The sequence below is a fragment of the Syngnathoides biaculeatus genome, chromosome 8 (genome assembly GCF_019802595.1).
Source record: "Syngnathoides biaculeatus isolate LvHL_M chromosome 8, ASM1980259v1, whole genome shotgun sequence".
NCBI classification, from domain to species: Eukaryota; Metazoa; Chordata; class Actinopteri; order Syngnathiformes; family Syngnathidae; genus Syngnathoides; species Syngnathoides biaculeatus.
Genome location: NC_084647.1, coordinates 23,604,994 through 24,011,115, shown reverse-complemented (window position 1 = coordinate 24,011,115; position 406,122 = coordinate 23,604,994). Strand labels below are relative to the sequence as shown.

The 406,122-nt window shown below is 41.6% G+C and overlaps 18 protein-coding genes, 1 long non-coding RNA gene and 1 other non-coding gene across 31 annotated transcripts in view; 11 read left to right on the top strand and 9 right to left on the bottom strand.

Moving 5' to 3' along the window:
- The first annotated feature begins 2,183 nt into the window (after nucleotides 1–2,183).
- On the top strand, nucleotides 2,184–64,050 carry stx1a (syntaxin 1A (brain)). The gene is made up of 12 exons (XM_061827962.1): nucleotides 2,184–2,458; nucleotides 3,242–3,350; nucleotides 6,725–6,802; nucleotides 7,345–7,476; nucleotides 17,860–17,959; nucleotides 42,344–42,418; nucleotides 43,166–43,239; nucleotides 45,982–46,090; nucleotides 52,037–52,110; nucleotides 53,729–53,863; nucleotides 58,049–58,159; nucleotides 59,295–64,050. The coding sequence occupies exons 2-12, from the start codon at nucleotides 3,285–3,287 to the stop codon at nucleotides 59,370–59,372; spliced, it is 1,032 nt and encodes a 343-aa protein (XP_061683946.1). The 5' UTR covers nucleotides 2,184–2,458; nucleotides 3,242–3,284; the 3' UTR covers nucleotides 59,373–64,050.
- Nucleotides 64,051–68,300: 4,250 nt separating this feature from the next.
- Nucleotides 68,301–75,921, bottom strand: LOC133505182 (caspase a-like). Of its 2 annotated transcripts, none has more exons than XM_061828193.1 (8): nucleotides 75,773–75,921; nucleotides 73,435–73,710; nucleotides 73,273–73,358; nucleotides 72,930–73,106; nucleotides 72,610–72,856; nucleotides 72,357–72,518; nucleotides 71,192–71,301; nucleotides 68,301–69,548 (listed from the first exon to the last, which is right to left on the bottom strand). In XM_061828193.1, the coding sequence occupies exons 1-8, from the start codon at nucleotides 75,777–75,779 to the stop codon at nucleotides 69,402–69,404; spliced, it is 1,212 nt and encodes a 403-aa protein (XP_061684177.1). In that variant the 5' UTR covers nucleotides 75,780–75,921; the 3' UTR covers nucleotides 68,301–69,401. The 2 variants fall into 2 exon arrangements, with proteins under 2 accessions (XP_061684177.1, XP_061684178.1); XM_061828194.1 differs by lacking the exon at nucleotides 75,773–75,921 and adding an exon at nucleotides 74,988–75,128.
- Nucleotides 75,922–78,688: 2,767 nt separating this feature from the next.
- On the top strand, nucleotides 78,689–93,016 carry rabgef1l (RAB guanine nucleotide exchange factor (GEF) 1, like). The gene is made up of 9 exons (XM_061828026.1): nucleotides 78,689–78,820; nucleotides 79,158–79,351; nucleotides 82,184–82,356; nucleotides 84,316–84,500; nucleotides 84,583–84,664; nucleotides 84,739–84,871; nucleotides 86,710–86,801; nucleotides 87,171–87,427; nucleotides 89,369–93,016. Exons 2-9 carry the CDS (start codon nucleotides 79,173–79,175, stop codon nucleotides 89,786–89,788), a joined length of 1,521 nt encoding a protein of 506 aa, XP_061684010.1. The 5' UTR covers nucleotides 78,689–78,820; nucleotides 79,158–79,172; the 3' UTR covers nucleotides 89,789–93,016.
- Nucleotides 93,017–94,752: 1,736 nt separating this feature from the next.
- Nucleotides 94,753–98,665, top strand: LOC133504706 (high affinity immunoglobulin gamma Fc receptor I-like). The gene is made up of 5 exons (XM_061827218.1): nucleotides 94,753–94,845; nucleotides 94,922–94,957; nucleotides 95,037–95,312; nucleotides 96,479–96,751; nucleotides 98,225–98,665. Exons 1-5 carry the CDS (start codon nucleotides 94,821–94,823, stop codon nucleotides 98,494–98,496), a joined length of 882 nt encoding a protein of 293 aa, XP_061683202.1. The 5' UTR covers nucleotides 94,753–94,820; the 3' UTR covers nucleotides 98,497–98,665.
- trnas-gga (transfer RNA serine (anticodon GGA)) lies at nucleotides 97,484–97,556 on the top strand. Its single transcript has one exon. It is a non-coding gene; the product is annotated as a tRNA-Ser (tRNA).
- Nucleotides 98,666–101,583: 2,918 nt separating the features above from the next.
- Nucleotides 101,584–104,239, bottom strand: otol1b (otolin 1b). Its single transcript, XM_061827680.1, has 4 exons — nucleotides 103,882–104,239; nucleotides 103,706–103,795; nucleotides 102,644–102,715; nucleotides 101,584–102,472 (listed from the first exon to the last, which is right to left on the bottom strand). Exons 1-4 carry the CDS (start codon nucleotides 104,237–104,239, stop codon nucleotides 101,586–101,588), a joined length of 1,407 nt encoding a protein of 468 aa, XP_061683664.1. The 3' UTR covers nucleotides 101,584–101,585.
- Nucleotides 104,240–110,362: 6,123 nt separating this feature from the next.
- Nucleotides 110,363–119,694, bottom strand: sptssb (serine palmitoyltransferase, small subunit B). Its single transcript, XM_061827628.1, has 3 exons — nucleotides 116,401–119,694; nucleotides 116,114–116,325; nucleotides 110,363–114,336 (listed from the first exon to the last, which is right to left on the bottom strand). Exon 3 carries the CDS (start codon nucleotides 114,326–114,328, stop codon nucleotides 114,095–114,097), a length of 234 nt encoding a protein of 77 aa, XP_061683612.1. The 5' UTR covers nucleotides 114,329–114,336; nucleotides 116,114–116,325; nucleotides 116,401–119,694; the 3' UTR covers nucleotides 110,363–114,094.
- A 119-nt stretch (nucleotides 119,695–119,813) lies between these two features.
- nmd3 (NMD3 ribosome export adaptor) lies at nucleotides 119,814–133,316 on the bottom strand. 3 transcript variants are annotated; one of them, XM_061827626.1, is made up of 18 exons: nucleotides 133,065–133,316; nucleotides 132,807–132,911; nucleotides 132,679–132,714; nucleotides 132,383–132,455; nucleotides 131,237–131,371; nucleotides 131,047–131,143; nucleotides 130,091–130,171; nucleotides 127,985–128,113; nucleotides 127,017–127,107; nucleotides 126,696–126,774; nucleotides 125,771–125,867; nucleotides 124,253–124,370; nucleotides 123,210–123,355; nucleotides 122,614–122,726; nucleotides 122,465–122,537; nucleotides 122,213–122,319; nucleotides 120,862–120,932; nucleotides 119,814–120,138 (listed from the first exon to the last, which is right to left on the bottom strand). In XM_061827626.1, the coding sequence occupies exons 4-18, from the start codon at nucleotides 132,424–132,426 to the stop codon at nucleotides 120,008–120,010; spliced, it is 1,512 nt and encodes a 503-aa protein (XP_061683610.1). In that variant the 5' UTR covers nucleotides 132,427–132,455; nucleotides 132,679–132,714; nucleotides 132,807–132,911; nucleotides 133,065–133,316; the 3' UTR covers nucleotides 119,814–120,007. The 3 variants fall into 3 exon arrangements, with proteins under 3 accessions (XP_061683610.1, XP_061683608.1, XP_061683609.1); XM_061827624.1 differs by having other exon boundaries at nucleotides 132,679–132,911; XM_061827625.1 differs by lacking the exon at nucleotides 133,065–133,316 and having other exon boundaries at nucleotides 132,679–132,956.
- A 1,194-nt stretch (nucleotides 133,317–134,510) lies between these two features.
- Nucleotides 134,511–138,789, bottom strand: LOC133504739 (thymidine kinase, cytosolic-like). Its single transcript, XM_061827291.1, has 7 exons — nucleotides 138,548–138,789; nucleotides 138,366–138,397; nucleotides 137,503–137,616; nucleotides 136,801–136,894; nucleotides 136,475–136,564; nucleotides 136,206–136,325; nucleotides 134,511–134,826 (listed from the first exon to the last, which is right to left on the bottom strand). Exons 1-7 carry the CDS (start codon nucleotides 138,659–138,661, stop codon nucleotides 134,647–134,649), a joined length of 744 nt encoding a protein of 247 aa, XP_061683275.1. The 5' UTR covers nucleotides 138,662–138,789; the 3' UTR covers nucleotides 134,511–134,646.
- Nucleotides 138,790–140,840: 2,051 nt separating this feature from the next.
- ppm1lb (protein phosphatase, Mg2+/Mn2+ dependent, 1Lb) lies at nucleotides 140,841–191,079 on the top strand. 2 transcript variants are annotated; one of them, XM_061827686.1, is made up of 5 exons: nucleotides 140,841–142,422; nucleotides 177,231–177,441; nucleotides 185,776–185,937; nucleotides 186,156–186,242; nucleotides 187,781–191,079. In XM_061827686.1, the coding sequence occupies exons 1-5, from the start codon at nucleotides 142,024–142,026 to the stop codon at nucleotides 188,119–188,121; spliced, it is 1,200 nt and encodes a 399-aa protein (XP_061683670.1). In that variant the 5' UTR covers nucleotides 140,841–142,023; the 3' UTR covers nucleotides 188,122–191,079. The 2 variants fall into 2 exon arrangements, with proteins under 2 accessions (XP_061683670.1, XP_061683672.1); XM_061827688.1 differs by lacking the exon at nucleotides 186,156–186,242 and having other exon boundaries at nucleotides 140,852–142,422.
- A 104-nt stretch (nucleotides 191,080–191,183) lies between these two features.
- Nucleotides 191,184–191,693, top strand: LOC133504472 (uncharacterized). The gene is made up of 3 exons (XR_009795966.1): nucleotides 191,184–191,319; nucleotides 191,413–191,466; nucleotides 191,605–191,693. It is a non-coding gene; the product is annotated as an uncharacterized LOC133504472 (long non-coding RNA).
- Nucleotides 191,694–193,404: 1,711 nt separating this feature from the next.
- On the top strand, nucleotides 193,405–195,670 carry LOC133504636 (ADP-ribosylation factor-like protein 14). The gene is made up of 2 exons (XM_061827101.1): nucleotides 193,405–193,719; nucleotides 195,124–195,670. Exons 1-2 carry the CDS (start codon nucleotides 193,405–193,407, stop codon nucleotides 195,418–195,420), a joined length of 612 nt encoding a protein of 203 aa, XP_061683085.1. The 3' UTR covers nucleotides 195,421–195,670.
- Nucleotides 195,671–196,960: 1,290 nt separating this feature from the next.
- Nucleotides 196,961–211,758, top strand: kpna4 (karyopherin alpha 4 (importin alpha 3)). Its single transcript, XM_061827269.1, has 17 exons — nucleotides 196,961–197,143; nucleotides 202,059–202,103; nucleotides 202,227–202,316; nucleotides 204,851–204,880; nucleotides 204,980–205,032; nucleotides 205,798–205,893; nucleotides 206,014–206,099; nucleotides 207,218–207,304; nucleotides 207,398–207,567; nucleotides 207,831–207,875; nucleotides 207,980–208,111; nucleotides 208,217–208,345; nucleotides 209,426–209,530; nucleotides 209,622–209,693; nucleotides 209,794–209,956; nucleotides 210,028–210,122; nucleotides 210,288–211,758. The coding sequence occupies exons 1-17, from the start codon at nucleotides 197,075–197,077 to the stop codon at nucleotides 210,381–210,383; spliced, it is 1,563 nt and encodes a 520-aa protein (XP_061683253.1). The 5' UTR covers nucleotides 196,961–197,074; the 3' UTR covers nucleotides 210,384–211,758.
- A 2,443-nt stretch (nucleotides 211,759–214,201) lies between these two features.
- trim59 (tripartite motif containing 59) lies at nucleotides 214,202–218,144 on the top strand. Its single transcript, XM_061827270.1, has 5 exons — nucleotides 214,202–214,410; nucleotides 215,738–215,997; nucleotides 216,072–216,293; nucleotides 216,364–216,573; nucleotides 217,407–218,144. The coding sequence occupies exons 2-5, from the start codon at nucleotides 215,746–215,748 to the stop codon at nucleotides 217,977–217,979; spliced, it is 1,257 nt and encodes a 418-aa protein (XP_061683254.1). The 5' UTR covers nucleotides 214,202–214,410; nucleotides 215,738–215,745; the 3' UTR covers nucleotides 217,980–218,144.
- Nucleotides 218,145–219,202: 1,058 nt separating this feature from the next.
- Nucleotides 219,203–240,968, bottom strand: smc4 (structural maintenance of chromosomes 4). 3 transcript variants are annotated; one of them, XM_061827265.1, is made up of 25 exons: nucleotides 240,830–240,968; nucleotides 239,536–239,731; nucleotides 238,795–238,985; nucleotides 238,116–238,307; nucleotides 236,933–237,109; nucleotides 234,812–234,976; nucleotides 233,747–233,874; nucleotides 233,480–233,620; nucleotides 233,033–233,183; nucleotides 231,356–231,520; nucleotides 227,501–227,734; nucleotides 227,240–227,425; nucleotides 226,420–226,581; nucleotides 226,124–226,349; nucleotides 225,952–226,028; nucleotides 224,472–224,624; nucleotides 224,268–224,394; nucleotides 223,489–223,678; nucleotides 223,266–223,410; nucleotides 222,393–222,551; nucleotides 221,808–221,981; nucleotides 221,558–221,737; nucleotides 219,933–220,165; nucleotides 219,684–219,867; nucleotides 219,203–219,606 (listed from the first exon to the last, which is right to left on the bottom strand). In XM_061827265.1, exons 2-25 carry the CDS (start codon nucleotides 239,693–239,695, stop codon nucleotides 219,442–219,444), a joined length of 4,065 nt encoding a protein of 1,354 aa, XP_061683249.1. In that variant the 5' UTR covers nucleotides 239,696–239,731; nucleotides 240,830–240,968; the 3' UTR covers nucleotides 219,203–219,441. The 3 variants fall into 3 exon arrangements, with proteins under 3 accessions (XP_061683249.1, XP_061683251.1, XP_061683250.1); XM_061827267.1 differs by lacking the exon at nucleotides 234,812–234,976; XM_061827266.1 differs by lacking the exon at nucleotides 222,393–222,551 and having other exon boundaries at nucleotides 240,830–240,967.
- Nucleotides 240,969–241,115: 147 nt separating this feature from the next.
- ift80 (intraflagellar transport 80 homolog (Chlamydomonas)) lies at nucleotides 241,116–304,348 on the top strand. Its single transcript, XM_061827268.1, has 20 exons — nucleotides 241,116–241,605; nucleotides 241,768–241,840; nucleotides 241,999–242,217; nucleotides 245,658–245,768; nucleotides 245,885–245,953; nucleotides 248,774–248,883; nucleotides 253,020–253,109; nucleotides 253,189–253,326; nucleotides 280,970–281,149; nucleotides 285,537–285,655; nucleotides 291,215–291,289; nucleotides 291,726–291,889; nucleotides 292,045–292,109; nucleotides 294,665–294,800; nucleotides 294,871–295,018; nucleotides 297,193–297,364; nucleotides 301,445–301,534; nucleotides 301,683–301,855; nucleotides 302,141–302,264; nucleotides 303,169–304,348. Exons 2-20 carry the CDS (start codon nucleotides 241,801–241,803, stop codon nucleotides 303,277–303,279), a joined length of 2,334 nt encoding a protein of 777 aa, XP_061683252.1. The 5' UTR covers nucleotides 241,116–241,605; nucleotides 241,768–241,800; the 3' UTR covers nucleotides 303,280–304,348.
- A 6,342-nt stretch (nucleotides 304,349–310,690) lies between these two features.
- On the bottom strand, nucleotides 310,691–312,731 carry LOC133504726 (uncharacterized membrane protein C3orf80). Its single transcript, XM_061827271.1, has one exon. It carries the CDS (start codon nucleotides 312,521–312,523, stop codon nucleotides 311,849–311,851), a length of 675 nt encoding a protein of 224 aa, XP_061683255.1. The 5' UTR covers nucleotides 312,524–312,731; the 3' UTR covers nucleotides 310,691–311,848.
- Nucleotides 312,536–336,411, top strand: LOC133504727 (uncharacterized). Of its 4 annotated transcripts, XM_061827274.1 has the most exons (7): nucleotides 312,536–312,545; nucleotides 312,728–312,833; nucleotides 326,616–326,880; nucleotides 333,491–333,563; nucleotides 333,655–333,763; nucleotides 335,710–335,784; nucleotides 335,876–336,411. In XM_061827274.1, the coding sequence occupies exons 3-7, from the start codon at nucleotides 326,677–326,679 to the stop codon at nucleotides 335,955–335,957; spliced, it is 543 nt and encodes a 180-aa protein (XP_061683258.1). In that variant the 5' UTR covers nucleotides 312,536–312,545; nucleotides 312,728–312,833; nucleotides 326,616–326,676; the 3' UTR covers nucleotides 335,958–336,411. The 4 variants fall into 4 exon arrangements, with proteins under 4 accessions (XP_061683258.1, XP_061683259.1, XP_061683257.1 ...); XM_061827275.1 differs by lacking the exon at nucleotides 312,536–312,545 and having other exon boundaries at nucleotides 312,727–312,821; XM_061827273.1 differs by lacking the exons at nucleotides 312,536–312,545; nucleotides 312,728–312,833 and adding an exon at nucleotides 315,066–317,273 and having other exon boundaries at nucleotides 326,616–326,817; nucleotides 333,658–333,763.
- A 2,104-nt stretch (nucleotides 336,412–338,515) lies between these two features.
- On the bottom strand, nucleotides 338,516–342,473 carry il12a (interleukin 12a). The gene is made up of 6 exons (XM_061827744.1): nucleotides 342,327–342,473; nucleotides 342,149–342,238; nucleotides 340,545–340,586; nucleotides 340,210–340,350; nucleotides 340,080–340,121; nucleotides 338,516–338,683 (listed from the first exon to the last, which is right to left on the bottom strand). Exons 1-6 carry the CDS (start codon nucleotides 342,471–342,473, stop codon nucleotides 338,516–338,518), a joined length of 630 nt encoding a protein of 209 aa, XP_061683728.1.
- A 2,579-nt stretch (nucleotides 342,474–345,052) lies between these two features.
- Nucleotides 345,053–406,122, bottom strand: part of schip1 (schwannomin interacting protein 1) — a 189,351-nt gene continuing 128,281 nt past the window's right edge. The window contains exons 4-11 of one of the 3 annotated variants that reach the window (XM_061827474.1): nucleotides 402,580–403,126; nucleotides 402,311–402,534; nucleotides 359,971–360,089; nucleotides 357,120–357,237; nucleotides 356,352–356,549; nucleotides 351,655–351,778; nucleotides 347,897–347,990; nucleotides 345,053–345,951 (exon numbers count right to left, since the gene is read on the bottom strand). In XM_061827474.1, the coding sequence (XP_061683458.1) occupies nucleotides 345,900–345,951; nucleotides 347,897–347,990; nucleotides 351,655–351,778; nucleotides 356,352–356,549; nucleotides 357,120–357,237; nucleotides 359,971–360,089; nucleotides 402,311–402,534; nucleotides 402,580–403,126 (1,476 nt within the window). In that variant the 3' untranslated portion in view covers nucleotides 345,053–345,899. Of the gene's footprint in view, nucleotides 345,952–347,896; nucleotides 347,991–351,654; nucleotides 351,779–356,351; nucleotides 356,550–357,119; nucleotides 357,238–359,970; nucleotides 360,090–367,504; nucleotides 367,824–377,298; nucleotides 377,634–402,310; nucleotides 402,535–402,579; nucleotides 403,127–406,122 lie in introns of those variants that run through there. The other 2 variants (XM_061827473.1, XM_061827472.1) reach the window with 2 other exon arrangements.

Below are 406,122 nucleotides of genomic sequence, written 5' to 3'. Positions count from 1 at the left end.
TGAGTCACTTATGAAACTCTTCTTCATGCGCATCTCTATGGCGGTTCCCATACATTTCGCTCTGAAAATGTTATTTGAGATGTGTGATAGATGAGCGTTTTGAGTTACAAGTGTATGCAAAGAACAAATAAAACTCATAAGTCAGGGCACCACTGCACCAGAAAATTGCGTACAAAAAGATAAAATGTCAAATGATTCAACAAACCTCCCATGTGTAAATTTTTGTCTATTTCGTAATTAGTTTTCCACAAATCAATACTGTTGATTAGTTTTACAAATAATTGACCAATCAAAAGTGTTGAAAACGTCCTGCCCATGATGATGCAACGCCCCCCCTCCCCAAAAAAAAAAAAAATGTGCTTCTTTGGTTTCCTGAAAAGCGGTGGATTTGCAGATCCGAGCAATCCGCCCGACGCCAACAATATTTTCCACCCATGATATTACCACCAAGGCTGCTTGAAGCTCCAGAGCCACTTTTAAGCAATGGCCACCAGACGACAAAGTTCCCCTGTAATATCGTGTTACATAGTCATCGATCACCGACTCCCTGCTAAAATCTGGTGAGCAGAGCAGCAGGTTGTTAGTTTTTTTTGTTGGACAGATGAGCGTTAGCACATATTTGTAGCGTAGCATGTATAGTGTACAATGTGCTGCCTCCACAAGTGAAAACGCTTTTATGGCCTTTATGGGCACTAACAGTTTTCCCCTCTTCCACACTATGGTAGGTAGGTACTGAAGCCAGGGCTCCACTCCCGGTTGTCGTGGTAACAAATGCTGGACTCACCATTGGTTTAGCAGTATATAGCACTCGGTGGCATATAGTCGTTTACTTACATGTGACAGAAGTCAGCCCTGTGCGCCAGTTTTTGGAAAATAAGAAATGGGGTTCGTAGACTGGTGTACTTCTTGATCCTTGCAAATGCATAATGTCGCTTTTGAAGTCGCGATATTGCGCCTTTTTCGCTGGCAGAGGCCAGAGTGTGTGTTAGAATTTATGCCTACAGCGCAGGTTCTGTGATGTCGTGGCCAGTTGAGCCGGCGGGATTATGGACCGGAGCCCCCTCGGTGTGTAGGCGCCCGATGTCCTGGGGGCTTGGGCGACTCCATACTTATTTGGTGCAGTGTATGTGTGCACTTTGTCCTGATTTATGGTAATGTACCCAATAGTCTTTTCAATGCAATGGCATCCTGCATTAAAATTGTTACATACAGTGCATATCAAAAGTTTACACACCCCTGTTCAAAAGCCAGATTTTTGTGACATAAAAAAACGGTGCCTAGATTTGTTATGAGCCAGGCAGGACGAAGAAGGGCATGGCCACTGCTCACGGCTGTTTCACATTAGGACTGTCATTACATGGACTGTATTTAAGTTGGAGTTTCTCACTGGCATTTTTACCAGTTCGTTGTGCCCTTAGTTAGTGCGTTGCATTCACTGACAGTAGTAATCTCCACTACTGAAAATAGTGTAGTGTTGAGCTGTCTTTGTCACAGTGTTTCCGTGCCACCTCAGGTCAGTCCTGTCTTAGTTTATGTTTCATAGTCAAGTTCTAGTTCATAGTTTGCCTCCTAGTCATCAGACCTCGCTGCATGTTTTTTGGATCCTGCCTAGCCTAGCGTTTCTGTACCTCTGCCTTCTCGGATTGCTTATATCGTGTATGACCTCAACTTTGAAAAAAAATATGCCGAACTTCATGTCCTCCTCTTGGAGTCCCGCCCCGCACCGGAGGTTCGTGACAAGATGAATCATTTCTAAACTTTTTTTCTTTTTTTACCCCCTCCCAACAATGTATAACATAATTGAAAATTGATATCTTTTTGAGAGTATCAGTGAAATCATGTGGTTGTAAAAGTACATACACGCTCTTACCACTGCGAGATGCATCTGTGTTTCCAATTAACCAGTCACATTCAATTTCATTGGAAATGGGATTGTGCACACACCATTCAGCACTTAAAATAGATCAAATGATTAACCCAGATAAAGTTCAGATGTTGTGGTTGGCTTTTCAAGCCATTTTTTTCTTACTTTACTCCAGTTCCTTAGGTACTTTGTAATTTTTAATTAGTTACTTACTTAGTTACAAAATGCGGGTGTGGCTGTGTTCAGAATGAGCCAATCACATTTCAACTGGTGCTAAATGGAAGTCAGCACACACCTGCTGCTATTTAAACGTGCCAGTGAGTAACCCTAAGTCAATTTGAGATGTTCTAGTCAGCCATATCCCGTCTTATATTTAACCCATTTCACAGTGACATTTTTAACCAGGCAGTTATGATGCATTGCAGTTCTACAGGACTTGAAACCCCAACAATGAACGTAGGGTTTATTCAATACTGCACCTCTCTGACAGTGCTAGGGTCAGACCGGTTGTTCTGCAAAGAAATTTGGGTGACGGCAATGAGAAAATAACCTTGACAGCACCAGAAGGTGGAAGAACCACATACACAATTACACGTAAGTGCGTGCATCGCCGAGTGCTAATTATGTTTCATGAGCCCGTCATCACACCGACTTACTGATAATGTATTTCTTTTCCTGTATCTTTATTTTGCCTGCTGCAGGAAACAATTCATTGTCAGAATCTCGACGCGTGTCTGCATGCGAGTGGGCAAACATACATTATGAATGTTTGCTTTTTCTGTGTGATGATAATAAATCTACTTGTGCTCTCGGTGCAGCCGACACAGATTTGAGTCATGTCTAATGCAGGAGGAGGCGTCTCGGTTTGGCTGTTTCGCAAAGACGCAGGAAGCTTTTAATATGGAAAAAACAAAAAGGATGATAATGACGTCCGATCAACATGGGATGCTTCTCGCAAGAAAACCGTGGATAGGAGTGGGTGAAAAAAATTAGACTGTTATGAGGGGCTGTCAGGGATATAACTCCAGATTACATCTCACAACTACTGAAGCGCTGTCTCACACACACACACACACACACACACACCACTGAAAACTCCCCCCCACTCACATGCAGTACAGAAAGTGTGCTGCTTTTAGACACTACTGAAGCACAGTACTGTAGTGATTTTTATTTTATTTTTTTTTTCCATTTTTTGCACTCACACAGTTGAAATGCTGTCACACTTACTGCTGCGTTCAGACACACATACAGTTGTCAGACAGGAAAAAATGTTTGTGATCCAGACCTCATAGGTGTCTACGAACATGTAGTACTGGTATGCGGCAGTGCCCTTGTGAATGTTTAACTTCGAGCGTGTTCTGACTGTGTGGCCAGTGTAAAGCCAAGTCCCTGAGGCAGAGTCAAGAGTGCAGCACTGATGTCGTCCTCCAGCCTCTTTGTGGCTCAGCAGGAGCGCCGGATCTCACGGGCTCCTGGGCTGTCGGTAAGGGCTTTTCGGGGGCACCCTGCTCGGAGAGGTAGACCAAAGCTCCCTTCTCTCTCTCTTTCTCTCCCTTTCTGCATGGAGGCAGAACACACAACTGCTGCTGCCTTCCTCGTGGGAGCTCCGACTCAGTCCCCTTGCGTGTCCTCCTCCTCCTTTTTCCTGATGCTTCTGCTTCTAAAGCAGCATCGCTGCAAAAAAAAAAAAAAAAAGTAATGGCAGTAGTATGGCAGAGATGGAGGAAATGAATCACATAACATGATTCTAGTCAGAATGACCCAATTGGGCTTGACTAAAATTAATGAAACACTCAACTTGACTTACTGTGGATGAATGGTTTTCAAACTTGGTGTTATGACGGGGGTGACCATGAACACTTAAGTTCCACCCAGCAGTTGTTTGTTTTTTGATTCCCAAGGAATAATGTTTGCAAGGGGGGGCATTGAAAATTTAATCTCCAACAAGGCGGGTATTGTAAAAACCAAAAAAAAAAAATTGGGGAACCGTTTCTGCAGATGAACTACATAACTTGACATCCTGCCTCTTTGCCTTTGTAAAGCAGTATTTTCAACATAGTGTGCAATTTGTTTTATTTTTTGTGCTGGATGAGTAAACTTGGCATCCTAACAGTGTCAGTGCAGATACTATGAACTATTCTTCAAAAATTATGCTTTGGGCTGTTGACTGCTACTCTCTGAAGTTTACTGTTGAACGAAACGCGTTCAAACGTCTATTTAGAACAACCACATAACTTTGCCTTAGTTTGCTACCTTATTGGTAGCACGTAATACAAAACTCCATTGAATGTGAAGCAACACATGTAGACAGATAAAATAATTACTTATCCTCTGCAAAGTACAACCAATATACTGTGGCTCCCTGTGGAGCTGCAACATCTCCATTTACATATCTCTGTATATCTGAATTTTACCATTCCCAGTTCGTCACTGGTTCCACAACAGGGAGACCAACACGTTCCATTTGAGTTTGGGCCGTGGTCACAGAATGACCTAATGACCTAGATGGAAGGCACCCACGCATGCTGTAACTGAGGCAGATTGTATGAGTTGACTCACGACTTGCTTCAGCCAAGTAATGTCTTGAATCGACTTGCTTAAAAATTTACCGGGAATGCGACTTGACTTGCTTGGGTTTTGGCATTGTAGCTCAGTGTTTGCTTGAAACTTGAAAGGTTAAGACTTGAAATGTATGTATTGCACGTAGAGACTTCTGACCTCTGTGGTACAGGAGCACAGTGGTGGTAAAAATGTTCTGTAGAAGTTGGCCCAATCCTGGATGTGTCACTCAAATATTGTATGACTGCCTATCTAAGGAATAAATTCCTTTGAGACTTTGTTGGATTTAACAGTAGTTTATTAGCGCCCTGCTAGTGGCTCAACGTTCCCTTCAAATGATTTGTCACCTTGACACCTGCACAAGTCGCCCTTTTTTTTTTTATTTCTCACATCAGTAAAAGCAGACCTCCAAAATCAATGACGTTTGAGTGTAGAAGGCGCGGGCGGGGGGGGGGATCAGAGCAGAAGGTTACGGATGACTTTCTGTCGCCTGACTGCAACCGCCAAATGCCATACATACATATTCATTATTTTCCCCTTTTTTAACAGAGCTGATTGAACCAAAAATAAACATTGACCTGTGCATAAATTAAATGCATTGAAATATGGATCCAGTTCTTGCAGGATGCTGATTATAAAAACAACCTCATTGATGGGATACAGTACAGGACATGCTGTATTAATCAGATTCTTGGGAACTTTCCGAGACTACATTTACACTATGTTCCCAGTGGCCATGGAAAGCCCCATTTGTCCCCCAAATTTAGTGCTGTGACATTTTGTCCATTTTTTTCTTTCTTCATTCTTTCATTTTCTTTCCAAGTTTATGTTCCACCCCGCGATTTACTACAGAGGCTTCAAGTCTAGGGTTTGTATAGATGAACTGGACAGTAGACGCCAAGCAGCTTTGGAGCACGTTTGTTTGGTCTGTTCAAGCGCTCCAGCTGGGCCCGCTGCCTTCACAGTCGGCGTCAGCACTGTGGGCACATGTACATACACACTCAATGTGTTGCTCGTATTAGTTTTCCCTCATCTACGAATATTTCTGTTATACTAAAATATGGAAAGGAGCTCTCTCTCTCTTGCTCTCTTTCACTGTCTCACTCTCAAAACTGTTATGCCACAGCAGGCATTGTGATGAATTCATCACATGCTATAGCTTTAGAAGACTTGTAGGCAGGGACTGTAGGAAACGAGAGCCTACACACAGGACACTTCCCCTCCCACTACAGATTTAGTTTTAATTTCTCCACCCATTTTTATTACAGCTGCCTGGGTTTCTCTTTAACACCGTGACTGCTTTGCTGAATCTTTTGACACTTTTGACACAAATCTCGCTGGGCATACGCAGCAATCACAACCGCCGTTGCCCCACCACCATACGGTTAAATTCACGGTGCCTTGAAATGCGAGTGCCGTGGCCGCCGGGAACATTGTGTAAACATGGCTTTGTGAACGTATTAAACACTTAAAGAGCGGTCAAGAAGATGGCTCATTTACAGTAGCCCCATTCATGCTTGCCATTATATTAAGCGCTTAATGGACCTATTGAAAGAAACTTGCAAATGGCACGGGCGGTTCTTAAATATGTATTGGAGCTAATGGAATACAAAGGCTTTCCTTTTGAAATGTATGCACCGCTCAGGAAGATTACTTGAAATGGTATGGTCGTTTGCCAAGTGACATGGCACCTTAAAACGATCACATCATTTTATACCATATTTTTTTGTTAAAAAAAAAAAGTGAATTTGAAATTTTGTACTTGCAAATGTTGGAATGAATTAATATACTCCATATGGAAGTACATACAAAGGTTTTGTATTTGTTTATGGTTAGGCAGCACAATGACCTTGTGGCCAGAAAGTGTGCCTCACAATTCTGATGGGGTTCAGGGTTCGAATCTAAGCTGTGGCCTGTGCTTTTGGACGGTATTTTTGCATAAATTGTGACTTCTTTGCACATTCCAAAAACATGCATGTTGGGATGATCGCAGACACTAAATGGTTGCATTAGGAAATGGATTAATGAATGGGCTGACGCTGTTTGGATAACAGAAATCAGAATATGAAAATAAACTACAGTACTCGTGTACTGCATTGACTTGAAAAATCAATGGGTGGCTTGTTAATGTCTCATAAAAAGAACTCGTAACATGAATTATCTCTCGAAAATGTGTTCATTTGTTCCTCACTTAACTTTTGCTGATGGTTCTTGATTCCAATCACTTGACTGACTTGATGTCAATGTTTCGGCTTCAACGCATCGGAACTTTAACTTGAATGTTTGCGTTATTCGCAGGGCAAGGAGACGACCGAGGAAGAGGATGAAGTGGCCGTGGGAATGGACAAAGGATTCATGGATGAATTCTTTGAGCAGGTGATTTTTTTTTTTTTTTTTCTCTTCATTCGACAGTGATGCCGGTTGAATTCCCAAGTTTCAGAACAATGTTCCCTTGAAGAAATCATCAACTGGTGTGTAACAGTGACCCAAGTGAATTAAAATCTATTATGACAGTTTAACTTGCTTGTTACATAACCATTTTTATATGTTCCCCTTAATATCTAGCATATATACAATTTTTCTGAGAATTGAAATTGTAGCAGTTTTGGAGCCTTTAACTTGGGGGTTACACTGTAGCATATTTGCTTGCAAAAAGTCAGCATGTCTGTAATCACTCTTTTGCCTTGTTCTTTTCATGCCAACGTGGTATGATTCCTTGCTACTAGCCTTGCTGTTAGTTCTGAATTCCCATTGATTATTGATTGCACGACAGCAACAACCCTCTCCTTGTCCTACACCGACGATTTCCACGGTTTCTGTCTGTGTCCACGTGACGGATAGGCATGTACGCCTCTGGGAGGGTTGTATGTCTCGCACATATGTCTTGAACATGAACTGAATGTTGTCGTGGTTCTCAGGAACAGGAGTTGATGTTGGAAAGAGGGCTAATTCCAGTGTTAGCTGACGTCTCCTGCCTAGAAAAACACAGACTTGCCGGGAATCATCATCATCATCGCATGCCAGTGGATGATTTCATTAGGAGAAAAATGGTACACCTCCCTGTAAGCTCTTTATAATGGCTCGCTGCATGCGATTCCAAAGTAAACTGCTGTGCAAACCAACACAACCAAGACAGGTTTAGAATCTTTGACTAATGATTTTTTTATCTTTTTCTTTTTTTTTTAATTATTCCAATGCTTATAGAAAATGCATGAGGGTGTGGGAGGTGGGGCTGGGGCTTAATCCACCAGGCCCATTCCATTGAGGACTCGGCTAAATGGATGCTACTTACTCCCTAGGGCCCAGGGTGGTCCCCCTAGCTAGCCTAACCAAAGTGGACCCACCGAACACAAAGGAGGGGCAAGGGTACCGGATCACCCACCCCCGCCCTCCAAACACTGCTACCACCCCCCGAAACCACCAACAGGGCCCAATGCAGGAGCCAGATGCTACATGAAAAGGTCATAACCCGCCAAAAGCAAACCCTTGTCAAGCACCTCCTGCGAGCAATGATGGAGAGGAAGAGAGCAACCCAAGGGGGAAGCCAGACGTGGGGGGGGGCCATCTCCCCACCGTGGCGAGGTAGGTGGCGGGGCGCTGGCCCAGAGGAATCAAGCCAAAAGAAATATGAATGTCTTCCACCCACCCGGTTACTATGGTTAGTAGGTCCCCAACTGGCAATCATTACCCTTGTACCATTATTACTGGGGTGTGGTGCATTTAAAATTTTGAAGGCTGGTCACCCCTACCTATGCTAACCTGCTTGCCAAAGGGTGTGTGTATGGTGCACTAAAAATCTGCGATAGGGAGAGATGGCAAACCAGAAAGCAGGCTGGTGTATCAGAACTGTGCCAACTGCCACCCCCGCTGATGGGTGTATCATGCATTTAATCTTTTTCAATGCCCCATTTCTGCTGTACTGAATTGTAGGTGCCACCCCTTCAATTCACTTAACAGAAAGCAATAGTTTGGCAGTAGATCAACAATCTGTCAAAAATGAGTCTTCGAGGGGTTTATTGCAGTTGAAATTTACTTTCAAACTAAAACTAAACCTCACCTGTGTGGCGTTTGAGAGTTCTCCCCGTGCTTGTGTGGATTTCGTCCAAGCACAGTTCTGAGGTCCCGGGTTCAATCCCGGACCCGCCTGTGTGGAGTTCGCATGTTCTCACCGTGCACTCCAGTTTCCTCCCACATCCCAAAAACACGCAAAATTAATTGGACACTCTAAATTGTCCCTAGGTGTGATTGTGAGTGCGGCTGTTTGTCTGTATGTGCCCTGCGATTGCTTGGCAACCAGTTCAGGATGTGCCCCATTGACAGCTGGGATAGGCTCCAGCACTCCCCGCGACCCTTGTGAGAATAATTGGCTAAGAAAATGGATGGATGGATATTATCCTTGTTAAAAAAAAATTTCATTGTTTTTAGGGGAAAGGCTTGAGCACATTAATGGAATTTCCATTCATTTCAATGGGGAAAGATGATTTACGACAGAAGTGCTTTGAGTTAGCAGCGTGGTCATAGAATAAAATAAACTCTCCTCCCGAGCAGACATTCCCTAATTTGCATTTTAAATGGGGCTTAACCCTTAAAACTGGTTAATTTCATCAATACAAGAAATATGAGGTGTGAATCTATCTGGCTATCTTTGGTGTATTTTGACAAAGGGGTCAAAGATTAAAACTGAGTTTTCAAGGCTCTGCCATCATCTCCAGGTGCCTCCGTCAAAACAAACCCAAAAACATGCACTGAGTTTAATAGGCCTTCAATCCTACTTGGCTTTGAGTTTGTTCTTGTGTCCCTCAATTCGGTCACACTGCAACAATCTGCCGTTTGTGTCATTTAAACAAAATCACCTCAGGCATTGTCTGACTTTTGTGCACAAAGTGCTAACATGCGAGCACATTTTCACTTGCTGGCCTTGTCATTAGATACACCTTCACAATCTGTGACAAAATCTGAAACTGCGTTGGCAGTGTATCCCAGAGGTATCAGATTAAAAATACATTATCGTGGTTTGCATCATACAGAGTCATTTTTAATATTCAGTCCGGCTCATGTAAACTAAAGAAATCTTCTGCTTGCCCCAAACATATTTTGGATGTCTCTGGTATGCGGGGCAGAAATACAAACATGTTTCATTATGGCGTGACTGAAAACACAGCATGCGCGCGTGTGAACGGACAACAAGGCAAGCAATCTGCCCGCCCATGGAAGCGCTTAATGCCAAATTGCTATTTCCTAACGCGTGCGTTCGGTATGTGGGAGGGCTGACGGATGACAAACAAGTAAGACGACGCACAATAACACACTCGCCAGGCATCTTAAAAGTAGCCGTAATCCCTATTGAAGCGCTTATGGACAGGAGAAAGCTATAACGGGCAATTTTCCAAGTCCTATTGTCAAAGTAACCCAGCATTTCTCGCTATTTTTATGACATATCATCCCAAATATACAAGTTCACTTTTTCATGAGCCTAGCGCTTGGTGCACTTGACTCTCAACCAACTATTCATTCCATTTCTGCTTAAAGGGGAATTCCACTGGTTTGCATTAACATTGTATCCAATAGATCATTTAATATGTACTCAACCAACTATTCATTCCATTTCTGCTTAAAGGGGAATTCCACTGGTTTGCATTAACATTGTATCCAATAGATCATTTAATATGTACTCTATTTTGACAATGTGATGTTAAATCATCTCTCTTAAGTGTTTTGAGAACATTTTTATCGGCAATTACGAATTTTCAGGGGCGCTGCCATTTTCGCAAGTCACATGACCTACGTGCACGGATGTGACATGTTACGTGCTGCAATAAAGGCTCGATTACATGGGACAACATTTATGCCCAGCGCTGATATCTCGGATTTATCCTCATCTGATGAAGAAATAGCCGTATCGGTTGATCAGGAGACGGAGGAATACTTCCATACACAGCCGTGAGCGGCACGGCTCAGGGGAGCCATGAGAATTTGTTAATTCAAACCAGTGGATTTTCCCCTTTAACGACTGCGTCTGCTTTTATTTTGTGGTAACGTGTGTGTGTGTGTGTTGGAGTAAAACTATACTGTACATTTTATGTAGGAAATGCAGTGGAGTAAAATTGAAAGTTGCCAGAATAAACTAAACTATCTGAACATTCCACTTCAGTACAGTAATGAAGTGTTTGTACTCTGATACATTAAAAGACTGCCAGACCCCTGGTATAGCGTATGCTTGATAGAACTAAATGGATTTTTCTTACGAAATTTTTTCAAATTTATGACATACTGACTCTTTGTTTACGAGTCGTATCAGACTGTCACTTAGCATCACAGTGAAACCTTGCTTTTGTTAGATTTCGTATCTGCGGAAACAAGGATTTCCCATCGGGTGCGTAAAGAATACATGACTTGTATATTTCAGAGTACAACTTGAGATGCAAATCACTTTTTTTTTTCATCTGACTCCCAAGGAAAGATTAGAATCCTTTTTTTTTTTTCTTTCCAGGTTGTAATAACTATGATAAGTCTGGTGTGAAGAGGCGATTGTAGCGTAAGTCAGTCCCCTCCTCACATTTGTATTCTGCATTTTCCCGGCCTGCAAATTGAAACATTCATCTCGCTATTCCGTCTGGAATTTCACTTTCGGTGTAACACTGCCTTCGAGTGCGAAGGCGGGTCGCCACAGAGCGGGTGATTTCCTCATGGCCGTGATATTGAAGAAGTAGTCCTGGTGCAGCTTGATGAAAGAACAAAAGAAGAGGTAATGACGCCGGTCAGTGATGTAGAAGAGATGAAGGTCGCAGCGGTGGAAAAAGAGTCACGGAACGTCTCACCCGAACTCTGTATGTTAATTAAGCTTTTAAGTGGAGGGCTGAAGCAGATAACTGCAGGCCTCCGTCCTTCACCCCACACCGGGAACATTAGACCTCGACGTGCACTTTTTACATGTGGGAGCTTTATTACGGGTTTTATGTTAAGCCTGCAGCCTTTTCCTGATGACAGAAAAGACATCTTTTTACTTACTAGCTATTCGTAACATCCGCCTACTGTATCGCGGTTCACATTACATGGGAGCCCAAGCATCAAAGTATTCACGTTTTCTTTTTCATTGATTTTCTTCTAACAAAAAGGACAAATCATGTAAGGATTTATAAAACACCGTATTCCCTTAAATAGTGACTGACCTCCTAATAGGTGCCTTGCCCCAATTACTCGACGTGTACGTCAGCCACTTACAATGATGAAATGCCTCTCTCAAATAGATTCCTAAGTAGGGCTGCTCAAAATGACCTTAAAATTAAATATGTAATATATTTTTACAAAAAAATCAGATTGTAATCTATTAAAAAAAGAAAAAAAATCTGCTTTCAATCCAATTTCAGGATTAGAGGATGAAATGATTCAAAATGAGTGTAGTACTTCCCCCTTTCTAGGATTGTGTTTATTTCTCCAGATTTTTCTTCTTGAGAGTGATAAGAAAACAAGTGATTCCTTTCATCCATTCCCGTACCACTTATCCTCAAGCGGGTCACAGGTGACCTGGTGACAGTTGCAGGACACAAATAGATAACCACTCACATTCAAACCCACGGGCAATTTCGGGTATTCAATGAAGCTGTTACGTATGTTTTTGGAATGTGGGAGGAAACTGGAGCAACTGGAGAAAACTCATAGTGGCAGGGGGTGAACACGCAAAATCCAAACATCACTGCAAACCACACAAGTCGACAAAATAGCAACAATTTCAACATGACATTCCATAATTAAAATAAAACTGCAATGTAGCGAGGCTACAGTAGATCAATCAAGCGTTGCTATTTTTCAAACTGTCATCATCATCGCCTTGATGTATAATATCAGCTTGTGTGGAAGCATAAAGCAGTACTTTTTCCAGCCACGAGCTGGTCCAGAGCATGATTTGACATGTAGCGAAGTTGACAGGGAGCGCAGATGGTTGCTGTGAGGAATTCTTTACCCTCTGCACCATCATTCAACAGCAGTCGCGGCATCCGACACTGGCCTTCGCCACGCTTTGCCGTTCGGTGTACACATGCAAGCGAGCTACGTGTTGCTTGGTGACTTCACAGCTTGGACAGCGATGCCCGGGTATGAAGTTGGCAAAATCTGACTCTTAAGACGAAGATACCTTTAAAATGACGATGAACGCCAGGGCATTATTACGACTTCATGAGCCATATTTAATGTTTCTTTGCAAAGCGTTCCAGCACTACTTCAGAGATTTAGTTATGGAAAGTATCTGCTTAGGCCTTTCATGTGGGTTTTTACATTATACTTGCAGTAAACCTGGTTGTTGCCCTTGCAGGGAGAACACAGTATAACAGCCACTGAGCTGAATATTTTTGTGGAGGGTTGTTGAACTCATTTTTGATGTGGCCCACAACTTAAAACATCTACAATATCTTCTTTTAAAGCATTAAATGTCACTACAGTGCCACCAAAGATAATATCTGAAGTTTAGGCTTTCCTCATGTTTACGTATATTATATCATATTTGGATAAATAAATGACATATTTGTTTAACGTCAGATGACAGCGGGCGTAAAGATAGCAAAATGTGATCAAGTTTGGCTTCAAGCCTTCATGTCATCAACCGTGGTTACGTTCGTTAGCGCAGCATACAGAAGACGTCCAGTAACCTGTTTACAGTATTGGATCAAGGAAAGTTCTGCAGTGATGCAAAAGTAGTTTTGAAATCATAAGCCGATTTATAAAAAGGAAAAAAAAAAGTTGTTCGGCCATTATTCAATTTTTTAAGAAGTAGGGGAAAAATAAATAAATAAATGCTTGTGAAACCTCAAAATGAAGACACTTTGCAATTTGACTATTATAACAAAGACATAACGTTGACTCGCAGAATTTGCTTTTATGGGCAACATAAAATGATGTGGTGGGCCAGATGTGGCCCCTCGGGCTTGAGTTTGACACCTCTGCTTTAGAAGCGGACTGTGACTTTAGTTGAAAATCCTCGCGTGATAAACTACATGGAACCCATACGTCATCTTCAAGCCCTCAAGAGATTTCCAAATGTATACCTTTTTCACCACACATGAAGCTTAAAAAAACATAAGAAAAATCAGTACAGAAGATATTTGATATTAAACTCGTACATTATTTGGCATCACGGCAGTTTGTAGTAGTGTCAATATTTGCTCAAATGATGACACAATGAGCAAAAATAGCTTTTGGCTTGAAAATAAAAAATGAACGTCTCCACATAAAAAAAAAAAAAAATCCGATGTGCAACCAACTACATCAAATCATATATCATATTTAACCACTTCACCAAATTTGTGATCATTCTGTCAATCATTTATTACATCACAGTGAAGTGAAGACAACTGTACGTTAGACAAATAAGTCTCGTGACGTTACTAGCTGTTCAAGCGGAATTGTAGCTTCATTTGGCTGTATTTGTCATTTTGTGATAAGCAGTCAAGAATGGTTCAGTATCAGTTTGGTTCTGTTCTTGCCACAAGCGCGCTCCAAACTGATGATGCAAGTGTAAAGTGAACAGATGCAAGACTTGCTGGCGCCCTGAGCCTTCTAATCACTCATTATGAAGCGGACCAAAGCAAAATATGAAGTCATTTGTCTTGTTTGCTCCTGTGAATTTCTCAAGACTTGGACAAGAGTTAAGGTGCAGGAAATGAGGTGGTGGCAGATAGCAAAGTGCTAGTCGGCTACAAGTGAAACGCTGGACGTGAAACGCCGTTTGTGTTGTCTTTCTGCGCGCATATGTGTGTGTGTGTGTCGTGTGCACACTTCGCGACCGCGTCTGATGTTGTTTTGCACCCACACTAATAAAATTCGCTCCTGTATTCTTATGAGAGCCACACCGTGACTCACCGACACGTGCTGGCTAAAGTGAGACAGTTTGGAGTGCTTTCATCCTGGCTTGCTCACGGACCGGCTGGCATCATCTTCCTGTCAAACGGTCCTGGTTTATTGCCCTTTATATGCTTGCAGAAATGGGCCTGATTTCTCCCTGGTCGCCTTCCCAAGCCAATTATGTTATTTGAAAAAAAAAAAAAAAAAAAAAAAAAGAATTCCAAGCAGCAGCTAATTAAAGAGATTACAAGATATTAATCAGTGGAGGGCCATGCGTTTGCTACCTGGGCCTTCTTCATCCCAATTTAACCTCTTTCATAAAACCAATGCCATCATACTACAATTCTGAAAACTGTCACTACTTTAAAAGAATGCAATACAACAGCACTCTGTGCCACATGCAGCCACTAACATGACAAAAAAAAATTAAATACACGAGACTCTCCGTAGATGCTAATTATTACAAATATTATTTGGAGACGTGTTGTGGCAGATGAAGTTGGCCAATCAAATGCTGACGTCAGTGAGGGCTGATCAGCCTTTGGAGGTCAAATACAAAATCTGATTGGTTAAAGAAATTATTATAGTTTAGTACTCCCTTTCTATAATTAAAAATGTTCACAATCTTTATCCCTTTCTCTATTTTGCACAACATTATAATTTTGATTGAAAATGTCCAGGATGCCTTTCTTTCAAGATATAGCATTCTAGTTTCTTATTCCCCTGGAAGGGGAGACGGTTGGTTTTGTCATTACATATGTGGTGAGAATTTTAAGACGGTGCTGGCCAAACTATGGCTCATCAAGAATTTATCCCAAAACAAATTAATACAGTTTATATTTAATGTGTGAGTTTGAGTGATGCAAGGTTTGCACAACATGCAGTTTGTTGTCACTCAGGCATTTTTCTTGATGAGTGGCCGTGTGGCAAACACGAAGAGGGCAGGTGCTTAAATATTAATTGAAAGATAGACTACATCCTGAACTGGTTGCCAGTCCGTCACAGGGCACATGTGGACACCATCACTGAGTGCAAACTGAACCGTGTTAGCCAAAATGCCGCCTCGTTGTATTGCTGGATATTGCTCGAACTCTCGGGAGGATGGATTCACTCTTCACACTTTTCCAAAAGACCTGGTTCGTTGTGAGTTTTGTGACAGTTCATCGCGCCAGGCCGGGGTGGCTCATTGCGGCCAGGGTGGGCCGCTTTATGGTGTTGTCGTCGCTTGCGGCTGAGTACGCTACATGCATACATACTTTCAGGGAGTCTGTTTGTCAGAAGTGATCCGCATATCATCTAAATATGGCTCAAAACGACAGGGTAATATTCCCCCGGTCGATTGTGAGATGTGCTCTTCTTCGAAAAGAGCTTCTGTGTCAGAAGGGGCGTCGGGAAAAATAAAAAAATCTGTTGTTCGTCTCCCATAGCAGGTGGAACAGCATCTTCTCAATGGCGACTGTCCCAGTGCGACAATATGGCTGCCACTGGGATGTCGAGTGAGACTTCCGCAACTTTGTGCATGTATGACACTCTCTCCGCTCATGTATATTTTTTGGTATAGACACTGAAGTGAATAATATATGTAATTCTCATAACTATATATTTTAGAATGTGTGTGTGTGTGTGTGTATATAAGGATGTCAGTGGAACTTTAATACTAACATGCAATCTAAAACGCCATAAATGGGCTCACGAAACTAGCATGGATGTTGCAGTACCTGTTTTGGGTTTGTGGATGGTCGGTCATCTGTTAGTAAGTTACCCATTTTTGAATAGTATTTTGTTAGTACACAATACTTACACATACAGCCTGTTACTTCATCACTGAGCTCACTATGCAAGTGCAATTATTTTGCTTTCTCTGACGCTTTTCTAGCCACAGGAGAGCATCCTATAATACATGAAAATGGCCAGTTTTATGCTAAAAGAAAAATACTGGCAATTCAAAGAGTGAAGTGAAAATTTCATTCACAGCGTTCATCATAATATGCCTTGAGCTACTGTAATGAGCATCCCCAATTTGAAAAGGGATTATCAGACGAAGCGTGAGAATTTGAAAGAGGCTTTTCCTCACAATTCTGAGGTGAGAACAACAAAAATGAAAAGAGCTGAAAGTGCAAGCAGGAATCTTTTCACATTTGTGGCAACAAAAAGCAGCAGTGCGCTCATTAAGATTGCGGAAGCACAAAACCCATCATCAGATACAAAAACAATCAAAGAAATGTGTGGCTGAATTGATGGATGCAAACAAAAGGGGGAAACTCAACAAATTCCCCTCCTGCCTACGAGAGCAACACGACGTACTGAAGTGGTTGCCGGTGATTTTTTCAACCATCTGTGTGACGGAGTAAAAAAAAAATGCAGAGTGAATCTCCTGAGCTCCGGATGAGTCCACTGACACCACCGATAATGCTCATCTGACGCCGCCGTTTTAGTTCATATTTTTTAATAAACGACACACTTTGGTTTGAAAATTAATTTCTCACATGTGGCTAGACCAAGTTCAATAAACGGACCTTTGACTCAACTAAATATTATCCGGTCCGTTAAAGGTTTGTATTCCAGACTGTATTAAGTTGAATACACAACAAAAAACAAGATATTTAAAGTTCAGTATGATGAACATTTGTTGTTTTTTCAAATTTTCTCTCATTTGGCATTTGATACCTGCAACATGTTCAGGGTGACGTGGCCGCCGATTGTCACGGTGGGGAAAAAAAGGACCCGTGATTACCCACTGGGACGTCGTAGGCTTCACTTGGGTAAATTTTCGCACGAGAAAGATGTCAGACAAAGTAGCATCGTAATGTAGTACTGTCCTGGTATTTGATTTGACAGTTGAGCGAGACGTGGTTTCAGCGTACTCTGCAGACAAATTGAGAGTGGAGAGAAGAGCTCGATTTTTCACAATTAAGGGCCTCATTTGCAATATTTTTATTATTATTTCTTAAACTGTCAAGTTTGGCGGGGTTCTTAATATTCTTCTCAGTGGTATGTCAATTTTTTATTTTTACTTCAGAGAGAGATTAATAACTTAAAAAAAATCATTTGTAACAGTACTTGAGATCTTAAAAATGCAACAAAAATATTTCCTTTACAGCTTTACTTTTCTTCAGTGTTAACTTTCAGATATGTTGTATTTTCGCAGGTGCTGGAAAGCGATTACATTTTTTCATGCTGCTGCCTTTTTTTTTTTTTTTTTACCTTTTCATGAACATTCTTGAGATATATTTCACACTTTTCTTTTTAACACAGTTCTAATTTTTTGCCAACTAAGAATTAGACGAGACTACCCATGCAAGAGTCTTCTTCATTTTTAATTGGAATGTTAATTTTATTGGCGTTCCTGCATGTGGTAATTGGGCTGTCAACTTATTGGCTGTTGAATGAAATGCAAATTTAGTTTGCGCACCTCCCCAGAACGAGTCTCCTAATTCCCGGTAAACATTCTGAAATGTTTTCGCATGAACATGCTTTGAATATAACCCTAATATGATAATGACAAGTGGAGCATTTCAGTTTGGTCTAATTAGCCGTTCCTCTTGGCTCGGTTTGTGCAGAGAGGGGCTAAAGTTCTCTTCCCCCTTTTTACCCGGCAGGTGGAGGAAATCCGAGGTTTCATCGAGTCCCTGGCGGAGAAAGTTGAGGAGGTGAAGAGGAAACACAGCGCCATCCTTGCATCACCGAACCCTGATGAAAGTAAGGCTAAATTGTCTTTTTTTTCCCTCCATTGTACTAAAGATTGAAGATTTTTTCTACCCATTTGAACGCCAAACCTTGCAACTGCAGAAGTGCAGTGTAAAATGCTGCAGTTGTTGCCTCTCATGCATTCAAACTAGTATTTAATTGACACTTGCTCTACTGATATTCCACACAACAGATGTGTTCACTGCAAAACATTTTATATAGTAGTAAATAATATATAATAGTACTCAGTTGGGTATTAAGTTCACAATATATTCATTATTCTAGTTGTACTTTCCACAACTGTATGCACTGCATTATAAAGACAACGGTTTAGAATTTTCTGATTGACTGTAGCTAATCTGGTTTTGCAACCAAACCCAATGATTTCTTCTTTTTCATGAAAAAAAAAAAAAAAACTCTTTTTGGTGTCTTGCTAATGTTTGTCAGAAGTCCTAATGTAACCAAAAATTGTAAGATTACAAGATTAGGATTTTTGGGGCCGATCAGCGAGTTAAAAATACAAAAGGATCACAGATTTGATCACAAGATGTCATGAACGCTCACCTGAACTGAGGCAAGGAAGGCTCACAGTTCTTTAGAATGTTTTCTGGGTTCCTTTGGTGCCTCCTGGATGTGTCATTGGTTCTGAGAAGGTTTACCACTGTTCTGTGTTTTCCCCATGTGAGGATAATCAGCCTTCCTGTGATTTGCTGGAATCCAAAAGCTCTACAAATGGCTTTTGTAACACTTTCCGGACTGATGATTATTTTATATTTCAGCTGTGATTATGTGATTCTTTGACTGAACAGGTCTGGAGGTAATCAGGCATGGGTGCGATCAATGAAAATTCCACAAGAATTGTGATGAGCCATAATTAATTTGTGATTCACCAAGGAGGACAATAACTTTTTCACATAGGAGCCAAGTAACTTTGAATGTCTCCCCCCCCCCCCGCCCCTTACTAAATGAAATCGCCATTTAAAACAGTATTTTAAAGCTCCACTGTCATGCCTATAAACTAAAATAGATATTGTAATGAAAACTACATATAATATTCACTTCAATGTCTTTACAAAAAAATAAATATGAGCAGAGAGCGTGTCATCCATGCGCAAAGTTGCGGAAGTCTTATTTGACATATAAATGATAGCGATATTGCCAGCCACCTCATCAGCAGATGTTACACCGGGACATTCGCCATTGAAAACACGTAGTGGCACCTGATATGGGAGAACAACAGAGATTTTCAGATTTTTCCAAAGCCCCTGCTGACACGGAAGCTCTTTTCCAAGAAGAGAACATCTCACAATCAAGTGACGTGACTGGGGCTATATTACCCTATCATTTTGAGCCATATTTAGATGATATGCGGATCACTTCTAACTCACGCCAGACTCCCCGACAGTCGACAAGGCCAGCGGTGATCCACAAGGCTGTTCAGAGGCTGTCCTTCCGCGGCTGCTGCGTGGAAGCCTTCCGACTTGCGCATCGACACATTTAGCACCCCTGACTTACTTACATCTTTTGTTACGTTATGAGAGGATTATTTTCACTCCCAAACTATTTTTTTTTTTTAGTAGCTATATACACACCAACCTGTCATTTGGAACCCTCAAAGCTCTCGTCCTCTGTACCCGTGCAATCCATTTTTCACGATGAACTGGGTCTTTTTTTATATGAAGTGTGAAAAGTAAATCCATCCTCCCGAGTGTTCAAACAATATCAAGCAATACAATGAGCCGACATTTTGGCTAACACGAAGGAACAACGAGCTACCTTCCAGCAGGTAAAACTAGCGTAAACAGACGAGCCAGCCTGAATGGGCTGCTGCTGTTAATGCCACTTACTGCTTCCTCTAAAAAACAAATCCCTCAAGAGGATTTTCATGGCACGAGTTACAAAAAGCCATATACGTCAAAATCATGTTGTGTGGTGGGAAAAAAACGTTTCGGGTCCGTTTCGGCTGCCTTCCCCCCCCCCCCCCATTAATAACATAATAAAAATCATTCATTAAATGACAGTGGACGTTTAAGTTCACTTGGGTTGTGGTTCTTCATGTGTTTGACACCTGTTCAATGTGAGCACTAGCGTCCTCAATGCTGAGTTTTGTGACAGCGAGCCTGTAGCTGCACAGTTCCAAAAGGTTTTGCGGCACAAATTGAATTAGCTCCAAAGCTTAACGCCGCTGCGATGACGTGATAACATTTTGGATTGAAGCCAGACGAACACGGCAGTTCCGCTAACGTCAACAAGCTAGTATTTCCAATTTGTATGATGTCGCAAGAACGCAACTTAAAATCTTCAAGTGGCAAAAATCATTTTAAACATAACCGTCCCACCCAATTTCTTCAGCAGGGATTTGAACAGGAAAACACAGCGGGACATTTCCCATTCCCTGTCAGTTTACAATTATGGAACCATTTCACAACGTGACAGTGTTGACGCCTCCTGTACAGTATGCTCACATTATATGTAGTACACTAATATAGCGTTACTCACTATTTTAAGCGATGTAGCAGCATTTAAAGGAAGCCTTTTGAAAAGTAGAAATTTTGAAACAAAACGCTGTCACTAATGTTGAATGTTAAAATTTTCTTAACCAAATGGAAATTGGATTCGCAGTAAATATTCCCTGTTAAGGCATTACTGTAGTTGTTTGTTCGAGTACAATTTTTGGAACACACTCTTGCGTGCGTTTCATTTTGCAAATGTTCAATATATTTTTCAAGTTAATTGTTCTTGAAATTGATGTTCTTGAATTACTACGCTCCAATTAACCAGACATAAAATATGTTGAGAGCGAGAGCAATGGATAACCCAAAAAGATTGTACGACAGTATAAAATTAGAGGACCAATTATAATAAAAAATCTGCAATATAGTGGGACTCCCAAGCAAGAGCTATGATCCAGCAGAGGTTTACGGCATTTGTATTCTGAGATGATAAATCGGAGGGAATGATAGTTCCAGCGCTGGGACTCATTGTTTCGAGACAAGTGCATTCCGGGACTCACATAGTCTCAAGTGTAAAATGTCGCTTGTTAAACATTCAAGCAGCACTACAAATGGGCACATTCGATAGCAAGTGATTCCGAACGCAGGCTGCGTTTCACCGCCGCTAGCGTTAGCCCGACATCTGCTGCCAGCCCGATCATCTGTCCGACTTTGGCTCCTCTCCGATGTGTTTTCCTGCGAGGGATTCGATTAGCAGACTTGCCTCCTGAGACCGATGTTCCCGCTAGAACCTGAAGGCATTTTAAATCGATATCACGTTGCGTAGCTGTGGAGCAAAATTTGATTGTCCACACTTACTTTGTCAAATATATTCTTAATTTAACACAAAGCCATCATTCTACTGTATGAATGGCAACAATTGATTCAGGATCATTTTCATCTAATTTGATCAGTAAAAGTACAGCAAGACCCACTGAATTTCCTTTGGAAAATTAATAGATTTTACTGATATGAGTACAAATTGAGCAATTGTTTACAGCTGCTCCCCATAAAAAGTCATAATTGTTTCTGAAGGGAAAAAATTTTGAAAACAACCCTTATGTTCATTTGCAAACGTGTCCAATGAGAAAAAGGAAACTGGTTTAATAATTTAAGTTTATTTAAGCACTTGTATCTGCAGAGCATGAAAAGCAACACGTAAATTGTGCAATCACACGATTTTATGCACTTTCGTCATAAGCATTATAAAAAAAAAAAGTATAGTTCAAAGGGCCACCACCCTTGCTCTGTCGACAAACTTGAAACCAGCAATAACTTGTAGAACAGAAGAGTTTAAGCATGGCTGTTTCAGTGTGACAGACATTTACCAATATGAAACCAAGGTGGCATAAAAAATGCAAAGTTAGAAAAGGATTTTCTGTAAGGGTCTTGACAATTGTTGAACAAATTATGTGGAAAATGACCCAAAAAAAGATCATTATTTTCCCACAGACTGTACATCTATTGCATACTTGGATAGTATATGCATTATTTGATGGAAATAATATTTTGGGTGAAAATGAAATCGAAGCACACTCCCTGATGATCTCTCATGGCGTTTAATAATACTATGCAGTGGTGACTGGGAATCAAAGTAAACCAAAGTAATATTTGGGAGCACTGCTTTTGCATTCAGCTGGGCTTGATCATCCTTTGCACCCCATATAGCGTCCGTGTGCTGCCGGCACTTCTTTTTCCCAGAAAATTTCAAACTTCGGAAACAAATTGTCAGGAAATGTTGGCATTGAGTCTCCAAGGGGGAACGGCCCGTCCTGTTCATTCTCACTACTTCATTATATTCACTAGTCTCAATCATTTCTGCATCCCCTTTCTCACACCTCCTCATTCATGTCAGTCCATCGATTTGGACCCCATGCTCTTCAAGGAGGGACATTTTCCAAAACCACTTCCGGCTTCCTTCTCCCTAATCCCTCGCCACCCACTATGCCTGAGGAAGCATCGATCCGCTTCCTGGTTCAGGTGTCAGACAGGGGAGGCCTTTGACTGCCCCCTGTACGCCCACAACGCACACAGCAAGCACAGTATCTCATGAAGATACAGATCAATGGGGTGTGTGAAGAAGGTCCACACACAGCGAATCAAGAAGGATGAAACCTGTCCCGCTGCTGGCCAATCAGTTGCATATAACGGACACGAATGTTTTTTCTGGCCTCCGTAAGTTTCCCTTGTTGTGACAACACGTACGGCGGTGCTCACCACGTTGGTAGAACACCGTTTACTCCATAGAGCCCCACAACTGGGAAACTTTATTATTCATTACATTCGATTCTGTGAGCTAACAAGCTAGCAAAACAGCTCACTCGACCGAAGCGACATTGATGAAAACTTCAGCGCTTGGAATTGTATGCGTTTCCCACAAATGTGTTTTAAACCATAACCACAGCAGCACACGTTTTAAGTAATTGAATTTAGCGGGCTCGATTTCAGTGCTTTTTGACTGACAGGTGAAAGTCTCACATCGCAGTCCAGCAGCGCAAGGCCGGGCATTATTCAACCAGGTAAACGCTCATTGAGAGATAAAACCTATTTTTCAAAAAACCAAGAGGCAGCAGAAATTGTCCCTTACGCCAAATGCAAATAAAGGTTTAGCATCTAATTTTAAAAACCGTGCAAAGCGTGAAGGAATTTGAGTACATACATTTGTGTTCTTTTTATTCATTTAAATTTGGCAGGCTTTAAGCTGTTTTGGGGGCCTCTTCAATGGGTTAATGACTCTATACCTATGTGCCAAATATTTCAGTGCAATTTTTGTGAACAGAGCCTGAATCTTACACATTATTTTTTATGTAGCCAACATATTTTATTTATTGTACTTTAGAATGGTCGGCACGGTGGATCAGCTGGTAATGCATTGGCCTCACAATTCTGAGGTCCCGGGTTCAATCCCGGACCCACCTGTGTGGAGTTTACATGTTCTCCCCGTGCCTGTGTGGGTTTTCTCAGGGCACTCCGGTTTCCTCCCACATCCCAAAAACATGCAACATTAATTGGACACTCTAAATTACCCCTAGATGTGATTGCGAGTGCGAATGTTTGGGTCTATGTGCCCTGTGATTGGCTGGCAACCATTTCAATGTGTACTCTGCTTCCTGCCCGTTGACAGCTTGGGGTAGGCTCCAGCACTCCCCGCAACCCTCGTGAGGATAAGCGGTGAGGAAAATGGATGGATGGTTACTTTAGAATGCTAGTGTTCACTGTTCTTTTGAATTAGAAAAGATACGCATACATTATTATACTTTATCATTTTATTTCAGTGACTTCAAAACATATCAAATACCATTGTTTGTGATATTTTGGGGTAAAATGTATGGGACCTAAAAATGAGCTATTGTAGCAGGCTAAAACATAAAGTATTGAGAGAGCACATTAGCAACAGACAGCACAAAAATATAAAAATTGTACTCCGTCATGTAAGGGTGTATTGCTGTATTTGTATTCTGTGATGATCAATAGCTAGACTCGTTATTCCAGGGCTGGGCTCGTTTTGAGACATTTGCATCTTGGACCTTGGATAGTCTCAAAAGTAAAATGATCTCTGATTTATGTACATGTACTTTATGTAGCAGTGACCACTGCACCACACTACATAATCGTGTACTGTAAGTTCTGTAATGAGAGAAAATACAAGAGGTCTAACTTTCCTTTCTCATCACCCTGTGTGAAATCCCAGAGTTTGTGTTTATTTGTGGACTTGTTTTCTGGCAAGCAGTGATTGGAGTTTAGCACAACAGATGATGTGAAAACATGCTGGAGACAAAAAGTCCTAATTTTCATGGTTAAATATAACACAAAGATCAATTCTTTCATCATTAGAATGCTTATTTATAAATAATTGTGGTAGATTTACATTTGATTACAAACTGTTGCTTGTGTTTGCTTGCTTGAATAACATGGTGTCATTTCATAATAATAACATACACAGTAGAGTTGGAATGTAGGAAAGCATCCAAATGCAGAGATGATTTCAGTGGGCTGCTAATGTTAGCTTATTGTGCTAAAATGAAGTTAACAGGAAGATTCCTTGCTTCACAATTTTCTTAAAATTGTTACAGGGCAGCCAGCCCAATGGTTCACGGATAGTGCATTTAACACTTTGATTATGTCATGTCTGTTTAGGATATTCATTACAATGAGGTTGAATGTTTTAAATACCTGGAATCACTAAATCTATTGTGAATGCTAATGCTAACTGTTAATGTTATCTTGCATATAATTGTGCTTAATTTTGGAAAGGGCAGACAAGTGGACCAATGGCCTTTTCCTGGGCGGTTAAGCTTATATATTGGTTGTAGTTTTATGTCATTCTATTCTATTCTTATTCTTATGCTGCTGTGAAAGCTGACTTCTAACATTACCTTGCTTTATAATTGTTTTTAAAGGGGAAATCCACTGGTTTGTATTAACAATGTATCCAATAGGTTATGTAATACATACTCTGATAATGTGATGTTAAATCCTCTCTCATTTAATCGTGTTTTAATAAGATTTTTTGTCGACAATTACAAATTTTCAGGCGCACCACCATTTTCGCAAGTCACATGACCTACGTGCACGGATGTGACGTGTTACATTCCTTTCTAAACACTCGATTACATGGGACACCATTATGCCCAGCGCTGATTTCTCTGATTCATCCTTATCTGATGAAGAAATAGCAGGATCGGTTGATCGGGAAGACGGAGGAATACTTCCATACAGCTTGGAACCTGTGGTTGTAAATAATGTTGAATATTCGGATGGTTCTTTGGGCGGAATGACGCGTATTCTGACGAGCGAGCTCCGCTGAGTGGTACATCCGCGCACGTAGGTCATGCTCGACAGAGCTTGCTCATCAGACTCTGGGTCATTCCGCCCAAAGAACCAACCATAACACGTCACATCCACGCACGTAGGTTCTGTGACTCGCAAAAATGGCGGTGCACCTGAAAATTTGTAATTGTCAATAAAAATCTTCTCAAAACACTATTAAATGAGAGAGGATTTAACATCACATTACCAACATAGAGTACATATTACATGACCTATTGGATACATTATTTCTCCAAATCACCAGAATTTTCCTTTAAATTGTTAAAGTCCAGGCAGATGTCTTTCTTGCTCATGCTTCCATCCCATGTATTGTTTATATATATATATATATATATATATATATATATATATATATATATAAATTTGATCAAAGTGTATTCCGGTATACTAAATATGGTAGCTCAGCTTCTTTTTAATATATTACGTTTCGATAGATTGTTAGAAACCACACATGCATGACTATTATTGGAATAGTTAAAGTAATTGTTTTTATTCCCATTTCATTCTTCTTTCACAATTAAGTTTGAAAGAAAGTTTTGATACAAGTGAATGTCCTTAAGACACAATTAGTAGACTCTTAATGGCAGTTAAGGCTAACTGCTAAAATGAGCTTTTTTTCCCTTAGACTTGTGGCAAATTCAATACATCAGTCTTGTGGTTTCGCTTACAGTACATAGCCATGCGTGAAAACCCCTCAAAGGTTGTATTTCATGTAATTTCCCTACTCTCAAGGGAGAAGGCCACTGACCCTTCTCCCTTCTCTGAGGTACCCAATCATGAAAGACTTTTGACCTTTCATGACAGAATCCATCGCCTGCCGCGTCATTGATCATCGTAATGAGAGAGAAAGGCGGACAAGGCCAATAACACCCAACAGCAAAGCGATATATAATGCACTTAATCATCTGAAAATGTGACTTAGGTTATCTCGCTAAATATAGCATACACTGGCTGAAGCTGTGTAGGTAATTTTGTGTGTGTGCATGTGTTTGCATTAATTCAGTATGTGCAATGAACATCTTAGTCATAGAACGCTGTGGACAGGGAGATGACAGAAAGAGAGTGAAGGACAAGATTGGATTGTGGGGTCACAAGACTGGACCCACAGTCTTGGGGGGATGCCACTGTATTATGAAGTATGAAAGCAATAAACCACAAAAGAAAAAAGGTTTCAACACCCAACAGTAACAATGACCTCAAATGGACCTTGACTGAAAAACTACTAGTTTAATCATCTTATATGAATTGCATATGCACTTTTCTCTGGACCTGCAAAAGTCCCTTGTGAAATGAAATGTTAGAGGTGTATCAAGTTTTTTTTTTTTTTCAATTTCACAAAAATAAATGTGTTGTTAGTTAAATTAAAATGCATCCACCTTGTGACATAACATGCCAGCAATCTCTGGATGTTTAGAAATCTGTCGTGTTCATTCTCTCTCTGAGCCTCAGCCTACACTGTGTGGAATTTCAAAAAAGTCAACTCTCGGTCAGAAATAAAATACATCTAAACCAACATTAAGCCTTTGTGGGTTTTATTACAGGAAATGTTTTTTGCAGAGAGAAAAATGTACACACCATCCTGAGTTGTTGAAGCACAAGTCAAGAGTCACATTTGTTATACAGAAGAAAGTATGTAAGAAAGAAGAGATGGAAAAGAAAAGAAACAAATAAATACACCCCTTTCGTTCCCACAACTTTCTCATACAATTAGTTTTGTCCAGATGCACTCGAGCTTAACTTTATGGGAAGAGGAAGGAAGAGATGTGGAAAAACAGGAAGTAGTCAAAACACTCCTGAGGACACATGGACGTACTGTGTTTAGAGCTATGGAAGAATAAAACATGCAAAGGTTTTATACAACAACAGTGTGCTATGCTGTATCTATTTTTCTTTTTTAACTTATAAAGATCTCCTTTTGATAACCTTCAATTATTAATCACTTGAGAATGGGGAAAAAAATTACTAAATATGACTTAACACGAAGTAACCACAAACATTAAGTTAGCCTGGATGTTACTTTTCTACGATGATGATGATAGTCACTTTATATGAATGCCGTGATAAAACAATCGGCCCACATCAACCTGACCAACCAGGAGAAACGTTGTATCCACAAAGCCATGACATGCCTTCAACAGGTATTGCACTGAAGAGATCAGGAGCTGACATTCAGTACAAGGAACACATGCGGTACTAGGAAAGTCTTCAAAATTGAGAATGGATGTATTAGAAATATAGGTTGTACAGGGAATAGATATGAATTGACAGTAAGTTAGTTACCTTTGCTGCAAACTCACGGTGGCTACATCACGTCTCATTCAGTCACTCACATTTGAAAAATGTACGGGCGTGGTCAGTCATGCTCGCAGATAAAGATGCGGGTGTGATTAGGGATGGAATCCCAAGACCTTAAAATAACTTACTGGATTAATATGACATAACTGTAAATTAAAAATAAAATGAACAAATTTCACAACTAAAATGGAAAACTAAAATTTTAAACTCAGAAATGATCATTTCCAATTTCAGTAGAACATGTTAAAACAGTATTTAAAAATTTTCATCACTAAAAATTATTGATCTGACAAACTTTATCTGAAGAAAAGTTAAATGCAATGGCCTATCAAGGAATAAACATGAAACATTGAAGATGCTGAAAGTTTAGTTCAACATAATCAGCTGTCGGCAATCGTGATGTATTGTTGTGTGGAGTGGGGAGCACGCGGGATTGCCGTAAATAGGAGGACGGCTTGCTAGAATGCGTCTTTATGTGCATGCGCTCGACGTATTGGCCACACCTGAATCAAGTGACGAGGCGGATGATAGTCTTTTTTTTTTTTTTTTTTTTGGGGGGGGGGTACGCTGTCACACTGCTTCGCGATCGACGCAATGAGCACCCCTTGTGTAACTGAATTTCCTGTGACATGGCTCATGATGTTTTCAATTGATCGCAGTACGTGAAGCAGCTCGAAACATGGGCTTTCGGCCAAACTTCCGGACATGCTCAGTACGGTTAACTTGCATTTCCTGTTTCTGGGTGAATACTTGTTGTTTTAGAGCAGGTTTGTTTAGTTAACGTTTATGAAATAAACACGTAAATTAATGTCAAGACGACGCTAAATAAGCGACGGATTTCAATATGTATTTTTTTCTACTCCTAACAAATTTTACGTGCGTGATTTTTCGTGCTCGACTGTGGAGATTTGCGATCAAATTCAAATCCTGATTTCTGTGGCAATTCAAATCCTTTTTCACTTTACATTTCAAATTCAAATCCTGGTGGCACTAATCGACCTCCATAGTAGTCCCACTGGAGCGTCAGTGGCCAGCAAATCATGCCCTGACAAAGGTTTCATGTCGGAGCACAAATTGTCATTAAAATGTGTTCTTTTTAAGCACATTTTGCATTTGAATGAATTTGCAGTTAATTGTTGCTAATTTTTATCAGGGCACAGATGTCAAACTCAAGGCCCAGGTGCTTGATCTGGCCCACTGTACGATTTTATGTGGCCCACGTAGTCAAATCATGTGTATCAACTTTCATGATTTTTGTTCAAATCTGTATCAAAATTTCAAATTGTCACGTCATAAATCATAATGTTGAGATATTGCAAGCATTTTTGTATTACCAAATAACAATCGTTGAAAAACCCATTACCCTTGATTTCTGCTTATGTGTAAATACGGTGAGGTGGTTAAAAAAATTTTATGGTTTGAAAGTCATAACGGCACGCTGAGGGAAATTGTAATCAAATTGAAAAAAGAAAAGTGACATTTTAGTTTTCTTACTTTTCCAAAGAAATGTAATTCATTACATTTTCAATGGTGTTGCTTGTAATTGCAACCAAGTATACTGTATTTCCAAAGTAATCTTCCCAACACTGGTAGTATTGGTGAATTTTTACAAGTATGAGTCCTTTCTAGACATACCGTCTCAATATCAATACTGGTATTGGTATTAATCCTCATACTGTATATGTAATTGCTTACCCTGTCTTAACCTCAGACAATAGGATATTAAATAAAGGTGAAGAATGTCCATTGGCCCTTGCGTCCTTGTATATTTCTGTATGCGGGCCTCAAAAGAAAACGTTTGGACACCCCCTCAGTGAAACTAACATGTAGATTTTTGGAATATGGAAGACCCAGACTACCCATAGAAAACCCTCACAAGCACCAGGAGAAAATGAAAGCTCCATGAAGCGAAGCTTTACCCAATATTAGATTTCATATAAATCTTTTTTTTTGTACTCTGACTCTATGGATCTGTAATAGTGATTTAACGCTCTAGTGAAATCCTTGATGTCATGGTCCCTTTCATGCCTCTGCATGACTTCGCTTAATGAAAAGATTCTCGGCCCATTGCTAAGACGCGCGGCGATTAGCAGTGGATACATGTCGCGCTTGTTCCTTTTCTGCCTCGCTGCCCTTTTGACAAGCAGCTAAAGGTAAAATAGTCAACGTGTTCTTAGTCAAAGTCAACATACTAGGCTGGCTTGTACTCGAAGTCACATTGGAGGCTATGAAATGGTTTATTACGGTGGTTCTGGCGGCCCACAGGGATTGTGGGAGATTGTGCTCTACGCGGAATGAACAATCCTGACATTGGTAACAACCGCTGGCTGATGTAGATACAGTGAAGAAAATAACTATTTGAACGTCCTGCTATATTGCAAGTTTTCCCACTTAGAAATCATGGAGGGGTCTGAAAATTTCATTGCAGGTCCATGTCCTCTGTGAGAGAGATAATCTAAAAAAACAATTTGTGTGATACAGCTGAACACCTGAGAAAATCAATGTTATTTGGTACAGTAGCCTTTGTTTGCAATTACAGAGGTCAGACATTTCCTGTAGTTGTTCACATACTGCAGGAGGGATTTTGGCCCACTCCTCCACACAGATCTTCTCTAGATCAGACAGGTTTCTGGGCTGTCACTGAGAAACATGGAGTTTCAGCTCCCTCCAAAGATTTTCTATTGGGTTTAGGTCTGGAGACTGGCTAGGCCACGCTAGAACCTTGATATGCACATATCCATAAGAATATGGAGCCACTCCTTGGTTTTCCTGGCTGTGTGCTTCGGGTCATTGTCATGTTGAAAGACCCAGCCACGACCCATCTTCAGTGCTCTGACTGAGGGAAAGAGGCTGTTCCCCAAAAATTCACAATACATGGCCGCGGTCATCCTCTCCTTAATATAGTGGAGTCTTCCTGTCCTATGTGCAGAAAAACACCCCCTAAGCATGATGCTACCACCCCCATGCTTCACAGTAGGGATGGTGTTCTTGGGATGGAACTCACCATTCGTCTTCCTCCAAACACGGTTAGTGGAATTATGACCAAAAAGGCTGCATTTCGATCACAAAACGTTTTCCCATGACCCTTCGTTATCATCCAAATGGTCATTGGCAAACTTAAGACTGGCCTTGACATGTGCTGGTTTAAGCAGGGGAACTTTCCGTGCCATGCATGATTTCAAACCACGTCGTCTTCGTGTATTACCAACAGTCACCTTGGAAACGGTGGTCCCAGCTCTTTTCAGGCCATTGACCAAGTCCTGTCGTGTAGTCCTGGGCTGATTCCTCACCTTTCTAAGGATCACTGAGACCCCGCGAGGTGATATCTTGCATGGGGCTCCACTCCGATTGAGATTGACAATTATGTTTAGCTTTTTTCACTTTCTAATGATTGCATCAACAGTGGACCTTTTTTCGCCTAGCTGCTTGGCAATTTCTCCGCAGCCCTTTCCAGCCGTGTGGAGTTATACAATTTTGTCTCTGGTGTCTTTGGACAGCTCTTCGGTCTTGGCCATGTTACAAGTTTGAGTTCTATTGATTGTATGGGGTGGACAGGTGTCTTTATACAGCTAACGACCTCACACAGGTGCATCTGATCCAGGATAATACATGGAGTGGAGGTGGACTTTTAAAGGCGGACTAACGGGTCTTTGATGGTCAGAATTCTAGCTGATAGACAGGTGTTCAAATACTTATTTGCAGCTGTATCACAGAAATAAATCGTTAAAAAAAATCTTACATTTGGATTTCTGGATTTTTCTTTTTAGGGTCTCTATCTCACAGTGGACATGCACCTATGATGAAAATTTCAGAGCCCTCCATGATTTCTAAGTTGGAAGAACTTGCAATATAGCAGGGTGTTCAAATACTTATTTTCTTCACTGTATACTACCAACACACAGACATACACAGGACAGCTATTAAACAGGTGTCAACTGACTCAGAGTAAGTAAGTTTCTTTCGGCTTGTCCCTTTCGGGGTCGCCACAGCGTGTCATCTCAGATGAACGCACATATGTTTGGCACAATTTTTACGCCAGATGCCCTTCCTGACGCAACCCTTCTCAGGGAGTGGAGGCCCCAGTGGGATACGAACCCACAACCCCTGGTTTATCAAACCAGTGCTCTAACCACTGAGCTACAGGGCCTCTCGACTCAGAGTAAATACGCTTAATGTGTCACTGCTAATTTTTGTGCGTCTCAGTTGTGGAGTTCACATGTAGTCTGTTATATACATTAATATATGTTAGTGTCCACATGATAAAGAAAAACTTGAACTCAATTTGGTCCACCACTGTAATGTTTTGGTATATTTTCTCCATCATGATTCTTTAGCTGGGTCCAGTTTCTAAACAGTTGCTCATGAGTCATCAACTCAACAGCTCGGAAGATACAGTACGTGGTTTAATTGCAGTCTTTTTTTGGGTGGGGATGGCTGAGCACAACTCCCACCCTCTGAAATCAGCATGCCCAACACTCAGAACGCTCTCCACTGAACTAAAGTGGTGTTTAAGGCTACTTTCATGCCGCAGCGCTCTTGTAAAAGAACGTTTGTTTTTGTAAAGGTACCTGGAGGCAAAATGGAGCGCGTGACTGATTTCTTTACTTGTTTGCTGACAAAATTAGGTGAGACTGTGACAAAGTTGAACAGAATTTTTCCCTCACATGCAGCTACAAATTATTGGAAAGTGAGTAGGCAAGTAGATCTTTGACAGTTCAAATTCCTTGCAATTGTACATTGAAGAATGCGGTTTGTAAACGGTGGGACTGTTTGGTCACGCAATGGTGAACCTCACCTCACCCTTGTTTGTGAGCAACTGAGTCTTTCGAGGATGCTCCTTTTACTGTAATTTCTTGTACATAATATGCTCTTGGAGAGGCTATAATGTGCACCCCCAAAGTTAACCTTGAAAATCAGGAAAATTGATGTATGATTGCAGAATCTCGATTTACTCACATCCATATGCTCAAAACTTACAGAAAGATGTGTATTTTAGTAGGATTTTCCTAGAGTTTTATTGTACATGCGCTAATGTGATTGTTACCATCCGGCGTAAAAATTGTGCCAAACATATGTGCGTTCATCTGAGAGATGACACGCTGTGGCGACCCCGAAAGGGACAAGCCGAAAGAAACTTCTTATTTTCAGAGCATTGAGACAAAGTTTGACAGTGCTGATGGCGAGGCCACTTCCCCTCTGTACTGCTACAATTTGCAGCAGCTCCTAGTTTCTTTCCCACATCCTGCTGCATGCACTTGGATGTGCTTTTTCTTGGGGGCTTTTCTCCTTCGATTTTTCTCCACACTCTCCCGTTCGATTCATTTTCATTGAACTCCTTGCTGCGTCTTGAGCAACAGTCATTGGTTTTTGTTTAAGAGCGACTGTTAGTAAACATTTCTTACCTTTTAGGTTTAAGGTATAACAAACTCACGGGTGAGCATTTATGCTCTGTAGTACAGTACATATTTAGAAATTCAACATTCCAAGAATTAATTAGTTTCTCAACATGTTGCTGACGGGATCTTTTCCCATTGTTGCTACTAGATCAGTCCACACTAGTAGCCACACTTACAGCCTTCAATCTTAAAAACAAGAGGAAAAACAGGACTTTCGTCTTTATCCATCCATCCATCCATCCATCCATCCATCCATCTTCTTCGGCACTTATCCTCACAAGTTTCGCGGGGAGTGCTGGAGCCTATCCCAGCTGTCAACAGGCAGGAGGCACCCTGAACTTGTTGCTAATCGCAGGGCACACTTTCGTCTTTAATTGCAAACAAAAACATGCAACATAGTATGACAGGATTGATAGTTAAAGGATATTAACTCTACATTCTTATCTTTTTATATAACTAAATAAATTCCATATTGTGAGAGTGTAATTGCTACAAAGTTACAGTTACAAAAAATGTTTTTTGCAATCATGTGTCATGCTCCTGGCTTCCTGCCCAGGCTGGGCGTGGCTAGCCAATCTGCCTGATCCCAGACCTTGGACCGAATAAAGGTTTCCTCTGCACTGTCTGCTTGTCTCTGGAGTCGCGCATTTGGGTCCACCCTCGAGCCCTGTTCATGACATCATGTACTGTATTACAAAAGAACCAGCAAATTTCCTCAGTGTCCCTGAACACACCTCACGCAGCTGCGACGTGGCTGCCATGAATGGCGGCCACAACCTTACTGTATCTGTTGCCGAACACGTCTATATGCCTACATATGCAAGGCTCATACATACAGTATTACATTTTGAAGGGTTTTGTCCTGGAAGTCCCTGGCACAATTGAATGGAAATGAACTTTCGTTCCAAGAGAAGAAGAGCGTTCTCAATTACATTCATTAGGCAGTTCGCTCAAAATGTGAACTAGTTCATGAACTTTTTTCATTCTGAAATGTTCAGCAACAACACTGTAGACCAATTTTTTTTATGTAGTCGATGGGCGTCATGTTCACGTGTGGTCAACACCATTTTAACCCAAGGACTCCTTGTATATGTGACAGTGGTCAAAAAAAAATCTGAATTGAACTGTAGTGTGAACAAAGCTAAAGCCAAGTGACATTGACCTTTTTGTAGATGTAGAATATTATGCCTTGGCTCAGTAAAACTCATATTAATGGGTGACACTAAAACACATCAAACTATAGTCATAATTTTTGGGAATTCACATTGACAGTCCATCATTGTAGTTGTAATAGTCCGTAATGGCAAGGGTTCCTTTTCATAGACGAGATTCCTCCATGTAGGCCAAGAGCTTTTTTGGCAGGCAGAACAAAGCCCTCATTCATTTAGGCAAAATCCTCATTATGTTTGATCTTTTACAACCTTTGAAGTCTCGGTAATGGTTATTAAGTATTCTGTAATCATTTCCTACAGGGCCATAAAATTATTTTTAAAGAATTAAATGAATAAGAATGACACTTTAAATTGCCCCTAGGTGTGATTGTGGGTGCGTCTGTTTGTCTCCATGTGCCCTGAGATTGGCTGGCAACCAGTTCAGGGTGTACCCTGCCTTCTGCCCGTTGACAGCTGGGATAGGCGCCAGCACTCCCCCGCGACCCTCATGAGGATAAGCGGCAAAGGAAAATGGTTGGATGAATAAATGAGAATGATTTGTATGCAGCACAGTGGATGAAACTCTGCCTTAGTGGTTAGCGTTTGCATGTCCTCCCCCATCCTGGCATTTGTTTTCAATGGGTACGGCGGGGTCCTTGCACATTCCAATGCACGTTCAGTTTTGTTGAAGACCCTAAAATGTCCATAGGTATGAATTTCTGTGATAGGTTGAATGGTTGGCGATTAGTCCAGATTGAACTCTGTGATCTGCCCAAACTCAGCTGGGATCAGCTCCAACTCACTCACAACCTAAAGAGGACACGTGCAATAAAAGATGGCTGGCTGGCTGGATGGATGGATATACAATACTTTTTCTTTCTAGCAGGTTTTCTGTCTTTCCTGATGTTGTTGTCACTGCTCTAATTCCTACCGACCATTTCCAACATTGAACTTTAATAACATGTCTGATTCTTCTCCCGCAAAATCCGGCCACATTCCATCGATTTCATGCCTCTGCTCTTATCCGACTGGATCCTGTTTACATTGCAAATGCTTTTCACCGTTCACATTCAAGTGATGAGGTCTGCCTTCAAAACAGGCTGCTTGGACCCTAGACCAGTCAATAAAGAGGGTAAACACACAAAAGACTTGTCATATATTTACAGAGATGAGATGGAGAACTGAGGTAAAGGCAGATTGGAAAGGCAATAAACTGACTAGTGTTAGAGAAAAGAAACCTGTCGGGGTTGGGAGTTAGAGTTATGGTGCCCTGGCTTGTGGCTGACTGTCACAGAGATGGAGAGTTGAAGGACTATTATCAGAGAGGAAGGAGGCCTGACAGTGACAGCAGAAAGGAACCTTACCTGATAAAAACTTATCTTCACCTTTATTTGGTTTATGCTTTATCCTCTCGACTCTCATTTACCGTATTTACCATTAAGTAACTGTGATAAAAGATTTTAGGAAATGATTGTTGGGTCATTGCATATTGAAGCAATTGAGGCAGACTGGAGTGCAGTAGATTGTGGTCAGGGTGACTCCGAAAGAGGCTGGCATTGGCTCCACCCTCCTCACATGACTTTCAGCAAGTGTATAAACTAGATGGTTGAATAGTGCAGTATTCAGTGACAGTGTTCACTATTCCTGCTAAATAGTGTCTCAAGTGCTATTTGTTATGCCATCTGGAGGTTATGTTAAAGTGTACAAGCAACAGCTGATGGGAGACCAATGATGGGGAGGTGTTCCAGGCATGTCCCACCGGGTGGAGAACCCGGGGGCGACCCAGGACACGCTGGAGGGATTACGTCTATTGGGTGGCTTGTGACCATCTCGGGATCCCTCTGGAAGAGCTGAGTGAAGTGGTTGGGGAGAGGGAAGTCAGGGCAACTGTGCTAAAGCTACTGCCCCCGCAACCCGACCTCAAATAAATGGTAGAAAATGGATGGATGGATATGTAGATTCCAAAAAACACAACATCAAGCAAGAAACCTTTCATCTTGGGTGAAACTCCATCATGCCATCCTAGCAATGTACCTGTCATGCACGGTCATCTAACGTGCTGGGCGGATTTCTTTGGGTGGAGAGGGAAGAGGGCCCAGGTGGGGAGTGGAGTAAGGCAATACATACAAATCGTGCTCACAGTTTGAAAATTGCATTCTCTACCCTTTAAATGTATGCTTGTTTTGTTTCATACTTAACGGACAGGAACTACAGACACCCAAGTAGGTATACAAGCAATGTTTAGTCCCATAAAATCTCCACATTAACATCCATCCATCCATCAATTTTCAAAGCCGCTTATCCTCACGATGATCTTGGGAGTGCTGGAGCCTATTGCAGCTACTACTGGGCAGGGAATACCCTAAACTGGTTGCCAACCAATCGCAGGGCACATAGAGACAGACAAAAGTCACACTCACAATCACACTTAATAGTCACGAATTCATGTGTCATCATCCTGCCCACTTTAACACATAATTCTTAAAATGTTAAAAGGTCCTCCAGTAATAGTCTGGGTTTGAAATCCAAAATTTTTAATGAACAAAAAATGTCATCTGTGAATTTCTTTTACATGGAGCCAAATTACAGCAAAGTTCATCTCACGCAAATTTTTATTATTGAGTTGGTTTCAGGAGCACAGTGCTTCAGCTGGTAAAGCGTTGGCCTCAAAGGTCTAAGGACCCGGGTTCGATCCCAGACCCACCTGTGTGGAGTTTGCATGTTCTCCCCATGCCTGCATGGGTTTCCTCCGGGCACTCCAATTTCCTCCCACATCCCAAAAAACATGCAACATTAATTGGACACTCTATATTGCCCCTCGGTGTGATTGTGAGTGCGGCTGTTTGTCTCAATGTGCCCTGTGATTAGCTGGCAACCAGTTCAGGGTGTACCCCACCTCTTGCCCGTTGACAGCTGGGATAGGGTCCAGCACTCCCCACGACCCTGGCGACGATAAGCGGCTAAGAAAATGGATGGAGTTGGTTTCACAAGGAGCACACTGCTTATACATCTAGTAGGAGTGAAAATAAAAAGAAATGATGAAGCTGACCAACATATCTCTTCTCGCTCTCCGTGGATGCCTTGCTTTTTAGTGAGTTGGCTTATACGAAAGCCCCATCACTGCTATATAAAGTGATCCCAAATGGTGTTTGCACAATTTTTTGGTATGCATATAGATTCTGACAGTTGGGATGCCTTCCCTCGTGCTATGTTATTGAATGAGTGGCATCTCCTCCATCCGTTTATAACACAGCAGGAAACTTTCCAGCAATTCACTTAATTTCATCTCCTGTGCTCACACTGTGCGCCTCCTCTGGTTTCCATCCTTCTCTCTCTCCCTCCCTCCCTCCCTCTCTCTTCTGCCACTTTGGAAACAATCTGAAGCTGGTGAGAGGCCCGTCTGCGCACGTTGCCATAGCAACGCAGTATTAATGGTGGCAACAAGCGTGACCTGAAGATTCCGTTTGAGGGCGTCTGGCAGCTAGGGGGGGAGCGAGGGATAGGGAGACAGAGAGAAAGAGGGTGAAAACCTTCAACTCATTTTTGGCCTCTAATTTGCTTTACTCGCACTTGTACTGATTCATCAGCGTGCACACTCTTTTTTTTTTTTTTTTTTTACGCCGCCAATAACAAGGCTCAATGGACATTTGATGGAGCAGGTTGGCCTGGGGAATCTAATCTGACTCCTTAACACGCACACACACTGAAACACACACAAACCAGCCTGCTTTCTATTCTGGCTGTGACGGTGGGTCTGCTGACCTCATGAGGGGTTTCTATGGTTACCCTCTTCCATAACCTTTATACCCCTGTGAGTGTAAAAGTTCCAGAGCATCCAAAACAAAAGAAAACACCCAGCAAATTTCAAGAGAGGGATTACTTTTTGCAACCACATTTAGTAGTTACATGTTGTTGCTGAAACACATACAACCTAAAATATACTTTTGGAAGCCCATCTGTGATTGTCATGCATCCTTGGGAAGTTCCAGGTTATTTATTTTGTTTTTGTATTTTATTCTATTTTCCCATTTTTTTCTAATTTGTGAATTGTTCCATTTGTATTTGTTGTACTGTTGTCATTTAAATTTGATTTCATTTTATGTAAGGCTTCATAGTTAGTGTTCCTCTCAAAGACCAACCCTCTTATTGTATCTCTCCAGTGTCCTTTGTTCTTTTGAAAAGCGGTATAAAATTCCCATATCTTATTTTTTATTTAAAATGGATTTTGCATCAAAACCGCTGAATGGCTTGTCGGCACCACGCTACCCACTATTGAGGACTTGCACGCACCGCGAGCTAGGTGCAGAGCAGGCCGGATCCCTTCAGATCCTCCGCATTCTGGCCACCAGCTCTTCCAGCTCCTTCCGTCGGGTAAGCACTACCAATCGATGGAAGTCATAACTAGCAGGCATTCATACAGTCGGCCCCCCCACCCCCACCCCCTGGCAATTCGGTCATTACATGGCTCTGGATGTTGTGTTGCTGTCCTGATTGACATGCCTCTGCGACATTGGGGACAGCGTCTCTAGATTGGCAGAGTGGGCTTGTCAGAGGGTGTGTGTCCTCACTACAGGGGCATCACACTCCTCAGGATCCTCAATAAGGTTGATTCAGGGGTGCTGGAGAATAGGATCTGTCGGGATTTCCAATTGCAGATTTGGGAGGAGCACTGTAGTTTTCGTCCTGGTCGAGAAACGCTGGATTGAGCTCTACACCCTCGGTAGGGTCCTCGAGGGTGCATGGGATTTCGCCCAACTAGTCTACATGTGTTTTGTGGATCGGAGAACACGTTCAAGCTCGACAGGTGGATCACTGCATCGTATGCAATGATGTAGACTTTGTATTGGAAGCTCTCAATTTACTGGTGGAGCTATGTTCCTACCATAACCTATGGTTACAAGCTGTGGGTCATGACTGAAGGAACAAGATCCCAGATACAAGCGGCTGAAATGAGTTTCCTCCACAGGGTGAGAACCTCGGTCATCCAGGAGGGGCTCAGAGTAGAGCTGCTGCTCCTCTGCATTGAGAGGAGCCAGATGAGGTGGCTGGGGAATCTGATTCGGATGCCTCCCGGATGTCTTCCTGGTGAGGTTTTCCGGGCACGTCTCACCCAGGAAATGACCCACGACAGATTGGAGGACCATGTCTTAAGCTTTATTTTAACTGAACCTGTAAATGAGTGTATGTGCGTCAAATAATGTATTTTCAGCTTCGTTTTTGTTGATTAAGTAAGATCGTCTTTTAATGTTTCCTTGTTTCCTGTGCCTCATTAACATATGAAGACCTAGCTCTTTTTTGACATCAAGATGATGAATTACTTCCTTCTAAAATGGCAACTAATGCTCTAGGGTAGTGTGTGTGGCTGGCTGGGTGGGTGTAACCAATTAGTTTCCCCCTTGCTGTAAAAATAAATTACCTTTGTGTCTAATTTGAGTCTTCCCTATGGTTCAAATTTAGATTAATCTGCTTTGTGTATTGAAAATATGTAAATCCAAAGTGGGAAAGTTTTGTTGCTGTTCTTTTTTCAGTATCGTCTCATATATTGTACCGCTGTACTTCATGCAAGCAGTCACTAAATATTCTGTGAAATAATTCGTGCCTTTGTGGTGCTTTTTTGCCCTCAAGTGGCCGCTGGATTTATACCTCACATTCCACAGTGTGTCACTTGCTATTATTATTCCTCGGTCCACAATTAAAGTATGTCTTGGTCACCTAAATTTCCACAATAAGGAGGAAGGGGAAGTTTAACTGAGATAGGAGATAATAGTAGTCAATGTTGATCTGTTTGTATGGCATTATAAGATTTTCATTTTGACAAAATCAGTCATCGCAACAGAACATAGATTCATTTTTAAAATCTATATTTTGCAACACATCTAATATCTATTCAATGGCAGATGTATTTTTTATTTTCCCTAAATTGTGCACTAAGGAAAGTTTTTAAAAAGTGATTTATATGGCCCATAAAGGCAAATCTCAGGTACTCGGCATGTTGTAGAAGGATTTGTGAGTTCAATTAAAAAAGTGAAATGTATTACACAGATTCTTTATGTAGGAAGGTAATTTCATGGAGCCTTGTGTAATATTAAAACAATTTTGAGATGATGAATTTTGGATGTTCGTTATGAAACCGAACAAAAGGGCACGGGAAATGATCTAATTTTACTTCATTGGACAGAAAGTAATTTATCGACAAAAAAGGTATTTTTGTTCTTATACCTTTGCTGGCAATGTTTGACAGGCTGAATAATTAAATTTCACTGGATGGCAGAAGGCACAATTAAACTGTATTCACTAAACAGGCCCAGATTTTACACACAGTACATTTTTAAGTAAATAGAGATCATATTATTATTAAGATAAGATTAAGATAGGCTAAGATGGAAAAATATGACATGCTGTGGCAACCGCTAAAATGGAGAAGCTGAAAGGAAAAGAGGAAAAATCAGTAATTATTATTATTATTGTTTTTGTTGTTGTTATGGGGGGCATGGTGGATCAGCTGGTAAAGCGTTGGTCTCACAGTTCAAAGGTCCTGGGTTCAATCCCGGCCCTTCCTGTGTGGAGTTTGAATGTTCTCCCCGTGCCAGCGTGGGTTTCCTCCGGGCACTCCGGTTTCCTCCCACATCACAAAAACATGCAACATTAATTGGACCCTCTAAATTGCCCGTATGTGTGATTGTGAGTGCGACTGTAGTCTGTCTCCATGTGCCCTGCGATTGGCTGGCAACCAGTTCAGTGTGTACCCTGCCTCCTGCCCATTGACAGCTGGGATAGGCACTGCAAAGAAAATGGATAGATGGATGAATGTTGTTGTTATATGTGAATTTCTACACCACTTATCCTCACTACGGTCACAAGCGTAGTGGAGCCCATCCCAGCTGTCTTCAGGCAAGAGGCGACGTACCCCCTGAACTGGTTTCCAGCCAGTTGCAGGGCACATATAAGTAACCAGTCATTCACACCTACGGGCAATTTAGAGTCTTCAATTAGACTATTTTTGGAATATAGGAGGAAACCGGAGTACCTGGAGTAAATCCATACTGGCCCAGGGAGAACATGTAAATTCCACGGAGGTGAGGTCGAATTATTAAACTGTGAGACAGTTTTGATAACCTGTCATCCACCTTGTCGCGTATTATTATTATTATTATTATTATTATTATTTACATTTAAATGTATAAATATTTTGTGACAATTTGTTATAGTTTTTAAATGGTGTGGTGTGATATTTTTTTCCATCGGAAAAATATTGCCTGTACAGTATAGATTTATGACTCTAATTAGCCAAACCTTTTCATCTATGCCATTTAATGTGGGCTGATGAGGTGCAGGGAGACCTTCCTTGTTGCTTGCAGCTTTAATTTGTTGTTGATATTATTATGATCATTAAAGAAGACAAGTGTGTCCATATTTTTGTAGCACCTGTAGGTTGACTTCCTCCCTTTACTCAATGTCATGTTGGTATCTTGAGATGACAAGAAAAGCGAATCAGCAGCGCCCTTGCTGTTAGAAGCCAAGTACTGTACTCCACTTTGCTTTAATTTTTTCGAAGTAATCAATAATCAATACCAAACTGAAATATTGATAGGTTGATCGGTAATTAGGCCCATACCTCATCACTTTCGTGGACAACTAACGACATTTTCAACAGAGGGTCTGATAATACAGATGTTCGGCTTGAAACTGATACATCAATACCTCTAACACCAGATACAGTATTGGTCTATAATCAATTCTCAAAATCAAAATGTCGATCATTTTGAGACTTTGCCAACACCAGTTTGAATTTTAGTCAGGGTCTGATCTGAAAGGATATTGGTGGTACCAGATACCCTGATTGGAAGTGTGTTTTTATCCACATCAGCTTGGTTAAACTGTTTCTTCTAGTCTGTAAACAGCAAAATGACAATTCTTTCCACGAGGGCTTTATTTATTCATCTCTCGTTATTTATATTGGCTTGATTAAGATCGCTGTACTCAATTGTACCGCTGTGCTTTATTTTGGGTTTCATGGTTAAACAGATGAAAAAAGTGTGCATTTGGGAAATTGTGCCCTTCAAGTTATAAACTTGCCCCCAAAAAATCTGTGCGGCGTTTGCATTGTGGGAATGGGAAGAAGACAGCAGGCGGACGCCAAACGTGCTGTTTGTCTTTATGAAGTTGTTATAAGGCTTGGATTTGTTTCATGACTGTGAAAGTGTTACCGACGTGTTTGTCAATTCTCCTCAGAAACAAAAGCTGAACTGGAGGATCTTATGGCAGACATCAAGACACTGGCCAATAAAGTGCGCTCCAAATTAAAGAGTAAGGTTAATTCTTCTTTGTTTTTTTATTTTTTGCTGTTTGAGGTATTAAAATGATCATAAGTACTCACTTTCTATCAATCAATAAACCAATCAATCCAAGCTTTAAAAAGGACACACAAAAGCAAAAGGTCCATGTCACAACAACAGAATATCACCACAGAATGAGTTTCATATACATTCATTTGACATTACATACTAAGAAAGCGTAACTCCATTAGCTGGGTGTTGTTATTCCTTGCTAATGTCTGTGAACTGAAATAACCCTACCTGTTTTACTCTGAATTTAGGCATTCAATTTCAGACAGCGAATTTTAGTCAGTTGAATCTCTGGAGACTGAAAATATTGCATTTTAATTTTGAAAGTTTTTTTTTTTTTTTAAATGGCGAATTTAATATTGAAACGTTAAACTGAAGTACAGCTATTGAAAATGCAATCACTTTGGAATAACAATGTGAATTTTAAAATGTCAAAATATGTATTAAAAAATACAATGTAAAATTTTCAGTGTCATTTTTAATTAAAACCCTAGTGGCACATATTTACTTCCATATATGGGCGGCACGGTGGCTCAGCTGTAAAGCATTGCACTACGCCTCCTGCTCAAAGATAGCTGGGATAGGCTCCCGCACTCCCACGATCCTTGTGAGGATAAGCGGTTCAGAAAATGGGTGGATGGATGTGTATACATGTCTTTATTGTCTTTTTGTAAATGTCTGTTTTCATGCGTGTCTTTTTGTCTTCCAGGCATTCTGCATACGATTGAGCAGGAAGAAAGTCAGAACAGGTCGTCAGCTGATTTGAGGATACGCAAGACACAAGTAGACTTTCACAGTCAATAAACTGCTGACATTTTATTAGATTATTATAACATTATTGCTTTCTTTTTTTTCTTGGCTTATTGTGTGGATTTCTTGGCTTAAGGGGAAAGAAAAGTGTGATAGCTGAAAATGAGAATCTATTTAAAAATAAATGTGTGAATGCTGCTTATTACAATAGAAGTATTATGAAATGCTGATATATATTTTTTTATTACTGTCATTTGGTCTAAAAATGTAATTTCCAAGAGTGGCCTTGCCAAGAAAGCAGCGTACACAGACAATTTCAATAAAGTCAATATAATCGAAACACTAATAATAAAAAACAAGTTATATGTAGAGGTGAGAAAATACATAAAAACATTAACAAGTATAAAAGAAAAAAATAGACATTTACCAATAAATGTGTCTAATATTAGATTTATATGTATAGGTTTTCTTTATGTTTGGGATAATAAAAATCACATTTCAAGCATCTTTGCCAAGAGAACAACAATTTAAAAATCATTTGGAGCAGACATTTAAGAAATTGTACTTACATACATTTTACAAAATAAAATAAATACACAAACATAATTTATTATAAAATGAAGTTATATATTGTAAAATATTTATTATTTTAGGTGAATTTTATTTTATAAATTGTATGGCATCATTGGCTATACACATTTTATTTGTATATTAATAAAAAAATTAATTCCCATGAGCTCAGTACCTGTGGGAGGGCCCAAGGGGTTCGGGTGCAAAGTGAGCGTCCAGTGGCGTCCACACACAGCTGGGGCTCTGGTTCCAGTCCTTTTGAAGTGTTTGGATTTTTTTTTTCCCCACTCGGGAGTTGCCTTCTTATTGCACCACAACTTCGTATCTAGATGTTTGAGTTTACTCCGGTGGAGGAGAAGAGTAGCCTCCCTCCACTTTTGGGTGAGAGGACAGGTCCTGACTGTTTGTGCCTATGCACTAAACAGCAGTTCAGATGATCGTCCTGTTTTGGAGTCCTCGGCAGGGTGGGCTGGAGGGAGCTCCTGGTGGGACTCTCTCCTTCTTTTAGGGGACTTAAACGCTCATGTGGGCAATAACAATGAGACTTGGAATGGGCGGGATTGCTAGGAATGACCCTAGCAATCAGTTCGCCAATCAATCTACATGTGTTCTGTGGACTTGGAGAAGGCGTTTGACAGTTTTCCATCGGGGAGTCCTGTGGTGGATGCTGCGGGAATATGGGGTACTGGGCTCCCTGATACGGGCTATCCGGTTTGTGTACAACCTTTGTCAGAGTTGTAACCACATCGCTGGTAGTAAGTCATTTCCAGTGAAAGGTGGACTCCGCCAAGGCTGCCCTTTGTCACCAATTCTGTTTATTACATTTGTGAGGTCCCGGGTCTGATCCTGGCCTCGCCTGTGTGGAGTTTGCATGTTCTGCCCATGCCTGCATGGGTTTTCTCAGGGAACTCCGGTTTCCTCTCACATTCTAAAAGCATCCAACATTAATTGGTCACTCTAAATTTGTCCTTTGGTGTGATTGTGAGTGCGGCTGTTAGTCTCGATGTGCCCTGCAATTGGCTGGCAACCAGTTCAGGGTGTACCATACTTCCTTCCCGTTGAGAGCTGGGATAGGCTCCAGCTCTCCCGCAACCCTCGTGACGATAAGCGGCTAAGAAAAGGGATGGATGGACATTTATTGAGAGAATTTCTAGGCTCAGCTTAGGCATAGAGGGGGTTTGCTTTGGTGGCCTCAGTATCGGAGCTCTGCTTTTTGCAGATGATGTGAGTTCTGATGGCTTCATAAAACCGCAATCTCCATCTCTTGCTGGAACAGTTCGCAGCTTAGTGTGAAGTGGCTAGGATGAAAATCAGCACCTCCAAATCTGAGGTTGTGGTTCTCAGTCGCAAAAAGGTAGAGTGCTCTCTTCAAGTCAGAGTGGAGATTCCGCCCCAAGTGGATGAATTTAAGTATCTTGGGGTTTTGTTCCCGAGTGAGGAAAGAATAGAGCATCAGATCGACAGGCAGATCGGTGCAGCATCTGCAGTGTTGCAGAATCTGTATCGTTTTTTTGTGGTGAAGATGGAACTGAGCCAAAAGGCAAACCTCTCGCATTACCAGTAACTCTATGTTCCTCCCCTCACCTGTGGTCAGGAGCAGTGGGTTGTGACCGAAACAAGATCGCTGCTACAAACAGCCCAAATAAGTTTCCTCCACAAGGTGTCTGGACTCTCCTTTAGAGATCGGGTGAGAAGCTCAGTCATCCAGGAGAGGCTCAGAGTTGAGCTGCGGCTCCTCCGCATTGAGACGAGCCAGATGAGGTGTTCCGGGTATGTCACACCAAAGAGAGGCCCCAGGGACCCCAAAGATATGCTGAAGGGACTGGGAACGCCCCAGGATACCCCCAGAATAGCTGGGTGAATTGTCTGGGGAGAGGGAAGTCTGGGGTTCCCTCCTTAAGCTGCTGCCCCCGTGACCTGACCTCAGATAAGCGGAGGAAAATGCACAGATGGTTGGATAAAGAAAGTATTTCAAAACAGCATAGGTTTAGTGTACACTATACAATAGTTCCTTCTCTAAAAGAAAACAAAATGTAGCTACAGTAATGAAGAGCACGGTATGATGTTAGTTAATTTTTTTTAATGCGTTTAAATATTTTATAACGGTTATGTTGGCTAGTGGACTGTAGTAGTGTCTATAGGACTTTATAATATGGAATTCAAAATAAAACATCAAAAATAAATCCTAGCTTTGTGTCTTCCCAGCACTCCACACTGTCCCGCAAGTTTGTGGAGGTGATGTCCGAATACAACACCACCCAGTCGGACTACAGGGAGCGCTGCAAGGGCCGCATTCAGAGGCAGCTGGAGATCAGTGAGTATACAACCACAGAACAGTAAGCCATGCTGCTGCCACTCTAATTTGTCATTGTCGACCGAGAATCCCCGACCTCTGTCACATCACTCCTCATGCTATAGCTTGATATATCCTCTTTCCTGGAGAGTATGGATGGATGGATGGATGCATAGTTTATTTACACCTATCGAAGGTGAGCCTGGAACATATTTCCCATGGTAAACGTGGATTCAGTGTATACGCCTCATATGATTGAATGAATGTGTCCAGGGTGCACCGCGCCTTTCATTGGAATATCAGATGGGATAGGCGCCATCTTACCTGCGACCTTAAAAAACAAATTTGTGCTAAAATAAATAAATGGATTTTAATCCCCAAATTTAAAAAATATCCCTTTTGGAGTATGCACTTGTGTGCCTGCATCTGAGAATATTTCAGCATGGCTGTGACCTCGTCCTCATAGCCAGGCGAAAAACCCTTGCTTGGACTATTTTGGTGTGGAAGAACCTCATTTGCACTATGCATGTTCTCCCTATGCTTGCTTGGGGTTTCTGTCTGTACTATGGCTTCCTCCCATATTCCAGAACATTCGTTTTGGGTTCACTTGAGACTCTAAATTGTCCATGGTTGTGAAAGTAAAAGGTTATTTCTCAATACATGCCTGGCACCTTGCTGCCGACCGGTCCGGTGTGCACACTGCCTCTTGCGTAAAGTCAGCTGGGAACCTGCAACCCTAATGAGGACGAGCTCTATAGAAAATGGAGGGATGGGGGCATGTTTGCCATTTTATCCTCGACAGCAGGGCTCTCAGACGGGCAGCCCGCAGGCCATTTTTGTCCCACAGTATATTTTTTTGGCCCTCACCTTAATATGAAAGTTACGTGAATGGCACTTGGTTTTCCATTATTTCTAATTTAAATAGCCCATGTGTGCCGAGGATGAGGCCCACCCTCAGCGGCCCCAAGGTAAATCAAGTTTGAGACCTCTACTTTACAGCGTATAGCACCTTTCACTAGTATAATGTACAAAATATAATTTTTGCATATCTTAAAATGTGCTTCCAATGCCTTGTGTGACATAGCTGTGAAATAACAGCCTAAAGTTGTTTCTGGTAGCAATGTAATTTGCGTTTTTAAATAATAAATCTATGATAACTCATAGAGCCAGTCCCATGTGGCTCGGGATTTGGCTTCACAGGGTTTAGGTCACCATGGTAACAAAGAAGACGATCCCTCAGAGCCTTTTCAGGGGTTTAAGAGTAATATGGAGTGGACATGATCTGGTGGAAGTGTGTGTATGTGTGTGCATGTACAGTATGTATAAGGATCAATTTTATTTTTGGTTAACCCCTCTGAGTGAATTGACAAAGATTAAGATTAAAGGTGAAGAACAGGGTGAAGGTTATGTAGAAGAGATGAGGGATCACCTAATAAAGGTTGGGTCTGTGTGTGCCTGTGTGTAATTCTTGCTATCGGTCATGACTCACTGGCTCTGTCCCCAACGCAAGCTGCGACCTTCCTGATGTGCAAACCACAACGACATGGAAGATTTATTGCCGTCTAAAAGAACTTTATCAAGCAGAGACCTACACGGTTGAAAAAAACATAGGCAAGAAATTTAAAAGCCAAATATAGATACTGAAAAAAAAATAATTAAGAAACTTGAAAAAATATCCGCAATTGTGTTTATAAACGCAGTACATGTATATGAAAAATGATTAAATGATTGATACGAATCCAAGCATAGTGGGGGTAAAAAATAAAATTAAAAATAGTAATGAAACAAAAAAAACAAATAATATTTTTAAAATAAATTAAATATCACCATCATATATTTATAAATACGCTAAAATGTCTACATTACTAATCGTTAAAGCAATGAAAAAATGTAGTCATGAAAAACAGATAAAAGGAATAATAATCTCTACTTTATTTAGAAATAAAATTCACAATGACATATTTACAGAAAAACACTATTGCCAAGTGAATTATTTCCCTTCAAAATACATTGAAACAATTAACAACTGATCAATCTTGACATGACTTTTGCACACAACACAAAAAGTGTTTGGTCCGGGTTACTTGTGAAGTTGCATGTATTTTATTTTGGGTGCATATGACTAAAATGGTCTGGAAGAAATATTACTCACTGACTTTTAAATTAAATAACATATTTAGGTAGTCTTGAAAATATCTGGGACAGGTTAACTGTCCCAGATATGTTCACTCATCCTTATTCTCCTAAATAACATTTCAAGTTAAAGTCATATGCAATCCACATTGACTGAAATGTTTCATTTTTCATATCCATATTGTGTTCCACATTTCCTGTACTGCATCACAAATGGATTTATCCTGTCAAATCCTGTAGACTCACAGATGTCACTCCCTTATTACTAACCTTGTCCTCAACAGTCCTAATTTCTGCAGTTCAATATAGGTAGAGGGGTAATTTTTATAACTAGTAGTAGTAGTGGTGGTAGTAGTATCCCCTGATGGCAACTGTAAGTGAATGAGGTTACCTCCTTTTGCATGATGTGAGTTGATGCATAAGTTCTCTTGATTTTTGTAAGCTAAAATGCCCACTGTAGTGTAAAGTTATTGAAAATAAATTTCATGCAATCTTAAGGATGTTCGAAACGTTCCCATTTTATCCAAATCCAAGCCTGTGTGCTTGGCCATGGTGACATTGTTGCCACAGTACTCAAGGTAGGAAAATTTGAATTATTGGAAGTAGGAGTTAGTGTTCCTCCAAATTCCAAATCCGATGTCAAAGATGAACAGCTTCACAAAAAATATATATTATTGTACAAGAAATAGGATGTTCCAGACTCCAGAGATTTGTATTTTTAATATTGCAGCTATACCACTCACTTTCTGCACAGCGCTCTATGCACAATAAACAATAGCTATAACCATTTCATCAGCATAGCTGCGACAGTACATCAGTGCCCCACATTCAACATGGCAGCCATGTAGCCATGGGAGGCACGTCTTTTGGAATTGGATATTGTCACATTGTCTATCTGCGACTTGGAAATACATCAGTCCCCTTTTCTGCCTGCATTGTGCCACAGCCCCAATAAATACCAGCATATTCATTACTTTGCCTAATTCAACTGGTGAAAGATGAAAACAAAGGACATTTTTGCTGTAATTATACTTAGTGTTAGTTAGTTTTGCAAACATAAGATACAGCTTTACTCAGTTAACATTTTTTTGATTTTCGTTTACAAGAAAGTGTTTTAAATTTTTCTTTGGATTTTTTTTTTTTTTTACTATAATAACCTTGGTCTAAAATCTGTTAAGGTATCACTTGAAGCATATTACTATTATTATTTTTCATGATTATTTGGTCATAGTTTCTGAGACGGCTGTATAGGTATGGGGGTATTAGATCCTTTCTACTCCCTATTTTTAATTCTTTTGGCCTCATGGGGAGTTTAGAGTGTGGGAAGGGGTGGCTAATGAGGGGGGGATGATGCTGACTGGCTTTGACTTGCTTTCTCGCAATAGCACCCATGAGAAGACCCGAATGTCGCTGAGCTAAGAGGTATTTGTACTTTAAAAGGAGGATATGTCTGGAGAGGGCCATTTAGGTGGATGGGGTGCAACTACTGTACACTATCTTAGGAGCATGCTCTGTAAAATGCAATGTCAGTTGATGTAGACTAGCTGATGATGCGTTTGAGGAGTCCCGTGTACTAATCCATACTAGAATTGTAAAATGATTCCCCAAACCTAACCACTTCAGAAAAATAATAAAAATAAACAACAACAAAGAATCAAACATGCTAGACTTTTCATTTTGGTGTCGTAGGGCTATTGTTAGTCGTGAATTGCATCACACTACAAGAACTTTTGTCGTTCCCGACAAAATAAATCAGGCTCGAAATCGCCCACGATAAGTAATCCGGGCAATATGGAGGCCAAAATTCAGTAGTCTAATCAAGGCATAAATCGCAATCCTATTAGTTGACATCAAGGTTTGCTGTTGTAGGTTTTTTGTTGTTGTTATTGTTGTTCTGTCACTCGAGGCTCCTGAGGATGGTCCTCAGAAGCGCTAGACTCGCATGTGGGAGGCTCCGTAGTCCTCCGAAGAGAAGAAGATGATGATGAGAGAATCTCTGGAGCAAAGAATGACAGGGTGATGGATATGGAGGTAGAGGGGGTGCTGTGACCAGCCTGTACCATTGGGGCAAGAGGGGGAGAACCCAAGCAAAAACTGCAAACGAAGCCTTGAAGTCTCTTTGAAAATTGAGTCTGGCAGAGCAGGTCCTGTGGAACCCCCTTTGGCAGGTGATACAGGTGATTGAAGCCAAGTCACAGGGAAAAGGACGCCTCCCATGGTGCATGTCAGAGTGAAGTGACCAGGCTTTATTTGGCTCCCTAGGAGGAGAGCCCCTCGTGGGACACCACAGGAAGGTACAGTATCTGGTCTTTGTCCCGTAGGGTTGTTGTTGATACACGACACTATATTGAAGCTACCCCGCCCCTCACCCCCACGCCCCTCTAAAAACAACACTCTAGACTTTTCTGTTGGGCATTATTGGGCTCTCGCAAGGCCAAATGGTTAGTACTGGATTATGTCCAGGGGTGGGTAGTAATGCATTTTACTCCATTACATTTACTCAGATGACATTTTCGATAAAATGTACTTGTCAAAGGGTGGCATGACTGGTTACAGCATTATCCTCAGAGTTCAAAGGACCAGGGTTCAAATCCTGGCCCCGCCTATGTGAAATTTGCATGTTCAACCCCTTCCTCCCTGGGCCTTCTCCGGACACTCCAGTTTTCCTCCCACGTCCCAAAAACATCCATTGATTGGGCTAAATTTTCCTTAAGTGTGATTATGAGTGCGACTGTTGCTTGTCTCTGTGTCCTGCGATTGGCTGGCGACCAGTTCAGGGTGTACCCCGCCTCGTACCCAAAGTTATAGATAGGTTGCAGCACTATCACGACCCTTGTGAGGAGAAGCGGCTCAGGTAATGGATGTGTTTTTGGTTTTTGGGTTGCTAAAATGGTGGCAGGAGTGGGTTGACTCTTATGTATGTATGTATGTATTAAATTTGATTTGATTGATTCTAATCTTCATTTCAGATTTTTTGTTGAGTACTTTCCTACTCACCAGTAAATATTTGGATGACTACTTTTTACTTGATTCGTATTATTCAAAAGTAACAGCACTTACTTGAGTACAATATTTGGTTACTGTACCCACCTCTGATTATGTCAAACTTCAAGTAGTTTTGTCGCGGCCGACCAAACAGTTTGGCCCGATCCGGTAAATTGGCCGAAATAGGTAATCGGGACAATATTGGGGCTAAAAGCTCATATTTTTATACAGGCATTACAACTTTGAATATGTCTGCTTACTTCATGTATTCTTCTTGCTCTTAAAAAACTTTGTTGCGGCTGGGAATAAAGAAAAACCTCCCTTTGGCAGTCTTCATCCATAGATGCTGGGGTTAAGTTTTGGAGGTGCATTTCTCTCTGAGATGTTGGTGAAATGGCAGTTTGTCCCACTGTATGGGGCATGAGACTTCAGAGGTCCTGCTGCACATTTACAACACAGCAACACGCGGGAGATAGCAGACCGAACACTGACACAGATCCCTCACATTCAGCAGAAAGTTGTGCTAAAATAGGGGAAGTTGTTCTTTTGCGCAGCTCTAGCGGATGATGTTTGCTCTGAATTCTGACACCAATTATTTTTAAATCGCAACCGTAGTCGTCGTCCAGAGGAGGAATGCCAATTAAAAAGCGGTCAAGCCAAATCGAGACTCACGCATTTCCTTTGAATCAAACTGAATATTGTGAAGAAATGATCATTAATCAGTCCGGGGCGTGACTTCCAAATGGAATTTCAGGATGACTTTGATTGAAATAACATACTTGCCTGGCCTGTTCTTGATTGTCTTTTTCTTAGTTGGACTCTTCCACTGTGTGTTTTTGTACTTCTTAGCTGGAAGAAATACGACAAATGAGGAGCTGGAAAGCATGCTGGAAAGTGACAATCCAGCTATCTTTACATCAGGGGTAAGTCATGTAACTTCCACAACTTCACTGGCACGCAATACAGTTTTGAGAACCAAAATGTGATGCAACTTGAAAAATGTCTAAACACTCAGGGCAATGAAGAAAATGCCAAAACGAATCTTCAAAATTACTGAAAATGTGGTGGTTTGAAATCTTTGAAATTAAGGGAAATTGTGATAAAATGCCTCAAAAATCCTGGAAGTTAAGGAAATTGTACAGGCATTATTTTATCCCGGAAAGGTTCTCAGCAAAAGTAAACTCAAGAATCACAAGATACATTTTACATGGCATTGATTCACAGGAATAAGGGGCGCAGGTGGAGAAAATTACCATAATGAGGAGATAGGAAGTAAAACTTGTGAAACCAGAGGAAACAATTACTACAGGCACGTGAGCACACACCTCGTGGGTGATGCACAAGCACCTGCCTTTTTGCCCAAGAGAAAAAAATGCCTTTTTTTAATGCAGCTCTTTTTTCTTCCTTCATCAATGCAGTGAAAAAAATAATAATTACCCTCTGTCATAGAGTACACCCACCTTGATTAAGGCCCATTTGCAGCTGAAGAAAATCAGCCCATAAGCATGATGCTGCTATCAATCACCATGTTTCAATGTGGGTATGGTGTTCTTTTGGTGATGAACAGTGTTGCCGCTGGAGTGCAAACTCTGTACCGAATATACCTTTTGGAATTATACACAAGAAGTTGCATCAGTCCATAATATATTTTCAACTGCACACACCCAGGAGATATTAAGTGAGTTTTGTAGCCTGACTTAGATAAGGTAAGACTTCTATTTTGATGTCCAGTTCTTGGTAATGTCACGGCCATATTTTCTCTTTGATAATGACTTACTTCATTGTGTTCCTGGTTCATTTGATGCTTTGGGGGTGGGGGGGGGGGCAATATCTCTCCACATTGAGTTTCCTCTGATGCTGCAGAACATCAATGCACACTTTGACTTGTATTGTAAGATATGTTAATGTCAGCAAACCATGATGGAAATATCCTAATCATATTTGGGATTAATCAGAATTATTTGAAATCTTATGAGTGTGCTGACTCCCATTTAACATGTTTGAACATGCACACTTTGTTCTTCACACAGTGGCATCCCCAAGTCTGTGCGTACATGATGTATTTTTTTTACATCACAAAAACCTAGCATTTGAAAAAGGGTGTGTAGATTATTTTTTTTAAATTTCGATTGTAGCTTCCCATCACCTCTTTTATTATTAGTGTTACTTACTGTGTTGTGTTCACAGAAATAAATATACGGTATGTTAAATATATACTACTGTCTTTTTTTAATTGTATGAAAAGTTTTGCTGCTAATGGGTACCGTTTTGAGGCTTGAGCACCTGCCCTTGATAAAATTGTGCACACGGCTACAACTTGGTAAAGCAGACATTGCTACATAAAAGACAGGACTAAAAAGAGGTAATTTAAGATAAATGGCAAAACTTCACAAAATGTGGAATAAAATGTCCTCATAATTCCATTTACACTACCGGTAAATTGAATTGGTTCCACAATCTTTGCATTTTCTGCTCAATCCTACTGAAAATCCACTTCACTGCAATAAAAACAGAGCCTAATACCTATTTTTTTTTTTCCAGATCATCATGGACAATATCACCCAACAGGCGATGAACGAGATCGAGACGCGGCACAATGAGATCATTAAGCTGGAAAACAGCATCCGAGAGCTTCATGACATGTTCATGGATATGGCCATGTTGGTGGAGAGCCAGGTGCTCACGCTTCTGTCCTATCTGTCGTACGTCATTTTGCGTCAGTACACGGAAAATTGCCCTTGGGACACAAACGTGGTCTTTGAATTCCACTCTGAGCTTTCACAATATTCGGTTGTCTGAGCTGCGTGCCGTCATTTGTACTATATATGATGCAAACAAAAGTCCTTACAGCGGAGGATCTCTGTAGGTAGAAAAAGTTGATCCCTTAAACTTATTTTCAGTTGCGTAGGGTAGCTATCAAGCTATTGCACATCAACACATTTGTGAGTCGGAAATGTTTTCTTCTGTGCATATGAATTATGAATACTTTAATTACCAATAATATTTGAATGAACTAACACAGGGGTCGGCAACCAGAACACTCAGACATTTCGACCCTGTTCCCACTAAAAAGACAAAACTGGAAGCTGGAGACACTTTTTGACATCTGAAATGAAGACATTACCCTACACATATTTTGTCCAGGGCGGCACAGTGGATCGACTGGTAAAGCGTTGGCCTCACAGTTCTGAGGACCCGGTTTCAATCCTGACCCTGCCTGTGTGGAGTTGGTACGTTCTCCCCGTGCCTGTGTGGGTTTTGTCCGGGCACTTCAGTTTCCTCCCACATCCCAAAAACCTGCAACATTATTTGGACACTCTAAATTGCCCCTAGGTGTGATTGTGAGTGTGACTGTTCTCTGTCTCGATGTGCCCTGCAATTGGTTAGCAACGAGTTCAGGCTGTACCCTACCTCCTGCCCGTTGACAACTGGGATAGGCTCCAGCATTCCCCGCGACCCTCGTGAGGTTAAGCGACAAAGAAAATGGATAAATGGATGGATATTTTGTCCATACACCCTCTAAAGAATGTGTGTGTATATGTATATATATCTATATATATATCTTTACACTTTTGTGAAATCAATGCAGTATATCCATGTTTCAGAATATTAAAATGTATTCATTAAATGAACATATTTTGAACTTTTACCAAAAAAATTAAAATCGCACAGTTAAAGGTGTCTTTCAAATGAATGAAAAAGCTAAATTTTAATTATCGATCTTTCAAACAAAAATGCGATGAGCCATCATCCTTTAACGTGAATCTAAAAATACCGTAAGAACTGTAATTGTGAGTGTACCCGCTTTAGGAGTGCCGGGGGTCAGAGTGAAGTCGACAAGGGGGAGCGAGCTGCTTGCTGTTGTTGGAGAGTTTGGTGTGCTGCTGCCGTGTTAATTAAAAAAGCAACAAAAAAATCCAGCAGTGACTCCTGCTCCTCATTGCCAAGGGTATTATAATTCAGTTGAGATGAAAAAAAAAAAGAACAATTTCACTGACTGGACAATTATTATTATTCACTGCCTGAATCTTTGTTTTACCTTATTAATGCTCCTGAACCGTGGACAGCATCTGCAAATCAGGACTGGAAGTCACTTTTATCTTTACGCTAGACTGTAAGCTGTAGATTGTGAGGCGTGTCGGTGTCTCAAAGAGAGTGACGCGATGATAATCCTCTATATAATTTTATTTCAATATTGCGAAATCTGAATAATATTACAATTGACAACTACAATGAAACAAACGCAAAATTCTTTGTTCAGATATTGTGCAGATTTAGTGTAGCTGGGCTATCCGCGCATGCCGGCTGTCAAATCTGCCTGCTGACACGTCAAAGGCTGTCAAACGAATGGTGATCACTGACATTGCACAACATTTGAAGAAATCAAAACTTTGACTTAAGAAGATATGATGTACATTTTTGAGAGAAATAACATACAATTCTATCGGACACTTAAAATTTATTTTCCCAAGCCACGCAGAGCCACAACATAAGGATGAAAGAACCGGTAGCGGCTCTGGGGCCGCGGGTTGCCGACCCCTGAACTAACCTTTCTGTCATGAGGTGCCACATGATTGTGTGTTAATTTTGCTTGTCTGAGCTCTGACACTCCACCCGCCCCGCATTTCTTTTCTGTTAACATTCTATGTTTTCAATCCCTCATTTTTCCGCACTCTGTCTCCACATCAATGGCACTAAGCGCTACAGAGCACAGCAACCAGCTAACGCACAAAGGTAATTTGTTCATTTTTTTCTTTTGTACACTTGAACTCATTGTTGTGCATGCAAGCAGTTATTCATTTAGGCTTTTCTCTGGAATATTGATGGATATTTGCATACAGTATTGAATGAAGCATTGTACTGTGTCTCTGTTGTGAATGGATGACTCGATAAACCCTCGTCCCAATGTTGTGTGAGAACATGTAATACAAAGTTAAGCGACAAAATACAGGAAAACCTCTAATGTCTGAAACACTTTGTTATATGATGCTCGTCCAGTTGTTCAGATTTTGAATTATTTTTTTCCCCTTACGGGAACAAAAAGAAAACCGCACCATGGTCAGACTGTAGCCATCATTTCACAAAGTAATGTCTAGAAAATACGGATAACTGTGTTCAAATCCAGTGTTTAGAAGTAAAGTCTTACATATTTGAGTGAAGAAAAATCTACCATAAGTCCTTGTTGATTCAAAATAAATCTAAATTCCACATACCACAGAAAATATACTTACCGTAATTTCTGTCCTATAAGCCGTGACTTTTTTTAACACGCTTCCAACCTTGCGGTTTATGCGGTGATGCGGCTAATTTGTACAATTTTTTAACGGCCGCAAGGGAGCACTCGAGCGGAAAAGGTAAGAGTGAGACTGGTGGAATATATGTGCCGAGGAAGTGACTTTTACCGGTCGAGCCCTGTTAGCGCTGCGCTAGCGTGTTACTGCTGTGTCTCAATGATTTTTACCAGTATGTTTTTTTTTAGCTGGCCCTGTTAGTGCGCCGCTAGTGTTAGCGTTAAACTCTGTGTACCGTCTTTCTTTGTAAATATCTCGTTTTTCAATGTGGGCACTTGTGGCTTTTACACAGGTGTGGCGTATGTATGTACCAAATGATATTTCCTTCACGAATGTACTGGGTGAGGCTTATAATCAGGTGTGCTCTGTAGGCCAGGAATTACGGTATATTAAAATGAGGCTTCAAAATGAGGAGAAACAAAGATGTTCTCGCCACTCTCAAATGATTGCTAATAGGCTGAAAGCAAACCCCACTCAGCTGCTAACTGTCAATCAAACACCACTACTACAGCCTTCAAAATTGAATAATACTTTTTCTAATATCTTTCTTTTTCCTACACATACCCACACATTTGAGCCATGAAAATACAGTACATATGTCCACATAAATCTTCCGTGGCTAAAATATATTCCATCGTCTTTGTAGGGGCGCTCTAAATTTGCAACAGAGCAGTCACACCACCCAAAATCCGTGAACCACACACTGGCCATCAAGCAGAAATTTAAAAAATAAAAATCCTCTTCTTCGCTATTCCTCTTTTTCTGCATGACATGCATACACTCATAGCAAACAACGTGACGCTCTACAGCTATCAAGCCAGCCTGAAGCCCTGGACCACAAGCTGGCTGTCAAATTGGATTTAGAAAAAAAACCTCATCCCTCATTTATATTTTACCTTTCTCTACATTACATGGACCATTCACAGTGAACAATGAGACACTGAAAAGCAGCCACACCAGCGGACAATCTCAAGGGGTTTAGGCATGGCTGGCATATATGGCTTCAGTGGTGACTCACATCGGATTCCAAAATCTATCACTCGGCACAGTTTTAGCCACGCCCCCAAAAACGCTTGCAAACCATGATGGTTTGGTTAAAAAAAAAAAAAAAAAGTTTGTTTTATTCCCACAATTGAGTCTTCGAGAGTTCTCAGTCTTTGCATGTTTCCTGCATATGTTTTCAAATGTGTATGTGTAAGGTATTCAGAAACAAATGTCTGAAAAGTAAAAGTATTCTTACTTGGTTCCTTGCCACCACTGGCACTGACTGCCGCTGCTTTTGTTGTGCAGGGCGAGCTGGTGAACAACATCGAGCGTGTCGTGTGGGAGGCACAGGACTATGTGATACAAGCAAAGGAGACCATCCCCAAATGCAAGAAGTTCAAAAAAACCAGCAAGCGGGTGAGAAGCACTCGCAAAACCAGGAAACTAACTCTTCCTTTTCACCCCTCTCTTTGCCCCAATTCTCCCTTCTCTTTCATGTCATCCCCTCATTCTTCCATCCCTTTCCTGGCCTCTCCACGTGCACACATCTGCTCCCGCCTTTCCTGCTCTTCCAACCCCCTGCCAGGGAGAGATGATAGACCGCATAGAGTACAATGTGGAGCACTCGGTAGACTATGTGGAGAGGGCTGTTTCAGACACTAAGAAGGCGGTAAAATACCAGAGTAAAGCTCGGAGGGTGAGTGATAAGCGGCCGGAGGACGTGAAAACGAGCATGCGAAGTCTGTGTCGTCGTGCAAGTGTTGTATGCATGCGCGTTGCAGTGTACACTCTGCATGTGGAGCTTGCTGTGTATTCTATTCATCTCGATACAGATCTAAAGCTCTTATCTTTGGCAGCTTTACACCCACCAAACACTTCATTAGGGACACTTGCACATCCATTTTCGAAAATACACACATTTGAGGAGAACAGTCAAACTCTACAAAGGAAGGTCAGAGCCAAGCTGAATTTGGGGAAGTACACACTCGACCGGTCACCAGTCAAGTGCAGGGCACATATCAACAAATAACCATTGATGCTCATACCTATGGACATCTCAGAATTGTCAATGAACTTAAAAATGCAAGTTTTTGGAATGTGGGAGGAAGTACCGAGAGAAAACCCACAGATGCACGAGGAGAACGCGCAAAGTTGTAGTTAGGCAGACTAACTAACCACTAGGCCCATCGTGGTGACAGCTACAAGATTGTTAAAAAAAAAAAAAAATCAATCCCAAAAATGAATTCAACCCACCTATAAATGTAATATCCATATTATAAATTTTTACTGTCTTTTGTAACTTAGGTTATTTCCAGCTAAAATAGTCAATTTTTTTTTTTTTTTTAACCTGATATAGAAACTACATCAATCAAGGCTAAGACCTTTTTGTGGAGTAACTCTTCCACCTGCTGGTTTGTACTAGAACAGCCTGACAACAATCCAAAAGCAAAAGAAAGGCACGTGTGTACAGTACACTACTTAATAATTCAATGTATTTTATTATTCTTTGATATAACAAAACTGTCAAATCTTTATAAGCAGAGGTGTGATTTGCTTTTACTTAATTGTAATACATAATACTTCAAGTCCCACAATTGTATTAGCTGTCACAACCCATCTCTATTGGCAGTATCACTTCTGAGCGCTTATATGGTTCATAATTTTAAGGCACAGAAGTGGAACAAAATAATTTGCGACAATTTAGGTGATAAGCTTAGCCTCTTCCAGGTACTAATTTACAAGGTGGGCCAGCATTTCGCCCAGATAAACACTCTCTGCTTCTGTTTGCTCTTAAACCTTCTTGACACTCCCATTTCCCCCCTCCCACGCAGAAGATGATCCTGATAGGAGGTTGTATCGCTGCTTGTTTGAGCGTCCTCATAATTTCTCTGGCGGTTGGCCTCAGCTAGGACAACAGAAGACCTCGCAGAACAATCCAATCCCCCCTTTGACGCATTTTATTTTGTTCACGTGCTGAGAATGGACTTTATACCGTTTCCTGCTTGTAAAGAAACTGGGCCGGCATGCAATATAAAAAGCCTCGCTTGAGTGTTTTAACAATATTTCGAGATGACAGATTTCCCACTGCATGATTCTCATGCCCGTCACATAAGTCACTGCTGCAGTGTGTTTCTATGTGTTTCCCACCGACTGCAAATTCACACACGCAAAAACTAACTCAATAAATATATAAAACAAGGAGACAATATGAAAATGACATAGTTTTTACAGTATACAGATAGTCGCGCCTGTGGACTGTACAGTGCAAAATTAAGCGACAAAGTTAATCTTTAGTGACTTTTTCTGAAAACGTTCATGGTTAAATTCGCCAGTGGCGCCTTCACGTTCATGGTTTTAACTTTACTACTTGATGTTGACTAATTATTAATAACACTTTTTGGCCATTTTTCCCCCACATCATCCTTTGTGTATTCTGACCAACAAATGTCACAAACACCTGCAAGCTCTCTTAAATGGTGAAACAACAATGTATAGTATCTCCTTTAGTTGATGTGCTTGCAACACCAAACTGAAGACTGGAACAAAGTGGCTCATGGTAAAATTAAACAAAATGCATTGTACTTACTTACAGTTCCTGTTAAAACACTCCAAAAATGTCACAAGAAAATGATCTGTGTTGTTGTCTTATTATTCTGAGCCACTGTGCGGACAGACGCTGCTTGAGGTCAAAATCTTTTCCAAGTTTAAGAATCACTTGAAAGACCCATTCCAGTTCTCATTTTGTTTTGGGTTTTAATAAAGAGTAGTAACAGTACCAGTATATTGTAAAAGATATAGAAGAGAATGCAAAGATATTAACTGCTTTTATGAAGCGTAATTATTCAGTCAAGTTTCATACGTACACACACACACACTGTAGTACATTTGCATGCTGTGCCTTAAAATGCGTTTCCACTCTCTCTCTCTCTCTCTCTCTCTCTCTCTCTCTCTCTCTCTCTCTCTCCACTTAGGAAGCTAACTTAGCAACTGCTACAACTTGACTCTTTTCATTCTAATAACTCGTGCATTGTGAATTATGTCCTTTTATATATTTCAGTGATTCAAAGTCCCAATACTTTTGCTCCTGTAAAGTCGAGGAGCGTACTTTTGTTGGTTGATTAAAACATTTCTAACATGTTTTCTTTTGCTCCCTACTCGCTGCCCTGGACGACTGTTGCTCTCTTCACTTGTCTTCTTTTCCTCGCTAAATAGAAGAAAATAATGATTATTATATGCTGTGTGATTCTGGGAATAATCATTGCATCCGCCGTGGGGGGCACGCTGGCCTAAACCTCGGCAAACACACACACACACACACATACACACACACACACACATCAAAAAGAGATATGCTCCAATTTGCCATGAATGCAAAAGTATTACGCAATGTTTGGCATGCGGTGTGTCACTTCCTGTACCATCCATCTAAGATGACAACATGTGTTGGCATGAGGGTTTTTATTTATTTTATTTTGGTTAACAATGTGCGGTGCTGCAACAAATGTTTGAGTGTTGTCATGATACGATGTTTTGCCCTCAAAGTGAATTATTGTGTGGAAAAAACAAAAGTTACAAAAAGGAATAACGCACCGCTCTATTTATACATTCTAAGTATGAAGAGATACTAAGTTGTCTGTTTTGTGTGTGGGCAATGTAACATGACTAATCTGCAGTATTTTTTGCAATGCCACGTTTAATGACTCAAACAGCTTTTTTCCTGTCTTTAACTTTCCATCCAATGTCTACATTACAAAGTAGTATTGTGGCCACAACAAAAACAATAAACAAAATTACAGGAATATATTGAATTTGTTATATTACTGTGACAAAATTGTATTTTTTTATTTTCAACAAAAAGGTCATATTAGCATAAAGTTGGATATTTTCAAGATAAAAAGTGACACCAAACAACAAAATCCAGTTGCTAATATATTAAGGGCACATCTTCAGCGGCAATTCTATGGTTACATCACCTTCCCAAATTCTTTCTCAAAAGCCTTAAATTATTAAACCAATGAAGTTCACTTCTTTTGGACAGACATGAGATTTTCTGCTCTGCCATGTTCTCCTCCATACTCTCAAATTCACCAGTTTGGAGATGATTTTTCCCATCATATGTTGGTTTTGCGCCTTTTCTAATGGGAAAGTTGTGCTTTCATGGCATCCTGTTGCCAATGGACAATGTTTAAATTTAGCCGAGGTGCTGATGCTTATGACTTTAATCTTGAAGAGATTACAACTTTGTCATTGCAAAAGTATGACTTTAATAAACAAAATATATAGTACTTTGTGCTTGTAGGGTTATAACTTGAATTTCTGAAATTATAGAACATTTTTTCTTTTCAATGTTTCGTGGCCCTAATGCTACTTTGTAAATGTCCTCTACCTCCCTTGCAAAACAATGACAAAAGAAAATCCTGCATGGTTAAGTCTGGTGTCTAATTCTGAAGGAGCTCAGTGGCAAAATTGCTCTTGTGCTTGATTTGCTCTCAATTTTCCATCATTTTCATCATCTCAGACTGTTTCCTCTAGCAGTGAACGTGTGTGAGTGCATGTGGAAAAGGAAACGTGTTGTTTTGAGTGGCACGAGGTAAAAGGACCTCTTGGCACTTTTTCTATTGTGTAAACTCTCTTAACACTGCCAGTATGTTCAAAAAACGTGAGTCTGCCCTAACTGGGATGTTTTATTGATGACCCTTTTTCTTTTTTTTTTTTTTTTTTACGTGTCTTTTGATAACGCTTACGCTTTACACGTTCATTCTGTTGGTTCTCACTTGAAGATAGGGTTGGGCATCGAGAACAGATTTAAACCGGGAATTACGTTCCGGATCTCCTGGAATGATTCAAATTAAAAACAAAACAATGGTTCCCAGTTTCGACGCGTACGATCCGCTGACCCCGAAAAAGAAAGTGGCGGAAACCAACGAAACAGCGCGCGAAGAGAGGCTTGTGCTCGGCGGCGGCGGCCAACAGTGGTGACTGTGTTAAAATAAATCACCAGTATGGAAGTAGATTAGTGCCAGCAGGATTTGAATTTGAAATATAAAGTGAAAGGGAATTTGAATTTAAAATTCCACAGAAAAGAGGATTTGAATTTTAAATGTAAAGTGATCACATGTTCAATAGCTGTATTTCAGTGTAACTTTTCAATGTTAACAATTTAACCGGTGACAATTTGCTGCTAAAATTCACCGTCTGTGCCACCAGGCAGGGTTACTTCAGGTCAGAACCAAACAGCCAGCCAATCCAGTCACGCTTTCTTTGTATGTGATGTCACGTGACTAAGAAAGTTTAACTGCGATTGGCTGGGTGTTTTGCCTGGTGCACAGATGGTGAATTTTAGACACCGAATTATTGAACTATTGAAAATGTGATCACTTCACATTTCAAATTCAAATCCTATTTCACTTCACATTTCAAATTCAAATCCTGTTTTCTGTGGAATTTCAAATTCAAATTCTATTTCACTTTATATTTCAAATTCATATCCTGCTGGCACTAATCTACTTCCATAGACCAGTCTCAGATCAACACTTGGATTAAGATCACATTGTACAAAAGAGGCATGGGGGATGCGCTTCCAAGCATTAACCTGCGGCGCACCGAATTTCACTCAAATCAATTAGGTGAGTGAAAAAAAATAATTGAGGCAGCTCGCAAGTTAAACGGTACGCAGCACTTTAGCACTGATGTCTTTTTTTTAGCATTTATTTTAGTCTTCAACATAAGAGCTGATGACCGACACAAAAATGAACTATAAATGACAACCATGCTGGAAAGAAAGTTGAAACAGTCGCGTTGCAAGAAAAACAAAAACCCTCTCCAAATGTCAACCTCGCAACTTTACACAATGAAGTGGGACTAAATTCACAAAAACGTCTCTCAGTATCACAAGCACAAACCTTGCGCCTCATCAGGTTATGTCAAGGAATTAAAGTTTTCCAGAGTAATTGGCTCAATGCGTTACTCTTTCTTGCGTGTCGTTTTACTTTTAAGTTGTACCGTTGTAGTGTAAGTTATTTTTTGTGTCAAAAACCCAAGAGCCAGTGCTTACTTTTCAAAATGAAAAGCTAGATGATTAAGACAGTACGTCACGATAAAACTTGCACATGAACTGTTTAAGAATTTAACTTTTAGGTGAAGCAATAAGGAATATTAGTTCCACAGAAACTGCCTTTTAATTCATAGGTTAGATGTTGATACTGGGTTTAAAACCCTCCGAGTCAATCAAATCGTCATTTTAGTTTACACTGCAGGCTATTTAAAAACATTAATATTCAGAATTCGGACACCCTCTATTTCAACCATTCAAAACATTTTGCCGGACCCCCCTAAAAGACTTGCATTCGAGAATAATTCGAAACCACAATCAAAATGAAGAACCGGAATCACTCAAATCCAACCAATGCCCAACCCTACTTGAAGATGTCAGCATGAAGTTAAAGTAGCCCTGTTAAAAACAAAGCAACTAAAAAATGTATCAGACTGCAACCGTGTTGCCATGTTGTCTCCTCGACTTGCTGCCTTTGTGTTGTGTCGTAATGACATGGATTTTGTTTTTTGACTCTTCTTGTTTTTCAAGTAAAGATTGACTGCAAAAAGAAAAAAAGCTGTACCTGTGTGTCTCTCACTCCTTACTGCGCTATCTATTGTCAATCCATTAATGAAAGCTAGCAGTAGATGATCTATATCTTCCTAAAGCATGGAGAGGAGAAACGTTTTCATATTCAGGATAACAAGGTACCACACTGGGAAAATGACCGTTCGCATTTAGGTATATGGACAGACTACTCTAACGTTACAACTTAGATAATGTCAAAGTAAGTCACAATCTCATACTTATAGTTAGATACTGAAACATTACCAGTGTTATATCCTAGAAATGTTTTCAATGTAACTCAGGGGTGCCCAGATTCCAAAAGATCTAGTTTTCAAGCAGCCAGCCTCTTGCGATCTACTGGTGGGACGGGGCTGGAGGGGGGGTTACACACCGCAGCTGCCGTAAATGGATAGGTTTCAGATGATGTCACAACAGTCCCAGGAGTCCCTTGTCCCCCATTTTGTGTGTCTGAAGCAAGGGAAGCGTCTAAATCAACAAAGCAAGCAAGCCCCTTTCGTCCGATAATATGGGCCACACATGCTGTACTAACTGCGCTGAATCTTGGCAAACCAAGAGATAGTATTTTGATATTCCAAAGGTCGTTGTCAACCAGGGAAGTAAAACTAAGCAACTGTTGACAAAGACTGAACCTTTGGTTGTCGAGGATCAACCGAGCAGGATTTCTTCCTGAGCCAACAAAGAGACACTACAAAGTTTGCTCAGATAATTTTGTAACACGTAGCGTTTTCAATTAAATACTTGAGGCAACAAGGAATTAATAAATTATGTATTCTACACAAAGGTATGACAGAGAATTGACCCCTCCGTGGATATTGCGCAATCCACGTCACTGACCAATTAGAGGCCAGAGATCTGCAGAAACCAAAGCCCGTTTTTGCTCACGCCATTTTCTCTGACAACATTGAATGCTCCAGTATAGGTTTTGTTAGCGTTTTATCACGTATTTGGGTTATTTAACAAAAAATATGGCTAAGAGGTGTAGTCACAGACTTTGTAATAGTGACGACAGGTATCGTGAAAGGCTAGTTTGTGGAGTTCGATTCATCCCCTTTCCAAAACCGAAGACCCAGTACGAAAAATGCCTTCGATGGATCAAACTTTGTGGAAGACCGCATCATCAACTAAATCCATCTAATATCAACCGGAACAGATATGTTTGCACAAAAGTATGCCTTATATTTGATTTTCAATACACGTCTCGTATAAATGACTGAGACGTTCTCCGTTAGCATAACACTGCTACGTGTGAACGATTGACACACTTATTCTTTGTTGAGCGATATTATGCGATGATCGGACTGCACAAACGTGTCACTTTCTTGCCGGCTCGCGGCCGAAGCTTAACCAGACTGTTTGCACGAAGATATGCCCTATATTTGATTTTTAATACACGTCTCGTATAAATGAATGAGACGTTCTTCGCTAGCATAACATTGCTACGTGTGAACGATTGAATCAAATCAGAAGCATGGCGTCTCTCTCAGTTAAGAATGTATTGTATTTAGAATCTATAATATATCATTGATTTGAATGAAATCCGAAGCATGGAGTCTGTCTCAGTTAAGAATGTATTGTATTGTATTTGCCATTTTTACTGTTTGTCTTACGTCAGCGCACGTGGCGTGACGTCACTTCAGGAGGCGTGGTTAAGTGCCCTGTACGGAGGGGTCAATTCTTTAAGAGAAAAGAAATGAACTTACATTTTTAACTGCAGAGGGCGGTAACCAGTCAGACCTCTCTTCTGTAACTGTTTTGTTATCCCGTAATTTTACTGAAGCCTCGACTGCAAAAAGAAGGGCAGCCAGCCACTTCTCCAAGACCAGCCAGACAGGTACAATGACCGGACAGAACGCAGCCATCTTTTTGGGATCTGATCCAGGGACGTAGTAGTGGATCGGTAGACCTCTGAGAATGTCTTACTCGAGCCGCCATTACACAGTGATTACCGATCACATCTTATACATACATCTTGAACCCACCTACTTACAAAGTCATTGTAGGCTTGTAGAGACTTATAAGCTTTTAGTTCATCAAGGGTATATGCGCTCAAAGAATTCACGTAATAATTAACAATATCGGATATGTAATTTCAGGGTAGCCTTCCACATCGGCGGCAAAGATCCATATGAATTTCAAGTAACCGACTGTAGTGACGATGTCCTTCAATTTCTGCAACTATCTGGCTCTGCTTAAAGCGTCAAACGTGTTTTTGTCCACTACGTTTGCATTTTCTTTAAAGGACATTATAACTTTTACACTAAACGGAAAAATTAAAACTTCACGCTTCACCATTCACCCATGTTCTCTGAACTCTAAGACACATACTACGGCATCCATCGCAAGGCATGATGGGTAATCAGAAACCTATCCAGAGGAGGCCGCCTTTATGAGTGTGCGCTCGATTTATTGGCCACACCTGAATCAAGCAACGAGGTGGATGATAGTCGGTCTTTTTGGGGGGGACACGCCGTCACACAATCAACCAAAACTGACACGTGATCGACGCATTGAGCACCCCTGGTGTAACCAAATTTCCTTTGATATGGCTCATGATGTTGATGACTTTTCGACGTAAATGCAGTACATGAAGCTGCTTGGAACATGTGCTATTGGCATCACTTCCGAACATGCTCAGTACAGTTAACTTGCATTTCCTGTTTCCGGGTGAATACTGATTGTTTAGGGCAGGCTTGTTTTGTAAACGTTTATGAAATAAACACGGAAATTAATGTCAAGACTACAAAATAAGCGAGGCCTTTCAATATCTCTTTTTTTTTTCCACGCTCATGATTTTTCATGCTCGATTGTGCAGAATTGCAAGTGCGGTGGCGCACTCGTGATATGTGAGTGACTCTCAATGGGGTACAAGTTTTGTACTTTATGAGCTCTTTGTTTCATCAAGTATATGCAAATCCAGTGATGCCAACCAGCACAGTCTACACCGGGATTAATATTGAGACCAAATTTCATTTTAGGGAGGCTGAACATTGTTTTGGGAGAGGGCTAAGACAATAACACTTTGTCATAAAGACATACTCCCCCCCCTCCCAATTTTTTTGGGAGGGGGGGCATGTGAAGGTGTAGAGGGGCTTTTGCTCCATGAATTAAGGCCAAGCACCACACCTGCACCACAGTATGTAACGTTTTTCACCTTGCGATAATAAGCTCACTGTCTTCATGATACACCACATACTGAGGCCTGAAACCAAAACCTTTGTTCACATGATTACAAGATGGTGGCAAAGTTGTCAGTAATCCATAACTCATAACAGAACTCATGTGATGAATGTCTGCATAACCTCCCTTCCCAGTGCCCTGGTTCACTTTGACGTTCTCCACCATGCTTTCGAGCAGTAGTGTCCAACATACAACTCCTGCACCTCTTTTGTATGCACCTTATCATAATCCTTTTATGGTTCTTGTTGTAAAACTACACGGTCGCATCAAATTGTGACCAAGGCTTTGCCTGTAAAGCCTTCGAGTTTATGACATTATTACGTGACGCCCTCATATCTGTGGAATCTATTGCTCATGTTTGTTTTTCATAGCGGTGACTACCTTGGTCCCAGTTGTTAATATTTTATCAGCATGCATACACTTCCCTAATCTTCTTCTTCTTTTTCTTTCGGCTTGTCCCGTTAGGGGTCGCCACAGCATGTCGTCTTTTTCCATCTAAGCCTATCTCGTGCATCCTCCTCTCTAACACCCACTGTCCTCATGTCCTCCATCACAACATCCATCAACCTTTTCTTTGGTCTTCCTCTCGCTCTTTTCCCTGGCAGCTCCATCCTCAGCACCTTTCCACCAACATACTCTCTCTCTCGCCTCTGAACATGCCCAAACCACCGAAATCTGCTCTCTCTAACCTTGTCTCCAAAACATCCAACTTTGGGTGTCCCTCTAATGAGCTCATTTCTAATCCTATCCAACCTGCTCACTCCAAACGAGAACCTCAGCATCTTCATTTCTGCTACCTCCAGTTCTGCTTCGCGAATAATTAATTAAAAAAACCTACCCATAGGATTGTCACATGAAAACCTGATCATGAGTCGATGTAAAATGTTTGGAAATGGACTGACACTTGGTAAATTGTTTCCAATTTTGGGGATAATCAGATTTCTACCATTTTCAAAACAAATTTAGCAATTAAGTGAAAATTACATTTTCCAAACATACGCCGTGTTGTGTTGGAGCATGAAGACAACACAATTGTCATAAATGCTTTATTTTTGTAGTGAAAATTGGTCAGACCATAAACACTCAGAGTCATACAGGAAAACATATATCAGTTACACACATATTGTAGGGACTGCACGCAGAAAATAAAAAATGTACAGTACAAACTTTGGATATGTTGTGTTTCCTGTTCCTCTGCGGTAATGTATACACTTTTTTTTTTTTTTCGGTTAAAGTCATGTCAAACAGGTACATAATTTTGCTGGAATGGAATACGGTATCGGTCATTGGTATGATAAGGAGTACTTTATCATTGATGATACTGTATATTCCACAAAATGAGAGCAATGTGGTCAATAGTACGTTTCTTTCAGCTTGTCCATTTAGGGGTCGCCCCAGTGTGACATCTCAGATGAACATATTCCCTCTAATTTTTTACGTGTCTGAGCAAACACACTAAGGCCATGAAGCGCTCCTTTTGAACACTGTGAGTAACATCAGACGTACGCACTGTGGTCAATCAGTGTCATCCATTGAAGTTACACGACTCAAAAGGTTCAGATTATATTCCCATCATAACATCTTTAAGAACAATTTTGTGTTTTTGCAAACTAACCCTGAAAATGTCAACAAACAAAATACATTGCTAACCAAACCAAGCCAACTATGAACTATTAATTTGAAATGTGACTTCCAACTTTGTTTCTTTTTTTTGTTTTTTAACCCACAATGCTATCCCCGTCTGTTTTTCTTGGTGTAAAACTGAATTATTATTTGCAGAATATCTTTAGCAATGCATTTTGAAAGCTGAATGACGCTCCCAAACAGTTTTAGGGTTAATGTTATGTTGCTTCCTATATTTAAAATACAGAATTAGCTTTTGGGGCACTGTATCATCTGTGCTTTCATCCTCGATCAGGCTGTGTCAAGGTGGAATTTTAACATTGCACACCAATTATAATTATCTCTTTAAGAGCGGAGGGGGCGGAGTCAGGTAAACTAGGAAGTAGAGTGTGTGGCCTGTCAGCAGCTCGTTGTGAGAGGCAGTGTGCTGCCTTGATTTAAAAAATAAATACATAAATAAAATAAAACAGACATCCAGCTGTTGTGCAACAAGTGCGCAAATGCACAGTTGCGTAGCTTAGAGGTATATTGGATGTGGTTCTCTGAATAAATGTGTGGTGTCAATTGCCGGGAACAGGTAGAAGCGCCTTGTCAAAGTGCATCGCTCTTTAGTTGGCATCTGTTTCTGGGTCACAGACGGCATTGTTTCAAAGCGTTGCATGACCTGCGTGGTTGAAACATACACAAAAATTACATTAACAGAGCAACCCAAAAAAAATAAAAAATCATCAAAACTCCATATTTCACCAGAAATTGGTTGTAGACACTAGTCGATTTACTTGACAAATCCATGATGACATCAAGATCGTGATGTCAACTAGTTTCTAAGCTCGATTGCGTTTGACTTGAGGGGGAGGCTGTCACGACCCATCGGTACGGAGGGAGGACCCAAATGCAGGACTCCGGAGACACAAAGGTAGTTGGGGAAAAGTGTTTATTCGGTCCAAAGTCGGGGATCAGGCAGACAATCAGGTGCAGCAGCGGTAGTCAGGACGTCGGACGTAGAGAGCAGGTCCGCGGGCAGGCAGGGGTCGGTACACGGGAGATGGATCAGAGATAGCAGGAGTGTCAAAGGCGTCAGGTTTACGGGGTTGGTGGGATAACAGGCGGAGGTTGGTACACAAGGGTCTACGATCAGAGATACGGGAGTGCAGGAACTGGGCATAAGTTGCGACGATCTGGCCAAGCCAGACCGTCCACTGGGTTCTGTATATACACCGGGGTAATCACTGCCGATGAGGCGCCGGTGTGCTGGGTCCTGCCCAACCAGGGCTGGACCGGCATGACCATGACAGAGGCAGAGTCGCTTCAAGCAACATGAGAGTGTGCTGAATAAAATAACTCTGTCAACTTAATTGACTTAAACGATCATTTATTTCCAAATGCACATCTTTTGTTAAAGTGAGGGAGATCAGGATTTTGAACAACTTTTCACCTTGCTCTATCAAAGTCGAATGAGAGCATTGTGGGAGAGTGTGGAATGATTCCACTGCACACGTAGCTGTCCAAGACTATTTGCATCCATCTGTCACTTATTCCCATTTTCAATTAATTCCCACCAAATACAAACCATACAGTTGTGCTGGGCTCAGAACGAGACCTTTCTCAGTTTGGTCATGTTGCACAAATGTTACTTCCTTGTCTCGGAAGCAAGCAAAAAGAGAGGATTTTTTTTTCCCCTCCGGTTTTGTTTGTTTTAGAATACAAGGTGCGTCAGAAAGGCTCTAGGATAGGTGTCACTAAAAATATTACAAATCCAAACTGCAAGTTTTGTTCTTTGAAGTAATCGCCGGGAGGATAAAGTCTGGTACATACAAAACATCAGGATTGTTCAAACTCAAATGTAGCGCACCAACGCAGAAATTTTGTTATCAAACGCGATCTAACAAAACAGAAAAAGAAACACAACGACAATGTTGCACAGATTTTTTTTTTCTTTTGTGTTGCCGAAGGAACCGAAGACAGCAGTGTTGAATGTTGATGTAATCAATAAAAAGAGTTGTTTTGGAAAATACTTGCTACGTGGTGAACCCACTGATATAAAAGATGACATTGGCTAAGACTAAGAATCCTCTAAGAATAATTTTATAGGATAATCTTATCAGGCATAAGATTGTCTGGCGTTTGATTTCCTTAATCGGGAAGGAGCAAAAACAGTGCCATTGTCTCAATGTGGACCATTTTATTGATGAGTCACTTTTCCGTTCTAATAATATTTTTCTGGTTATACTGCACATATGTACATGGAGCATCTTGAATTTCTGCTGAATGCGAGAAACATTCAGATGAGTGCTGAGTAAAACTTACCATTCTGAACAGCTCCTCAATGTCTTCTTCACATGCATAAGTGTTCAGAGCATCGACAATATACTGAATAAGGAAAGCACCGTCCTGTGTGTGTCTGTATGACATAGTATCTGCAAGTGGGGACAAAAAAACAACGATATTGTTTTCATACACGGAGATTGTTTACAAACGTAACTGAATCGGGTCAGGGACATTAAATTAGTGGGTGTTTTCACGCCGATTGCTCGATTGAGTATGTTGTTGGCTTTGGAGTTAAAAATCAAGTTGATTTTCTATTAAATGTATTGGAAGTAAAAGTTCATCCGCTTTGTGATCTGCGCTTCAGGCATTATGTCATCAGGTTTTTGTTCCATATTTTATTTTGTAGTAACGAAGATGGTTAGGGGAAATGATCAGCGGTACAGAAAATGGATGGAAAGGGTGGATGGTTGGATGATAGGAAAAGTATAGCTTCTATTTCGGAAACGTAAAGGCGTAAACGTGAGTTGTCAGAAATACACGGTGTCGCAAAACTTACTATACACTTCATTTTTTTCTAGTTTGTCTCTGGTACGATTCAAACAGATATGAGGACATTAAAACCTGACAGCATTGGCTTTGCAGTTTTTGTAAGCATATCATCCCCCTTTCAGCTTGCATATTGACGCCTGAGCAGCATTCCACATTTACCACCTGGCAAGAGGTTTTTCTCTCCCTGACTGCAGTTCAGCACCAGTTTAAGAAGCTTTATATCCATCGTATTGCTCAAATGCGTACTACAATTTACGCTTCAGGTTGTGTTGCGTCGTAATATTCTGCTTCAAGGTCAGGATGGGTGAAGTTTTATCATACGCTGAAGGATTTGTTGAATGAAAGTTTTGTTGATGCTGAATTACAGTGTAGCTCTCTGGATAGAAGTTCCCCGGCTTTGTGTAAATAGTTAGTCTAGGAGTATTGTGTTTTCATCAACGGCACTAGCAGCAGACATTTGAATATGTTGTTTGTCAAGAATTTATCCTGTTTCAAAAAACTTGCCATTGATAATGTAAACTGTACCAGCTTGTCTGGGGGCAATTTTGCATGGAGTGACAAAGCATTTGTATGCCGTGTCTGTGATTTTGTAGTCTCTTAAATTGTGTCAGTCACATGTACGCGTTAAGTAGTGTTAGAAGGGGGATGCACTGACCAGGGGTGCAAGAGAAAAGAGCGAGGAAATCCTTCTCTTTGTGCACAAATTGATAGCCATCATCCTCAGTATCGCTCTTGTCATCGGACGCACCTGACTGGTTGGTATAATCACATGCAATCCCCTTTCTGCGATACCTGATGAGCACTGAGCCTTTCTCCACTGAAACAGACAACAACAGTCACAACACCACTACAACAATACAAAACCTGAGAAATGTGCCCTCAATCTGAGCGCTACCGTGATTAGTCACCTCCTCTGCAGGCCTGGATGATGATGATCTTGGGTTTATCCAGGAGGGCACTGCAGTTCTCTGAGCCCAGGTGTTTAAAAACATTGTCAATGGCGAACGCATCTTCTTCTTCCTCTTTTTGCTCCTTGTTCCAGTTGACGCCAAGGACTGATCCCAGTTTCCCGTGAGACATGATCACCACAAACACACTGTCTGTGTTGTTCAGTTTTGGATGTTTGGAGAAGTCGATGACGGCCTTCTCGATTTCCTACCGCAATCAACGTATGTCAGTCAGTAGCTCAGAAAATACAATTGTAAATCATCAAAAATGTGTTTGTTACCTCTCCAGTGCAGTTCGTTTTTTTGACCACCTCGTATCCTAAAGCATATAACAGCCTCTCCATGTTCCGCTCATCCGCCTCAGCTCCATGTCTGTCATATCGCTTGTCCTTAAACTTTATATTGGTGATTAGTAGAGCCACACGACTCTGTGTGGACTCTTTAGTCACGGGGTAGATCTAAAAATATGCAAATTTGAACAAGAAAAGCCTACACGTAAGTATTAAAATGCACATTTATAAGGATTACTACAATGAAAACCCATTGTTTTGCATTTGGCAAGATGTTAAACATATATCCACATATCCTCCTTAAGCATTTGCGAAATATTTTCTAGACAAAAACCTTTGGGTCATTTTTCTTGGAATTCCAGAATTTCTGTTTGCAGGGGATAAGCGTGGTGGACCACTGGCATTCCAAATGGCAAGCGGCTGGACAGAGTGAGACATTCCAACTGGGGTCAAAGGGGTTTCATTTCACATCGAGCAATTTTGCTGGTCCGCTCACCTTGGGGTTGCTCATTGGGGAGGCCCAAGTCATTGAAGAGCATTTGGTCAATCTGTTTAAGGTGAGCGATCATCTTCCAGCCTGCAACATCACCTTTTTTCCGCACCATGTCTATGAGGGTACGAGCCCTGTTTCTGTTGGTGTTTTGCCCCTCAATTACTGACTCCTGCTCTGTACTGTTCAACACGCAGTCATCAAGAAGCTTGTCCAGAAGTTGTTCCACCACTGGCGAGGAAACCTTGGCTATAAAATCCGTTCTCACGGCCTTAAGTTCATCTGTAAGAAGAAGCACAGCACCATGGCGAGCAATGTCACTTTCGGAGGTTCCCGTTAAAGGTTTCTTAGATACAATGGGTATGAAAAGTCTTTATACCCCTTATAGAATGCAATGATTTTGAGATGAAAAAAACAACAATTTTTGCTAGATTGAAAATTATCTGAAGTATCCTTATTTGGGGTTAATATGGGGTGCTTTACGTGTGGAAATTGTGTGCTGACTCACATTGGCAAGTAGAGTGAATTTCAGAAAATACTATCATGCTACAAAACAAAAACATCTTTTCAAAGTATAAAAATTAATCAAGGACTAATTGAATACCAGTCGCAAAACGGGGAAAAGACCTCCTAGTGTCTACTGACATTGATTAGTGGGCACAAATATGGAGAAAAACATTCTGTGGCTGTTCTCCCCGACTCCTCTTGCATATGGGTGTGTCCGTGGTGATCCCGGGGCTGGTCGCCATCCCTGGGTGCCGTTAAGGTTAGCGTTAGGATTAAAGTTAGGGTTACAGTTAGTTACTACAATTATACTACGTATACCTACATACTTAGTACAGTATAGGTATAGTGAATTACTAGAACATCAGTATTGTTCTGCTGTGGTTCTCATCCTTAGTCCCCTTGCCAATTTATCCCTCTGTCTGTCCTCTAAAACCCTTTTCTGTCTGGCCACAGAGGCAAAACTCTTCCAGGACAAAGGCATACATATCCACCATTCGGCAAGGCCATCCAGCTGAACAGGACAGATACGCAGATTAAAAAAAAAATAATAATAATAAAGTGAATGTGATTGGGATTGATCCATTCTGAACACAGCCACATTATACGTTATGAGGGTGTGTAAACTTGTCCAACACCATTATTTCAGTTGATTCTTTTTCTCCCTTCTGTCCTCTCAATCACACTCTTCTTGGTCTGACCGTCTTCGCCCACCCAAGCCTTGAAGTCCCCCAGCACATCGAGGGACTTCCCAGCAGCAGAACTCTCTGACAGTCGTACAAACATTTGTGTAACTCCGGTCTGTATGCCAAAGCCATAGAGTGAACGGCGCGTCAGACGAGTGAACCCATCCAACGTGGCCAGGATGTAGTCACGTGGTCGAAAACAGTCGATGGATAGGTTTCCGATTACCCATCATGCCTTGCGACAGATGCTTTACTGTGTGTCTTAGAGTTCAGAGAACATAGGTGAATGGTGAAGCGTGAAGTTTTTTCTATTGTTAATTTTTCTGTTTGGTGTAAAAGACAACGACCTTTGGAATATCAAAACACTACCTCTTTGTCACCACGGTTAGTACAGCCCCAAGCTACGCATAGGTTGCCCATATTATCAGAAGAAAGGCGCTTGCTTGCTTTGTTGACATACAGTAGATGCTTCCCTTGCTTCAGACACACAAAATGGCGGGCAAGGGACTCCTGGGACTGTGGTGACGTCATTTGAACCCTATCCATTACTCCATTGCGGATGGTTTTCCCCGCCTTCCCCCACTCCCTAGCCCCGCCCCACAAGTTCGATCGGCAGCTGGGTGTGGGAGGGGGGTAGAAGTTTATATCTAAGAAAGTGTGGCGCGCCTGAAAAAGTTTGAAAACCTCTGCCCTGTTGTTGATCATTTTGATGTGTATTTGTTTTATCCAACTTGTGGCGTTTTGTCATTGCAAATCGCTGACGATGATCGTGCTTCAGCTAGTTTCCCTTCTTTCTTTCGGTTCTGTTACACGCAATGTGTGAAAGAGAGAGGAACATTGAACACACGTTTAATATCGCAAACACGTCCGATTCCATGTCCAAACCATCTCGATTATCGTCGCAAACACAGCATTTCTTTAGTTCTCCAACCCGCCCCACCTCCACTCAACACAACCACTTAATGTCGTTAAATGGCACTTCCTTTTGTACCTTTAAATGAAATTGATTTGTCGCTTAAATGAACCATTATCATACATTCTCAGTGTTGATGATCACAGGTTATCTTAATACGGGAAACACTGCGGAGGAAATGAAAGTAAAAAAAAAAGAAAGGAAAAAAAACCGAAAAAAGTGAAAGAAATGGAAAACTCACCAGCCATTTTGTTGTGCCTATTGGCGAAGAAGTGATTGAAATAAAGTTAAGGTGACTGTTAAGGAGAGTTTATCTCTGTGCAGCAGCAAACGTCTTTCCAAGAGTTTCTGACAGGACGTGGGCAGTCTTGTGGGCGGAGTGGTGTCAACACGCACACACGCACGCACGCACTCACGCACACACACACACGCACGCACACAAGATACTCCTAAGGATCATTATTCAAGTCTTATCAAGGAAAAGAATACCTCATTTTCGTGATAGGTGGTGCACAATGAAATCGTCTTCGTGTAAAATGAGTGCTTTAGTTCAAAAAGTCCATGTCCTTTTACCAAGCCGGTTAAACTCACAAGCGCCGTCGGAGTGCCTGTCTGAGCGAACATCGGAGGAAAGTTAGTCCCAGGGCACATATCGACACCATCACTGAGAGGGAAAAACTGCAAAGGATGTAACAATTGTGCCTCGTGACTAACAAAGTTCAATTACCTCAGCTCTAACTAGAAATATGTCAACATTTTGTCATTTGATCCAATATGTCATCGTTGATAACTCCAAATTAAGTAAAACAAGTAATTTTTTTTAATCTCTTTTCACACACTTTGTTTACTTCACGTTTTGTTGTCCCGCTACACCTCAGGCATTGGCACAGATTTTTTTTTTTGTGGCAAGTGCTGAAGCCAAAAAAGGGCACCCATCACAAAAAGTATTCAGACATACAGTTAAGACAAAAGCTTCTGTATGTATTATGTATGTTTTTCTTGTAACACCATAAACAGTCAATAATACAGCTATTAACAAAGGGGCTGAAGGGAGGCTGCATTGGCTATCAAATATCAAGACACCACTGTTCAGTTTTGGTAAGGAGACGGAGTGGATTGAAGGGCAAGGCTGGTGTTACTCTGCATTGATGTTGACTGCAAGTATTGAAACACCTCCACTCTTGCTAAGTCTTCTCCCTGCAGCCTCACTCTTCCCCATCCACGCCCTCGCTCATTCACACATATTCTGTTGGTCTTAAGGTGATCTTCATTTCCCTCCTTTCCATCCAACTTTATAACTGGACCTCCACCTTGTCCTTGCTCTCACTGCAGATCACAAAGTCATTTATGATCATTATGGTCCATGGGGATTGCAGTCTAACCTCATCAATCAGCCTAACCATAACCACTGTATGTGAAAAGTCCGTCTCACATTAAAAAAAAAAACAACAACAACTTAAAACAACGCTACGTGCACAAATAACGGATGGAAGTCCCAAAGGCTGCACGCAAGTTTGATTTAATGACATATGAAACAGACAACAAAGTCATCAGCAAAGAAGTCGTATTAATGGTAAAAAATACTTGTCATCATTGGTTAGCAACAGTATAATGTTATTTAAATGAACACTTTGTCCAAACTAATGGGAATGGGAGCACACATTAAACGTTAGTAAGGAGTGTTCAGTGTTTCTTTTAATGGCAGAGTTATCCACAGATTTCATCCAAAAAAACATCTCTAAATTGGAAATGCATTATCGAAATTCCTCTCTCGCTCAGACATTCCAATGAGCCCGGCTGGAAAACTGACAGCCTATCAGCGTTTGCCACGCCTGGAGTGCTTCCCGTTCTGACCTCCCATTGCTCGTGGATACGTTTCACCAAACAGAGAAACGTCCACTGTCTGGCGTTTTGTTGCCAAATTTTGTGAAAAATAATTACAAACAAACAAAAGAAAAATAGCATGAAGTACAATGTTCAAGGCTGTGCGCTTGAACCAGAATACACAGAGCTGGCCCTTGACGTGTTGGAGAGGGATCGTGGCACTAAAGATGAACAATAACAGTCCCATTACATGGACCGCGGGGATTTGACGCTTTTCTGAGGACTTGGTTTCGATATTGAGAATATAAAGCAGGCATGGCCAGACATTTATTCCCCCCAAGTTGTACTTTTCAAGCAGCCAGCTTCTAGCGTTCAATTGGCGGCAGGGATGGCGGGAGGAGGGGCAGGGGGGTTTGCATGCGGGCATCGCCGTAAATAGCAACTGGGAAATGTTGTGTGCTTACACGTGTATACATCCATTCATCCATTTTCTTAGCCGCACGATGGCCGCAAGAATGCCGGAGCCTATCCCAGCTGCGGACGGGCCGGAGGCAAGTTTACACACATGCAGACACGGGGAGAACATGCAAACTCCACACACATACAGTAGGTCCGGGATTGAACAGCTGCGCCACTGTGCCGCCTGATAAAGTTATTGCTTATACAGTACCAGCACGAGAGGCTATAACTAAGCGGCTATGACCGGTAATGATTAGATGCGTGCAAATTTCACCGCTGATGAAAGAGCCTCAACTGTGACAGCCACAGCTTTATGCTGTCAGGTTGACCCCAATGGAGGTTAAAGAAGGACAAATTTGGGTGCGTTTTCTCACTTTTGTTGCACAACACGTCAGCATCTTGGCTTAGCTCGAACGAATCGTCTGTAACGCTAAGCACTGGCGACCTCAGTTCTTTCTTTCGGTTTGGCTCGAAAGCTGGCACATATCCAGATTTTGGTTGGATTTCAAATATGTTCTTTATTTTCAATTTTTATTTTCAATTAATGTCCAAAATATATGTAATAATAATATTACTTCACATTGTGAATTTTCGGGAGAGTATTCCTTCAAATGAATTTAGAGACTTATTGTATTTTTAAAGTGTTGGTCTTACATAAAATGCACGAATACACTTGTATTTAGTTTTAAAAAATATTGTATGGGTCTTTCGGAATTACATTTTAAAATATTTACCGTTTATGCCTCTCTCAGCCTAAAAGGTTCCCGACCCCGAGCGAAACATTCTGCTGTTTGCTGGGATAGCCGCTAGATGGCGATATAGCATTCTCCTTCATCTTTATGTGCTATTTGAAGAAAGAAGAAGCACAGCACGACACAGTCAACCGACAAAATGGTGGACACTGGCAGTGGGCTAACCGAGAAGCTAATGTAAACATTCCACATTACAACCGCCAGGAGCTGGAACAACGTTGAGTGGCAACTTTGCCCATCCTGCGGATGACACTGTACGTCGACATAAAACACTTCTTATTTTACTATGACTTTGTTTGCTGGGTGTCACGGGTAGATTTGTAGTTAGCTTCCTTAGCTAGCCAACCAATGTACTGCTTGAAGCAAATATTTGACAGTTTGAACGTGCAGTTCTTCACAATCACAATGAGTGACTGAATATCAGGGTGGAATCTTAGATATGTGAATCTTTTTTCACACTTGATTGATTACTTTGTCATTTCCTTTTATGTAATGAGTAAGATGGTTTATATTCACAAACTAGTTGTCGCAGTTAATAGTGTGTTAGATTGTAATGACGTTGTTTTTCCGCGTGTTTTATTCTCCATACAGCTCCTTTGAAGCATAATGGCCCATCGGCCTGAACGACGTCGGATCCATCTCGACCAGTCCGAGCTGCTATGTATAAAAGGATGTGGTTTTTATGGCAACACAGCTTGGCAGGGCTTGTGCTCCAAGTGCTGGCGAGAGGAAAACCAGCGAGAAAAGCAAAAACAAATCCAGGACGACTGGGCTCTAGCTGAGAGGTTAGTTCGCACCCTCCACAACAAGAGTTATCATGATATTTGCCTCATCCAGCGATTCCTTAATTTCCTACATTTTCATTCATCTCAGTTATTCGATTCTGTGAGCATTTAATTAATCGTAGCAGGACTGTTGTTGTAGTCTTAAAAGATGTTTGACCTCTTGTCCAAGTTGGTTTCAAGGGTTTGCACACTCACAGATAGGCTAGACCAGCCCACCAGATAATCAAGTAAAGGGATAAAGTATATTTTTTTCTCCCTAAAGGGGATTTATAAATATTTAAGATATGACTCATTGTTTTCCTCTTTTATGTGATAACATTTTTATTCCTTCAATTCACACTGTGCTGAAAAGATGAAATTATTTTCATGGCCATGCATGCACATAAAATTTGTGCTCTGCCTTTTACCATCAAAGTGAATACACACTCTTGTTAGTGGACGCTGGAGCAACTGAATCACCCAAGGAGAAGTTTGGGGGTATCAGTGTCTAGGTCATTGACGGTGGCAGGTGATGAGCTTAACCATTTGACCAGAGCTGTTACCCACTGGTTTTTCAAGTAATAATAACAATTTTAAAAAATCAGCCATTGTGCCACTTTAGCATTTTCTGTCATGTTAACATATTAAGTTCTTGACTGTGCTTTTATGAGGTTAGACCAGCTGACTAGGAATAAGAAAAATATTCTTAATGATCCTACAAGTGCTCAATTTGTTCAAAGTAAATTGAAGAAACCTTGAGAGAAAAATATTTACTTCAACCGACATCACCAAAACCGTCCCTCTTTTTGGGAAAATTTCCTCACAAACCAGATTTGCTAATGTTTTTCACCCACTTGTTACATTGACCAAAAGCACCTGTACTATCATGGTTGCATGCTGTAGTTGTCATCACTGATGGTGTAGTGGTACACACGCCTTACTTTGTTGTGGGCAGCGTGGGATTGATTCTCCCTCAGTTATGGTGTTGATACAGTATGTACCCTGTGAGTCATGGGTGACCAATTCAAGGTGTAGTCTACCTTTTGCCAGAAATTAGCTGGGTTAGGCCCCAGCAATCCTGTGACCCTTGTGAGGATAATCGGGTTGGAAAATAGATTCATTCTGTACTTGTCACCTTCTTAACAAACAAAACCACACACAGTGTTTGAAGAGTTCATTTTCTATACAAACTAGTTCAAAGTTAAGTTTAGTGTTTAAAAAAAAGGAGTTCAATTCATAATTCTGAACTACATTCATCTCTCTGTCCATTTTCAACACTACTTATCCTGGTCAGTGGTGCGGGGCGCTGAAGTCTATCCCAGCTGACTTTGGGCAAGAGGTAGACTACACCCTGAACGAGTCTCAACTCAGTCACTGGGCATATATAGTGACTATCACTGAATTGGAACTGAACCCACATTGTTTACACCAAAGTTAGGCAAGTGTACCACTACACAATCAGTAAGTGGACTAAATTTACTCTTGAAAAATGCATTCATTCATTAATTTTTTTTTCAATGTTGCCAATGCGCTATTATCTTCAGAATACTGGCATATTATTTCTCCACTGTTGCCTCCCATTCAGTCAGATTCAGCTTTTATCCTACAATAAAGAAAACAAACAAACAAAAAAAACACAAGTAAAAATTGTGGTCAGTGGTCTGTTCTGAAATGAGGAATAAAAACAAAAAAATTAGACTTTTGTCCTGAATGTCTAAACAAAAACATACAACATAGTATTATACAAAACCAATTTGGAATTGAAATTTTTACTTCACGGGGGGCAAAGCAGTGCTGAGAAATGATTATTAGATGGATTGCATTAACCTGCTAGCAGGAGAACAACAAAGTTTGAGGTGTCATTTCCTTGTGAAGTCGGTGGCTCTATTAGTAAAATTTAAATTTGTTCCATACATGTGATGACAGTAAATTGTTTAATAAACACAGAAAAACGTAAATTCCATTTAAAAAAATACATTTGCAACTGCTGGCAAAATTCCATCACAAATTCCAATTGCAACTACTGGCAGCTGGATGCCGACTTTGTCTTAAACCTCTTCTGCGCTGGTAGACCAAGTTGTGCGTCTTGATGGAGTCAATGTACACTGGCACCTGCTGACGTCTAATGACACACTACATTCACAAAATCCATTAGCGGCCGGTGAAATTCACTTCACCACAAATAAATGTTTGGTATTGAAATTACTATCGAGATTGGGAGACTGGTGCATGTTGGGCACCCGAGTTCTTTTCCCCCTACATGATTAGGACCTTTGCGATGTGTCTATCTCAAATGTACACATCCCAATGACGATGATTACACAATATAGTGTGGAGCCAGAACAAAAAAGGATTCAGTAGAAGGCAATAATGGAATCAATCACGATTTATATTTTGCAAAAGTGATAATTCTCTGACATGTTGGATGATTTAGACTCAATGTATATGCTTCCAAATATTTTTCTGAGGTCTCTTTGCCTCACCTGCACAACATTACATGAGAAAAACATGATGAGAGGGCTGGAAATGCTTCACATATGGAGGGATTTTAAGTTCATATTAAATGTCAGAATCTTATCAGCGGTTTTAATTGGCTCGTCGCTAAAATAAGAAGGCATTGGCTTAACGTGTTTATTTTATTGGTGCACATTGTACCCAGTTATACGTAGATATGTGCTTTTTTTTAATTATGTGACAAAAATAGATTATAGCATGTGGACCTCAATGGTTCCTTGGACCAACGTTTGAGACCCACTGCTCTACAGTGTTTTATTTGTCCACGATGGTCACTTCAGTTCTTCTGACAGCTTATCAACATTCCCTTGATTAATTCTTGTCTCTCACCCATGACAGACTGCAGAGAGAGGAAGAGGAAGCCTATGCAACCAGACATCAACAGGCCCAGTCACAGCCCTCTGTCACGCCTTTCAGCAAGTTTGAGGAACGGAAGACCAGGGAAAAGTCAAGCAAGGTCAACACTGTGACCAGGTTTTTCACTCCCTCCATCAAAATACCACCAAAGAAAGGTAAGATAAGTATCTAATTACTGTGACTTCCAAGTAAAAATTATTCTAATGACAGTATAAAATAAACCCCCTTTTCTTCCAGGAGATATGTTCCATACACACCCGCTGTAGATGAAAATCTGCGATATTCAGGCCATATATAAAAATACATTATTTTTATCTACAGATCTGACTGATATCTGCAAGGTCTTTTCCAGAATAGGTCAGGCCCCTATGGAGTGGAGACATTTTTCATCCTTGTAATTAAAAAGGACAGAGACTTGGTCAAAGAAATGTGGGACAAAAAAAGTATAACTACAAACTTAGTGAAGAAAAAACCTGAATCTATCAAACCTTTGCCTTCAGTTATCCCTGTGAGAAAAGCTCTTTTCAATATTAGGTCACTGGTTTGATTAGTGTTGATTGATGACATCAATACAACATATGAGTAAGACTTTTTGCTACGATATGAAGCCCGATCAACAAAAAGTACTGTAATGCCATTTTAAGAGGGAACACAAGCAATTTTTTATTTTATGAACAAGTGTAGAATAGGGAAAAAAGTATTGCTTTTATTTTCGAGTTATTGCTTCAGTGTCAGGCGGCATGGTGGTTAGAATATTGTCCTCACAGTCTTGAGGACCGGGGTTCGAATCCTGGTCCCACTTCTGTGGAGCTTGCATGTTGTCCTCGTCCCTGCGTGGGTTTTCTCCAGGGTCTCCGGTCTCCCCCCACATCCCCAAAACATTTATTTATTGGAGATTCTAAATTGCCTCTACGTATGATTGTGAGTGCGACTGTTGTCTGTGTCTATGTGCCGTGTAATTGGCTGGCAACCAATTCAGGATGTTCCTCGCCTCCTGCCCGTTGACAGCTGGGATAGGCTCCAGTACTCCTGCGAACCTTGTGAGGATAAGTGGCTAAGAAAATGGATGCCCTAAAAACTATTTGTGAGGAAAGCAGTGTGGAGTCAAATAATGTAGGCCATGCACTATAGTTCATCCATCCATCCATCCATCCATCCATTCAACCATTTTCTTTGCCGCTTATCCTCACAAGGGTCGCAGGGAGCGCTGGAGGCTATCCCAGCTGTCATCGGGTAGGAGGCAGGGTACAACCTGAACTGGTTGCCAGCCAAACGCAAGGCACATAAAGACTAACCGTCGCACTCACAATCACACCTAGGGGCAATTTAGAGTCCCCAATTAATGTTGCATGTTCTTGGGATGTGGGAGGAAACTGGAGTGCCCAGAGAAAACCCACGCAGGCATGGGGAGAACATGCACACTCCACACAGGCGGGGCCGGGATCGAACCCGGGTCCTCAGAACTGTGAGGCCAACGCGTAACCAGTTTATTCACCGTGCCGCAGTATAGTTTAGTAATCAATTTTTGTCATCAATTTGTTTTGAGGATTGTAGAGGTGATTTGAAATAGTCTTTCCGAGTTTTGGGGAATATTCGCTAGAGATTGCAGCTAGGTCATGTCGCCGCTTAATGCTAACATCTATTGTGAAACGGTCTAATGGAAATTAGCGTTGGTGTTACAGGAGTTATAACCCTTCAAACTGCAACACGCACAAGCACATCATACTTTACACACAGGGAACATCAACTACTGCTGTCGCTTCATCAGGTACCTTCTCTGCCTCTTCTTTTTGCTCTTTATTATGTTGCATCTACCTCCATTGCCTACTCGGTGCAACACTTCAGCGCAACACTGAGAACTTTGCGAGAAATGTTTAGTTTGGCGAAATACAAATAACATTTCATCGAATCAAGCGGTACAGAAAATAGATGGATCAATTACAATAGACATGTTTTTGTACGCTGTAAAAAAAATGCCTTAACCTGTGATATTGATGGGGCCCGAAAGATCACCTCTGATATAGCGGGATTTCACTTTTATGAAATAATAGCTTTTTCACAGAAGAAGAAAACTCAAACGTGTGATAAATCCATGAAATGTGTATTCCCTCCAGATGCTGCCACCCCTTTAGATGCTCAGTCCAGCAGCCCAAGCTCCAGCTGCACAGCAAGCCGACCCTCCTCTGCGGACACCGACCATGCAACAAGGGAGTTCATCGATTTCCTCAGACCTCTGAAATATGGCCGGCAAATTTTCAAACAGTGTCGTGCTTTTACAGAGAGCATGGCCTACAAACGAGTGAGCTCCAGTATCTTAGTGCAAGATTTTCCATCTTTTCGGAACATTATTGACCCATTTGCCATGTTGTCACTTACTTTAGGACACACATGCTGATGACATGTCTGAATGCGTCCAGGACTTCTACCAAAATCTCTCGGAACGCCTTCACACTCAGTTCAAAGGTATCACAAAAGACTAGTGTGGTATCTTGTGATTTTTTTTTTTCTTATTCTCATGTTGATATCTCTCCTCTTAGGCTCCTCAGACTACGTAGAGGGCATCATGGACGAAGTAGAAAGATACATGATGACACGTCTTTACAAGGAGGCTTTCTGTCCTGAAACTTCAGATGATGAGAAGAAAGACCTGGCCATTCAGAAGAGAATTAGGTTGGTGGATGTAAGCTATAGCTGTAATTCAACTTGTTGCAGGGCACATATTGACAAACAAACACTCACACCTATGAAAAATGTCGTCACATCTACATCGATTTTGGTGGTCAGAGACTCAAAATTGCCCTCAGGTGGGATTCTGAGTGTGAATGCTTATTTGTTTTTATGTGCCCTGCGATTGGCTGCCAACTGGTTCAGGGGGTACCCCCGCATCTTGCCTGAAGATAGCTGGGATGGGCTCCAGCACTTGTGAGGATAAGCGGCTCTGTTCATGGATGGATGGACATCTATGTGGGAGGGAGCTTTATTACTCGATGAAAATCAACACAAGCACCGGCTAACGTGCCAGTTCTATTCAAGAAGGACTGAGCTGAGATTTGCAACCCGAACCTGAGAAATGTAAGGCAGATGAGTAGGGCTAATACAAAAATTACTTTTAGAATTGAGCATTCTCCTAATTATATCATTGATTACTACAGTAATTGGATAAAAGTTGATTTTGCATTATGAAACAACAATACCAGTAGAGTGGAAACCAGACGTTTCCGTTTACTGTACTATAAAAAGACACTTTTTGTTTCTTTTATAGGTCAGTTAGAGTGACCAAAAATATTTCTATTCGCTAAATTCCAGAATATAGTTTTTTTCTTTTTCCTTAATGTAAAACGTTAACATACATTTCATGAAGATTGTTACCAGTGCCTTTAAACTGTATGGCTTGAGTCAAATGTTTTGCATATCCTTCCAATAGCATTCAAGTAAAACATCAAAGCAGGTTCTCTCTCACAATAGTTGGCAGGAATTTTTGCTCATTCCCCTGAAAAAAATGGGTTTAACATAGCCAACTTTGTAGGCCGCTTTGCTTGCATGCCTTTTAAGGTCTGCCCAGAGATTTTCACCAGGCTTGAGATCGGGGCTTTGTGTTGGCCAATCCAAAACATTGGCTTTGTTGTCCTCAAGCCATTTAACAGTTTGGCAGAATGCTTCAGGTCATTGTCCATTTTGTACTTCCTGGTTGACGTCTTGAGATCTTGCTTCAGTATTTCCACATAATGTTCTTTCCTCATGACGTCATCTGATTTGTAAAGTGCACCAGTCCCTCCTGCAGTAAAACAAACGATGGTGCCACCACTGTATTTCAAAGTTGGGGTGGTGTTCTCCGGCCTTCGAGCTTCTCTTTTTTTCCTCCAAACATGCACTGTAATTTTCGAGCAGTTCCATTTAATTTCTTCAGACCACAGAACATCAATCAGTTTTCTATATATATATATATGAATCGTTCACTTAATTCATTTGTCTTGAGATAAGATGGCCTATTTTAAGCATATTTTAATGACAAATATGATTTTGAGCTATCCAGTGATAAGGGGATTGGGGGGCAAAAAAATCTGGGCTTGGCCAATTCTGCCCAGTTTTTGGGGGGTCAGGACTTAAAAATTTTGTTGACAGATATCGCCAGAATGCACCACAGCCATCCATTTTTTCAAAAATTTTCCGGGGGGCAAACCCCCGGACACCCTAGCAGGACTTCGCACCTTCAGTGCTCACATTTGTATTTTCCGGAATTTTCAGGAAAGTCCACTTTCAGGTCTAAAAAAATTTAACCCTTAATATTATGGCATTTAGCAAATTGTAATCATTTAGGCCATAGTGCCTAAATACATAAACATTTGATCAATTTCAGGACGGAACAAAAAAATATATACTTTTTATATTTTGTAAACTTCTGATTTCTACTGTACATGTGAGGTGCAGGTAATATTTTTATCCATGTGGAGTTGTCATCATCACATTCTACTGATTTAATTTTAAATTTTTATTTTTTAAATTTAAAGAGCCTTGCATTGGGTCACCATCGAGATGCTGGGTGTTCCCGTTGACGATGAGATCCCCGAGGCTTCCGACAGCGTGGTTAAAGCCATCACAGGTTGTTCTCTCACCTACCTACTCTAGTGATACTACAGGGGGTCTTTGATTCACCACAGGACCAGCATACGACTTTTTGAGGTTATGTACAGGCCACAGCGACCTAGTTTGCACAGCAACCTAAATATACATTGTCACATGGCACAGAAATGCTTACTTACTGCCATATTTCTTTTTTTTTTAAATTACATCTATGGCCAAGAACACTTTTTCAGACAAATACTTAATATAAATAGAGTACGGTGTTTTGTGATTTAAAATCAAATTCAAGTTACATCGTTGCCATGCGAATAGAACTCCATCGTAAACCGAGGACCCCCTGTTCCTATTTGGCTGCCCCCCCCCCAAATAACATGTGCCTCTCCCCCAGATGTGATCGAAATTGATTCCAAGCGGGTACCCAAAGAGAAGCTGGCATGCATTACACGGTGCAGCAAGCACATCTTCAACGCCATCCGGATTAGCAAAAAGGAGGCGGCGTCGGCTGACGACTTCCTGCCCACGCTCATCTACATTGTGTTGAAGGCGAATCCCCCACGGCTTCAGTCCAACATCCAGTACATCACTCGCTACTGCAACCCCAGCAGGCTTATGACCGGAGAGGATGGCTACTACTTTACTAATCTGGTCAGGAAGCATTCCTTACATTAATTTTACATTCATTGACGGCTAAATTTTGTAAAGTAATAATAAAATAATGTAAAAATAGGCACACTTTGAAGAATCCTCAGATCTGGTTGTTGTCATGCTAATTATATTAGCTGTTTTGCTTTTGGTTATGTGCTCCATCAGGGCACCAGAATGTGACTAATTTGGTCACATGACCCCTAATTTCGGAATGGTACACTTAAAAAGAACTTTAAGGCCCCACCAGTATGCCCAGCCATTTTAGGAAGAAAAAAAAAGTATCTGCAGCAAACGTTGAAAAAGAAAAAAAAAACATTGTGGTCTGTAACCCAGTCACACATAGTGAAAGGCAGGTGGCCCTCCTCTGATTGGCTGTGTGTCTGTGTGCGCGCACGAACGTTTGAAATGCGGGTGCTAGTGTGCAATTTGTTCCAAAGTCTAGTGCCATTGCAACGTGACAGAATGAACTCAGAAGAATAGCCATCTTGCCGGTATGTCAGATTTGTATGAAGACACAAAGACAAAAACAACAAAAACCTCAAAGTGACAGTCCAAACACAACCATTCCACACAATTTCTTAAGATGATAACAAAAGTCCACTTTTTTTCCTGCTCTAAGAAATGCAGCCATTCAACGTTGAGAAATCAGCGTTTCAAGCAACACTTTTGAAAAGTAGTCCAAATCTTAATGCAAACTAGCTTTCTGTGATTTATCTACTTGTGCAGGTACAGTGTTATTTCCAGAAGGAATGCTACGTTATTCTTAAATGTCCACTTCCCTCAAATCCAATGTTTTCTGTTTTATGCATAACACGTAAAATTGAGTCTCTGACCGGCTTTAAGTTTGACAGTTACGCAGTTTTCCGATTGAATGCAAAAGGTGCTAAACGGCAGACATAAAGCTTGCAGAACGACCAGATAGGGTTGGGCAACTCTTCGATTGTGATAAATTTGACAATGATCACGGCGATCTGCTGTGGGCATATTTACTCGGTCAAATGTGGTGCAAAAGTGTGTGAGAGTTGTACTTTTCCTGCTCCACTTATGTGAACAAGTTGTAAAATTCAACATAGTGACCAAAAGTGGGGATAAATACCTAGCTTAGCATGGCAAAATAGACATCAGCCATTAATAGGAATTATCCCGAGAAGATGAGAAGTCACTCGACATTAGTTGTGTGACGGTGTGCCCAAAGAAGCAGTTGATATGGAAGGGATGTTGGTGTCCCAAAAATGGTAACACAACAAACCTGTTTGTTCAGATCAAGGAATTCTCACAAGGCCTCTCCCAGCATTTTCCATTTGAAGTCCCACCCAAGTGCCTATGAGGGAAAACAAAATGCAGTCAGTGCGATCAGCACACATATGTGCTTATGCTACACAGCAGGCAAAGTTAAGCACGGCTGCCACCAAACCAAAGCAGCATCATGTCATCCTCATTCTTCAGGTGCTGTGTAAAGTGGCAAAACTAGGTCATCTGCGTTGTTATATAACGTGATCCATATGTGAAAGTAGCAAGTAAGCTTCTTCCGGCTTGTCCCGTTAGGGGTCGCCACAGCGTGTCATCTCGGATGAATGCTCATATTTGTTTGGCACAGTTTTTACGCCGGATGACCTTCCTGTCGCAACGCCTCTTGGGGAGTAGAGGGGCAATAATGTTAAAAGGGTGTGTGGCATCCTAACTGGAGATTGATTGTTTATAATCCAAAGTGTCTTTATTTTCACACAAGGGTCAATTTAAGTTTTTATCTGGTGTACCTCCCATAATACACAGTTCTGTTATGTTGTATTTTTTTGCATTTATTTCTGAGTGAGTGAAAATTTTTGTATATTTTTCTGTATTTTATCACTGTCACAGGCTTTTGGAATAATCATTACTTTTGTCCCCCGCGTTGCACCCTGTGTTTTCAAGCTACTTCAGTGGTGAATTTTCTCTCCTCAGTGCTGCGCCGTCGCCTTCATAGAGAAGCTGGATGGGAAGTCGCTCAACATGACCTCAGAGGAGTTTGACCGGTACATGTCTGGGGGCCAGGCATCCCCCAGCCACCAGCCGGCGGGCGGTGCCACGCTCAGCCAGGTCCACAAGCGTCTTGACCTGCTGACGGGCCTGGGTCAGCGACAGGAGCTTGTCATGGAACAAGCGCGCCAGCTGGAGAGCGACCTCATCGACTGGACCGACGAAGTGGAGCAGAAGGTGCAGAGCGTCCTGGACGCTTTCGAGACACAGAACCCTTCCGCCGTTCCCGGCGCCACCACAAGTGTGGCAAAAGGCTCGCCGACGGCATCCTCAGCCATTGATTCTGATAACGTTGAGAACGAGCACTTGCCACCGCCACTAACCCCGCAAGTGTTTGCTGGTTGATTCGAGTGGAACCATGCCACTCAGCCATCCATCCATTCAAATTAGACGGCCTGAAACTCCTCCTGATATTTGACAGGATTAACCCATCATTATTGGGGCACACTTTTTATTCTGTGTGCCCAAGACAAGAACAAAAGGTGAGGATATGCCTTACAAAAAGTTGGGGATTTTTGGCTTTTAGGCGAAATTTCAGGATGAACCTAAAATGCACTATAACCTTATCAATCCATCCATCTTCTACCACTCATCCAACATCTGGTTGCGGAGGCAGTAGCTTAACTAGACTTCCCTCTCCCCAGCCTCCTCATCCAGCTCTTCCGGGGGGATTCCAAGGCATTCTCAGGCCAGCCGAGAGACGTAGTTTCTCCAGCGTGTGCTGGGTCTCCTTCCAGTGAGACGTGCCCGGAACCACCTTACCAGGGAGGCGTCCGGGAGTCATCCGGATCAGATGCCCGAGCCACCTCATCTGGCTCCTCTCAATGTGGAGGAGCAGCAGCTCGACACTGAGCCCCTCCCGGATGACTGAGCTTCTCGCCCTATCTCTAAGGGAGAGCCCAGACACAACTCTGCGGAGGAAACTCATTTCAGCCGCTTGTATCCAGGATCTTGTTCTTTCGGTCATGACCCCAATGCTCACGACCATAGGTGAGGGTAAGAACGTAGATCGACTGGTAAACTGAGAGCTTCCCCTTTGAACTTAGCTCCCTCTTTACCACAATGGAACGGTACAAAGTCTGCATCACTGCAGACGCTACACCGATCCGCCTGTCCATCTCCCGCTCCCATTCTTCCCTCACTCGTGAACAGGACCCCAAGATACTTAAATTCCTCCACTTGGGGCAGGATCTCAACCCCCACCTTTTTCCTACTAAGGACCATGGCCTCAGATTTGGAGGTGCTGATTCTCATCCCAGCCGCTTCACACTCTGCTGTGAACCGCTCCAGTAAGAGTTGTAGATCACAGTTTGATGAAGTCAACAGAACCACATCATCTGCAAAAATCAGGAATACTGAGGCCACCAAACCGGACCACCTTTACGCCTCGGTTCCGCCTAGAAATTCTGTCCATGAAAGTTATGAATAGAATCGGTGATAAAGGGCATTCTTGTTGGGAGTCCAACCCTCACTGGAAACTTGTCAAACAAACCCCTCGGCCACGAAAAGGTGATGGCCTCCAGGAGGGGGCACTATAACCTCTATAGGTAAACTTAGCTGACCTTTTAAAAACTTCTGAATGTCCAAATGTTCAATGTTTCTGGACTTTTTGCTTAACTTACTGTTCTTTAAAAAGGTACTGTTGATAAATATTTCTGCCACAGAAAGCCTTAGAAGTGGATGTCTTTTATTCTTTTTTTATTCACTGATCAATTATTGGTTAAAACACTTCTGAAGTTTGCCATTCTTCTCATGTGTACAGCGCAAGTTATGCAAACAGTACCCGAACACTGGACAGTTGGACGTGCGTTTAAAAGTTTGAACAAAGACAAAATTCAGTTTTAAACGTTACAGTACTTTTTATGTCATCCTGTAATCTCATCAAAACCCGAATATGTCTCTAACCTTTTGTGGGTGGTGTATTTTACCAGAGGTCAAAACTATCACTCTAGTCTGCGGAAAACTGTAGCGCCAAGACATGAGCAGCATGTAAAATTGGGCTTGTGGTTGAAATCTCCCATGATGCATCAGGCTAACGCCCTCTGCCGCCACATCCATCCAAAGTGCATCATTTTTCTAGTTGTTAGCGCAGTGGAACCTCAGCCCACCGCACTTGCATCTGTTATACTTAGTTGACCTCTGATTTGATTGACTTGATTTGAAATATGAATGAAAGTAACCACTGAGGTTCTGGGTTCAAATCACAGCTCTTCCATTTTCTTGCTCCTCAAAACACGCATGATGGATAAATTATCCATCCATCCATCCATTTTCTGAGCCGCTTACCCTCACGAGGGTCACGGGAGTGCTGGAGCCAATCCCAGCTGTCATCGGGCAGGAGGCGGGGCACACCCTGAACTGGTTGCCAGCCAATCGCAGGGCACATGGAGACAAACAGCGGCGCTCACTATCACACCTTGGTGCAATTTAGTGTCCAATTAATGTTGCCTGTTTTGGGGAGCGGGGGGGGGGGGGGACCGCAGTGCCTGGGGAAAACCAAACCAACACGGGGTTTTGCATGCAAACTCCACACAGGCGGGGCCGGGATTTGAACCCCTCAGAACTGGGAGTAGTTCTCTTTACAACTGCGCCACTGTGCCGCCTTCGATGAATTAATGATTTTAAATTAAGTTGTTGACTTTTGAGGTTCCACTGGGCTAGTTTTTTAAACCCATATCTTTAGATTGAATTTTAAGAATGTCGTCAGTCATTTGGATTCTTGTGCTTATGTGTGCATGTGTGCTGCATGAATGTTTTTCCATTTAGGTCAAACAATGTTCATAAGGCCTCCCCCAGTATTCAGCAACTGACTGACAAGTGTCACACTAAAAGAGATGCTCGTGGTATCCCAGTGATGTTAATTGCAACCGAAGCCTTTCGAAAAAGGTTTCTCTTTCTCCTAGAACAACCATCTTGAATATCTGTAATCAGAATTAGTTCTTTTGAAGCACTTATGATTTTAGAGATGGCATTATGAAGGATCGTGCAGACACTGTATTCCCAGGTGTGCCCTGTAGTGGCACCACCCATTTAGACATTGTATGTGTAATATTCATATTTTAAATAATTTTCCTATGGGTGTTTTGCTCCCATATATGGTGTGTTTTTTGTCCCCTTGATTTGAGATTAGACTTTTGAATTTACAAGCTCTGTACTGTTTTTAAAGCACTCCATAAGTTATGGGGAGGGGGGGGGGTATTACCCCCAATGGCCACAACATTAAGTACAGCAACAGAATCCGATGAGTCTATCCAAGAACTGATTTATTTTTTTTTAATGCCTTTTCAAAGATGATAATTCTCATTTTTCATGGACACTCATATTAGTCATTATTTTTCAGTCAAGTATTATATTTTTGTAAAGGAGAACTTGTGTGTGGGGGGGGGGGGGTGAGCCTTGAGAGCAGTATGTCTAAAACATCCTTATAGGTTTGTTATTGTATCATATTTGAGAATATAAGTCAACACTGTCCTTTATTTAAATGTAATTTATTGGGGCAGAGGTGTTTTCTTTGCATCAATGGCTTTGACGGTGACAATAGGGTTATAATATAATAAAACCTGAAAGAAGAACCGCCTGTGTCATCATGTGTAGCTCACACTGGACCTTAACGCAAATACCTGAAGTTGTGCAAGCTCAGAGAGGACAGGGTTGAAATCTATTTCTACATCTGTGTATTCAGAAATCTAAAAAAAGAAAGAAAAAGACCTTGGGGGATTTCAGGAAGTATTTTCAAATCTCCCCCTATTTTTGGAATAATAATTTCATTTCCTCAATTCTGTAATTTTTTTTTTCTGTATTTTTGTTGTGGGCGGGGTAGTTTTTTCCCCCCAGCATTGAGAGACTCTTCCCGGTAAGTGCCCAAGGGAAAATTAAAAATATGATCCTGATTCATTTAACTCATTCACAGCCTGTTTTCAAAGAATTCTTCACTGTATTGCCAGCGGTTTTGAAAGCATTTTGACTGCTCTTTCAAAGTATATTATTGGAAAATATAAGCCCCAAACGTACCACAGAAAGTTTGCTTCTCTCTTATTCCAGTCCTTCATAATCAGTTGTGGAACATGGCTTTGGCTTCACCCAAAACACAGGTTTCTAAACAAAAAGCACAAAGAAAAACAAAAAGTCAAGCAGAACAGTGACTTAGTCTAATATTGTTTGCACGCCTCAACTTATAAAACAAGAACATTAGTGAGAAAGGGGTTATGAAAATAAAATCATTCATTTAAAACGAAACTATTATTTCAGCGACACCGACTCACTCCAGGGCTTGAGCTGGCGACAGCTAGCTTTTTTCATCCTTTTTTTGGCATTCACTCCATGAATTGTATCATCTTTTGTCACGATCACAAAACACTCCCTACTTAGGACTGCGGCATTTTGCCACTTATCCTCACGAGGTCGTGGGGAGTGCTGGAGCCTATCCCTGCTGTTAACAGGCAGGAGGTGGGATACACCGTGAACTGGTTGCCAGCCAATTGCAGGGCACTTGAAGACAGACAACAGTCGCACTCACAGTCACACCTATGGGCAATTTGGTATGTCCAATTAATGTTGCATGTTTTGGTGGTGCGGGAGGAAACCGGAGTCCCCGGAGAAAACCCACGCAGGCACGGGGAGGACATGCAAACTCCACACAGGCGGGTCCGGGATCAAACCCGGGACCTCAGAACTGTGAGGCCTGAGTATCACACACAACACTATGGCAAAAGATATCGTCACATAAAAAAAAACGGAAGTGTTTTGGATGAAGCACGATGTGGTCGAATACGTAGAGTCAGCATATTACAGAAGCAATAGAGCATATTGTATAAATGAAAAATGGTTTATGTTGAGAAATGTAGATTTTTCCTATGTATGGAGACTTATGGGGCACCCTTGTGTACGTGTGTGTGTGGTTAGTGTTGTTTCCTCCCACATTCCAAAAACATGCATTCATTGGATACTCCAAATTGCCCGTAGGTGAGATCGTGATTGATGTCTTTCCCCACGTGTCCTGCGATTGGCTGGGAACCAGTTCAGGGTGTACCCTGCCTCCTGCCCAATGACAGCTGGGCGAGGCTCCAGCATTCCTGCCACACTTGTGAGGATAGGTGGCTCAGGAAATGGATGAGTGGATATCTGTGGGGTTTTTTAAGGATACTAGTGTCATAATGTACTACTTTTCCAAATGTATTCGGGTGACATAAAAAGTTCCAAAGGTCAATCCTTTCAAGGTTCCTTTAGAGGTTTCCTTGTAGAATAAAAGTGAAATGAAAGAAGAGAGGAGGGGAATTCCTCTTTTGTGGTTCAAAGAAAAAACTATTTTCACTTCCTTTCTCTTTTGGAATAAAAGTTAGCTGCCTCCCATCAAGATAACACAAAAGAAAAGTCAACCATGATGGGCTCAATATTCATTCTTGGTGAGTGTGTATCAAATGAGAATCAATTACCTTGATATTTTTCATTTTTATTAGTCAAATGTGTTTTCCATTTCAGTTCTTTCCATGCTACCAAGCCTCGTCTTCCCTGACGGTATGACCCATTTATTCGCATGTATCACGGTGGTCACTCCATATTTTTAATGTTTGGGGATATTTTTTTCGGCGTCTAGAGACCTCCTGTGCCGCAATAGCAGAGTTGGTGATGGGATATTCGCGGGTCTTCTCCGGGGAGCAGGTCCAACTTAGATGCGCCATTCACGATAAAAAGTCCACCTGGGATTATTTGTGGTTCAAGGGATCTGAGCACCTCCAGCACCACACAGAGGTGTTGACTCTGAAGGGGTCCCTGAGCGACAGTGGACTTTTTCGATGCCAAGGAGTCAGGAACTCGGCTGTGGGAAACATATACACGCTGAAAAGCCCCCCTGTGGAAATAAATGTGGACGGTAAGGGTCCCCCGAATGAATTTTTATGCCATCTCTCGGCTGAATGCAAGGGCAGCAGAACAACTTGAAAGTGAGGAGGCACGAAATTTAGGGGCCCCTTCTTACCGCCCGATTACCAATCATTGACTTGGGAGAAGTGGGTGTTGGGGGATGCTGATCAAAATTTGGCATTGCTGGAAAAAAGGGTATTGTGGCCCAGCCAAGGGTCCCATCCCACACAGGGAGGGGCACATGCGTTTTTAGCCAATTTACCTGAATCTAAAGTTACAACTCACTAGTTGGGCAGATACAGTGAAGAAAATAAGTATTTGAACACCCTGCTACATTGCAAGTTCTCCCACTTAGAAATCATGGATGGGTCTGAAATTTTCATCGTAGGTGCATGTCCACTGTGAGGGAGATCATCTGAAAAGAAAAATCCAGAAATCACGATGTGTGATTTTTTTCAACGATTTTTTTTGTGTGATACAGGTACAAATAAGTATTTGAACACTTGTCCATCAGCTAGAATTCTGATGGTCAAAGTCATGTTGTGCTGTCTTTAAAAGTCCACCTCCACTCCATCTATGATCCTGAATCAGATGCACCTGTGTGAGGTCGTTAGCTGCATAAAGACACCTGTTCACCCCATACAATCTGTAAGACTCAAACTTGTCACATGGCCAAGACCAAAGGGCTGCCCAAAGACAACAGAGACTCCATGTTTCTCAGTGACAGCCCAGAAGCCTGGTCTGATCTCGAGAAGATCTGTGTGGAGGAGTGAGTCAAAATCCCTCCTGCAGTGTCCGCAAACCTGGTGAACAACTACACGAAACGTTTGACCTCTGTAATTGCAAACAAAGGCTACTGTACCCAATTTTAACATTTGTTTTTTCTCAGGTGTTCAAATACTTATTTGCAGCTGTATCACACAAATAAATTGTTAACAAATCATACATTGTGATTTCTGGATTTTTCTTTTTAGATGATCACTCATTGTAGACATGCACCTACAATGAAAATTTCAGACCCCTCCATGATTTCTAAGTGGGAGAACTTGCAATATAGCAGGGTGTTCACATACATATTTTCTTCACTGCATAGCTGCTCCAAAATGCCGCTGCAGTGCTGCGTTGAAATGTACGCAGGTTTTTGTAACCTCTCGGTCGACTTCGTCTTTTCTTCAGGAGGTTGGGCCATCCTCCAAGCCCCGGGGCTTCCCGGCCTCGTCGGAGAGACCTTGAACATGACCTGTCGCCTCCGCGGCCGTCCTCGACATCACGAGGTGATTTTGTACAAGGACGGAGTGGAAGTCGTTCGGCAAAGGGGCTTGAACCCACAACTGAGCTTGCCCGACTTGAGCAGGGAGGATGAAGGACTTTACACCTGCAGAGTGTCTTGGGATACCTTCAGGCAGACTTATTCAGTGATTTCAAATGACCTTCCTGTGAATGTCTCAGGTGAGTTCATGTGGTGGGTTTCATTTCACCATAAGGCACAACGTTAGACGACATAAGTCACCTGTCTCATCACTGATTGCGCGAATGGGCCGGCGGCCATGAGGCGAGCCTTCGCCAGCTACTAGAAAACCAGCAATGTTGGAATTGTAAACGGGGCATTGACAGCAACATAAGTCAGCTTTGTGAACAGCAACACAACCAAAGGCCTGCATTTAGCTACAGTAGGAGAAAACCACTGGAAAAATACAAGCGCAGTAATAAATGGACTTTGATGGAAGTCACCCGACGTATAAGGTTTTCAAGATATGAGTCGACATCCGGCTTTTTCTTTTGTATGTTTTTTCTAAATGGGCCAACGAATAGCGATGGTACCACGGTCTTTTAGACCTATATGCAAATGACATTTGAACAGAAATAGTGGAGCAACACAAGTAGACGGAAACAATACATTATTTTTTTTATGCTCTGTGGAAAAACGACTGCTGCTATTTAGGCTTCTTTATACTCACGTGGGCGGTGACGGCAATGACTTCCCTGCGGTAAACCCGCCCACAGTTTGCCTTTATAATGAAGCGCAACCCATCTAAACTGTTTTGGAAATGCGCTCCCGTTCTTCTCCAAGTCAGGGGTGTCAGTATGGCCGGTATTGGCTCGGACTTTCCTCTGCATTTTATAGCTGTTTTTTGGTAGCTGTTTTTACATTTCTTCCGGTACAAAGAACAGCAACAAGGAGGCCCCGGAGCTCAGTGGTTAGAGCACTGGTTTGGAAAACCAGGGGTTGTGGGTTCTTATCCCACTGGGGCCTCCACTCCCTGAGAAGGGTTGCGTCAGGAAGGGCATCCGGCGTAAAAATTGTGCCAAACATATACGTGCGTTCATCTGAGATGACACGCTGTGGCGACCCCGAAAGGGACAAGCCGAAAGAAACAGACGGGCAAAGAACAGCAACAACAATGGCGCCCATGGAACGGTATCTGCTAGGACAAATGGACCCAGATGACCAAATGATACGTTTAATTATGCTGCAAAATCAATCAAGATGGCGGCAATAGTATGTCATCATAGCATGTGACTAAGACGCACCAGTCACGAGCGATGGGACACTGCACGCAGCGACAATTTGCCAAGTGTCGCAGAGGGGCCACGCGGCCCAATGCCTCAGTCACATGATGCAACGTGGGCGTTCTCACCGTGCTAGCGCATCTGTATGAGTATATCAAGGCCTTATGTTGTGATCCATCACACCATGTACTGTCTATCTTGTGGTCTGTTTAATACTGCCCCCTATTTTGAGTCAATAAAACCCATTGGAAAATCTTTAGGGAACCAGGCCAGAACAAATAAATAGCATTTGCATTTATTTCAATGGGGAAAGATGACTTGACATAAAAGTGACTTCAGTTCAAGTGACTTTAGTTAGGGGTTAAGTCATATTATCTACTGAATGATTGTTTTGTTTTTTTTTTTCCTCAGAGGTTCTGACACAGCCCGTGCTTGAGATCAGCCCAGACAACAGCCTGCTTCCATTGAATCTGATGAAGCTCATTTGCCATCTCCAGTACAACGCCCGTGCTCCTGCACCTCCCCTAAACTACTATTTCTACAAGGATAACAGGCGGCTGGGGCTATCCACATCTGAGAACTACAACCTGGTCAAACGGACACCGGGCTTGTACAGCTGCAAGGTCAAGGTTCCCACGCTGGGCCTCTCCAAGTCGAGTGAGGCGGAACAATTTGAAGAGTGACCAAGACCTGACAGGAACAAAAAAAATATAGATATATATGCCAGAGATTGGCTGGAGATGATCCCTCTAATTCTTGGTTCAAGAGATATTGTAATACAGGTCCACATCTCATGTGTAAGATGTTCATTCTAATTATGACTAACTGAACAAAGTAATAAAACATATCCAAATCACATTGTACTAAAGCACTTGTGTTACAAATAGTGATTGCCACTCTGATTGTTGACCTGTAGATAGATAGATAGATAGAGACAGAGAAAGAGAGCGACAGACTGACCAACCGACAGCTAGCTAGATAAATAGATAGATAGATAGATAGATAGATAGATAGATAGATAGATAGATAGATAGATAGATAGATAGATAGATAGATAGATAGATAGATAGATAGATAGATAGATAGATAGATAGATAGATAGATAGATAGATAGATAGATAGATAGATAGATAGATAGATAGATAGATGGAAAGGCCGGGAGGCAAGTCAAATCAGACAAAACCTCTCCTGTTTCACATTAGTCAGGATCACCAAAATTATTTGATAATGTTACGTGACATAATAACGACAGAGAATTTCTTGGAAAATGTTATTTTCGCTTTGAGGTCAAGCGTTTACATACACAAAAAGGGCTATCTTGAAAGAACACGGGGAAGCCCAGACAATGAGGTCATGGCTTTGGAAGCTCACTGGCACGTGTGAGTTCATTGATGCCACAACTAGGAATGTATGTAAGACCACACTTCAAATACTTTGCTTCCTTGTTGGTGGGCAAATCAAAAGAAATGGACCTTTCCGACTGGCGATCTACAGCTCCGCCCCGCTTAGCTACAGTTGCCATGCCCCACAATCTTTCAAAATGGCAACTGAACATAACGGGTTTGAACTGGGTCCTCTGTAGCGTATTCCAGATAATATTGGGGTATGTTTTTTGCTAGATGCGTCAAACTTGTCCAAGAGAGTTCTACAGAGGTCTCAACTATTTCACGTAAAGATATGTACGGAATTAAGATTTTGGACAGAGCAGGACGCAATGTCAGAGTTGCAGTGAAATGTTGGCGATGAATGCAAAAACGTTTGACGCCTCACAAACTTCATATTGAAACATGATAAAATAATGGAATCGTACTGCACATGTAAAGTAGGGTGAGTACTTTTCACTTGGAAAGATCACGAGTAATATCATTGTAGTCTTTATAAGTGAGTGTTGTGTATTCATTTGACTTGGCTCGTAATGGAATGAATCCAGTGCTATGTCTTAAAAGTCCGATGTGATACAAATAGACATCACGCATTTACGTATTACGAACCTGACTCGTCGCCATAAAACATTGCACACTTCTTTCTGCAGGCCAGTGATACCCTAACAAAGTGAAAGTTGTTGTCCTGCAATGTATAAAGCATTGAAAAAAACGAAATCAAACTCAGAGAAGATACCTCTCCCTCACTTACCTTTGAACATACAGCCTTGTGTTTGTTGATATTGTCCACATTTAGTTGTATGTGAGGTCTTCCGCGAGCCTAAATCCATCGTAGACACTTCCTCAACTGTGTTTTAGGCTTTGGAAAATGAATCAAGCGGGCCCCTTGTAACCTTGCCGGATATTTTTCATCAGAATTGCACATTCCCCAAGTGCATCTGAGAACCATTTTCTTCGCAACATTAACTTTTCCAAGCGCAGGCTCAAGACAACCAGCATTGCTCGTGGGACAATATGGCGAGAGGGGCGTGTCAAGCCAGGGGTTAAGACAATGCGACAATGTAATTGGGTATTATTGTATGAGTGATTGACAGGTTGGAAAATTCCATTGGCCAAGAAATCAGAAAAATAAATGTGGAGCTCCACAAGTCTGGCTCATCCTTGGGTGAAATTTCCAGATGCTTAACAGTGCCACATTCATCTGTGAAAACAATTATATGCAAGTATAAACACCATGGGAAGAAGACGGGCTCTGTGTCCTGGAGATCAAGGTGTTTTGGTCAGAATAGAAGAAAATTGTGTAAATAAATACAAATAATGTAAAATTGGCGAGACATTGTCGCAATTGGTTAGAGCGTTGGTCTCGCAGTTCTGAGAACTGTGATTCAAATCCCGGCCCCGCCTGTGTGGGGTTTGCATGTACTCCCCGTACCTGCGAGGGTTTTCTCTGGGCACTGCGGTTTCCTCCCACATCGCAAAAACATGCAACATTAATTGGACACTCTCAATTGTGCCTAGGTGCGATTGTGAGTGTGTTGTCTGTCTCCATGTGCCCTGTTATTTGCTGGCAACCAGTTCAGCGTGTGCCTTGCCTTCTGCCCGATGAAAGCTGGGATAGTCTCCAGAGTGAGGATAGGTGGTTCAGAAAATGGATGGAGGGGTCCTATAAAATAGTCTAAGAAATTCTGTACCTCATTCACAAAATTTAATAATTTTGGTGAGCCTGACTGACCTGAAACAGGAGAGGATTAGTTTGATTTGACTTCAGAATGTGAGACAAAAAATGAAATGTTTGTCTTTTGCAGTATATGATTTCAACTGTACTTAAAAAAATCAACATAATCTCATTTTTTTTCCACGCTCTATTGCCATCAATCCTCTCGGTTTCGCCATATTCCATTTCCTTCCTTTCCTGATGTCATGATTTCCTTTGAGGGATCTAAACTGCATGTAAACCTGTATGTAAACTTCTGCCTTCCACTGTACTTGTTAAATGTGTTTTAATTAGTCCCCCCCCCCCATTTTGTTTTATTCTTATCACAAAAAATACAGACAACACTCAAAATCCCGCCATATGATGAATTATGAAAAAAATGTCTGTTCAACTGAATCCGTAATAGGGTAACTGTGATATAGCGAGGGAAGACTCCACAACCAGTCCATCAAAAGTTTACATATTCAAAGCTAACCCATCCACAAAGAACTTTTTACATACTTTTAAAAAACTGTTTATTGAAAAGCATTTAGATACAATTGCAATTTTACATATATAACGAAAATGATGGCAATAGTAAAATGCAAATAGAGTCCATGATTGTACAGCTATTTGTACCAGAAAGTACAGTTCATGAGTCTACGGTCCACCGCCACCGCCACTTGATCATTCACCATCAGGGAGAGTAAAGTAGAAATCCGGAGAAGATGCTGTCATCCTCACTGCTGGCGTAAACACCGTTCCAGTCTCTGAGGGTCTCCATCCACACCTGATCGCCCGCCGCCAAACGCAGCACCACCAGAGTGGACGCCTGGTCGATGTCTTGGCCGTACAGCGAGTCCCGCGTCCTCACCCGCCGCGAGCCGTTCACCACCAGCGTTGCGCGTAGGGGTTGATTTCGGACGGTGATGTGGAAGGAGAAGACGTAGACGCCGGCGTAGATGCACGAAAAGCTGTTGCTGCTGACGTTGAAGTGGTTTTCTTCGTTGTAGAACACTTTGTCAAAGCTGATTGGGAATCCAGACGGAGGGAAGGACTTCTTCGGTGAGATGCCAACGCTGAAGGCAGACCGCTTCTGGGGGACGGCTGAACCCTTCGCTCCTTTGAAGCCACGAATTCCCCGCTCCCCTCTCATCCCGTGGTAACCTCTATCCCCTTTTGGCCCCTGAACTCCTCTAACGCCTTGTGGTCCCTGCGCCCCTCTCACCCCGGGCTCTCCCTGCGCTCCAGGAGGTCCAGGATCCCCACGCACACCGATGGGACCCGGAGCCCCGTGCTTGCCGTTGATTCCGGGGATTCCCATCACTCCCGGGATTCCCGGAGAGCCAGTGTCTCCGCGGTCACCTTTTGACCCTCTCTCCCCAAATGTCCCACACTCCCCCTTATCACCCTTCTCTCCCTTAGGACCAAGAATTACTCCGGGGCGTCCAGCCGGCCCAACCTTTCCTGGTTCCCCTTTCTGACCAGCGGTTCCATTCTGTCCATGTTCGCCTTTCTGCCCTCCTTCGCCTTTGACGCCTTCCACACCCGTCTCACCTTTCTGTCCTTTTAGTCCAAGATCACCTGCAGAGTAAAAGTCATTCATTGAGAACTGTCCATGCAGTCTTATCCTAGCTGACTTTGGGCAAAAGCCAGGGTACAACCTGGACCCTAACCCCACAATTTAACTGAGAAGTAGATTTGCTATGCTCTGACAGGGCTGCCGCAAGAAAAATAAAACTTTCTATTTCATACCTTTTGGTCCTGGTTTCCCCATAACTCCAGGGTATCCACCTGGGCCACTGTTTCCTCTTTCCCCCTTTTCGCCTAGTAAACACAAATACAATCAAGAAATACCTAAATTAGCCAACATCAATCATGTATTTTTAAAATAAGTCAGCGGTGATAGTTGAGCAGATGGTTGTTGAACCCCCACTTCAGCATCCATCCATTTTCTTTTGCCGCTTATCCTCACGAGGGTCACAGAGAGTGCCGGAGTCTATCAGGCAGGAGGCAGGGTACACCCTGAACTCGTTCCCAGCCCATCGCAGGGCAAAACAGAGACAGACAACCACACTCACAATCACACCTAGGGACAATTTAGAGTATCCAATTAACGTTGCATGTTTTTGGAATGGGGGAGGAACTGTAGAGGACCCCAGAACTGTGATGCCAATGCTTTACCAGCTGAGCCCACCATGCCACCCATTTCAGTATTTTATATTTCATTCAAAATAGTGATCCAGTTGCAAAATTGACACAACTTTCTCATACTATTTTTAAGTAGTCTCTGGGGCACAGGTGTCGAACTCATGGTCCAGGGGCTAGATCCGGCCCGGCGCATGATTTTACGTGGGCCCGCGCGAAGGCAGATTATGAGGATCGACTTCTATTATTTTTGTTCAAATCTGTTCCAAATTTTCAAATTGACATATCAAAAATGATAACGTTGAGATATTGCAAGTATTAATGTGTACCTAAAAATCAGCGATAGTCAAAAAAGCCATTAGCCTTGATTTCCGATTCCAAAACTAGCTCATAAATTTCATGTGTAAATATGATGAGGCAAATGGGTTTTCATGGTTTCACAGTCAGAACGGTCCCCAGAGGGAAAACCATAACTACAATGAGGCCTGCGATAAAAATGAGTGTGACAGCGCTGCTCTGGGGCAATCACAATCTAACCCAATGAATTCTGCTTTGTAATAAGTAAAAACGTTGAGAGATGACCAGGAATTAGGGTGCGAGGAATTCCGCTGATGTAGCTGCACGTGTTTTTTGCAAAGTTTTTAAAAACTGGAATGGAATTATACACACCTTTTTCTCCTTTGACCCCCCGAAAACCACTCGCACCCTTTGGTCCAGGTGAGCCGACTGATCCGGTGTATCCCCTTTCCCCTGGTGGGCCTAGATATATAAAGTTCAAAACTCAGAAGGAAAAAAGAAACCGAAAAACAAGGCACTTCAACAGAAGAGAATTTGCTTCTCACTACCTGGTGGGCCATCGTCTCCCTTTGGCCCTTGGGGACCTCTCTCAGGTGGACAGCACTCGCAGAAATTGAAGTAACACTCGTTATAATCCAGCGTGTAGTTGTCCGGACCTATACTGGGATGCTCCGTGCTCACAGTGTGGTCCTGAGGAACAACAACATGACCCTGGTAGGTTGGGAGCGGGTCCAACTCCGCAGGGTTGCTGGCTGTTTTGGGGTTGTGTACTGTGTCCTGAGATACAAGCTTCTTGGTCTGCTGGTACTTGGGCCTGGGTGTCATCTTAGCCTCATTACCGAAGGTCAAATTGAGTACCACCATGACGACAGCTAGAAGTGTCCACTGATGGGAGATGAGCCTCATAGTTCTTCAGGATCTGAGAATGGAGGACCATCCGGATCACCAACAGGAGCATGGAGCACTGAAAAGTCTCTTAACTGCAATCTGAACCTGTCTCGAAATCTTTCACAGTTTAGGCACGCCAAAAAAAGCAAGGCTTTCTTACGAGCATCCAAAATGACAACCCAACATACCAAAGTTTAAAAGATAAGCACATCACAACTAAGACTCACCAAGTTACGCATAAGTGGAATTGTCCTCTGAACCGGTGGCTTGGATGCATCCCCAGGTGCTCCAGGACCATTTGATCTCAGCAAGAAAAGAACAAGCTCACCAATGAGGGCGCCTGCTGGAAGAACTAGGGGGAGGTCTGAAATCCAACGAGGGTAGAGGCCGGTAGAGCCATAGAGAACCACTGTGCTGTGGCCTCATTCTCAGCGCAGAAAGGTGCTTTTGTGACACGGGATACAAGCGAGTACTGGTAGCGCTCCCCTTACTGCGAGCTCGGCGACGAGCAAAGGCCCTTGGTCCGTGGGTCACCCGATACGCGAGGGCATTCTTCCAACGGCCGAGCAGCTAGCTTGCGCTCGAGGTGGGACAAAGCAAAGCAAAGAAGGTTCAGGGACAGAGTCCAGGTCACTAAAGCGGATGAATTCTGTTTCCTTTGCTCATTTAGCCATTTTCATCCAACATCTACACGGAAAGGCCAGAACTGAGATTCAAATCCCGAACCTCAGAACTGTTGAACAGACGCGCTTCCATCCATCCATTTTCTTAGGCCTGAAATTGTCTGGCGACCAGTCCAGGGTGTAGTCTGTCTGTCTTTCACCTGACGCCAGATGTGACCGGCTCCATCTTACCCATGCCCCCCCCCCTTAAAAAAGTAAGTATTCCACAAGTAGTGGAACAAACAGTAATTTCAATGTTATCTTACAACATAAATGTAAAAAAAAATAAAATTTACCGAAAGTACTGTCCATGCAGATGCAGCGAGGACTCTCAGTAACTTCCAGTGATGACCCAGGCTAAAGTTAACTCCTCCACAACACACAGAGATTGTCTCTCGATCAAGATGTATCACTTCGCTGTACTTCTTTAACACCAATCACCGTACTATACTACGTTCCTATTTACTAAATGCATTTGACGGCATCTTGTGGCAACTTTAGATTTTGCAAAAACCTTCAAAAACTGCCACTATGCAAGACCCACTAGATTATCCATCAATCCGTCAATTTTCTGCTTATCCTCACAAGTCTCCTGGTAATTTAAATTGCAAATTTTTGTGGGGAGTTTGTGTCTACAGCATATGTGATGTTTATAACAGGTTTAGAAAGCACATCTTACAATCAGAGAGCACTGTAGCTTGTGGGTTGTTAACCCCCCCCCCCTCCCCCGTAAAAGTTCCACAGGACAGAGACCTTTGTTGGCATTTGGTGAGCGTCCGGAGGAAGGAAAGTTCTGGCCCAAAGAGCGCTGCTAATCCCTTTATTCTCCCATTGCTAAACTTGAGCTCTTGGTCAAAGCCACAAATTTATCCTTTTTACATCTGAGCAGTTTTAAGGCCTGCTGATATTGACTTTTTTTTAATATATATATTTGTGCTGCAAGACCGTATGTTTGCCAACATTATTGTCTTGTTATGGTTGAGAGGATTTTCTTTTTTGGGGGTGGGCTGAACTGTGTTCTGTTCGACTGATCAGCTCTGATTCTACTAAGAATACTAAGAAACCACAGCAGCATCTTAAAAGTTCTACTGTCACATCGTAAAAGTGTTCAATTTTCTTGTAGCTGCCGGATCCAAAATGTCTGCTTGTTGTCAGTGAATGGACACACTTGCTTTGTCAAAGGGCCCCCCACCCTCAGAAGGATCTGTGACATCAGGAAAGGAAGGAAATGGAATATGTCGAAACCGAGAGGACCGACAGCAACAGAGCGTGTAAAAAGGAGATTGTGTTATTTTTTTTTTTTTAAGTGCTCTTCTCACTCCGAGGCCCAAATCGGTCACAGCACGGGTGTGATGGATAAATATAATGTCATTTCCTTGTTCCTTTTAAGCGATTACTGAATATTTTGTTTTTTAATCCTCATTTTTAAAATGATCGTAGGTGGGATTTAATCTTTTAGCAGCGATCACATGCTTTGTAGCTACTTGCAACTCTTTGGTCCCTAAACCGGATCCTACTGGACTACTGAGCTTCCGCTAACCCAGCTACTTCATCAAAGCAGCATCAGTGGACAGATATTGCAGAAACAGAGCAGATAAGATTTGTTTCTCAACATCACATGAACAATCCAACTAGCTAATTCACTGACTAAGTAAATAGCCGACTAACCATCTTACTTACCATCAGGCTTACTGACTAACTAATTAACCATCTGTTTGACTCGCTGATTGACTAATTCATTAATGAATTAAAAACAAATTGTTGAATTCTTTCAACAAATCCTGTGATGATTTTTTCAAAGTCTGCTCTACCCCATCCATCCATCCATCCATCCATCCATCTATCCATCCATCCATTTTCTGCACTCTTTATTCTCACTATCTACAAGTTATTTTTTTGCATTTGGATTAAAGTATATCGGTACATCCATAGAAAAATACATTCATTTCAGTGCTCAATTATTACAGTATACAGCATAGAGTGCATACGGAAACTATTCAGATGACAGATTGAGCAATATACTGACCGACTGACTATCCTTAAAGGGGAAATCCACTGCTTTGCATGAACAGTGTATCCAATAGGTCATGTAATATGTACTCTATTTTGACAATGTGATGTTAAATCCTCTCTCATTTAATAGTGTTTTGAGAAGATTTTTATTGACAATTACGAATTTTCAGGGACGCTGCTGTTTTTGCGAGTCACATGACTTACGTGCGCAGATGTGACGTGTACTGTGCCGCACCAAAGGTTCGATTACATGGGACACCATTCATGCCCAGCGCAGATTTCTCGGATTTATCCTCATCTGATGAAGAAATAGCAGTATCGGTTCATCGGGAAGACAGAGGAATACTTCCATACAGATTTGAACCTGTGGCTGTCATTAATGTTGAATATTCGGATGGTTCTTCGGGCGGAATGACGGTGAGTCTGACTACTCGGAGGCCTAGGCGCAACATAAGTGCGTAAACAAAGGCCCCCGGGACTCCGCGTCATTACCGTCCGAAGAACCATCCACGGCTGCCAGCTCGGAGCTCTGGGGTCTTTGTTTAGGCACTTACGTCCCGCGCTTAGGCCTCCAAGTGGTCAGACTCCGGCGTCATTCCGCCCAAAGAACCATCCGAATATTCAACATTATTTACAGCCACATGTTTAAATCTGTATGGAAGTATTCCTCTGTCTTCCCGATGAACCGATACTGCTATTTCTTCATCAGATGAGGATAAATCTGAGAAATCTGCGCTGGGCATGAATGGTGTCCCATGTAATCGAACCTTTGGTGCGGCACAGTACACGTCACATCTGCGCACATAAGTCATGTGACTCGCGAAAACGGCAGCGGCCCTGAAAATTCGTAATTGATAAAAATCTTCTCAAAACACTATTATATGAGAGAGGATTTTGCGTCAGATTATCAAAATATGGTACATATTACATGACCTATTGGATACACGGTTCATGCAAAGCACAGGATTTCCCCTTTAAGTCACTTCGCGTCCTACCAAGAGGCTGTGGACCACACATACAACACCTTGAAAATTATTGGTTTAAACTGGAAAAATACCCCAAATGGCATCAATAGCATTTCAAACACATTTTAAAGATGTCAAAAGATTTTTTGTTCTGGTAGTGCACGTGCACATGCTAATTTCCAATTACAACACAGGCTAAACTTAATTGCATCCCGAAATACAAAGCTCTCTCAATCAAGAGGTACCACCTACATATACTTCCTTGAGACCGATTCCTATTTAGAAAGGGCATCTGTGCCATCTTGGATTGTTGAACAAAAAAGAAAGAATACATGAACTCCAAAGAGGGTGGGGTTTAAGCAATTATCACTGCAAAAACTCCCTAAACTCAATTTAAAAAGATAAATTGTGTATTCACTGCATAATAAGTGAGCCTTGAGATTTGTGTTCTGTGAGAATTGTGTGGCTGCCTTGGCGCAATAATTTGGGAAATGCTGGTGAACACAATAATTAGTCCTTCCAGAAAGAGAGAGAGACTCACTTTGATGCAGGCAGGTGGTGTCTGTCTGGCAACCAGTTCAGGGTGTGGTCTGCGTCTGGCCCAGAGTCAAACGGGATAGACTCCAAGGGCCTGTGACCTTACCTTGTGACGGGATAAGTGGTGCTGAAAAAGGATGGCTGGATGGATGTTCCTGTACTGTACTGTACAACGAGTACGTGTCATTACCATTGTCAACCAGTGGGGGGCACGCATTCACTCTAAATGTATTGGGAATTCCTAAGGCTGAGGCACTTCTGTCAACCATGTACCAAGGCTACACACCTCCTAAGTAGGGAATGACAACCGTAAAGTATGATTCACATTTGCGCCACCACTTGTTAACCATGATTTTTCTTTATTTGTTCTGTTTTTTGCAAACCTTTGGAAGGCCTACATTGACTTTCTATCTCGTTTGTCCTCAGTAGAGGTCATGATGGAGGTTAGGCAATAAAATAAGGCATCCATTTTCCGAGCCGCTTATCCTCAAAAGGGTCACGGGAGTGCTGGAGCCTATTCCAACTATCTTCGGGCTGGAGGCAGGTTACACCCTGAACTGGTTGCCAGCCAATCACAGGGCACATCCAAACAAACGCGCATTTGCACTCACAACTCCACCTCGGGGCATTTTAGAGCCTCCAATTAATGCATGTTTTTGGGAGTACCTGGAGAAACCCCACACAAGCACGGGGACATGCAAAGTCCACACAGGTGGGGCCAGGATTCAAACCCCAGTCGTCAGGGCTGTGTGGTTAATCTGTGTGTGCGTGTGTAAAAGGTGTGACAAGTTACTAATATTTAAATCCTTTCCAGGCTTTCCTAGTAAAATGAGACCGAGTGTCAGGTAGCCACGGTATCGGTCTCCTGTGGAGGTTGCCAGGATTTCCAACACACACTCAGCCACAGCCCCCCCCCGCCAGCCCGTTATCAACCGTCACAACCAAACAAGTAACTTGTCAACGTGGAGATAACCTCTGACAAGCATCTGATCAGCAGGAACAATTGTTATTTTTTTTCCTGTTTGTTTGAGGATAGGGGAATTGTGCACGGGAAAAAAAAAAACTAAAGCTGTTTTAATGGTTTTGTGTTCCCGTAAAAAGGATGTCGGTATACTACTGTGTGGAGTTTGCATGTTCTCCCCGTGCCTGTGTGTTTCCTCCCACATCCCAAAAACATGCAACATTAATTGAACACTCTAAATTGCCCCTAGGTGTGATTGTGAGTGTGGCTGTTTGTCTCTATGTGCACTGCGATTGGCTGGCAACCAGTTCAGGGTGTACCCTGCCTTCTGCCCATTGAGGCTAGGCTCCAGCACTCCCCATGAGCCTTGTGAGGATAAGCGGCTAATAAAATGGATGGATGAACAACCTAAATTGTCCATAGGTGTGAATGTGAGTGAGAATTGTTGGTTGTTTATATATGCTCCGCGATTGGCTGGGAACCAGTTCAGGGTGGAGCCCGCCTCCTGCCAGCAGATCGCTGGGATAGGCTCCGGCACTCCCAAAGCCCTTGTGAGGACAAGCGGCTCAGAAAATGGATGGATGGATGGATGTTAAAAAGTACTTTCTTTAACATACTTAAATAGATAGAATATATACGATATATACAGTAAACATTTTGTAAGGTAAATTATGGTGAATTAAAAAAAAACACATTTAAATCAGCAACGTGCAGATTTAACAGTTATAGAGAGTATGAAACGTTTGAGGCGTTTCATTCCTGCACCATCAGTCCCGTTACAGACAACAGGTTTGGCGACTTGCTGTTATTGGCTGAATCAACACTATTGTGTCAACAGCGTCTTCATTTCACAAAGAAAAATCCGCCGACTGCTGCCCAGTTACTGCGCACGAGCCACGCTAGAGCGCTGCTACATGTGTTTCTAACGTCTTTATTTCTTTTTTGATGATAAAACAAAATGACAAAACGATTGATTAACAAAGTGATAGAAAAGCACATGAGGTTGGAGCTAACTGCGTGGTGTGTTTTATGGCCGCAAAAGAAAGCAACAGATATAAATACATGTTTAAAAAAAACTGTGGTAATTGACATTGAAACCAGCCAAGCATTTACCGGTACAGTATATGTATATAAATATAGAACTTTATATAAATAGCATGCAAACAACAAGCCCTTAAAAGGGGAATAAAATCAAAGAAGCCAGCGCATGAGTAGAAAGTAGATAAACTGCTTCCAAATCACACTCGATTGTGTTGTCCATAGCAGTGGTTCTCAAACTGGGGTACATAAAAAAGGGCATTGTTAGAACCCACATTTTTCAAGAATACATGAGGCGTGTTGGAAAAGCTCCAGTAATGATATATACAATGTTGCCTTGAAGTACTTGTTTTTCATTTCCACGACAATGCTCGTAACTCAAAACACTCAAATCATTTAACGGAAATACTACTATGTTTTAACTAGTACTTTTTAAAATTACAATTTCTAAAAACGGAATTACCTAGAAAGTTGAAAAACATTTTCACAGAATTTGTTATATTTTTTGTTTCAATTCAATCGACATTGTGATTCCCCCTGATAATGTGTGTGCCATGGCCAACAGGGGACAGTGTACTGTCATGCAGACTTACAGATATACTTTACATGGACGGTCACACCAGTACTAAACTTAGTCAATCTTTGCAGAGGATCAAGAATACATGCCTGCGATTATTGTCATACCATTTGTCTTGCTGATTTATCAATTGTGTTCCAAATGTCAGTTACTTGAAGAGTTCTAACACTACAAAATATGATTTTCGTTAGCTCGTTTATGGCATTTTGGAGTGTTCATTATAAGGTACTAGAAAACAGAATGTGTAATTCTCTTCATTTTATGTTCAGATAATATTAAACGTCAACTGGGAGTGGCAATAAAGATCTTGAAGCCTCTTTTGAGTGTTCACCACCTCCCAAAATGTCGCTTGTGTCGTAAGTTGAAGTGAGGTCACTGCCACCATGCTCGTATTCAAAATGTTTGCTGACAATTCAAAGCAAAAAAGTTGCCGAACGACAGCTCTTACGTGACTAAAGAACCACAGTTTATCTTTTGTTATACCAGTGCTGAAAACATGTAGGTGTTTTTTTTTTAAAAGAGCGAGAATAATGTTTTCAGTATAAAATGTGCAATATTGTGACAATGACATTTGCTGACATAAATTCACAACTTTATCGAAAACAGGAAACTTTTTGTTTTTTATTATTCGTATAGCATCGACGCTCTGCTTATTTGGCGTTACAGTTTTCCTGGACCCCAAAGGTTTGACAACCCCGGGTCTAAAGTCCAACAACAGGCTGAGCGAGACTTTGTTTCTCATTGCCGGCACAAAACATTTCCCATTCGGGCTCGTTGGCCGCAGATGAAGTAAAGCCGAGCCCGACGCGTACGACCGGGCGGGCTGGACTGTATCAATATTTGCAGGTACTCAGTGGGGAACACACCTTCCCGGCATAGCGGCAGTTAAAAAACTGCAAGGATGGAGGTTGGGCTCGGCTCACGCAAACATTTGGGATTCATTGCATAGCTTTTATCTTTTCATTGCATAGCTTTGCAGTGCATGAAATATTAAAAGCCCTCGTCAAGCCTTTTGTTTACAGATAAATGATAACGTTTAAACATAGTTGCTTAAAACAATGAAAAGACAGAGAACTATGGACGGTATTGCTGAATTGTGGAGATATAGCATTCACTTCCTTTGTTTTCCTGATTTAGTGTAACAACTTGAGCACCTTCGTCCTCATCGATGGTTCTGTAGCAGAATTCCGAGATTACGAGGCCCATGTCTACGACTAGAGCTTGCAGATAGCAAGATAAATAAATGCATCTTCCCTGAACGCAATTATTTACAGAGCAGCTTGATCTTATTTAAATACCTAGGCAAGAAAGCAATGGAAGCCTGATAGTTCACGAGCTAGCTAGCGGCTAGCGCCTCTCGTCGCGAAATTTGTTGTGCTGAATATTGCTGCATGAAGCAGAAGCAGACAAACCGTCAACGTTCATGTTCAAATTGGGCAGGTTTGTTCACGACACTCTTCTCTCCGTTCACGACACTCTTCTCTCCGTTTTTAAAAGTTCACTTGCTCGTTTATTTTATCCTAAAGTTTATCCTCACGAGGGTCGCAGGCATACTGGAGCCTAATCCAAATATCTTCAGGCAAGATGGGGGGTATGCCCTGAACTGGTTGCCAGCCAATCGCAGGGCACGTATGAACAAGCGACCACTGGCACACTCATCCACACACCCATGGCAATTTTAGAGTCTTCAATTAACCAAAGACTATGTAAAAATGCAGTAAATGAACAGAGATAGACCACCCCAAAAAGATGCAACAAGATTGCGCCAAAACCCTTCTATTTAGTAAAGTAGCACAGTACAGCAATGGACCTTTCCGACCGGTCAATCACTCGTACAATAATAGCTAATCAGATAGCCGCATTGTCTTAACCCTTGTCTTGACAATGCCGGTTGTCAGTAGCGTAAGGCTGTCTGCGAGGTGTCAAACTTTTTTGCTTCGATCGCCAACATTTTGCTGTAACTCTGACATTGCGTCCTCCTCCGTCCAAAATCTTAATTCCGTGTACATATCCTTAGCGTGAAATATTTGAGATCTCTCTGTAGAACTCTCTTGGACAATCTTGGACAAAAACATACCCCAATTGTATCTGGAATACGCGATAGAGAATCGACTTCAAACATGTTCTGTTCAATCGCCATTTTCAAAGCTTGTGGGACATGGCTAAGGGGGCAGAGCTTAAGATCGCCATCGGAAAGGTCCATTGGTCCAAGGAAGTATGTTGAAGTGATACATCACAACTTGCATCATGTGTCCCGGAGGAGATCATTTTTGCCTGGGTTGTTGCGGAGAGTCTGTCACGCATTTTTATAAATAAAACCATTGATGATATATTCACATTAAAGGGTAATTTGGTAAGATGAGATTCAAATATTACCTTGTTTTCCGATTATAGTTTTTGTTCATGGTTTTAATTAAATATTGGCTATTCTAAACTTTTGGGGGGGGTGTCAGTTTTTTATTTTTATTTTTTGCTATTTCCAGTAGGATCTCTTGCTAATTACTGTATTACATAGAGATGCAGAGAAACGGCTAGAAGAACCAATCCAGACTAGGCAGGACTAGTAAATCACAAACTGAACGTTGTGGAGCCGTCACGTCAGGATCTACTGAAACTGGCATTCAAAAAAAAACAAAACTGGAAACTCATTTTTAGTGCAGAACAGGGATTTTGTGGTGAGAGGAAAATGCGAATCTGCTCTCGCCGGATCGTCAAAAGCAAAACCGTTGAGAATCTAACACTGTTTGGGGGCAATGGAAATGTCATTTGCATCGTAACTGGCTCAGAGGGTGGACATCTTTAAGGAAGGGGTGGGCATTTGATTCAATTTCATTGATTGAGAAATTGATGGATGAACATTTGGACCCGTTTTTGAAGTTCTGTTTCTCCGGCCACGCTTTATCGAGCACAATCAAGACTCGCCATAGTGTAGACGTAGCTCAACTCTCTGTGGCGGTCAAGTTGCACTTCTTTACACAGCAAAACTAGTTGAACGCGAATCAAACCATCCGATTCCGTTTTTGTCACGCTCACTTCAAAATAACGATTGATTGATAATCAATTCCACACTTCATTCTTAAATGAATCAATCGATGCCTGCGGAGGGACTTGGATTCCATCTCAGTTCATGAGGGCCACGAGGCTCTCCGGCTGTCCGCCGCTGAAGAATTCCAGCGCCAGGCGCACGTGGATGGGCACGAAGACGTAGGAGGTGTAGATCGCCATGGCGACAGCCGAGAACAGGACCCAGTTGAAGATGGACTTCTCCCAAGGCTCCAGCACGTAGATGCCGGTGATCAGAAGGTACTGGTAGTACAACCAGGCCAGGTACTCCCTCAGGTTCTTGAAATTCATCCTCCAGGCTAGATTAGGACAGATTAGAGATTAGATTGTCAAATACAAAGATTGCCCACGAAAGGTATTGTTTTGAAAATTAACGCAGTTTCCTTGAATTATGATTGACCCGATTTATGGGTTATTCGAGCTATGAGCAGCTGTTTGGTCATTTATTTCCGTCGATTTACGAGTAAAAATGTGAGATACGAGCACCAGATGGCGGCAGTCGAATTTTACTGTCAATCCATCCGTTTTCCAAGACACTTATCCTCACAAGGGGACCATAACGAGTCACTTTCAGCTGTTTTCAGTCACAAGTACGATTACGGAACAAAAACTACCTCAAGAAATCACTATGCGATGAGTTTGAAGTGGTCTTGAATACTGCACTACTGCCCTGGTATTCTACTTGAGTATGTATTTTACTGACGTTTATGACGTTTTACTTTTCCTGCCCACATTTGAAAACAAATTACTACTTTTCACTTTCTGATTCTTAGTATATCAAAAGTGGCTAGTTACTTTTTTTTTAACGTCTGCAGATGACGACGCAATGTAAAAAAAAAATAAATAAAAGTCATGTCTACAGAGTGATCCAGTCAACTACGGTTGGGATTTCATTATACTGTACAAGATCATTCAGAAGAAAAATTGCACAAACTGACATGATGCGCCCTTGGTTCTGTCGCTATTCGGTACTGTGAGACAGATGAACTCATCACTCCACACAGGTACATTGTGGGTGGGGTCATAAACATATCAGTTTTGAAATGAGAAGTGAAGAAAAAATTATTTGGTCGGAGAAAACCCACGCAGGCACGGGGAAAACTTTCAAATGCCATTTTAACATTATATATATATATATATATATAATATATATATATAAGGTGGGATTTGGAAGGATAATAATTAGGATGCATTCAAAATAACCATGCATTTTAAATTACATATATAAGAATGGTATCTTCAGGTGGTAAAGCATTGGCCTCACAGTTCTGAGGACCCGGTTCCATCCCGGCCCCGCATGTGTGGAGTTTGTATGTTTTCCCTGTGCCTGCATGTGTTTCCTCTGGGCACTCCGGTTTCCTCCCACATTCCAAAACCATGCAACATTAATTGGACAGTCTAAATTGCCCCTAGGTGTGATTGTGAGTGCGGCTGTTTGTCTCCATGTGCCCTGCGATTGGCTGGCAACCAGCTCACGGTGTACCCCACCTCCTGCCCGTTGATAGCTGGGAAAGGCTGCAGCACTCCCCGCTACCCTCGTGAGGATAAGCGGCAAAGAAAATGGATGGATGGATGGATATGTTATCTTTTAGTTACCACAAAAGTTAAATGAATATCTCTGACAGAAAATGAAGGGGTCAGCCATTCCTGACCCCCCCCCTTCCCCCCCCCCAAAAAACAAGCAATTTAAAGAAAAGGATTTTGGTGTTTATTGTAATTCAGCATGAATATAGTATATTATATATGTGAATATTATATATTTGATGCAGTGGCTTTCACAGCAACGTGCAATAATAGATGCTGCTACGTTACAGGGGGGTGTGGCCATCAGGTGGGCGTCTTCTAGAATTTACTATCAACTCAGCAAACTTATTTGAAACATCCTACAAGTCTCTAACTATATGAACGCCTACTTTAATAAGATTACGCTGCAACATGAATCGCATCCTCCCATAAACTGTGAAATATGTAATAAGAATGTCTCACACAATAAATCGTCACAAATGAAGGCTGATACAGTACTTGGATGGGACAACAGGTCCGAAAGCCCCAAATGATCGGAACAAAGCCACTCACCTTGAAAGGAGTGAGGCTTCCTGCTGATGATCTCTTATTTGTCAGCGCCGGTCGCGGCCCGTTTGCTGCTCTGCGCTGCTGCCTTTTCGTGCTGCGCCAGGAAGGGGGGGGGGGCTGTCTCACGAGTTTGTGTCCACCCTATATGCAGCGAGACGTGCAGAGAGACTGCGTACACGACACCACACCCACCAAGGCCGCTGCCGTTCACCTGGCTGGCAGGTGCAGACCATGGACAAGTCAAACAAACGCATCAAAGTGCTGTGCTTTACAGAGGTATTTAAACGCACCTGGAAACTTTACTGCAGCCTCTCAGATGCCGAGGATTCTGGCTTGAGGGTCTGCAGCAGTTGCAGCTTAGTGGCGTGTAAAGGAGGCAAAGGGGGCAATGACCATCCTCCCCCCACCCTTGACATTTTGTTATTTGGGGTCTCCTCTTGATGGAAAAAAAAAATGTTCATTACTTGTTCACAGCTCCATGGATGATGGGAAAAAACTGTCCATAGCACCACTCTGACTGACCAACACAAAACAGTTTTTAATAACATCTTTTACAAAAATACAATCTTTATTTATAATATCAATATATAATATCTTATGGACCTGAGGCTAAAAAACAGCCAATAAATGGGGCTAAAATTGTCAAAAGCCTGTCAAGATATTCACTACGTTATTTCTTGTCCCTTACCTCTTTGCAATCTGCTTCTTGATTACTGCACCAGGGAACGTAAAGAGTTAGGAACATATTATGCTAGGTAGGGGAACCATACTTGGACCACTTTCCTTTCAGACAATCATACCCACACCTCCTTCTTTTTGTACCATAACATGGTACGTAGGTGCAGTATATGTTTGTAAGCAGGAGAGTCAAAGCCACTGTAAATTAGTGACCCGTTTGACATCTGTTACTTTGCATCAGCATGGACTTGATGGCGTTAACATGTAATTACTTGCTAATACACAGAGAGCATTCGATGAGGTGCTTCTTTGCTTTGCCACAGACAGTTGGGAAACATTGCCCCCCCCCCCACCCCTCCAAACACATACTTTGCTGACTGTGTGTTCCTACACTTGAGAAAAACAACATGCAGTATTGATATGTAAACATAGGCAGCGTCACCACGACCAAACGGTCACGCGTGGGTTCACGCTGCTGTGGCTTCAATGCAGGGGGTGAGGTGGCCTTGTGCTTTTTCCTGTAGTGTGGGGCGGGGGGAAGACAATGACATTGAACAATGACAAAGCCCCCCCCAACAAAAAAAAAATTGTAAAACAAATAAAGAAACAAGTCTCTTAACACAATTAAAATGTCCATCGTATGTACAAAAAAAGTGAATACTGTTGCTGTTAAAAAAACAACAACATGCATCTATCAAAGAAACATTTGACATCATTTGAAATATGAATAGTGCATCTGAGTAACTACCAGGGATGGGGACTCGAATCACTCCAAGTCTCCGTTTTCAGGAGGTGATGATAAAAAAGAAGGAAAGAAAAGATAAATTGATCCAGCCAATTGTCAATAGCGCTTATCCTGAACAGGTCTTCAGTCAATCGCAGGCCAGATAACCATTAACACGGAAACTGAGGGTGAACTGAACTGAACCCACCCTGCCTTCTCCAAAAGGCAGCCAAGTGTACTAGCACACCACCATGGACTTAAAGAAATTTTGAATCAGAAAGCAAACTTCCACTTTTTTAATACTTGTTTGCAAGTGCTTTGCAGACAATTACAGTATGAAACATAGCTAAAACCAACCACCGTAATTCTTCCCTTCTTATTCTTATACTTTCTCCACTTTCATGTTTAAGAGAACCTCCTTTTGGCATTGTTAGGGACACCCCTTTCAGTCCTCAGGCCCACCCATGAGATTCTGTTCATTTACTTTCCCAAGCTCAGATGACAGCTCATTTTTGTGGGCCGGGCTGGCACTCCCTTCTGACTGCTGAGGGCAGAGCAACTGACCATATAGTTGCACAATCTGATTACTGGGATGTGACCGTCACATTTAAACTTGTGTTAAACGGGATTTTGCACACATAAGCAACCTTTTACACTGCCTCTGAATCACCCCAAATTAATTTCTGCTGTTCTAGAAGGTTTTGGGATAACACAAACCGCTACAGTAGTTGAACTTGTTCATAACTCCTTCCACCTCGTCCAAGTACCCAGTACCAGTTCAAGAAAAACAGCCGTAGAGAATGATAATGCCAACCCTTTCGCTTCACTCAAAGTATTGTGTTCTTTGGGTATCGTGAGCAGTGTTGTGTTTGTGTCCGCACCACCTCCCCCCACACACACACACCACCCTCCAAAAAACACCAGCTTGGATTTAAACGTTCAACATTGGTTTCATTGGACCAAAACAAAATCCCCTGAACATGTGGGAAAACGTGTTTGATTTTGAACACAAGCACATCCTGGTTATATGAGGGTGTGCAAACATAAGCAACCACATTATTGCTATTGCAGTATATTTTTACTCTCTCAAAGATAAAAATATTGAGTTGTACAGGTTATAGGTCACAATAGTGCCAGTTTCTCATGTTAATTTTTAGTACTGTATGACAAAAACTTTTTTGATATTCACACCGCATATTAGAGGAACCATATGGCACATCTTATTTACGTCAACCATCCATCCAGGCGCTAAACAAGCCCCCCCCCCCCCATTTTTCCCTTTCAATTTTAACACTATGATATAGTCATTTTTCTGACAAGACTTAAATACTGTTGAGTGAAACTGATCACAGTTTTTCATGTAGTTCTAGGTTCACCCTCAGGGGACACGCGAAAAGGGTGGTTTGACTAATTGTCAGTGTGATCATGCAATTTGTGCAATTCGGGAAAGCAAAGTTGCCTCATAAGCAAAAACAGTACAGTGCAACTGCTGGAACTGAATTTGCCTCATCTTACGTTTTATAATTCAATCTAAATGTGAGGAAAATGCACATTTAAGTCACACGAAAACTCAGCTCAACAATCAAAGCAAGCAATTATTTGAGTCTTAGTCTTGTTTTTAGGACAATTGCAACAGGAGACGCCAGCACCTATATCTTTCTCTCTCATAAGGTTTCGAGTTTCACTTTTTGAATCTTAATTTTCCAAGAACACGTACTCCAAAAGAGTGAACTTATCAAGAAGTGTTGAAAGAGGAACACAAGATGAATAAGAATCATAATAATGTGAAGAATCAGCCCCTCTGTTCCCTTCTCAGAAACATTTCTCAAAAAGAAAATTGTCATAACCAGGAAATGACACCACTGTTTGGGGGTATTGTCACCCCTAAAAAATATGGACAGCAAGAGGAAAATTTGGGGATTTACAGAAAAGTTGAAGAAAAAAAAAAAAAAAATCAATTGATTTTTCCACACCGCTTTAACAGCATGAGGGAAGCCCATCACCGCTAACAAGGGGCAGGAGGCAGGGTACACCCTAAACTGGCTGCCAGCCTAATAGCAGGGCACATACAGTGGGTACAGAAAGTATTCAGAAACTCTTACATTTTTTAGATACATTGTAGCCATTTGCTAGAATACTTTAAGTTCATTTGTACACAGAGCACGCTATGCTGCTAAAAAAAAAAAAAAAAAAAAAAGCCGAATTGTTGAAAGCAACTAAGCAACTTCTCAACGTTTGCCCATCTACGTCTTTAAAGCTACAGCGCTCTCTGGTGGAGGTCTCAAGCAAAGCGTCCCGAAGTAGTTCGCATATGGATGAATTTTTATTTTTGACATTTGTTAGCTCTCTCATTCAAAATATTACATGACTGGAGCAGGAAAAAACTAAATAAAATACCAATAAACTGCATGATACCGATCCGAATCTGCTTCAATCAGATCTCAATCTGCTGCCAAATGAGACGTTTTAGTTGAGCTCTTGTGGTGTGGCTTTGTCTACTCGATCATGTCGGCCCCCTCCCCGCCTGTGGCGTCCGAGAGGCTGAGCTCCTCCAGCATTTCTGCCAAGGAGATACGTGGTGCGCCGTCATCATCGGTATCGCTCTCCACTGGGATCTTTGAAGCGTCTGAAATGAATATTCAGAAATGCAGTGGCAATCGTGCATTCGCGACAATTGAGGCAGTACCTTCTCGAATCCGACAGGAACACCACCAGGACGGAAACATTACTGAATTAATAAATATACAATTTACAACATTTAACACTTGCAATGCAATAAACCATGTACGACGTTTATAACTATGAGTACATCCTGTTTAAACTTGTTTTTAATCTGGTTGGTACATTTTTTTACTTTTCACTTACAATAGTTGAAGTAAAATTCAGTTGTATTTAACTTAAAAGAACACTACAAGACAGTTTAAGAACTGTACATTTAATTTTTATGCACTATTCAGAACAAATATTTATTTTCCTATATTTAAGTGGAATGCTAATGTTCAAACGCAGTGGGCTACATCCCCAGTTTTTGTGAACACAAGCACTGTGTCGCTTCTATGTTGCTGAATTTTAATGTTAGTCATTATGGTCGTATTTGGAGAGCTAAGTAATTTGTTAGGTGACATCTTGTGAAATGTACAGAGAGAACCACTAACAGAGGATTCGAAAAAACAAACTAACATTGTTTTCCTAGTATGTAGCTATCAGCAGTAATTTAACTAAAACACCACTGTATACATTTCTATACAACACTGTCTGTGAATATACTTCCATTGATGATGTAGGCCGACAGACTGTACATGAGCCAAATTTAGCAGCAGTGCAAAGCCTTTGATGTCCAGCTGCTCACCTCTGAAGATGTTCACGTTCTTCCTCAGAGCCTCATCCTCCTCCAAGTCCTCCAGGAAGTCCTGGTATTGCCTGAGGACAAAAATGCTGAGTTAACAGAGGAAAGCCGATACAAAAGCCAAGAAAAGCCAAAAATTTGGGTTGCGTTAGAGAGAATTCACTTTTGGGCCTATTCTCAAAGAGCCCATATTTGTTCCTAAGTACATCATACATGTTTGAAGATGATTGCTGAAAACCTGGAATAACAAAATGTAAAACTCCGATGTGGAAATGGTGTTAAACTGATCTTCACCGAGACAGTTTTTTTTCTTTTTTTAAATCTCACAGGACACCAACAAACAATGTCACAAAATGTAGATACATTAATTGCTGTAAGTACGTACTGCCATCTATTTATGCCAAACTGGCATAAGTAGATGAAGCTACATTATTTATGATAAATATTTTTGAGCAAGTACACAAGGTAAATAAATAAATGAACAGGTCATTTAAGTAGACTTGTTGCTCCATCTTGTGATCAGCTCGGTGATCGATTAGTTTTTTTTTTTCCCCTAAACTGATCAGCACCCAAAAGCCTGGCAGTGCAAAGCCTAGTGTGGACCAAGGCTTCATGCAATTTTTCATTATTATTATTATTTTTTAAATCAGTTCATGTACGAAACTGAAAGATCTCAATTGTGTTAAATGTCTTTTTTTTAATGTTTCAAATTGTATTGTTTTAATATGGTGCTGGTGTTATTGTGATGTGTTTTAATTGGGAAGTACAAAATAACATCTTCACATTCTTATATTATGTAATTAAGATTCAAATCATTCATTTCAATCTTTTTAAAGTGTGATGAAATCAAATTTTCACCTAAAAAAAAGTAAGAATGTAAGATTCTCTCATTATTGTTGCATTTAACAAAATTAAATAAATTTGGTGATCCTGATTGATGTGAAACAGGAAAGGTTTCGTCTGATTTGACTTCAGAGAATGAGGAAAAAAATGAAATGCGTGTTTTTACAGTGTATATAAATCTATGGTCTCAACCGTATGTGTAGGGGTAATAATGATGCTCGATGCAAGCAACAATTTTTAGAGGTTGTACAATTAAAGCGACAGCTGAGCAGGACTTGGTCTTAGCGTATTTAGTGAAGACACCTGCAGCATTCGAGAGTGGAGACTACGGCTTATTTAATTTTTTTTTAGGAATATGAAGTCTCACGTTCATGTTATTCAAGCCTAATTTGATATACTTGGCTTTTTTTTACAATTCCAATTTGGCAGCGTTGTTAGCACTTCAAAGTGGTCAAATTTACAAGTAATTGATTTTAAAAAGTTTAAACGTAATGAAATAGGACTGTGGTACCGCTCATCATCTGTGTCCATGCCCTCTTTGTCTCTGGCCATCTCCTGCAGTTTCCAGTTCCTGCGTCTCACTCTGCGACTGCGGTCATAGCTCTTCTTGATTAGCACCTTAAAGTGAAGTTGATATGATATTTAAATGACTGAAAGTGCAATTAGTGCCGCAATCCTTTGGACAGTCAGTACTGTTTGTCTGTATAAGAGGGAAACGAAGTAAAAAAATGGACGCAGCATTTCAATGAGGAGTCATACGTACTACATCTGGTACATGATGAGGGTTCATCTTATTCAAGAACTCGTCGTTGACATTGGAATTGGCAAAGTCAAACCTAACCAAAACAAACCAAACCATCATCACTCTTTTTCTCAAACCAAAAGAAACCGTCGCCACTTGTCAAGACTCACCCCATCACCAAGTCTCCAATGTTGAGCAGATGGCCCAAGAATGTGCGGCAGTGGTATTGCTGGCAGGTGTCCATCTCTGATGTCTTCTGCACCCACAACTCAGCCAGGGTGTGCTGTAACACAATCAGAGTGTTATTACGTCCAATATAAAAGCCATGAACAAAAAATTATAATGAAGCAATTAAAATGCACTGCACATAAGTTTAAAAAAAAAAGGCAGAATCCATGATTAAAAAGAAACTGTTCCTAAAAAATGTATGCAAATGTATTCAATATAAATTAGATATTAATTGTTCTTGGGCTGTATTATTTTGCATCAAACTAAAAGGAAGAGTTTGTTTGTCCCACTATCCAAATACTGTAATGTAACATTCAGAGAGCAGTGTCTCAGCAAACCTCATTATTCCCTGTGCAATCACTACAAAAACACCACTTTCACATTGGCTTGAATCCCACATGCAGGTTCAAGAATAATGTAATGGTTCACTATTGATTTCGTTTCCAATACAATAGCAGTGCCCCACACACACACACACACATACACGGCCCCCATTATGAACTTGGTTGTGTAGCCACATACAAACACGCACAATCACCTTATTGGATCGCATGCCGGCTCCAGCAGCCAGTTTCTGGTCTCTGATGATGTCAATATCCATAACGATAAACTCCTCCAGTTGCCGTGGGTTACAGAGGCTGCTAAAGGGATGGCGCCAGTATGTGCTCCCATCAACCTCAGCAACTGTGAGTTTGAGAAGATGAGTTATTAAATAATATAAATAATGAAGGGTCAGGAGTGCAAAAATGACAGAGCATCGAGGGTTCCAATAATATGGGTCTATTCTCTTTGGGACATTTTAAGAAATAAATCTGTCTTGAAGTGCTGTTTTTAATGGCCTTAAACTGTAATCCTTTCATGAAGCACTTGTATAACAAATAAAAGCAATCAGTATTGGAAAGAAGGTCAATGTAGGGAATGAAATGGGGTTTAAAAAAGTAAATAAACGAAGTCTGTAGATAATTACCAGAAGAGTTCAGGCCAATTCTGGAAAAAAAAAGAAAAAAAAAACCAGCATGGCCTTTTGAGTAAGTAATGCACTCGCTTGTTTCAAAATCCTAGAGGAACCTGTCAGATTATATCAGAAAGAAAAAGGAGACGCACCACTCCTAATTGCTACTATACTTCCAGAGCTAAAGCAGCGCTCCCCATCAGTTGCCTTGCCATTACGAGGGCTTGCATAACAAATGTGTGTTTGTCTGTAATCCTCCTCCACTGCTGTACCGCACTGTGTCGTGACTGGAAACAGATTGAAAAGACCAACGTGGATGGTCGCGGAGGCCATGTGGCCGGCAGACTGACTTGACTGATAGCAAGCATCTGGTTCACAGAGCCACAATATCGACAAAAGTATTGGGGCCAACCTCTCAATTCCGAGACCCCTATTCATGGTGGGGAATTCATTCCAGACCCACTCGCAATCCAGAAACAACAAAAAACATTGTCTACAAGATGTTGGAATCAACATCGTATAAACTGAAAAAAAGTTAATGGTAACCACCTCCATATTTTCAGTCACGATACGTGTCAAAACACACACACACACATTTGTCAATAGGCCTAAAAGGCTGTCGGACTTACTCTGCAAGGTGTTTGGGTCAATGAGGTGGAGGGTACTGGTGACACGGATGCACACGCACACTTGTCCCATGTTTCCCAGGCTCTGCGCCAACCGTGGTGACAGGCAGACGACGTTGTCCTAGTAACAGGAAACAACCCAGGTTCAACCTGAGAACTGTCAAATTGTTGAACTGAAAAAGGCTATACGTTAAAAATGCTCTAAAAATATCTACCAACAATTGACAGGACCATGCAAAGGTATTGGATCAGTGAGGTCAAAGCTCATGCAATGACTTAATTTTCACCTTCTCTAGTCACAATTTCTTTGTCTTTTTACAAACCAATCCTGTTCAATTGCATGGCCATGCAGAATGGTGAATCTGTATGCCTTTTTATGGAAAAGTTTGGCACCTCTTCATGCGTGCTGCTGCAACTCGTATCACCCTTATTAAGTTGTGTATTTAAGACTTGTTTTTCATGCCACTTGTTGCCAGTTCGTTGTGTTTATGCATGTCTTCACAAGCGTCAGCTCGATAAACTGCCTCGTCCCACATCGTAGTGTTACTGAGCCATTTCAAGTCAAGTTACGTTTTCATGTTGGTTTTTTTACACGGTTTCATGTTTTTTGGACCAAGCCTTTTGCCTCATGATTGTTATACCGTCGCACTGTTGGACTGCCTTCCCGTGTATGACCCCTACCTTACAATAAAGCGTAAAATCCACACTTTCATCTCTGCTTCCTGCATCTAGGTTCAACCTCTGTCTTGTTTGTGACAAAATCAAGTTGATTTATCATCTCTACAAATATTCCAGTGTTTCACAATGAGAGACCCCATCATGAATTTTGATCTCGTTATGCACAAAAGAGCAACTGCACAGAAAATGGGGGCACCAAGTGCTGGAGATAGAGTAAAAATATTTTGTTGAGAAAAAAAAAATACCTACCAATCTTAGTTCTGAAATGTAGGACATTGGAACCACAACATTTTTGGGGGGGGCCTTACTCAATTGTTGTATGTTCTCATTTCTACAGTGACTTTATGCAACCCATTGGTTAATCATAAATGGGTCAGTCATTCCTTACACCTACTGTTGCTGATTATTCTCCGAGTTATCTTTCATGATCAATTCCTGTCTAACATTCCATACTACAAAATGTCTAACGCATGTCTGATTACTGCTGATATCGGATGCGACCGATATCGGTATCAGCCAAAATTCAAGACGGCAATATTGGTATTGGATCAGAAGTGAAAAAAATCGGATTGAGCCATCTGTATTTGTAACAGACCAAATACCAATTCCAATCATACCTTTATTTATCCCCAGGTACAGGTATACATGTACACAATTTCCTTCTTCCCTCATCTCCCTTTATCAGGGGTAGGAGGAAATGCAGGTTAAACGAGAAAATACAGTAATTGCCATTGTGAATTGCTCTAAAAATGTTAAATCATTGCATGAATGGTACTGATCAGATTCTTTGTCACTAAAAACTTGATGTCAGAAAGTTCTATGCTAGTGCGAGTGCGCATTTACCTTACAAACAGGTACTATCTCCATAGAGTAGGTACTCTTGTAGTTGTAAGTGTTTGAGTGGATGTCGTGAGAGATGAGGCGCTGTGACATCTTTGACCTTCAAAGTTGTGGAGAGATATAATGATTTACAACTAGAATCCTCATTGCACAGCACACAATGAAAATGGCGTACTGTCCCACATTGGTGCAAAAGACATTTACTAAAAAAAAAAGAAACATCGTAAAATAAGGATAAAAAAAATACAAATAAACCTAATATAGAGTAAATCAAGCCCAGTCTCAAAAGCTTCAAATGATAACTGACAGAGGGGAAAAAATGGTTAATCATCACAATATTTTTCCACACACGCACAGTCACTGCATGGTACTTACTCAGATTGCTCTGGTTCTACTCGAAATTAAGTCTTCTTAATGGACTTAACAAAAGCAGGTACTACGTATTGTGGGTACCTTGTCAGGCAGGCTCCCAGGGGCACAGACCCAATACCGTACGTGGTGTAAAATGCACCTGGCTGCTCTTTGATTGCGCAGATTTGACAAATCACAGCTTGAGTAAATTGAGCAATTAACTAACCGATAGAATGTAGCTATGCACAAGAAAGTTGCTTCAAGCACTGGTTAGACTTTTAGGTGTTATTTCTTAAGAACCCAATTAATTTGACTGGATGAGAGACCCAAAATGTACACTGCATTCCTCATCTTCTTTGTAATATCGTCTTAAGTTAAACCACAAACATATTGCTTTTTAGAGACAGCCAAAAATGTTCCTCGGGTAAAATCATTAAGCTTGATTGATATTTATTTATTTATTTTTCTATACCATAGAAAACTAAATAATAGTCTACACAGCCACAAAGTGTATAAAACCTCCTGTGAAGTGAAATGCTTACTCACCACCACACCTTTATTTGCTTATGTTGCTCACCTGCAGGGCACAGTGCATTGGAGGAAGTCGACCATCTTCTGAGCATGCTGCTTGGAGCCGTAGTAGAAATCGATGCCCTCTAGGACAGAAATAAGGAAAAACGTCAAACTCTGCACCAGCCAAAGCATTGATGTGGCGCCAATGTGCAATAAAATAAAGACATACTCCAAAATGTGTGAGAAAATATGGCTGCCACATGACAACAAACCGTTTGCAGGGTCAAGATATTGTAAGCTAAACTGTGCTTATAATGTGAATATTGTGTGCTACAGCTCATAAAAATGCACTTTTCAAAAGATGAAGAAAATGTATAAAACGCACCATGAATTTCTTTGATGTTGAGGGCATTCTGGTGGAGCTTGTGTTTGAGGATTAGCTGCTCCAGATAGTAGAATGTCTTTTTGTGGGAAGTCTGGTTTAAATAAATAAAAAAATAAACAAACAAACAAATAAATAAATAACAAAATATCTTTTTAATAAGAACAATGGAGACTAAATAGAATAGGCCTACATAAAGATTTTTTAGATGTTGAAAAAGCAATTTATTACATTGTATTCTAGTGTAAATGTAAAACAACAATTATTGTATTTTCTGGACAACAAGCCACAACTTTTTTTCAGGCGCTGTGAACCCCGCGGCATACTTAACGATGTGGCTAAACTATGGTTGTTGTTTTGTTTTGTTTTTTGTCGCTAGCAGCTAAGGGCTTAAAAGTCCAGCAAAAACTTGTTTGAACGAAATGTTTAAAACATGGACGTTCCCTATAATGCACTTGAGTTTGGGCAGGCTCAGATACCTCCAATGTGTTGAAGACTTTACTTTCAGTGCAGATAGAAAAAGAACCTATTTTAATTGTACGTAGAAGAAGAATCTACCTCAATTACAAAAAAAAAAAAAAAAAAATCGAAAAAGACGATGGAGCATTAAAATACACACTTACAAAAATGCGATCATTGTGGTTGCAGGCTCAAGCGCTGCCTACTTTGGTTTTCTGGTGATGATTACAACTTCTTCTTAGTTGCAGGATCTTCCATGGCAGAAGTTGCCCATTGGTGTATGAATGTGTGCGTGAATGTGAGCCGCTGGAAATTATTTTGGGGACCATGGTCATATAAATGAAAGACTGTATAAGTATTTACCCTTTATGACTTTCGTCTCACACATTTAAAAACTTTGTCCAACAAAATGATAACTCTTATCATTCTGACTTTGTTCAAAGGATTGCATAATTCATATACACTGGACTTTAGCATTAGCAAGTGTCAGCAACTGAGTCTCAGTCATTTACCTTCTGCCTCACTTGGACCACAGCCTTCCAAAAGTCTTTCGCCTCCACACGATGGCAGTCATCACACATTTGAGGCTGGATGACAAACTCCACCACAAAGACTTGCTGTAAAATGGCACCGTTCATCACCTGGGGATGCCAAAGTGATAGCAACAGGTTACACTATATGCCCCGACAGCATGTTGTACAGTAGTTATCACATTGAGCACTTAAAATATGCTTTTCAGTGCTCATCACATCAGTAAGGATAAAACAGTGGAACCTCGGAATTTTAATGTCTCGATGGTTGAACAAATCAGTTTTTAACCAAAAAAAACCTGCGAAATAAATGCCTCGGTCTTTGACCCGATTGCAAGTCCAAACACTGAGCAAAGCTAAACCATTGTTGTCAATTAAGACAACTATTTCGACTATCCTAAAGAATACAAATGTAATAAAAGGCAGCTCGTGTTGCCAAAAGTGACTTAACATTGGCATACATATACGCTTGCAATATTAAAGGTTTGTGTAAAATAATGTAATAATAGCAATCAAATCTATTTAAACAGATTATATTTATTTGGTCTTATTGGATTTTTCCTTAGAATATTTTTTTAAATTAAAACTCCCCTCAATAGTTCAGATTTATATTCATAACTTTCATAAAACAAGTATTTTTTTTCTCTGTAACGTTTTAGACATTCTTCCACCCAAAAATTTGATTTTTTTACTTTACTTTGCATAAAAATCACTTGATACATTAAAAATTATGACTTGCGACTTTTTTCTTGTATGCTCACCCACTGCACCCTTTCATAATACCTTCCTTCATAATTTAGAGAATGCGTTTTGCTCACAAACCAAAGATTTTCCGAAGGAACACATTGCTTGATTTCTCATTTAAAGTCAATCATCTTGGGCTCATGGGATGTCAGATGCTTACATGATTTAGAGACCGATGACAGGGTCTTAATGTTTAAAGTGTTTCTTTTATGTATTCTTCTTCTTTTCCATTATCGCTTGTAATTTATCAAAACAAATTTGGTTAACCAATAGCACTGGGGAACAATTTAAACTGACAGCGTATTTAGGTATTTTTTAGCATCGTAAATTGGATATTCAACATGATCTTCAGATGATGTGTTGATGATAATTGACCATCAAAGCTGATTCTGATGTTGGTGGCAACCATATTTAACTAGCCACTAGTGCTGGCAAAATATTTTAATCAATGATAGTATATTTGTGTATTTTTAGCATCTTAAATTGGCTATCAAACAAGATTTTGAGAGTATTTTGTGGTGATATTGGTAACAACAATATTGAACTACTGTATATAACAGCAATATAAGGTCGAAAACCAACTTGAATGATGTGAGAATAGTCATCAGCCAAAATTCCCCCATTCGGTGGGAACAGACGGACAGACAGGTGGATCTGTAATTTGTGTTTGTATCATTGCTGAATTTTACTGTCTGTCCAGTAAATAAAGGAGGCAGGTATGGCCGACACACATCACCTTATTGCAAATTTACATTATTGCAGGACTGAAAAGACCCGAAGATGGCGACCTCAACAATCAAGTACTGTATATGGAAAGTTTTTAAGTTATTTTCCTTTAGAAAGAAATACTTGGCTAGATTTAAGTAAACATCCATCCATTTTTTTTAAAGCCAATAATCCTCACAAGCGTCGCGGGAGTCCTGGAGCCGCTCCCAACCACCTTCAAGAAAGAGGTGAGGTACACCCTTAGTTGGTTGCCAGCCAATTGCAGGGCACATATAAACAAGCATTCACACCCGCAATTAAACCCAAGAGCAATTTAGTCTCCAATGAATTCATGTTTTTAGGATGTGGGACGAAACTGATGTGCCCATATTAAACCCACAGTGGCATGGGGAGAACATGCAAATTCCACAAAGGAGGGGCTTGGAATTTGAACCACAGTCCTCAGAACAGTGAGGCAGACGCTTTAATCAGTCGTGCACCATGCCGCCCTTAAGTAAACAGAAACTGATAAAGAAGGTCATTTAAAATATGACAAAATGTTTTGACACCTTAGATTTGCTTTCCCTTTCAGCCAGCTTAAATAAAATAAGAGAAGATAGTAAAAATCACAATCATTACTTCTTTCTGTATGGTGAGTTTCATCTTAATCCTTTTGGAGTGAGGCTCTGTCCACAAGAAGCCAGCATCAATAAGACGCACCTAGAAGAGAGGTGCAGTCAATGCGTGCAATAAGAGCTTAATTTACTTATTTGTGCATCTTAAAGGTCAGAGGACAAATATTTTTTTCTTTATAACTCTAGAACCCCTTTACAAACCACATCAGATGTATACCAGTTAAAATTGCTAACTATGATAGACCTGCTTTTTGCATCACCAGCCTTCCAGTCTTCGTTTCTTGCCGGCACTGTGACGTCACTTGAACAAGCCGAACATCCTGTTCATTCAGTGTTGTCTGCTACTGTTCCCGTCCATGTATGTTTATTGTTGCATGATTTGACTATGTCACAATGGTGTACTGTGTAGCATTTGGTTGTACAAATGGTTCAGACGACGGCATGTTTTTCAACCCATGACTATAAAAAGACATTCTTTTGACATACCATCACATCAAGACAGTGGCCACTCAATATTTCTGTTGTACAGCCGCTACATAGCTGCTCATCGTCTGTGTACGATCGGCCCAAACGTACACTTTGACTATGCCAAGTTCAGTTGAGGGCTCCCATATGACGAAATACTGCTTCTCCACATCTTTCAACATGTTGCTTCCCATTGCGTATAGTGTGTCGCATGCTGTGGTTGGCAATTGCAACGCCACTTTTGGTAGCGTTTGCGGTAGATAGAGTAATCACCACCATGGTGTCTTGAGCTCGGGGAACGTTCGGGGAGGACTCAATATGCATTAAAAAAAAAAACCTCATTTCTAGCCAAACTATGGTTGAAAACTTGGAAGTTACGAGCATGTGTTACGTGACCTATAAACAATGCAAATATGAATTTTAACTGACCCATAACATCTTTGTCATCTGACCTTTAAGAATGTCATTGTAAATGTTACTAAGCTTAAAGTGTACTTTTGTCATAGAGCCTTTAAGTTTTTTCAGACAAAGGGCGAGCAACTCCCTGGACTCCAGAGCACACTGTACCCATGTGGCAGGAGGCTGCAAGTACCTGCAAAGGGGTGGATTCAACACAAAAGTGTCGAGGGTTCATTATTTACGGTATCGGTTTAGGGTTAAAAAGAATAAAAGTCTCAGGACAAACCTTTCACACTGCTTACAGAAATGCACTGTAACTTGTTTAGGAATTCCTTCAGAGATGTCCACCTGAGTGCGCAGACAAGCCACGCACATGTTGGCTGGGTTCGGAGGAATTGGGACACCACAAGTGCAGCACAGACTGGGGGAAATCAAATATAATGAACAACATTACTGAAAAAAGCGTTAAACAACATCTATAATGGCTTTCGAGTTCTTGATGAATGCTACGGAGACAAATTACTTGGGACGGATGCAAGACATATAAACAATATATTACATTTAAAACAAATCCACAATACCTGGCATCAACAAAGGCTAGAAGATTATGCATGAATTTATTCATTAATTTGATTTGAACTGAATGCAATTTGGTCGCTATACTAAGAGGCATTTCCCACCCATCGGGCAACTGTTAAAAAAAGGAATTAGCGACTTTCATTTCAAACTAAGAAAGAGTTTTTTTCTATTTCCAAGATATCTGCTTCAGCTTTGTGAAATTTTGTTCCAAAAACACCCTTTGATTGCATAAAAGGTAACTAAGAATTGAAATAAAAACTGCATAGGCTATCAGATTAGGTATTTTACTTTCTTCGTACAAAAATTTCATGATTTGGTGCATTAGCAGTTTTTTCGACCTTCAATACAAAACTTGTCCATGGTGTAAATTTCAAGAAATGGGTCCCACATTTCTTTTAGTCTGCTTTCATTCATCACATTTAAAAAGTTCATGTTTTATCATTTGAAAAGCTAAGTAAAAAAAAATAATGTTTATTTGATATTATATTTGTTTACATTTCATTTGGACAATGATGGGAGATGTGTTTCATTAGTAGAGCCACACTTCATAAGCTATTTTATTTTTTTATTTTTTTTAGATGTTCCATTGGCTCTTGTGGAAAACAGGAGACCTGAGTTACCTCTAAAGTCCCAATTTTAATGTTTTAATAAGTTTGTTAGTTCTTAAGCTATCACAATGATCTTGGTGACCATTTCAGCATCAAATCAAATTTGAAATTTTTGCTAACGTATCTGCAAGTGTTATACACTTAGCAGTCATATAACGATTTTTATGCAGAATTATGTACAGGACCAATCAAGATCCAAGTCCGAAACTCAAATTTAACAAAACAATAAGAAGGTGAGTACTTACATATTTCCCTGAGTGCTTGTGGTGGTAGACTGCATGTACTCCATTATTGACAACCTGACACTCGTGAGCAACCCTGCGAAAATATGACGCTGTTGTTCGTTCGGCTTGTTTCGGTAAAGTCAGTAGTCAGTAGCATGCTTTATTTCGGCACAGTACTTACACCGGATGCTCTAACAAATATAGCTGCACTATCATAAATGACTAAGGAATATTTGAAAGATTTTTATCACCGACAAAGTTCTTAGACCAAAAACTGGCTCTTGGTTGACAAGTGTTATACACTTAGCATTACTAACCTCAAAACCTCTGTGGCTAGCTCTGTTTGGAAACCTGGAGAGACAGTGGAGACACGATGAGATTTCAAAAGTCAAAATTACTCTAAGAGCGACGATAGTTACTGATGTTAGTAAAACGTGAATTTCCTTTCACACATCCAACTCCACGTTTCTTCCATCGAGCCCGGTTGCGAAAGGCAGCATGACGTCACGCAAGGCTTGAAGATGAGGACCGGAGGTTACTTTACGTGCGCCTGAGCAAAAGGACACAAACTTTTCTTGATTTAAATAAACAGAGGAACGGTAGGCACGATTTTACAGATGCCAAATAAATTAGTTATCTTAAAATGTCCATGATGAGATCAAAATGATTTTTTAGTGGGGAAAGCGTTGTCTTTCAAACTCACGACGATCTCCTGCTTCACTGTGTCAGGAAGGACGCGTTCATAACTATCGGAAATATCCGAACACTAGTGATGGCCTCGACAGTGCTTTTGAGTGTACTGAATCATTAGAATCAGTCCATTACAAAGATTCGTTCATTTAAGAAATCATTCAAGTGCTTCCTCATTCACACATTAATCGATTTTCCGAGCCGCTTATCCTCACAAGAGTCGCTGGAGCCTATCCCAGCTAACTACGGGCGAAAGGCAGACGAAACGAGAATCTGTTCTTGAATGAATTGGATGGATTTCTTGACTGTTTTGGATATTAAGACCACTAGATGTCGCCATTCCACCTGGTGACGTCACATTCGTTGAAATCAAAACCAGCAGTGGCGGTGCCCTGTCTCGCCGGGTGCGGTGGCGCGCGCCTGTAATCCAAGTCACTGGGAGGCCGAGGCTGGCGGATCGTTTGAGCCGAGGAGTTCTGGGTTGCAGCGGCCTATGTCGAGCGGGTGTCCGCGCTAAGTTCGGCATCGATATGGTGCTCCCGGGGGAGCTCGGGATCAGCAGGTCGCCTAAAGAGGGGTGCACCGGCCCAGGTCGGAAACGGAGCAGGTCAAATCCCCCGTGCCGCTCAGTAGTGGGATCGCGCCTGTGAATAGACGTTGCAGTACAGCCTCAGTAATACAGCGGGACCCAGTCCTTTTTTAGACTCCACGCTGACACCCAGAATTATATTTATATTCCTCAAACGCTTTTTTTTTTTTAACATTTCTTGTCTGTTTTTGTTTCCCCTACACCTACACTGCCTCATCCTACATTCAACAAGTCTGAAAGCATGAAAAAATTTGGGTAGACAAGTAAGAGGGAAAAGTTGGGACATCAACAAACTGTTAAATTTCTGCACAGATCATTAGCCATGTTCTCATCATTTCCAGTTAATAAACAGACATTCCCACCCCCCAATAAAAATGTGGCTATGGGACAAATAATTGTAACTATACATCGATTGGGTGGCGGTACGGTGGATCAGCTGGCAAAGCATTGGGCTCACAGTTCTGGGTTCAATCCCGGACCCGCCTGTGTGGAGTTCGCATGTTCACGGCGTGCCAGCGTGGGTTTCCTCCCACATCCCAAAACCATGCAACAATTGGAGATTCCAAATTGCCCCTAGGCTGTGATTGTGAGTGCAGCTGTTTGTCTCTATGTGCCCTGCGATTTTGTTGCAACCAGTTCAGGGTGTACCCCGCCTCCTGCCTTTTGACAGCTGGGATAGGCTCCAGCACTCTCCGTGACCCTCGTGAGGATACCCGGCAAAAGAAAATGGATGGATGGGGATACTAAAAAAGCAGCCTTGCCATCAACAATTAGAATAAAAACTGATATATACAAATATTAAATGCATATCTTGCACTGTAAAAGTAAAATGCTATTTTCATATCTTAACAGAACCATATATATTTCCCATGTCAGCATTTAGGAGGGTGGGAGTTTATTAGTCACATTGGGATTGTGTGTAACGCAATGTGACTTTACTTTGCACACACAAACACACAACAGCTCAATTCTGGGCCTACACACTTGATCAATTGTTTGTCTGCGTTCACAGGTGGAGCGAAGAGAAAAGTTTCCTGGGAATTCCAGAGTCTGCAAGTTTTCCATTTGGTGCATGTTGAGGCGTTTCATCCCTGAGGGGAGGTCGGTTTTCTTTGGACGCTATCAAAGATCCGTAACATTTTCGACAAACTGCTTGATATTTGTCCGCTCCGCCAATCACTTCCACCTATGTACAAGAGGAAATGCGATGCTTAATACAAAATAAACATGTTTTTAAAGGGCCACTGTCATGAAATGCATGTTTTTTAATGTTATTAATGAAAAAAAAGGGCAGCCGACATGGACCCATGCGTTTTTTTCCCCCCACCACAAAACATGATTTTAACGTATACAGCTTTTTGTAACTCATGCCATGAAAATCTTCTCGAGGGATTTGTTTTCGAAAACAAGCAGGAAGTGACGTACATGGCAGGACCACCCTCTAGTGGACTCGTTTGTTTCTATTAGTTTCACCTCCGGGAAGGTAGCTCGTTGTTCCTTCGTGTTAGCCAAAATGCCGGCTTATTGCATTGGTGGACATTGCTTGAACACTCGGGAGGATGGATTTACCCTTCATAAGTTTGCAAGTGACCCGGTTCGTCGTGAAAAATGGATTGCACGGGTGCAGAGGACGAGAGCTTCGTGGGTTCCAAATAACAGGTAGGTGTGTATACAGCTACTAAAAACAATAATAGTTTGGTGCGGACCACGCAATCCGTCTCTCATAATGTAACAAAAGATCCAGGTACGTATGACAGGGGTGCTAAATGTGTCAATGTGCACGTTGGAAGGCTTGTGCGTTGGGCTCGCCCGCGAAGGATGCCGTGACGGCTCGCCAGCGAAGGCTGGTGCATCGTGCCTCGTGGACGAGCACGGCTTCGGCCAGGCTGGCTCATACATACTCTCTGGGAGTCTGTCGCCGCCACAGCAGTATGTATGAGCCAGCCTGTCCAAAGCCGTGCTCGTCCGCAAGGCACGACGCGGCAGCCTTCACCAGCTTCGGCGCCGCGTCCGCCGGTCACGGCTTCGGCGCCGCGTCCGTCGGTCACGGCTTCGGCTGGGGTGGCTCATCTTCGGCGCCGAGGTGGCTTACCACGGTGCCAAGCCGGGCCGCATTACAGTGTTGTGATTGCTCACGGCTGAGTACACTACATACTGTCGGGGAGTCTGTTGTTAGTTAGAAGTGATCCGCATATAATCTAAATATGGCTCAAAATGATAGGATAATATTGCCCCGGACATTTGACATGATTGTGAGACGTTCTCTTCTTTGAAAAGAGCTTCCGTGTCTGAAGGGGCGTGTTCGTGTCCCACAGTAGGGGCCACAGCGTATTTTCAATGGGGAATGTCCGGGGTGACGTCACGCACAGTAAATGCAGCCAATACGGCGACCACTTGGATGTCGAATGAGACTTCCGCAACTTTGCGCGTGATGACGCGCTCTCCCCTCACATTTATTTTTTCGTATAGACATTGAAGTGAATGATGTTACATGTATTTTTCATTACAATATCGATTTTAGAATATTTATAGGGATGACACTTGACCTTTAATATGTATGCTCACCTCCTTCTCCGCTCCAATCCTTTTTGTATAGGCCGCTTCTTTATAACACTGCATGCAGACGGCGTGAAGCTTCACCACGCTTTCGGCAAGAGGGACAAGACCCAGGATGTTTCCGAAGGGCTACAAAAAAAAACACAAGAGATGTCTCTGTGAGGATAATCACAGCATTCATAAATCTTTTCCTCCCTCTTGACAGCTTAATACATCAAAGCACTATCTTGTTCTGTCACTACACGATGATGTGCATTTGTCTGGGAATAAAAAGTCACCTTTCTCTGGAAGGTCCCATCCAAGGCAGCGACAATAACAGTCTTGCCGAGATTGGCCATCTCCTCACAAAACTCCACTGTGTCTGGAAACTATACCGATACAAAGAGGTACAAGAAATTATGAGTAGACAGCCATAACCAGTCCATATAAAGATGGTGTAAAGTTGTCCTCATTCAGAGTATATTACACTCACTCTACGCTGCACCCTTACGCCCCAAAACATACAACATTCTACGCTGCAATGAGATTATTCTTTAAAAGCTATTGGATATCCTTTATTATTACTCCTTATTAGCCCAAGAAAAAAAAATACAAGTACACTTACAAACTGCCCTTCATCAATTCCAATGACACAGGCTTCCAGTGCCAGTGACCGCACATCTCGTAGGCAGTTCGCAGGTATCGCTTCCATAGTGCTCCTAAGCGACAAACAGCAAGGTCAAGTTAATTCTTTGTGATGCAAACCCACTCAAACATCCATCCATCATTTATCCAAGCCACTCATCCTCACGAGAAAGCTGGCACCTATCCCAGCTAGCTTCGGGTGAAAGACGGACGACACCCTGAAGTGGTCGCCAGTCAGTCGCAGCGCAGATACCGACACCATCACTGAGGGTGAATCAATCACACTCTGCCCACACCAAAGTCAGGCGTGTGTACCACTACACCATCAGTGACTTCTCAAACATCCATCCATCGATTTTCTTTGCCGCTTATCCTCACGAAGGTCACGGCACATCAAGACAAACAGCCGCACTCACAATCACACCTAGGGGCAAATAAGAATGTCCAATTAATGTTGCATGTTTTTGGGATGTGGGAGGAAACCGGAGTGCCCGGGGAAAACCCACGCAGGTGGGGACGGGATTGAACCCGGGTCCTCAGAACTCTGCTGAGCCAGCTGAGCCACCATGGTGCCCTCTCCTCAGACATCCAGCCATCCATTATCTTTGCCGCTTATCCTCACGAGGGTTACAGGGAGACTGTTTTGCAGGACAAAACACATTTATAATAGCAGGTCACTTACCTGTCATGTGTGGCCATGCCTATGTCAGAGTAGCGTGTATCTTTGGCGTACTTGATCACCAAACAGGAGTACTGGGCGATCTGGAAACGACGCACCCTTCGCATCAATTCAGTGCTGCAGAAATAACATATCAGTCGGGTAATTACCGGTAATGGAAGTTGCACAGACAAAACTGCATTGTCATTCACTGTGCATGTCCACATGGATAGTACAATGATTCTAAAAGTACGGTGAGTGAAATCGTCATCAATTTAAAAATACTAACATTTAAAACATGCAATACAATAAAAGATTTCCAAGGGATGCTTCCGGCTATGCGTACAGTATGTTTGAACTTTTATTTTAATTTTGTACAGTGTTTTTTTTTTTTTTTTTACATTTTACCATTCAAGTTCAGAATAATTACAGTGCAGTTGTATTTAACTTTATGGTATAATATACATTTTCATTACACCTTTAAGAAACTGATTTTAAGCGTATTTAAGCTTTTTTTTTTAATCATTCAAGTACCGTTGATGTTCAAACGGTGCATATACAGTACAATGAGTATTTAAAAAATAAAAACCTCGACTTGATTTTCACGGAACACTTGATCTTACAACATTACTATAGCTTATTTTGGTCATTATGGTAGCAATGGGAGAGCTATTTACATTTTCGTGGTGGTGCAAACTAAGTTTGAGAACCACTACCACGGTCTATTTGAGTAAAAGTGGGAAAGCAGTTGAGTGACGTGACTGATGGGTGAATTGGCGGGACAGATTCAAAAGGAGGCATCGCAGTTGCCTAATATCATTTGAAAAACATTCGCCATGCGAGCTTCTAACTCATAGAACGTCAAAAGAAGCCCTATATGAAATTACCTTTTGCCTGAGAACATCGGTCCAAATATAACCTGTGAGAAACATTGGCGGCGAACAAGTTAGCGACAGCGACAAACCTTCAGAATACAACTTCACAACGTGAAACTTTATTGTTGCCAGAAACATGAAAACGGGATTACATTAACAAAATGCATCTCGTTTTGATGACAAATAAAACAAACCTGGATTTGTCCCTGGGCCTTCCTGGGGGAATTGGGAAAAAAATTGGGGAAATCCATGCAGTCCATTTGATCAAAGAACCCAAAAAGAACCGAGTTCTTAAAAACAAAAAACATACATTAACTGCTCAGAGCGCGCGACTTTCGAGCTGTATCCGCTGGTTCTAAATCGGGAAAGAATTCAACCAACTGGCTGTGGCGCTAAATGACCACGTGACCACTTCTAGCCAACCCTCTCCTGAGCGGAACACATACGAAGTTCGACGAACGAATCACTCTTCAGTTCTTTATTAGACTGTTTCACTCAAGTCCCTCCCCGCTTGCACCCCGCTGACTGACTTTGGCTGCTCATTGGTCATTTGCCGAAGTGAGTGACGACGCTGGCAAATCGCAAATGACACAGCGATACGTCGGCTAAATCCCGCCCGGCTTCTCATTGGTCAATCGCCGAAGATTCATAAGTGAGTGACAGAAAGCTTCAGCGGTTCCGCTTCCGATCCAAACCGGCTCGCTCGTCGAACAGTGGCGGGTGTAACCCAAGCTAAAAAAAACCCCCGAATAATTTCATGAGTTGATTCGGTTTTGTTCCTTCACTCAAAGATTCGTGTTTCTGAACAAGACGTTAGGGAACGAACACATGGTACTTGTAGCGAACTTCTGGGTTTTTGAAAGTAAAAACTGTACTGTAGTTGGTAAGACCTACAGATTTCTATAATACAGTATAGTATCATGAAATGCCTGTATTTTTTTTAAATTGTAATAGTGTATTTTAAGTGGAGTGCACACGGATTATTGTGTAGCTTTTTTTTTGTGAATTAATTTTTGTAGTACATCATAGTCTCAAAGCTCTTGTACTGTATTAAAATTCATCCAATTTTCATCTTTAATCATTTCAGTAATAATTTGGACTGTTTAATTTATTTCATTAGATAAAAGAAACAAAAAGACCTTTTCATGAAAATAAAATATTTTCATCAGAAGCAGCAGAGAGACAAATAAAAGTATATTTTCTGGCCCTTTTCCCAGGATAACATTTATATTCCCCATTTAAATTTTCCTTTTACTCACTGTATGTGTTTACCAAAGTCTTCGAAATGATTTTCTTCCTTTGGATGCAGTAGACTCATGTTTACATGCGTCTTTCACGTTAACACATAACTATTTCTATAAAAATAGTTCTACATATTGGTATTTTAAAGGCTTCTCTTGCTTATGAACTGCAGTTGCTTAATGTTTTATAAAACATTTAACAACCAGCTCAGGGTGTACCATGCTTCCTGCCTGATGATAGCTGCAGCAGTCCCGTGACCCTTGTGAGGATAAGCGGCTACAGAAATGGATGGCTGGAAAGTACTTGGTTCTCAATATCACCATAATGACAAAACTCCAAATATAGTCACTAATAAGTCCAGGTGCTCATTATAGGTTTTATTCCAAAAAGTATGTTTGACATTTTCGTTATTTAGAGTTGAAGTGTGCTTCAATAAAAGAAAATTTAAAACAAAAGTAATTATTGATTGATTAAATTAAAATTTCATTAATAGCAATGCGGTGACACAGTGGATCAGCTGGAAAGTCTTGGCCTCACAGTTATGAGGACCCAGGTTCAATCCTAGCCCTCCCTGTGTGGAGTTTGAATGTTCTCCCCGTGCCTGCGTGGGTTCACTCCGGGCACTCCGGTTTCCTCCCACATCCCAAAAACATGCAACATTAATTGGACCCTCTAAATTGCCCCTAGGTCTGATTGTGAGTGCGGCTATTTGTCTCTGTGTGCCCTGGGATTGGCTGGCAGGCAGTTCAGGGTGAATCCTGCCTCCTGCCCGTTGAACGCTGGGAAAGGCTCTCGCACTCCCTGCGACCCTTGTGGGGATAAACGGCGAAGAAAATGGATGGATGGATAATACCAATGCGAGTCACTGATGACGTAGTGGTACAAACGCCTGACTTGGGTGCTGGTAGCGTGGGATTGATTCCTGTTCAGTGATGGTGTTGATATCTACCCTGTGACTGAGTGGCGACCAGTTCAGGTCATGGTGTGCCTTTTGCCCAACGCTCGCTGGGATGGCTTCTGGAACTCCCGTGAACCTTGTGAGGATAACTGGCTTAGAAAATGGACATGGATGCAAAAATTAAATTCACTTATTAGTTACATATAACTGGACTGTACTTAAATATGCTGTACTGCATAATTTTCAAAGCTAGGGTGCATTACGTTATGCTAAGTCCCAAGAAGAATGCTTCAAGGCATATCTCAGGCTGAGCAGGAAGCTTTGAAAAGAAGTTTGAAAGCCTACCATAGAGACATCTCGATTTATTAATATTTTATTGGCCCAAAGTTTGGCATTACGGGTATTACAGTTATTATGCCTTCCTCCACTTCCCCCTCGCTGTTTCCAGTACAGCGCACCCAAAATAGCATTCAGAAATCACTTTGGTGCCCCACGCCCATTCGAGATTTTTGACAACACTGCGTAAATGCTTCAGAGTCGAACATTTTTGGCGTGAGGCACCCTCTGCAAAACGCACTGACGCTCCCTCAGCACACGTACAATGAATGGGAAAGTTGACGGCGTCAGACGCTCTGCCAAGTGCGGTACTGCATGTTTCAACATTTTCAAAGCATTCAGTGATTCTCGCCTACCACTAAGGGGAGCTGGCGCACCACTTGTGGTACTCATAACACACTTTGAGAATGCATCTGCTCATCCATTTTCTTTTTGCATGTTGATCCTCAGATTTCCACACTCTCGGTTAAGTATGGGACAATCATTATAAGCGATATAATGTTTTTTTTTTTTCTGTGCAATACAGTATTTCCTTTTGCCTTCCAGGTAAGAAACTCATCATCACTTGGGATTTGAAATCGTCAATTGGGTTCTTAAATGCAACTGATGAAAAGACCCTTTCTTTCCATTTAACCCTTTCGGCCGGATTGTTCACCAAGTGGTTAGAAGAGAAGTTGCCGACGAGCAAGTTGGAATAACTTGGTGTCCGTGAAGGCATCACGGGCCGTGTAATCTGTCGGCAGCAGTGTTCGGTCGCAGCCAGTGTGGCAGCTGGGAATGTGAGGACGCGTCACGAGCGGCTATTTTGAGGTACCGCGGGGTCCGGAGAGCAGTCACTGGGCTGGGCTCGGCGAAAGGACTGACGCCTCCCCAGCTCGCCCCCGCAGTCAGGACGTTGTCTTCGTCGAAGTCCGGCGTGGTGGACCGACTTACTGAACCTCCAAATGGTCAGCTGACCGGTCGCGGCTGTTTTCTTTCACGACGGGACTGAAGTGGAATAAGAAATAAGAAAAAAAAAAATCCGAACCCGAAGTGTCATTGTTATTCGAGGGTCCCGCTTCTGGGTTAAATGAGCCTTTTATCCGCCACGACGGGTTCTCGCCGCACACACCAGCCATGGAGTAAAATCAGCCCGGCGTAATTGCGCACAACCTGCCGGCGATTTACCACCCCGCAGCGTGTAACTCTTAATAAATGATAGAGGATACCATGACCCTGCTGTCACTGTTAGGTCGTATAATGCGTTATTTTCTGCTCCGGCCGGAGACCCTTTTCCTGCTATGCATCAGTCTGGCGCTATGGAGTTACTTCTTCCACACGGACGAAGTGAAGACCATCGTGAAGTCGAGTCGCGACGCCGTCAAGATGGTCAAGGGGAAGGTGGCCGAAATGATGCACAACGAGCGCTTCGGCGGCTTGGACGTCCCGGACGCCGAGTTCGCCAAGACGTGGGAGTTGAAGAGCCACAACGTCGCCGTGTACTCCATCCAAGGGCGGCGAGACCACATGGAGGACCGCTACGACGTGCTCGCAGACGTCGTCAACAAGACCCACCCCTCCATATTTGGGATTTTTGACGGCCACGGCGGAGAGGTGAGTCTAGTAATGTCTTTTTGTTTTGGAGTAGACTCTCAATGATTCCTCCAGACGACCAACACCTGTTCAATCGCTTGTCTCACAATAAAGGGCCAGTTCCTTTGTTTTTACATGTGCAGCACGTAAACAAACACAAAAGCAATACAATCCCCGCTCCCCTCTCAAAAAAGATTCCAAATTTGAATTTATTTGACCTCTTCAATAAAACGAAAAAGTAAGCAACAATGTCAATGGAGGTGAAACGGTTTATTGATTAATTAACAACCAATTGCTGATTAAATTAATCAATTTGATCATCTATTTATCATTAAGAGCATTCGTTATTGTCACGGGCCATGTGATTAGTTTCCCTTAAAAGCTTGTGTAACCATATAAATGTTTCATTGCTTCATCCTGTTAGATACATACAATAAACTGATGGATAGCTGACTTGGAAATCTGAAATCAAGAATAATATTTTGCTCAGCAATTGTTCAGGTTAAAGGGTTTTGGTAACAAAAAATGTTTGCAAAATCTCAAATAAAATGATTTGGTTGGCCAGACCTCGCCCCCGGGCCTTCAGTTTGACAACCGTGATTTAGAGCCTTTGGTTACCTTAAATGTGTTCAAATGGTCTGACTTCAGACTCCCAACAGTAAATATTCTCTGATTTCTGCAGTCCTAAACATTATTTTTTAATCCAAGTAAGATGTTTGCAAACGTCTGCTTTTACTTTGGAAAACACTGATCATTTTCTGACACATTATAGACCAAAACAGTAACTAGGTCATATCCTATTATGGAGGAAATAATAGTTATTTTAGTCTATTATTTGCATTCATAGGGTGAAAAACTTGTAATCAATTGAAGCAATTTCAGAATTGTATATCAAACAAGTAGGCCTTCACCTCACATCAGTTTCCCAAGAAGTATCTTCTACGACTATAATGTCGGTAAGTACAACATCATGCCCTCGTTTGATTTTGCTCAGTTGTGATTTGGTTTTGTTAAATCATAAAACAATGTCAAATGTGGAAAAATAATCAATTAATGAACAGTAATCTGAGGAAAAATTATTTTGCTGTGAACTTTAAAGTAAAATACATTTTTACCTGATTAATATACAGAATAATAGATTCTAAAAGTATTTGGTAGCTGCAGCCTTGACACTAGTCAAAACTTGGAGAAAGTGGCTGTTTAAACATAACCCTAAATATATTTTGCTTATATTAGACATCCATAATTCAACATAAAAGCATCAACAAATATATTCCCTCTGAGATTATGTAATGATCAAAATTGTCACTGAAATAATGAATAATCAATTCAATGATTGCCTTCCACCAGACTCCTTTCTTGTCACATGTTTAAAAAAAAACAAGTGTTACATCATTCTATTGAATTGAAACCTGTAAATTGAAAATGCTCCAGGGGCCACCGTCAATCGTAGGTCCATGGAAATTCCCTCCCACCCCCACCCCCTTTACTAATGGCACCCCTTTTGGAAGCTTAATTTATTGAAACGTACAATTGATGAAAAAATTCTTACTGGCCAGAAGTTTCCCGAATCCTGAAACTTTGACACAAAGACTTGTTCTCACTATTAGGTTAAGCGATGGACGGGTTTAACAGGTCTTACTCTGTGTATCAGTCTCATTGTCGGGATTCAGTGTCCAAACAGGTTTGGGCCCCTAATTAAGCCAAAAAACCTTGTGATACACTCATTGTAGATATATATATATATTGTGTATCCCACTATTCACTTCGTACAACAACTAGACCACAACAATAATAATACACTAATCAAATACTCATTTGAATAAAATGTCTCTTTAAAAACATGAAATCAGGTAGCAAGTGAAGGACATGATGTGTATGGGAGGGGAATCTCATCATATTAACACTTAACGTTAGCTGTGCAGTTTATTCTTTTGTTATTGATTGATTTTAAGATTGTTGTCGGATTAGGCATATTTGTACTGAGCAGTGAGACCTAAGTCAAATTTCTGGAACTTCTTAACCATGACACCGCATCAAGGTGTTTTGGACAAGAAAATTGCTGGATGCAGACTACATCGTCTCCAGATTATAATTCAGGATGAGGTTCACTTAATAAATGCAGTTGTTTATATGGGTGGTCAAAAAGGCGGTGTGGGGAGGGGGGGGTGGTTTATCGATAATGAGAATTTGATGATATACTATACTAAGAAAATAAAAAGCAGTATCAATTCTTACTTCCCAGGACATTTATTGATAGCTTTATTCATACTTTGTTGCGCTTCATACATTTACTGCAAAAACATTGCACATCAAGCTGCCTATATCATTCTCCTGGTGGCAAACAAAAAAAATATATATGCGTTTCAGTTAGATTGACAGTGGTCATTCACCCACTTGTTAAGTTGCTAAACTCCTGAAAAGGTTGCTCGGAGGTGGCCCACTAATATGAGTGCGAGAGTTTGTTTTGGTCGCCACAGAGTCACAACTGAATCGTGTCCACTGATTTGGCAAATAAGGACTTTCATGCACTTCCTCCCTTCTCGGCTCCTCATATTTCCAAAGGCGATATACATCACCCTCCCTTAGTTTACCAGTCATCGCCTGTGTGCATGGTTGCATTTTGGCAGCAGAGCAAATAGCTGCCAATACATGAACATGCCTGTATTCCATACAGTGAGGTTTGCGTTACATGGTGACTGTGACAATTGAGGAGAAATACTCAGTTGAATAATGACTGCATAGACAGGGTGATTTCATTTCACCATGTCATGTGACTGGCGCTTCTCTGTCCCAACATGACCTTATCAACCAATACAACATTGCACTGTTGAAGCCACGAGCACGGGCGGCATTTTGTACTATTAATCCTGACTCAGTTTGAATAGAGTTTGGTTGATGTTGAATGAAAACATTGCTAAAATAGGCAAGAGAAGCCCCAGATGATAGCTGCTATTTTAAGTATAATTCAATGTTAGAGTCTAAGTTGTGACTGCTGACAGCTTTTGACCAAAAGTGGTCATATACTGTTTTTTTCCCAAGAGCTTGTTGCAGTTCCTTTTTAAAGATTGTGACCTATCGTGTGGTTTGGTATTCTAGGGAAATGCAGCAAATATTGGCGCTACAGTACATTGTGTGTTTATTCCTGTAGGCGAGAGGCTGCTTTATTACTGCTTGTCCCAGAGCAAAAACACTACTTTCAACCCCACAGACCCTTTTTTTCCAAACACATAAACTGCGTACACATTGCAGCTTTTGGATGAAACCCTATTTTTTTTTCCTGCCAGTAGGCAGGGAACGAGAGGGATGCTGCACCACCTTAAGTTGCTTAAATTTCGCTCCACATCGTCTTAAATTTAATTCAAATTAGCCAATATGATATCAAAACATTGGGACGCAAACCAAAGACTTCCTGTTGCCTGACAATTTACCATCAACAAGCCTAATACACATATTTAAAAAAAAAAATCATAGTAATATCTAAAGTGGAATCTTAACCTTTGAACATAATTAATTCAGGGTGCCGGTGGGCCTCCGAACTGTTTAGATTTCCCACAGGAAATAATGGAAATTAATCAACAAACCTTTACTAAATGTACAAGGGATGTTTAAGCTAACATATTGGCTGCAACATTTTATCCATATACTTACACAATGTTATACACCACTCTGTTTAAATAAGTTGTCCTGATGGTAGCAAGATGAGAAGGACACTCCGTAAAAGACAGAGAATGTACAAGTTCTACGATCTGTCACACAAGGTACAGTAACTTAGGGAGCTAATTTAACATTAATATCGCTAATTAGCTAGTTATTTAGCTAGTTGTAATGCCCCTGCCAGATCGTCGCAGCAATCAAGAAGCTAGACAAACAGACAAGCTAACGGGACATTCAATTAACAGACAGCCAACTATACACTCTCATTTTCTGGTGCACGCGTCACTTACCAGGCCAGGCTCGGCCTTTTAAAGGCAAACAGAACACTATTTAATGTTTTATATATATATATATATATATATATATATATATATATATATACACACACACACACACACACAAGATGAGGATGCTGAGGTTCTCGCCCCAGAGTGAGCATATTGGATAGGATTAGAAATGAGCTCATTAGAGGGACAGCCAAAGTTGGATCTTTTGGAGGAAAAAGTTATAGAGAGCAGACTTCGATGGTTTGGAGTTGTCCATTGGAGGGATAGTGAGTATATTTGAAGAAGGATGATTTGGATGCATATGCCAGGCAAAAGATCTTGAGGAAGACCAAAGAGAAGGTTGATGGATGTCGTGAGGTGAAGAAGACATGAAGGTAGTTGGTGTTAGAGAGGAAGATGCTGGAGTTAAGCTTACATCAAAAAAGATGACTCAAAGTGACGACCACTAACGGGACAAGTCAAAAGGAAAAAATATATATAAACACACACACACACACACACAGACACCCATGCATATAAAAATAGTGTGCGGTGGGCCTCATATAACTTGGAGCTGAAGCTGAGCAATGGTTCGCCTTGCCAGAGATCTGAGTGTTCTGCAAGGAGACTGTCCTTAAGTTTACCTTTGCTTTATATTCAGTCTGAATGGCCATTTTATTTTCAACTTTATTATTAATTTCTGGAATTGTAAAATATATGGGGCTTGAGGGAGCACTTGAAGTAGTCATGCGGCACAGTTCACCTTCTATGCAACTTCACAGTGGCCATTTTATAGTGAGCGAGGCTGGTGTTGAATATTAATACAGCAATCTGAATGTTTTTTTTTTTTTTTTTTTTAAATGTGGAGCTTTGTTTAGCACCCAAGGCTTGGAGCACTGTGGGGTTATGTAGTTTAAAATACTAAGTTGTTTGTGTTCAACCTGCACTGGCCCTGAGTGGGGGCGGATGAAAGGAAGCTTGACATGTGGCTAAACGGTATTACAGGATTAGAGAGAGCACACAAATGGTGCTTCTAGTGAATACTAAAGACGACAATGTGTGTGTTTGAGGTTCTATATGTATGCTTTCATGTGTTGAAAGGTAATGTGTCAAATGGCCAGTGAAAACATCTGAAAATGAAAGTCTATCTGATTGACTGACTGGGGGGAAGAGAAATCCGTGTTCACCCAAGCCCATTTGGATTGCCCCCTCTAGGGTTGATGCACCACCACCTCGTCTGCCACCCCCTTCACGGCCCTTTGCACCCCACTGAGTAAAAGATGAATTCATGTGGTAGGATGTGGTTGGATGTTTGGAGGGGCCATAGCGCAGAATGGGAACCTCACTTCCTTCAGATGACTCATCAATATAAGAAAAGTATCGCAGTGACTTGAATAAGTATTTATACTGTAGTCTGATTGCTGGTCTGGAAATAGTAATATGTAAAATTACTCGTTACCACAAGAAAATATTTGAGTAATGCCTTAGTGGTGTCAATATTGAGAGGACACCCTCGGAGTGCTTGAGAGATGAGGCAAAGGTGTGTGGTTTTTTTTCTCAATAAAACATTATTTTGTATAAGTGCATGTGAATATTGTCATTCATCCAGATCATTTAATTCTTAGGGCATTGACCCAATCGCAAGTGGACTGTTCTGTTAGTCTTAAATAATCTTTTCCCTCTCATCCGCCCTCATTCTATATACTGTGCTGTACTTTAAAAAAAAAAAAAATGTAATCATTCAAATTTGGCAGGATTGTTAACACTTCTCTGTGATGTGTTGAATTTAGATAATGTATTTATGTTCACGTTATAGGAACTCAAATTTTATTTTTTCCACGTTGAACTGAACAACCAAATCCTCTATTACATTAAAATAAGTTACATTTATAGTTCAGTGGTTATCAACATTTTTTTCCCATTTGTCTACAGAAAAACGTGTAGTTAATCATTTAGATTTGTTAAACTTTTTATGCATACTTACTCTTTAAACAATTTTGGTCTGCCCGTCTTTCAACCAAGTAAGAATTGGTACAGGGAATCAATTCAATCAACTTTGGCTTATCGCACGCTATAACTACGCTTAACTATGCTAATCAAATTTGATTTATCACTGTCTCACGTTTACTAAATTATGAGATTGGAGCAACAAGCATCAGTGAACACTATCTTCGAATTGGACATGAGTTTGTCTAATGAGGCCCACCACATTGTATTATCCTCCTCTACAGATTTCAAGTCTCTTGTGGCAAAAGTTGACAGTCGACAGAGTTTCATATATTCCTCGATATTAAATGAAGTGGAAAGTGGAGTGCAAGTAGGAGGTCATGCACCACTGGAAAATGCTAGCGTAGAAGACTCCAGAGGGTTGAGAGCTCCACAAAAAAACAAAAATAAATAAAAAATAAATAAAAAAAACCACTTGTGGCCTCCCATTAATTTGTCTTTGGTGTCGAACCGCAGCAGCGACTGAGGAAAAAAAACGCCAAACAAATGGATGGAGGGCTTGCAGCCTGTCGTGCAATTTAGCTTTGGAGTAAACATAACTAATGTCCTCTTTTCCACTGTCAGCATTTTTGTAATAAAAAGAAACATATTTGCGTTCAGCAGTCATACTCTCTCAATTCTCATGTGTTCTTAAAGATAAGCACATTCATTAGGTATGCAAGACATGGGATTTGCATTACATATATATATAGTGAAATGGTTTTTACATTTGCAAAGCTCCCTTGTGTCAAGCTTGTGTTCGGGTTTGACCACGGGTAATCTTCCATTTGACTCTAGTTGGAATTGGTTTGGTGTTTAATAAAGATGGACATTTTGTTACAATGCCCATACTTGTTAAGGGAAAAATACTGTAAGTATGTAAAAAGTTTTAAAATGTGATTGCTGTTGCGTGGAGTGCCCTAGTTTTGAAATGTTTGCTTGCAATGTTCCCTTGTGTGAAGCGTGTGTTTGGATCTGATTGTGGGTAATCTCCCCTTGGAACCAGTTGGAATTGGTTTGGTGTTTAACGAGCATTTGATTACATTTCCTTGATTGACAAAAGGGAATAGTTGTGTCTGGACTGAAGCCTGTGTGCATGTACCTCAACTCCCCTGGCTGACATTTTGTTCTTTAGACTCCAAGCTAGTTGAAACTAAACGCACAGCACTCGATGGGCCTGGCAGCGCCTTGCATGGCAGCAGCCGCTCAATGGAACCCTAACCCATGTGGGTTTGAATGGGTGAATGTGAGGCTTTGAAAAGTGTTTTGGGCACTGTGTGAAGATTATTTGATCCACTGTGTGAGTATTAAATTAGCAGGTAGTTTGCATTTCTATTTTGGACTATGTATTAGGGCTACACCATACTTTGTATGAGTATCGCCATCACGATGTACGGTATGTATGCGTATTAGTCACATCGCAGTGTCTGCTGCAATGTTGGTGTACTGCAATATACATTGAATGAGCTCTAATATTAAAAGTGACCACCAGATGGACCTGATTGGCTCAAAAGAGGAAAAGAAAAACATAAACCTGCTCCATTTCCTGTTTCGCTTTTCAGAAGGAAACCAGACAGGAATGTGTGTGTGTGTGTGTGTGTGTGGTGTGTGTGTGTGTGTGTGTGTGTGTGTGTGTGTGTGTGTGTGTGTGGAGAGGGGGGTGTTCAGGGACATTGCGTAAATTGCATTGAATGTTTTCTGTGGTAATACAAAAGTACATAATTGTAAATATGAATTACTAGGAAAATTATTTGTATCAGAATGCTTCAGTTAAAACACTATACAATCATATAATATGGAATGAATTTAGTTTTGTATTATAAAAATACATTAATCATTTTGTCAATGTAGTCAGCCAGAGGTACAAGAACTACAAAGTTATCAATAACCTTTTTCACCATTATTCTCTTTGTACTGTGTTGCGTGTTTTTCTTCACACATTAGGGACAAAATTCTTTTTTCTTGCTTTAATTCCTCATTTAAAAAACATTAAAGCAACAATTTTTTCCCAATGTTTTTGAGATTATCGTCAAAGCTAAACCTGGCTACTACTGTGGAGTGAATGTGTGGCAACAATCGGGTAATTAAATGCCAATATTTTGAGGGTAATAGCCCATCAACAACATATAGAATGAAGAAGAAAAAAAAAGAAGGATCAACTAGTTTGTTTTAGGTCCAGTGAACATATTTCAAATTCCATCAACCCCTAGTGAAAACCCTAGTGAAATTACATCACGATGCAATCAATCAACATTTCAAATCCACACAATCCATCCATTATTTTACCCAACCCTCGTGTTGAAGGTAGGCTTTGGGAATGGAACCATTCAGAACAGGACCTCTTCAATCCCCACTACATGTACAGCGTCCACTTTCTCCCACAGTCAATCCACGGTAGCCGAATCCTCTGTGTGAGCGACCGCTTCCACAATTAACGGCTTTTTTGTGTAAGTGTGATTGGGGAAACAGATGAGTCAGCTGTGCGTTTGCTCGCTGTCTTGGCACAGGCGGGCACCGGGTGAAGAATGTTGGCTAAGAGCTGCTAGCAAGTGGCAGCTGTTCGGTGTTAGCCACATTGGTGTGATTGTGTTTGTAGAGGGAGAGCAGGACATCTGTCGAGGTCACTGTTTGTAGCTCTTCCTTGTCTTTTCCGGCCAGATGGGACCTTGGTTAGAGCAGGTGCATCTCGGGTATTAGCACGCAGCCACACACTCTTACAAATATGCTCTCAATCAACCATCATTTGAAGTCATGTCTGTTAAATATAAGAGTCCCACTGGTGAAGCAGGTCTGCCGCTCACATGTGCCGTACTCCCTCTCACGCTTTGACCGATCCAAATGGAAGGAATGCAGCAGATACAAATGTTTGATGTTTGCACATGGGTTCTATTCACTGAGCAACCCTTGACCTGAGGAGAAAACATTTAAGTATAACCAGCAGCTGGCCCGACCCGGAGCCACGTTGTATCACAGGATAAAAGAGGGGCTCAGATAATCCAAACTTCATTATTTTGTGATAAGCATATGTCAAAGTAAGAGAAGTATTTGTGTGTGGAAGCACATATTTGTTTAAAAAAAAATTCCCATTAATTTTTTCCTTTTTATATTTTGAGTTGAGATGAAAATCGAATGCCAGTCTTACAGTTGAAAATGTGGAAATGGCAAAAAACGTTAGGCCCTTTGGTTGTTCAGCTGTATTTGATTCAGAAGCATCTTTTATTGTTACGCCATCAAGTATTTCTTATTTTGGTTTGACGTAATTTGTATGTACTACACTAGTCACAGTTGTGGTGCAGTTAAGTAATTTTCTTGAGCAACACAATAGCAGTAGCTCACCATTGTTAGTTTATTTGTAAAATCATTTCCTCCATTTTCACTGGTAGCTTTCACTAATAACTATATGGAAGTCTCCTATACATTATTATTAGTATATGTGGCACTAATTGTGCATCAAAATTTAAAGTGCATTATGATGCTTCGAGTTCCCACAACGCTTGACATATTACAGAAGATTGTATGAGGAAAAGCAATAAATCAGTGGGAGAATATACAGCACACCAGATTTGAAAGGGAACGCCCACGTTTTAGAGTTCCTCAACCCACAGCACCGATCTGGAATGAAGGTCCATAAATGACACGCTTAAATCGGTGGGAGAATCTGCACAGATAGAAAGAGCACAGCTACGCATGTTTTCCCTCTCACGCACAAGGAAGAATAAGGGCCTTAGTGCATCGAATCAACAAAAAGACCACAATATCCATCAATTCATCCATTTTCTGAGCCGTTTATCCTCATGAGGGTCACGGGAGTGCTGGAGCCTATCCCAGCTGTCATCAGGCAGGAGGCAGGGTGCATCCTGAACTAGTTGCCAACCAATCGCAGGGCACATGAAGACCAACAACAGTCACACTCACAATCAGACCTATGGGATGTGGGAGGTAACCGGAGTGCCCGGAGAAAACCCACACAGACACAAGGAGAACATGCAAACCCCACCCAGGCACGGGCCGAATTTCAACCCCAGTCCTTAGAAGTGTGAAGCCGGGGCTCTATTTTACCATACACACTGTCATGAAAGGTTTGGAGACAAAAATACATCCATCCCAACCAAACACTGAGTCTTCAGGGAGTTTCACTGAAGCAATCTGCTGTTTACACATATAAAAAAAACTGTGAGCCTTTAAGCAGTAAACAAAGAAGGTTGAATGATTAAAATGGCAAATTGAGAGTTATTAACCAGACTGAAGACTTACACAGTCATCATTGCAATAAATATACAGTAAACCTGTGATGGGATTTAAAGCTGATTGCAATCTGCGAAAGCTTGACTTTTTTTTTTTTCATTTTTATTTAAAGTCCAGAAGAGAGGCCCCGTAGCTCAGTGGTTAGAGCACTGGTTTGGTAAACCAGGGGTTGTGGGTTCGTATCCCACTGGGGCCTCCACTCCCTGAGAAGGGTTGCGTCAGGAAGGGCATCTGGTGTAAAAATTGTGCCGAACATATATGTGCGTTCATCTGAGATGACACGCTGTGGCGACCCCGAAAGGGACAAGCCGAAAGTACCACCACCATTTAAAGTCCAGAAGCATCTCAACAGTGGCTTAAATACATGACAAAGTGAATGTGTCCAAGTCAAAGACAGACCATCACTTGTTGATCTCCATGATGGTTACCTAGTGACGTGGTCGCCTCAGTACATTGCTTCCTAGTATTTTTGTGTTTTTCGGTCCTCTCTGGACACAAGAGATGACTTGATAACCATCAGAGAGTCTTCCCTCTCTACGGAGCGGAGAGGCGAAGACGCCGCCGGGGGACGCAAGGCGCAGGCTAGACTAATATACGGACGCTATTGCATCGTATCCAAGTTTCTGTGAGGTGAACTTTTCAAAAGGGTGCATTTTGCCTAGCAATTAACCAGGTCAAAAGATGATGGAGTCCACATGGATCTTCACTTCATCCTTTAAGACCTCGACAGCGTGGTGATCTATGCGAGGATCTTGCTCGTGGACTTCGACTCTGTGTTCAACACTATAATCCCTGAACTTCTCTCCCTCAAGCTTCTCCAGATCAGCGTCTCTCCTTCCACCTGCCACTGGATTGAAAACTTCCTGACTGCAGGACACAGCAGGTGAGGCTGGGGGATACCACCTCATCCACATGCACCCCAAGTTTGTATCCCTTCTCTGCTGCTCTTGTCGGTCTACACGAATGACTGCATCTCAACACACTTATGAAGTTCTCAGATGACACCACAGTCATCAGGCTCATCCAAGATGGTGACGAGTTTGCGTATCAACAGGAAGTGGAGAGGTTGGAGATTTGGTGTGGCCAACACAACCTGGAGATGAACGCAATAAAGACTGTCGAGATGATTGTAAACTTCAGGATGCATCCTTCACCATAGCCCCCCATCATGCTGTCCAACTGTGAACCATCGAGACTTTCAAGTTCCTGGGAATAACAGTCTCACAGGACCTGAAGTGGGAGAAAAACATCAACTCCTCAAAAAAGCAAAGAAAATAATATATTTCTTGTGCCTACTGAGGAAGGATGGCCTGCCACAAGAGCTGCTGAAACAGTTCTACACACCGGTCATTGAATTAGCACTGTGTACCTCCATTACTGTCACAAAAAAGGACAAACTCGACTGCAACAGACAATTAAAACTGCTAAATGGACTGCCGGCAACATCCTACCCACCCTTGAGGACTTGCATGCCACCCAACTAGGACAAGAGCGGGCAGGATATTATCGGATGCTCCAAATCCTGGCCACCAGCACCTTCCTTCGGGTAGGTGCTAGCGAAGAACGCAAACCAAAACTTGCAGGCATTTTAACAGCTTCTCCCCTCTTGCAATTCAATTCTTGAACAGCTAACTTACAATTCCCATGCAACATGCTGCCACTTATATGCCTTGGGTTTGTTGTTACATCCTGCTGACCCAGTTAGTATTATATACAATGGACAATTGCACAACTAGTCCCTTTAAACTGCATACACTCCTTGAAGTCTTGACACCCTTTGCACAATGGTTATTGTACTGGACTATTGCTCTAATGGGCATTCTAACTGCTCTAAATGCAAGAATATTCTGCATCCTTTGCATAACTTTGAACAAGTTAAAAAAAAAAGTTTCCCGTCAACTAACTGTCCGTCTACTGTTTTTTGTTCTAAACGTATGTCGTACTCGGGTGTCTCCAACTACCGGAGATTAATTCCTTCTGTGTTGTTTCCATACTTGGCCAATAAAAATAATTCTGATTCTGTTGCAAGAGTGTATTGTCTGAGGCAAGCAGCACGCTTGTAGCCCTCATTAAGAAAATCAAAAATGGGACGCTGACGCATTCCAAACCGTGTGACGTCACCACTCCTTTCAACTCTTCTTGTATCCAAGCAGAGTTATTGAATGGTAGCCAAATATTTCTAATGCTGGACTTTTTTTTTCTGTGCATGTTTTTCATATGGATCCATATTTTATGTTCTACACTGCATTTCCTTCTCCTATAGATAAAATTAGTGTAAAATTGATTCATTGAGGAACTTTATTTTAAACACTAGTTATAGTATATAACTACAGTCAAATTGTGCTTTCAACACTTGTATGTTAGAATACCTTAGGAGTTCAAGAAAATTCTAAGGAGGATACATATTGGCCCACATCTTTGAAATGTTTTCAATACTCATATATTAATAAACACCAGGTTTATATATGTGTGGCTATTTTAGTAAATTGACTTTTGATGGCTTGGAGTGGATGGTATGTAGATAAGTGCAGTCAGTAATTGATTAGTGTAGTGCAGAGGAAGCTTGTGCACTCAAGCTAACGCTAGACTCAAAAGATCCTTGCTCCCTGCTGAAAAGTATCTGTAAAGTGAGGCTAAAAGGAGTTCAAGTGACAGTGGGACATATCAGATTAACGGTAATCCCACTGGGGATTTTGAGACTATATATTACTGCATTGGTCCAATTCCCTTTTCCTTTTTCCTGTTCAAATTGTTTTCCTCTCTTTCCCAAATCATTTTTCTTTTTCCTTTTTGTACTACACTATTTTAGTGTGACTTCTGTTCTCTGCGGTGTGTATGTTCTCGCAAACTAGAGATGTATGATTTCCTTTCCTGATTTACTGATTTTATCCCGAAGCAGGAATGGGAATAGGGGTAAAATCCACTGGTTACATCTCGATTCTACACCATCAGGATTTTTGTGGATGATTAGCAAGTTCAAAAGCAAAAACGATAACTGATCACTGATCTGATCACAATATGGAGCAATGAGTCAATTTCTATTACCTGTTCATTCACTGTATATGCTTGTGTACATAATTATTAAATAGTTACAATAAAGTATCTTTGTTCATCTATTTATAACAGTGAGGGATAGCGACAGACTGAGCAATCGTCTTCTATTAGATGACAGTATTTACATACAGCAATTAATGCAACTACATTTTGTGACATTTTGTTCATTAGTGTGCCGTGAGATTTTTTTTTTTTTTATCCATCCATCCATCTATCCATTTTCTTCACCGGTTATACTCACGACAGTCGCAGGGAGTGCCGGAGCCTATCCCAGCTGTCAACGGGCAGGGGGCGGGGTACACCCTGAAATGGTTGCCAGCCAAACGCAAGGCACATCGAGATAAACAGTCACACCCACAATCACACCTAGGGGGAATTTAGAGTATTCAATTAATGTTGCATGTTTTTGGAATGTGGGAGGAAACCAGAGTGCCCGGAGGAAACCCACGCAGGCAAGGTGAGAACATACAAACTCCACAAAGGCAGGTCTGGGATTGAACCCCGGACCTCAGAACTGTGAGGCCAACGCCTAGCCTAGTATAGGACTAGCGTGCTAGGCTATGTAACATTTTGTTGACGGTTTGCAGGCTGTATCCTATTAAAAGTACAGTACATGAGCTTACCTCAAGCAAGCCTTACACGAACTCCACTCCTGTCCTGAGCACAGTTTTTTTTTTTTTTTTCTCTCCGATTTCTTCTTACAATACAGTTGACGCAATGCACTCATGTTGCTATCCCTACCTGGTCAGGCTGTATGGGTGTAGGCTCAGCCACCAAGCGCTCATTATTAATCCCCACCTCCAAGCCTGGTCCAGATGGGGCCCCGGTGACCAGGTGAGGGAAAATGGTGTCCATTCATCATAGTCATCATAAGGGGTCTTTTGAGCCATGCTTTGTCTTGTGCCTCACTTCGGACCTCTTTGCCATGGGTGACCTCACCAGTGGCGTAAAGCCCGGGACAACCTTAAACCTAAGGACACACAAACCTCTCCACCACAATAAGGTGATGGCTCACAGAAGGGCTGGTGACAGCAGCAAACAGTAACATTCAATAAAAAGAAATACAAAAAGCGTGATTAAAATAAATCACATGAGAATGAAAAGGGAAAAAAATCAACGTTGAGTAAGATGTATTGCACTTTTTTTATTGTACAGAAAATACTGCACCGAAAAGACACAAAAGTGTGCGTGTGTGTTGTATAGTTACATCAAAGCAGTTAGACTTATTTATGATGGGATGTGTGACTTGTAGTAGCACTTCCTCCTTTACCTCGGGGGTAAAAGTCCAGCATTTAAGGAAGTGCTCAGCCACAGTGCAACGCAGCGGGTAGGAGGTGTTGTCTATGATTGATGTAAACTTGGACAACATCCCTTTCTGCCACCTCTTTGCCGGAGTGCTGTTGGCAGCTCAGCACGGAATTACCTTCCTTAACCACTCGGTTAAGTCTCTTCCTGTCTTCGCCGTGTTGCTTCCCCGTCTGCACGGAATGAGATAAAACAATGCAGAGCCACAACAGTGTCATGAAAGCTCCTGATAAAGGTTCTCATTATGTTGAAGAACTTCAGGTTCTTGAGCAGATTGAACAGATTCTGCCACTTATTGTACATAGCATTTTTGTCCAGTCCAATGTATTATTCAGGTGAACCTTGGTACATAAATTAGTCCACTGTCTCAATGTCCAAGCCCTGGATGTTCACCAGTGTTTTTCAAGGTTTCCTACACAAATCAGTCACAATCTCTTGGGTCTTTGTGATGGTAATGGTCACCCCAGTCCACAAAAAGTTGACATTTTGTTTTTCCAACTATGAAAGTATGTCCATTGTCTACAGATTGCAGTGTTACCTTCTGTAACAAACTCCACTTTGTGTGTGAAAACAGGGTTAAAAAAAAAAAAAAAGCAAATATTTACTGTTATTACGTGGTTGAACTGTGCACATAACAGAAACATCACAGAGAATTATTAAACTCACCAGTGATTGCAGTATGTTAGGCTGGGTTTTTTCCTCGTGATATAAAAATCCGACCACTTGAAAAACACTAATCCAAATGTTATTAACATAAAATATTATCCTACCGAGCTTTGGTTCAAGGACCTGGATAGCGAATGCAACGCGGAAGAAAAAGAAGTTTCAGCCGCTGTTTGTAGGAGGAGAGTAGTGTGGTGGATGATAATTTATTTGACAAGGATAAAATCATGCAGTGATGCTTTGCTCTTAAAGGCCCTGTATTTTCCCAAAATTGTCTAGTATTTGGGATGTAATATTTTCTCGATCGTGCCTCACTAAATGTGAAATATAAATTGAAATAGTGTTCGCGTTCCTGCATTTTTCTTCTGAGAGGCTTGAAATCAGGTCATCCAAATTTCTCTAGTATTATCTATGTGACTGAGAAGGTCTCCTTCTTCCCTTTCAGCTCCCAAGCCAGCGGTTTCAACATAACAAACACATGGACTCTCACAAGCGGGTCTTCTATACGGAGGCAGCCAATCAGATGAAAGGGGGCGTTCTTGGCCTAGTATGCACAAAGCGGATACAAAACCTGGTCAAACGCACGTAGCTATAATGGACCTGGACACACAAAGTTGTTGTTTGTTTTTTTAATGAAATTGACAGTTTTATAGTAAATCCATGTTTGAGAGGTCTAAACAGCTGAAATATAAGACCTTTAAAGATACTCCTGACCTCCATAGCACCTTCTAACAGTGTAATGGAGCAGAATCAACTTTAACTGTAAGAGGTGAGGCTGAAGGTTTAGAGTGGAGAGTTCAGTTGTCTCTGATGGTCCAGTTGAGGCCTTTTTTCTGCTCCCCCCCCCTCTCAGAAGGCTGTCAGACTGCAAGCCAGGGCACCTACGCTTTCCTCCCCTGAAAGAACATGACATACTTTTCCACCTCTTTGCTGTGTTTTAAATCATCTCCCTCACACAGACACACACGGGCCTGTGTCTCTGTTGACCTTTCTTCACAGCGACTTTTTGCTTCCTCTGCCTCTTTATTCCTCCAGTAGTCCTGCACTCCTTAGCTCTTCTTCAAAACGACTTTTTTCCCCCTCTTTCTGATACCCCACTGAGCCGAAAGCTAACCCCATCCAAGATATGTGCAATATAGATCCCTGCAACAAAGACCCCACATCACAGAACTTTTGGAGTTACTTTCCCGAAAACACTATTTTTCAAATAAATCGATATGAATTACATTTTACTTCTTATACCATCGGAAATTTGTGAGAACAAGCTTTTTAGTGTAGCTACATCTACATTATATCTGCCCTGCTAAATCTGTCCCCCTTAGCTTTTTATCTCTCTGCAGCTTGCCAGACGTCCTTATCATTGGCTTGAAATATTAACGAGTTTCTGCCTCCCGTCCTGAGGGGACTCAGTAACTTTTATAGTACTTACTACACTGCTGTCTTCTAGAGATGACACATGTTCACTAGGAGTCCACATTCCCAATCTTCAGACCGACTTGTAGACAAGACACAGTACTAGTCTGAAATTCTTCACCTTTTGAGGTGGGCAGGTTAATGCAGAGTATGCTTCAACTTGTCTGACATACTGGTGCACATTACAAGGTGTCTGCATGCTTTCCCACTCCACAAAAAAAATTACAGAACCTAAATGTCAACTCACTCCAAGCAGTGAATCTTTACTTTTGAGCCAGTAACCTCCTTCAGATTACATTTCCTGCACAAGATGTCATCCACTTGTGTGCTTCTGCCTCCGCTCGATTCTCACACTATTCATCACTGACTGGATGTAACTCGACTTACAAATACTGTACACATATATAGTTCTCTCTATTGTGATATTTTTACCTATTGTAGGTGAGTCAGTAATGAATCCCATGCGATTACCGGGGTTTCACTGTATTGACCCCAAAAATTGTAACAATGAGATTCAACAACTGACATGAAAGCATAACTAGCTATTGTGTATGTGTGGGTCGTATGAAGTAGTTTTAAAGGGGACATATGGTATTCTGGAAAATTTTCTTTATTTGCTTGTATACAAATAGTTGGTGCTCTGCAGTCCCAGTGCATCCACTGAGTGTGAAATTAAACCATCAACTACATTTTTTGTCATGATTGTTCGTCATTGGAGAGAAAGTGAGAGTTGCTGTTGGCCAAGCACTAAATGTCTGTTAAAATCCATCCATCCATTTTCTTTGCCACTTATCCTCACGAGGGTCGCGGGGTGTGCTGGAGCCTATCCCAGCTGTCAATGGGCAGGAGGCAGGGTACACCCTGAACTGGTTCCCAGGCAATCACAGGGCACATAGAGACAGACAACAGTCGCACTCACAATCACACCGATGAGCAATTTAGAGTGTCCAATTAATGTTGCATGTTTTTGGGATGTGGGAGGAAACCGGAGTGCCCGGAGGAAACCCACACAGGCACGGGGAGAACATGCAAACTCCACACAGGCGGGTCCGGGATTGAACCCGGAACCTCAGAACTATGAGGTCAACGCCTTACTAGCTGAGCCGCTCTGATAAAATCACTCAGCAAAAAAAAACAACTCTCCATGTGACCTCTACACTAACTTAATGTATGTCGGGGGCTGGGAGCAGGGCAGAAATGTTTGTTCAGATCTTCTTTGTGTGTGATAAAATCTATAAAAACATACCCAGTCGCATATTTCCACCAAGTGATAAAGGAGAGTTTTGCTTCGGTGCAAACAAACAAAGCAACGCCTTGCTGTCTCTGTCTATGCTTGCGTGGCTCTGTTGAGTGACTCGACTCACATGTTCACTGACTAGTTTATATCACGCCATGATAAGCTTGCAGGTAATATTTTTATCTTACATTGTTGGATGCATCCCGTTACTTAATGTAATAGCGGAGACGGGCGGTTGGTAATTATTACGGTTGCAAATGCAGCCCGGGTCCAAGTGTGACAGTGAGTGAAAAGAGAGATGTTTGAAGGACGCTTGTTGTCAATAGAATACACCCATCCATCTTCCGTGCTGCTTGTCCTACAAGGGTTGCGGGAGTTTTGGAGTCTATAACAGCTCATATCAGGCGAAAGGCTGACTACGCCCTGAACTGATCGCCAGTCAGTTGCAGGGTGAACAATAGAATACAGTTTTACTGAAATTGTAATGAAAGAAAATATACTTATCAATTAAAAAGAAGAATTTAATCAATCAGGCAAATCTGAAATATGGGGATTTTTTTCTACATGACCACTGTTGGCTTACTTTCTGTGTGCTGTGCTTCCTTGAGGGAAAAAAAAAAAAGTTGTTTCAAGGAAGCCAGCTGTATGGAGATGAGTGGCCATGGAAGGATGGACACAGGAAGAAGGGAATGGAGTCCAGGAAGCTGTCGACTCAGAATGGGCAAGGCAACACTTGGCAGCATGATGTGGCTCTGTGTCTTGTTGTGGCGAGAGGTTTTCACAAGGTTGAGTCTGTTTTTTTGTCCCACCCCCACCCCGCACCCCCTTCCACAAAGCACACACACACAAAATGGTTGTGCAGCAACTAATTACAGTTTTTAGGCTAGCTGCCAGGAAAACTACAACACACAAGCTTTTTCCAGTTTCTCGTTTGCAGTCCATGTAGAAACTCCACAGCTAATATTTTTAGCTAGCAGTTGCAGAAAACTAGTGCATTCTTCTTGACTGGTTACATAGCTCGTTTTACACTTGAAACTATGCGAGTCCCATAACGCAGATGTCTGGAAACGATGAGTGCCAACCATGGAACAATAATTACTCCCTGGCACTTATCACGGAATACAGATAAAATATTACTACGAAATATCAGTTTATGCTTTGCTGTCCCGTTATATTGCAACTTTTTTATCATAGATGCTAATCTATTGTTTATACAATTTATGTGCTGTGTGTATAATTGTTATTCATTGCACTCTCTTTACCGAAATCCGGCTCATCGTCAGAAAACTCATCTTTGAGTATGCCTACTACTTTATTGCCTGCATAGAACCATTAGAGGAAATACAGAAAGAGCCTCAAAGGAAAAGGTCATTGAGTGGGAACAACAACAACAAAAAAATAACTAAACGTACATTTACCTTCATACCTATCTTGCTTTTTGCTCTCCGCTTCCTCGCAGAGCATTCTTGTGTCATAAATAGCGATTGGTAATTGTTTATAGAGGAACATGTTAATTTTGACACTGACTTCTCCAATGCTATTTCTCTGGTGTTCATCCAGTTGCCAAGCTGACATTCAGGTTTAAAAAGAAGCCACAGCGTTTTCATCTAAATGGAGGCGGTAGAAGGGCTTTGATGGAGCCACGTGGGGTACGTACAGTATTTTAAGCAAAGCTGGTTTTCATGCAAGTGACTGATACGCTTTCACAGCACGAGTGCGCATTACGGTCGCAGCACAGCGAGCGGTGACAAATGCAAATTGATATTTCACATCAGAGGAACGTTAAACGTGTGAGGCAAGAGCACAAGCGTGCGTGCATGTGGGAGCAAGAGCTGCAACGCGGAGGCAATGAGCCAGGTTCATCACACTGAAGATGTTGGCGAGTGCGGTGGTGACGAATCCTGGCCGGTAGGGCTCTTGAATCATCTCATCAGATGCACCTTGATACCTTCATGCCCACGCAGCATACAGAGACAGGCCTGTACTTCGACTCTAATGATGACAGAAGCCCACTTAAAATGAGGGCTGTTGGTGAAATGCAGCTTCAGCCTTGATACTGTTTTTCGTTATATAAAGCAATGAGAATTTGGTAGACTATTTTACATTGTAGTTGTGTTGAGCATGTCCGGCTCACAGGTGAGAGGTCATTGGCTTGAATCTTGGCTCTAGTCCCAATAGTGCCGCATAAGTGTGAATTTGATTGTAAATGTTTTTGTTTGTGACTGGTTTGGCAACCAGTCCAGGGTGTGGCCCACCTCTCGCTCAAAGTCACTAATAAGGCGCTATTCAAAATGGCTGGATGGATTGACAATAAAATATTGTCATAAAAATAAATTCCATAATTTTAAATTCTATTCCCCTATCGAGCAACCCGGCCGAGCGCAACTGAATTGTCGAACAGTATGCGGGGTTCTGCAGCTAGTTTTCATGAGTGGCTGTCGGTCTGCTACTGTTTTGGCTGTGAGTCAAAATTTGCAAATGAATGGAGTGAGAGAGCGCAAGACAGAGGATGCGCAAATAGAGCAAGGCCCCGCACCAAGTGGATTCTCGGTTTATAAATTGAAAACGTTTACTTCTGATTGGTTGGCCAAAAGGAATTCCACTAATGTGAAACCAACTGTTGTGCAAAATAGAAGAATGACAACAATCTTGGTCGATGATTTGATGTTTACATAGTCACATACAACACGAATTTACAGCCTCGGCCGGATTAGAACCCGGGTGCTAAGACCTGTGATGCCAATGTGCTAACCACCTGTCCCTCTGCTGCCCCTTAATGAAATTGGATTTTTTTTTTTTAAATTATACGATGATTCGATTCGTATAAACCACGTAGAGTTGCCCATACTCGCTAGGTTTGTACTTGGATGGTCAAACACAATCTGACATGCTGGTTGACCTCCCATAGGTTTATTTTTTTTTGTGGGTAGGTGCGGGCGGCGAGGGGGTGGAAATAATGCAATTTGACTAACTAATCTGCTATCGTAAAACCATTTACTGCACAGGTTATGTTTTAACAAAAAATATTTTATTTAACCTTATTTGCTATCTCGAAAGTGTAAAAATGTTGACCACTCTTATAATTAAAATGTTAAAATAAGCACTATATTTCAAGGTTCTAAGGGCAAAGGTGAAATATGTCACGGATGCTCTTCCTGTATTTCACTTTTTAACATTCGTATCACAGTATAAAAAAGAGTTGATTCCCGTCTACCCTACTTCTACACATTGAAACCAACGCTACCATAAACTGCCTCTGTATATTTGTCTTCTCTTCTTATGGTCAAGTAACACATTGTTCTTTTGGTGTAAAAAAAAAAAAAATCAAGCACCAAATGATGTATTCCACTTAAATTGTCACCAAAAAAAGAAAATAATGTTAATGGATAATTGAGGGTTGGCTGAGGCCATTTAGTGTAACGACAGTCTGATTGTTAGTTGGTGGGCTCCATTTTGTGCGCGATAGTAAGCCAGTCTCATAAATCAGTCGACTCAAGTTTTCTGATTTTTACTCCACCAATGTCTGTTTGTTTGAAGTCACGACTGAATAAAATAAGAGGCTATGTGCATGTAAAAGCTTCCTAAGTATTATACTGATTCAAGACAAATGCCATTAAACTATCAAGAAATCCTTAATACGGATAATCCCTCAGGGAAATGATTGATAAGGGTCTTCAAATCGTGGCGGGGAGAGAGGAAGATGCGTCACCGCTCAAGCGTACATGTGTGTGTTTGTAAGTTTTGAAGACACAAACAAACATCGGAGTGTGATGAACTGTGGTAGGGTGCTACACTTCAGTATACAGGATATGCTTGTGGAAACCTTAACAGTTCTTAAGAATGCATACATACTTTGTATGGCGATGATAAATAGTCCTCAAATTTAGACAAGAATAAAGACATGACAGAATTGTATCTTGCACACTGACTATGAATATTCATGCAATTGATGGCACAATCTGTGCCAGGGGATACTAGCTCCAGATTAGAGGAGTACAAGAAGCAGCATAAGAACCAACAAAGTGTGGGTGCGTGAGTGCATGTGTGGACACAGAGTGACATTACAGACCCGGAGTGCATGAGCTGTGTGTGTTTGTGTGTGTTTAACTGATTGACAGACTATTCGGTCATGCCTTCTATCTCTACAGTCGCATGTTAGCTTTTCTTCTCGCGTTGTGCCCACAGGAAAATAATAATTAGAATTAAATCAGAGGCTTTAGTTGGGGCCCGTGAAGGATTTTCCAAATGATTTCTCTCTTTTTTTCCCCATTATTTTAATACCATCCTACTGTCAGGTCAAAGACCGTTTTAATATCTCTGACAAAAAGTTGTTGTTTTTGTTTTTTAATGAAAACTCCAAACTCTTCCTTTAAATACAACTGAATTCTATTTAGGCAGTGATTCTTCTGCATACCAATAGTGGTACTTGTAGTACACTTTGAGAATTACAACTATGGAAAGGAGCTAAGTGAATGTCAACCATGCCTCGATTTCGCCCTCTAAGGCGGGCGCACACGCACACATTCAAATCTTGCTTACAGTTTGAAAACGTTCATACTGCACCTTTAACTTTTTAGTACAATGTGTTCGCATTTAATCTTTTAGAAGTTTTTTTTTCCAGCATTTATTTGGCACTATTTTTAACATATACTGTACATGCAATCCGTTTCACCTGAATCATTCAATCAATCATTCGACTTCACTCTATTGCACAGCTACTGCAATTACACTACCTGTAAATGTAGAACGGTCCATTTTGGAAAATGTCTTCAGATCGGGTTCTCTTATTTAAACGGAGCAAGCAATTGCATTTAAGTTTATCTAAAAAAAAAAAAAAAAAAAAAAAAAAAAAGGGGCCAACAGCATTCATTATTTTCCAAAGTGACCAGAATGCAAAATAAACACACTTGAGTTTGAAATTAAAATGTCTGAAAATTAAATTAACATCTGAATAGTAATAAAATGATAGGCATTTGTTAAAATATGTAAAAATAGGCGAGTTTCCCTGGTAAGGGTTAGTGTTCTTTTGTTGTTATTGTTCTTCTTGAAAGCAGTTCCAAACTCCGTTTGTAAAAGAATGTCCCTGAATACAAGTTTCAGATGTGGTGTGTGTGTAAACACTCAACAAATGGAGCCAAATTCGAGAACATAAGAGCAATACCAGGAACACGAGCAGCAGGTTTTCCGGTCATATGCTCATAAATTGCATTTTTTTCTTTTTTTTTTTTTTATTGAATTAAGAGTGAAAATATGTTCTCAGCTGGTGTCTCCTTCTCACACGTACACACATCATGCTAGGGATGAACTAGGAGTATATAAATAGATCAGGGGTGGGAGTTGGGATCTAAAGAACAAGTGCAGTTCTAATAGATGCCAAAGGACACGCCTGCGGAGACTTAATACATTTGCTGTATATTTGATGATTAGTCCTCCTATCACATTTTGTTTTTTTGCAATTTGAATCGAGAAATTCCCTTTTTTTATTGCTTGACTTTTCATATCATTCTTTTTTCGTGTTTTTGTTGTGAAAAGATGTCGGTTGTTAAGTAGTAATGCATTATTACAAGCCTCCAGTGTTTGCATTGGTGTGTGCACTCTCTTCAGCACAAGGATGTTGTCGTTACACATCTACGAAGTGCTCAGCCGTGGGCCCTGAAAATAAGTCATCTGTTCTTTTGGGAAAATTGCCAGCGTGCAATAATGGAGTTCAGTATGTGATCAAATTCATTTCGGGTTTTAGCACCATGCATTGAGATGTTGTAGACGGCCACCGTTGTGTTCCGTATGTTCTGAGTGATGAACATTTATTTTTTCTAGTGAGACTGTAATGCATTATTGATGCGTGTCTCATCGCGCCGATTGATTCACAGGCTGCAATTTGCAGTCATTGCAGCATTTCTCAGTAGGGTTCAAAGGGTTCAAACTGTTTATTCCCACTGGCAGTTATGTTTACGGTCAAACTAAACATTAAACAAAGAGAATTACACATTGTCTACTTGAAACAACCACACAGCTTTGCCTTAAAGTCTGTTTAGCATATTGAGTTGGCTGTGAAACTCTTCATTTATATCTTTAAATTATATTATGTGTTGATTTTATGTGATGTCATCCATTCGGCTGCCCTGAACGGTGGCCATTTTCGGTCACTGAGCTCCTGTGACTCATACATAGGCAAGATGGATGACATTATGTTTCTGACCGCATTTATTGAAGACGCGACCGACAGCACAAGTCCAGACTGACTATTAGGCATACACACATCACAGGACTCAGGAATGCATAGCAAAGGCGCAGTATTCTGCCCTTGATCTTTTATTCTATGTGACAGAAATCATGAAGGAGGAGCACTTACCTGTATGCTAACACTGAAAATGAAAGTCGGTGGAATATTATTTTTTTAATATCAAGGCAAACTCCATTTATTTCATTTTTTTTTCAAAAAGTAAAACCTTTATATTAGTTCACCACAAGCAAAGCGAAATGTTTATTTGTTTAAAAATTTGATGACAATGGCAGAAAGACAAAAGAATAAATATATCCAGTATTTCACAAAATTCTCAACTTTCAAGTGACTATAACAAAAAAGGATCTTAACTGTAATGTTGGCCTTCTGAAGAGTATCAATTAAGCTTGTTAGCTTAGCTTGGCGACACATCAGCACAATGGAGGTTGAGACCGGGCAGCAGGATAGCAGCGTCAGGCAATCGTCCACAAAGCCAAGTCACCATGAAGCACAGAGCCACAGAACGTCCCAAGTCTTTCGTTGGAAGCGTTAGGCGATGTCCCCGCTTACGCAGCCAGACTTGTATACCGGATCGTGAGGCTTGAAGAGCACGCTGACTAGCAACTCTGGAAAAAGCTTCAGTGAATTGGCGAGAGTTGTCAAAAAAAAAAAAAAAGTCAGAAGAAGGCTCTCTGATGGTTAGCACGTCCTCCCTTGTGTACTTGAGTCCCGAGACGCCCGTGAAACACAAACAGTAACCGAGAGTATTCTGTAGACTTCCACACTGGGTACGCATTAGATGGAGAGGTTAAATGGCGGCGCGTAGTGGTTCAGCAAAAAAAAAATGTGACAACCCATTATGGCCACCAATCACACCAGAAGGAGCAGCATTATGTCCAATTGGATTAAGGCAATAAATTCAGTTTTTTACATTCATGTTATTACTGTATTTTGAAGTATTATGAAGTGCATGCACTGCTATTATTCTTGTTCAAAAACGCGTTACAAAAAAAAATCTGGGGTGGGGGGCTGGAATTTGTAGTCATTTCAATAGGGACAGATGATTTGAGATACATATTATACCCCCATGTCAAAGACACTGCTGTTATCAATACTGTATTTGTCTCAAACATGTTTTACTCACAATAACAATACTGTATACTTATTGGATTGATCTTTTTAGCTTCTTAGCTGCGTAATTTTTTCACTAAATATAAATTGTAGGTTATTTTTAACTCTGTTAAGACGATATTGGATTCTTTTCCAAGAGCACAACTGGATTTTACGTTGATTTGATCGGTGAGATCGGTATCGGCCAACAATCGGCTTTAATGTTATGATTTGTTGGTACGATCAATTGACCCCTCCGTACAGGGCACTTAACCACGCCTCCTGAAGTGACGTCACGCCACGTGCGCTGATGTCAGACAAACAATTAGGAAAAATATCGGCGCAGCAAGAAAGGAATAGAGCGAAACTGTCCGATTTACCGGCTGATTTCTCACTCGCATTCTTAGCTAACAGTGAAATATCGTTGAAAAGCAGACAGCAGGGTTCAAGTATTTCAGCGAGGGGTATTTCAATGGTATTTACATGCATATCGACGGAGAAACCATTGATATTAGCGCGAGATCTTTCCAGAGTCAGAGGAAGACCGAGAAGCCACATAATATAATATATTATAACCCAAAGACGAATTCGTCATTGACAGTTTCCTATTTTCGTGTTACCTATTACTCTTGTGTGCAGAATCTGTATGTGTATCTGGATAGCCGTTTGTGAACCGCCGTATGAAGGAAAAGAACAAGGCGAGGCTTGATTTACGAGTTGCTTCTCTCGTTTTCTTTGTGTAACGTCACGCGCTCCCCTCAATAATTTTTCTTGAATTAGTGCCGAACCTACGCAAGTCCCGACCGAGTTCGACAATCACTACTTTAGTGTCCTCAAACATCCTTCCTTCAGTCTTGGTGTCTCGGTGCACGTCGAAGGCTTTTAGGACTGCTAGTCCGGTTTAGCTTAACTAATTAGCCGCGAACAATGGGACACGTTTGTGCAGTCAGATCATCGCAAAATATCGCTTAACACAGATCAAGTGTGTCAATCATTCACACTTAGCTATGTTATGCAAGCGAAGAACTGCTAATTCATTTATATGAGACATGTATTGAAAATCAAATATCCGGCATACCTTCGTGCAAAAAAAGTCCGGTTTAGCTTCGCTCGGGAGCGCCGAACAGAGACACGTTTGTGCAGTCAGATCATCGCAAAATATCCCTCAACACAGATAAAGTGTGTCAATCATTCACACTTAGCTATGTTATGCAAGCGAAGAACTGCTAATTCATTTATATGAGACATGTATTGAAAATCAAATTTAGGGTTTACCTTCATGCAAACATATCTGTTCCGGTTGATGGATTCAGTTGATCATGCGGTCTTCCTCAAAGTTTGATCCATCGAAGACATTTTTCGTACTCGGTCTTCTGTTCCGGTTGATTTTAGATGGATTCAGTTGATGATGCGGTCTTACATAAAGTTTGATCCATCAAAGACAATTTTCGTACTGGGTCTTCGGTTTATGAAAGGGTACGAATTGAACTCCACCAACAAGCCTTTCAGGATACCTGTCGTCACTATTATAAGTCCGTGACTACACCTCTTAACCATATCTATTTTTAAAGAACCCAAATACGCGATAAAACGCCAACAGAAGCTATACTGGACCATCCAGCCAGCATTGTCTGAGATTTGAGTCCGAGATTATGCAGATCTCTAGCCTCTGATTGGTCAGTGACGCGGATTGCGCAACATCCACGGAGGGGTCAATTACGTTAATGATCGGCTCCGCAAAAGACATTTAATGCATGTCGCCATCGTGCCCAGTATATTTGAATTCAAAAGCAATTTTATTTTTAGTATTCTCACGTGTGTGTTAATGTGTTAATATGTTACAGCCGATAAAGTGATTTAAAAAAAAAAGAAAAATATCTTGGCCGGATGGTAGAGACAAGACGGCTGAGCGACAACATGTAATGCGCGGATCAGACTACAAGATACATTTCCTCTTTCATGACTGCAATATGAGACTATTGTAATCAAATCTTGTATTCCGATATCACTGCATCCCATTTTTTTACGAGTGGTGGCAACAACAACACAAGACTGTCACAATGGCTCGACTGCATAAATAGATGAACAAAAATACATTATTGATTCAAAATATATTTTTTGAGCATTTAAGTACACAAGTATATACGGTAAATAAACATGTCCTTTAAATTGACTCATTGCTCCATCTTGTGATGGTTTCGGTCATTAGTTATCTTCTCTTTTTAAATGGGTGATCGGCCCCAAAAATCCTGATCGTGTAAAGCCTAAACACAAATACGGTAACACCTTTTGCTATTCAAGTTAACACACTGTTCTGTAGAAACTTGGTCTAACTCAGTCCAACTGTGCACTGTAGACGCTGATGTGACCGTCTTTTCTTGAAGGTGAGGCTTTTGTATGCGTCAACCGCAAGGCCTCCTCCCTATGGACATTTATGGTTTAATCTGAGTTTTCACCTCCTGTAATAGACCAGCTGTCACAAGAAGGACACGCAGTGAGGTCTTACTTCCAACTTCCGTGAATATTGCTGTCTAGAGACTGATGGCTGCAGGAACTATTCAATGGCTGAATGCCCTTCTATAATAGTACGCTTCCTTCTATTAGTAAAGAACTTTTTCCGTGTGCCTGTGATTGTGGTTCAACTGCCGAACAATCCGTTGACTTTTCACGTTTGTCCGCCAACATATGTTTGAGTAAACTTGGAATGTGATTTCATTGCGGAATTGGGGCAAATGTTAAGAAAATGGGTGACGTATAGCACAAGTAACCATAGTTACCAGATATTTTACATCATGCTGACCATACATGTTCCGTCAGCTGGTGTTGTTTCACCAAGAGATGGCTGTAACTTTAATGGAATTCTGTTCAATTTAACAGTCCAGATAGAGTTTTATAGCCACGACTCCTCGTTCGGATACTGTGAGCCATATGAAAAAAATGTTCTCTGCCTCCCTGATACTGTCAGTGTTGTCCGTTACATGCAACGTCTTAAAGACACTGTAACAGCTTTTATTTTTTGAGATTGTCTGTGGCCTCCGATATGTTCAGTGAGACTCAGAATTTGCAGGCCCTTGAAGTTGTATTAGTATTAATTGATTGCTGTTCAATCGCAACCAAATAGGATGGACTACAAACGTGTGTTCTTTAACTTTTTTTGCTTTATTTTGTGTGTGTATTTTGTTTGTATTCTACCACGCGGAGTTGAACAGATTAGTTGACGTATTGAGTTTACCACTGCAAAATACCGATTATAGCTTGTAGTTGAATGACTGGCAATCACGTTTTTTTTTTTTTAAACAACCGTGGACGCCTCGCAGAAAGCAACAGGTGGTGGGTCTGTGCCTCAGGCATGTGCAAATGTTTAACTAAAAATTACACTGGCAGCAGAGTCACTTGCAAGATATGCAAGTCTATTCTCAAATCTGAAAAGGCCTCCGCTTCCTCTAGCTGACGAACAGACTAAATTCACACGAAAGCTGTCAATGAATTCACCAAATCCCAAGCTGGAACAGAAGAATGGCAGAGAACATACTGTAGCATTAGGCGATGCAATGAGGATGAGCGGTGATCAATCAGCTATGTCTTTTTTTGTTGTTGTAAAAATGAATGACAAATATTGACCGTAACTACACCAAAAACAAAACATCCAGCTAATGTCTCACTCAAGCCTCCTCCGAGACACGCACCAGCATACCAGTACATTTCCTCTGTACGGTCACTTATCCAATCAGACATCACAGACACTCAGCACCTTGGGGAAACTGTAGTGGGAATCCATATATGATTGTCGGTACCAGGGTTGCTAAGCATTCTCTCTTGTGACTCACGTCGACAACTAAACAAACCATTACGACCCCCAAGGAAATTGGACCCACGCCGCTCTCACAATCAAGAACCACTACTGTCTTTGTGGTTTCTTAAACCCCTTTTGCTCTGCTTGATAAAGCTGTAATTCACCCCCCAGCCCCCAACCCCTATTTCGTCCGACATCACTGTTCTGCTGTGTCAATATGTAACATTAGTGTCAGAGGTAACACCACCTCTGTATAAAAACCGCATGACAAAAAGCCAGGAAGGGGTGTGAAGTGTCCTGCTTCTCTCACAGAATTCCTGCAATATCCTGCCTTAGGGGCTTTTACGCATTCTCTGTGGTTCCATTGAGTGCAATTAGGCATCTGGTTGGTCATTGAGTACAAGCGACTTGGTCCGAGCTGGGTAGTACAATATGACAAAGTCAAAAATAAGTAGATTCATGACGTTGCACTGTGTTTATATAGAGATGCATGTGTATCTGTACTTCCGTGCTCAGTTGGCATCTCACTTGAAGCTCACAGCGCCACAACTGTTGCTGCATACCCCCGTAAGCCCCCCATCTGTGCTCCGTTTGTTGTGGTTTTCTATGAGATTTAATGTTTGGGTAAGGAAAATAGTTTTAAAGGCATGTCAGGATGAGATTTGTGCGCGAGAACACAAGGGGGTGTTTGCAAGGCCAACAAACATTTCCATCCTGAAGTAAGGCAATTTTTTTTTTTTCCCCAAGTCAAATTAATTTTCATTCCAGAGAGCCAAATGCTCCAAACAGGTTCTTGTTCGCTGGTGTTGAAACCTTGAAACCTGACCCAGGTTAAGAAGGTTTGTTTGATTTGTTCTTTCGCCGTCTTGTCGACATTCTCTGTCTGGGACAATGCTTGCTCAACAGCAGCCGACAAAATACAACATGCGTGAGCAGCAAACGTCACTTTCGCAAAGGCTTCTTACAACATCTCCACGGCACTGGCCTGCAAAATACAAAGCTCTGGTGTAAGGTATTAAATTTAGGGCTCATTTCTCTAGTGGATATACTGATGTCCGTCAGATCCCACAGCACCTGCCCTGTTGTATTTTAAAATGAGTTTGACTTTAGCAATTGTAGTATCATTTTATATATTCAAACCTTTCAATATGGCCGGATTGACATTTAATATCTAGGTCTTACACAGTTTGAAAAATATCAATATGAACCAGGTGGCACAGTAGATGACTGGTTAGCATACCCACCTCAGAGTTCTTCGGCCCTGCTGTTCAAATCTGGCCTCGGCTGTGTGGAGTTTAAGTACTCTGGTTTCCTCTCACGTCCCAAAATCATGCAATGTAGGTTAATTGAGGACTCTAGATTCCCCTTAGATATAAATGTGAGTGCGTATGATTGTCTATATGTGCCCTGCGATTGGCTGATAAGCAGTTCACAGTGTATCCCACCTCTCAGCCAAAGTCATCTGTAATAGGCTCCAGGTACCCTAATCAGGACAAGTGATATAAAAAAACGGATGTCAGGATTTCTGCCTATGCCCAGGAATAATACAGGTGTTGCTCTGTCTAAGCTTCCTAAACTAAATTACCGTAATTCGCGGCCTACAGAGCCCACCTGGTTGCAAGCCTCACCGAGTACATTTGTAAAGGAAATACCATTTGGTACATACATACGCCACAGCTGTGTAAAATAAAAATGAAAGTTTTGGAATCTTGTTGGATATTATGTAAATATGTTCAATTAACAGTCATTTAATTAACAGAATTTAAAGAGTGTTTTCCTGATCCAAACTGAGGCAAATGTGTTACCAATCTGAACAGACGATATATCGGAATTGGGCACACGTGGTGTAAATCTAGCCTAAGACTCTATTTCTCACACGCAAGTCTTCCTTTTCACTCTTTGATGGTTGATTTCAAGAGAGACCATTTCTGTCTTGTCTTTTCCTTCATAATGATGCACTTGAGTGATATTCATGAGTGGTCGCCACATTTCCCAGTTGGTGTTTCCTCTTCTGTTCTCTTTTCTTGAATGATTACTTGTTCTGTTGAAGCAAAAACTGCTGGGGGGGACAAAAGAAAAAAAACTAAATTCTTGTGTTTCTTGTAGAAAATTCCCAGAGCGTGATTCCAAAGGAACGCTTGTGTGACTTTTTTCATGTCTGCCAGCTCTTAGATCTGATTGATGAAAATGTTTAAGAGGCGCTGGTGTTTCTCTTGGGCTGGCAGTCTGGGGCAAATGTCGTGATAGTGTAGATGACGCATTGGGGGAAACCGTGCAGGTGGCTGGCTTGTGTTTTCGTGGAGGTCTTGTGTTTTTGTTCGTGATTGCATTGGATTGGTGTGTGTGTTTGTCCATGTGGTTCATCGGACGTCTACCTGGAAAAAGAGTTTACAGGGTCACGGCCACGACCCTCGCACACTCGCAACCCAATTTCCCATTTTGAGACTTTCACTCCCGATTTGACTGTTATCTGCAGGGAAAATAAAATGTTTCCCCAGTAGGAATCTGTATGTAATATTCTTACGCTGTGGTTTTATCAGACGCCTTCTGTCATTATAATTGGCTGCATAACATAACGATTGGGGGACTGACGCGCATTTTTGAGGCTCATTAATGAGCAAACAGTCTTGAGTTTGGAGAGCACGCGCTGATGATTCATGCTAGCGAAACCACAAACACTGAGCTCATTAGGAACTACAATGACTGTGTACAATACAGACCGCAACCAAGATTCATGCATTGTTCACTTAAACAGTGGAACCTCTAAAGTAATGTGACTTTGCAAAAAGGGATGGACTGATACCGATAACACATGTCAATACTGTATGGCTTTACCTGTACTGTCACTCTGAAAAGATGTTCCGATACAACGACTGGGGATATTTGGGATGATGCTACTTGTGTCAAATCCATCCACCCATCCCTTTTTCGTATTACTTATTCTCACTATGTTTGCGGGCGGGCTGGAGCCTATCCCAGGTCACGTTGGGGGAGAACGGCGGCACACCCTGAACTGGTCTCCAGCCAATCACAGGTGTTGGATTCAGAAAAAGTACAATGGTAAAAAACTGTTTAACACTATGTCTCCACAATTGAGTACTACATTGTTTGTAGTCTTTGCATGTTTTCAGCAATTATTTTCAAACATATATAATGTAATTGGAAAAAAAATTCTGAAATCACTTTACTGAATCTGGAGTTAAACCTAAAATTGGTAAAACAAGTGACAATGGCCTTGGTTTGACCACTTGTGTTGCATATTCTTTTTACCCATCTTCTCTTCTCGGGTGAATTGAGCTATATGGGGGTCTAATGGGCCTCGTGTTGTTTTTTTTTCTTACATAACTGTCACAAAAAAGCCAGAGGAAAAAAAACAAAATAGAATTTATAGCAGACCCAGTCCTGTAATTTCCAAATGCCACCTACTGGAATTTACGATCGTAATTGTTTTGATTGTCTGATTGCTCTGCTCCTGTAGTTGTAATTCATTCTCTCAGACAATAGTGGAGTGTAACAAATATCTCAGCATCACTGCTTAATCCGTACCTTGTGTCCAAACATGAAGTTATCCTCTTTGTATGACGCGATCACCTCTCCACCGCTTTCTTTTAATTCTGTAAAAAAAAAATCTTGCCACTGGACCAAGGCCCAGGCTGACTTTATTATCTGCCTGGGCACCACCGCTGTACACTATAGTGTATAGTGAAAAGCTATTTAGGTCAGGGATGAGTGACTTTTTTATCAGGGCTTTATTCTGGTTGACAGCCCCATCAATTAAACTCCTCAGTAATTGTATAATGCACCAGAACAATGGACTTCCTGTTCTATTTATGACCTCTGAACTCAATTTATTACTTTTACCCCTTGCATGATAATGGAAGGATGAAAGCACATCAACAGTCAAGTGAGGGGGAATAATTCACATGGATTTTTTTTGGGGGGGCGATAGAACATTACCACGGAAGCAGACACGAGGGGATGCTCAGAATTCGAATGGATACACACATGAAGAGAAGAGACAAATATGAGCAGTGTTCGGATGTGACCGCAGAAAGGGACAAATCGAGAGACGGGAATCAACTCTGACTTGAGATCCAACCAGAGAGCGTGGAGAACCATCTATCGGAAGAAGGAAAAACAGAATTACATTAATCCTCTCAAGCAATAATGAAATAAAAATGGATGGAGGAAAGGAGGTTTGATAGAAATGAAGGAGCAACAAACAGCCTCAGCATTTTGAGCATCTGATGCGTGGTGGCGATTTTATCGCTGCAATCTGACTTCAAATCATTCTAGAAGTTGAGATGCTGCTTGGTGCCTTTTTACAGATTCTCATCACATTCTAAGAACAAATGAAATATGACCGTGCATGTGACGCAGGTCTGCAGTGTATTATCTGACGTGTGTGCAGAAACTACCGGAACTTGATGACCTCGGTTGAGCAGGCTTGTTTTCCCGATTTCCGATGAGTCAGGGTAAGAGAGAGGACAGCATTATTTGCTCCAAGGCAGCTGAAGAAATATGTCCAAAGGGTTTATCTGCTCTCACTGGAGAATGGATTCAGGAATTTCTGTTAATTCTGTCTGTCAGTGGACTTTCATTTCTTTGATTTTTCATCTATTTTGACCAGGTTCAGTTGTTTTAGACAACAATTCGGTCACATACATCATGGCACCGTGGAAGCTGCAAAGTGCAATGCAGGAAATGTGTGATGTGACCATTTAGAGAACTTAAATTCCTCATTGGAAAGAGTCTTGCCGCTAAGTACAAAATCACAAATTTAATAAAGTATCAATTTCACTCAAATGAGTTAAAAGGCCATCCATCCAGCTATTATCTGAGCCACTTATCCACACAAGGTTCACGGGAGTTAAAAGACCACAGAGCTGAAAGCATAATGGCCAATTACCATCATGAAAAGGGCGCCTACCAACAAATGCTGTTGAACTTTATTTTAGTTGTACTTAATATCACACTTTACATTATTTACAATTGAAATACATTTTGTTTAGTGATGCACCAAATATTGGTATTACTGTCGATAGGCTTCATCTGTACTAATATCCGTAAAATGGCTCCAATATTACGACACCCAATACGAAGTTACTACCGTCATATACTAGATACATTATTCTGTCCTCCCTGAGAGTCCAGTACACACTTTGGCAGATAGTGAACAAATGTTTAGAAAGAGTCAGTGTCCTTGTTTCAAGCTGTTTGTTGACACTTACTTTTCAAAGTTTGTCTTTTTGATCAATTATTGATTAAAATATGAATGATATTTGACTTAGAAAACACATTTTCATCAAAATTACAAGAGGTAGTGGCATTAGCGATACTTGGATCTAAAGGTTCTGATACAAGTTCTAGTGCTTGTGCTCAGTCTAAAAAAGTGGTAGGAGTGCATCCTTGAAATGTGGAAATTAACCTGTTTCCTGCAGCAGTTGTTTGTTTGGTTGTTTTTTTTTTTTTAGGATCCACTTTATAGGGAAAGCCGTTTTTTCCCCCAAAAAATATTTTTAATAAAATGCCCAAAAAAAAAAAAAGCAGTTGCACTCCATCAATTGCTATAATTTCTTCTGTAATGAACGGCAAAGTATTGAAACACCTGGCTGTTAATCCTACACAAATGGAAAAATCCCATCATGTTTTGTGCACTGGGTCGCAGTCATGCTGCATTAATTTTTCACAAAGTGACATCCACGTCGTTGTGCTGTCATGAGCAATAACACCCCTTAATACGGCATGTGCACTGCGTTAAATTTTGCTGCACTGACAGAAACCAAATATAGTCTTGTAAGAGTCTTGAAATTTATTTATTTTTCTCTTTCTCTCTCTCTCTCTCTCTCTCTCTCTCTCTATGCTGTCTGTTATCAGGCTGCTGCTGACTACGCAAAGGCTCACCTGCCGGAGGCGCTGCGCCAGCAGCTGCTAACCTATGAACGTGAGCGAGAGCGGGACAGGGAAAAGGATAAAGAGAAGAATGAGAAAAAGGAAGGCGTGTCCTACCCATCCATCCTGGAGCAGCAGATCCTGATGTTAGACCGTGCCATGTTGGAAAAGCTCTCCGCCACGTATAATGAAGCAGGTGTGTTTGTATGTTTTTTTTATGGTTTATTGTAGGGTTTTTTTTTTTATTGTTGTTAGGAAAATTTTTGTAATATTAACTGTACACATAATATATAGTTATTGGCCTTACTTTTAGCTACACCTGTACAATATAACGATATATAATTAACCCTTTTCCCAAATTTGGTTGAATTTATTTCATTTTCTTTATTTTTTTTAATGGGTCAATGAAACCAAGGTTGAACTTGTTGACCATCAATCCAAAGGGTATGTTTGGTGTAAACACAACACTGCTCATCACCAAAGAAACACCATGCGTACAGTGAATCCTGGTGGTGATAGCGTCATGTTTTAGGGGTGTTTTTCTCCGGCTGGCATAGGAATTTTAGACAAGGTGGAGGGAATTATAATCCGTTCAAAATAGTTTTGGGGGAGTTATGCAGGTTTTTGGCCACATGAATGGTTGAAAAAGTTTTTAAACTATAGAATTTAGAATCATTTATCACCAAGACATCAAAACACATCTTTTGTCTCATTAGCTGTAGGCTTCGTTTCCTATAAAGCCCATGTATTGGTTATCATTACGTTATGTCTTTACCATACCATAATATAGCAGAAATACGTTGATATTTTTTGGGGGCCCACTCCTCGTGTGTACTACAAGTTTGGTTGATTCTAGGGTGTGTTCCAGTGCATAATGGACCCTTACTGTGAAACGAGGATATGGTATAATTAAAGTATTATATATATAGTGTAGGCAGAGTGCGCAAACTGGTTAGAGCGTCAGCCTTACAGTTCCAAGGACCTTGGTTCAAATCCCGGCCCCGCCTGTGTGGAGTTTGCATGTTCTCCCCATGCCTGTGTGGGTTTTCTCCGGGAACTCGGGTTTCCTCCCACATCCCAAAAACATGCATAGTATGTTAATTGGAGACTCCAAATTGCCAATAGGTGTGAATGGTCATTTGTTTCTATGTGCCCTGTGATTTTGTGGCAACCATTTAAGGGTGTACCCCGCCTCCTGCCTGAAGATAACTGGGATAGGCTCCGGCACTCGATAAACGGCTCAGAAAATGGATGTTAATCAATATGTCTAATTAGCCAATGAACACCTCTGTTCTCATCTTCCCCTCGCAGGTCACTCACATAATGCTCCTTTCTGCAAAGCTTTCACAAACTAAAACATCCCCATTCCTTTCTCTGACCCTTCTCTTACCTCACTGAAGCCTTTGCCGCCCCCCTACTCCTCCTCCTCTACCTCCCCGTCCTCCTCCTTACTCCTGCCTTACCTTCCTCCAGAGATAATTACTACAAGCCCTGTGAATATTGGCTTGTATTTAAACAGCTGAATAAGCAAGGCCATGGGACTGCTGACAGTCACTGTTCAACAATAGCCGACCGAAGGAGAGAGTATGAAATACAGAAGAGGCTTAAATAAATTACGACGGACTAGTCCAGTAGCATGGTGAATGCCAAGCCGTTTTCTAGCCACACAATATATTTGTTTTTACTTTACATGGACTTAAAAATTTCACAGATGAACCTTCACTCTCACCAAGACAAGACAGAAAATAATGATGACCTAAGTTGAATAATTTGCTTAAACAACGGCAAAGAGGTAAGGTTTGAAATTGGATTACAAGCCTGAGCAATGTGTAGTGTAAATAATTAGATTTTCAACACGTGACTCCCATGTCAGCAATTTAGCCTCCGCCTCCTTGAATCCAGGAGTGCTTTAGGGAAAGGGAAAGCGTATATGACACGGTGGTTGTTAAAAGAAGAGTATAAAACTCTCTCGGCAACAGCTCCGAACTATAGGCTCCAATATAGCAGTGACAATTCTTTTTTTTTTTTTGCACTAGCCCAGCATCGACCTCTTTATTATCCTTAATGCCTCTCATTCTTTTCTTCCGTACCCCAGCCAGAATCTGCTCACTGATCTCTGCTGATTTAGCAAGAAAAGCCATCTCCTGATCCCTCTCTCTTTTTGTGTTTTGATGCTTTGCAACCTTTTCACCGCACAACGGGCTTCTGTCCTGAGCTATTATTTAGTCCAAACAGTGAGACGTGCTGCCTGTGAGTTAACATGGGGAAAGCGATTTCTTGTTTAGGGTATGAATTTATTACAGTCTGAATGTCTTGCAGGCTGGGAGGGTAATTTCTGATCAGGTAATTGTTGCTCAGTCTTCCACTTGTGCCTGAATCACAGCTCTCTCCTCTTTAATGCAATCCGGGCTCGAGTTAAGATGACAGGGGAGCAAGTGAGAGAGGAATTCTCCAAGTGGAACTTGTAGTTTCCTACATATCTGATTCATCCCCCGGCTTGTTCTGTCCTTGTTGTTTAGCTGGAAAAAAAAAAAACATGAAGCGGCGATAAGACTAATGTGATTTTAATGGCATGGTCATAATCTTCAGGTCTGTTGCGCAAACAGTCTGCATGATGCAGTGCAGTATGCGTCTGCTACTAACTTTGACGCAATAGTTTTAACTCGGTCACATAACACGAATTTTGACACACAACATAATTTTGTTCACTGATGCAAGAGCACCGCAATTAAATGATAAAGTTGAAAACACCAATGTAGAGAGGAGATGGTTACTTGCAGGAAATCTTTCCATCAACTTATTCTTTTCTTCTGGTTGACTTTGACTCCTAGCGCCAAGAAAAGGCAAAATGTTGTTCTTTCAAAAATGTATAACACTTAGCAATACTTAATTGAAAGATGTCAAGCTACACAATAATTCCCCACCTATATGTTATTGTTATATGTTTTTTGTGGGGTGGGGGGGACATGTTTTTGTGCTCTTTTCAACACTAAAATGCCACAAAATGGTGACCTAAAACAGACTTTTCAAATGAAGCTCCTCGACTCACTTAAACATACCCGTTTGACACCAAGATACAGCAAGATGTTGCAAAGTAATATTTTTGTCTAAATGAAGCTCCTAAACTCACTTCAACATAGTTAATTGGCACCAAGAGCCCACAAGATAGGAGAAAAGCAATACTTTTATTAATGTGAGTGTTTATCGTGCGGTGGGCGGAACAGTGTCTCAGCTGGAAAGCGTTGGCCTCACAGTTCTGAGGTCCTGGGTTCAATCCCAGACCCGGTTGTGTGCCGTGCCTGCGTAGGTTTTCTCCAGGCACTCCGGTTTCCTCCCACATCCCAAAAACTTGCAACATAAATTGCCCCTAGGTGTGATTGTGAGTGTGCCTGTTTGTGTCTATGTGGCCTGCGATCGGCTGGCAACCAGTTCAGGGTGTACCCCGCCTCCTGCCCGTTGAGAGCTGGGATAGGATCCAGCACTCCCCCACACCTGTGACGATAAGCGGCTAAGAAAATCGATGGATGGATATCGTGCGGTGTGAGGTGTATTAAAGGTGAGTCTTCCTCCCTGATCTGCTCAGAAAACAGGAGCAAAAGCAGTCATTGTTTCACCAGTTCTGTCATGGTCCTACCGGTCCAGCCCTGGTTGTGCAGGTCCCCTGCACAGCTGCATTGATTAGGAGGCGCACACCTGACAACCAACCCCGTTAAGCTTGACGGTCCTGATACTTCTGCTCGCTCTGACTGATTCTCCAGCATTTGACATTGGAACGAATAAAGATCTTCCTTTAACTGCCTTCCTGTCTATCGAGTCGTGCATTTAGGTCCGCCCTAGCGTTGTGGTTGTGACAAGTTCCATGTTTACGTTCGCAACTCCCATAACGTAGTTCGACCCACAGAGAAATATTGGCCCGATTAGCTGTTGCGGGTGATTTCTCAGATCTGACATATTTGTTTCATGAACAACAAAAGTTCTTGCAGTGTTACATAATCCACGACTAACGATTTGGCACTGTGATAGCCCTACAACACCAAAATGAAAAGTTTAGCTTGTTTGATTTTTGGGATATCTGGTGTGGCATGTCAATGATCGCTCTCCAACAGCGCCCGTTCACGTAGACCAAGAGGACTGTCTATTGTAACTATTGTATTGGCTTGCCGTTGTCATCATAGCGGTACTTGGTTACCCTTCCTAATCATTTATCCACACGCGCAAACCAATGTTTACTGAATCTTTAGAGCGTGATTCGAAAGAATCCATACAAACGGTAGCGTTAGCACTACCTTGCTTGGCTACATACAGTAACATTTTATTGTCTGCTTGCGAGTGATATCGTATTAAAAGTATGTGAATGTACCTCAAGCTATGCTTCAATGGATAGCCCAAAACATCATCTTCCATGCACCCGGTGACCTTTTTTTTACCACATTATTTTTTTGTTTGTTTTTTTACAACATTGAATCAACGATCTATTGTTTGACGACAACTTGCCGCCACGGTATCAAATTGCGATGAAAGGTGTCACGTTTTTCTGCTCCCGCCTCCCCGACAGTCTTTGATTTGACAAGGTAAAGCCCCGGTGATAATAAAAGATGAGATCCGGTGGTATCGGTATTCATTGTTGCCACAGTCTGACCAACATATGGCAAAAATTGAAAACTATAGTTCACCATTGTGAAATAACTGGTAGTCTGATCCAGGCATAAATGTGGAGCATTACTCGTATGGCGATATTAATCTTGTTTCAACATTGATGGTTATTCCTCTTCAGTATAAACTAATAATTAAGATGCACATGGTGTGTGCTATTGTAATAGTGAGTGGTGAACGTGTTGCTTGGCATGGGCTTGCCTAATTGGGGTAGTGTGTGCTAGTAAGCCCCCTCTGTCCATTATCTCCATCGCTATGGGATCCAGATAAGGATAATTAGCCAGACAGCATGGCACACTGCAGGGGAAGCTATATGTTGGATTAGGGATGCATGCAATTAGGAAACTCATTTTTTCCACCAGGTTTTTTTTTTTTTAAAAAAGTGATTTGCTGCTGAGAAGTAATAGCTCTTACATCTTACATCTCATCTCTCCTTTGAAATGAGCACCTGTGGCATAAATTCGACAGGTCATGTTTCGCCAACGTGGAAATTTTAGAAGTCTCAACGTCTGCAGGTCTTTTCCAGCAAATTGCTTGCTTCATTCTAAAAACATGGATCTCATCCTGGTCTTTTGATGGCAAACAAAAGCACGCACGCTTTACGCGGTACAGTCGTCCCTCACCAAATCGCAGTTCACTTTTCAGGGTCACATTGTATTCCAGATTTTTAAATTCTATCAAATTTTAAATTGTAATGTTTTATTATAGGCCTATTCGCAGTGATTATTCTCAACACGGACCAATGATATTGCAGATGTAATAATACCCGCGAGCCAGGAGAGTGTGTCAAAATCAAAATTTCTAAAGTTCTCAAACATTTCACATTTAAAAACAAACATAAGATACAGTAGAATACAATGTGACTACTACAAACTAGCTTGCACAGCTGCATGGTAAAGTAAACATAGCTAGATAATTTAATATAGCCCACCACCGCTAGTTAGTCTTGTCAAGGATAAACACAGTTGCTGGTACTCTTTCGATCACTACATTGGTAACAAAATAAACACTGAACAAGTAGAGTTATACATTCAGCAGGCAGACTGGCTAATGTTCATCCAATTAACAGCCATGCGCCAACTCTACACTGTCATTCACTGATTCCCATATCACACAACAGGCCAGGACACACACACGCACACGCACGCACACAAACCTTTTAAAGCCAAAAGCCAAACACATTCTAAGTCACAGATACAGAAACAGTGTAGAATGTGACACCAACTAGGTTAAAATAGCACTTACACCTCACATTCATATTTTCTATTGGTTTTAAGCAAAATCTATATCTATTTACTTGACTAATCGCTGCAGACACCGCATGTGTCGATCTTCTCCATTCTTCTTCCCTCACTCGTGAACCAGACCCAGAGATACCTGAACTTCACCGCTGTGGGAAGGATCGCCACCCAGCCGCTTCACACTTTGTTGCGAACCATTCCAGCGAGAGTTGGAGATCACGGCTTGATGAAGCTCATTAGAATTAGAATACTTTGTAATGTGCTAATGTGCACACCTCCGTATCAGTCTGTCGAGGTGGAAAAAGGAGCTGAGTCAAAAGGCAAAGCTCTTGATTTACCGGGCGATCTATGTTCCTACTCTCTCCTTTTCTCATGAGCTGTGAGTCATGACCAAAAGAAAAAGATTGCGGATGCATGCGATCTCGTTGGGTGCCTCGTGGATGCGTACCACCAGGAAGGACTGAAGAGACTCCATCTGCCTACTGGCCTGGAAATGCTTTGGGATCTCCCTGGAAGAGCTTGACAAAATGGCTGGGCTTAAGATGCTGCCCTCATGACCCAACCTCGGATAACCGAAAGAAAGTGGATGGACGGAGGGATACCTAACTAATTGATTAAAAAGTATTTGACACCCCCACCCCTATTAGGAAGTGTTTAACACTATGGGAAAGGATAGTATGACATTGGGGAATCTCATAAAGCTTCAAAATATACAGAAATATATGTTTGCTACTTTGCAGAGGGTTCTGGAACCTAACCCACAATAAATGAGGGGATTACTGCACATGCGTAGTATCTCTGGCCTCCCTCCTACCAATCGTGATAATGCTTGTTGATTATCTCATTGTATCTGCCTCAGTGTGAATATGGCTTCAAGCACATCTGAGCAGGAAGCTGCCACTGCCAGCACCATTTTTTTGAACACATACATTGAGCACAAGCCACTTTGTGAACATAAATTCGAATTACTGACACTTATATAGACTGGAGAGTACAAAAATAGTATGGTAACCTTGTAAAAATGAGTCGCGTGTTGCTTCTCCATGTCCAAAGACTGTCTGTTCTGATAAATTTCCATCAGTCACTTCAAGACACAATAAAAAATAAAACTCCACACAATTGTTAATAATCAATGATAGGCCCTATCCCAGTTCAATATAACTTTAAAGTTTCTCTCCACCGTTTTTACCCTTTTACTTCTCATTTCTTGATACAACCCACCTCTCATATATAGTCCTGTTAGTGTTGGATGGCTCGTCTATCTTTAGTCTGTGGTGTGTGAACAGATGGCTTTGGATCTTAAACAAAAGGCTTCAGAGTCGGACTGATGAGCTAAACAGAGGCGAGGCGTCCCCTCCCTCCCATTTTTTTTTTTAAGTTTGTAGCAGGAGTTGGGAGTGTATTGTTTGGTTGCATGCCATTTGTCCTTAGAAACAAAAATAGTTTGGATTTGTTTTATTATTCCATGCAAGCAAGGTACTCCATGCACTGGTCGTCAGATAGTTGCTAGACACATATAGAGTGAACATTTAACATTTTAACATTTACATTCACACATGGTGCCACGAGCCATCAGTGCGGGTTAGGACCCAAATGCAGGACTCCGAGACAAAGGCATAATGTCCAGTGGGTTTTATTGCAGAAGTCGTGTCTGCACATGGTAACACAGTGCAAACTCAATGAACCGGCAAATGCCTCTGACGTAAACTCCAACATAAATACTTTACATGGTCAATTAACATGCCTAATGCGGAACAGCTGTGACGAGTGCCAGAGGTAGCACCACCCAGAGCGGTGATCAGGCCACCTCCTGGCAGTGCTCCAGCCCCGCTTCATGACACATGGACAGTTTACGTAGCGTCTTTATTGAACCAATACACAATGCAAAACTCCATACACAGGCTGATAGATCTAGCATCAATATCACTCTTGTTCTCAATCTTTATACAATTTACATTTCAACACAAATCACATATTCAAAAATAGTGCGTACCAATACTCACCGGCATATCTCGGTTTGGTTGTGACCAACATCTGTGTTTCATCATCAAAGCTAGCCTATTAAATTAAAGCATGAAATTGTGAAGCACAAATGTGGAATTCTTTACATTCTTTGTTGTGTTTTGTGCTTGTTTGTCTGGTTATTGTGTGTGGTTTTTTTTTAAATGTAAAATATGTGCCAGAAAATGTTGGGAAACACATGACTAAGCAACCCCATAGTTGCAACCCCTGTCGTCATGGTAACCCAAAACCATATTTGCGTTGGCAGACCCCGCATGGAAAGGTTTCAGGGTCATTTACATGAGACAAAAAAAAAAAAAAAAAAAAAAAAAGAGTATGACAAATGTGCTGTTGTTGTTGATCCTGGGGAGATTCTGACTAACACGTTTCACAGGAGGTGGAAGGAAAAAATGCACGTCTCCTTTGACATCTTGTCAATAATGCATAAGTCCCCAAAACAGAATTCCATCTTGAGCATGGGTAATGGAAAATGAGTATCTAAAAATGGGTATCTATGAATTTTTGATTGAGATTCTGATTGTTCAAACATCCTCGTGTTTTACACCGACTAAATTTTACAGTCAATTATTTCCACATCACCCACACTCCTTCTTCTGGGTCTCCTCCTCCCTCAGGCACCACGTGTCTCGTGGCCCTGCTGTCCGATAAGGAGCTGACGGTCGCCAACGTCGGCGACTCGCGTGGGGTCCTGTGTGATAAAGACGGCAACGCCATTCCTCTATCTCACGACCACAAGCCGTACCAGCTAAAAGAGCGCAAGAGGATCAAGAAAGCTGGTGAGAGTCTGCACGTACTGACTGCGGGCTGAATACCAATTCATTTACTTTGGGAGACATAAAAACAGTCAAGACCACCGGCGTGTTTTGTCTTTATAGCAGGGCAGAATTTAGTGCGCTGGTTATCAAACACAGCCAGAGAGTGCACACAGCACTTCAGGTGCATTTGGAGCCATAACTCTGCCTCTCACACTTACTGCATTCACTATGGAGTGCAGGAGCGATGATGGCAGTGGGCCAGAAGAGGGAGCCCGTGGGACCACGCTGCACAATAGTACATCATCTCCATCTAACGACTAGTAGAGGTACTGGAGGAATAATAATTTAAAAAATAAAAAACTACAAAGGCAGGGACTGCTGATAAATGATTCTCTCATAGTAGCAGACGCTCACTTCACTGGAAAGGGCCGATCTGATTAGACATGGAAAGTTGTCTCCAAATTCTACAGGTGAAAAAAGAGAACCGGATTGTCTTGAAACTGTTGTGCCATGGATGCCACCTTCCTTTCATGTAGGCATCCTTTGAGTAGCTCTAAATTTAAAATTGTAAATGAGACAAAGAAAGAGAACTGAAGAGAGACGTTTTGGACCATCTGAAGCGTCTTCAAAGACTTTGAATCCAGTGAATATTTTAAAGATACTTTAAAGATTAGATCAAGAGACCAAGAGTCTAAGGGACTTTTTGGATGAACTAAAGACTTTTGAGATGAACTGAATATCTTGTTTCATCTCATTTTCAACTTTTCTAACATAACACATGAAAAACATAACTTGCATAATCTTTTCCTTTGCTCTTAGCAAAGCTGAAATAAGATTCTCTCTCTCTCTCAGCTGGAAAGCGTTGGCTTCACAGTTCTGAGGACCCGGGTTCAATCCCGGCCCTCCCTGTGTGGAGTTTGCCTGTTCTCCCCGTGCCTGTGTGGGTTTTCTCCAGGCACTCCATTTTCCTCCCAAATCCCAAAAATGTGCAACAATAATATGAGACTCTAAATTGCCCTCAGGTGTGATTGTGAGTGCGAATGCCTGTTTGTTTTTTGTGGCCTGCGATTGGCTGGAAACCAGCTCAGGGTGTACCCCACCTCCTGCTCGTTGACAGCTGGCATAGGCTACAGCACTCCCGTGACCCTTGTGAGGATAAGTGTCGAAAAAAATGGATGGATGGATGGATGAAAATTGCCTCTAAATAGGGAACTTAAATATAGTGTAGGAAAATGTATTTAGCATAATCTTGACCAAAACAAGCAGATATGTTGAATATCGACTATTCCTTAAGAAATGAAAACTAAAGGTTATTGAGAGCACTTCCCCTAGCGTTTGCATGACTTCAGATGTTTTTTTTTTTTTTTTTTTTCACAAAGCGGAGTCTACCAGTCTCAGATGATGTTGTTGATCGTTATTTTTTACCAAAATACTAAAATTTTAAATCACAGCAGGATGGAATGCCTTGAGTCGATTTTGTATTTGGCGACAAAAGAGAGCTCATACACAGAATTTACGCAGAACAAAAAACTTTGTGCTGAATGTGTTTGCTCCCCATCAGGACATTCAGGTAACGCTTGTAAAACTTGGCTGAAAGGGGAAATCTGTCCTTGTTCTGGGCCCACCACAGCAGCGAGTTCTGTAAAATGTAAAAAATCTGGGATCCCTTCAAGCGCAAGTGGAAGTTTTTTGTTCTCATTCCACTTTGAAAGGTTGTTCAATATTTTGCTAAAGGCTGCTTTTTTCTCCCTCATTGACGAGACCCCGGAAATCCTTGTTGTTTTCATTTTGCCGACAACTGGAACAGGGATTATCCATCCATTCATCTCTATCTATCTAAATATTCCTTTCTTTCTCTCGTCAGGCGGCTTCATCAGTTTCAACGGTTCGTGGCGCGTGCAGGGCATTCTGGCCATGTCCCGGTCCTTGGGCGACTACACCCTGAAGAATCTCAACGTGGTTATCCCCGATCCCGACATCCTCTCCTTCGACCTGAACAAGCTGCAGCCCGAGTTCATGATCCTGGCGTCGGATGGCCTCTGGGACACCTTCAGCAACGAGGAGGCCGTGCGTTTCGTCCGCGAACGCCTGGATGAGCCGCACTTCGGCGCCAAGAGCATCGTCCTCCAGTCGTACTACCGCGGTTGCCCCGACAACATCACCGTCATGGTGGTCAAGTTCAAAGGCAAGACTGCCGAGCGATAGATCCCTTTCGAGTAGCCGTTTGCAGTACAAAATTTGATGAATTTACCACTGAGGATTCTGTGTGGAATTAATGGTTGATTCTATCAAAGCAACGAGGACAAAATGGAGCGTGATACTGCATTGCTGCAACTGGCTAACGCGCTATTGATTCAGTCTCAGCTGCAGACCCCCGTTTAGCAAATGGGCTAGCGATATCTACACACATCACATTTGAACTTAAAACACATTTAAATGAAATAAATGACACTTTTTAGTTTCCTTAGGGCCTATTCTCTCTCTTCCTCACACGGTTCTCCAAATAAGAGGCAAAAAAGGCTTGACTGCTTACTTTAAACTATGAATTTGGCCCTCCCAGAAAACAAAACATAATTAATGTATAATTAAAGGTCAGAGAACAAAGATGTTATAGTGTCAGTTCAAATTCACATTTGCATTGTTTCTATGTTATGTAATACGTGGAGGTCATTTCCAGTATTGAGGTTTTTATTACACGTATTCAGCACTCCCCGAACATACCGAAAGCTTGAGCCACTGGGTTCGAGTTATTCTGCACCGCAATTGCCAAACAGCGTACTACACTCCATACGCAATGGTGAGCTATGTATTGGAATATGAGGATTTCCACGTACAGGAGCGCCCACTCAACTGAACTCTGCATCGTCAACCGTACGATTAGGAGGTCAGAACCTGGCAGTGACAGCGGACTGCTGGTCTGGCACGTGTAGCTGAGCACCTTTCTTCCCCTGTGGATTAACTTTCACTATCCAGTGTTCACGTATTCCTTTTTCACTTAGAAACCCGAAAGACAAAAAAGTCTCGTCGCTGCCTGAGTCATTTGTAGAACCAAATGCCACACAATAAATCATCGTGAAATCGCAAAGTCATATATGACGACAAATGTGCAAGGGGCGGGAACAACAGCAGACAAGACCGAATGAACAGGATGTTCGGGTTGTGCGACATCACCACGCCGGATCGAGCCAGAGACTGAAAGGTGCCAGAAACTAAAAGCAGAAAGCACATTCGGAATCATATTTAACATTTTAAATTACTGTGTATCTTTTATATAATCACTTCAAAACGGCAGAAATGGTTTGTGAAGGGATTATGGAGTTATCAAGAACAATTTTAACATGTTTTTCCTCTGACCTTTAAACTACTAAATGGTTAACAATGAAAGTCTGCTATCTTAATGCTAACAATCCATACGTAATGATTTAGACAGACTAACAAATGTTAGCACAGATACTATGGTAATTCTAAACTTTCAAAAAACAGCAACACATTCAAACAAAGCTATTGCAGTGCATCCATCTATTCTCTCCGATCTGGGGGAACGATTACTATTTCTGAGGATAGCGTAATAATCGGTTACGATGTTGAAAAGTGGTACAAAGTACAAACTTAACATCGGCTGGGAAGCCTACAGCCACACTACTTTGAACAGCTCCTGGGGACAGTCATGTTGCGGATCAATACAATATTGGCATGAAAATGGCGGTTTCAAAAAGAGATCACATTTTAAACCATCCATTTTCCATTATCCACGTATCCTCACAAGGGTCACAGGTGTCCTGGCGCCTATCTCAACTGACTCTGGGCAAGAGGCGGGGTACATTAATTGCAGGGGAATATATTTTAAACATTTAAGAGTCTCTTCATATTTATATGCACATATAAACAATGCTTTTTTCCCCCCATTCATGATTTAGAAACTATTTTGTTTTTCAATCAGATCATCTTTTGGGGGGACAGATATCAAGAATAAAAATGTGGAATTAGGTAACTGTGCACCGTGAATGTAATACTGCTCTTCTTTATAAAAGTTGTCCAAATGCAATTTCATCAGGATCTAGATTAGATTACAAAAGTTTCATGTTCAGGATTCATGCTTGTTTGTTTTGAGCCAAAATATACATATTTTTCCTCCTCAATCTTGACTAAAGCCCCATCATGATGCTTCAAAGTGGCTATACAGTAGTTTGACTGGTATTGTTTTTTGCACTAAGGAAAAATAAATCCAAGTAATATGTCAGCTGTAACAATGCATTGTAACTAACGGCAGTATTTTTAAATGACCTTATTTGCATCACGTTTTCAACGATTCTTTGTCAGCTCACATGTTTCAGCTTTTGTATTTTCTCATTGTTTCCACTGTTCGGTAATGTTTGTAGAGCAATAGAAGGATGAATGTGCTTGTACAGCATGGGACTGCCACGTTTTATCATTTTTGAACGTTTTAGTTCATAATAACCGATTGATGGATTTTTGCTTTTTGATTTGTGTTTCCTGGTCACGCTCAATTTTTTGCTTTTATTGTAATTTTTTGCTCTGCTGCTCATGCAAACGCTTGGATAGAATTTCAAAAGGTCATGGTTAAATGAGTATTAAAATGTAATAACATGACCTTCATGAAGCAATACGTCTCTAGCGACACATAACGGTAGCTGGATGACGTAACAAATTGTTTATAGCGAAGAACATTAGCAGATACTTTGTACAATGACATCCTAAGAGGGATCAATTCAGATTCTCTCAACCCTTAACTGAAACAAAAAATGGAATGATGTGTATAATTGCTGCCTTATTTTTAACACTGTTTTCCAAAACATGTGCTCCGCATGACTGTCATTTCACTCTCTAATAAGCCACATGAAAAGCAGAAATGTCTCAAGGGACATAAAAATGTCAGATGAATGTAGATACTGTGCAGATGTTGGCATCCTCGTTACTAGCTGCCTATACGGCCACAAAGAAAGCAATGCGGATTGTATTACATCATTAATGTATTCTTATGTCTTTTCTTTGGCTTTTTTTTTGTTGTCATTCATTAGGAACATTGCAAAATGTTAGTTTGCCATTTGTATATGTGTGCTTTCATAAACTGTATGGATTAAAAATAATATTTTAAGATGTCATTTAGGAGAACATTAATATTAAAACGAGAGGATTACATGATTTACAGTGTCTTTGTGTTCCGTGCTTTTCATTTCTCAGATCAATTGTCACATGTGCTCCCGGGCCAATGACGAGTTTGGATTTTCTTACCATGGTGGCCAAGACGAAAAGCTGAGTCACACGAGAGCAGGCAAAACATTTTCACTCATGGAGGCAGCGGTTTATACACTAAACTGTGTACCTGTGTATTGAGTATGAACATCACTAAACACAACATCGCCAGCCCACCAACAACTTCAAGTAATCAACTGGTTATCAGATGATTATGCTAATGTGTCAGTCAACACACCTCAACGCCGCTCTGCTTACCTTTTGATTCTGATTTATATCAAGGGGGTGTGGGTGCTTCTGCGTGACTGGGCCTTCGTATGATTTTGTTTCAGAAAGGTTAGTCACACCCTCACCCTCATTTTACACCCGATGACTCAGCAGACAGTTAAGATAAACTCTTTGTATACAAAATATTTTTCCAAGCTTTCAAAAAGTTCAGTCTATTGTATTGTGCTGTATTGGTTGAAATTTCAGGATGAACTGAAAATGCACCATAACCCTTAAAGGTGAACTTTATTTGACCTTTGAAAAACTTTTGAATGTCCAACTCTTCAGCGTAATTGGTAAGTAATGAATTGGTATCTAAACTACTATGTCATCATGCTGTTCACGTATTGAAGTCATGAGACCGAGATAACATCTAACGAACTGGCCAATGAGTTTACATTCAGAGGGTCGGTATGACTGTGAAAGCACAGAACAAATACTGCAGATAAATAATGAATCCTGAAATCAGAAGTCAAGAATTCAGTTACTGTTTAAAAAAAGAAGAAAAAAAAGCAGTGATTGGGAACAGGGCAGCACGGTGGGCTCAGCTGGTAAAGCGTTGGCCTCACAGTTCTGAGGACCTGGGTTCAATCCCCGCCCCGCCTGTGTGGAGTTTGCATGTTCTCTCCGTGCCTGTGTGTTTTTTCTCTGGGCACTTTGGTTTCCTCCCACATCCCCAAAATCATGCATTAACTAGGGACTAATTAAGGGATTAATTGGACACTCTAAATTGCCCCTAGGTGCGACTGTTTGTCTCTATGTGCCCTGCGATTGGCTGGCGACCAGTTCAGGGTGTACCCCACCTCCTGCTCGTTGACAGCTGGGATAGTCTCCAGCACTCCAAGTGACCCTCGTGAGAATAAGCGGCAAAGAAAATTGATGGATGATTGAGAACAGAAAAAAATGCTTGCAACATTATTTATTACATATCACAATTTAAAATTCCGGTACAGATTTTAGCAAGGGTCACAGGACTTGATGCACATGATTTGCCTTAGCGTGTCACAAAGTTATGTAACAGGCTGCATCTGGCCCCCAGGCCTTGAGTTTGGCACCCATGGCTTAGCATATTATCAGCGCGTTTCGACAAGGATAAAAACCCAAAAAGTTAAAGTAGAGCCAAATAGACCCCCCAAAATTGATGTGAACATCATAGAAAAGAGTCTTGTCAAACGAATGAATGAAGCGGTTATGCTTGAAAAGTATACAGCCCAATCTGCTGTTATCACGGAGCTTGTTTTCAGGTTCCCCATACCCACCCCCTCTCAAAAAAAAAAAAAATAAAAAATCAGGCCAACTAATGATGAATAACTAAGCTATATCTCCACAATTCAGTGCAAAACTGTTCTCAATCTTCGAACGTTGTCAGGACTTAGCTTCAAACATATTTAATGTATTAAGAAAAAAACAAGCGAGTTTTGTTCAACTTTTGTTTCTCAAACACCCATTACGAATTTTACCCTTCAGTTTCTTGTTAGTGGAAGCAAAAAGAATGAAGAATTGAACACTCAAAAGTTTAGAAATGGTCCAATTAAATTAGATTCATTCAGAAATTTCACTTGAAAAGACAAAACAGTAATCTGAATTGTAAGCAGTGCATGTCACCTTTAATAAGGTCCAGTACTGTATTTCCCACCGCCAGACCGGAATACAATCCGGATGACCCAAACAAGGACTTCCGTGCTGTTGGGCCTGAATGAATGACACCCAGGGACAGGTGTGATCTGACTCGAGTAACCAGAGAACAAAGTACATGCCAGACTTCATAGTCGCACCGTCACTTTTGATAAATATAGCTTTACTGAAAGTTTCGGGGGGCCTGGGAGAATCCCGTCACAACATTGGGGTGGGATCGCTTTAAACTGTGTGTACATAAAGCATAGTGGCGGCACACTGAGCCTGCAGACAGACAGCACTGCAGGGACCCACTGGGCGCCGGAGAGCTTGGCTTACTCTGCGTTACGCAACAAGACGAGCCCAATCTACTTTTTGGATCCCGGCTCAGACATGGGGATGCCCGGCTCCAAGCCTCGGAGGCAAGCGCAGGTCCTGATGCTGGGCCTGGACGAATCCGGGAAGAGCACTTTGCTCTACAAACTCAAGTACAACGAAAGCGTGGTGACGGTGCCCACCGTTGGGTTCAACGTGGAGACGTTGGAGACAGACAGGAGCAGCCCGGGTCTCACCGTCTGGGATGTGGGCGGCCAGAAGAAGATGAGGCCTCACTGGAAACATCACTACGTCGACACGGCAGGCCTGGTGTTTGTGGTGGACAGCGCGGACCCCGGGAGGCTGGAGGAGGCGCGCAAAGAGCTCCATCGGGTAATTAAAGCTGATGTTTTGATACAGATCGTTCAGAGTACATAAACTCTCTGGGCTGCACTGCAGGATTGCACCTAAAACGATGTGACTTGAATTTATTATGCACTTCACTAAACGTACGTATTTAGTACTAGTGAGACAGCACCTCGAAAATGAGTAAATTGACCAAGGAGTTTTTTTCCATATACGCTTCAATGTTGCTGTAGTTATTTGTAACCCTTTAAGCGACGGATAGATGAACACCAATGCTGCAGCAACCTGTGTAGACAGACAATATAACATTACTCACAGGGATATATTTGTCATCCACAGCATAAAAAATTAATACTAACATTTATTGAGCTGTTTTCTTTGTGTATTTAATCTGTATTCTCCTCCTTATCCTGCTCCCCGGTGGCCAAAGCGTATACTCTACACTATAAAGACCCACACAATCCATCAAATAAAAGCATGAAATCATGATGCTATTTTGGCTTTCCCTTTGCATGGTAGAGTTTTTAATTGCATGTGTAGCTAGAGCAATGAACTGTGTCAACTGCCAATAGTATTCTGAAGTGTTCCTGACCCCACATGGCAATATTCTCTCCACAATTGTGCAGTGCTGCGCCAGGGACTGAACATCACAGACATTCAAAGTCGGTTTTCGGCCGTGCCGCTTACATGCAGAGGTTTCTCCACGTTCTCTGAATCCTTTGATGATATTCCGGAGCATAGATGATGAAATCCCCAAATTCCTTGCGACTGTACCATGAAAAACATTGTTATTCAACTGTTGGACTTTTTGCTCATACAACCTCTTCCCATCCTTGCTTGTGGACAGCTGAGTATTTCGAAAATGCTCATTTCATACCAAATCTTGACACTCACCTGTGCGCAACGACCCTGTTCACCTGCGGAGTGTTAGAAAGCGATATTTTTTTTGGAGTACAGTATTCCTCAACTTTCCTTGGATTTTGTTGCCCCTGTACCATTTTGTAAAATGTATTGCAGGAATCAAATTAAAAATGAGAGAATATGTCCAAAAATGTCATCAGTTTGAATGTTCAAGTTCTCAGTAGGTTGAAAAGGACATTATCATGACATTATCCAAGCCGCTTATCCTCACAAGGTTTGCGGGAAAGCTGGAGCCTGTCCCGGCTAGCTTCGCGTGAAAGGCAAACTGCACCCTGAACTGGTCGACAGTCAGTCGCTGGGCAGATATAGACGCCATCACTGAGCAGGGAATCAATCCCACGCTGCCCACACCAAAGGCAGGCGTGTGTACCACTATACCATCAGTAGCTCCTGAAAATAAGTAGTTGTACGCAAAAATGTATATTTTCAAGTTATGAAGCACGTTTTGTGTCCAATCATTCACTGATGACCACATGTGGCAGAAGGTGACACATTGCTCTGATCCATTAGGTGCTGAAGTACGACAGCCTGAGAGGTGTTCCTCTGGTCGTCCTCGCCAACAAACAGGATCTGCGGTGGGCTCTGAGTACCGAGGTGGTCTGTCAGAGGCTGGACCTGAGGAGAGCGTGTGAGGCCACCAGGGCTTGGTTCATCCAGCCCTGCTCGGGCATCACAGGCGCCGGGCTGGAGGAAGGTTTCAGGAGGCTGGTGTACCTGATGAAGACCCCGCTTTGGCAGACACAAGAGGACATCCAGGTCAAGATGAAGTCAAAGGGCTTCAGGATCACGGCCTTGTTGTGCGGCTGATTTCTCACGGTGAGCGAAAAGCTCATCTCATGAATCATCCAATCACGTTGAGTTCATTCTTATCTGCCTGCCTCATCCAGATCATCTAATTAAAGCGTGGCATTTAAAGATGGATTATTTCAACAGAGTCGACTAGTCATAGCGTGACAGGAAATGTTATTTTCTTGAATAAGAGGTTGTGACGAGAGTACACGAAAAGTCGAAGGGTGACAACGCTTGCGTGTCGTGAGAATACTGATGGAATCGACCCCCCCCCCTCAAAAACAAAACAAAAAAACAAGTGTTTGAATGATCATGTATAACTACAGATGTTGTTTTACAGTATTGCACATCTACTTGGAAGGACAACCTCTCAAAAAGACAGCGTGGGTACATTATTATGTATTATTTCAACACTAACTTGGCGGCTTTATTTGTTTTAACAATGAAGCTAATCTTGTTATACACATTTTATTCCCAGAAACATTCTGAAAAAAAATCTGGATTAAAAAAAACAAAACAAGGCCATTTAATGGAACGGTTTGTAAATACAAACACCATTATTTGAATATGATTTTTTTATGCTGCAACTGTGTTCCTTCATTTAAAATAAATATGTCCTGCAATTGCTTTGTTATTTTCATTTGCAATGTCACATACTGCACATACACATGATACATTTCTAGGTATTAATATGTATATATATGTGTGTGTGTGTGTATAGCGAGAGAAACATTGAGATACAGAGACTACGTTAAAAATACATCCAATCATTGACGAGAAGAATTACACTATGCAGTCATTTTAAGTACAAGCAAATAAATAATTGTTACTTTTTAAATTCAATACACGAAGTACAGAGACAATGAAGTTAGTCCCACATGGTAAAAGAGTAATTCACTATGCTGTACAGATATATTAAAAATGATTGTGTTCAAAAATTAACAAACGGACAGCAAAAAATAAAATCTAAATCCATTTTTTAATTATGCATGCATTAGCATCGTTTTTTTCAATACACTTATTACACCTCTAGATTATTATTATTCATTTCAAATAATTTCTGTTTTATTTAATTTTAATGTAACATCTTGTGTACTTTATATGAACATGAAAATATTGCACATTCCACTCAATAACTGTGATAAATATGTTCAAAACTACAATGTAAAACGCAAAAAAACATGTGCTGCATAAAATACAACGTTGCCTATTTTTTAAATAAAGTATATACATATACAGTACTGTACTTTATACAGTATACCAGTCCATGGTTTGGACGCAGTTTCACATTCAATAGCACTAGAAATATGTCGAAACTTTATGGTATTAATCTAAAATGTTACAAAACATTGGTTTCACAAAACTAACACGAATAAATAACGATGCGTGACCAATTAATAGAAGTTACGAAGAATTTTTATTTATTTTTTTACGTTGCAGACGTATCTGCGCGTAAATTAGAATGGACCAATGAGATCAGAGAGGCTTCCCCCACCCTTCTCTCCGCCACCGGCAATCCCAGCATGCACCGCGGCCTCTCTTTCGAGCAGTGACCAAAAAAAAAAAAAAAAAATAGTCCGCTTCCAAGCGAGAAAGCGAGAGGCCGACGAGAGCAACGATAGCTTAACTGGCTAACTCCACGAGTGGAACTAACTGCGCCCCAGCCGCTAGCATGGCCGACAACGACAAAGTGGACAACCAACGACTGAAGAACTTCAAGAACAAGGGTCGGGATTTGGAGGTAATACATCAAGGGCTCGCGCGTTTTTGTTTTGTTAGTTTTGTGAAACATTGGCAACTTCGCCCCCCTTGGTTTCTCTTGTGACGTCGTTTCAAATTTGCACTATCGGGAACTTTGCCCCCGGAGCCCGACTGGGTCCGTCACTGAGTAAATTTTTTAGGTTTAGATGATTTTATTGGTAGGGCGTCGGTTTGTCTACCGCATTCAGACTCATTTTTTTCTACGCAAAATGTCAAGGGGGCTCTCTCATCGTCTCTGCTGACTGTGCTAGCTTGCTGCTAGCTATGCAGGCCCACGGTAGACACACCAGCCCAAGTGTGTCAACTGAGCGGGTTTAGCCCGGTTTGTACTGTCACCAAATGCCCTAATAGTCACTCATTGCCGCCTATTTCACAAAGAAAGATGGATATTGAGTATTATCTCCTCGATTGGGAAGTTAATACTGCGACGTATCAACGTCACGTCGAGGGTGCAGTTTAGCTAGCGCCTGTTAAGCTTGGGAAATGCGCCCCCCCCCCACGGCTTTAGCATAAAAAACGATGGCATTTTTTTGGGGAGGTGGGTTAATTAACATTTAAATGTGCCTTCTATCGTGCTTTTTTTTTTTTTTGCTGCTCTATAACCTATGTGAAATTATGAATTATTTTGTAATCCAGTGATCTGCAATGGATGGAGCTAAAATACACGCTAGCTACCGATTGACATGATTTGTTATATTTCACGCTACTTCGATTGCGTTAGAGAACACTGACTTTTGTGTTGTTTTTAGAGGGTGAAGTATTTTTCGACAATGCATATGCGTTGGATAGACTGATACATCCTGTTAGACAAGTAGGATTTTTTGGGCGATCTGTAGAACTGTAGGTAGGCCGGTGCACAGAAGCTATCCTGTCAATGACTCTTCATTGCCGTTACTGGTGAACAAGCTACTGTAAACTAGTAAACCACAAGTCATCTTCAGTGAATTGTGATCATTTGGAATGTGCGCATATGAGAGCGATACCCCCAACCCCCACCTTCCCCAGGGCTGATATTGATTATTGATAGTCATTGAGGTCAATAACTGATATTTGGAGTCTTTATAACGTTAAATGACAACTGAAATAATTAGTTCTGGAAGTTTTTTTCTTGTAAAAGTAATTTTCCAAACGTTTACCGTAACTGCAATGCTAAAGCGAGCACACTTTTTTTTTTTTTTTTTTACTTTATTGAACATGTGCAAAACACAAAGGTTACATATTTTATGGGAACAATGAAAACAGAAATCAAAGCCAGCAGTAGATATTTATCTGTCAATACCAATATACATGGTCAATATGAGTAGAAAGAAGTAAACAACTGGGTCATACCCCTAAACCCGAGTAGAGATTTAACTTTAAAAATGAAAGGAAGCCATTGGTATACAACATAATCAGATCATCTGCATGTAGACAATGGGGCACACTGTCTTCACAGTGATGTTGTCGATGTCAAAATTTGGCGGCCGGCAAGACAATTTCCGTGTGCCTAGCACAATTGTATAGTTTTAAAGTGCTGTTTTACGTTAAGTTATTAGACCTACTGTGATTAACCCCCCCCCCCCCCCCCCCGACCCCTTTGTTCTTCTCCTAAATATTTTTTATATCACCACTGTTGTGCAAGACGGCTCACGTAACAATATTCAAGTGCAAGGCAAAAATGCGTCATAAAATCTACATTGTCAAAATTAAACAAGGATGGACCATAGTTTTAAATTGTCAATAATTAGTAATATAACTGATTAAAAGTTAGGTGGAAATACACATTTAAAAAAAAACATTGCCACCACTAACCTTTATAGCATATAAACAAATGAATAATTAGAAAATCATAGGTGTACATTGAGTAGAAGGCTTTTTGGGGGTGTGCATTATAATCAAGAGTGTGGTAGTTACAATTTTATATTTTGTCAGTAGCCAGACTCGAACAGTCACTGATGCCAATGTCCTTACAGATGAACTACTGCTATATAGCGGCTGAAATAAGTACCTTCACGCGTTGCTATTTTTTTCAGTACTTACACAGTACTTATAAAGGTACCATTGGCCTGAAAATTTCAATAAGTATTGGGAACAGCTCAAGTAATATGTACATACTAAGAAAGGAGAACAAAAAAACCTCTGAGGTGAAATTGTGTAGAGAAATGTGAAATGACATGGAAAAAGTATTGAAGACATGAAGAAAGCAAGGTGCAGAAAGGCAAGGAAAGCCAACACAACATCATATATCTATCAAAAATCAAACCAACAGAACCTTATCAGTGCAAATGAATATCAGCTGGTTGAGTCCTCATTGATGGCCTACAAAAATGTCTGCCAAGGTCGAAGTCAACATACATCTCATGATGGATAAGAGCGGAGAGTTGTCGCAACACAAGCACGTATTAATTGTTCCAAAACATAATGGCATTGGCACAAAATCTAAGATTCTGAATGTTCCTGTGAGCATAGTTGGAGCTGTAATGGGTAAGTGGAAACCCAATCATACCACCATGAATTTGCCTCAATCAATTGCTCCTTGCCAAGTTTCTGACAGAGGAACGTAAAGAATATTGAGAAGAGTTGTCCTAGATCCAAGGAACACCTATAGACCGCTGCAAAAAGACCTGGAATTAGTTGGTACTGCTGTCACAAGGACAACGGTTGGTAAAGTACGTCGCTGCCATGGCCTCATGCACCACGCAATAACCCATTGCTGCTGTGGCTGCAAAAAAAAAGTCAGCGCTGGTTTAAAGTTTGCTGAACATTTGTACCACCCAAATAGATAGTAAAAAGTTAGTTAGTAAAAAAAAAACTGCACACTGCCCTAAAAACACCATATGAACAGTGAATTTCAGATGTTGGGAGCAGGATGGATGATGAATGAAACTAGGATAGACAAAGTAGGATAATGAATGACACACTGCTAAGGAAACTTTGCTTCAAAGAAAAAACTCAAAACTTTAATGGCCCAGCCAATAGCTTGACTTTAATTCAATGCAAAATCATTAAAAATTTTTTTAACTCATTGGTCTGAATAACCCCATGGAATTTGAAGACAGCTTGTGGATAAATCGGGCAAAATCACCCCACAGCAATGCATACAACTTGTTTCTTAAAGCTGGACATCGAGAACTGATTGGAACTGGGACTAACGTCCGGTTCTCCTGGACTGGTTGAAATGGCCCCCATCAAGAAATGGCGAAAGCCAACCAAGACAACGACATAAACGAAGAACGACCACAAGGGCCTGCTTGTGCCTGTTGGCGCCAGACAAAAGTGTCTTAGCTTTGTTAATATTGCCTCAGTATAATTGTTTTAGCTGAAGTATTCGGTTCCTCCCACATCACATCAAGTACAATGACAACAGCAAGAATGGGAGGCGACACGTCCAGTCACAATATCTTATCAAAACCCTATTGGTTGTCAACGTGCGCTGTCAGAGAGATGTCACACTACATGGAAGATATCCAAGAAAATCAAACACGCGAGATGTTTCATTTTGACCTGTCTGGGTATTGTTGGGTCAAATTGTTAGTAGGTTATGTCACACTTCAAGCACTTACGTTTTCCTCGACAAATACGTCAGGCACCATCTGGAAAATTTGCTTCGATAGCTGATCGGGCCAATAATTGGGTCGAAATAACTGTAGTCTGATGCATGCATAGACAAGCAGACTCATATTTGCAGCTGTGGGAAATTTACAAAGTAATGTGTAAGTTCTGATTTTTTTTTAACATTTTTATTTATTTTTTTTGGGGAGGTGGACATTAAGTATATAAAAAAATATATATATATATGGGAATCTACACACAACTGCCACTATTTAAATTTTTTAGCTGGCCAAACACCAACAACACCCACATTGGGATCTACAGTATTTGCTTGATTTAATTAAATGACTTCATAATCTGTTTGGTGAACAGACTTTGTGATCGTGTGTATGTGTGTGACGCAGTAGGATAGGGGCTGATGGCGGTATTTCCACTGCCAAAACAACAATAGGATCATCTGTAACTTACTGCTGGGAATGCAAATGCCTACGGCACTTCTAACTCAAATCAGAAGTGGGCTAAAATATTAGTTTGCGGAGTCACAATTTAAGATCTGCATGACAGACCTGTTGTTTTTTGGAGTCTGTACAGTAAATACACTCACCCAGCTGTCAAATGATTGAATAGTGCAACACCGTCCTGTGTGGAAGTCCTTGTCCTTGAGTCTAAAAAGAGACACGCAAGAATGAGTAAATAATAGCGAACGGCATTTCAATCATTGTAAAGGAGTAAAAATATCGATCCTTTGTCAAATAAATGTTCGAATATAAGTCATTATTATGGTTCATTTAGAATACTTAGTTAAGTACAGTTTATTGAAAATGTTACTTGAGTCAAGTAGCACGTTGCTAACCACCTTTGGCAAAGGATCCATGAAACTCAGGCAGCAGCAACACAGTAAAAACCACAAAAATTGTGTGGGTAAAAATCACAATCATCATAAGATTAATTGTCATAAATCTTATATGTAGACAACATTGAGAACTAAATCTGATCAAATTCGCTTTATTTTGGTGGTGAAGGTGAGTCACTGATCCAGCTATGTTTTTTAAAGAATTTTTACCAGTCATTCGTGTGTAGGAATTTATTACTCTGTTAATGATAAAATGTATTGTACAGGATGAAGTACCATAAATGTCTGGTGTCAATGACATGTTCTTCTGTTCATACCGCCTTGTTGAAACCAGCCCTTGTTTTGGAAGTGTTACAAACCAAGTCAGAAAAAAACAAGCACAGCCAGGAATTAATCCTTTTGTGCATTGAATCGAGTTTGGTGAAACTGAGTAATTTTTCATGAGAATCTTGACTCAAACATTGGACTTTTATCATCCAGTGTTAATGATAATGTTATTTTTCCTCCACAGTCTATGAGAAGACAGAGGACTGAGGTAGTAGTGGAGTTGCGAAAGGTAATTGACTTTACTTTAATCTGATGTGAGATATCTGCACTCTTTCGTCCTGCTGCAATGATGGACCTTTGGTTATTGAAGTAAACATGCATGCATATAACATTATCTTTCGCTACTCAACAGAACAAAAGAGATGAGCACCTCCTCAAGAGAAGAAATGTGCCCCACGAGGACATTTGCGATGATTCGGATGTGGATGGAGATTTCAGATCGGTAGGAAGCATTTATTTGTCACTGTAAAATTAGCATTTCGTTTAGCATTTGTGGTCTGTAAGGCAAGCAACTTAGGGCATGTTTCTTTGAATCATCATATTGTAACTGCAATTAAATGTGATTTATGTGTAAACCAAGTATTTAAGGAACGGAAAATGATGCCCAGTAGAATGAGCGTAAATGGTTGTTTCTTGGCATCATATCTTGGTACGCAAATATGATTTTAAAACTCATGGACAAGGGACGTAACCCCAATTTGAACCAAGTTACAATGTGTGGTAGTCTACCACTAATGCTATAGTAAACTCAAGAGTTACAGTAAATATTTCCTTAAAACACAAGTTGTGCGTTAACTCTCTGTGCTGCGTGATGATGGTTTTACACATCTGTACAAACCTGTTCATTGTGCGCCATTACCCTAATGCCGTATGTTATTCCAGCAAATATTTGTGAAAATAAAGGTGTAGTTATTAAACACAAAATGTTAAGTACACCAACCAGGGGAAGCCCCAGAAATTAGGGTACCTGTCACAAGTCAGGGTATATCTTCATATTACAGTGGAACCCCGGCTACGGTAAGGACTCGGACGAACTGTAAATATCGAAAATGTGTGTTATTGATGCCTTTTTTAATAGCATTGAACTATTTTCACCCCAAAAATATTTATGAATCTATCTTTATTATTAGGCATGGATACAAAATTGAAATCAGTTAGGGGTGTTGAATCACTGTCCTACCTTAATGTACGTGATTCCTTGCATGTTTCGGTGATTGATCAGGCCTCCCCTGTTGAGCCAAAGAACCCAGGGCCTTATAGCTACTCAGCACTTCAGCGATTTAATCAGGCTAACTGCTCAGTGCTATAGAGTGGGTGGAATACAAATGGCCTACTTAGCCGTGTATCAACAATGACATGCAGCTCTGAGTCACCGAGCCACAGTTGCGAGGGTCTTTTTGTGGGCAAAGTCTGCTTAAAGGTCAAGTGTCATGAAATGGATGATTTTTTTTCTATATTATTAATGAATAACCCACACCCAATATGGTCCCATGTGTTTTTTAACCACAAAACATGATTTTGATGTATACAGCTTTTTCTAACTCCCGCCATGAAAATCCTCTCGAGAGATTGAGAAGAAGCAGGAAGTGATGTACAGGACAGAGGCGCCCCCTTGTGGACTCGTTTGTTTCCATTAGTTTTACCTGCGGGAAGGTAGCTCGTTGTTTCTTCGTGTTAGCCAAAATGCCGGCTCATTGCAATGCTGGACATTGCTAGAACACTCGGGAGAATGGATTTAGCCTTCATAAGTTTGCAAGAGACCCGGTTCGTTGTGAAGAATGGATTGCACGGGTGCGGAGGACGAGAGCTTCGTGGGTTCCAAAGAACAGGTAGGCAGTAATGCGCCCCGGCTCGACGGTGTTCAACAAATACTGTGACGGCTTTGAACATACCCCTGAAAGCAGCATGGCTTGGCTCCACCTCCTCCTTATATGCCACCACGGCGCAGAAAATCAGCCACACCGCCTTAGGCCCCGCGTTCGGCGGTCACTGCTTCGGCAAAGGCTGTGTGACGGGGATGAGGTTTGGCCGTGATCACATATCATCTGAATAGAGCTCGAAACAATTGTTTAATATTGCCCCGAAGGCTTGAAACAATAGTGTAATACTGCCCCGGTAACTTCACTCGGTTGTGTGGTGTTTTCCTTTTGGAAAAGAGCTTCCGTGTCAGACAGGGTGCGTTTGTCTCGCATAGTTAGGGTGCACCGCGTGTTTTCATTTGCGAATGTCCAGGTGATGTCACGGACGGAGGACGCAGCCAATATGGCGACCACTTGGATATCGTAGAATGACACTTCTGCAACTTTGCGCATGGATGACGCACTCTCCGCTCACATATTTATTTTTTCGTATAGACATTTAAGTGAATAATGTTATATGTATCTTTCATTACAATATGTATTTTAGAATGTTTATAGGGATGACACCCGGGCTTTAACATCCCATGTAGTCCCATTTTAGTGTATAAATAAACAGTATGCTCTAGTTTATGTGATATAAAGCAGCGAGCTTGTTTATTTGGATGTCAAATATTGTCGCTTTAGTTTCTACTTTCAAACTGATGTCTGCGGAATTTTAATTTCCCCAAAGCTGAAGTTTCTCAAGCTATTGCTGCTGTGTTTGTACCTTTTACACTCGATTTCAATGTTAATTTTTATTACCTTCTTGGATTAAATAGATTAAAAAATGTTTTCTTTTAGCATCTGAGATACTGGAGAGCGAGATTTGGGGAATGATCTCTTGTTGGATAACTTCAACTGTTCAAATGCAGTTTCTCATACCAGTGTCCCATCAATGAAACTTCCTTCCTGCTTTTTTGTTGCATGTAAAAGCAATTTGAGAAACAACCTTTTGTTTTTTGGGACAAATCATATCTTTAGCGATACTTCAGGGTATCAAGACAATATGAATGCAATAACAAGATGGCAGCATGTGTGTGTGGACTTCTGACTGACTTTCTAAAATGTCCCTTTTCAGCAAAATACCTCTCTTGAAGCAATAGTGCAAGTAAGTTTAATTTACTTGCTTACTTATATTTAATGTAGACTCTATCCTTCAAGGTGAAACTTGAATGTACTGTTTTACTTTCCTGTTTTGCTTTTGTAGAATGCCACCAGTGACAACCAGGGCATCCAGCTGAGTGCTGTTCAGGCTGCTAGGTATAAACATACATACACACACACATGTCAAATTATGACGAAGCTGATCAGCATAAAATATTATTGGCTGTTACGATCAAGCCAAGCAAGCAGATCGGTGTTAAGTCTACTTTCAAAGCTCCTTTTTGTGAAGCCTTCTGTTTGACATTCTCTCGTCTCAGACCACGCGCCATATTGTATTACATGTACAGTAATACCTGGAGTTAGATTTATACATTCCTTGACCAATCTTGTACATCAATGTAAGTTTGCAATGTCAATTTTTCCTACTCAAATTAATTGAAATGGCATTAATCTGTTCCATGCCCCCATAAAACTCCCAACATTTTGAAAGTGTAAAAGAATAACAAAGAGAATGTAAGAAAATAAGGAACTTTTATGAAGTGTGATTACATACTGTGCCTACAGAAGGTCTTAGGGTGTGCTCTCATGTTGTTTGTTTGACATTGTATTGATCAATAAATAGTAAATTATTGTATGTAGATTCTTCAACTCTTTTCTCTCACTTGATCCTCAGCATATCTGATGCATACTGGCTCGTAAACACGAAAAACCCACAAATCGTGTTAAACTCTGGTTTAAGTTCACATCTATTTTACAGTGTTATCTGAAGCAGAAACATGTCACACCTCAAACATCTGGCGTTCCCTTGTTGACATTTTTCAAGTTCTACAACTGTTTTGAATTTTTATGCTGCCATGTTCCCATGTGTCAAATTCTGTCTACACTTATAATGGAATGTTATCTACTTGTTTGTTTTTGTAGGAAGTTGTTGTCCAGTGACCGGAACCCCCCCATAGACGACCTGATCAAGTCTGGGATCCTTCCTATTCTGGTTCACTGCCTGGACAGAGATGATAAGTAAGTTGACGCGCCTGCATGTGTTAGTTCTAAATTAACTCTCCTCTGTTTTGTAAGTTCTCTACACTGCATTTAATAGCTCATGTTATGCTTTTTGCTCCCCCCCCCTCCCTTCTACAGCCCTTCCTTGCAGTTTGAGGCAGCCTGGGCTCTGACCAACATAGCGTCTGGCACTTCAGAGCAGACCCAAGCTGTGGTGGAGTCCAGTGAGTGGCACGACACTCATTTTGTGGGGGTTCTCGCTTTTCAGAACACGTCATTGCTATGTTACAAATGCCATACCGTCATCCCTGGCACACGAAAGCAATCATAGTTAACACCATATTGACATTTTGTAATGTTTTGTATTTATGGTCTTGAAGGTTTTTTTTTTTTTTTTTTTGTCAAAAAACTTTACTGTAATTCCAGAATTAGCTTTTCCCTCTGTTGATCAATCAAAGACATCTTACCCTAATTCTGACTTCAATTGTAACCTCAGTGCATCTTTAATAATAGAGAGGAAAGTCATTTACAAAATGCACCAAGTAATTTAGTATTCACTGTGCAATTTTTAGATTTTAGGAGGGCACGGTATCATTTATGGATGCAACTTCACTAACACCCCCCCCCCACTCCTCTTGGCCATGTAGGATGATCACGCATGTGTCCGTCTGACTGTTGTTGGCTCGGATTGTCAAGATGTTATCACCCTACGTGTGACCCTTTTTGGGGGATTTGAATGAAACCTATCGTCTGAAAATGAACTGGCGTTCAAAAACTTTGAGACACCACGTTGAGCGACGTCACAATGTACATTCGACAGAAATACACTACCACTTGTACGTCTCCCTGAAATACAAACCCAATTCCAATAAAGTTGTGACATTAAACAAACCAAAACAATACGAAAATCATGTTCAGCCTATATTTAATTACACTACAAATACAAGATATTTAGTCTTCAAACTGAAACTTTTTTTTTTTTTTTTTTTTTGCAAATAATCATGAAATTATAATTTAAAGCCAGCAACACATTCCAATAGAGCTGGTACAGGTTGTAAAAACTACTGAGAAGGTTGAGCAATGCTCGTCAAACACTTGAACAGGTGGTTGGCGTCACAGTTATAAGAATTGAACTCGTGTCATAAACTGAGGACCCGCTAAACATTTTTCTGGGCCACTTCAATACATCTACCAAAATGTTCATTCCTACCATGTGTCTTCATCTTTACAATTATACTGGTACAATCAACAATATAGCTGTAAAATAATGTTGAGTAGTACGTAAAAAAAAAAAAAAAAGAGAGACCCAACAATATCTACAGTAAGATATTTGTGTTTACAGATGCTGTGCCGCGCTTTCTTAGGCTGCTTCACTCCCCTCATCAAAATGTGTGCGAGCAAGCGGTCTGGGCTTTGGGCAACATCATTGGTGAGCTGCCTTCGACAGGAATGGGTTTGCCATATTCAAGCTCGCCTATGCGGTAAAAGGTCAAGTTAACCTGTGTATGCGTATTCTCGTCAGGTGACGGCCCGCAATGCAGAGACTACGTGATCGGCTTGGGTGTTGTCAAGCCGCTGCTGTCTTTCATTAGTCCCTCCATCCCCATCACCTTCCTCCGTAATGTCACCTGGGTTATGGTCAATCTGTGTCGTCATAAAGACCCCCCGCCGCCCATGGAGACAATCCAAGAGGTTTGTGGGATTTATTTTTAAGCCAGTATATGGTCATACTGCCGATTTTATAAAGTATTAGTTGATTTTCCAATATTTGGTCTTTCCTTATCCTTACAAATATGTTTGTGGATTTAAAAGTTTTGACTTCCTTACACTCAAAAGATTCCCTGAAATATTTGAAAATACACACAGTCCACGCTGTTTGAGTTGAGTGTCACAAATCTTTCCCTCTTGCAAATATCAGTTTCCATTTTTTTTTTTTTTTTTTTTTTCATCCATAGATCCTGCCAGCTCTGGTTGTGCTTATCCACCACACTGATGTCAGTGTGAGTAAACGCCGTCCGTTTATCTATTCGAGCAGGTCTTGCTGCAAGCTGATGAAGTTAAACATTTCATTTTATTCCTGTGTTTCTCTCCCCGCTTCTTCCAGATTCTAGTTGACACGGTGTGGGCTCTGTCCTATCTGACGGATGCTGGGAATGAGCAAATCCAAATGGTGATTGATTCTCTCATTGTCCCTCACCTGGTCCCACTGCTCAGCCACCAGGAGGTCAAAGTCCAGGTATTGGCAAGACTGTAGAAATGCCCCCTGTGGCTCTTTTCCATTTAGAATAGTAAATAGTACAGGAGTGTTAATGACATATTTTCCTCTCCTTTATTCATCCAGACCGCTGCTCTGAGGGCTGTGGGCAACATTGTGACTGGAACAGATGAGCAGACGCAGGTGGTGCTCAACTGTGAAGCGCTCAACCACTTCCCCGCTCTCCTCTCACATCCTAAGGAGAAAATTAACAAAGTAACACACACACATGCACACCCACTCCATGCACACTGTTTTGCTGAATCCTACAACATGACATCGCTGGAAATGATGACATCAGAGACGTGCGCTCGTGTGAAAGTTGTTTGCAAGTTTTCAAGGGGGAGGGGGTTAGATTTGACGAGGATTCCACGTGAAAGACCACATGAAGAACGCCAAGGATGAAGATGACCACCTCCTACTGTTTTAATTAAGTTTGTAGAAACGGGAAAGTAGTTTGTGTGCTTGTTGTTGAGTGACTGACTATTAACTGGGTTGGTGGCAAGAGAGTGCTGAGAATCACCCGTGCTGATATCGGAGTGCATCTGAGACCTGTCACTTTCAAATAAAGAGGCCTTTCTTGTCTGGTTTGTGACATGGACGATGATTAGAGCTTCAGCACCGCTCTCACCCCACCCATAGCGCTCAAGTCTCTGCCAGGCATTCAACTCTTAATGTGGATGTCTGGATTCTGATCCAGTGACAATTGTTATATAATTTCAAGATGTCACTGCTGAAAGCAAGGATTTGAAGTCTTGTCCGAGCCAGTTTACCAAAAGCAATTTTTTTTTTTTTTTTTTTTTGGACCCATTGAACAGTTTGCGTTTGCGTGAAAGGCCAAAACACGTAGAATATGGGGTTCCTCAGTTTTCAATGGTCCAAACAGAGCTTGTTTGAGCAGCAGGACAAAAAAGCATTCTCGGGTACAGAGGCGATGTCAGCCCCAAGTGTGAATATTTTCAAATCCAGGTTAAGAACTTTTAGAGAATTTCCACATTTCAATATTTCTTAGACTCTATGCTGTTTTAATTGTACTTTTATTTTCAAATGTTTTATTTTTGCATTTTAATGCTTTTAATCATGCAAAGCACACGGAGTTGAGTATGAAATGCGCAATACACATTTGCTTTGCTTTCGATCATACAAATTGTTTACAGTGCCCTCATAAAAATTTAACTCCATTGTAAACTGAGGACTCCCTGCATGTTTTTAGAAATACGTTTTTGTTTTGTTATGAAATACTGTACCGATGCTTGTGTGGATTTCGCTCTAATACTTCGACTTGTGTCCACTTAGGAGGCGGTGTGGTTCCTGTCAAACATCACAGCAGGAAATCAGCAGCAGGTGCAAGCCGTCATTGACGCCAAGCTAGTCCCCATGATCATTCACCTGCTCGACAAGGTACTTTTTTTTTGTTGCCATTTTACAAATTGTATTACATGGCAGATTGCATTAAAAATATAGAAAACTGACTTGGGATTGTCTATTTTAGGGTGACTTTGGAACCCAGAAGGAAGCAGCTTGGGCCATCAGTAACCTCACAATAAGTGGGAGGAAAGATCAGGTACAAATACATTTCAGCTATTAAACAAAGTGCCCCTCTCCATGCTGCTGGACAACATAGCGAGATAAACAAACCTTAATCTCCTGGCTCGTACCTTCAGGTGGCACATCTTATCGAGAAGCAGGTCATCCCGCCATTCTGCAACTTGCTCACGGTGAAGGATGCCCAAGTGGTGCAGGTGGTCCTGGACGGCCTCAGCAATATCCTGAAGATGGCTGACGACAAGGCTGAGACTATTGCTAATCTTATTGAAGAGTGTGGAGGTGCGCTGCAGTTGGATGGCAATATCGAACAACCCCCAACCCCACACCTCATATGTGATTTGTTCGTGCAGGTTTGGAGAAAGTGGAGCAGCTGCAGAATCATGAAAATGGAGATATCTACAAGCTAGCATATCAAATTATTGATCAGTTCTTCTCGTCCGATGATGTAAGTTTAAGCGACATCCCAGAATTTCCCTTTGATAATGGTAGCATTCAACACTAAAAACTGAAACTCAGATAGATAACTGATGGAATCATGACTACTCAATTTGCCACTTTATTATTGGGGCAATGTTTGCAACTTGACATTCACGCGTTCTTTATGATTCAGATTGACGAAGACAACAGCCTGGTACCAGAAGCTATCCAAGGTGGAACGTACGGCTTCAACTCCGCCAATGTGCCAGCTGAGGGATTCCAGTTCTAGACGCCATCCGGGTTATTCTGGAGTTTTGTTCATGATGCAGCACTCTGTTCAACATAAACAAAATTAGGCGAGAGAGAGAGAGAGAGAGCGCGAGAGAGAGCGAGAGTGTGAGAAATTGATCCATTGTGCTTGGCTCGTGGGATCCATGGCTGCATCTTATCTGGAAGAAAATTGTGTGGATTTCATTTGGCATTCCCAGGGGAAAGCAGCCCAAATGAAGTTTGAGTTGGCGAGTGGGTGCGAGTGAGAATGAGTGGCTACATGTTGCAAAAGAACCAAAACAAATATCCAAACCAAGCAAAAAAAAAAACACCTACATTGAAATGTGTCGAAAGACACGGTGACGTGACAACTTCGACGACTCGATATCCGCACGAGGAGAACCAACAACACAACAATGAACTCTTAATTATGAACAGAGATGAAAGAAGCAATCATCACAACGCTAGAGGGTGCCACCTTTCCCCAAACTGCCACGCTATCAGACGTGTGTGAATGGAGCCTGCGTATGAATGTCTGGACTCAGCGCTGAGGAGCCAGGTTCATCTCCTCTCTACAAGGACGTCCTGACGGGACACCCTTCTCCTCTCTTCCCCGGGGGGGCGAGGCCAGGAGTCCGGCTGCGTGTCACATGTGCGAGCGAGCGAGCGAGAGAGAGAATGGGCGGATGGGTTGTGTGTGCGTGACTGGGAGTGTGCGAGGACGCATGCAAGAGACGGCAGAGATACAAACGCGACATCTTGAGCAAGGAAAATGAGAAAGAAATCCGGCCTGTGAGGCTGATCCCTAACATCCCTGAAAGGAAGAACTTTGGATATGGGAAGGAAAAAAAAAAATCATTGCAAGGAATATTTTTGTTTTCAATTACTTAGTTGCTATTAATTGACACTGGACTTTGCCAATGGCAGATGCACAGAAGTGGTGCATTCTATTATGAAGATGCATTTGCTGGCTTGGAGGCTTTTCTTTTTGCCTCTGGCGTGTTCCTTTTTACCCCCCCCCCCCCCCAGGTTTTATTTTCACGGCTTCTGTAAAGGCGATCAATATGACACACCCTCACGTCACGACCCCAAAGCTATGTCACAGCATACAGGCTTGACGCTGTGAAATTGACACCATGGTTGTTAGAAAACAAAATGATCTGCTTAGTTTTAAGTACAGCAAAACTCGCCGCTTTGCAGTTTTGTTGCCATAGCGTTGACTTATCATGAAAGGAAGAAGTGAACAATTTCCATTGTCATGTAGGATTGTGAGTCTCATAAACCTTGCATGTACTTAATGATGACACAGTTCCTTTTTTTTTAGGGTCTTTTAGTTTCCTTAGCCTGTGGATACAGTGTATTTTTTATTTGAAGTAAACTGTGCTTAAATGTTATCTTTGCCCTTTCCTTAACTCCCTTTGCCCCGAGTTCCACTTACTAAATCTGTATGGTTTTGCACATGTACTGCAAAGTGAGGCCTCAAGTCTTTAATATGGTGAGGACTGACCTACTGTTGGCCTCTACAATGTGTATCACTTGACCATATTTCTTTCTAGAGGCATACCAGGATTTTGTTTTTCTTTTTTAAAAATAGTGATGGATGAGATAAATGACTATTTCAGGAGAAGTATCTCAGACGGAGGGAATCTAACCTCATGCTTTTGTTTTTGCCCAAGGGCCAAAGGGTGTCCAAGTCCGCAAGTGGAACATTTGAAGGGAAAAAAAAAAAAAAAAATCATGAATACATTTGCCGGTTCTTTAGTACATTTGGGAGTCATTTACCATCATGATATTTCCTTCCAGTTCAGTGTACAAAACTAAAGGTCCCTTGCCATCATTTAAAAAAAAAAAAAAAAAAAAAAAAATATATATATATATATATATATATATATATATATATTGGGTTTACAAGATGATTTTGTTTGAAATTGCCCACAAGCCTTTTTTATTTTTTTTTTATTTTTAAGATTCCTGATGTTGAAATTGCTGGCATTTATTATGATTTTTTTTTTAAAAAAATGTATTATTAGGCTTTGCTGGGACTAGATAACTCATCTTCCCCCAAAAAAACCTTTTCTCTGATTGGTCCATATCACGGCATCTACTAGTCTGTCCAAAGGTTGCTGCGGCCAAGCATTCATAACCATGCTGCGTCCTTTGAGATCTTACTACCAAGTGCAACTCACCAAGCGATGAATTGTTGGCTCGCCAATCGGGAATATGTTCTGGAAGAGGATGAGTGAAACTTAAAAAAAAAAAAAATGGGGGGGGGGGGCGGTGGGGGAAAGATATTTTAAACTCATTCTCATCTGTTCGTTTGAATTGAACTTACTCTGACAGTAAATGCAGCTTTGCTGTTTCATCCACCTCAGTTACATAAAAAAAGATAAATTTAAAGTAGGATATTTATCCTTAGCATTTTTTAATCACTAAAGCTCACTTGCTTAAAACTTGGAGATGCTTTTCAGCAGAATGGAGTGGTTAGCGATTTATTTGGGTTAACTGGCACATGTAATTGGCTTTTTTTGTGTGCTGATTTTGCCTTTTTCCAACAAAGCACATCAAATGCCAGATGATCTTAAGTCTTAAAGATTGCTTTATAAAATTGTCCTTTGGTCTGATTTGTCTTGAGAGGGGCTATGTTGTGATTGTAGGGTCCAAAACAGGTTAGGCCCCGAAATTTCAAATGTGTTCAATAGTCATGACCAAAAGCCTTCCTGTGTGGGGAAGAGATGACTTCCCCTTCGTCATCACTCCGAGAATGGTGATGTGAAACAAGCAAGCCAATTAAGAAACCCAGATACAACAGAGAGAAATAACTGTAAATTAAAAAAACAAACATGCATTTCTTAACCTGATGTCTCTTTTTGGGTGCTGATAAAAGTGAGTTCCCCAGCCGTTAAGAAGTATTTTCCAAAGTGAGTGGAATTTTACAAGACTCAGGCTTCAGAAATGTTCAGGAGTCATCTGTGCAAAAGCAAAAGTGTTTCTTTATAAATTTGGTGTGATTATGTGAGCTCAAGAAATGTCAGGTCCTACACTAAATTATTTTTTGTTTGGTGCACATCGCACAATATGAGCATGAACTATTAATTGCTTTTTAGTGATTTCAAATCCTGTTTGCAGGTAGTTTTGGTGCATAGACCTCAAACCAGGTCAAGGACTCATTTCGACCAGTAATACGCACAAAACCGTAGAAATAAACGATTTTGATGGCCTGGGACCTTTTTTTTTTTTTTTTTTTTTTTAATTCAAAGTGCTCCTGATTAGAGTTTGACTTGAGACACTGTAATGCCAATGGATAGGTTACCAATGCCGTCACAACCACCCTAATACCATTCGAATAAATTAACGATTAAAAAAAAACAACTTCACGCTTCACCCATCTCCTGTGTTCTCTGATCTCTATAGTACAAGATGGTGTAATTGGAAACCTATCCATAATTACACATTCTGTTCAAAAGTTTCTGTTGGACGGGGGTATTTTTATCCTCAGCATTGCGCATTAGCACAGATCTGATTTGAAATCGTTACAAGAACAAAAACTGACAGTGAAGACGAGGTGGCTAATTCAAATGTTTTTTTTTTTTTTGGGGGGGGGGAGGCTACAGCTTAGGTTGTCTGGAAAAAATAAAAAATGGAGAACCCCATTTAGAGAAACTGTGTGTGTGTGGTTTTTTTTTTTCACCCTAGTGGGAATAAAAGACGTTTACTCACCAGTAGCCGTTGATTGGCAGTTTCTATTGAATTTGACCAGAATGGAACCTGATTGGTTGAAAACCCTTGCTTGCGCATGCGTACTGGTAGACGTTGCGTTTTCGTTATCGAAAGTTTAAAAAGTTGATCATGGCCCGCGATGAAAACATGACCTCGGCGTATTTACAAGTCAAACATCTCATGGCCAATAAGCAGGTTTTTTTTTTTTGTGACTTAAGTTCCACGCCCTAGAATAAACCATATTTGTGGAAAGTGAATTTGGCGGTCTTCATAAGGCGAAGCCGAACCGGAAACGGAAGAAAACTTTGGAAACGAACGCTGAGCTGAAGGTAAGTTCGTGGAAATGGCGAAGGAAACTCGATTAAAATTGTAGTTGCTAAGTCAACCCTCTGCTTACTTGATAAATGAGTGCTAGTGTAACTGATAATCAAACGAAAGACCGTTGTAACGATGGACAAACGACATTCCTGCCAAGCCTTCGTAGCTGTTAAACAACCTTTACATTTACGGTTTACCGGACATTAAGAATTTAAAAAAGAAAGTGACGAAGAACTACTGCAACGTTGTGTTTTATATGCATACAATACAGTGTGTTAGAAAAGCATTCAGACTCCCTTAAAATGCTCACTTGTATGGATAGATTTCCAATGACGTCACCGCCACCCTTCGATCAATCGGATAAATTAACGATAGAAAAAAAAAAATCACGCTTCACCTATCACCTGTGTTCTCTGACATCCATGACACACAAGATGGCGTAATTGGAAAGCTAGCCATTGCAGCCACTTGCGAAAATCAATATTTTTACACACCATATTGTTGAAAAACTGAATTGTTGACATTTTTGCAGATTTATTAAAAAGTGAAAAAACTGAAATGTCACACGGCTGTAAGTATTCAGTTCCTTTGGTCAGTAATTTAGTAGAAGCACCCTTTTGAGCGACAACAGCCATGAATCTTTTTGGGATGATGCACACCTGGATTTGGGGATCCTCCACAATTTTCCAGGGATGCTCCATTGGGTTTAAGTCTTCGCACTGGCCGGCCCATTCAAGAACAGCCACAGTGGTTCTGAAGTCACTCCTTGTTTTTTTTTTTTTTTTTTTTTTTTTTTTTTTTTTTTTTTTTTTAGCTGTGTGCCTCTGGTCATTATCTTGGTGGAAGGTGAACCTTCAGCCCAATCAGATCCATCCATGTCCAGTCCATCTCTGGAGTACGGACGCGTCATCGATTGCAACTCGACTTGCGTGGTTGCCATGCGTCGGTATTGGGATAAAGTCTCCGACTGTAACTGGAGGAGACCACAAATGTAACGGGAGCCTCTCTGCCCTGTCCCCTCCGGTTTTGTGGTTCCCGTGCTTTTGTTATCGTTTGAGCAAACTCCTCAAACTGAATGCAAATATTCAGTTCCAGTATTATGTAACAATATCTCCCCTGTCTTTCTCTGTTGGAAATGAAACAGGATTAACACGATTCAAAATAAGAGATTTATTTCAGACTTGCAGACAGTGCAGTCTGTCAACTGTGATAAAAATGTCATTTTTTGTATTTGTTATTTTTTTCCCGGAGTTCTTGTATTGGCGGCAATAAGATTGTGGAGGCGTACCTAATAATGTGACCACTTTTCCTCCATCTTGTGGTCCGTTCCGATTTCAGTTTCCAGCATGGACAACCTGGAGGAGGACCTGACGTGCTCGGTGTGCTACTCGCTGTTTTCGGACCCGCGGGTGCTGCCTTGCTCGCACACCTTCTGCCGCGCCTGCCTGCACGGCCTGCTCCTCGCGTCCCAAAGCTCCATCTGGCGCCCGCTGCGGCAGCCGCTCAAGTGCCCCAACTGCCGGGGTGTCGTGGAGCTGCCCGTGGCCGGGGTGGGCGCGCTGCCCACCAACGTGTCCCTTCGCGCCATCATCGAAAAAGTAGAACTTGTGAAAGTTCCTCTTTCGTGCCTCGTTGCTTCTCTTGAATTGACCCGTCGTGCGTCTGTTTCTAGTACCGGCGGGACAACGAGCCGAGAGTCCCCTTGTGTCCGGAGCACCCGAGGCAGCCCCTCAACATGTACTGCGTCCGAGACCGCAGGCTCATCTGCGGCCTGTGTCTGACCGTGGGCCAGCATCAGGGCCACGCCATCGACGACCTGCAAGCGGCTTTCGCCAGAGAGAAGCAGACCCCTTCGCTCCTGCTGGCACGGCTCTCTGAGCACAGATGGGCACGGGTGAGCGTTTTGGGCTTCGAACTGAATTCTAAACAGAATGTTAGGCTCAATCGAAGTTTGTGTGTGTCAGGTTTGTGAGCTGGGCGAACAGCTGGCGCAGGAGAAGGCCCGGTGCGAGGGTCTATTGAGGCAGGACCGAGACGAAGTCGCTCAGTTTTTTCACACACTGGAAGCCGCGTTGGCTCGGAAGAAACAAGCCTACCTGGAGGTTCTGGACAAGGCCTTGGCGGAGGTTTCGGGGGCCTACGACCCGCTCATCCGCAGGGTCAAGGAGCTCCAGGTGTGTATCGTGATAAAATTATTTTTCTTTCAGTCGACGAATGACATTTTGTAGGATGGGAAAATGTTTGGACTTCATTTTGTTTTAATTAGCAGTGAAGGACATAAGTATTCGAACACCCTCCTATGTTGCAAGTTCTCACACTTGGAAATCATGGAGGGGTCTGAAATTTTCATCGTAAGTGCATGTCCACTTGTGAGAGAGAGAGAGAGAGAGAGAGAGAGAGAGAATATAAAAAGAAAAATCCTGAATTCACAATGTATGATTTTTTTTTTTTTTTTTTTTTTAACTATTTGTGTAATACAGCTGCAAATACATACTTGAACACCTGAGAAAACCTATGTTAATATTTGGTATAGTAGCCTTTGTTTACATTTACAGAGGTCAAATGTTTCCTGTAGTTGTTCACTAGGTTTGCACACATTGCAGGAGGGATTTTATATGGGGTGGACAGGTGTCTTTATGTAGCTAACGACCTTACACAGGTGCATCTGATTCAGGATAATACATGGAGTGGAGGTGGACTTTTAAAGGCGGACTACCAGGTCTTTGGTCAGAATTCTAGCTGCTAAGACAGGTGTTCAAATACTTATTTGCAGTTGTATCACAAATTAAAAAAAATCATACTTGGTGATTTCTGGATTTTTCTTTTTCTCTCTCACAGTGGACATGCACACCTACAATGACAATTTCAGACCCCGCCATGATTTCTAAGTGGGAGAACTTGTAATTTAGCAGGGTGTTTAAATACTTATTTTCCTTACTGTATTAGTCTGGGAGTTACAAATAAGGAAAGTGTTAGGAAGGTGACGGTGGTGTTGGTCTGCTCCCAGGAGGAGCAGCTGGACCTGGTCTCCTTGGCGGCATCAGTCGAGGAGGAAGACTCGCCGCTGATCTTCCTGGAGAAGGTTCACATGTTCAAAGAGCGAGTGGAGGACTTAACCGGCGCCAGTCTCCCCTCCGCCCTCAACCTCTCGGTCACGCCGCGAGCGGCCGACTACCTGCACCAGCACTGGACCGCCGTCACCCTGGGAAGTCTAGACGAGGCCCCCGTCCCCGCGGTCTACTGCTGCACTCGGTGCAGCGGCGGCGCCGCCGAGGCTCACGAAGGACTGTCGCAAGACTCCTACGGGCTGCAGGCCCAACTGCTTTTGTTGTGTTTGTTTTTTCTGCTGCTGTCATCGCTGTGCTGGCTCGGCGCGGGTCGGTTCAGCCGCGGTCCGAGAGAAGAGCTTTTTACAGCAATCGGGGATTGGATGGAATCGTCGTACACAGTAACTGAGGCGCTTCTCCTAAGATGGCGCTCACATCTCTTGTCTGCAGTAGAAATGTTGTTGCAGCAGATGACTGCTTTCTTCACCACTCTGACATCACCACTTGACCCCTGCCCTCTATTCACAAGCTGACTTGTGCATCTTTTTATGTAGCGGAGAATGCGTTTGTACGGTACAGTATTAGCAATAACCACCCTTGTCTTTTGCACAATCCTTCATTTTTATTTTTGAAACAAATTGTTTGGAACCATTCCTAAGAACTGCTCTGAACACTCTATTAAAAATCTAACAAAATAATTTGACAGTTTTCACATGCCCATATCGATCTACATTATCTGAAGTGTTTATTGAATGTTACATTTGTTGGTGAATGGAGCCTACGCCACCTAATTGATAATTTATCAATAATAGTTTTGTGATTTTAAATCCTCAATTTGAATGAAATGGTATTTTCTGCCCTTTCAATTTAAAATATACTGTTTTTGAATAAGGGGATGGAGCTTATTTTGTGGCTCAGCTGGTAAAGCGTTGGCCTCACAGTTCTGAGGTCCCAGGTTCAATCCCGGACCTGCCTGTGTGGAGTTTGCATGTTCTCCCCGTGCCTGTGTGGGTTTCCTCCGACGTCCCAAAAACATGCAAGATGAATTGGACACTCTAAATGGCCCCTAGGTGTGATAACGAGTGCAGCTGTTTGTCGCTATGTGCCCTGTGATTGGCTGGCAACCAGCTCAGGGTGTCTGCCTCCTGCCTGTTGACAGCTGGGATAGGCTCCAGCACTCCCAACAACTCTTGTGAGGATAAGCGGTGAAGAAAGTGGATGGATAGATAGAATGAGCTCAAAGCACTCCTGTGACCCTTGAAAATAGAATGGAATGTTCTGGTCAGAACCCAGACTTCATCATTCTGAATGAGCAGAAGATGTTTTAATGCTTTTTTTGGGGGGGTGGTTGGAGAAGAACATTAGAATAGTCAAGTCACTTGAGATAAAAGCAAGGATCAGCTTCTCCTGGTCTGCTTGACACATGCAATCCTTTACTGTAGATATTCTTCAAATGGTAGAAGGTAGTGTTTGTAATTTATCTGTTCAAAATCTAATTGGACTGTGAGTATAAGCAGGTTTCAGACTTGGCCTTTGGTTTTTAATGAGGGTGAGTCCTTATATTGTATTCACTAATAGTAATCCTTTTTAGATAACATAGCTGTGATAGAATTAGTTCTGAGGAATTTGACCCAAGTAGCATATACAGGCTGAATAGGTGTCCAAAAACAGACCCTTGAGGGACTCCAAAGGTCATTGCCATTTGTTGAGACTGAAGACTTATAAAATACAGTAACACCTTTCTTCCAGGTAGAACCTGACCCAAGGACCAAATGAGAATCCAGTTGGACTATGGCAAAATTTTAAATTTTGTTGTTACTATTCAAAACAAAAACCCAAACACCAGTTTAGGTGCATATCTTTCTTAAATCACCTTTTCATTGATGTAAACCAATATCTGCCCTTCAGATTTGAAAACTTTATTTACCGTGTAACAAAAACAATAGCAGCACTTTAACATAGAATACAGGATAAAGATTGAAGTGAGAGTTCTCCCTAGGCAACGACGGCGTCTTGGTCTTGTAACATAATGGTCTTAGGGTTGATCGCGACGGTCTTGGTGGTGTTGTCCGTCTTGTAGATGCCGATGAGGCGATCGGCGATCTCAAACATGTTGTTTCGTAGAGAGATGATGATGAACTGAGCGTTCTTGGTTTGCTCCTGCAATCAAATGTAAGCGACAGTGTAGCGAATGCGGTACTGAGGTGAGAAGAAATGACGCATCGGTTCATACTCACGTAGATGTACTCGGCGACAATGGAGACATTCTTGAAATCGAGCGCCGCGTCGATCTCGTCCATGAAGTAGAGCGGCGTGGGCTTGTAGTGGTGCAGGGCGAACACCAGAGCCAGGGAACTGAGGGTCTTTTCTCCTCCTGATAGGTTGAAGATCTTTTTCCAGCTCTTCTTAGGAGGTCGAACACTGCACAGACAAAGTTGAGCGTTAGGACAGAGGTGATGAAATCAGTAAAACTATACTGTACGCACCTGAACATAATGCCCTCGGAGAAGGGATCCAGACTGTCCACCAGCTCGAGCTCGGCGTCGCCCCCGAGTGTAAGCATTTGGTAGTTTTCTTTCAGCTTGTTGGTGATCATGTTGAAGCCGCACATGAACTCCGAGAGGCGCTGTTTGCGAAGGTCCGCGTAGCCGCGCTTGAAGTTGTCCCGCTGGGTGTTGATCTCATCCAGCTCGCCCACGCGCTGCAGGTACAGCTCTTCCTGCGTGTGCAGGTGAAAGAAACACACTTCAGTCATGTGTGAAATTTGGTCAACAGAAGATTCCATTTGCTTATCCTTATCCCTTTAGGATCAGACTGTTAATTTAGCACTTGTTGAGTGTCAATCACAGGGAGATTTGTGTATTGAGTGATCCATAACTACACAAACCAAAGGGGATTTGTTACAGCGCTGACACTATTGCAGCTTGCTCCGCTTGCATTTTTGTCTTGCTGATAAACTCATTTTTCATCCTAAAAGAAACCAGAAGCAGCGGCTCCTCTATGCTTTTAAAATGTGTGGGACTTTTCTTATTTTTAGTTGGTCGTAACCATATTTCAACATTTTTTTTTTTTTTTTTATTACTCCCTCACCAAAATGTGAGTGTGGCCTGCTACAAGCACAAGCGTGCTGTAAGCCTCCCTTTTCCATAGAACACTATCACAAACTCCTCCAGAAGATGGCGGTCATGGAGAGAAAAATGAACTGCCTTGAAGGGTTTGTGGAGCTAAATGGAAATTCGGGGAAAAAAAGGAAGGGACCTCGCTGATGTCTCAAAACAATGCAGAGGAGTAGGCTAACAGACAGCCAATCAGTTCCGGAAATAACATTGATTTAGCTTGTAGAAACAGTAAATCAGCCAGGAGAAATGTACTTAAAACGCATGGGACAACAGAGCAACAACAAATTGATGAGGAATCTGGTTGCTCTGCAATCAATATTTCTTCAACCCCAAGGGAACAGCTGTGGACAGTGGCTGCAGCGCAAAAAAAAAAAAAAAAAAAAAAGAAAGAGAGAGAGAGAGAGAGAGAGAGAGAGAGAGAGAGAGAGAGAGAGAGAGGAAAAGGCCATGCAAAACAAATACTCAAATTAATTTGCTCAATTTCTTCAAGACCCTTGAAAGAATGCTCATTTCCCAGAACCGCTGAAAGGTATGAAAATAAATTATACAAGGGGAGGGGAGGGGCGGGGGGGACAGTGCAACCAACCAGTGGGCCACAAACATTAATTGGCGATGGGGCTGTCAATAGTCAAATGCATTTGGAGCGAGAGCACAAGCGCTTTCACCAACGACATGGTGTCCTTAATTTTTTCCTGTTGCTGTAAATCTGTATAATAGGTAAACCTCAATAAACATACAATAAATACATATTCCTTTTTAGTATGGGAAAAAGTTTGAGTCTTTTGTGTGCTAAACATACAACTGCGTGTAAATTGGACTTCCCCATGAGTGTTTATAATTCTGTAAAATCAAGCAAATTAGATGTTGTAGTGCAATGCTTAAAAAAAAAAAAAAAAAAAAAAAAGCACTGTTGTACTAATTCTTCAAGGACCGTACGGGCTTTTCAAAGTGGGGACCCAGTCGACCCGGGAATCTTTGTGCCACACTGGTACCTTCTTCTTGTATTCGGCAATAGCTCCGAGGTTGGGCTTTAATTGAGCACACTTGGTCTCCAAGGTCATTATCTTGTTAATGATGTTGCGGTCGGTAATTTCATCAAGTTGCTCGGCTGTAAGAACAGGAAACTCCTCGTGTGGCATGCCCTCGATGGCGTGCAGAGACAGCTTCGCGGCCTGGGGACGGGTACAATATTACAGCACGACAGCATCAAGAAAGCCGGTCCGTGGTCTCGCCGGTGCCCACCTCCTTCTGCCAGTGTTTTATCTTGTCCTTGTACTCTCCGAGTCTGGCCTCTATCTGCTCCGTGAGTAGCTCTATGTTGAAATACTCCTCCTGAAGGGCTCGTTCCTGCTTCTCCAGGGCCGTGATCTCCTTCACAACTGTCTGATACTTCTCTTGCACCTCGGGCAGCGCAGCCTGACAAGAAGAACAAGAAGATTCATGAAGCAATCGTCCCTCTAGGATCATGTGATTAAACCGAATTGCTGGGGTCTTTCCACTGCATATAAAATTCAGAGATGGCTGCCTTCGGCTCTGAGATTTCTGACATTATTTGCACTGTGTTGGATTTATTTTAAACTGCACTAGCAGTATTAGCCTATGGTGACGGCATATGTATCTTAAAAACCTGAATGAACATTCTTTTCAACTGTAAGTGTGTCACGTAGGGATAGAAAGTTTCCAATAAATTCATGGAAAGTGACAATACAATCCAAATCAAGAAACTTTCCATTGGAATGAACAGAAATTTGCCGGTACAGTATTTTAAATGGAAAGGTCTTACATGCAAGAACCAACATTTTTTTTTTTTTTTTGTCTTAGGCATACCTTCCATGTGAAGTTAGATGGTTCTCCTCGCCCACGTGAGGGGAATACGGCATCTATAGCGGAGTTTGTAATGTTGGAACTAAAGCCTCCTGTGTAAACTGACAGTAGTCGGCGAAAATGACTTGTGAAGAATCTTTCATCACAGGCCTCATCCTGCACCTTTAATTAGATAAAGAAACCACTGCCCCCTAGGAAAAACAACCAATCAGAGACAGAAGGCGTGGCCGACAAAGTGTCACTCATTTAACTTACGCAGCCCTGTTGCCTCTCACTGACCAGTTACCTTGGGCTTCAGGAGCTTTGCTGAAACTATGCTGAAATGTCTGTCATCAGGAAATAAAAATGCTCATTCCTTCTTTCCCAACAACTGGCCATAACTAACATACAGAAGCACAGCATTAAAACATTAGCGCCATGGTGGACGACTGGTTAGCACATCTGCCTGACAATTCTGAGGACCTGGGTTCAAATGCAGCTTCGCATTTGAGTTTGCACAGTATCCGTATGTGGGTTTAATCCAGGTATTGAGTTTCGCCCTACATTCCCAAAACATGCATAATAGGGAAATTGAAGAATCTAAATTGCACATGGGTGTGAATGTGTGTGCAAGTGGTTGTTTGTTTATATGTGCCCTTCAACCAGTTCAGAGTGCACACCGCCTTTTGCTCTGGGATAGCTTCCAGTACAGCTCTGACCCGAGTGAGGATAAGTGGTACAAAAAAAATGGATGGACGATTAAAACCAACCATTTAAGACCAATAATTTACATAATACCACTAACGCATTTCTCTGAGCCAGTGGAGAATGTGCTATGTGGACATTCCCTCCTGAATCTGGGGAAAGAATAACCCTACAAATAGGACATATTCAGACCTCAGCTTCCTGACAAGCTTTCATGATCCCTCCCGCCTCGTCCTCCAGTTTCTTCAATCTCTCTGTGGACTTCGCCAAAGTCTTCTGGTTGTCCTCCAACTCTGCCTGCATGCGAGTAATGCTCTCCTCGCACTTTATAACGTTGCTGCACAGAGATTAGAGAGTGGTCAACGTGAAACTAACGGAGGGTCCGAGGTTTCAGATGCCCAGAGCTGATGCTTACCGGTCTGCAGTCTTGATAACAACCTTGGCTTTCATGATGATGCCGATGCATTCTTCGAGATCTTTGTGGATTCTGTCTACCTTTTCTTGCTGAGTCATCACTTTGTGGCTGTTGATGTCCACGATCAAGTTGTGAAGGCGCTTGACTTCGTTTTCCAACTTTCCGGCTTTATTGGCTGCTGCTTCAAAGTCTGGAAAGCAAAATAGTGACGTTTGCATGTCAGATACAGCATCACAATACCTAAATATGTACAACCTAGAGACATAAAAAGATGCCTAAAAGTATACAGGGCACCCTCAGTTTATCTGTTCTGTTCATCTGGCAGCAGCAATCTGCTTTTGCACATCATTTGAAAAGCTATCACATACCTATGCTAACACAGTATTAAATTCATGTTATAAATGTTTTTTAATGAGAAAAAAAAAAAAACTTTTAGGCCACGAATGATGGAAAAACAGTAAGTAAGGTGAAAAGTGGCCAAACCTTCATATGCCTTTGATTCTTACTCTTTTACAAACTATTTTCTTGTTTACAGAGAACTCGCACACAGGTTGAGACAGAGTCCATCTAAATGGAGTGTGAATATTTTGTCGCCCATGTGCCGTGCGATAGACTGTCGACCAGTCCATAGTGTGCATTGCCTCTTGCCCAAACTCCACGAGAATGGACTCACCTTTATGAGGACAAGTTGAACAGGAAATGTATAGACAGATGGATATTTAGAAGTGAGAAAGTAAAAAGTGAAAACAAAAAAAGTGTTAATTGCAGTACGCTGGCACCTTTCGTGAAGGCTTCCAGGGTCTTCTCCATCTGCTTCTGTTTGGTCTTCTCTGGGACAGTATTCACCACATTGGCCTCCATCTCTTTAATCTTAATCTTTAGCGTACTCTCCCGGTCAAGCAGACTCTAGAAGACATCAAGAGCAACATCCATTGGAGGTTACTCCACACAGTAATATCGCTTAAAATTATTTTGCTACGTACTGTTACGGTGGTGATGTATTTTTCCAGTGTATTTTTCATGTCGCGGAGGTGAGAGCGGAGGTCCTGGACGCTACACTCCAGCTGCAGCTTTCTTTCCTGGCAGCCCTTCAGTTTTGTCACGTTCTCATCCAGCTTGCTCTCGATGCTGTCGAGCTACAGACAGGTCATTAGAATCTAGAACAGACCCTGGCAAATTACATGCACTGCACATGGGCTACAGCCAGCGAATCGAAAGTCTCTGACACTACAGTTTTTTTTATTTTTTTAAAGGTTGAAATAAATATAAAATATGCAGTACTTTTATTTTAAAAGCAGTATTTTTATTTTTTTTAGATAAATAATAAATACTTGGGGTCAACAATACAGAGAATAGAATTGAATAGATTGTGATGAAGATTAGCCGAAGTAAAATTAAACATATGTCCGTGAATGAGAGGGGTGGAGGGGGAAGAGTGAGGCTACAGGAAGAAGAGATAGCACGGGTGGACGACTTCAAATATTTAGGGTCAACAATCCAGAGCAATGGTGAGTGTGGTAAGGAAGTGAAGAAATGGGTCCAAGCGGGGTGGAACAGTTGGTGGATGGTGTCTGGTGTTCTATGCAACAGAAGAGACTCTGCTAGGATGAAGGGCAAAGTTTACAAAACAGTGGTGAGGCCGGCCATGATGTACAGATTAGAGACGGTGGCACTGAAGAAACAGGAAGCAGAACTGGAGGTGGCAGAAATGAAAGTGCTGAGGTTCTCGCTCAGAGTGAGCAGGTTGGATAGGATTAGAAATGAGCTCATTAGAGGGACAGTCAAAGTTGGATGTTTTGAAGACAAAGTTAGAAAGCAGGCTTTGATGGTTTGGGCATGTGCAGAGGCAAGAGTGAGTATGTTGGTAGAAGGGTGCTGAGGATGGAGCTGCCAGGCAAAAGAACGAGAGGAAGACGTAAGAAAATGTTGATGGAGGTTGTGAGTGAGGACGTGAGGACAGTGGATGTTAGAGCAGAAGATGCACAAGATATGCATGGATGAAAAAAAGATGACACGCTGTGGCGACCCCTTGTGGGACAAGCTGAAAGGAAAAGAAGATTTTTATTTTGATGAGCACGTGTTAAATGCAAGTGCAACGACTTATTTTTATTGTTGTGGGATCCAGGACACCAGTCTCTGGCAACCCTGCTCTCCCCCATATCCTCTCCACTCCAAATTTTGATGCATCACACCACTCTGGGGCAACTTATACACAGGACACGACTCCCAGTAGGGAACCTGGCAGTCATAGTGACGGGGGAGGAAAAGATTCTCAGACTCACTTTGACTGAATGACTAAGTATACATCAGAATACCAAGAAACTAGCCCCTTTACATAAAAAAAAAAAAAAAAAAAATTAAAATGCTTGTTTGTCATACGGTCCCATTGGAAAATTATTGTCCACCCACATCCTGGAAGGAATGTTCAGAAATGTGTGATGATTCTTGGTACTTCGTACATACCTCTTCCTGGGAGACCTCTGTGTTCAGAGAGGAGCCAATCCTGCCCTTCATTACTCTCCCTCCTCCAGTCATTGTTCCTGTAGGAACACATTTGGGCCAGTGGGAGGAAGAATGGACATCAGAAACATGAAACACGAGTATAAGTTTGGAAGAGAAAAAGCAGACCACGCACCGGCCACCTCGATGATCTGCCCCTTGAGGGTCACCACTCTCCAGCGCTTGTCTTTCTGGAAGGCCATCCTTGTTGCCTGCTCCATGTCCTGCGCTACCAGGGTGTCCCTGAGGGCGAAGTAGAAGGCCGGACGCAGGCTAGTGTCATTCACTCTCACCAAGTCAAAGAGACGGGGGCTTTCCTCGGGGGTACGGATTGGGTTCATATTATTTTCCCACACTTTCATCTGAGGGGAGAAAGGAGGTCAGACCAATGACCTGAGTGCCAAAAGCAAAAATCAAGCATGAGCCATTTACCTTGTCGAGAACAATGAAGGTGGCCACGCCGATGTTCTGCTCTTTGAGAAATGTGACACATTTTTGAGCTGTGTCGATGGTGTCCACCACAATGTGATCCAGTGCACCGCAACTGGAGGAAATAGCCACGTCGTATTTCTCATCAATGGCCCCAAGGTCTCCCTGCAAAGAAAAACAAAAAAAAAGTAATGCCTAGACAACAGAGCAATTGAAAAGTCTTACAAAACACTACAATGACTCGGGAAATCTGCAGGTTGCAAGAAGCAAAATTGAAGACATTTGGTAAACTTAAGTGCTCAAATGTCATTCACTAAATAAGACCATTGGAGTGGCCGATAGGGGCTCAAACTGAATTCATGAGAACTTGTCAGCATTGTCAAAATATAACTGTGGAGGTCTAACTTTTTTCCCCATTCTCTTGTCACCTCAGATTGAAAGACCTTAAATTTGTGAATCTTTGTATGTATGCAACTGAGGACCAGGCTGAAGGTGTACCCTGCCTCTTTACCCACGTTCAGCTGGAATAGGTTGCAGCACACCCGCAATCCTTATGAGGAAGAATTCTATAGAAAAATAAATGGATGGATAATAAAACTGTCTTGCCATTTTTATGACCCATGAGTGTCAGATTCAAGGATTACATCATTTTGAAGGATTATTAGGGTCATCGTTTTGAAACATTTCTTTTCAAGGACCAGCAGACACCCGGTAAAAGCTGTAACATCATTGTGTCTTCATGGAAGAGACTCACGCACATCTCATCTCAGTGGCTAGACATGAAAACACTACAAAAGTGAAAGGTACAATATTTTCCACTTACTAGCCTTCCATAGATACCAGGAATTCTGCAGCTACTTTTCTGCTGCATGAGAGCATCCAGGACCTTCCCTCGACTGCGATTGGAGGACAGTGAGCTCTTGGCCTCGTCCACTTTCTGCCTCATTTTGCTCACAATGTGACAAGTATCGCTCTCCATCTTTATCAGTTGCTGTAGCTCTTCTTCATCCTGCAGAGAAAAATGGCTGCTCCTCAAGAACTTGCTGGCCCATGGACAGGACACACCTAGTAATTGTTAGTTTACCTTCTTGAGCTCTCTCTCTTTTTGTGGTATGGTAGCTTCCAATTCTTTAATAGCAGTGCGGCGTTCTCGCAGTGTGTCCGATGTGGTCTGAAGGTTCTGTTTGACTGAGTTTAGCTGCGTGACTGCATTGTTGTGCTGGCTCAAGTAGATGTTGAGTTCTGACTGAGCCAGGTCCATTCGAGAGCGTGTCTCGTTCACAGCATCGTTTAGCTTTTGTAGCTCTTTCTCTTTGCCCTGTCAAAAAGAAGGCAAATATGAGTTTCAGAACATTGTTAACCTGTTTAGCAGTAAAAAGCAAAAGAACCCCCCCACCTCAAAAAGACCACACCCCCTCCACACACACACAAAAACACACAAACAAAAAAAAATCATTCTTCACAGGAATTTTGTCATAGTTAGGCCTTGCGATACTTCAGTCACTCACATTTGACGAGCACGATCATGCCCGTGCGCCATTGCACTCGCAAATCTCCACAGCCGAGCACGAAAAATCATGCGCGTAAAATTTGTTCAGAGTAGAAAAAAAAAAAAAAGGTATTGAAAGAGGTCTCTTGTTTTGTGTAGTCTTGACAATCTATGTTTATTTCATAAACAGTAACAAAACAAGCCTGAACCTAAATGATCCGTATTGATACCCATGAACAGGAAATGCAAGTTAACCGTACTGAGCATGTTCGGAAGTGATGCCAAAAGCACATGTTCCGAGCTGCTTCATGTACTGCGAGCGCATTTATGTCGAAAGTAATCAACATAATGAACCATGTCAAAGGAAATTCAGTTACACCAGGGGTGCTCAATGCGTTGATCGCAAGGCAGTTTTGGTTGATCGTGTGACTGCGTCCCCCAAAGACGTTAGACTATCAATGTCATCCCTTGATTCAGGTGAGGCCAATATGTCAAGCACACACACAAAGGCGCGCTCTAACAAGCCGGCTTCCTATCTAAGGCAGTCGCGGCGATTCACGCATGCAACCCCCCCTGTCCATCACGAGAGACTGACTCGTTGAAAAGTAGATCTTGGGGGAGGGGGGGGAATCTGGGCACCCCTGAGTTCTGGGAGATAACATAGGTAATGTTTCTAATACTACTAATAATACTGTATGAGATTGTGATTTACTTTGATTTGATCTAAGTTCTATTGTTAGAATAGTCTGTCCATATCTAAATGCGAATGGTCATTTTCCCCCGTGATACCGCGTTATCTTGAAGTTGAAAACTTTTCCCCTCCTAAAGCTTTAGGAAGATATAATCTACTGCTATCTTTCATCAATGGATTGACAATAGATACTGTCGTAAATTATGCAAGATCATAATATAATGAAATAAAATGGATTATATGAATATTTAGCTTTGAAATTTAATCTCTTTTGACCTCTTTAAAAATGTCTCAGTCTGTGCAGTGTCAAATTATGATTATGGTATTAGGTAACAACTACATACGCTGGTATAACATCTCAGTAAGTTATTTTAAGGTCTTGAGATTCCACCCCTAATCACACCTGCGGGCATGACTGACCACACCCGTAAATTTTTCAAATGTGAGTGACTGATAATTACTATATTTAGATATCCTTCAACAAATAAAATGGACACGGTAGTCTTTGCAAATATAGTAAATTGTCATTGTTGTGATGAGCTAGCACGCGGATCACAGTGATTCGACACAGTTTAATGAGCTAGTGGCTTTGCAGATTTATTAAGCAAAATCTTTCAGCTTGGCGCAAGTATTGTTAAAAGCAGAACGTAATATCACATCTCCTTGTATTGAAACCATTTTTCTTTTTTAGCCCACTCCCCTCCCCACATTTTCATGACAAAAAGCCCACAATGCTCTGTTACAGAGGGTAAGTTGTGTGTGAGTGTTGGGAAGTGCATACACATACCGCGTGTGGCTGTTAGTAACTATACCAGTACTAAAACAAACCAATTATTGTTTCATTTGGCAAAAGTCTTGTATCTTTGAAGTATTACACTTCACTTAGCAAGCTTTAAAATCACTTTTTCATCTGATCCTAAACCCGGAATGACCCCGATTTTTGATCATGTGATGAGATTGGAACATCCCCAGTGCTAAGGATTATTTTAATTAGTTTATATGCATTTAAAGAATATGGGAAGGGCAGGGATGGCACAACACGCAGGCTAGAGGGTGCTATAGCCTCATCAGAAATACTTTTAGCCAAGTCAAACATGAAAGTCTAAAAATAGATCATCCATGCAATTATAAAAGAAAACAGTGCATTGCATGTAGATTATTGTAACAAAATAAAAGTACAATTTGATGTAAATACTTGAGTACAATCAAATATGTCTTTGAGACAACTGACAAGAACAACTTATCCAAGATGTTTGAGCAAACTTAACATTAAATGTACCGCGTTCCTATTCACCTATGGTAATATTTATATGAAAAAACAAAAAGTTCAGTCGCCATTTTGTTGCAATTCAGTATGATGTCTGTTTGAGGGAAAGGGGGTGGGGACTTTCATTTGCATGTGAGGTTAGCCAATAAGCTGTTGCAGCAATGGATCATTTTATGACCAATAAAAACACTTACTCTATTTGCCCAAAAAGTGCATATTAAAAAGAAAGCCCAGTTTTTGGTCCCCCTGAGGGACCAAAAAGAATAGGGGGACAAAAGGGGAGAAAAAAAAAAAAAAAAAAAAAAGAAAGAGCCAGGTCGTGAAGGAGCACCACAGCAGGCCATCACTGTTGCTCTTTTGATGGCTGCATATGGCTCGCAGAGCTCTCATAACGACATACTGTACACGTAATTTTGGTTGTGTAGCCAATGCAAATGAGGCAGAGATTTGCCACAGTTTGCTATGGCATTCGATGTGTGCAGGTTTGTACTTTATCAATTGTGAGAAGCTGAAAGCCATTCACACATGGGGGGTAGGCCAAAACATTCATGCTTGATGCTGCCAATAAAATTTTTTGACAACTTTTGTATAAAGACAAGATAATCAAACGAATAAAAGACATGCCTTTGTCGGCAAGAACTGTTCATCGTAGCATCATGATGGCAAATCAAATTGAATTCCGTTTACAAATAACAGATGGAAGTCTCAATGCCTGCATGAAACTTAATCCAACGACGTATAGAAGACTGAAGTCATCAGCGAAACCATGTAGCACCAGAAGTCGCATTAATGGCAAGAAGTACTTTTGTCATCATTGGTTAGCAACAGCGTAACAATGTTGTTTAAAATAATACAAAAACATATTGTACTTTTTAAGTCTTGGTCTTTCATAAATGCACACATACACTTGTATGTAGCTTTTAAAATGTTGTATGGCTCTTTTGACATTACATTTTAAAATATTAGGCATTTATGGCTCTCTCAGCCTAAAAGGTTCCTGACCCCTGCTTAAAGGGTCATGGGAGTGCTGAACCCTATCCCAGCTATCATTGGACAGGATGCAGTGTACACCATGAACTGGTTGCCAGTCAATCGTACTGCATATAAGAGACAGTCTCACAAACACGCCTAAGTGGAACTTAGCCTTTCCAATTAATGCATGTTTTTGGGATGTAGGAGGAAACCGGAGTGCCAGGAGAAAAAGCACTGAGGCAATGGGAGGACATGCAAACGCCACACAGGCAGGTCCGGGATTTGAACCCCAGGCAGGTCCGGGATTTGAACCCCCGTCCTCAGAACTGGGAGGCCAACTAGTTGTTCCACTGTCCTGACGAAAGTGAAGTCATGAAAATCAATTATTTTCTCAGTCTGCCCCATCTTTGCCACGAATCAGTCAAGCTCCCTTACCCCACAGCATATAAAAGGTTTTCCCTCATTCCTCTGCATATTGCAAATTTTCCACCTAGAGCAGCTGGGTCTCAAACATCCATACCTGTTTGTCTTGTTGCAAGCCTTTGGTCTCTTCTTTCAGGGTCTTCAACACCGCATTGAGTTTTTCTTGCTCTTTCACTTGCTGCTTCTCCAATTCTTCCTGGCGAGCGGTTGCCTCCGAGATGGCCTTTTCTTTGTTGGCGGGTAAAGCACGCACCTCTTCCAACTGAAAGCCGCAACACATTCACAAACACAGCATCAACAACAATTTATCTTCAACAGACGGGATAGGACAAAAAGGTATAAATTAAATGCTCTGTACCCCCTGGTTCAAAGGGGCACTGTGAGATGGGAGTCTTGTGGGGTTAACTGCTGGTGAAAAGTGAAAGTGGTTGTCGGGGAGTGTAACACAAGCCAGCCCATAGTTGACTTATGCGCAGAACACTGCTCCCCTGAGGGGGTCCGCCTGCCCCTGCCCCTCAAATCAACACATCTCCACAGTGCTGCCACTCTATGTGGAGCGGCTATGTATACAATGTGACACTTATCTGAACTGTTTGTTTGTCAGTGTTCAACTTGTGTGCGTCTCCGTGACACGGGAGACATCAATCCACTGGTCTGGCACTTCACAGCCCCCTAGTGGATGCTCTAGGTGAGCTACATTTTTTTTTTGCTGCCTTTAAAATGTGATTTACAGCGTGAAACGTTTTTATGTTGTTTTTACAAGAACTCTGTAGTTTTCCGACTAAGAAAAAAATTAAAGCAAACTCCCACTACATAGATGTAACATGATGGACCGGAGGAGCCATGTAGCAGTTACTTTACACTAAGGTGTCTTATTTTTTGGCATTACTGTAAATGAATCATGACTTTATATTTTTACAGAATGGACCTTTTTGGTTTTCAGCAGTATGAAATAAGTCAAGTGATCTGAAATTAACTTTTATCAAAACATTCTTTTGCAGAAAAAAGGATATTAAGCAGTGCAATTGTTCCATTCTTTGTCTCTTACTTGCATGTGTATTTAATTTCTGAATATTACAATAATTTGTGTTCCCCTGAGCATTTCCTGCTCTGCGGGTACCCATACAGCTTGCTGGATGGAGGACTAATAAATAAATAAATATAGTGCTGTACTGCTGCTTGAATCAAGTGAAAGTCTAATGGTGAATTTGTACTGTAAACAATTTTCTCACCTGCAGTGGATTTGAACATTACCAGTATTCCGTACTGTTTTTCAACCTAGTACTTAAACGGTATTCTTATCAGTAGTTTAGATTTTTGGAAAATGGAGTGGCCTCTGCAATAGGACTGTATGGCACGCCAGACATTTTTTTTATATAGTACTATGAATCATATTGTAAAATGACTGCACAGCACATGGGGACGGGAGGGACCCAGCCATGCCTTGCATGTGCAGCGCTGGATTGGTGGGAGAGGGTTCACCTCTAAGAAAGTAGTCAATCTAATATCTTAATTTAAATATTTTATTGCAAATTAGATCAGAGGTAAAAATGGGCAACATAACATTCATACAAACTAAATCAAAAATAAATAAATAAATGGAAGTACTTTTCCCAATACCGTTTTTATAACTGCGAATCGGTACTGTGGTCTTTATTTAGTCTCGGGGCCGGTAACCATCCTTAATCCTCAATTAAAAAAAAAAAAAAAGCATACCAGCTCCAATGACTTTATCTCAAACTGGATAAAGACAAAATTTAAAAAGTCTACACACCTTCTTTTTTTCCTTTTCCAGCTGCTTCTGCAAATTGGTGTTGGTGCTCTTTAAGTTTCTGATTTTCTCTCGCTCGTCAACATCCTCCAAGTCCAGCTGGGTGAATTTCTCCTTCTGGGTCTCCATGTACTTGGTAATCTTGTCCCGTTTTCTGGTTAAGTAACATTGTTTAAGCTGGGCCAAATGCCAGTAATTTTTTTTTTTTTTTTTTTAAATATACAATTTAAGAGGAAATAGTTACAAGAACAAATCTACTGGATTGGGGTAACACCATATTAAGGGTGAGAAATATTTTCAGATTTTATAGACGAGGTACATTAAATTCAACTAACATAACCATAGTTTTCTTTCCCTCAAGCACAAGCAAAGACAGTAAGACTGAAATTAGGAAAACGCAAAGCAAAACAGACTTATTTATAGGAGAAAGAAAGGAGAAAAATGTCTTACTTCTCAACATTTTTTAGCTCTTGATTCATTTTTTCAATCTCTTCCGATATCCTAGCTTTTTTCTCAGTGAGTTCCTTGCTGTCCTCCAGGATCTTCTGCTTCTCCTGCTCTTTACCTGCCACGCACTTTTGCAGATTGTGACTTACAGAAAGGAAGATGTCAGGGGGACAAATTAATATGGAGAAGTTAAACTAAATGCCAAGTTATATTTTGCTTATACTGGATCATGTGATTTGAACACTAACACAGTACAGTAAGTGTACTTACATAGAATATTGACAGAGGCAACTCTTGTGTTTGAAGATGTCATTTTCCAGAGTTAGAAACTCCACAGCTTTGTTCTTTTCTCCCTCGAGAGCATTCTTCTCCTTCTCCACAAGCTTGACTCGATTGAGCTAGGAGAGCAGGTTTGATCATTTAGTATCAACCACAAATCACATGCACTAGCAGCATATGTACCCCCCAAAAATAAATAAATGAAAATTAAAAATAAGCCAGTTTTAAATTCATTTCCTTCCCAGTGGAATAGTACAATACTGAATGAATTAAATCAGACTCACTGTCAGCCTTATAAAACTGAATTAACTCTGTGGGCATTTTTAAAATGGTATTTTAACAGTCATACTATTATAAGAAAAAAAAATATAATAAAAGGTAGAAGTACTCACTCTTTGGAGATGAATATACACATACTGTTGGCAGAGTGATCGTCACATTGTGCCATTATGTAGGAAATAGTTGCAAGAAGTGCTACTTGGTAAAACATATGAAATTGATATTCAATTTATCTTATTGGTCATATTTTAATGAACAGGCACAGCCTTTTCTATAAAGTAACTTTACATTTTTAGTTCTATGATTATCATTACATCTGCCCTCTTGGTCACCACCACTTACACCTAGTGGCAACACACACACGTGCGCACACACACACACACCACACCACCCCAAAAAAAAATACAAAAAAAAAAAACCTAAAAAACAAACAAAAACAATAGTTATTTAATTTCTTTAGTGTCATGCTTTGAACTTCTAGTTTTGGTTAACATTTGAGGCATTTAAGTATTTCCCCGCCAGTTTTTACCCCATTTGGTGAACTCTGACCTGTTCAACCTTTGAGGCATTCAACTTTGGAAGTTCAACTGTATTTCAGATTTTGTATTTTTAAATTATCTGTTATTATTCTGCCGCTGCAATTATGGATTACATGAAACAGAAATGAATAAAATCAGATCATAGCTCATTTGTGACATATGCTATGCACCCCCCCCAAAAAAAAAAAAAAAACTTGAAAAAGCCGAAAAACAGGAATAATGAGTGAAGATAAATCACCTTCTCCCCCCTCTGTTCATTAAGCAATTCAATTCTGTGGGATAGGATTTGGATGGGCTCCTTCAGGCGACAGGACCCGATAATGTCCTCCATGTACTCCAGCATTCCCTCGTCATGCTCTGTCTGACCTTTGGGCTTCATCATGGCAATTTGCTCCACCTCACCCTGAGCCCCAACAACAACAAAAAACATGTGACAAGGTAGCTCCAGTTGAAATAAATATAAATAAAATAAAATGGAAACAAATCTAAACATTTTTGGGAAATATGTAATACTGCAGTTGTTTGACTTTGAAACTCAGCTTGTGCTGAGTAATGTCATGCATAGTGTGATCGCGACATTTACGATATCATCACCCCCCCTATTGGACAAAGGAGACTTATCTCTCTCATCTTTTATCAGCATAGAGCTGTGTGACTGGAGCGACGGTGTATTAATCAGTTTGCGTTTCGTGTACAGTTTATTTAACACACTGTACAATTAATTATATGTCTTGTATTTACTTTTATTTTGGGTTGAAGTCTGCTGTTTTCATAAAATGAGAATCTGTTCTGAACTGCTTTACCTGGATAAATGTTGAATAAATAAATAAATAGTTACTCAGTCACACACAAATGCTTACTAACACTTATGCATGGGGGGGGGCAAAATGCATTTTTCCACCATTTAGTGAAAGTAAGAGCAACTACCTTTTGTACACTTGGCTAAATAAATTGTTGAACAAATACAAAATAAGAATTAACTTTTTTTTTTTTTTGGGGGGGGGGGGCTCTTATCTAATAAAGTGAAAATTAATTGTTCTCTTCAAGCTCCTCCAAACCATACCGGGGACATTATTTTTCCTCATCTAAAAGGATGTCCGATTAGAAATTAAATTGTAGTGATTTGATAAAGGACAGCCTTGGGTAAGATCCCTTTCAAGCTAAACAATCCATTTGAGATGTAAAGATCCAATGGGTTTCTTTTGTGTAAAAGGGGGAAAAGTCTGCTCACGTATTACTTTTATGTATAAAAGTAAAAGAGAAGGCAGCAGGAGAGAAAAATCCCCTATGTCATCCTGCTCTGACCAGTGCACTAAATAGACAGCTTCCCCTTTGCCAGAGGCCTGGAAAAGTGACCTTGGAGAACAAGCCTAATCCTCTTCCCATAGCCATGTAGCTATGTCACAGACTGAGCTGAAAATCTAACATCCAAGGACAGCAAGAGTCATCATGAATACACACAGACACACACACACACACACACACACACACACCACACACACACACACACACACACACTTGTAAGAAACCAGCAAACCACAGTGATTAGTAAGAAAAGTTCACCAGAAACAATCGCACTACGTAAAACAATTACAATTGCAGCAACAACACACTGAAATCACTCATTTGGTGTTACTGTGACATGAGCCATCACCCCATGAGCTTCAAGTTAATCAGTAATAATGTTCAGGACACACATGTAACACAATCACAGCAGAAAAAGTGCAGCCAGCAAACTGCTTGAAACTCAGTTCAACTATGCTCAGTTAAAAAAAATGAAAAATAAAATAAAGAAATCAAAAACTAGAAAAATATAGGATAAAACATACAGTGCAAGGAATTAAATTGAGAGAAATTCAAGCAAAAAAATAATTAATTATGGATGGTGTTTGACCCAGCCACACTGAAGCAGCACTGCCAATATTGGGGTTCATCTATCACGCCAATATTTACGTGCTGCTAAAGTGTGACAGGTACAGGATGTGAAATCTGACTGCCCCCTTATTAACCAATTTATCCAAACACTCCCTCGGAACAAACAAAAGGGCTGTTTAAAATCTTCAAATGGATTAAAAACGCATTTCCTTAAAATCCTGAAGCAGCAAATAATGGTTTGAACCTTATGCACGTTGTATCAAACCATGATGCGCTGCTATAGCACTCTAAGAGCTCTCAGTTGAGATAACCTTTGTGACAGCAACAGGTCCATTCCACAGGCAAAAACACCAGTGAAACATTTAACTGGATAATTGGTCAGAGAAAGACATCCCACACAGAATTTGATGTCATAGAAAGGACAAAAAGAGGAAAAAAAAAAAAAAAAAGCAAGATTACATCAGATAAACTAACGACAAGTTACCTGTAGGATAAGAAATCTGTTGTGGTCCAAGTCGATGCCGTGGCTTCGAAGCAAAGTGCCCACTTCTTTGAATCGAGCTTTGCTACCATTGATGTAGTATGATGAGGAATCGTCTTTGTTGGCGCTCCTAGAAACATAGAACTTGCTGTTGGGGATGACTTCGTAGTCATCTCCTTCCTGACTCACAGAGAGGGGGAGGGGCGGAAGATAGCAGTTTAGGGCACAACAGCTCAGGAGAGAAGCAGGCAGCTCCACACATCAACTATTTCTTATGAGACTCAAATATATATATATAAAATAATAAATATATTCACTTACACTAAAAACAACTCACAAAAAGTGTGTGCACAAAGGTCATATCAGATCTGAAGCAGATAGACTCGAGTGTAATTAATCTAAAATCACTAATAGAACATGAACAATAATTATGGCCCTAGAACAATAGACAAACTATTGAGAAAGCTGATATATAGTTTAAGTATACTCAAGTTAACTTTAGAGCAAACTGCATTAAACTGTGTACACCACTTGTTAAAAAAAAAAAACTCAGAAAGAGGAAGTGATCAGACGTGTAGTTTCAAGGATTAAGCTATAAAACAATTCTTACATAGTAATTCAATCACCCACCCGATTAAACAATTTTATTCCACTTAAAAGTGAAGAAATAAAAATGTGCTACAAGCGGGGGGAAATCAAAACTATAGAAAATAAATCCTACACCTCATCCAATTCTTAAAACTGTTTTCAGTTTTATAGCTATTTGTCTCGTGAACTGTAATCACTTTTTATTTAAAAAGCTACCTTGGTGATAAATACCTGTGCCATCAATTAAATAGCCTAATTACAAGAAGGTCAATCATCCCCAAAAATATTTTGAAATAACAGAAAGGCTGTGGCACCATATGAATGGTGTTTGACTGTGTGTGGGTGTGAAATGTCACTTCCCTGACTGATATGTCTGTGTTCAGTCATTTTTGTACTAAGACTCTGGCAATATTAATTTAATGAAACAAAGTGAAAGAAATTACTTTTAAAATTCAGTGGAAAAAAAAACCCACAGAAAATATCTCAACCCAATTTCTCCCCTAGGAACTCCATATTGTAGAATTTCAGTGAATGCATGAGTGTACTGTGACAGCAAAAGAGCAAAGGGATATAAATATATTTTAATATATATTCATACCTTATCAATAATTTTTTGAAAATGCACCTCCACAGTACAGCTTTGCACATCATTGTGCTGATCAGATCTGTGGATAAGCACTGATAGCTTTTTTGATCGGATCTTTTGAGCTCTGTATCCAAACACAAATAGCATGGAGTCGATCACATTGGATTTGCCACTTCCATTCGGACCAATGATGCAAGAAAAGCGCTGCAGGGACAGAAAGGGTTAAAATATACGTAAAGAAATTATTCAAGTAAAATAGGAGGCACTGTCAATACATTTTTTTTAACATTTGCACAGTCCACACAACAAAATGGCCATGAGTGTGTATTGTGTGGATGTGTGTGTAGTCAGGATTTTTTCCCCCCTCCAGATATATTGCTAAAATCTGTTGAAAACAGGGAAAAAGAACTATTTGGGTGACAAAAAAAAATGAAGACAGAATAACTTTAGAGATGATAAAATTAAAAGCAAGATTTGTAGTGTACAACCCCAGTTTAAAAAAATGCTTTGGAAAAAGGACAGAAAAAATGATGTAGAACTTAACTTACAACTTTTATATCCACCATTACACACTAAAGTTTGCGTTGTAAAAGACACAAAGACTCAAAATGTGAACAGAACGTGAACAACAAACCCCCATGTGTAATGCACGGCTTAACCAAAAGTGTGGCTGCGATTTTTTGGGTCGTACCTTGTGGAAGGGCCCCAGAATCTGCTCCCCTGCATACGACTTGAAGTTGCGAATGACTAAATGAGTTATCATGAGGCGAGGAGCGCCCGGCTCATTGGTCATGGCTGGGGGCGGGGGTGGAGGGATGCTATCAAGAATCTCCTCCAAAGTGCGACTATCAACCGCCTCGGCAGCCTCCGCGACAGGCGGATCTGTGGCACAGGCAAAAATAAATAGATAAATAGAGTGCAACTTTGGTCCCCCCCCCCCCAAAAAAAAATGTGTATGCGAGAGCACTTTCAGGTGGGGGAGGGGTGAAGGATCACAAACAAAACAAGTTAGAAAGACTTCACTTTTTTTTTTTTCGTGTCAGAGTGGCTCATAATCGGGGAGGCTGCGGGTATACTCTTTTTGTTTCTATAAGGTACCATCACAACACAGAAAAGCCGCGCAACGACCTGCCCGAACAAGCTGCGACTGTCGCATCCATAAACATTATTGACAGAGTGACATTCACGTGCCCCTTACATGATCAACCACCAGTGCTTCATATTCAAATAAATATACAACCAGTCAACGTGGAACAGTCCACGCCTCAATTTGACATTTATTGATTACCTCCGCACAAAAAGGACAAAAGTAGCCATTCGAAAAACTAGTGTAGACGCCACCAAGTAAACAACTTTTTTTTTTTTTTTTTTTAGATTGAGACACGCATACACACAAGAAGATGTTATTTAAAAGCAAATCTTTTTTGCTTACCAGTCTTCGGCGGCGGTGCCTGCTCTCCTTGGCCATTGGCGCGGGTTCCTCGTAGGGTTACGTCCAGCTCGTCCTCCGAATCATCCTGAGGCTGCGACCCCTTTCCTCCTGACTTGGAGGAGGCGGCGGCAGTGGAGCGCTTTGCAGTTTTAGATGGCATGATTTGAAGTCTGAAGGAGGGGGGTTGGTGGAGTTACTGGTTTAGAAAAAAAAAAAAAAAACGGGAGGTATATCGGTGAGTGGAGCTGGAGCCTGTCAATCATGTTTTTTTAGTCTTGTCATGGCTAACAGTCATTTTGGAAATCTCTCTAAACGAAATCGGTCACGAAACGTAGCCTAATGTAATTAACTATTTATATCCATACATAAAAAAACAGTATAGTTTTAAGAATCGCAGCGCTACAAGTGCAAACTAGAAGAAGCATTTTTAATGGAAACAGCAATATTTCAAGAAGCATCTTAGATGAAGACCACTATTTACGCATTTCAGTTCTATCCGACTCTCAAAAGCCCCCCAAAAATTAACCGTAGGCGACTCATTCGTTACAATGTAAAATGTAAACTTAATCGAAGGGTAAACTAGTTACATTATAATTATCTTTAATGAGACGTAACCTGGTTAAACAAGCAAGCCTGGCAACAGTTACTTGACCTCCCGTGGAAACTACGTTTCTCGAAATGGAATACTTTTTTGCCACGTAAGTATTTTGTCACGTCACTACTGTTACTGTTTACTACCTCGGCGTATGTAAAGTTAGCTAACCGGCTAACTTTGAGCGAGTGAATGAGAAAGAGTCGTGACGATGGTTTTGGAGAAGAGATGAAAAATGTTTTATACTAAACACAACTCAAATCGACTGAAAAGCTGCATTACGCAGTTAATTATGGTTTTCGCAAACAGAGTCGACGTATCTTATATTTGAGTATATACACCAACATTAGACATCCTGGGATCTGCCGTGCTGCTTTTAGGATGAGAAGTTTAAGGTCTTAAAAAAACTGCCATCTGAGCATTAACGCGTCGACTTACAAAAGCGGTCTCGGTTTACATTACGCATTTCAGCTCCCGATAATAGTTAGTAAAAGTGTTGTCAGACGGGAAAATAATCCGCTTTTCAAATGATGCATTTCAGCAAATAGACGGAACCCGACCACTAAGTAATTTTTCGCGGGCTTCTTCGTGTATCTTCCGCAAAATCCTCCACAAAAGTCGCTTCCCCGGTCCAAATTGCAGTTGGGAAAATTGTCGGCGAATCCAAAATGTGTAAAAAATATTCAAGAAAAATCAGCTCACTGTCATATCGAGCGTCTCATCGACTCAGAGAACTCCAACTTGTAAATGGCGCCTAAACTGAGCTGTCGAAGCACATTCGTTATATACTGACGCAAGGCACCATGGACCGTTCAAAGGGCAAAAAAAAAAAAAAAAAAAATTCAAAAAAGGGGACGCAGCCAACTCTGCCTTGTACTCCCTCCGCAAACCAAATCCATTTGCCCAGAAAGTTCCAGACGTGCCCGCAGTTTTAAACATTCAATTTTACATCAATATATTTTATTGAACCTTTTACGTCCGATGTAATGTTGCTTCGTATACATTTGAAATCCTCGCTCGGTTAGGTTAGTAAAGCGTCAAGAGTTTTGTCATTTTTTTTTAACCTAAAATGCTTAAAATGTATTTTATTTTGTGATAATGTTTTGTAAAACAATGGTCTAAATGCGTGTCTTTCAGATAAATTGTCCGATACTATTACTATTTCAAAATACTCGTTTTAACGGAATACGGAAGTGACTGAACTCTCGCGATGTCTCAGCCGCGGCCGTTTGAAGCGGCGAGCCAGATTAATGGCTACCAGCAGCTAGCTCTGATCGCAACCGTTTCGTCTTGATTGCGGAAATATTTTTTTTTCCTGGAATACAATGACTCGGGGATTGACTGCTGCCCAGCCGTGACATTTTTAACCTATAGAACGATGGGCATTTTAAACGGGAGACTCAGTTGAGGTAACGTTAGGTCACGTCATAGCCGAGGCACTGCCAACAGAAGAGGATTCATATTCGCAACAGAGTCAGGTAACGTAGCAACTACCCCGGTGTCGTCCACTGTCAACACTGCAAATGCACGCCAGCGGCTACCTCACTCTTTCCTCCTACTATATTACATTTTCTTATGATAAACACATTTTTGTGCGATGGTCCTGGGACCGCTAACTTTCTGTCTGTTCCCTTGTATAGTTTCACAAGGAATTAACGACAACAACGCCTACGATGCGATTGAAAACATCGCTACTGAAGGAACCTAAACATATCCTTTATATAAGTGTGGTTCGCATCAATGTTGTTGATCATGTGTAAACAACGATGAAACGATCCTCTTTGCATAAGTAATCCACTACTGGATTTCCCACGAGAATTCCATCTAATACAAATGTCATTTGACCATTTTTCTTAATAGTAGTTCACATAGGGAACTCGTGAGCTGCATTGGCTGGACCACGCCGGATGAGTTGTATTCCTGCAGTGAGGACCACCAGATCCTCAGGTGGAACCTTCTGACCAGCGAGACCAGTCTGCTGGTCAAATTGCCAGAGGACTTCTACCCCATTGACTTGCATTGGTTTCCCAAGACCATCGGTGGCAAGAAGCAGACGCCGGCTGAGGTTTTTGTGCTAACCAGTACTGATGGTAAGTTTTTTGATTCACATTGTCCACATATTTTCAACTGTGTAGCACTCGTACTGAAGGTCACACATTTGTTGGAATCTATCCAAGTTGTTTTGGGGGCGACAGCCGGTCCACACCTTTGATAGGTCATCAACTAATCAGAACCCCCCCCCCCAAAAAAAAAACTTTCCCACTGAAAATGTACTGCCACGTTTGTAATAATTAATGAACCTAACATCCATGTTTTTCTAATGTGGGAGAAATACCTACGCAAGCATGTGGAGAACAAACAACTCCACACAGAAAAGCTGGAGCTGAGATTCAAACTTCGAACCTCAGTGCTACAAGGCAGACATGCTCATCACCGTGGAGCCTATTCATATTTTAGCTCACTTAATTTATTTATACTGGTTGTCAATAACTGGTACACATTTTTAAAAACTGTTTTCCTGTTTGCCTCAAGTGTTTTTCCACTCATTTTTGTTTCTAATTTAATATCGATGCTTGTGTCATCCCTGATCATAATGCGTAATTAGAGTGTTTCACTGCATGTTTCCATAGTTGTATCATGACTTATAAATTAACTTTTTTCCACTCTGCACACAAATTGGCTTTTTGGTAGCTCCTTGATGCTGAAAACTCACATTCATCATAAAAATGTAATTCTGTATACATTTTATATAAACAGTCATTTCATGAAAACAGAAATGCTTTCAAAGAAAATTAAATGTCTGCTTTCCTGATACTCAATAAGAAAAAAAGCTAATAACATTTGACCGATTAATGAAAAACGTACCTAGTTTTAGCCAAGAATCTACAGGGTTTGTGGTTGAATGCCCATCTATTTTTTCATACCACTTATCCTCATGAGGGTCAGCGATGTTCTGGACTTTATTTCTGGTAGGAGTGGTACACCCTTGAGCTATCACTGGGCACATAGAGATTAACAGCCATTGAAATAGTCGGGCAGATTAAGAATTAACAACCATTTACACTCAAATTCACACCTGTGGCTAATTTAGTATAAGATTAATTTAAGAAGCATTTTATTTTAATATGGGAGCCTTAGAGAAAGTTGGGATACCAGGAGAGAGCCCACGCAAGCACAAGAGAATTTGCAACTGAATCGGAGGCCCTGGGCTGAGATTCAAACCCAGGATGCCTCTCTTGTGAGGGAAATGTGCTAATAATGTTGAGAATGTCCCATGTTTTTATTTTGCTTTCAGAGCTAATTCTGTGTTGACTCACACTGTAAAAAGGACTTAACAAATGCTGCCTGTCTTCAGCCTGCATTAGAAACAAACACACAAAATGTGGATGTACTATTATGTCAGGCAACATGTGGTCAGAATACTAATAACAGTGTAGGGTTGCATAAGCACAGCCCCCAAACTGAGGCAGCAATTTTCTCTGGCAGACCAGCAAGCCATGAAAACTCAGCTTTTATTCACAGTTGAAGCTTTCGTTTTTCTGTCCGTCTTTGTTACACTCTTTTATTTTGAAGCTATTCAAGATCATAAGTTGTTTTAATATATATAGTATAGTCCTTTATTTGGGATTACCCTCAATTTAAATAAATAAATAGTATAATTAAATAAAAAAAATAAAAAATAGTATAGTAGTAAATAGTCATTACTGTCCACACTTTTAAAATTTAATGTGTATTTCTGAAGCAGAGAAACTAATATTTCAGTAGAGCTTCCAGAAACAGTTAAATGTACTGTCTACGGTATACTGTATCCATAAGAAGAATAAGATGTGAACAAAATGGACTGCTTTTCAATATCCATCCATCCATTTTCTGTACTGTATTTTCTGGAGCCTCTCTCCGCTATGTTCGGGTGGCAGGTGGGGTACACCCTGAATAGGTCCCCAGCCAATCGTAGGGTACATTAAAACAAACAATGTTTGCACTCCAATTCTCACACATTGGCAATTTAGAGTCTTCATGTTACCTACCATGCATGTTTATGGGATGTGGAAGGAAACTTGAGTGCCTGGAGAAAACCCACACAGGCACGGGGATCAAATGCAAACTCCACACAACCGTGGATTTTAATTTGAACCCCGGTCCTCAGAATTGTGAGGCAGGTGTGCTAATCAGTTATCCACTGCATTTCAATTTCCTCACACAAGAACACGTTCCCTGGTTCAACCATCACAAACCCTCTAATTCTCCTTAGATAAAGCAAATTAAAAAAAACAATTGCTTCTGCTTTAGAACAGGGGTTTCAAAGTCAATTTACCTCAGGGCCGCTGGAGGCAGCTTCCAGCAGAGGCTGGGCCGCAGCCTCGGCACACACTCACAACCAATTTCAATTAGAAATTTACAGGAAAATTCAATCTTCTCAAACATCCACCCATTTTCTTTGCCGCTTATCCTCACAAGGGTCACGGGAGTGCTGGAAGCTATCCCAGCTGTCAATGGGCAGGAGGCGGGGTCCACCCTGAACTGGTTGCCAGGCAATCACAGGGCACATGGAGACAAACACCTGCATTCACAATCACACCTCGGGGCAATTTAGAGTGTCCAGTTAATGTTGCATGCTTTGGGGATATGGGAGGAAACCCACACAGTCGCAGAGAGAACATGCAAACTACACATGGGGAGGGCTGGGATTGAACCTGGGTCCTCAGAACTGTGAGGCCAACACTTTCCAGTTGCGCCACCGTGCCGCCTTTCTCAAACATCATTTAAAAAAAAAAAAAAAAAAAAAGTTAAACATTAAGATAAACTAGGAGGCAGCATTGTGGTGCAACTGGTTGGACCATTGGCCTCACAGTTCTGAGGTCCGGGATTAAAATCCTGGCCCCGTCTGTGTGGAGTTTGCATATTCTCCCCCGTGCCTGTGTGTTTTTTCTCTGGGTACTTTGGTTTCCTCCCACATCCCCAAAACCATGCATTAATTAGGGACTCTAAATTGGCCTTAGGTGTCATTGTGAGTGCGACTGTTGTCTGTCTCTATGTGCCCTGCAATTGTCTGGCAACTAGTTCAGAGTGTACCCCAACTCTTGCCCGATGATACCTGGGATTGGCGCCAGCACCACTGCGACCCTGGTGATGATAAGCGGCTCAGAAAATGAATGAATGAAAAAAGATAAACAAAGATGCTTCTGTCAAAAACTACTAGTAAAACGCTACATGGCAATGCTGCTGGAAAAATTTCTCTGCTTGTAACGTGTCTGAGAGCCATATACCCCACCATGATTGGTTAGTTTTCCACACAACAGAGTTAAAGTGCCATTCATGTAAAACTCGAGGGCCGTACTAACAAACTTTCATATTAACGTGGGGGCCACAAAATACAATCTCGTGGGCCACAAATGGCCCGCGGGCTGCCAGTTTCATACCATTGCTTTAAAATAAAATGTTATTCACCTGCCCAAATGCCATTTAGTTTGTTATTCACTATTTCAAATTTTGGATTTTTTTGCACTCACCTCACACCCCATCTTTGCAGGGAAGTTCCACCTTGTGTCCAAGACAGGCCGCATTGAGAAGAGTATTGAGGCACACAAAGGAGCGGTTTTAGCAGGCAGGTGGAACCATGACGGGACTGCGCTCATCACAGGTAAATTTGAAAGAAACAAGATTAACAGCTATAACTATAACTGGCTAAAATGTTATGTTAGTGACACAATTGAAAAATGTACATATACAAATTTTTCCCATGTTACATCCATTTAGCTGGTGAAGACGGACAGATCAAGAACTGGTCCAAAAGTGGCATGCTGCGTTCGACACTAGCAAACCAAGGTAAAATAGTGAATAGAGATTGCAAAATTAGCCACTCATTTGTTTTAGAGCAACGTTGACGTGAACATTTTAAAAACAATCATAAAATGAATGCAGGCTGCTGTCTTTGAGGGTTCCTGCTCTTCAACTGCTTGCTGTTTGACTCACATTTCTGTCATTTGCAAGGCTGTTTTTGCAGCCGACTTTTAAACCCAAACAGATTATTTTAAAAGGCAATCAGGAAGGAAATGGTTAGCCCTTGATTGGCGCTTATTGAGTATGCGCTTGTAAGGCATGTGTGCATGCGTATTAAGGCATTTGTATTGTATAGTAGAACCTCTAAAGGTCCCATATTTTATATTTTTAGACATCCACAGTGTGAATCATTAATGTGGATGTAGTATAAAAGTAAAATGTGATTTTGTGACAGGTATCTAAAAAAAACCGCCTCTCTGACACCTACTTATTTTGAACCAGTTTTTGATCCAAATTGTCCACATTTGGCAAAGACTGGCCCCCTTTGCCTTGATTGGTTGCCTCAGTGCAGAAGAGACACTTGTGAGAGGACACCTGTTTATTTTGTTGACAGTCTGGTCAGGCACAGAGAGCCAGGCAGATATCTTTGCCAGTGACATAGATAAGCGAGAGAAATCAGAAGACTTGATTTCAGGCCTCTTAGCAGAAAAAACATCTTGAACTCCGTAATGCGTAGTCATTTTTCATTCATATCTCACAAATCCCATCTAGTAGAAAAACTATTTAGTAGTACTTCTGATTCGTTCATGTAGTTCATGACAATTTTTTATGTACTTGTTCACATTGCAGAAACAAATGACTTTTAATGTGACCTGATTGCCTCCGTGAAGTGACACAAATGCACACCAAACAACGTCAAATGGCGCAGATTATTGATGTAAATATAATCCCTTGTGTTGGTCTCATTGCAGAGGCATTTGTGCCAATGTCAAGGATTTTGTGCAGTTCCAAAGCATCTTTTCATGACTTTATTTTGTCATACGATTGTGATAGCACCTTTTGAAGACCTAGAGGTCAGAAGAAGTTCACCTGAGTGTCCAGGCTGCACTCACATTAGATACGTATCCAAGTTACTGTATAGTCGCATATGAAAGAGGCCTCGGTCAGTTTAAAAAAATAACGAATTGTTTCATTTACATTGACATAATCAGATACTTCATATACAGTGGTACCGCTACATATGAAATTAATCCATTCCGGAAGTCGTTTCGTAATGTGAATTCTTCGTAAGTAGAAGAGCATTTTACACGTGAATAGCCCAAGATTGACATCCCTCCTAGCCAATGGGATGCGAGGAAGAGGCGACGGCAATAGCCAATGAGAGAGCAGCTGTACCACGCCACATTAACCAAAATAAAGGATGTGCATCATATGTAAAGATTGACGTCCCTTCTAGTTAATGGGATGTGAGGAAGATGCTATGGCGATAGTCACTGTGAGAGCAGCTCTTTCACACCACACAAACCAAGATACAAGAAGTGCATCATGGGTAAAATTGATGTCCTCGCTAGCTAATGCGATGCGAGGAAGATCGTGATAGCCAATGGGAGAGCAGCTCTATCTCCTCACACAAACCTAGATACTGGATGTTTATGTTCGGTGGAATTTGGGGGAATCCAGCGCCTATTTTTCCTAAATTTCCATCATAACAAGAGATGATGTTTTTCCGAGAAGGCGTTTTGTAACCTGAATTTTTTGTTACTAGAGACGTTCAGAAGTAGAAGTAGCACTGTATGGGCAGAAGAGTCCGAATTGACCCGCTGTACGAACGTAGCCATAGTTTAAAAATAAAATACTTTCTATTCATGATGTTTTGATTGGGTTATTCTCCACTTCTGCATGTATTCAGTCGTGCATTATTATTCAAACCTTTGCTGAGGTTAAGTAAAAGCTTCACCAAAAGACTAGAAACAAATGATACATATCTATCCAGTTTTCATTACTGTTGGCTCACTTGTGAACAGATGAATTGGGCTTATTATTTATTAAGAGTAGGAGGCGCTTTTAGTAGATGAATGGCCCACACCTGTTGAATAGTGGTCATTGTGGAAAACTTAACGAGAAGTGGATAATTTAGATGCAGTATGTAGGAATGTTTTTGTCCTTTTAGAGGCTGTTTGAAGCATGAGCTGCTAGGTAGCGGGATTCTGAACGTACACAGATGTGTTCAACACCTGGATAGAGAGGCACCGCAGCAGAGATGTGCCTTCGTCCACATGGCTCTTAGATCACTGCGCGTGTTGGTGTAGTTCAGAGCTCCAAAAGCACACACATGCATGCACCCACATCCCCTAGGAAGAAATTGTGGTGCATAACTGTTTTTCTTAACCCCCTTTTTTTTTTTTTTTTTTGCTCTTAGACTACGTTTAAAAAAGCACCAGTTCGAAGCTCATCCCCATCGTCTTCCTTTTGTCAGACTTAGATCATGTGACCGATTTGCATTTGTGAGAAACCACATACACCTGGAGTTGGGTGAAATGTCAGCCCACACTCCGCACGTGTGTATCCACAACCTCAACTCGTAAACGTGCGCACACACTCGTGCCTATTCTGCAAAGCTTAGGCAGCTTTGCACAGCTGGTGTGACTTCTACAGGCTGAATGATGAAGAAAACTCTGAGGGAAAGTGATAGCTTCTGAGTGGTGTGCTCATCACTGTTATGGGCTGAAGATAAATTCTCTTTTGTCAAATACAGGAGTAGAAATGTATACATACAGACTATAAATCCACGTACATTCGCTCCGTGACGTCCGTCTGTTTGTCTTGGGTCGAAAATATGTAAAAAGTTCATTTTCTTTCTTCCAGGCTCTCCTGTGTATTCTGTGGCCTGGGGCCCAGACTCCGAGAGGATCCTCTATACATCAGGTCGACACCTGGTCATTAAACCTCTGCAACTGAGCGCTAAAATCATACAGGTACACAAACGTCATGTGTGTAACAAGACCAGTTTGATTAAGATTAAAAGGGCTAGATTCTAATATACTTTCAAATTTGACACTTTCACATTTTGGAATTCAGCCAGTATTTATTTTTTAACTAAACTTCAAAAGCATGGGGTTTGAATTGTTGCATGCCAACCAATGACATACTAGATCAAGGGTACTTTGTCAGACGGATGCTCCACAGTAGGTGTTGACCGGCTAGGAATTTTTTGCTGTTGACGCAAATGTGATGAAAGACTAAGCCAATTAATTGATAACGTCATTTATATAGCAACATGACTAATGGCCACCATCTTTGTGGAAATATCAAAATGGAATGAGCACCTCAAATTGTTTTAAAATTCTCCAGAAAAAAATACATTCTGATTTAAAAACAAGGCAGCACGGTGGATCAGCTGGAAAGCGTTGGCCTCACGGTTCTTAGATCCCGGGTTCAATCCCGACCTCGCCTGTGTGGAGTTTGCATGTTCTCCCTGTGCCTGGGTGGGTTTTCTCCAGGCACTCCGGTTTCCTCCCACATCCCAAAAACATGCAACATTAATTGGACACTCTAAATTCCCCCTAGGTGTGATTGTAAATGCAGCTGTTTGTCTCGATGTGCCCTGTGATTGACTGGCAACCCGTTCAGGGTGTACCCCGCCTCCTGCCCATTGACAGCTGGGATAGGCTCCAGCACTCCCCGCGGGCATTGTGAGGATAAGCGGCGAAGAAAATGAAATAAATCAATTTTCTTCACCGCTTATCCTCACAAGAGCGCAGGTATCATTTTCAATTTCACTTATCATATTGCTAATTGATATTTTTTTGGCATAGGAGGACTCTCCTCAACATTTTTCCCACTACCTAGAAGTTTAAATTAAAGACATACCTCAGCCAAATGACATACAAACAAATAAAAAGGAGACATTCAAAATACAACTCATCATTATATAGAATCTTGTTGTAGTTCTAATTAGTGGGCGCTAGTGCCATCACAGGGATGGTAGAACATTTTTCTCTTCTATCATTTCCAGCCATCATTTTTCATTTTTTTTCAAGTAAAGAGTTCCACAAGGTAGTATGGTGGACGACTGGTTAGCACGTCTACCTCACAGTTCTACGGACCTCATTTAAAATCTAGCCTCACCTGTGTAGAATTGTGGAGTTTGCATGTGCTCCTGTGGCTGTGTGGGGTTTTTTCTAGGCTTTTTTTTTTTTTTCCTCTCACATCCCATAATAATGTTAACTGAGGACTCTAAATTGCCTGTAGGTGTGAATATGGGGGCAAATGGTTGTTTGTTTGTTTATATGTGCCCTGCTATTGGCTGGAGAGCACTTCAGGGTGGACTCCATCTTTTGCGTAAACATAGCTGGGATAGGCCCCAGCACGCTGGCTACCATAGTGAGGATATAGGGAACAAAAAAATAAATCAATCAATGATTTCCACAATCTATGCTGTGTGTAGGGCTGAAAGGAATCCTAAGTTTGAGTTCCTCAAAAAAAAAAAAAAAAATGGTGAGGATACAGTGGTAAACCATTTTTTTAAATGTGTAAACCTAAAACGGACACACACATGGGCTACTTTTAATGTGGCACAGCCTGTTTAGGTCACATCAGTAAGGGAAGAAGGACACAAAAGTGGGCGTATTTAATTGAAGGAATTGGAGTGCCTGGGAAAAAGATGAAAAATACAAGAAAAAAAGATGATTGTACACACTCTTGGGAGTCAGTTGCTTGGTGTGGGGCTACTCCCAAATTACCGTAAACAATTCTTATAACCCTGAGAGCTGTCCCTGTTCTTTCTTCACAGGCACAGCTCCACTGTCCCGTATAAAACTTGAACCCAAGTTGACATTGTACATAGTATGCATATAATGCTTTGTTTGTCTTTGTTATTGCAAGTGTCCTGTTTTTTTTTTTTTTTCTTTCTCTCTACCCCTTTTGTTTTCTGTCACATTTTAAAACCTCGTTCTGTCCAACTGAAATTTTCAATAACCTGGCTAGAGCTTTAGCCTCACACTTCTGAGGACCGGGTTAGAATCCCTGCCCCACCTGTGTGTAGTTTGCATGTGCTCTTTGAGTATGCATGGGTTTTCTCCAGGCATTGTGGTTTCCTCTCACATCTCCAAAACATGCATTAATTGGAGACTCCAAATTGCCTTTAGTTGTTATTGTAAGTGCGACTGTTGTCTGTCTCTATGTGCCCTGCGATTGGCTGGGAACCGGTTCAGAGTGTACCCCGCCTCCTGCCCGATGATTGCTGGGATAGGGTCCAACACTTCCACGACTCTATTGAGGATAAGCAGCTCAGAAAATGGATGGATGGATATTCATCATAGCTCAAGTCAGAGTATGAAAAACTCCGCTTTTGCACAGTAAAACTGACATAAAAGAAAGAGAAATCCCCCACCCTGCTTGAACTTGCACCTGAACAGGACAGGTTAAAAAGAGAAAAAATATTATGACTGCTGGTACTTACAGATTTGTGGCTAGTTTATTATGATGGTGAGTCATAACAACTCTGCCTGCGGGCTGTGACCATAACTAGTTAATACTGATTAGTTAATAGAGGGTTTAATGACCCAGCCTGTGGAGTAAAGAAGATGAAAAAACAATGATTACCTTAAGTAAGCAATCAATAATTTGACACTATTAGCAGACAGTAAGGTGTTGGGGAAAAAATGGGAAACGTTTGCTTATCAACATGTGCTAATGTGCTCCAATAAATGTGACTTAATTTAAGTTTGAAAACTTCCAATACATCTAGTAGTATTAAAAGTATTTGTCTCATTTTTCTTTTTCTTTAAAATGTCCTCACTGAGAATGTAGATAGACGGGAAAATACAGTTTGTGATGTTGTACAATCTGAATTTAGGACAAAGGTTGTGATTGTATAAAAAGGAAACAAATTGGTTATTCATTGTTCAAGGGAAATGTCTTATTTTGTGATTTGTAATTGCTCTTTAACCAAGCAAAAAATACATTTTACCCAAATACTTGATTATTCGATAGAATTCTTACCAAGGTACTTGATTCCAAAAATATTTGATAGCTCTAGTCCAAATTGTGGCACTGTTACATGCATTTCTTATTTGTGACAGGTGTGTTTAACTTCACTTTTATGTTGTAGGATTTTTTTTCTTCTATAGACACCAGAAAACATACTATATTGTGATATTTTGTTATCAACATATAAAATGGCCCATATTGTTCCAGATCTCTTCCCCCCCCCCCATAATATTCAGCACTAGTGGGTGTGTGTTTATTCCTCTTCATCAAGCTGACTGGTCTCATCTTCTTATATAGTGTAGCTTGTTGTAAGCACAGCGTGTTGTGGAATTGTCGCCAGGAAAAATACTAAATAAAAATGAGCATTTCATATTTTCATATTTTCATATCGTCAGATCCTTGGAGACGTATGAAGACTGTTGCCTTTTTGGCCCTAAATTCCACTGCTCCACAGACCATTATTATCTGGCCATGGCTGCAGACAGACGAGTCTTCCGTAAATCGGAACGAGAACTTCCCGAAATACATGTTCTTTCTCAGTAATAAAGTCGACTATTCGACTAATCATTTCAACCCGTATTACGTAGATGTAATAAGTAAATAAACCTTTATGTTTATTGCTCCATTTTAAGGGGGCGTTTTCGGTGTGTAATGTCGGTCACCATGATTTCTTTTGCTGTGCCTCGGGTTTTACTGTAGTAGTAGTGGTACTGTAGTGTTACATGAGTCAAAAGGGGGTTGATATGGATGCAACCTCAGTAAAGCGTTTCATATACCAGCCAGGCAGCCACTGAGTGAAAGGGTGTAACCCATAGTCAAGTGGAAAGGACCACCAACACACTCAGTATGATTTACACAACTTCACAAATAATATGGACTTCCATGAATATTTGTTGCCTCCCTCATTGTCCCATTTAGTTTAGTAAGGAAGCTATTGGGTGTGGCTAAATAGAAGAAACATAACATCCAAACAGCAAGACAGTGTCATTACCTGCTCACTGTTACACATAAAGAGACAAAACCCTCATGCATACACTATATAAAACATCTTGTTTTCTTTTTAACAAGCACTATGATGACACTACAGTATTGCTGAGTTGTGATCTCTGTCTCTCTCTAGTGGAAGGCGCACGATGGGGTCATTCTGAAGGTGGACTGGAACTCAGTCAATGACCTCATACTTTCTGGAGGAGAGGACTGTAAATATAAGGTGAACAGTATTTGTGGCATACTGGAGATTCTCTTTTGTTGTTGTCACACATTAAAAATCCCTGTCATCTCTTCAAAAGGTTTGGGACAGCTTTGGCCGCCTGCTTTACTCCTCGCTGTCACATGACTACCCAGTCACCTCATTGTCCTGGGCTCCAGATGGAGAAGTGTTTGCCGTGGGCTCCTTCAACACACTGCGACTCTGTGACAAAACTGGAGTAAGAACAAAAAAAAAAATTATTCTCCTCTGTCATTCAGAAAAATACTGTTGTTCCAACATCACAAGATTTCTAAAAAATGTCAATCTGCCAGAATGAAGTCTGGTTGGAATGGCCACTTCAACCTCAATACAACGCAGCAAGAATTTTGGAAATTGGTGGATGGGTTCCAGAGAAATTAAGCCTTTGTGTGTGCGTGCGTGCGTGTGTGTGTGTGTGTGTTGCCTTTTTGGAGGCAGTATTGTTGATAGTTGGTCAGAAAATGGCTTCAAATTTAAGTAACGTGGTATTACTTCATTATTAGCAAACATCTTTACGCAAAAATTCACACAGTAATGTAATTAATTGGACATGCTTAATTTGATTTGTACTTATTTCTTATGAAGGTACCCATTTAAAGGCCAGTATTAGCAGAAACTGACAAGAAGTTTTTATCATTATTGAAAATTCTCGTTTTTTCAAAAGAAAATTAATGAAACTAAGCTATTCAAATATGGACCCAATATATGAACCCATAATGTACTTTTAAAATTTGAAAAAAAAAAAAAGTGAAAATATCCACACAAGTTGCAGTGTTAAGTTTTGAAATAGAATTACGCGATTTCACTAGTAATGCTATTTTTAGGGAATGACTAGATGGATTTGGCTGAAACGTATTTATAAAGCTATTGTATGTGACGATGATATAGTGTATATATAGCATAGCTAATTCTACTTAAGGGTATAGATGCCTAGAGAAGTATGTCTTACAAAGATAGTCTTTTGTAACCTTGACATATCCATCCATCCATTATCCGGGCGGCTTATCCTTACAAGGGTCGTTGGAATGCTTGAGCCTATCCCAACTAACTTTGGGCAGGAGGCGGGACACACCCTGAACTGGTTCCCAGCCAATCGCAGGGCAAATACAAACAAACAACCATTTCCACTCACATCTTAGAGCAATTTAGCCTCCCCAATTAAAGCAGGTTTTTGAGAAGTGGGGGGGGGGAGCTCATGCAGGCACTGGGAGAACATGCAAACTCAACACAGCCAGGACCAGGATTTGAACTCTGTCCTCAGAGCTGTGAGGCAAACGGTTTGACCAGTCTTTCCAATGTTCTGCCCGACAAATCCATATCATATAATGTTTAGAAATAGTCATTATAAATAGTCAAAAATTCTTATTTGCATTATTAGTCCCAGATTTTAGTTTAGACATCCACAGAGGGACTCTCGAACATAGATGTAGTAGAAAAGTGTTAATATCATCTCAAAACACACCTTGGTATTGTCATTCGAATGTCCAAAAAAGGCTATTCTGACAGCTGCTGTACTTTTGTATGACACGGTATTGTATATATTTTTGTCAAAATTTTGGCTAAGACTGCCCCCTTTCCTCTGATTGGTAGCTTCTGTCTAGAAGACTGACTCAAGCACACGTGTTTTAATGTTGAGAGCATTGGCACAGGAGCATAGATATAGGGAGAGATCTCCGCTAGAGGACACGACCTTGTGGTACCCCAGTGCTGTTGGTCTGCGTGGATGAGGTGGTATCCCCCAGCTTTACCTGCTGTGTTCTGGCCATCAGCAGGTAGTAGATCCACTGGCAGATGGCAGCCGAGATGCTGAGCTGGAAAAGCTTGGAGGAGAGGAGTTCAGGGATGATAGTGTTAAACGCAGATCTGAAGTCCACGAACAAGATCCTGCCATATGCATCGCTATTGAGATGGTCAAGGATGAAGTGCAGACCCATGTTGGCGACCGTCATCCGCAGACCTGTTAGCTTGATGGACAAACTGCAGTCGATCCAGCTGAGGACCCGTGACGCTCTTGAAGTGCTCCGGCACAAGGCGGTCAAAGCCGGGCAACTTTTAGACCTGAGCGTGCTGCTTTTTTTGGGACAAGTGTGATGGTAGAGCGTTTGAAGCATGTGTAAACTTGTGACCACAACTGTACATATGCAATTATATGTACCCCTGTCATATTCAAACATTAAACATTTTTTTTTTTAACAATTTCAGGTTTGGGGTGGTATTAAAATGACACAATTCTCTACTTCTTTATGAGAACTTTGCTTAACTTTCTTATTCGCCGCCGTAATTGCAACCTATAGAAACCTTCAAAATGCTTCTTCACTTCAGAAGCTTCGCTGGCATGGCCACGTAAGAATGCCTATTGCCTGCTGCGAGTGTGCGCATGTCACTTTTAGAACGGCAGAAGCCCCAGGAGGGAGTAAGAAGGGAGGGGAAAAAACAGTCTGACTTGAGATTCAGCATTTGGAGCTGGGCTTCGCGCTCACATGGGCACTTTAGTGTCTTGTTGTTGCTGGTTGTTAACACCACTCTTCTCTCTTCTACTGTAAAACAAGTATGGCAGACTAGCAGCACAACGCGGCATAATTTGGCATAGTTTAATTTATAGTGGTCATGACTTTTTTTTTTCCAATTGGCTATATCACACAAAAGCATTCACTGAAAGGGCATTTTTTTACCACACAAAAAGCTCAGGTTCTCCATAACAAAACAACAGATTTTCAAACTGCTTGCTGTAGTGTACTCTGTTTGAACCGGCCATTCCAACCAGAGTATTGACTTATTGTCAGTTTTGGGAAATCTTGTTGCGTTCCTACTCAAGAAGGCTAAATATAATTTTTTTTTCCAAAATATGATATTTTCCTTTCTAGATCGTAGTTTTTTTTCCACTAATCATAGCCATCCTTCAATGCTTTTTCGATATTGCTTGTCTTGTTCAGCACAGAGCAGACTATGGGTGAGGAGGAATGTGTGAAAACGCTGGCTAATTACTTTAAATGTGTTAAATCCTACAAACTTCTTATGAAAACAGGCTCACTTTTTTTAGACTGCAGTTTGTCTAAGTGCATAGGCAATAAAATGCAATTCTTTTTTCGACATTCTCCAGCCATTATGTTCTCGTGTACCAAAATAGCGTTCCTCTTTGTTTTCACAAGCATAGGTAATTTGCCGTAAAATGCACATGATGTGTGCCACTGTCAGTTATTGCATCGTGCTGTGGTTGGCATTGTTTTGCATCGAGGGCTTCATTCCCTCATGTGGATTGTTTCTTCTTATGCAGGCTTTATGGCATATCTTTTCATTACCTGGTGATCATGGTAACATGAGATGAAGCAACAGGGATAATGAAAAGCATAACAAATGGTAATTGTTTTATTTTTGTTGAACACTTGTCTAGAAAAATAAACTTTGTGTGCAGTGTCTTTGTGTAACATCTTAAGTCTTCTTTGAGTTTACATATAGATGTCAAGACGATTGTGGCATCGGGTGGGCTGTAATGAAAACAAACAGAACCTGTGTTCGGGTGTGCTGATCACATGGCATTTCAGGCTCCATTTTGACTGAATTAGGGTAAAATGGTAGCTTTCCCTCCGGTGACAAAAAAGAAAGAAAGTGCAGAAGATCTGAGCCAACACATACATCCTCTCTAGAAGTTTAAGGATGTTTTGGAGAGGTTATGATAATGTCAGAAATACAATACAATTATCTGAAGGGAGACTGTGGAAGTTTCTTATGGTTTAATATTGCTTTTGGTCTTTTGAGGGGGATTACAGTCGGTTGTGGAAAAACTTCCATATTATTGCAGTGATCTGATGAAATCATTCAAACGAGGCCAGCTTGTATCAATTTTATTCAGTCTGGACCAAAATATAAAAAGAGGGTACCATTAAAACTATAAGCGTGCAACACTGAAGACAATTTATGCCGTTATTTTTTGCAATGATCCCAGTCACCTAACCCTCTTATTATTGCTTTGTTTATTTGGTTGATAGGCTCCAAATTTTCAAACAGCACCACTTGCCTTATTTTGGTGTGCCAAGTTTAACGCAATCTGAGGATGAGGATGAGGAGGAAGATTATGGCTCTGGCGTACTTCAACTGGAGGAAGGGCACGCTTGCCTTCTCCTCCCTAAAGCTCCTCCGAGACAGTATGTACTGTAGTGTGGCGTGGGAGGCTTGCCGAAAAAGAAGGACTGGAAATTAAGGGGAAAAAAATAGCAGGTCTCTTCCATCTTGGTGCCATTTTATTGTGTGAATTTAGCCACAATAATTATGGACGTGTGTTTACGCACAACCACAGATACTGAACATTGAGTACTGTACCTGTCAGGGTGCCGTGTAGTCAGGGTTAAGCAGCTGCCAAATCTTTTTTTTTTTTCAAAGGTTTTTTTCAGTTACTAGCATGACTAATGGGAATGAGTTTTATTCTGTATCTGATACAATGAAACCTTGCACTTTAACTATGACTGCTGGCTCAGCAGGGTTGGCGCGGAACATTTAACCCCTTCACCTCCTGTCCTGCTCCACTCTACTCTGACACTAAATACTAAACTCTGATCTCCTCACTCCCCCTTGTTATCATCACATCAGAGTAGTGGGGCGGGGGATAACGCACAACAAGAAACCAACTTTGCATTGAGGTAAAAGTGCATGCCAAGCGGCTGGCATATTGTTTTCCCAGAAAAGTTGTTTTTCTGAAATGCATGGTTTTTGTTATATTCATTGGGTTCAGATGTGATTTGGTTGAGATGTATGTGTGTAGCATTCATTTTTCTTCACAAGAGCTTTAACAAGACATGATACAAAGGTTTCCACTGTCCCTTTTTACAAGATTGAACAATAAGTCTGTGTCTGTGAGCCTCCCATAGTGTATGCATGTGTCCGCATGCCTGGCTGCGTGCGTGCGCAGCCACTGCTGCCGTGCAAATGTGCCTCTGAGACAGCAGTCTATTTACGAGGCGTTGCAGCTGGTGTCTCGCGTCTGGACCCTGTCACGATCTCTGACACTGCCACTGGCTAACAAGTAGGATTCATTGTGCCAGGCGATCTCCCACTTGTAGCCCCACCTCAACCCCTTCTCGATACTCTCTCCGCCCCTTTCCCCTCTTCCTTCCATGAATTTTTTTCTCACTCAACTGTACAACCATGCCATAAATATAAGTTGTTTAGTTTAGCTATTTTATGATTTGTTTATGCAGCACAATCTTGAAATCTTACAAGAACGTGGTTATGAAGACCGGTAATTTAAAAAAAAAAGAGTTTGAAGGAAGTTTTCGTTTTGGGAAACCTTTCATCCTAGTTAAAAAAAATTGTACTTCATTCGCAGAAAATGTCAGTTTCTTGTAAAAAGTCAGAATCATCTTAATTTTACCAAGTATGTCACGGTAGTTGGAGCTGACACAGGCAGTGAACCAACATAGAAAACAGTAATCCCTCATTTTTCGCTGTTAATTGGGACCAGAACCACCCGTGAAAAGTGAAAAACCGTGAAGTAGCGGAGGGTGTTTGTTTATGTGGTTACCAGAACGTTTAAAATATGTGAACAGTATTTTTACCTCGCATATTTGAGACAAAAAGAGGTATTTAGTTAAATCTTTAATTATAAAACCTTATAGATATAATCTATTCTGTGTGATAAATTTATAATATAAATGTAAATTTTAAAACACAATGCATTATATTACAGTATACTAACCATTCATCACTCGGAGACTTCTGCTGGAGCTGCCATGTGTGTACCAGAATGTGTAATCAACAGTACAGCATTTATACTTTGCATACTTGAGACAAAAATTACAACAGTACAAGTGTCTAGTTAAACAATAACGATAAAATACCTCACATAAAATGCATACATAACTTCCGTTTCGCCGGTGTGGCGCCCCCTCCTCGACAAGAGGAACTTTTGCTCTAGAGGAGAACACGGGATGTGTCTCCGAAACGTAACAAACACAACAGGACAGGATTTGGATGTCGTTGGGTTCTTTAGGGTTAAAATGGGAAAAAAATAATAAAAAGGACAACAAAATATATATTTATTTAAAAAGTACAGTTTAAAACAGCGTACAGTGCAGGAAATATTAAAATTGGAAACACTCCAAAAAGCATGAGGAATAAAGAAGAGTTTTCAACTGGGATTTAAAAAGATTCATATTGGGGCTGATGTTCCCTCTGTTGGCAACTCATTCCATTTGTGTGCAGCATAATAGCTAAATGGTGCTTCACCATGTTTGCGATGGACTCTGCGTGCCACTATTTGTTTAATGCTTTTCCTGAAATACTTGACTGTTTAATTTGAATCCTAATAAAATAAAATTAAATGTATTTTGACATTTTATTTATTTATTATGCTGAATTGTGCACATTTACAAATTGTGCATGGTTAATCAAAAATATGAGCACAATTGTGTGTTTTCTCATTTATCAGAATCGGCTTTAATGGCCAAGTATGTAACAACACACAAGGAATTTGTCTCCAGCAGTGGGTGCCACAAACAAAGAACAAACTAACAAGAACAAAGAACAATAGACATTCAGATAATAGGAACTATTCCATATAAGAGTCACAGTTGTGCAAGATGCAGAGTCTTAATTTTTTTAAGAGTGCATCGATGCCCCACATTATGTTAAGATTATACAGAGTGCCCTTACCCGTTCAGCGTTAAAGACCAGTGCAATAACAATTGACCCCTCCGTACAGGGCACTTAACCACGCCTCCTGAAGTGACGTCACGCCACGTGCGCTCACGTAAGACAAACAGTAAAAATGGCAAATACAATACAATACATTCTGAACTGAGTCAGACTCTATGCTTCTGATTTCATTCAAATCAACGATATATTATAGATTCTAAATACAATACATTCTTAACTGAGAGAGACGCCATGCTTCTGATTTCATTCAATCATTCACACGTAGCAATGTTATGCTAGCGGAGAACGTCTCATTCATTTATACGAGACAAGTATTAAAAATCAAATTTAGGGCATATCTTCGTCCAAACACAGTCTGGTTAAGCTTCGGCCGCGAGCCAGCAAGAAAGCGACACGTTTGTGTAGTCCCATCATCGCTAAATATCGCTCAACAAAGAATAAATGTGTCAATCGTTCACACGTAGCAGTGTTATGCTAACGGAGAACGTCTCAGTCATTTATACGAGACGTGTATTAAAAATCAAATTTAGGGCATATCTTCGTGCAAACACAGTCTGGTTAACTTTCGGCCGCGAGCCAGCAAGAAATCGATACGTTTGTGTAGTCCGATCATCGTTAAATATCGCTCAACAAAGAATAAGTGTGTCAATCGTTCACACGCAGCAGTGTTATGCTAGCTAAGAACTTCGAATTTATTTATACGAGACATGTATTGAAAATCAAATATATGGCATACCTTCGTGCAAACATATGTGTTCTGGTTGATATTAGATGGATTTAGTTGATGATGCGGTGGCATAACCCTTGGTTGCAGTCGCTGAATCAAGTATGTGACCCATTGACTTCACCTGTTGCATTCTTCATTTGCATCCCATTGTGTTTCAAACGCTCCACCATCATCCCAGTCCCCAGGAAAGATGCAATCTCTGTTTTGAATGACTACAGGCTTGTTGCCCAGACATCCTACTGTCTACCTGACATCCAACTGCTTGTTGAAGGTTGACCTTAATGCTTGGTGCAAGAGCGTGAACATAAAGAGTTCCCAGACGTCTCCTGCAGAGCTCCCTGCAAGTTTGTAGATGACACAGTCAGCCTGAAACTGCACGTCATCCTCGAACACCTCAACGGTGATGGGACCTACGCGAGGATCCTATTCATGGACTTCAACTCTGGATTCAACACCATCTCCCCAGCTTCTCCAGGCCAGTGTTGTGTCCGCGATCCGACAGTGGATTTACAGCTTCCTGATGCATGACACAGCAGGTGAGGCTGGAGGACACCACTTCATCCACACAAACCACCAACATTCAAGTGTGCCAAGAATGAGTTCTCTCTCCGCTGCACTTCTCTCTTTTTTTGAGCGACTGCACCTCTTCACAGCCTTTTGTCAAACTCCTGAAGTTTGCAGACGGCACCATAGTCATGGGCCTCATCACAGAGCACACAAGTGTACATATCGAGAGGAAGTGGAGCAGCTGGAGCTCCGGAGACTGACTGTAGAGACTGTAGAGATGATCGTGGACTTCAAAAGGCATCCTTTGCCTTCTGCATTCTGCCCCTCATGCTAGGCTGTCAAACTACCCTGTGTCAACCGTCAAGACCTTCAAGTTCCTGAAGATTAAATCTTAGGACCTGAAGTGGATGACCAATATCAACTGCATCATCAGAAAGGCGCAGTAGAAGATGTAATTTTTGTGGCTTATGACGAACCACAACCTACCACAGGACCTGTTGAAGCAGTTCAATACACGAGTCATTGAATAAGTCCTGTGTTTTTCCACCACAATCTGGTTTGGTGCTTCCACAAAAAAGGACAACACACTTTGACTACAACTGGGAGTCAAAATTGCTGTAAAAAAATTGTACCTCCTACCCACCCATAAGCAGAGCTACGCTAAATCCAGATCATGCAAACCATTTTGCACCCTCCACATTCAAGTTTCCACCTCTTCCTTACCTCAGGTAGGCGCTATCGAACAATGCAAAATAAAACCAACAGACATTCTTACAGCATCTTCCCTCTTGCCATTAACTTTTTAAACAATTAACTTACAATTTCCATTGTAGCACTCTGCTGCATTTTGTCTTAAAATTATCAAATCTCATTTGGCCCAATTATACATTATTCGTGCACTCAGCGTAGTAGTCTTGCCACTCTCTACACCTGGCATATCAGTTGCTGACCAATACTGGCCACTTATCTGCTTGAGAAGTAGATGCACCATTTGCACATTTGACACTTTTCCAGATGTACTACTACACAATTGAAATAAATTTCTTGAATGTCACTGCAGCATTTGGACAATGGTCACTATACCTACACAGTGTTATTATTCGTTTCAAACTGCTCTAAATTCCTTGAGGCCTCTGCATCATTTGGAAAAGTGTCAAAAGAAAATTTTTATTGGGAACCTTTCATTACTCAGTGACTTGCTGTACTGTGTTTTTATGTTTTAAAAGTATTCTCTGTCAAATAGCCCTTTTTTCTCTTGAGCGTCTCCAACTGCCAGAGATACATTTTGTTTTTGACTTACTTGGCAAAAAAGATGATTCTCATTCTGATTTTCAAGGCCTTTAACGCTGCTTCTTTCACTTCTTCTTTTTTCTGGGGGGTTCTCCCTTCAGTCTCCTGTTCAGGAGGTAAAATGCATGCTCTTTTGAGTCAAGGTCCAATCATTGACTTGGCTAGTCGAAGACCTACTTTCCCCCTGATGAAGTCATTTGTTGTGTTCGCACTATGTTTTGTGTAATTGTCTTGTTGCATGATGAAGCTTCTCCTGAATAATTTTGATCTATTTTTCTGTAAAATGGCAGACAAAATGGTTTTGTATACTGTAGAAATCATTAGGTGCTACAATCATGAGTTACGTCGCTAGTCAAAACTAGGGAGTTCATTCCAAAAGCAACCATCCAACCCCAAGCCATGATATTACCTTCACCACGCTTCACAGATGAGCTTGTCTTTTGGATCATAAACAGATCCTCTCTCCATACTTTGCCCTTCCTATCACTTTGGTAGAGGTTAATCTTAGTCTCATCAGTAAATAAAACTGTGTTCTAAAACCTCTGTGGTTCATCTCTGTACTTTGCAAAATCCAATCCGGCCTTCCAATTCTTTTTGCTGAAGAGTGGATTGCATCTTGTGGGAGTTGTCTTTGAACCTTGAATTGTAATACCTTCACTCCTGCGCAGTGGAAGTTGGCACCGATGGCACTGCCTGTTGTCTTTTAGTGTTCCATCACAGCTCTGACAGTGTATCTGCCAAGTGCTATTGATACCCTGAACCGACCTGTTCAATGTCTGTTGCTCAGTACACTAGTGGCTTTTATCTTTTTCAGGACATTCCAAATTGTTATATTGGCCATGGCCAATATTTGTAAAATGGCTTTGATCTTTGATTTTACTCTCTTCTCTCAGCGTCACAATGGTATGCTTTTCACTCTCTGGTCTTCATGTTTGCTTCACAGCAAATGCAGTTTTCACAGGTGAAACCCAAAGCCAAAAACAATCTAATCATCTAATGTTTAAGCAATGGATCTAAAAGGCAACCCATGAGCAACTACAAACACCTGTCAGTCACGTTTTCCAATACTTTTGCTCACTTTAGAAGTCAATGGGTTCAAACAAAAGGTGCCAGGTCTGGAGTTGTCGAACACATCTCGATCTAAATACCATGAAATAAAAGCTGGAATTCTGGAACTTTGTCTCATCTTTATCTTTTAATTTGAAATGCAAATGTCTTTCGTACTCAACAAAAAAAGGGAATTGACTTTGCTGTTCCAATACTTTTGGGGGAGATAATACGGTTTCAGGGCACTGTACATTGCCATTTGGTCTGTTCACCCTGTTGTGGAGAAACAAAAAGATTATGAGTCCCCAACTGTAATGTAAAATGGTCATTGAACTGAACCAGTTGGTGGAAAATGACTTGAAATGTCTACCACTCTGCTCATTGGCCAGCATTCACTCTTTCCTTGACTCTGTAGCCTCTTACCCTGTGTGACATGCTTCCACTCACCCCTGTCTTCTCCTCCAATAACTCTTCCATTAGGGGCCCATATACCTGACCCCGTTTTTGGTCGTTTGATGCCAGACGTCAACCCACATCTGGAACGCACCGCTGCTGGACGGGAATAAAACGGTGCAGAGTGAGCCACTGTTGGTAGAGCATAAAACGCCTAAAGAAACCGCTGCAGATTTATTAGTGTGCATTTATCTGTTTTCATCACAGGAGAAGGGGACTTTATTGTGGGAGGTGAAGCAGAGAAAAAAAAACTCATAATAACCGGTTGAGAAAACAGCACGGAAGGGTCCACGGTAAAGTAGACAAAGTGAAATAATTAGTATTGGTTCGACGAAATTAAACGTCACTTGAAAGAAAAGCAGCGTATGTTTGGGAGTGTGTGTAACTGAGAAGTAGAGCAAGAGTAAGCCTGGTCAAACAAAGAGAATCCTGAGTCAGCAGCAGAGCAGTTCTCTCTCTCCTCTGGCTACAGTACAGGGCCGTTATTCTCCCTCCCTCCCTCCCTCCCTTTTGCTTTACCAATCTCCCTCCCCTTACATCTCTCTGTTCTTGCATGCTATTTCTTGCTTTCTGCACTCCCCGTTTCTTCTCTTTAGCATAGTGGCGGCTGCTCTCTGATAGGAAGAGAGCAGAGCTGCATACTCAGTCTACGTTTTCTCTTTGTGTTCTTTATAGCAATTTTTGATTACACCAACTCCACTAAGTGTAAACGTTGTTAGTATTACTGCTCTCATATCGAGTCCATCCAAACTAAATACTAGGTAATAGTTTATACTTTGTATAATTTTTCATCCGAAAGTTCTTTTTAGGTTTTTTCACGTTTTCACCTGCTTGCTGATGGTTGACCTACATCTATGTGAACACTAATGTTTGTGCCTGTGTGCAGAGCATAAAAGGCACTTGTTGAAGGCCGTGTTACTTTTACACCTCTCAAGTTGTGATAAAGGCTTGGCTTCTTGTAAAGCAAAAGGGAGGGTAGCATGAAAGGGTGGGAGGGTGGGCGGAAGATAGCTTCTGTACCAAGGCGGAGTCTTCATAAAATACATTTTCTCTTTTACTCAAATTTCTATGTTGTTGCTTCTTTTTTTTCTTCTTCTTCTGTATGTCACCACCGTTACAAAGTCCCAGCCCCACAGGCAGAGTCCTCCTCCTTGCCGAAACCACAAATGGCACTTGTTAAACAAACATGTCACAGTTGCAGAAAAAGAATGGATGAAAAGTTGTAAAGAGGGTGTCACTGGGTAACCAATATAGTCAGTTAATAGACCTTTGCAACTCATGTATCTTGTCAAACTTTCCTGCCAACCCTGAGTTCATTAAGTGCTGCATTGAGGACTTAGGGGCTTGAAAAGGAGTGTGTGTCCTGTTTGTCCCAGTTTTTGGCATCCAAATACACATTGACAATGACTGGTTTCTTCGGTTAGCAGGATATGTCATATACAGGACATGTTGAATGAGAAAACAACAGCTATATCAACACATTTTTTACAAAAACAATGGTACTCATTAGTGTGCAGACATCCATTAGGAATGGACAATTACAGTTCTCACCTCCTTAGTGGTCCTTATCATGGTAGAGGGGTTTGTGTGTTCCAATGAGCTAAGTTGTCTGGGGTTTCACACCCCTGAAAGGGTCACCCACGGCAAAAAAGTCCAAGGTGAGGGACCAGACAAAGCACGGCTCCATAAGCCCCCTACGATGAATACCAAAATTGGATCTTGGTTTCCCTTGCCCGAACGCAGGTCACCCCCCCCCCCCCCACCCCCCTGTAGAGCCAGGCCTGAAGGTGTGGCTCAAAGGCGATTGCCTGGTGGCCGGGCCTGCACCCATGGAGCTCGGCCGGGCATAGCCCAAAAGGGTAACATGAATCCCCCTTCCCATGGTCTTACCACCTGTGGGAGGGGCTATAGGGATTGGGTGCAGTGTGAGCTGGCGGATGGCCAAGGACAGGGGCGTTGACGATCCTATCCCTGGCTACAGAAGATCATTCTAGGGATGTCGAATCTCACCTCTCTGGTATGGAAGGACCCCGGGCTGGTGTGTGAAATTGAGAAGAATCCCTTGTCAGAAGGAGTTTCAAATTTCATCTACAGATTTTTTTCTCATGTTCTAGAAGAGGTGGGGGACATTGGACCATGTTTCGTGTCTCCATTCCTGAGGCAGCAGACTGGCGCTGTGGCTGTAAGGTGGTCAGTACCAGTTGTGGCTGCAATCCTCAAATCTGTTGGTGGTGAGGGATGCCGTCAAGTGAAGAAGGAGTCCTATCAGGCATCTTTGGCCTTTGGGACTCCTGAGGCAGCCGATGGGTACCGACTGGCCAAGTCGAATGTAGTTTTGGTCACTGAACCAAAAATTCAGGTATGGGAGGAGTTCATTGAGGCCATGGAGAAAGACTTCCAGACTGCTTAGAGGAAATTCTGGTCGACCCTACGGCATCTCAGGAGTAGGAAGCAGTGCACCGTCAACACTCTGAAACAAGGATACGTCGCTGCTGACCTCGACTCGGGCCGTTGTGAGTGGCCTGGGGACGCTCAGTCCAGAGCTGGATGAAGTGGCTAGGGAAATGGAAGTCTGGGCGTCTCTGCTAAAGCTACTGCCCCCGTGACCCGACCTCGGATAAGCGGTAGTGGATGGATGGATGGATGGATGAATTACAGTGCTGTCAGTGGCCATACATGCCAACTATTTTTTTTCTTCACAGCTTCATCTCTGACTGTGCAAAAGTTTAGCATTATCTTTAAAAAGTCAGAATTTTATTTTATTGGTATATGGTGTTTTTTACAAAACTGTTTTCAAGGATAAGTTGTCTCGACAAAATCAAACTGGCATGACCAATTTCACCAAACAATACAGAGAAATATTTTCAATTGAAAGCTTTCTAATTATAGTTCTAATATAGCCTCAATTTACATGTGCCAATTTAGGTTTTTCAGGTTACAGGTTGTCACTTGGCCTATTCATGTATTATGACGATGAAGATTATTAGTAACTTAGCTTGTAAACAGTGACCTGAGTCACAACTGCGATTTAGACCCTCAACCACTCTACTGAGGCAATAAAAACAAATTGAGCCTTTAAGCTAGAGCATCTAAGCGCAACTTAGGTTCACTGACAAATCACTTTACAAAAATGTTCAGACCAAATTTGCTTGGGTTGACAAACTGCTTTCTTACATCCACAGAGAAGGCTGTGTTGTGCTTTCTCTCACACAACCGAAATCTCTACATGCATTATGTATTTCAGTCATTTTTTTATTCCTCTTATTATTATTATTATTATGCTTTAAATTAATCTTCACCGTGACTTCCAAGAAAGTGGAAAGTCCGACAGATTGTCAATGTGCTATTAAGACAAAAGTTTCTGGACCATAACGTCTGCTAAAAAATGACAAACAGCTGCTGTGCACAATGGAAAGAGTGTAAAGACAACAGTTTTGTCAAGCCATTTAAAGATACAACACAAATCTATTACAAAGCATTGTATAACCAGTGTATTACTTTTGGATTAATAGCATTTCGTGAAGCCAATTTATTTCTTTCTTCTTGTTCTTGTATGAATATAGCGGTGCTTTGGGATGAGTGTCATGACTTCATAGATATGAGCCATCGCTTAGCTGATTTTTTTTTTTTTTTTTTTTTTAAATCTTGAGATACAAGCAAATGTTTGAGATACAAGTGTGATACAGACACCACCATTAAATGGCGTGAGCAAATTTCACAACAGCCAGCCATCATCATTTCACAATATTTTTTTGCACTTGAAGGACAATATCAATTGGTGTTGGTAATACACTGTTAAGCTGGTTTGCCACCCACCAATAGACCCTACTGAAGTAGCAGTAGCAGCAGAAGAAACCTCAATACATTACATGGGACTAGTCGTGTTTTTTTGGGGGATTTTTTTGTTTGCAGATTATGTGAAGCGCTTTCATTACTGTTTTTTTATACTTGTACAAATGTATACTAACATAATATTGTTCTGCAGTTCAGAGTGTACCCCTTGTCTCGCCCGAAGATAGCTGGAATAGACTCCAGCACACCCACGACCCTAGTCCGGCTAAGTGGTACAGAAAATGGATGGAGGGATTAATTAATATTGTGCTGCGGTACAATACCTTTTTCCATTTTTCTGATGAAAAACAAAATACAAAATGAATTTTATTGTTTTCGGTAGCTAGTTCTAATTCCATTTCATTTAATTTTATGTATGGAAGTCATCTTTCATGGGGAAATAAGGTCTAATATGGCTGGTGTTATGAATATGATCATGATGACAGAACAAATTAAACTTGTATCTCACTGTGTAGTGCTATTGCCATGGCTCATGGTTTATGGCCATCAAACAGGCCAGCAAAATGTGTAAATTTGACACAAGAGGTAAGAGTAATATTAACAAGCCATGATTGACTTCATAAGAACAGTTGAAAAGTATGTGATATCAGGCTTCAAAATTGTCAAGAATTGAGATATTCTTTCAGCTTCCAGATGCTGTGGCTCTATTTCTGGGTGATCTGAAAACCTCACCTCTCTAGAACTTTCAGCTGTTGATCAAATACTTTCCTTTCACAGGTCCCCAATGGGGAGAGAATTTTCAGTGACGGACAGTTGCGCAGCTTGCTGGGAGTCATTCTGTTCTTTTCTTTTTGTTGAAATTCAGAGAGTTGTTAATCGACAAAGGACTTATCAGCCGTGACGTGTCAGGCGAAAGAGGAAAGTGTGGGAATCATCCATGTTGGATGCAATGATGGATGATCTCTCCACTTGGCGTGGCTGACAGCCCTTCGTCATTGTAGATCTTCACCACGTACTCTAAACCTGGGGTGGCAGATCCTGCCCAGTACCCTGCTGCCTCACAATGTGTGTAGGGGTAGGTGGCGGAGACAATGTACCCAGATAACACAAAACACATTACACTTCAGGGAAGATTTTTTTTGTTGTTATTGTTGTGCACATACTTTGATGGCTAACTACACTCTACACTGGTACAGTGCCTTGTGAAAGTATTTGCTCCCCTTGAACTTTTCATCCTTTCGCCACATTTCAGGCTTCAAACATAAAGATATATATTATTTTTTTGTCAAGAATCAACAAGTGGGACACAATTACGAAGTGGAATGGAATTTATTGGATATTTAAAACTTTTTTAACAAATAAAAACCTGAAAAGTGGGGCGTGCAATATTATTCGGCCCCTTTACTTTAAGTGCAGCAAGCTCACTCCAGAAGTTCAGTGAGCATCTCTGAATGATCCAATAATGACTGATGATGATAAATAGAATACATTTATGTGTAATCAAGTCTCCGTATAAATGCACCTGCTCTGTGATAGTCTTAGGGTTCTGTTTAAAGTGCAAAGAGCATCATGAAGACTAAGGAACACCCCAGGCAGGTCCGAGATACTGTTGTAAAGAAGTTTGAAGCCGGATTTGGATCCAAAAAGATTTCCCATGCTTTAAACATCTCAAGGAGCACTGTGCAAGCAATCATAATGAAATGGAAGGAGTATCAGACGACTGCAAATCTACCAAGGCCTAGCCGTCCCTCTAAACTTTCACCTCAAACAAGGAGAAGACTGATCAGCGATGCAGCTAGGAGACCCATGATCACTCTGGATGAACTGCAGAGATCTACAGTTGAGATGGGATAGTCTGTCCATAGGTCAACAATCAGTCGTACCCTGCACAAATCTGGCCTTGATGGAAGAGTGGCAAGAAGGAAGCTATTTCCCAAAGATATCCAAAAAAGTCTCGTTTAAAGTTTGCCACAAACCACCTGTGAGACACACCAAACATGTGGAAGAAGGCGCTCTGGTCACATGATCAAACTTTTTGGCCACAATGCAAAAGGATATGTTTGATGTAAAAGCAAGAGAGCTCATCACCCTGAACACACCATCCCACTGTCAAACATGGTGGTGGCAGCCTCATGGTTTGGGCCTGCTTTTCTTCAGCAGGGACAGGGTAGATGGTTAAAATTGATGGGAAGATGAATGGAGCCAAATACAGGACCATTCTGGAAGAAAACCTGTTGGAGTCTGCAAAAGACTTGAGACTGGGACAGACATTAATCTTCCAACAGGACAATGATCCAAAACATAAAGCCAAATCTACAATGGAATGGTTTACAAATGAACTTATCCAGGTGTTAGAATGGCCAAGTCAAAGTCCAGACCTGAATCCAATCGAGAATCTGTGGGCATAGCTGAAGACTGCCGTTAACAAACGTTCTCCATCCAACCCAGCTGAGCTCGAGCTGTTTTGCAAGGAAGAATGGGCAAGAATTTCAGTCTCAATGTGCAAAACTGATAGAGACGTACCCCAAGCGACTTGCAGCTGTTATTGCAGCAAAAGGTGGCACTACAAAGTATTAATGCAAGGGGGCTGAATAATATTACATGCCTCACTTTTCAGGTTTTTATTTGATAAAAAAGTTTAAAATATCCAATAAATTTTGTTCCACTTAACAATTGTGTCGCACTTGTTGTTGATTCTTGACAAAAAAAAAAAATATATATCTTAGTTTGAAGCCTGAAATGTTGCAAAAGGTTGAAAAGTTCAACGGGGCCGAATACTTTCACAAGGCACTGTAGATGTGGGTGTATTTTGAATGAGAAAGTGGCAGTTTTGTCTAATGGACGCTGCATGTAATGAGGTCTTTTTATAGTGAGGGAGGGCTTCATGTATTTTAAGGTGAAATCAAGGTTTAAGCCATAGATCGACAGTTCTGTACTATATTATTCTCAGTGTTCTCATGTTTTCAGCACTTCAAATGTATTTGTTCACAAACAAAATAACGAACTACATTTGGTAGGAGACTTGAATGTAAATGTAAATTTTTGGTTTTGGGTGGTCAGAGGTTGGAACACATTAACATTGGAACACACTTTCCCATCCACGTTTGTGAGAATTTTTCATTTTAGGTATGTGTGATTTGAGTTACGAGTGTGGTCTAAGAACAAATTATATTCATAACTCAGGGCACTACTGTACAGTAAGACCCCCACTTGACGTAGCCTGTTTGTAGACATGCATAAGCACCTGAACAAGTGATTGGTTCTTTGTACCTTCTTGACACGCTCTCAACCTAATAGACATTGTTTTAAAGTTTGGCAAAGGGTCTAATTTGTTTTGACCCCTTTGTTGCGTGCCAAAACATAACCAAGTACTCAAATTGTGAGTGTGTGTGTGTGTGTATGTGTTTGAGAGAGATTGTAAGCACGTGTGCATAGTTGGTGCTAATAGAATTCTGCTGTCCAGCTCACAGCTGTGTCTTGCTGATGAGTCCCAGGAGGCCCCAGCATGTGTCTATGGTTACTAAGTTGAGGCTCCAGCATGAAACCATGTGCAGATCATTACTCTCTCTCCCTCTCGCTGTCTCTTTCCCTCCTTCTCTCCTACTCCCTCCCTTGCTCCCTCTCTCCAATCTGCTCTCTAGTTTGCCCCCTCCCCCTTTCCATTGTACTACCAAAGCTCCCAACTTGTGCCACTCTACTGATACAAGGGTCCAGAGTAGACTATCTGTCCTCACAAGGTACAATTCGTAAGAAAGACATTTGTACATCTCCCTGCTTGTACTTCTTAACTTTTAAACATTCCTTTGTTGTTATTTGCCACTGAAGGTCGCAAGTGTACGTATTGTACTGAATACTGAGTACTTGAAGAGATGCAGAATTGTACTTCCCTATGTGGTGTCATTTTCTCCCCTGCTCAAAATGAAAATATTTTAGGGAAACCACATGAGACCAAAAATTCAGATTTAAAAAAAAAAAAAATCTGCGAAGATCGCATTTATTTTGTAAAACTAAAAAAGGTGAAATGTCTTGGGTTGAACAAGGTCTATTTCAGCATGATAGTTGACCCTCCTATTTGTTCTTTAACATTTTTTTCTGATAGTAAACAATGAAAATGACAAAAATCCACCACAGGGTCAAATGGAAATAGGTTGAACTAACCTTTCAGTGGTTTAAAATGAGGTCTTGCATGGTAGAGCTTCAAACTCGGAAGTTTTGTGTGACATTAGAGGTATTTGTTCCCCAAACGCGTCTTTCAATTTCAGGTTATAGGAACTCAGGATAGATTAAAAAAAAAAAAAAACTACAAAGTAAGTGACTAGCTCTATTAATTCTATTTCAATATAATGGAAAGTTGAATAAAAATTGGTTTGCATTTTTTGTGCTTGAGCTAATACCGTGTAAAGCAGTTCGTATAATGTAAAGTTTTTTTTTCACTCAAGTATAAAGTGGCTAGCCATTGAGTATAATGTATGAAATATAATGGTCACACGAGAAGTGTGGACTCTACAAAAAGGCATGACTCTGCGGAAGAAGCCCTGTCAGTCTTATCTTTTAAGGCTAGTTCCCAATCAGATGTTTCAACACGTATAGGTCTCAGTGGTTATGGACTTAGTCCGTAGCAACGCCTATCCTTGTATTTAACTCGGTTGTGAGTAGAGGGGTCACTGCAAGCTGACGTTTACAAGTCCCCATAAGATTAATAAAACCCCATCCAAAGCAACCTCCCCAAAACAAATGGTTTTGTTTATAGTCCAGCTCCAGCTCATGCTTGGACCTTACAGAATTAGTTTGGTCTTAAAAGAGAAGCTCGATGTCAGCATTTTCATACACACCGTCTGTTTATCGCCAAATACTTGTATATATGTCTAGTGTCGATTACACTCGCACATGTGTGTTGTGTTTGTGTGCGAGGATTTACACTCTGTACCTGCACTGCCAGGTCCTGTCTTGTGCGCACAGCCCCACAGGCAAACTGAAGCCAGCTGGCTTCGCTGAGTGTCATCCAGCTGTTGTGATTTATGCAAAGCTGTTAACCCTCAACTAGTTTGGCTCCCAATCATGAGATATTCAGTTAACAAGTTATCTGGCTCTTCTTTACCCTTTCTGTGCTGTACCTTTTTTATTTTCTCTCAATTTTGGTTTTTATTCTGCGAAGTTAGTTGTTTTCATTGGCCATGTTATGTTTGTTATTTTAGATTGCAGGATTATGCCAAATTTACCTACTTAAACTGAGAGAAGGGCGGGTTCATGGGTCAAGCAAAAAGCCTTTAAATGTAGATGCATAGATTTTAGCTTGGCCTTCTCATCATTCTGAGAGAGCACTTTTTTACCAATTTCCAAGTTTTTCACAAAATAATGCATACATCTTGATTGATGGTAAATAGCCGTGTTTGCTGGTTGTCATTAAATATGTATTTTTTCTCCTTGGAGCTCAAAGGCAGCAGCAGTCATTTGTTTATCAAAGATGGTGTTAAGCAGGTCGAAGCAATAAAACGCCCATATCCCCACCCACCAATGACTCAGGAAAAAAACAAATCAGTCTAGACTAGGTTTACTTAGCATGCATATAAAGTAAGGTTAGAGGGGTTGACCCAATAACATCAATAGCATTTCAAACAACTTTCTTGAGTTACACATGTGCCAGAGATGAAGGACAAAAAGGGATTAAAGGTCCATGACTTCTCTTCTGATTAGCATTTTGTTGTGCATCAGTGCCTAGGTAGTGGTGTGTCTTCTCCGACAGATATTTAATGCCTCATAGAGCTGAATCAGCAGATAGTTCCACTGGGAGCTGTTAGTGCAGACATGTGTCATTAAACCCTTCCTGGCATCAGCTCCAAACCAGCCCCTTCTACTACCCCCTTTAGCAGGACCCATAGATCCCAAAACCATCTTACATAGGGCAGATGGTTGAAAAAAAAATTGTCAAAATAGAACTACTAGTAAGAGCAACACATTTTTCCAGGTAAGGCAGTTGAGAAAAGATTCTCATTTTCAATGCTGACCTACCTGCAAACGGGAATTTGATTTTGTACCAACCCTAAAAACACAAAGAAAAATAATACACCTATGCTGTTTCCTTTTTAATATACTTAGTAGAACAGTTTTTCTGTGAAGGATACACAATCATAACTCAAACCCATTTGAATTAGGGCTATAGCTTGTAATTGAGTGGTCTACTGATTTACTCCTTGATTAATCAAGTAATTGGATTAAAAAATGATTTAGCATTATTAAACAATGGTATGCATGTGATGTACAAGGTATTTTTTTGTCCACTTGTTTTGCCATCCTGTTGTACAATAGTATCTGTGACTTTGAGTGTGTACGACTTTAAAAGTCAGTGTGTGGCGTGGTGAGTGACTTGGGTGTCAGCGAATAAAAGTACACAGTTAGCCAGTCTCCATGTTCAGGCGCTCGACATGAGATGTGGGCATCGGCAGCTCATGTATGAATGTGGTTATTATGTGTTTGTTTTCTTACTGTTCAATAAAGTGATTTAGGGCAACAATAGAGAGAAGGTGCAGTCACATGACACATGCCATGAGTAATGATATACAGTACAAATACAAATGTATTCTAGTGCATTTACATGACAGTCTGGTTAAAAACTGCAAATTTTTCTGTTGTTGAAAAGCAAAGCAAATGAATTTATAGCGCATTTCATACACAATATACTCAACAGGATTGGAAGCATTTGAATACAAAGAGAAAAATAAAAAGTACAATAATTAAAAGAATTAAAAAAAGAATGTAAAAGTACAATTAAAAATAACATACAGTGGAAGAAATATTAAAAAGTGGAAATATTCTTAAAAAACAAGTTTTCTCAACCTGGATTTAAAAACATTCACACTTGGGGCTAACTTCACCTCTGTTGGCAACTTATTCCATTTCTGTGCAGCATAATTGCTAAGTGCTGCATCACCATCTTTGCTTTGGACTCTGCACTCCACGATTTGACCTGAGTCTGTCAATCTGAGAGCCCTACTGGATTTGTATTCCATTAGAATCTCTTTCACATATTCAGTACCAAACCATTTAGTGATTTATAGACCAGAAACAGAGTTCTAAAATCTATTTTAAAGCTGGTTAAAGCAAGTGTAAAGATGTTACAATTTAAGTTATATGCTCTGACCTACAAAGCTGCAGCATTCTGAATGAGCTGCAGCTGTTTAAAGCTCTTTTTAAGGAGTCCATTCAGAAGACCATTACAATAGTCTAGTCTACTTGAGATAAAAACATCGCTGAGCTTTTCATGGTCTGCTTGACACATACAAGCCTTCACTCTAGATCATTTCTTCAGCTGGTGAATGGCAGTGTTTGTGATTGATTTGACATTACTGTTGAAAGGCTGGTCGGTATCTATCAGAACCCCAAGGTTTCAAGTACAGATGTCAAAATCATAACTGTTCACGCTCTTGTCAAGCCAGTAGTTAGCGTTGGTAGGTTGTAAAGCAATAGAAAAACAGTTTTGTCCATTTCTAGTTTAAAAAAACAGTACAAATAAAGCTGGTTGGTAGAAATGACACCCTGGTGGGGTGAGTGATTCCAGTCAAGTAGGGTGAATGAGGGTAGATGCTCGAATAGCATCGGGACATTTTGTCAGAAATACTTCTGCATCCCAGAGGATCATTTCTGCAGCTCAGCACTCCAGGGTTTCTCACCTACGTGCAACTAACGTGTGTGTGTGTGTCTGAGTCACATTAACACGCACGTGTCAACACACACAGGATATATACGTGGGTGTTTTTTTGCTTTGAGCTTTAGAGCAATCGTCTCAGGTGTAGGATTACCATACCTCGTCTTCTGCCGCGACACAAACACTTGAGTGTGTTTGTCTACATACACAGTTTTATATATGTTGTCTAAGTCTATGAGCTCATTGTGAATTTGAGGGATTCCCCACCCCCGCTTTCTCCCTGCGGCTCGGCTACACGTCATGTCTGTCACCTTCTCTCTGGCCACAAAGCTGCCCATTATAGACGGATGAGGGGTTCAGTGACAAGCTAGAGGAGTCCCACACCCAACATCACACTGATCCGTCATACACTGCTTCTGCATGTCGGCTTGTTCCCTTCTTTCCGTACTTCTATTTGTGCGCATTCCCACCATTTCATTTCATTGTTAATATTTTCCCTCTTATTTTTTGTTACTCCATGATTGCAGTAGCCACATAGAAGGGATAGGGATGTTAACAATTAAACTAGTTGTTTTTCCAATATGAGGTAATCGCTCGCTCTTGCTGTGTGTATGTGTGTACAAACACACACATACACAGTAGTACCTCTAACTTACAAAATAAATCTGTTCTGGAAGTCGTTGCATAATGTGAATTTTTCGTAAATAGAGGTGTATTTTACATGTAATCATACACTCATCTCACTGTGGATAATGACGCTTTCTTACCAGCGTTATCCAGCATCTTCACAAGGTCTTTAGCTTTAGTTCTAGGGTTGATTTTTCCCATTTTGGACCAAAACATGTTCATCTTTGGTACACAGAGCCCATCTCCTTCCTGCGTGATGTGATGGGTGGTCATTCAGGTCATTTAATTAAAAAAAATGCCCTGGAACCTTTATATGCCAATTCCTATTAAATAAATTCACCACAAATGTCCATGAAACCCAAGGTGTCAAACATACTCCTAAATCTTTGACACTCATTTTACACCCCCACTCCCCCTTCAGTTTTCCTTAGAACCCAATAAATATTGTATTCAGTAGATACTGTTTTTAGAATAGCATATTGGTCAAACTTTCACACTTTTTTTTTCTTCAAATATTATGCAAGTAGACAGTCTACATGCAAACAGCAAAATATGGGAACTTGCTAACAGGTTAGACATTTTTGGCAAATGAATTTATTAAGTTGGACCTTCACTCAGTAATATAATTTAGCTGGCAAGGGAACTGTATATTGCTTGATAAATCTATTGTCTGACAGAATGAACAGGTTAAGTGTGACAGCATCCAACTGCACACATATGATAATAGTGTAACTATGAAACAACAACACATGATCTTGCGTATCAATTATATAATCAGATGGATACATGTAGGATCATTCAGCTTTGGCAGTGGTCTGCGTTCTGTTGAGGATTGTATTTTATTCTTGAAATATTTTTCGTCACAAATCCAGGCATTATTGAAAAGCATCACTTTATAATACACACATGCAGCTTCACTCTTAATAGTGACTTTACAGTCACTGAAATTGTGACCTTGCATCTCCCTTTCTTTGTGTGCATGCGCACCTCAGACTTTTATTGTGAGTGTGTGTTGTCGTATTTTCTGACATATACTTAATCTTAAAACTCCAGTGTTCCAAACGTATTTTTTGGCCTACAGACACATGTATGCACAAAAAACATTGTACACAGAAGACAACCACTCTGTTTCACACACACGTTGGTTTGTTGGCTGACTCTTGGACAAGTAGAACTGCTCAATGTGTTAAAAGCATTAGGTAAGCATGAATCCAGCAGTGCTCTTTTTTGGCAGGTATCACATGTCCTGCTACATTACAATCTCTTGTATGCGTTCAGCCACATCCATCAAGACATCCCTTCCCCCTTTCCCCCTTGGGTGCTTTAACACAGAGTGGACCATCTCAAGACGTTAGCTGCAGAATAAATGACGTCCCTCATTATTGCTGAAACCGGCCTGAACTTAAACGCCTCCCCGAGTACAACTCTACTCATGTGAATTTTAAAAAAATATGAATAAGGAAAATTGTTCCTGGTGTGATGAGTGAGGAGGCCAGGTGTTGAAGGCAATGGGAAAATGGAGAACACAATTACAACACTATTTCATTGAAGTTTACAAACTGTCTCTTGTTCATATTGCCGTGCTGTTCTTATTTTTGCAGCAACTATTTTTAGCCCCAATATGTCATTAACTACTTGCTGAGAAATATTGTGTTTTGGAGAAAGGCGGACTGGGTAAGATCAAAGCAACTAACCTGTACCGGGCCGACTATTACCTTTTAGCCCTGACAAAAAGAAACGCAGAGGAAATAAGGCCAAGGTTTACATCCTGCAGCTGTGTGTGTATCAGGAGGGGCACAAAGTGAGATTCTTTTGTCCAAGCGTGCCACAACTCTTGGTCCGCTGAATAGCACTTATCCCTCCACTAGTTGCAGGAAAAGGGGTACATTTAGGCTACCAGTAGCACTTTTCTCCCATCAAGCAGTTAAAGGTTTTAAGGTGTTTTCTTGTTCAATAGTTAAGGAAACCCTAGTCCAGCTCTCATTGGTCATAGGCCAGACAAAGAGCCCAAAAATGTTTAATAGCACAAAGAAAGCTATGAATTTTCAAGTTTGATGCAAGCCCATTATGTGCCTTGTATTTGTATGTGTGCACATGTGGATGATCACAGAAAGCATACACAGTGTACTGGTATGTTAACACAACAACCACCTTGTAAAAAAAAAAAAAAAACCTCTTACCACATTTACATTTGAAAAACAATAAGAATGCCTTTATTGTCATTGTAACAGGTACACAGAATTTAAAGTCCTGCAAAAATGACTGAACACACTTGTGCACATAGTAGCCATTAGTATTGGTCGTTTGTAAAGAAATACCGTGCAGAGTACCCCAATTTTGTGTCCTCCCCAACGAAACTGTCTTTTGAATACACTTCCTAAACACGTTTGGCATTCACATGAACACTAATTAATACAACTATTGGATGCAGTCGTGACACAAAGTAGGATATGCTGGAAAAGTACAATATGTAACAAAAGATGTATTTCAGTCGCTGATGGCCACTTCACTCACCAGGCTAGGTTTTAGTCATAGACACTGAGCCACAAAGATGTACAGTATTTCAAATTCAAATTAAATTTTATTCTTTGAAGTAATCCCCTTGAAGTGCAGTCCCAACGTTCGCTACCACACTATCTACTTTTCCTCTCATTTTTTTATGCGCCTCAGCAAACACAAAAACCCTGAGCGGTTCCTTTAGCCACTGTGATCACCATCAGACGTCTGTCATCCATAGATGTTACATGTCTTATTGAAAGAATCAGATTACCGATAATCTTACGTTTACATTCCCATCAGAACACTTGCGTTGGCCTCACAGTTCTGAGCACCGGGTTCAAATCACGGCCAGGACTGTGTGGAGTTTGCATGTTCTTCCCGCCTGCGTGGGTTTTCTCTGGGCACTCTGGTTTCTTCCCACATCCCAAAAACTTGCATCAGTTAGGGGTACTAAATAGCCCATAGGTGTGACTGTGCGTATGGGTGTTGTCTGGTTCTATGTGGCCGGCATTGGCTAGCAACCAGTTCAGGGTGTACCCCGCCACCTCCCCTTTGATAGCAGGGATAGGCTCCAGCACTCCTGCAACCCTTGTGAGGATAAGCGGCTTGGAAAGTGAATGAATGTTTTTGCAAACTTACAATGAACATGTCAATAAACTTATGTTCTTATAACTACACAAAAAACTACATTGCTAACCGAACCAAGCCAACTATGAATTTGAAAGCCCGCTTCCAACTTTATTTCATTATTTTTTTTTTTTTTTATTCACAATGATAACCCCGTCTGTTTTTCTGGGTATAAACATAAACAGTGTGTCTAACTTGTCTTCGCTCTACATTGCCCAGACCACTTTGCTAACACCGGTGGTAGGTGGCCCATGAGGATGCTGTCATTGTCAAGTACTTATATGAATTGTGCCATTGGATGTAAGCAGCCAGTAACTCCTCACTCATCGAATCACATTGCAAAATGGCACAAAGTGAATAGTTGTATTATAATGCCCTAGGTAAAGGGCATTGGGGAAAGGAGTCACCACTGGATTTTAGTAGCTTTTTACTGAACACTTCAGCTGCACACACCAACTCTCTAACAAGGAGCTGCTTCTCGGCCATACTCACTTGCCCGCCTACTTCTACCTTACACCACCCCCCTCTACTCTTAAAGGGATGCACTTATGTCATGTGCACAAAGACCACATCAGCAGTGCGCAATTGTGTGTCTGTGCATCATAGAGGGAACGATGCACAAATTCCCGCAGTCGTGGAAGGATTCTATATTCATCATGTGCAGCACCGTCTTGATGTCATTCACATTTTAAAAATGGGTCTCTTTGTTGACCCCCTTGAACTTTGGAAAGAGTGCAGGAAAAAAAATTCATACTGAGCCAAGATGGGTGAGGTTGCGCCACCACGGTTATGTTTTTCTTGGCCAGGAACTGTCGGATGCTCAGGGCAGTGTGAGAAGTTGCGATGTCATGGAAACACTGCCATGATTTGTGCTGCAACAACTTCTCGTCTTTCCTTGTGTGCTGAACAAAGCAAACACTGATCCACTCTTTGTGGGCTTGCTGGTTGATCTTCTTGGATAAATTAAAACTTGTAATTGTTTCACCATTCTTGGAACATATTTGACACACTTTGTACACAGTTTCATTCTGCTGTGGCTCTTTTTGACTGCCTTAGTTGGGCATGAGCACTGGATACGTTACACTGTTCCCGTTCCCATTACGACCCAGAGAACACTGACTTCCACCTAGATATAACTGATTCAACCACTAGGATTAAAAAAAAAAAAAAAAAAAAAAATGTTCACCCATTTGTTAGCAGCCCACTTTGTGGTTGGTAATAGTGTTGTTTGAGATTACTCACCAAAGTGGGATGGCTCCGTTGGTCATACACCAACCATCCACATAGTTGTGTGGAAATCGGTTTGTCTTTTTTTTTTTTTTTTTTTTCATATGGTTGCAATCCAAAAAAAGTGTATGATACATCTCCAAATTATGTTTTGGTTTTTGTCTGATACACAACTTTTATTTGCGTTTTGGGCAAAACATCAACAAAACATCAAATCCAGATCGATACATAGCCTCTTGCTCATGCTTTTTGCTTGTCAGTATAAACATTTTTGTTTTGTTTTTATCAATCGATTGATCAAAGCTGTGTCTCAGGGAAAACAAGTCTAATTTGTGGGGCTATTTAAAGGATAATATTTTTGATGTGACACCTATACTGAGCTACTCCTCAGGCTTTACCACTAAATTATTTCCTATTAAAAAAAACAAGGTTGTACTTGTCAGAGCTCTGTTTCTGCCTTTCTCCCTGCCCCTTGCACGTGTGATGAATGAGTAAAGCAGAGCACATGTTTACGAGCGCAAGTGCTGGACCTGGCAGGGCCGAGCGCTCCTTCCATGTCTCACAGTTCATCTCGGCTCACTGATTGACTGGCTGTGACTTCTTTCCAGCAGAGTTTACATTCTGTGCACGGCTATCTGCTCTCACTCATATGCCTCTCACCTCCTCCATAAACGTCTGTTTGCTACAAAGCACTCAGAAAAGAAATCACATTTGTGGCCATCATTGTTAATGATGATATTCCTCCTCTTCGTGCAGTGGTCCTACGCTTTGGAGAAACCAAACACTGGCAGCGTGTTCAGCCTGGCCTGGTCTGCTGATGGCACCCAGGTGGCTGGGGCCTGCGGGAATGGCCATGTCATCTTTGCAAATGTGGTGGAGCAACACTGGGAGTGGAACAACTTTATGATCACCCTTACCAAGAGGAAAACCATGCAGGTAGAGGAACATGCTTATACTCTGCAGGCACTTCATTTGGTGTGGCTGCCCAAACTAATGAAATTCAACACAACAGATTTATTGAAGCTTCTTCCTTGTCATACATTAGTGAGCACAAACCTCTGCCAAGGTTGAACAAAAGTCAAGAGTGTAGAGTTTTTGTCTGTCCATTTGTATGCTAACAGATGCCTTCCTTCCATCACAGAGAATGATTTTATGATTTTTGATTTTCTTATGGAGAGACTATTCCTTCAAATGAAAATGCCATAAGACAAACAAAAACTGTTTTTTCCACAATTGTTGGTTGTGCATGTGTGACATAGAAAGCCACGGATAACCATTGATGTGCATGTGCGTCATGGCTGGGAAAAGCCAGGCAAACAGACAATAGGTGAACTAGGATTCAGGAACTTTTGAGAGAAAAGGGTGGGGGGGGGGGACTCCTTCAACTATTGTCAAAGACGAAGTGAAAATGCACTTTTCAAATGAAAATTCAATTTATTAAGGCAGAAAAGCATACAAACCTTTCTTACTGTCTGTGAAAAAGTAATTCCCCCCACGACACTCTCTTGTTAAATCACAAAGTCACTGTGACTAACCACAAATTTGGGAAAGGTGAGTTCAAGTTCACAAAACACACCCAAACCTGATTACCACCATACTTGTTGAAGAAGAAAAAAAAACCCTCTTAAATAGAATCTCTCAGAGAACTTTAAGTAGTCTCAAGAACCAATGCATCATTCCATGATCCAAAGAAATTCAAGAAGAAAAAAAAGATTGAAATCCATTTCCAAGGCCTTCGGGTCCAACGAACCACTGTCAGAGCCATTATGCACAAACAGAGAAAACTGGGGAACAGTGGCAAACCTTCCCAGGAGTAGACAACCAACTAAAATTACTCACAAGAGTGCATCCAGGTCACAATAGAACCTTGAACAACATTGAAAGACATGCAGGCCTCGCTGGCTTCAGTTAAAGCCAGTGTTCATGACTACCTTAAGAACTTTTGAAAGAAAAAGAAAGTTTGATGATTTGAGACCTTTGTGTGTGATCAATATGCAAAAAAAAAAAAAAAAAAAAAAAACAGAAATCAGGGAGGGGGCGAATACTTTTTCAATACGTGTAAAGAGGTGCAGCAAAGCTATAACTAAACCATCTTTTGGATTTCAATGTACTGTCCACAGTATATTTAAATATACTGTATGAAGCAGAGTAAATATCTTTTGCGAGTGATCAGATCTGCAAATTGTGACATAAAAACCAATCAGGATAAAATGCAAATCATTGGCTGATAGCGATCAAGCCAATAAGATCAGTGTAAAGTCTACTATAGAGTCGTGGCCAAAGGTTTTGAGAATGACACAAGTATTGGTTTTCACAAAGTTTGCTGCTTCCCTGATTATAGATATTTTTGTTAAATGTTACTATGATCATCATAGACCTCCGTTGATCAGCGTTGATCATGAGATGACATCCTAGTTATGGGTGGTGTTACTATGATGTACTGAAGTATACTGTAATTACAAGAATTTCATAGGTGTCAAAGAGTTTTAATGACTAATGAAATTGATGCAAAGAGTAAATATTTGCAGTGCTGAGACTTCTTTTTCAAGACCTCTGCAATTTGTCCTAGCATGCTGTCAATTAACTTCGGGGCCACATCTTCACTGATGGCAGCCCATTCTTGCATAATCAGTGCCTGGAGTTTGTTATAATTTTTCAGGTTTTGTTTGTCCACCCTCAATGAGATTAAGGTCTGGGGAGTTTCTTGACCGTGGACCCAAAATATGAACGTTTTTCTCTTTCAGACACGTAATTACTATTTTTGTCTTATTGCAAAGAGCTTTATCATGCTGGAAAAGGAGTTGTTCATTACTAAACTGTTCATAAATGGTTGGGAGAAGCTGTTCTTGGAGGAAGTTTTGGTACCATTCTTTATTCATGGCTGTGTTTTTAGGCAAAATTGTGAGTGAGCCCAGTCACTTGGCTGAAAGGAAACAGCACACATGAATGGTCTCAAGATGCTTTGCTGTTGCCATGACACAGGACGGATGGTAGCACTCACCTTGTCTTCCCTGGAAAAGCCTTTTTCCAGATGCCCCAAACAATCAAATGGGGGATTCTTCAGAGAAAATTGCTTTACCCCAGTCCTCAGCACTCCAATCCTTGTTCCTTTTTCAGAATATCAGTCACGCTGATGTTTTTCTTGGAGAGAAGTGGCTTTTTTTGCTGCCCTTCTTTACACCAGGCCATCCTCCTCCAAATATTTTCGCCTTACTATCCGTGCAGATGCACTCCCACTTACTTGCTGTCATTCTTTAGCAAGCTCCACACTGGTGGTGACCCAATCCCGCAGCTGAATGAACTTTAGGAAATGGTCCTGTAGCTTGCTGGACTTTCTTGGGTGTCCTGAAGCCTTCTTCTCAGCAATTGAACCACTCTCCTTGAAGTTCTTCATGATCCAATAAATGCCTGATTTAGGTGCAATCTTACGAGCAGCAATATCTTTGCTTGTAAAAGCCCTTCTTGTGCATTGCAATGATAACTGCATGTGTCTCCTTGCTGGTAACCATGGTTAACAGGAAGAACAATGATTTCAAGCAAAACCCTCTTTTTAAAGCTATTATTTTAACAAATCAGCATGTCAAAGTGATCTCGAGTCTTGTCCTCATCAACACACTCACCTGTGTTAATGAGAGAATCATTGACGTGATGTCAGCTGGTCCTTCTGTGTCAGGGTTGAATTGCAGTGTGTGTGTGTGTGTGTGTTGTGTGTGTGTGTGTGTGTGTGTGTGTGTGTGTGTGTGTGTGTGTGTGTGCATGCATGGTGAATGAAGTTCATTTTCATGGCATATAGGGACTTTGCATTTAATTTCAAATCATCGGATCACTTTTCATAACATTCTGGAGTACATTCAAATTGCCATCATAAAAATGAGGCAGTAGATTTTGGGAAAACTTATATTTGTCACAACCAAAGTTGGATCTTTTGGCGACAAGGATAGAGAGAGCAGAGGCGAGAGAGTGAGTATATTGGTAGATGTGTGCTGAGGATGGAGCTGCCAGGCAAAAGAGCGAGAGGAAGACCAAAGAAAAGGTTGATGGATGTTGTGAGGGAGGACATGAGGACAGTGGGTGTTAGAGAAGAAGATGCTCAGGATAGGCTTGGATGTAAAAAAGATGACACGGTGTGGTGACCCCTAACGGGACAAGCCGAAAGAAAAGGAAGATTCTCAAAACTTTTGGCCACAGCAGTATAGACTTTTTTTCTCTAAATAAATATGTAATGTATGTATGAATGTAATGTGTGTGCGGTGCGCCGCCATCAGATCACAGTCTTCGCCAGACAAATGAAATGGGCCCTCAAATGGGAACCAAATCCACATAGACAAATGTACCAGCACACTGTCACTCCCTATAAACAATAAAATGAAAAACTGTGCCTTCTTGTGCTTTGTGAAAAACATATTCTTATGCCACTGTGTAAACCAGTTTAAAATAGGAACTGAGTCTTGTAAAATTGGGCGTTATCATCTTGAATAAAAACATTTTTGAAAGTTTTTCATGGCGCATCATTAGAGCCTGCATGAATACTTAATGTTGAGCATACATTTCACTTGCATATGTCGGCAAAAAAAAAGGCTGGGTAGTCTTAGCCGCATATTATAGTTGGACCCTGCTCGTGTGCCAGGCAGCCTTGCAATGACAATGGCTACCCTGTCTTGCTGCCTCCCTTTGGTTCACTATTTTGTACTGTTTAAAGTCAAGCTGACCACAAAATAGCATTGACATGCTTTTAACGTGCCCAAATGTCTATAGAAAGGAATACACGCCTAGAAAAAAACAGGATCAGGCATCTTTAGTGAGTGCATTTTATGTAAACCAAACAAACGTGGGTCATCGGCTACTTATTTTCAGCCTCACAGGGATTTTTTTTTCCTGTTTCCCTACTCTGCTTTTCCTCCTCACAGGCCGCTTTAAAGGTGCACATCTGCCAGTGGTTTTTGAATCAGCCAGCTAAATTTACCACCTTGCGGTCGAATGTTGTTGTTTTTTTAATTCTTGGTTGTGTTGCTTGTAAATTTGTCTTGCTGGAGGCGGGGAGAGGAGGAAGATTTGTAAAGCTGTAAAAATAACCCCACCTTTCACCTGGTGCTGGAAAAAGTCCATTCATTCACAGAGGGAGTTGCAAGGGAAGTATTTATCTATGGCAGCACACCAGTATGTGCGCGCACACGTTCCAAACTGGTAAAAATGTCTTTCTCTGACCACAGTTACCCTACGTATGCTTGGATATATGATATACTGCTTCCTGTGTATAGAAATAAAACATTTTATGTACACTTTGCCAATCTTTCATGTCAATCTCTATATTTTTTTTCCACAGGTGAGGAATGTGATGAATGATGCTGTGGATATTTTGGAGTTCAGAGATCGAGTCATCAAAGCTTCACTGGCTTTTGGGCACCTCGTTGTCGCCACTTCCCTTCAGTGCTACATCTACAAGTGAGCACTTCACTCAGTCTTGTATTCATCCTGTATTCACACTGCCACACTTTTTCATCAATTTCCGTCACAAGAAGCTGGAATATAACGTTACTCCACTTTAAGAGTAACATAAGCCTCTGTATATAGACATCAGTGCACAAATGATGCACCGCCAAACCAAAATACTGCTCCTCAACTTCAAAGCCATTTTTAAACATAAAAAAAGGAGGTAAACCATAATGTTTGAAATGTGCATGTAAGCATTCAAGTGATATCCTATTTGTGTTGTACTTCCAAGTCCAGTTTGTACTTACCTGCAATGAGAAGTTATTCCAACTCTAAGTCTAACCTCTTCTTTCCTGATAGCTAGTGTTGGTATAGAATCATTCTGATGACTTCAAGGAACATGGCATTTATACTTTTGTGTACATAATGTACCACTGTTTCTCATGTAAAATGCGTCAGTCATTACTGTAGTGCATGTTATACCATAATTCCTGACCTACACAACGTACCTGGTTATAAGCCTCACCCAGTACATTTGTAAAGGAAATACCATTTATGTACATACATATGCCGCAGCCGTATAAAAGCCGCGAGTGCCCACATTGAAACCCACATTGAAAAATGAGAACGAGATATTTACAAAGAAAGATGGCACAGAGAGATTTTAACGCTAGCGCCGCGCCAACAGGGCCGGTGGGGAAAAAAAAAAAACATACCGGTAAAGACACGGTAGTAACACTTTAGCGCAGTGCTAACAGGGCCAGACCGTTAAAGTCACTTCCTCGGCCCATATATTCCACCGGTCTCTCCTTTTCCGCTCGAGTGCCCCCTTATGGCCGATAGAAAAAATGCACAAATTAGCCGCATCACCGCATAAACTGCAGGGTTGAAAGCGTGTGGAAAAACGTCGCAGCTTATAGGCCGGAAATTATGGTACATATACAGTGGTTCTGAAAAGTATTCAGGCCCCCTTAAATCTTCCACTCCTGTTTATATTGCAGCTATTTGCTAAAAAAAAAAAAAATTCCTCATTAATGTACACACAGCACCCCATATTGACGGGAAAAAAGTACTGTTGAAGTTTTTGCATATTTATTGAAGAAAAAAATTAAATGCCACGCAGTCGTAAGTATTCAGACCCTTCGCTGTGACATATTGAACTCAGGTGATGTCCATTTCTTCTGATCATCCTTGAGATGGTTGTATACCTTCATTTGAGTCCAGCTGTTTTTGATTATACTGATTGGAGTTGATTAGCAAAACTACACACCTGTATATATAAGACCTCAAAGCTCACATTGCATGTCAGAACAAATGAGAATCATGAGGTTATAGAAACTGCCTGAAGAGCTCAGAGACAGAATTCTGGGAAGCCACATATCTGACCAAGGTCACAAAAGAATTTCGGCTGCACTTCAGATACCCAAGAGCACAGTGGCCTCCATAATCCTTAAACGGAAGAGATTTGGTATGACTCTCCCTAGAGCTGGACATCCAGCCAAACTGAGCAATCGGGGGAAAACAGAGGTAAAGAAGAACCCAAAGATCATTTTGGCTGAGCTCCAGAGTTGCAGCCGGGAAACAGAGGAAAGTTCTAGATGCCCAACCTTCACAGTAGCCCTTCACTTGTCAGGGCATTGTGGCAGAGGGATCTGACAGAAGCCTTTCACAAGTGAAAGCCTGTATGGAGTTTTCTTTAAAAAAAAAAAAAAAGATTTTAAAATGCTAAAAAATTAAATTCTTTGCTCTGATGAGACCAAGAAAAAACTTTTGGCCTTAATTGTAAGCGGTATATGTGGAGAAAACAAGGCACTGCTCATCACCTGTCCAATACCGTCCCAGCAGTGAAGTATGGTAGCGGCATCATGATCTGGGTAGATTTTCAGCTGCAGGGACATGACGACTGGTTGCAATCGAAGGAAATATGAATGCGGCCAAGTACATGGCTATCCTAGACAAAAAAACGTCCCCACTCTGCTACGGGTCTTGGGCTGGCCCAATGATTCACCTTCTGACAATGAGACAAAGCACACAGCTAAAACAATGGAGTGGCTTCAGAGCAACTCAGTGACTGTTCTTGAATGGCCAAGACTGACTTAAATACAACTGAGCATCTCTGGTGGCACCTGAAAATTGCTGTCCACCAACGTTCACCATCCAACCTGACAGAACAGGAGAGGATCTACAAGGAGAAATGGCAGAGGATCTCCAAATCCAACTTTAAAAAAATTGTTGCATCATTCCCTTAAAAACTCACGTCTGTATTAGCTCAAAATTGTGCTTCTACTAAATACTGAGCAAAGGGTCTGAATACCTACCTGTGTGATTTTTCAGGTTTTTTTTTTTCAATTAATCTGCAAAAATTCAACAATTCCATTTTTTCTCTCAAGGTGCAATAGAATGAAAATTTTAAGAGTTTCTGAATACTTTCCGTACTCACTGTATAGTATACTATTGTGAAGTATAGGTATAATAAAAGTTAGAAAATTCCTTCATTGTAAAATGAGATACATGGTTAGATAAATATAGCAGTAAATTAGTTTTAAATTCTGTGATTTATAAGTTTCCATTAAACAACATGCATTATAAAATGTCTATGGTAGGTTAATTGTAGTCTAAATTTCCAGTCGGTGTGGATGTGAGTGCAAATAGATGTTTTTCTAAATCTGCCCTGTGAGTGGTTGGGAACCAGTTCAGGGTGTATCCCACCTGTCGGCAAGAGTCAGTTGGGATAAGCTGCAGTACGCCTGCTACCCTAGTGAGGATTGACAGTCCAGAAAATGGATGGATGGATGGATGCTTATGTGGATTTCTGAAGTATTTGGCCATGTGGCTATTGGCAATGTTCCCAAGTTGATTTTCAACGCGAACTAGTTCAAAATTCAGTTCACCATTCCAAAAATGAGGGAGTTCAGTTCATAGTTCAAATATTTGAGCTGGGTTCATCATCCAAAAATGAAGCACTTCATAGGTCATTTTTGTTTTTTTCGCTCATGATGTGTAAGAGCAAAGAGCTCCCTCAAGACCATCGCAAGCTAATTTTTGCAAAACAACTGTGGCGTGCATTACAGATGCTTATTTAAGCTTCTCAACGCTCCAATGACCACGGTTGGGGCCGTACTAGATAAGTGGAAAGCTAATACTCCAGCAATAAATTTACCTCTATTAGGTGCTTCTCTCAAGATTTCTTCAAAGGAGTACAAAGAAAGTGGAATTAGCATGGAGACTTGAGCATCGAGAATCGATTTGAACTGGGGCTAACATTCCTTTGCCCTGAGATTGTTCAAATTTTAATTTTTTTTCCCCGGTTTAGAAGCTTACAGTCCGCCGATCATGGATAAAAAATGTGGCGTAAACCAACAACAAAGGAGCTAAAAACCAACAGAGTCACACGAAGCCATGCTTGTGCCTCACAGCAGCGGCGAACAAAAGTGTTACCTATCTTAAAATAAATAACCTGTCACCTCAGTAATACACTTGGACTAAGGTTATATAGTGGAGGGGAGGCTTTTACAATATCTAGAACTCTGCCTGTAGAACTCTACTCTGCTTATACCTTTGAGAACTTGGGAGGTGGGAACATGATGACGTTGGGGTGGTTTTTAGCAAATGGTACCAGTAAATGTCAGATTATTAAATGGCCAAATATACTGAGACATTCTTAACAAAAATCTGCTGCCATCTATGAGGATGATAAAAATGAATTGAGGGTGGACATTTCAGGAGGACAGTGATCCAAAGATACTGCCAAGGAAAATCTCGATTGGTTTCAAAGAAATAAATAATAAAGTTGCTCGGATGGCCAAGCCTATCACCTGACTTGAGTTCATTGGAAAATCTTTGGAATGAACTGAAAGTCAATGGCCATAAAAGAAATCTGAGGAACCTTTAATATTTGGGGACTGTTTGTGTGGGTGAATGGTCCAAAGTATTGTTTGCGGCACTATTGATATAATTAGCATTTAAAGCGCATGTTTTGTCTAAATTATTTATTCAGCCATTGTTTTATTTATTTTATTATGTGCTCGTTATGCTATTCTGTTTGTTGTGGTGTGATAATTTTACTTTTGATATGACTCCATTAGAATGAACAACATGTTGACTAATGACTTGCCTACGCTGTCAAGTGTGGGGCGAATGTAAGCTTCTTCTGCTTACATATGTAAAATTGCAATTGTTCCTCATTGCCTCATGAGCCCCACCATGTGGTAGCATGCACGCTAAACTACTGCAGTTACTCAGTTTTATTACATCCTGCTGGTTTTTTTTGTTAGTTTTTTTTTTTTTTGTTTGTTTTTTGTTTTTTGAAAAATATACTTTTACAAACACATGAACAATTCGTCTTTGTTATGACGCCCTGTTTTGGTGACTATTTATATGAGATTCTCTCAACCAGTGTGCCAGGAAACATTAGTGTGCCGTGAGCAATCATAAGGTGTGGTGTGAGAAATTATCCAATTTCACATAATTCCTTGAATTTTTACAAAATAAATAAAACGTCTTTGTTCAACTATTTATGCCAGTGAGGTATTGTGACAGAACAAATAAATGCTCAGAGATTTTTCAATTTTAAAATATGTGCCTTATCTTCATAAAGGTTGGAAATCACTGGTTTAGATACATGAACGATTCACAAATACAGCTCTCACTGGAAATCACTGGTTTAGATACATGAACGATTCACAAATACAGCTCTCACTGTCATGCAGTGTCGTTGAATAGACTGTAAAACGCTGAAATATGCTCTCTAAAACTCATGCTGCCAATGTGTGAGCGAAGGAGTGGTCGTGGTTTGTGTGTGCATGTGTGTGGACTCACAGGAGGAGAAGGAAGGAGGGGCCAACTCAGGCAGAGTGGTGAAACAAACAGGAGGGACCTAAATGACTTAATAAACTACGTGCAGAAAAAAAAGTGTTTAAAATCACATTTTAGCACGACTCCCCACTACAGAAATCTCATTACTAGTAATGAACACCTTTAGCTGTTATTGTAGAATTGTTATCACTATTGGCCCATTTTATTTGATGTAGATGTAGCTCCACTTTGGCCACTACCCCTTGTCCTTTCTCCCTGTTTCGTGGTCCTGGTGATATGAACAGCGGTTCCCTGTACCGCACCGGTCATCGCTATTCTCATCCATAGCCAGATTAATTTCACACACTCCGACTTGCACAGATTGAGAAAGACTGTCCCTTTGTTGGCCAGACTTTTAACTGATCCACGGAGCATTATAATGCCGTGGCGGGAGCAGACGTGCAAGTCAGAGGTCCTCTGTAAATTGCCCAATTGGAGGACGCAATGCCAAAAACGTGATCAGATATTCGTGAACTTCAAGCTTCAAAATGTCGATGCGGAATTGGATTGTCACATAGTCCTATTACACACTGGTTTTGAGTCAGCTTTTTACATATACCTGGTGTACCTAATGTTGTGCAGTAAGTGTCAAATTGAAAGTACTACATTTATTGGAATGTTGTATATTGTATTGTTTGTGTCTATTCCCTGCCTTGTCTCGCTGCCTGTTTGCAAAGAATGATAGGAGCGCATATTTGTGTGTTTTGTTTGTGCCAGCACACGGAACTGGAACACTCCCCTCATATTTGACCTGAAGGAGGGAACAGTCAGTCTCATTCTGCAAGCGGAGAGGTGAGCCGCATGCTTAATCCTGGCAGCAGTGGAACAGGAGAGTGGGAGACGGTCATAGGATCGCCTCGCAGCCTCTCTAAGGCGTCATTACTACAAAGCACACACACACGCACATTTGCACGGGAGCTGTGCTATAGCTTAGCCAAAGTATGTCATATAATAAGTCTGATAGTGTAACCGCTCAGGAAAATCAGATTAATATGGAGTAGCTCTTGTGCAGCACTCCAGTGCAGTGTCCCTGACACTCATCATACGGCTAAATAGATTACTTGTCATTCTATAATCACAGCAGAGCCTTCGTCATGCTGAATAAGTTGTTGCTGTTTAATGTGCATAAAAATCCTCTACCTAACGACCATCTGGTTTATTAGATGAACAGCCGCACTACTCACTGTATCCTCTTGCCTTCCCCTCTCCCCCGTTCCCCCCCACTAAGACATGCTCTTCTCGTGGACGGAGCAGGCTTGTATATATTTTCCTATGAGGGTCGACTCATCTCCTCCCCTAAGTTTCCTGGTATGAGGGCCGACATCCTCAATGCTCAGTGTGTGTCACTCAGTAATGACACAGTCGCCATCCGTGATAAAAGTGATGAAAAAGGTGAGAGAGTCACTTTCTCAAATATGAACGCATATATTGAATGCTCATTGCTTACTGGAGTGTACATGCATACTGTATGTGCACTGCTGCTCCCAACCATGTGAAATTTATCTTATCTTGCCATCTGTTTTTTTCTTTTTTTCAATCCTTACTAGTCATACTTCTTTTTGACGCCTTAACCGGCAAGCCTCTCGGTGACGGGAAATCTTTGACTCACAAGGTAAGCAAATCCATTGGCAGGAGACGCTTCTGGCTCTTGAGTTTATTTTTAAGAATATAAACGATCTCCTGATGCTCACCATAAAGGAGTACACCTCAAAAGATTTGTTTGAACAACTTTGATTTCCTTTTATAATCTGTATTTTCCATGGTTTACTATACTCACTGTGTAATTTATTCCAAATTATATGTTAGTGTGCACATGGAAATGATTATAAATGATTTTTCCATCATTAATTTAGTTCTACAAAAATTAGTGCACACCAATAAAAGCCTAGCGAAGTAAAGTCGTCATTATCCAAGCCGCTTATCCTCACAAGGGTTGCGGGAAAGCTGGAGCCTATCCCAGCTAGCTTGGGGCCTACACCCTGAACTGATCGCCAGTCAGTCGCAGGGCAGATATCGACACCATCACTGAGCGGGAATTGATCCCACGCTGCCCGCACCAAAGGCTGTGAAATGCATAAAAAGCTTTTGAGTACTGGATAACCTGATGTGTTTTGTAATGACCTCTTTCCATTGGCTGTGGGAATTTTCATCACTCACCAACCATCCATTTCTCTTCCATTTTGCTCACCAATGCAACCATGCGTATCCCAGCTAACCGTGAAGTAGCATATTTTCTGGCGGGAGTGGCACAACAAAAATAGTTTGTCTGGCCAACTTGTGGATCGTGCCTATATGGTTTGTCAATTTTAGATTTTATGGCTTTAGATGAGTATTTTGAATCCAGAATGCTTACTACTGTAGTTCAAAGTATAGAACTTACATTCTGGATGGAGTAATCCACTTGAGAGATGCAGCACAAGAACGTTGCAAAAAGGAAAAAAAATTTCAGTTGATTTAAAACTGTTTAATGGAGTAGATGTTAAGGGTAAATTTGACTCCACTATGCTAAAATATTATATTTTGCACGTATATGAAAAAAGTTTAGTTTAACACCCTTGAGAAGCTTAAGGTGACTCCGTATTCTAACACTTCTTGGACAATGTAAAACTTACGATAAATGTCTTTTTAAAGACAGGGTTATATTTATTAGAACAGTGGTTCTCGAACTTTTTACACCGAGCATCATATTTTTCTCCTTTTTGTATTTTTTTTAATAAAGCTCAATTACCACCATAATGTGCATCGTTAGTATACAGTACAGTAAAATACAGTATTATACAGGCCGAACTGGTCATCAAAAACAAAACAGGATTTATTCCTATAAACTGTATTCACAAGACAATCTAACATGCAGCTTGATCATTAACTGTGCTTAAAAATGGAAAAATGATTCAGTGCTCCAATGGAAGAAACTGTGTGCATTTGTTTGTGCCTCTGTGTATGAAAACGTCAAAACTGTGGGTTTGATTTTGGGGGCATATAAACATACATACACACACACACACACACATGATTGCTCCCACCATCATAATTTTGATGTGAAGAGCAAGAAAAGGTGACAAGATTATGTAGCTGTTTAACTAGCAAAGCTCTGGGTGATTGAAGGCGGGGGAGAAGCATTTACTTACGTCACGTCAGCTGTGCAGCTTGTTAAACCAGCTTACTGTCCGGACTATAATGAAGTTGAAAGTTCTCATCGATCATTGTAAATATTATTTAAGATAAGTATTGTAAATCCTTCAGTGAGACAGTCCTTAACCTCCATGACCGATTTATGACAGCGCACGTCGGGATGATCCACAATGCACTGCACACTTTACACACCAGTTGGAACTATTATTTATGTGTAAATTACAAAAGTAACAACAAAAAATACACTTTCTATAAAGGAAAATTAAAATAGTGTGCCAATAGTGAAATTGTGCATAACTTTACTCTTATGGTATCGCATCGTCACTGTCCATTCTACGATTCAACAATTACATCTTTTTTTTTTTTTCCAAATTATCAAGGCAACAGTAACCTCATTCTTCAATGCTCGTTTTATTTACATTAATAGTTTACATTTTTTGAAACTTTTTTCTTCAATACTTTTTTTATTTACAGTAATAGTTTAAATTTTTTGAAACTTTTTTGTTTACTACACCTTAAAATTGTGTTGGATTTTACTACAGTTAAAGGTGTAATAATATTAATCTAATCTAATATCTAATATTTTAGCCAACAAATGTGTAACTCATTATTTGCTGTGTTTTCTGTAAATGATTGTATTGTGACTTAATCTGTTGCTCCTCATTGATTTTGATATCCTAAATTATATTGTTACACTATTTTCAGTACATTAAATTATACATTGATAGAGTACCTTTATTGTATGAGAGATAGGGCGGGGGGGACAGTAAAGCTCAAAACAAGTGGAGGTAGCAGTAGTTGCTGTAAGCGTGGCATTCTCTTCCAATGCACTGAGCTGAAGCCAGCTGGCATGGACCTTAAACACGTGCGCACACAAATTGGCTCCTAAAGAGCTTCACGCACACACACCTGAATGCCTCTGTGTATGTGACTATCTCATACACAGGCACACACTCCGGAACAAGCCTTCAAATGCATGTCTCTTTTCTCTCGTTCACTTATTTTTCCTTTACTGTCTTTTCCCTCCATGTGTAGCTAGAGGTTGTGGAGATAGCTCTGGATCAGTGCGGTCCCTCCACCGAAAGGAAGATCGCTCTGATCGACAAAAACCGCGACCTTTACCTCACTTGTGTGCGGTACCTCGGACGCGAGCCCAAAATCTGCAAAATCGGTCAGAATTTAACACAATTTCCCCGAGTCTTGTGTTTCGTGCCCTTATGTGATTTTACTGTGTGTGGTAGGTAGCATGATTCACAGCATGGCCTGGAACAATGTGGCTAACATCCTGTGTGGTGTTCAGGACAACCAACTCACTGTGTGGTACTACCCCAGTGCTGTCTTCATCGACAAGGAGCTGTTTCCCAAAACTCTTTACACAAAGGATGGCAGGTGAGACACAAATGTTTTAATATTTTGTTGTTTTTAATGCGAATTGAAAAGTGACTCCACTTTAGCACAAAGATTAGTGACTTAGTTGTAAGTTATAGCTTCAATCAGGAATGTGTTTTTGCTCATGGGCTCCCCCTAGAGTTGTCATTTACAAAATTGTAATATGTGACAAAATCTTGTAACATTAGTGGTGATACCTTCACTAAACCAACAATGTGTTATAATCGTCCATAAGACTTAATGATCAATTGTCACCGTGTGACCAACTTCCTTATCCATCGAATAGGTTATTAGTTGTAACAACAAGGATACTAAACAACGAGGTTCAACAAAACCATTTCTTATTTTGTTTTGCCATCGTAAAAAAAAAGAGGTGAGGCTAAATAATAAGCGTCAATGGAAAACCTGACAGCTTCAAAGTATTTCCGATGCCCGCAGTCATTTTTTGACTGTTTATATGATGTTCTTTTTCTGAAATCCTGCCAGAAGGAACGAGACACACCTTACAAAAAGGTCAACTTTCATGTCGTTACTCCATAAAATATTCTCCCAAAAGTCTTGTGAATTAATCATTTAGTTTTTGTTTTTTTTTTGTTTTTTTTTTCCCAAAAGTAAAATGAGCCTTCTTTGTTTTTAGTCAGGAGTGGTTTTCATCTTGGAATTCTGCCATTGGTGCCATTTATGTCCAGTCTCTTCCTTATTGTTGTGTCCTGAATACAGACCTGAACTCAGACAAGGGAGGTCTGCAGTTCTTTAGAAATTGTTCCTTTGTGGCCTCCTGGATGAGTCATTGCTCCTCTCTTGGGGTAATCTTTGTAGGCTGGCCATTCCTGGGAAGGTTCACCACTGTTCCATGTTTACTCCATGTGAGGATTATGGCTCTTCCTCTGGTTCTCTGAAATCCTAGATCTTTAGAAATGACTTTTGTATCCCTTTTCAGGGTATGATCACTTAAAATTAGCCAAGAACTTGAATGCAGGTTATCGTTCCATAAATACAATGGACATAAGACTTTTTTTCCCCAAGACAAGATAAAGTTTCATGGTTGTGGGAACACTTGGTACAATGCAATGAGCCGCTGACAGAACAACTTTGGCTCCATAGATGCAAACAACTGGGACATTTTGGGGAATGTTAGCTGAAAAATGTACTGTAAAAAATGTTATTGTGGCAGGAGTAAGCAATTATTGCATGAGAGAATAGGAGCAATGGATAACAAAATGTTGTACAAACTATATAAAAGATACAGTAACTATTATAATAAAAAATCTGCAATATTGCAGGTTTGCGAAGCAAGAACAGTGATGGACCAGAAGATTACTGCATCTGTATTCTGTGATAACTTGTAGGGACTCAATGTTCCAGGGCCGGGACACATTGTTCCATGACAAGTGCATCCGGAGACACACATAGTCTAGTCATGGGTAGGCAGCGAGGAGGCTGGATCTTTGTTGTATCATGTAGTTTTCCACATCACTTATCCTGGTTAGGGACGTGGGGTGCTGGAGCCTATCGTTCTTCTAAATATTTTTTTTTAAATGTCAGAAACAGAAATTATTGAGTAATGTAATTGTTGACCTTCCCAATTGTTTAAGAGCCGACAAGGAGCCAGTCACACAAAGAGGAGTCATGCCATATAAGATTACACAAAACTCCTTTCAACTGGATTTCCTTGCGTCTGGGTCTTTTCAGCAAAATTGGTGACAATTGGTGATAGCCTCTCTCCGAGCGATATATTGGATGTGCTGTCTCAAATTTGGAGCATAGTATTACACAGAATGGGGAGATATTGTACATCTAATTCCTGTGCACTCAGGACAAGTAATTCAAACTAAGCATGGGTTTTACGCGATTGCTGGCTTCCCCAGCGATAGATTTCTTTTCCGTAACTCTGTAATTTGTTTGTTTTCCTCTTCTAGTAACACTTCCAATTCCATCACGACTAACTTCATTTTGTCCACGCCCCTGAATTTTTAATTAAGAAAAACCATCACAGCTAACTCAAGCACAAATCTCTTTTTTTGATTTTGACAGTCTCCCACCATTGTTACGCTTGCTAACAGCTTGTTAGAGTGAAACGCACTTTATCTGCTGCTATTTGAAATCTTGGTAAATTAGGCCCTTGAGGAAACAACCACAGTTTGTTTGACTTGTCCTCTCCTTTCACTTCCAAGCGAGTTCAGCCATGCACCCCACATTCTGAGCTATGTAGACACCAAGGTGCGGTTGCGCCAAAGAGACGGTTCCTTGCTGTACACCAGCGTGCCTCCATACGCTGTACTCCTACACGAATACAGCAGCTCGGCACACTGGGAGGATGCGCTTCGCCTCTGCCGCTTTGCCAAGGTAAGATTTTGAATGTCGTTGGACAAAGTGGCATATATTTGTTTCCCCCATTAGGAAGCTTTTCTCTTGACATGTGACATGTCCTGCACATTTAGGCTTCCTATGGTGTGTGTCACGCTCAAGCCGGCCTTCACGTAAGAGCCAATCGGAATTGAGAAGGTAGCCGACAGGTTTATTGCCCAGACCAGCAGGCTTTAATTAGCCTTCAATTAGCCTGCTGACACCATTTGTCGCATTTAGCCCCACTAGGGCTCTCATAAATACAGACAGCCCTATATACACATTTAGCTCTCCACAGGCTGAGAGTTTTGCTGTTATCGTTGTATTCGATTGAGTAATGACACAATAACCACAACCTTAGAGAAGTTGTAACAAGAGCAGAAATGGGACAAAGGGGAAGAAGAGAGGTTTTAAAAGCCTTCCCCGCAGCGCTACTTCTGGTAAGAGTTTTGTGGCACAGCAGTTTTTCCCAGAATCACAGTTGTTGAAAAAGTTCACCTCAAAGGTTGATTCACAGCGTGTTTGGATGCACACGAGCTGGCACCCACACACAAACCAAAGTCACATACGATCTCATCTGCGATTGGTTTGATTTGTGTGACCTCGGGCGGGCAATGAGAGTGTTGTTGTCCGGATTGTGGTTTGTCGTGGTAATGGACGGTGATTAAAGGGAAGAATACACAGCGGTGACTTTGGCCAGCTGATGGGCTCCATTTTAATGAGAGCAGCTGTACAGACAGAAGTGGTGACACATTTGTTTACGTTCATAAGTGTTGCGTGGAAACAAATGTGTTCGTTTGGCATCTGTTTCATCGTCTTCCAGCATGATGGTTGCGATATTTTCCGGAATATGAGCAAAACTGTGGTACAGAGGTCCCTTGTACATAATTTTTATTTTTAACGTGTTTAATACACTGGAACATCTAAAGTTGAAAGCCATAAAGGGGGTCCTCAAATTATGACACTCCCTGAATGAAATCGGTTGTATTACCTTGTGAAAATATGTTTGATAATGGTGTTTCAAATTTACAGTGAACCCCTGTCTGTGACCCACCTGCAATTGTAAAAATGTGTGCTAGACCATATAAAGGCTTTTATAGTTTTAACTCTCCCTTTCTCTTTAAAACAGTGTTGTTTTCATCAATAGACAATGACCAAATGACTTTCTTGACGCCAATTTTTTTTTTTTTTTTTTTTTTTTAATGAAGACGGCGATGAGCTAAACATGTCAGACTAAAACGCCACAAGACGTGTGCAGAATTTTGTTGAAGGGACAATGGACAAAAAATTCTGTCAAACATACATAATACAAACTGTCAGCTTCCATCTAGTTTGCGGTAAAAAAAATATTGGCCCCCTTCTTTAATGATTACCTTTCTGCATAGTTTCCCGCATTTATTAAAGGTCATTAAACAAATGTCAATAGAAATATATAGTCCCCTCCAAAAGTATTTAATGACAGGGTCAATTCCTTTTTTTTTGTAGTATACGAAAAACATTTGGATTTTTGATCAAAAGATGAATATGAGACATAAATTGAGAGCATTTACATCTAGATGTGTTAAACAGCTCAGGACAGCGCACCTTTTGGTTGAGCCCACCCACTTCTCAAGTGGATAAAAGTATTGGAACAGATATTCAATTCAAGTGAGTAACATTTGATATTTGGTGGCGTAACCCTTACTTGGAATAAGTGCGTCAAGCCTGTGACCCAATGACTTCACCAGACTGTTGCATTCTTCATTTGAAACGCTTTTCCAGACCTTTACTGCAACCTCTTTCAGTTGGTTTATTTCTAGGTGTTTCTCCCTTCAATCTTCTCTTCAGGAGGTAAAATGCATCCTTCATTGGGTTAAGGTCTAGTGGTTGAATAAGACCTTACACTTTTTCCCCCTGATGAAGAAACATTGGCTTTGTGTTTTGGGTCATGCATGATGAAGCATCTCCCATTTAATTTGGAGGGATTTTTCTGGAAATTGTTTGACAAAATGGCTTTGTAGACTTCAGGACTAATTCTGCTCCTACCATTATAATTCATATCATCAATAATGCCAAATGAGCCCGTTCCACTAGCAGCCATGCAAGACCCAAGCCGTAGCATTACCTCCACCATGATTCACAAATGAGCTTATGTTTTGGATCACATGCATTTCCTTTCGTTCTCCATACTTTGGTCTTTCTGTCATTTTGTAAGAGGATAATCCTCGTCGCATCAGTCCATAAAACTTTGTTCCAAAACTTTAGTGGCTCATCTCTGTACTCAGTCCATAAAACTTTTTTCCAAAACTTTAGTGACTCATCTCTGTACTCTGCTTAAATCAATCTGGCCTTCCGATTCTTTTAACTGATGAGTGGTTTGCATGTTGTGGTATGGCCTGTATATTTCTTCTCTCAAAGTATGCTTCGTACAGTGGATTGTGACATCTTCACCCCTGCCCTTTGGAGGTTGGCAAATATGTCACTGTTGTCTTTGGTTGTTTCTTCACAACTGTCACAGTGTACGCATTAATTGCTGTCGATACCCTTTGCTGACCTGTTTGAGATTCTGTTGATCAGTAGACCAGTGGTTTATTCCTTCAGGACAATCCAAATTGATTTATTGATCATGTCCATTATTTGTGCAATTCATTTTCTCACTTCTCTCTGCTACAAAATGGTTTCCTTTTGTCTGATAGAAACCCCTCTGGTGTTCAAGTTTGCTTAACAGCAAATGCAGTTTTCACAGGTGAAATCCAAAGCCAAAAACAAGCATTCTCTAATATTTAACCAATCTAAAAGACTACACCTTAGGAACTACAAACACCCATTAGTCACCTTTCAATACTTTGGTCACTTGAAAAGTGGGCAGGTTCCAACAAAATGTGCTCTGTCCTTAACACATCTAGATGTAAATATCATGAAATAAAAGTTGGAAATCTGAACTTTTTTCTCATCTTTTGAGCTGAATCCCAAATGTATTTATAATCCAGTGGGGCAAAAAAAATATTTAGTCAGCCACCGATAAAGGTCTGTAATTTTCATCAGTATACCTCACGTATGGGAGACAAAATGATAGGGGAAAAATCCAGAAAATCACAGTATGATTTTTAAAGAGTGTATTGGAAAATTATAGTAGAAAACAAGTATCTAGTCACCTACAAAAAAGCAGGAATCCTGGGTTTCACAGAGATGTATTAACTTCTCTAAGAGGTTCCTCTGTTCTCCACTCTGTCAAAAGGCACCAGAAAGAAAATGTTTGACCTGCACCAAGCTGAGCAGACTGAATCTGCAAATCATCTTTGGGAGCAATTATTAGAAAATGGAAGATATACAAGACCACTAATAATTCCTCTTCATCTGGGGCTCCACGGAAGAGCTCACCCCTTTGGGTCAAAATGATCAGAAGAATAGAATGACCTGCAGAGAGCTGGTACCAAAGGAAGAAATACTACCATGAATAACATAGTAGGGGGCCAGGGACTTAAATCCTGCAGTGAATGATGTTTCCCCCTGCTTAAGCCAGTACATGTCCAGGCCCATCTGTAGTTTGCCAGAGAGCATTTGGATGATCCAGAAGAGGACTGGGAGAGTCTCATATGGTCAGATGAAACTAAAATGGAACTTTTTGGAAAAACTTAACTTGTGTTTGGAGTAGAAAGAATGATGAGTTACATCCAAAGAACATCATACCTCCTCTGATGAATTGGCGACAAACACCATGCACCACCTTCTTAAGAAGGTTTTAAAACTAACGAGCTAATTTTTAAAGTGTTTGATACATGTGTTTAAACAGCAAGGGTAAAAGTAAAAAGTCTCCAGCAAAATAAATACTCAGTCGATACCTGAAAAATCTACTTAAGTACAGAAACCAAGTACTTGTACATAACGGATCTTATCTTGAAGGAATGCTACATGCTGGATTACTTCCATGTTGTCCAGTTTCATAATTCTCTTCTTTGTGGAATCCATCAGAGGGCAGCTTTGCGGCTTGCTCCTCAGATGCCCCACATTTACAAAGCTAGATCAGGGGTTCCAGTCTCATTGGAAGTTGAACTGAGGGTTAACGTTTGATGGTTTCATCGCACTTCCTCGTGCGTGCAGGAGCAGTCTTTGTGGGCATGTCTGGCTGCCATGGCGATAGCCAACAAAGAGCTAACGACAGCGGAGATGGCCTACGCTGCCATTAGAGAGGTAAGAGCATCCGTTAATGGATCCATCAATAGAGCGCTTTTTAAGCGACTTGGGAATGAACATACGGTGGGCGAGCTGCGTGAGGATGTTTATCTGCTTGTTTCCTGCTGGACATCATCTCCCCTCTTCTTCCTCATCACCCTCCCAGTTACCGCGGGTGCATTACATCAACTTTATCAAGCAACAACCTTCCAAGGAGTCGTCTTTGGCCCACCTGTTGTTGTTCAGTGGACAAGTCCAGGAGGCTGAGGCCACTCTATTACAAGCCGGACTTATCTACCAGGCCATACAAGTCAACATTGATCTGTTCAACTGGGAGAGGTAGAGGAACGTTTGGTGTGTGTGTGTGTGTGTGTGTGTGTGTGTGTGTGGTGTGTGTGTGTGTGTGTGTGTGTGTGGTGTGTGGTGTGTGTGTGTGGATTGGGTGGGTGTGGGTGTGTGTGGGCTGAATGTCCTTATAGTGCACATCGGCAGGTGTGTGCGTGTCTGTGTGTGTGTGTGCGTGCGTGTGTCTGTGTGTAATATATATTACAGCACTTGAGTGTGCGTGCATGTTAAGATGCAGCTTTCCTCAAGGTAAAGTGTTGCATGTTGATCTTTTTCAAGGGCGCTGGAGCTGGCAGTCAAACACAAGACCCATGTAGACACTGTGCTCGCCTATAGGGGGAAGTTCTTGCAGACATTTGGCAGGAAGGAGACCAATAAGAGGTTTCTGCAGTACGCTCAAGGAGTAAGCGAAAACAGCCCATCTGTATTTGCTGCCTCACACTAATTGATTCGGGCAGCAATTATGTGGTGTTTAACTGGAGTTTTTCTAACAGCCCTCCATAGTTTACAAGCTTTTCACTCACGGTTTACACGTCCAATCCGACACACACTGTTCTGTACTGGCATTCTTAGGGCATTAAATTGATCACAACTGGAGTACACCAGAACAGATCACTTCAGTCCCCTAGGAATTAAGGGCTGCCACTATTGAATCTTTTTAGATTTAATTATCCTATAAACAATTCCATCAAATTACCAAGTAATTACATGACACAGTACATTCGAACCAGCAGTGGTAGGGTTACAGTTATAGCTATAACTAGTGAATGTAGGGTATATTATGTTGGCTAAAAAGTAAAAAAAAAAAAAAAAAACTTTTGTATGCCGGGAACTCTGGCCAGCCCTCGTGTGAAAGTTGTGCATATATGGTACATTCCAGAAAAGTGGGAAGTCGGATTTATCTGACTTGGATTGTAATATTTTTTGATCATGTGATATTTCTAGATCTCTCGTGGAACAGAATCTTTCCGTGTGGTGTGCTGTGTTGAGATTTTCAGTGCACACTACACGTGATGACCTAAACTTTTAAATTAACTCTATGTATATAAAAATTTTTAAGAGTGAAAAAAGACAATTGTTTACCAGCCCTAATCGACGTGCCTACATGGCAGTGATGGCAAGGGTGTTTTTGACTTGTGTGCATCTACAATAAATGTCCGTGGGGAAACATGGACAGTAATCAAACTCAGTTACGGGGAGTGCGGATATGCTTCTGATCATATTTTTTATTGCTTCGTTTTTTTCCCCCCACCCTTTCTGAGGAAAGGAGCTTTGCTTGAGATCTCTGAGTCTTGTCTTTCTCTCAGGTTGAAGTGGATTGGGAAAAAATTCAAGCCAAGATCGAGATGGAGTTGTCCAAAGAGAGGGAGAAAGCTGCTAATGCGTCTGTCAGGAGCAGCTTGGCCCAGCGGCGTTAATGTCAAGAGGACCCTTCTGATTCCCCTGTAAATGCAAGAATCCCATTTTTTGTGAAATGGTGCAAGCAAAATGGCCAAGAGACCAAACACAATGTAAAAAAATTCCAAACAAACAAAAACATTTCAGGTATTCAATAATTATTACTCAAAGTCTGAGCGATAATCTTCCCTAAGCTTCTTTTTGAATTAATTTTATCCAACGTGAGGACATTTGTACAGTTCATTTGCACAGCAAAAAAAAAATGTGGCGTTCCTCTCATGTCAAATATATCAAACTCACTATTTATCTTTAACAGCTTTTGTAATCTGCCTGTAAGTAGTGTGTGTAATGTGTTGATGGTATGATGATAGTATTTCCAATTTGTATTCAAGAAATGATACATTCTACAAGAATATAAAAAAGTGAACAAACAGAAGTGGCAGTCAGTCAGTTCTAACCTATCCCAGTATTAGATGGTATAGGCCATCTTGCAATTTGGGTGAATTCCCTCATTGGACTTTATCACCCAAAATGGCCGTTTCAAGCCAAAATTCTCGACTTCCTGTGTAATTTTTTGCATGGGTCATTAAGACTGTCCGTCCATCCAATTTCATGTCAATCTGTGAAATGCCAGAGGCTTTTTTTTTTCTGTTGAGCATGCTGAGTGTCCCAAAAATGATCAATAAAATAATGATACAGAAAATACCATGAAAATAACAGCAGTAAACAACATTTTTGTGGTTTTGATTAGAATATCGACATAATGATCTCCTCCAATCGACAGCCCCTAATTAATGTCATCCACTTAATGAAATAAAAGCTTCACCTCAAATAGATGCCTCCCTTTTCACTCCCCCCTGGGTAACCGTAATTAAGTATACCCATAAGCGAAGACGCTGATAGCTGCATATGTTGGTTTTTTTTTTTTTCAACTTTCCTTGCTACTATTCTGTAGCACACAGTACCAGAGGAGAGAGTAGGTTTATAAATATGGATCTTTAGTCTTAAAACAAACCAATGCACGACAACTGGATAATGAAAAAAAAATCCATTTCATTTTCTCGCAATAAAACAGACAATATTATTTCAGTCATCTGTGTCTTGTCTACTGTAAATGTGGAATGCAGGTAATTCTGCATTTATATGTCTTATTTTCGTAACCATATGATTCCCTTGCCGAAGGCTTGCCAATTGATAAATGTCCCGCTCAATGCGTTTGGTCTTTTCGTCAGTGGCTTCCCTCTGCGGGGTTTGTCAACGGCAACCTGTTTTGAGAAACATGCCATGGATAGGGCAAATTGTATTCAGCATTGGAGCGGTGTGACGGCCATAAAGCTTCTAAAAATGGTGCCGAACTACAGTCGGCAGACAGAAAAAATTGTTGCCATGGAGCAATTTTGCAACACTTCTCCAGCTGTCAAATGCTAGGGGTCTCGTGTTTCCCAAGGATACGTGAAATGAATTTGGAAAAAAAAAATTAAAGTTACCTGTGACTTTTAGGACACTATAATATATAACATACTGTAAATGTGGATTCAGTCCATCCATCATGTGGAAACTTCAACAACCAAGTTAATGATTTATTTGGATGTGTAATTAACATATGAAAACGCATGTGAGCAAGTCATTCAGAATTTCAACAATTTATGATAAACACCCCCCACCAGTTTTTCTCCATCCATGACTTTGCTGCTAATTTGGATGAAGATTCACCTTTTTGAAACGACGTCTAACAGTGCTGCCTTCTGATAACTCATATTCACGATATACACTAATTGACAGGTTCTGTATATGAACTAGCGGCACGGTGGATCATCTGGTAAAGCGTTGGCCTCACAGTTCTGAGGTCCCTGGTTCAGTCCCGGACCCGCCTGTGTGTTTTCTTCGGGCACTGCGGTTTCCTCCCACATTCCAAAAACATGCAACATTTATTGGACACTCTAAATTGCCCCTCGGTGTGACTGTGAGTATGGCTGTCTATATGTGACCTGGCAACCAGTTCAGGGTGTACCCCACCTCCTGCCCGTTGCCAGCTGGGATAGCCTCCAGCACTTCCCGCGACCCTCGTGAAGATAAGCGGCAAAGAAAATGGATGGATGGATGTGTATGAAGTGTTGTCTCTGCAAGTGTCTCCACTAGTGAAAATGTTATTGTATTGCTGTATTCCAGCTCCACATTTAGAACCTGCTCACAGAATCGCAACAGCCTGAACAGGGTGGGCTATGGCCCACATGCCACATCAGGCCCGTTGATCATTTCAATTCGGCCCCGCCAAGGATTGGTACAGAATTGCTTGAATCATACCAAAATCATGTCTACATTTGTTGGCACTTGTCTGCCAAATGCTAAATGGTTCCACCAGGTTGTGCTGATATGCCCACTGGTTCCCGCAGGCGGGAGGTCCAGCAATACATTGTGTTGACTTTGGCTGTTCTGTTTCTACTCTGCTTCAGCTCTGAACACTTCAACCACTAGAAGTGGACCAAAGATAAGAAATGCCAACAGTGATTACTGAGCAGTGCTTCTGCCACTTTAGGAAAGAGAAGTAATGCATTAATTATCCCCAAAAGAGAAAACAGACTAGTTACGTGTTGGATGATAGTATTTCTCAACAAATAATGACTATGCTGTTGATGAAAAGGGTTACTATTCAAACATTTGTAAGCATTGGGCAGATAACAAAACCTACTGATATGTGAACAATGGAATGAAAGGGATTGTGACATGATTGTTGAATCTATAATGCACAGTGACGGTGCAATCCCATAAAAGTAAAGTAATTCACAATTTCACTCTCGCCACATTGTTTTCATTTTCCTTTATAAAACCTTTTTTAAATCCATCCATCCATCAATTTTCTTTTACCGCTTATCCTCACGAGGGTCGCGGGAAGTACTGGAGCCTATCCCAGCTGTCAACGGGCAGGAGGCAGGGTACACCCTGAACGGGTTGCCAGTCAATCACAGGGCACATTGAGACAAACAGCCGCATTGACTATCACATCTAGGGGTAATTTAGAGTCTTCAATTAATGCTGCATGTTTTTGGGATGTGGGAGGAAACCGGAGTGCCCAGAGAAAACCCACGCAGGCATGGGGAGAACATGCAGACTCCACACAGGCAGGGCCGGGATCGAACCCGGGTTCTCAGAACTGTGAGGCCAACGCTTTAGCAGCTGATTCACCGTGCTACCTTACTTTTTAAAATTTACATACATCTTCTTCTTTTCCTTTCGGCTTGTCCCGTTAGGGGTCGCCACAGCGTGTCATCTTTTGCCATCTTAGCCTGTCTCCTGCATCTTCCTCTCTATCCCCAACTGACCTAATGTCTTCCCTCACTACATCCATAAACCTTCTCTTTGGTCTTTTACATACATAAATGCTTTTACTATGCGACATGGTGGTCTAGCAGTGAAGCATTGGCCTTACAGTTTTGGAGGACCTGGGTTCAAATCCCGGCCCCACCTGTTTGGAGTTTGCATGTTCTCCCGTCCCTACATGGGTTTTCTCCAGGCACTCCGGTTTCCTCCTACATCCCAAAACATGTTTTCATTGGAATCTATAAATTGCCCCAAGGTGTGATTGTGAGTGTGAATGTTGTCTGTCTCCATTTGCCCGGCGAGTGGCCGGCAACCAGTTCAGAGTGTCCCCCGCCTCCTCCCCGATGATACCTTGTCCGGCATTCCTGTGACCCTTGTGAGGATAAGCGGCTCAGAAAACAGACTGATATAGTTTTACTAGCTTGTTGGGTGCGCAATGCATTGTGGGACACCCCCACGTGCATGGTAAATAATCATTCATGGAGGATAAATACTAGCTCACTGAAGGATTTACAGTGCTTATCCTAAATAATGATTACAATGAAAAGTGATAACTTTCAGCTTCATTGTGAGCCGGTTTAACTGCTGATGTCACCTACGTAAGTACGTGCTTCTCCCCGCCTTTAATCACCTAGCGATTTGATTGTTTAACAGTTATGTAATCTTGTCACCTTTTCTTGGTCTTCACATCAAAGTTCCGGTGGTGGGCACAATGGTGTGTCGTCGTGCATGTGTATGCCCCCAATATCAAAGCCACACGTTCACGTTTTCCCACACAGTTGCCTTCATGGAGCCCAATCGGCATTCATCTATCTGTCGAAGTGTACTGAGAATACAGTAGTGTGCTTGTTTATGTTTCGGTACTCACTGGACTGCATCGTCATGTCAATTCTGCACTAAGGTGCTGATTTTGCAAATATTTAAGTTATTGGTTCATGATGTAACTTGTGTGGCGTACATTACCAAGTACAGTTAAGATAGTCTTGGTTTTTTGTAGTGGATAAATGACATTCCTGCAACTTGGCAGCCGAGAATTGCCACAACAAGACCAACATCGGACTTTGATGCATTGACAAAACAACAGTTCCCATTAGGAGTAAATCTAAGTATTAACACTAAAATGCCCTTTTTGATTTTTATTTTTCATATGTAAGCATCTGCTTGTGACTTTGCCCCCGCGGGAACGTTAATCCACCCCTGGGCTAGAAGGTATCAATCATTACCGGTTCCAAGAAACTAAATCACATTCTTCACGCACTTTTTTTGCGTCTGCATTCATAGTATGTTCTTTATGCGTCTCTGTCGATTACAAGCTTATTTGAGGAAAAGGGGACTCATAATCGTGCCCTGGTGCTGCCGAAAGCAGATATCAGTTTTACATGACCCTTAGTTAATATTTCATGCAGGCGACTTGAAGGCGCTCATTCTGTGTGATATGCAAGAAAGTCATTCAGCGTTCACACATCTTTATGCCTTGTAAAATTGACCAGCACCTTCTCGGGAGTCACTCCCCTCTCATCTGGCCCTTAAGTGGGTTCTAAACGTGGATTTGGGCTTTTAAGTGATAGCCCCAACACAGATTTCTTGCCCCATCCTTCGAGAGAGTTCTCTCTGGCAGAACAAGGCCATCAGTCATGGTCGTCCAGTGTTGGATTACACAGGCCACCGCAATCACACTCCATTTTGCACGGCTTTGAAAATGAAGCCAGACTGGTCTCTAATTGGGAAATGTTCTTTTAGGAGGGAAAAAAAAATTGTTTTTTTTATGCATGACTCACTTAAAATAAATGTCATTCTCCAGTTTTTTAATCTACGTAAACAGGACATTAATCCTGGTTTTGTGATATATGTGGTGTCAAGAGTAGTTTTTGGATTATTACAAAAAGGTCAACTCATATTTCATTATGAATGGTGGTTCCTGCTTCCCCTAACCCCCACCCACCCCTTCCTGGATAAGACGCAGCGAACTTTCAGTGTTCATAAGTGCAACTTAAATTAATTAATTCCAGAGGGTTGGGAAAGCATTTTAGATATAAATGAATGCTTATAAACAAAAAAGACTTCAGCATTAAGTATCTACTTTTGAGGTGTTTGGAGTGCAGTACAACTTAATATGATTTAAACCAGGGCTGTCAAATGTATGGTCTGCGGGTCAGAACCGGCCCGTTGGGGTGTTCAATCCAGGCTTTGGTTATAGAGAGCACATTAACTGTAATTTGGCAATAAAATTAGCAGATGTTGCTAATTTTATTCAATGGAGATTGTGCTGAACCATGTGCATGACTACTTAACCAATTAAATGACATTCTGAAATTGGCTAGTACTCAAATTACAACTGATATTGTTGCACTTGGGAAGCCAAAAAGATGCCAAAAATTAATACCTACTGTACACAAAAATTGAAGACTATCCGTCCATCCATCCATTTTCTTTGCCGCTTAACCTCACAAGGGTTGCGGGGAGTGCTGGAGGCTATCCCAGCTGTCACTGGGCAGGAGGCGGGGTGCACCCTGAACTGGTTGCCAGCCAATCGCAGGTCACATGGAGACAAACAGCTACACTCACAATCACACCTTGGGGCAATTTAGAGTGTCCAATTAATGTTGCATGTTTTGGGAGGAAGCACACGCAGGCATGGGGAGAACATGCAAACTCCACACAGGTGGGTCCGGGATCGAACCCGGGACCTCAGAACTGTGAGGCCAACGCATTACCAGCTGCACCACTGTGCCACCCAAATTGATGACTAAATTTTGTAAATTGTCAACAGCTTCAGTTTAAAAGATGTTGGTTTGCGGTAACCCTTTCATGTTTTTTTATGCACGACCACAACTTTATGATTTTCTTTAAGGTACATTTACAAACCCATTTCCAATGAAGTTGGGACATGTTAAAAGTAAAAACAACACAATGATTTGCAAATCACATTCAACCTGTGTTTGTCGAGTCATGTTAACAACTGTGTTACTTCACCTTTTCTTTGAACTACATTCAATAAACGTTTGGGAACTGAGGACACTAATTGTTGAAGCTTTGTAGGTTGAATTTTGTTCACATTCTTGCTTGACGATTACCACAGTTATGCACAATACAGGTTGACATTGTCTTGCTGAAATAAGCAGCAGCGTCTATGAAAAAGATGTTACTTGGGTGGCAGCATGTTTCTCCAACACCTGTATGTACCTTTCAGCATCAATGGTGCCATCACAGATGTGTAAGTTACCCATACAACAGGCACCAAGAGCACCATGGCAGCATCATGGATGCTGGCTTTTGAACTTTGCGTCCATAACAGTCAAGATTCTTCTTTTCCTCTTTGGCGTGGAGGACATGACACCCACAATTCTGAAAACAATTTGAAATCTGGACTCATCGGGCCACAGAACATTTTTCCACTTTGCATCAGTCCATCTTAGATTAACGTGGGTCCAGAGAAGCCGTCGGCGTTTATTGGTGTTATTGATGAATGGCTTTTGCTTTGCATAGTAGAGTTTTAAGTTGCACCTGCGGGTGTAGCACTAAACTGTATTTACTAACCAAATGTCAGTAAATACAGTTTTCGGTACACCATACAGTTTGCTGAAGTGTTCCTGGGCCCATGTGGTGATATCCTTTGCACATTGATGTTGGGTTTTGATGCAGTGCCGCTTAAGGGCTCAAATGTCACAGGCGTTCAGTGATGCTTTTCGGGCTTGCCGCTTACATTGCAGTATTTCTCCGGATTCTCTGAACCCTTTAATGAAATTACGGACTATAGACGATGAAATCCCTAAATTCCTTTCAATTATACATTGAGGAACATTGTCCTTAAACTGTTTGACTATTTTCTCACGCACTTGTATCCTACTGAATGACAAAGCAAATTAGGGAAGCTCCTTTTATACCCAGTCGTGGCACCCACCTTTTTCCATTTATCCTGTTCACCAGCGGCACGTTCCAAACATTTTTTGTTGAGAATTCCTCAACATTCTCGATCTTTTCTGCCACCTGTCGCAGTTTTTTTAGAATGTGTTACACCCATAAAATTCCAAGTTCACGATTATTTGCTAAAAAAAAAAAAAAAAAAAGATTTGAAGATTAAATGTCTTTATGTGTTCCATTAAATATTGATTGAACATGATTTGCAAATCATTGTAGTGTATTCTGGTTTTACATAATGTCCCAAATACTCTGGAACTGGGTTTGCACAAGGTGTGCAGATAACGGCACCATTTCTGAAAAATTCACTATAGCTTGTATGGTAAGTCAAATTAGGTTGTCATCATATCCGGATACATGTGGAAATGTATGTAAATTCAAAATAATTAGTAGTAGTATTTGATAAGTTGTTTTATAAATTACATGAAAAGAGTTACTTTGTTCTGTTATTGTTATTATTATAGTCCTATATTGACCTGTTGGTCTACAAGGGAGTGGAGATAGCAGTCGCAATTAAATTTTACTTCTGCCTGCTCATTTTCATCCATCCATCTGTCAATTTTCTGAGCAGCATATCCTCACGAGGGTCGCAGGGACTGCTGGAGCCTATCCCAGTTGTCAAGGGCAGGTACAACCTGAACTGGTTGCCAGCCAATCGCGGGGCACATAGCGACAAACAGCCACACTCACAAATCACACCTATAGGAAACAATTAATGTCCAATTAATGTTGCATGTTTTTGGGATGTGGGAGGAAACCGGAGTGCCCGGAGAAAACCCACCCAAGCACGGGGAGAGCATACAAACGCCACACAGGCGGGGCCAGGTTCTCAGTACTGTGAGGCCAATGCTTTGCTTACATTATTTGTTTTTTGTTACTTTTATACGTTTGAATTTAAAAAAAATTAAGTTGCATCTGAGAAAATGAAAACACCGATTACAGTACTGTTGAAATTGCAGTCGTTTTTAGAATTTGTAGAAATCGCTTAAGAATTGTCAGATTGCTCTTATGATTTGCAACGCTTACAACGGGATAATATCCATAAGCGCGAATATTTTCTGGGTGGGAATTTTTTTTAATACTCGCTATACATCTTAATAGGCCATTTGAGATCAAAAATTGAGGTGAATGTAGCCATTTAACAATAATTAGTTTCATACCTTTGATTTAAACTATAGTTGTCAACATTTTTATCGACTCATTTACATATTGCCGAGTACTCATTTGCATACAAAAAGCAACTGTACCCCTTGTAGTCTCTCATTTATTATAAGTCAACATTCGGTGTTAAAATTGCACTTGAGAGTAAAAGTGAAATAATGGGATTTTGTCTTAAACTGGGTGTGGTTTCCGTCAGACTGAGTTCCGAGATGTCCTTGGGCTGGGCAGCTGCCCTCCCGACCTTTCCAGAACATCCAGTCTGTGCTCTCCAGACCCCAGCCCGGCCGCCCTGCCTCTGCCCGGTCCGCTCGTCTCGTTTTCGGCCAGCAAGTTGTCGTCGGAGCGGTCCCGGTGCATCTCCTGCATGCTCTCTTCGTACGTGGGCAAATATTTGACCTCGTCGTAGGCTGGTAGGTTGGGCGAGGCGAAGTCCACCGGGTTGCACTCGGGGTAGCGGTCCAGCAAGGAGTCCTGGGAGGCGGACGCGTGGCCGTGGAAGAGCGACGGCTCGTCCCCGCGTTCCTGGTGCGGGTGGCGGCGCGGTCGTGGGCACACGATCCGCTGGATGAAGTAACCCATGGCGAAGAGCAGCAACAGGATGAGAATGCCCGACAACTTCCGCGTGAACCACCCCACGTTGTCGAAAAAGATGTGGATCGGGAGCTTGCAGCAGCGAACCGCGGCGCCTCCTCCTCCGCCGCCGCCGCCGCCGCCGCTCCCGTTCCCCGCCACGTTAGGCGGGCAGCACTGTTGTCCATCGGCGCACTGGACCTCCCCGCAGCTCCGCAGGGCTTGACACACGGAGAGGAGGCACGCCGAGAAAAGAGTGCCCGTGCTTCCGCCGCCTCCGCCGCACAGACGGGGCATCGTTGCCGGGTGTTCCGCTCCGGTAAGCCCGCAGCGTGAAAGTCAGGTGTTCCTCTCCGAGCCTGAATGTTTGGTTGCGACTCACTGCAGCGGGGCGCGGGACAGCAGGTGCACCCGCCCTCTCTCGCCCTCCTTACCGTCCTCTCCCTTCTTCTTCCTCCTCCTCCTCCTCCTCCACCTCCTCCTTCTCCTCCTCCCCGGGAGACATCTGTGATTGGAGTGGATGATTGAGGAGCATCATGAATATCTGATCGTGCGATCTCAAGTGCGAAGACGCATTCTGCTGCTACTGAGACCGGTAATAGTGCAAGTAAGCAAGGACACAATACCGCATTTAAATGTGTGCGCGACTGGTTGTCCGTGTCTACATGTGCCCTGCGACTGGCAGGCGATCAGTTCGGGGTGTACAGTAGTCGGAAGTCGGCTGGAATCGGCACCAGCACGCCCGCTCCCTTAGTCAAAAGAAACCAGCGGAACAATGAATGAATGAATGAATATTCATTCCAAAAAGAAACGAAGACAAACTCAATATATATTTTTATAGTCTGCGTGGTACCTGAGCAAGGATTACTTATTAAAAAAATAAAAAAAAGAAGTGTATGTCCATTTTTTTTTTTTTTTTTTGAAAAGCAGACATTTCGCAAATAATCTTTCAGAAGATTTCGTGATAAAATGGTAAACCGGCCTTTAACTTTATTTAGCACGTTCTGTAGTTATGGCAAGGAACTCGACCTGATACTGGCAGTGTTTTCTTTTTCTTTTTTTTTTTTAACAGGAAATGAACACAAACGATGCAGAAACACAATCTTTAAAAAAAAAAAGACATAACCTTGTTTTTAGTACATTTTCATTTATTTCAAGCTCAATACCAAAAAAGGTTGCAGTGGTGTAATGAAGTCTTTTTTAAATGCTCCACTGCCATCTTTTTTTTTTCTTTTATGTGATGTCTAATTTTCATTAGTTCCAACCAGAAATGAAATATTTTTAAAATCTCGAGTTTTTGGAGGGCATGTGGTCTATGGTGTGACCCTGGTGCGGACGGCCTCCTGAGATGGGGCTTTCCTAACTTAGATCACCATATTATTTTTAAACCTGTCTTTGTGTGTGTGTGTGTGTGTCCTGTGGACCAGCGTTGGTTTGATTTTTTTAATGTTTATTTTTATGGTGTAAAGCGTTTTGGGTTGCAGTCTTTGTTGAATGAAAACCACTTACAAATAAATTTTGCATGATTGATAGTTCTTTAAATAAAGTAGAAGTAGTATGTGACAGTAAAAAAAACTTTTTATTTTTGTTAAATACATTTCAGTCAACATTTTTACTGTAATATAAAGTACACTTGCAGAGTAAAAATAAATTTAAAATATCATACAATACATTGTATAGTGTTCAAATAGATTTTAGAGTCAAAATATTTCAAATAACACTTCTGTGCAGTGCAGTTTTGTTCTACTTTGAAGTGAAGACCCGTAGGCCAGATCCGGTCCACTGGGTCATTTTATGTTGGCTGCCAAAGCTTCACACATTTTTCCCTTAATTTCAGTTCAAAACCAGTTATTCCTCACAAAAAATAATAACAATCACACAAATGTATGACAGAGTGTTATTACACATTTTTCCCTTAATTTCAGTTCAAAACCAGTTATTCCTCACAAAAAATAATAACAATCACACAAATGTATGACAGAGTGTTATTAGGGTATCCATTTGTAAGTGGAACAACTAAGTGGAACATGCCATGTGCCAAATCCGTAAACAAACATAGTCCCGCTCAGATTCTGCATTGCGGATGTTACCTAGTTTCAAAGTTTCTTATCCTTTTCAAATCGTGAACATACTCATCACTAACTCACAACTCTGCCCTGGATTGATATTTTCTCTGTTATATGCAGTTTATCCAGACTGTGGTGTACAAAACAGTAAGACCTCTTCTTACTTCATGTTATGCACAGTAACTAACCCTAACCCTGTACTTGAGTATATGGTCCCCCCCCCCCCCGAAGAGCCCACTCTCAGGCCACTTTATACCTTCCCAGAATGCCTGGTGGCCACAGCAGAGTCAAACTCGACGATACAAGGCGCCAACTGATCTGCCCGTCTCATAAAAAATGAATACTCCTTTCCATGTGGGCTGGAATGCCCCCCCGACCCCCATCTCCCCATTAAAGGAGTGTCTGGATTCACATTTTAGTCTAGCACATCACTCTTGAGGACCATGACTTTGTAGAACATTGACAAACATAAACATAAAATGTCCATTTATTAATTTATCTATATTACTCGTTATTAGCTGTGACTGACACGGCCACTTTCAACTCTACAGTAAAAAAAAAAAAAAAATATATATATATATATATATATATATATATATGTGTGTGTGTGTGTGTGTGTGTGTGTGTGTGTATGTATATATGAATATATACATAAATGTGTGTGTATATGTATATATGAATATATATATAAATGGTAAACTAGACTAAATGTTGATTTGTATTCTCATCAATTACACCAAAAGCAAGAAGCTTCACTTGTTTGAAAATAATCCTCAAAAAGGATTTGAAGGACTTTATTATTAAAGGCGAATTCCGGTGGTTTGGATTAACAATGTATCCAATAGGTCAGGTCCTATGTAAATGCGATGTTAATCCTCTCTCATTTAATGGTGTTTTGAGAAGATTTTTATCGGCAATTACGAATTTTCACGGGCGCCGTCATTTTGGCGAATCACGTGACCTACGTGTGCGGGTGTGACGTAATAAATAAAAGCCAAAGGCTCAATGACGTCTGGAAACAATTGTGGCCAGCGCTGATTTCTCGGATTTATCGCGGACGCGGAGTTTGACTACTCAAGAGGCCGACCCGCGGGACATTAAGTGCATAAACAAAGGCACCGGAATTCCCCTTTAAAGGCCTTGGGTTCTATTTTCGGTAGCCATAAAGCCACCATGGCAGATTGGTAAGCGGTAATTTTGCAGACGCGTCCGAGGGAGTGTATTTTAAAAGAGGGCGGTCTGCGTCGCTGTAGGAGCTGACCGAGTTTGCTACCAATCAAAAAGGCTCCTCTCGTTCCCTTTAAGAGTGGCGCAGTGACAGTCTCGCACTGATTACGTCTGTGTGCACAAGAGGATGAGGATGAATCTGTCTGAGTGGAGAATTGTCATTGGTGGTGGTTGCTGTGGGAACAGACAATAGAGCATGAACTGGTGATTACCACTGGTAAATTAACGGTCTCATCTATCTTGTGCAGCTTTAGAAAAAGCTTTGTAACCCTTTCTAATTACTTCATTTCTCTGTTGTTCTTGAAATGTTTTGGGGTCAGATTGATTTTGTCCGATAAATTCAGTTTTAGTCCTTTTTTTTAATTGAGCAGGTCGGGAAGTAATCAGGCTTGAGTGTGTGAGTGAAAACTAACCAAAAATCATCATTAGCCACAATTATTTCATGGCTTAACAAGGGGTTATCACCTTTTAACACAGGGCTAGGTAACCTAGGATATTTTTTTTTCCTTAATAAACAAATTTACGACAGAATTTTCAGTTCACCTGGATTATATTTGTCCGAGATGTAATTTACATTTGTTTGATGATCTTAAACATTAAAGTGGGGTAAGAATTTGAGAAGGGGGCCAATTATTTTTTCATACCACTAAATGGCTTTTGTGTAGTGTCAGGACAATTTCATGGTCCTGAGTTCCAATCCCACCAGCAAAGATATGAGGGCCGATACTGGTGTATCAGTCCATAGCTGGTTAGGTGGGCAACACTGTGAATATTTGTCAGTACGTCTGCTCCGCAGTTCTTCAATTTGGGGTTTGGATTTGGATCGCGGCCTTCCTCTGTGGCATTTGCATAAACTCCCCTTGCTTTTGTGGGTCTTCTTCAGGGACTCTGGACTCTGAAATATTTCCAAATGTTGCCTGTGCGGTCCAGAACAGTTTTCTGATGAAACAAGGTATGCACACAGTTGCCCGTGAAGTTGGAATTAATTTCGTTATTTCAACTTTTTGAGCAATGGTGTATTTTCAAATGAGGTCCGCAAGGGCAAGTTAGGACCTCAACAGTCCGAAGGCCCAAATGCACAATACAGCAAATCCCATTACTACAGCTTTACAACATAAAGTTTACCAGAAGCTCGGCGTGATGCGCCCTAATTTATGCAGCATCGTATTTCTTGTCTGTACTCTACCTCAATTATGGAAACACGAGCAGGGCTTCTGTCTAACCAAATAAACAAATACACAATCAATAGCCACTGGCTCCAAGCAGTGACTCCACAAATCTTTTTTTTTCCCCCCCTTTTCCCCAGTCCACATACCGTGTAGCTCCACGGGTTTTTCCCGGCACTTCTGTCATTGCGCCGCTCAGCGCGGCTCTTATTGACACGCGCTGCTATTTTTAATCCGAGCGGTTTAAGTGTTTCAAAACGTGTCAAAAAATGCCGCTTTCTTTCCGGAGGGAAAGATTGAGATCATCGGTGGGGGTGGAGAAAGAGCACAATGCCTTCCAACTTGCCGCCAGTCATTTCAATATGGTGGCTTCTCCGTGTTTGCCATCTTTGTTTTTGATTGTATTGAGCTATAAACCATTTCCTCTGGCTTGTCACTATGTCTCCTCCGCGACGGCTGTTAACCAACCACTTCCTGCTTCTTGCCCCATAAATACATCCAACAAGTTAGTTCCAGTGCAAATAAGACTTCTCTCCCATAATGGAGCAACTTTCATCTCAACAAACATCCGTGGAAAATGACTTTTGGGTGGGTTCCACACACACACACACACACACACACACACACACACACACACACACACACACTGATAGAAGAGATGTGTTCATAAACTGTCGTTTCAAATGGACTTTTACACAAAATAGTTTTTTTGGCAGGAAGGTGCTCGACTTGTGGTGAACATGTCCCCCTTAAAAGTCAGGAAGTTCTGGGTTTGAATCTCGTGTGTGGTGTCAGGCAACCTGGCTGGCTGCCACATTCCCAAAAACTTGCATGCTAAGTTCATTGAAAACTCGAGAGAGAAATTACATGTCGGTGTGAATTTTAGTGTGAATTCTTGTCAATTAGTGCCCCGCTAACAGCCGGCAACCAGCTCACTTCTTGCTCTAACCTCAGCTGGTGGAGGTTGCATCTCACTTTATTGTATTTATTTAATTGCTTATTCCCATCAATTATTCGAGTAACTGCATGCAAATTTACTAAAAGCACAACATTTATTTTGCCATAATTTTTGTCCACATGTGGTCACCATCCTCACATTCTACATTGTAGTATCTGTGACTTTGATTGTGTGTGTTTTTTTTGAAAAGGCGGGGCCGATCCCGTCGGGTGACTTAGCGGTCAGCAAATGAGAATCTAAAGTTGGCTATTGTTGGTTCAGGGTATCAACTAATTTTTATTAATTGACTAACGCTGAACCAGTTGAAGTGGTAGGTGTTTATTTTGTTACCTTTTGTTCAAGAAGGCGATTAAAGGTGCAAAGGCTGCTATCGTTGACCACCTCTGGAGGGAACCAATTCATTCTAATTGGCCTTGAGAGGATATATTCAATTAAGCAATGATGCTTACTTTATGATAACTGTGCGATTCAAAAGTCTGCAATATGATAACACTGCAAAACTGCAATATGGTGAGATGCGCACTAGTTCAAATATTATTTGCCAAAGGTTTTATCACACTGCAACCTCTATGCTAAGTTTGATGGCCCATTGATGGAGTTTTGCATTGTGGGTTAGCATTATCCTAAATGTAAATTATATACAAAATATGATATTTTGTTATAGTTCATCTGGGAATGCCAATATAAATATATATATGTGGCGGAACGGTGGATCAGCTGGTAAAGCGTTGGCCTCACAGTTCTGAGGTCTTGGGTTCAATACTGGATCCGCCTGTGTGGCGTTTGCGTGTTCTCCCCGTGCCTACGGGCACTACGGTTTCGTCCCACATCCCAAAAACATGCAACATTAATTGGACATTCTAAATTGCCCCTAGGTGTGGTTGTGAGTGCGGCTGTTTGTCTCCATGTGCCCTGCGATTGACTGGCAACCAGTTCAGGGTGTATCCCACTTCCTGCCCGTTGACAGTTGGGATAGAATCCAGCACTCCCCACGACCCTCGTGAGGATAAGTGGCAAAGAAAATGGATGGATATATATATATATACACACACATCCATTCATGCACTTTCTGAGCTGCTTTTCCTCACAAGGGTCATGGGAGTGCTGGAGCCTTGAAGCTCATGTCTCGAAAAAGTCATGTCATAACTTGGGTACTACTGTCAATTATTTTTATAATTTTGAGGATAGAGCATTACATTCTGAAGGTGTACTTAGTCATCTGTCCCGTGAGTATCCGGTAAATACAGAAGGGGAATTTACTTGCTTCAAATGGACATAATAGATAAGTGATTTCTTGCTGTACACACACATGCGTCCACACGGGCCATTCGCACAAAAGGCATCTTCGCCCCTTGCTGCATTAACTGCACTGATCATTGGAGGCAGCCGCCTTCTCTATGGACACCGATAACACGCTGACTGTAGTAGTACTGCGCTGTAATAAACGTGTGCCTCCATTAATCCGCCACAAAGGTTTCTTGTTGTGCTTTAATAATTCAGCCTTATGGGCTCCATTAGGCCCGTGTCATGATGAATGGCGGCGTTCATTTTCATCTGTCAGAGACGTTGATGCGCAGTGCCACCCTGCCGCTCAATGTCACGCTTATCACGTTTGCATTAATTATGAAACAATGAAAGGCCTGTTGGGCCTCGCATTTTGTTAATGGACTCGGCCAAGGTCCCTGGGTTTTCTTGGTCTGCGTCAGAGACGCAAGTCATTGCCTCGGGGTCACCGCCCTGTAGGACGCATCCAGCATCTTTACTCACTTCATTTAAAAGCGACTTATTATGGATTTTTTTTTAATAGCTTGTCAATAAATGTTTGGTTGTCTTGCATGTCTTGCCACCCATTAAGGTTGAAATCCAAGTAATGCTAAAGCAGATTGTCAACCGGTGTGCTGTGCGAAATTTTAATTTTGTGTGATTCCTCCAAAAAAATTATTTATTTACAAGAAATAATGCATCTGTGTTCATCTATTTGCTCCAGTGAGTCATTGTGACAAAACAAACGCATTTCTTGTCATGATCCTGCCGCTCCAGCCCGGGCTGTGCGGGTGTCCGCGCGGTTGCTCTGATTGGGAGGTGCACACCTGCGCCTCATGCAGCCTGATTATGCTGTGTATTTATATGACCCCGATGACGACTGGCCGGCCCGTTCCAGCACACTCATATCCCTGATCGACAACCTGTGTGTACCGACCTTCGTCCGTTCTCCGACCAACCTTGTAAGCCTGACTCCTTCGTTACTTCTGCCTGCTTTGATCGTTCTCCTGTGTACGGACTCCTGCCTGCCCGCTCACCTGCTCTCTTCGCCCGACGTCCCAACTACCGCTGCCGCACTGGACTGCCTGCTCGATCCCCGACCTCGGCATATAATAAACGTTTCACCTTGAACTACCTTGCATCGTCCGAGTCCTGCATTTGGGTCCTACCCCCGATCCGATGGGACGTGACAGAACGAACTGGCCAACACAGGACCCAGCAGGAAAGACCCGGTGTCGCCGGGACCGACGCAAGGTAGACCGTCTGCCGGAGGACCAAGCCTGTCCGATCCGGGTAGGCTCCCTGACATCCTCCGATTCCGTGTCTTACGCTCCGCCAGCGAGGTATGAATACGTCCCGAACACGACCCGTCCGGCTCCTCATATTCTTCTGGACTCTGACTTTTCGGAATATGAGGAGGACCGTGATTTGTATGACCAGCTGCCGGCGTACGACTTCGATTATTCTGATTATGAATCTGCTCGTCCGATCTTTCATCCCAGTCAGTTTGTTTCACCTCCCCGCGTTTCCAGCACCCCAATGTCTTCACCCGGTAGATCAAAGTACACCAATCGGTACGAGGGAACCCGATTGGCCATCTACCCGGGACCTCCGCGGGGCGGCCAGAGGAGACGCCCCGTCCGGGCGCTCCCCGGTACCTCCCGCTGCGCGGCAACTAAGACATCGTCCTCCCACTCCTCGCCGGCAACGGCGAAACTGGCAGACCCGCCGCTGGTGGCGAAGCTTCCAGCCCAGAGGGAGGAGGAGCCGCCAAACCACGAGGCGTTCTGCCGCGAAATGCGGGCGCAGGTAGAGCGGCAGAGCGCCGAATTGGCGGCTCGCACGGCCCAGGTCCGGCAAGGATTGGCGAACCAGCCTAGCTACGCTGACGTCACAACTGCGACGGACTCGCTGCTGATGCAGGTTCACGTGGCAGTTGGAACTGACCCGCTACCGAGACACGCCCACGTGTCAGTTTTGACTGACTCTCTGCCTACTCTCGTTCACGTTGCCGTGGAAACCGACCTGCCCCCTCGCCAAGTCCACGCTGTAGTGGGAACAGACTCGCCACCTTGCCAAGTCCACGTCGCAGTGGGAACGGACTCGCCTCCTCGCCATTCCCACGTCGAGGTTTTGGCTGTTCCGAGCAGAGTTCATGCGGCAGTTGGAACTGACACGCCCACGTGTCAGTTTCGACTGACTCTCTGCCGACTCTCGTTCACGCTGCCCTGGAAATGGATTCGCCACCGCGCCACACCCACGTTGCTGTCTCAACGAATGCACCGCAAGCTCACGTGGCAGTGGGGACCGACCCGATGCCGCCTCACGTTGCTGTCCAGGAGGTGGCAACATCTCCTCAGCCGCTTCCCGTCTGTGCTCTGGAGTACCAGTGGCGACCGGGCCGCGGTCACTCCCCGTTCCTGCTCTGTCGTCGACCGGCCCGTGGACGCTCCACACTTCTGCTTCGTCGGCGACCGGCCCGCGGACGCTCCCCGTTCCTGCTTCGTCGGCGACCGACCTGCGGTCGCTCCCCGTTCCTGCTCTGTCGGCGACGGTCACGCCCGTACGTTCCCGTCCAGGAGGTGGCGATGGTGACACTGACACTGCCTTCTCACGTTCCTGTCCAGGAGGTGGCGTTGGTGATGCTGCCTCCGCCTTCTCACGTTCCTGTCCAGGAGGTGGCAACGGTTCCCCAGCCGTCTCACGTTCCCACCCAGGACGAGGTGGAGTTGGTGATGCTGCCTCCGCCTTCTCACGTTCCTGTCCAGGAGGTGGCGTTGGTGAAGCTGCCTTCGCCTTCTCACGTTCCTGTCCAGGAGGTGGCAACGGTTCCCCAGCCGCCTCACGTTGCCGTCCAGGAGGGGGCAATGGCACCACGGCCTCCTCACGTTCCCGTCCAGGAGGAGGTGGAGTTGATGATGCTGCCTCCGCCTTCTCACGTTCCTGTCCAGGAGTACCAGCGGCGACCGGGCCGCGGCCGTCCCACGCCCTTGTCTCGACGGTGACAAGAGCTGGGGAGTTCTGATGAGCCACCCAGGAGCTGGAGAGACTTCGGGGTGGCGGTCATGGCTCTGGTCCTTCTCTCCATCATCCTATGCGCTCCTGATGGCTCCCAGCCGCTTCTGGACCTGGCCTCGTTGGTGACCAATCCACGACTGCCTCCTGACCAAGCCTCGGTGCCGACCAGTCCCTGGTCGTCTCGCAACCACGGCGTGGGAGGTTCTCGGTCTGGTTCCTGCTTCGCCGTTTGGTCCCTCACAGAGGTCGTCCGCCCGAATCGCCCCGTGGGGACCCTGGTGCTTGGCGTTCGGGTCGTCCTCCTGACCTGTCCACCCGGACGCCTCACGTTTGGTGGCCTGGATGGCCACCAGACGGGGGGGGCGTTTCTTTCGTTTAGGCACGTCTGGGAGCAGTGCCTTTGAGGGGAGGTACTGTCATGATCCTGCCGCTCCAGCCCGGGCTGTGCGGGTGTCCGCGGTTGCTCTGATTGGGAGGTGCACACCTGCGCCTCATGCAGCCTGATTATGCTATGTATTTATATGACGACTGGCCGGCGCCAGTTCGTTGAGCTTCATGTCCCGTTCCAGCACTCTCGTATCCCTGATCGACAACCTGTGTGTACTGACCTTCGTCCGTTCTCCGACCAACCTTGTAAGCCTGACTCCCTTGATCGTTCTCCTGTGTGCCGACTCCTGCCTGCCCGCTCACCTGCTCTCTTCGCCCGACGTCCCAACTACCGCTGCTGCACCGGACTGCCTGCTCGATCCCCGACCTCGGCATATAATAAATGTTTCTCCTTGAACTACCTTGCATCGTCAGAGTCCTGCATTCGGGTCCTACCCCTGATCCGATGGGACGTGACATTTCTTTTAGATGGCAGGAAGTACTTAATATACTGTAACTGCATTTTCTGACATTTTTGTTTGCTGGTGTGATTTTCTGATTGTAAAATATGTGCCTTGGCTCCATAAGAGTTTAAAATCACTGCTCTAGAGTACTTGTTAACGCTTTCTAAAAACGTGTCTGCTCATAAAGAGCTCATAAAGACAATAAAAAAAACATTTTGATCATGAAAGCGCCACTTTTTACAATATGATGTCATTGACTAGGCAACACCCCTTGAAGATCATGTAAAGTGAATAAAAGTTCAGCATTATGCTGTATGTTTGAAGATAGTGGGCAAAGACTAACAACTGTACAGTACTTGGCAATTTTTTCAAATTTAAATTTGGCAGGATTGTTAGTAACACTTCTTCATAGTGTGTCAAAAGCAGATATTTCTTTTCACTTTACAGGGACTTTAAAAATGACATGTCCAAAAAAACTACAAGTCACTCAGCAAACACACCTCAAAACCAGTTAAATCTTTACAATCTATTCCTTTCTACCATTAAAAAAATACAATAGTGCTATTTTTCTTAGTTTGAAAAAAAAATGGAGGGGGGGGGGCGTGTGGGTGGAACGAACTTGTTCACAGAACAAAGTAACTTCCCAAGTCAAGGTACCACCATATTTGACAGCGACCATTAAAAAGTCATTTCTCGTATCCCCTTTAAATGTAATAATGTACTCACCCTTAACTTTGGAAAAGGAGCTAGAGGCTAGCAAGGACACATGGTTAACCGTACAGCGTGACCGTGTGAGGCAAGTCTCTTCCCGAGCTCTTCGGGACGACCGTGAGTGGGTGTCATGCACGTATTCCCGTCGGCTTGAACTCTTAATAGAAAGCAGGGCCTGCCGTGAGTTGTCCATTGTGCGAACGCGCAAAAGTCCCACACCGCAGCTATTTCACACCCACGTACTTCCTCTCATCTTATCGCTCGGTGTGGCGAAGAGGTCTTTAAACTGGATGAGGCCGCACCAAGAAAGCGAACAGTATGGGGCGGCTATGCTTACATAGGGGTCTCGTTTGGACAGTTTTCTGTAATGGATGGAATTTGATGTAATAAATGGGAAAGTGATGACGTGGGATCAAGGTCACTGGATGGACTGCTTGAACTTGGATGCGGTTTCCCTAAATGTGTAGATGTTGGCTTAAAAGCCTTTATTTGAGAGGAAAAACAGCCCCCCCACACCCCACAAAAAAAAAAAAAAAAAGAAATCTTAACAAAGCGCCAGGGTCTCGAGGGAACGGCTCTCAGAAGCTTGTGCTGAGCTTTGCATTTTCACAGAGTGGGGAATAACCGTACAAGAGCGCTCTTATGGTGTTCCCATACTGCGATACACCCCACCCACCATTTCCTTCTTTGAGACAGCTTTGATGGGTAAAGCGCGCTTTAAGTGATGTGACTCAGCATCATTTCTTGTCTGTTCAAGTCTGATTGTCTCGAAACAGCTGGGCGGGGGTGGAGTGGGGGGTACATTCAACGGGCCAATTCATTAGGTACACCCACCCGGTAATACAAGAGCTGAATCGAAAAATTAAAACTCTATTTACAAAAATATTACAAATAGTGGTTCCCCGCTATCCAAGGTTAATTTGTTACGTGATTAAGGTCATAACTCAAAACATTCATCAGTCATCTTTCCCCACTGAAATAAAAGGAAATGCCATTAATTTGTTCCAGCCTCGCGCAAATAAACAACAGCTGTTCTATAATGTACTTTTTAAAACCATATAATTCTTTTTCAGTGTTCAATACATTTGCATTTAATCTTTAAGAACTCTTGTGTAATTATTTATTTAGGTTATTTTTTTCATTTAATTTTGATATGCAAAACATTTTATTAGAATCTTTACAGTGCAGTTTGTATTTTATTATATCTCGACATGTTGTTACAATTACTAACAACTTTATTCAAAATTATTTTTAGGCTCATAATTTTTGAAGAACAGTACTCGGCTATTGTATTTGAATGTTGGTCATGATTGTTGCACACGTTGCATTTTTTTAAGTGGTAGGCAACTGGGTGTAAAAAGTTTGGGAACCACTGTAATAAATAAAAATAAGTTTTGTCTATCATTTACCAAATGGTGAGTATGAATGTCATTATTAACCATATTTTTTTAAAAATTCCCAAAACTTTACAATTATGTCTTTATTATGAATTGGTCTTTGCTGTGATTTTGAGCCTGTAACCGTTTAATAAATGTACTTGATAATAGTATAATGCAAGGACTCACATTGCTTATGCATTACAGACTTCTGGTCACTCGGCAGCTGTGGCCCGGTGGCTTTGTCTTTTGCCTTCTTTGTACAAATGTACACATGTGCAATTGCGACACCAGCTTTTCCAAAACTAAAAGGAAAAGAAAAAAATCTTCTCACCAAACCACAGGGACCCCCCCCCCTCCCCATGTCTATAGGACAACCTGTCCACCAACAAGCAGCTGGGGATGACTCACTTCCTGGATCCTGGAAACAGCAGACAAACACCTGGAGGCTATACATAGGGTAAACTTTCCCTTTTACCCCCCCCCCCACTCTGACACCACTGCTCCACTCTGCTGAGTCACTAAGAAGAAAAAAAAAACATGGGGGGGGGGGTTAGGGTCGGGGTGGGCTGGCTTTTTAGGAAGGTGATTTCAATACATAGTTGTCCCTGAGCGATTTCCCCAGCAACTCCATCTGAGCCTGGGCATCAAAGGGGGAACGTCAAAGAGGGGTCATGACCCGGAACATATCGCAAACAGCTAATGTTGCAGTGAAATGAGGCAAAAAGGATGGATCGTCTGAAGTTATGACGCCCATTCACAACTACTACTTCAACTAACGCTTGTAACATGAGCCAATGACCTTGCTGCCTCACAAACATTTTATTAACGCTACATATAAACAGTTTGAGGAAACATTTTAACTTTTCGTAACAGTTCCACAAGCTTAAAGAAGTGAATGCACCCTTTCATCCACTTTTCCCCACAACAAATCATCAAAATGATCACACTTTGTCACTGCTTGGCCCACGTTCGATGCCGCAGGCCAGGGGTCAGCAACCTCGAAATCGAATTGAAGGTCAGAAGGTGGATGGATAGATAGCTGGGATAGGCTACGGCACACCTGCCAGAAAATGGATGGATGGGTGGATAAAAGAATCCTCCTTGTATTCATGAAATTGCAGCCACCAGTAGGGAAACAAAAGGCCCATCTGCAAGTGAATTCTGCCATTTTTAAAAATCAAAGAATCTGCAAGCCTTTTGTTTTTAAGGGTAAGGTACGATACATTTGAAATGATGTCATAATGGTTGGCATCATACTTTTGTGGTGTATTTACAGTTTTGAGTTTGAATATTGATAATTATAAACACCCTCACTCGTGGTTATCAATGGTTAATTGTTATGTGCTTTTTATAACAATTTTGATTTCATGTTCCATGGTATTTTTCTCATGTAAAATTGTAACTTGACTTAATAAAAGTTGTTGTATGATAGTTGCTTGCAACCGGAGCCCATTTGACGAAATTCCCTTGTGGAACTTGCCTAAAATGGTAGCTTTGAACCAAAATGGTCAATTTCCTGCGCAATTTCCTGTGTGTCTCCTTGAGAATTTTCCCTGTTATGATAAACATATCCACCCAATTTCGTGTCGATTGTTGAAATCAGTGTCTGGGGTGCGTTTTTTTTTTTTTTGGTGGGTGGGGGATGGGGAACTTCCAAGGAGCGCTACTCTGTGGGTTTTATCGGGCCCACAGTGGATTTGTTCTGCCGGAGCTGACATTATCGTGCCATGTTTTAAAAATAAACATTTTTTTCCCCTTTATTTCTCTCAAGCTGCTGGGCCTCCACCCCCCTGAGGACCTCTGGCGAGTTTCAAACACTGAACCTCAGAACTATGAGTCAGACGTGGCAACCGCAACTCCCCGTTGAACGTGTCTACCTTTTGAGATCTCTTTCCTTCCGTCCTCTGCACGATTCCTACTTGTTCTCCCAGCAGACGTCCACCAGTGAGCGACTGCGAATCGCAGCCCACAGGGTAAGATGGCAAGAAATTAAGAGGACGCGGTGTTCTGCAGCACACAGCAAGTACCTCTCTGATGTAAGATTGAGTAGTATAAGTGTTTAATTGATAATAATTATAATAAAATAAATAATTATAATAAATTCATAATCATTAGTCTTCTTTTACTTTTCACTCAATTGGGCAAGGTAAAGGAACAGTGACCCCTAATGAAATGATATATTTCACACATTCGGATTTTTAGCGGATATTACAATTGGGCAAATCAGTCCAGACCTAAACATGGCAAGTACTGGGTCTAAACACGTAAAATTGTCTGAACGCGTCCTCTTTGGTGCACCACATATGTTCATCATTGTTCAGCGGGTCTATCTACATCACTGATGGTTTAGTGGTACACACGCGAGTAACGTCGGATCGATTCCCGCTCAGCGATGTGGCCAATATGTGCCGTGCGACTGACCGGTGAACAGCTCAGGGTGTGGTCCACCTTTCACCTGACCTTAGCCGGGATGGGCTACAGCATTCCTGCAACCCTACTATGGATAAGCGGCCTGGATAAATGTTGGATCAACTTTAAATATGCAGTGCCTCATTTTTAAATTGAATTGTTGACGTGTACGGTGACACTGACGTCTGGCTTCAGTTTGTCGCGTGTCTATTTTGTGACCTCCCTCGAAGGAGTGCGCCCATCCAAGTTGAAATAAATCAATACATGCCATGTGATCACAGAGCACCTCGGGGTTGATTCTGTATAAAGCTTCTGCTTTCAACATATTTTTTATCCAGTTCGGGCCAGCTCGCAACGGCGCGATGGATTTCCTTTCCAATTATTCATTGATCATTTTTCCGCCTGCAGTGACATCTACTGGAAATTTAAAGTATCGCAGGGCACAATGAACGCTATTGACACTGACAAGCCAAAAGTTTGTGTACACAGTGGATTGCAAATAATACAAACTTGGTCAACAACCATATTATTTGGTGCACCTAATGATCAATAATGATCCGACAGTAAAATCTAAATTATTTCATGAAATGATTACAGCGAGTTTTGACGTTGGGACTGTGGAGTTGTGCAAGTTACCTTGAATTTGGATTTGCAAATACAGATAAACAATAATAAAAATAAAACATTTTGATCGATTCATCCTCCAAAATGCAAATTTCCACGTTTGGATGTGAACTCTTCAAATAGTGGGCGGCACGGTGGTTCAGGTGGAAAGCGTTGGCCTCACAGTTCAATCCGGGACCCGCATGTGTGGAGTTTGCATGTTCTACCCGTGCCTGCGTGGGTTTCCTCCCACATCCCAAATACATGCAACATTAATTGGATACTCTAAATTGCCCCGAAGTGTGATTGTGAGTGCGGCTGTTTGTCTCCAAGTGCCCTGCGATTGGCTGGCAACCAGTTCAGGGTGAACCACACCTCCTACCCGTTGACAGCTAGGATAGGCTCCGGGACTCCCACGACCCTCGTGAGGATAAGTGACTGAGAGAATGGGTGGATGGATGTTTTAGACGTGTTTCAGAGTAGTAGCTCTTCACATTTAGCAGAACCAAAGCTGCAAAGCAAAGCAAATTTATTTATATCGTGCATTTCACACACAAGGTGAGTCAATATGCTTTACAAGATTCCTGTACATGAGTTTCCAATGAGATGTATTTTTAAATGGAACCTCAGTGGACAAGTACCTAGTTCGTCTGCGTAACGTTTCCTGAGTTTGAATATCAGCTCGTGACTTCCTGTGTGGCGTTTGTCTCATAGTACTGAGGCTTCCTCCCACGTTTTCTCCCCCACAAAAAAAAAAAAAAATGCTTGTACGGTTCATTGAAAACTATATTTTCTGTCAGTGTAAATGTGAATGTTGAGTGCTTGTTTGTGTGAATGGTTGCCCTAAAGCACTATTGTAAGATGAAGGAAAAGGACAGTAGAACATTGATTTCAAGGAATATGTTGAAGTGACAAATGCAGCCCTATGGGGGCACAAACCAGTGCAATCTGTAGGCCGATCCCAAGCCCGGATAAATGCAGAGGGTTGCGTCAGGAAGGGCATCCGGCGTAAAAACTGTGCCAAACAAATATGAGCATTCATCGAAAGAATCCCATACCGGATCGGTCGTGGCCCGGGTTAACAACACCCGCCCCCGGCACTGCTAACCTGCAGGGCGCTGGTGGAAATTCAGCTACTGTGGGTCGAAGACAAAGAAGAGGAGGAAACCGGATCCATCGTCAGAAGAAAAAGAGGAATGCACAGAGCCTACAGCTGAGTGTAGGGACTTTGAATGTTGGGACTATGACAGGAAAAGCTCAGGAGTTGGTTGACATGATGATTAGGAGAAAGGTTGATATTCTGTGCATCCAAGAGAGCAGGTGGAAAGATAGTAAGGCTAGAAGTTTAGGAGCAGCGTTTAAATTATTCTACCACGGAGTAGATGGGAAGAGATATGGAGTAGCGGTTATTTTAAAGGAAGAGCTGGCTAAGAATGTCTTGGAGGTGAAAAGAGTATCAGATCGAGTGATGAGACTAAAATTTGAAATTGAGGGTGTTATGTATAATGTGGTTAGCGGCTATGCCCCACAGGTAGGCTGTGACCTAGAGTTGAAAGAGAAATTCTGGAAGGAACTAGATGAAGTAGTTCTGAGCATCCCAAACAGTGAGAGAGTTGTGATTGGTGCAGATTGTAATGGACATATTGGTAAAGGAAACAGGGGCGATGAAGAAGTGATGGGTAAGTACGGCATCCAGGAAAGGAACTTTGAAGGGCAGATGCTGGTGGACTTTGCAAAAAGGATGGAGATGGCTGTAGTGAACACTTATTTCCAGAAGAGGGAGGAACATATAGTGACCTACAAGAGCGGAGGTAGAACCACGCAGGTAGATTATATTTTGTGCAGACGATGTAATCTGAAGGAGGTTACTGACTGTAAAGTAGTGGTAGAGGATAGTGTAGCTCGACAGCATAGGATGGTAGAGTGTGGGATGACTCTGGTGGTGGGTTGGAAGATTAAGAAGACAAAGGAAGAGCAGAAAACCATGTGGTGGAAGCTGAGAAAGGAAGAATGTTGTGCAGCCTTTCGGAAAGAAGTGAGACAGGCTCTCGATGGACAGCAGAAGCTCCCGGAAGACTGGACAACGACAGCCAAGGTAATCAGAGAGACAGGCAGGAGAGTACTTGGTGTATATTTTGGTAGGAAAGGGGAGAAGGAGACTTGGTGGTGGAACACCAAAATACAGGGAGTCATACAAGGAAAGAGATTAGCGGAGAAGAAGTGGGATACTGAGAGGACTGAGGAGAGGCGAAAGGAGGACATCGAGATGCGACGTAGGGCAAAGGTAGAGGTGGCAAAGGCTAAACAAGAGGCGTATGAAGACATGTACACCAGGTTGGACACGAAAGAAGGAGAAAAGGATCGCTACAGGTTGGCCAGACAGAGGGATAGAGATGGGAAGGATGTGCAGCAGGTCAGGGTGATTAAGGATAGAGATGGAAATGTGTTGACTGGTGCCAGTAGTGTGCTCAATAGATGGAAAGAATACTTCGAGAAGTTGATGAATGAAGAAAATGAGAGAGAAGGAAGAGTTCAAGAAGCAAGAGTGAAGGAGCAGGAAGTGGAAATGATTACTAAGGGGGAAGTCAGAAAGGCACTACAAAGGATGAAAAATGGAAAGGCAGTTGGTCCTGATGACATACCGGTAGAGGTATGGAAGCAATTTGGAGAGATGGCTGTGGAGTTTTTGACCAACTTGTTCAACAGAATACTAGCGGGCGAAAAGATGCCTGAAGAATGGAGGAAAAGTGTTCTAGTTCCCATTTTTAAGAACAAAGGGGATGTTTAGAGCTGTGGGAACTATAGAGGAATAAAGTTGATGAGCCACACAATGAAGTTATGGGAAAGAGTAGTGGAGGCTAGACTCAGGACAGAAGTAAGTATCTGCGAGGAACAGTATGGTTTCATGCCTAGAAAGAGTACCACAGATGCATTATTTGCCTTGAGGATGCTAGTGGAAAAGTACAGAGAAGGTCAGAAGGAGCTACATTGTGTCTTTGTGGATCTAGAGAAAGCCTATGACATAGTACCAAGAGAGGAACTGTGGTACTGCATGCGTAAGTCTTGTGTGGCAGAGAAATATGTTAAAATAGTACAGGACATGTATGATGGCAGCAGAAGAATGGTGAGGTGTGCCTTAGGTGTGACAGAGGAATTTAAGGTGGAGGTGGGACTGCATCAGGGATCAGCTCTGAGCCCCTTCCTGTTTGCAGTGGTAATGGATAGGCTGATAGATGAGGTTAGACTGGAATCCCCTTGGACCATGATGTTCGCAGATGATATTGTGATCTGCAGTGAAAGCAGGGAGCATGTAGAGGAACAATTAGAAAGATGGAGACATGCACTGGAAAGGAGAGGAATGAAGATTAGCCGAAGTAAAACAGAATATATGTGCGTGAATGAGAAAAGTGGAGGGGGAAGAGTGAGGCTACAGGGAGAAGAGATAGCGAGGGTGGACAAGTTCAAATATTTAGGGTCAACAATCCAGAGCAATGGTGAGTGTGGTAAGGAAGTGAAGAAACGGGTCCAAGCAGGTTGGAACAGCTGGCGGTAGGTGTCTGGTGTGTTATGTGACAAAAGAGTCTCTGCTAGGATGAAGGGCAAAGTTTACAAAACAGTGGTGAGGCCGGCCACGATGTACGGATTGGAGACGGTGGCAGTGAAGAAACAACAGGAAGCAGAACTGGAGGTGGGAGAAATGAAGATGTTGAGGTTCTCGCTCGGAGTGAGCAGGTTGGATAGGATTAGAAATGAGCTCATTAGAGGGACAGCCAAAGCTGGATGTTTTGGAGACAAGGTCAGAGAGAGCAGACTTCGATGGTTTGAACATGTTCCAAGGCGAGAGATTGAGTATATTGGTGGTAGGGTGCTGAGGATGGAGCTGCCAGGCAAAAGGGCGAGAGGAAGACCAAAGAGAAGGTTTATGGATGTGGTGAGGGAAGACATGAGGGCAGTTGGGGTTAGAGAGGAAGATGCAGGAGATAGGCTAAGATGGCAAAAGATGACACGCTCTGGCGACCCCTAACGGGACAAGCCGAAAGGAAAAGAAGAAAGAATGTTGAAGTGACACACCTTAACTCAGAGACAATCTTTGAGTGCTTGGGAGGAGCTGACTTTAACCTGGATTGTTAGCAGATTGTTAGCAGAAGAAGCGAGGGCCACATGCATCACATCACATCACATCACAGCATGTACCTGTACTCGTGCAATTTCTGAGGATATTTTCATTATCAAATAATCTAGAAGCAATTTATGTACTTTTCATGATATTAAACTGTTTTGGTGTGGTTCATGAGTATTTTGCGCATAGCTGGAAGGCCTCACACTTCTGAGGTTCCGGGTTCAATCCCGGCCTCACCTGTGTGGAGTTTGCATGTTCTCCCCGTGTCTGCGTGGGTTCCTCCCATATCCCCAAACCATGCAACATTAATTGGACACTCTAAATTGCCCTTAAGTGTGATTGTGAGTGTGGCTGTTTGTGTCCAAGTGCCCTGTGATTGCCTGGCAACCAGTTCAGGGTGGACCCCGCCTCCTGCCCGTTGAACGCTGGGAAAGGCTCTAGCACTCCCTGTGACCCTTGTGAGGATAAGCAGCAAAGAAAATGGATGGATGGATGGATAGTTTGGGGATACTGCTAATGTCACGAACAGTTGTCAGTCAATTTTGCAGTTTCCAAAATATTTCTGTTAATGGCTGCCATTTTCCTTATCCTCATCTGTTACTTGTACACATCTTAAAACCTTTTTCTTTCCCCTTCAGGGCATCCCATATTGTTGGTGCCAGGATTTAGGTTGTGGTTCTGAATGATTTTCCAAATTCTCATCTTTACAAATGATGATCGTTTTAAACCGAGATACGAACATAATTATCGAGTCAAACTTCAGGATTTTCCCCCTCTGACGATTAAAGTCAGTGAAGGCTCTTAATGATTAGCTTGACCGATGATCACGTGGTGTGAGGTGTTGTGAGAGTGATTTAACATTCCTGATCCGTTGGAAAAAATGTCCGGGCCCGACAATCGTAAATGTGAAAAAGATATTGGTTATCGTCGTGTGTGTGACGTGACTTGTTCGTCATCTCGATTATGCCACAAGAGGGGTTGAACCGGTTCTTCGACTTTACTGCTCTTTCCTCATCGGCTCTTTGGAGCAGGGAGATGCCTGTGCAACAGGGCGACATTTTAATAAATCAATATTTAGTCGTTCAACCCCTGGTTCATTTACCTCAGAACACAAAAAAGTTTTGCCAAATTTCAGTGCTACTTTACAAGATTTGATACGATAAGTTCCAGTTTCCGTTGGGCGTTGGATCCATTTGCTCATCGGCTTGATTTAAAAAAAAAAAAAAAAAGTTGAGAAACATTGCTTCCTCTCCGATGTTAGTCACTTTTAGTAATTTCCAGCAAATGATTGTGTAACTTATTCGGAGTCAAAGAACCTGAAAAGGGAAAAGAAGTCAGAGGAATGACTGATGCGCAATTGGCGCCACTTCTGCTTTTCTCCTCCTTAAATTTGACCGTCTGACCGTTCTCACTTCATTCACTTCTCGAAGACTCAAGCGTGACGAAGCGAGACAGCTGCTTACATTATTTTTTTGGACACTTTCCCATTTGTCTCATTTGTTGCCAAAATGCAGAACAGCGGAAGCCTGCCGAAGAGTTTGCTGGTGATGGCCATGCTGGCGGTGGTGGTCACGTGTGGAAAAGGAGGTGAGTTTGTCGAATATCTCGACGTCTCTGTTCGAAGCCTCAATGACAAGACTAACATTTTTTTTTTTTTTTTACTTGTGTTCGGGTCCAGCAGGGAAGCCGACGGAATGCTGCAAGAAGGTCAGCAGCAAGGAGATCACGGAGGAAGTGTTGGCATTCAAAGTGGAAATACCTCAATTGCCATGCCTGCCAGCCGTCATGTAAGTAGAGCAACAATGTCCCGATATTATTTTCAAAAATATTCTTAGATTTGCATGCATATAAAGTGCCATGAGGAAGTATTTGCCCCCTTCTGGATTTTTTTTTTTTTTTTTTTTAACGCACATCTATTACACGCAAAGTTTTCAAATCATCAAACCAATTTTAATATCACTCGGGGACAACGTGAGGATATACAAAATGCAGTTTTCGCATTACGATTCAATTTACTTAGAAACTTTACAAACTTTTCAGAACCTCTGTGAAAAAGTAATTCCACCCTCTTGTTAAATCCCAAAGTCAAATTTGGAAAAGGTGAGTTCAATTTGACAAGCCACACCCAAACCTGATTAGCACTATATGCTGAATAGAACCTGTCAGAGAACGTGAAGTAGGCTACAAGAGCTCAAGAACCAATGCATCATGCCACGATCCAGAGAAATTCAAGAAGTGATTAAAATTGGTTTGATTTGAACATTTTACCTGTGACCCAAAACAGAAGTCAGGAAGGTGGCAAATACTTCTTCATGGTACTATATATTTAAATAAAACTCGTGGGCGGCGTTGGTTAGTACGTCTGCCCCACTGTTCTGAGGATCTGGGTTCAAACCTGGACAGGCCTGTGGGTAATTTGTATGTTCTCCCCGTGCCTGTGTGGGTTTCTCTGGGCACGCCTGTCTCCTCCCACATCTTAAAAACATGCAACATTAATTTGAAACTCTAAATTGCCCCGGGGTGTGATTGTGTGTTTGTCTCGATGTGCCCTGCGATTGGCTGGCCTCCAATTCAGGGTGTACCCCGCCTCCAGCCCGTTGACAGCTGGGATAGGCTCCAGCACTCCCCGCGACCCTCGTGAGGATAAGCGACTAAGAAAATGGGTGGATGGATGTTTTAGAAGTGTTTCAGACTAGTAGCTCTTCACATTTAGCAGTACCGAAGCTGCAAAGCAAAGCAAATGTATATATATCGTGCATTTCACACACAAAGTGAGTCAATATGCTTTACAAGATTCCTGTACATGAGTTTCCAATCAGATAAATTTTTAAATGGAAGCACAGTGGACAAGTAACTAGTTCGTCTGCGTTACGTTTCCCGAGTTTGAATATCAGCCGTGACTTCCTGTGTGGCGTTTGCTCGGGTGGATTGTCTCATAGTACTGAGGCTTCCTCCCACGTTCTCCCCCCACAAAAAAATGCTTGTACGGTTCATTGAAAACTATATTTTCTGTCAGTGTAAATGTGAGTGTTGAGCGCTTGTTTGTGTGAATGGTTGCCTGGCAACCGGTCCCAGATGTATCCTGCCTCTTGCCTAAATCATCAAGGCATACAGAAGATAAATGAATAAAGTGAACTAGCAAGGTTGCTCCAGCTGGCATATGAGCAGAATGTGGTCAAATCCAAGAAAATGTGAGAAACAGCGCTTCCATATGACCAAACAGTACAAATAGAGAAGCACTGTGGGACTTTATTTTACTCTCACGTTATGCGTCGCTGCAAAATTGATCAATAAAAATCTAATTTGAGATTATGCAAGATTTGAATAACAATGCAAATTTCAAACTAGTTAAACAAATTTACCTGTTTAAAAAAATATACATTTGAAATGTGAAAAAAAAATAAAAAATAAAATAATTAAATAAATATTCATCCATCCATCCATCCATGTATTTTCATAGCCAGTTATCCTCACAAGTATCGCGGGTAAAAAAAAAAAATAACAAATAATAATCATAATGTTCAATTTTGGAATTTCAAAATATTGATGATAATAATGATACACCCGCCACCCTATAAAAAACAACAATAAACATCATTAACCATCCAGTGGGTCGTCATGATCCAGGAACACTACTTAAAAAAAGATAATGATAATAATAATTAATAATAAGAGGAAAATATGATAACCAAGCTGTGTGTTTGAAACTAAATGTGTCATTGACATCCTTCAGCTTCTACACCAAAGATGGCTACTACTGCGCTCAAATCCGCGCTCCGTGGGTCCTTGAGAAGACTGCTGCTATTAGGTGAGTTGAACCTTCATCACATCATCATCATCGTCGTCTCTGTGTCATTCTCAAGTTCTTCTTCTTTTTCTTCCTCGCGTCAACCTCACAGAAGGGCGGCCGTCGCTCGGGCTTTGACCACGAGCTCGCCATCCCACAGCTCGTCCGTCCTCGCCCCCGCTTCTTCATCGTGATCATCCTCCTCTTCGTCGTTGCAAGAAGATGAGCATGAAGCCTATTTTGGAGGATGAAGACTTTAGTCTCTTGCAATTATTTATTCATGTTAATTTAATCTTGCAGTAGTCTGTATTTATGAGCTAAACGTTGCACCTGTAACTTATTTTTGTGCCGGAAAGCCTCCAGAGGCCTTCAGGTTAAAATGTGTGGCGGTCAGCACATTGTTGGAACTTTGATGCAAAGTTCAAATATACTGTCATTGCAAACACTGAATAAACTTCCTGTAAGTTGACTTCACATGCAATTGTATTTTTACATTGAAAAAAAATTAATTGTCTTTAACACATTTTTAAAAATCTCCAGTATAATCCAATGCAATAAATCACTTCAGCTTTTAAGAATCACATCGAACACTCAATTGAGCAGGATATATTTTTTTTGTTTGCAATGTGAAGCACCAAATTTAGTGACAAAAACCCCCCAAAACTGTTAAGATATTAAATAAATCCATCCAATTTTTGAGTCGTTTATCTGCATGCGGGTTGCGGGAGTGCTAGAGCCAATCCCAGCTGTCATCTGGCTGGAGGCGGGGTACACCCTGAACTGGTCGCCAGCCAATCGCAGGGCACATGGAGACAGACCACAGTTGCACTCACAATCACACCTACAAGCAATAACTCTTCTTCGGACAAAGCGGATACACAACTGGGTCAAACAAGAAGTTGTCAGACGCTCTTTTCTGGACACTCGTATGAAAGTTTCCATTTATTTATTTATTTATGGATTCATTTATTTATTTACTTATTTATTTAATGAAATTGACACTTTTATACTATACGCATTTGTAGTCATGTTCTTGCCGTGCAGTTGCAAGGAACTACTAAAAATATGGACAAAACCCTCCTGGTATTGCAGTTGTTCATTTACAATCTGAAATGTCAAATGTGGCTTTGATTTTGGAAACAAGATCCTGAGATGAGCTTGTTTCGAAAAAGTGTTTGAACGCTGGCAGTCCAAGAGGGAGACGTTATGGTGACTCCACCTTGTGGTTTGCCAAAAATGTAATTTTAAAGGATAACAACCTTATCGCTACGAACATATGGATTAAAAAAAAAAAAAAGATTCCTAATAGTTGGTCAGCTCCTCATTTTGCTTTTGGGCGATAATCATTTTTACAGGAATGGAAAGACAGATGCTGGACAAGATATGAGACCTCATTTTGCTCACCTCCTGGCGGCGAAATGTTAAGGCATGCAACTGCTTTGCTGAGGCCCAATCAAAGGAAACCACCAGTCCTTGGAGCACTCACAATCCTATTGCTCAAAAAAAAAACTGCATCCTGCTGAGCGTCAAATGGCTCTATTTCCTGACATATTGCTGCCTTGAGATAACGTTTTAATTCATTCTGTGACCTCGGTCATATAAAATTAAAACTTGTACAAGTATCTCAAATCAATGTTTCCCCATAGGACTGAATGGAAATGGAATTTATCCATCCCAAAAAATAACAACCATATTTCTTTTTGGCACTTTAATATCATATTTTATAAAATATGTTATAAATAATTAACCACTCTGTGCATCATGATTACTTTTTTGCAGCTCTCTCTAATGTGCACTTTTGTGACTGCAAATGTTATAATGTCTGTTTACATGTTCTGATGCACCCTCTGTGTTCCACTACTAATGATTTGGTTAAAGTGTTGGTGTTATAACATTGATTTGTGCTCTTGATTCGTATTTTTTTTTTAAATAAACAGTTTTCGTGGATTTATCCCCATGTTATATAATTTCTTTGATGAATCACCATTTGTAACAATCCGGCACTGACAACTGAAGTTGATATTTTGGTCCATTTAGAAAGAAAAATCATTCCTCTCACCACTTTGACATAAAATGCTTTATTATAAATGGAATAAAATACATCTCAAGCAAAGAAATAAATAATGGTTAAATAATGGAATACAGTAATCATGAACACGTAATAAATATGTACTTTCTTCCCAAATATTGGAATACATTGACAGAGAAATTGGCCAACATGACCACTGACTGATGGTTGTCTTAAAATGATGTATGCAGCTTTCACTTGGTAAAAGAATTCAACAGTTAGTTCTAGATTTCCTTATCAGAACTCTTCTTAATGTCAAAGGCTTGTTGTTTCTGGGTCAAGTGCGTTAGTGCCCCACCAGATCCAAAGTGGTACTCTTTTAATCTCATTATTTGAGCTTTGCTTGGTTCCAAATCTAATGTTTGAGAAACTTAATTTTGGCCTGTGATTTTATCACAATTTTTAATTTGGTCCCACTATAAACTTGAGAAGGTTGCGCGCCCTTCCGAAATCTGTCTGACAACAAGATTGAAGACATAATCGTTGCAACGTGGATCGAGCATTTTTCTTCCGTCTGCTTGCTTAACTTTTATTTTGTTCTTATTTTTAGGTAAGGTCTGGAAGAGATATTTTGATTCAAACGTTCAAAGGCTAATATTCCCCAAAAAATAAAATTTGAACTCCTTTTTTTTTCCATTTAACAAAAAAAAAAAAAAAATCAATACCCTTGCTGTTGGTTTGCAATCAAATTTTTGTAATCTCGCTGGTGGTCTGCTTCCAGTGATCTCCAGAGAAGATGTAGCCCATCGCTCTGTTGATGGTAACGGCTCGGATGTGGAAACCTCTCATCATCTCGCACATCTCACACCGGTTGGTGAAGCTGTTGTCTCCCCACAAACGTGATGTGACCTCCTGAAAACACACACACACACGCACGCCGCTGCTTGAATTTCAATGCCTGATTCATGGCTTGACTTTTTAAGACCTGAAAAGCAATTGAAGTTGTGGTACAATTCACTTTACAATTTGCTCAGTCGCTGACCTGTTAACGAAAACCCCAAATTGACCAACATAACTGATTAAAAAAAAAAAACTAAGAAAAAACATTTTAACAAATTTTATGAGTTTCATTTATTGAATCATGAACTGAAATTAAAAAAAAAATTCAAATAGACTCCATTCACTTTACCACAAATTGATATTGTGTGAAATTGTGTTTCCCACAGTTGTCTGCCTCCGTGTGCCCTGCGATTGGCTGGCAACCAGTTGAGGGTTTACCCCGCCTCCTGCCCGATGCTAGCTGGGATAGGATCAAACACTCCTGTGACCCTTGTGAGGATAAGCAGCTCAGAAGAATGGATGAATGAATGGATGAATGTTGAAAACAGCTTGAGAAAAGTGTTTCCCTTCCTCTGTCGTACAGCGTGATGTGGGCTGCTAGACTGAGAGACTGTTTTTTGTTTGTTATTCCATCGATCCATTTTCTTTGCTGCTTATCCTCATGAGGGTCCTGGGGAGTGTCGGAACCTATCTCAGCTGTCAACGGGCAGCAGGCGGGGTACACCCTGAACTGGTTTCCAGCCAATTGCAGGGCACATGGAGACAAACATCCGCACTCATAATCACACCTATGGGTAATTTAGAATGTTCAATTAATGTTGCATGTTTTGGGGATGTGGGAGGAAACCGGAGTTCCCGGAGAAAACCCACGCAGGTATGGGGAGAACATGCAAACTCCACACAAGCGGGTCTGGGATTGAACCCGGGACCTCAGAACTGTTTGGCCACCGTTCCACCATGTTTGTTATTATTATTATAATTATTATATTTTTTTTACAGAAAAAATGAGTGGAATAAATTTGGTTGGATACGTTTGAGTAAGCTTGTTTTGTTAAAAAAAAAAATGGATTGCTATAATGCGTCAGTGCTGAAGGAGCCTGTCTGCAATGAAGGCAAGTTCGCATGCAGATTCAGTTCTGCCTATTAGACTGACTTTTGTTAGTCAGCTACTTTTCTTAATTTATTGCATCATTTTTGTGTGTAAAAATACCACATTTATTCATACCAAGTATCAGTACAAGTATATGTACTATAGTTTATCACAGGTGCCGGAACAATTGAAAACTTGATCCTTATAAATGTTTGTAAATGAAAAAGGTGATACGGTTCTTCTTTAAATTCCAAGCTTTGTGAAGTTTATGCCATCTAAGTTCAAAACAGGAACCGGGCGACCAAGAAGAAGATGGAATCCATATAAATCTATGTATCGATATACAGTAGATAAATATAAATTGAGAAAAAAAATTACCTCAGCAGAGTTCATTCCTCCATTCACTCTCTGGAAACAATTCTGTGCAAAAAAAGAACATGATGTGATGCCAACGAACAATGGATGACCCCCCCCAAAAAGAAAAGAAAAAAAAACACAAAGACAAGACCTTCAGGCTGCGGATTATTTCCAGGGTTGTGCTCAGAATTGCTTTTTCTTCTGTGGGGCTTCTGAGTCTCAATGTGAGGTAGGACTGGATGAGCGCCTCGTAGTGGGTCATGTCCTTCATGATGCTCGTCACACATTCTCTCTGTGGAGACAAGATGTACTGTTATGTGTTATCTCCGTCCCCCCCACACCCACAAAAAGTTTTTTTCTTTTCCAAATCTAACCTTATTTTATTTTAACTAGCATATTGCAGACAGACTTTTTGAACCAGCTCTTGTAGTGGATCTCATCTACGTTTGCAAGCTTTCTGCGAGTGGATAAATTGTAGTTACTTACCTCACTGAAGGATGTATTTCTTTGCACCATGCAGTTGGAATTCTGTCAAAAAAGGTAATTGACAAAAAAAAAAAAAATGCACATTGAAATATAACCACAAAGCATGAAAAAAGTTCAATATTTACCATCAACATTTTGGTTTTATTCATGTTTTTTTTTAAATTTGCAATAAGGATATGACATAATGTTGCAGTATTACCAGTAAAGAATTACATTTCTAAGTAGTAGTCACAAAAAATATTACTGATGATAATAATTGTGGAGTCAATCCCATTTAGGTCAGTCTTTAAATAATGTGATAGAAAAAAAAGTACAACATTGACACAGTATGTATGAATGTATGATGTACTACCTATAGTCTCCTCTTTTGCATATAAAAGTAAATAAAAACGGTGTATTTAATTAAATGTTTAAAAATGAACAGATCTTAAAAAGATTGAATACAAATATATTGTGCTGTACTTGAAAGTTGAATTTGAATGGCATCATTATTTGGATGCATTTTATTTTCATTTTCTTTATTTAAGCACAGTGTTCATGCTCAGAAGGGTCAGTTTATGGACCCCTCATGTTCAGCCTATATATGCTACCGTTGGGTCAAATTCTTCAGAAGTTTAATTTTGACTATCATCGCTATGCAGGTGACACACAATCATATATTTAGCAGTGTCTCCACGTGACTACATTTCAATTAAGGTGTTGTCTCTGTTTGAAGCAGATAAATAATTGGATGAGCCCAAATTTTCTTCAACTAAACCACAACAAAACTGAGATCATTGTTTTTGGGGATAGAGAAAAGAGAATTACTGTTAGTAAATACCTGGACTCACTAGCTTTAAAAGAACAAAGACCAAGTTCAAAACCTTGGTGTTCTGATAGATTCGGACGTGACTTTCAACAGTCATATCAAATCAATCACTAAAACTGCCTTCATTAGCTGAAGAACTTATCTAGAGGGAAGGCTTCCATGTGTCAAACAGACCAGGAGAAGCTAAACCATGCTTTTATTTCAAGTAGACTTGACATTTGTAAAGGTCTTCTGACTGGACTCCCCAAAAAGAGCATTAAACAGCTGCAGTTCACTCTTAATGATGCAAGTTGGGTTGTGACCAGAAGAAAGAGGTCAGAGCACATCACTGAAATTTCAAAGTCTTTAGACTCGCTTTAGTCAGCTTTGGAATAGATTTTAAAGTTTTGCTACTGGTTTATAGATCACTGAATGGTTTAGTTCCTGAATACATGAAAGAAATACAAATGGCATTCAATCCCAGTAGAGCTCTGAGATCGACTGGCTCACATCAAATAGTGGCGCAGAGTCCGAAGTCCACACAGTGAAGCAGCTTTCAGTTATTACGCGGCGCACAAATGGAATAAGTTGCCAATAAAGGTGTCGTAAGGCCCAAATTTGAATGTTTTCAAGTTCAGGGTATAAACTCAAGTTTTTTTCTCATGCTTAATGTGCTATACATATAAATTTGCTATTAAGGATTAAATTCTATGACAACTCCCAATCAAGTCACACCCAGTGAAAGGAGTTTGCCTTTGAAATTGTGAGTCGTTAGCTATAGTTTCCCTTTTTTTTTTTTTTTTTTACAAAGTGTCACCTGTTGCACTGAAGGGGCGCAAGCTTGCACGGTCTCGGCTGAGCTGCTCACGATGGCTTTGTCAGAGGGGATGCCGTAACACACAATGCCCTTTAAAACACACGCACACAAATATTTAAGGGCACAGAATGGCGCACAATGCAATTCTGTGTACAGGTAATAATAATATAGTACTTACACCGAGAAGTCCCGTGATATCGGCCAAGAGGCTCTTCAAGAGAGCGGAGCAGTTTGCGCATTCTTCTGCGCTCAGCTGGTTGTGCACCGGCAGCGATGTTGATGTGCGCCACTTCAGTGTGGATGTGAGGAGCAAACAGCAGATCATGTCTGAATAGGGCAGAATAGTGAGATTGAAAACAATAAGACAAAAAAAAAAAAAAAAAAAAAGAAAGAAAGAATCAAGCACAGAACCCCCTGGCATAAAAGAGCATAATTTTGTCTTGTGCGACTCACAGAAATGAAAGCTTGGCATCTTTGTTGTGATTGTTCAGTGAACTGCGTCTGTCTCACCTGTTGGATTTTTATCTTGGTGATTTTTTTTATTCTCAGGGGGCGGGTTGGGGGGGGGGGATATTGCCCTCCCTCCCGTGGAAGAGAGCGTCTACGGCAAAAGGCAACCCAGAAACTATGAACCATTTCCTCATTTGAAATAAAGGAAGTCACTTTTGAATCGTAGGGAGAAAAGTTGGGTCAAAGTCATGGTGACTAATATTGCACGGACATGCAGTGCAGAGGCGTGTTTTTGGCCACTTGATTTCATGCGTGAAATTCACACAATACCAATGGGTTGTTTTAATTGTATGCATTAAGTTATTACATATATATTTTTTAAAACTCGTCTATAGATACAGCATCATTTGTAGAAGTGATCCTCAAAGTGTGGTAGGGGTACCACTAGTTGTATGTGTGGTTCCTCTATTGAACAAAAAGCATCAATGAAGTAAATATAAAAATATATATAAGCACCAGTGTCCTCGGTTCGCAAATGCTTATTTTGTGACGTTAAAAGTAGAAAGTGTTGTAACACAGGAGTAAACACGGCCCTCTACCAGGCTCCTTGAAATGTTCCGCAGTCATCAACTTTGAAACGTGTGAATATTTGCAAAAAAACAACAACAATAAACAATGTTCATCAATTTGAACATACCTTGTTTTTCAAGTGTATTCATTTGACGGAGGTTGAAAAAGATTTGCAAGGATTTCTATTTTCACGGTTATCACATGGCAAGTTCATTGAAATGATAAAAATATAATAAATAAAAACAGTATATATATATATATATATATATATATATATAATATATATATATATATATATATATATATATATAGAGGAGGAAGACTATACTCTTTCTCATGGTCTGAACATGACAGTTTTCACACTATTTACCTATTCAAACTGTACTAACTATATGTATAAATACATATAAATAGTGTTTTATATGTCTAGCTAAATTAATATCAAACATCCTTACAGTGGGTGGTAAATCGTTGGGCTCACAGTTCTGAGGTCCTGGGTTCAATCCCGGACCCGCCTGTGTGGAGTTTGCATGTTCTCCCCGTGCCTGCGTGGGTTTTCTTCGGGCACTCCGGTTTCCCCCCACATCCCCAAAACATACAACATTAATTGGACACTCTAAATTGCCCCGAGGTGTGATCGTGAGTCCGGATGTTGTTCTCCATGTGCCCTGCGAGTGGTTGGCAACCAGTTGAGGGTGTACCCCGCCTACTGCCCGTTGACTGCTGGGATAGGCTCCAGCACTCCACGCGACCCTCGTGAGGATAAGCGGTAAAGAAAATGGATGGATGGACATATAGTGCGGGCAACGTGAGATCAATTCCTGCTCAGTGATTGTGTTGATACGTGCTCAGGGACTGACAGACAACGTGTTCAGGGTGTACTCCACCTTGTGCCAGACGATATCTGGGATAGGCTCCGTTATTCCCGCGACCCTTATGAGACTAAGTGATTAAGAAAATGAATGAATGGATATACTCGAATACCGAGGCATGCTTGATGACTGATTGGCACATCTGCCATACAGTTCTGAGGACTCGAGTTAAAATCCGCTCTCACCTGTGTGGACTTTTCATGTTCTCCCGATGTCCTTGTGGCTTTTATTTCTTTTTTCCCCCATACCACATCCACAAAACATGCATGGGAGGTTGAAAAAAGACAAATTTAAAAATTTGTCGCCCTAAATGAGAGAGCAAATGCTTGTTTTTATGTGCCCCGCGATTGTTTGGTGACCAATTCAGGGTGTACCCTGCCTCTCGCTCGAAGGTAGCTGGGATAGGCTCCAGCATACCAACAATCCGAGTGAGGAGGATACATGGTAGGGAAAATGGATGGACTTATTAGTATCAGTACGTACTGTACATAGGTACATGTTTTATTTACTTTTCATTTGTGTGCATGCATTTATTTGGTCACTTTTGTCTTTTGAAAAATGGCTGTGTTTTCAAAAGTAAATAATAGGAATGAAAACAGATAGAAGGGCACGAAAGAAACTTTTTTTTTTTTTGCAGTGAATGCGAGTATTTCCTCCAGACCCGCAACATGACATCACCCGCTCCTCGAGTCTCCCGCTCTCTCTCTTTTGTCATCAAAGAAATCCCTTCACCACAAGCGCGATGCATTTGTTGCGTTTCAGCCCGAGAATGCGAAAGTATGAGACCACGTTGGGAAACTGGAGTGGCGAGCGAGTGTCAGTCAACAGGAGTTTCCTGGCCTTCAACCAGTGAAACCTCAACATCACTCAGTCAGCGTACACGTAGGATGACCCGTGTAAACACTGACAGCTGACGCTTGTGCCGATTACATCATACTATGCGACCGTGAAAGAAGAAGTGAGGCGCAAATGAGTGCACTGCAGGGACACGTCTATATGAAACAAAGTTTATTCTTTATTTTACATATCTGTACATTTACATCTTTCTTCCCTCAAATAAAGTTTCTGAACACAGTAGAATGAAAACCATATGAACACAGCGATTCTTTTGGAAAATGACTTGTGTCCGAAAAAAAAGTCAACATTCACAAAATGTTGAAGAGCAATTCGAGTGAACGTATTTTACCAAAAGCTACGACTCCACTACAAGGCAGGCATGTTTTCCTCGACACTCTTAGCACCTTCAAATAAACATTTCTCAGTTGAAAACTACCATTTGTGCAGAATAAAAACAGGTTCAAATACTTTACAGTCCAACTTAAAATGCTCCGAAGATAATTAGCCATCTTTTTTTCTTCTTTTTAATACAATGTTGTTTTCTTTTTTCATTGTTTTCATCTTAAAAGACTTTCTGCTAAAGTTTTCACTAGGACTCGACTCTTTTTTTTTTCCCCACAATTTTTGCATTTGACAGTCATAATTTAGTGGCGGATGTAGAAAGTTGTAAGGAAACGAGAGCGAAGCGAGGCCGATCACTGCACAGGAAGCTGGGACAGAATCCATGATAATACGCAATCCCTTTGGTCTCCTCCTTCCCCGGGGAGGGAGGACGCGCTCCACCCAAGATTAAGCCACGCAAGCGGATGAAAGATGGCAGCGGTCCTTCGTGCTGGAGATTTGAGGAGGTCGGGAAGGGAAAGCGGGTGGGCGAGGCGGGTAAGCAGCGGATGAGACGAGCGGGCAAACTTGGATCAAGATGGAGGGGGATGGTGTGGTGGAGGGCTTCGTTTGGTCTGGGCAGTAGGTGGCGAAGGTGGAGCAAGACGGGGAGAACAGTGGAGGTTGGAGGGGGCTGCATCTTATTTGGATAAGGTCTTCTCAGCCAAATGTTTCTGCTGGCTCTCGGCATGCCTGGAACGAAGATAAAGACAAAACCATGCTTGGTACCAGTCCATATTTGGCAAAAGTCTAAATCCAATTGTGGGTCATCACAGTAAGATATCCATCCATCCATCCATCCATCCATCCTCCATCCATCCATCCATCCATCCATTTTCTTTGCTGCTTATCCTCACAAGGGTCACAGAGAGTGTCGGAGCCTATCCCCGCTGTCAATGAGCAGGAGGCAGGGTACACCCTGAACTGGTTGCCAGCCAATCGCAGGGCACATCAAAACAAACAACCGCACTCACAATCACAGCTAGGGGCAATTTAGAGTGTCCAATTAATGTTGCATGTTTTTGGGATGTGGGAGGAAACCGGAGTGCCCGGAGAAAAGCCACGCAGGCACGGGGAGAACATGCAAACTCCACACAGGCTGGTCCGGGGCCTCAGAACTCTGAGGCACCGTGCTGCTTTGTTTCATATTTGTTTTGGTTTTGGCTTTTTGGGTGATTTCGGAAAAACCCTAAAATGCCACAACATGGCGTCCTTGTCCTGTGTAACTGCCCTAAAATGCCACAAAATGGCAGATTGAATTTAAATACTCCTGCTAAACCAACTGATGTTATGACCCGGTATTTGAAGCGGATTTTAAATCTGCATCAGCGGGCTTCAATTATTGATTCAAGTCCGTTTCAAATGGTCGTCCAGTTTTAAGATTTTTTTTTATGGTTATGTTTGCCTTTCATTTGAAGAACATTTTTATAATGCAGAGGCTGCCCCAGCCATTTTATTTTCCTTTGCTTCTTCGTTGATCAAGCATGCACATGCCAGACAAGTCCATTGCATTTTGTTTTTAAGGCTGTGAATAAGGACTAAAAACAATAATAATTCCTTTAAATTGGAGAAAAATGTTTGCATCACTTTTTTCGAGACATTCTGGGGGCCCCAGAAAATCGTGGGGCTTCAGGCAATTGCCTATGTTTGATCAATGTAAGTCCGCCACCTTGCGCTTCATCTGCCTTTTTATGCAACCAGCAAAACGAAATATTTTAAATACATTAGCCTGACTGAAAAATACGATAGCATATCAAAAGTGTCTGGAGTTCTGAAGAAAGACAGAAACGGGAACTTCTGTGTGACAAAGCTCCTGGGTAAGGGATTGCGCAATCTAAGGTGAGGTGCATCTCCTCGCTGCCACGCTTCAAATCTCGCCGATGTCGATTTGAACATATTACGTAAATTAATCAATTTTGACTAAGGGGCATGGACGTTATTGCATTTAAAACAAAAATAAATATAAAGCACTGACCAGAGAGATCAAAGTGAAAATAATTTCACTAATGATGATGTGTTCATTTCTTTCTCTCCCGTGATTGGACGTCCGTGGATGTGACACATCAGGCAGTTTTCATTTTTCCAGGACGGTGTCAATTACTCAAGGCGTTTCTCTATTCGAAGCGGTCCTTGGCCCTAATTCCTTTTTTCCTGTCTAATCTATTTCCAACAGTCTGGTGATTTATAAATTATGAAGCATTGTCTTGGCTCTGTGTGGATGTTATTTAATTTATTTACGTCCAATTACATATCAGATTCTACAGTATGTGTTGCCATGACAATCTAATCTGCCCAGGTCCTTCAGAATAAACTGCAAAGGTCAGTGTAACTGAAATTATATTTGCAATGGGAATGTTTTTTTTTTTTTTTTTTACCACCAATCGAATTGAAAATTCACATCACAGGACGAGGGCGCTGGCCCCCAATGATATCAAGATTTTTACATCTTCTGGTTGGTTGGTCAGAGCAAAATTGTTATGGCAAAATTCGACAAGCAATCTGCGCACATGAATACATTTTGTTAGTCCAAGGGCGTAAATGCCTAAACAGAAGCCTCACACGAACCAAAACCCTGACAATACTAACCTCAAACTAAATCCTAAGCCTAAGAGGGAGGCAAACAATAACAATCCGTCACCTGGTGAGATCCTCGATGTCGACCAGCATGGCATCTTGTTCCATGTGGAGCTCATCTCGAACCACTAGCAGCTGTACTAACTCCTCGTTCAGACCTAAACAGCACCGCACAGACAAGATGAGACACAAAATGTATTGTTTTTTTTTTTATGTAGTTGGTATTTCCACATTTATTGTGGTGGTTTGTCAACATTAAGGCCATTTTCTCAGAACACATTCAAGACTAAAAGTGGTAAGGAGGAACGTTTAAATGTTATGTGACGTGTTCTAATACAAAAGTAAACAAACAAACAACTGCAAACGTTTCATTGCCAGCAAGGACATCAACTCTAGTGCTGTGGGGTCGAACCACATATTTTAGGTACTATTCCCTGAGGAACACCACCAAAATCCCATGCTTTTTACTGTAAGTTCCAAACTATCGCACATAGTTGGAATCGTGGGGACTTTTTTTGTGTGTGTGTTTGTGAAGTGAGAGATAATTCTCCTTGTAGTTGAAAGGTAATTGCTGTGTATGATTCAGAGACTGAGTGGAGAGTAAGTAAAATTAAGAGTAACATGCCGGACTTTCACAACCGCTGAGGGTTTTGGCAAATGAAAGCTGAGGTCAGACATACAATAAATGTTCGTGTGTTGCATTGTATAGTATAAAAGTAGGAAGAGAGAAAGCCTGTGGTGATACATTTTTTTTTTCAGAGGATATATTGTTTAAAAAAATGATCACGGTAAATGATAACCCACGCAGTACTTATGAGCAGTTTTGATCATGACGTGATGTTCCTGACAACATGCGTATATCTCGCCGATGTTCCGATGAAATCTAGTGCATATCGTGTATATACCCGATCGGAAAAGATCCAGTCAATTGGAAACACTTGACTTAAACTCTTAAACCTGGCTACTGTGTTTAGTCTGCTGAAAACGAGCCCTTCACCTGTCAACCCATCAAGTATACAGTACGTTGACGTTCGCTGTAGTCAACTACTGGCTAAATAATCTGTGCAACTTGGGTTATGTTTAGTCTTCCTGTGTTTGTGGTAATTGGGGACTAACACACTCGGCAACTTGGAGAGCCACTGACGTTTTAAATGACCTCCCTACAATGGAGCAAGCTGTTAAAACTCCTTAACCTGCGAGTTTGTGAAGGCTCCGCCACACCATGACGTTCTGGTCAACGTCCTCTGAACATTTCAATCGTTCTATTTTTCAGCGTTCTCAAACGCGGATGACACATCTGGCGTGTGATTAACGTGTGTCTAACACACGACTTAACGTGTCTAACGCACGAAAAGCGTGTAACAGCGACCAAATAAGATACCCCTAAAAACCATCAGCGTGTGCAAATGCGTCATTGGGGCGCGACGAGCGATTTGTCAACGTAGGACGAGCGTGTTGAGCGTGTGACCAATGGGTGAATAACGACAGAAAAGCGTTTTGCTGGCGTGTAATTTTTACTGCGGAGCCGGCACTGAAACGTTAGAAAAGTTCATAGTCACTTCAGTTGTTGTCGTGAGTTAGAACAGTGAGCATCATGCCGCCGAGAAGAAAAAAAGTTAGGGCGCGGACTTCAGCAACTAGTGCTGCTAGTAAGAAAGCTAAGCCTCTTTCATCACGAGCAATGTGTTTGGAGGAAAAACAACAGCAGGAGGAAGAGCACGTCCGTGAAGTCACGCACCATGTGACACCCCCTGGGGACCCTAAACACCTTGCAAACCCCAGTGAGGACGGTCCGACAAAGAGACAAAAGAAGGTAGAGAAAGGATTGCAGGATCCTGGACCGGGCTGTTGAGGATAGTCTGGTGGAGTTTTTCCGTGAAAACGAACTGCTGCTTTCTGGATCTTCCATAGTAGGTGCTCTCTCCTGTAGCTTAATATTAAATGGACCTTGCTTACAAAGCATCGGTTTATATACTCATATGCATGGACGTTCGGGAAACGCAGGAATGACGCTCAATGTACTCCAAACGACGTTCGTTTGACTTTAGTTAAATGCTGTGTGCGCTACGGCATTGTTCAGTGGTCGTTGACAGGTCGCCAGTGAGTCGTTCACTGCAAAGCAAACGATTAAGTAACAACCAAGTAAAGCTCGAGCTACGACTGACTAACGATAGCCAAACGCTCGGCGAACCTTAGTAAAACGTTCCCCGAATGTTTTGAACGCTTTGCAGCGTTTAAAATTAAACGTTGATGTACGCTGGTCCGGTGAGAACTTTTGTGCATGTTCAAAACTTTTTTTCCGGACCGGCGTTCTCCGCCGATTCCCAGTGATCATTGACGTTCACTAGCGTCTCTTCTGGAGCTATCCCGGCGACCATGGGCGACTACCTACGTTTCCTCAAACGCTATAGAACGCTGACCAGAACGTCACGGTGTGACAGGGCCATGAGCTTGTGGCTGGAAAAGCAAAAACAGAGAGTTATCTTTCCCTAGATGTCTCTGTTGTTGCACGTGGAGCAAGGCTGTCGAGTATAGACTGTTTTCGACCACATGACGACATCCGGGGCACCTGACCGTGCTGGATGGGTTCACTATACTGACGTGCTGTTCACTCTAATGCTTTTGCATATACCGTAGTTACACAAATGTTTGTACGACTATTAAAAGTGACGCATGATGGCTATAAAGACTTTGGATCAATCAATGCTCATTAGATTTTGTTTCAAGAAACCGTTACGACAAGAAGTGCGCTTTGATCGACAATATCGACCCATATGGCTTGGAGAAACACAAATGGAGCACACAACTGTGGGCGTCGGTAACTTATCCAGACATCGTCCACTATCTCCTCTTCTTGACAAGCACTTATACTGTGGACCAACTAAAGAATTACAAAGGCCTAGAGGCCTACAAACCAATTCATCAATGGCTGGGTTCGTCATGCGGCGGTGTCCATTGTAAGCACACTGCTAAGTTTAGTGTACGCACAATGCAATTCAAATATGTACTGCGTGATTATAGTCAGCGTTGTGTTAAATTATGTTGATTATATCAACGAAAGAGGTTTAGATTATTATTTTCGTTTTTGTTACCGAGAGGGAGAGAGAGAGAAGTTCGATCGGGATGAGTCCCAAGTGGAGCCTGCACCTTTTTCTCCACTTCCACGGCTACATTTTCAACTCAACTCACGAAACTGGTAGTGGTCCGGTAACTCGTTTTTGCAGACTTATTATAATAAAACAGAAAATACCAATTTTGGAGACATGCGTTGCATTCAAACATGAGTATTGTGCTTTGCTGCTAGATCGGCTCTGCTAATACGAGACAGCCACAGTCGTCGCCGTTTGGTTGCTAACGGCTCCGTTTTCTTGCACTGGTTCTCGATCACAGCTGGGAGTCGAAAGAAAGACGCTTTACAATGCCCGCTTTCGTTAGAGCAACCGATGACATAGCAGTGCGCCCCCATTCATGCGACCTTTCTGAAATGATTCCTGCTTAGTTACGTGTGTTTATGTGAATTCACCAAACCAAGATGGCGCCCGTGTTCTAAATTGGAAGGTGTGTGACGTCAGTCGAAAAGGGTCTATTGGACCGAGCCAACACCGATAAGAGTGTACTGGTCTGCCGGTGTTCCACGAGTCCGCTAGTGGCTAAGGACACACCTGTCCAACTCGCTCACCGTGTGAGCTGCAGACCACCTCGCCACAGCGACGACTATTTGTCGCGTCCGGAAAAACCAGAGTTGTCCATTTGATTTATCGAATGGCAAGTCAATATAGTAATTATCGCGACATAACTAGAAAAGATTGTGTGCTGACTCACTCTCGATCTGGGAGTGCAGATCGTTGACGATAACCTGAAGCTGTCCCAGCGTCATGTCCCTCAGGTCGGTGGGCTTCAGGCTTCTTTTCATGAGACATTCGCTGATGTGAGGCATGTGTGGGAGCTGCCAGATAAGCGAAAAAAAGTTCTTAAAAAAAGGAAAAGCCAATCATAAATGAATACGTTGCAGTTTTTTTTCCTGGAAAAGCAGGCTGACATGTTGCAAACCAGTAAAATATTCTTTTGAATATGTACCTGTGAATTGTATCGATTTTCATCACAATACCATGCATGTTCATTCAATGTTTCAGGTTCTACAGAATATTGTAATTTTTAATATATATTATTACTAATACCATCACCACGACTAAAAATATAAATCAAATATGGTATGTCAACAAACAAAAGCACAAAAAAAAAAACGCGTGACTGACAGGATATCCATTTCCAGTCCACTGTGCTGATCGATGTTGCATTAATATTCATCATCCATCCATCCATTTTCTTAGTCGCTTATCCTCATGAGGGTTGCGGGAGTGCTGGAGCCTATCCCAGCTGTCAACGGGCAGGAGGCGGGGTACACCCTGAACTGGTTACCAGCCAATTGCAGGGCACATGGAGACAGACAACAGTCGCACTCATAATCACACCTTGGGGCAATTTAGAGTGTCCAATTAATGTTGCATGTTTTTGGGGATGTGGGAGGAAACCGGAGTGCCCGGACAAAAACCCACGCAGCCACGGGGAGAACATGCAAACTCCACACAGGCGGGTCTGGGATTGACCAGGTCCTCAGAACTGTGAGGCCGATGCTTTACGAGCTGACTCGCCGTGTCGCCCCATCAATATTCCAATGTTGCCAATATCAAAAGTAATATCAATTAATATGAAATTGCTGTAAACAGGGTAAGGAACGTTTATTTTTGGTGAGATTTGCTTCTCATGAAGTGGGTCACAGTATGTGACGTGCGAGTCTCTAAGAATAAATTCAAAGGCAAGCAAAGTGACGAGCAAATGAACTCAATGACACGGTCGTGTTCTACTTGGGCACTAGAGAGCAGCACAGCCTTTCTTATTCCAACTGGCTGTTCCTCTACTCCACTTATTGTGTCCTTCGATGATTTATATCTATTCAAAATAACTTGTTACAATATCTACACAACAGGTGCTGCATGTTTTCCATCAACTAAAAAATACATGTTACATGAGCCAACAAATGCTTCCTGCGGCCTGCATTATTTTCCCTCCAATTGCCAATGAGAGCAAAGAAATACTGTAAATACACCCACTGTCAATATTTGCATGTCCTCTTGCTAGTTTCCCGGCAACCTTTCACTTTCACATTGCCATGTGTCAGTTTCCCTCCGAAGTGGTTGAATGCAAAAGAGACAATGAGAACGAGACACTTGTGCAATCAAAACACGAGTGGGCGATGCGGCGATGAGGTTAGAATTGTTCAGATCACCGAGGTGCGAGTTTCTGTCACGAGCTGGACCGTATCGCGATACGAGCGACAGCTCAAAGCCAGTAAATCTACCGCTGACAATGAGTCAATGTTGCAGTGGGGAACTACGAGGTCACTCTTTCTCGTTGAATGCGATTAGATCTAGCAACTCCAAATAACGTGGATGCGATGTATGGAGAGCTGCATTTGGGATGATTTGTGGTGTCTTGTTTGAGAGTGAGTGGGCTATTATTTCCTGTCTGGTCAGCCACACTGACATTACTGTAACTAAAAGGATTGCTGTGAAAACGAGAGGGGATCAATCACTGGATTGCCTGCATTCCAAATGCCAGTGTGAGGGGAGCTCTTCTTTGCTTGACCACAACTTCAGATGGCTTGAATATACAGTATGCATGTGAATGAGAGGGGTGGAGGGGGAAGAGTGAGGCTACAGGGAGAAGAGATAGCGAGGGTGGACGACTTCAAATACTTGGGGTCAACAATACAAAGCAATGGAGAGTGTGGTAAGGAAGTGAAGAAACGGGTTCTAGCGGGGTAGAACAGCTGGCTGTCTGGTCTTCTATATGACTGAAGAGTCTCTGCTAGGATGAAGGGCAAAGTTTATAAAACAGCGGTGAGGCCGGCCATCATGTACGGCCGAGAGACGGTGGCACTGAAGAGACAACAGGAAGCAGAACTGGAGGTGGCAGAAATGAAGATGTTCAGGTTGGAAAGGATTAGAAATGAGCTTATTAGAGGGACAGCCAAAGTTCGATGTTTTGGAGACAAGGTTAGAGAGAGCAGACTTTGATGGTTTGGACATGTTCAGAGGCGAGTGAGTGAGTATGTTGGTGGAAAGGTGCTGAAGATGGAGCTGCCGGGCAAAAGAGCGAGAGGAAGACCAAAGAAAAGTTTGATGGATGTTGTGAAGGAGGACATGAAGACAGTGGGTGTTGGAGAAGAAGATGCACAAGATAGGCTTAGATGGAAAAAGATGACACGCTGTGGCGACCCTGAACGGGACAAGCCGAAAAGAAGAAGAAGAACTTCAGACAGCTTGAGAGCACCAACAGGCCGCTGGTGGAACAGGAGGCAGCAGTTTGGTCAGAAGCTTTTTGAAATGAGGCAACACTTCTTGGCTACTGATTAATGCCAAGAGCTACGTGTTTGTTCCAAGTACCTTTAATAATATATTATATTGTCTTTAAGAATATACATGGATTTATGTGACAACACTGATTATGTTAGTTATTCTTCACAATAATTCAACAAAAGATTAAAACCCACATCCAATAGTTAATTTCTCCCAGTGTTTATATTTTCAAATGATCACCTCGACAACAATCCTAGAAAATCACAATGTCCCATCATTAGTGAGCTATTTTTAGAACAGGTCAACGGGCTATTCACCTGATCACTGGGGGACATTGGTGACCCCTCATTATAGGACATAGCGGCGGCAATGCTACAGAATTATTATTACAGTCAGAAGAGAGTGAGTGCGACTGTTGTCCATCTCCATGTGCCCTGCGATTGGCCGGCAACCAGTTGAGGCTGAACCCTGCCTCCTGCCATTGATGGCTGGGATAGGCTCCAGCACTCCCACCACCCTTGTGAGGATAAGCGACTGAGAAAATGGATGGAAAAGAAAATGAAATTATGATGATAAAAAAAGTTACATTTCAGAAAAATGAGGGTAGCACTGATTTCTTGGAGTAACAATATGAGAGTAAAATTGTAAATGTATGCAAACACGTATGCCATCTTTCATTTAGTTATAACATGACTACTCATACAAAAAGCCTGTGGTTTTTTTTAGTTGAAAAAGTCAGAAAAGTCCACACATCCCTCTTCATCGATTTTATATATGAGTCAGTGGTTTCTCTAAAAGCGGCTGCTAGAAACCAAAGAAATGTAAGAAAAGGCTTCTACAACATCATAAGTTCAAGTGTGGTTCATGTTTGGCACTTTAAATGGTGACAGTTTTTGCGCCAACTCCCATTTAAGATGAGTCGCGATTAGGCTAACTTTGAACACACCCACATTCCATTCATACTAGGATGTGCAGAGTTGTACAAGCAGATAATTTCATCTCTATTCTTTCCATCAAGTAAGTCCCATTAAAGATGGAACAAATTTTGAAATGATTCATATGGTCTCCCGGCATTTGAAGCGGGGTGTGGAGACTTTTTCTATCCACCTACATTGCAGTTAGGTAGGCTTTTTTTATTGAGCGTGTATTTGCAGGCCTTGATCCATTTTAATATTCTTTGTGTGTTCAGAGGGGATGTGACAGTGATGCCCTCAGACTACCGAGCACTGCGCCGTTCCTGAAGCACCAGTCAACACCAGTCAATGCTTTCCGCCAGATGAATTATGGATGGAGGGGGGTGGGTGTGGGGTGTTTGGGGGCTGGTCGCCCTCCACTTCCCTGAATAACTAAAGCCTGCCAGTCCGCGCGGAAATCCAATGTGTGTGTTAGTGAGGGAGGGCGTGGACTAGAAAAAAAAAACTATGAAATAATGATGAATGTTGCTTTTACTTCCATTAAACGCGGACTTCCTGTGACATCGTCATCGTCATAACGCCGATTGGGCCTGTTTGATTTGTACACCCACGGGCAACGACGTAAGGCACACCTGCACAATTTTACGACGCTCGGCGTTTTAGTGCGCTGCAGTTTAAAGTGGTGCAGAAGTTGATTAGCTCACAGCTAAAAAAACAAAATACAAGAAAGGAGGTTTTTAACAAGGCGCTTTAGATTTCTACATTAAATAATTCCAATAAAGATACGTTTGTATGAAAGAGAATCAAATGAAAAAAGGAAGCAGAAATTTGAATACATTTACAGAAAATAAATACATTAAAATGCAGGAGAGAATTGACTGAAGGCCTGCATAAATTGCAATGGTTGTAGAATTTCTTACGATATTATCATAACTGAAATGATGTAAATAATTTAAATAAACTGTAATGTTGAATAACATGGATAAAGTTTAACAAAAATGGAAGAAATGTTTCATCATGGAAAAAGAATTTAATTGTTGACTTTGGTTTGGTTTTTCACAAACTAGCTTAGCAAATAATAATTCTGTAAATAAAAAATTCTGTAATTGATTTACATTAATGAAAAACATACTTTAGTGAATGAAGGTGAGCATAAATAAGAAACTACAAGCACAAAAAGACACATTTTGTTAAATGAATTCCTCCGTGACGTGCAAATAAAAAGTGAGCGGCCAGAGGAACTCACCAGGTCAACCACGGGCGACTTTTTGCGGTTCTGTTTCTCCACCTCCACCTGCATCTTGGCCATGGGCTTTGCCATGGCCAGCGCCAGCTTGGCCTCTGCCTGGAGCTTCTTCTGTCGACTCAGGAAGTCCATGTCCTCCAGGGACTCGGAGTCGTCCTCCGTGGTGTCCCGGTCCGAGTAGGACGAGCTCTGCTTGGACTGCGTCGGACAACGTCAAGGAAAAAGACACACAGGTTGGAAAAGGAAAGTGAGAAGAGGGTAAAGGTCAGCACACAAACACCAATAGCCTTTCTCGCTACAACCTAAGAATAAAATCAATTTGCCACATGAAAACATTTTAATTAATTTTGAGAGTATTTACGTTCACATCATAGCTAAAAATAGACCTTTCGGTCCCTTTGTCAAATACTGGATCACGGAACAAATTAAATCAAGTCAAGGCACCACTATCATCACTGCATACCAGAAAATGACACGAACAATTATCACTCCAGATACTCTCGATTTTCTGCTCTGCACATTTTCATCAAAACGCAGCTGACGTCATATGTAAATATATTATGTGGTAATTGCTATTCATCAGCAGAAGAGTAAGGGCGAACATTTCCCTCTCTTTGTTTCAGGCTGACAGGAGGTTAACGTATGCAGCCATCCGTGGCCTCGCTGAGCGTATTCCGATTCGTTTCTCATTTGCAGCCCAGAAATTGGTTAACGGGCTAGAAAACGCTGGCACGGGTGCCATGCGCCGTGGCGGACGAGTGGTCGTACCACGGGGGACAGGGGCGTGTCCAGACTGGTCTCCGTCTTGCTGTCGTCCGCATCGCTGTCCTTGTCGCTGCCGCTGTCGTTAACGAAACAGATCTGCAGGTTCATGCCGCTCTGCAGCCTGCACGAAGGAGGGACAGAGGGAAATGCGATTCAATAATAGATATTATCATAAATGTTACAAACAGCTCTCAGCGTGACGCACTAAATGTGTTATGAGAGTGTCAATCAAAATGCAGATTCTAGCTCCAGAACTGGAAAAGATTATGTGCTAGCGAGCGGTTCGGGCCGGGTAGGCCTTTTCTGTACTGACCTTAAAATCTGAATCCTAACATTTGTTCCATGAAATCCTTTTCATTTATTCCCACCAGTGCAATCTCTTCGTGTCATAGCGTTTCTCTCGGCTGCACCATTACACGGTTAATGGGACATTTCTTTTCTCAACCGGGTTTCAACATGTAACATAAACCAATTAAAGAGAAGCTGCCTTGATTTTACATCTTGTAAACGTGTGCCAACTGTGTTGATCATCCATCCATCGATTTTCTTAGCCGCTTATTCTCACAAGGGTGCTGGAGCCTATCCCAGCTGTCAAGGCGATGGGGTACACCCCGAACTGGTTGCCAGCCAATCTTAGAGCACACAGAGACAAACAGCCCCACTCACAAACACACCGAGGGGCACTGTTCCCTTGAAATATTTGTGTCTGAGCAAACACACTAAGGCTGTGAGCGCCCCCTTTGACCACCGTGCGTAACATCAGACGTATACACTGTGGTCAGTGTCATCCATTGAAGTTACATGGCTCATTCAAAGGTTCAGATGACATTCCCATCAGAACATTTTTACGAACAATTTTGTGTTTTTGCAAATTAACACTGAAAATATCAAAAAAAAAAAAAATTCTGAAACCAAACCAAGCCAACTTTGAATTATACATTTGAAATGTCGCTTCCAACTTTGTTTCATTTATTTTTTTAAACCCACAATGATATCCCTGTCTGTTTTTCTTGGTGTAAAACTGAATTGTTTCTTGCAGAATATATCTTTCGCAATGCACGTTGAAAGCTGAATGATCCTCCCAAACAGTTTTAAGGTTAATTTTATGTTGCCTCCTATATTTAAAATACAGAACTAGCTTTTTGTGCTCTGTATTGTCTGGGCTTTCATCCTCGATCAGGTGTGCCAAGATGGGATTTTAACATTATACACCATCTCATCCTGTACTTTCTACTTTGGCTTCCGACCAGACCTTTTTTTAACCAAATAAGAGAAATTGTCATCCAGTTTCACCACTTTTTCTTCCATTATTCACACACTCTGACATTCATTGAAGCAACAGCATTTCTTTTTTTTTACTTTTACCATTATTTTCGATAGTAAATGTAAGCAGCATGTCTACCTCTTTGCTCGATGTTGCCCAGACCAAAGCATTGGTGGTGGGCGTGTTTGTAATTATGAGTGTACCCCTTTAAGGCAGGAGGTGGGCGGGGTCAAGTAAATCGGGAAGTAGAGTGTGTGGTAGCAGCAGCTGGTTGTGAGAGGCAGTGTGCTGTCGTGTTAAAAAAAAAAAGACGTCATGCTATAGTTCACTGCGCTGGATCTCTTTTCATCTGTGCTGACAGTGTGCGACAAGTGCGCAAACGTGCAGTTGCGCAGTTTAGAGGGAACATTGCCTAGGGGCGATTTAGAGTGTCCAATTAATGTTGCATGTTTTTGAGATGTGGGAGGAAACCAGAGTGCCAGGAGAAAACCCACACAGGCACGGGGAGAACATGCAAACTCCACACAGGGAGGGCCGGGATTCAACCCAGGTCCTCAGAAATGGTTGGGATTACGTCGGGTAAATAATTTACTGAAGCCTGCCCAGGTGAAAAATGCACATAGCGTTCGCTGAACCTAATAAAATGTACAAAGAACTTTGCTTTATCTATTGCTGTCATTCATGGCACTGTTATTAAAAAAAAAAAGAAAAAAAATCAAGGCTGCCTTCACGAGATCATGATGCAGGGTGAGGACTGACTTGATGAGGTCCCATGTTTTTAATCATCTCCTTGCTTGTCATCAGGACAGATCAATGCATGAAGCAACGGACTGCCCTGGGGTGTTTTTTATTTCTTTTGCGTCAGGCGGCTACGATGAGGTGCGGATCCAGCTCCGAACGCGGATCAATAATCTGCTTATTTGATGCGGTAATTACAAGCGGAGCCGATTGATCACACGACGGGTCTGATTCAACAAATTCTGGAGCTCAAAGTCGTCTCATCAGTTCAAACATTCTGGAAGATGAGACTAGGAAATATGGATGATTGATGAAGAATATTTGAGAGGAGTGCAGTGCATACAACTGCAGGCTTCCGGACAGAGCCATCAAATCAACGATAAACTGTGGGTCGTGGTCACTCGCCTTTAAAAAGCAAATACATAAAGAAAAACGTTTTTATCACGACCAAATTCATACACAACGGCGTTATTACTGGAAAGAATTTGAGCAAATCGAATTTTTATTTGTTGTGTTTTATCTGAAAATGCTGGAAAAGGATGGGTTACCGATAAAAAAAAAATTTGCAAGTTTTGCGACATTTTGTCGGGTCGAGTCTTAAGTCTGCAAATTCATGACTCGAGTCTGACTCCAGTCAGTCATGTGACTCCTGTCCACACCTCTGGGTGACAGCATGCATTTGTTTGTGTGTGTTTTGGGGATGGAAGGCAGTTAAAAAAAAAAGTTTAAAGTCTTCATCCTGCCTCTGTTTTTACTGCTGTCTTTATTTGAAAGGTGATAGCAATTCTTGCCACTTCCACAACTCGATGTCATTTTTGAATAACGACGGAGAGACTCTGACAGCAACGTTACCGTGACGACAGGCTGGGCTTGCCGCTCTTGCTGCAGCTGGTGTAGATGCCCGGTCCATCGTCGAAGAAACTGCCCAGGGCCAACTTCTGCCGAATAGACTCCCTCTCATTCTTTTGGGCCTGAAAGAGAGGAGAACTTTGCTTCAGAACCTCAGGTTGTCATGGCAGCTAGAACTTTATTTTTAGGCCCTGACACCATTTCCCCCTCTCTTACACGGCCGGCGTATTTATAGCAGCAGCCTCTTAATTTGCACTGAGAAGCCGGGTGTCATCTTAACAAGCTGCAATACAAAGTGCGGACTCAGCTGAACCAGGAAAAAAAAAAAAAAAAAGAAGTGTGAATTAGATTCAGGCAGACCTTTAAAATATCAGACACACGTCAGGGTTTCACAAGTAGGTGGTGCTGATGCATCAGAGAACAGAAGCACCACGTTTATGTGGAATACCAGTTGGAGTCATGTGTTAAACGTACAACATGAACAGTGTAACATTAGAAGAATTGTTCCAGTTGGCCTCGTCGCTACCCTGAACCTCTGAGCCAACATTTCCTTGGCAGCGGGTCGCTTAACGTTGTTTTACTCCCATTGGATTTGTGATCCAATGCGCACATTAGGTGAAGCACTTTTTTCATGTTTGCATAATAAAACTATATGCAGTACATTACAGTACCTAATGGTGTGATTTAAATGTATGCAATGTGACAAACTGAAATGAACTGATACTACAAATGTACAAAATCACAAAAAGCCTCTTGGAACATTCAAACTTCATCTGGGGTTAATTACAGATATTTTAATTGGTGGCAGGTGTGTGATGCCTCAGTGATCAGTTCATTCTAAACGCAGCCACATTCTGGTTACAATTGTTCAAAAACATTGTCTTAATGTTTACTCCCTATCTTCATTATTTTTCAATTGCATTTATACAGGTAGTTGGTTACGTGAATGGTTGTTTTGAAATGATTTATCTTAGGGGTCACTTTTGAATAATGTTCAGTTTTAACTATGGTTACAGTTAACAGTAGTGGTGTGAAAAAAACTTGTCACGTTTAGGCGAACTCAGTCAAATTGATGAGTGGTACAAAATAATAGAAAAGCGCTCTTGGCAGGATGTGATGCGTTTCTCCTTCACTGTTGCGTGTGAACGCGTACTAAAAACTGATCACACAAACTTATTGTCAACCATTTATGCTGACTGCTGTATAGAAATGATAAATGATTTCCATTGTTCTTATAATGAGGTTTGTGATCATTTTGCGTTAAGTTTAGGCGACCTGAAATGCTTCCTTTGCCTGTGTGTCAGTGTATCAGTGTGTGTTTGTCATATACACACAGTGTAGTACATAAAGGGGTGCCTCCAAGTGACAAAAATGCTTTTTATTCTGTCTTCATGGGTGCTTGCTTATTTTCCGACACAAACTTTGGCCTCTGCTCCCATGAGGCTTAGGTTTTGCCCCCGGTCGTCATGGTAACGATAGTCACCATTTCATTTCAGTTCGTTCATTTGCATAAGCTTTTAAAAATTTCACCGAGACAAGAATTTTGATGTCCTCTGTCTGTCTCCTTGAAGGTCACCAAACTGAGTAATTACTAAACTAACTGGAGACAACAGTTACTTCCCATATTTTCCGTGATAAAACAATAATAGAAATTCCAAAGGGGATTCTTCCACTTTGTCTCTCTCCGCCCTGACTTCCAATTTCCGGTCACATTTTAGCCATTTCTCTTCCATCTCCGTCACTGCCATTCCCACGTGCGCCTTATCTGCCCGATTCAGCCTCGCCAGGCGCTCATCGCGCACTCCAGGCATTTCCTTCCATCTTCGTCCGTCCTCGTCTGCCTCAAATCGTCTTCTCCCACATCTTCACCTTTCCTCCAACTCCTTTTTTCTCACGTTTCTTCTTTTCCTGCCTTGTCTCGTCGAGGAGAGCTCCTTCCCCCGGTGCCGACGAAATAATTTGAGCAAGTGGCCAACGGATTGCACAAAGATGAGTGGGCCTGGCACTGCTCCTACTTCCTTAGACACGCACAATAATGACACATACACACGCACATAAATATATGTATGTATACACACAGTATCGTGTTATTATAATATCCTGAAGGTAGGAATGTCACATCATGCAATGCTCCATCATGATTGAGGTGACAATGTGTCTTTCAATCCAATTTGTGGCAACACTCAATTGGTCTTCTAATCCCATCATAAAGTGAAGGCAGTTTCAAAGAGGCGCATATTTTGCATAACAACGAAGTGCATGCCGTAAATTTTATAGTGCAGTCAAGGAAAACACACGAAAGCAAAGACAATAAGTGAGCCTGGGAGAGGCTGTTTTTGAGCCTCACACCTCGCGCAAAAAGAACTTCCTGTCTTTGTCTAAACGTCATCTGCTGTGTTTCGCGCGCTTGGGTGGGCCGTGTGAGGGAAAACAGGCGTCGTAAGTATTTGCGGAGCTCCCGAATATGACGCTGCAGGGCCCAGGTGCCGACTGGGAGAGAAGTCGACACGTGCCGCTTGCTTGTTTTGCTTGCGCGCTCATCGGCCGGCTCGCTTTAATGTGGCGTGGCCAACTTTTTCATAAACTCCACTGGAAGTGCAGCACTTGGAATTGCAAGGCAATCAAACGAACGTAGCATAACAATGCGTCATATTCATCGTACGGATTCACCACACCTCCACTCCCGAGATCTCATCACCGCGGTTCAACTACAATCTTAACCTTTCCTGCCTTTTTTCCACTAGTGGAAGATTTGCGGCAATCACATTAAAGCCGTAAATGGTCAAATTGTCGTGGAGTGGCTCCCTTTTTGCGAAAGGATGATGAGATGGAAAATTGCAGGAGCCATTGATTTAACAATTCAACGTGGGCAAGAGGCGAGAGAGGATAATAGTGACAGCCCTAATGACCTCCTTCATCCTCGAGCATCCCAAAGGGTCCAAATTAGATTGGGGAGGAACACAATCAAGCTAATGTGTGTTTTCCACAAATTGACAAAGTGAAGAAAAATCCACATTGATGAAGGTAATTCCTCCTCCTCAGTCCTGCGGTGGAAACTTTTATTTCGATGAGTAACGGCCCACTCGTGTGGCCTCCTTCAATATCCACTCAGAGTGGTGGTGGGGGGATTTATTTCATTATCTGTGCAAACAGCCCCTCCCCCCTTCCTTTCTCCTCCTCTAAATGGGTGGCTCTGATAGCCTGTAATTGTCTGGTGCTTCTGAATGTGGTGATTTGTCTATCTACAGTACATTCCTGCGGCCTTCCAGCTCAACTGCTTTGATTGCTTCCAACGGTGGACCCAACGTCGTCAAGGTTTTACAATTACAAATTCAACCAAACGTTTTTTAAAAGTAACTTTGTTGTGTTTAAAGCTGTGTGGCAGTCGAACGTTTCATTTAAACATTGCCTGTAGAGATACGAAAAGTTTCATTCTATCTATTGTCATTATTTTAAAAGACAAATTTACAATACAACCCTGAAGTATTTGCAGTTAACCGTTTGATGTTCCAATGTTATGACTTAATTCCCTCTTAAAGGTACTTGTCCATATCTGATTGTAGTTTTTTAAAGCAATAGACATTAGTGAGGCTATTCTAATCAATCAAAAGTATGAACAAGGCTAAATCGAGGCAAAAGGTAATCAGACTTTTGTGGATTGGCAGTAGATACCAAAAAATACAACTTGATTCAAAGTTAACTAATGATAAATAAAGAATAGTGCAATGCAACTCAAGCAGTGGCAGCTAGTCAATAGAGGGCACATCCCCATCAGACACTGTGATCCAGACATTAGCAAAAACATATATATATTATTAATGAAAGTATTTTTGATGAGCGGGATGCATGGTTAATGATGAGTTAAGTTGCTTAGCTGGTGGTAAAATTTGACACATGCAGTAGCTCTTCTTCATTGCAATAAGTAGGACTAAGAAGGTGCTAGCCCCGCAAAGTTCACTGTTTACTGTAATTACAAAGTTTTATGTATTATGGTACCTCTTGCAATCTTGAATTTTGAAGCTAAGTTTGCCATCATTGGCTACTAACTTACTCTCATGCTAACCCGATATCGTCGTGCTTACTCAATACAGAGTGAATACGGCAGGTATTCCTCCCACATTTACAAAACACATGTTAGGTTGACTGAAAACTCTAAATATGTTATAAAAGGTTGTTTGTTTATATGTACCCAACCATTCACAGCTGATGTTGGGAAATAAGGAGACCTCCTGGACCAGCCGGCAGTCAGTTTCGTGGCACATGTAAACAAATGACCCTTCACAATTACACTAATGAACAACGTGGATACTTCATGCGTGTTTTTGGGCTGTAGAAGAAAGCTTGATTACTCGGAGAAAAGCTATGCAAGCACGGGGCCAACATACAAACGGCACACAGGCTTCCCACCCGTGAGGCAGACGTGCGAACCACTAGTCCGACCGCTGTGCGGCCGGAGCTCAAAATGCAGAGAAAAACATCCAAATGTAAAAATAGCCATGTTTATGTGGGCACGGCCTTCAAGGCACAGCTCACTCCAAATGTGTCATTGCTTTCATGCATTCGTATTTATGTCCACTTTCCCCCTCCAGCTTTCAGTACACTCGCTCACTCGGTCTCTTTGCGACCAGCACAATGGAGGCTTTTTTTTACCCGGCCAGACCTTGCTCCCCCGGTCACACACAAGCACGCAGTGTTCACGCCAGGACACACATAAGCACGCACCAACATGCACTCAATATTGCGAGCGCAGACTTGACACTGCAATGCACCTGTTTAGTATGTTTGGGAAAGTCATTACAGACCCTTCAAAGCAGAGGTGGGGAACTGTTTTTGTATCAGGGGCCATTTAAGTATTCGGAGGACAGGACTACAGTACTAAAAAAATATTATTATAAATGCGATGCAAAGTTGTGGGTTAAATGTTTTTTCTAGCTATTCTGATTATGTTTCGTTAAGAATCGCCTTTTTGGGGGCCTCAACATGCCCAAAAACGCGTCAGTCTTTGCAAGCGTCAGTATCTTGGTGAAAATATATCAATTTTGTGGCTCCTCGACACAACATCTCAAATATAAATCAGTAGCCGCCCCTGGAGAGTTTGAAAAAGTTGACTAAGACCAGTTTTGCTGATCAAGATGTTTGGTAGATATTTGGGTCATTCCAGGGCACACAAAGCCAGACAGTTTAGTTCAAAGCAGCCATATTGAGCAAATTCCAGAGCTTTGATGAAGTCCTATAGGCAAATCCCCCAAATGAGCCCCAATCAGAATCAGAATCAGCTTTATTGGCCAAGTGTGTAACAACACACAAGGAATTTGTCTCCAGCAGTCGGAGCCGCCCTGGTACGACAGACTCAAATGTGTTTTATATTAATTACTGTATTGTCCTTTTTCTTTAAGATATTGCAAAGAGAAGTAGAAGTATATACTTTGAAACCTTTTATTAAATTGTACATGTCATTCTTCTCAAAGTGGCCCATGAGTCAACAGTAAAAGTGTCAAGGCCTGATGTGTGTGTGTGCTTTCCTGACATTCCATTTTCATTGTGAGACCATCTTGACTGCTCCAAACTCCATACAAAGACAGTGCAAGAAATGGCCTTGTGTGCGTGTGCACTGTTGATAGTCCAAATAGAAGCGAGCTTCACTCTGCCATCTTTTCCAGAGCTGACAGTGATCTGCTGCTGCGCTCCCAGCTTCACAAACACACACAAGGTTAGCGCGTGCTTTGACTATTTGGTACAGTACACACACATGGCGTACACACATGGTGTCGTGCACTTACACGAGGCTGTTTGGCTATTCCTGTTTTCCACGATCATAACCCCGAATCCTTGTAGCGCACGGACGGGGTTGACTTAAGGCACTGCTCATCCTTCTGTTTGAAGCCACATTCCGTGCCCTTTGAGCCTTAACACAGTTCAGCTGCAGGTCAGTGCAAGGCTGCTCTTGCCACTCAGCCCACTTCAGCCAATGGTGTAGTGAACCAACTGAGATTGTGTGTGTGTGTGTGTGCTAAGAGAGGTGGGGGAGGGTGACAGAGTGATAAAAAACAAAAGTTAGAAGACGAATAATGGCATTATTGACAAAGGAGCTGGTTGGGACAGAACAATGGCTTCCTCAATTGACATTTGAGCTTTTAGTGTGTGAGAGAGTCACATGATGGAGTTTTGAGTCAGAAAGTTTGTGTTGGCCTGCAAAAATGCAGCTTTACAACTAAGAAGCCAAGTTAGTTAAACAATTGTGTCATAGCTCTGCTGGAAATACCTCAAAGTGAATCATGCAGAAACTAAAAAGTCCACAAAAACACATAAAACACATCAGGTGGATCAAGTCAAACTCGGCTCCTTTGGAATGCCAGCTGTGGTGAAGGTATGGTTTACTTTTACTCGCTACGCATAGTACAAACGATCAGACTACCACCTTCCCAAATATAAAGAGGCCGATGCCCATCGTTGTTAACTGAGGGTGCATTCTCGAAAGGTGAATGACCAAGTGGTCTATCAACTTGGAATTGAATGAAAAAAAAATGTTTCAAACTTGTTTTTCATAGTCAACTGGAGGTTTCTTTTCCGTTGGAATGTCTTTACCATTTAGCAGGGGTGTAAAACGTCATCATAAATTTCCTTCAGCAGTAACTGGCAGTTACAACGGTGAAACCACATAAACGGTTTGGTACATGTTGTATATTTTGGTTTTAGCTTCCCATGTTGCCAGGGTCATCACACCCACCCTCTTTTTCCCCCCTTGACAAATAGCCCAAATTATCATCAGACTTTTTACGTCATACTCCCTCCAAATTCATTGGCCAAAATAGTGGCTTCAAACAAAAATGTCTGACTTCCTGTTCAAGTTTGGGCCTGGGTTGATGACACATTTTCATACCTCCTGTTATGATAGATAGATATATAGATATATCCATCCAAGGAAATTAATTTCGGGGGGATTTTTTTCCCTGTGGGTTCAACTTGCTGAGTTGGGGTTCATGTTCAATATATACGTACTGTAGATTTTTTAACAGAATACATATACTTGCAAAAATTGGTGACATTTCATACAGGAGGCCCCCCCCAAAAAAAAAGTTGATTCATCAGAAACGTAAGAACAATAATTGAGTATGATGCTCTGCCCCCGCAAAACCCTCCAGATCTAAAAAAAAAAAAAATCAAAGACGAACTATTGATATAATACTGTACAGTTAATAAATATATAACTGGTAAAAAGGGAACCAATTTCGCTTAGCTTTGAAGATAAATGCCCACAATGCATTGACAAAAAAGCCAAAAAAATAATCCAAAATGGCCTCTAAAATGATTTTGCTTTCAACTCTTGACATGACTTTTGTGTAATTTCCTTTACTGCATGTCAGACAGCTCCTCCTATCCAATAAAAAGACAGCTATGAAACAACAAAGTCTTGTCCCAACAATGAAACTGACGGTCTCAGCCGGAAGAGTCTGACATCATTGTCAGCATTAAGAATTCTTGTTGAACAGCCAAAATGAAACTCCTAAATGAAACGGCAGCAACACGTCACGCGTACCTCCTTGTAGTCGTCGGCGAAACAGAGGGAAGACGCGTGCCTTATGACATCATCCACGCTATCGTGTCTGTCCGTGCGATCCAGCGCCGGCCTCATTTGGACCCTCCACTCCCCCACACACTCCTTCCACCCTCGTCCCCTTGGGGAACTTCACTTAGTCCGGGCTCACTGCCGAGCTTGGGTTCTGTCCCGGCTGACTCGCCTCCGCCATGATCCGCACATGCAAAACTACTCCAATCTACTCTTCCAGCTGATGTCTCTTCCTGCTCGTCCTCACGTACAAGCTGCGTTGACGTCTCTTGCTGCCCGTGCTGTCTCCAGCAAGATTATGAAAGTGCAGTGGTCAGAGTTAAAGACCCCTTTTAAGACCCTCCCTGCATTGCACCCTCCGGTCAGGACAGCCTCTCATGGCAGAAAATCCTCCCTGTGTGTGTGTGTGTGTGTACCTCCCACCTCTCTTTTTTCATGCCCTGACTCTTGGGCAGCAGCTGCTTGCAGCCACGTTGGGGGAAAAAAAGACACCTCAGCTAGGGAATAGCCACGTGAAAGAAAGATGCCAGAAGAGGAGGAGGAGGAGAAGGTTTTTGAAGGCACCAACCTAAGCCCTAAGTCATAAAATACACTACAGATGCAGTAGATAATGCATTCACTGACCACATTTTTGGGTACACCTAGAAAACCTAATAAGACCACAAATTTTAATATGATTTTCCTACTCCTACTCACTTTCATTGAAGTTAAAGGTCAAGTGTCATGAAATGGATGATTTTTAGTATGTTATTAATGAAAGAACGGCAGCCAGTATGGACCCATCCGTTTGTTCACCACAAAATGTGATTTTGACGTATTTTTGTAATTCCCTCCAAGGGATTTGTTTTTGAGCTACGAAGAACACCGCCGACAATGGCGCACTCAGCTGCATGCAACGACAACGCCGTAAAGCGGCCCAGCTCAGCGCCGGGATGAGCCACTCCAGCTCGGAGCCGCGATGAGCCACCTCCGTCCTACCACGGCCGAAGCCGTGATCGGTTCACGGCTGAGTACGTTACCTACTGTCGGGGTGTCTGTTGTGAGTTAGAAGTGATCCACATATCATCTAAATGTGGCTCGAAACAATGGGGTAATATTGCCCCGGACACTTCACTCTATTGTGAGATGTTCTCTTGTGTCTGTGTCTAAAGGGGCATGTCCCACAGTAGGGGCCACACCGTGTTTTCAATGGCGAATGTCTCGGGTGATGTCACAGACAGTAAATGCAGCCAATATGGCGACCACTTGGATATCGAATGAGACTTCCACAACTTTGTGCATGGATGACGCACTCTCCGCTCATATTTATTTTTTCGTGTGGACATTGAAGTGAATAATGTTGTATGTCTTTTTCATTTCAATATTTATTTTAGAATGTTTATAGAGATGACACTTGACATTTAAGAACAAGTATTACTTTTTTAAAAAATAGCCTTTGAATACATATGAAAAGTACTGTATACCATATTTTTAAGTGTTGTTTCAAATGACTTTGCTCAACTGCCAAGGGCACATTGCTCGCCATCATGTCTACCAGGTAGAGCCTGAGCTGCACTGAATTTACAGAGTAAAGTAGTGGTTGGAAGTGAAGAAGTCACAAAACTTGTCACTTTACTCCAATGTTCTGTGTACTTCAAAAAATCAAAATACATGCGATTTTTTTTTTTTTTTTTTTTTTTTACTTTACTAGTTGCCTGGGACCCACCCAAAATGGGTTCGTGACTCACTTTTGGGTCCCAACCCACCATTTGAGACTACAAGATAATGAGCTGCACATCCCATGCATTATTTGCTCCGACTTGTGAGCAAAACTAATTCTGGTAAGAGCTCCGTATGGTGCCGCTGAACTCAAATCAACTCACGTTACAAGCAACAGTTAGGCTGAAAGTAATACTCTAAACAAAAGAGGCCTTGAGCTGATTTTTGCACGTTATGGACAAAACAAGCACATTACCTTCAAGTCTGCTATCTCAATGCTAATGCATAATGAGATACTTCATAACAAATGGTAACTATGTGTAGTATTATAATGTATATTTGAACACATGGTGGAGAAGCACGTAGACTTTTAATCAAGCATTATCTACAGGCATATATTATGTATTATTATGTATGTATTACACTGCTACTTGGTGGCAAAGGCACACACAGTAGAAGCACTGCAGTGAATGTATGATCAAAAAATGTGGGAAGAAAATGTACTCTTCTACATTCTATTGAAATTTATCAATTCTGTTTTTGTCTGGTTTGTGTTTTGATTCACAGAATAATTTGCATGGTGATACGTTAACAGAAATATCTTCCATTGGATTTACTTTTAAACGAAACTACTTCCAATCTTCGATACAATTCTTTGTGGAAAAAAAGAAGAGTACAAAAATGTGGATTAGTTTAGAGCTTTAAACTGGATTAAATGTAAAAATCTGCACAGCAGCGGATGAATGACGACCTCTTCACATAAAGGTTCCCCATCTAACCCCCCCATTAGGCTTCACGAGAGAAATAATCTGTCAAGGAGAGCACATTAGGGAGACAGTCCGCCTCACAGTGCACAGAGGATCACGTCTGCCACTTACACTTTCAATCCCGCCTCGTTGTGTTATGATCTCATCACTGCGAGACACTATCGAGACATGACTCACACGTTTGTCATGGCTGCACACATGGAAAATAAGAACCGCGTACAGCTAAGGAACCATAGCACTTCCCACGCCCCTCAAAAAAAAAAAAAAATTACTGACATAAACACAAACTTGCCCACCAGTTGCAGGGCGTGATAAATAATACCATCATCTTATCAACTCACATGGAGTTGTACAATGAATGAATGACTGTGCTCAGCGGTAAGCCATGCAATACTTTTAATGTTATTATTTTCTCAGAGTAAAATTTGAATGTCTGCGATTGGCTGGCTGGGAACCAGTTCAGAGTGTACCCTGCCTCCTGCCCGATGACAGCTGGGATTGTCTCCAGCACTCCCGCTACCCTTATGAGGATAAGTGGCCAAGAGAATGGATGGATGGATGGATGGATGGATGGGTAGGGATCCCACTGGTTGGCCAGTTGAGTCTCTCTTTCAGTTGTAAATCAGTGAAAGAAGTACTATGAGGGAACCCGAATGTTGAGGCATACACGGTATACAAGCTGTACTGTGGATGTCACGTGCTGCCCCATTTGAGCCTCCCAGTTTGGCCGCTGTGGTTGGAAATTCATCATAAATGTGAGGTAAACTTTAGTATTTTACAGCTATGGTATTAAGGTATTTTTCATGCAATATGTGGTTTAAATGGACCCAATTAAACTGGCTACAAATTGTTCCACTAAATTTATTAAGTAAATTCTAGAGGTTAATTTTCACAGTGTGGGGTTCGGTTGGCACGTTGGATCGTCTCAGGTCTCGAGTTCAATCCCGGCCCCGCCTGTGCGGAGTTTGCATGTTCTCCCTGTGCCTGCGTGGGCTTTCTCCGGGCACTCCGGTTTCCTTCCACATCCCAAAAACATGCAACATTAAGTGGACAGTCTAAATTGCCCCTAGGCGTGATTGTGTCGATGTGCCCTGCGATTGGCTGGCAACCAGTTCTGGGTGTACCCCGTCTCCTGCCCGCTGACAGCTAGGATAGGCTCCAGCACTCCTGTGACCCTTGTGAGGATAAGCGGCAAAGAAAATGGATTGATGTATGGGGTATCGGTTGAATTGGAAAATATGTGATTATCGGCCTCACTGCTGCAAAGTAATTGAAGTCGCCAAACATCTGGTACTGTATACATTCTACACACTATTTGCATTCACTCCAAATTTATATCCTCTCAGAGGACACAAAGACTGTTTGTTCTTTAAAAAACAATAAATGTAGAAATGTAGAAAACCAAACAAAAATCATTGAATTTAGCGAACAAACAGCCTCTTTCTTTCTTTGAAGCAGAGAGCAGCCGCCTGCTCCTCAGCTATCTGATAACTGTTTACCTGATAGCAAGAGTCACGCGAGGACAAAACGATACGACAACACGAGAGGAGCAAATGGAGAAGGAACAACAAGTAATGTTGACAAACGTCAAGAATGGAAGATGAGAACGGGGCCAGACAAATAATGAAATATTCATAGAGCCGAGGAATAGAGCAAAAAAAAAAAAAACCTCACAGTGTCAAATCTCAAACACGCACACGAGCACTAAAAAGCAGGATCGTGGAAGTAAGTTTAATCAGTGGGAATCCCAAAAGATTGTGGGAAGCATCCATGCAGAACTAGTCTTCAACACACACCTCCCTTTTTTGTGACACCTCCCTTTTTTGTGACAAAGAGAAATGTCCACACATTTAAGACGGCATGAGTGCACACACACGGGCCAATAAAAGAGCTTTTGGCTTTGAGCTCGAGTGAATGTGAAGGGTGGGGCAACTTCATTACCGAGGCTGACCTCACAGTTAAGGTGAAGTCACTGCTGATCTCCATGACAAGGTTTCGAGAGGGGTGGGCAGGGGACCGCTTAAGACACAATCGCGATCCCTACCTCGGGCCTGCTTCAAGGCTACCGTTCGGGCTCGTTCTCAGCATGGGCGCACTTTAAAGACGGTTAAATGTGGAGCGGATGGCGTGACTGTCAGGTGAAGCTGAGGAGGAGGCACGAGGGAGTGTTTGGAGAAGGGGCAAGAGAGACATAAACACACAGAAAAGGGCTTTTTGTTCCAAGTGAACAGAGGGTGACTGTGGGAGAGAAGGTTCCTGGCACCTCCTGTGGGCCTGGCATGCACCGACACCGCACACTGTGTTTGTGTGTGCGCGTGTGCGTCTCTGTGTATGCATATGCTCGATGCTGATGCACCTCTTCATTCAGTCCCATTTCCAGTGATGCCAACAACGGGCCAACGCAAACAACAATTAACAATAACAATTAAAATTATTAACAGTGGATCAAAAAAAAAAATCTTTTTTTTTTGGCAAGTGAATGTTGTAGGTGATATTTTCCTGGGTCCTCCATAGCTTAAATATTATAGCAGTTCAGTAAGCAGGAAAGAGAGCGAGTCATCAGCGACCGCTAACTTATGGATGTGAGAGCGATGCTGTTATTTTAGGCTACAGAGCTAGCAGTAACATTTGTGAATATAGTGTATCCTCTCCAGAGTGTGTATGTGTCCATGAAAGTACCTTTGGAAGGCATTTTGTATGTGTAGAAGGGAAGAGAAGAACCATTATCCCCAATTCTGAGTCATTCACAACTGTTGTGTGCTAAATTAGGCAATTTTATGCAATAGCCAATGTAAGGCATCCTGGCCATTTCCAACTCAAATTATCTAGGAAACCTAATAAAACCTAATAAAAGGTAATAAAGATGAAATAAAAAAAATAGCGAAGGACAGGAATTTTAAATTGTATTGGATAACATGTTTATATCCTATTTGACGTGTCTTGTGAAGCTGGTGAATGGAAATGAAAGTAACGTGTAATCTGACTTAGTTTTTAAAGTCATGTAATCAGGAAAGTAACTCAGCTAACTTTTTAAAGTTGTATTTCATGATAAGATTACTTTTTTCAGTGTTACTGTGGCAACAGCACCTGTCTTTGATTTGTTTGCAAGTAATGCAAATAATTTGACATTTATGGAAACACTTGAAAGCTCCACACAACAGCTTTTTATCAGGGCAAGGACAACTGAATTGGGTCTGCTGCCATAGCGACATGGCCAGAATGTTTCCATGCCAATGCTCTGTGCTCCAAACAAATTGGGCCACGAGGAGGGCACGGGCTTGCCCTTTGGGAGGTCCTCAAACTTTTTGGGGTGGGCCCAATAATCCCCAATGTGTCTATCCAGCTCATTCAGTTCACTGAATATCACCTGCACATGATAGATCATTTTTATTGTACTAATTTTATCCATTCAGACCCCCTCCTCCAGGACCAGAGGAGGGTCCCGAGGCCTTGGGACACTGACGTTGCTCCCCCCGCCTGATAAATCTCCTCATCTCACCTCAGCCTGATTGTGCCGCTGCTGCTGACGGCCGCAGACACCTCCATCAAAGTTATATATGCTGGTGGGAATCCCCCCCCCACAACAAAAAGCAGATATATTGCAACATTGGCTTCTTGCAATAAACAATGGTGTGCGTTTTTGCTCTAAAGGCAATAAATGAAAAATGGCAGCAAACTGGGTACAAATCACATTTATGATGATGTTGGTGATCTTTCTACAATTATATTGATGACTTATTTGAGTTATGTCAAACTTAATTGGCTTAAATAAGATGTAGACAGCAAAAAGGCGGGGTAGCTGTTAGCACATCTGCCTCACACTTGAGATTTGAATCTCGGCTCGGCTACCTGTTCTCAGTTTGCATGTTCTCTCTTTACGCCTGCTTCCTTGTATATTTAAGATCCGCACGTTAGGTTTGTTGTATGATCTTTTTTTGTCCATACGTGTGAAAGGCTGAGATTGGCTCCGGCGCAAACGTGACCTTCAAGAGAACAAGCAGGGTAGAAAAAGGAGAGGTGGATGGATGCAGGACCGTGGACCATGTGGAGAGCTTTGGAGGGGCAGGTGCTCCAACTAAAAAGGGGGCATTTCCAATTATGTGCAAAGCGGTGAGCATAAATTGTGAGCACAAATTGAGGAACATTTCTTCTACATTAAAATAGCTCGAGCAAGTCAGGTATGAAGGCCAGCTAATAATATCTACTTAAGTTTAGGACTTTTTTTTTTGCCTTTATGATACATAATAATGCTCCATATTTTATATCTGAATGGGCTGGACCACCTAGTCGGACGTCTCCTTATTGGGGGACTTTTGCCCTAATGACCAGCTAACAACTCTTTATCTTACCAATTAATAAATTGTCTACATTATCAATGTAATGATTTGACTAAACTAGTGGTTTTCCAACTTTTTGGATATTAACTTTTTTTGCCCTTCCCCCAGCTACGCTTTGTAAAATTGTAAAAGCGCTGAAAAGTGGAAACCGGGGGCCAGATTCCCCCCCCCCCCCCACTATGTCATGACGCTGTGCCCACAGTTTTAAAACCAATGGAATAAACATGAAAATTAGTATCTGCTTATCTGCGTGCCACTGGTGATGCATTCAAGAGTATCTTAGAAATACATGTAATAACATGTTAGAGATTGAATCTTTTTTTCCCCGGCAGAATTAAATAACCTTTTAAATTTAGATTTTTAGATTTTTTTCTTCGTGGCCAGGAGGGTAATTACTGAGTAGTACTATTTCTCATGCCAGTGGAAAAGCTGCAATTGTGAGTTGTGCCGCATTGTTGAGCAGGTATCAATTCTAAATGCGATTGTATGCTAGGAGTAATTTAGGGAAGGCTCAACAAAGGCATGCTAAAGATGTAAAGTCTCATTGTCTGGTGTGGAAGGAACGCAATCAAAGACTTTATATTATTATTAGAAGGCAGATTGTTGGGAAAAAAAAAAATCTCAGACCTCACTAACCTCTGGAAATATTTCCTCCAGATTTCATTATGGTTTTCTCTCAATGCTTCTGAGCTCATATCGTACTGTATGACATGTTTGTGTTTGTCTGCGAGACCGAGAGAGGGGCGCTGTCCTCTGCCGGTTGCCAGGTTACCGCTCTAATTGAGAGGCCTTTAGAGAGTCGCTGTTATCAGAGGTTGAATCCTCCACTCTGCTTGCTGCTCTCCTTTTTCTTTCATTCTTTCTTTCTATTTTTATTTTTCTTCTCTCTTTCCTTCCTTTCTTCTCCTTCCCTTCCGTTATGTATACACCCCCCATTTGCAAGTTCCATCCCATTTCCATGTGTTTTTTCCCCATCTCCATGAATTTCCAAGATGAGAAGAATATTTTACCATGATTTTTCTCCCCTCCTCCTCGTAAGAGAGCTGGCGCTGTCTCAGCGAGTGCTGTCGATACTTCTCTTGTTACTGTTTAATCTCAGCCTTTCATCCCTCTTCCCTACTTGGCCCTCGGCATCCCTTCGCCAACTTTTTTTTATCAGTGGTCCTGTCCTGCTATCTTGCTGTTGCTCTGTCTGCCCCCCACCCTTTTTTTTTTAATCTAACAGCAAACATGGCAGGAAATCCTTATCCTGTTACACAAGCGGCCACCATCAGCCAGCACCAGCGTATATCCACCCACCCTCCTCACTCACACACACACAAATATGTAGAACACTCACTCAAAATGGAAACAAATGATGTGTGGGATGATGCAAAATCAGTAAAATTAGATCATTGGATCGAAATGTGAGATCTTAAACACAAATCATAGATTAACGGTAGATCCTGTTGGAATCTGTTTCAAGTGATAAGGGAAATCTTTAAAACTGGAGGACAGGATTTGTAAGTCACTACTTTTACATGGCAAAAGGCTGCAACGGCACATTTACAATCATCAACACATTCATAATCATGAAAATAACGAGCTAACTTTAACTCAACCCTCAAACATCAAGATGTTCGAACAATGAAAACGTGATACTTAATCTCACTACAACAATTTTTGAAATGCAACATTTTTGAAGAGTACTTACGGTATAATGTACTCATAAAGGAGCTCAAATTTGGCATAGAAATATTGTAGGGGTGGGGGGGTCATGTGCCCCCCATCCACAAAATCCACCCTTTACTATACCACCACTGTCCATAATCTGAAGAGATCCAAAGCAAAAGGTCTTTTTAATGAAAAAAGTTGACATGATAATGAATGTAGATAATTTACAAATATCGAACCATTATTATGTTTTAAAATTGCATTGTGATTTGACTGCCTCAGAATAAAATGAAATTAAACAATTGGGTGGGGACAAGCGCAGCGTGTACCCCGCCTCTCGCCCCAAGTCGGACGGGAGAGGCTTCAGTTCACATGTGACTTCATCAAGTGATGAGAAGCGGCATATAAAATAAAATAAAATGAAATCTTTGTGGAGGGGGTATTAAATTTCTGGACAAGGGTGTGTCCGATCCTGGAATACTTTCATGAATTTCAGAAATAATATGGTCAATGCAGTGAGAACTAAAACTCCAATCATAAAGATATTGCTAAATGAATACCAATCTGGCAGAGTGAAATATTTTTTTTTTTTTTTGGATACAGGTCTTGCATTGGATCTCATTTGACTGTCCCTAAGTGTACCTAATGTTTTCTTCATCTGCAGCTTTCTACACAACGTTCACAGTTGTTTTTTTGCTCCCTTTTCTACCTGCCCCCCCCTTGAAAAGTCTCCCCTGGCATCTTCAGGAAGCTTGTCTCTCCTCTGCCTTTCATCCACCTCTTTGCGCCCTCTGCATTGCAGACTTGTTTCTCTCTTTTTTTTTTTTTACTTCAGCAAGGTAGATGTACAGCTGTCATGTGCTTGCTTAAATCACTGCACAGTTCTCAGATGAGAGGCTCAGCTGTCAAGAAAGTGACAAATCCCACGACGTAAACATCTCAAGTATATTCCCTTTCGTTTGTCTGGAAATAGCAACATTTTAACTGCGCGTCCTATGTGGGATTCACACTTCAGTAGTTGAATACATGCCTCATAGTTCCTACTTGGTAATGGTGATGAGGAGGAGGTGGATGGGTGCTTGGACATTATTCCCTTTAAGTCAACTTCTCCCTTGGCAACCAACTAGCACAACACAATCACAATACTCTAAACACTCCAAATACAGAACAGGTCCTAGTATGTGACGCACAAGTGTTCCACACTAATACACTGTGACATTTCTGGATTTATGATGAACTACAAAATAAAGTCAACAGGAGAAGCTCACAACAATTGTCGTTTTAACTGACATCCGAAGCCGAGGACTACCTTGTAAGAACAGTTTTCCTGGTGGACCATCCTTCACTGCATCCTAGAGCCACGCCGACTGAGCTGGGAGAACAGGACCGGGAGGGGAAGCGGGAGAAGAGTCCCAGTCCTGCAGTGGTATTCCAGCTGGAGAGAGGAGATGGGATCCTGCCCCAGTTCTCGACCTAACTACGACAATAAATTTGAAAAAAAACAAAAACAAAACAAAACCCTGAATGTCACCGGCGTGACCTGTCTGCCTCTCCTTGCCTTGCCAATTCAGTTGTTCAGCCCGTTTGCTGGCGTTTACCAAGAGAGAGGAAGGGTTGTGATTCCCGATTACTTCCCTTCCAAAAAGCCAAAAGAGGGAGGGGAACTAGTGGCGAGAGGAGGGGTGTGGGAATGAGAGAGCGAGAGAAAAAGAAGGAGGGGAGCAGTGAAAAGCAATGCACACACACACACACACATACACACAGTCGCCTCTTTGGAAAGGGGGAGGAGCCGGTGGGCTGAATGTGTGCAGGGTTGAATGGAGAGAGGAGGTGGAGATGGAAACAAGGGGGCCGAGGTCAAGGTTGGGGTGTCATTGTGTTGCGAGCCAGACAAGATGACGAGTGGCCCTCAGTCTTTTTAAAACTGTCATTGTAACACAATTTCAACCACTCTACTCTAGTATTTCTACACCCAACAACACAAATATGGGCATGAAAACGTTAGAGTTAGCACAAACAAAATAATGCAAATGAGCAGGCGACTTTGAAGACACCCAATGCAAGAGCAAATGCAGTGAAAAATGTTACTTAGCGGAGCACAGATCTCCCCCAAGGCCATTCTTCCGTTTTGTTTATCCTGGTAAAGGCTCCCCAGTAAGTGGGTGAGTCATTTTTTGCTTTACATTCGCTGCAAACACAATCGAAAATATCCATCATGCAATTTCTCAAGTGCTTGTCCTCACTGGGGTCAAGGGTGAGGTGGAGCCCATCTTAGGTGATTTTAGGTGAGAAGCAAGCCACACGCCGGACTGCTGTGCAGTATACAATACTGGGAGACAGCTGATGTCCCCTTAAGGTAGTGTACAATCTACACTAATGTACAATACAGCAGCAGTTTCTTCTGCTCCTGATGGATACTGAGACTCATCCCATTATTTATGAGCACTTAATAGGACCATGTAAAATGTATCCGGGCCTTGACATTGATACCTTAGGGTTGCACTCGGAGGTGGTATCTTCGACCGGGAAAAATATCTGTCGGCAACCCCCCATGTTGGTGAATGTATTTTCATAGAGAAAAAGTCAGTCAATTCTATTTTCTTCTTTCAGTGTTTGAGTGACGTATAAACTCTTTTGCCGGTTTACAATGGTAAACATGGTAGAAACATGGTAGAGGCCAGTCCATGGTGTCAAACTCAAGGCCCATGGGCCAGATGTGGGCCGCCACATCATTTTACATGGCCCGATAAAAGGAAATCATGTGCGTCAACGTCCATGATTCTTCAAATTCAAAACTGTCATACGTATTGAAAAATAATGTTCAGATATGGCATTTTTCCGATACCAATCCCCTTTTCAATGCAACTTGATCAATAGTTGAGGAAACTATTATTCTTCTGATTTTTAAAGGAGTTATCCCTCAATTAGTTGTGTACTGTATATGAAAGATTACGAGGTATGGTTTCACTGTCAAAACATCTGAGGGAAATTAAGACAATATTGTGGCCCTTGACAAAATTGAGTTTGACACAGCTGCTCCAGTCTGTCCAAGCCAAAATTTCCAACATAATTTTCGATGTGGACACAAGGAGAAATTTACTCTGTTTGCTCTTGAAATCACAATCCCCCAGTATAAAACAGGGTCCAGTTCATCTTGTGTCATCCTCTGTGTACCACAGATGGAGATTTGCTTTAGGTTTGTCCTGTATGTCCTGTTTTAATGAGAGGATGTGTGTTAAGTGATTGTTTTGTGTAGACTACACAATAAAGGGCATTCATTCAATTGCCTCCTTCTTGTCGGAGCGCACAGTTTGAGTGCAGAATGCTTAACAAAACGTGGTTGGACAATCAGAGATACGGCGCAGCCTCGCCTCAATCTCTGCCTGCCTTTCTGGTGGATCATAATCTTGCCGTGGCAGATGGCCTCCCCCTAATCCATATGCAGGCCGACCAAATCATAATCCGCCGTCCATCCCCTTAGCCTCCACCATAACATCCACCCACGAGTGTAAACTCGATTTCCACGGCATATCACCTAGTTGATCTCATCTGATCTCAAGTAGATCAATACTGTTATAAAACTAGTCCATTTTGGTTTAATTAATACAACATAAGGAAATCACATCAAACCTGATTATAAAGAAGGGATTTCTAAACCTCTGCTTTGTTACAAAAATCGAATCAGATGGAAATCACGTCACAAATGAAATGAAGTAATCCATCTATTCACTTGTCATTTGTGTGTGTTTTGGTTGTGCACCAAGCACCATCACCTCTTTATCTCCTCCATCCTCACAGGCAAAGATCTCTCCATCCTGATATTGACGTGCGGCAGGTGACGCCACGCTTCCTGAACAGACAGCTCTTTGGATTAATGACTAGGATGCGGATCGATGCGGCCGCTGCTCGGATCTTTGCAGCTCACGGTAGGAATACGAGCCGATACGGTTTGACCTGCTTGGCTGGTGCCGCCTCCCGTCACGCCGGCTGAACGCAATTACCCGTGCACGACATTGACCTGTAATAAAGTTGTTTTTCTTGCATTGAAAACAGACTCTGACTTTATAGTCAGTGGGTCAAATGAGGTGGAGCAGTTTGTGGGAAGGGGCAAAAAGACCCTATAGGAAGAAGGTGACCAGGTGAAACATGAATCAAATCACTCAGGACTATTTTTAATACCACGCTTATGCGGTGAATCACATTTTCAAGCCGATTCCAAAAGTACATTGGATCCCCATAACAACCCAAATTCCCATAACAACCACATTAATATGATGCAGACAGGCACAGGTACATGGATATTTATATTTATAATATATTTTCTATACTCCAAAACAGCTGCCAAACGTTGGTTGACATTGACATTGTTTCAGACTGTGTGTGCAACTGTTGCCTGTCTCTATGTGCTCTGTGATTGGCTGGCAACCAGTTCACATTGTGCCCCGCCTCCTGCGCGATGATAGCTGGGATAGACTTCAGCACTCCTGCGACCCTTGTGGGGATAAGCAGCTCAGAAAGTAGGCGGATGGATGCAGAAGCAAGTCTCTGTTTAGTTCAATTGCAAAATCACACACCACAGTCACACCCTGGTTGTGGTACGATAGCATCTTAGCCATGGCAGCTCTTGGGCGGTCCGAAGGAAGCACGGCTGCCATTCTGTACCTCTAACCACGCCCAAACAGCCAAACACATTCATTCATGCACCATGTGGGTTAAGTGTCTTGCCCAGCGACGGCATGCACACTGGAAGGGATATAAAACGGTGATATTGCGGTTGCAGAGCGTACACTTACCTCGATTTTTGAATATTGAGAAAGCTTTAGTAAAGGCAGAATACTTTTATTGTGCTAGAACACTATAAAATGGCGATCAGTGTTGGCAGGTGGTTTTGCATTTGTTGAGCCATGAACATTGTATCCATGATTGTCGAAGAGACCAAGTCATTTTAAGCAATCATTTATAGAAATAGTTGACCCATGTGCCCATTTGCCATGAGTTTAGATTTGTAAAAAATCGGAAATATATAGAATTCTGCACAACGGCACCAAAAGGTTTGAATGGTTGTCTTTCAAAGTCAACTGGGAGAAGCTCCAGCTCATCCGTAACCATGAACTGGATAAGCGGTGTAAAAAAATGAATGTGTGGACTCAAAATGGGGGCAACACCTTGATCTTAACTACTAAATCCAACATGAAAGCACTAAAGGAACAGAAATTCACACACTACAACACACAGATTCAACATCTCAGATCTATGGTTTGATAGAAGAACCCCCTACCATTACTACGACAGCACTGAGTTCAAAAGTTATCCCCCATACCCTTCAAACGGTTGTCAAGGTTACAATCAGAGTCACTGCACAGGTGGATACAAAGACAGGATCTCCATATTATTAGCACAGCAAACTGCAGTAAACATGCCATGAGCTTAAACGGTGACATTAGAACCGAGACCACAGTTTAGCCTCTTCCGCAGACCACTGGTGAGCAGAGTTAAATGCCAAAAATAAGAGGAAGGCGAACACGGAGAATGGAGATCAGAGAACGGAGCTTCATGCCGCCGGTAACGTCGATTGTGAATTATGCAAGCACGGAGTTGGGCGCTCGCTTTTAAGTGCGTCACTCTCGCTGCGAGGGAGCGTCGCAGTGCCGAGCGCCTCCTCTCATCCCACACATCAACACAAATCACACACACACACACACACACACACACGCACGCCAGGCGATGTGTGTTTAACCACGTGGGCGTATTTATAGATGCAAACAGGAATGATGAATACTTCATCACAAGGCAATAATCCCGGAGGGACGAGAAATGCGCTTGTGGAATGCACGCAGAGCTGCAATGTGAGTGCGACTGAATGGCGTAAAGTACAAATGGGCATTTATGTGTTGAATGTGGAAGGAAATCAGGTTTGGGCGACAAGATGAAGTAGTGGTTAGCACGCCTGCCTCAGAGTTCCGAGTTTCGGGATTTGAATGTCAGCTCTGGGCTTTTTGCGTGGTTTACATGTTCTCCTTTGCGCTTGTGTGGGTTTTCTCTTGGGGCTCCGGCTTCCTCCAACACGTTGAGCCCACATGTATTTAGGTTCACCAAAGTTTCCAAGTCAGTGGTTCTTAACCTTGTTGAAGTTACTGAACTTTGTGAGTTTCATTTGCTGTATCCACAGATCCCCCATAAATGGAAATGTAAAATACTGTGTGTTATTTGGCATCTTCAGTGCAACACTGTGAAACAACAACATGCGCTGAAGCGGGGACACAAAACAGTGACACTCAGGGTACGGAGTTTAGACTTATCCCTTCCGCAACACTACATTGAATGAGTCAGACAGACATGTTTAGGATTGCTCGGCCTTGGTGATGGTCTGGATTCTACTAAGTGCCATTCTTGTCTTTTTCATCCATCCATCCATCCATTCATTTTCTTAGCCGCTTATCCTCACGAGGGTCGAGGGGAGTGTTAGAGCCTATCCCAGCTGTCAACGGGCAGGAAGCAGGGCACACCCTAATCTGGTTGGCAGCCAATCGCAACTCGCATTGAGACAAACAGCTGCACTCACAATCACACCTAGGGGCAATTTAGAGTCTCCAATTAATGTTGCATGTTTTGGGGATGTGGGAGGAAACCAGAGTGCGCGGAGAAAACCCATGCAGGGAAACAGGGAGAACATGCAAACTCCACACAGAGAGGGCTGGGATTGAAACCGGGACTTCAGAACTCTGAGGCCAACGCTTTCCAGCTGAGCCACCATGCCCCCTCTTGTCTTTTTCTTTTTTTTAATTCAAAGTTGTCTCGTGCATTTGAATTTCAAGAGTTTGAGCACTAAGCCTTGGGCTAGCTTTCTGTTCCGCTCCACTGCTTCTTCTATTTTGTTACCAGAAAGCATGAATATTTCTCAAGGGAATTGTTGGAATATATGTTTTTAATGGAATAAATAAATGCAAATCGAATAAAATGGTTCAAAACAGGCCACATCTCTTTTTTTTCTGTCATCTAAAGCAATTCTAAAATTCTTGATTATCTAAATTCGCCATCGCTTTTAAACAATTTGCAGATCTTGAGGAGGACATCTCTCGGTATCCCGCTTCCTCTCCATGAAGACCAGCTTGCCAGCTCTTTTGCCAATCCTCCCCCTCCCTTCTCCGGCTGGCATTTTGGCTGTAACTACACTTGCTTCCTTTTCATTACTCCTTTCCATCATTCGCATCCTTCCCTCTGCGACTTGCGGCCTCGCCATCCCTCGCAGCGGGGGAGACGGCAGCCCAGATGCTTTTAGCACGCTGACATTTTGCGCCAGTGCAAAAACACCGCATAGCGAAGCAGGTTGACTCAGTGTGAGGGCGAGAGTCTGGCGGTAATGAGCTCGATCTGACAGGGAGGGGGGGCGAGAGCGAACGTGCATGTGTATGCGGTGCTCAGTCACCGGAGTAGCTCTAATGAGGCCTGCGGTTGGTCGTGGAAAGACTGAGCCTGCTGTGACCACCAGGCTGTAGTAATACTTCACATTTTGAAATGTGTCCCAACATGTGACTACCAACTGGGTTAAAGACCGACAGTCCCCCAATTACACTTGCGAGTAGACGCCATCCTTCACGAAGGAGGGGCCACGAGTCAAAGCAGCAACTTGAAGCGTAATTGCGCCGAAGTCGGCTGTAAACCATGTTGTAATGTGGTGATTTCTTTTCAACGTAGGTACAAAAAAATACAGTAGAATGTTTCTAACGTGGTACAAATTGTAGGGGATGAGGACTGAGCCCTACTGCAAATAATGAAAAATCGCAAGCAACTGACACCCTCCCTAAAAATGTTGATAATTGCCTACATTTACTCTGTAGTTGGACATACAGTATACCACAAACTGCAGTGGTGCCTTTCGATGAGTTTAATTCATTCTGTGACCATGCTCGTAACTGAAGACATTCATTTATCAAATCAACATTCAATGAAAAATAAACAGAAATGCCATTAATTTCTTTCACTCTGTGCTAAAAAAAAATTGTGTATTGAAATCTATAATAATGTACTTGATAAAAACATGTATAAACAACAATAAATACACTGTAATATTCATTATTTCATTTTTAATTTGTACCTTATAATTAATTGTGGCTTCTTCTGGTGCATAGCCACCATGGGCAGACTCAGACTATTTTTATGTTGTCGTTTATGTGTGTTGCTGCACCATTTGTGTTCAAATAAGTGTTGCTTATGGTACATTACCACTATATAGATGATATTCATTATTCCATCAATGGCGGTTTTTTTTTTTTTTTTGTTTAGTTTCATAGCAAACTTGAACTGTGAGCTTCATTAAACAGCTTGAAGCTGTTCATAATCTGCCAAACTGCTGCTTGGTGTGAACTGAGTTTATTGCCACCATACAGCACTCATTTCTTAGATTTTTTTTTTACTCGGAAGTCAAAACAAAATATTTGCCAAATAACAAATAGCTAACAGTATCTTGAAGAAACTCCCGCACAGGTCACTTGTACCTCAAGGTAGTTCTGTGTAATTCTAAAACACCTTCATATCATTCCAAACTCATTTTACACTGTTATGCTGAAAAACAATTGCCTTACAGATGATTTAATAATGAAAAAAGTGGAAACACGTTCTACTTTCCTATTTAACACCATCTTCAATCATACTAGTGAATTAAAAAGAGAATACGAATAAATGAATTTGACAATGGTGAAATGCGACTGAGGTTTACCAAAAAAAACCCATAATAATTCTGTGGAAATAATACCTTAAAAAACAATCTCAGAACATTTCACGAGACTTTAGAGGGTTAACATCACAATTTTTTATCTATTCATCCCTCGATACAGAAATAACAAAAGGCGGAATTCTGAATTGATTAAAATCAATCTAGATGAAAACTTAATCCATAAATAGTTAAACCGCAGCCAAACACTAATAGAAATATTCTATTCTCATTAACTGCTGAGAATTGTGTGTGTTTTTGTAGTTGTAAATGAGGATGGTGGCTTGTGCTGGAAGGCATGTGAGGAGATAAAAGTGTTGTTCTCTACGGCAACAGATGAAGCTCTCAGCACGCTAGGCTATGGAGGACTACACACAGGCACTGACAAAAATCAAACAAACATATATATATATCCCTTTTGATCACAGCCTTTGCCTGTGTTCCCTGTGTGTAATTGTGTGTTTTTAAACATGACTTTGTTATATTCTTAACTTTGGATGAAAATACCAAGTTTACAACCCACTTCTGTGCCTCGCACACCAAAACTATAATTAGCCCCAGAAAATAACAGTTTCAAGTTGCAGCTCTACCCTAACCAACATTTATGTACACACATCTTAAACACAAGTTGACTATATGCATCATTCCTTAGACATGAGTTGAGCTCACAACCCTCCCGCCCCCACTTTTTTTTTCCAATTCACAGCATTTTTCTTATGCAATAAACTGAGTTTGCCCATTACCAAGCTGGCCCTGTGGCATATGTGCATTCATCTGAACTCCATGGGGACCATTCAGCACGTATATAGACGTGTGTCAAAGTGACAACGTGAGAGGCCGCCTCCACGCTGCTGCAAATAAATCCCTATTTCCTCCACCGTGCACTCTGACACGCACAGCCGGTACGCCCCTTTGATGGTGTTTTTTAATTGGTGCTCTAGGCAGAGGGCAGCCAATGCCCTCCTGCTGTATTTTGGTTGAGTGAAAGCATTAGAATTTAAAGGGTCCTGACAGAGCAAGGGAAAACAAAACAAAAAAAAACAATTAGCAGATCTCACGAGCAAGAATTGTCCAAAGGTGATTTGTGTTTAGAAGAAAAATGGCCGAAAAAGCGCGAGGCACACTGGATTCATGTATGTGTGCTAAAAGACTACAGTACAAACACAAATTACTTAAATTTCAGGTACAGTTTGGAGATTGTGTTTTCACCACTGAATGTGTTGGATTAAATAGTGTGGCATTATTGCATCGTAACACACTGGACCACCAATGAAGTGAACAAATGAGGCTTTCACACGAGCACCCTTTAAGGGTGGGCAAAATATGGCCGGCGCCCCCAAGAGTCTATCGCCTGTTAATGTTGTGCACTATTGACCGGAAACAAACCCATCAGGTGCCCTGCAATTGGCTGGCAACCAGTTCAGGGTGTGCCCCACCTCCTGCCCGTTGACAGCTGGGGTAGGCTCCAGCGCTCCCCGCGACCCTCATGAGGATAAGCAGCAAAGAAAATGGATGGATGGACGTAATGCTTCTGTGTAAAAGGAATTGGTCAGCCACAAAGTAAGTCCGTGTGAATATTGCTGTCTGCCTGTTACGCTGCTCAGTCAGCTCATTGTTTTATTTATTGCGTCACTCATCATTAATACCTTTGAAAAAGAGTTTGGGAAAATGATAATGGATGGATGGATAGATGGATAGATGATGGATGGATGGATGGATGGACCACAGTTGTTTGCTTTGTGAGGTCGTAAAGGGTTTTTATGTGATTGTGGGGCCACCACGAGCCAAAACTTTCAGTTACACACCTGGCGCCTGGTGACCTATTGTACTTATATACTATTGTATTGTTTTAATCAATAACTGTGTAATAAATTCGTTTTTTTTTGCATATTATATCAACAAATGCAATTTTGGAGTATTGTTGCGTTTATGTCAGTGTGCAATGGGGCTTTTTAATTTGATTTAATTAATTTTAATATTGCTATCATTACCAATGTAAGGTATAAGGACAACTTGAACTGTTTGGTAAATAAAGCAAGATGAAGTAAGAGATTTCGGGAATTTGTTGAGATCTGCCTTCAAAATGAAATGTCTAGTCTGCGCTATCCAAGGCAACTGTCTCAAAACAGGATTTGTTCTTGATGAACCATGCAGCGGAAGGCTTGCTAGCGCCACTAAAACAGCAACCAAGCGCAGGCCTTTAAGCAAAGCCAGGGAAAGCCATAGTTCACAAACACTGACAACAAAGATGATGGTGGAAAAAAAAAGACCCACTATCTGTCAAAAAGGTGCCAAACGGTGGTATAAGTCACTCCTTTTAAGTAAACATTCTGTACAAATGAAACTGCTAGATGGTCAATAGGTTCAGGTCACCACCTTGCTTTGATATGAGAGGGTGAATCATGTCAGAATGAATCAAAGGGTGTGTTGCTAGAACTTCTTGTGACTACCAAGAGAATCACCCACTCAGAAGAATTGCGAATGAAGTTTCACTGCTGGTTGACCAGCTCTTCCACACCTTAAGTTAGTCACACTTAGTCGTCAGGGCAACAATTTGTTTTCAGTTTGTTTACCTGATAATAGGCACCAAGATTATCACACAGAACTTTGACAGCAGATAAGAAGACCCATCATTACAACATGAACTTTGCGACTTAGTGAGCTTTCTGGGTCATTGTACAATGATTTTGTATGCAAATGTTTTAGTGTACAGTACTGAGAATGCAACGTGATTTAATTTAACTCACAAAATAAACAGTTAACAAAAACAAAGCAAATAGTCTATCACACAGGGTGGGTTGAGCACAGTTGGCTGATTTTAACTATTTAGGGTAGTCTGTCCTTGTCATTTGTCTTTCACTCTCACACTTTCAGCATCCTCACAAAATCATTCATTTTTGCCTTCAGGCATGTATAAAAACCTCAAGGAAGAAGTCATACATCAAGGTCACAATGTCAAATTCCCCAAAATCTTTAGTTTTTGCAATTTGAATCTAATGCCTCCAAACCTTCTGTGTATACTATAATTAGTTTCCTGTGTAGCTGCTTTGTTTTGGTGACATCTGACTTTTTGACTTTAAGGGCAGTAACTAAAGTCAAAGTTCACCCATTTCAAGTCTAAAGTGAACTTTCAACAAACCACACTGAGCTACATATCAAATTGAAGCTCGTGATGAAGTCTATCCAGTTTTGTTATTAATCAGTCAAGTCAATATACACTCATCATATGTTGAAAAAATGAACAAAAACATTATTAATATTTTTTTTAAAATACAAAACAGGACATAGAGCTGTCACATGAATTACTGTACTGTATCAATTTATCATTTGAAAAATATATCAGACAACGTTTTTTCTGGACTTGATAAATTCTCATTGTTGTGGCGAGCGATGCTAACCCGTTGCAAAGGTTAGTTGGTTGGCTGCGTCATGAGCTGCTTGTGGCGCCGGAACGGCGTCGGCTGCGTCCAATACTCCCCAGCCTTGCTCTATTTGCAGTTCATAGCACATAACAGAGACATTTAAGCGAACGTTGACTGTTTATTATGTTCGCTACCACGCGAGATAGCAAGCGAAAGGGCCAAACAGCTCGCTCCACAGCGGGGATGTCATTTTAAACGTCTGTACCTCACCCAGAATTCTTGTTTGTGTTAGTCCCCAAGAAACACACATGGGAAAATGAACCGTTTATGATGCATAACCTCAGCGGCATACTCACCTAGACTACAAAGTATTAGATTAACAGGTGAAGGGCTCCACTGACTTCAGTGGACCGACCGCACAGTCCTGCAGCTTGGGGACGAACCATATTTTACATGATTTCCGAGGAATAAAGAAAACAATCCTTCCCGTGTCATTTATTGTAATAGATTTTGGGGAAAATATATCGTGCTAAAAAATTTCGTGATCGTGACCGGCCAAAGGTCACCAACCACAACCACCACATGCTAAACTCCCAAATCTGCACAAGAACAATTGATATGATTCACTGGTGATGGAAGACTTGAAATCTCCGTTTTATCCAAAAAAAAGCTTCAAAGACTATGCATGGAATTATTATTGTTTTGTTTTTTTTTTATATTGTTTTTGAGACCATATGATATTGCAAATTGAAAAAAAGAGCCCAAACTATATGATCATAACGACAATATACACACAGTCATAACCTTGTTACATATTATTTTACTGTGTGATGCTTTGGAGGAAGAGACATTCAAAATGGATTGCAGCCCTCATTTAAAGTAGCATTCAAATATATACGTGTTGCATATTTGATGACTAAAAGGGCTCTACGTCCACACATGGCTACCTTTGTACAAACAAATCGCAACAGACAACGTGTCATAACAGAAGAATGTGAAGCCCGAAGCTATGATGATCTCTGCAGGAGACTTTACCCAACAACGCTTCCTTAATCGTCTGAATATTCTGACATTTGAAAATGTCATTCAATTTATTTTTTTTTGTTGATTCAACAACACAAAAAAAAAGTCATAGTGTGCTTTACCTGAGTTAAGTGCCCGACTGGCTGTGAGGAATCCAAGGTTAAAGTTTGATGAAAAATACTCCACTGACAAAAAAAAAAAAGAAAAGGAAAAAACCCTACATCAGCATTGGCAGACTGTCAGACTACCATAAAGAGAAAAAGAGATCCTTTGATGAAATATGGGGTGTGTTTATAAGAGTGCTAGGGAGAAACAGTTTAACCGTTTAGGCTAAGACTGTGCAAGTGTGCGTGAGCTGGAGGGTCGGGCGTGTTTAAGCTAGTGGCACATGAACACACACACACACACACACACACACCACACACACACACACACACACACACACACACACGCACACACAAATGTATGGCCGACAGGGTGGAACCAGACACCAGAGCCTGAGATGTTACTCTGCACACCTGGCTGAAACCCTCCACCTTCATCACCCACTTCCTCTCCCTACTCAAACAATCTCAACTGTAACCCCAAGTTAAATTCCCTTCTTTTTCTCCTCACATGTCCCCGTTTTGTGTATTCATTCTCCTCCCAGGCCCTCTCACACTCTACGTGGCACAGTCTTGAGAACTGAGAGTAGTTGTTACGGTGTTATCGCAGTGAGGGGAGCTTAGTACTTTTGCTGAACTCCAACATAATCACAGGGTTTCTTGAACTACAGCCTCACTCTGCCTTTTGACTGTTGGCTCTCCTGCTTTTCTGCCCAATGATATCCATGAAGCCTCAACGTTGTTCGCTTGGGAATCATTTTCCATTGAGTCTATCAGTATTTAATTATCTTGCTCAATCATGTCAAATCTTCACAATCACTCAGACAGCAGAGATGAGATACTTTCAACAGGTAGGTGACAACTCCATCAATTGTACAGTGACCAGAAAACCTCATTCAAGTCTGACAAATAGGAATAAATACACTCAAGTAAAGTAAACACTGGAAAGTCCAGTTGTTATTTTTTCCAGTGTTAGCCGACAAATTGATTTAAAAATGTTTTTTTTTGGGGTGGTGGAGGGAGGCACTTTCTTCTTCTTTTCCTTTCGGCGTGTCCCGATTAGGGGTCGTCACAGCATGTCATCTTTTCCACCTAAGCCTATTGTGCATCTTCCTCTCTAACCCCTACAGTCCTCACGTCCTCCCTCACAACATCCATCAACCTTTTCTTTGGTCTTCCTCTCGCTCTTTTGCCTGGCAGCTCCATCCTCAGCACCCTTCTACCAAAATATACTCACTCTCTTGCCTCTGGACATATCCAAACCATCTGAGTCTGCTAACTCGAAGCTTGTCTCCAAAACATCCAACTTTGACTGACCCTCTAATGAGCTCATTTCTAATCTATCCAACCTGCTCACTCTGAGCAAGAACCTCAGTGTATTCATTTCTGCCACCTCTATTTCTGCTTCCTGTTGTTTCTTCAGTGCCACCGTCTCTAATCTGTACATCATGGCCGGCCTCACCACTGTTTTATAAACTTTACCCTTCATCCTAGCGGAGACTCTTCTGTCACATAGAACACCAGACACATTCCTCCAACTGTTACACCCCACTTGGACCCGCTTCTTCACTTCCTTACCCCACTTTTCCATTGCTCTGTATCGTTGACTCCAGGCACTTTATGTCTTTGTAAACCTTGTATCCACCTCCAAACATGGTCAATTTCCCATGTCTTTACACGTCGATCCAATTGGTCCGTCCTCTCATCGTCCAGTATTTCTACACATTATTAACCAATTAAAAGTGTTGAAAATAGCTTTAGTAGTGATCTTATAACGGTCTGGTAATCTTGAACAATCTGAGAAGCGCTGGAAAACCCCAACTCTTTGTGGCCTCAGGATTGAAAATCAGGATGTCTTTTGTAAGACAATAACGAGTGACACTAGTTCAGTTAGCTACAGTTGAATAAACCTGTTTTGTAAAATAGCTGTCAAGCTGCAATGCTTTTATGCAGAAAGAAGCAGTTAGCTGCGTAGCTAAAATGCATACTGACTAATGTTCCACTCCAAAGTTTCCCTTTTATTAATTGTATCACTCACGTCTTTTCGATGTTTGAACGAGAGTTTGAGATGGTGATATCATGGTCGTTTGCATTTGTGAAACGAAGGATATTTGTCTGTCTGGGGGTCAGCGTCAGTGCAGACTATGATGTGGTATCTGGTCATTAATCAATGACAGCATGATAAATTAGTTAGTTTTAAGTGTATTTATTAACTTAGCGATTCAACATCATTTTGGGGGTAATGTTGTGTTGATATTCATGAGCAATGGTATATATGATGATACTGCACAATACAACTTGAAAGATGCAGTTTGGTAACTCGAGCAAGATTCCTTTTTGTGAATTTCTTGCAAAGTAGTGATTTGGGAGATACGAGGATTCCGCTTAAAAGAAACCATGCACTTCTTCTTTTCCTTTCCGCTTAACCTGACCAGTATGTCTTCGTGGGATCTTTTTTCTTTTTTCATTTTTTTTCTTTTTTTTTTTAAACAAAGAGAACAAGGCTTTGGGGTTAAGGAAGGAATTGTGTTCAAGTCTCAGCAGAGGCCTTATTTAGAACTGCAGCATTTTTGGGTGTTTGACATTTGGATGTGTGCCCTCTGGGATTTAAAAAAAAGAGCTGGAGGGAATGGTGATTTTCTTCATTCACTGTCAGAGGAAGATATGTAGGTAAATGAAGAACTGAAGAACATGAGCTCCCCTCCTTTTCACCTCCAGACCGCCTCGGAAAAATAATATTATTGTTTATTTTTCCACAGTGTGGGACTTAATGCCGGGTTAGAGGTTCAGGTCCCGGCAGGCTGCTCTCTGCCACGCGCCTCCGGAGTTCATTAGAAACAAATGACAAAAAGAGGTCAGCCGATCCACCTCCTGACCCCGCACTCGCAGCCTGGAGCCAGATGCTGACATTAGAGCAGTTAAAACGACACCCACACCTGTACCAATACTTTATGTATGAAAACTGCAAAGAAGGAAATGCTCCAATGAGTGATCCTCTGATACCATGTCTTATAGTATCATACAACCCTTGCTTTGTTGTGTTATGAACACAAAGTAAGTATCGTTAAATTGGCATCCATATTTCCTGTCAGAAGCAAGGCGCATGCGTCTGCACACTTGCCAAAATGGCCTCAAGGAACAACATGACCGCTACAAGCTAGAAGCTTGAAACTCAACTTTGCCCATTCCGCAGTGATGCGTTTGAAGCTCTACTAAAGCATGACTCCGTCCTGCCAGACACTCCAATGGCACACACACATCTTCAAGCACATAAATGAAAACACACATTGTCTAGCCGCGGTGTCCCACCAGGCCGGGTGTCTAAATATTTAATAACATTTTAAAAGCACCGCCCCCTCCAACTCCCCCACACACCTCATTCACTTCTCTTCCCTTTTGGGTAATTGCTAAATCCTGCTGCCAATTTAAGGATTAAGACATTCAGAGGTAGCCTGCTATAGAAAGAGAATAAGGTCCAAACATTTCTGTACCCATCTCAGCTGTTCCTTTGAAGAAGGTTGACCCTTTAAAAGTATTTGGATTACACAGTATGGTGGAATTCCTGTGGTCCAAGACACTACTACTGTGGCTGCCTTGACTTAGGAGTTTCCATTGTTCTATGACCACACTTGTAATTTAAAATACAAGTATCTCATCTTTCCCATTGAAATTAATCGACATAACATTTATCACTTACATCCCAAAATATTTTCACATTTTTACAAATGTTTTTTAAGGGTTTGTTGTGCTTTTAAAAACATCAAGTAATAACACAATTAAATAAAATATAAAGCTAAGTGAATATGACTTGTTTTTCTCTATGTGCCTTGCGATAGGCACGGAGATAGCTGGGATAGGTTCCAGCACTGCTGTGACCCTTGTGAGGAGCACCAGCTCAGAAAATGAAAATGAAATAAAGAGTCGATTAATCATTAAGTCTATGTGCAGCTTCCTCACAGTGTGAAACCCGACCACCAGTGGGCAGCATAATACAGACATACAATTAGACATGGAGCTTTCACCTTTTCTAGGTTTTTTGGGGCTTTATGCTCACTTTGGCAAAGTGATCCGAGGTGAGCGACCAGCAACAACATTGAATCTAATTTTCTCTTGCCTGAACCGTGTCTGATCTCTGGCTACAGAAACGTGCTTGAGGGATGTGGAACCTCAGCGCCGTGGCAAGGAAAGAGGCTGAGCTGGTGTACAAGGTTGAGAAATTCCAACTGGACATAGTCAGGCTCACCTCACGACATAATTTGGGCTCCATGGATAACAATTTCTAAATGGCTTCAAGGAAGTTCTAGAGCAGTGGACCGTCAACAGTGTTTATAGTAGTGATGGCGGACTGCTGATCTCATCTTGGAATATTGGTGGTTGTATCCTTCAAAGACCTCAATTCTAACAGCACTTCTTCTCAAGAGGAAGCAGAGTCTGGGAGCTCTGAGGCCAGTTCTCCTATCCCTGGGTTGAACTCAATGAGGTAGTTAAAAAGCTACTGGGTGGAAGGGTCTGGGATGAATGAGATCCACCCAGAGTTCCTAAAGACTCTGGATATGGTAGTGCTGTCCTGGTTGATATGCCTTTGCAACATTGCATGGACATCAGGTACAGTAGCTGAGGCTGTGTTTCACCTTTTAAGAAGGGGGACAGGAGGGTGTGTTCCCACTGTTGAGGGATCATACTCCTCAGCCTCCCTGATAAGTTCTATTCAGGGTTCCTGGAGAGGAGTGTCCATAAGTAAGTGAAATCTCGGATTCAGGAGAAACAATGTGGTTTTCATCTTGTTCGTGGAGCAGTGGACCACCTCAACAGTTCTCAGCCAACCAAACCAGTCTAAATCTTGTTGATTTGAAGAAGGCGTTCGACTGTGTCCCTCAGGAATTCCTGTGGGTGGTGCTCTGGGAGTATGGTGTATCAGACTCCCTGATATTGGCTATTCAGCCCTTGTACAACCAGGGTCAGAATTTGGTCCGCAATGCTGGCATTGATTCTATTTTTTACCTGCATGAACAGATTGGTGGTGCTGAGGTGTTGAGGGGTTCTGGTTTGGCGACATCAGTATTACTTGTCTGCATTTTGCAGATGACGTTGTTCTGATGGCTGCATCAAGTCAGAATCTTCAGCCCTTACTGGAGCCATTTTTAACTGAGTGTAGAGTGGCTGGGATGAAAATCAACACCTCCAAATCTGAGACCATGGGCATCAGTGGGAAAAGAGTGGAGTCCCCTCTCCTGGTCAAAGAAGAGATCCTGTCAAGTGTTTGCAAGTATCCCAAGGTCTTGTTCACATGTGAGGGAATGATGGAGCAGGAGATCGACAAGCAGATAGGTGCGATGTCTGCAGTGATGTGGAATTTGTATCCATCTGTTCTGGCAAAGAGGTAGCTAAGTCAAAAGGGAATGCTCTCAACTTTCTGGTCAGTCTACGTTTCTATCCTCATCAATGGTCACAAGCTGTGCGTCGTGACAGAAGCAACATTGCGGATACAAGCAGTTGGAATCAACTTTCTTCACAGGGTGTCTGGTATCTCCCTCAGATATAGGGTGAGAAGCTTTCGGAACAAATCAGAGTTGAGCAGCTGTTCCTCCATATTGCGGGTGAGGCAGGTGAGGTAGCTCTGGCACCTGGTTAGGATAACCCCCGGACGCCTCCCTGTTGAAGTGTTCCGGGACATCCCTCCATGAGGAAGACCCAGGCACAAACCAGGACAAGATGGAGAGACTATGTCTCCAAGCTGCCTTGGAACACCTTCGGGCACTCTCTGAAAGAGCTGGATGAAGTGGCTGGGGAGAGTGAACTCTGGACTCCCCCACTTAAGCTCCAGTCCCTGCAACCCAATCTTGGATAAGGAATAGACAGATGCAAAACGGTCACGACTGCTACGGAAGCTGCAGTAGCATTAGTCATTTTTCACAGAGGATAAAGAATAAACGGCTTTGAATGTTACTATATTGTCTGTCTTTCCGTGTTGCGGCATCATTGCGCCTGTATCTGTTGCTTGAATGGGAATTCCGGTGGTTTGCATTAACAATGTATAATAGGTCATGTAATATGTACTCTATCTTAAGAATCTGATGTTAAATCCTCTCTCATTTAACAGTGTTTTGAGAACATTTTTATCGACAATTACGAATTTTCAGGGGCGCTGCTATTTTTGCGAGTCACATGACCTACGTGGGCGGATGTGACGTGTGACGTGCCATACCAAACGCTCAATTACATGGGACACCATTTATGCCCAGCGTTGATTTCTCGGATTGACCCTCATCTAATGAAGAAATAGCAGTATTGGTTGATCAGGAAGACGGAGGAATACAGATTTGAACCTGTGGCTGTAAATAATGTTAAATATTCGGATGGTTCCTCGTGCGGAATGACGTGGAGTCTGACTACTTGTAGGCCTCCACGCGGGACATAAGTGTGTAAACAAAGGCCCCCGGAGCTCCGGGCTGACAGCTGGAAGCCGTTGATGGTTCTTCGGATGGGAATGACGCAGAGTCTGACGAGCGAGATCTGGGGGCGGCTGCGAGCCGAACTTTGGCGGAGGAGGCCATTAGCCGAGCTTTGGCATCCGGGGAGGCTGTTAGCCAAACTTCGGTGGCCGTGGAGGCCGTTAGCTGTACTTTGGTGGCCGGGGAGGCCGTTAGCTGAGCTGCGGGGAGCTCTCTGGGCGGAGCTCGCTCCCCGCCGAGCCCCGGAGCTGCCTGAAGCTTGGTTAACAGCCTCCCCGGCCGCCAAAGTTCGGCTAAATGCCTCACCGGCCGCCGAAGCTCGGCTCACGGCTTCCCCGGCTGCCGAAGCTCAGATAATGGCCTCACGGGCCGCAGAAGCTCGGCTAACGGCGTCCGCGCCCGCCGAAGCTCGGCTAACGGCCAAGAACCATCCGAATATTCAACATTATTTAAAGCCACAGGTTAAACTCTGTATGGAAGTATTCCTCCGTCTTCTTGATCAACTGGTACTGCTATTTCTTCATCAGATGAGGATAAATACGAGAAATAAGCGCTGGGAATAAATGGTGCCCAATGCAATCGAGCGTTTGGAACGGCACGTAACACGTCACATCCGCCCATGTAGGTCATGTGACTCACGAAAATGGCAGGGCCCCTTAAGTTTGTAACTATCGATAAAAATCTTCTCAAAACACTATTAAATGAGATTATCAAAATATGGTACATATTACATGACCCATTGGATACACTGTTCATGCAAACCACCGGAATTCCCCTATGAAGGATTATGACACGGCAACATTGATGCTATTCATTAACACACCGATGTCATTGCATGGTGTATTAGCATTAAATTGTTGGACTTTCCGAAGACACAGTTATGTGGTTGTGTGAAATACTCAATGTGTAATTATTCTTTTTCTGTTTAGTTTCACAGTAAACCTCAGTGACATTGGGGCAAACGTCTGTCTTTATTTTGAACAATGGTCAACTATCTGCCAAACTGCTGCTTGTTCTGAAATTCCCTCCCACCATCTTATATCTCAAATTTAAGGTTGCAGGTCAATGCAAAAAGAAATAAAAAAATTTAAAATACTTTGAGTAACAACTTGTATCTTGAAAGACCTGTCAGTCAGGTCCCTTGTAAGTTGAGGTACCATTAAACATATTTTCCGCAAGAAATATTGACAAAATAATCCCTTTCTTTTTGAAATAATGAGGTGACAAGCTTTAAATTACATTTGAACCTTTTATCGGAGAACCATGTGTAAAAACCTACATCACTGCGAGTCATGGTAACGAAAGCTGTCCTCTGTGTTTGCATTAGAAAGAACTGCGCCTGGAAAACTGAAACTCCCGAGCTAAAAATGTGTGTATTTCTCAATGAAAGTTTGTTAAAGCTTGTTCCTTATTTTATAGTTTCGAAAAGGGCCTCCCCACCAAAAACAAACCACACTCCACCACAGAGAAAATTCTATGATGATGACATGCATGAGAGTTATTTAGTTTTTGTGTGACTTCACGCCTAACTTTCCCAAAATGTTTGATGAAATTGTATGAGGTGGGGGTGCTCTCCGGCATAAGATGTTCCACTGAACAATATTTGCCCACCAGATTGTTTGTAGGACCAACACAAGGTTACAAAGCATCCTGAAATAAACACTAGCATTTGTTATGGCACAGTGTTATTGCTGAGACCATCCATGGTGATGTGTATCTCCTCATCGCCTTGCTCAGGTGGCTGAATTTCTCTTATCGGCGCTGCAGAATCAATGTAAACTTTTTTTTTTCTACTAGGAAGTTTGTTTTGATCTATTTCTTATCATGAGTGCACCAGAAGGACAAACACATATCAATCTGGATGTGTTGGAAGATTCAAAGATGTGGACAGATTTGGGTAGGGGTGGAGGAGGGGTCCTTTTAGGTGATTTCACTTCATGAAGGTCAGACGTAGTATACTGTGCGCTGACAGCAAGGCTTTAAGTGTCCGGGAAGCATTTTTCCAAGAACTGCCTCATAATTCCAACAATGAAAAACTGCCATGTATTGGCCTTTATAGCATAGATATGAAAAAGTTGCCCTATTTTGAGGATTAAAAAAAAAAGAGTCAAACATCATGATAAATATAATATATAAATGTTAAGAAAATAATGTAATTTTTAAGAAAAATACGATGTAATTTTTCAAGAGCAAAGACATCAGTTGGGGCCAAAAGTGGTATTTTTCAGGTAGAAACTCACTATATTATATCTAAATCAAAGTTTAACAAGACAAGAAAATTCGATATAAAAAGTGAATTTCAAAAACAAAACTGTATTTGCGTAATTTTACGAACTTTAATCAGGAAAAGACACCCCTCACAGTGATTCTTGAACTTTTTAAACAAAGTACCACCTCAAAAAATATTGAGCTTTCCAAGTACTCCCATCACGACCTACATTAAAATACGGTGGCTCGAGTGGTGAACGAAAACTTGGCTATGGTTTTATGACTATAGAATACTGGAACATTATGCACAGGTTGAACAAAGTTAAAACTTGCTTTATATCCTCTTCCCTTTTTGGATTATCCCATTCGGGCTCGCCACAGCATGCGATTCATTCCCGTGTGAGCCAATCTCCTCCATCCTCCGCTCGAACACCTACAGCCCTCATATCTTCTCTCACAACATCTATCAACCTCCTTGAGCTCTCTTATCCTTCCTTCATCCTTTTACCATTGTACTCAGTATCTCTCCTCGAGATGCGTCCAAACCATCAAAGTCTGCTCTTTCTCACGTTGTCTCCAAAAGATTGAATTTTAGCTGTTCACCTGACAATTTCTTACGCCTAGTCCAACCTCGTTGGAGCTGTTCCTTCACTATCTTACCACATTCACAATTGCTCTTGTCTGTTGACCCCAAGTATTCAAAGTGTGCCACCCTTGCTATCTCTTCTCCCCTCCACCTCTCTCAATCATGCACATACATTTTGTCTTACTTCGGCTAACCTTCTTTCCAACTTTCCAGTGCATACCTCCACCTTTTTGAACTTTCATTGCAGATCACAGTGGCTTCTGCAAACATCATCTAACCTGATCTGTCAGCCTATGCATCACCATTGAAAATAGGAAGGGGCTCACGGCTGATCCCTGATGCAGTCCCACCTCCACCTTAAACTCTTTTTTTGTCACACCAACTGCACACCTCACCACCCTCATACATGTCCTGTACTATTTGAATATAATTTTCTGCCACTCCAGACTTTTGCACGCGGTACCACAGTACCCCTGTTATTATCACAGGTGTAATTGGCTTTCTCTGAGTCCCGTCAGGGGTCGCCACAGAGTGTCATTTCAGATGAACGCACATATTTGTTTGGCACAATTTTTTTACACGGGATGCCATTCCTGACGCAACCCTTATAAGGGAGTGGAGGCCCCAGTGGGATACGAACCCACAACCCCTGGTTTACCAAACCAATGCTCTAACCACTGAAACTACGGGGCCTCTTGTAATTGACTTTCTCTAGAGCTACAAAAACACAGTTTAGCTCCTCCCGACCTTCCTTTGATTTCACTAAAGGACAATGAAAAAATACTTAAATAAGAATCCAAGTAATATATGGTGGAGAAACTGGTTACAGCATTAGCCTCAGAGTTCTTAGTACCGGGGTTCGAATCCCAGCCCTGCCTGTGTGGAGTTTCCACATTCTCTCCATGCCTGCGTGGGTTTTCTCCGGGAACTCCGGTCTCCTTCAACATCCCAACGACATGCATTAATTGGAGACTCTAAAATTGCTCCTAGCTGTAATTGTGATTGCAACTGTTGTCTGTCTCAATGTGGAATTGGCTGGCAACCAGTTCAGCGTGTACCTTACCCCCTGACCGATGACAGATGGGATGGGCTCCAGCACTCCTGCGACCCTTGTGAGGACAAGTGGCTCGGAAAATTAATTGATGGACAAGTAAAACATATTGCACAACATAGACAACAATGAAAATGTTTTCAAAATTTTAGAAAACAGTTCTAAAAAGATGCAATTCTACTCTACAGTATTTAAAACTTAAATCAACTGAACTTTACTTAAAAAAATCAAAATAAAACCCTCACTACGGCGACGGGCGTGCTGAAGCCCATCGCAGATGAGGTGGGGTACACTTTGAGCTAGTTGCCTGCCAATTGAAGGGCACATAAAATTAATAACCATTCTCACTCACATTCACACCTATGGGCAATTTAGAGTCTTCAATTAACCTACCATGCATGTTTTTAGGATGTGGGAGGATACCGGAGCAGTGCATCCGGTAAAAGGCACGCAGCCATGGGTAGAAACTCCACACAGACGAGGCCAGATTTGGACCCATGTCCTCAGAAGTGATAGGCAGATGTGGTAACCATTTGTGCACCGTGCTGCCTTAAAAATATTCTACTGAATAAAAAATGTTTTAATCCACTGTAATGATAGAATCCTATCCAAACTTTTAATATATCCAATGCTAAGATAGGGAGGAATATTTGTTTTATTACATTTTATTTAGTTCCCAGCCACACCAAATAGGAATACAAGTTTAAAAAAAAATGGTACAGCATACATTTATTGTAATTTTCCAGACTCCTAGTATACAGTGCATCACCGACACCACTGAAATGAAACTATTTACTGGGACCATAGATGAGACAGCAGGTACACAAATGTGCCACGTGGCCGTGAACCGCTTCAACCTTAAGATATTTTTTTTCTCCTTTCTACTCTCTTTCCTCTCTCTTATCGCCGCTGCTCACATCTCCCACAGCATTCCTGACATGCCTCAGGGAGACAAGGGGGGTGGTGTGGTTGGCTGGGGGGCGGGGGAAGGGAGGGGTGTCTCCGGGATCACAACACACTCACAATGGCACTGGCTGCAGCCATTGTCCGTGTGCACTGAGGAAAAGGCCTTAGAGCTCGCACAGCAAAAGGAGCGCAGATCTGCAAACAAGCCCATTCAAAACCACTTAGCGATTCTCTCTGCTGCTTTCGAGGGCTCTGTACACAATTTTCTCTTGGTTCTTCGTTATAAGTGACATCCATTTGGTGCTCCAGAGAAAACAAATCTATTTGGGCTTGCGATGTAAACTAACTGATCTCCTGAGAATGCAACTAAATCCTAAAAATCTTGTGGCAGGCACGCCAGGCTTGTCACACCTGCCAATGCTTCACTGCCATCTACTGGTAGAAGCACTGCAAGGCCCACAACAGAGAATATGCAGATTATTCTATTCAATTTTTATTTAAAATCATTCTGCCCGTCAACGTTGTTTTCATCTTATCCTCATGGAAACCTATCCAATCTGTCTGGGTCTAGGGACTGGTCACCAGTCACCAATCTCAAGGCACATGGAGACAAACAACTATTCACATTCACGCTGTCACTGAGGGGGAATTGATTCCACGCTGCCTGCACGGAAGTCAATTGCCATTCCTCTTCATTAATGGATATTTGTTTAAGTGCATTTCACTATTAAACATGTGGACGAAAAGTAACCTCAATCGATGAATTTATCAGTCAGGGTTATGATTATTGAGATGGCTCGGTCCAATTTGAATCCTTCTTAATTTTTTAAATACATTTTGGAAAAGTGTGTCTTTCCGACTTTATGGGAACTTCCTTTTCTCCTCCCATAAAGCAAGGTCCATCAGGTGTGTTTGGATGAGTTTGATGCGGAAGAACCTACGGGATATGGGGTCTGGAGGATAGCAAAGAACTCAATTCAATAACAAGTGGCAGTTTGGCAGATGATTGGCAATATTTAAAAAAAAAAAAGAGGCTTTAAGCAGTTGAACTGTCAAACTCAAGATAATTACATACTGTCTTTCAAACAACCAAAGACCTTTCCCTTCATGTCCGCAAAATTAATGCTAGCACAAAATTTGAAACACCATAGATGGGCTCTCAAATACCATACCATCTACTCTTTGTGGAAGTATTATAACTGTTTAAGCAACTAATATTTGAACACAAATAGTGGAGCAACACATGTAGATGGCCATGTAATCACAGATATATATTCTTTGTCCTCTGCATAAAAAGCAACAACAACAAGTCACTGAGAGTAGTTGGGAAAGACTTTTTCATTTGTGGGTGGGATGACTGTGTTCTTCTGCAGCCCAGCGGCCAAGCCAGACACACCAGAATAATTTGCGATACAAGTTACGAGCATAGTTACGGAACAAATTAGAATCTTATTTCATGACACAACTGTATTTTAAGTTCATGCAGGTAAAATGTGCCATTTGCCAGGATATTTGTGCATACTCGGTTACATAAGATCAGGCATGCAAAGGCGAGGTCCATCAGCTTTAAGTTTGGCTGAACCGTGTCCGGTCGTGTGTATTTCCTGTTCCACGCATTGAGTCACATCCTTCAGCCTGCAGCCTTCACTTCCCTCCAGCTGTGCAGGCCCAACTTCAATAACGGCCAGGTTAATAGCCGGGTCAAAATAGCTTAGCGCTACATTAGCTCACTAATCCCTGTTCTTCACTCCAGCTAAACTAACCTTGTGTATCTCGAGTCCATCTGACACGGATAAGTGCTGGATTAGAGCGGCCCACCAGAGCTTGGGAACACTGGTGAAAGGTGTGTGAGAAAGCCTTTGACGTACACCCGGACAAGGAGAAAAAAGGACATAAAGAAAGAGCCAAAGCACACTTACTGAGGTGTAGCCGGTCTTGCCTACGTTGTGGTTCTGGTTGTAATTGAGGTTTTGGTTCTCCTGCTCTCGGGACTGAAGCCCTGCCAGATGCCTCTCCAAGGCTGCCCAGTCCATGGTGGGAAGAGTCTCTTCTTCTACACTCTCCTCTTCTCTGTAACCCCCCATACGGCCCAGAGTCCCAACACTGCCTCCTCCTCCTCCTCCTCCTCCTCCTCCTCCTCCTCCTCCTCCTCCACCTCCACCTCCACTGCCCCTGCCAGTGCTGTGGCCCCCCCTACCTTGACTGAACCTGTGTTGCCTAGGCTTGGGAGTCCCTGTGAGTCCCCCCTGCTGTGTACCAGTGGGGTTGAGCAGGCTGTTTCGAGGCAAAATGAGATTCCCGTTCTGTTTAAGTTCCTCAGGCGCAGCGACGGTGGCAGCGGTGCATCTGCTGGGGGCCGAGAGGGGTGGAACAGTCTTTATATCCTGCAATTCTTCGGCGAGACTGCGACTGCTCTTCCTGTAAACCTCGCTGACCTCGTCGGGCCTCACTGTGCCACCTCCAATTTCCTCCTGACCTGGCACCTGCGGAGAAGCGCAGTTATCGCCGTACTCGCTCTCCCACTCCTCCATCACCTTCTTCTTGTACTCTTGGTAGTCCTCATCCTCCTCATAGTCCTCAAGGGTGACAAGGTCCAGAGAAGGGGATGATTTGTAGTCATCTAGTGTGGCCAGGTCAGGAGAAGGGGAGCAGGGAGTAACTTTGTTGGAGTTGGACTCTGAGCTCGAGCGACTGGACGCGTCACTCCCCAGGTCCATACCATCCTCCCGGTAATCCTGTAACAACAGAAGCAAAGACAAATGCCGTTAGGCAGAGACAGATGGGAGGATACATGCAAATAGAAGAACACTAAGAGCCTCTGTGTATCCCTCAAGGTACAACCTAGAATAATGTATCCCATGGAGATAATTATTGGACTCCAGGGTAACTGTGCCCCTTATGCAAGAGAAAAGTTTCGGACATAGTACATCCCTAAACTCTTTGAAGGAAATGTCAAGGGCAAAAAAGAAGCAGTTTAGAGCCACAATTGTGGCGTGTCGTTTCAGGAAGTTATGTACTGAAAAATCAGATTTGCAGGGAACCTTCTTCCTTGCATCCATCACTTTTCTATCGTGCTTGTCCTCATTAGAGTCAAGGGTGAGCTGGAGGCTCTCCCAATTGAATTTGGGTTGGAGGCGGGGTACACCTTTTGTGGAGCTAAGGTGGCAACTGAGTTGCACATAAATCGGCTGGGAGTAAGTGGAATTAGACGGAGTGTCCCATTCTAATGCTAATCATTGATGAGGTGCAGGGTGCAATGTTGCCTGCTACCAAATGGCCTATGGCCTGCCCGGTGATTGGGGAGAACTGGTTTAGGTTACAATGTACACCAATGTACCTTGTAGGCCTTATTATTTCAATACGGGATAATCGTTTGTACCTTTTCCAGGGCCAAGAAGCTTCCGATATACACCCAAATTTTAAAAGGCAAAAATATCCAGAGACCTAAGCCCGTCAATTTCCATCAAATGAAACTTGCATCCTATAATGATGTCTAGCCTTTCCAGACCAGAAAAGGCGTAAGACCAATTTTTGAATGGTGTTAAGTTTCAGGGATAAAACCACAAAAGTTCTTCCTTGGGTACCGACCCAAGTGACAAGAAGTATCAGTCAGAGGCCATACAGTTGTTATGGTTTCCATCAGAGCACCATTACGACTGTGGCTCAACATATTATTACATATACACAAGAAATTGATGCGTGACTAATTTTGAAACTTGAAGTCAGGGAAAATAGTTTCTTCAGCTATTGTTCAAGAACTGTAAAAAGGATTTTTGTAATTTAAAAAACTAATATTCCTTGAAATACGTCAATGTTATAATTTATTACATACAGCAATTTGAAATTGTGGTACAGACTTTTAACAAGAATCATGGAAGTTGATGCAGATGATATGCTTTTGTGGGCCACATAGAATGATGTAGAGGGCTGGATCTGACCCCCAGGCATCGAGTTTGACACCAGAGCATTGCACGATCCATACATCCATTTAGTTATCCTCTTTATTATCCTCATTTGGGTCGGGGATGAGCTGAAGCCTTGTCCCTGACTTTGGGCTTGTCTGCCTGTCAGCCAATCACAGGGCTGATATTGTACCACTGAAGTAGGAGCACAGGAAGTACAATAAGTCAATTTACATCCATTAAGATACAGTGTACACAAATTTAGGAGGCCTAATGATTACACTCCGAAGTAATTAGTGTTTCTTCATCCAAACTGCTGCAGGTACTGAATGGTTAATTTGAAGTTAGGCATTCAATAGCTGTACAAAAGTTACCAGACACTGTACTCCCCAAAGTAGGATAACATTATACTTTATATGAGAATCTGAAAAATAACATTAAAGGTAAAACATACTGACTCAAATCTGCACGGCATTTTGAGACCACCACCCTCAAATTTCCCACTTCCTGTCAAGCAGGAACTTCCTGTCTGCTCACAATTTTGTAGCCACAGCCACTTTTTGGTCCACTAAGACTTTGTAAACATTTCCTAGCATGTTTTGGCGTGACCCCAGACACAAAAACAGAGCGCACATAGTTACAGTACATAACCTCTGCATGGTAACCCAAACACCGAGTGGTACAACAGCACAAGCCCACAGAAAGGCAGCAGAGTGTTAAGACAGCTTCGAGTGAGTGGCACAGACATGTCACAACACGCCGTTGTGGTCTGGCGGTGCCCGAGCTGCAGCGTAACCTTGACTCACTGCTCTTTCCTCGGCCCCTTCTGCAATCGCCACCTGACTGATTAGTTAGCAGGTAATGAAAATGTCCTTGCTGTTTATAACCTTTCACAGATCTCCACTTGACCTTAGAGCTTCCTCGCATCTGTCAGGGAGGTGCCAAATTTATGTGCCGCACGGCCACAAATTTATGACACCTACATTAAGAGTTGTCCTAAAATAAAACAAGATATATGAAGACAGACTACGACTGCTGCTAGTAAGAGTACCTGTCTGTCGCTGAGGCAAAACACAATAAAAATATTATTATTCATCATTTTCACCGTGTTTACATCAGGCCTTCTGGGGCAAGACAGGAAATTTACAGCCACCGGTCACTTCATTAGGGACATCTGCAGTACAGTAGAATTGGATCCTATACAAGGACTGGCAATAAAAAACATCACAGGAGTAGTGTCAAAGAAGCTATATTTCAAATCCAAATTGCAATACATTCAAATCCTTTTTCCTGTCAAAATAATCCCCGTTGCGTCTAACACACTTCCCAGCCTTCTCTGCCACGCCTTCATGCACTCCTGGAAGGATTCCTCCAGGATCCTCTGCATTTTTGTCATCAGGGCCATCTTGATGTCATCCAGATCTTCTGAAGTGGTCCCCTTGACAACCCCCTTGATCTTGGGGAAAAGGAAAACTAAATTGACGGGTGGGTAGAGAGTGTTCTAGCACGCCAATGTTCATCTTCAGCCAGGAACTCTCCAATGCTCAGGATACTGTGAGGAGGAACGGTCTCATGGTCTCTTGGTAAATGTGCTAGTTAATCATTTGACCCACATTGAAGGGTAAAACTTGGAGTTTGTGGTTTAAATATTCTCTTCTGAGACACAAGTCCTGAAACCTTTCTGACACATTGTATGGGAAACACATTCCAGAATCACATAATGTGATGTAGTTATAAAACTCTGACAATCAACATTGAGGGACAATATATTAGAAACACCCACCAGTACAATTTTGTGCAGTTCTAATAGTTTTACAATTAACATTGAA

Bases quoted from the DNA above. Each gene is read 5' to 3' on its own strand.
- nmd3 (XM_061827624.1), bottom strand. From the start codon at position 132,426: ATGGAGTACATGCAGTCTACCACCACAAGCACTCAGGGAAATAT. The intron at 130,172-131,046 runs GTACACTTTAAG...CCTCTCTTCTAG, and splicing joins TTAAAGGCTCTATGACAAAA to GTGCGTCTTATTGATGCTGG. The intron at 124,371-125,770 runs GTAAATGCGCAC...TCCTGTTACTAG, and splicing joins AGATAGTACCTGTTTGTAAG to GACAACGTCGTCTGCCTGTC.
- smc4 (XM_061827265.1), bottom strand. From the start codon at position 239,695: ATGCCATCTAAAACTGCAAAGCGCTCCACTGCCGCCGCCTCCTCCAAG. The intron at 238,986-239,535 runs GTAAGCAAAAAA...CCTGTGCCACAG, and splicing joins GGCACCGCCGCCGAAGACTG to ATCCGCCTGTCGCGGAGGCT. The intron at 233,621-233,746 runs GTAAGTACACTT...CCTTTCTGTAAG, and splicing joins TGCCTCTGTCAATATTCTAT to TCACAATCTGCAAAAGTGCG.
- LOC133504726 (XM_061827271.1), bottom strand. From the start codon at position 312,523: ATGCCCCGTCTGTGCGGCGGAGGCGGCGGAAGCACGGGCACTCTTTTC.
- il12a (XM_061827744.1), bottom strand. From the start codon at position 342,473: ATGATCTGCTGTTTGCTCCTCACATCCACACTGAAGTGGCGCACATCA. The intron at 342,239-342,326 runs GTAAGTACTATA...TGTGTTTTAAAG, and splicing joins ATATCACGGGACTTCTCGGT to GGCATTGTGTGTTACGGCAT. The intron at 340,351-340,544 runs GTAAGTAACTAC...TTGTCTCCACAG, and splicing joins GAAATACATCCTTCAGTGAG to AGAGAATGTGTGACGAGCAT.
- trim59 (XM_061827270.1), top strand. From the start codon at position 215,746: ATGGACAACCTGGAGGAGGACCTGACGTGCTCGGTGTGCTACTCGCTG. The intron at 216,294-216,363 runs GTGAGCGTTTTG...TGTGTGTGTCAG, and splicing joins CTGAGCACAGATGGGCACGG to GTTTGTGAGCTGGGCGAACA. The intron at 216,574-217,406 runs GTGTGTATCGTG...GTCTGCTCCCAG, and splicing joins GCAGGGTCAAGGAGCTCCAG to GAGGAGCAGCTGGACCTGGT.
- sptssb (XM_061827628.1), bottom strand. From the start codon at position 114,328: ATGAATTTCAAGAACCTGAGGGAGTACCTGGCCTGGTTGTACTACCAG.
- rabgef1l (XM_061828026.1), top strand. From the start codon at position 79,173: ATGGCCCATCGGCCTGAACGACGTCGGATCCATCTCGACCAGTCCGAG. The intron at 84,872-86,709 runs GTTGGTGGATGT...TTAAATTTAAAG, and splicing joins GCCATTCAGAAGAGAATTAG to AGCCTTGCATTGGGTCACCA. The intron at 87,428-89,368 runs GTCAGGAAGCAT...TTCTCTCCTCAG, and splicing joins GCTACTACTTTACTAATCTG to TGCTGCGCCGTCGCCTTCAT.
- ift80 (XM_061827268.1), top strand. From the start codon at position 241,801: ATGCGATTGAAAACATCGCTACTGAAGGAACCTAAACATA. The intron at 281,150-285,536 runs GTAGAGGAACAT...TTTTTTCCACAG, and splicing joins CCAAGAGGAAAACCATGCAG to GTGAGGAATGTGATGAATGA. The intron at 291,290-291,725 runs GTGAGCCGCATG...CCCCCCACTAAG, and splicing joins CTCATTCTGCAAGCGGAGAG to ACATGCTCTTCTCGTGGACG.
- LOC133505182 (XM_061828193.1), bottom strand. The intron at 73,107-73,272 runs GTTTTTGTCTAG...GCATATTTTTAG, and splicing joins CCAAGAAAAATGACCCAAAG to ATCTACCCCGTGACTAAAGA. The intron at 72,857-72,929 runs GTAACAAACACA...TGATTGCGGTAG, and splicing joins AAACGAACTGCACTGGAGAG to GAAATCGAGAAGGCCGTCAT.
- LOC133504706 (XM_061827218.1), top strand. From the start codon at position 94,821: ATGATGGGCTCAATATTCATTCTTG. The intron at 94,846-94,921 runs GTGAGTGTGTAT...TTTCCATTTCAG, and splicing joins GGGCTCAATATTCATTCTTG to TTCTTTCCATGCTACCAAGC. The intron at 94,958-95,036 runs GTATGACCCATT...TTCGGCGTCTAG, and splicing joins AAGCCTCGTCTTCCCTGACG to AGACCTCCTGTGCCGCAATA.
- LOC133504739 (XM_061827291.1), bottom strand. From the start codon at position 138,661: ATGTTTTTTGTTTTTAAGAACTCGGTTCTTTTTGGGTTCTTTGATCAA. The intron at 136,895-137,502 runs GTAAGTGACCTG...TTTGTCGCTTAG, and splicing joins GGCATGGCCACACATGACAG to GAGCACTATGGAAGCGATAC. The intron at 134,827-136,205 runs GTGAGCATACAT...TCTTGTACATAG, and splicing joins GGATTGGAGCGGAGAAGGAG to GTGGAAGTGATTGGCGGAGC.
- kpna4 (XM_061827269.1), top strand. From the start codon at position 197,075: ATGGCCGACAACGACAAAGTGGACAACCAACGACTGAAGAACTTCAAG. The intron at 202,104-202,226 runs GTAATTGACTTT...GCTACTCAACAG, and splicing joins TAGTAGTGGAGTTGCGAAAG to AACAAAAGAGATGAGCACCT. The intron at 205,894-206,013 runs GTAAGTTGACGC...TCCCTTCTACAG, and splicing joins TGCCTGGACAGAGATGATAA to CCCTTCCTTGCAGTTTGAGG.
- LOC133504727 (XM_061827272.1), top strand. The intron at 333,764-335,709 runs GTAAGTAGAGCA...GACATCCTTCAG, and splicing joins CCATGCCTGCCAGCCGTCAT to CTTCTACACCAAAGATGGCT. The intron at 335,785-335,875 runs GTGAGTTGAACC...TCAACCTCACAG, and splicing joins GAGAAGACTGCTGCTATTAG to AAGGGCGGCCGTCGCTCGGG.
- stx1a (XM_061827962.1), top strand. From the start codon at position 3,285: ATGTCGTCCTCCAGCCTCTTTGTGGCTCAGCAGGAGCGCCGGATCTCA. The intron at 3,351-6,724 runs GTAAGGGCTTTT...CGTTATTCGCAG, and splicing joins CACGGGCTCCTGGGCTGTCG to GGCAAGGAGACGACCGAGGA. The intron at 52,111-53,728 runs GTAAGTCATGTA...TTTTTTTTCCAG, and splicing joins CAGCTATCTTTACATCAGGG to ATCATCATGGACAATATCAC.
- ppm1lb (XM_061827686.1), top strand. From the start codon at position 142,024: ATGATAGAGGATACCATGACCCTGCTGTCACTGTTAGGTCGTATAATG. The intron at 142,423-177,230 runs GTGAGTCTAGTA...GTCTGTTATCAG, and splicing joins TTGACGGCCACGGCGGAGAG to GCTGCTGCTGACTACGCAAA. The intron at 177,442-185,775 runs GTGTGTTTGTAT...CTCCTCCCTCAG, and splicing joins CGCCACGTATAATGAAGCAG to GCACCACGTGTCTCGTGGCC.
- LOC133504636 (XM_061827101.1), top strand. From the start codon at position 193,405: ATGGGGATGCCCGGCTCCAAGCCTCGGAGGCAAGCGCAGGTCCTGATG. The intron at 193,720-195,123 runs GTAATTAAAGCT...CTGATCCATTAG, and splicing joins CGCGCAAAGAGCTCCATCGG to GTGCTGAAGTACGACAGCCT.
- otol1b (XM_061827680.1), bottom strand. From the start codon at position 104,239: ATGAGGCTCATCTCCCATCAGTGGACACTTCTAGCTGTCGTCATGGTG. The intron at 103,796-103,881 runs GTAGTGAGAAGC...TTATATATCTAG, and splicing joins GGGAGACGATGGCCCACCAG to GCCCACCAGGGGAAAGGGGA. The intron at 102,716-103,705 runs GTGTGTATAATT...TGTGTTTACTAG, and splicing joins GGGGGTCAAAGGAGAAAAAG to GCGAAAAGGGGGAAAGAGGA.